Source organism: Pyrgilauda ruficollis, unplaced genomic scaffold, assembly GCF_017590135.1.
Source record: "Pyrgilauda ruficollis isolate IOZ18807 unplaced genomic scaffold, ASM1759013v1 scaffold16, whole genome shotgun sequence".
Classification (NCBI taxonomy): domain Eukaryota; kingdom Metazoa; phylum Chordata; class Aves; order Passeriformes; family Passeridae; genus Pyrgilauda; species Pyrgilauda ruficollis.
The window spans coordinates 14,420,561-14,955,408 of record NW_024514764.1 but is presented as its reverse complement, the minus strand read 5'-3'; the positions used below and the strand labels follow the sequence as shown (position 1 = coordinate 14,955,408).

General features: G+C 46.1%; 14 protein-coding genes, 1 long non-coding RNA gene and 1 pseudogene across 82 annotated transcripts; 5 read left to right on the top strand and 11 right to left on the bottom strand.

Moving 5' to 3' along the window:
* Positions 1 to 9,075: 9,075 nt before the first annotated feature.
* ROGDI (rogdi atypical leucine zipper) lies at positions 9,076 to 22,470 on the bottom strand. 2 transcript variants are annotated; one of them, XR_005954742.1, is made up of 12 exons: positions 22,345 to 22,470; positions 19,881 to 19,952; positions 18,521 to 18,603; positions 17,159 to 17,213; positions 16,556 to 16,636; positions 13,856 to 13,951; positions 12,515 to 12,613; positions 11,920 to 12,033; positions 11,130 to 11,179; positions 10,482 to 10,608; positions 9,870 to 9,988; positions 9,076 to 9,305 (listed from the first exon to the last, which is right to left on the bottom strand). XR_005954742.1 is itself a non-coding variant. In XM_041462821.1 (11 exons), the coding sequence occupies exons 1-11, from the start codon at positions 22,381 to 22,383 to the stop codon at positions 9,947 to 9,949; spliced, it is 858 nt and encodes a 285-aa protein (XP_041318755.1). In that variant the 5' UTR covers positions 22,384 to 22,470; the 3' UTR covers positions 9,076 to 9,946. The 2 variants fall into 2 exon arrangements, 1 of the variants encoding a protein (XP_041318755.1); XM_041462821.1 differs by having other exon boundaries at positions 9,076 to 9,988.
* A 1,049-nt stretch (positions 22,471 to 23,519) lies between these two features.
* GLYR1 (glyoxylate reductase 1 homolog) lies at positions 23,520 to 49,490 on the bottom strand. Of its 6 annotated transcripts, none has more exons than XM_041462816.1 (16): positions 49,376 to 49,490; positions 47,291 to 47,327; positions 46,268 to 46,347; positions 39,247 to 39,385; positions 38,432 to 38,674; positions 35,337 to 35,423; positions 34,411 to 34,467; positions 33,318 to 33,368; positions 33,097 to 33,170; positions 31,213 to 31,312; positions 29,879 to 29,989; positions 29,477 to 29,578; positions 28,323 to 28,485; positions 27,732 to 27,911; positions 27,158 to 27,282; positions 23,520 to 26,823 (listed from the first exon to the last, which is right to left on the bottom strand). In XM_041462816.1, exons 1-16 carry the CDS (start codon positions 49,411 to 49,413, stop codon positions 26,749 to 26,751), a joined length of 1,662 nt encoding a protein of 553 aa, XP_041318750.1. In that variant the 5' UTR covers positions 49,414 to 49,490; the 3' UTR covers positions 23,520 to 26,748. The 6 variants fall into 6 exon arrangements, with proteins under 6 accessions (XP_041318750.1, XP_041318749.1, XP_041318748.1 ...); XM_041462815.1 differs by lacking the exon at positions 49,376 to 49,490 and adding an exon at positions 48,136 to 48,391 and having other exon boundaries at positions 29,477 to 29,575; XM_041462814.1 differs by lacking the exon at positions 49,376 to 49,490 and adding an exon at positions 48,136 to 48,385.
* A 1,717-nt stretch (positions 49,491 to 51,207) lies between these two features.
* MRPS34 (mitochondrial ribosomal protein S34) lies at positions 51,208 to 53,281 on the top strand. The gene is made up of 3 exons (XM_041462705.1): positions 51,208 to 51,631; positions 51,730 to 51,772; positions 52,600 to 53,281. The coding sequence occupies exons 1-3, from the start codon at positions 51,314 to 51,316 to the stop codon at positions 52,875 to 52,877; spliced, it is 639 nt and encodes a 212-aa protein (XP_041318639.1). The 5' UTR covers positions 51,208 to 51,313; the 3' UTR covers positions 52,878 to 53,281.
* A 2,553-nt stretch (positions 53,282 to 55,834) lies between these two features.
* On the bottom strand, positions 55,835 to 126,303 carry MAPK8IP3 (mitogen-activated protein kinase 8 interacting protein 3). 22 transcript variants are annotated; one of them, XM_041462076.1, is made up of 34 exons: positions 125,527 to 126,303; positions 107,908 to 108,028; positions 107,157 to 107,227; positions 106,329 to 106,420; positions 104,184 to 104,207; positions 100,232 to 100,376; positions 94,771 to 95,020; positions 92,028 to 92,130; positions 88,937 to 89,055; positions 84,681 to 84,692; positions 83,059 to 83,076; positions 80,626 to 80,683; positions 79,511 to 79,663; positions 78,127 to 78,208; positions 76,239 to 76,390; positions 75,575 to 75,631; positions 74,879 to 75,049; positions 73,017 to 73,143; positions 72,097 to 72,192; positions 70,052 to 70,213; positions 68,986 to 69,151; positions 68,349 to 68,534; positions 67,559 to 67,742; positions 66,661 to 66,780; positions 66,314 to 66,394; positions 65,554 to 65,621; positions 64,318 to 64,466; positions 63,378 to 63,549; positions 63,162 to 63,275; positions 61,897 to 61,935; positions 60,109 to 60,288; positions 59,716 to 59,859; positions 58,568 to 58,710; positions 55,835 to 56,300 (listed from the first exon to the last, which is right to left on the bottom strand). In XM_041462076.1, exons 1-33 carry the CDS (start codon positions 126,268 to 126,270, stop codon positions 58,589 to 58,591), a joined length of 4,482 nt encoding a protein of 1,493 aa, XP_041318010.1. In that variant the 5' UTR covers positions 126,271 to 126,303; the 3' UTR covers positions 55,835 to 56,300; positions 58,568 to 58,588. The 22 variants fall into 22 exon arrangements, with proteins under 22 accessions (XP_041318010.1, XP_041318008.1, XP_041318005.1 ...); XM_041462074.1 differs by having other exon boundaries at positions 55,835 to 58,523; positions 58,610 to 58,710; XM_041462071.1 differs by lacking the exon at positions 83,059 to 83,076 and having other exon boundaries at positions 58,610 to 58,710.
* A 285-nt stretch (positions 126,304 to 126,588) lies between these two features.
* Positions 126,589 to 129,829, top strand: LOC121350620. The gene is made up of 3 exons (XR_005954683.1): positions 126,589 to 126,875; positions 127,175 to 127,264; positions 129,545 to 129,829. It is a non-coding gene; the product is annotated as an uncharacterized LOC121350620 (long non-coding RNA).
* A 17,043-nt stretch (positions 129,830 to 146,872) lies between these two features.
* On the top strand, positions 146,873 to 163,395 carry LOC121350834 (annotated as a pseudogene).
* JPT2 (Jupiter microtubule associated homolog 2) lies at positions 161,396 to 173,498 on the bottom strand. The gene is made up of 5 exons (XM_041462537.1): positions 173,359 to 173,498; positions 167,392 to 167,540; positions 166,797 to 166,939; positions 164,503 to 164,548; positions 161,396 to 163,752 (listed from the first exon to the last, which is right to left on the bottom strand). Exons 1-5 carry the CDS (start codon positions 173,400 to 173,402, stop codon positions 163,568 to 163,570), a joined length of 567 nt encoding a protein of 188 aa, XP_041318471.1. The 5' UTR covers positions 173,403 to 173,498; the 3' UTR covers positions 161,396 to 163,567.
* A 3,822-nt stretch (positions 173,499 to 177,320) lies between these two features.
* On the bottom strand, positions 177,321 to 226,518 carry CRAMP1 (cramped chromatin regulator homolog 1). 4 transcript variants are annotated; one of them, XM_041462375.1, is made up of 23 exons: positions 226,383 to 226,518; positions 223,859 to 224,208; positions 214,676 to 214,869; positions 213,074 to 213,227; positions 211,250 to 211,333; positions 208,716 to 208,764; positions 199,902 to 199,987; positions 199,099 to 199,222; positions 197,964 to 198,045; positions 195,645 to 196,904; positions 193,271 to 193,445; positions 190,936 to 191,117; positions 190,202 to 190,276; positions 188,901 to 188,982; positions 188,110 to 188,214; positions 187,285 to 187,463; positions 186,671 to 186,739; positions 185,112 to 185,346; positions 184,630 to 184,794; positions 183,837 to 183,982; positions 181,396 to 181,556; positions 181,141 to 181,271; positions 177,321 to 179,367 (listed from the first exon to the last, which is right to left on the bottom strand). In XM_041462375.1, the coding sequence occupies exons 2-23, from the start codon at positions 224,205 to 224,207 to the stop codon at positions 179,237 to 179,239; spliced, it is 4,218 nt and encodes a 1,405-aa protein (XP_041318309.1). In that variant the 5' UTR covers position 224,208; positions 226,383 to 226,518; the 3' UTR covers positions 177,321 to 179,236. The 4 variants fall into 4 exon arrangements, with proteins under 4 accessions (XP_041318309.1, XP_041318310.1, XP_041318311.1 ...); XM_041462376.1 differs by having other exon boundaries at positions 214,676 to 214,866; XM_041462377.1 differs by lacking the exon at positions 190,202 to 190,276.
* A 3,872-nt stretch (positions 226,519 to 230,390) lies between these two features.
* Positions 230,391 to 316,202, top strand: IFT140 (intraflagellar transport 140). Of its 3 annotated transcripts, none has more exons than XM_041462278.1 (31): positions 230,391 to 230,590; positions 235,670 to 235,845; positions 237,604 to 237,825; positions 241,214 to 241,335; positions 241,994 to 242,136; positions 246,395 to 246,570; positions 250,057 to 250,148; positions 251,280 to 251,386; positions 252,560 to 252,708; positions 259,234 to 259,437; positions 259,820 to 259,892; positions 261,028 to 261,119; positions 261,918 to 262,045; positions 263,545 to 263,662; positions 264,093 to 264,220; positions 267,871 to 268,018; positions 269,590 to 269,721; positions 270,814 to 270,846; positions 271,981 to 272,177; positions 307,425 to 307,602; positions 309,760 to 309,950; positions 310,964 to 311,059; positions 311,396 to 311,528; positions 311,617 to 311,760; positions 312,152 to 312,280; positions 312,486 to 312,668; positions 313,363 to 313,569; positions 313,732 to 313,944; positions 314,024 to 314,190; positions 315,164 to 315,305; positions 315,863 to 316,202. In XM_041462278.1, the coding sequence occupies exons 2-31, from the start codon at positions 235,699 to 235,701 to the stop codon at positions 316,061 to 316,063; spliced, it is 4,395 nt and encodes a 1,464-aa protein (XP_041318212.1). In that variant the 5' UTR covers positions 230,391 to 230,590; positions 235,670 to 235,698; the 3' UTR covers positions 316,064 to 316,202. The 3 variants fall into 3 exon arrangements, with proteins under 3 accessions (XP_041318212.1, XP_041318208.1, XP_041318213.1); XM_041462274.1 differs by having other exon boundaries at positions 230,391 to 230,732; XM_041462279.1 differs by lacking the exon at positions 270,814 to 270,846 and having other exon boundaries at positions 230,391 to 230,732.
* TMEM204 (transmembrane protein 204) lies at positions 272,306 to 301,048 on the bottom strand. Of its 2 annotated transcripts, XM_041462300.1 has the most exons (4): positions 300,704 to 301,048; positions 299,374 to 300,404; positions 286,310 to 286,465; positions 272,306 to 274,614 (listed from the first exon to the last, which is right to left on the bottom strand). In XM_041462300.1, exons 2-4 carry the CDS (start codon positions 299,651 to 299,653, stop codon positions 274,370 to 274,372), a joined length of 681 nt encoding a protein of 226 aa, XP_041318234.1. In that variant the 5' UTR covers positions 299,654 to 300,404; positions 300,704 to 301,048; the 3' UTR covers positions 272,306 to 274,369. The 2 variants fall into 2 exon arrangements, with proteins under 2 accessions (XP_041318234.1, XP_041318233.1); XM_041462299.1 differs by lacking the exon at positions 300,704 to 301,048 and having other exon boundaries at positions 299,374 to 300,538.
* On the bottom strand, positions 315,324 to 336,097 carry TELO2 (telomere maintenance 2). Of its 20 annotated transcripts, XR_005954698.1 has the most exons (23): positions 335,703 to 336,091; positions 335,010 to 335,287; positions 334,455 to 334,523; positions 333,370 to 333,517; positions 332,887 to 332,989; positions 332,100 to 332,168; positions 331,100 to 331,241; positions 329,706 to 329,842; positions 328,884 to 328,972; positions 327,548 to 327,658; positions 326,836 to 326,921; positions 326,491 to 326,588; positions 325,469 to 325,585; positions 324,440 to 324,511; positions 323,737 to 323,907; positions 322,999 to 323,090; positions 322,074 to 322,173; positions 321,527 to 321,591; positions 320,818 to 320,946; positions 318,984 to 319,096; positions 317,689 to 317,799; positions 315,611 to 315,874; positions 315,324 to 315,464 (listed from the first exon to the last, which is right to left on the bottom strand). XR_005954698.1 is itself a non-coding variant. In XM_041462285.1 (22 exons), the coding sequence occupies exons 1-21, from the start codon at positions 336,023 to 336,025 to the stop codon at positions 317,696 to 317,698; spliced, it is 2,616 nt and encodes an 871-aa protein (XP_041318219.1). In that variant the 5' UTR covers positions 336,026 to 336,091; the 3' UTR covers positions 315,340 to 315,464; positions 317,689 to 317,695. The 20 variants fall into 20 exon arrangements, 16 of the variants coding, with proteins under 16 accessions (XP_041318219.1, XP_041318218.1, XP_041318228.1 ...); XM_041462285.1 differs by lacking the exon at positions 315,611 to 315,874 and having other exon boundaries at positions 315,340 to 315,464; XM_041462284.1 differs by lacking the exon at positions 315,324 to 315,464 and having other exon boundaries at positions 315,485 to 315,874.
* A 78-nt stretch (positions 336,098 to 336,175) lies between these two features.
* RNPS1 (RNA binding protein with serine rich domain 1) lies at positions 336,176 to 344,867 on the bottom strand. Its single transcript, XM_041462298.1, has 7 exons — positions 344,773 to 344,867; positions 341,474 to 341,629; positions 341,010 to 341,201; positions 339,729 to 339,831; positions 339,048 to 339,201; positions 338,461 to 338,602; positions 336,176 to 337,269 (listed from the first exon to the last, which is right to left on the bottom strand). Exons 1-7 carry the CDS (start codon positions 344,865 to 344,867, stop codon positions 337,164 to 337,166), a joined length of 948 nt encoding a protein of 315 aa, XP_041318232.1. The 3' UTR covers positions 336,176 to 337,163.
* A 1,278-nt stretch (positions 344,868 to 346,145) lies between these two features.
* LOC121350838 lies at positions 346,146 to 359,098 on the top strand. The gene is made up of 4 exons (XM_041462551.1): positions 346,146 to 347,615; positions 356,274 to 357,280; positions 357,412 to 357,584; positions 358,314 to 359,098. The coding sequence occupies exons 2-4, from the start codon at positions 356,872 to 356,874 to the stop codon at positions 358,689 to 358,691; spliced, it is 960 nt and encodes a 319-aa protein (XP_041318485.1). The 5' UTR covers positions 346,146 to 347,615; positions 356,274 to 356,871; the 3' UTR covers positions 358,692 to 359,098.
* Positions 347,623 to 406,275, bottom strand: AMDHD2 (amidohydrolase domain containing 2). 12 transcript variants are annotated; one of them, XM_041462548.1, is made up of 14 exons: positions 405,729 to 406,275; positions 404,968 to 405,104; positions 404,145 to 404,284; positions 403,742 to 403,796; positions 403,134 to 403,346; positions 402,002 to 402,090; positions 400,887 to 401,031; positions 400,529 to 400,636; positions 399,766 to 399,834; positions 399,221 to 399,322; positions 397,251 to 398,837; positions 395,870 to 395,957; positions 393,227 to 393,553; positions 392,887 to 393,028 (listed from the first exon to the last, which is right to left on the bottom strand). In XM_041462548.1, exons 1-11 carry the CDS (start codon positions 405,809 to 405,811, stop codon positions 398,749 to 398,751), a joined length of 1,230 nt encoding a protein of 409 aa, XP_041318482.1. In that variant the 5' UTR covers positions 405,812 to 406,275; the 3' UTR covers positions 392,887 to 393,028; positions 393,227 to 393,553; positions 395,870 to 395,957; positions 397,251 to 398,748. The 12 variants fall into 12 exon arrangements, with proteins under 12 accessions (XP_041318474.1, XP_041318472.1, XP_041318479.1 ...); XM_041462549.1 differs by lacking the exons at positions 399,221 to 399,322; positions 399,766 to 399,834; positions 400,529 to 400,636; ... (5 more) ...; positions 404,968 to 405,104; positions 405,729 to 406,275 and adding exons at positions 362,090 to 362,314; positions 373,831 to 373,921; positions 375,551 to 375,683; ... (3 more) ...; positions 390,531 to 390,677; positions 390,788 to 390,878 and having other exon boundaries at positions 392,352 to 393,028; positions 397,251 to 398,737; XM_041462550.1 differs by lacking the exons at positions 397,251 to 398,837; positions 399,221 to 399,322; positions 399,766 to 399,834; ... (6 more) ...; positions 404,968 to 405,104; positions 405,729 to 406,275 and adding exons at positions 362,090 to 362,314; positions 373,831 to 373,921; positions 375,551 to 375,683; ... (4 more) ...; positions 390,788 to 390,878; positions 396,644 to 396,691 and having other exon boundaries at positions 392,352 to 393,028.
* A 5,561-nt stretch (positions 406,276 to 411,836) lies between these two features.
* On the bottom strand, positions 411,837 to 423,289 carry ATP6V0C (ATPase H+ transporting V0 subunit c). Its single transcript, XM_041462101.1, has 3 exons — positions 422,674 to 423,289; positions 413,746 to 413,929; positions 411,837 to 412,671 (listed from the first exon to the last, which is right to left on the bottom strand). Exons 1-3 carry the CDS (start codon positions 422,747 to 422,749, stop codon positions 412,467 to 412,469), a joined length of 465 nt encoding a protein of 154 aa, XP_041318035.1. The 5' UTR covers positions 422,750 to 423,289; the 3' UTR covers positions 411,837 to 412,466.
* Positions 423,290 to 438,002: 14,713 nt separating this feature from the next.
* Positions 438,003 to 473,371, bottom strand: TBC1D24 (TBC1 domain family member 24). Of its 5 annotated transcripts, none has more exons than XM_041462626.1 (10): positions 473,319 to 473,371; positions 461,710 to 461,946; positions 458,370 to 459,402; positions 454,622 to 454,639; positions 450,150 to 450,308; positions 449,145 to 449,208; positions 446,417 to 446,512; positions 444,250 to 444,484; positions 442,431 to 442,625; positions 438,003 to 438,595 (listed from the first exon to the last, which is right to left on the bottom strand). In XM_041462626.1, exons 3-9 carry the CDS (start codon positions 459,326 to 459,328, stop codon positions 442,471 to 442,473), a joined length of 1,686 nt encoding a protein of 561 aa, XP_041318560.1. In that variant the 5' UTR covers positions 459,329 to 459,402; positions 461,710 to 461,946; positions 473,319 to 473,371; the 3' UTR covers positions 438,003 to 438,595; positions 442,431 to 442,470. The 5 variants fall into 5 exon arrangements, with proteins under 5 accessions (XP_041318560.1, XP_041318559.1, XP_041318558.1 ...); XM_041462625.1 differs by lacking the exon at positions 438,003 to 438,595 and adding an exon at positions 438,653 to 440,718; XM_041462624.1 differs by lacking the exon at positions 438,003 to 438,595 and having other exon boundaries at positions 438,653 to 442,625.
* Positions 473,372 to 534,848: the final 61,477 nt, after the last annotated feature.

The following is a 534,848-nucleotide window of genomic DNA, read 5'->3' as shown; positions in this document are numbered from 1 at the left end:
AAATAGCCTCTCTTTGTGGCCACTTGCTCTGGCCCAACCTGGACACCGAAGCTAGAAATTTCCAAATTTTGCTGCATTTCTCCAAAAACTGAAGTGGTCACAATCAAGGACAGAGGACGTCCTGAGAGCCCTAATCACCAGCTTTCATCTGATACCCAGAGTCTGGGCAAATGACTTCTTTTTCCCCTGGAAAATAGCCTCTGTTTGTGGCCACTCGCCCTGGACCAACCTGGACACACAAGCTAGAAATTTGCAAATTTTGCTGGATTTCTCAAAAACTGAAGTGGTCAGAATCCAGGCCAATGGCAATCCTCAGAGACACAATCGCCAGCTTTCATCAGATACAAAGAGCCTCGGGAATTCACTTTTTTTTCCCCTGGAAAATAGCCTCTTTTTGCGACCAGTTGCCCTGGCCCAACCTGGACACCCAAGCTAGAAATTTCCAAATTTTGCTGGATTTCTCCAAAACTGAAGTGGTCAGAATCTAGGTCCCTGCACATCCTGAGGGCCCTAATTGCCAGCTTTCATCTGATACCCAGAGCCTGGGCAAAGGACTTCTTTTTCCCCCGGAAAATAGCCTCTCTTTGTGGTCACTTGAACTGGCCCACCCTGGCCACCCAAGCTAGAAATTTCCAAATTTTGCTGGATTTCTCCAAAACTAAAGTGGTCAGAATCTAGGTCCCTGCACATCCTGAGAGCCCTAATTGCCAGCTTTCATCTGATACCCAGAGCCTGGAAAATAACCTCTGTTTGCGACCAGTCAACCTGGCCCACCCTGGCCACCCAAGCTAGAAATTTCCAAATTTTGCTGGATTTCTCCAAAACTGAAGTGGTCACAATCTAGGTCCCTGCACATCCTGAGAGCCCTAATTGCCAGCTTTCATCTGATACCCAGAGCCTGGGCAAAGGACTTCTTTTTCCCCCGGAAAATAGCCTCTCTTTGTGGTCACTTGAACTGGCCCACCCTGGCCACCCAAGCTAGAAATTTCTAAATTTTGCTGCATTTCTCAAAAACTGAAGCTGCAAGAAACTGGGCTAATGCAAGTCTTCAGCGCCTCCAGTTGCCAGCTTTCATGTGATGTCCAGAGCCTGGGCAAATGACTTCTTTTTCCCCTGGAAAATAGCCTCTGTTTGCGGCCACTCACCCTGGCACACCCGGGCCACCCAAGCTAGAAATTTCCAAATTTTTCTGGATTTCTCCAAAACCAAAGTGATCAGAATCGAGGCCATTGCAATTCCTGAGAGCCCTAATAGTCGCTTTCATCTGATACGCAGAGCCTGGACAATAGCCTCTGTTTTCAACCAGTCGCCCTGGCCCAACCTGGACACCCAAGCTAGAAATTTCCAAATTTTGCTAGATTTCTCCAAAACTAAAGCTGCCAGAAACTAGGTCCCTGCAAGTCCTCAGACCCCCAAACGCCAGCTTTCATCTCATGCCCAGACCCTGGGGAAGTTACTTCTTTTTCCCATGGTTAATAATCTCACTTTGCTACCCCTTGCCGTTTCCCACCGTGGCCTGCCGTGCTGGAAATTTGCAAACATTGCCAGATATCTCCAAAACTAAACCTGCCAGAAATTAGGGCTCTGCAGATCCCTAGAACCCCAAACAAAACATCTAATCTGATACACAGACTCTGGGGAGATTACTTCCTTTTCCCTTGGGAAATGGCCTGTGTTTCCAGCCTCTCATCCTGGCACACCATGACCAAATCTACAAATTTTCAAATTTTGCTGGATTTCTTCAAAAGTAAAGCTGCCAGAAACTAGGACTCTGCATGGCCTTAGAAACCCAAAGGCCATCTTGAAGCTTATGCCCAGACCCTGGGGAAATTACTTCTTTTCGCATGGAATATGGCCTCCATTTGCAGCCACTGACCCTGGAGTTCCGTGGGTTGCCAAGCTAGAATTCTGCAACTTTGCTGTATATCTCCAAACCTAAAGCTGCCAGCAACTAAGACCCTGCAAGTCCTCAGAGCCCCAAAGGACACACTGCGCTGATACCCAGACTATGGGGGAATGACTTCTTTTTTCCTTGGAAAAAGGCCTCTGTTTGCAGCCACTCGTCCCAGCCCACTGTGGCCTGCCGAGCTAGAAATTTGCAAACATTGCTGGATTTTTCCAAACCTAAAGCTGCCAGCAACTTGGACTCTGCATGTTTTCTGAGCCCCAAATGGCACCTTTCATCTGATACCCAGATCCTGGGCAAATGACTACCTTTTCCCTTGGAACATGGCCTCCGTTTCCAGCCACTCATCCCAGCACACCATGACCAGCCAAACTAGAAATTTCCAAATTTTGCTAGATTTCTCCAAAACTAAAGCTGCCAGAAAGTAGGACCAAGAAGTCTTCCGACCCCAAAATGTCACCTTTAATCTGATATCTGAGAAAATGGCTTCTTTTTCCCACGGAAAATCACCTCCGTTTGCGGCTACTTGCACAGCAAGACCACTGGGTGCCAAACTAAAAATTTAAAAACTTTTCTGGATTTCTCCAAAACTAAAACTGCCAGAACTAGGCCCCTGCTAGTCCTCAGAGCCCCAAAGGCCAACGTATGGCTGATAAGCAGACCCTCGGGAAATTACTTCCTTTTCCCATGGACAATAGCCTCTGTTTGCAGCGACTCGCCCTGGACCCCCTGGTCACCCAAGCTTAGAAATTTGCAAATTTTGCTGGATTTCTTCAAAACTAAAGCTGCCAGAAACTAGGACGCTGCAGGTCCTTAGAGACCCAAAGGCCATCTTGAAGCTTATGCCCAGACCCTGGGGAAATTACTTCTGTTTCACATGGAATATGGTCTCCATTTGCAGCCACTCACCCTGGCATTCCGTGGGGTGCCAACCCAGAAATGTACAGCTGTGCTGTACTTGTCCAAACCTAAAGCTGCCAGCAACTAAGACCCTGCAAGTCCTCAGAGTCCCAAAGGCCAACACTGTGCTGATACCCAGACCCTGGGGAAATGACTTCTTTTTCCCTTGTAAAATGGCCTCCATTTCTGGCCACCCGCCGTGCCCGACCGTGGCGTGCCAAGCTATAAATTTGTAAATTTTGCTGGATTTCTCCAAAACTAAAGCTGCCAGAAACTAGGACTAAGAAGTCCTCAGAGCCCAAAATGCCACTTTTAATCTGATACCCAGACCCTGAGAAAATGGCCTCTGTTTGTGGCCACTTAACTGCAAGACAGCTGGGTGCCAAGCTAGAGATTTAGAAACTTTTCTGGATTCCTCCAAAACTAAAGCTGACAGAAACTAGGACTCTGCAAGTCCTTAGAGGTCCAAAAGCCATCTCTGTGCTGATACTGAGACCCTGGGTAAATTACTTCTTTTTCCCCTGGAAAATGGCCTCCTTTTGCAGCCACTCACACTGATAGACACTGGGATGCCAAGCGAAAAATTAGTAAGCTTTTCTGGATTTGTCCAAAAGTAAAGCTGCCAGCAACTACAACCCCGCAGGTCCATAGAGCTTAAAAAGCCACCTTTAAGCTGATACCCAGATCCTGGGGAAATGACTTCTTTTTCCCATGGAAAATGGCCTCCGTTTGCAGTCACTCGCACTGGCAGACCATGCGAAATATGAACACACATTTAAACTAGAAAAGCATAATTGCTTTTCTAGTTTAAAAAAAAACTCCATGGGGAAGGGAGGGAAATGGAGAGAAGACAGGTATTGGATCAGAATGATAAAAAGGTTAGAGGGTTTTAGGATAAAAGTTCTAGCTGACTAGCTCTTTTCAGATAGAACAAGTGGATAGGGATTGGGAATTGGGGAGGTTACGGGGAGTCAGGTACTCTGCGAAAGAAAAACCTTTTTGGGGTACCCTGCGCCTTTGAGCGGTTTGCTCCTGGTGAACTACCCAAAATAAGGAAAAAAGGGGTATGGGTTGCAGAGAAGGATTATTATCCTGCTCTTGGAATAACAAGGGAAGGAGATCATAAAGTAGAATTTTCTATTCAATGACATATACAAGGTTGTTAAAACTGGTATTACAAAATTACCTTTGGGTTTTGGTTACTAAGCTTCTTCTCCAATTCTAGCTTCTACCTTGTGGGATTTAGAAGGTGGAAGGTGGGAACTAGGAGTTGGAGGGGGGGTTGGTTCATGAGAGACAGGGAATGGGTGGAACACGGAACAGAAAAAGTGGGAAGAAAGGGGTTTTTGGGAGGAGAAGTAGAAGATGGTGTCGCGTCATGTGGCTGGAGCAATCTTGGCTGATGCATGGTCACGGCTATGTTGGATCACTAGACCATGCGGGCACAGCACACATGGCGGTAGCCATGTTGAGGTTTAGCTGTGTGGCTGCTGTGCCGGGTTTAGCAGGACAGGAATAAACCGTACATTTTCGAGGGGTGAGACAGAGCATACTATTTAACTAAAATATAACACCACACATAAGCTCATGAAAGCTTAATTACTTGTCTATTGGAGGTGGTGAATTTACCAGAATGGTGGCAATAATGTATGTTAGGGGACATCAGGTAGGGTACTCAGAGGAGGCAATAGCTAATCAATTGGCAGATAAAAAAAATTCAGAAAGCAACACTCTGCAAGATCCTCCCTTTGCTCCCAGTGACTCAATCACTGCCAGCAAAAATTGTCTTTTCCACAAAAGGAGCTGGAGATAATTAAAAATGATGGGGCAAAGAAAAAAGGGGATAATTGGTTTATAAGGGATGACAAAGAATAGATACCAGAAGCTTTGGCCTTACAAGTAGTGGAACAACTCCATGAAGGCAGACACTGGAGTTCTCAAGGATTGGCAGAAGCCTGCTTCAAGATGTATGGTGCTGTGGGTCTTTTTAGTCTAGCAAAACCAACTGTTGAAGGTTGCTTGATCTGCGCTAAAGCCAGTAACAGGGCTACGAAGAAAGCTGCCAGGGGAGGGAGGCCTTGGGCTGTATGTCCCTTTCAAAGATACCAAGTGGATTTTACTGAGATGCCCCAAGTGGGAGAGCTTAAATATCTTCTGGTAATAGTATGCCAGCTAACAAGGTGGCCAGAATAATTTCCAACTGCTTCAGCAACTACAGCATCAGTTATTAAGGTCTTTTTGCAACAAATAATTCCAAGACATAGGACTGTAGAAGCAACAGACTCAGATAGGGGAACTTGTTTTACAGGAAAGATCCTTCAAGGGATTATGGTTACTTCAGGAAAACAATGGATCCTCCATACCCCTGACACTGCCAGATCTTGTATTCAGTAGGAAAAAAAAAAAAAAAAAAAAAAAAAAAGAATAATAAAAAAGAAACATCTTTTGAAGCTGGTAACAGAAACCAAGATGCCACAGGTAGGGCTTTTGCCATTGCCTTTGGCAAGAATGAATGCCAGACCCAGAAGAGAGATGAGTTATCTTTCTTTGACTGATTTTTTTGAATTCTTACCCAGGTAATTCTAAGCCTAGTGGGGGGTGGAAATAAGTGATGTATATTTAAAACAATATGTTTCCAGGATACTCAGTCTTGTGAAATCTCCTTCAATAGGAAACTCAGATGGCACAGCCCCTGCCTTTGGACTTTGCTGTTCGTAACAGCCAACCAAGGGATTTCATTCTGGTTAAGGAGTGGAAAGAAGCAGCACTGGTGGCAAAGTGGCGTGGACCTTTCCAAGTGTTACTGACCACAGAAAGAGCCACAAAGACAGCTGAACAAAGGTGGACCCATCACACTTGGGTCAAGGTCTCTAAGGCTTCAGAGATTTAGACATCTCAGCTGGAAAAGAAGGACAGCAGGCTCCAACTGACACTCCACACGAGTGGGTTGGAGCAGCCACCAGTGAATCAACACTGGGGGAAGCCCCGTGTGCCTAGCCACAGACCATCTACTGAAACAGTCTGTATGGACATCCCTCCTTTAGAATCGCCACTCACTGGGATGCTACTACTTGCTTTCATTGTTTTCTTTCTCTTAAGTGGTTTCTGTGCCATCATTCCCCACAGGTGGAGCAGAAGATAAGGTGAAAATTAGACTAGACCATTAGAATATTATAAATATATTAGAATATTTTCCTTACTAATCCTATTTTTATATTCTCAGTTAAGTTTAGACCAGGAGTGGTAGAATCAATTTGCAATTTTAGGAGAAGAAGTAGCAAGAGTTGTTAACCTTAGCTACTGTTGGGTCTGGGGAGAGCCAGGAGGATCTAATGAGTGACCATGGGTGCCTAGACCAGTTGAACCTAAATGGTGGGTCAACACCCTAAGTGAGGTCCATAATGGGATGGGATATGGGGACAAAGAAGGAAGTCCATGGCAACTTCATTCTTCTGAAACAGGCACTTATAGCCTGAATAGGACAGGGGGATCTATGTAGGAAAAGCATTTGTGAATTGACTTATCTTTGGGTTAAACCAATTGGGTTTGGATTCCCAATTACCCTCCTTAAAATTGTCCCAAATATCATGTTTGTGACTATCAGTGGAAATGACAACACCAGAATGGAACCTGAACCCTTTATAGTGAGTTCTGCTCCAAATCCAACCAAACAGATTTCAGATATAAATATAGATGGGAACTCCGCATGGGAGCTTGGAAATGCAAATATTGTGACACTTATGGTGGGGCAACTACTGTTGGATGATGGTGAAGGCCACGAAACAAGCTGTATTTTGACCCACCAATTGATTACAAAGGGTAGGAAGGCCCCTTTGCTAATGGAACATGGGCTTTGAAGGGACATTATTGGATTTGTGGCCAGCATGCTTTTTCCAGACTGCTCAGGGATATGTTATATGGGACATAAAAGACAGTTGCTGTTTTTCCTACCACAAGTTCAGGGAAATCACTTAGGAATCAAAGTCTATTTGATTTCATTAGATTTAATTAGAGAAAAGCAATCAATTGATGAAGCACTGGCTGGAGAGAGTCCCCAAAATGGGGAAAAGATGAATGGCCACTGGAAAAAATTATACTGCAATACAGACCAGCCACTTGGAATCCTTACTAATTAATATCAGGTGCCAGATATTTGAAGAGGGTAACTGGGTTACAAGCTGTCGTTGAAACAACAACCAACTAAACAGCTACAGCTCTTGACCTTCCTGGTGACCAATCCACTCAAATGAGTAATGCAATATTTTAACATTTGATAGTATTACAGTACCTATTAACAGAAGAAAGAGGAGTGTGTGGAAAATTAAAGTATTCAGACTGCTGTTTGTAAAGAGATGTCAACAGAAATGTGGTCAGGCAAATAACACAGGAAATAAAGTTAGCTCATGTACCTGTCCAAGCATGGAAAAGATGGGAATGGGACATGCTTTCATGGTTCCCCGGCAATCTATGGGATTTCTCCTCTTATGTGGATGCCTGCACAGCATAATTCCAGCAATTTGCTGGCACAGAAAGCAAAAGAATTTGGCAATTTCCTGGTGCCGACACAACCCAAGTGCAGCAATTTGCTGGCAAAGAAAGCCAAAATCCAGCAGCTTCCTGGTGCTGGCACAGGCACCACCCACAGCTGGTGTTTGCTGGCAAAACCAGTGCCCAGATTTAGAAATTTCCCACTGCCAATAGAGCCCAAGTCCAGCAATTTGCTGGCAAAGAAAGCTAAAAGCCAGCAAATACCTTGTGCCAGCATCACCCTGATCTGGTGTTTCCTGGCACTGCCAGGGCCTAGATCCAGAAATTTCCCTGTTCTGGCACAGCCCAAGTGCAGCAATTTGCTGGCACAGAAAGCCAAAACCTGGCAAATTCCCTTTGCCAGCACCGCCCAGTCTGGTGTAAGCTGGCAGCACGACCCCAGGGCAGGGGGGGCGGGGGGGAAGAAGGAAGGAAGTGGCGGAAGGGGCGGAAGGAAGGGGCGGAAGGGGCGGAAGGAAGGGGCGGAAGGAAGGAAGGAAGGGGCGGAAGGAAGGAAGGAAGGGGCGGAAGGAAGGAAGGAAGGAAGGAAGGAAGGAAGGAAGGAAGGAAGGAAGGAAGGAAGGAAGGAAGGAAGGAAGGAAGGAAGGAAGGAAGGAAGGGACCCAACATCTGTGCCCACTGCAAGACAGAAGCAGTGCTTGGGCTGCCCAGGCTGAGCACAATGCAGGTCTGCTCAGCAGGAACTAGGTCCCAGAGCAGCTTGGGGACTCTGCCCTGTGTCCCTGCAGAGCAACTGAGCTGGATTTACCACTCAAATCAGAGGCACCCTCCTCCCCACCAGCACCAGAACCAGGCCTTGGAGCAGCAGTGAGCACAGACTGCCTGTTCCTTGTCACCCCCTCTTCTCCCTGCTCCTCTCCAGTTAGATCAGCAGGGCCTCTGTTGCCTCCACCCAGCACTGCTGTCTATCCCCTTACACCACCTTTCTTGACCTTCCCTTGCCACAGGAACTTGGCTGTACTGGCCTGCAGCATGCCTGGCATGCATGATAGGCTGCCTGCTACTACTAAGGCTTTGTCTGGGGCTTTTTGTTAACTCCCCCAGCTACATATCTGGAACAACTCTCCCAGCCATTCCCTTACAGAACTCTCATTAGCAAAACCAGGTCTCTTGAGCCCCAACTTTGCAACTGATTGGGATCTCATGCCCAAGTATTTTTATTTGTTTCATCACATTGTCTCTGCCCCTGCTAGCTCTTGAGTAGCAGATGTGGGAGAGGAACCCAGCTGCCCATGCTCTCCATCATCCTTCCTGTCAGAGCAGCTGTCCCTTTCACTGTTCCTCGAGGATATTCAGAACCAAGTGAAATTTGGGAGCATTTACACACACCTGTTCACAAAAAGGTGTATGAGAAGGTTGCAAAAGACTTCTAAGGGCAACAGAGCCATGTGGGTAGGTGGCGGCTTCCGGAGAAGATCCTGAACAGGGACCTGCAGACTTTCCACTCTGCCAGAGATCTTCTGAAATGAACTCTATGAGCCAACCCACCCCAGTCTGAATGCCTACAGCCTCTTCCAAACATGACTGTCAAGACATGTTTGGAAAACTACTTCAGGTAGTATTTCAAGTATCAGACAGCACTGGGCTGAGGCTATGCAAACAGGCTCAGCCTTTGAAGAGCTGCCTAGCTAATAGTGCCTCCACTACTGTCCTCCCCAGTAAAACAAAAGACAACTCAGCATGCATAACCAAGAACAACCACTCAATTGTGAGAGAGCACCGAATCTCAGGATACTCATTCTTTCACAGCCCACATGAGCACTGCAGGTATGAGTGTCTTTATTTCACAGTTAGCAGTGGCTAAAGGTATGAGTTACACATTGTAACATCCGTAGGCAGCAAATCATAGTAGCAACGTGGTACTCACTTTGCATTTAATGACAAGATGAAAGACTGCACAAGGTACACCAGGGCAACTCCAAAGGCTGGTAGTGAAAACAAGATACTAAACCTGGAAAAGACGAATTTGCCCAACTAGGGCTTAGGAAAAAAATAATTATCGCATTGATGCTGGATGAGGGGGGAAAGAATTCAATCAGTGGCAAGTAAGAGCATCCCCAAAGGAGAATCAGTAACATGGGGATGGCAGAACAGGCAGGAGAGGGAGTCACTCAGGGTTAGTTAAAAGCACAGATAAGAGAAACATATTTCACTACAGGGAGCCACATGCCCTACCTTTTAAGAGGTGTGTTAAGTTAGACTGTTTTCCCCTCTTCCCAGCCACTTCACAGTCAAGGAGTTAGTTACAGCATAATGCACAGATCTAGTTAGTGAGGGTGGTCCAGAGCACCTATCCCTTTTAAAAGACCTGCATAACTCATCAGGGGCTTGGGAAGTGTCAGCCAGAAAATGCACACAAGGGACCAATGGAAGCTCCTGCCAACCACACAGCACTACTTGGTGCCCTGCTCATGCAGCAATCCCAGACAAGGCTACTAAAGCTATGTCGCTGGGTACACTGACCCTGCCCTGTGCAGGGCATATGGCAGTGAACCCCAGCACTCCTCAGGCTGACCTGGACTCAGCTGGCATTAGAGAACAGAGAGAGAGACACTCGAAGTACTGTAAAGGCTTAGACCATTCCACAGAAAATTAATATGGCCTGTAGTTCCAGTAACTGGAGAAAACGGAGATCTGGAAAGCAAGAACAAAAGCAGGTAAGTTCCTATACCCCTTGGACCACAAAAAAAAGGAGCATATAATGTGTGAGGGAGGGCTTAGATTCACAGCATTACACACTTCAGCACTGCACTACTGAAGGGCAGGTTTCCTGCTGCTGTCACTCAAGAAGCACAAAGTTACTTGCTCAAGGTGACACTTGCAGAGCTGGAACTGAGCATCAATCTACTGGAATCTAGGTTGCCTATTTTGTCTCATCCACTGCATGACTGAGAACACAGAAATGTCTGCTTGCTCCTTTCCATCTAGGTACCAGCTCAGGAGACATCTGCCACACCACTATACTTAACCTATGGCTGCTTGCTAAGCAGTGCCAGCCAGCTCCCTGGCTCCAGAACACTCACTCATCCCTTATTTTCAGCAAGCTGAACAGAATAACATCACATCAGATCTGAGGTCCTCCCAAAATCCAGAGTTAAAAACAAAGCCCCTTTTTCAAGGCCATTACCTTATCCTTCAGCTGCTGGCAAAGCTGCAGTGAAACTGTGAAGAAGACAAGGGCATCATTTAACCACGGGACAACACATTCCACCTTATGGACATGGCTGACTTCATATCGCTGGCTGCCAAACTCACTGGAGGGGGGGAAAAGAGCACAGCTTCACACACAACAGCACAGAACTCAACTGTCCTACATTCCCATAGAAGAGATTATGATTATTTCTATCACATTTAAATCAGCACCTGGCAAAGTTACAGAATGCAAACATTCAAGTCCACCTCTGACCAGATTTACAGTTAAACTAAAGGGTGAAGTTAGGAACTTCCCTTCATTCCAGACATGCACAGAGGCAGGGAATGCAGATGGCAATGCCAAAATCCAAACACTAATTTTTGTTGTAAACTCTCATCTCTAGATAAACTCATGGTACTGTCTAGATTGGCTGAATCCTGGAAATTCATATATTCTGGCCTTTAGGACCACGTCATTAAAGAGACACAACAGAGCATTCACAGGCACAGCAAGTGACTCAGTCCAGCTACTCCACTTCAGAGATGCTATAACAGAAACTGCACGCAGCTGTTTGGATTTCACCCGTAAGACATACCAACACCAGTTACCCAAGTACACTACCGTTGTAGTGACTGTACTTACAACATGGCCCCAGGGTTGTGCAAAACAGACCCTCCAGCAGGCTTGAAGTTCTAGAGAAGAAGGTCATTAGGATTTTGATGTAGTAAACAAATCACTTAGGAGAAAGACATTTAAAGCTTACACTTTCAGTAGCCTGACATCAAGAAACACCCATGCTCTATTAGCCTGGACACTCCATCAATTTGGAAACCCTTTAGTCAGAACCCTTCCTGCTCCTTCATGAAGGGAGTTCATTCCTTCATTGGCTGAGTTCAATGTAGCTACAAATTTTATCACTACAGAAGTAAGATGAGAAGATCCAGAAAAAAACAAAATACAGATTTTTAGGAAAATCTTCCTTATGGAAGGACTGCATTTCATAAAGCTTAAGAGTTTAAGGCTGTTTTTACAGGATATCAAGTTGACCCATGCAACAGGTGAAGCAGTAAAGTATCTATCAAAACTGCATGAGGAAACCCAAGATACTACTCAGATGTAAACTGGATTAATATAACTATGCCCTTCCAAAATGACACAAAATTATCATACCATATTTAAAGTATTTGGTAAAAAATGGCTTACTCCAGAGCACTAGTATGTTCTTTTGGGTTAAGCAGCCATGCCCCAAACTAGATTTAGAGCCAGTGTTCTGTGTGCAGCAGACCTAAACACAGACACTTAGTACCAGCTGAACTTATTTCTGCATTATCTTATGAATATAACATTGCACCAGGTAGCAGTGTGATCTCCTCCTCACAGTGGAACGTAAGGAGAGGAAACTAAACAAGGCTCATGAGATAGCAGGTATCACCTTGGTTGTGCTGGGCTGCATCACATGGAGCTGGTAGACAGTGAGGCACAGCTTGTTCAGGTTAATATAGAAATTCACAAGGATGTCTGGAGGCAGCACAGGGGTGAACATTTTCTGGCAAGAAAATTAGTTTCTTTGTCAGTGAAAAGATCGTAATTTCTAATGCTGGGAAATCATTCCCTTTTCCCAAGCCACACTACAATTACCCTATGACAAAAGAAAAACAGTAGGAGAGAAACAAAGACTGAGCAGCTGCAGGCAATGACTGCTGCTCTCACTGCTCTTGATCAAGTGATATGTGCATGACAGTGACAAGGAAGGATGGAGCAGTGTTCACAAGGGCAAATCATCCCTGGGCAAGACTCTTGGGCAGAGAACAGGACTTACTCTCAAAAGAACCAGAGTCCTCATGCCCAAATCATCTGCATTCCCACAGGAAGATAAAGAGCAGCCAAAACCAATCAGGATTTGCACTTGCTTCAGTTCTGCCTCAGGAGACACTTCAGAAACCCACTTCCACCAAGATGTAGCCCAGTATCCAAACTTTTGCAGTGCTGCCAGACCTGTATAGAAATCTAGACCATCACATACTTACTGTGAGACCACTGGAGGCAATTTCTGGTAGTGTCAGAGTGGCAGGAGTGGTCAGTCGATTTCGGGCTCTGGAGAGCTGCAACATCACAGCATCCATAAGCTACAAGGTAATGTACAGAACCACTGCTGAGTGTGATTCCTGGACAGCTCTGGATAGAGTGCTGCAGAATCCTACAGCCTTCTGCAAGTGTTAAAACAACAACCGCCTCTACCCCCCATACTTCCAGGAATTCAGGAACTTATTGGGAAGGGTGGCTCCCACATAAATGCAGTTTAACTTTTACCACCATCAGAGACTTATGAGACAGGTGTGGAGTGCTCAATACCAGCAACTGATGAGAGAACAGCTATTCATGACAAGAATACCAAGCCAATATAAGATCAATGACTGATGCTACAGAGGCATCAACAAACTCATCATCAGCTCTTCAGAAGAACGGGCTTGTTTTTAAGGAAAAAACAAGCTTATTTCTCAGTCTCCCCACTCCCACATCACAGGTACAACTGCTGCATGTGCTCCCTCTGTTCACAACCAGCTATGACAGAGGCAGGAGATAAAAAGAACCAGCTCATTGTGAGGCCAATCCTGCCAGAACCCACAGTTCAAAGGCTCTTCAGGCAGACTTCCTCTTCCAGAAAAAAAGGGGAAACAACATGTCTGTAATAGACCTCAAGAATGCTAAGATGAAGGCACTTTGTATAACAACTAATATCTCCCCTTATTTCCACTTGAGTTTTCTCATGTTTGATGTTGTGATGAATTCTAATGAGCAAGCTGAAATTCTGTTGCCTTCAGAGAGCATTTTCAAGCAGAAGGTTGAGCTTCACTGCCATGCAGCAGCTGCTCTGTATTAGACCCCAGAAAGTACTACTGGCAAGAGAGAAGTCACTTTCAGATTTTCAGTAAACCACAAGTACTGTCATTTTCTGTTTAATGATGGCCGCCTCACTGCTGCTCTTGCCTGCAGCACTGATCAACAGAGAGTAAGTTATGCAACAACATCATTCACAGAAGATCAAGGAATATCCTCCCACATTATCACTGGTGTGTAACAGTGCACTGACTGCTCAGATTACTGTTCACCAGGATGTACACCCCTGTTACTAATGCTAAACTAGTACAGATTCATATAAAATATGAGGTCATATGGACACTTCGCAGCTGAGGCCAGAGAGACCAAGGCAGTCCCGTCAGTAATACTGGTACATGTATGGGTACAGCTATTAAGTCTGTTTCCACTAAGAAACTCAGACAGTAATCTGCATTAACTGTGTTTAAAACAACAAATGGAGGGAAAAAAAATGCATGTTCCTACCCAAGCATCAGGAGCTTTCTCCTCACCTTGAGCACCTCCAAGCCTGTTTTGAACTGGTAGTTCACATCTCTGTTCATAAGCAGGTAAATGGCTTGGTTCACATGGTTTCTAGCATCCTGGATCTGCAAAGGTACAAATACAGCCCTATGAAAGAAACACTCCGTAATAACATGTACTCGGAAGTAAAGGTTTCCCCAACTATCTCACTGACCTTAAGAATGGTGTCTTCTCAAATGTAATGCCACATCTAAATGTCAGATACTCTCTAACACAAACCTACCACTGGTTCCCCGAAGCGTTACTGGGTTCTCCACTCATGGACTGGAGATACAGAGCAGTCTGACAGCTACAACTTGGATTGTCAGTACAGATATTGCTTCTGTCCTGAAATGACATCAGGCATTCTAATCCTGGGAGCACTCTGACCATGACCGCTTGGAAGGAATTCTCACAGGTAATGGCATACAGCAGTCAGCTCTAGCACCATGAACAATGATTTCATCCTATCAGAGCTAAAACAAATGACACCAAAGAGCAACAAGTACTGATTTCTAATACAGTGTCTCTGTCAGTATCCCTGAGTCGTCCTAAAGTGAAATTGTTGGGATTGAGTCATCTCCAGCATCAAGAAGTTGTGCCAGTGTGCGGGACCAGACCAGACTCAGGACATATCTGGCTCGAGTTCCCCTCAAGCAAGAGGAACACAGTCATAAAAGCAAGGTTGATAGGTGTATCCTTGCTTTCATGGGAGCAAGGACAAACCAGAGAAAGACAATGGCCCTGAGAGAAGCTGACTGTGTTCAATTTTAGGCAGCAGCATGAAAATGGAAAAATAAGCCCAAGGAGTAAATTAGAGGGTGCAAATGGAACAGCTAAGCAGAGAAGCTTGTCTGCTGGGAGACAGGCTACACAGCATGGGGTATTTGTAGTTTGATATATTTAAGATGTCCTCCAGCAGTCACAGCTCCCAGCTCTACATCCTTGTAGAACCTTCCCTGGTACAGACCTGGCTCTGGTTCCTTCTAATGCAGAGCTCAGGGAATACAGAACAGCCCTGCTCTTAGAAAGCTCTGGAGACCACAGAGAGAAAAGTGAGAATGGTAAGTCCACTGTCAGACTGCAGAGAGACTGCAGGTACTTGGGCATTTCCAAATATCACCACCTCCAGCTTTTAAATCTCCTAGAGGCTTCTGAGCAAGCTAAACTGCTCCTGGCAGCACTACCCAACCAAGCAATGCTTGCTGTTGCTGTTATGATTTGCTCCATTCATATTCCCCCTTGACTTTGCTTTGTTTTCTAATCAACTTCCTCAAAATTTATGTGCCTGCACTTGTATTCCTCAAAAACGTGCCTACGCTACAACTTCTAACCCATGACTTCACTTTGTACAGAGAAACAAAACTCCAACTGTCACACTCATTAAGGGAAGACACTCCTTTGAGATGCTAATTTTTTAATTCAGACAGGCCAAAGATCACCATATAACCACTTTAAATGCTTTTGCACTCAGTCCTTTAGGCACTCACACTCCATATCTGAACAACATTAGAACACAAAATGCAAGTAAATAAAGGAAGTAGTTTTCCATAAAAGCTGGTAGAAGTCTACCAACCAGGTAGCAGTACAAAATAGCCACAAAAGAGGAGGCACTGCTGAGTGTTGTCACAAAAATTTTCTTGCTTTGTTGCAAGGCATAAACAAACACAGTCAAGTTTGGTATTAATATCCCAAGCACACAATTTTCTAGATTTCTACCAATTTTCTAGGTAGAGTGTCGCCCTGATTTTGTAAGACTTTGTTAAGCCTTCTGATGTTTACATTCTTTCAACAAACTTTCTCACACGCAGTTCTGTAAATAACCTATGTTTTGCAGTCCTTCATGGAGGTGGAGAGAATTGATGGACCCTTGGTCTGTCCAGTGGCATTGGAGAGGTGGCACTGTCACCCTCCAATCCACTGTCACCTTTGGAAAACTATAAATGTTGGAGTCAGAAAATAAAGGGGCTTCTTTTTTGTTCCCCTCGAGAGCAGCAGTGTCTGTGTCATCATTTCGTGCCTTATCACAACAGTAGAGCTTTCACTGCTAAAGTAGATGTTGGGAACTGCACTTAATGCCAAATGCACTTATCACCTAGAAAAACCTGAGCTATGGCACGAGGAAATACATTGAATCCATTTTCCTCCAACCTACCCAGCTGTGACAAATTGAGGAAAACCATGTCTTCACACACTAGGTCAGGTCCTGAAATCGGGTATGTCCCAGCAAAATGATGGGAAAGAGATTCTGGTTCTGGATAGCTGCATTATTTTAACTACTTACCTGAGGAAACTCAGACATGCTACTGAACACAATAATTTGCTCTCAGTGTAAACAAATTCCTCTGTAAGGGAATGAGAACAAGCTACTCAAAGCCCCTGAAGCTGCTCTTTGCCCTGCTAGCTTCTGGTGACATGGGACAGTCCTGCACAGGCACCTCAGAAACTCCTTTACAGGATCTTGTCTGCTATGCAGACAGCCTTCATCTGATGCGTCTGGAATGAGCCCACCCAGGCACCCCAACTCAGTTTAACTGATTTAATTGCACCTGCTTCTTCCCTTACCTTTTACCAGTGTAGCTGATGTGGAATGGACATAACAAACATAACAATCTCTGTCAAAAGACTGAAGTTACTGCTCAGAGAGCACTAAGACTGCGGATGAGTGGGAAGCTAGAGCCAACAGGTACCTGCTGCAATTTCCACTGCTTGTCTTCCCGGAATGCAAAATGCAGGAGCTGATTGTTTCTGGGCATTTTCAGATTAACATCCTTGAAAAAAGAAACAAACACATGAGAGCAAGAAATGCCTGTATGCAGAAGATGGGGGCTGGCAATCGCATTCCCTTCTTCCAGACCATCCTAGCAAACTGCCTTCTGCAGTCCTGGCACAGCCAGAACCTCAGTGCTTCCACAGGATGATATTAATACAAAGAATAGGTTGAAATGCACTGAGTGAATCAGGATCCTGGCAGGTCACATGACCTCAGCCCAGAAGGTCCCCAAGGCAACTTGTTATTACACAACAGAAGTGGTAAAGGCAAGGAATCCCAGTGGAAGTTAACTATAGCACTCACCACCACATGGTGGTGGTAGAAGGGGATGTCAGATGCTGGATCTTGATAAATTTCAATGGCTGCTGAAACACCTAGGCCAATTAGGAAGAACTGACAAAGAACACTGATCACTGGTAACACACAACCAGGGTAACCTCCCTCCCTGAGGTGATCAAAGGCTGATAAGGGTGACAACCATCCCTCGCCATACAAAGCAAGAAGTGTTGCAAGTACTCACAGCTTGACACAGTGCATCTCCCTGCAGCGTCATCACACCTTTCACCTGGTCTGTGCTGGAATGAGAGGAAACATCTGGGCAACACATGTCACAAGAGGCACCTATCAATTGCCAGCCTAACATCTCCCCTCCTCGTCCTGTGTAGCCAGCACAGCTCCTCCTGCCCAGGGTCTGAACACTGCTCCTGCCCAGTAGCTGAACACCACACACACTTTCAAGAACTCAGTTCTTGGCCTGTGGTGAACTCCAGTCATATTCTTTATGGGCCACCTCACCCTAACTGCTCTGCCTAAAACATTACCTTCATTTCTGATCCCATTCTTATTCCATTAATCACCTGTCAACAATTTGGCTGCTGTTACAAACAGCTCTAGCAGGCACAAGCACAAGACAATAAATTAATTATTGACATTGAAGAGTTAGATGATTCCCCACACCCCATTCCAAGAAAAAAAGACCCTAAATAAGTAAAACCCCACAACCTTAAAAAAATAAAAACCCCACACCCCAAACCCTTTGAAAGGTCCTGCAAAATCACTCACATGTACAACAAACAGTGTGAGGAGAAGACTGAAGCATCTGGTTGAGCCATACCTTATATTTTACTATATTAGAGACTCTTTTGATCAACACTGCAAGATCCACCTTACAACAACAAATAAAAACTAAATTAACTAAGGTCTGAAGAAGATAATGTTCAAACTTAGTACAGAATTACTGCATGATTCCTTGCAATGATGTGACAGCAAGGTTAATTGCTTTGTGAAAAGCTTATGAACTCTGCCAGTATTGAGACCACCGAGGATCAAAAAATGGATACCAATTTCAGAAGAACTGCACACCTATAGTACCTTCTGCACAAACCTCAGTTTGCTTTGTGTGAAGGAGATTTACTATTGCTACTTTAGGGAGATTAGGAAAAAGGTTAAGATTTCTCCATAGTCAGGGTCAGAAACTGAGCCAAGAGCAGAATTCAGGTCTTGCAACTGCAACTCCCTGTGTCATAATCAGAAAAATGCTCTTTGGCAAACTGCCCGTAGCAGTGAGGCAACACACAAGCATGTGGTCAGGAATCAGTGACTACATTATAGGTGTCAGCACAAAATGGCACAAAGCCGGCTCACGCAGCCCTGGAGCACAGCTACAGACCGTTACCTTCACCTGCCGTGACAGTTAGTTTGCTTTCCTTAAGGCAGAATCTCCTGTTAAGGAAAACCCATTACTCTGGGGCTTCTGCAAAGCCCTTCACCATAGATCCTCAACCTTTGAGGATCCTTTGATCCTTTGAGGATCCTTTGATCCTTTGCAGGATCTGCAACCTTTGCTGCAGAGGGAAGTGACCTGCTGACCACCACCACTTACCCTGATGTGCTTAGTACAAAGTTCTCTTGCTTGACAGCTCCTCCTGAGCCACTGGTGGGCAAGGCAAAGCGGTGGGAGGCCTCCTGCCCAAGAGAGGACACAGTGAGTGCTGGAGCATCTGCCTGGGCCCAGCACACCATGAGCCAGGAACAAAGACAATGTGGACACCATCAAGTGGCTGAATATGTAGCAGTCACCTCTGCCAGCCTCCCGAAGTCCACCAAGCAGAGCACTTGGATTTCATCCTACTGCAGGACTGGTGAAGCCCAGGAGGAGGCTCAGCGCATGCAACCCATAGCAAAAGGCATTTTCAAATCCCACATCGTGGAGCTGGGCAGTGCCAGCAGGATCCCCAAGCTGCCCACAGAAGGAGCAGCACCTGGCAGCTGAGCTCTGCATACCCTCAGGCACCATGGTGCTGCCCCTTATCACAGCTGGTCTTAACACATGAAGAAGTGTGGAGAGAACACCAGCCCTTCCCAGCCCTCCATCTGGTTACACTGGCTGGTGACTGCCCTTTACACACTTCACCCTCAAAACTACAATACATTCTTCAAAACAGACACTATATATAAAAATATTGCAGTCTATTGTCACCTGCTATTGACTACAGTCCTGGGGATCTGAATCAGCACTATGGCACTCGCACCTGCTCTGGCACTTGCCCCTCACCTCCACTTTTTTGGCCCTGCTCTTCCATCACTCCATAACCTCCAAAAGCCAGAGAGTGTTAAGGGGCTGGGCCTGTTGAACAGTGATCCAGCAGACACACAGTGCATTTGTGGTGCACAGAAGTCCCTTTGGCCAGTTCCCCACTGGCTGCTTGGAAAGAGTCAGCCCCGCAGCACATGCTCAGGCTGGAGAATGGCGAGAAAAGGGCTGCCCATTTGCTTCAGCTGGACACATCAGGCCTCTGAAAGGGGCAGGTACCAGCAGAGGAGTGGGCAGGTTGAGGAACAAGGAGAGCACATACCAGTAATTACTGCACAAGTAGCAGCTGTCACCTAAAGGCCATGTTGCTTGCTTCCACCAGCACACATCAGAGTTACAGGCAGATTCAGATTCTCTGTTCCAGAAAATATTCATATCTCAGGCAAATGCCTGGCAGATAGGTCTGGCTGGCTTCATGTACCTTTTCAAAGCAGCTGTCAGCGGAGGGTAAAGAACAGAGAAATCTTGGGGAAATCAGATTTACTGTGAATCCTCAAGAGCAGAGGGCAAGCAAGCACCAGGGACAGAACTGATCATACATGGATGACCCTTCTGTGCAGCCTCTAGCAAGAATTTTTTCCTGCAGGGGAAACCTATCACCATTCCTTACACAGAAGGTCAAACAAAACTCAGACAGAATTAACCTCACCTTCAAAATATCCTGCAGCTGTCTCAAAACAGCATGGACCTCTTCTTGTAAAAGCCATTTAAATTCTTCTTCCTATGTCGTGGAAAAATAGCAGTGGAATCATTAGACATCAAACACTGCAAGCAAATCTCAGACACATGCCAAAATTATTTAAGTTCTAAGTGTACTGCTGTTTCTGCGCTGTTTAAACAAAGGAGAACAAAAGTTTTCTTCCTGATTTGTTGAAACACCTCAGTCTCCACATCTCCACTTCTCCAGCCCAGTCCAATAAACTGTCCTCATTCTTGCCCTGACTTTGTTTAAGAAAGCAATTTGGTACACAAATCACTGTACCAAAAAACCTAGAATTGAATGCAACTCTCAGAACAAAGTAAAAATACTGCTGCATCAAAAACTGGGGCACCTTTTTAAGCTGTTGAGATGGACTCACCTGGCTGCCAGACACGTACCCAGCCTCCCTCACTGCCCCTTCCTCAAAGGGGAATCATGGGCCAAGGTAAAGCTAGGGACATCCAACTCCTGGCACAGACAAAACTGAATCAATTTGCAGACAAATTCATTGCTAATTAAGTGGTGAGAAACAAAGATAAGAACTAAAATGAGCATCCCCACCTCCATGCCCAGCATTTCCCCAAGCAATAGTAGTCTAAAACCAAAACAATTAAACGGAAAAGGGGGTGTGGGGTGGGGGGGACACAGGCTGGGGATTCCCAATCACTGGGGCAAATCCAGTAATGAACAAGTTCGGATCTGATGACTCACTGCCTTGAGCCTCCACTGGCTGCTGCCACAGAGAAGCCTGTATAAAGCAGACCCTCAAAGCACATCTAGTGTTCCTGTTAAACCATGAGTCCCCATGCACATCATCAAAGAAGTGGGGAACAGAAGCAAGCATGGAACAAAGAAAAGATTGCCACTAGTCATCCTGTAAGAAAAGAGAAATTTTCCATGGGGAGAGTTCTGAGCAGGTTGCCCACAAAAAAACAGGCAAGCTAGGGTCAACTCAGATCTTTAAGATAGCGGTTTCTCTGCTAGATGGTTCCTGCTCACCATGAGGAACACAACCCCCACTCATGTGTCATCACCTCATGCAAGAGTCATCCCAACAACTAGTAGGCCAAAGACAGGTTCGCTTCAACAAACATTTATCCAAGGCAGACACATGCAACAAAGCCAGGCAGGATTCCCTGTTATCCTTCAAAGCAGTTTGGGTGCAGGACCAACTGACTTCGACACTTTAATCCTCTTTTGGGTTTCTGGGAATTATACTGATCATAGAATATTCTTAACTGGAATGGACCCACAAGGATCCAAGTGTGGGCTCTACATAGGACAGCCCCAAGAATTCTACCATGTGCCTGAAAGTTTTGTCAAAACCCTCCCTGAAATCTGTCAGGCAGGGTGCTGTGACCACTGCCCTGGGAGCCTCTTCCAGCAACTGACCACACTCTGGATGAAGAAACTTTTCCAAATATGCAGCCTAAACCTCCCCTGACAGAGCTCCATGCTGTTCCCTCAGATCCTCTCACTAATCACCAGAGAGAAGACAGATATCCAACTCTTTCACTCTGTAATATTTGGCCTCTTCCAAGTTCTCAAAGGAACAGTTGATCCCATGGGTGCAGCAGATACCTTTAGTACCTCCAACACCACCAGTAGGTGCTTCCACTCAAAATGCCCATTGGTATCATTCCTTCCTTTAGTCACAACAAGAAATCTCCTTTCCCCTGCCCATTAATTTTGGACTAAGTCAAATTTGTGCACATCTGTGTTTTTTGGTAATGCTAAACATACTCTTCCAAACCATATGATATTTAAAAAAAAAAAAAAAGTTTTCCTATGTGGATTTCCATTCCGACCAACAGATCTCTGAACCCCTTCTCCATACCGGAGATTTCATTCCTCCACGGAGATGGTGTCCCAGGGAGGCCGCAGTGACGCCTGCTCTGCACCGTCTCCGAGGCTACCAGTTCACTAGGGCGGCTCGGGCACCCGCCATGTGAGGGGCGATTCAGCGGGACACCAAGGTCAAAGGGCACATTCACCGTGTGCCGGGAGCAGGGCGACCTCGGCCTTGCCCCCCCACCCAACCCCACCTGGCCCATCGGAGGAGCGGCGCCGGTGGCACAGAGACCCGGGCGCCGCCGCTGGGCGAGGCGGGAGGAGGCCGCGGCCTCCGAACCACACGGCGACGGGGCTCGGGCACAGGCCCTAAAGCCTGGCCCGACAACATGCCCGAACTTCCGCAGCGCCTCCAGTCAGGACAGCTGCTCTAGGGCTGGGCCCGGGCAGCCCCTGCACAGCGCTCGACCCAGGCGCAGGGGACGGCCTTGCCGCCATCCCGCGGCTCCCCATCCAAGCCCGGCCAGACAGAAGGAGTCTGCGGGGGCCTAGCAGTGCTGTCATCCGCCGGGAGAAGCCGCTGCCACTCGCCCTGGCCCCGCCGAGCGCCCGCCCGACTCACCAGCACCGCCCGCTCCCCCTGGGTCGCCATCGCCGCCATCCTGACACCGCCGGCCCCGCCCCCGGCACCCGACGCGCACGGCCCAGCAACGCTTGATTGGACAGCGCCACTTCCCTCCGCCGCCCGCGAGGGCGGCGCCCCGTGCGCGACGTCAGGCAAGGCGGGACCTTCGCCCGCCTACCCCCCGAGGCCGTGCCCGCCGCAAGAGACGTCTGAGCTGTCTGCCCCCGCCCAGCGCGCTTCGGCGAGGACCAAAACGAGCTGCGTGTAAGAATACTCAAATGAGTGAAGACGTGGAAGTTTCATCACTTCTTAAAATAAATACATTGATCCTGGCAGTGAGGTCTTTGTACAGAAGTCGGTGAGTTCCGTTTCACAACGGTTGTACTGCGACCGAGACGAGAGGTGAGGGCATAGCGTCTTCACCACACCAGCCCCTGGAGGGGTAGGAGATGGGAATGGATCCTTCAGGGTAGCGAAAGCTTCCAACAGCCCCAGTTCCTGCTGTAAGCACAGCTCTCGACTTCCTGTCTGTTGCTTTTAATGACAGTGCTCAAAAAGAATGCTTCCTCGGGCACCTGTAACTCACTGCACCTGAAAACCACTATTATCTACATTTCATTTCATCCTCATGCCTCAGAGCAGGAACAGCTACTGCTGTCCAACTGTCTGATTATCCACAAGCAGTATTCAGAGCTTGTAAACATTTCAGTTACGGATCATATCTTAGAATACCGAATTGACTGCTGAGTTAGTGTTCACAGAATCATGGGATGGCTGGGGTGGAGAGGATCCTTAATGCTCATCTCATTCCACCCTCCTGTGATGGACAAGAATCTTCCACTGGATTAAAAAAAAAAAAAAACCCAAATGCCAGAAGGATGAATATCCCAGCCCAAAACTTAACAGAAGTTGTCATCAACACTGGAACATTAAAACCAAGGATCCTCCTCTCATCCCTCTGCATACAGAGCATAGAACTTATCCAAACTTATCCTCTGTAATGCCTCACTGACAGTTCCAAGCTTGAGCAATGACTGAAGTGCTCTCAGGATTACTCGGTTTTCAGATTACTTGGTTTTCAGCAGCTCTGAGTTTCTAGTGTTCTGAGGAACACATACTTCCTGAATGCCCCAAGACAGCTCTGACAGGCTTTAGAAAATGCCACAAGAACATTCTGTTACCAAGAAAGGTTTTATTCTTTTTGCCAGTAGCTTTGTTAATTGCACAAAAAAAAAAAAATCTTTGCCATTTAAACATTTTCACACATCCTATTCTGAATGACAAATGTTAATTAAAAACAAGGCAGGAAAATAAAAATTCACAACCTTAATGAACTATGGGATCTATCATTGAGGAAAAAGGAAACTGCTTTTCTTACAAGCTTTCACAAGTGTCACATTTTCTCTTTAAAAAGGAGGGAGTCAAAAAAAGCAAACTTCTAAAACAAATCTTCATAAAAAGAAACTTTACAGAATTGTCAACAATATTAGGACAACATTTAACTAGCCAGTTTTATTAGAGCATCTCTCAATCCACTGCTTCCCTCACTTCCCTCCCTCAAATCTCAGGCCCAGGAACAGACTCAAATCCATGTTCAGAGGCTACAGACATAAATACAAGAATCTGAGTGAGACTGACAGCAATCTCAACTGGCATCTGGAACAGTTTGGATTCCCCCATTTCCATTCCTCCTCTTCAGAGCTACATCAGAGCTCTTTGGTCTCCTCCTGCTCCCCCTGGGCACACCTGTGACTGTACAGCTGTCCAGGCAGCACTGCAGCCACTCTACAGCCACCCACAACGGCTGAAAGCTGCAGTCAGACCTTTCCAGGATAAATTACAGTGTTCAACTACTCCACATCTGCCACTCCCACAGAAATAACCATCTCCATTCTGGGAATACAGTATTTCTAGAAACAAACCCTGCAGCAGTGAGCTGCCTTGGGACCGGTCCTTTGAATTCATTATGAAATACCTGTCATAGGATTTGAGAGCTCCTTTGGCATTCTCTCTGTATCCAGAGGCACCACAAACTAACAAAGATTCTCCATTGCCTTTGCTCACACCATTCACGGTCACTCTGGCCCAAGAGGGCAGGGACGGGTGGGGGATGCCACTGAACTGGCTCTGCACATGGGACAGTACTTCCTTCTTCCTCCCAAAAGATTTTTTCCTTTAGTCTCATTTCCTGCCTCCAAACCTACAACTTCCCTCAGATGCCCACAATGCACAATTCATATGAGAGATTTTTTTTACTACAGTATGTTTAACAAAGGACCTCAGATGCTAACTGCAGAGTTCTGGGTAGAGAAGAACAGTGTGCCAAAGCAGGTCAATGGCTAGCTATCCTGGCAATTTTACATGCCTTTAATGTGAATACCTACATACAGAATGGCAGTGGCATTGCCAAAGGAACACAGATGTAGAACTACCACCGCCCACACACAGTGGCCAATAGGCAGTGAGGTCTGACAGTTCTGTTGCCAGGTGTTCAGTACAGGATATAAGTAATGCAGAATACAGCATTAGCCCACAAGGAACAGTCATCACAGGAGGTGAAATACTCAAAGTAACATTTACAGCATAAGGCATTAGATGTTGTGATTCAATGAATATGTGACAAAATTAGTATGTGACACTTTCTTTCTTTCTTAACAAGGTGTCCCTGAACCATACACACAGGCTGCACAAAGCAGGACTGGTAAGAAATCCTAACCCAGGGAAAATTTCCTTACACAGCCATTAAGTTCCTAGAAAAAAAAATAAGGTGGCAGGGGCAGATGTCAGGAACACAGCCTAATTTGAATCTGTCTTCTTTGCTTTCAGAACCCCAGCCCAAGGGAGGAAGGAGATTGTACCACTTGAGAAGTGATTTTGGCCAAAGTTTCTCACTGGCATTTTTCTAACACTCAAATTTAAAATGCAAGAAAACTCCCAAAAGGCTAATACTGAAAATTGGAGGGGAAAAAAAAAACCCAAACAAACCAAAAACCAAGCCACACTCTGTGCATTTTTTGTGACAGGCATCCTTTGGACTCTGAGTTGCTCTGCTATCTACACTGAAAGTATCTCTGATCTCTAGCCTTGGCATCTGCAGTTCACGTCGCTCATCTCTAGACTAAAGCTCAGCAGTGGTCTTAGCCTCCCCAGTCTCAGTTACTGGTCTTTCTGGAAGCTGGTATCTGGCCACAAGCAGAGTCACAGATACAGGGAGAAGGCTTATGCTGTGCTGTCTTGTACCCAAAGTAGTAACACTAAGAACATGTATGGAAAATCTGACATGTATAAAGATCACTAGTCAGTACACAAAAGTATCCCTGTGAGGTAGGTAACCATCACCCACCTTTACAGATGGGCAAACAGGCTGAGAGATGTGACAACCATGCAAAGGCCAGAGAGCGTGGGAAGGAGCTCAGGGATCTCAATCTCTTGTATCATTCTTCTCTCCCTTTTCAGACTCACCACTCTGCTTGTGACACTGCTGCAATCCAAGACATCTTTGTAATTACTGACTACAGGGGTTAAAAAAACAAACAAGTAGTAACATAACGTAAGCTAAGGCCGGGAACAAGTAAAATCTCTAGCCCAGTTTTATAGGCACTATGTTTGTCTTGCAGTTTTCTATGCAAACGTATTACTTTCCAGTGATGTTTTGGATGGGCTATGATAAGCCTTTCAGGAGTCTCATTGACATAGGCATTCTCCTATTTTCAGTACAGTTTGTGTTCCCTAAGCTGTACTTGTCTGTACAGGGGAAGACATGGATGCAATGTGTTGTCTTTAACAGTACAGGAATTCCTCCATCAAGGTGGGGAAATGGAAGTCTAAAAAGAAACTGAATCAAGACAGTGTTGCACTCAGCTCCCCTTACCCTCTGGAACTGCCCTTCTCCTCCATGGGAGGTGCTTTGTTCTCTAACAGTGGCTAATTAGCAGGCATGCTCCTCACCTCACTTGGGACCAAGGACTCAAGTGATATTCACAGGTAGATGGGATGTATGTCACCCTGTCCCCTTGATGCAGACAGTCCAACACTTGCATTATTTCACAGCAAAGAAGAAAAGGGATTGTTAGAAACAGCATTTTGGACTAGCAAATAAAGAGGAAAATTAAAGTAGCCAAGCAGCAGATTTCTGGCAGAGTTGCCTCAGAGCTTCTGAACAATTGCCGCTGTTTCGTCTCATGACTGTCAGTGCATGGCATGGATTTTTCTAATTAGACTGCAACAATCCGAGCCCCCTCCTCCCCCCTCCTGCCACAGTGGAAGGCTCACCACAGCAGGTCTCAAAGTTTGTGTATAAAAGGAAATGGAAAGACAGAGATGGACTGGTCCAAAGTTAAAACCCAGTATCATAATAATATTAATCAATCATCATTGTATGAACAGTAAGAAGGGTGCAGCCTAATGGATGTAGGCCCTGTACACTGCAGACATGTCGTTGTCAGATTGGTCCAATGCTTTTGCTCGTTTATAGACCTAAAGAGAAATCAGAAAAGGATCAGAGCCTGCTCTTGTGTGAAGCCTCTTCCCAGCAGAAAAACTCCTTTGCTGACCACTGCAACCAGAGAACCGCACAGTATGTCAAATAATCCAAGTGCAGATCAGAAAATGCCAAGTCTGTGTTTCCTGATGTAACATTCTAAGGGTCTCTACAATCAAAACATATCCAATGCCACCCTAGTCAAAAATATTTCAAACACTGTACCCTTGTCTTAGAGATTATGTAATTCTTTGATCTGTGTCTCTGATTGACAAATAGCACTGTTGAATAAATGCTGAAGAACACATCTGAACACTGAACAACTCTTACCTCATTGGCAGCAGCTGCCATGGGAGTTGGATGGTTGACAGAATCGCCCAGTGCAATAGCTAATCTAAGATCCTTCTGGATGTACTTCAGGTAGAAATCAGGTTTAAAGTTTCCTTGCAAGATATCTGCAGAGAGGAACCCATGCAAAATTAAGCATGACAAAAGTAAGCCAAGCCCATGCTGCATGGGGCTGCAATTCAACACCAATCTCTCTTTCCACTGCTGATCACTACTTTTAGCTCTCCTGTTTTTCTATTCTCTGTCTTCATCTGGCCACAGCAGATTGATGTCACTACTGCCCACTGACAAAGTGAGCTCAGATTTCTAAGCAGCTTGTTACCCTGCTGCAATGAAATCCTGACTTAAGCCCTAAGCAGTTCTAACTAGATTCCCAAAAGTCCTAGCTATGAAGAGGAAGGAATGGGAACTCAGCTCTTCATTTACAGAATGCTTAAAATAACCATCATCCCAGGCTGAAGAAGATGAGATTGTTATTTTCTACCTTCTGCCACTATCTGAAAAGCTGCTAGATTGTAAAAATGACCTGTAAGAAAACAATGTAAGAGAACTTTACTTTGGCACTTCTGGTCCAGGAAGATGCTGGCAAGTTGTCCCTGATTGAGGATATCCAGAAGGGTCTGCTGGGACTGGCCAGTCACTTGAGCCAAAGTCAGTCCTTCTGCTATTGTTGCCATGAAGCTGCCTTGGACCATGTTCACAATCAGCATCATCTTGGCAGCATTGCCTACTTCACCTGGGAGCAAGACACACCATTGGAATTCCTCCAGAAGAGAAGTAGCAGCCCTGCTTCCCCAGCCCACATGGCAGTAACACTGCTAAACTCCTGTCATCAAGCACTTGGCATCTCTCCCTTCCCCTAAAGGACTTCAGAAAATACTTCCGTTTTCCAAGCACTCAAAGGAATGGAGAAACAATAAGAAAATATCATTTAAAACCAAAATTATCACAGATCCTCCAAAATGAGCCAACATTCAAAAAAGAAACCTTAGCCTGCAGGCTCTGAAACTGGCCAAGTTTCAGAGCAGCAAGGCAATTTCCCACACTGCCCACATAGAAAAGATGACATATACATCTCACCCTCCTTGCTGAAATTCCCAGTCCTTGCACTAAGAAACTGCTACCAGGCCCTCCATGTTTCAATTACCTAGGAAAAAAGAGGTCTTCCCCATGGCTTGGAAACAGCTGCTGCAGTCCTCATATAAACCCCGGTCGCCAGCTGCCAGGATCACAAGCATTCCATCATTAGAGAGCTGCTGGTTTCCTGAGACTGGTGCTTCCAGAAAGCGACCACCTCGGGACACTATCACCTGGGAGAAGAGCATCTCTGGTTAGCTGTGTATGAACAGCAGCAGGAACATAATTTAGGGCATACCTGCCGTTAATGACAGAAATTTAAAGCATAACAAATAGCTCCAACAGGAGCGGAAAGCACTATTGTGACGTATCCTGCAAAGTGTGATTAAGACCAAAAGGGTCCAGGCAAGACCCTCCTGCACCCATCACTACTGTGCACGTTTTAAGCAGCTGAACTGACATGCTTTAGTCATGGCACCCTATATTGGCCAAGGGATCAATGCTGAAGGTGTATATGTTGCATAAGAATCCCAGAAGACTGATCATTATATTTTCCCCTCTTTCCCACAGGGGAAAGGCCTTTGACAGATCTCTTCAGCCAGATGTTTATTAATATAGGTGATTTGCATTCTCTGAATTAATATTACACACTAGTGCATCAACAACATGTCTATTTAAAACTTGACCAAAACCAGTTCCCCTTCCTTGTAAAACCACACATGCTGCCTTAGGGCAATGGGGAACAAGCAAGATGCCAAAAAAGAAATCACAAACACCACAGCAGAAGTAATCAGAACACTTTTACAGAAATCCTATAATAATATTTCTATAGAATGAAATGTGAAGGCATTAATTTTCCCCAACCAGAGCACTTAAACTAGGCAGATTACGCATTTCATCAGTCATTAACCCAGACATGGTTTTACTCTCTAGTTTGCTACAGAATACCAACCTGTCTACAAACACTTCTTGGGGGATCAAAATTTGGCTATCTGTTTGCAATGGTGTCAGGTAACAGCTCTGCCAAATCTACAGCTTTGCTGGTATCACCAGGGAACATCTCATCCAACACTGTTTGCTGGTTAAGACTTGACATGTTGTCTTGTTTGCCTGGAACTTGACTCTCCCAAAGACCTCTAGAAGCAGTTTTATTACCATCAAAAACTGAAGAACTGCTGCTGAAGGAACACCTGCTGCTGTTAAGAGGCTCAGTTCAGTGATTACCTGGGCGAGCTCTGTGACTGTATCTGCATCCACTGTGGACATATCCACGTAACACTTCCCTGGGCGAATCCCCTGCAACACTCCACTTGGACCAAGCACCAGCTGTGGAGAACAGAAGAGCGGTAAAGCAATAGGGTGTCTGCAGAGAAGCCCCACTTCTGCAGGAGTCCAGCTGAGCCTGGCACTACAGTGGCAGACCCCCAGAGAGTTATCAGAACCTGCCCTCAAAGACTTAATTTCTAAAATGCTTAATTTTTGTTAGGACATTTATTTTTACACAGCTGCACTGCTCAGGATGTACAATAACCCAGGCTACTGTGGTTAAAAGGAATCAGAACTGGCATTCAGTGACTGCCATCTCATAGTCTAACCAGCGGAGGTAAAATAAGAGCTAATCCTTACATCCTTTGCTGCTTTTGGATCTGATACACAGGCAAACGTGATGTCACAGGTGGAGACTACTTCAGCAGGGGTTCTTCCCAGCCGTGCACCCTCCTGGATGAACAAATCACACTGCAAAAGGCACAAGTCCAAAGATAAGACAAATTAAATACAGAGCAAATGGATTCTTTGCATTTTGCTGTAAAATCTCCACTGCTGGACACAACTCCAAAGGACACAGGTGTGTTAATTACACAACAACTTTGTCTTCTTCTGTTGCTTTGTCTACACACACATGTGTGCGTGCAGGGCTCTTTTGCAGCCTTTCTGAAGAACAGGTGAAGAACTTTGAAAGAAAGACATAAAGAAACAAAACTCTAAGGTGAAACAGTAAGAATGTTGTGGGTTTGACAAGAAATTATTAGGGACAAAAGGAAGATTTAGGGGAAAAAATTGGTTAAAGGACATAGCAATGTGTTACTGGATAGTAACAGGAATATGCACATCTGAGATGAGTGTGTTTCAGAGGGCTACTGCTTAAAAATCTTAGCTCCTTCTTACCCTATCCCCTCATACCAGCCATGTTTTGCTCCTGAAAAAATAAATCTTTTACTCCCCTTTTCACGAAGTAACCACAGTGCTCTTCCTGCTTTGCTATTCCACAGCATCTTATAACTACCACATCTCCCCCAGCTACCTACTTCTCTTCCACTACAAAGAGTAACACTGTCTAGTATATAAGTGCAGTGCAATATAAGCTCCATTTTCAGTTTGAATACTCCTATAAAGCCCTTCTCCATCCTGGTCTCATGACACAGCAGGTCTTTGACAGAACACTTGTTACCACATGACTAGCACAATACATGTAGACTAACCTGCAGCTGAGCAGTGCATCTTACCACACCTCAATCTCCTGGGATAACTACCTGCACCTGGCCTTTTTGGCACACTACATTGCATGGCAATTCACATCAGCAGTATTTTCATGGCTATTCACAGATGCACAATACACTGACCATGGCTATTCACATCAGCAGTATTTTCAGAGGCATGTTACATCCCATTCTTCAGCACATATAAAGGTGTAATATACAAGGGTGTAATTTTTCTGACAACTCTCTCCTCTCACAGAAAAAGGCAGTGGGGTGAGACTGCTGACACAGGAGTGACCACACTAGAACAGACCACAGCTGCATCTAGACATGCCCACCAACAAGCACAAAGGAAACAAGACAAAACAAAGCAAGCATATCCTTGTGTTTCTTTGGCATCCCCTCCCAGACACCATTGACAGATGATTCCATGAGATACAGGGGGTAACTGAATGCTTAGCAGAGGTTTAAGCACATGCCTACCTTCTCGGCAGTCCGGTTCCAGACAGTGACAGTGTGACCCATCTTTAGCAAGTTGGAGACAATGCCACTTCCCATCAGACCAAGGCCCAGAAATCCTATCCTGAGGGTATAGATAAACATTAATGCAAGAGAAAGCAATCAGTGTTAGTTTCTCATGGTGCTGGAAATGATGAAGAGCAAACTGGACCATCACCAGCACAAAAAAATACCCAAACAAACATGTTCTACTGCAACCACAGCTACAATGGGCAAATACTGAGCTTTAAAAGCAAGCGAGAATTTATTTTGCTTACCAAGCATCCCTAACAATTTCGTGAAGAAAGTCTTTAGCCTATTTCAGAAGATCACCTAAATATTAAAGGTTTGGATGGTCTGGATTATTTTTGTTTGTTTGGGGTGGATTGTTTGTGTGTGGCTTTTTGCTTACTAAAATTGCTGTTTGTGCGCTTTCTGTTGACAGTCATTGCCTTACTGAAGTTAAAGAGAACATTTAGAAATGAGCAGGTGCTTCTCTAATTATTAATCTTCTGACTTTAAAACTAAGTCACACATACAATGTTTGCTTGTATAATTGAACGATACATTAGCATCCTAGTTTTAATAAAGTCTAGCAAAGACTACTGTGCTAAGCATCATGCCAGACCAAAGACCTAGTCCCTGTTGTACAGCTGCCATTTCAGACACAGGAAGAAACAAAGTATTAGGCCAGTACAGGTCACCATCAGTCCCAGATAATAGCCTCCCCTGTTCCCGCAAGCTGGAAAGAATTTTGCACCCTGCATTCAAAAAAGAGACAATATGCCACCAAGTCCCTACAATCACCTGCAACAGAAATTCCTCTTGCAGATCTTGCTGCAAGAACCCTTTTACCCGTCATGCAGCTTCCCATAAAACCCACAGTTTTCAAAGAGATTCTGAAGCATTCAGTTATATCCAAGGGAACATCACAACAAAATCTAACTGGCAAATCCAGTAGTTAATTCTGCAGAATTAGCCACACTACAGCAGCACTGTGGCTTTCACAAGCCACGTGTCCTCCCCCAGCTAGCCATGCTGCCTTTTCTCTTTCTGCCCTTAGACAGGGCAGAGCAAATCACTACAGGCTCCTTACATGGGCCAAATAAGGTCTACCTATTTTTAAGTCTCGAAACCAGCAGAGGTATCCCTTCCTTCACAACCCACCTCTGAGATGCACTTTCCTAAGAGACTGTTTTACCTGAACAGCTTTAATGTTATTTTTGTTTCCCTGCAGTACAAGTGAGAACTGACATCCCATGTGAACTGCCCCAACAGCAAACAGCAAGAGTGGCCTGAACTCAATTTGAAAAGAGCAGAAGTTACAGGAAGCTCAAGTTAGCCTTCTCTCACTCTATAAAGGAGAACAGGGGTGTTAGGAGAAACCAGAAAGCTCACATGCTACACAGCAAAATTTTTGTGATGGGAGAACACACCTCCCTCTTCCTCTTGTCTTCTGCATGCTCAGGACAGTGATTAAATGAGCCCAGTCAACCGCCAGGCACTACTGGAGACAGATCCCCTTTTATCTTCCTATCCCATGCAACACTTAGGAATGCTGCTGCTAACATCCTGCAGTGGGACCTACTGAAAAAGGCAACTGCAGAACCACTCCGAATTGCAGATGTATCCAGGACAGAATTTACTCTGAATTTTGTATTGCAGTCCCCTTTAAATTTTGTATTGCACAGCCCCCTTTGTTTTTAGCTGCCTCTCTCCCACCCTACCGCCCAAACAGTTTCACACAAGGACAGAAGGAATGTGCAGTTAAAGGGAAATGTTAGGTTTATTCATTCTCAGTGACAGGCTGGAGAATGGCTGCATGTGTGAGCTGGAAAGGAAATGGCTGAAGTGTATTGGAGATCTTACTTTTTGTCTGTAGGTGTGATGCTGCCATTGACTGCTGTGCTGTCTGCTGCCTGGATGGAGGTGGATCCTGTCTCCTGAGGGAGTGGGGTGGGGGGACAAGGGCAGAGAGGTGGGGAAGACAGAGGGGAAAAATAGTAATAAAAACAATTTAACGCACAGCTCTGGAAGAACTGCAAGGTCTCATAACAACGAACATCCATCAAAATGAAGATTTACGTTACCTCTTCACAAACCTTCAGCTTCTTTGTGATGGCTTGATAGCAGACAGCTGGCTGTATGAAGAAGACAAAGCGTTCAGGGGAAGGACAGTGCTGATTTACTCTGCCGAGCAAACAGACCATACCCTTATTCCACAGAAGCAGGCAGCTCACCCACCCACTACCACCTTCAAACCAGGACAACTCTGGGGCTTCCCTCAAGGGGAGAAAATAAAACTAAAATATATTGCAAGATATTAAGATCGTTCTTTCCCACCCTGCCCCAGAAATTCAGCCTGTCTTCTAACAGAGGCACTGCAAACTCCCTTCTGTAGTTCCTATAACAGGCTCCTCTGGAGGCACCTGGGCCATCCCTACTCCCACATTTAGGTCTCTGAAGCCTGCCACGAAGCCTCACATCTATGCTCACTATGTCTCAGCAGCTGTGAAACCAAAACATTCTGGTTAATATGAGAAAGCATGTAGAAGGCTTTCTACAAATGCTAAGGCAAAGGCTGCTCCTCCCCATGCTGCTTACTGTGAGCTTGTCTAGATAAAACTGTTAACAGCTCTTAAATCCTTCTGGCTCTGCTCAGATCCTCAGCGAGATATAAATCCTTTTATGCTTAATTTGATTTTTCCTTTTCCTCCTGATGTTCACTGCTGAATATAAAATCCTGCAAGACTTCTGACTCTCAGGAGATAAACAGGCTGTATTTTACATGGAGCTTTTCTGGTCCTGGAAGTTCTCTTGCAACATTCAGTGAATTGGCAAGCCTATCCAGATGAAGAAACTGACAGGACAATCATCAAAAACAATCAAACAACAGGATTTTTGAACACAAAAAAAGCTCTTCCTGTCCATCCTATACAATTTAATACATCAGATTTGTCAAAAACTACTGCTAGATAATCTTGAATTATTTAAAACTATTCACTGTACTTAATGCTAAATTACTCTAAATCTTAAGGCTTGGAAGTACTTCAACCAATCTAATTGCCACCCCCTAAAGAACAGAATTCTGGAGCTCTTTATGCATACTCCTTGTATTCAGTTCCAGCAAAGGGCAGGACTCCACAGTACCCAGCAACATGATGCTGTCTGCCAAATCCTTACCTTCTCTGTCTGGCTCAGCAGGAAGTGATGAAAGTGTGGATCGCTGTCCTTCACAGGCTACAAAGAGAAAGTACAACCTCAGAAATAAATCCAGAGAGTCACTGAGTTACCACAGCACAATTCCCTTGCTCTCCTAAGCTGCACAAGAGCAATAGCATAAGGCGGAAAACATAAAATGCATCAGATGTCACAAGGAACCTGTTTCAATTAAGTAGTTTGCATTTTGTTTCATTCTCAAAACCAAAGCCATTCAAACCAAACTCCTCATTTTTGGACATCTGTAGGAAAACCAAAGAAGTGTACAAGCAATATTAGCATGGGAGGAAGAAAATTCATCTGCTTCTTCCTCTCCCAAGCAAATGAAAACACTTATTTTCCAGGTTCTAAGTAATTCCATAAACAGCATTCTGGGAATTGACTGGAGATTATCACATACCAAGCAAGCCCATCCTAACAGCAACAAGGACTGAAGGCCCAGATCACCCCAGTGAGCATCATACATACTAGCCTGGAATCACATCGCTCTTACTCTGCTTTACTGATCACTCATTTATTCAACAAAATCAAAAGGCTTTCAAAAGCTGCTTTGTGAAGAAAATCAAATGTAAGCACCCCATGTGATAGCATCCAGACAGGGAGAGACTATCCACATCACCTCCACTTCTGGGAAGTCAATCACAGAAAAGCTTTTGAAACAAGAAGTGTAAACATTAGTACAGCAAGTTTAGTGTGAATCTGCAAGCAGTTCCACAGAGACAAATCTCATTTCCCAACATACTTCTGAACTATCTGGGATATTGTTCAACTTTGTTATACTGCAGCATGTTCACACACAAGAAGGTAAGATCTCGTTGTTTTACAGACAGACAAAAGGCTCTAGATTTGCTGCCACAAACTCAGAACGTAGACGTTGTAAAGCTTCTCACCTCGCTCACACTCGGTGGCCATTTAAATCCAGCCACTGTTCCAGTCATCACTCTCTTCACTGTACTTGACTCTGGAATTGTGAGGTCCTGAGGAGACAGAAGGAGGATCAGAAAGAGCTTAAAACCTGGCTCAGGAGCGGGTCACAGCAGGATGATCATTCGAGCACACACAGAGAGCTCTGAAAGCACTACAAAAGCCTTCAATTTCACAGGCCTTTCCATGAGCATTCATATTTAAACACAGAGTATTAGCAACACAGGTGAGGTGAGGAAAGCATCAACTGCCAGCTAAGGATTTCAACCAGATTTATGGCTTCTGGAGAGTCCATTCTTCATACCTAAGAGGAATCACTGCACTTGTGCACTTATGCAATGAGCAGAAAACAAACACGCTTGATCATGTATTTTCCTCTGGTGGATGCAAAACACTTAACAAATGAGTGAAGAACATCATTACAAGCAGAGGTCTGAACTCTTTTAATCCTACCCTGTCACAATAGAATAGCCTACCTGTTATCAGGAGAACCTTCAAAGCATAAGATTGACTTCAAAGCATAAGATTGACAGCCACATCTGCTCAAGTTGGCAGAATCCATGAGACAAACTGGTATGTGGGCTGTCCCATCTGCTCCACAGGTCACAGTTTGTAGGATCATGATAGTACTTAACATACTGGGGCTTTTACTGTTGAGCAGATTAAACTTTATCTTTTATTTCCCCAAAACATATAGGTTAAAATAGGTCTCTATGCTATAGGTCATAGATATATGCTATAGACATCTAGGTTTTTATGCTACATGAAGAGAATGCACAGAACTTCTACATAATACGTGCTGTCTTCCTCTGAAATGAGGGTTCAGAAATGAAGTCACATTACCTCCCCTCCAAAATTACTTCCTGAAAATGTACAATATACCTTAGTATCCATACAGAAGCACTGTTTGCAAAAACGGCCAGAGTAAGACTCCTGGAGGTAACCCAGAACGATGCAACTGTCCGAGGGTTAGCAGGACAATGCAGACATCAGTCTCCAACCTTGTAGTGTCTAGGGAGACTCCTGCATACCTCAGCTGGTAAAGTGTGGATAAAACCTGCTTTGATACCTATGAAGTTCTGCTGCTCCTTCAAATATATTCATATAAGCTTAAAAATCACAGCATGTGAATGATCATGTATGGCCACAGAGCCTTTCCAGACAGAGCACACCTCAGCAAAAACTGGATTCTTGATTTTTATGCATTATTACTTGGAAGGCAGAATTTGGATTGGGATGGAGGAAAAAAAACCACAAATCCTAGCATCATATTAATTCAGGATAACAACATAAATGTTTTCTACTCTAGGGTTAAGAACTTGAGGAATTTATGAGAACCAGGCAAGAAGACAAGATTTTAAATTATTTTATAGGCTGAAAACCAGTATTAAGGCAGTATTGTTATACTTTCATAGCAATTATTTTATTTGTCACCTTCAAGAAGCTATAAGGCTTACTTTCCTACCTTATCCTGCTTAATTTCCTGGTTTGTGGCCAGGCAGTTATCACACAGCTGGCCACCACTATGTGGCAACTTTAAAACCAGTCTGCTTGTCATGTGCCAGTAAAATAATGTCAACTACCACAATTAGCTCGCTCACAGCACTCTGATGTCCTGAAGCAGATAACACAGTAAAACCTATGCATGCAATGTGTCAGCACAATCAGAATTCTCCCAGCCATTTGTTTTGATTAATTTTGGAATGAATCTAGCTCAAAGACACAGAATCACTATGCAAGTGAAAAAAAAAAGGTCTTGTAGCTTATTTAAACAGAAATATGTGGAGACACAACATGCTTATAGGAAGACACTTAGAAAAGTGAAAACTATGTTGCCAATGAAGCGTTTTCCTGCATCAGTCACGACAAGTTCTGTAATTATTAGTTTTAATTCATAAATATGCATACATTTCTCCCCTCCTCCGACTTCCCTCAAAAGAAGAAACTGATGGGATATGTTACGCAGCCTAATTTCACAGACATTGGTGCTAAAAAAAGAGCCAGTATTTCCTTTAGCCCCTTAGGAGTTGGACTTGATGATCCTCGTGTGCCCTTCCAAATCAGGATATTCTATGACTATTCTATGATGCCTCCACAGCTAATATCTGAGACGATCAGCTTCATTTTACTACATCAAGAGAGAGTCTGCTGTTCAACCAGCGAAGGCCAATCCATGCACAATTTCAGAGAGCAAGGACCACCATCTTGACTTGCATCCTCACTGAAAGAAAAGACTTTGAAGCACATAGTGATCCCCGTGAAGCACAGGTGAGCAAGCATGTTGCCGTATGGTGTTTCAGTTGAGGTCTCCCAGTTGTCTTCAGGTGTAGTCGTTGATGAAGGATATGACTTGTAATAATCCACCAAAATAAATATCCATTTGGAATAGGAAGATCTAGACCACAACAGTGAGCTCCATAATAAAAAGGCTGGAACTATATGAGGGTAGACAAAGTGCTGCCACAACACAGAGAAATACCAGGGAAGTACTACGAATAAAATATTAAGGCTCCTTTATAATGGATGATGGGAACATATCCTAAAGCACAGAAGTTGAAATGAAGACAATTCTCCTGGTGGATTCCCCAGGCTACAAATTTCTTCTTTAAGCCCTATCCCTTAACGATATCTCACTCTTTGTGAGTACTGAGGTTGAAGTTGAGCAGCTATTTATCACCTGATCATATAAAGTAGATGACATGGGAGAAGTCAGGAGCCAGATGAAGACCCATATCTCTTTGCTAATCCTTTCCACACAAACTGAACTCAAGGGATGACAAGACGAAAGAATGAAGTCTCCTGATAGAGCTTTCAAAGCCCTCTCAAAGATACAAACAGAGCCACTCACAGCAACTAACTGGTAAAAATCACAGGAAGAATCAACAATATGCTTGCCAATGGCATCAGGCAGCCAAATGGTCTATAAGTAGCAACACGGAAAAGCTAAAAAAAAAGGGATACTGAACTGATTCTTCCTGCTGGCCTGTTAGTCAAGGTGCCAGTCAGCCCTCAAGTCCAACTGCCAAGTCCACGGGCACTGGCGGACATGCACAACACAAACCTTCTCATCCTTGGGTGGACGCCCCCGCTTTCGGGGGCTCTGATCCTGGGCTCTTTTCAAGGGTGATTTTGATCCTCTCTCTGACGAGACAGAAGAAACCCTCTTTTTTCCTTCCCCTGTGCCCTTCTTCACCTTTCCTTCAGACAAACTGGCTTTGCGTTTCTCTTCACCAGCAGATTGCTTGCCTCTTTCTTCACTGGAATTACGCCGATTCTTCTCTTCACTGGAGTTATGGGAAGACGCCTGAGAGATTATAGAATAGAAGATGGTAAGGAAAGAAGAGAAGAGATGGAATGATTTTCATGCAAAACCAAGGATGTGAAGGACCCTGTGCTGATTACTACCAAGTAAAACAACAGCACAGTAACTTGAAAACTACGTATCTGTTAGACCTTTGGAGTTGGTGAGTGAAGTTCCTGGTTAGTTCTCCTGCAAAAACACACCAGTTTAGGTAAGCACATAACAGAACAGGCCACCTGAAGACTTGCCAGGACTGTGTGCACTTCCAACATACTAAAGACAAGATTAGTAGATACCAAATTCTTAAGACTGATCTATAAAATCATCACAAGTAGATCAACTAGCCTCTTCAGTTTCTTCATCATTTAATAATCCAATAATGACTTTTCCCCACCAAACAAGATTTAATGGGGAAGAATAGAGGATAGGAAATAAACCCCAAAAACCAAAGGAAGGAAAACACAATCCTCCTCAACTTGCCAGAGGCAACAAACTCCTCTCACATAACAAGGCATCTAATCGTCATTCATGCCAAAACCTGTTTTAATGCACACAGTGAAAAAGAACCCACTCACCTGGTCCTTGCCTTTGGTTTTTCTAAGAAACTCCTCTACAGCATCCACAGCTTGCTGGAAGCGCTTACCCTTGTTAATCTTTATCATTTCCTCTTTGTGAGGGTGATAAGGCTTCAGCTGCTCCACTTTGATCCAAGCACTTGAAACAAAAAAAGAAGCTAGTTATATTCTCCAAACTGCATCCTTTTAAATCCTCCTGCTTTGAGAAACACACAGCTACACTTTCTTCCCCAGCTCTACTGATGACAACAGCCCAAACTCACTTCCTGTCTAGAAACTGAAGGGCTGCCATTACTGAATTCACTGAGAATTTTCTTCTGGTGCTTTGTTGTCTTGTTTTATGTCCTCTCATCCTAGCACTGTCCCCCTCTAAGCATTATTCTCTATTGGCAAAACGGCTTTTGGATGTGATCACAGGACACATTTAAAACAAGGGCAGCCCAATGACTGCACTTGTTTCACCATGAGGAACACACACAGACCCACGTCTCCAGGTACAGTAGGCAATGCCACTAATCTACTCAAGAGGATGCTGAAAGTAAAGTTCACCTAACAATTCTTAGCTATCAATCCCTGGTTCAAATATACAGAGCACGCAGGTGTCTAAAAAACTGTAGGAAAAAACCTCCAAAATTATGTATTCTCACTATAGAGATGACCACACAGAGTGAATACAAAAGCAACAGCTTATTGCTGAACTTATTTCTGATGTACCCAGGTATTATGCATGAAAACAATAATTTTGGTTTTGAGAAAAAAGTACTATTTCCTTTGCCCCTGACTGGGGCAATCAGATTCTCTTGTCCCCAAGTATTTCTACGTTACATAGACTATCCATGAATACAGGTTTTAAATATTCCCCAGTGCAGTCTAGCTTCTGCAAGCAGATGAAGTGATTTAAAGGCTGCACTTTCAGACACTGTAAGCACCAAGTCATATTGTTAAACTGAACATGAAGATTAAAACAACAAAAAATAATAGTAATGTTTTGCTGAATCTTGATTGTTTCTCCTCTCTTCACAAAATAAACTCTATAACTATATTAAGACCTTTCTCCTCACTGGCAATAGCAATTGTTTGTAAATTGCTTGTAATCAGGAATTAACTTTAAGAAAGTAGAATGAAACATTTTGGGTTTCACTTGCAGAGACAAGACCTGCTAGAACTGACTGGAAAATTTCCCAAGAACCCAGTTCTCCTGCATGCAAAGCTGAATCCTTTCACTTTGTTTACATCATTTTTGTAAGAACTGACTTTATATAACAAGCCAAATCATTGCATTCAGACTAGAGTCTGAGTCCAGCAGCTATTCAGGGAATCTCTCACTGCTGCCCAGACAGTACTGTGAAACACACCTTAAAATTATCTTACACTGTAAAGCCTGCCTGTATGACAAACAGTGGCAAACATCCCTGTGTACCACAGAGCACCAGCTCATGAGAAGCCTTTCATTACGTGTATAAAGGAAACAAAATTTTGGACCACAATATAAAAAAGCATGTTAAATGTTGTTACAGGACTGAATTTCTAAATAAAAATAAGTTATTTTCCCTCAAGGCATTCTCTTAGGTTTCTGCACATCCTATCACTCGTCACTGCACATGTTCATCAGCTTCCTTTCTCATTCCTTTTCCTTTGGTATGAAGAAAGCCCGAAGTACAAAGCTTTCTGGTTCCTGGCTTCAAAGGTGCATCTTGGGCACTTGTGATCCACCAGGACAAAGAACTAGAGATCTCAGAGCCAAACTAGTAAGTGAAAAACAATCTTAAATGCTGCCTCAGTTAAAAATAAACTTTAAGAAAACAAGAAAAAAAATAAATTGGTCTTTTCCTTTCCAGTTTGTTTATGCATCACCTACCTGGACAACCTTCTGTAAGAGATGAGTATCTTTTGACACCAATGTCCACAAGCCAAATGCATGCAGTGTTTCAAGCACTTGAAAACAAAGTAACTTTTCATCAAACAAAATTATTCACGTTTATGCACAAGATCTCAATACCCTCAAGGCCAATGAAGCCAGTATTTAGAACGGCCTCAAGGATACAACATATAAAATGAAGTACTGTTTCTCTCCTGATTCAGCAATGAATCAATGCATGAGAAAAACATCAGCAATGACATTGAAGATGTCATATTTAAGATGACATTGCATTCATACTGCTGCACAGTCACCAGGCAACTGTAAAGAATGGGCTGCATGGAAGGTGAAAAGATGTAATAAAAATACCCATTAACAATGGCTTTCTCTTTTCATTTCTCCACACTGTTCTTCATAGTCTCCAAAATGCTCTCAGAAAACCACTGCTCATGTCAAATCCGCATTATAAACACGAACAATAAGCAAAACTTAGAATAAGCAGAGACAAGCATGAAAGTGACCTGCAGCCACAGGGAAAGAGTGGCACAGAGAGATGCAGAGACACCAGATTCAAATCCATGGCACAAGCAAGGAGATCTTCAAACCTTCATCATTCCAGCCATTCTCTCTTCCTGTCTACAGATATCAACTCCTAAAGATAAGCTGCAGAAATGAGATGGAAGAATATCCACCAATCCTCGCTTTTTGCAAACCATATAGCTAGGGATGGAAAACAGTAGCACTGTATCTCCAAATTTCTGTTTACCACAGTCTGGGAAAAAAATTATCACTTTAGACTGTAGCACTTTATATGCCCATACTAAATGCTAACACAACCAGATCTAAAAGTCAAAAGAAAATTGCTTAGTTATTTACAAGGCCAGTGTGTGTGAGCATACGACAAATCAAGACAGATTTCCTTTGTTAAAAGGGAACATCCCAACCCTCACCAATTAAGTAACTCAACTAAACTCTGCAACATAGTACATAAACTCCTAGAAAAAAAATACAAAAATGAATATATCATACTATAATAAAGGAAGGGATATTTAGAAGAAACCCAGAAGCAGGGCAATACTGAAGGAAATTAAGTATTAGGTTTTGCAAATTTGTGCAATAAAATACCTCCTCAGTAAGAGATGGAAGAGTTTTGTCTGCAGTGATTTTCAGCTAAGGCACTGTGCCTGCAGGCATTTTGAACAACATTCCAGCTGGCTCTGTTACAGCAACATAGAGCTCTGCATGGGTTAATCTGCCTCACTGAGAACTACCAGGAACACAAGCTCACCTATCCCTCCACCTATCCCATCAGCTCAGCCTATCCCTCCAGACCCTCAGACTTCTAAGATGTATTTCCAACAGTTGGCAAATTTAAAACAAGTGTTTTCTGATGTCAGGACCTGAAAGAACATTTCAGAAAGACTACATCCTGAATTTACTCTCTCCTATTTTTCATACCAGGGAAAACAGTGGCAAAAGAAAAGGGTAGGTGCTTTCATCCCAACAGGACATGAAGGATGGAAAGGTAATGAGCGCAGTGTTAAAATTACTGTGCCTGATGGAAACAGGCTGCTAATTATTACATTTATCTTTGGTTGCAAGCTTCCTCCATTTTTTTCCTTAATATATAAAATCAGAAAGTGCGCCCCTTGACCCCCCCCATATTTAGTTTCACACAGATGCTACAAAAGATTGTAAGGAAGAATGGGCTGTCACAGCTTCCTGTTAAGACTGTGATATACATGACTTGCAAGTCATTTGGCTATCAGGGAATACCAAAGGGGGAAGAAAGGTGAATGGCTGTGTTTGTACACACATCTCTGATGGCTGCAGGACTGTCACTAGTATTTCTATAGAATCACAGTAGAAAGATACCTTCAAAGCAATTATATTTTTAGTTTTAACAAATATCATAATGAATTCCTAAGCAGGCCAAAAAGTGTAAAACTATTTTTAACTGTATGACACACACCAAGAAAGACTCGCGGGCCAGCCAGTCTATTCGTTTTAACTACTAAAAGCAATAAATGTACTACATAGCAAAATAAAAGTTCTTACTTGACTATTGAAATATCTACAAAGATTTCCTACAACGAAACTGTAGTATGGAAATAAAAATAAAAGGGATTTTAAATACTATCTGAGAAGCACAGTTAGAAACACAGATAAGAGGTCTAAGTTCCACTTCTAAACTAAATTAAAATTGTTGTTTAGATTCCTGTAATGGATGCTGTTACATGCTGTCAGGTCTATGGGCAGGAAACATCAACTGTTCTTGATTTTAGCTAGAGAATCCTTTTAATGTGACTCACTCCAAGAAGAGACACTCAGAAAAACAACTCCTAGGCAGAATAGAAAAACCTCCTTTTCAATTTGGAGAACAAGGTAATAAAGAGACATTACATGAATGCCTTAATTGCACACAATCACTTAGAATAGGACATGGATATTACATACTACTATGAATACCAGGTGGCTTTCACTGTGGTAAAGCATATATGTATTTCACAGTTTAAACATAAGCAAAATCTGCTTCCATAGGTAGAGAATCCTTATCTTCCAGAAAAACCATTCCCTCGGAAGTAACAGGAGAAACTAACATCACCAACACAACACGTGGAGTACAGAGCTCTGGAGAAAATTTATCAAAAGCCAGTACTTAGAGAACAGTCTGAATGCACTCATGCTCTCACCTCTGTATGTTGGACCAAAAGTACTCACAGCTTTCCAGTTAATCTATTTCCTTAGTCACTGCAGCATTGCAAAGGCCCAGAACACAGTAATAATCAATTTGCAGAAAAAGGAAAATGCATTTCCCCTGTGCTGTATCCTAAGCTAGCCAGAATTTCACAAATAACCAAAACTTATACACTACACCAAAACCACTGCCAAATTCATCAGTATGTTTTTATTTACCCTTCTGCTCTGCTCATACACATCAATTTTTAATTCTAAACATCTTTCTCCTTAACCTTTAATATGACAAACCAAAGCCACATGAGTCAGTGGGGAACAATTTGTACCCAGCCTGGAACGGGCACATTTTTGGCCACAGAAGGCACCTAGGAATTCCTCAAAAGGAAGTAAGACTAAAATAGGGTCTGACACTGCCTACCTCTCAACAAACTGGCTGGCAACAACTCTCAGAAGTTCATGAGAGGGACTGTACCCAGAAATGAGCATCGCCTTTGCCTTATACACACTGGACAAGAGGTGAACAGCCAATGACCAGATCCTCTCACGTTCAACCTCAAAGGATAAGGCAGTAATACAAGAGCTGCAGCAATGGATCCATGGTACAGAAATGCCATCATACAGTGTGAACATGGCAGAAGAAGCGAGGTGCTGGAAAAGAAGCTATATGCACTAGACCATGGGCATGGGTAAGTGCGCTCCTCATCTCCCCTTGAACAGGGACAGCTCTGCACTCTGCTGTTCCTCAGGCTGTTCATAAGGTGGTAACATTCTCTCAGTTACCTTCCAAGTCCTGTTTATACACACACCTGAAAAAAGTATTTGCAAAACCGACTAGTTTACTTCTACAAAAGAAGTAAAGTGATTTCCTCTTTATCTTCACATTTGAAGTGAAATAATTTCTATTTTTCCTGATTTGGCTGATTATGCTCAAACATGAGAACTTTCTCAGGCAACACACTGAACAGCACAGTTCTAACCAGCACATCCTTTTGACATTCCAAGTCAGGACAGAAGAGGCACACAAGCTTCTCTCTCTTCTCTCTATCAACATCATTTGAAAGAAAGGTGTTAGTATTTATTTCAATTCAATTTTCAAATAGAGGGTGCCAATCAAAGCAAGCAAATTTCTAAGTCATGATTATCTAGCATGACATTATTAAATTTCACAAGCTGGAAGTGTGGGGAAGGGGCTACACTACAACAACCATACTACCTCACTGTGCCAGATGACCAAATTTGGCCCGACCAGAACTCTAGAATCTTGTAATAAATCCCAATTGTTTTGCAGCTCTGAGCTCTTCATTTGCAATCATGTTATTAATCTCAGCTACAGTAGCCAAGATACTTGACTACTTTTCTTAATACAAAAAAAAAAAATCTGTATTTGATTCAATAATGTGAAATACAAGAACTGAGAACAAATAACCAGGACAGAAGTAATCCAATTCAACTCAGAATTTATTAGCTCAAATAATCATATTTAGTAACACCACCAAAAAACGTTCTCCAGCCTCAAATCAACCTTCACCTGCCTCAAATTACTAGAGATCCAAACATTCCCATTACTATGTGGCATTCACTACTACTCCATCAAGTTTACACCTCATTTCTTAATGGAAAAATATTTTTTAGCATTAAACAAAGATAATTTAGCAGTGAAAAATAATTTCCTTAAGAGACATTCATCAAATGGCCTCAGTTCTTGTCACCTTTCTTCCTAAAAGTAAAGGGTTTTTCAGTCTTTCAGATATTCTTTCAGATATCTGTCTAAACAGATATTTGCAATTTTCTTCTTTATTAAATGACTTAATAGGAGAAAATAAAGAGGAAAACTGAAAAATTATCAAAATCATTGTCAGTTTCATGAAATATCCAGGTTCTCAGGGGCTTTTTTGGTTGGGTTTTTTTACCTAGTTTGTAATCATTTAAATCTGTTAAGACAACTATGATTTTGTTCACATTTGAAATCATTAAATTCTGCTCTGCAAAAAGGAAGTCTAAAACAGTTTTGGCTCTCTTATACTGTGAAGTCTTCCAAAAGCACAGCAAGAATGTTTTCAATCAGCATGTAGGACAGTATATTCTTCCACAAATTACTATTATATAGTTACTTTTATTCCTCTGGCAGCAAAAAAAAAAAAAAAAAAAAAAAAAACAAAAAAAAAAAACTACTCCGAGATGTACCTTCCTCACTACATGCTAAAGTCTGACACAGTCATGTCACACCTAAAGTGGTGAGCTATTATCACAGCAACTCAAATCCTAAAGCTAAGTTTTTATACTCTTCATACACCTCAGTGAGCAGCTATAGCAAGCAATAATAGTTGAATTTCTTTTATTGTGTGGTTCAAAGGGAATCCTTTACAATGCTACATTGCACTGTAGTATTAGTAAATATTTCTTCCACAAAAGATCCACATTATGTGGTACAATATTTTCCCCAGATGAAAACAAGGAGGTACATACTGATCTTCTGTTCCAAAAAACTTCACGAAGAAGCACTTTTTTCCTCGAGGTTTCTTCAGATCTTTAGGTGGGTTAACAATCTAAAGGCGATTAGAAATCATAAAGCACATAGTGACAAATTTTGTGATTTTACCACCCAGTGTTCAGCTATTATAGATTTTTTTAAAATCTGATTAGGAGAATAACTTGCATTAATAAAAATTTGTTCCACTTAGGTAACCTTAAGAATTTAAACTTTGTCTTTACTCACAGGATAAATTGCTTATCAACTTTAAAATGTTAGTAAGGAGAAAAGCTATCATTCAGTTACAAAGTGACAACTGTAGAGGAGCCTGGTGTTAACTTGACCCAATAACCACACGTTTATAGTTGTCAGCCACGTTGACTATTCTTTTACCTGACTCACACTGTCACCTCAGCATGCTTAGCCCTCATACAACATATAAAGATAAAATAAAGGTCTTTCTGAGAAGTAGAAAGAATAGAAATGGCATATAAAATTCATTTTTAAAAATCTTTCATCTGAAAAAACCCCAACCAAACCAGAAGTAGGATCAAACTACCCCAGATAATTCTCAAAAATGACAGCTCTAAAACAGTATCTTGAGGAACTAGACTCCTTATTTCCATTATTTAACACAGTACTGCTAGCCAACTTACTATGGAAGAAAATAAAAATGTCTTGCAGAAAGTGACAGGGATTAACAACTAAATTTGGGAAACACAATCAGTTCCAGAACTGGCTCTCTGTTGGCTTTTCATTCCACGTGAACAACCAACTCTTACCAACAGACTGAGACAATCTAACAAATAAAGCCCTAAACTAATTCACACTTTAGATTTGTGGGGTAGATGTGTAAAAAAATAAACAAACAAGAAAACCAGTATTAATCTACAACTGAAATGCTTTCAAGCAAAGCTTTCCCTACACAGAAGGAAAACACAAAAAAAACACACCCAAACTAAAAAAAACACAAACCATTAAAAACTAAGAAAGCAACGATAAATACAAACAAACCTCACCTTCCCTGGCCATGGAGGGTAACGGCCCAGCTTCCCCCTAGAGAAAAAAAAAAAAAGAAATATTAGGCACTAGAACTAGAGAAAAAACTAACTATCCCAATGTCTGTTTTTTTCATATTATGTCACACTTTTCATAATAAGAGAGTTACAATTTGCAGTCAAAACCTTCTGTTCAAGGCAGGACACACAGCTGACATCTGCACCTAACTCAGGTCTCCAGACAGTCTGTTTGACCTTGCTGTACTGCCAGAACTGGAGAGAAGAGCAGCAGCAACACTGTCTGAAAGATACAAGAGTAACAGGCACTGCAGCACCATAAGTCTGGAGACTGGCACTGATGGAACTTCACATGGAACTGAAAAAAGCACTGATGCAGGCAATCAGACCAAAGTTCACGTTGAAAACTCCTATCTACCTATCTAGAGCAGTTGGTGAGCAGAGCAGCCACCAACTCCCAGCACAGAAAGCTGAGGTTCTGATTCATGCAGGAAGGCATTAATAGCAGGATCCCCTCAACAGGTGTTCCATTATCGCTTTCTTCAGGTGCTCACCACCACACTAACTGAACATACGAAGAGCCATAAAAGAAAGGCAAAAAAGCTTACTTTCTACACTTTCAAATGTTTCTATTATGAAAACTAGGCAACACTAGAAATAATCACAGAGGAGGAAGAGACATTAGTCTTAGCCCTCAGCTCACCAGCTTTCCTGGTGAGCTTTATCCTTATTTCACCCTCGTCACTGACTTGTGCTGCAGTACTCACAAAACCCCACTAGTAACTGTCTTGCAAGAGACGGGCAAAGAACCTGTGGGGCCCAACAGCTCCTGACACAAAACTTCTCACCAAGTGGCACTGCAGCCCGCTGAGATGGCAATGCTGCACAGAGGACTCAGAAGCCAGGGGCAGGCAGCAACACCGCCAAGAGCTGTGACCATGACCATGTCTCATATTCAATGCTCCCCATTCCTGTACTGAGAAAAAAAAATCAGCAAACCCTTTCTACTGTTGCTGTCTGATTGTTGAAGTTCCCTGTGACAGCTCTGGCTGTCACGTACAAAAGTAAAGCAGGATAATCTGCATTCCAGCACTGAGAGCAGAACACTCCCCAAATTCTCATCTGAAATAAATATGCTAAAAGTAACTAATCTTTACTTACTTTGCTATATAAATTAGACAACTTCCCAGCACTGTAAATTTTTCAGATGAGAACTGCAGCTGTCACAGCTTGAAGCACAGGCTTCTTTTTATCTGGGTTATCAGTATAAATGCATGCATTTATTCCCGTGTTGGAAATTAGCTACTTCTCTGAGCTCTGGCAGGACAGCCTAGCCCATCCAGCACAGCAAAACCTATGCACTTAATCGGTGTTTACAGGGCACGGTGAAATGCTCTCACTTCTCTCCACCAGGAAACACAAAATCACAGCTCTGACTATCTGAGGGTAAGATCGCAGTGGCAAGGGGAAACGGCTTCTGGGGGTTTCCACAGGGATACCCCAACCTGCAATGAAACGCTGGACTGTTGTGTTGCTTCATTAAAGCACTGTCAAGAAACGGTGCGTAGCTCTCCCTAAACACTTTCTGTCTCTAACCCTTCTCGCATCCCTCGGGAAGTGAGCCCGTGCTTACAAGGGAACCCCGCAGCGCTCGTCCTTCCGTCCCGCTTCCCTCATCCTTCCATCTGACACAGCTTCCGTCATGCACCGCCCCCGCCAGCCTCCCCAGTGCCGGCCCGGCTCACAGCCCAGCCCGCCTCCCGCCGGCCCGGTGCCCTGGCTCCGGGCTGCCTCACGCCGCTCCTCCCACACCGCCCAAGGGACGGCGGCGGCGATACCCGCAACCCGGCAGCAGCCCCACCGCTGCGCTGCCCTGCCCTGCTAAGCCCCACCCTGCCCACAGCCGCTCTCCGAAGTCACCACGGGCTGACAGCGCCCAGCGCGGCCCAGCCCGATTCGGCTCCCGCTGCGTCGCCTCCAGGGCCGGCTACAGCCCCGCCTGCGTCTCCGCAGCCGCAGCCTGGTTCCGCTAAAGGCGCCCGGCCCGCCATGCTCCGCGACCGCCGCCCAGCCTGCGCCGCCACTCACCACACCAGATCTCCGAGCCTCAGACTCACGGCCGCCATCTTACCGACACAGACCGGCCGCGCCGCGCGGGGGCTGCCGGGAGCGCGAACAGGGGGGAAGGGGCGGTGGCCGTGCCCATTGGGCGGGAGCATCACGTGGGCAGGCGGTCCGTCACGTGTGCGGGAGGGCTGTCAGCGGCAGCCGCCCCCTCCCCCCCCCGCGACGCCGGGACGGCGGCGGCTCTCATTGGCGGGAGGGGCGGGGGCGGGGCGAAGGCAGGAGCGCAGCCCAGCCTAGCGCAGCCCAGCCGGACGTTCTGTCGGGTGCTCCCGGGGCTGCTTCCCCGCCGTGTGAAGCGGCCTTTGCGTGGGAGCTCGATGTGGAGCGCATCGTCGGAAGTGTCGGAAGGAGCGCCGTGTGCCGAGCGCATCCTTGGAAGCGCAGGTGGCGGCGTTACTCTGCTGGGCCGCTCTGGTGGTGGCGGCTACCGCCCCCGCCCCTGGCGGGGCCCGTGTTTGTGGCCGGGACACCTAAGGGCACTGCAGCACCTCCGAATTAACAGCGGTTCCCTTGATAGAATTCCTCTTAAGAAGCAGAAACCGAAGGGCTCCGTTGCTGCCGCTGCTCGCTGCCCTCGGACTGCATAGGTATCCCCCTTAGCCCCGCGGACCCACTCCAGGAAGTGGCGAGTTTGGAACAAGATTTTCGCTCCTTCTCCCGCGCAGGGGGAAACGCCGTGTGTGGTCGGCTGTTGCGGAGCTGCATCGTTTGCCTGATGACTTGCAGTGTGTGGTGGTGTCTTTCATTTCTGTCCATCCAACAAAGCCAACTCCAAATTTTTTCAAGCACTCTTGTCACCTCTTCTGCTCTGTGGACTCACAGAAACTGACGGGAAGGGGCCTTAAAGGGAAACGAGCTTGATCCTTGTGCTGCACACCCCCTGGGTACAAGCTCCCAACTCTGCACCCTGTAATAAGTGGCTTAAATGCTCTGCTATTTCCCCCAAATTTGTGTGGATTGAGATCAAGTATTTTATTCTAAACCAGTGTTTCTCAACTTAATCAGGTACCTCCTGCTTACTCCAATGACCCGGTCTTTTCTCAAGAGATGCACCATATTAGTCTTAAGAGCACTGTCAGCCTTTTTAATGCATGGTTTACTTTTTTAGTGTGCAGCACACACGAACACACCACTTTCTCCTCATACATTGATCTTGGCTGCTGGAAAAATCCACTCAGTATCCTGAATGCCTTAACAGCAGCGCTGGAATTGCTGTGCTTCCTTTAAGATACGGATTTCAATGAAAAAATAAAAGCCTTCTGTCAGATTTAATTTACCAGCCTTTAGCAAAAATCCAAGGACTGATCTATGCAGTTTTTACTTAAAGTCTAAGTCTCATTAATTACTTCAGTTAGTAATTAAAAGTGTAGCCTCACTGTGCTGGCATTCCATGGCTGGAGCAGCTCAGAGGGATTTGTCTCATTCTGCTATGGAGTTCCATGACCCGGCTGCTGCTCGTGGCCCAGCCTCTGACTGAAGACCTGGGCCAGACCTGTTGCTTTAATCTTCCTGAAACCTGGTTTACTCAGATTTTGAACGTTCACTGACATAGCTGAATCTGCTCAGATTTTTCTAAACCAGACACTGTTCAGATGTATCTCAACAACCAAGCCCGGCTCCCCCGAAAGCCACCTAGCACATAATACCGTCAGGCCGCGCCGGGCCTGCTGCCACCGGCGGTTCGCACCACAGCGAGGGGTCGCGGCACGCCACGAGCTCTGCGGGCAGCAGCCGGACAGCACCCACTGCGGGCGGCCGGGCCCCGCGGAACACTGCGGCTGTCCCTGGCGGCGGGTGGGGCGACTTCCGCGGGGCCCGGCGCGGCTTCCGGGAGAGGCGGGAGCGGAGGACCCAGGTACGGCGCTCGGTTCTGCCCGTTCCGCGCCCTCGGCCGCCGCCATGGGCCGCAAGAAGCTGCACCGGCCCATCGCCGCCATGGCCAAGAAGATCCGCGAGTACCGGGCGCTGAAGGATCGGCCGCGGGACTCTCAGCGCTTCGCCGTGGACTACGAGACCATGCGGCGGCCGCTGACGCAGAAACGGCTGCCCGTGCGGGCCTGGGAGGACGTGCGGAACGAGAACCGCCTGTTGGCGCTGCTCTGCCGCCTGCCGCGCTTCGGCGTGGGCCGCACCGTCACCCGCAAGTCCTGGCTGTGGGCGCACCGCGAGCCCTGCTACTGGGTCATCACCAAGGTGAAGGCGGACTACACGGCCGAGGTACCTGCCCCGTCCCGCCCGCCGCGCCCTGCCGAGCTCCCGCCCTCCACCCCGCCGCGACCCACCCTCAACAGGCTCCTCTTTTCTTTCCTTTGCAGAACATGGACCATGGAAGAGCCTGGGGCTACCTGACCTTCAAAGGTAAAACCGGCTCGTTTTGCCACACATGGGGCAGAGCCTAGAGAGCATCGGGTGCGTGAGGGTGGCAAAGAAACCGCGGGCTCCCTGACTGGGAAATTGTTTTTCTCGCATCTTATAATGGGAAAAGAGGTTCCTTGCGTTTCAAAGGCTAGGAATCTAGCCCCTTCAGAATGTCTTTCTCAGGAATGCTGTGGGAGAGCCAGTGCAGTGTGACCTTGGGGAACAGCAGCACTAAAAGCATATTAGATGAGCTGACAGACTGAGACTTTCAAAGCAAGACACAGTATGAGCATGAGGGTATTCCAATTTAAATTGTTGCTAAAAAGGAAAAAGTACAATGGCAAGTAAGTTGTGTTACTGGAATTTTAAATTAATGATTGGAGTTGTCTGAGTGAATTTTCCTTTTTAGAATTGCTTTATATTAAGTATAAATTTTACCTTACTGGAATTACTGAAATAGGACTCATTCAAAGGTTTTTAAGTTGTTGACCACTTCTAACACTTAATTTTCCAGAAAGCTTTCATCACTGTAGGGAAAATTACTCTTGTTCCTTAACCATGGAAATGGAACTTGAGAGAGACAAAGCAAAACTTTAAATTAAGAGGGGGAGTCACCCACTCAGCCAGAACATGTTTCTATTTCTGTTTCGATTCTCAAGGACAGAAGTGAGATCCTATAGTATAGCAGGGAATCATTTGTCCAGCCCTTTGAAAACTGTTTACTCGCGTTTTGTAGCATTTTTGGTGCCAAAGAGTCAACACTTGCTGTGTCTGGAGGCAGTTTCATGTGATGGTGTTACCTACTGGTGTTCATCGTCTTTTCCCAGGCAAAACTGAAGACGAAGTGAGGGAGATTGACAAAGCCATGTACCATGACTGGCGTATAGTGCCCAAACATGAGGAGGAAGCCTTTAAGAAATTCACCCCAGTGCCTGAGGCGACTGTTCGGTTCCTGCCATACCCACCACTGCTCCGAGCCATGATCCTTGCACAGTGGCAGAAGGAAGGAAAACCAATCATGGAAGAGCCAATTATTGACCTAGAGAAGGTCCTGGCCTCTCCCCAAGAGTGGGCTAAGAGAAAAGCTACTGGGACACCGGTATAGAGACTTCTTCGCTGTCTTAAGCATCCCACGTGCTCTCACTGCCTGTTAGAAGCTCAGTGCACAAAGGGTCTTACAGAGCCCCTCTGTGCCCATTGTCCTGGGATGTTTCCAGCTTTCTCCTCAGCCCTGTACAGTGCCATCATCTGAAAGGGAAGATGCAGATGTATTCAGACTCTTCTTCCATAACTTTGGTTTCAGTAAGCAGAGGGGTCTTCTTGGTTCCCTGGATAGTCTCTAAATACACAGCTTCAGTCAGCCAGCTGCAGTTCTTTGGAGCATAACATTTTTTATATAACTTGGGTCCTGCACGAATCACAGAAAAATGGCTGTAAATATCACAGTATTTCACAGAGCTGTGAAAAAATGTATCTTCAAATGGAAATAAATGTTTTCTTAATTCTGCAGCACAGTTCTAAGAAAACCCATTATTTTTTTTCAATGCTGAGACATCCTGACAGCGAAATGGAGAGCCATTAGCTCAGGCACAGCATCTGGTTCTCTGAACACTGCAGAATGATCTGGGTTACTAGCATATGAAGGCAGTGAACAAGAAGTGAGGAACACGACTTCAATACTAACATAATCCAAAGCTAGCCATCTCTTACTCCCAAAGATGGCTGTCAGGAGATAGGGGAAATTATTTTAGTTCTGGTGATGCAAAGGAGGTGGGATTGGCTCTTACCGTTTGAAGCCAATTGGAAATTATCCTGTTCCAGGGCAGCATGTTGTGAACATTAAAACATGCAGCTCCTGAGCACAGTTCATGGTATTTCACCTTCTCTTGCAGTGGCTGCGGATGCTGCTGCTGTGTCAAAGGCTGTTGGAGGGTCTGGTCTAGGTGTGGGTGAAGGGAGCACAAGAGCTGTTCAGCTCTATATATCAATTCCCTGCGGAAGTAACTGTTCAGTTCCTGTGTCTGCAGGTAGTCAGGACGTGGTGTTCCATTTACTGCAGCATCCTGAAATCACAAATAGCCTGAAGGGATTTAGTGAAGGAGAGCACAGACTGGAATCTGCTCCACCCAGTGTGTGTGGCCTAGATGAAGCTGGGAACATGTGGCCCCAGCCAGCAGGAAATGACTGTCTTCAGGCAGGAGTGCAGAGATTGACATTGGCTACCTGTATTTCCATAGGGTTCCCTCACAAGAGGCTCCTGAAGGGTTAAGATGCTATGAGGTATGAAGGAAGTCTTTTCTCGAGTTAAAAGCTGGTCCTGTGACAAGGAGCAGAACTGAGCCTGCCTTGTGGCAGGAGCACTGCAGAGCATGTGCCAGATCTAGTTCTGTGGCTTCAGAAGGAGAGGGAGCATCAGGAGTAGTGTTAAAGGCACAATTTGAGGCTGTGAGCCTTCCCATGGCAGTTGCTGTGGCTGGAAGGTAGTTTGTCTGATTCCTATAGTCTCTGCTGCTGGGCACTGAGGTGAGATGTTGCCTTCCTGGCAACACCATGATTGAGGTACTACTGAACACAAACCAAGAACAAGGGAGATTGAAGGGAAGTGTAGTTGTGAGTCGGATGGGATGAGTAGAACAGTCTAGTCCTCTGTTCTGCACAGCTGTGATCTAAATGTAGAACCAGCAGAGGAAGTGTCACCCTGAGGGGACACACACAATGACCACAGTGGGCAGACCCAAGTGCTGGTCACAGCAGCCCCAGAAAGGCAAGAAATGACCCATGATCAAAGTATACCAGCGAGCCAAGCCAGCAGCAAAAGCAGATGGAGCTGATCAGGCACAGACTCACCCAGCAGCTTGGGTGAGGCAGGATCTCTGAAAGATGATGTAGTCAAAATCCAGCCCCCTGGGTCCAAGGAATCGATCCAGGAGTGGCTGGAGATCGACACAGTTACATGTTGAAGACCTCAGGTTGTGCTTCAGTGATGCTCCTGGGCCATAGGAGGAAAGGGCTACTGTACAGGTGGAGGTCTAGGTGGCACTTACCACAACAGTCAGGACCTGCTGGTGAGCTCAGGGTCATGAAATGGAGAAATGGGTGTCTTCTCACAGAACCCTAGGCAGCTTGGGAGCCTTACCCTGATAGTGAAGGTCCCTTCTGGGAAGCTGCACAGCCTGTTTGCCATGTGTTGGATTTCCATGCCCAGAACATGCTGTGAGTTCTGATGAGCCTCTCAAACTTGTACATTTTCTCACAGATTGTTTACCAACCGGGGCAGATTGTTTGAAGGGTGTTGGCAGTAACCTGCTTCCTTAGCCACCAGACATGGCTGTATTACACCCAGGGCCCTGCTCAAACTGCTCCTGGCTGTTTCGAAGGGTGCAGCCCCAGGGATTTAGGATGGGTCACAGCACATGTTTCCAAATCTCATTGTTGAGGTGCTTGCATTAACTGCACAGGCACTGCCAGTTGTACTGCACCCTGGCCTGTGCCACACCACAGTGCGTGTGTTGGTCACAGAGGTGACTCACCTTAGGGCTCCCTGCTTGGGGCAGAAGATGCTCCTCTCCAGTCTTAAGGACATGGTTCATTGCCATGTCTAGACCCTGAATCAATGCAATTCTACAAAATAACTGTGAAGGTGTCCAAATGCTGCTGGGACTGAGAGGCTCCCTGCAGTCAAATTATGCTGATATCACCGATGCTATGGGACTGTGAAGTGCCACCCTGTACAGTGTTGAAAACTGACCTGATGTGTTATCCCTGGCAGTTCACCTGAAAGGGCCACCCTGACTAAACTTCCAGCAACTCAGCAGCTTCTCTGCTCCAGCTTCTATTTCTGAAGTTGTGCCACCTTATATTTCCACCTTTTATTTTTACTGCTGATACAAGCTACAGATCGCACTGTTGTTTGCTAGACCAGCCCCTTCTGCTCCGACCCCGTGAGCCATCCACATTTCATTTCCTGCCACTGAAATGCTCAACAGGGAACACTTGAGCTGCATTCCCAAGACTGAGCAGCAATCCCAGTGCCTTCACAGGAAGACAACATGCTGCTGAAGGTGATGTTAACATGTTTATTACATACAGAACAGATACGGTTTGTTGTTGACAGCATAGGGGACAAAGCACGGGAACATATTCATACAGCAGGCTCTTTACAGAATGCCATCTTCAGACCAAACAGCGGAGTTTACAGGCCTTAAGACACTTTTAAAAATCATTTTGTAACATACAAGATACTTTACATACATCACAGTGGAGATATGACAGAGAAGCGTACTGAAGCCAGTTAGTTCTCACCTTGATGCCCAGCAGCAACCCAAGGACACAGGAGCTATCAGCAGAGGCTGGGTCTCCCCCCTGCAGCTGCCCCTGGGCCATGTGCTTCTCTTGGAAAGGAATCTGATGGGAGATTCCCATGTGTTGTTAGGGCCCAGTGGGTGACAGGAGATCAAGTGCTGTCCCTTCAATTGCTCATACCAGATATAGAACAGTTGGTGGTACAAGTGTTGCAATTCTGACTTTCCTATAAAAGAATTGACAGAGTTAAGGAACTGAACCCTACCAGGGCTTCTTTTTCCCTTCAACTAGCCCAGATTCTGAAATTTGCCTGGCCCTAACTGATGAACTATTACATAACAGTGGAATCTGTGCTCTAAATGTTATATTGTTTACTTCAAAGCACTCTGTGTTGGGATCCAAAGAGGTCTTCCTAGCAGAAAGCATATGGCAAAAGTGAATGAGAAGCCTGGCATGGTCAGCAGTGCCCCAGCAAAATGTCTCTGGTGAAAGGTCCCCCACCATGCAGGTGGTGGCTCCATGTGTCCCTTAGCCTCATGCCCGTCACAGAGTCCAGTATGCATATGGCTGGAAGATGCCCTCCGTCTGGATTCCTGCCTTGGGGAGGAGTGGTGTGATGGGTGCATGTCACCAGCGCTGCTCACACGCAGCATGGGCACCACTGTGGCTGGCTGAGACCTCTGTTCACCAGCGATGTCTCTTGCCTTCTTGCAGGGAAAATGTATGCCACAACCTTGCCTGAACTGTGGATACAAAAATTGTTTAGGTGCTGCTGTGTCAAGAGAGATGCCACATGTTAGCGCATCCCCAGGGAATATGGCATCCCTGCAGGACACTGGGATCTGCAAGCCTGGTCTATGGCAGCAAGCACAGGACACAGCAGGGAGCTTTCCAGGAGATGGAGGCTTGCCCAGTTGTCATGGCCCCATACTGTCACAAGGACAACTCTGTGAACCCTGGAGTGCTGTACAGGTCAGGCAAAAAAAACAAGAGGATTACCAGTAGCTTCCAAATTCATCACTAACAAATACAACTTGCCCTACTCCTGCACACGCAGAAAAGAATGTTTCAAGGGACACAGAATTTGTCCTTGTGGGACAGTGTCAGAAAGGGAGAGCACACCATTGCCTCTACACCTGGAACTTTCATATTTTGCATCTTGAGTTCAAAACCACTCTCCCTGGCCCCAATTTTTGCTGCTTCTTTTGTAAGCAGGATTCGTATTTGCAATCACTCAGCATTGCATAGACAGAAAGGGCTATCACCACTTTTCTTGGGAGCTGTCATTTTTTTCCAGGAGTCAGAAATTTCCAGCTTTTCAAACCTCTTACTAGCATAGTCAGTGCTTGTGATATTAAGTAAAAGATGTCAGGAATCTAGCCTCAATTCTTTTTGTGTGTGACATCAGGTGAGACATAGCCTTGACTGCACTTGTCCTAACCAACCGCCAAGTCTCTGTTTTCCAAGTCTCTGTGAAAAGAGATCTCCTTCCAGCATGTCCTAAAAAGTAGACACAGCCTTGAGATGAGGCAATCTCAATGTGTTAATGCTGAACTCACAGCAGATCAACACCATCTGTCCTCATCTGTCTTTTAAAAGCCACCAAATGCAATGCAGAGATAACCACCACATGAACCTTTCAGAATGAACTCAGGAATTCTTTTCTGTATGGCTTTTTTGGAAGGGAGAGTTAAAAGCCTTGCCTTTTCTTTAAAAAGCAACACTCTGTTACCCTTTTGCTACTATGGCTGTTTGGCCTTGACAATCAAACACCTATCTTCCATCTGAGCTCACCAAACAATTCTCTTGGCACACACAGGCAGGCACCCAGTACATGACTGCTGAGGCAATAGCAGCAGCAGAGGAAGGGACTTTCCCCCTGCAAAGATGGAGGATGTGATCCCCACATTAAAGGTGCTGCTGCCTTCTCCAGCCTCAGCTGAAGTGCTGCTGAAACCATGATGCTCTTTGGAGGCTTCCTTGGACCCTTGGTTGCTCTAAGTCCAGAGGATGTTATTCTGTGCTTAAGGGTGAATAAGGATAAGATGAAGAGTCTACTGGTGAACTGGAAGGATTTCTGCTGGGGTTCTGCAGAAGTGATTCACCATCACTGCTTTGGTAGGGAATACCTGGGGACACACTTCTTTCTCATGCAGGTGGGAGTGAGGCAACCTGCCCAAGAACCTGAGCCACGCCCCTCCAGCTGCCCCTCCTGACACTGGGCAAAGGTTTCCCACAGTCCTGGCTCCAAGCTCCCTCCACGGTGTACTGCCATTTCTCTCCTTTTAGATGCCAGCTCCAGAGCAGAACAAGAACCTAACCACGCCAAAAGCATACGGGCCCGAGTTGAAAGCTGCGAGTTCAGAGGTTCAAGGGGGTCACAGTCCAAGGCAGGAACCGTTGCAGTTGTCCAGGGTCAGTTTCCAGCAGGAGTTATAATGCAGGCGTTCTGTATGTACATCATGGCATTCAGGTGGGAGGAGGGACACTTACATTGTGGGAAAAGAGGAATTCTCACTCGGGGATGTATGATACCTGCCACACAATAATGTGGCTCCGTTCAGCCTTGGAAAGTACTGGCTTCACCTGGGTGGCATCTCCCGCATTCTCTTCTGTCTCATCATCTTCCCCATCCCCTGAAGAGAGAACACAGAGAGTAAAAACAGCAGGAAAGAAAATGCTCTGCAATACTCTAAAGAGGCCAATACCCCTTTTAGAGTCCCAGCAGTCTGATAACAGACACTGTGAACTGAGATCTTTCTCTGTGCCTGGAGAACATTTAGAGCAACCCCGTTCTTTTCTGAAGCTGGACTGCATGGACAGGACAAACTAGCTCCAGCAGCAACAAAAACTACCCTTCCTTTCAGGGAAGCTGATTTTTACATACAGAGCACCCTCAGCAGCATGGGTAATCACAGCAGGGCAGCAATGTTTGGACCCAGTGGCACAGATGCATTTGTTCTTTCCAAAGCCATTCATACTGATGCTATTTTATGATAGTTTTAATATATTTGTAGTTTGCTAATGCATGGCTGTAGCTCCCAGTACTTTTCCTACCCTTTTCCCCTACATTTTAGAACAGTAAGCTAACTTTCTAACATATTCCTGAAATACTTTTTAGTCTTGCCTCTTTAATCAACCAAGGACATCTTGCTTTTTACCATGCATCATAGACTTAATAAATGTGGGGCAAAGCTCTTGGACCGACTCCAGTGGGGCAGAACCTGGGCAAAATTACCTAACCAACTGCTCTTCTAATTGGACAGTATTTGTTAAATATGCTAATTTGTTTAACTTACAAAAGTGTAGAAGTCCTGAATCATGTGTGTATATTGCACCTGGAGGCCTCCAGTTAAAGACCTTCTTTTATATTGCTTCCTATATTAACATAATCTCAGAACTGTGTTGTTTTGTTCCCGATTTTGTAGGTGTCACTTCAGCCGTGTGATACTGCAGCCACAGGGCACAGGTTGACAGCCTTGTGCTGTGCAAGAAACATCCTTATTTGCCCTCACAGCCAGATGAAGGAGAAGCAATGTGGGGCTTTTCTGCTTTGGTTCTCCACAACAGTAATGCCTCACTCCATGACCACAGCTATGCACCCACTACCTTTCCAGATGCCTCCCACCAAGGGGACTTACCAATCCGGAAATCGATATACCCTTCTCCTCCACTCAGCACCAGAACGTTCTTTAGCTTCTGACCCTCCGTCTCAGTGGCTGCTGTGCTGGGGTTCTCCGAAGGGCTGTCCAACACACTCCCATTGAGGGTCGCAAGGACATTGCCTAGGAGAGGACAGAGGTGCTGTCAGTGCCTCTGCTAGCCCACACACAGTTCACATGCACACAAACACATTTTGCAGACCAATTCTTTCTGCTAGTTAAATCTGGCAGTCACTCCAGTATAAATAGAGATGTGTGAACCACAGGAAATGTCAGCAATGGCCTGGACCCTCATCTGCTGCAGACCAGCTCCAGCCCCTGCTACAAAAGGGATGGAGGGACAAGCTCCTGCTGAGGGAGAGCTGTGCTTACCTGGCACAGAGACGAAAAACTTGACAGCATCACGGTGGCCATGGAAGCAGAGTTGTGCCTGAGCCATTGAGCAGTAGGGAATGAAGCTGCTGGCAGATTTGTCACTGTTGTCATCACCATACACGTGGATGACCCCACCAGAGCGACTGCCCTCTCCAGAGGTTGGTGAAGTTTTGTTGGCTGAAGACAGAGCAAGAACACCATCAATGATAGCTTTGAGTCCCCTTTACAGAAGGGACTCAATCAGAGAGAAAACTCATGAGCTGTGAAGGTAAACCTTTAAAGTTGCAGGTCTCTTTTAAGGTCTTTTATGAATGATGTGATGGAGGAGACCACAGCAGATTACACAGTCGCTCTATTTTAGCCTGGGAACAAGCTAGACTGGTGTCACCAGCAGTGATCCTGTCCAGCCTCCAGAAATAAGCCAGTGTCCTAGGATCAACCTTGGTCTTTTGTAGCTGGCAGGGTACCCAAAGTGTCCACTGTCCCCAGAAGGCAGCTGGAGGACAGCTACTGCTCTGGATTAGTGACGTTGCTCAACTTTCAAGTCAAGTCCTTTGCTCATGCCCAGTAATGAGCACACATACTGCTGACAGCAGTCTCTGGGTCTGGTGAAGCCTCTCAGCCCACGCAGAGCCATTACAGCAGTGGATGTCCTTCCTCATTTCTTGATTTTACCATGACACCAGATTGTCAGCTACTCCAGCAATGAACATCTTTCAGATGCTCACCATCCACAGCTTCCAAGGAGGGCTCAGGGCCCTGTATCCTTCATGACCAGGCTCCGAGAATGTGACAATTTCCACTAACCACACAACAGAGACCAGTGCTCTCAGCTCAGGGTGGGAAATGCTTTCCTTCTGCATGCACCCACATCAGTACAACAGGAACAATATTAAACTAGGCAGCTTTCACTTTTCTGTGAAAAAGTGAATTCATTAATTACCTGTAGTTCTGTGAATTCATTAATTATCTGTAGTTCTGTGTTTTAACTCTGGGTGAATTTCAGTTACGTGACTTGCACAAAAGACTTCTCCCTATCAGGCTCAAGACAGGACAGTGGGACAAATACAAATACTTTGATGGAGCAATGAGAGTCAATGTGTGTACAGTATCTGGCTTTTTTCTGCAACTAATATCAGATGCTTTAAAAGGAGGAGACACGTATTGATAATGCATCTGGACAGCCACGTGAATGTCTCTGAGTGAGAAAAAAGCCCCTTTAATTTCTGACCCTGGAAAGGCAGGAATTTGAACTGAGATCCTGCCTTAACTGGCACAAACCTAAACAATTCTTCATGCTTATCAAGTCCCCTTCGGTTCAACGTCTTGTTTGATAACTTACAGCTGACAGGCGCCATAGCACCACCTGCCATTGGCCTGAAACTGATGAACGAAGCATCACTGGAAAACAAAGGATGACCAAGGGAGACCTTGGAATAACACTCTACTCCTGGTTCCTGCTTCTGACTGAATGAACCTTTCCTGTCCCCATCTCAAACTGGTCTACCACAGTAAGGGAACCACTGTTGAAGAATAATTATCCTTAACACAAAAAACCAGAAGGATCAACAATGAGATGGAAAACATTGTTTACAGCTGTGGGAAATTAGGGTATTTACATGACTGTCTCTGGTTGCTTTTCTCTAATGCAACTTAAAGCAAAAGAGTGATAAGGAAAAATGGATGGAGAGAAGTTGAATGGCAGAATGGAAGGTGGGAGAATGACTACACAGGGAGACGGGTGCAAAAGGAATGACAGCTGTGGAGGGGAGGCAATGGACTTACCCCGGAGCCCAAGGAGTTGGCCGCGGTGGAGGACTACAGCTAGGCACAGGCAGGGAGTGGGAACACAGAGGAGCATGGGAAGTGACGGGTAGGATGGGAGAGAAGAAAAAGGCGGTTACTAGGAGATAATTTGAGGGCAACAAAAATAGTATAAAGCCTAGAGAAACCACCACAGAAGCTCCTATTAGTTCATACTAACACTGTTCTTGCTCACTTTGCTCTTACCATACAGGGACAGACGTGGTATCTGAGGTACCACGGGAGAGGGACCAAGTCACCAGGATCCACTGCTACATTTTTAGTGAGATTTTCTTGCTTACCACATTTTTTACAGGAACACACAAAGATAAAGCAATTGGTTTACAGCAGGGAAAAAGTTTAACTCAGAACAAGGACAGCAGAATGGGCTTCAAAAGGAACTCAGAAACAGGACCAAAATTGCAATGACCAAAATGCATGAACAGGACTGTGTCACTGCCCTCCTGGTGTTAACCCCAGGCACATCCAACTTCATTGCCCTCAGAGGAGACCATCCCAAGCCTGACTTCCAGGAAGATTACTAGAGGTTTCCTCTTTTTACACGAGAGGTATTTGTTTCTCAGCTTTCCAGTGAGCATTGGTGAGAAAACACATTTGGCTGCTTTCTGTTGAAAGCAACTGCAGTCAGTCTCAAAATCCTACTTCCCCATAGTGATCTGGATAAGACCTTCAAAATAAAATGCTGACAGGCAGGTTCAGAACAGGAGTAGTAAGAGCTTCAACTAAACTTTCAGCTCCAGAGATTCACCTATTTACTCTTACTGCTGGGTCCCCTCAGCAGGCTAGATTTGGCATAGGATACCTATTTCTACCTGACTGATAAATTTGAGCTCCAATCTGAGTAAATGGAGCTTTTCTAAGCTCAGTTTTTGGAAAATACTGCTACAGAGAAACTTAGATGACTAGGCCAAAGTGGAATTTCCAAGGAGATCTTCCTGGTGACTTCTCATCCCATGACCTCCTTTTGGAGACTCAGTACAATTCCCAAAGCTTTGTTTCTCCTGTTTCACAGTAGCTACAGAATCAGTTCACATCACTCTGCTCTATCAAGGTCCAGGGCTGCTCATATCCTGGGCTCTCCTCCCTGAAATGGCTACGATTAAAGGGTGTCAAATGTCAGGAAAGCATCAGCCTGGCTGAACCACCTGCCATGCTGCACAAATAACACCTAAAAGCTTCCTTTCTTTAGGAGAGACACAGGAATACTTTGAATAAATGTCACTTACTCTCAGTCAGGGGAATGGAGATGACAACACCGTTCCCAGTGCCCACCCAAAGGCGGTTGCCAGCAATGAGTAAGGCTGTGATCCGCACAAAGGAGAAGCCCAGCTTTCCAGTGCCTAGGAAGCATGAGAATGAGAGTTGGGCAGTCAGTGATGACTTTGGGCAAGGTCTGCTTTGGGCAAATTCTGCCTTGAGCTCAGTAAGCAACAGACCCTCACCTAGCATCTTGCTGACGTAAGGCTCAATGTCGACATCCTGCAGATGCTGATGGCTGTGAGCATGGTAGAGCCTCAGTGTGGAGTCCAGGCGGATGGAAACCCACACGCCATCTCCAATCCATGCCAGCTGTCGCACCTGGCTCTCCCGACGAGGATGGGCATCAAAGGATTTCTAAAATACCAATGTGAATTCACAGAAGTTTTGCCATTATCTATACTCCACATATACATATACTCCATTTTCAACTGAGATCACTTGTTTGGGTTCCAAAGATCTTGGAGAAGCTGTGTTAATGTCAGCTGATCTCAGCAGTTCATTACTGTACACAAAAAAATCCTTTGCTTGAGCAGCTGTCTGGCAGCTTTGCAGAGCTGATGGTCAGCAGCAAAAACATTTAGACACCAAAAGCTTTCAATGTACTTGAGAGAAAAGGAAAACACACAACTCCAGGATAAATTCCAAAGATCAAACTGCTTTGGCTCACTAATGTGAACTTCAGATCCAGCACTTCTTCTCTCCTCAATCAGAATTATTGCAAGCACTCTCAGATTTGTATCAAGACCACTGTACTGATTTCCACCCAAAAGGCTCTAAACATTGTTTTCTCTTAATGGGATCCCGGGGGTTTGCTAACTGTACTGTTCCTTTGTGCCATAATGCGTAAAGATGGAGAAGCCTCAGATTACATGTGAGGAACCACTGTAAAACAAACACCTATGTTTGGACAGTACATGGCCCCACAGACTCCCTAGTAAAGGCAAAGAAAATTGTCAGTTTAGACTTACTGATAGAATTATGCTCTGCAAAGGGAGGAAGGAACAAATAACCCATGGCAGATTTGATCATAATATGACCCAGACTGACAATCTTGGTCAAGAGCTGTTAGGAATAAATACAACACCAGTGTGTGCACGCATAGACACGTATGTGCTCTCTTACCTCAATCTGCATTGTCTTCGGCTGGATAACATGGATTTTGTTCTTGTAGCCACACCAGACTCTATCATAGACCACAGCCATGCAACGGATGGAGTGGTGAGTGTGGCCAAGATCCATCAGGTGGTAATTACTGAGATCCCACTGACCATCTGAGTTAAAAAAACAAGTGTGGAAAGATGCATCTTCTCCATGACATGTGAGCATACAACAGCATCCTCTACCTTTCTATGTATATCTTGGTATACAGGCTTAGCTGATACTCAAATGCTCCGTTTGCTTAGGTGTGTGACCTTCCTATGACTCCTGCTTCGGGCACAGACTTACACTTATGAAACATGTAACAATAAAGTTTAGTTTGATGTCCACCAGCTCTGAAATCAGGCCAATTTAAACATCCTTTATTGCAATGAAGTGAACAGGCTTCTCTAACAAGTACAACAAAAACAGTGAGAGAAGAGGGGAGACAGCTGAACAAGACTACACAGAAACTTAAAAGGAAATGGGCCATACAGTCCTTGTGGTGAGGCTTCCTCACATCACAGTCCTACAACATAATTCCCCCAAAGTGTTAAATCCAGGAAAAGTAATCAGATCTCCCTTCTCTCACTCTTATTTTTAATAACCAGGCAGATATTTTGTCCTTCACAGACAGGAAGCCTCTATGTCATTAACCTTTATCATATTTCTGATGGGAACAATTTTGATGTGTCAATGGTCAGGCTTAAGCTCATGACAAAGACTGAATCGAAATTTGAATTGCACAAGCCCTATATTTCTGCTTGCTGAATGAACTGCTACCCAATGAATAACTACGTTCTTTATATGCCAACATTAGTCATAGTTGATAGCAAATACCCATGTGCTGTCAGATGTGAACATAGCTAAGACTGCTCAAGCCATAGGGAAACAAAACTCACAGCAGTGAAGAGGACCAGAAATTGAATTTACTAAGTGTACCTCAAACAACTTCACAGCATATGTACTCCTAAAAGTGTAACATTTACTCCACATGTACTACACAGTACATACACACATTTTTGTTCAGAAAAGCTCAAGAAGTGGTGTTAAGAGTACACCTGAGATGGTTTAGGATAGTGATGATGGGTATAATAGCCATGTGTTTTAACTCCATGTTTGCAATCCCAGCAGCCAGCAACTTTCTCACCTTGGAAGAGCATTTAATCCACTGCTACACTTTCAGACAAATTTTGTTTTCGCTATTACATTGATTCTTACCTTCTCCCCGATGGAATATGGCTAGTGTTCCATCTGCCAGAGCAACCAGGACCCTCCCTTTCACATGCCTGAAGTAACAGAATAGTAAATACATTAAAAATGCAGTAGAAATGAGGGACTCAAAAACTCTTCCTGCCATCCATACACACCATCTTTACACAGTCTCCAGAATTCCCAGTCAGTTTAGCACTGCAGGAACATGCTGCAAGAGGTCACACCTCTTACCTTCACTGCAGTAAGATTATCACATCTGTGAGTTTTCTGTTGAGGGAATTCTTCTCCTTCACAATACAAACACTATCAATTTCAACAAGTTCCCCCTGATTTACCCCTCAGTGAAATTTTGCCTTTCTCCTCCCCACTTACTTCCCCCTGGTATTGCTAGACATGCATTCACTGAATCAGGTCAGGACCACAACTGAGCAGAAAAATGGGTTGGTATGAAGCTTTCCCATTACAAAAACCTTGGGAAACTTCTCTCACAAAACAATGCAATCAGGAAAGCAAAGAAAAAGTTGTGGCTGCCACATCCTTGGAAGTGTTCAAGACTGGGAATATGGATGGGGCCTGGAGCAACCTGGTCTAGTGGAAGGTATACTTGCTCATGGCAGGGAGTTGAAACAAGAGGATCTTTAAGGTCTATTCCAACCCAAACCACTCTGTGATTCTGTAAGTCTACAACCAAGACTGCTAACCCTCTCTAAAGCATCACTCAGGCCCCAAAACCTTCTCCTTCAGGTCCCTTACAACACACACTTACACCAGGCTCAGCACAGAGTCCTTCAGCTTTATTGAGTGCAGACACTTCTTCCAGTTGGACACAGCCGAGTGCACGTAAAGCCTGTGAGAGAGGACAAATTGGGGAGGGTTAGCAGCAGAGCCCCACACCTTCAGCCTGCCCAGGTTTGAGTCTTCCCTTCTGGTAGGAAAGGTGGAGGTAAGGTAAGAAAGTGATGTTAAATCCCTGAGACTATGGTGAGCTGAGCAATGAAATGAGGAATGGAAACCTTCTCCAGAAACAAGCAGTGAACAAAAGGTGTGTGGACTTGAAAAAGAGAGCACAGAGCAGGGAGGTGACAGAGATATGCCATCCCAAGGGGGACACACCAGCCGTTCTGAGCTCCCAGCCACATGGTGGGGGCGGCACTGGTGCAGGTCCCAGCATCCCTGGTTGACTCCTGATCTGGCAGTGTTGTGCTGGGCTCCATCTTCAGTTGCCCATTCTCCCTGAAGGGGCAAAAGAACAGTGTTAGAAATTTAGCAGCAGCAGTGCACAGAATGCCCACCTAGGCCCACAACTTGGCACTCACAGACAGGTATGGGCCCTTGAAGACACAAATCGCTTCCTTCTCTTTGGTAGTTTTCAACTGCAAATCTGCAATTTACAGTATTTCCTTTCTCCTCTCCTTACAAACAACAAGTACTTCAAATCTACAGACCCTGACTGAGTTTAGCAAGACTATTACACTAACAATATTTTCTCTGTTTATCTGCAGCTTCAACAGAAGCAACTCAGAACATCAGCATTCAGGAACAATCTGCATCCAAGACTTCCACCCTGTTCTTCAGGCCATCACATCAGCTTTGTTTGTCTTAAGCTTTTGGAGTGGTGAATATGCTTTCTTGGTTACTTTTACAGCACATCAGAGGTACTACTAGAATAAATCAATCATCATTTCTACACACATATCAGTAAGCTCCTTCAGTAAGAACATGAAGTGTACACATACTTTGGGAGATCTGCCTTAACCACAGGTCTAAGTGCACAGTGAGAGGTCAAATATTTGCATTTTAACAGCTGACCCAGCCAGTAGCAGGCTGAGCCATGTCCATTTTCATTACATTTTTTTTCCTTCCCTGTTATCCCACCTGTAAAATTGCTTGGGCACAAAACTGATAGAAGTCTGAACTTTATCAGAAGATCAGGCTGCTTCTCTTATCACAAAGCTTATGAAAACGGATCAGTAATAGAACAGAACCATTACTCTGACCCCAGCTCACCTACCCATTCTGCCTGGGTGCCTGGGCTGGGATAGGGTCTGTGAACACATGCTCGGTGAGGGGCCCAGGCCGGGCCTGTGTCAGCTCTGCCTCGCTGGCACTGCTTTCCGGTACCTCTGTAGCCTCTGTTGCCTCCTCAGTAGACTGAGATTGGTTGATCTTTCCATTGCAGACAGGAGCCACCTCACCTGAAGGACAATGAACAATGTGAGACATGCTGAAGAATCAGTCGGTGAGTTAACTATATAGATATCAGGCTGTCAATTCTTTATCTTTCCTTGCCAAACTCAATCAAGCCCTGAGCCTGTGCCACAGACACAGCAGCTCATCAGGTATCTTCTGCCTGGATGGGAAACAGACACTACTTTAAAGTGAAGCATAATCTGTGACTAGCATAGCACAGCATTGGAAGGGCTCCAACGCTGTCACTACAGTATGGAGTCAGCAAGGGCAGCAGTATGATTTGCATGGGAGCTTAATTGGCTTCCCAACACTCAGGGAACAAAGCAATCAGAACAGCAGCACCGGTAGAAGGGCAAACATCTCACATACCCAAAATACTCTGCTGTATGACTCCTGCAACCAAGCTGCAGCATGTGAATCAGAGAAGAAAGGAGGGCTCTAAGAAGAAATGTACCAAAAGGGCCTTTGGTAGTCCTGCATCGTAGTAACAAAATTCTGAGGGCCTCTGAAGTGCTTAACTTGGGGACAAGAGAATGTGGCTGTAACACCATGAGCTCGGACAGGATTAGCTGTAATTGATATGTCACTAAGTTTTACATCCCAAAACTTACTCTGTCCCTTGTCCAGAACAGGTGTGTCCCCACGCGAGGAACAGTTGCTTCGTGGCACATTGCAGCGGGTTGCACAGCCCACCAGCGTGATCCCTGCCAAGACACCATCTGCTCCAGCTGACTCTTCGGGGTTCATATCCCCCTCCAGGAAGATCTCGCCTGGGGGATAGTCACTCTCACTGGCCGCTGAAGGCAAAGAACAGGTTCTCATGTAAATCAAGCAATCGCGGCTAAATTAATGTACTCCTGAGATCACCCTAATGATGGGAGATTCTGATCCTTCAGGGTTCACCACTCTGGGGAAGCACCACACCATCCATCAGCAGTCTGATCCACTGCAGATCCCCTCATCCCTAGTATCAGTATTCAATGCAGGTACAGAGCCCTTCCATGCCCGACAAAGCTCACTCCTGCTTCCAAAAAACACTTGTTGTGTACCAAAGGAAAGACTAACTGAACACTGAACAGGGAGGGATCTCCACAGAAAGGTCCTACAGGAAGGCAAGATCTGGGTTATGATTTTGGGGAACAATTACAGAACACAACACAGCCCAGGGGTTAGCTCCCAAGTGAGGATGTCTATTACTCCTCAGTGGGGCAGGTGACCTGTGCAGACTCCAGCCTGGGCTGCACTCACCAGGAATGCTGGAGATGCAGAGCACATGAGCGTTGCAGACAGTGAATTGGTCCACCACTGTGCCAGGCTGGTTGGCATCAATTATCACGACTTTACTGGTTGACAGCGTGCTAGTGAGGATCCAGACACGGCTGGATGTGGCATCCATCTCATGGAGCTCCTTTGCCTTTGGGAAAGCAGACACACATAGGCATGATCAGCCCATTTCTCTTGGATCAACCTGAGCTTAACAGTGCTTGGCAACACTTACACATGGTGTAATTTATTTTAAATTATATATTCTATTCTACAATAGAAGAAACTTGTCTTTTTTATATTGTTGTCTAATCAGTTATATTTTTATTTTTATGAATTTGATTCCATTCATGTTACTGCACTAGTATCTAGAGCACTGGCCTGAGTTCTTAGGGCAAAAGCAATGTGGCCACTAATTTTTCTGTTGAGACCATCTGACAGATGTATCACTGAATATTCAGTCATCCAGAATGCTGTGAGTCTGGGATGCACCCAACTGATCAGCTTAAGCAAGCTGGTCTCGGGAGAGTATAAGGCAGCAGTATAAGACAGGTGTGGAGAAAAACCCTACAAACCAGACAGTGTAAAAATATTGTATTATTATCTGCAAATTATGATTTGGTTCTTTAAACAGAAAAAAAAAAAAAAACAAAAAAAAATCACTTAAGACTACCAAAAACCAGAACTGGGTTAAATCTCAAGAGGCCCAAATGGACTCACAGACTGTGTTAACAAAGCTTTGCCTGAATGTATTTATTAATTTACAATGATGAGTGCTATAAAATCTTCCCAGCAACTTCAATCAAGCATTTAACTGCCCTTATTATTAGGATTTTATTCAAAATTCCAAACATTTCAAAAGTGGAAGTTGGAAAACTTTATACTGGATGATTTGTCCCAAATCACACCAAAAGTCAAGAGAAGAGCCAGCACAGTCCCACAAGTACAAGAGCATTTTATGGCATAGTACAAAGATACTGAGAGAGGGGGTATGGTAGGGATGAAATGAGAAAAAACATCAGTGGGAAAAAAATCCACTTTATTTTCTGACCTTTTTTTTCTCAGGAGATGTATGGTTACTTTTGTTGTTCTCGCCTTCCACTTCCCTGTCACAAGTGAGAGGATCATGCCCAGGATCTAGCTTCAGCCCATTCCCAGGCTCCTGTTCCAAAGGTCTCCATCCTGACAGATTTACTCCAGCTGCACACCACAGCTAAGAAACAGAAGTGTTGCAGTGTGACTTCATGGTTTACCCCAGAACCCTGAGTTTCTCCCCTAAAGGTTCCCTCCCAGGTCTGTCAATCATCCTTCCTTTCCCCACCCTGACCCCTGCCAAGCACTGTCTGTCAATCCTGGAATTCCAGAAGGGTGTCGAGTGACTGGGAAGATTCAAAAGATGCCCTCTACCCCCGGGGAGGCATTGGGCCATCCAGGTGTCCTTTGTCCCTTGAGACCTCCTCTCCCATACCTGCTTGGTGGGCTCCCTATCCCTTCCCTCCTCCCCTGCCCCAGGTAAAAGGATGAGCATCCACACGGTCCGAGCAACCACACGGTCCGGGAGTTCTGTTGGAGGGGTTGCTGGATTCAGAGGCCTGTGGGCCAGAATAAAAGCTCTGGATTAAAACCCTCCATCAGAACCGATTCCTTTCCTTCACTACCACCTTAAAGCTCCTCTGGCACAGGGAAACCTGAGGAGCGACCCTCTACGAAAGGAAGCTCCATCTCACTGCCACCGGAGCCCCAGCAGGTCTGGACTTCTCTCCACGCACCCAGCTGCAACACCCAGCTAGCCAAGTGTCTCTGGGGTGAAGCACCACAGTTGCCACTATTTGGTTTAGTCACAGGGGCTAGATAAGCCAAGGTAAGTCCCGTCCACAACACTGGTAATACCAATACAGAAGCAGGAATCTGAACTAAGAATTCTGCAGGTTCCGTGGTCTCTTGAATTTAGGCACCTTTGTGGAGAACTGTCAAATGCCAAACATCTAAACATTTAGTTGGAAACACCAGATCTTGATGATTTCTACTAGAAGACATCCAGATTGATAGAGGTAAGGCAGAGGATCTCTACTCAGCAACATCACTGCTTTTTAGTCACTGCAGCAACGCAAGCCAGGACATGACAGATGTTTCATGTGTTCAAACTGACAGAAGACAGGTTAAATGAGACACTAGAAAGATATTCTTCCCTGTGAGGATGTGAGGCTGGTGAAGTTACCCCGAGAGAAGCCTGTGGCTACCCCATCTCTGGAAGCGTGGAAAAACAGTCTGCTGGTTTAGCTCTCAAATAAGCAGTTTTCTGAAATCAAATCCAGCTAACCTCCAATGAATTATTTCCAGGGAGCTTTTTAAGAGAATGTCTGGAAGAGGACTACAGAAATACTAGATTTATCCAAAACCTTAAAGAAAAGATGCTGCACAGAACATTATCTAAAGATCACAACTAGAACCTTCTAGAAACAACAGCATAAAAATTTTCTTACAATTTAACCATCGGGATGACTTCTAAAAATCATCTCTGAATGAAGTAATGACAAACTGACTATTTCAAAACAACCAGTTACAGCAGGTAAGTCTGCCACCTACACAGCTTATGCCCAACTGCAATTCTACTCAAAACATGCTAGTATTAATAGACATGGCTTCACAAAAATCTACTCCAGGTAATACTGGCCTGTTACCAATGAATTCTGGTCAACAGTAGAATCTAAGGAGTTATGAAATGCATTTTTACTTTCACTTGGTCATTTTCATGAATTTTTACATTAGTTTTCATTACACCCTGAGGAGTCTTAGCAAAAGCATTAGAAGCATAAAATGTTGCTGTTGTTGATGAATTGTCTCAAAAAAGCAAAAGATGTCAGGGAGCAGCAGGGGACCTAGCAACCAGAACCAGCTGGGAATTTTGTCCTGAAATACTTTTTGCTACATTCACTACAAACCACCATTCAAAAAAAAGGAAGTGGAAGATAGAATTTGGAATATATAATGTCAAAAGAATAGAGATTGTTGTAAAAATGGCAGGTTTAGTGCCCCAAATCCTTTGCTTATTTCATGTCCCCTTTCTGGACTGCATGGCAAACAGAAATAACGTACCTTCATAGTTGGATCCTTCTCTACAAGTGGGCGACAATATACAGGCACAGGGACATTTTTCATGCGAGTGTCTTCCTGACCACCATTGGGACTCAGCTAGGGGGAGAGAAGACAAAAAAGACAGTATAAAGCTGCAAACACCGGGATACGGCAAGAGAGAAAGAATCAGTGTGACAGAACCAACCACAGGTGGCTGCTGCTGAGGCTTCCTATCACATCTTGTGTGAAACAAGAGTCCTTAAGGGGAGAGGAGCAGCACACCCAAGAGACCATGTCACAGTCATCAGTGCCCCAGTGATGGCCCACAGAGACTACACATTGCTGTGCTGATAGACAGGATGCTCCCTGCAAAGAGTCAGGACACTAGCATTCCTTTCCATCCTGAAAGTTGGACTTGATGACCTTAAAAGTCTTTTCCAAACTTAATGACTCTATGGCTTGAAACCTCCAAGTCATGCTGCCAGGCTCCTCCCTTTCAGGAGGTCTCTGACCAGTTAAATGTGTCACAGGCCAACAAATGAGGCTGATGTTGTTTGATTTCGTGTTACTGATGGGAAGAAGTGGGCATAAACTACATCTGTTTTTCATACTAAATGACTGTTAAAGTTCTCAGAGGATAAATGAAATAACTAATGTTCCAGCCCAATTATAACAAAGGAAATTTATTTTTAAAAGAACTGGATTCTGGTTTAGGGTACTTTTGGTTTAGGTACTTTTCAGTTTCAGTACTTTCATGCAGAGGAATGTCCCTCCATTGACTTTGGTGGAAATATACAGAACATCATTTTGGTCTGTGCCTACGATTATCATACAAACAAAACATGCACATGGTATGTCTAAATTAAATAGTTAATGACTAAGGTCCTTAGTTAATGACTAAAGTCACCTTCCACTCAGCCTGTCCAGAGCATGGTCCCTACCTGCTTGTACTTGGCTGGGAGGCTCCAGCCACAGGCCTGCAACCGCCCATCATCGTTCCGCACATGCTCCCGGACCTGCCGGTACTGCTCTCGCTTCTGCTCACGGCGTGCCGAGGACGTGCAGTCACTGAGGAGAGAAGCACAGCATCACCCAGCTGACGGTTAAAGAGAGGAGCTGAGGGTGAAGGGAGTGTGGCCAGTATCAGGGAGGGCACACACAGCAAACCAAATCCAGCTGTGAAAAGAGATGTAGGGAGTCAGAGACAGAAAAACTCTGTTGAGAAGCAGACACAGGCAGTTCTGACCCATCACCTGAGCGATGTGGCAAGCCAAGTCATTGTCATCGCCTCTTATGATGTTCCAAGAGCCCTTCAAAAACAGGGAATAATCCTTCTCTAAAACCTAGGAGATCACACCAATTTTTGCTGAGCTGTTACAATCTACTAATCTAATGTCTCCATCAGAAAGGCATTTTCAGTTCTTTCCCTCCTCATTATAATCAACTACGGATTTTTCTGTCCCTTTTTAAGCTTTGTCTGCTGACAAGGAAAACACGCATAACTGCTGGTTCCAACATAACAACTCCAGGTTTGCACTGGCAAAGCTTAAACCAAAAATTGATGCGTGAGCTTTTAGACATGTTTTAATAGAAACAAATGCTGTTTGTCAGTTCCAGCTCTCAAAAGGTTTTTGAGGTATCATTCTGAGTTACAAACAACATCAGCTGAAAAATTTAATCCTGTAGGCAGCCCCATTATGTAAAACGCTGCTGAGAAGTACTCAGACACCCACAGCATGACTGTGAGATGTCAGCATAGAAAAAGATGGAATAAGGGCAGTGGATATCTAAAAAGTTTAAATTTACCCTTCTACATGATCCAGTGTTTTTTTAACAAATCCTTTTTATTGTAGAAGTTGTCCTACTTTACCACCACATTCTCCAAAGTCCTTCCATAAAAACACACCCCCATGTGAAACCAAACAACCTTTGCAATGGCAGAACACATTGTGAAGTCATGTAAAGCACTGAAGAGTTCTCTCCCTTCATGTCAGCGACACAAAGAATTTGGGTAAGACCGTAGTAGTGATACTCAGAGGCTCATTTTTAGCATGGTTTAAATTAAAACCAAGTACTGGAACTTTTATGTGCTGTGGAGAGAACTTTTATCTTCACTTAAACCCCTTGTCAAAAGGGTTGTGCAGACATTTCATCCCTTTGTCCTGATACTGCCATCACACTCCACCACAAAAACCCTCCTTCATTCCATCCTGGTCTTCAAATACAAGTGCAGAACTAGAGTGGGGCCACCTTGAGCTCCTGTGGTCCCTGCTGAGATGGCCTGAAAAGCCATGGATACTGTGTTTGGGAGGACAAGGTTTGCTGAACCCATCCACATAGTAACTGATGAGTGAAAGCTCAGGGAGATAAGCCTCAGAGAACAGAGACATACTATTGCCCTGTTCTTCTAAAGTTCTTGTAAGCCTTCTAACGTTTACATTTTTGTAATGGAGTTTCTCAAGCATTTTTTTCATGTAAATAGTAATTGTTTTGCATTCCGTTCTGGAAGAAGAGAGAATTGACAGACTGTTGGTTTGACCAGTGTAGCTGGAAAAGTGGCAATTTCATTCTCCAATCCACAGTCACTTTTGGAATTCTATAAATATCAAAGTCCAGAAATAAACGCACTTTTTTCACCTTAAACATCTCAGCGTGTGAGTGTTGTTCATTTCATGTCGTATTGCAACAACATACTAACATCACACAGACTGTTTCCAAAGTGGAAAATAGCTGATTTCAAGCACTGCTGTTCTTTGGGAGAGCTGCAGGGGAGCATGGCTTGGCACACAGCCCTGTAACTCACTCGTCAGGGAAGAACTCGAGGGTGCGGCTGCCGGAGGAGATCTGACACATGGTGTGGCTGCGCCGCTGGCTGAACCCCGCCGTGGTGGGAGACTTGTAGTGGATATTCACAGAGGGGTAGGTCCTCTTTGCTGGGGGAGGACTGGAGGAAGAGCTGAACAGACGGCTGAAGCTAATGACAGAAAAAGGCCAACAAGTAAGAGAAAAGGTGCCTGGGGATACAGGCACCATAGATACACAAAAGGGGAAGCAAGAGGTTGGGATCAAAGGCTGTAAGCCTGTCACAAAAACTGCTCTACTTCAAACTCAGACCCACATCCTTGGTTTGATTGGCATAAGGTGTTTTTAGCTTCCAGAAACAGGTACTTTCTGAAAACAGCCCTTTATTACAACTGACTGTGAGTGTGTCCTCCTAAACCAGGACAGAGTATGAGAGTTTCCATTCCAGGATACTCATTAACTTTTTCAGCTTGTGAAACAAAATCAATGTGCACGGTCAGATCTGATTTTAACTTCATCAAGGACAAAGGAAGCCCTTGAAGGCAAAAGGCCAACAACCCTTCTGGGGTTTGAAGGCAAAAGGGTTAAGCCAACTTCTATGTGACATTTATGTCAGAGTCTACTAAGTTGTCGTCTGAAGTAGAAATGGCAACACTCCCCGTTTTCTTAATCTTGCACGAATCACCAAAGAACTTACAACTGCCAAATGGTGGATTTCTTCTTCTCCTGCACGGATGGGTGCTCACGGGAAGCTCTATGGACAAACACAGCAGAACATAGTTAATTTCTGCATCTCTGCCAGGCATGAGGTCATTTCCATTAAGGAAGCCATGTTGAAAGTCAGAATTCATTCCAATGTGTTTCAAAAGACTCTGGGGAATGACATATGCCCTGGTCTTCAATGCAAGCACACCCAGCCACTTTAAGTATCAAGGCTAAAGTGAAAGGCAAGTAAGTGTGTTTAACGTGATTATCAACTCTCTGTGAAACTGTCTGCCACAGTCAGTGTGGGAACTACAGAACGTAGCATTAAAGTCACTTGAAGCCATAGCCTTTAGAACTCATCAATCAGAAGCAATACTCCTCCCTAGAGCTTCTCTCAGATTAATAAGCACACAAGAAACAAGCAAGACAAACAAGTGTCCAGTGTCTCCAAATAACAGTGGCAACATGAGATTTGCAGCCCAGGTTCAGGAACAAGAGAGAAAGAATTGGTATTAGGAGAAAAGCATCTACAATCTGGAAAACTTCCAATCTGGAAAGCTTCTCAACTCTGTGTTGGTAGGGGTTGCATTGACCACAAGGTAAAACATGAACAGGTTCTGTCCTAAACAGGAATGTTACCCAACACCCAGCCTCACCTGATCATCTCTGTCCACCTGACAGCCTCCTGGAGCTCCATCAGCCTCTCCTTGTACTGGTTGCGCTCCATCAGGACCCGGGCCATCTCCACACGGGTGAAGCGCCGGCGCTGGGCAATGGGAATGTTGTCCTGCAGAGGGGAGGAGCACTGCTTCAGCCAACAAAAGATGGAATGGGATTGAGGTTAGTACTGGGCACGTCAGGGACAGACACATATTTGTTAGTTCTTCTCCTGCCCTGTTTGATTTCACCCCCATTTCCCCATATGAGGAGCTAATTCAGACAAGTGAGCTCCAAACTATGGCCATGGACCTCCGGGTGTTCAGCAAACCCACAGAAACTAGAATGAGAATCACCACCAACTTGAACACATAGCCCTCACATACACACACCCCAGTGTGGGACTACTGCCAGAAAGGTGCCTTGACAGTCTGCAAGGAATGGTAAGAATTGACAGTGGTCTGTTGGTCCAGAAATTTGGAAACCAAAGATTCAATTCAGTAGCAAAGACAGTCACAACCAGCAGGGAGCACCACATAATGCCACCTGCTCCCTCAGGAGGACTGCAAGGAGGTATTCTGTTAGTACACATGGATAAAGGTAGGATACAGGAAACTAAGGAAACAGCTTTTCCTCTTTGGTGACACAAATTGACCTTCCAATGAGGGCATAGGCAGCTTTGGGTTGGGAACAAAATGAGTAAAAGTCTGTTTTGTCTCTTTTGAAAAGTGGAAAATGAGAACAACATGACTAAAAACATATCTGGCCAAAATAAAGACTGCAAGGGTTTGGGGAACTCATTACTAGAAGGTTGTGCTGGACTGTGGCAATTCCCAAGCTCAGCCTGGCTGGTAAGTGCTGCTGAGAGCTGGAACAGCACGAATTAACCAAGTCCCTCTCTAGCCTCCCAGGACTTCGAATTGAATCTGTATAATCATATACAGATATGGTTAAAACAAGAACTGCATAAACAAAAAGGAATTTATCAATTATTTTTTAAATTATAAAAAGAACCAAAACTCCTGTCCGTTCAACTGAAAACAAATCCAACTCTCTTCAGCAGCTCATGAGCACAACTTGAAAATGTTCCCATCTACCTAAATTCTCAACAGACCAAGTTCACTCCAAGTAAGTCAAGAGATCTAGGCTAAAACTGAACCTCCTCTGACACCTTGTGTAAGAAAGAAAACAATAACATAAGTAAATGTATTGAATTCCCTGTCCTAGCAGGAACATTTACAAGGAAAATCTTGTTACTGCTTGATTTGCCTTTTTTTTTCAGCTACAGTTGGTCTTTGTTGAACAGCCTCTGTCCCAGCCAAAACAGTTTCAAGAGCTGTCCTAGAAGAACAGCCCACGAGCCTTCTCTGCCTGTACGCTATAACAAGCAATACTGGCTCATGGAAAAGAATTAGTAAGAAAAACGCAGCACTAAGACATGGTGGTAGTCACTCTTGCAAAGCTGACTGTGAAAACTGGATTTCACTGCATGATGTCCTCACAGCTACATCTTCACTGCCTACATGAAGACAGGCTCTTCTGGAGAAGCCTGACAGTTGTAACATCCTGAGAGAATCCACACTGCACACTAGATTTTGATTCTAAATTAGGATGGTATTGAGCAGGGCAGTGCTCTAGCACCCAGCCACCGAAACTACATCCTGCACAGTGGTACTGCCACTGGGTCAGCTGCTCCTCTGTGCCAGATTCTGGTTTAAAAATTGTATGAAGGGATTTCATGCCCATGAGCCACAGCCCATGAGCCACCCTTGCCCTCATTGCTAACAAAGGTACATCAATCTGCATCTCAGGACTCATATACATGAAGCAATACAGGTAAGTAAATCAACCCCCTTTCCCCGCAGGCATTTTAGTAATGTCATATACCAATTCTGTACAGAGATAGCTGCTTACATCCTCCACCTCCTCTTTGGGCTCTCGTCGGGCAACGATTGCTTCAGATTTCACTCTAGGAAACAGGAAGAAAGGGATAAAAAACAGCAAGCGATACCATGGCTGGCTTTGGGGAGAGAACCAGCTATGAGAAGTCTGGCTGCATCCATCACCATGTGTATCGAGTGTACAAATTCTGAGATGCTTCTCTGGCATTTTACCTCCCTCTTCCAGCACATTCAAACAGCTTCACCGACCTCACCTCTATTTTTTTCAAACATTTGTTGTGAGCACCAGAATACTGACCATTGGAAGAATTCAGCCAGTTTCTGTTTCTGAACCAGGATCTGCATTCAAATATTTGATGAGAACTGAGCCATTCTCAATAGGGAAAATTCTGGCTTAAATGCTTCTGCTGGACTGCTTCTGGTTTCAGTAGATTCTCTGATTCTTTGTGATTCAATACAGTGAAAAAAGCCCCTAACGTGAAGAACAGTTTGCCAAAATGCTAAGTCTACCAAAAAGAACACCAAACCCTGATAAAAAATACTGGAAGTATTTAAGTAAGTGGTTTCAGTTTCTTTGAACTCTGACTTTATGAGGCATTACAAAAGGCATTTTAAAAAATCTTCCTACTTGCAAGAATACTTTCATTTCAGACATTCTGAACAATAAAGAGACCGGTCTGTGTTATTCCTGGTGATTCTGAGCTCAGACTACTGAACCTTCTAGATTCCAGCTGGAGAACAAGCCCTGTCCTCTGCCCTGAGCACCTGCAGTTATGCACAGCCAGCCACAATGGAACTGTTCTGCTCTGAGCTCCAGGAGGCAGCTTTGTGTGTATGGATGTGAAACCATCCCAGGCTTTGCTGGGCAGCTGGGCTTTAGTTTCTCTAGTTTGAAAGGAAGATAAAAAATGGCATATTCCTGTATCAGACTTTAGAATCTCTTCTGCCTCTTCTCATTCTTAACATGAGCAATGAAACAATTACCAATATAGGCATTTAAATATTTCTTGTGCAACTCTGTATGAGCTCTTTCAGTAAATGAATCGGCATTCATTTCTTTCAGAGCTATCCTGGCTGCTAGGGGGACCAAGTTCTTGGCAGTTTCTTTCAAAACTATTGGTCTTGAAACTCCCCTTCTTTGGGTGGTTTTGGTTGTTGTCGGTTGGTTGGCTTTTAATTGCAAATTTACACCCTTAATGCCCCACTCCAGGGAGCCTAGGTTTGGAGTCGCTGCTTCAGAATCCTAATCCTGCCTTCTTGTGCTCTCTAAAGTACCTTTGAATGCTAATGCTAGAAACAGAGTAAAACAGAGGAGGCGGGTTTACCACTCTTCACTCCCAGTTCCTTGGGGCAGGGGGGTAATCACTCACCTCTTTAGCTCCTCCTCCAGCTCCTTGACTCTGGTTTCTATTTTGGCTTTGGCCTGCTTTGTTGCTTCCAGTTCTCCCTTCAGCACCTCCTGCTCCCCAGACAGCTGGTCCACCTTGGCAATCAAATCATTCTTCACAACGTTCAAAGCATTTCTTAAAGGTGTGAAAGGGACAATAAGCAAAAATCCCCACAACTAGCAGCTGTCCATAAAAGAAACCTTTAACTAAAGTCACAGATGTTACTACGGGAGTTGAAACAAGTGTGTTTAACAATTCAGTCCAGCTATGACTCAAGGGAAATTAAACTTTGGGAAGATGTAGCCCCAGAAGAACAGAGAAGTCACCATAATTCTTCAATACAAGGTTTGTTCATTTCTGTATCCTGACTAACAAACCAACCTCTCCTTTGGAAGATGACAGAACACTGAAGAAGGCACGTGTAGAGCAACCTATCTATTTCTGGCAGAATGGAAGTCTGAAATACACCCTTCAGAATTGCTGTCATCTGCAACTGAGGATAATTGCAGATGATGGCAACAGAAATATGCATTTCCAATCAACTCCAAAACATCTTAAATTTAATAAATCGGTAGCTTCCCATTACAGTAGGTTCTCCAGCTCACCCCTGGGAGTACTCGGCCTTCCTCTTCCCAGCTCCTCAACTTTAATAGCTGGTTTGCCAGCTTTTCTCAAAAACCAGCTTCATTACACTGTCTGCTTCTCCTCCATCAACTACGAAATATTTAAGAACTCAACAATGAGAATTCTTTTTTTCCTAATAACAAACCTTGCAAATAAAACCTTACTATCAGCAGCATCCTCACAGAGGCTCAGACCAACACACAGATTCCCACCGAATTTAAAGCTTGCAACTGATCTCAGATGGCATCAGGCCCTACCAGCACATGCCTAGAGGCTTTATCCAAGTGTCTGCAGAAAAGAAATAGCTAGGAAACAGCTTAGGAGAGCAATTCTTCTTCTACAAGTGAAGGAACAAGTATTCAGGACAACCAGTTAGATAAACAAGTAGGCAGGAGTTTTGGCCAAGACCTACTCCAAGGTGACATCTTGTTTATAACCAGGCAGGTAGGTCAGAGCATGCGACAATTCCTTACTTGGTCTCCAGCAGCTGAGAGTTCTCCAACAGCAGATTGCCCACTTCTTTGCCCATTCCTGAAAAGAAAGGCCAGGCAGTTTTCACCTGCTCTCCTAGAAACATGCAGTTTTTGTGGCATTGCCTAACTTATGCTTGAGGAAAAGAATCACTTTTGTTAGGCCTCCCTAGATTCCTGTGTCCTGTGTGCAAAGTGCAGTGTCTCTACCTGAATGACCAAACAGCACCAGCAAAGGCACCCACGTGTCCTGTACAGAATCCAAACTCAGATCTAGCTTCTCACCCCAACCTTCACAGACCTCTTTGTGAGGGATAGAGGGGAGAGCTTCACTAATACAAATCAGGGGAAGTCAAGGCAGTAACTCCTGGTTCAGCCATGAGCTATTGCAAACATTTTTTATCATTCCTCACACTGAATGAAGGTAGAGTTTATGGGTTTTTCACAGAGGATAGCAGAACACTGTCCAAGCTGCTGTCCTGTACACTAGTGATTTTTCTTCCTGTCTTAGTATAAGTCAAATTTTCTGTTTGCATGATTTGGGATCATGCTTGTGACAAGTTTCACGCACATGAAAGGCTTCCCCATTTTCCACCTTCTGCTAGAGCAATTTTAATAGGACTTCAGATTGTCCCTTGCTATACCTAACTCTAACAGCTTTCTCACAGATGTCTAAAATGTGAAGTCTCGGTTCCACCACTTGAGACCCCCACTTAACATTACAGCAGACACTCTGCACTTGCACTTGGGCATCCATGTACAGCTGAAGTCTGCAGACTGGTTTACAAGAACACTGACACATCTGGGGCTAAGAGTGAAGGTTGAATTCAGTGTTTCATAAAACCAGTGAAATTTAGGGACTAAAAGCATATCTGGATTGTTTCCTACTGCTAGGGACTTGCTGAGTCCCAGGGTCTCTGTCTTATAGTGTGGAACAGAGGCCACCTGAGAGCTGAAGGCAGAGAGGCCTCTTCCTGTTGGAGGACAGTGCTGAGGGGTGCAGCTCATATCTCACCACAGGTCCCAGAGCATGAAGAAGTCTCCCCATAATCAGTATTTGTCCTGCCCTCTGAACTCTCTCTTCCTTCATAGCAAAGACATCAACAGCCTTCATGATACGTCATTTGCTGATTAATTAGTATTTGCAGAAAATAAAAACAACACAAACTTGAATTAAATGGAAGTTAGAGGAACATGGCAGCGCATGAGAAGTGAGAACACATCAAAACACTCCAACACACAGATCCTCTTCCCACAGTTAAATGGGATGAATTTATGATGACAAAAGCGAATTCCCAGCAAGAATGAGTAAGAAGCAGCATTTTCAAAAAACTTTTCAAAAATTAGTGGCAGATAATTAATCACTTTGATGTTTCAGGCCAGCGTGTGTCAGAGAATATTCCAACAGCACAAAAGTGGGAAACACTAACATCAATGCAAACTACAGTGTATTTCGGGTTGGTAAGGTGAAGGATCTATAGCCCTTTTTTTTAATTTTGTGACATGCCGCGTATCAGTCAGAAGACTGAGAAGTCTTCTGTTTATTGAATTTTTTAGTGATTCTACAAATAAGCAATTAAGTATTTAGCCTGTAAGGCATTACATTGGCACAAGAACATTAAAGGAGCTGAAGAACATCAAGGGAAGAGCTCATCTCCATCCTTTTTGGATTAAATCTTTTTCCTTCATATTCTTGAATCATACATCCCTCTCTGCAGCTGTTTTAGGGAGAGAAAAATTCTGGGGAAGAGGGTGAGCTACCATGCCAGAATTAAAGGCCATACAGCATTTTGTCAGTATCCTTCACCACAGCTTCTGCTTGTGTGTGATGAAGTGACAGCCCAATGCCTTAACCATCTAGAGGTCAGAAAGGCTCCTCTGGCAACAAAGAACAAGAGGAAGCCTCCCAGAGCCATGGAATGGCACCACAAGATCATCTTGCACAGGCTGTAATGGGACAGCTCTGCTCATGGGAAGAAAATTTTCCGTTTTCAACCCTTTGGGGCGTGGAGCAAAGGGAGGTGAGCTCTGGGCAAAGCCCTGTCCAGCAGAGCACCTACACCATATTCCTCCCACAGCCAGGCAAAGTGTGAAGCATCAAAGTGGATAATCAACTACAATGAAACAGATCAGAATCCTCAAACCACCTCTGCAGAGCAGCTGCATCCTGCTTCTTGGAGGTGCTGCCACCACCACAAAAAACCAAACCAAGGTGATGCAAGACATATGGATGGATGATGAGTGGATAAAAGGAATGCATAAAAAAATGCACGAAGAGAAGAGAAGAGAAGAGAAGAGAAGAGAAGAGAAGAGAAGAGAGAAAAGGAAGAAAAAGAGGAAAAGAAAAAAGAAAAGAAAAAAAAAAGAAAAGAAAAGAAAAGAAAAGAAAAGAAAAGAAAAGAAAAGAAAAGAAAAGAAAAGAGGCCTTTGCCTTACCAAAGAAATCATCCCGTACTATGAGAGCCATCCCATACGAGAAAGGGAACAGAAAGAGATGGGTACAAAGGGGAAGAAAGGAAGAGAAAAACAGCAGCCATTAAGTACCAGTCTGTAAACAGCAAACAGAGCAACTCGTCAGCACATGTACAGTGTGTGGTGCCAGTACACATGATGCTTGGTAGAAAGTTATCTTGTTCTGCTGCAGCCTGACCTAACAGGGCCTTTACTTTAGAGTGCCACAGAACGGTTTGGGTTGAAAGAGACCTTAAAATTCATCCAATTCCAGTCCCCTACCATGGGCAGGGACACCTCCCACTAGACCACACTTCTCTAAGCTCCATCCAACCTGGCCTTGAACCCTGGCCCAGGGATGAAGCAGTCCCAGTTTCTCTGGGCAACCTCTGCCAGGGCACTACCACTCCAATTGCAAAAAAAAAAAATTTCTTATATCTAATCTAAATCTTTCCTCCTTTGTTTAAACCATCACAACAGATGACCTCATCTGCTTCCCTCATCTTCACAATTTTCCTTGTATGATACATCCTCAAGTTTCCCATCACCACAACAAAGGCAGGTCAACAGACATTGTGAAAAGGGTGAAGAAAGGACAGTAGCAGGGGGAAAAAAGCAAAAGTGGGGCTGAGTATCAAAGCTTTCATCTGGGCTAGAAAGGCCCAAATCCACCTCCACACTGCAACAAACTCCAACCCAACTTCAGTGGGAGGTTTTCTGAGGAATGTTCACACAAAATATGGCTTACAGTAAAACCAGTTTGAATGAGAAGAAGGGATGATGCCGTCCCTTTCTTGGTATCATCACGGAGCCCACACTGAGCAGTGCCGGGCACAGGGACATGGCAGAGCTTGTTGGCACATGACGCTATCGCAGCTGCCAGGTCACCACCTTTACTACAGGGTAAATTTTACCCAGTTTGCACTGTAATCAAGAGAGATTCCCTTGACTTCAACTGAAATTGCATCATGGCCCAAGTGTATTTTTCAAGCAGGTGCAAACCTGATGGCAGAGCACGGCCCTAGGGCAGCGAGCAGCCTCCCCCAACAAAGGACAGAGCCATCACCCAGCTCCTGAGATAGAAAGGCAAAGTTTCCACTAAAGACAGAGGCTTTGCCACTCTAACCCATCCCAAAAGTGTCTTTAATGTCACTACAATACACAAAGGGGGTTGGTTTGCACCAGGTAACCCCCCACAGCCACTGGCACATGGAGGGAACTCCTCACAGCACAGGCCATGGAGAGGACAGTGGGACCCTCACTCAGTCTGTGCCACTCAACCTCTGCTACAAGTACCCTTCCTGGCAGAAAAAAAGCCCTTTGAGCCCTAAGACCTTGAATAACAGGCTAGTGTGACACTGTGGAGCAAACCTGCCCACAGCCACAAAAGAGAAAGCGGGTTGAAAGGTAGCAGGAACGTGAGCAGAGCAGGGACCTCCCGCTGCAGGGACCCACCAGTGTGAGGCAACCAAGCAAGGCGAGGTGGGAGAAGTCTGCAAAGCCAACCGTGTTTGGACAAGAGCAGGGGAGTATCACACGTGTATACCATATTATCCAACCTCAACCAGAAAAAAAGAAACAAGGAGAACTGAGCAGAAGATACACACCTGAGAACTCCCCTATGCGCCATGTCCAGCGAAGCACAGAGAGACAAGGGAAAAAGGAAGTGAAAAAGGATCCATCAGTGACTAAAACCAACAAAATCAAAATTTTGTTCAAAAAAAAATTAACAATGATTCAGCCATTTCAATGTCAAAAGGCATGAAATAGTAAGGACAGGACCTGCCATAGCTGTTGATGGCATGACTCTACATTTAGGACAGAAAAAAACACCAAGGAAAGGTAACCCATGGTACAACTGCAACCACACACCTCAGCTATCCCCAGATTTCCAGAGCTGAATCTGAGGCAATCGGATCTTCCTGGACTGGGTAAACCTTCTTTTTGTCTTTATTTAGTCATCTACCACTAAATACAGAACAGCTCATTCCCTCTCACCTTGCCATTTTAACAGCTGTATCTTCTGACTGTAACTGTGCTCTCCAGTGACACTTCAGCTTGCAAAAGACAACTGGTTGCATTTAAAACCTTTTTTTGTACAGTGTAACAAAGTTGGTTTCAAAATCTCATTTCAACTTCTGTACACAACACTGTACATAACTTACACTAATAACACTGTATTACTGTCTTTACAAGAGACCCCCTGCTGTTTAATTTCCAAAGCAAATACAGTTTGTTATCCTAAACCTGAATCAAAAACGGTTTGGGTTGGAATGATCCAGTTTCAACCTCTGCCATGGGCAGGGACACTTTCCACTATCCCAGGGTGCTCCAAGCCCCCTCTAACCTGACCTTGGACACTTCCAGGGATGAGGCAGCCACAGCTTCTCTGGGCAATCAGCTCACCACCGTCACCACCCCCAGTGAAAGGGCCTGTCCACTGAGCACACCAGAACTGCCGTGATCGTTTGTGTCTGGAAACACCTGGGATAGGGAAGAGCAGGAAGGGGGATCTGGTAGAAGGGGAAGCTGACAAAAGGGGAGATGGGAGAACAGGACCCTACCCAGGATCACTTGTGATTAACAAGTGAATATGCAGGCAAACTGCCAACTAGTGCTCCCAAGTCTGTAGGAGAAATTAAGGGAATTTGGTCCTCAATGCTCATTAGTAAATAATTGCTCTCACTCCCCATTTTCCTCCAGAATACTTCCTATACAATCCCATGTATGTAAAGCAGTATTAGTGGCAGGAGGAAACCCACGTGTTTTGTGGGTTTTTTGAAAATAATAAAACATGAAGAGTACCAATTTATGTACCAGGAATAAATGGGATTTTCCACTTCAGAATCAGACTTGACTGCCAGTCAGTGCTCAAGGGTAATTTCTGTAAGCCCTGCTCTTAAAGTCATCTTTAATTAAATTTCTCTTTCTTTAAGGAACTGAGACCAAAAAAAAAAAAGAGAATATTCTTTACAGATTGACTGCCAAGTTTTGAGAGACTGGAGGAAGTAGTAAGTCTTCACTTAAGTGAGCTTAGAGTCATTCATGAATTTGATTTACAGAAAGAAGCGAGCTCTAAATATGACCTAGAGGACTCTTTCAGCTTGTGGATCTTGTTCCTTATATCATGTTCATAAAGCACCATTTTCTCTGTGTCTCTTCAGACTCGAAGGTACAGCACAAAGAGAGAACATTCTACCGAACAAAAAAGGCAAAATTTTGGTTTATGTTGACAGATTTTTGTCAGCCCTAAGACCTAGCCCTTTGCTTCTATCTTTACCAGACTTTCTTTTGTACTTTCTATTGTGCGAAGACAAAAAAAAAGCACCAGTCTCATTTGTTGTTGAGAGACACAACCCCTGAGATCTCTCTGTGCTTCCTCTTTTTGTACAACCAGCAATTTTTGTATTCATTTTAAAAACACTCTTTTGTGCCAAAGTCAATGGCCAGAACTCAGCAAAAGGATTAATTAGATCAACGTTGATCACAAAAAAAGGCACAGTCCATCTCCCACATTTGAAAAGAAACCAGTCTTCCTATTTTGCTGGCCTGCCATGGGATCACCTGAAAGGGTTCTGCAGCTCTGCTCAGGCTAGAAAATGGTCCCAGCACAGAAATGTCCTCCTCATAAGCCATGCTGCAGTCTTCAGAAACTATACTGTGATCTTCAGGGCCCACACTTACATGGGCACTGTTCAACAAGGTCTTTGTACATTTTATTGCAAGTAGTAACTCCCAAACAACAGACATCTCACCACACCGAAGTCTTTGGGTAGCCTTATAGCAAGAAGAGGTGAAGCACCTTTGACTTCATCTGAGACTGTAGTGAACAACCATGCAATATTTGGGCAAAAAAAAACTTTGGCCCTTTGAAAACAACAGTCTGCATTTCTTGCTGATCGCTGGGTCAGCCTACAGGGTAATCCCAAGGGGAAGTGGATTTCCAGAAGGCAGGCTTCCAAAGTGGGAAGCACGTTGTCTGAAGCTGTTCATACACCGAGTAAGTAATTTTCCAGAATAGTAACTCTTCCAAGACAATAATATCTGACACCCCAGCCATTTTGGGGGGAGAAAGAAAGCAGCAGTTGGCACAGTAATTAGCAGACAAAGCCACAGAATCAACTGAACACTCCTTGATGAGGAAGGAGTGGACATGAGGACCAAGATAAAGCAGATAGTCAATGGCAAGATTATCCATGGTTTTAGTGTTTGGATTCTGCCAGGAAGAGAGCTCCTGATATGTATGAAGCTGGCTAAATAAAATTCATTCTATGGCTTTAACTATCACATGTAGTTCCTACTGTCAAGCTTCCCTTTAAGCAGGAGCCCCAGCCCTTCTGCAAATGGCTACTAGCATCCAGGGAATTCTCAAACCTGGAAATCTTGCTTTTCCTTCAAAATTCCTGGTTTTGTAAATATCTGCACAGACTGGCTCCCACTGCAGGCAGAGTAAGCCTGTGTGCTCATCCTGAGTATTCTGCAGATTTTTTTTATTCTGGCAATCTTGAGTTGAAGGTGAAACAATAAATGATTTTATGCTTTAGGCAATGGCATGAGGGCTCTCATACATGCTGCATGATTAAAAAAAAAAAAAACCAACCCAGACCTACTCATATCAAAAAGCTACTGTGAGCAGTCTCATGATGGTCTGATTCATGTTCTTAATTCCAGTCACATTATTGGTTATAATAGTACGGTTTCACAGATACTTGTCTTTCATCAAAGAAGAAGTAATTTATTAACTCCTTTCCAGTTTTCAGTCTGCATCTTCAAGGTTAAGTTTTTGTTTAATAGGGCAAAATCTATCCCCCCCGCAAAAACATATGCTTTTTAAGGGTCCTGATACAAGACATATCAAAGCTGATACAAGTACCTTCATAATTTGGACAAAGGTGAGCTGCTGCAAGTCTGTATGACACATTTTAGCTCATTCTATTCTGGACACATACACAGAACCAAACTTACAAGATTCTCCATAAGCAGATCTATATCAGTAATCACAGAAAGGAAATGCTTGCTTTCAGATCAGATCTCTTGCCGCTAAGTACACATAACGCCTTGTTTCTGGAGTTCTCATGTGTCCTAAGGCTCCTTAAAGCAAGCAGTAACATGGAAAATGAGCTATACTGTTATCAACTCTATCAGCTGCCCATGTCACCTGAGTATTCAAAGACCACTTGTACCGTCCTGATGCAGGAAAATAGCAAGAATTAAAAACATGCTTAAATTCTGCCAAAAAACAAGATCTAGATACTCAGGAATCCAATAGAAAAAGTATGGAGAGGGCTCAGAGTGCTCCCTGAGGCAAAGCTGCTCCTCTGACTGCTGCAGGGTCCCAGCCAGGAACACAGAACACAGCCTGGCTACAGGTATTACAAACACCTTCAAAATCATCTTAAAAAGTTAATTATGACATCTCTTAGGCTGACTGCAAAACAGTAAATATTGCATTACAGACCATAATATTCCCACATCATTTAAACAGCAAAAACTTAACCAAGTAAGTTACTTTCTAACAAATTTCAAACAAATTTTTTCTCTCAGTATATAATTATTGGGGGAGGAATTTTCAGCCAGAAGGAGAAGAAGCAAATTTTGTCTTCAAATTATTTGTGTGGGAGAATCCCGTAGAAAAATAGCTTATGCACTAAAGACAACCCAAATAAAAGTTATCTAACAGCTGAGATTATTTTCTAAATAATCATTACTGTACTGTAGGTACATGCTTCTATCACATGTATCTCAATTTCCATGCATTCTTAAAAAAACCAAAACATCCAAGTTCTGAAAGAAAAAGAGAATTTAAATGTTTCTAGAAGCTTAATATGGAGTCATTGTACCAGAGAAAATAACAAGGTTTTACCTAGCAGATCTGCTCCTTCATCAACATCTCCAATGACCTCAGACCCTGCTGTGGAAAGTTCATGGTACAGGGAGTCTGTGTTGATGCCAAATGCTTTGTTCACAATCCCCTGTGTTGGGCTATTGTTGGAAGCAAAAAAACAGAAGGAATCTTGTTACTTGGCAACATTTAAGTTCAAATATTTATCTTTGAAATACTGAGCATCTCAGACTATTGCAATCAAAACCCATCTGTTCACCATTGAATGAATCAGGAAGCACACTGAGTAAAGAAAATAGCATGTGTTATTCCCCATATCATAGAATTATTAAATGATTCGGGTTGGAAGGGACCTTGAAGACCACCTTGTTTCAACCCCCTGCCATGGGCAGGGACACCTCCCACCATCCCAAGTTGCTCCAAGCTCCATCCAACCTGGCCTTGGACACTTCCAGCCAAAGCTGCTCTGGGCAACCGGTGTCAGGGCCTCCTCACCCTGATGGACAAGAATTTTTTCCCAATATCTCATCTAACCCTGCCCTCTGGCAGTGGGAAACCATTCCCTGTGTCCTGTCCCTCCATCCCTTGTCCCTCTCCAGCTCTCCTGGAGCCCCTTTAGGCCCTGCAAGTGGCTCTGAGGCGTCCCTGGAGCCTTCTCTTCTCCAGGTGAACCCCCCAGCTCTCCCAGCCTGGCTCCAGAGCAGAGGGGCTTGCAGCATGTCCATGGCCTCCTCTGGACTTGCTCCAACAGCTTCAAGTCCTTCTTGTGCTGAGGACACATATATCATCCACAACCTCAAAGCTCACCCAGATCATTTACTCTGAAGTCACACAAGGACTATTCAGTATTTCACGGAAAAATTTCAACTCGCAGAAGAGCTCAGCTTTGACCTGTCAGATTCTGCAGGGATTCCCATGCTCCGATCAGTCTAGATAGAAACCTCAGATACCAGCAAGACCAAACAGGAAATTCAATGCTGAAAATAGCAACAGCCTTTTTACTTGGCCAACCAGTAAGTGCAATCAGTCTGAAGGGTCTGTTTTCCCTTTGGGTAAGCCTATGCATTGAAAAGCATTAAATACACTTGGGGACATGAAAAACATGTCCCCAAATGTATTTAATTAAAGGTAAATCAAAGGTAATAGTTTTTAGTCTTATCAGATGACAGCACATTTCCACCTCTCAGTGTCTTTGATACCATCAAGAATCTTGTATTTCTTGACAGCCTCATGGCTCAAAGTAGCAGAGTTGTTACAGGAGGTGCAGGTGAGGGAACTTCTGGGATTGTGGCTGTCTACTCTAAAAATTGTCTTAATATGGGTTATAAACACTGTGCAGTGCCCTGCCTTGTATGAGTAACATCAACCAGCATGAGCAGCAGCTGTACAATTTCTCCAGCAATGTATCAGAAAGGTCAGCATCAACCGAGATGATCTCAAGTTCTATGGTTTCATTATCACATAAACAATCCTAGAGATTATAAATGGAGTGTAGTAGCTGCCTCTGATATTGCAGCTACAACATCTGAGAGCACTGAGGAAGTACAAATGGTGCTGTGATGGCACTGCAATTAATCAGTTCACACAATCCAATGGTCAGCACAAATGACAAGAGAAACCAGCACTCAGTCTGACCTGGAGACCTAATTCAGACTGAACTTTCCCGTTCAACATCCAGCTTTCAGAGCTATATGTATCATGAAAGCACTCTGCTTTCAGAGCAGCACACACACTGTCAGCAGTCCAAGTCAGGCTGTGTCTGCTGTAGCTCCCAGTCTCACCACCTGGAGTAGAGATTCCTGCCTGAAAAGCTCCAGTGCATCAATCCTCTCTGTTTCCTTCTTTCCCCTGGATTTGACCAAATTTTTATCTGATCTCATCAGTCACTTTTGTTTTCCCCACACAGAGCAGTTTCAACTCCCTAGATTCCTCCTGACCCTAAAAATAGTCCAGGTATCCTACGTCTCAAGGGGAGCTTAACTGTGTGTGCCTTCACAGCTGAGAAATGCAGGTGTTATTGCTGCTCATACCCTTCTCAGTCAGGGTTCTCAACAGGGTGGGCAAATCCAGTCCAGACTGGGACCATTAGATGAATCTTGCCTTCACTCTGCCAGGGTACTATATTTTCTGCATATCTGTAACATTTTGGGGAGGTTTTTTGCTGAGACAGTGCCAAAATACCCACTGGACAAAGGTAAAAGGTAAACTTGAGTAAAAACAGATCAAGGTACTTATGCCTCACAACAATGTGGTGCCAAAATCAATAGCCTTTAGGAAGCCTCCTATTTAGAACAAAATGGGTGATGGGTAGGGATCAGAGCAGCAGAATAGTTTAATAAAAGTCTGATGATTCTTCTGAAAACTGTGTTGAGGATTTGTAACCACTGCTCAGAGCACTGACGGGTCATAATTGCTCTGACCAGCCTCACCTGGGAACCGCACCTACCCACTGGTCCCAGGGCTCCCTCTGACCTCATGCCTATGCCTATGCCTTCAGTTCTTTGCTAAGATGCACCTGTCTTCAGTCCTGTCTCCTGCTGCTCATGGGTAACACTGAGACCAAATTCACACCCTTGCTTTGTCTGGAGCTGCTGACAGGGTTCACTACCAGTGATCTGAACCTCCCTGCCCAGTGCCTGTGGGATTGGGATTGCTGAGGTTACCTCTGTTTGTCCTCTCTTGGGGGGCAGCCCTGCCTCTACTCCTCAAATACTTGAAAAAATGAGAACTGAAAGAAATTTGAGGTTTTAAAATGGAATTCAGAACTGAGCTCTTATTGGACAAATGCATCTTTTCCCTATTCCTGACAGCTTAAGCCCATGTTCTCTTTTCTTGTCTTAAAACTTCTGCTGCTCCATCATCTCTACAAACCCCCTGACCAGTAAGGCACACGAGCCCAGTCCTGGGTCAGCTGCACACATCCTCCTGCAGATCACTAGCAGGCATCTGCCTTTTGGAGAACCCAAAGCAGGTCAGGTACTCTAATACTAGGCAGGATATATGGACTGTCTCAAATAGCTGCACTGTGAGCTTACTATGAGCTAGAGCATCCATTCGTCACTCCTCATGAAGCCAAGTGACGGAGCACACAGGGAAAAGTCACAATCAGTACCTGCTACCCGTGCGTTCCAGGCGGGGGTCCTGACACATATCCAGCTCTGGGGTAGAATCAATGATGTCCTGCACATCGGACCACTCATCGCTGCTGCCCATCCCTAGGTAAGACAGTACATATCAGGTACAGGATCAGGACTTTCAGAGAATGGTATTTCTTCAAGGGACTTTTACAGCTTTGACTATTGAGATTTGAAGATTTCATGGTGCCATGTTCAAAGTCTTAAAATCAGAACAGAAAGTGGCTGAAGATGGTCTCTCAATTCCAGAACAGGAACACCATAAGCATTCCCCTTCCCACCCTCATTCCAAAGCATCACTAAAGTCATTGCCTTGAACACTCACTAAAATGGGATAAGCAGAAATATTTTATCCATTGAAATAAATTCTAAAACTCCTTTTTTATCTGCCAATAAAAAACTCCACCCTCCCTATACAGCATTAGCTGAGTTGAAGGTAAAACAGTGATTTTCTGTACAGCTTCATAGGAATTACTATTGTTAGGAACTGCCACTATTTATTTTTAACAGAAATAGGTTTTCAATACAAATTTTCAAGCCTGCACTGGATTAGATACCCATTACAGTGAAACTTGACTTCAAAACCAATAAATGAAATCTGGTTTGTGTGTAATCTGCAACCTGAAGCCAATATTTAAAGAATAAGGAATTTCTTCCTCTTGTCAAGTCCTGTTTATTGGATATCAAACGTTCAAAAGCTCAGACTTGCACCTATTCTGAACAAGCAACATGAACATGGTGCCTGTTCACACAAGGAATTCCTGGAAGATTAATGACCTAATTTGTGAATTACATCAGTCCCTCCATGAACTCAGATGTGACATTTTTGACCTTTACAGACATCTCAGTAGCCAAATATACAAAGTCCATGACAACTGAAGTGTTAATTTCTTTCAGACTGGCATTGTGCCATCTGGCAGCAAACCCAGGCTGGAAGACAAAGTGTGATGTGGATCTGTTGAGAAAGCAGGCATCCACACCCAGCAGGTCTAACACAAGCACAGCCTTCCTCAGCTTTATTTTACCAAGCTGGGAAGCTTTTCTGCAAATACCTCTGAGTACCATTTTTGGTAGTTCAGTTCTAAGGCACATGCATCACTGACAGACATTTTAATTACAGATGCATAAAATAAATGATTAAAATTCAAGTATGTGTATTACTTCTAAGCATGGAGAATTGATTTTGCATTAGGGGTGAGAAATAGCTGAAAGGCTGAATATGAAGACCACATAAGGAAGCCATAACTATCTTCTCTGAGCAAATTCCACAACATCACACTTCCACCAAGAAAGTGAAAAAAAAAAAAAAAGCCTCCACTTCACAACTGGACACATACAAAAAAGAGATTATTTTGACCCAAGAAAACTCTTGATAGCTAATGAGCTTGTAAAGCAGCAACTGTACAAATCACGGTATTTATAGGGCATTCAAACTACTGACATCCATGTTTGGCTTTCCTGATACAAGTGTTTCATGGTCTTGCCTTGGCCAGGACCACAGCCAGATCACAATCTAACAGCAGGCTGTTCAGAACCCATATGCTTCCATGGACAACTATCCTAGTCTCTGGCAGATGGACATCTGTGACCCTGAGGGCCCCCTCAGGAAAATACATACTGGGACTCAGTCATGGCAGTTCTCCTTCAGTGCTACAGCAAAAAATGTTATACATTGGTTTATGGTCTTACTTCATTAGGAACCAGCTTGTGAATGTTAGCAGAGAAATTCTGCTTCAGTAATAACTTAGTTATAACTTCTGCTTCCCAAGGAATAACTTGGGTAAGAAGATCATCAGCTGGTTCAGATGCCAACCTCATAGACCTACGTTTACCTCTGTGCTCCTGCAGATTATCCTCATGACCTTTGATAAATCTTACAGTCCTTTTGTATTTTAAGTTCATGACCTGTAAAACAGATCACTTTTCATTTCTGATGGCCACTGCAAGTCTCACAATCCAGGGTAGACCTGCTCAGACACTACATGGGCACAGCTGAAGGGCTTTTATCATGTTATTAAATCATTTATTTATTTAACAGCCTGGTGCTAAAGCTTAGAGAATGGCTTTCCTGACAAGAAATCATGAATTCAAATTACTAAAGGACCCTGGAAAATTGAGAGACAACAACTGTAACTTCCACAGATTTGGGAGTGTTCTTATATGAGAAAGAGGCTAAAAAAAAATCAGCTCATTTAGCTGAGAAAAACAGCTAGATACAATTATTTTAAGCAAATCACCGTGTGGGATAAGAGCACAGAGGGAAAATAATTATTCAATCTCACTGACAAATTTGGCATTTGAACAACTGGATATAAAATACTTATGAATAAATACAGAGAGAAAACTAAATATAAGCTTTTGACTTTCATATTGATGAGATCCAGGAACAGCTTCCCAAAAGCTCAGCCTAAGACGTGACTTGAGTGCTCATGAAAGAGGTTCCAAGACATGAATGCATGTCACTGCAGGGAACTGAACTCAGTCACCTGCTCCCATTCTGTGAATTTGTGAAATTACTCATATAAACTGATGTTTTCAAAAATTTACTACGCAGAAAACCGCTAACATCCAATTAACCCTGTCTCATTCATGTATCTTTCCAAGTCAGGCTTCCTCAAATTATATACTTACAGTGCAGTCTCCTAGCCTCTCCCTGTAACAGATAGACACTGGGAAGTTGATTATGTTAGTGACCAAGTACCTGAGCTCCAGATGCCATACCTATGCTGACATTTCTCATCTCCTGTGTGACCTGGACTTCCATGTTCCGGCTGTTACGCTTTTCTCGTGCCCTCTTATTGCTCTTGGTGGTGCCATTGGTGTACTCGCTGATGGGCTGGATGCTCTCATTCAGAGGGGTGACAGCAGCAGAGGGCACAGATGACGTGGGAGTGTTGGACTTGGTTCCCGTGGTGCTCGGCGTGGCAGCTGCTGAGGACTGCCCAGATTCAGACATTTCATCCTGGGGGCACTGTGGCAATTCCAGGGCGGCAGAACAGAAAGGAAAAAGCACAATTATACATTTTAGTAAGTCTCATTTGCTGTCTGCCTTAAAGCATTATGAGCATGGTTCTTGCTCATTGCACCAGTTACATGTCCCATTGTTTGCTGGTGACACCAGGCACTACCACCACAGTGAAGCAGCAAGTTCTCGTGCTGAGCTCAACAAGCAAATCCCACCTGTAGAAAGGGTTGATAACCTTCTTCAATAAGGCCGATAACCCCTTCAATACTGAATACTGGTCTTCACAAATCACATTTGTATGTGATCTCAAGAAAGGTGGCCTTATCACAGGTGAAAAGCACCTGTAGATCACACTGACTACAGTGAAAGCTGAAAGGCTTTGGCACTTGCAGCTAACTAGGCCAGTGTTTCCCAAGGCTGGAAGGCAACATGGATATCACTTGGGAAGGATTTGAAGCGGCCTCTTAGAAGTCTTGGCTGATGTCATTACTGTAAGCCACCAACACACCTGGATGAGAAAACAACAAACTGGTTTTGCCACTGAACTGCAGAAGCAGAGTGGACACTGATCTCGGATGCTGTGGCTTGTCTTGACACAGGAGACCTATGTCCCCAAACCACCTTATGCAGAGCTACGCAGACATGGGTCCAGCTTGAGAACATAGCATAAGCAGGTGTGGTCTCCCACTTCCAAATGGCAGGATGACAATACCCAAGAATTCAGAAAGGTGAGAAATGAACACAGGAGATGGATTCTCAGTATGGAATGTGCAAAATGGCTCTTGGTTCTAACAGACATTACAGCCCCACTTCTTGTACCATCACCTAAAAACGGGGAGGAACAGGGAGGCTTCAAGGCTTTGTCAGGGTTTTACACTGTAAGCTTTGTTTGTCAATTAAAGCAGCACTGCTTCAGTCAGACAAGGAATGCCCTGACCAGCACCATGACCTCCTCAGACTCAAAGGAGATTTCCCCAGTCTTAAGAGCAGCCTGCTCTAATTACTGCCTGCAGGGAGGTCACATAATTAATGCTGAGTTATATGCGACAGTGAGTTGTAATTGGGTGCAGTGGCATTCATCTGCACATCCAGACCCAGCCTTCATCTTCACCACTGGCCTCCCACCTCCTGTGCCTGTACTAGAGAGAGCCTGGTTCTGCTCAGAGGCTGCTCTGAGCCCCCAAACCTTGGAGCTGTGACAGAGTTTCACTTTGCTCATCTCGAAGTCTTGTTCTCCTGTTCTAATAACAGCTTCACAACATGACAAAAAAATCCAACATGGAATGAGTGAGAAGACTGAAAAAAATGGTGACTTAACCCTTTGCAGCCTTATTTTTGTTAAATCTGGAATTTTATTAAGATCTTCCTTTAATTAGACTGGCCTCTGCATGCTTATCTTAGAATGCTTTGCTGCACCCTGCACTATGGAAGTCTAAGGGTTTACACTGCACCTGTGCACTTATATTGGAAACTCAAGTTTTTTTACAATGGCACTACCATTAAATGCAATCCACATTTTGTGTATTTTCCGCATTGTCAGTCCAAATAGCACCCACATTCCCACATGAATATCCAAACCATCTCCCTTCACATGTGCTGGGTTTAGCATCAAGACTGAGATGAGAACTTTGCACTTAGGCTGCTACATGTGAAAACCACACTTCCCACCTCTACTTCATATTCCTGGTTTAGGAGCTACTTTCCCAGTACATAAAGAAAAAAAAAAGAGAAAAAGAGTCAAATAGGATTTTTGATAATAAATAGGTTCCAGTAAGCTTCTGACTACCTCAACTGCAGTTTGTCTTCTGTGCTTTCAGATGTACAAAGGGACAAAGATTATCAAGTGTGAAGTGCAACCATAAAACCTTTCCTCAAACAAAACTGCTGTTGGATGAAAGAATTCAGGGATGTTCTTGGACCCACTCTTACTCTATGAGAATAAGCAAAGTTCAGGAGTGTCTTAGCTGTGTAAGAGACACCCAGGTGGGTGCACTCCACTTGTCATTCCTTGTTCTTATGAACCAGATGTCATTCAAAAGCCCTGGATCATCAGTGTCTATAGGGTAATATTTGTATCAGCAATATCCTGTAACTTCTTGCTCATTGACATAACCTGCCCCTTACCCTGAACACATGAATACGTAATTACCTTAGTCTTTCACTACTCTTTGGTTACAGATGTGAGTTTTGTATTTCCCTAGAAAACACACTTCATCAACCTTCCAGCCTGCATTGGAGAAATTCCTCCCAAATGCATGTACTACCAACGTGCTCCTCTTCACAGCCCAGAAGCTGGTATCTTTCTTCTACTGTCTGAGTGCTCTGTTAATGCTAAATATTGCGCTAAGAGTACAGCTCTTCTCTCCAGCACAGGAGGTATTCTCCAAAACCCACAGCTCACCCAAAGAATAATCTCCACAGCCAACACTTACCTACGGCCATACCTGTAAACCTCCTAAACATCAATTGTGTAGTAGTGACCTCCAAAATGCATTGTAAAGGCCCAACATTCATAGCAGTCATATGTCACCATGAGAAGCCACAATTCTATGGTTATAACACTGAAAGCATAGTACATAAAAACAAAAACGTTAAGGACTTTTAATCTCCAAAACACTGTATAAAATAAATGCAAAACTGAATGCAAAAATAAAATAATGACAACAACTAAAATAGAAAATAGTAATAAAAATAAACAAGGACACTTAAAATGTAAGTACGGCATGGCCCCATGAAGAAGGAAAACTAGTGAGAACAGTCAGGTACATACTGGGAAGGTGAGTCACATGTGAGTGACGTCAGCAAAATATCAGAGCTTTGAAGAAGAGGCAAGGGAGGCATGAGCCATGTCCCCTGAGAAGTCAGTCATGCAGAGGATTTAAGAGATAGCATTTCAGTCACAGAGTGTGCAAGAAGCTTGTGGGGGGAAAATCTCCATTCCGAACTAGCAAGTCAGTCCATCGCATCCTTTAATTATTCATTAATTTGCTCCATACTCAGGAAATTCTCCGTAACAGACTACCCATCCAAGTCTTCCACAGCACAAGCTCCTTAGGTCCACTGTACCATCTAGCCTCCTTTATCCCAGCATTCCACTCTGAGTCTCCCTAACAAGCACCACCGTGAATCCCAGCACGATACATTTTGGCGCAGCTCACTGCTAGTTCTGCACAAAGCTTTCTTGGAACCAGATTTTTTTTGCCTGATACCACCATCACCACCAAATAACTAAGAGATCCAGTCAGTAATCACAGAATGGTTTGGGCTGGAAAGGATCTTAAGCATCACCTAGTACCAACCCCTGTGCAGGGTGTCTTCCCTGACCAAAGCAGAACAACCTCTATTACCTGAACTTGGACACCAAAGCTTCCCACTTATCTGGGTTGCTGCTGCATTCTCCTGCAATGCAGATGCTGGGTTACTTCTTTTGCAAGTTCTCAGTGGGACCACTGAAAGAATTAGACCTTAGCAAGGCTGTGGAAGATGGATCTAACCACAGTGTCCACCCAGCTCTTCTCCAAAAACTAACCCCCACTGCCCAGCCTGATCACTGGAAGGTCTGTTCACACTAAAGTATGCAGCACTGCCTGGGGAGCCTGAGGAATAATTGATTCCAGAGGTGGGCTGGGCTCCATACATTTTGGTTGTGCTAGCACAACACTAGTATGAAGAAACACATTCATGCTCTGTCCTCATTTCCAGCATCCATTATTATGTTATTGTACTGTGGCACTGCTGTTCCCTAATTCCAGGCAGAGCTTTCCAGAAATTACTAGCATCTGAATGGCATTCTGCAGGTTGCTACATTTCCCAAAATTCTGTACCTCTAACATTACAGTAAGGACTGGATTCCAACCCTCCATCCTCAGCAAAGATATTTTGGATTTCCAAATTCCACAATGGCAGAGAGCTGACAAAGTGCTGACATTTGTGCTGCGCTAGGCCTGGCTGCTTTACAGACATAGTGTTAAAAAAATTAACTTGCTACTTTGTTTTCTGAGTAAATTGATAATTTGTCTATCCATCAAGAAGGCCACTGCTGTAGAGTCCCTCATGTGAAAGCCCATTCATGGAATCTGGAGACACGTGGAATGGGTAGAACAAGCTAGCGATTTCTTTTCTATCTCCTCTTTGCCTTTATGGCATCAATGTAGTTTACAGGATCAGTGATTCAAAACTTCTCAAAAGGAGGTCAGTCCTTCCATGTGACACGTAAAACAGCCGATGTTCTATGAATTCCAAGCAAAGTGAAGGTAAATTGAATCAGACACTTTTGAAGTACAGCAGAAACTCAGTGAGATACACTGAGCTGTGCTCAGCACAGAAACCAGTGGCTCTCAGACCTGTCACCAGGAATTTGTGGAAAATCATTTCAAGAGAAGAATTTGGTGGGATCCTGAGCACAAAGACTTTGCAAAGTTCACATGTATAGCTCATGGGAAACACGGGTCACCATGCATAGCCTAATCTGTCAGACCAATCTCTGAGTAGTGGAGAAGAGACTCCTGAATGGCAGAGCAGAGCACAAGATGCACCAGGCAGCCCTATGAGCTGCTCCAGTGCAGCTGCAATGCTGTGAGGATTTTGGAAGACCTGGTGCAGAAGGCAGAGCAGTAATGGTGACAGATGTACTGAAGGCAGACAGTGCAAGTCTAGAGCAGTGACTAGGCATAGGAGGAACGTACGACCTTTAAGCACAGTGCAAGACTTGGGTGTTCAGACAGGATAAGAAGGAGCCCTTTTAAGTGAATATAGGAAGGCCAGGAGATCAGTCAAAAATGACAAACACTTAAGGGCAAGTGCAACCCAATGCCTGGCCACACCTGAGTTGCAGAACTATTGCTCTTATCAAAGAGGAGAGAAGGGACAGGTTCTACCATGTCCTCTCCCAAATAAGCTATTAAGAAGTGGAGGATTTCTCTTCACTCAATCCCTAACTGCCTCCACACACATCCCTCTCAACTTGGGGCCAGCCAAGTAAAGGAGATTACCCTGAGACAAAGCAGCATGAGGAGCTGCATCAAATCTTTCCTGCACCGTATGCCAGATCTGCAGAAGAATATCCTCCCACCTCCAGCACAGCTACTATGGGAGCAAACACAAAGGGAGAGGCTGCAAAGGGTTACGGACACAGATTGTCTCTAGCTTAATGAAAATGTGACATGTTATCAACAGTGAAGGAGTGGGAAACCCTTGCTCTGTGATGGTCTAGAAAACCTTGTAGCTGGAGTTGGACTGCAGCTGGCCGAGGTCACTCAGGTGCCAGTGGTCCAGTGTTGGGACGATCTTGGCCCCTATCTGCCCACGTACCATGCCATCAGCGAGAGGGAAGACATTCAGGGAGTTGGGACGTTCCTTCCTGCTAAAGAGACAAACAGGGAGAGAGAGGAAAGTGTGTTAGCTGTGTACAAGGTTCTGATAGAAAACAAACAGCACACTAGTGTATTTGAAATACTAGTTACTAGAAACTGAAATGCAACTGTTACCCTCACATGGCAGCTGTCTGAACTCTGAACTCCCACACTTCCTTGGTGCTGCTGCTCAGTCCCATGGTGCTACTGCTGGAGTAATACCTTCTCCTGGGGAAACTCTAAGATGGCTGGGGTCAGTGGGCATAACAGGTACAACTGACTGCTCAATCAGCATGAGAAATTTAGAGGAACATGAAAGTGCAGGGAACCACCAGCCAATTTAAGTCAGTCTTTCTGAGAAACAAAGGTACTGGAGGAAAATAAGCCACGGCAAACAACTCTAACAGCAAAAATATAAAAGCTCTGTAGGTACTAGAGATGTCACCACAGGGTGAGGAATAAGGCTTTTAAGTGTCATCTACATGAAACTTATGACATTCCACCCCAAATCTGATGAGCTCCAACAACAGGAACCAGAGGGTTTGGATCACTTCCAATTTTAAGCAAGGAAGAGAGTATTTGTATTCTTTGATCTCCCTTGATACCCATATTACAACAACTCACAATTCAAAAACTAAACAGAGATATAAATAAATGCATCATGCATACTGCTAGGTGTCTCTAAGTGTGTTCTGTTCATCCTCTCCTTTCTGGCAACTGCAGGTGACTCGCTAGCTGCAGGTTTGATTCTGAACATAAAAGCTAGCACAGATTTTGAGACCAAGCTTCAGTGGGAGAAAATCTAGAGCAAGCAGTGGAGGTGGAAAGGCTGTGGCAGCAGCTTACTGAACCAGAAAATGGTTCAGGGTATCTCTAATTGACTCCAGTCCCTGCAGAGCTGAACTAAATTGATTCTCTGTGTGATGTGCACCCATACTTGGACTTAATCCTACTTCACCTACTGCACAGGGCTTCTGCTTAATCTTGGAAGTGCGATGAAACCTGCCCTTCTGTAGCATACTGTTAGTAACAGCAGACCTCCACGTGCCTTTCTGTAATGATCATCAGCACTGGGTGTCACGCCTAGGCTGGGAAACAAGCGCAGCCACCTCACCTGTGACCACAGCAAACAACTGCTACAGGGTCCCTGGGACAAAGCAAACACACTAACACAGGGGGTGGTACACCAGCCAGTTCTTTTAGGAAGGACAGAGATGGAGTGCCCAGCGGAGGAGACAATGTTTGCTAAGAGAAACCACAATGCCCAGCCTTCTCACTCCAAGCATTGCACTGCTCAGCCACCACAGTAGGCTGCACTGCTGCATCAGTGCCTACCTCAAATAGGCAAAAAGGCCTCCTGTGGCCTGTCCTGGATAGGCAAGATGGGGGAGAAAGGTATTTCCAGCATGGCCTGCTTGGGATGCACTTTTCCTAGGAATCTGCACTAAAATCGTCTCCTGAAGATACCAGACTCGTACATGGAAGTTTCACACACAAACCCTCTTAGAAAGGAGGCATGTAACTGGATTTTGGAGGAACACAAATCACTGATAAAACATCATTAACCTTATCACAGGTAACAAGCAATAGAACAAGAGGAAATGTCCTCAAGTTGCACCAGGGTGGGTTCAGGTTGGATATTGTAGAAAATTTCTTCACTCAAAGAGTGGTTAGGCATGGAAACATGTTACCCAGGGCAGTAGTGGAGTCACAATCCCCAGAAGCATTCAAAAGGTGTGTGGATGTGGCACTTCACGATATGATTTAGTGGGCGTGAGGGCATCCAGTCGAAGGTCAGACTTGATAACCTTCGAGATCTTTTCCAACCATAATGATTCTATCATTCTCCACAGATTCAAACCCAGACTTCTATGTGATAGGAATTGTCAGTTTCCTTGTAGCTTTTCCTTTCCACTACCAAAGGCATCTTGATATTTGTAACTTAAATAATCGCTGAAGGTTTAGTGAAAAGTTTCTAACAGCTGGGTTTCAAGTTTCTACAAAAGCTTCTAAATAATATACTAGGCAAATGTTTTCCCTCCTAGGAAATCTTCACCCTGGCACAGATACAAGCACCACAAAAAGTAGAGTTAATTATGTGTAAGAGATCATAAAGGGATTCAAAACTAGAAATCAGAGTCACTTTACGCTACAATATCAGAAAATTCTTAGTAATACAGTTTAAGAAATAACCCAAGGGTCCCTAAGAGTCTACTTCAAAAAAAATCTCTCCTTTTAATGGAGAAAATAAAATTGGGCCATTGAGCGATTTTTTGAGATGTTTAACCATTAGTTTTATATCTTTCATTTTCTTCAGGACCGAATTGTAGTTTTAAGAGAGTCTTGCTTTCACAGATCTATGGAGCAGGAGAAAGCTTCCTATAGCTGCAGAACAGTCCTTGTTAAACCAGTGGTGCAGCCAGAATATCCTAGTGACTATGCTGGAATGACTTGACGTAACTCCCTGACAGCACTGAGACATAAAAGCTGCCCCCAAAGTAGGCTGAGAGACATCAAATTATACTTTTCCTTTTTTGTTGATATGCAAACACATACATACTTAACACACAAGGAAAGACAGGAGCCACAAAATGGAGAGGAAATGTGTGAATTTCACAGTCCCTGATAAAGAGGTACAGGGTCTCTGTAGCATCAGAAGCTGTAGAATCTTCAGGAAAGAATTTTAGCACAGACTGTTAGGAAATTTCCTTGATGAGTTTCTTTGGAAACACCTTCAAGCCTCTTCAAAACTTCCCAGGAAAGGGGAAGGAAGAGCTAACTCTAGTTTTGCACTCCTGAAATTGGCTACCAAATTTAAATGTAAATAAATTTTAAGTATCCTCATTTAGACTCATTCCGGTCTAAACTTTGAGTGCTGCAGTTGTTCTCATATACCCAAATCTTTCCAGGATCAGCCAGGGTGAGTCTTAACACTTGATAGTTCCACCTTGAGTTACAAGGTGAACAGCACACTCTCCAATAAAGGTTTGCAGTAGCTGAAACCTGGGATTAGGATGTTCTACAAGCAACATCCTGAAGTTTACAAAACTAACAAAACTACAGTTTGTTTGCCAGCATTTAAAGAGGAGAACTTGTCTCTTTGAAGGCTCTGTGCACAGCACTCCCTGACCAACCATCAGCCAAAAGTGCCTTTGGAAACCTACTGACACTGACACTTCTACTTCCAGCCAAAAATCAGGCATGGCTTGCTCTCTAGTGTAAAATAAGAGAGAAGAAACTTCTTGGAACCTGAGGGAATTGCATGAAGGTTTGTCAGGGGAGTTTTAGGCTGAATTTCAGGAAAGGTTCTTCCCCCAGATGGTGGTGGGCACTGAACAGGGTCCCCAGGGAATGGTAATGACCCCAAGGCTGCCAGAGCTCCAGGAGCGTTTGGACAACGCTCTGAGGCACAGGATGGGATTGCTGGGGTGTCTGTGGAGGGACAGGAGCCGGATTTGATGATCCTTTTGGGCCCCTCCCAACTAAGGACATTCTACGATTCCATGGATCTATGATTCTGTGACTTTTTAAAATATTAGGGGACGTGAAGTGTAAACATCCCATCCTAGACATCTGATCCTGTCTTGGGAACAAACTTGTGTGTCTTCTGCATTTGCATGCACAAGCTTCTCCCTGCTGTGTTAACCCAGCTCCATGGCTCCCTCTGTGCCCCTGAACCAGCAAGTCCAGCACACGTGTCAGTAGACACAGAGAGCAAATATGCCAGTACAATACATTCCCAGCATCACACTGTCACCACTCCACAGCAACCTCCAACACTTGGATTAATGAAGTTCAGATGCAGCAATAGGATTTACCTTTTCCTCCAGGACTGGCGATGACTGCAGTGACAAACATAACAGCCAAACAGCAGCAATTCCACAAAAAGCGAGACAAAAAGAACAACCATTAGAGAGCAAATGTCATGCAAACATGCAACCTAACACAAACACAAGGTACACGTGCACTGCAACCCCCATGCCTTGTGGAAGTGGGTACTGTGGATGTGACAGCCTGGCCAGAGAATGAGAAAACTAAGTATGTTTTCCCAGATCAGTCTGAGAGACTTTAAGGAGTTGAAGATAAACAATGATAGCTTATTTTCATAAACAACCTGCAGGTGGTGTTTTCCTACTCTCTGTTTTCTTGTTTTTCTCAAAGACTTTATATGCAAGGTGTCTTGTTAATTAGTCAATCAAGTGAAATGCATTGATTAATTGACCAACCAGGTCTATCTATATCGGAGCAATGTATAAAAGAGGATCTGAAGTAAAGACGCATGCTTTATGCAAACCAGCCTTCTGGAGAGTTTGTGTCATTTCTTACTCAATAGCGACAGGTACAAACTCATTACACCTCTTGGATGGCCACTGATACACATCACCCCCACAAAAGTTGCAGCACAAACTTCTCCCTAGTCCCATTTATTTTAAATCAATGCACCCACATCTGTTTCACAGGCCATGAGAAATTATGCCCGTCCCCCCACCCAGTGCACTAAGATCCACAAACACGGGTGCTCCTCCCAGCTGTTTAATTACATCAAAACACACCTGGCCAAGGTGCTGTGCACAAGCACAACAAACAGAGCTACACTCGCACACACGCAAACACACACACACACACACGCGAAGCTGGAAATTAAGGAAAAACTCCCATTTCCCACTGGTAGTTCCAACAGACTTGGATCACAGTCCCATCATGGGCTCTTCACAGACACACAGTGTTTCTCTCCAAAGACACTAGCAATATGCCACACTTCAAAGATAAAAGACTAACTTGTCTGACATGAAAAGGTAATTCTTGATGAAAATTTTGCCAGTCTTGCAGATAAAACCAGCAACACTTTTCACTGGGCAACTCTATCATGGAATGTTAACATAAAGCCATAATTAATATCAGCTTATTTAAGAGCCAGGGAAGTAAAAGCTTTTAAGCTTCTATGAAAGGAAGAAATTAAAAACGATTTCTACTACCCAGTCCAACTCAGGAGTTGAACTTCAATGATGCTTGTGGCTCCCTTTCAACTCAGGATATTCTATGATTCTATGACTCAAAGTTGGCAAGTGCACACAGGACTCACCCTTTAAAAGAGATGTTCTAAGTTTGCTTTTGCCTACGGTACTTTTAAGATTTTACTGTAAGCACTTCCACAGAAATATTCTTACTTCCAGAAGTGTAAGCTGGGAGAGAAACAAGCCTAACACACTTATCCCATTCCATCTCTAACACTAGGATCAGATCATGTTCTGGGAGCCCACTCTGGATTTGCAGATTGTGAGGGATAGAAAATACGGAAGAAAAATAGTCTGGTAAGGGAAATTTTATGAACAGATGAGCACTTACAAGCTACTGGTTCTTTTTAGACCATGTCCTCTCAAGCTCTCCATACCCCTTATCTGCCTAGGAAAGCTGACATCTAGCTTTTTTTTTTTGTTTTTCTCAATTGATTCCTATATTTTAGACAATTTATTTCTAGTCAGAACCCAAACACTGCAGGAAGGGAGAAAAAGCCCTTTCTAAACATAAGTAGGATTTTTGGTGATTGACAGAAAGCTTCCTCTGAAAGAACAACAGGTGAAAAAATCCTGTAATGGCTAATGCATTTAATTGCCACGGTTTTGCTGCCTATCCCACATACAAAGACATGTAAACACACAAACATTTTATTTGACACCTTCATCTATTCTACAGATAAACTTTTACACACTACCTAAGAATATGAACGTGTTTTCCAGAGGCCCCATCAACAGCCTCAAGATAAAGTCTCACCTTTGTAAAACAACATAGAAAGCTCCTCATCATCAAGTACCCACAACTCACCCAGAACCCATTAAAACAGAGCTTCAGCTACAATCCGTGTCCCCAGGGAAAGGTCCTGCTCTGTTTTCTCTCTCAAACACGCACACTCAGTGTGTAAGTTCCCAGGTGAAACGTGTCACATGGAGAGGTCATGGCCCTACCTTCTCCCAGGTACACTGCCCTCAGTTTGGTTATTTCCCCCAACTTGCTGCATCTTAGATCGCTCAATGTGTTCCACATAGGTCTGGATCATCTGTGAGGAGAGAAAAATCCATGAGGCAAACAGATGAGAAGGAAAGGCTCATTTTCTGCTTTTGTTTAATTTTCTGTGGTATCCATTTCCAATCCCCTGGAGTTTTTTGCAGACTTCCTTGTGTTTATTGTTGCTTTCTAAGCTGATTATGTAAGTGAATGATCTAATCTGCTAGAAAATTTGTCAGCAAGTAGTGTCCAAAATCACTTCAGCTGAATCTCACAATGAAAGACCCTTGAAAAAACAACGTAAGCCTGGAGGCTCATTGGTAATGGGAGATGAGGTAGCGAGGCACTGTGCACAGCATCACAGAACAGCTGAGATTGGAAGGAATGTCCTACGGTCCATTAGTCCCTCCCCTGCTGAAATAGGGCCACACAGAGCAGCCAGCCACAGGACCGCATCCAGGTGGCTTATGAATATCTCCAAGGAAGGAGACTCCAACACGCCTCTGAACAACCTATGCCAGGGCTAACTGCCCTTGCAGGAAAGCAGTTTTTACTACTTTGTTCAGAGTGAGCTTTCTGTGTCTTAGTTTGTGCGACCTGTCTCCACTGGGTACCAGTGAACACAGCCTGTCTCCATCCTCTTCACACCCTCCAGTCCGGTATTTCTGAAGTTCCCAAAGTTCAGCAGCTCTAGTCATCACTATGATTGTAAAGATGAGTTCTTTGACATGATATAGTCATGTAGATATAGACAAAGAGTTAATTTATTTAGAAAGATTATATCCTACCTCTGTGTGACGCTGATGCAGAGCATTATACTCCTTCTTCATTTCCGATTCACGTTCTTCCAGTCGAGAAACTGCCAAGAGAAGATCCCAACTATCAGCTAACATACGCCTGGCTCTCAAAATAAACTATTTGAGAAACAAAGCCTATTTTTTTAGAAATTAATTTACACCTACTGAATAAAACAGAACGGTGGGATTTGGTCTTTGTTACACTCTCAGTTCATAGGTAACTGCATGTTACCAATACCAGCGATTATGCACCACAAATGCAACAAAACTGCAGAATTTTTTCAGCAGTAGCCTGGTGCCATGTAAGCATCTTATTCTGGCAACAATTTATTGTCCTCTGGGACTGGCTCTTCTGGCTAGTTGAGAAGCGGGAGTACTGGACGAAACACGAACAAATTCTGAGGGGAACTTCAATGGCTGCATATATTAAGGAAGTATTTGTAAAAACAAATACACAAACTACGTAACTAACCAATTAAGTCATGTGATGACTTTTATAAGAATGGAAGATTCTACAAGGAGAAACTGGAAACCAGGTTTCAAAGGCCCAAATCTTACACCTTGCATCTGCAGAGATTGACCACAAAAGAGAAGAAATGTAGCCTCTACTGAATTACTGTGGGTACATCCCACCCTTGGGAAAGCTCTGAACTTTACGTCAAAGTAAGTGACAACCAGATATTTTGGGCTTTTCACAAATTACATTAAACCAAAAATGTGTCTGGTGCACAGCTTTACTTACTCTGGTCTGCATAGTTTTTGGTCTTCAGCTCCAGCTGTCGAGTCTGAAATTCAAGGTGTTCCACTTGGATTTGTAGTTCTTTCTTCTCCTGTTCCAGTGCATCTTCAAACTCTATGAACTTCTGCATAGGGAACAAGTGGAGAAGGAGGCACAGATGAGGATTACATGCAAATGGGTTTGCCCTACCATGACCCTTCCTCTCCTCACAAAAATAGAAATTTGAGGGAATATAAAGTGAGGGAATATAAATTACAAAATAAGAAATAAGAATTTTTAAGTACTGTAGGTAGCATAACAGCACTTTATCAACGTGAAGAATCTTTTATATTAGAAACTTATTGTTATCTTTAATGCATAATAAACTATGGTCCAACATGAGTTCTGTAAACCAGCACAACTTTATCATCTTCAGCAATGTGCCAGGCTTCTTCTTTGTGCCAGGCTGAATTTTGATTTCTGTTAATTTGATGTCACAGAAGAAAAGTTTTATTTACAATCGCGTATTTAAAAATACCTATGTCAAAAATCTTCAGACGAACTCTTCTAATGATGCAAATGTAGAGAGCTCCACCCAAAATTCCAGTGGGGGGACAAGTCTTGCAGAAATGTGCAAGTCTTTTGGAAAACTAAGCTCCAACTCTGGTGCTGCTCACCCCTTTTATCGACCATACAGAGACAGCTGCATGCAGCAGGGTGACTCCTGCATTGGACACTGGCCCAAAAGAAAGGTTTTAGAGATACGCTCATTTCACGATGAAAACACAACAGGAAAATACCTGATTTCAGAGTGTTCTTTCTGTAAACTGTCACTTCTCGCTTGCGAGCTTTAGTCACTGCCTGCTGTGGACACCAGTACACGAGCAGAGTAAAACATGTGGAACATTCTGTTCAATCCATTGTGGGATATTACACAACTCATGGTAGAAACTGGAGCCACAGGGGCTCCATATAATGAAATATCATTAAATCATATAATAAACCATCATATCATATAATAAAGTATAATATATCATATCATATAATAAAGTATCATTAAATATTTAAACTAAGCGGGATCCCTGGGAAGTGAATGCAACTCCACATCTCTGCAGGACCAGCCTGATTCTTGTGTAATACATGGTTATCAGAGGTTTTCTGCAGAATACACCAATGCAATAATGACCCATAGCCCACACATCTAGATTTAGAAACAGCTGCTTCTAGTACCATCCCAGACACAAATTGGTGGGAAAGTCTCTAAGGCTCAGAGAATACGCGCCTCTCTCCAGCAAAGCAAATCTGAATGTTACCACCAGGCTCACAAGGCCACAGTACTGCAAAGCTATCCCACCAGCTGCAGTACATATCCCGGCCTGCCTTATAAACCCAAAATTTCAAGTCTCGTTACACTGCTCCTGAATAGTTCCACCCAACAAAGCCAAAAGTACAGCATTATTTGCACCAACCAGTCCAGTAACTAGAACACCTAGCTGAGCTGCATGAGCACAGGTAGGTTTGGGAGCAGCCCTGGATCTGGAGCTGCTGAGGATGACAGTGAGAAGGAAATTAAGATAAGCAGGCTTTAATCCACCCTTAGAAACGTTTATGGGCCAAGAGGAGCCCAAAGGAAGTAAGAGGAGTCTGTGAAGAGCTCACTAGACTCTGCTCCTGACCCTGCCTCTCTCTCTCTCTCCATCTGTTTGCCAAATTCTCCTTAGGTCCAGGCCCATTAGATTCACCAGGACATGCATGCTGGCTGGAGAAACCTCCTCTGTCTAAAAGCATGGATAATGGGGAAGAAAATCCCCTCTCCTTCTGTCCTCTGCATGGGGGAAGTGCTCTCTCCACAACGTCACTGCTCAGGGGAATGAGAGTTTCAATTTAACAAAGTAAAGCTTTGTTTTAACTTCAAAAAAGACAGATACTGGTAAGAATCTTTTTTGGGCAAAGACAGTCAGGGAAACTAATACATTTAAATGCTCAGTAAGATTATTTTGTTAAATTCTGCACATGAACCAATCTGCACTGCTGCACTCCCAGGGCAAACCCTCTGCCCATTCCCTACTGCTTTTACTGGAATTATTAGCAGGGACACTGGAACCATCATTATAAATTGGATCCTCTCTGCAGATGACTGAAAGTCAGGGTATTTATGATTCTTGCAAACTTTTAAAACTCCTCAGCTAATTCTTGGGAGCAGTGACTCAAGTTTGCATTCCTACATATCTGCATTTATAACAATTAAACACACATTAGCCGTTTCTTGCTTCCCTACACTCAGTGTTCTGCAGTGCCTTTAACCTCTAACTGAGCTTTTAACTTTATTCCTCTTCTTGTCCAAATTTACTGAATAAGGGCTTAGGGTTTTTTCCCCACTTATGGCTGTTTTACAGAGAATTTTCTAGAAACAGCAGCAATGCCAACACCTTTCTTCCATTATAAAGAAGTCATCTCAGAGGCTAAACATTTACTTATTAATTATATTTTAAGATTGTTCAAGAGTTTAGATTTTTAAGTGTGATTCTTCCTGAGATGTCAATTAAACACTGAAATCCCTTAGTCACTCACCCAGCAACCTGTTTTATAGATTCTGAGAACTTTACAAAACAACCTGCTTTGTAAATTTGTGCACTTATTTTTGAATGCTTTTTCAGAACAATATAATTTCAGAATGATTAAAAACAGAAAAGAAGTCCTAACAGACACTGACAATGAGCAACAGAGCTGAGAAGCAGCAGTTCCACTTACTCCATCTAGAGGCTGATGGAAATTATTCCAAGAGAGTGTTCTCCTGGTATAATCTCTGTCTCATAGGATTTTGCTGGAAGCACTCTGTGCTAGAGCTTTATTGATGAACCCTTTTAATTACACCCAAGGGCTAAATCCCCATCAAAGAAATGGCTCAGCTTTCATGACTTTCCTGCTCCCATTTCTCCACCCAGGAACATGCAACACCCTCCCCTCCCCACTCTTAACTTTAACTCTTCTACAAATACGGCTCAGTCTTTTTCCTCATACCTGTCTACTTTGCAACCCAAAAGTAATCAAAGAAACATAAAACTAGAAATCGATTAAGCACCTGGAAAAGAAACATGGAGACAACGATATTAAAAATTAATATTGCCCTAAATTAACATTGCCCTAAGTTTTTGTAGGGCAGAACAGCATTTTGGATAAAAGCACTGCAGGATGGCCCATCCTGTTACTGAGGAGATCAAATGATGGCATTTGTGTGCAGGGGCCCAAGAGCTTGACCCAGCTCCTGGCTGTGCAGTGTGTATGCCATGGGACAGAGAGAAACGGCAAGTGCTTCTCAGAGTGGCTTGTGAGAAATTTTAGGGATTTGGAAAGATGTGATAGCTTGTTAAGTATAAACAATTTGCAGGTAGTGTTTTTCTACTTTGTTTTCCTGTTCTTTTCAAGGACAGCGTGCAAGGAAGATGTTTTTGTTAGTTAGCCAATCAAACAGAACCTATCATATCACTCTATAAAAACTGTGCGGTTCTCTTGAATAAAGCCTTCTTTGCCTTTTCTACAATCCTGCCTCTCGCCTGCTCCTGTGTAATTCTCAGCGCAAGAGCAACATCTGGTGACCCCGACATGAGTGCTGCACCCGTCGGCCTTCGCAGAGCATGGCGGACGCCCGGGACCCCCGCCGGACCCCTCGGGGGCGCATGGCGCCCACGCAGCTTGGCCGCGTTCAGACACCCTTTGTTTCCCTGGAGAGGTAACTGCCTTTCCCCCGCGCCCTTCTCGTTGGGCTTGGTCCATGGGGCTGCCCTGACAGCTGGGACTTGCGGGTAGGGACGGACTCCCCAGGACTTGCACAGTTTGTGGATTGCTGGGGCTGGGTGCCAGTGTTTCCGAGATGGGGGACTGAGAAGAGGAGAACTGGGTTTTCTCCGTGTGGAGGCACCTCCTTTTCTGTGGGGGGTTATCAGTGCCTGATACCTCACTGATTGGCCTGCTTATGTGGGCCAGGGTTCATGAGATCCCGATGGGCATGGCCGATGCTTTTGACCTGGGCTGGTGTCAGGAACTGTGTGGTCGACTTGCGAAGAGTTTTATGGCAGGGATGATGCAATACCCCCGCTCCTGCTGTGTGCGACTTCCTGTGCATGGCCCTCCAGGACCGGGCCCGAGGTGAGGAGACAGACAGCTTGAGGGGCGCGGGTGGTGCCAGCGCTTCAGACACGCGATCGTCCAGTCACAGCTCGCCATCTGTGCGTGGTTTGGCCTCCTTGTCCCCGGCAGGACAGGCCCTTCCCTCTTAGGAGGGTGGGGCTGGGGGCTGGCTGCAACAGAAGATACACCTTTCCCCACCCCTGCTGCCAAAGAACCAGGATTCTCCCACCCGACTGATGTCCCGCCTTTCTCTGCCCCTGCTGCCAAAGTCGTGGGATTCACTGGGCCGACGGCAGCCCCGCCTTTCCCCCCCCCCCGTCTTTTGGGGGTCAGCGCTCTCCCGAACCACGGGAGCCACAGTTTCCTGCCCAGCAGCACCCCCCCGAATGGCCAGAGGGAGCAGGGTCTGCTCCCGCTTCGGCAGTTGCCAAGAGGTCACGGATCACTCCGCTGGCTTCCTCATCATCAGCCATGGAGCCTGCGCAGTTGTACTGGCCCGGCCCATCATCGATGCTGGTGGGCAGCGGCCCGCCCCAGCCAGTGTCGTGTTCCCGGCCGGTTTTCCCCTCCTTCCCCATGGCACCTGTGCAGATGGCGGCGGCTGTGACTGCGGCTTCGGCACTGTCCCTCTGAACAGTAAGTCATCCGGAGGCGGCAGTGCCTCTTTCTTCTTCCGGCACGGCGGCCGCTTCAGGTGACTTAATGTCTTTTACACCTTTGCTGGGGCAGCCTGCGGTGGCGGTGGGGCTGTCAGCTGCGACTGCACTGCACACTGCCCTGTCTCCAGCCATGGCAGTGCCGGTGGCTGGTTCGCCTGTGTCCCAGCCTGTGACTGTCCCTTTGGGTTTGCAGTCCAAAGTTTGGTTTTTCAGATCCAGACCCCTTTGCTAGTGTGCCACCCCTGGTCACTCGCTGGGCGCCCTTCACATTCTGGGGTGGGGGACTCAGACAGCAATGATGATCGGCGGCCAATCCCTCAGCAAGGGCATGCTGCAGTGGGGAAGGGCCGGCAGCAGTGGGTGGAAGCGGCATCTGCTTGTAACCTCTGGACAGTGCCTCCCTGTAGGGTGACTGTGCGCCCTAACAATCCCCGCAGCTTTTGGGATGCAGTTAAAACACGGGTCTCAGAGGCTGAGGATGAGGGTCTGTTGGGGGGGCAGGAAGGTCACAGTCTGTGGCCGGTGACGGCATGAGCGCCTCAGGGGAAGAGGCTCTGAGAGCTTGGGGGGGGCCAGGTTCTGCCCCATGGTAGTGTGCAGGCTCATCCTGTGTTCAAGGCTGTCCCGAATTCAGGGCAAACCGACAAGCACAGGGTTATTGCCTGACGAGTGAGGAGCTGCAGGGTGCGAGACATGGCCTTGGTTCAGAGGAGGGTGCAAGACATGCATGGCCAAGGTGCATGGCCTTGGTTCAGAGGAGGGTGCCTTGGTTCGGAGGAGGTCATGCAGTCTCTCCAGATCATAGCCACTGACCTGCTCTGCCCATTTGACATCAGGCATCTTGGTCAGGCGCTTTTTTGGCCTCTGCAATTTGTGATGTTTTTAACATTCTGGACCGAGGGTGCTGGAAAGGTTGCAGCGAGCAACAGGCTTCTGCCCCTGGAAGATCCTAGGCATGGGATGGGGGGGGATGCTCTGCTTGGGGAGGATGCCTACTCCCATCCTGATTTCCAGGCTACCTGGGATGCTGCTGTTCTCCAGCAGTGTCACTCTCTGGGGTTTGCGGCATTGGTGAAAACCATCAAGGTGGCCTCCCCGACGTCCGACTTTGCTGACATAAGGCAGAGGCAAGGCGAGCCTTTCATGCCATTTGTCGAGAGACTGACTACTGCTCTGGAGAAGCAGATTGAGGAGTCTGGACTCAGGGAGCCCCTTTTGAAATGCTTGGCCTAGAACCATTCAAATCCTGAATGCCAGAAGATCATAAATTCTCTTCCGGGCGATCCTTCAATGGTGGATATGGCCAAGGCATGTATGATGGTGAGTGGTGGGGATCCTGAGGTGCCCACTCTGGCAGTTACCATGCGGTCAGACCAGGTGCCCTTAGGGGGTGGACACAAGAAGAAGAATAAGGGCAAGAAGCAGCAAGATGTGCTGAAGCTGGCAGGTGCACCTTAAGGCAGGTCAGCCCAAGTTTGCCCAGTCAGCTCAGAGACAATGCCGACGGCTCTGCCGGCATGGATGTATGTACCACTGGCACAGTCATCCTAGACTCTGATGGTGAGCATACGGTTCCCTTGGACGTCCTCGGACCTCTAGAACAAGGTCTGAGTGCGTTGTTAGTGGGGAGATCTAATGTCACCCACCAAGGGATCTTTGTTCACCCAGGAGTTGTTGACTCTCCCTTGGCAGGTCTGATTTTTGCTACCATTTTCACACCCTCTCCCCCGTCACCATTCCGGCAGGGACTCGGATTGCTCACCTTGTGTTTTTTCAGTCATTTGTCCCCAGGACTGCCCCGCAGACTCATGGGACTGGTGGCTTTGGATACAAAGGACCACCACAAGCCCTCTGGTCTGCAACCATTTCCGTACAACAACATCAGATGGTGTGTACCCTGACTCTGCCGGGTGCCTGCCCACTGATGATCAAGCTGCAAGGTTTGATTGATACGGAGGTGGATGTGACTGTCGTCTTCCGCTCTGTGTGGTCTTCTATGCGGCCTCTGGACCCTGTTGGAACACCCGTGGTAGGGGTGGGGGGGTCTGGCACATACCATGATGAGCCACAGCTTGGTTCTTGTCAAGAACACGAGTGGGCAGGTGGCTGCAGTTCGACCTTATGTCATTTCGGCCCCAGTAACTCTGTGGGGGCAGGATGTGCTGGCTGCCGGGGGGGGGGGGGGGGGGTGGGGGGGGGGGGGGGGGGGGGTGCGGATTGGGGTGGATTTTTGATAGGGGTCACTGCATTGGAGGGTGAGAGGTACCTGACACTGCCTTTACAGTGGCTGGTAGACAAACACATTTGGGTTCATCAGTGGCCCCTGACAGAGGAAAAATTGCTCACCCTTCGTCAACTGGTTCAAGAACAATTGCAGCAGGGACACATTGAGCCTTCAGTGAGTCCCTGGAATACTCCCATCTTCATCATAAAAAGGAAGTCTGGGAAGTGGAGGTTGTTACAAGACCTCCAAAAAGTCAATGCAGTGATGGAAGGCATGGGGACAGTGCAGCCTGGTATTCCTCACCCACCATGATCCCTGCGGGGTGGGAGATCTTGGTCGCTGATTTGAAAGATTGTTTCTTTACAATCCCTTGGCATACAGATGACAAGCCGAAGTTTGCCTTCACAGTGCCTTCAGTCAACAATGCTGAACCTGCGCAGAGGTATCAATGGAAGGTTTTGTCACAGGGCTGTCGCAACAGCCCAATTATTTGTCAGTGGTATGTGGCTCAGGCCGTGTCCGGTTGTGCGCAATCAGTTTCCTGACGCCTGTTGTTATCATTATATGGATGACATCCTGGCGGCAGCACCCAACCGGGATGAGTTGCTGAGGATACAGGCTCAGCTGTTTGCTGCCCTGCATGCTTATGGGCTTGCGGGTGGCCCAGGAGAAGGCTCAACAGCACCGTCCCTGGAAGTATTTGGGGGTCAAAATTCTAGACCGTACCATTCAGCATCAGGAGGTGTGATTTTCAGATTCTATTCAGACCAGATGATGCCCAGAAGTTGATGGATGTTATCAGCTGGCTGCGTCCTTACTTGGGACTGACCAGAGAACAGCTGTCCACGTTGTATGATACTCTGACAGGGAACCCTGACCTGAGATCGCCTCAAGAGTTGACCCCTGCAGCACGACAGGCGCTGGAGGAGGTTCAGAGGGCTGTTTCTGCTTGTCAGGTTCACCTAATAGATCCTTCCATTGATGCCACTGTTTTTGTTACCTCCAGATTTTCATCCTATGGGTATCATTGGCCAGTGGAGCGACAAGTGGTCTGATCCCTTGCGTGTTTTGGAATGGGTCTTTTTGCCCCACCAGCCAAAGAAGACAGCGCCCTCATTGCACGAGCTGATTGCTCATTTGATAATCAAACGCCGTCAGCAGTGTTTGCAATTCATGGCTGCCGTTCCAGCGGCAATCGTTCTTTCTGTAGAGTGGGAGGATTTTGAATGGAGTCTTGCTATTAGCGCTCCTTTGCAAAGCACGGTGGAAAACTTTTCTGGGCAGATTGCTTATCATATGCCCAGTCATAAGTTGCTGCAGCTGGCAAAGAAAATGAGTTTGTCATTGCAGCCAAAGAGCAGCTGGATGCCAGTCAAAGGGCCCACTGTCTTCACTGACGGTTCTGGGAAAACAGGCAAGGCCATTGTTACCTGGAAGGATGGGTCTGGATGGCAGACACTGGAGGCCCATGTGTCAGGCTCAGCCCAACTGGTCAAATTGCAAGCCATTGCCATGGCATTCCAGGAATTTTCCCAGGTGCCTCTGAATGTGGTGACTGATTCTGCCTATGTAGCAGACATGGCCAGGCGTTTGGATTGTTTGCTCCTAAAGGAAGTCGATAATGCGGCTTTGTTTCAGTTATCGAAAGCCTTGTGGAGTGTGATTCAGGCCCAGGTCCATCCCTACTATGTCTTACACATTCGGAGTCACACCAATTTGCTGGATTTCATAGCAGAAGGTAATGCCAGGGCTGACAGGTTGGCTAACCCTGCTTGGGTAGCGCCTCAGCCTGATGTGAGTGTGCAAGCCAAAGCGTCACATGATTTTTTCCATCAAAATGCGCATACACTGCAAAAACAGTTTCATTTGACATCAACTGAGGCTCGTGACATCATCAGCTCTTGTGCTGACTGCCATGGATTTGCTGCGCCTTTGCCGGCATGGGTGAACCCCAGAGGCTTAAAGGCTTTGCAGCTTTGGCAGACAGACGTCACTCACATTGCTGAATTTGGCCGACTTAAGTATGTGCACGTGTCTATTAACACATTCTCCTCCACCATGTGGGCCTCTGCTCAGAGTGGGGAAGAGTCAGCAAGTGTTTCTCAGAGTGGCTTGTGAGAAATTTCAGGGATTTGGAAAGATGTGATAACTTGTTAAGTATAAACAATTTGCAGGTAGTGTTTTTCTACTTTGTTTTCCTGTTCTTTTCAAGGACAGTGTGCAAGGAAGACGTTTTTGTTAGTTAGCCAATCAAATAGAACCTATCATATCACTCTATAAAAACTGTGCGGTTCTCTTGAATAAAGCCTTCTTTGCCTTTTCTACAATCCTGCCTCTCGCCTGCTCCTGTGTAATTCTCGGCGCAAGAGTGACAGTGCAGCACCTCGTACCGGCTCTGACATCAGAATTCATTTCACCTAAGCTTCTCCATGCTCATCACAAGCTCTGACAGCAGGAAAAGTCCCAAATCCAGAGTGAAGTGAGCAGCTAACACAGCAGAACAAGGAGAGGATTCCTTGTAGCAATGTATCTGAACAACTTAGACTTCAGTGTGCACCAGCCATATCATCTATAACTGTTCTTATCAGTATCTTCTCAGGGCACCGTGGAATTCATCAAGGTTACTAAGACATAAACTGTGCTAAAATAAGAACGAAGAGGCTGAGAGACTGCGTACCAGGATCGCAAGAACTAGATAACAGAGGACTGTACAACACCTGCATGGTAACCAATCATGGACACTGAGAAATGGAGGCAGAGAACGAGGGAACAAGACAAAGAGCACCAATCAAGAAGTGTGATCTTAGTAGTCTGTAGAATCTATAAAAGTGTGTGTAATGTGAACAATTAACGGCTTCTGCTTGATCATATTGGTCAGTTGTTTAGGAGTCCTGGTTTACCCGCAATAATTCCTGCCAGAGCTTTGCCCAAGGAAAACGCTCCTAATGTCCAGATGTCACCGCTGCTCATCCTTCATGGCACCAGTGAGCTCTTATAAGGGTATCCAGGCAGGCTTTATTTTTTCCCAGTAAGCCACAACAGACATTCCATACAGCATCCAGTGAAACATCTCACTAGCCACTAGAAACAGCAGAGATTTAACTAACTTTAGCCAGAGGTGCGAGCACACCCACAAGTACAACTAAGCTGCACCAGAAGTTCAGAGAAAACAGGCACTTGACGTTCATATGAGTTACTCTTGTGAATGAGAGCCTCCAGAGACAGACAGCAGAGGCAGCACTTCAGCATGATGCCGGACCACAGCCCTGAAGTTGTGGCTCACAGCCCAAGGCATGTGGCTGCAGGTAGCACAGATGAGCAGCCAGACTGGCTCCAGCATCTCTCCTGCCCAAAATCAATCTACCAAGTGTCTTCCCAGCACACAAGAAATCCTCAGTCACACAGTGCTCTCCACACCAAACTCTGCCTTCCCATGGTGCTGAAAATTCGCAACAGGGCAGGAGAAACAGAGAACACAAACTGCATAAAGGGTTTTAATTTTTTTTAACTTTTTTTGATTAACCAGGCTCCCAGAGGCAGTCATACTGCACGTACACGTTACTGAGTGAATAAAACTCAATAAACAAACATCCATCGGCATTTCACTTTTTCCATTTCTTTCAGAGGGACTATACAATCCTGGCCCTGTTGAAGCTGTGGGACTTTCTCAGTAACTTGAAGAGGATCCAGTATATCACCCTAACTCATTAAACCTTCTAAAAATAACCAGGCAGAGGGAACACTAATTTGTAAGCCTCCTTCCCATCAGAACATTTTCTGTCTGTAATATTTACAAAAAGCATCAAACCCAGTTATAACAGAAAAATAATCCTTATTATTTACTCTCCTGCTTTTCATGTTTTTTATCTCAGTCTAAGCCCAGCCAATCCTCCCTAAATGCTGCACAGACATTTGATGCGCAAAGATGAAATTACAAAGTTCTGTGGATGCTAATGAGCAAATCTTCCTAAGGGCAAGGAATATTCAGAGGAATCAAATCCACAATTCTGGCCTCAGAACAGTACAGTCCCAATGACTTCTGAAAGCAGACACTACAAATACTGCTCTTTCATTATAAACATTTAACAGGAGCACAGAATCACACAACTGGTTTGGTTTGGACGGGACCTTAAAGACCATCTTGTCCCAGCACCCTGCCATGGACAGGGACACCTTCCACTAGCCCAGGTTGCTCCAAGCCTCATTCAAACCTATCCTTGAACACTTTCTGGGATGGGGAAGCCACAGCTTCTCTGGGCAACCTGAGCCAGGGCCTCCCTACCCTCACAGGGAACAATTTCTTCCCAACAGCTAATCTAACCCTTATGTCTGTCAGTTTGAATCCAAGTAGGGAACCAAAAAACCCCAAAGAAACAACCGAACAGCACAGCCTCATGGACTTTTTAAACACATCTTAAAATAACCAATACACTCTTTACAAAGCACTCTGCCACAATCCCAATGCCAAAGCTACTGAGTTTTAACACTACATCGCAAATTTGTTGACTGCATTCTTCCACTTTAGTTGTGCCAAGAGGCAAAAGAAAAATCTGGCGGTGGTGTAGGAAACCAGGTTGAGCCTGCTACTGCAGCTGTCCTTGATTTCAAAGGTTTCTCATTCCCAGGGCCAAGTGCTACCACTGCTTTTCCCTGATAGCTTCACTGCACAGAGCTCAGCTCACACCCTCACCTCAAGAATTCACAGCTTCCAACTCTAGCCTTATGGAGATGCAATAAAGACCTTCAGAAAAGAGAAATAAAAAGGACACGAGAATTCCACTGATGGTAAAGAAATTAAGTACTTTTTTTTTGGTCTCTCATCATGACAAAGAAGTGGATACACTGGAAGCAGAAACAGCCCCCAGCCCCAAGAGCTCTCAACAGCAAGGCTGACCAAAGCATTAATATTTTATTACTTTATCTCTTTTTTTTCCAGAGCCTCTATGCCTAATTTCGAAGAATAATTTCTGAATACGAACAATTGAACAGTTAATCACCTCAGTCATCTAAGAGAACTGGAATATGAAACTGAGATATATATATATATATATATATAAAATGTCACATGGATTTTTTTTTCCTGCTAGGGTCTATCCCCAGATTTTAAGTAGGATCACTGATCTGTAATAATCCAGGATTATGGCAAACAACAATGGCTCATACACTACTCTTTAGAGGGAAAATAAGTAGCACAAAATCATCCCAAGGCCAAAGAATGACTATGCCTCTGAAGAGCAGTGGTACAGCCACTGTGGATTGCTTGGCTTCCTGCTTTCCTGTCTCTTGCAAAGGAAGAAAATGACTAAAAATAGTAACATATCATCAGAAATCATCACATCACATCAGTGAGAAACCAAACAGAGATAGAAACGCACAGAGATGCAGGAATCTCATTATGTGACCTTAATTTGTGGTGGCTGACAGTGTGTGCAGTGGGGGCCCAGCAAACAGAGTGCTGGGCTTCAGTCCAGACCCGAGTGGGGGTGCAGGGCTGTGGGTGAAAGCTGCGTTGGGAGAAAACCCCTCACTTGAGGCAGCTGTGGTTTCCTTTTAGCATGGGAAGCAGGGTGAGGGAGGGTATTCTTCCCCTGACTTCATTCAAGGGAGACCCCACCTGCAGTGCTGCCTCCAGTTCAGGGGTCCTCACCACAAGGATGCAGAGCCGCTGGAGCAAGTCCAGAGGAGGCCACAGACATGCTCAAATAGCTTTCCACTGCCAGAGGGCAGGGTTAAATGGGGTATTAGGAAGAAATTTTTCCCTGTGAAGGTGGGGAGGCCCTGGCACAGGTTGCCCAGAGAAGCTGTGGTTGACTCATCCCTGGAAGTGTCCAAAGCCAGGCTGAGTGGGACTCGAAGCAACCTGGGCTAGTGGAAGATGTCCCTGCCCATGGCAGGGAGTAGGACAAGATGGGCTTTAAGGTCTCTTCCAGTCCAAACCATTCTGTGATTCTATGTTCAGCTTTTTATCCCTATAGGCGTTTATTTAGCAAAGATGAAACAGAAGAATAAGAAATTTAGTTGTCTACTTTACATCAACATTAACTTGACTTTATTACATGAGAACACTCACAGACGAAAGGCGGTACAGACATATTGAGTTTTTCTCTTGGGAAAACAAAGAGTTTAAAAATATTTAAAGCTGCTCTCCCTTACTGGTCTCAAGAGCTGAAATGGACCCTCAGCAAATAGAAAAATGGTCATTAGTCATCCCCCCCATGATAAAAATATTCCTCCATTTCCATCATGCTGTACCTAACATGAATTTTAGAGCATTTTGGCTCCTTGAGAGCAGTGTCATTTACAGGTAAAAAAGGGCTCCCTGCATTTCACCTGATTATCACTCATATTGCTCCTCAGTGCCTCGACATGGCAGACCCGTGGTCTGGGGATGCTCCAAGCAGTGCCACCCTTTCTCCTGGAAAGTGCTTGCCTTCAGCAGACCCTGTTCCAAGTGACTGCAGTCATGGTACCTGTAGAGTGAACACCTGATCCTGGCTTTCCTAACTCCAAGAAGCCATGCTAACGTACCCCAAACATCCCTGTAAAGCTTCTATGTGCATTCACACGTGCACACTCATCTTGGCATCAGTGCCCAGTGTGACGAACAATCACTGCAGAAATCAGCATTTAGGGCACACAGTGATGCTTGTCTTCAAGAAAGAAAGAATACAGAACATTAGGAAAGCAGCTTGCATAAATCAAAATGTCTCATTGAGAGTGAACCCAAATAAGGCCTGTTTTCCCCGGGGATTTCTGCAGGTATCCCTAGCCCTTTCCTCATCCCAACTCTGCACCTACATGTTCCTTGAGCAGACCCCAGAAAGGAACAGTGTGTGCATGCTGGACCCACCTGCCCCAGATCCACGTGCCTACTGTCCTGCTGCCACCAATCACTTGCATGCTGGCAACTCTGTCTATCCCTTCACCACACAGAACCTTCATCTAACCTTTCTCTTTCACTATTCACCAAAAAGACACCCCAAAAAATTTAAATAACCTTTTTATTTAACAAATACATCTGAAAGCAGCCACTAGTTTCCTGAGTTATTTGGGGCAGCTCCTAAGAGAGCAATCACAACAGCTTCATTTCCTTAAGAGATCAAGCTAAACCAAATACTTAGCCACTAAAAGTAAGTAATGTCCCATGCACCAGTGCAAATACCAGGGACACAAAGGTGATAAAGAGACTGGAGCATTTGTCACAGGAGGAGGAGCCAAGAGGGCTGGGGCTGCTGATGAAGGTTCTGGGAGACCTGACCAGTGTGCTCAAGTACCTGCTGGGAGGAAGCAAGGATGAGTGGGCCAGACTCTGCTCTGGACAGGAGGGAATTAGCACAAGGGAAACCACACAAAACTCCATCTGAACACAAGGACGTACATTTTTCCTGCGAGGGGTCAGACACTGGGACAGGTGGCCCAGAAACGCTGCAGTCTCCATCCATGGAGATGTTCAAACTCTTAAGCAGCTCCTGGACAACCTGCTCCAACTGCCCCTGACTGAGCAAGGGTGTGGGACTCAATCTCAGGAGATCAAAGACACACTAGAGGAGTCTGTGATTCCACAGACCACCACACCGCACAAGCAATAATGACCCTACGTTCACACATATGTATTCTATGTTCATATAAAACAGATGGAAGGAAACAAAACCACCAAAAATCTGGTGCAATCCCGTATCTTCAGTAGCTGGGAGGTAATGGAAAATTGCAAAATTCTGTACTAAGCCCCGTAACGACAGCAACTGACAGCACTGTCTCATACCAAGGAACTTCTATTCTAAATCCACTTGCCCAGATGTTTCTGCCATCCTATTTTAGGACAAGTGAAAAACGTGGAGTCTCTACAACCTAACCATTTAGAAGGTAAAGCATTAATTTGCTTTTGGCAAAGACTTATTTAAAAGACAACATACAGAATTGTTTTAAGACAGCAATTTTGAAAAGGAAACATTCCTTTATGGCCTTAACGAAAAGGAAGTTGTTTCTCTGTGCGTGGCAGTCGTGTGGGAACTAGATGATCTTTAAGGTCCCTTCCAACTCAAACTATTCCATGTTTCTATGATTCTGCGATTAACCTTAATTTAACAAACCATACCTGTACAGTCTGTTAGTGCACAACTGCGGCATAAAGATGAACAGCAAGGTGCAATGGCTCTGCACAGTGGTAATCAGCCAACACAATGCACATTTTAATGCCACAACAATGCCCACCTGTGGTTTCAGTTACTTTGAATTGAATAAATTAAGTAACCATAACTCAGGGTTCCTTGACAGGATATTGCAAGAGAACAGATCCATTTTTCATCTCCAACCTCTCAGTGTCAATTTAATTGTAGTAATTGGCACTCATACACAGACAGGAATCAAGACTAAGGTCAAATCCTGTTTCCAGGGGAGGATCTTCCCAGTTAGAAGTGAAGATCCCACTCAAGACCTGAGGCACAGCCCAGGAAAATGATGGTGTTGGAGAGGTGTGATGGACAGTCCCATGTCACTACGGCACTGTTTCAGAGCAGCAATGCACGCTCTTGGAAGGAAAGTTTTCTGGTTTTTGATTGTGCACAATTACCTGGTAGCCAGCAGAATTCCTTGTCATATACAGACTTTCACACCCATAACATGCAATTTACTGCAGAGTAAGCAGTGCATGGGAAACAGGCACAGACAAATAATGTACTTTGTTATATACTGAGGGAAACAGCAGCCGTGTATTCCATGTATGGCCTTGTAATAAGAGGCCTGTAGAGGCAGAATGCTCATTTATTCTCATAAGAAACACATTATCTATTCCTTTTTGATAACAAGTCTCCTTGCAGATACTTCTCCCACTTACTGTGTGTAAGGATGACAAACTATCTTCTTCATCATCATCATCACTGGCACTTTTTAAATCTCACTTTCTAAAAATATCATTGGCAAATGGTATTCTGCCACAGTTCCGAAATTTCCTTGCAGGGAATGTAACTGCCATCAGTACATTTGCTTCCACAAAACACATCCTGTATGTAGTAAGCCCAGAAGAGAAATCCACCCCAATCCAAAGATGCAAGATGATTCCAACTGGACTGTTCCAACCCCCATTGGCAATCCCATGTTTTTCCCATAAATAGTGCATTTTAAAAATTGTTTCTCAGAAGCTGCAAAATGCTGTCTCTACACAACATAAATAAACATCATGTACTCAGAATAATTTTTCGACTCCTACAAGCATTCAAAATAATTCTAGGATCATTTATTAGTCCATTAGTACATTAATAATTAGAACTTAGGACTAAAACTTTTAACTGACTGCTTTCAGTATAAGTAATGGATCACAAGTGTCCTCCCCACTGAGTTACCAAGCTTCTCACCCATGATTATTAAGCAACATGAACATGTCTATGAAAATCTCGCATCTGCTTTACACCATTTTCCAGTTCAACAACTATTTCATTACTACCTTTTATTTTATTGATTACCCCATATCAAATCAGAACTTGACTCTGAGGAAAGCAACTGAATCTTAAATCCGCTCTTCCTTAAGGACAGAAAAACCCCACTTTTGAAGAAGTTTAAAGGAGATGATGTGGTGGGGATGGACTGTTTTCAGCACCAAAGCTCCATCCCAGCTCACAGACTGTCATTCCAAGAGGCTGAACAGCAATCCCTATGGGTCCCACGCAGCCTTCAAGACTGAAGGGATGCTCTGTACTTCAGCAGGGACAGGTGCAGATACAGCAAGATAACAAGAGTGCAGATCACCTCCCCCCTGTCTTGTCTACATCCGGGTCCCTGTAACCGGAGCATTCTTCTTCCTCTCCATCAGAGGGGTTGGATTTCTCATGAGCCACTTCCAAATAACCGCACCAGCTGGGCAACCCTGCCCCCGCTCTCCCGAGAGCGCATCCATATGCTCCAGGAAATGGCAGGTGCTGACTTGGGAACGACTTTATTAAAACTCAAGACATAGTTTTGAGACAAATAAGTTTCAAAAATAAGACGTTATACTCTAAAGGCAATTCCTTGCTCCAACGAAACAGCTTGCAGCTGACATTGAGAATGCTGGATGACTACACAAATTACCCATTTTAAAAACTATTTTTTTACACCATAAATTATGCTGACCCCTTCGGATGCTGTTGGCATTGCAAACTGAATTCCTAATTCCTCAGGAATTCCACAGGATTGTAGCTATTGTGGTTCCGTTTTTTTTCCCTTCCGCTATCACGGGTAGCTCAGCCGCAGTGGCCCAGGCCCCGCGGTGCAGCGGAGGAGCCGGGCCGGGCCGGGCCGGGCCTGCCGGGGCCGGAGGAGTCCCGGGGGCAGGAGCCCCGCGCCCCCGCGGGAAGGGATGCGCCTCGCCTCGCCTCACCCGGGCCCGCCCCCGCACTCCGCTTCTAGAAGGTACCGGCGGCCGCTGCCCCGGGGCGCCCACCCCTCACAGCGCCTCCCCTCGAACCGGGCCCACCGCAGGGGCTCGGGTAGCAGGGACCCGCCAGCGGTGGCGATGGGGGCGATGGAGCGACGGTCTGTGAGAGGCGGCCGAGGCCGCATTCCTGAGCCGCCCCCGCCACCCCCTCGGCCCTCCCGGTCCCCTGCACTGGGGCCCCCGCCCGGCCGTGGCCAAAACAGTCGCGGGGCGGCGGCACTCACCTCCTCGGCCTGCTTGCGCAGCGCCTTCTCCCGCTCGTACTGCGTGAGCAGCTGCTCGTTGTCCTCCCGCAGCAGCTCCAGCTCCACCTCGTGCTCCTGGTTGTCGGTGAGCACCGAGTCCAGGTTCTCCAGCACCGTCACCACCAGTGGCATCAGCTCCTTCACCACCTCCTCATCGTAGCAGTGGATCAGTCGCTCGAACTCGCGGTAAATGCTGTTGGCAAGGCCCGAGACCCGCTCCGACATCACCGAGCCCGAGCAATAATCATCGCCCGGGTACCCCCCCACGCCGCCATCGTCTAGCTGGATCTCCAGCATCCTGCCGGCCGACTGCTCTCGGCCCCGCTCTGCTCGCCTCCGCTTCGGACCTCCGCTGACGCCGCTGCCGCCACCGGGCGCTGCCCTGCCCCGCCCCGCACGCGGCGTCACGGTCCGCGGGCACCGATCGGGGCGGAGCGCGGCGGCACCGCCCAGAGCGGCTAGATCGGGGGTGAGGTCTGCCCGTGCGGAGAGCAGGCGCGGCACCGCAGTGCTTCTGGCGCTGGAGGCAGGGGCGGCAGCGGCGGCGGCGGAGAGCCGCCTGCGCAGGACGCCGCGCCGGGAGCGAGCCCGCCCGCGGCCGGTCCCGAGCCCCGCGGCAGACAAAGCTCCGCGCAGCGGGGCTCCACGCACGGCGCGAGGGGCGCACTCCGGGCCCCACGCTGCGGCGTCACGCGCAGGGACACCGAGCAGCGGCCAGCGCATGCCCGGGTCGCGCCGCACCTCGGACACGCGCTGGCTCTGGGAGGCGCGTTAGAGACTCGTCACAGCCGCGGTACTTGTATTTCCAACATCGGGCAGCCGTAGTTGATAAAGAGAAAGGAGACAAGAACCTGTTCGGTCAGGGATGAACTGAAAGCCAGAGGGCCATATTGGCCGTCTCAAGTCTTCAAAGAAAATTCAGCACAACCACTGAATTTAATCAGTAGATTTCCCAAAGAAACAGCAGCACACACCAATTACAGGCAGAAGCTCCAGCAAATTACGGGCGGTAGGCTCCACCACCCTCAGCAGGTGTCACAGAAGTCAGAGTCTGCCACATCCTCGGCTCAGCTGAGTTTGCGCTGTAGAGTTGGAAGAAACCAGCAGGAATCATTCATCTCTGTACTGAGAACAGCCTGGCAGGAGAGAGAAATAAGGGGTCGATTTGAGAAAAGGCTCCCCACACCTTCATTTGGCTTAGAGCTCTGAAGAGTCTAATTCCAAGGTCGTGACTACCAATGACCCTAAAAGCTTCATATTGCACAAAAGGAAGGAACTTTAACCCTACCCAGAAAGCCTAATTGCAATTGGAGTATCACATCTCACTGGTAATTAAGAATTTTAAGTTTTATGAGTGTTTTGTTCTGTGTTACATCATTAGCAGCTTTTAGACAGCTACTTTTATAGCAAAAACCTATTTGTATCTTTAAAAAAGATAATTGAAAGGGAATTAATGGAATGGAACAGAATGGAACAGAATAGAATAATACTGTATGAAATAGGTGTAGCTCACTTGGAAGGGTCCTGCAATAATTGAGGCTGAGGTGTAATTAGATACGGGGTGGATCACCAGTAGATTGTGAGGCATCTGAATGTAACAACCAGATTTTCAAATGTTTCCACACAGAGCAGACCCGGCCAACTGCATCAAAGCTACTGAGCGCATAGACACAAGAAACAAATGTGAAGAAACTCCTGCTCAAAAATTTAAAACCCTGTAAGTCATCCATGTTGGGCCTTGATTCATTCTGTCTTGTATGGGAAACTTTATAGATCAAGAGTTGTACTGTTATTCACAACAAACACAAGAGTGTGCTGTATTAAATGCAAGATTGCATTTAACATATTATGAATAAAAATGTACAGGTGAACAGAGAAGCAAGGCAGGCAAAGAAAGAGGTAAGACTTATTCACTAATTCCATATTACACTGAACTTCTAATCTCCTATAATCTAGAGAGCATATAAAAACATTTATAAAGTCTTCTTGCATTTTGTCCACATACATAAGAAACTGAAACCATGGACATGACATAAACTAAAGCCTGTTGAACCACAGACACTGATGAGCTCATGGCATTACCCACTCTTCTGAAATGTGTCCTCCTTTCTACAACAGAATCCTGGTTCAGGTCCAGTGACATTGTTAAGGCTCCTGCTGAAAGACAGTGATTGCCTTAAATTGGACATTAAAAGGTACATTCCTATATTTATAGATTCATAAGTAACTTCAAGTCTAGAGATCAGTCAAGAAATGGCAGGAATTCTAGGTGCTGCCATGCATGAGAAAGAATTAAAATACCACTTCCAGATCAAAGTTGGCAAGCGAAATATTTGCTTATTCTACACTTTTGGGGTTTTATTGCATCTAGCATAGGAGTTTATCTAGGTTTCAAATTGTTATTTGCTTAGCACTAAAAGCAAACTAAAAACTGACTGTGCTATACATATGCAATTGTGTTATGGCTGTAAGGGTGCTTTGCTGAAGAGCTTGCGTTTCCAAGTAGGAAAAGTAAAGGCACAAGGAGTGAGAAATGGATAGAAACACTGAGACTATGCAAGGAAAATCAGGATTCTTTTGTAATAACTGTATGGTCTCCAATTAACTATTGGGGTTTTTTGCCTTAGACAGCTGGAACTTTTTGTTATGTTTGCCCAATTATCCAATCACAAAATAAAAGGCCAAACAGAATTAAATGTAACAATAATTTTAATAAAATTTAAATGAAATAATTGAAAAATATAAACTTGAATATATTCAATAAATTGACAATATAATTTGGTTATAATAGAATATAGTCTGGTTCGGGTAATGACGCATAAGCAAAATTACCGCGGGGTACGGAGCGCGAGGGCCTTGGGACCCCTGCCACCTCACGTACAAGCTTGCCAAGCCCAAAATTCCCCCCTTTATACTGTCTATTATCAGCATCCCCTCCTATTTTCGATTCATCACACTGGTGTCTCCACCCTCATCTTCACCTTCACCGCGCATGCGCCACCATCTTTTAGGGGGTCGCACCCCTCTTTGGGGGTCGTCCAGATGAAGGCCGCTCCTCTTCCTCAGGCGTCCTTTATTTCACCTTTGGGTTACACATGCGCACCAAGCTAATATCATATATGCCAAAACAAAAATTATACAAGCCAATATAATAAATCTTGTAAATTAACATATTTCTGATTTCCACCCAAGTTTCTCTTCTTTCAGTTAATTTTAGCAAGCTTTATCTGACTCCTTTTCCTGCCTCGAACATCTGCAGAAAATAATGGGGGGGGTGGACCCTTCCCTTCCGCTTTCCTAGCTTTTTACCTTTTTAACCATTTTGTTATCTCTAAATATTGATTACTATATCCATATTGATTACTGTTTCAATTTTATCAGCACGAATCACACCTATTTATCACATTTTCTTTGTGAAAGAATAAGTATTTTTAGGTGTCTTGGTGTGGATATTCTCAGTTCAGTCGAAGAAAGAACAGAGATAACTTCTCCCATGCTGAACCTGGGAATCTTAGAGGAAAAAATTATTATTTCTCTTTCTGTAGCCATTGTTTATAGATATGGTTCTCCATAGTTCACCAATAATGTGAGAAGTTTCTGAAACCAATCAAGTATCACTTTAGCGAGTCACATTATAAAAATGAAATAAATAGGGCAGGAGATCTTTCTCCTTTTTAATGCCTTTATTAAAAAAATATTCAGTTCAGACTGGGGAGAAACGACATGTCGCCCGCGCCGCCGCTGCTCCCAGTCGTGGAACGGAGGAGGAGGAGGATGCAGCTGTGTCCACTGGTCTGCAGGCAGAGCTGGGGCTTCCGTCCTCGAGGGAGGAGTGGGAATTCCACTTTTTCGGTTTAACATTCCAGGTCCTCTTTCTAGCTGACATCCTTCAGGTTAGGGTGAGAAGTAAAAATTATCTTAGCAGATACTGGATTAAGTTCCTCATCTTTAGACATTACTTAGGTGTCTTAATTCTATGTTGGCTCGTTATTTTTAGGTTTTTTTTCCTGGAAAATTGCAAAATTTGGTGAAATGCATTCTCGTCTGCATACCAGCTCTGATGTTACCCCCCACCGCTACCTGCAGGCTCCAGTGAAGCAGCAGGGGGGACAATTGCGCTTGATTTCTAACTATTAACAGGTAATTGAAGAAAAACTATTAACAATGGGTGATTGCAACATGAAGCTGTCAACAACAAATAGTCAAAACTTCAACAGCAACTAGCCCAACCTGTTTAACTTTGCAGCCTTAAAAAAAAATGGATAACTTTCTTACTCATAACAAAAAGACACGCTACTTTAATTAAAAGCTTTTGCCTTCTGATCCACCTGAAGACTGACGTCTTCTTTCCATCCCTGACTCAACAGCATCATCTTGGTTTGAAAGACAGGTGTCTGCCAAGGAAGGTGAGAACCTCCCTTGGAGTAGAAAATGTGACTCCCTTCCCTCCAAATTGTTATAACTCTGAAATTATGGGGCTTTCACGAAAAGATATGATAAAAGGAATAACGGTTCTTTACTAGTAGATATATGTATGTATAGCAAGGCAAACAAACATCAACAATGGCAGCAACAACAAACAGAAAACAGAAATCCAACCACAGCCTTGTCTCGGCTTCAGGCACCTTCCCCTTTGGCGCCCTTCTGCCCGCAGCCAGCAGGGGCGCTGGTGGTTCCCGGCCCGGCGGGTGCGATGCTTCCCCGCGGCTGCAGGGGGCGCTGTGGCCCGAGCTCCGCCGCTCCTGCACGCGGGGACGGCGGCTCACCTAGCGGGGCCGGGAGAAAAGGGGCTTTTTTTGCAAACCCTCAGGGGCGGCCAGTCCCAGTGCCCCTCCAGATGGACAAGTGGGCTGTAGCAGGAAACTTGGAGCACTGGCTGGAACTGAAGAGGTGGACGCCCAGGGTGACAAACAAAATGTAGCAAAAAGCTTCAGCCTTAGCAGGAGCTGCAAGAGTTGGGTGGACGCGGCATGCTGGGTTAGGGCGTAGCAAGAAAGCCCAAGTCAGCGGCAGAAAGCCGGGAGCTGGGCAGCAGCAGCTGGGCTTCTCCCTAGCAGCTGCCCACACACCCAGGAGACACACACACCCTCGGGGAGGAGGGAAGGGTTTGGGGTCCTGGGTTTTGCCTGGCGGCGCCCGAGTAGATGGTGATGGTCCTTTCCAGTCGGATCAGGTATTAGTAAGGTCCCAGTTCAATAGCTGCTCTGAGGAGCAGAGGCTCACCCACAGTAAGAAAGAAAGCAGTAATGGGCTGGACTCCACAGTGGCAGCAAATTCCCCCGCGGTAGCAGCAGCATGACTGTTGCCCCCTGATCCCGAGAGCAAGAGAAGAACCAAGCCCAGCCCCCTGACCCCCCAGCAAAAAGTCTCCAGCTATCTTTGCCCTTCCCAAGAGAAAAGCCCCTGGCTAAGTCTGCAGCCGGCTGCACGCCTTCCCCCCACCTTGGGCACTTCTTTTGTCTCTCCTAAGTGCTCATCATTATTATCTGTTAGGCAACTGATGGGAGAAAATTCCCTGAGGTGGGGGAAAAAAATTCCTAACATTAGGTTTCTACTTTGATGGCACACAACCAACGAAAATATGATCTTGTTTTTAGTACCTAGAACTCACCTTCAGTTAGTACTGAGCTGAAATTCAAGGTGTTGTTTCAACAGCAAAAGATGGACCCCAGTACCATAGGACAGTTGTGGTAGAGAAACAATTTATGTAAACTAGGTTTCATGTGAAAAACAAGAGTTCACTTTCTAGAATTTTTAAAAGTTTAATAAAGGATTAAAGAAGAATTCAGTGCTGGGGTGCTTTTGGTAAATGGCCAAAGAGCACATTGGTAGCTTAAAATCATGTTCTCTATATAGAGTTACATTGCTGGGGATACATGCATATTCATTATGTTATAGATGAGTGAATGGTTGACTCTCACAATTAAGAGGTGACCATTATATGTATGTTAAGTTTTATAAATGTATAGTTGTGTTACTGCAATGTGCTCCCCCCCCCCACCGTGTGTGTTATCATGGGATGGTCTTGGTAATCTGGGCATTTGGGAAGGTTGGCTTGTTACTACGGCAGCACCTGACCTCCACTCAGAATGTAAGAAAGTGACCTCTACCACTGGACAGCAAGGAAGGAGTTGACTGACAAGGCTCTAGGAGGGGCTAGAGATAGAAAAGGTGAAGCATTCATCTTGAAGACGACCTGACCACGTGGTAGGCAGCCACAGGAGACTTTCCAGCGCTGTTTCTGGTTTGAAAGCAAAACCAGTGAGTGACTCCAAGTCAGAAATACATTTTCTGAGAAGAGGGAAAAGAAAACCAAAATACATGCAATAATACAAAAGAAAAACCACTGACAAAGTCAGAATACAACCTGACACCCTGTTGGTCAGGGTGTTGCTTGCAGTCCAGTTGGATTGGTGGCTGCAGTCCTCCTGGAATGGCAGATGTGCTTCTGCTGGAGCAGTGATCCTGTAGAAAGGGTGTAGTCTTCCTTTGAAAACCCAGTGGAAAAGACGGCTGTTCCTCTGGGAATCCAGTGGAAAGACTGACTGTTCTGTCCCAAATCCCAGATGATATCCAGGTAGGGATGCTTAGCTCCTCCCCCCTGGGTGGAGCATCTCACAATGGGCTGTTTTCATCCTCTGAGTCATGTGTGGATCCGTCAAACAGAAATGGCTCCTGGAGGGGTTTATCTCTGAGTCATGTGGAAAGGCATTGATGAGCCCAGTAACAGAAGATAAAAAAACAATGCCCCTCCTGGTTTCATCAGCTCTTGAGGATGGGAATAGAATTCATCTTAATATTGTAACCTAGGACACGCTGGTTTTCCTTATTTAGTCCTTTTGTTGTATTTTTGCTAAGGTTGAATAAGCCTTTTAAAATTTTTAAAGTGAGCAGTTATTTCTCACAATTAGTTTATACATTATTAAACATTCCTTTGAGTTTTTGATGTTCCAGGAACTCTTGTTTGGTTTTAACCTCTGACTTGTCTGCAGGACATTCTGTAGATCAGGTCCATATATTTTATTTCTTCCTGTAGTTCTGTCCTGTTGTTTCACACTCCCTGATAGCACAGAGTCAATAAATCTTTCCTGGATGCTTATGCTGTGTTTTTTGTCATTATCTTGTCACTTGGAGAGGCCAGTCCGCAGATGTAAGAAACAGAATAATTGATTTACACCATTCTCTGAGTTAGTTACATAAAAGTATTTTAGTCTCTATTTTAACATTTTGCTAAAGCCTACGATATATTTATCACACTACTAGTCATATGAACTATACAGTGCATATGTTAAAAAATGAGCCACACTCCTGGTACACTCCCAGTACTAAAAGTGATTTCAGCATTTATTATAATAAAAAGGCCTAAAGCATGGGGTCCCGCAGGCTGCACAGGAGTGCTCCCATCAAGGATGCTGCAGCACCGGTACTGCGTCTTCTTGAACAGTGATGTCCCCGACGTTCCAGATGGAGTGGCACAGATTCACTGGGTCAGAAGCCCCTTTTTATCCTATTTTTCGTCCCTTTGGATTGGTTTCTTTTTGGATCCTTCATTTGCATGAAGGTTGAAGGCGCTTGATTGGCCCATTACAGTTCTGCCCAGGCTGGCTCATTTCACTTGAGAGGTGGTACACTTCACTTAGATGTGTTATGGTATGTTGAGTACCGTATTTCTTATAAGTACCTTTTTAACCCCTTTTACCATAACCAAATTAACAGTACACGCTTAACAATTATCAGCTATGTTACAACAGTTTCTAACCTATTTTTGACACATACATAAATTGACAGATTATACTATTTAACTACAAAGTAGTTAAAAGTATAAGTTGTACCATATCAAAATACTTGTGATGCAAAAAGTTAATCTATGAATGCGAAAAGCAGTATTATCATCTATAACATTTACAAGTGATTAGTCTTGTTTAAAAATACATGGACAGCAGTAACTACTTGTGCTTTCTCTCAGTAAGGCAGTAGTATCTGAAGGGGTGACTGACAAGCTTTAGCTCCTGGGATAGGAGTGTATAAAATCTTTTTTAAAAGGTTTATCTCTGTCTAGAATAAGAATCGATTAGTGGCATTCCTATTTAAAAGTTTAAAAGGAATATGTGATTTGGCTTCAAATTGTCAGGAAAATTAATGCTCAAACACCAGAGGTTTATGTCCAAAAATGAGACAGAGTCCCGTAACTTTACACAAATAAAGGGAGAGGTCATGGGGCATTTCCCCTGGGGTCTCTCAAATGTTTGGAGGACACAGCATCCTTTTTACCCTAATTTCCTGGCCGCATGTCCCTCTTTCTTTCCCCTTGTCTGAGGTACTTGACAGGTACACACTTTCTGAAATGCCTAATACGTAAGACCCTCTTCTAATGTATAACTCCCCTCCTTTGTCTTTTCCTTGTGTCACCCAGTGGAATTCTTTACAGAATTTATGGTTCTTCTCATTGTTTCTTTCATCTCTCAGTATTCAATTTGATTTATCAGCAGACCTACAGTTTGTTTGTAAAGACAAGTGCCTCATTCCTTTCAAAATAGTTTAATGAAGTTCATCTCGCATTGCAGAAGCTTCTTCCATATTTGTTAAGGTCTGGAAAACCCATTGTGGTAGTTTTAAAAAGCCTCATTTTTCAAGTAATTTCTGAACTGTGACTGGTGACTGGTGGTGACTGGTGCTTTGGCCAGGGAATATGTGTTATAGAGATTGTCAGCCTTCATTTTTAAATAGACAACATGCCATGTATCTTGGAAAGCCTTACCAGTATGTCCACCTTTAAAGTTTTAATTTTTAGTTTACAGCCACGGGGTGAAAGGAATTGACCAACAGTTAACTCATGTAACCATGAGTAAACTAGTAAGAGTCAGCAAATATTAATCACAAGCCTAAGAAGCAGGATGTGCCTTAACTTTGTTAAGATAAGAGAAACAGAACGTGCCTTGTCAAGATAAAAGGAACGAAACCTGTTGAAACCGGCATGGAAAACGTGTAACCAGCCAGCAAAGGACTGCACATGCTTCAGAAAGGTGAAAAGTGCAAAGTGAGGAAGACTGCCAGTCTTTGTCAGAACAACCCCTGAGAAAGACCCGGAGCCTTCTTCAATGGACCACCAGAGTACACTGTGCTTGTGTGTCACATATGCTAATGATATTAATAACTTCTGAGAATTTATTTGTATAACCACTCCTATTGCAAGGAATGTAATGAATATGCATGACATTTAACCATATATTGTGCTGTGTAGAAGTGCTGGGTTAGCATGTTAGGAGGAGCGATCCCCCACATACTCGCCACCAAGTAAAGCAAGCACCCACCTCCCTGAGTCAGTTTCTGAGGTGTCTCTCAGCTCAGCATTGGAGTGAAACAGGAGCCATCTCAAATCAGACATCATCCTTGTTAGGTACTCAAAGACCACAGACTCTGCTATTTCTGTTTGTTCTGTTCTTGTCTAACTGCAGACTCCATGTAGTTTTCTACATTATTATAGAGTTTTATTAATTAAATGGGCTGAAAAGAAAGAGATAAAACTATGGGTTGGATACATTCACAACCAGGAAATTTTTGTATAGAGTAGCTGTGTCCATCTGAGCACTCCATCATCGTTTGGCAAACAATACTCTCATCAGTCAGAATGTAACTAAAGGCTTCAGTGTAGCATGTTGCTTTCTCTAACCAACAGAGAAACAGGTGCATATGCTGGTTTGTTCCCTGTAATCCTATATATTGCTTCAGCGTAGTAAGTGGCACTGGTATAAGTGTGCACAATAAACAAAATAAAAACATGTTCAACCAGGCAAAACTGTGAAAATACCAAGTGGGATCTCAGGCTGCTGCCCCCTGTTCAACACTAATGGTGCATCAAGGAGGTGTTTGGAAGTTTCTGGCAGCACTGTACCCAATGCCTCAGTGTGCAGAGAATGGGGAAGGGAAGGGAAGGGAAGGGAAGGGAAGGGAAGGGAAGGGAAGGGGAAAGAGATATGGAAGCAGAAGACGAAGGGAAGTCAGCCTTGTAGGGAAGGCTCGGGAGAGGTTCTGTTTAGTGTTCATAAAACATTAATGAAAGCAACTTTCATTCTGGGTGAAACCCCTGAGATTCACAAAGATGGGTTTCTGCATCCCTGAAAGCAACTCCAACTCTTTCTTCATACTCTTATTTTATTTAAGTTCTTTAAAGAACATAAGAAAGCAGAGGTGAATTCACTATAAGCAATATGATTCTGTATTTGAAATGTTTCAGATAGTTATATTTTTTACAACATTTTGCTCAAAACACAGATTTATAAATTTTGCTGTAACGTTTTTTTAATAATCTGATTTGATGAAGGTTGAAGTGCCCTGCTCATTGCTGTGCTGAGGTGGTTTGGCAACAGAAAAGTTATTTTCTCCTCTGCCTCTCTTTAGTATGTTTCAATAGCATTTTCTGGACAATATTAAAAATATCATATTTGCCTAAAGCAAATGTCTTTTTGCCACAGTCCGCCACATTAGCACATATCCAGTTACTGTCCACCTTTTGATCTGTAACAATAAACTGCTGGACTTGTGCAGTACCTACTTTGTCCCCAGCACTCACAGCTGAAGGTCCCCTGAGAGCTCTGTCATGTATCAGGAAATGATTGTTGAGTGGCGCAGCATTCCCTTCTAAAGGCATTGTGCTAATTGTGCTAATTGTCAAACCGTAAGTGAAGGGGGATCTACCCCCAGGAACTGTAGGATAGAGGTCCTGTCTTCCAGCTCTGTATTCCACTAATTCTCATTGCTGTGTTATTGATATCAAAGTGTGCTTTTCAGGGAAGATGATAATCACATTTACAGTGGATATAAACATCACAAGGGCATGCAAAAGTGCAAGTTCAGGGTTGGTTTCTTTCTATTAACTTGCATGCAAGCTTTATCAGTTTTTTTTCATGCATATTTAAACAATGAATAGACCTTGAACTGAAGGTAAACAAGATTTCCTGAATGAGGCCAAGATGTTCTAGCCTGCCAATCTTACACATTTTACTCCATGCCCTCTACAGTATAGAGTGGACAGAAAAAGCAAGCTATGTTATACATAAACCGTAGCCTCAGCTAGAACAGGTATCTCATGTTAAACTAAGAAAGAGCTAAAAAGTGTAGTAAAATATGCAGAGGCTCATGGTAAGCCCAGAAATGCTGGCTGCTTCTAAAATGTTTTATAATAGCCCTTCTGCACCCAATAGCATTCCATCCAGTGAGAGACAGAAAGACGAACAGAGTAGGATGGAAGACAGCCAATGTCACTTTTGTGCATACATTCAGTACCCGCATGCTTCTTTCTTTCCCCTGTCCTGGACTCCAAGCCCAGCCCCACTTTTCCTGCTGTGCTCTCACCTTACAAGCTGCAGGGGCAGACAGGCCTGTCTGGGGACAATTTCTTCAGGCAGGAAGGTGCAGCTGCACACACCTTAGTGGCTCAAAAATTTACAGCAACATCCCCATTTATTTCCATTGCTTTGTATAAAGCAATGTGTCTCGGACTAGAGACAAGTTTAAGAGAAAATGCTCTGGAATGAATGTTTCCTCTGAAGAAAAGGGATTTAGCAATCTCTTCCTGCAGATAAGAAATTAATGTTAATGGATGAAAGTGGGAAAAGCCAGCCATTTATTGACAAATCAAGTGTCCACACTGCACAGGAAAAAAGTGAATAAATGCTAGATATTGTGAAAAATGTGTATTTTACGATTGTTTTTTGATGAATATTAAAATTAATATTATATGTGTTATGTTAGAAAGTTGTGCTGTATTAATCTTCTTAAGTAGTGTGTTAAATATAGTTTTAAGTTATAACATAATGTTAAAATAGAAACTATGCTATGTAAGATACTTTTTTTAAAGAGAGGACTGGCACCGAGATAGCAGCCACAGGACACCTAAATCTTTCAGAGAAAAAGAATTTATTGCTTTTATCAGAAGAAACTAACTTCTTTGTGCCTCTCTCAGTCCTGAACATGCCTTTAGGATTAAGAGGAAGAAGTTGACACTGACCAGAATCCTTTGTTTGAATGGAATTTATGCATCATGTATGAGGTGTATGAATATGCAACAGGCGATTGTTTTTAAGGGTTAATCCTCTGTTAATGTGTGTGCTTTTTCGGGCTTATTTTGCCCAGAAAGAGGTACCCAGACTGTCCATAACTCATAACTCTTTGTTTTTATTATTGTCTCGTATTGTCCTAATGCTAATTGTCCAAATTTTTATTACTCTAATTATATTACTATTTTTATAACCATTTAATACTATTAAACTTTTAAAATTTTAAAAACAAGTGATTGGCATTTTTTACAATATTGAATTGTCAGAACTATACCACACACCCACACTGGGGGGAAAAAAAAAACCAAAAAACAAAACCACCACCAAACCCCCCCAAAAAACCAACAGCTGACCTCATGGTGGGGAGGAGGGAGAAAAATGGCAATGGCTTTTGTCTCAGGGAAGGAAAAAACCAAGAAGTTCATGCAGCAGCTCGGGGAAAAAAACCATATGGGAACCTGGTGCATCTCTGGTCTGCTCTTTACAGCACAGGAAGCTGGTGGATTTAGGGCCCTTTCATTCACTGGATCGGCTTTCCTGAGGTCTGGGACCGGCTGCTCGGCTCCTCCGCTTCTCCCCTCAGTAGTCCTCTTTGAGCAAACTAAACTGAACAGTTCAGGAGAAAAAAAAAATGCTGCTGAGGGATTGTTGCCACAGTCTCCAAGGCCAGGACACGGAAAAAACTTTCCTGCCTAGGCTAACAAAAAATCCAAGCTAGCTAAGCAACAAAACAAGCCCACTCTTCTCGGCACCACGGACGCCTGGGGAGCGAGGTTTGGGAAAGGCCCCGCTCCCCTGGACAAGCCTTAGAGCTACAGCAACCACTTCTGGGCTCAGAGCAGATGGTCAGGGCATAGAAAACCACCCCAAGACACAATGTATGAAGGAGATCAGACTCTAGCAGAGACACCAGAAACCTAAGCTGCACCTAAAAGAGACTTTCAGAACAAATTTCAGGTGACAGACAGATGATCAGGTATGGCTGTTACGCTTTTGCCAAGAATGACACAGGAACAGACGAACAACCCAAACGCAAGAGAAGAAAAGAAGGCTTTATTACAAAAGAATCTTCATTTTTATAGACTGATACGATACATTCCACTTGATTAGCTAGTTAATAATTGTTAGAAATATGGTTAGTAATTAGTGGAAATAAAAGATGTGTAAAATATATATGTATGAAACAAACTGTTGGTACATAGGGAAAGAAGAGCAGGGGAGAAATTTCATCCCCAGGATGGCGAAACCTTGGCAAATGGGCAAGGAGGCACCACGACATTTGCATTCGAAGAGAACTTCGGCTACACGGGAGATGGCACTCACGAAGGCATGTGTCCAGTGACACCCAGGAGAGGATGGCCCAGAGGAGACGCACATCTGAGATAACCGGAGCCATCAGCACCTGCCGGCTGAATGCCAGATTCCGGGAATCGGAGAGACGTATTTTTCATTCCCGGACGAAGGCTTTGTGCAGCCTGGACCGAAGAAAAGACCCAACATGAATATGAAGACCTCGAAAGAGAGACAAAGGGACTCTGCCGTGGGCAAATTAAAACGTATAAGAACCACGGCCTGGGAACAGCCGGTGTGGACGAGGAGGATTTGGTGCGCTAGAGGCCAAATCTACGACCACCCAGCTCACCTTCCGGGGTGGGACGCTCTCCGATTGATTGTTGGCTGTCGGGACTGTATTACGGTCGGAAATAAATTTTATTTTAATTTTTTTATTAAAATTGGCTATTTTTCATTTTTCATTTATAACAATAATAAACATTTTTCTCACACACTGTTCTTGAGGAGAACAGGAAAACAATGTGGGAAAACACCACCTGCAGATTGTTTATACTAATAAGTTATCACATTCTTAAAACTTCCTAAAAATTCTCACAAGCCACTGTGGGAAACGATTGTCGTTTCTCTCTCCCTGACCCGCTGGCATCCACATACGGCAATAGAGGGTGCAGGACAAGTACCAAAGAGTCAAGTTGCCTTTATTAGAGGCTCAGCAAAAAGGGAAATATGACAAGAACAAAGAATATCATTAATTAACAGGTTTGCTTAACTCGGTGCCATAGTATATCCATAGTGAGTTTGTGTCTGTGCTGAACCTGTGGGAGGGATGGTCTTTTAGCTAGCTGGGATGATCTGCAGCAAGTGGAGCAGCAATGCCAGGGAAGGGGATTTATTAATTACATGAAAGAGAGCTCTCACAGCAGCAGGACATTACAGGACAAAAAGAACAGCTCATTCCTCAGACACTGAAGTGCGCAAACACACACCAGCACGGGGTTTCCTGCCACTGTGAACACTTCTCCTTCCTGCTATTTGTTCCATGCTTTGGGATTTTCCTCCCTTTCAGCCTCGATGTCAGCAGCACATATCACCGACAAGCCTCTGACAGCAGCAGCAGTGAAGAGAGATCTGGCAGCAGAGTATCCCCTGGGGACCCTGCGAGGGGACATGGGCTGGTGAGTGAGAATAACACACAGCCATTAGAAGGAGATGGCAAAGTATGTTGAACTACTACATAATAATCCTCCTGCTGCCTCTGTTTTCAGAGGAAACACACATTTTATTGCAAAATTAAGTATAACACCTGAAAAATAAAATCCCTCTCCTGCCTGAAAATGTTATCTATACTACAACTGACTATTCATGATGGAAGAGAATTTTTCTTTTCAAAAAGGTTTAATACATGTTGTTAGGGGTATAGTTAGTAATTTGTGCAGATAAAATATAGGCTTCTATGAAGTACATGAACCAAACTGGCTGTACAAAGGGAGGGGGCTAGGAGTTTCATAGGATTTGGTGCGCTAGAGGCCAAATCTACGACCACCCAGCTCACCTTCCGGGGTGGGACGCTCTCCGATTGATTGTTGGCTGTCGGGACTGCCTGTCTTTCCAAACCAAGACAAAGGTAGAACCTAAGGCAAATCTTGAGTAAACCAGCTTCTGACAAACATGCTCCAGGATTTACAAGCCATCATGGATCCTCCTCGTCGTCAAAGGGTTTCTTCAAGGATCGTTTCCATACCTTGTGTTCAGAATCTCCGTCTTACTTGTCAGCTAATTGATTTTTCTTATCAAATATTAGTCTCCTTCCTTGAAGCAATAATGGAAGAAGAACGCTAGTCCTTTATCTGGTTTGGTCTGGTTCTTGTGCCATAATTGCTGTAAGTAGATGAGGTTTCTGATGCACTGTTGCTTCTTCGGTTTTAATTTTTTTGCTCTCCTTCCTCTATTTCCCATGCAAAAGCCCACACCTCATCTACTCCCTAAGGTTTGTTACTACATACAGGATGGTAATAGCAATACTCTGCCCAGCTGGGGCAGGGGAGGGTGAGTGAGCGACTTTCATGGGTGCCTGGCATTTGGCCAGTGTCAAACCAAGGGGGCTAGGAGTTTCATTCTCAGGATGGCGAAACCGTGGCAGACTGGCAAGGGGAAACCATGACATTTACATAGGAAGGAAACCTCGGCTGCACAGGTCGTTCACAGTTAGTTAATGTTATTAAATCATGCCAGGTCTACCAGTTTCCTACTCTTCAGCAAATGCTTTAGAACTATGAATTAATGCAGACTAATGCTAAGTTTCATATGTACATGTTGCTTAAGACTTAATACTATGGAATGAGGAGTCAGATCAAGATGAACTATAGCCAAGAAACTAAGGGATCAGATAAAGCTGATGGTGCAGTCTCCTGGCTTTGCTTCTGGACTGAAATGTGTATAGAAGTGCTGAGCTCCTGCTGCCACTGCCGCAAGAAGGGAAAGGGAAGTTATGCTGTGCCAGTGGCCAGTCATTCCCATTTGACAAGGGCTGGCTTTCGGGGAGAAGACACAAGCCCCCTCATGGCTTAGTGGTCATGGAAGTGGGAACTGAGCAGAAGAAATAGAAATCTAGCAGGGAAGAACTTCATGTTTAAAGGCATACATGAGTTTTTGTCTGTATCTACACCTCACAAATGCTTTGTGGCTTGTACAGAACTTGACCTCGATGGAACTCACCATAACAGCATCAGGTGTAATGGCACATCGTTCACAGTGGCAGTATCCAGAGACCCAGACATGATGGCCCGCAGAGATACCCATCTGAGACAACCAGGGCCACCTGAACACAGGATTCCAGGAATCGGGGAGAAACATTAATCTATTCCCGGACGAAGGCTTTGTGCAGGGCAGACTGAAGAAAAGAACCAACTTGAATATGAAGAACTCTGAAAAGAGACAAAGAGACTCTGCCACGGGCAAAATAAAGAGTATAAGAACTGCTCCCTCGGAGCAGCCGGTGTGGACCAGGGGGATTTGGTGCGATGGAGGCCAAATCCACGTCCACCCAGCCTATCTCCCGGGGGTGTTATGCTGTCAGTTTGATTGTTGGCCATAACAGCATCAGGTGTAATGGCACAGTGGACTGTGTGGAAGGCTTATGAATGACCCCAGCTCAGTAAAACCTGCTGTATGTGATCTATGCTTGAATGTGAGTCACTTTGCTCTAGCTTTGGGAGTGGGTGTTTTGGTAGTTGCTTCCAGGCAGTGAGATGCACATTTCTGTTCTGGTTTTCTCCAGAAATGCGGTGGTGGTTATTCTGGCTGGATTCCTGATTGATAAACTGGGAAATTGCTGTCAGTTCTGGGATTCAATGAATTTATTCTTGTACCAAAGTGGAATGTTAGGCTGCCCTTTCAACGTGTTCAAATAATTCAAAGGAATGATTACTACCTATAACACGTCACAAACCATATCGTGCTGTTTTCTCTCACATAAAGCAATCACTTGGGAACAGAATGCAAATAATGATATATGCTTCAATAAGTTAAATGTTAAAGAACTGTTCAGACAGTCCTTTGACTTGAGGAATCCCTGAGACTGAGATCTTGTTGATAGAAAATCCAGATAAGCAAGAGGAAGCATATACCGGGAGAGATTGCCTGTTTTCAGACAGAAAATTAAATCTATTAAATCAGAAAAAAACTGGCACAAGAAGGTCAGTAGCAGGAGGATACTACTTCCAGTGAGCTTTCTGTAAAACTTACATTAAAATTACAATTATCTGCAAAAGTTTTTATGAGAGGACTAAAACCAGGACTTCCAAGAGTTCTGGAAAATAACAAAAGTGCTACTGTTTTGCAATAAATTTACAGCCATGGCAAAATATTATGATGATACATTTATGGATGCAAAAGTGAAGGAATGAGGTAATAGTTCAAATGAAAATCAGAATGATTGAGCATCTATAAATTCAAGTTAATTATTAAAAAGAATGAGATTTGACAGAACATAAGAGGCCCAATAGCCAGGAGACAATACTAATCTCATAGATATACTAACAAGGTTGTCCTGGATAGCCAAGCAAATTGAATTCTATTTGCCATCTGTATAGCAGTTGTCTTCTGTTAAGTGGGCAGTTTTCCTTATCTCTTCAGTGGAATGTTAGGCTGCCCTTTCAACGCGTTCAAATAATTCAAAGGAATGATTAAAGATTCCACTGTAGTAATACCACAGAGGTGTGAAGGGTAAGGACAGTTCTGTGTGTGGGTGTGATGGTCAGCTGAGCAACTGAGACATTCACCCTTTGACCACTGACTTACCCTGAATTGACACAGCATGGCAGTAATCACACCTTTTGCTGCCACTGACGTGACTGAGACTAGTATTACATGTTTTTGATGGGACAAACTGATAAAGCAGGATTCTGCTCCCAGCTCTGGCATTTGCTCTGGTGTTTGATAAAAGCTATAACCCAGCAGTCCCAGCAAATGCAGTCATACTTTGTGTGTCTCATTCTGCTGTGTCTTAGGTTGCAAATGCAAGATGTGGCTGGGGGTGTGTATTCTATTGCCACCTGTCAGAGGTGGGGCAGTTACCTTCTGTTAATTGGGCCGCCTGTTAAAACCAGGTGGGGCAGTTTTCTTTATCTCTTCCAGACCCACCCACCATCCAAGAGATCTCTTGTTAACGGGGCCATTGAGTGTCACTGCGTGGCTGATAAAATTCCATCATCCCATTGGGAGATGCTCTGCCCAGGGGAGGAGCAAAGCATTCCTACCTGGATAGTCTCTGAGATTTGGAACACCACAGCCAGCCTTTTCCCACTGCATTCCCAGAGGAGCAGGGGTTTTTTTCCCCACTGGATTCCCAGAAGACCATGCCCATCTCCAGCAGCCCTGGAGCTTCAGAGGAAAACTCCACCCTTCTCCAGGATCACTGCTTCAACAGAACCACCCCTGGCAGTGCAGGAGGGCTGAGCCACCTGGAATGGGACTGTGCCACCACCCTGACCCACAGGGGTGTCAGGTCCTGTTCTGACTCTGTCAGCGTTTTTTTGTATTACTGCGTTTTTATTTTTCCTAATACAGAACTGTTGTTCCTATTCCCATATCTTTGCCTGAGAGCCCTTAATTTTAAAATTATTCAGAGGGGGGGGTTTGACATTTTCCATGTCAGGGGAGGCTCCTGCCTTCCTTAGCAGACACCTGTCTTTTCAAACCAAGACATGCTGTTAAAAAGGGAGTCGGGGATGATTCTTTTTCATAGATTTCTCAGACTTAAATAAAGCGCAAACGGGACAATATTATATCTGAGAACCGTTTATTGGTAAAGGAGAGTTTCTACCGAAGGAGACAGAAACGCGAGCGGAGAGGGAAAAAGAGAGAGAATCAGAAGACAGGGACAGTGTTACCGTAAGAACCCCGGCGCTCTGTCAGCATCAGCATGGCAATTGGTGTTGCGTGTTGCCAGCCACGGTGAGCTGCGTGGCTCTAGTGGGGGCTCGGCGTGGCTTCCAAAGCGGCACGGCTGCGAGCCGCAGCGAGCCTTGGCAGCTCTGGTGGGTGGCTGGGTGCCAGCCGGCCATGGGCGGGTCGCTCCGGCGGGCGGGCTCGCAGCCCGGTGCCGGCGGCGGCCGCTGCTGCGCCCAGGGAACGCGGCCGGGGCTGCTGGCTGGGCGGCTCCTGCTCCGCTGCCTCCCCAGCGGAGCACGAGGTCGTCGTGGCGATGAGCTGGTTCGCGGAAATGGTGAAACAGGGCAAAGCAGGTGTGGACAGGAAAGCAGGACCACCAGGATGAAAAACCGAGCCGGGGAGGGAGCCAAACCGACCCTACAGGCGAGCCCCCGGTTCCTCCAAGAAACCCAAAGAATAATGGCTCTCGTTGTGTCGCAGTTAGCTGCTTTTATCCGCTAAAGCTCCTCCCATAGCCCGATTTCCTGGGCATTCTTCCCAGGCATCCATCCGGGCATTTGTCCCACCGGCAAATGTGGGGGAGGGCGGTGTTGCTCACAGCCCGATCGTGGAAGCTTCATCCGCCGTGAGTGGCTGCCGGGCAAAGCCTTCCCGGGACAGGGCTGCCAGCGGCACGTACAGCCCTTATAGGAGTCTTCCATATAATTACAGCCATGGCAAAATATTATGATGATACATTTATGGATGCAAAAGTGAAGGAATGAGGTAATAGTTCAAATGAAAATCAGAATGATTGAGCATCTATAAATTCAAGTTAATTATTAAAAAGAATGAGATTTGACAGAACATAAGAGGCCCAATAGCCAGGAGACAATACTAATCTCATAGATATACTAACAAGGTTGTCCTGGATAGCCAAGCAAATTGAATTCTATTTGCCATCTGTATAGCAGTTGTCTTCTGTTAAGTGGGCAGTTTTCCTTATCTCTTCCACACCCACTCCTCCCTCTGGGGAGACATCTGCTGATAACAGGCCATTGAATGTCACTGATAAGAACTACAGCATCCCCTTGTGAGATGCTCTGCCCAGAGGGAGGAGCCAAGCATTCCACCCAGATATAATCTGGAGATTCTGCAGTAATAACACAGCTTCTCCACTGGATTTCCCAGACGAACAGCAGCTGCCTCTTCTTCCAGTGGATCTTCAGAGGAAGACTGGACCTTTCTACAGTACCCCAATCCACACCTGACACAAAAGGAGAACTGCAGCCGCCATTCCGATGGGACTGCTACCAGCAGCCTGACCAACAGGGTGTCAGGCTGTGTTCTGACTCTGTCACTGTTGTTTTGCTTTACTGCATTGTTTATTTTATCTTCTTATTTTCTTCCCTAATAAAGAACTGTTATTCCTGCTTCCATATTTTTGCCTGAGAGCCCCTTAATTTAAAATGTATAGCAATTCGGAGGGAGGGGGTTTACATTTTTCCATTTCAGAGGATGCTTCTGCCTTCCTTAGCAGACACCTGTCTTTCCAAACCAAGACAAAGGTAGAACCTAAGGCAAATCTTGAGTAAACCAGCTTCTGACAAACATGCTCCAGGATTTACAAGCCATCATGGATCCTCCTCGTCGTCAAAGGGTTTCTTCAAGGATCGTTTCCATACCTTGTGTTCAGAATCTCCGTCTTACTTGTCAGCTAATTGATTTTTCTTATCAAATATTAGTCTCCTTCCTTGAAGCAATAATGGAAGAAGAACGCTAGTCCTTTATCTGGTTTGGTCTGGTTCTTGTGCCATAATTGCTGTAAGTAGATGAGGTTTCTGATGCACTGTTGCTTCTTCGGTTTTAATTTTTTTGCTCTCCTTCCTCTATTTCCCATGCAAAAGCCCACACCTCATCTACTCCCTAAGGTTTGTTACTACATACAGGATGGTAATAGCAATACTCTGCCCAGCTGGGGCAGGGGAGGGTGAGTGAGCGACTTTCATGGGTGCCTGGCATTTGGCCAGTGTCAAACCACAACAGTAGTTAATGTTATTAAATCATGCCAGGTCTACCAGTTTCCTACTCTTCAGCAAATGCTTTAGAACTATGAATTAATGCAGACTAATGCTAAGTTTCATATGTACATGTTGCTTAAGACTTAATACTATGGAATGAGGAGTCAGATCAAGATGAACTATAGCCAAGAAACTAAGGGATCAGATAAAGCTGATGGTGCAGTCTCCTGGCTTTGCTTCTGGACTGAAATGTGTATAGAAGTGCTGAGCTCCTGCTGCCACTGCCGCAAGAAGGGAAAGGGAAGTTATGCTGTGCCAGTGGCCAGTCATTCCCATTTGACAAGGGCTGGCTTTCGGGGAGAAGACACAAGCCCCCTCATGGCTTAGTGGTCATGGAAGTGGGAACTGAGCAGAAGAAATAGAAATCTAGCAGGGAAGAACTTCATGTTTAAAGGCATACATGAGTTTTTGTCTGTATCTACACCTCACAAATGCTTTGTGGCTTGTACAGAACTTGACCTCGATGGAACTCACCATAACAGCATCAGGTGTAATGGCACAGTGGACTGTGTGGAAGGCTTATGAATGACCCCAGCTCAGTAAAACCTGCTGTATGTGATCTATGCTTGAATGTGAGTCACTTTGCTCTAGCTTTGGGAGTGGGTGTTTTGGTAGTTGCTTCCAGGCAGTGAGATGCACATTTCTGTTCTGGTTTTCTCCAGAAATGCGGTGGTGGTTATTCTGGCTGGATTCCTGATTGATAAACTGGGAAATTGCTGTCAGTTCTGGGATTCAATGAATTTATTCTTGTACCAAAGTGGAATGTTAGGCTGCCCTTTCAACGCGTTCAAATAATTCAAAGGAATGATTAAAGATTCCACTGTAGTAATACCACAGAGGTGTGAAGGGTAAGGACAGTTCTGTGTGTGGGTGTGATGGTCAGCTGAGCAACTGAGACATTCACCCTTTGACCACTGACTTACCCTGAATTGACACAGCATGGCAGTAATCACACCTTTTGCTGCCACTGACGTGACTGAGACTAGTATTACATGTTTTTGATGGGACAAACTGATAAAGCAGGATTCTGCTCCCAGCTCTGGCATTTGCTCTGGTGTTTGATAAAAGCTATAACCCAGCAGTCCCAGCAAATGCAGTCATACTTTGTGTGTCTCATTCTGCTGTGTCTTAGGTTGCAAATGCAAGATGTGGCTGGGGGTGTGTATTCTATTGCCACCTGTCAGAGGTGGGGCAGTTACCTTCTGTTAATTGGGCCGCCTGTTAAAACCAGGTGGGGCAGTTTTCTTTATCTCTTCCAGACCCACCCACCATCCAAGAGATCTCTTGTTAACGGGGCCATTGAGTGTCACTGCGTGGCTGATAAAATTCCATCATCCCATTGGGAGATGCTCTGCCCAGGGGAGGAGCAAAGCATTCCTACCTGGATATTCTCTGAGATTTGGAACACCACAGCCAGCCTTTTCCCACTGCATTCCCAGAGGAGCAGGGGTTTTTTTCCCCACTGGATTCCCAGAAGACCATGCCCATCTCCAGCAGCCCTGGAGCTTCAGAGGAAAACTCCACCCTTCTCCAGGATCACTGCTTCAACAGAACCACCCCTGGCAGTGCAGGAGGGCTGAGCCACCTGGAATGGGACTGTGCCACCACCCTGACCCACAGGGGTGTCAGGTCCTGTTCTGACTCTGTCAGCGTTTTTTTGTATTACTGCGTTTTTATTTTTCCTAATACAGAACTGTTGTTCCTATTCCCATATCTTTGCCTGAGAGCCCTTAATTTTAAAATTATTCAGAGGGGGGGGTTTGACATTTTCCATGTCAGGGGAGGCTCCTGCCTTGTTCTGACTCTGTCAGCGTTTTTTTGTATTACTGCGTTTTTATTTTTCCTAATACAGAACTGTTGTTCCTATTCCCATATCTTTGCCTGAGAGCCCTTAATTTTAAAATTATTCAGAGGGGGGGGTTTGACATTTTCCATGTCAGGGGAGGCTCCTGCCTTCCTTAGCAGACACCTGTCTTTTCAAACCAAGACATGCTGTTAAAAAGGGAGTCGGGGATGATTCTTTTTCATAGATTTCTCAGACTTAAATAAAGCGCAAACGGGACAATATTATATCTGAGAACCGTTTATTGGTAAAGGAGAGTTTCTACCGAAGGAGACAGAAACGCGAGCGGAGAGGGAAAAAGAGAGAGAATCAGAAGACAGGGACAGTGTTACCGTAAGAACCCCGGCGCTCTGTCAGCATCAGCATGGCAATTGGTGTTGCGTGTTGCCAGCCACGGTGAGCTGCGTGGCTCTAGTGGGGGCTCGGCGTGGCTTCCAAAGCGGCACGGCTGCGAGCCGCAGCGAGCCTTGGCAGCTCTGGTGGGTGGCTGGGTGCCAGCCGGCCATGGGCGGGTCGCTCCGGCGGGCGGGCTCGCAGCCCGGTGCCGGCGGCGGCCGCTGCTGCGCCCAGGGAACGCGGCCGGGGCTGCTGGCTGGGCGGCTCCTGCTCCGCTGCCTCTGGTGGGTGGCTGGGTGCCAGCCGGCCATGGGCGGGTCGCTCCGGCGGGCGGGCTCGCAGCCCGGTGCCGGCGGCGGCCGCTGCTGCGCCCAGGGAACGCGGCCGGGGCTGCTGGCTGGGCGGCTCCTGCTCCGCTGGGGAGGCAGCGGAGCACGAGGTCGTCGTGGCGATGAGCTGGTTCGCGGAAATGGTGAAACAGGGCAAAGCAGGTATGGACAGGAAAGCAGGACCACCAGGATGAAAAACCGAGCCGGGGAGGGAGCCAAACCGACCCTACAGGCGAGCCCCCGGTTCCTCCAAGAAACCCAAAGAATAATGGCTCTCGTTGTGTCGCAGTTAGCTGCTTTTATCCGCTAAAGCTCCTCCCATAGCCCGATTTCCTGGGCATTCTTCCCAGGCATCCATCCGGGCATTTGTCCCACCGGCAAATGTGGGGGAGGGCGGTGTTGCTCACAGCCCGATCGTGGAAGCTTCATCCGCCGTGAGTGGCTGCCGGGCAAAGCCTTCCCGGGACAGGGCTGCCAGCGGCACGTACAGCCCTTATAGGAGTCTTCCATATAATGTGTACCATATGCTGAGTCATAAATAAAAATCAGATTAGTCCCTCTCACTCGGTATCACAAAGGAAAATGTCTTGGGAGAGAGAGGCACAGCAGTCATGTTCTCTAGGTCATAGCCTGCAATGGAGCTCAGGGCAGAGTCAGAGACTACAGAGTTCTCTTGAAAGTCCCCTGCCACTTACCTGCCTCTCTAACCTCCCACCACTGATAATATCATTATTTTGATGATTGCCAAGTCATTTTATAAAGAGACCAGTCTTTAAAAATTGAAAGCGGAGAGTAAACTGATGAGGTTTATTGGTGTGTTTTGAGGTTGTTCTTTAGCTTTTTAACACAGAATGCCTTTGTCCTGACTTAAGCATGTCTGTTGAGGTTTGTGCATTTTTTCTGTTTCTTCCTAGCTGGCGTTTTTGCTTTCTCTTTTCTCACTGTGCTGGGATCCCCCATCTTTGCTTTAGGCTTACACTTCAAGGGCTTGCCATACCTCCTCCCAATGATGTTAATGGCTCTTTGGTTCTGGGAATGGGTCACTTAGTAGTAAGGAATTCACATTCATATATTTTCATATTTACATCTCACAAAAGGGTCATGATACATTTTTGCCTTCTAGAACCTTGTCTTACCAGTTGGCTTCACCTGCCTTTCCCCAGCGACTTGTGCTGTTGGCAGATTACTGCTCCTTGACTTAAGGCGTGCTGAAATGTTTAAGTCTTCCCCTCTAAAGAGAGAGAATCAGAAGACAGGGACAGTGTTACCGTAAGAACCCCGGCGCTCTGTCAGCATCAGCATGGCAATTGGTGTTGCGTGTTGCCAGCCACGGTGAGCTGCGTGGCTCTAGTGGGGGCTCGGCGTGGCTTCCAAAGCGGCACGGCTGCGAGCCGCAGCGAGCCTTGGCAGCTCTGGTGGGTGGCTGGGTGCCAGCCGGCCATGGGCGGGTCGCTCCGGCGGGCGGGCTCGCAGCCCGGTGCCGGCGGCGGCCGCTGCTGCGCCCAGGGAACGCGGCCGGGGCTGCTGGCTGGGCGGCTCCTGCTCCGCTGGGGAGGCAGCGGAGCACGAGGTCGTCGTGGCGATGAGCTGGTTCGCGGAAATGGTGAAACAGGGCAAAGCAGGTATGGACAGGAAAGCAGGACCACCAGGATGAAAAACCGAGCCGGGGAGGGAGCCAAACCGACCCTACAGGCGAGCCCCCGGTTCCTCCAAGAAACCCAAAGAATAATGGCTCTCGTTGTGTCGCAGTTAGCTGCTTTTATCCGCTAAAGCTCCTCCCATAGCCCGATTTCCTGGGCATTCTTCCCAGGCATCCATCCGGGCATTTGTCCCACCGGCAAATGTGGGGGAGGGCGGTGTTGCTCACAGCCCGATCGTGGAAGCTTCATCCGCCGTGAGTGGCTGCCGGGCAAAGCCTTCCCGGGACAGGGCTGCCAGCGGCACGTACAGCCCTTATAGGAGTCTTCCATATAATGTGTACCATATGCTGAGTCATAAATAAAAATCAGATTAGTCCCTCTCACTCGGTATCACAAAGGAAAATGTCTTGGGAGAGAGAGGCACAGCAGTCATGTTCTCTAGGTCATAGCCTGCAATGGAGCTCAGGGCAGAGTCAGAGACTACAGAGTTCTCTTGAAAGTCCCCTGCCACTTACCTGCCTCTCTAACCTCCCACCACTGATAATATCATTATTTTGATGATTGCCAAGTCATTTTATAAAGAGACCAGTCTTTAAAAATTGAAAGCGGAGAGTAAACTGATGAGGTTTATTGGTGTGTTTTGAGGTTGTTCTTTAGCTTTTTAACACAGAATGCCTTTGTCCTGACTTAAGCATGTCTGTTGAGGTTTGTGCATTTTTTCTGTTTCTTCCTAGCTGGCGTTTTTGCTTTCTCTTTTCTCACTGTGCTGGGATCCCCCATCTTTGCTTTAGGCTTACACTTCAAGGGCTTGCCATACCTCCTCCCAATGATGTTAATGGCTCTTTGGTTCTGGGAATGGGTCACTTAGTAGTAAGGAATTCACATTCATATATTTTCATATTTACATCTCACAAAAGGGTCATGATACATTTTTGCCTTCTAGAACCTTGTCTTACCAGTTGGCTTCACCTGCCTTTCCCCAGCGACTTGTGCTGTTGGCAGATTACTGCTCCTTGACTTAAGGCGTGCTGAAATGTTTAAGTCTTCCCCTCTAACAAGTTTGTCCTTCTCTCAAAGGACACTCCTTCTCTCGAAAGGGTGGGCACTGACATGTGATTTCTCTGCCCTTGAAATTATTTTTGCTTGCCTTATAGGACAGATGAGTTCACCTCCCATGCCCCTGCATAATTTAGTACATTTTTTAATGGACTGTGAGGCTAGCACATACCTTCTCTGGCAACACGCCTCCTCTTGGCATGTGTAGAATGGCTTCCAGTCTGAGCTCTCCAGCTTGAGAGAGATGTTGCTTCTGCACCATGCTGTTGGTCAAGCCTGTCTGTTCAAGAGAGGATTTTTCTCTTCTGTAAGTTGTGCAAAATTGTTATCACAACTTTCTGGCTCAAGGGGAAGGAGCTGGCACTGACATTTGGATTGACTCTGTCTTTCTCCCGTCTTGGGAATGTCCTGAATTTCTTATTCACCCAGCAGTTTGAGACAAAGTTTGGAATGCAGTGGTCACTCTAGGGAGGTGAATTTATTTTGTGTTTTCTAGACCCAGGCCAGATTGTTTTGTCCAATGATTAAAAGAACCTGAAAGAGGTAGTGAGGTAAGCAGGAAGTGGCACATATTTTCCAGTTTTGACTGTTGCTTTCTGTGTGCAACGAGTGCTGTTTTCTGTACTGATGCCAGAAAACCTGCTCTGACTGTCTAGTGTCAGCCTGACAGTTTTGTTTTCTTGACATATTTTAACGGCCGCAGTCACAGATAGTCAGTTCTTAATATAGGAGTACTCCCATGGAATAGAAACTTTAGAGTGAAAGAGACAAGAATGAAATGTGTTTGTTACTTTGTACTGTGGCCAGCAGAACCTGCTGATTCTGCAGCAGTGTCTGTACTCGTCCCAGCAGAAGATGTCTTGCACATGGCTGATTGAAACCACATGTTTAAATTACTGTGAGAAGAAGAACCTGAATTGCACATTTCTTAGTGTGAATCTTTTCTAGGGCTTGTATCTTTAGAAGATTTGAACTTCTCTCCTCTTTGTGGTGCAGCGAGACAAGATCTGTCTCAAGTGAAAGGAAAGGGTTAAACAGCACATGAGTAGTCTACTGGAATGGTGATGTTAGGGAGACTTGCTTCAGTGATTATAGAAAAGTGTTATTTACAAAACAAGGCAGGATAAGCCATCATCCACAGAAAAGAGATTAATCTCTTGCAGAAGTTGAAACTGATTCATCTCCTCTGATTCCAGGTCTCTGAGAGAAAGCTGTGGTGGGCATGGGGCATCACATCCTGTCTGACATTTAGTTTTGTGCTCAGGCAGCATTTGCAAGCACAGCACAGTGACTTCTGTCAATACTTCTGTGTCAATACTTCTGTCAGTGAAGGGGTCAATACATCAAAGTGTGCATTCATCTCAGAAGCTGTTTTGGCTCTTTGGAAAACAAAATGTGTACAGAACTCCTTCTGAGAAACATATCTGCAGCAGATGACCACTGTAAAACCTACTTTGGCATAGGCAGCGTAACCAGACTCCCTACTCTGGAGCTGCTTGTCTCACAGACCAGATGCTGGGGTAACTGCAGCAGGTCACACCAATGAAGAGGCACAGCCTGGCTTCCTTTACAGCTGTGATATGCCTCCCCTGCTCTGGGGACCAGGGAAGTTTCCCAATGCTTTTATCTTGGGTTTATTGCACAGTTCTGCTGCAGGTCAGGAGCATTCTAGCCACAGGCCAGCTGAGCTCTGCCTGAGCGACTCTGGTGGCTTTCGCCTCACTGGCCTCAGGCAATGCTGCAGCCATGGGAGCCCAGTGGGCAGAGCTCAGGGATTGTGACAGGGTGGTGCAAGGTGAAGGGTCCTACTCCGTTTTAAGACAATCCAGGCTTAGGAGTCATGGAAAATTCAGCATTTTAGATGCAGAGGGTTTTGTCATTCAGTGTGTCCCACTCCCAGGAATTTCCAACACCTCTTGTTTTTCCCAGGGAGCTTGCTCTGTGTGCGGGGGTTTGTTCCTGCCCTCACAGTCAGTGTACTTGATAAAGTGGGTAGTTTGGCTTGGATGGTGTTATCCAGCAAGAAACCAAAAAAGTGGTACGTGGTTTTTTTCCCATCTTTGTCCTGGAAATCTCAGATGCAGGAGCACTGCCACTGGACTGTAGGGAAGGCTGCAGCAACAGGAGCCAGTCCTGGCCAGAAGAGGGCATTCGCACGCCTCGGTTCAACCCTGCAGAGCAGTGCTGGAGAGATCGCATCTCTGAGCCACCAGCCAAGAGTTCCCTGCCTAGAGCCTTCCAGAGAGCTCAGGCAGCACTCACAACGGCAGTAGCTTTCTGAGCCAGTTACTTTCTCACTGTAGGTGGCTCAGAGGAGCATTCTGTACTAGCTGGTAGCCTCCCTCTGAATTGCTTTCTGGCTCACAGGATCTAGGATAGGAAATAGCTAATCTGGGCAGTCTCTTGCCAGCCCTTATCTTCAATGACTCCTTGCATTCTAGCTAGGAACAAGCATTACGAGCAACTTCGGTCTGCAATTTTTATGGACCTTGATCTATTAGATGGCTTCTTTCTCGTGACAGTACTCTCAACTGGTTTCTGTAGTTGTGTTGTGACTCCTGTTTATACTGTACCTTTCTGCTGTGTTTCACTTAAGGACGTGCAGTGGACTCTTAACAGAGCCTGCTCAAAACAGTCTCTTGCAGCCAGAACCTTTATAAAAATAAGAAAGCTTTTTTGTTTTCTTTACTGGATAGTGCTACAGAAGGAATGTTTTAGAGTCAGTACATCTCAAATTTGACTTAGAGGTCTATGAGCTGCCTTTTATTTCCCTTTAACCTGCCATTATTTCTTAAATCTCTTGTGCCCTTCAGTGGCTTGCAGAAAGTGACACTGGTGTCAAGCTGGGCTATTTTCTTGGGGAGTGAAGGCACATCTTCTCTTTGCAGCAGATTCAGGACATACAGCACCTTCTCCTTCCCTACCGGCTCCTGGTCCACACCACTGCATCTTCCCCTTCGTGGCAGACACCAGGTACTGTTCTATGGCTGTGGCCACTGACTGACATGAGTTGACAGAGCCTTGCAGGCCCCTATTTTGGAGGGACTAGGAAATGCAGGGGTAATAGACTTGTTCCTTCCACTTGTGAAATGTGGAGAAACATGCCTTTGACACCTAAAGGTTTGAGGGTTCTTTGACCTTTCTTTCCCTTCACAGATGAGAGAAGCTTCTGAAAGACTGCAAAAATATCTTGAAGGAAAATGATTCATCCAATATTTAAAGCTTCAAACACTGCCAAAGGAGGATCAGAAGGATTTGGGAGAAGGGGAAGAAATACTCCATTTAAAAAACAGCCCATAGACTTTTCACCTTTGTGACAGACCAGTAAAGTGGGTGTCTCCTGAGCTGGGTGGGGTGTCAACATCACAGCCCTGGGAAAGCTCTGCCCTGCAGCTGCTGCACTCTGCTGTGTCTGGAATATAACTGGGCTTGCTCAGCCTGGGTTTGTAGAAGAGGAAGCCTTTGAATCTGGTGAAAGCTTCAGACTTCCTTTTTAATTCCTGCCTTCGCTTAAAAGAAAGAAGCAACCTGACTATCTAAATTGAGACTCCTGCTTCTGTTCTGGGGCTCTGCCACAGACTTCTTTTGCTGCTTTGTTGCCCTTTGTGGATGATGTAGCAGCTTCTGTCACATTATGAGAATGAACTTTTGTATTAGGTAAGGCCTGCAGTAAAATAAATAAAAATAAATAAAATTGTTGGTAGTATTTCATTAGTGATTTGAAAAAGGCCACTGTGAAATCAGGAGGGAAGAAATGTCATCAGCATGAGAACTGATGGGAAGCAGCCATATAGATAGCCAAATCAAATTTAAGTAGATACAAGTTCCTTAAATAAACCTCTGTGAAAGCTGTTAACTGAATGACTGTAAATTCGATAAAGAATTTGAGGAAGTTTAATGAAATTTTTGCATGTCCCTAATAAAACTGAAAGGCTGGTTTTGACAGGGTTTTTTGGGTGGGGGGTTTTGGTGTTTTTTATTTTTGTTTTTTTGGGGGGTTTTTTTGTGGTTTTTTTGTTTGTTTTTTTTTTTTTTTTTTTTTTTTTTTTTCTCTGTAACCAGATCTTCTTAAAGGAATTTCCTGGACACTTCCTAGTATTTCTCAAATGCAGATGTTCAATATAAATTTTTCTTACTGCTAGATTATTTTTAAACCATGGTCCTGCCCCTCAGCATTCATCCCCTTGAACTGATAAGGCTTTTAGCCTCTTAAAAAAGGATGTCAAAACTTCACCCATGTAGTATGGACATGCAACGGCACACTGCTGCTGTGAGCTGTGCTGATATAGGAAACACATGCTCCACTTAACCTGCAGTTTCACTCTGCACTTGCAGAAGTGTCTTGAAAGTGTCTGAAAATACCAGCTCCTCTGTGGTGGGCATTAATTAAAAAGAAAGTAAGCCATCAAAGGCTTGGCACTACACACCAGACGGAATCAAGCTTGTTTACAAGTCCTCTCATTCAAACCCTGCCTGCCCATATGCTTGTGCTCAAATTTACTTTCTATCAAGATAACCAGATCAAGAATACTAATTATTTTATTTTCTTGGCTTCATTTTATTTTTAGCAAGTTTACCCAGGCTAAATATTCTGGTTAAAATCAGCAGGCAGCCGCTTACATTTTTGGGGAAGTATATGAAAGCTCCCTCATTCTCTCTGCAGCAGTTGGCATATTAATTATGAGTACCCAAAACATGAAGCACTCGCTGATAACTGGTTCCTGATTTTTTGAAATGTCTGCTACAGCCCCCTCAAACAGAATTTCACCTGTTGTGGCTGAACAAGGAGTCCTTTATATCCTTGCAAACTGCAAGATGCACCTTAACCTGACTTAAATTACAAGTTACATTCGCTGGTTTTTACCTCTGTCCTGTAATTGTACTACAGTAGCATCAACCCAAGGTATATGGCTGTGTGTTTTGGGAAGTCTGAGACAGAAACAGAAAGGACTGGGATAAGCTTTGCAAGTAGATGGGAAAAGACAATCTGCATGCTATCAGGCCCTGTTTTGTCAAACAGCTTCCGTTCCTTATTTCCGTAATTATCATGGTATAATGATGTTTTCCCTTCCCCTTTGTTAAAACCTGGGGTTTCACTTAAGTACCGGACACCTAGTAACACTTCAGTCTCAGTTCAGAGTATGCAAGAGGTAGAACAGCTGGTCTGCTACACTGCCAACAGCCAGGAAATGCTGTGTCACTGCCACTCCCCCAGCTCACTTTGCATAGCCCCGTGGGAAGCAGGGTCCCCTGGAAGAGGCTTTCCGTTCATTCCCTTCACCACGACTGTGTTGGACTGAGAGGTGTCCTTCCTGCTGTCTGTGCCGTGCTGACTCTGCCAGTCTTCACTCTCCTGGCATTCACATCTGTGCCCCTGCTGGTCTCTACCATCTGGCTGGGGATCACTTACTCCTTTGCTACTGTGAGTTCTCAACTGTAGCTGGGTGTATTGTGGCTACACTCCTCCATCTGGATGGCATATTACTGCTGCCCTGGTTTCCTGATGAGCAGGTTTCACAGCCACAGTTTGAAGTCACTGGCTCTGCAAGCCTGACATCTTTGCTTAGTAAACAAATAACCCTAAAGAATCAACATGGAGCAGAAGGCAGAGCGCAGAGCAAAGAGGGTTTGAACATCTCCATGGATGGAGACTCTGCAGCGTCTCTGGGCCACCTGTCCCAGTGTCTGACCCCTCGCAGGAAAAATGTACGTCCTTGTGTTCAGATGGAGTTTTGTGTGGTTTCCCTTGTGCTAATTCCCTCCTGTCCAGAGCAGAGTCTGGCCCACTCATCCTTGCTTCCTCCCAGCAGGTACTTGAGCACACTGGTCAGGTCTTCCAGAACCTTCTTGAGCACCCCAGCTCTCTCAGCCCCATCTCCTGTGACAGACGCTCTGGTCCCTTTATCACTTTTGTGGCCCATCACTGCATTCTCTAAATCACATCTGTCTTGTACTAGGGAGGCCACAACTGCACACAGTGCTCCATGTAAGGCCTCATCAGTATTTTAACACACCTGGCAAATCAGACTCCTGCTAGACTGTGGCTTCAAAATATCCTTAGGCCTCTACTTGCTGCACTACTCTTCAGTGCTGAAATCCTGCACTTGCATTTTTTCAGAGGAAAAATCCCTTGATGAATTTCCAGCGGTAATTATGAAAAACCACATGCAGCAGGGCTGTAAACTAATGTTGAAGCCTTGCAAACGGAAGAAAAAATATGTGTTCAGAACCGATTTGTGTGTTAATACCCTGGCTTAAAAGCAGTGACTTCAGCCTGGCCTGCTGAAGCCATCACATTTCTTAGTTTATGCCATGTGATGCAGCAGCTAAACACAAAGGGGTTTGGTGCTGTAACAAGTGCTGGGAAAACCACTCAAAGTCCTGTACTTAGTCCTTCATGGGAGAAGCTCACTCAAAAGCCAGCCACTCCTGTTTGACATCCCACTTTCCTTAAAGTCTGCCAATGGTTAACAAGATTCTCATTGGTGTAGCACCAAAGCTTCACTGCCTGCTCTGCTGGGTGTCACTGGGAAGCATTTCTCTCCCTCTCTTGTGTTCACTGCCTGTATGGAGAACTTCTGTTGGCTAGAGAGGGTTTTACAGAAACCATCTAGCAAAGATCCTTGCACTTGCTTACAAAAGCCCTGTCACAGAATCTGAAGATGTGGGGACATCCTGGTGACCTCTGGGTCTCTTGCACAAAGACCATCCTCAAGGTGGGAGGACTCTACTGGAGCCTCTCACAGGCAGAGTTCTTCTGGACAGGCTGCTCCTATCTTTCAGCTCAGATGGATAAAGCTCAAAGCTGACATAAGAGTAGGGAGGGAGATAATGACCCTTCCTTGAACAGTACCTGCTCACCTCTACTGGGCACACTGATTGCTTACTCTTACTCAGCTTTCTTCAGTAATGGTCCCCTGATGACCAGGAAGCTACCTTCACTTTGCCTGTCTTCTCTATTTTTGCTGGACACCTGCAGCTGGGATACCAGAGCTCAGGTCTGAGCTTTCAAAAAGGAAATTGCATGGCTCTCATACTTTGATTGAGCTTGTCATGGAAATGAAAGGGTGACATTCACAGAGGTCAACATGCTGCAAGAAATGGAAGGAAACAATCAGGTGTTTGATTTTTTTTTAACTTTTGTACTGTTGCACTGATCATGATTATGGATAACTGAAACCCCCACCCCTTTCACTGTCCCCAGCCTTAGACAATCTGGGCCTTAACATTTAAGCTGCACATATTCTCTGGCAGAACATTCTTCTTGCCAAAGACACAGTGGGTTGAGACTCTTAAAATACAGACTGAAACCTGAAAGTGGACACTTATTCAGGCAGCTCACACTTGGACTTGTGTTGCCCTTCATGCCCAAGTGCATGCTCCCAGCAGCCAGTCGTTAAACATTGACACAGTAGACCAACATTTATGTAAGTTTATGGGACAAGACAGTGCACAAAAAGCCTCATCTTTATGATCTTCATGAAGAACCTGGCATAATGATAAGTTCCCATTACTTCAACAGGCCCCTGTGCTTCTGATACACCTGGACACAGAGCAGTCTGTGGTTTTGTCTTAAGTGGCACATAGCACACACCCAAGCAGCAGCAGAGGAGTGGTCACGGAGAAGCCAAAGGCAGCACAGCTACTATTTCAAATATCCTTACATGTAGGAGGGAGGAGGAAAGCAGTGGGTAAGAACTGGAAGGCAGCTGGACCTAGAGAGGCTGGTAAGTAAAGCAAATTCCTGCATTCTCGCTTGGCTATGGAGAGTATTTTGATCTGCTTGAGGAAGAGGTTGTCCTGCTAGCAATATAAGGAACTTGAAAGAAAGGGAAAGCCAATTGAAGATAAGACTGTCTTAATTCCCAGAAGCAAGGTAAAACTACAAAAATAATCAGGGCTACTAATTTAGCCCAATAATTTAAATCTCTTTCATTTAAATTGGTGAGCAGTCTATTCCTGCTCACCAACTACATTCAAAGGGAGGAGTGGTGACTGGGCATAGCCTAGGCAGCCAGCTTAGCCTGCTGGGAGGCTTCTAGGCATCAGTTTTTGGCCAGCAATGAATTGTTACCCAGTCCACTCCTTGCACAGCTGATAACCAGTAATGACAGAAACAGCTTACATGTGACCAAATCTCCCCTGGCCAGGATGCTGTGATCTGTCTTTGCTCCTTAAGAAACAATGAAAAATTTCAGCCTCAATGACATTTAATCCATCACCTTTTTCAAAGGGAAATGATACATGGTTTCAGCAGAGCTTCAAGCTGAAATTCAACAGGAGACTCATCAGGGCCTTGGACAAATCGCTGGGTGGCCAGCTCCACCACACAATCACCCAGACAGCCAAGACACTTGGACATCCATACACCAGTGTGATTATATTGTACATAAGCAACTCTGACAGCCTTCCAGGGAGCATACTACAGCAGTTATTCATTTAGTGCTTAAATAATTGTCTCCACACATCACTACTTTATGTATCTTCTCTCACTAGACAAGCCCCAAGAATGTATTTTGGATATTCCAAGTCTGATTAGCCTGTATAAATAATTCAAAAAAACTCACAGTAATGCTGCTTAAAACACCAACACAGAGGACATTAATCTTCCTCGCTGAGAGTGCAATGTAGGATGTGATGCAGTGATGCAGCAGAGGGACGGTATCAGACCGTGCTTGCTTAACAGGTTTTGCACAGTAGCCAGCAGTCTTCACAGGGCAACACATGCATGATCTGGGTTAACTGGCACACGTGGGGATCAGGAGTGATGACACACTGCAGCTGGGCAGCTCACTAGAGCCGTGAGGTCTTGTACAGGACAGACATGGTGACATATTTAGGGACTAAGCAATACATATGCCTAGAACCACACATGACTCATGAAAGCATGCAAGTTCTCCTTTAACCACTTCCTAAGCTAAGCTCGCTATGGACACCATAATTTTCCTTCCCAGACTGAAGCAGCAATCCAATAACATTCCATCCCAAGTGCTGGTTTACAAACCAGCAGTTTTGGGGAAAGCCATGAGGTAACTAACACACACAGTTGGAGCTGTACTGCAGTCTGCTGTTGGCTGCAGCTCAAACGAAAAAAAGTCCTTCATTGCTAATGTGCTATCTATCAAGGACATTGCCACATTCCCACACTATGCAGATCCCACCCAAATTGTACGTGCTTCAGAGGAGAGTTCTCAACTGTAAATGGCCAAACACAGAAGTTACTGTGGGAGTGAGAGCTGGCCAAGAGGCTCTGAGAGCATCACAGCCTGGAAGTTCAGGGATGAATGCCACAGACACAACATCCTGGCTGAGAGGTCACTGTGTCCAGCTCACCCAGATTTGCAATGTCAGTAGCTGGAGTTCCCTCCTCTGTCAGCCAAGGCAGTGTGGCACATGAAAGGTGTTTTATGCACTCACTAGAAACACACAAGTGAGCATATGACTTCTCCACATAAAGAATATCCCTCGTTCCAGGGGAATTACTATCTTTTTCTACAAATCGCTTTAACTATTTAAAATATTTGAATATTTAATTCTATTTACAATATTGCTGAAGAACATAGCAGAATCCCAGTGTGGTACAGAACATCCTGGAATGTTGCCCACAAAAAGGCAGTAAGCTGAGCTCTTGCTACTGTACTACCCCTCCCAGGGGGTAAGAGGTGTCTGTCTCATGGGCAGCCTTGGGCAGGATGTCACAGCTCCTGAGCACAGTCCCATGTATGGAAGGCCTGAAAATATATGTGCTGTTTTTCCCATTTCAGACCATAAAATTCACCAGTGCATCTATGGTGAAATAGAGTACTGACCAATTTATAAAAGCAGCCATCTACAGCACACAATGAAGTAACAAAATACTTGTTTATTGGTAACTGCATCTTCTGTCATTTGATTTCCAATCCCCCTCTGTCCCAGAGAAATGTTCAGATCAATCTTACTTGAAGAGCTGAAAACATTGTTTCAATTTCAAAGAAAGAAATGCAAGAAATTTAACACAGTTTAACTAATTTAAGGCCTAGTTAGAAGTTGCTCTTTAAAGGACAGGCACTGAAGCCAACGCACATTGGGTACTAAATAAAAGATGCCAAATGCTTGGTATTGCAGACAGCATCAGCTACACCAGAGCCTGCAATGTAGGAAGGAGCCTCCGGCTGACTTTTCTATATGACAGCTTCCTGTAAAGTACTGGAACAAGAAACTGAAATGGCTAATGCGTCTGAGACTCAGCCAGAGGCTGGAGAGCACAGACTCAGGAAGAGGTGCTAAGAAATACATATTTAGAACTAACATAAATTCATTCCAGGGTTGCAGTTTGAACTACTGCCTTGTTTTCCTGGGGGGAAAATTAAACGGCAGCTCCAAACCAATATGAAAGGTACAAAGGCATTTGAATCCCTACTTTCCATGGCTGTTTCTATCCTAGCACTGTCCCATATGTTTCACCATTTGAAAAGGCAACTAAGTCTTAAAGCAGTCACCCACCGCTGCTGACACAAGGGAACTGTACGGCCTAGGAAGCATTACAATCACAGAAAGGTTTAGCACCTGGCCCAGCATCCTGTCTCAATGGCAGCAGTTCCCAGGGAATGTGGGCTAGAGCAGCAGTGGATAGACACAATAAGGCCACTTGTTCTTTGGTGTACCTGAACAACGCCTGTTTTGATATGTCAGATTTAAAAGGTCAGTATTCAATATATTTAACAGTAAGCACCTAGAGCTAACATTCATGTATCAAAGCTCTGGATATGGTCATAAAATCCATTCAGAGAACAAACCCTCCCCCAAAAATAACTGTGCAAAACATGCACATCTTCCAAACTTGATTTATGATAGATTTTAGTAATACAAACCTTCTGTTTGTGCTGGCTTTTATTTTCCAACTAAGGTAATCTACAGCAAAATCAACTACAACTCTAGGTTGGGAAGAACTCACACAGTTTTCAAAATAAAAATCTGAGACAGTCAAATGCAGAGGTAAGGCTGATAAAAGATGGGAGAATTCACTAACAGACTCAGCACAGGCAAAACCAACAGGAAACTCACTGTGGTGGAGACAGGAGAATTAGACAGGGAGCCAAGTGAAAACCTGTGCTGAAGCTGAGCCCTTTCTACAAAGGCTGGGTCAGAGTGACCTGGCTGATATCTCAGTGTACTCTCCACGGTAAACTTCCGAGTTGCCTCTGTTCAAAGAGTACCATAAAGCTATTGTCTGCACCCACGTTTTTACCAGAAAATATACAAGCACTCAACTAGAAGCACCTACATGAAACAGCAAGTTGGACTGCCACATGTGAAGAGCTAGTCACAGTAATCAGCAAATTACTGAAGGCATCCAAAAGACCTGAATACCTAGGCAGGGGAAGACCACAATCTTTACAAACATCTCATTGTTTATGAGTATAAAAGAAACTTTCAACGTATTTTGTCCTTGTATCAGCAATCATGTGCTCCAAGCAAGAAAGGAGAAAAAGACGCAATGACTGAAAACTCTTAACCATGGCAGCACTACTTGTTCCAGCGGAACACATTTATAGTCACATGACTGCAAATCAGCTCATGCTGGAAGCTGCATCCCATTGCCTAGGGGAAAGGCCAGCCTACCTCCTGTACTCCAGAATCTTCAAGCGTGACCTTCAGGCCCCTTCCCATTCACCATGTTTGACATATTGACTGTATGGAAGCCTGATTCCACAAGAGCGTCCTGAGCCACAAGCTAGACTGTTAGGTTCTTACCTAACAGTCTGAGGAGCTCACCAATAAGTAGCACTAATTTTTCATAAAGTTACACTAATGTCTGGCTCTGCCACCCACCCAGGCAGGCCAGTACTCACATCTTCCACAAGGCACCCATTCCCTCCCCAGCCCTTCCTCCCCAAATCACCAGATTATCCTTCCTACGTACTCTAACATAACCCTCATCCATCTGCCTAAGAATCTATTCACAAGCAATAGTGTATAAACTGACCTCACCGCCACAGACAAGAGTTTCTCCATTAGTGACAGTGACATGATGACCCTAATAGAACGCAATGCTGGACTTCCCCCCTGGCGGATTGAGGACTTTGTTGTGCGAGCGTGGCCTTGGCCCTAGTCGGGGTTCGTGATTGTCCATCTTGGGTTCTGGCTCCTTGCATTGCTCCTCTTTGCCCAGAGCTTTCTTCTCGCCTCCGTCTTCCAGGTGTGGTTTGATATTTTCTGCAGCTACATTAAAGAAAACATATTAGATCATCAGATCATTCACTACTCTGTAGTGCACAAAGTGCCTCATCTTCTGTCAACTGCATTTTTTCCCACATCTCCCATTCCTAGCACACCAAGGTTTCTTATTACCTGTTCATTTTTTTCCTGAAGGAACTTGTAGTAAGAAAAGAATAAAAGAATTTCACTTTTCACAACAATTCCTCTCTTCCTTCAGCAATTTTTCTAATCCTTCATATCCTTTCTAAGGATATAAAGACTGAGCAATACACCTTCAGAATTCTTTTGGCAGTTGCAGGCAATTAAGAGATACAAGGTACCAATCAATCTTTTCATACTGAGCTTGAAAGCAGGGATCCCATCATTCTTTAACAGCTGAGCAATAATACATTTTGTCAGCCATTTATTATTCACAACTACAGAAGGTCAAAATTAGCCATTTGAAGGAGATGGCAAGAGAGGAAGTGGTTTTGCCATATACAGACTCCATACATATTTGTATACACACACACACAGAGTATCAAGCAAAGTCTAAACACACAGACACGGAGTATCACAATTCATGCCTGTGCTCTCCTCAATAGGAGGAAGAGAACCATTTCCTTGAGACAAGCAATTAGATTTCTGACTAAACTTTTCAGTCATATTATCCTAAAAACATGAGACTAGGCTAATGTTTAAGCAGAAGCACAAGAAACTTCCTCATAGCTTATCTTCTCAAAGACAACAAAGAAAATAATTTCTCTTGCTGACCTTCTAGCTTCTTTGGTATTTCCTCTTCTTTTAAGACAATGTGATCCTGCAAAGAAATCAAAAACTATCTTAGTGTATTATTGTTCTCAAACAGCAAGTCTGTCACAAAATCCTTCTGGAAATTTTGCTTCATTTTTAAGTTTACAGATCACTGATCAAATAAAAGCAAGCTGTGTGCAGTCCTTCATTCCTTCCACTTCTACAGAACCCCAAAAGCAGGGGCACAAATCTTCTATGTTATGGCAAGGTGAACATCTGGGACAATTCACTGAAACATGGATGAAGAGGCTACATTAGATCATCAAAATGGTAAGCACAGCAGTGCTGGGTTAACTGCCAGACTCAGTTTTAGAGGCCTTCTCCAACCTTAAGGATTCATTGATTTTAAGATCAGGAATTACCATTCTTGTCAAGTAGCTGCTATCATGCAGGAGAAGTTGGTACACACAACTATAATACCAGCAGCCCTTGAAGACCGTATTTGTATGCAGCAATTCTTGTCTTCACCAAGTATCCCAACAGTCAGGTAATAATCAAAACATTTTAAGACCATTTCCCCAACAATTTGAACTGACTGTTGGAAATACACAGCCACACTTCACAGAAGTGTGTTTTCCCACCCATGAAACTCAATTCACATGTCTTCTTTCCAGCTCTGTACCTCCCACAATTCCAATGCTCTAATTAATGACATAAGAATTTCCACAATGGTGTCCTCCATTTAGTCAGGATTTCATGGGAATTAAAGTTACATTTCTGAAAAAGTAACTAAAAAGAAAGAGCAACCATCCCAATAAAGGGGTACAGAGAAGCAAAGCCCTCTCCTACACCAACAGCACTACTCCTGTCAAAACCTAGCTCCCAATCTTATTTTTCCTCCCCATCTTTTCATATGGCCCCAGATACTATTCAGAACATGCATAAAAAGAAAGCACTCTACCAACACCTTAAATTTAAGGGGGAAAAGACAAAGGCAAGAAAGTTAAATTGGACTGATCCTTTCTTCCTAAGCTTCCAGGAAAAACTAGACTGTTTTCAGCAGAATGACAATTTCTGTCCTGGTTCCAGCCAGTACAGGGTTAATTTTTGCAGTAGCCAGGGAGGGCATAGCAGGGACCTGAAGCTTATTCTATAACACATCATGAGCAGGGTGTGGGGTGGGCAGTGGTGGCTGAGCAGTTGGAATAGTGCTGTGTTCCATGTGGTGAGCCCTCGCGTGTGAACTGTTCATCCTTCTTGTATACTCCATTATTAATTTTGTTGCTGTTACTGTTCTTATCTCATTGCTATTTCCAGTAAATTGTTCATACCTCAACGCATGATTTTACCTTTTACCTCCAATTTCTCCCCCAGCCACAGGGGAAAGGGGGAGAGGAGCATGTGTGGTGCATGTTTTGCAGCGTTCTCAGTGGGAACACTAAACTGGGGAATACCATTCCTAAACCACAGAAGTTTCGTAGAATGTTAAATTTCCATGCTATTTGACATGCCAGAAACATTATCACCATAATAGCTACTCACTACTTATTAGTAGTTACTTAGAGTAGGGCAGCACGCTGTAAATCTGCATATAGGGCATTTAAATACAGTAACTGGTAATGTATCATGCTTTTTACAAACACAGATGTAGTCATAATTACAAGCAACTATTACACATCCCAGCTTTAAGATCAAAACTCGACTGTATAAACCTGTATGTAACAACTGCAATACTATACTAAGAGACACTGTTGTCTATCTTGTACAAATCAAGTACCTGCTGGGCCTGACACCACTAATCCAAAGTTCACTTTTTCACTGTTGATCACTGTAAGCCTGATCTGCTGAAGTGCTTTCAAGGTGACTGTAGATGCATGTATTTAAGAGAGCTGAAGGGCACAGCTAGGCCTCACAAAGGTTTATGACTGTAGCTCACCAATTTCTCAAGTCTACATCAAGATCACATCTGCCAAACTGCAGAATAAGGAGAAATATCTCCTCCCTATCCAGTTTAAATGTCTCTTGGCTCTGTCAAGAGCTCCAGCTGTACCTCACTTATAAGAAAGATCAAAGGCTTTTCTCTTTTCTTTTTTTTTGAATGCACATCCACAGTCTAATTAATACTTTTACAACAAACTGCAGAGATCTGATACACCCAAAATAACACGCTATCAAAGAGACTTTGGGAATAACTGTCTAACTCAAAGTCACTCCCTGCACATTCAGTTCTGTTCTTAGGGAGAGCACAGGCACAAAACAGAGCACAACAGGACCCTGGAGCCGCTGGCTTCTGACAGCAACAGAAGTACAAATACCTTGGGTTTGTTCGGGTGTGCTCGCACAATGCTAGGAGAGACAGGAGATCCAAAGATATCGCTTGTCTTCCCACCAGGTGGATTCAAGCGTGGACGAGGCTGAGCAGAACTAGAGTCCTCAAAAATGCCACTTTCTTTTCCTCCTGCAAGGCAGTTGTTAAGACTTTTTTTCTAGATCAGTTTTATCACACTATATTAAAAAAAATAATATATACATATAATTCAAGGACTTCTACAACCTTGCTGCCTAGGGACTTAGCTGTATTTGCCTAGCTGAAATCCTTTTTTACAATTCACCTGCAAGTCTCAAATTGAGCTAACTGCTGACAACTCTACAACAGAAGTGGTTTCCTTTCATCATTTCTTAGAATCTCAATTTGGAAAGAATTAAGTCTTGAATAATGTGCTAAAAAGTCTGTGAACATGCAAATCACTGAAATATTCATATATTCAGAAGTTTGAAGACATTTGTTGTTCAAACTACTCAGTATATAAGAATGTAACATAAAAAGACAGATCCCAGTGTTCCAGTTTAGGAGCACAAAAAAGCTGCAATTCAGAGGCCAGTCATACAGAAAGAGGGGGCAGCTTTTACCTGGAGGGTTTGTTCTTTTTGGAATGCTCTGAGGTTTTTCTGATGCTCCAAAGATATTGGATGCCATCCGGTGTGGCCTGCTTGAAGAAGACACTTCTTCTGTACTCCCAAAGAGATTACTAGAATCTCCCCCTGGGGGCTTCAATACCCTGTATCACAACATAAGAAACAAGATACAAAAGTTCATTTAAAATTTATTGCATTCAATATACTTGATGTCCCCTTCCCATTCTCTTCTTGTATGTAACTATCCTGATTTTAATTTATTTTAGGTAATTCTACTATATCCATGAAGTATCTACTTTTCAAGAGCTGTTTTAATATTCTTAAGTTCAGCATAAATATTTCCAACCTCCTGGTCAGTCAACTTGATCATTAAGGTATCTATGATTACATGGAATGAGCCTAACACTGCCACCTACACAAATGGCTATGCTATCCGTGGTGTTCCAGAAACAACAGAGATTATGATGGTTAGGATTTTAAAAATAACTATTACAGAATCAGACTTTGTGTTAAACTGCACATACCAACTTTGAATCTGTGATACAATTCATACCCACTGGCTTTTAAATAAAGGCAGACATTTCATAACTACTAAAAATTTGCTAGTCTCAACCATCAATTATCATAATAGCTGCTGTAGTTTAGAATGGAGAGACAGAACACCAAAAAGTCAATTCTTTAGCAGTCAAGCTGCAAATCCATTAAAACTAAAGCTTTGCACCAGAGGATATTGAATGGATCTGCAGAAAAATTGGAGCTTACAGCAGAAATTATCTGGCTTCTTGAAAACTTAACAGAAGTCATGCTTGTCCTTCTCTAGTAATTCCATAGTTAAAGCCTAGGTCTTGTTCAACAGACTACAGGTGCCGCCCCAAAAAGGAACCAAACGACTATTTGGGAGTACAATCAGTGGAAATTAATTGGAAAATTAACAGAAAAAGCACTGGAAAGAAATTAATACCTAAATATGCCTGAAAGAAGTTCAGCAAAAAAAAGGGCCTGTGAGTGCTGGTTGACAGTGGCTGAACATGAGATGGGTGTGCCCAGGTGGGCAAGAAGGTCAGTGACATCCTGGCCTGCACGAGGAACAGGACAGTAACCTCTGCTGGGCACTGGTGAGGCACCTCAAATCGTGGGGGCAGTTTTGGGCCCCTCATGACAATAAAGACCTTAAGTGGCTGGAGCGTATCCATAAAAGAGAATGGAGCTGGGGACGGGTCTGGAGCACAACTCCGATGAGGAGCAGCTGAAGGAGCTGAGAGGGCTCAGCCTGGAGAAAAGGAGGCTCAGGGGGGGACCTTCTGGCTCTGCACAGCTCCCTGACGAGAGGTTGCAGCCGGGGTGGGGTTTGGGCTCTGCTCCCACAGAGTAAGGAACAGGGCAAGAGGAAACAGCCTCCAGTTGTGCCTGGAGAGGGCAAACTGGACATCAGGAGGAATTTCTTCACAGGAAGGGATGTTAAACATTGGAATGGGCTGCCTTGGGCAGTGGTAGAGTCACCATCCCTGGAGGTGTTCACAAAATTACTGAATGTGGCACTTAATGCTCTGGTCTAGCTGACAAGCAATCAAAGGTTGAACTCCATGATCTCAGAGGGCTTTTCCAACCTTAATGATTCTGGGATTCTGTATCAAAAATAATTTTTACAGTTACATCTACCAACTACCCACAGTCTTAGCAGCTGAACAAAGGTAGCAGCTCAATTATACTACTTCTAATCTTAACCCTTGATCTGGAACCTAAAGTAACCCTTACTTTTAAACCAAGAGACCAGTTATAAATTGCAAGATCTTGATCCCACCCTACCTGAACACAATTCAAATGTCAGTGAATTATTACAACCCCTCCTCTCCCTTGCCCTGTGACAGCAGAATGGTCATCACAGATGAGCTACACCAAGTATAAAATGAGGTACTTCTTGGTGCCAAGATCTACTCCAGTTTAAATTTTAATTTCACAAAAGTAGAGATATTTGGCTGCTCTGTCAAATGAGCTTTGTGTGCATTTCAAATCTCAAGATGCAGAAGGCAGTTTTAGGCCTTTTGGGAAGGAGAAAAAGTTCCTCTTATAGTCTGGGAACAGTTTATATACACAGTACTAGCCTCAGAGGGACTGTCTTTGCTGGCCAATTTCAATATTTTAGTTCTTAGTATGATTGTGGATGTAATAAACACCTTCAGCTTAAGGAGTAACTAGAATTTCAGAAGACAGGACAACTCCTTGTCCAAAGCACAGGTTAGATCATACAAAGCTTATTAATTTACAATTCAGTGTCCAACAGACTACAGATCCAACTAGCCTCTGTGCTCTCCACATATTTTAGAAGACTTAAACCCACAATTAAAGCAGACATTGTAGAGGTAAATTATGTATTTCAAACATTCACAATGGTCCAGAAACCATGAGGCAGTTTAAGTACATAAAGTGGGGAGACAAAGAAAAGGGAATGCTACAAAAAAGTAGTTTGGGAAGGGGTCTCTGTTAAAGTGGACTCTTCTCACATAATTTAAATGATTTTTTACTTTACCTATTCTTTTCAGCTATTTTTAAACTGCATTTAGTCCTTCTGGCATTCCAACTACACTAAGTATACCAGCAAAGAGACCGAAAGGAAGTAAAAAGCTGTTTATACAGCTGGAGTCTCTTACAGCCCAGATTAATTTAATTTACCACACTGTTTGCTTAACACATGCCTACAAGCATAGGAGGGAATAATAAAATAACTACATTCAGATTTTTTTTTTTAATTTAAGAAAAATAGCGAGTCGGAAGAATCAAATTACTTCTCATTCCTGCAATGGGTTTTAAGAGCTATTGCAGAAAGAAATTCTAGAGAAAATCCATCATTAGATTTAAAATCTTGATAATTCAGTAAAGACACTTTATCAAAATAAATCCAACACTGATTAATCTTATACTGTCCTCTTTATTTTCAGATTAGTAGCCACACTATGAAAACCCTACTGTTGAACAGTTAACCAGAGGCATCACTGATGGTACTTACAAGGTGGAAATCAGCACAAGTACCTTTTCTGCCAGCATCACAAAAAATAATGTCTTGACTCTACATACACAAAGTGGATTTACCATCTCAATTTGAAGAACTTCAGAATGCTGGGAACCTTCCAAGCATTACATAAACTTTCACATGGCAGTGACACCAGGTTAATAAAATTTGAACTAATACAAAGACATATAACTAAGTCATTGACAGGAATTACCAAAAATAACCTTGAAGTACAGCAACAAAGTCTGTCAGCCAATGCCAACAAGAGGACAGGGCTTTGCACTTGCTCCCTCCAACTAAATATGTGGGAGACTACAAAGCTATTTTCTTTTTGTGTAGCCTCTAGATCACTGCTGGCCACACTGTACTACCACATACTCAGTTCCAGAGCAGTGAGACATGCAGGTCCCCCACACCAATTTCACCTGTAAATCCTACCAAAGAAAAACAGCACACTAAACTCAGCCAAGATGAGCTACTCCAACAGAGTACACAGAAATTTAACATATAATTTAACATATGCATAGTAACTTTAGTTTATACTTAATAGTAATTTTAGGTGACATCAGTATTATGCCAGTTTATACAGAGACATTTTTGTTTCTTGCAGCCAGCTATGTTGGGTCTTTGTTCCTTTGGGAAGGTGTTGCTTTATTATTTCAAACTATGAAAAAACAATCCTTTGTCTTCTACAAAATCTAAATCTGCCTTTCTCTCCCTCCCCTCCAGCAGGCCAGAAGTTTGTGAACTCCTCTAAAATAGCTAAATCAAGAGTCCTATTCTGCAAGTTTAAAAGCCCTCACTAATTTCTTTGTTCTCTTCTGGCAGATTTGAAGAATTTTAATTACTTTTTCTGGTCTTTTTTTATTATCCCCCACATTCTAAAACACTTGAATTTAAATGCCCTTTCCTCATTAAGCCTTTCACCCAACCTATGGAAGGCTTATTCATTACTTCAAGACACTCTCTACATAATTTTTTTTTAATCCTGCCTGAAAGTTAAACACTAAGGTTTTACCAGTTTTCAGACTGTTCTAATACAGAAAATCAGTGCTGCATTACACATAAGAAACTAGCAGAAAGCAGGTGCTGAGGTTTGGAACCGCAGGCTCTAAAAGAAGACCAGAGGTCCTGGGGCAATCCTGCTGTGGGATCAATAGAGACTCACGGCTCATTAAACAGCTCACTCCCATAGAAAAAGCAAGCTCTGTTATGCAACCATGCTCTTGATCTGAAAGCCCCGAGATGCTCTGCAGTGGCCCCGATGGAACATGAGTATTACATTTCCAAGATGGTTAAATTTACCATTGTCAGCTCTTTGCAGTAGTTGTGAAACTGCTTATACACAGGACAAATCGAGTGTATGTTAATACAATGCGTCTTTGTAGTGCACAATAGCAGAATGATACAACTCTGTTCTGTTTTGCTTTCAGAAACTCTTAGACAAGGAGTACCATGTTTTATTTTGAAAAAGCAAAACTTGCTTAAAAATACAAAGTGTCATTGTTAAAGTTTAATAAAATAATAGGCAGTTAATTCAGCAAACTAGTTGCTGGCTCTATCACTGTACACATTTACAGAATCACTAGAAACACATTTCACTGGACAATTAAGTGAAAGCTTTCACTTAAAATCTTCTTAGCATAATTTATTTCTAACAGTAATACCCCTGTACTATGAAGTTCTCAAAATGCAAACACTTGTTTATAATTTTCTAGGCAAGATTTTCACACTAGGAACACTTCTTTTCCCCACTTCCACAGCTGGTGGTGGTTGCTGCAGTGATTTGGAATTAGGCTCAGATTTAATTAGAGCAACTTCTCCATACCAAGAAGAACTACAAATGGATTTGCATTCTTGCTAAACAAAGTTTTGTTCAGGGAATGAGCAGAATAAGCTGCGTCTTTAAACCAGGTACTTTTGCCCTTGATGGCACAGACCATGAGTCGATACAGTAAATGCCTCAGAGACCACAGTGCGAACCCGCTAAAGGAAGTTCCTGCGGTGCTTCCACAGCCTCTGGTACAGAGCTGAGTGGCTCCAGCCTGCTCTCGGGCACCACAACCACACCCCGACACGGCAACAGGGAGGAAGCTCTAAGGCTCGCTGTTAACTAACACGTTGCAATGGTCTGCCCGGAAACCCAATTCATGCGTTAAACGTAGCTTCAAAATGACTATGAAAACAGAGATTATAACAAGGACAGAGAATCCTCCAAAGTATTCTAAAACCATGTTACAGCTTGGAGCGACTGGAATACGGGAAAACTTACAGCATTCTTAAACAATTTCGAAACCCTTCCTCCTTCCCCACGCGACAGCCTCGCAGACGGATTAATCACTGCACTCACGCCCTGCAGTACTCAGGGTAACTGCCCTCCTTCAAACAAAGCAATATACTTCAACTTCGTAGGGCGAAAACAAGCCGACATCTGTAGGCGTTTGTGCACAGAGAGTAGCTGGGGCCCCTCGCTCCCCGTGAGCAGAAACGCGGCGGGAGAAGGTGCTCCCCAGCGCCGCGCCCTTCTCCCCGCGCCGGAGTCCCCGCAGGAGCTCTGGAGTCACCCGTGGGTGCCCGCCCAGCCCCGGGGCTCTCCGCGTGCGCCCAAGCGTGGCCTCACCCGAGGCAGCACCGACGGGAGCGCAGTGCGGCCACTCCCCGCCCAGCCCCCGGGGCGCAGGACAAGCAAACCGAGGGACGGCGAAGGCACCAGCCGCGCGCTGGCTTCTGCCCGGCGGTACGGGAGGCATGGGGCTCCGCTTCCGCCCGCCGCGGCGAAGAGGCCCTTCGAGGGAACGCGATCTCCTCAGCCAGAACACTACATCCCCGACCCACCCACCTCTCCCCCTCACGGCCCTCAGCTGGAGCCCGCACCTCCCGCGCCCGAACAAAGCCCCGCGAAGGACTCCGCGCCGCCGTACGACTCTTCCGCCGAGCGTCCCCCACCGCCCCACCTGGAGCTAGGCTTGGCCGGCTCGGCCTCAGCGCCCTGGAACATGGTGGCACTCAGCACCTCCACTCCAACCGCGCCGCGGGGAGTCCGGCTGCCCCGCCTTGCCTGGCCATTGGCCGATTTAGCTGCCCATCATGACGAGCAGCCTATCGAACACAGCTCACTCGCTCGAGATCCCGCCTGTTCGGCCAAGCTCGCAGAGGGAGGGAAGCTTAAAACTACTCGCGTCGGCGCTCATCCTAGATGCCTTCCATTGGCTGTTCTGCCCGTCCGTCAGAGGAAACTGCACAGCCATTGGCTGGAGGAAGGGCGGGGCGAACAGCGGGAGGGCATTTAAAGTGACGGGGTGGGGTAGGTGAACGGGCTGTAGGAGCAGAGGGGGCCGGGCCGGGCCGGGCCTGGCCTTGCCTTGCCTTGCCTTGCCTTGCTTTCGGGCCGGGCCTTGCTCTTACAGTCGAGACCTTATGTGAGGGTTTCACCTCGAAATGGCGATGCAGCGCAGAAAACAGAAGGAAGATAATCGTATGGAATAACCTCAGGGAGGACTTCGTAATCTGCTGCCCTACACAGCGTTTCCGAGTGCGGGGATAACCGAGCAGAAGCCCCGGGCCCCGCGCGCCCCCGGCAGCCCCTCAGGCCCGGCGGCAGAGTTGCAGCCCGGGAGATTCGAGCGGCTCCAGGGAGCGCGGGCGACCCGAGCAAGCGAATAGGATATGGGGCAGGAAGGGCGATGCAGCGCAGGCAGTTTGCTCAGTTTTCTGGTCATTACAGTTGCTGAGAGAACTCAAATGTATGGTGCCCACTCAGCAGAGAATTGAGTCCCCTAAACTCACCAAGAAAGATGCGGTGTCTCAGACTGAAGTCCCAAAAAAACATGCAGAAATCCCATGTAACCGCCCAGGCTACAGCTAATATGCCTGAGCCTGTCAGTGGATTGTACCAGTGATGGGCAGATGCATCAGATGAGACAAGGTAGATGACCTGCCCAGCCTGGTAGCAGAGCTACAAGACAAACTAGAAAGGCTGAGAAGTATTAGAAAATCAGAGAGGGACATAGTGGGACCATGCTCTGGCCTCCCTAAGACAGGAGCATCCAACAGAAAGGAGATCCTCCATCAATCCTGCAGCAAGGAGCAGGTACTAGTTGTGAAGTGAGAAGCAAGTGGAGGGCAATCCATACTCAGGGAAGCAAACAAAATTCTTCTTTGCCTACCTCACTTTTCCCTCACAATACCCTCACAGGCAAACTCAAGAAAAGTGGGTTGGATGAGTGAACAGGGGGATGGATTGAGAACTGCCTGAGTGGCAGATCCCGAGGCTCGTGATCAGTAGCACAGAGTAATGTTGGAGACCTGTCACTAGTGGTGTCCCTCAGCATTCCCTGTTGTATATCTCAACAGTATTGAGATCCCAGCTCAGTGTTGTATATCTCGTTCATCAATGATTGGATAAAAGAGCAGATGTGTCCTCAGCAAGTTCACTGCTGATACAAAGGGGTGGCTGATACTTCAGAAGGTTGTGCAGCCCTTCAGATGGACCGCAACAGCTTGGGGAGGTAGGTAGAGAAGAACCTTCTGAAATTCAGCAAGGGGAAATGCAGGTCCTGCACCTGTGGAGGAACATCCCTGGTCACCAGTACAGGCTGGGAGCCGAGCCACTGGACAGCAGTGCTGCAGAGTAGGACCTGGGTGTCCTGGTGCACAGCTCTGTCCCTGACCTGTGCCTTGGAGCCAAGAAGAGTCATATTGTCCAGGCCTTAGAAAGAGTATTGCCAGCAGGTCGAGGGAGATGATCCTGTCCCTCAACTCAGCCCTGGTAAAACCACATTTGGAGCATTGTGTACATACCTGGGCCCCACAGTACAAGAGAGACATGGAGCGCCTGGAGCAGTTCTATCAGAGGGCTACTAAGTTGGTCAAGGGTCTGGAGAATCTCTCTTTTGAGGAAAGGCTGAGGGACCTGGACCTGTTGAACCTTGAGAAGTGATGGCTGAGATGGGACCTCATTAATGTGTATGAATGTCTAAAATGTGGATATTGAGAGGATGGACCAGGCTCTTCTCTCCGGTGTCAGCTAGTAAAACTAGAGGCAAAGGCAGCAATTGATGCCCAGGAAGTTCCATGCAAACATGAGGAAGAACTTGACTGAGCACTGAACAGGGTGCCCAGAGAGGGTGAGGAGTCTCCCTCACTGGAGGGATTCATTTAGATATTCATTTGGATTCATTGGAGATATTCATTTGTCCTCATTTGGACACAGCCCTATGCCATGTGTTCTGGGATGACCCTGCTTGAGCAGGGAAATGGGATCAGATGAGCTACTATGGGCCCTCCCAGCATGATCAGTCCTGTGATTGTTGTCAGGTCCCTATGCCTCATTTGGCCTTGTCAGTGTGGACAGGGGTTTGCCAGCAGTGTCAAGCAGAGTCTGGCTGCTGTGATCCACCCTGCTCCCTGGCAGGGCTGTCCGTGCCCGTGGTTTGCTCACAGCTCTGCGGCTGAAGCGTGGGATGACTGCCATAGGAAAGCCACCTGGACAACCTGCCCTGGGAGGAGATGGTGCAGCTGCACCTGCAGAGCCAGCATTTGCATGGCCTTTCTAACCATTTTTCATTGACTGCAACATTACAAGCTAACATTTTCAGCTGAAGGTTTTATTTCACAGCTCTATAGCTGTGATATGTCAAGAATTAAACTTAGAGGCATAAATTTAGCAGCATACTGCTGCTTTTGTTTTGAAGGACTGAAAAAACCAAATAAAATAAAGCTAACAAAAAAGCATGAAAAATATGTACTATCACTGCAGTATCTTGTTTTGCTAATAATTTTTCAGACTCATTCCTTTTGTTTTTACAATCTTAAATTTTGGTCATTAAGGGCAAAATTAGCTAAATTGTGAGAGAAGATTAAGTAACAGCTTTGACAGAAGGTGGAAAAGATTTAAAGGTCTTTTATGCTGACAAAGGCTCACAGCCAGTGGAGGGGAGAAGCTGCACAGAGAGAGCTCAAACTTGGTCACAGCCCAATTTTCTCAGTAAACAGGTGGGAGAGATAACTATGCACTTTTTAGATGGGAAGGAAGTATCAAAATAATACCAATAAAACTTACGTTGAGCTTTTTAGAACATTCTTAATTTCTGATTGATTATACACTTGCACTTTCTCAGAGCAACATTTAAGCTGCCTTTTTGTATGTCGTAGAGATCAAAATCCTAAAAGTGTACAAAAAGGAGTTAGTTACTGACCTAGATCACAGGAACTTCAGGCCTTGAGTCCAACTTGACCAAAGCAGGGTGTGCTGGGTCAGCCCACCTTTCTATGGGCTTTAGTTAGTTTTACCTTGGAAAGCTCTGAAGATAGACTATGCAACCCTATCAGGGCTCCCAGTTCTTGAGTGTCCTGGGGTGAAAAGGTGTTTCTGGTAGTGGCTGTATAAAACATGATGGCCTGAATACAACCTCCAAAGCCGAGTTTCTGCCTATCTGAAACCTCAAATGGAAAAAAAAAAACCAAACCTCCAAGATATACACTACCATTTTTATTGTACCTTCTTGGTGGTGGTGGTTGGGATTTTTTTGGTGGTTTTCTTGTTTGTTATTCTCTCTTTCTCCACCTTGTTTCTGTTGCCTATGGCCCAAGACAGGCCATTCATGATAACCAGCCCTCTGGTTTGCTACATTTCTGAAACTCACCATGAGCAGACACTACTGAGAATGGAAGCTATAAAGCAAAAACAACCCTACCAAAATTTTCTCTGATCATGGTGAGAATCATCAGAATTCTGGGATGGGAGATGCCAATGGAAGTTAGGCAACTGATTTCACTGCAATCAAATCACACTGAAAGGCTTGGCCTTATGGACAAATCTTAACTCCCACGCCCACAAGGCCATGATCGTGTAAATAAAGCTTAAATGAAAAAAATATGAGAGGACATGAACAGCAAGGAACACACTGGACACAAGTTAGACCAAGTATTAGTACGTATTTATGCACAAGAATAAAAACAGCTTTACAAGTTGAATTGGAAATTTAAACAGAAGAAGTTTAACAGCTTTTGTATATTATATTAAATAACCAAAACACCTTTTTCCAAAATTGATAAAGAATAAATAATATAATTTACAGTATGGTACAAAAAATAATCAGTAAGGACAGGCATTTTGCTTTATACATACACTATATAGGTATATTTATAATCTATAAAACAAATTCACATCTCAAACAAGCCAGAAACCTTAGATGATATGGCTTAACTATTATTAAAAGAAACAGCATTATATTTTGCTGCCAGAACCATAAGCTCTAAAGCAGTTATCATGTTTCAATAATTAATGATAACTTATTGCCGTAGTGCTTGCCAAGGTTTCACTTAGGTAACATTTACAACTTGCTGTGAAATTAACTGATTGAAAGGTTTGAAAAGGTTAAAAAAAAGTGCAGAACTTGCCGTATAAATGCATCTGAAGTCTGAGCATAGAAAACAAAATGCAACTGAGTTTCCACTCTGGGATCTGCTGTCAATAAATGAGATGTCTTTATAGATTAGATTTGAATCAAGCCATTTAATTCAATTTAAAAATATAGAGGGTGTCAAAAAAAGGCTTAAGAATGCTATATAAAAAAAATTACTATTCCTATGCTTAGTAGATTAGGGATGCAGTATAAAATGGGTTGTGTGAGTGATCAGAATGCAACACCCTGTACAGATCTCTGTCAGTATGTGCACACACACCTGGGTGGATCCAACCTTGGGCTATGGTAGTGCTCTGCACCCAGCCCATGGTGATGAGACACCCAATCTTCTGCCATTTATCTTGTCAGCTGCTCAGAACTGCCTTATGGTCACTGAGAGGGAAAAGCCTAGAGCAGTTAATCCTAGACCTGGAGACTGTTAGTGTCCCTTAGTCCTCTCCAACAACTCATAGTGCCCCAGGAAGGTACTAACCTAATGAAATCACTTCTACCTCAGAAATGATACTGTGTGCACTTCAGTGTCACTTGCTTGGATGTCTGCTTAGCCTGGCATTGTCCCTCATACAGATTTTGTTACTGTTGTTGGGGAAGCTGAAATAATTAAAACTGAAGAAGTTTTGAGTATTACCACCCTCCCTGCCGTCTGCGTGTGCACATGCACTTGGTGTGTGGGTGTGGGTGTGTGTATACAGCACCTCCTTAGCAGTCTCAGGACAAACTGATGATGACTACTACTGTAAAGTACATTCAACTAAAATCTAGAGCTGGTCTGATCAGAGATGTGTTTAAATGGCCTTTCACATAGTAGGGGTAACAAATACTGCATCAATTCAGAATTACACAATGATCTTAATTCTTCTTAAGTTCTTCCCTTTTCCTCAAAGGGCTTTATTATTAAAAAGCAGTTTGCAATGCATTACATTTCTGAAATTGAATACTGCTTCACAATGCCAACTTTTAAGGGGCTGATGCCAAACACATTTCTAACCCAGCATTCTGAGTGCTGAACTGATTTCTGTAATTTATACTCTGTTATTACTGGATGGTTCAAGCCCACTTGCAAAGGTTCAGGGTATGAGAAGTTTTCTGATGTCATGGCATCATCAAAAATAGCCACTTGTGCTGCCTTCATTCTGCAGTTGGGTCCTTCCCCCTGGGTAGGCTCAGGCAAGGCAGCTGACAGCTCCTTGTATCGCAGGCAAAAAGCCTTCATGGTTCAGGATGAAGTGCTCTGCTCTCCACTCCTGCAGCAGGTACAGCACCACTGGTCTTTAATCTAGGCAACTTCAAAGCCAAACCCAGTGTCATATCCACTGTGTTACCAGCATCAGTAGGGAAGATGAAAAGTTTGTCAAGTTAGAAATACACTGGAGACCCTCACATTACTCTTGCAATATTTAGAAATTTAAGAATGAGAGTTCAGATTTCTTTTTAGATAGTACTTGATTAGAATGTAACACATTTCCTCCTGCACGTTCTGTAATCCACAGCCATAGTAGGTGCCTTCTACTTTTGTCCTGCAAATCTGAAGGATTTCTGGAGACACAGCATACAGAATAGTCAACATTAGTAATGGAGGAACCCAAAACCAAGAGGGAACAATCTGGGAAAGTCCAAACCAAAACACAGCTAAATTATAAGTAAAACTGAAAAGTTTTAGTGGGCATGACTCTTGAGATTAATAGGTCTTTTCCATACCAAGGGGAATGCTCAGAACAAAACAGGCCCCAACATTCATTTCTGTGACAGCCTTCAACTTTTCCTATTCCAGGTTTATGTGATTTCCTGACAATTCTATCAGAATTCTCAAACTAGGCTCTGTGTGCATCAGAAAACTTGTTCAATTTTCTCCTAATGACAGAAAACACAAGGCCAACTCCATAGAAGCTAAAAATAATCTGCCTAAAGCAGAGTGAAGGGACTGGGTGAACAGCAAACAGAGTCAGTGCCTTGTGAGCAAGTTACAATAAACTCCCAGTCAAAGAAATGCCTCCAGTGAGTAGCTAAAGGCAGGCCAAACTACATCCACCAAGTATAGTGCAAGTTGGGAAATGAATCTATGATAATGGCCTACAGGATGGAGGAGGTTTGTTTATTCATTATTAATACAAAGTTGAGGTGCATATAGGAGCAGCCCCTTGGAAAAGTTCAGAGCTACTCACACCAGCCAAGGAGCATCCTCTAACTGGAGAAGCAGATGAGTGCTTAGAAAAGGGGCACAACATGGGTATTCTTGCTCAGCTAAGAGGAAGAGGGAGAGGAGTCTCCTTAGTTATAAAGCTAGAATTGACGGAGAACTAGCTCCCCAGAAATTACCTATGGATTAACTATTAACTTGCTATCCTGTTGAACCCACTGGAATCAGTATCTGTGTTTTTCCTGCAGTAAAATGTAACATTAAATGCACAGAGATTTCAGAGAGGGAATGCCAGACCCACTAATGCCTGGGAGTGACTGTCATGAAGAATAATGGTGAGGTACTACAGAGCACCCAGAGTTCACAGGAAAAAGAGGAAGTAGGGAAGGACTAAGGGATTAAGCTAGGACTTGACACTTCTCTTCATAACACAAAACCAATCTCAACTGCTTTAGCATTAACCTAGTATTTGTTCCTACACATTACAATATTCTTTCCTATTTCCTCTCCCAGATAAATCCTCAGTTTTTGTGAAGATGACAATATTTACATGTTTCCAGCAAAGCCAAGACTAATTATGACACAGTTTTCCTAGTGTAAGCTCTTTTGCCATGTTTCCAGACCTAACAAGCAAGTGTTCTTCAGGGAGAGCATAAAGCACTCTCCCACTCACAGGGTGAACTGTGCAATGTGCTGAAGAATCTCAAAGGTTAGGAATATGAGTGCAGTCAGGGTGATGATGATGACAATTGTGATGTGATGGGGTTTAAAAGTAGAGGATCCAAGAAGCATGGGAGGAGGTCAGATCAGAGCTCCCCTACCAAACAAGCAAGCAGGTGTGAGCCCTGTTGGAATGGTCAAAGAGCCAAAGGAACAGAGTGGTCTGTAAGAACACAGCATCAAGGAGTGGCAGTGCCCTGGACAGAGTGCAAGAACTTCAGTTTGACTGAATGGTAAGAAGACTGCCAACTAGGACGTGTCAAGATACACAATGGTTCCCCTACCCACACCTACCCTTCATCCTCCACAACTTTCACGGGGATCAGAAAGTATGGTATTTTGATCACTATGCAAACAATAATTAATAAACAGGAGCTTGTGGCAATCCCATCCCTACTTGAGCTGCTTGCTTAGGCTATTCCAAAGTACAAGTCCAGGACTGTCCCACAAACCTGCAATCTTACATCGCTGATGCAGGGACGCACTATCCTCTGTAATGTTATTCCATGTTCTGTTGTTGCCAGCATATTGCACATTCCAGGACTTGCAAGTATTTCTTGAGACCTTTGAAACCAATGCTTCTCTGTTAGAAAGAAGCACACAGGACAGGGATAACTCAGACTCAGCTGCTGCCCTCATCAAGTTCCAGCTTTGCAAGCTCCAACTTAGCTGAACAGTCTGCACCAGCCTGCTGGTCATTCCCTTACTGTGACAGATCCCCAGCCGGGGGACCACCACCTCCTCCATCGAACAGGATCTCCCTGCGAGTCGGCTCAGGTATTGACAGTTCCTGGGCAAGGTCGTTAAACCGAGATATGTAATCTATGCTGTTCTCATTCATCATGCAAGCCAGCTGGGAATCTACCACCTGGAAGAGACAAAGGAGAGAAGAGATCAGCTACATGTCAGTGGCAATTTCATGGAATAACTGAGGTTGGAAGGGACATCTTGAGAGCATTTTATCCAGCCATCTCACTTGAGTAGGGTCAGCTTAGAACAGGCTGCCCTGGACCTTGGCAGGTGTTGAATCATCCCTATGCACAGACATTCCAGAACTCTCTGGGTACCCTGTTTCCATGCCTGATTACCTCAAAATAGATCTCTTGTCTTCAGGTGGAATTTATTGTGTTTCAAATTTTGCTTGCAGCCTCTCATCCTGAGAAGAGTCTGGGTCCCTCAGCTTCCTTCCCAGCCTCTCCTCATATGAAAGAGACACTTTATCTCACTTGACCTGAGTTAGAGAACAGCTCTTCTCATCCACAACTAAATGGAAGCTTCTAAAAAACCTAACCTATAGTCTCAATGGGTCTTACCTGCTCAAATTTAGCATTAAGGTGCACAGGTAGATGATCTAAAGATATTACCTGGACCACAAGAGCTGCACTCCTGTGCATAACATGGAGTCTTACTCCATTTTCTTCTGAAGGGAGTTGGTAATACTGAAGGCTGCAATGTCACTTCAAAACCATGCAAATACATTATCATATATTTCTTTAATTAGAACACACCTTGACAACTTCTTCCCACCAAGCAAACAATCTTCATATTTATGCCAGAAGTGAATCTGTATTTCAGGTCTGAAGCTGCCAAGGTCACACTAAATCAACATGAGCTTGCTGCAGCTCCCAGTTACGTGGTCTGTACAGAACCATCTCATCCAAATCCAAAGGGCAATAGAGAAATTACATATTCCTCCCATAAGGGAAAGTCCCCAAGAAATTACAAGTTATGTGATGTTGTACTGAGTTTAATAACTAAACTGTGGGATAACTGAGACTGGAAGGGATCTGAACAGGTCTCTAATTCAACCACCTGCTCAAATCAGGTTCACCTGTAAGGACAGACCAGCTCACTTGGAGTTTTATTGATGTGAGCCCTGGAAAGCTCTGAAGACAGTCACTGCATAACATCTCTGGGCAACTTGTTTCCCTGCCTGCCTATCGTCAAAGTGAAGTTTTTCTATAGATAAAACAGAACCTTTCTCAGTTCAGCTTTTCCTTGTTTCTCCCACCTCCCATCACCATTCTGCAAAGGGCTTGCTACATCTTGCCAATGACCCCACTGCAGGCATTGGCAGGCAGCAGGGTCCTTCCCACCCTGAAACCTTTTCTAGGCTGAACAAGCCTAGACATCACCCCTTCTTCACTGCCTGATTCTCCTGGTAAACCTCAGCTGAACTTGCTCTGGTTAATCTCTCTCTCCTATATATTGGGTATTCAACTGGTGACAATATTCCAGGCATGGTCTCACAGCAGGTAGACACTACTATTCTACAGAGCAGAGCACATTAATAATAATTTTGTTCAATATCCTGGCCATGCTCCTGTTAAAAACAGCTCATGGTATCATTGGTCACCTTTGGATCCACCCTGGATCATGCTCAGCTCGTGTCCATCGCCATATCCAGGTACAGCAGAGCTGCTTCCCAGACAGCCAGTCCCCAGCTGATGCTGCTGTGGGGTTATTCCTTAGTCCCTTCCTAGGGTGGACTTTGCGTTTTCCTTGCTAAGCTGCATAATGTTCCTGCAGCTCATTCTTCCCGTCTGTCCCTCTGAAAGGGTGTGTGCCACAGCCTTAAAAACTGCTGGGCTCCATTCTACCCCTTCAGAAGAGTTCAAAACAAAGGGATACCTCAGCCAACAGAGACGAGTAATTCAGCACCACAGAACCTTCTGCCATCCTCTCAAATGACTTGCTATTAGCCACGTCCTACTTCTTCCTTCTGGACCTATTTGTTTTTTCCTACTAGGCTTCCAACTGTATTGTACCTGCATCACTATTAAGCTTGTTCTTATCTTTAGCACTTTCAGTTCTTGCTCTACAAAGGAGGACACACACAACAGAATGACTGAATCCTTCTCTGTCAGAACAAAGGTATATCCAACAGGTGAATATGACTTCCCTCAGCAAAAAGAACCTGAGCTGAAGGCACTCACAGCAGCTTCTCACACCAGCTCTGGTGTTGGGTACTTACCCTCAGATAATTTTACATCTTTCTGTTATGACTGTAATTCTTCTCTACTGAGCTAAAGTGCAGGTGTCAAAGCACCTCTACATTTGAAGTATCTCAAGGTCTGAGGAACAGTACCCAGTAACTGTAACTTCACTGCAAGAGGAAGCAGACTCTGAGTGTAGTTTGCTGACATACCTCTGCCACGTCTGCCAGGGACCGCGACACAAAGGAGTCCCGTGAGTTTCCATCCAGCAGGCTGGGTCCCAGTAAGGAGGTGCCACTGGTGTTCCCAGCTGGAGTTGGTAACATTTTTCGTCCTTTCTCAGGGGAGATGAAACTTGCTACAAAGAAAAGGCACATCACTAAGTCACTGCACTGAGTTTTCTTAACTGGGAACATAAAAAAGAAGGGCAAGAAAATTCAAAATGGAGGGCAGGTATCAATTTCTTCCATCTTTTAAAAATTATGTGTTGCCAGCATCGATACCATCACCACACTGCTAAGAGTAAGGAGACTTATTACACTGGCCCCACAAATTATTAATTAAAAAAAACTCTCAACAACTAAACCTCAACCAAACCCAGTCAGTGACCTTATGTCTTTGAGATAGTACTTATCAAGCATACAAAAAAGTCTGGTTTTTCACCAGCAGAGCCAAAGACATCTGTTCATTTTGGCACAACAGTCGAAATGTCTCACCCTAACTGATGAGTCAGGCTCCAAACAGACTACTGCCAAGGAATTACTTGTCCCAAGCTACGGGCCCCAGTCTAGCAACAGGACCTTTTCAGGAACAGACTTGTAAAGAGAGAGAAAATGTAGGCAACACTGGCAACACTGTGGAAATGAAAGCAAAAATTCTATAAATGTCCTACCGGGTTTACAATTTTTCAAAGGATTCACTTCTGATAAACAATGTTGGGGTTTTTTTTTGTTAACAGGAAAGAAAACACTTTCTGGTTGCACTTCTCTGCATCTGGACACTTACAGAACAAGCTGCTGAGGGAGGAGTCTGTGGAGTCATTGGGGTACCACTGGGGATCATGGGTGGGAGACGCAATCCAGTTCTGCTGAGGACTACTGGATGGGGATGGAAGACTTTTGGAGCTGTCACTGCCATTCAGCTTTGCAGGAGAGAGAGAAACACCTTCACCTGTAGGCCGATGTCGGGGATCACGAATTCAGTCAATAAGGTAAAGTTACAGGACACTGCAACAATTTTTGTTTAGAAAGGAAAAAAACCCCCAAACAACAACAATAACCCCCCCACCCCATATTTGCTAGAAAATAAAGGACAGGCACAGAATTTTATTTCCAACAGATGTTTGGAAACAAACAAACAAACGAAAAACAAACCCCCAAAAACCTCATAACCCAAGAACTGCTTCCTGGAAAAGTTTCTGCTGCTATGTAAGATGTCAGGGATTTTTTTAAAGTTGATAGGCAGACCTTAGCTAGTCTTAGACTTACTGTATTGGCCAGAGCTAATGGCTATTTCAATGATGGAATCACTGATCTGAGTGGCAGGTTCGCCTTGGGAAAGCACATCTTCAGGTGGTCCAGGCAGGGAAATATCCAGCAGAGCAGAAACATTGGGAGGAGAGAGCCGAGTACTGGAAGCTTCTGATGAGGGAAGTGGAGGGGTGGACAGACCATTCTGGACAGAAGTCTTGGCCAGTTCTGGCAGAGAAAGAACTGATGTACTCTGTTAAAAAAACAGAATTAAACGTTCATAAATTTCTTAAGAATTCGGAAAACTAAAAAGCAACATTTTGGCTCTTGAGTATCAGATTAAAACCAGACTTCTAAGGGAAAAAAATCCAGTAGATATTATGCCTAAATTAGAGGAATATACTATTTATATAATAAATCTGTATTATTTTAATGAAAAGTACCTGTAAGCATAAACATATATGCTTCAGCCCATATCCTGCCAAATAATCTGAAAAAATATGAGTCTGTAACATTCCAAAGAATATTTAAAACAGCCTACATAACAGAACAAGCATAATCTTAAAATCAGCATAATTTTGATATATCTACAACATAGTTCCCAACAGATATGTATTAACTTGCCTTTGTGTAGGCAAAACCCCTTTAACTTCTGGAAGAGAATACACATATTTTAAACTGGTAACTCACATTTATTCACTTTTTGCAGCCAGACTTCTCAAAATTCAACTGATCTTTAAGGAGTCTCATTACCAGTACCTTATCGTAGAACTGTAACATTTTTTTTGATGTAGTGTATACACAACTGTCCTAAGAGCAAGAACCAGAACCCAAGGCCCCATTACCACAATAAATGCCTCACAGGTTCATGTCCTAACATCTGCCCCATAAAAAAAAATCTTAATCTCCTATATGCTCTCCAATCAAACTATTTCTTTAACATGCAGGCATCACCAGGAGCATGGAAAGTGCTTCCACTGAAGAAAAGATACTGCCTGTATTCTGGGGCCTAAAAATCCAGCACCAGGTCCTGGATCCCACCAGAGAAAGAGTCTGGGGACAGGATAACAACACTCCTACAACAGTGCCATCACAGTTACTCTTTAAGGACCTGTCTGTCTCTCACTGGATCCTGTACAATGAACAGTGAATCTCTGGAAAGGATGCTAACATTACAGTCATGCTTTTAGTCCTAATAATCCTCCTTTAGCTACATGGAGGCAGCAGGACTGCAAACTGCTGAAATGTCCCCTTGTGATGTCTAAAATACACACAGAGATATAGCAGAGCAATTATAAACTCCTCCACTCTATTAAGAGATATGTAAAGCTTGTTTGTCCCTCACAGGTCAGGGACTGTCAGCTTCACTTTGATTTTAAGGAATGGCACACACATATATTTAAGCAGCTTTCCTAAATTTCTTTAAACTTCTTCAGATGCCAGGGATTTCATTTCCACCAGACAGTACCAGTGGTGCACAATTACCTAGGAGCAGGGAGTTTTAACTAGCAATACCAGTGGTATTTCCACAGGATGTTACCCATTGCAGAGCACTGTTCCTTCAGCACACACTGTACCTGGAAGCCATCCTGCTCGGGCCGGGTCGGCAGGCTGATGTACGGCACCCGGCACCCTGGGCCTGAGCCCTGCAAGCACAAGAGAAACCACGTGAGTGACCAGCTGGGGAGGGAAGGGATAAAGACCTATCACCATTTATCTGTGCTCTTCATGTATCTCATGTCTTTCAAAATTGCCCATCAACTTCCTGAGTACATGACATGGACTAACATGTGTCTGGGTCTCAATAAAAGAAACAGCAAGGAGAAATTACAATTTCCATTCCAAATACAATGCCAAAAGTCCATGTTTTGTGCCAGATTCCCTCCTGAATTTCTGAAATGCCATAATTTGTTTTCAAGCCAGATTTCTGGATGGCCAAGTTCAATGCTCTGGAATGTTACCAGCTGCAAACCATTTTACAGGATGGAAATTCATTCAATGAGATGATTCTTTGATCCCTGAACCCCAAATACAGAGTACCCAACACAGACTGAGTCTGCCATGACAGCAGTGTCTAACAGCAAGCCCCAGGAGAAAGCTCACGGAGGAGTCATAATAATACAGTTTTTTTATACAGTGAAAGAACAAGACAGTTAAGCACTTGAAAAAAGCTTGTTTAACAGCCTCTGACCTCCACAGTGGTGATGGAGCCTCCATTCTGATGTGCTGCTGCTGGCTCCTGCCCTGTCACTACCGTGGGCACTGCATCCGGTGACAATGGAGACACCCCTGGCAAACCATCTGCATCCAGGACAGGCATGGGACTACCAGGGATAATGCCAGCACTTTTAGCTGCCAAGTCAATAGCACCTTGGGTGAGACAAAACACCAAAAAACATATTACAGGCTTCTTCTTCACTTTATTATGATTCTCTAAAAGATGACTTTTTTTAACTTACCCAGAGTCAAAACTCAGCCTATGTAAAAAAGCAGCAATGGTAATGATCTGATCATCTGGGTCAGCTGCTTCTCTGCACCAAGTGTAACATTGCTTTTAGCTAAAATGTTTAACTTTTCTGCCCTGTTCCAACCTCTTACTAGGTATATAAAAATAGCTGAGAAACGTCTCAGTTCCCCTCCCATTCTTTTATTTTTTCTTTTTTGTCCTCCAAATTGGTAAGTATTTACGCAATTTCCAGAAATTTCCTGTGGGTTACTAGAGGAGGTCTAGAAACAACAGAGCCTTATTTTGTTATCTTGCCTCTGACAGCCATGTAGACTCTGTGTAAAAATTGTAGGTTGTTGTAAGGGTCAACCTCACCCAGACCTTTTAAAATCCACTTCAAACATCGGAATGTCTTCTCATCTCAAAAGAATCCTCTAAGTAAAACATAGATGCAGTCACTGTTTTCACCTCATTAATTGTTCTAATTATGGAACCCACTCTCTACTGTGAGACAGTACCTGCCTGGAGGACACCAGCATGGGTTTTATTGCAGAATTCAGAATGACTTACTAGACAGATGGTTGGTGGCTTGTGTTGGAAGAACTTTGGGCACAATTGGACGAGAAACAGCAGCTTTAGTCAGTGAGGACTGGATTGGCCGAAATGAACCTCTCCCTGGGGGAAAGCATTAATACCTTTCAGGCAAATGAAATCTAACACTTTAAAGCAGAACACCACACAATTCAATGGAAGCAAATAAATTCCGAACAGCAGCAAGCTGCAGGAATGCAAGTAGTGGAGATGATGGAATAGAGCTAAAGTAGTGATGTGAGCTAAGCAGTGTCTTGCCACAGACACACACCAGCAAGTGCTGCTGTGCTGCTGGAGCTGCTCTCATACTGTCAGTGAAGACAACCCTTCAGGTCTCATGCTGTTTCATGGGAGATCACCTGCACTACCACTGTACTCAAGAGTAAACCAGCAGAAAAGGACATATGGGCAGTGGATTGCTTATGCTGTATAAAATTTAGACAGTATCCCAGATACTAGGCAAAGGCCAGTATAAAATCTAGATAAATTATTACACCCTACAGAAAAAAAATTCCTATCTAAGTATTTTATTCCAAATTTCGTCTCCCTGTTGAGAACTCCTTGCTCTTCTGTGATTTCAATCTTGGGAAATGGAAGAAAAAAATTTTATCAAAAGCACAACTTGCTTCACAATGATCCAGGAGAGCAATTCCATCATCCTGAAGGCTAGTGACACTGTCATTTTGAAAGAGTATTTTCTTCTTTTTAAAAATTACTTTTTTATGCAGTTTTAAGGGACACTTTTCAGTTTGTAGAAGTGTTAGACTCACCTGTAATGGATGAGTTGGATAAGATAGAAAAGGAACAGACATGCTGGGACGGATTTCCAGACGGTCTGGGGAGCAGTGTTCTCTGTGTGAGAGAAACAATAAACCAGAACAGATTTAAACAGAGACAGAGAGTAACACTCATTGTATAAATTGCAGGAGTTCATGAGCCCTTCCAGAATAGCAGAGTATTTCTGTAGCATTACTATCATGCACCAGACACAGCAATGTGATCAGCGTGCTCTTGAGAAAAAAGCTACAGAAAGGAATGATGTGTTTTCTCTGTGAACTACTAAAATAAAGGATTTCCACATGGAAAATTCTCAGAGAAATGCTGATTAGAACTATAATCCTCTCTGATTATACTTGCTGTGATTTACAAATCTCTCACAGAATTACAGCAGTGATCTTAAGCATGGTACCTAGTCTGTGTACAAACTGATCTGCCTTTAGAATTCAGCAAGTGTAGATGAGTGAGACATATGTATGTACTTGGGAACTCTTAAAACACAGGGAATTGCCCCGATCTGAAGATCTCAGGATCAAAAATAGTCCAGGGGTAATTTCTGCATCTCCTACTCTTATACAAAACAGAAGAGAAGAAAATGGTATAGTGACACCTGTGAACTGTTGTTTTCCCCAGTAGGTTACTATTATTTAGGTTTCAGATTTCTTTTTTCTCACCTGCCTCTGGTGTCCCAGTCACATGTGCCTTTTCCCAGGGTTATCAGAGCAGTCTGAAGGAGGGTAATACCCGACTGTCACCAAAGCACCACAACAACCGGCCATTCCTTCCCTACATCTTTTTCCAAGTCCCATTTTTTCCCCAAGAATCATTGTTCTTTCAAAGTTTGTTATGGCTTATTTCACTACAGAGGCTTATATCCACCACAGTTTAACATCCACTACTGAGCAGGAAGCAGGAAAAGGATATAAAGGAGTATTTTGTAGTTAAGAGGGCTGCCAGCACAGGACAGCACAGAGACAACACTGCCTATGCCTCAGTGCCAGAAGGCCCAGGTAGCAGAACCTGCTTCCAGGTTTCAGAAGCCTCTTCCAGAGGCTTTTTTATTTCTCCAAACTATCTTGGGCATTGGACTTCTGCTGTTGTTGATATTCTTCACACAGGGAATGTAACATGGCTAGTTACACTAGAGACTGCAAGTGTTTGCTCCTTCATAATTTCAGCTTTATATTTCCAGTGGATGCATGAGGGAAATTCAGGGTTTTTTTGGTCATGTGCAAATTACTACAGCCTTACTGATACTCAGGGAGCAAAACAGGCATTTACACTTTGCTCTGACCTGTACTACCAGTGGCTTCCGCAAGTGCCTGTTCCGTAACTTCCTGGGCTTTGGAAGGAAGAAGTCCGACTGCATCTGGACAACAACAGAAAATGTATTACAAGTATTTTAAGCATCCAGACACAGAATAAATTATATCCCCCAAATTCTTATTTTCAATAGAGATTAATTAAGAATTAACCAAAATACTATGTTTTGTTTCAGATAGCGCAATATCCTTCCTGCTGGAGTCAGAATATTTTCCACCAAGAATGTATTTTTTTTCTTTTTTTATGGAGATAAAGCTTTGTCCCAAACAAGCCATTTCATTACCAACTACTTCAGCTTCCTACGGAATTCTTACTGAGACTGTGTACATAAAAATTAGAATTTGACTTACATACGGCAATGAGGCTGTGTTAAAATTAGCTACACATCAGAAGGGGATAAGGTTTTGCTAAATCTGGCACATATATTTGCTGGAGCAACTCAATTAGACAGCAAATAAGTGTCATCAGGCTGTGTGATGGTATTCAGATTTGAATTACCTGAACAGGTAATGTCAGTTAGAAGCACAGTTACACAGCCAAAATCTCACTCATCTCATTTAATACAATGTTAAACTTAAGCATGGTAAGAAGCACTGCTTCACAAGGCAGCCCATACTTTCTGAGAAATTCAGAATCCTTGTGATACCTCCTGGAAGCTGGCTCATGCACACTATGCTGCATTTTCTGTTCAGTCATCTCACTTACACTGATGGTGTCCAGGTGCTGCCGGAAGGTCAGCTCTTCTTCCTTGCTGGGTAGGAACAGTTTCCCATGGCGGCTGTTGGGGGGCAGGGTTGTGGGCACGGCAAACAGCCCACTGTCAGCCTCAGTGCTCCCAGAGCTTGAAGGACTAGCCACCAAGAGAGGTCTAGGGAGGTTTCTCAAACCTAGAAGATTTTAACAGCAAATTAAATGAAATTAAGTGAAAACAAAAAGGAAATAACTCTTTAGTAGCTGAAGGATCGTAGAGAGCTGGGACTTAAGGATTCAGGCTTTGTCACCAGCTGTTTCCAAAATCAGGAATCCCTCCATATTTCAATTGTCCCACCTGCAAACTGACAGTATTTACCTGCTATGAATACCACTAGTATTCACTTGCTTTGAAATTCTTGGAAGTATGGGATTAAATGTAATTTCACACAACTTAAGAAACTGGAATTGAAGCCCTGTTTTCAGCCCTGCATAGACTGTGATAATCAGTTTATCTGTTTGGCTTGTAGGCACACCTGAGGGCCTATGCCAGTAAACAAACCATATCTACCATTTCTTATGTAGGGGAAGATAATACAAACACAGAGCCATTTTACAGTGCTTATGATTTATTCACACTCCCCACCACTTCTTTCCCTATAGTAATTTTAAGTACAGCCCCAGTAAAATCGATTTGGTGATGGAGCGGGGATCAATTTACCAAAGACCTTCCCAAAGATGGACTGTTTTCAAAACACATTTGGCACAGTGAAATAATGGTAACTTGTCTGAGTAAAATTTCCCCATTTATGTTTAAGTTTTTAAAAAAATGTGGTAGGATTTTCCTCTGCACACAGCCAGCTTGGATGAAAGCCAGCATTGTTAGCCTGTCACTGTGAGGTAGCCAAGATCCACACACACCACAGCACCAGTTAACCTGCTCCTGGGTTCACTACTTCTCAGAGCAGGGGTGTGAAAAGGACTGCCTAAGAATCACAACTGGTCCCAGTAAGCCCAACACCATCACAAACTTTCCTGAAGTCATAACCATGTGGCAGCAAATGCAACTGGCCTAATGCACAGAACCAAATGTCTAGGCCTGCATGGCTGGGGCTCACAGGTTACAGTAGCCATATCTCCTATTAAAGGCAATTCATAATCATTCTCTATCTTATAATCATAGAATCACACAACTGGTTTGGGTTGGAAGGGACCTTGAAGCTCATCTCATTCCACTCCCTGCCATGGACAGTGACACCTTCACTATCTCAGATTGCTCCAAGCCCCATCCAGCCTGGCCTTGAACACTGCCAAGCATCCAGGGGCAGACACAACTTCTCTGGGCACCCTGTGCCAGGGCCTCACCACCCTCACAGGGAAGAATTTCTTCCTAATATTTAATTTAAACCTATAGTGGCAGGATAGCACAGAAAATTTTCAGTAAATATGTATCAACAGATTTTACACTGGGCATTTACTTGTGGGTTTTGTAAGCTGATATTTTCTTGAGATAAATGCCAATCAGCATGTACTGGTTCAGGCTGGGAAGGGGTTAATTCTCTTCAGTGGCAGCTTTGGATTTGTGTTGCAAACAGTGTTCCTAACTCAGGGATGCTTTAGTTACTCCTGAGCAGGACTTACACTGGTTAAGGCCTTTGCTGCTCTTCACCCCACACTGCCAGTGAGGGGGCTGGGATGCATGAGGAACTGGAAGGGGACACAGCCAGGACAGCTGATCCCAGCTGACCACAGTGATATCCCACACCATGGAGGGGGTCATGCTTAGCATAAGGAGCTGGGGGAAGAAGAAGGAAGGGGGTGGACATTCAGAGTGAGGGTGTTTGCCTTCCCAAGTTACTGTGTTGGGGATGGTTGAACACCTGCCTGCCCAGGGGAAGCAGGGAACAAATTCCTTGCTCTGCTTTGCATGCACGGCGTTTGCTTTCCCTAACAAACTGCTTTTATTTCAAACCCTGAGTTCTCTCAGTTTTACTCTTCCAGTTCTCCCCCATTCCACCAGATGCAGATGCATGGGGCTGAGTTGCTAGCTGGGATTAAACCATGACACAGCTCCCAAAAAAACCCAAGCATCTTCTCTAAGAGTGACTAAGGAGAGTTCTTCTGGATTGTGAACTGCATTACTGATGTGCATTGTTATTCAAGATTCAAAGCAGCACTGGATGGACTTGGGACAATTCTAAAGCAAATTAGCACACATCAATGTTCTCAGACAGTGAGAGTTAAGAGTAAGAGCACTTTTCCTTCCAGTGTTCCATCTCTGGGAAGTTCTCATTATGGTGTGAGGTATTACTAAGTTGATTTCATCAAGTGGATTTTTAGGAATACTCACCTGAGGAGCTGGAAGCAGCACCAGGAGAAAAAGTCTTGTTGCGAAGGGCGGACTGATTCCGTGCGCAGCCGGGACTCCTGGTGTTGATGGCAGTCACCTTTCCCGGGGGAGTCAGGGACTGCTCCTCCTGAGCAGGCTTTATAGGTGACGTGGCAATGGAGCTCATCTCGGGCGTCTGAAAATGCACATTCAATTAGCATTGTGTGCTGGTACAACAAATATATGGTCAAACTCACTGTACTTAGGAAGACTTAAAATTAAAATCTGACATACTACAATACCTTAAAGTACTGTAAGCAAAACCTCCTAGTGGGTGTGAGGGGGCAGCTGAAATTACCTTCCTGCCCATTTAGCATTGTTGGATTTCACCAATTCAATACATTAATTTATGTTACAATCGGGTTAACACTCAACAAGCTTCACAAAAAGTGCTGGATTCACCGTGGGATAGAAAGAAAGAAAAAAAACGGTCTTGGTTTTAATTCAGTGCAAAGCTATTTTTCATAAACTCCATACAGAGGGCTGCTCTGGTGCAAAATACATCTGGACAAAAACATTTTAATTCTCTTAATCAAGTAGAGTTTTGAATTTTTTCCCTTCCCTTTTCTTTCACACTGTAACACACCACTAACAAGAGACACATATGCTTCAATAATTTTACAGGCCTATCCAGTTGTCTCATTAAGTTGTTTAAACTGTTTTCTAGAAAACCCTGCCTTTTTAAGGAATCTATGTGCAATCACAGGTTTAAAATTGCACCCATTGCCACTGCAATGCCACTTTACAGTTTGTTTTATGCTGATGATTTTCATTTAAAGAATAAACCACAGCACAGCTGGCTGCTTTGGCTGTTACAGATTATCTGGAGAAAACAGCAGGCATGCACACAATCAATCCTTCCTCTTAAAATATCCTGTGGCAAAAATACCATAGTTCCTGTCATTATTTGATGAAATACAACTTTCAAGACATCTACAGTGCTTTCAGTGAGGCTGTAAGTATCTTCCTGGCCTTTGCAATATCAGTGCCACAATGTTCATGCTTCAAGGAGAGTATGTTTTTCTGAAAAACAGTCAGAATAAACTGGTATTTGACAAATGAAAGGTTGTGCTCCTTTTTTTTTTTCTGGAATGTACAATATGTTACATATCCTTAAAGAGCTCCTTTATTGTTCAGCAGTACTATGCTACTATAAGACAACCAAGAGTGTGAAAGTGACAGAAAAACACATGCAAATCCTAACTGCTGGTTCCTCGCCCCTCTTCAATTCCTCTCCCCCCAAGTCTCAGGAATGTCCTTCTTTATAGTTTGTGATTGTTTCATCATGTCATGCCTAGCTGTCACCTGTGTCACCAGAAGTAAAAGTCAATGCCAAAGAGGAGACAGCATCCCAGGTCTGTGGGATGTCAGATCAAAGGCCTTTGCAGTTCAAACAAAGTCTGTATCTGGAGCTGCATCTGAACAAAGATGGGTTTAAATTTATAAAATCCTTCATTTCATGCCTGCAGATTCAGAATCAAAAGGAACTTTGAGGGGCATTAAATCACCAACAAACAAGGATTAAAGAACTCTGTTTGGGAACAGTGATATATTTGCATCCTGGGTGGAACAGAATCATTAGCTCATTGTATCTACCACAGGCCTTTGAGCAGATCTGCTGAACTCTGTGTCTTTTTAAAAGATGTTTTACTAAGTTTCAATTGGCTGCACTAGGTGGAATTCGCTGCCCAGGCATCACTGGGGCAAATCTTAAATACATGTTCACAAAGCACAAGAAGGAAAGCAAGTTCATTCCCTAAGGTCTGGGACTGTTGAACAGCTATCCTGGAGTCTGGGAGCTTTTACACCATCAGCTGAGGCAGGTGCAGTTCTATTGACTCTGCTATTCTGTAGAAATACATTCTTTTCGCTCTCACACTGTGTAATTTGAGCTACATAAACACTGAAAATCAATGCAGTTTTCATGTGCAATAATAATATCATCCAGGCTCCATTTCCCACAAAAGGTTGGATTAGATGATCTTCCAAGGCCCCTTCCAACCTGGGCTGTTCTAACGTTCTGTGAATCTGAGAGAGAACAGAAGGCACCTCACCTCACAACTGATCTTTTCAGTAATCACGTTAGATGTTCACTGGAACACCAATGAGACTCACAGCAAACCAGAAGCTAAAAGGCAGTGTAAAAAGTGTACTGAAGAGAAGTCCACTCTGTAGCCAGCTGTCTTGTGTTGTGTTTTTTGTATAATTTAAATGCAGGAATCTCCAAAGCTCTTGACATGGCCAGTTACCCATTTATTGTGAATGTACAACTGGGCAATTATTCCCCAAATGAAACTAGAGTTTAGTATCTGGAGCATGAACAAGAGCTACTTACTGGTTTGGGATTGACCTCAGTAGAGATGAGTCTCAGAAGGCAATTTAAGAGTCTCTGCTTGTGAAAGGTAGGACATGCAGGGACAGCACTTGACTCAGATGTCTGCTCTCTAGCCTGCTGGGTTTCTGGCTCCAAGACAGCCAACCAGTCATATTCCAGCTGCAGCTTGTTCGGTTTGCCCATCATGAGGTAGACTTCAGCCAGTGTAAGGCTCTCAGAGGTTCGCAGACTCCATCCTTCCTCTCTAACTTGTTGGGAGAGCCGACTTGGGTCATCCTTGAGAGACTTTGTACTGGATTGTCCCTGAGGTGGAGGTGGAAACGAGGAGCCCAGCTTCTCTTGAGAATCCTCCATTACTGCATCCGTGATATCCTTGGTACAAGCATCAAGCTGCTGGCCCTGGCTGTGGCTGGCCTGAGTTTCACATCTGCTGCTGCCAGGGGAAGCTACACTACCTCTCAGTAGCTGGGAACAAGAGTCAGAGGTCTCTGCACTCCTCCTGCTTGGAAAAGCCACTGGAGAAGCATTACGAGCTGCTGAATCAGAGTCCTTACCATGCAGTTTGTCTGTGCAAGAACATTTCTCTGGGACAATCAAGTCCTGGCAGGACTTCATGTACCGTGGGAATGGATCGAGCAGAGAGAGCTCCTCCACATCAGGGATCTTGCTGCAAGCACACTCTGTGCTGCACGAGGGTAGCACACCTGCCTGGTCACTAGCCAGGGCCTCCCTGCCCTCCATGCAGGGGGCCACTGAAGTCAGCTTTTCCTGGTGCCCTTCTGGATCCTGAAGTCCAGAAGGTGGTTTCTGGAGGGAATTAGTGATGCCAAGATTTGAGGCTGTTCCTTCCACCAGGACAGGCTCTGGGGCACCATCTTCAGTGCTTGCAGAAACTTCAGCTGTAGGCTGCAAGGTTCTGCTGGGCTCTGTAGTGCTCTCTCCCCTTCCCATACCCTTACCTTCCATCCCCCGCAGGTATTTCAGCTGTCCCCTTGCTGTCCCCTGACCACTCTGTATGCCAAGGATTTGGGCAGGGGGGAGTAAGTGAGAGTCTTTTGTGTTCTGTTTGCATTTGCCCGTTTCCTGCCAATGCACAGTACAGAAGGCCTTGGAATGAACCACTCTGGCTACCCCAGGCAGTGGAGTGATGGTACAGTTCTCTCCTGGAAAGAGATGGAGCATCACTTTCTCCTCTGAGAAGCTGCCTCTTGTTTCAGAGTCTCTGGAGTCTCGAAGCTGCTGTTCTTCAAGTGTTTTACGCTAAAAAAAGATGTGTCAAAGAATGTAACAGTCATCTGCCCCTTCCAAAAAAGCACCTGGAAGTCTATTTTGCAAGTTTAAAAAAAAGAAAAGAAAATAAAATAAAACCTAGCTGATCGAGGATATGTTCTCTATTTGCACAGATTACAGTAAAGACAACTATAACCAGAAATTAGGTCCTTTGTGGTGATAAAGGCTGCAGTGAAGACCTGCTACAAGCCCAAATATCCATTTCAAACAAAATTACCTCTCTGTTTCACGTACTACTGTAATTGTAAAAAAAAAAAAATCCCAATCAACAAACCCCAAAAAAACCCAGCAAAATCTCTAACACTGCAAGCAAAGCAGCCTCTCATGAGTGCAGCAAGTTCCACTTTACACACTCTGACATCCTTCAGAGTTTCAAGTGCTATGCCACGGCTTCTTCCAGGCTCACAAATTAAACAGAAAAGCCTGAATGAAAGGCCAAAGAAGAGGATAAAACCTACGAGTCAGAAGGACTATGTTCAGAACAGAACAGCTGTTAACTCACAGATCTTTCTATTGCATGGATCAAAGTTCAGAGGCAGGGACACCCTGAATGCTGCATGGCTCAGACAGTGCAGAGATACATTGCAGGTAGCAGCAGCTACCTCCACCAGAAGCTTAAGCCTACATTGGTGAAACTGCACAAAGTGCAAAGATCTGTCCTTAATCTCTTGGCTGAAACTGGAAACAGAATTGTCAGTTATTAGCCAGGCTGTACTGGGGTCACCCACTGATAATGAACCAGACTACGACCACTGTTTGAGGAAATTAAATAAAGGCAGGAACATAATTTTTTCTTAACTAGCTTTTATGGGATCATAACAGAAGAATTGAGGTAAAAGCAGAACACTATGGGATCTTCCACAAAAGCTTCCATTAGTGATGCTGAGACTTTATCTGTATCTTTACTAATCAGGGACCGGTGCATTTATGAAGCAGATTCACTTTTCCAATGCAAAACTGAACTTGGAATAGGAAGCGAATTTCTCCCAGGACACAGCACATGGAACAGACTGAGTAGGAAAAGGATACAACCCGCACTTCATGTAGAGCCCATTTCTGCTTCAGGAATTCAAGGAGGCTGGAGACCTTCCGATGTAACTCCACAATCATCCTGTAGGCAAGAGAAGCAAAGCAAGGGAACAGAGAACAATTGTCAGCAGGAGCTCCAAGTCCTAACCTTGATGCTAGAAGGGGAATTAAGGAATAAACTGGCATTCTATAATGCCAGCACAAAGAACACTCTCAAGCACTAAGAAAAAAAGCCACAACAAAACAAAAAACATATGCTATCCCACAACTTTAAAATTTAGGTTAACTTACAACTGTGACAATTCACACATTCTAAAAGCCTATCAGATAAACCTGACTGCCATGATTCAAGAAACTATTTTTTTCCAGATGGAAGAAGATAGGAAAAGATGGCAGGACTTAGCTGAACTGCAAAAGTGCAGGCAAGGCATGAAGCTACTACATAAAGTATAAAAAGAAAGAGAAAAAAGAGCACAAAAGACAAACATCTACTTTTTGAAAGCATTTTACAAAATAAACCTAATGGAGAGAAGAGAATGGATATTTTTATAATGATCTTTGGTCACTACACTGAAGTGCTGCATTTGAAACAACACTCAACATCACAGAGGCCTCATGTTTGCTGTCCTAAGTTCTGGATTAGATGTTAGTACCAGGATGAACAGCCATTGATGACACTGAACAGCTGCACCAACAGTGATTTGCAAGGGAGAAACTACAAACACCTTCCATGCTACTTTAATCATTGGGTACAGGTGAAACATTCAGAGCCTTGGTGCAGGCACCTCTGACCACTGTGTATATTCCCTTCTCTCTGTCTATGGTACATGCAATACAAATTTTAGTAGAACCAAGGCTACTATCTCCATTTTACTTGCCCTCTGCTCTGACATTAAGTGGCACAAACTATACTCATCTCCAAAGCTAGCAGCTCCTTCATTACTCAAAAGATATAAAGAACAACGGCAATCTAATTTTCCCACGTGATAACTCTCAGACTAAGTACACTTAGGACACCTGCATCATCACAGATCAACTGCCCAACTGGCAAAGAGAACCCTGAAGAAAGAGGAAGGGGCTAGGATGCTGCTCATCTATTTCCCTATTCTGAGCACCACAACCAGTTCTCCATTACCTAAGCCGTGGGTTCTGGGCAAGACTCTGCACTCGAGCCCATGCATGGTTATTCCGTGGCTGCAGCTCCACAGGGACCTTGAGGGGAAGTCGTACTGGCTTTTGGTCCTCTTCATCACTCACACCTGAATGGAGATGAAGCACAAAGGGTCAAAGCAAGGACAACTCAGTCACAACACTGTGACTCAGTTACACAATACAAAAGATCAGACACCACCAATCACCTACAGACAACTCAGGCAGCTCAGCTTCACCAATGGAGCCTGCTTCCTTAATTACCTTTTGTTTCAGTATGTTCTTATCCTTAGACACTGTAGTGGTACTGGGGATTCCAGTTGAGCAAGCAGTGTCAAAAATCAGATGTCTGGAAACTTTTGAGCAAGTACAGTATTTCAGACCTTTGAACACCCTGATTCTACTTACTTGGGAAAAGGAAGTAAACAAAAAACCCAAAATGAAATCATACACAGCTGAATAGGAGAAGGTAAAAAATTTGAAAATGTTCAATGCTAAACACTATACTACTACTGATTCACTAGTACCTTCACATACAGTGAAAGCAGCAGTGAGCTGGTCTGGTGTGGGTATTTCCTTTCCAAATTAGCTGGTAAGATAACTGTGTGAGTCCTGAAGTTACTGGGGTTACATGAGCAAACAGGCCAAGACAGAATACTATGCCCAGGACAAACATGCAGCAGCCCAAATTTCCCTGCCAGTGATGGACACCCCAGAACAAGCCTGCTCACTTTCGATGCTTCCAGCCATCTTCTAGAACACCCTCATGTTCCAGCATCTTATACTCACCATCTGGATCACAGAGTTTCTTCAAAGCCCTGCACATGGGAGCTTTGATACGCAGGTTTCTGCCTTTGTAACGAACAGTTGTAGCCCTGGATATATGGAAAGAGAAATACTTAGAGGAACCAGTAACAACCGTATGTGAATACACACCTATCCATCTTAGGCCCTGTCCTCTTCACCATCTTCACTTGGACACAGGACTGGAAGAGATACTAAGCAAGTCTGCAGATGATACAAAATTGGGAGAAGCCGTGGACTCCCCTGAAGGCAGGGAGGTCCTGCAGAGAGAGCTCAACAAATTCGAGGACTGGGCAATCACCAACCATGTGAAGTTCAACAAGGGAAAGTGCTGGATTGTGCACCTGGGATGGGACAACCTTGGATGTATGGACAGACTGGGGAATGAGATGCTGGAGAGCAGTGCTGCAGAAAGGACCTGGGGGTCCTGGTCGAGGGCCAGTTCGAGGTGAGTCACCAGTGCCCTGGAGCCAAGCAGGGAAATCCTTGTTCTGTGGGCACCAGGTCCAGCATTGCCAGCTGGGCCAGGGAGGGGATTGTCCTGCTGTGCTCTGCACTGGGGTGGCCTCACCTTGAGTACTGTGTGCAGTTTTGGTCACTACCATATAATAAAGATATTAAACTATTAGAGAATGTCCAAAGAAGGGCAATGAAAATGGTGAAGGGGGAAGCCATATGAGGACTGGCTGAGGGCACTTGGTCTGTTCAGCCTGGAGAAAAGGAGACCGAGGGGAGACCTCCTTGCAGAGAGCTTCCTCATGAGGGAGAGAGAAGGGGCAGACACCAATTTCTTCTCTGTGCTGGTTACCAGTGACAGGACTCAAGAAAATGGCCTGAAGTTGTGTCTGGACAGGTGTAGGTTGGATAGAAGAAAAAGCTTCTTCCCTCAAGAGTGCCTGGGCACTGAACAGGCTCCCCAGGGCAGTGGTCATAGCACCAACCCTGACAGTGACCAAGAGGACAATGCTCTCAGGCACAGTGTGACTGACTCTTGGGGATGGTGCTGTGCAGGGCTGGAAGTTGACCTTGATGATCCCTGTCCCTTCCCACTCAGCTTATTCTGTGATTCTGTGATCAGGGACACAGAGCAAAACACCATCATGCCTACAGGAATGAATACAGAAATGTAAGGGTCTGTGCAAGTTCATGGAGCATTCAGTCTTTCCTATCACCTTATTTTTCATTGTGGAAGCAATACTCTTGTGACTCTCCTCTTCCAGACTTTCATTAAACACTTGGTTGTCCACCCAGGGAGGGACTTCTGTTTTATGAGTGGACCAGGATCATGTTATTTTGGTTCAAGAGTACCCTCACAGACAGCTGCTTCATAGAAGACAAGTGGTTTTGATTTAGTCTTCCCTTTATACTTATGACTCTTAATTACAGGAAGAAAGAGTCTGAAGTCTTTGCAGTTGTTCATTTGGAAAGGTGATCACCATATCTAGTGCAGACATGAGGTCTAAGAGCTTGTGCAAAAACCTAAACAAAGTAACTTTTTACAGTATGATTTCACTGGTTTAGTTTCAATATCACTTTAGCAGTTTCAAAGATCCTTATAAGTCAGAGGTCATTTTTGTTTTCACAGGAAAATTTGCAAAAGGGCAGCAGAAGTACAGGGAGACCTGAGAAGATGGAGCTAATAGGGTGAGCAACTCAAAAGTTTCAGTTACTGAACTGTGAATTTCTATAGATTTGGAATATCCCTGGGCTGGAAGGGCAGATTTCTTTTCAACTTAATTCTTGGAAACAAGAATTGTTTGAAGACAGTTGGTCCCACCAAGTCCAACAGTGTAAAGTCTCTGTCAGTGTCTTCCAGTGTAAAGACTCTTAGAGAAGGACACAGAAACCCTTGCAGATATCTAATCAATAAGTGAAGGTATGGACAAAAGTTAAAACCTCCTCCTGGGCACCTCAGCCTTAGCATGAGACTCCATATCCTCTTGTACTTATCCTTGTATTAAAGTGTAGATATGATTTTATCAGAAAATGAGCATTTTGTACAATGATCCTCTTCCCTATTTGTAATCTGTTTTAATACAGCAAATTCTTTTCACTACTTGTGCAAGCTGAGACTCTCCTCCTTGATTTTAGCTAATGCAATTCTTTATTATCAAATGTGCCCTTGAAGCATGTGAGTGAAGAGTCAGAAATAGCATTATTATTATTATTATTATTATTATTATTATTATTATTATTATTATTATTATTATTATTATTATTATTATTATTATTATTATTATTATTATTATTATTATTATTATTATTATTATTATTATCATCATAATAATTATCTTGACAGTTATAACAGTAAAAGTAAGAAAGGGTTTGGGGAGAGAAACATTTTTTATATTAACTGATATTACTATATAAACCAATCAAGTTTTGTAGAAATTGTTTCACCACATGAGTGGAAAGTTATTGAAACAAGAGCCTGCTGCTCAGAAGGCCCAGAAGGTTTGATCTGCCTAAAACAGCTGAACTAATTGATCTAAGAAAAAGAAGAAACAAGTGCTGTTATTAATTTTTCATATTTCCTATTTCTGTTCAAGAGCCCAGCTAGCTGGTCACAAAGCATTTATTGTTGAGTCAGGCTTCCTGGTAGTTGTTTGTGCTCCATTCTGCCACCTGTGCAGGCGGACCTTGGGCTGTAGGTATCCACCAGCTGTTACCACGGAGCAACTTATAAATGAACATGGATCAGCATCACAAACTCCTGACTGCATCTCTATCTGTGCTTCAAAGGGCAGAGAGATGAGAAAAAAACAACCCACCCTACCAAAACCTAAGATAAAAGCCAGAAAAGAAGTGTGAAAAATGTAAGTATATTATGGAAAAGTTATTATTTGAAAAAAAAAAAAACCAAACCAAACCAAAAACAACAACAAAAAAAAAAAAAAAAACAAAAAAAAAAAAAAAAAAAAAAAAAAAAAAAAAAAAAAAAAAAAAAAAATGACTCTTAATTACAGGAAGAAAGAGTCTGAAGTCTTTGCAGTTGTTCATTTGGAAAGGTGATCACCATATCTAGTGCAGACATGAGGTCTAAGAGCTTGTGCAAAAACCTAAACAAAGTAACTTTTTACAGTATGATTTCACTGGTTTAGTTTCAATATCACTTTAGCAGTTTCAAAGATCCTTATAAGTCAGAGGTCATTTTTGTTTTCACAGGAAAATTTGCAAAAGGGCAGCAGAAGTACAGGGAGACCTGAGAAGATGGAGCTAATAGGGTGAGCAACTCAAAAGTTTCAGTTACTGAACTGTGAATTTCTATAGATTTGGAATATCCCTGGGCTGGAAGGGCAGATTTCTTTTCAACTTAATTCTTGGAAACAAGAATTGTTTGAAGACAGTTGGTCCCACCAAGTCCAACAGTGTAAAGTCTCTGTCAGTGTCTTCCAGTGTAAAGACTCTTAGAGAAGGACACAGAAACCCTTGCAGATATCTAATCAATAAGTGAAGGTATGGACAAAAGTTAAAACCTCCTCCTGGGCACCTCAGCCTTAGCATGAGACTCCATATCCTCTTGTACTTATCCTTGTATTAAAGTGTAGATATGATTTTATCAGAAAATGAGCATTTTGTACAATGATCCTCTTCCCTATTTGTAATCTGTTTTAATACAGCAAATTCTTTTCACTACTTGTGCAAGCTGAGACTCTCCTCCTTGATTTTAGCTAATGCAATTCTTTATTATCAAATGTGCCCTTGAAGCATGTGAGTGAAGAGTCAGCAATAGTATTATTATTATTATTATTATTATTATTATTATCATCATAATAATTATCTTGACAGTTATAACAGTAAAAGTAAGAAAGGGTTTGGGGAGAGAAACATTTTTTATATTAACTGATATTACTATATAAACCAATCAAGTTTTGTAGAAATTGTTTCACCACATGAGTGGAAAGTTATTGAAACAAGAGCCTGCTGCTCAGAAGGCCCAGAAGGTTTGATCTGCCTAAAACAGCTGAACTAATTGATCTAAGAAAAAGAAGAAACAAGTGCTGTTATTAATTTTTCATATTTCCTATTTCTGTTCAAGAGCCCAGCTAGCTGGTCACAAAGCATTTATTGTTGAGTCAGGCTTCCTGGTAGTTGTTTGTGCTCCATTCTGCCACCTGTGCAGGCGGACCTTGGGCTGTAGGTATCCACCAGCTGTTACCACGGAGCAACTTATAAATGAACATGGATCAGCATCACAAACTCCTGACTGCATCTCTATCTGTGCTTCAAAGGGCAGAGAGATGAGAAAAAAACAACCCACCCTACCAAAACCTAAGATAAAAGCCAGAAAAGAAGTGTGAAAAATGTAAGTATATTATGGAAAAGTTATTATTTGAAAAAAAAAAACAAAAAAAACAAACCAAAAACAACAAAAAAAAAAAAAAAAACCAAACAAAACAACAAAACACTAGGAGGAAAACCACATTGGAGGAAACCAAACAACTGCAAACCTACTGATACCTATATGGAGAAGCAGGAACTACTGCCTTCCCCGAGTACAAGGGGAAATGGCACAAGTCAGAAGTCAGCAAGCAAAGTACACCATTCAGTAAATGAAGAAACATTAACATTTTGTCCTAAATGTGACAAAACATTAAAGACTTCCCATGCAAGTTTTCACCCTGCCACTACACAGCACTCTTCCACAACAACAGTGATCAATGCTATTTTCATGGTTCCATCACACATGCTTTAGAATATCCCAGTTCCCCACGTTTAGGTGTTCTGCTTCCCCTAATTCCCTTTCCCACTAAGTACGCTTAGCTTCCAGCAATCTAGGACAGAGTCTAAAAAATGATTTGTTATCAAACTACTATAAAAGCAGATATATTTAGACACTATAATTTTCTAACTGAAATCTGTAGCTGGGAGGCTGGAAGAAGACTATTTCTACAAATTTAGGGGAGAGCATGGTAGAACAGTCAGTCTGCAACAAAACTACTTTTAGCTTCAAAATCCCTATTTTCTTCTGTTACCTAGATTCTGGATGTCTCCAAAAGCAGAAAAGGGTAAGTCTTAGAAAAAGTCACTCTACTGACTATGCATTCAGAATTACCAGTCTGACTTGACACCAAGAGCATAACCTGCCTACTTAAAATGGTTTGGTTTATATACTACTTTTTCCAGTATACTAAAATGGTTTGCTTTATATATTATTTTTTCAGTATGAACTGCTATTTTATGATCAAGGTTTTTAGAGAGCTACAGATTTCCCCATAGCATGCCAAAGAGCTTTCCCAAGGAACTGGAGGACAGTGAAGAATCACTCCTATCCCACACAAAGTACATTCAGAATCTGAACCAGACAGAACAACTAATGCCTGTTAATGGTTTCTGTCTTTCTTACCTTGTGTTATAAAGAGCCTCTCAGGTTGGGGGGTAAAACTACATACACTACAAGACATTGAAGAGTGCTCTGCTTAACTGGTGCACCATTACAATACTTCTTTAATTAGGTGATTCTTGTGGTTCGGGTTTTATTTTTTTTAAACTTACCCAAAATTCCTACATATTTACAAAGACATCGAGAAAATATTTGTATTTGTTCATATGTAGTTTTTTATTAAATGTAAAGAGTCTTGCAAAACCTAAGTTAAATAAAAATGCTTCCCTCCTAAAAATGAAACAAAATAACAAACCTTCAGTTTAAGTTTATTTAGTTACTGAGCAGTTCTGCTATACCATTATAAACCTATTTTTCTTTTATACATCCTAAGCAATGACATAATAAATGTTAAAGCAATGACATAAAAAATTAAAATGCTGTAAAAATTTCTTAGCACAAAGGACTGGACAGAGAGTGGCCCTGTCTTTCAGCAGCTGGAGTGGGCCACTGTTCTGACTATGCTGAACTGCTCAGAACAGCTACCAAAGCTGACAGAATAATTTTTAGCTTCCCCTTGCATTCATAAAGATGTAAACTGTGATCTATTTTCTGCAAGATTCTCCATTTATTCAACAACTCCTGTACCAGTGGCTGTTGACCAGCCTCATTTCCCTGTTTCTGACATTCTGAAGACAAGTACAGAGATGTACAACAGCGAATAGCCTTAACTCCAACAGCCAAACAGGGATGTGTCACACAGAGACTTTGCCAGTACTTAGCAGGGTCAGCTGACTGGAGTTGTCAGGCACTCCTTAGTATCCATGACCTGGGTTATAAACTCAACCAGGAAGCTTTAAAGTATGGTTTTCTTATGAGGCCCTGAGAGGGTCATTTGTTTTTCCACACTGCATGAGATTAGTACAAAAACCAGAGATGCAAAACAAGCACTGAATTAGGGCACGTAACTCCAGGGTCAGGATCGTGCTGCAATAAATTGCCAGGTAGCTTCTCACAACCTTTCTTGACTTTTCTTACCAATTAAATGAAGAGTATGTTTACCTACTTAAGGAGCAGATCATCAGAATAATGCATGTTCACATTCCCCATTTTTAATCACGTTGGTTTCACTTTCTTTCACAGCTTTCCTCAGTGACAAGCTTTATAAAGTGCACTGCATTCAGAAGAGGAGTGTCACACTTGAAAGAAACACGTTAGGAACTGGAGAAAAAACTGATTACAAAAAGGGAAGAGGCTCATAGAATTGTACCATCACTGAGCAAGATGAGAAGTTGAACCAACCAAGGTACATGTAACGTGTTTGCTTCTGGGAGCTATGAGGCTGCCCTGCACGTGCAGGCGGTGCAGACGTCCAGATGGTAATGAAGACACAGTTTGCTCTTCTTCAGCTGATGAGGTTCACCACCAACTGGGGTAAGGGATGCAGGAGAAAAAGGGAAGCAAAAATTTGCCTCCCAGATGTAGACAATTTCTATGCAAAAGCAACTAATTCTGAACTGGTTAATGTTATGTACACTCTAATTTTGGCGTAGAAGACTAGCATTAATACTTTCAAATGCAAAGACTCCTCTTCCCAAAATGGCTTGCTTGTAACAAGACTGGCTTTCATGAAGTAAATACCTAGACTTCACAGAAATCACTAGCTCTCATTAACAATTAATTAGAAGAACTAAAGCTTGAATCATGCAAAGTGATAGGCTGATACTACAGCTCACTAAACATCATCAGGCTCATTTGTTATGCTTTAGCCTGTTTGGATAACCCAGTACAAGAAAGGCTCTCTAGTATAGCACAGAGTGACTAAAGGAACTGCTGATACTCTGAACCATAGAGATATTCAGGAAACTACACGTGAAGGCTCATCCCAGTTCCACTTTAACTGGTAACTCCAGTTTAAAGAAGTAATTTGCTTTAAGAATAATGCCGTTAAACATACTGTTCATATTTTCCTAATTGTACAAAACCCAAACCACATGAGAATTTCTCTTCTAATTTAAAACCCTGCAGTTAACAGAAGAATAAACAAGTGATTCAAGCATCACATTGAAGACCATCAACACAAGCACACTGTACAAACAGCATCTCCCAGGAGAGGAAAGATTGTTCAACTCCTAAGAAACTGATCTGGAAACTCCATTTGACAACACGAGAAAGGCACAACACCAAGTATCCATATTTTGCAAGGTAAAGTCAAAAGACTTTAGTCAAAAGACTGAGGGGGCAAACTCCTGCTCCTGTCTACAGTCAAGTTGACTTCATCAATAACTTGCCTACTACAGTGAACACGCTAAAAGCAAGAATGTAAAAGGTAAAAGCAGACCTGTAACAGAGAGAAAAGAATGATTTTTCAAATCACTTTTAAAGATGGAGTTAAGGACACATCAGTGCCTCCTAAGTAATCACATGCCTTGCCCTTTGAAAGAGATTTCACTTTAAAACACATGACTTCTAAAAGTGTAACTACTTTGGAAAAATTTATACACAAATTAGGCATGCCCTCATTTATAATAATACACAACTTCTAACCCCTTCTGCATTTGAATCACAGACTGCACCCCCAAATCCCACAATACTCTTTAGAAGTGGAAGAGAATGTTCGTTCTTAATGTCAAGGAGATGCAAAAGTCGCTGGAGGGCTGAGGCCTCCAACGTGCTGAAGGGTCATTTCCAGTCTGAAAGTCAGGACTTGTGAGCCCTGCTGAGGTAGAATGGTTGAGACATGAACCCTCACTGCAAGAAGGACATTAAGGGGCTGGAATGTGTGCAGAGATGGGAATGGAGCTGGGGAAAGGTCTGGAGCACAAGTCTGATGAGGAGCAGCTGAAGGAGCTGGGGCAGGGGGCTCAGCCTGGAGAAAAGAAGGTTCAGGTGGAACCTTCTGGCTCTCCACAACTCCCTGACAGGAGGGTGCAGCCAAGTGGGGGTCGGGCTTGGCTCCCCGGATCAAAGGATAGAACAAGAGGAAACAGCCTCAAGTTGTGCCAGGGGAGGTTTAGATGGGATTCTGGGAAAATTTCTGCACTGAAAGTGTGGTCAGGCAGTGGAACAGGCTGCCCAGGGCAGTGGTGGAGTGACCATTCCTGAAGAGATTTAAAAGACCTATGTATGTGGCACTTGGGGACAGGAGTTAGTGGTGGCAGGGCTGAGGTATTGGTTGGACTTGATGATCTTGGATTCCAACCTAAATAATTCTATGATTTCCCTGAGTGAATCCACATGGTTAAGTGCTGTTGCTTCTGTAAAGAATTCTCATTTAATTATTTTATTAACTTTAACCCATAATTTCTTATTATTAAGAAAAGGGGAGAAATATCCTAATACAAAACAAACTAAGAATGGAAAACATCAAACTTCAGCTCTTGAAAATTAAAAAATGCCCCAAACTTTGGAAGATCAATACAACATCCAACTGAACAACACAGTTTTATGAGTTTTAGGAATGAGTTCTTACTTACCCAGCTTGAATGAGCTCATTGAGTTTAGCTGCGTTCTTGTCATCCATACCTTTCCAGTAAATGAGATAACACAATGAATTAGGATTTACATTGTTAAACCCATGGCCTTCTCTATGACCTGTTAGGTTTTCAAAGCTATTACATTTTATTCTCACATAGGATTAACGCACATAAACGTGCTGTAACATAGCTCTTCTGTAAAGTTTGTGTTTTCATAACATGCAAGCTTTACATGATCCTTTCCACAAAAATTACTTTTTACACATGGATTAAATAACCCTAGGTACTACAGCCTTTAGCTAGTACAGCCATCTTTGAACATTGGGCTTTCATCTGACAAAAAAAAAAAAGAAAAAAAAAAGTAAAGCTTCTTCCTGCTCAATCTCAGGTACTAACGCAGCAAGGCAGAATGAAACAGCACAGCACCCTAGTGCTTAACACAACAAAAGAGTAAATAAAAATTATAAAATGCATAGGCAGCCCTCACTTTTTTGTATGTATTATAGAGCATGTTTTTAAACAGACATTTTGGTAACTTGATTTATATGACAGTTAGGCCCAGATCTATTGACTGAACAATCAACCTCCCTCTGGCAATGCTAAAAGTATTTCTGGAGCGCTTTCGTGCCTCAATAGCTCTCAGTAAGTCTTCTCTATTTCTGTGACTGTGAATACCACAAGAGGAAAAAAGTTGGGGTGGGAGGGGAAGGAAGAAACTGCTTTCCATGGCTACAGAGCAGACCTGTCATAAATGGGTGTACAGTCTTGCATCTTGAGTACATTTGGTCTTGGAGACAAAAATTTTCTAAGTGACAGTGAGTAAAGTATGTAGCCAAGTCCCAAAGTTCTAAAAAGACAGAAGCACAGAGGTTGCAGGTATTGTCATGGTGACTGTATGAAATCTTACTCCCAGTCATAGCAAGAAGGGTCTGCTTGTAAAAGAGATGTGGGTATAGGAAAGAAATACCAACACTGATCTCTCCTGACAGTGCAATGTGCCTTGCTTCTGCCCCTGCTTTGTCATCAAACAGCTCAAAATTGCTCTTCCAAGCTGAGCACTGCTTCTCCAATTAACACACTGGAGATCTTTAAACAAACAGAATAAAGTCAGTATGAACATTCAAAACAGTCTCGTTCATTACCTGCTATGACAGCAATCCCAGGTAAGGGAATAACATAGCAAAAAACCTTTCCCAAAATCCCACAATCCTTTTAGGAATTGTACATGTTCACTTGTGAACACTTTCATGTCCATTTCACCTTACAACTAGTATGACTTCACACAGAAGTGAAGGTATTTTGATGGTTTTCCATGTCTCACGAATTAAACAAAGCAGGTAGAAGGTGCACTGTAACACTGACTGTGCAAAAAGCCTGGGGACAAATGAAAAAACACATGGATAAAAAGGTGTATGCACACGAACTGGCACATGTTTCCCTGCCCAATCTTCAAGGCAGTCATGTCACAACTCTCTCTGCCCTGGAAGCCATGAAAACCACAGGAACCATGTCCTGGGGCTCATCCCCCCAGTGTGGACAGTAGGGTAAGGTAGGGATCCTCTATTCTGCTTAGGTGAGATTCCACCCGCAGCTCTGGGAGTCCCAGCATATGAAATACTTAAAGGAGGCTTAAAAAAAAAAAACAAAAAAACAAGGAAAGACTTTTCAGCAGGGCCTGGAGGGACAGGACAAAGGTTGATGGTTTTAAACCACAGGAGGGGAGACGTAAACTGCATATAATGAAAACATTTTTTATTACGAGTGTGGGGAGGCTCTGGCACAGGGTGCCCAAAGAAGCGGAGGGTGGCCCATCCCTGGAAATGTTCAAGGCCAGGTTGGATAGGGGTTGGAGCAACTCGGTCTAGCGGAAAGTACCCCTGCCCATGGCAGGGGGTTGGGATAAGATGCTCTTTAAGGTCCCTTCCAATTCAAACCACTCTGTAGCTCTGTGAGCCTAAGCTCAGGTATGTTGCTAATGCAATTAATCAACTGCCAGCAAATAGGGGAGCATTGTTATGGCACACACTCCTCCATCTCCACACATCAATATGGACAAAACTGGACTCTGGGACTGACAAGGTGAGAACCCATCTTGCTTAGCCAGTGAAGTTATTTCCAATTCTGGTTTGTGCCTTTTCATCTTCAGGGTACAGTGAGCAAACATACCAGATTTTGACTGCATGGGCACAAATAATTGTGGGTGTAAGTAGTATCATTTACACACCTAATTGCTTAGGTTTCAATAATAACAGAATAGATCATCTAAGCTTTGTGTATGTTTTCCTGTCACCTGTGGGCAATACATACACAGCATTTTGCAGACAGATAAAACTAAACAAATCTATCAAAGTGAACTAATGCAACAGACTAAGAAGGTCTGTAAAAATAAAAATGCATTTAATGAAGAAATAACACCACAGACTACAGCAATAGTCAAGAACTTAAAAGTGGAACTGAACTAGACACTGCCAACCTCAAGGGTAGTAACTTCTGATTTGATAATGTAAAAATAACCTGAAGTCATTCATACTCACATCCCCCGATCTTTTTCCTTAGTTCTCCATAGCAGATTAAGCCATACAGCTCCAGGGAAGATTTTTTCAGCCCTTGAGAAAACACTAGAAAGCAGAAAAGGTGTCAGTGAGATGCAGGTTGCAGATACAAACAGCTACATTGCAGATGCTCATTTCAACACTAAAAAGGAGAGGATTTGTATTTTCAATGAGGAGACAAATCACAAAGGCAAAATTAATTCTGGCTCAAGAAACACTATAATGGGATTGGCTCACCAACTTCCTTTTTATGGCACTTTTTAGATTACAGGAAAACAAAGCAGTCTCCATGGAATTTAAACAAATACGCAACTGCTCAATATGCAAAATAAAGCTAATTCATAACAAAGCTAGGTCTAATATCAACTGTTTATGAAGTCTAAAGGAAATGTCCAGATGCCCCCAATCAAATGCATACTGAACACTTTTACATGAAAATTCAGGGGTAGGTTTGGATTTTCTAGACGACAGATTTTTTTGTGCGCACAAACACACCATAAGAGATTTGACACAAATTCTAGATTCTAAATTTTTACACCAAAAATTGCTGGCATTTTATTCAACTTTGTGAGGGCTTTTTTTGGTCCTTTCTTTTCAACATACAAGATGCGGACTAATAACTGCTAATAGATCTAAAGATCTATGATAGCAAGGACAGTCTTGTGATTTACAAACCAAGTAAAAATATTTATTCTTGTCTATTCATCAAAACTTTACTTCTCTTTGATCTCAAAATCCAAGCACACATATTTCTACTAATACTACACCTAATCAAACTACTGCACTGATTGTTAAAATTCCTTCAGACAATGAGATTCTAGACCCCAAAGATACAGATACATAACCGATTTTTATTTTAAAAATTCTTCCATACTGTGTTCACCGTAATACTGGCTTTTAAATAAAATACTAATGGCTTCATCTTAAACTGCTGCCTTGTTTTGAAAAAAGGAACTCCCAAATACACCTTGTGCCAGGTTGTTTAGATACTCAAGTCCTCCTTTAGGTAACCTAAGCTCAGGAACACAAAAGTTCATAAAGAACTACATATCCATAGTATAGTATGTACTATCACACATGGTATGGTACTAAGTGTATCGTACACTAGCTTTGCGTTCCTTCAGCTTCTTTCTTGCCATATCCATTTCTCCTTAATGACTTACTTTTAATAACTCATTATTTTTAATTTTAAATTATGTTTAGCAAGACCAAGTGCTGGGTCCTGCACTTTGGTCAAAACTCCCTGCAGCACTACAGGCTGGGGACAGAGTGGCTGGATAACAGCCAAGCAGAAAGGGACCTGGGGGTGCTGACTGACAGCTGACTGAACATGAGCCAGCAGCATTATTGAACCCATGGTACAATTTCAAACTTCTTTAAAGTGGGAGCAAATATGTCACCATTTACACTTGTATTGGACTCTTATTTGTTTCTACCTTCCCCCAAGAACTGCAAAGTGGTGCTGGGTCAGTGTGCTTGATGGAGCCATGCCTGATTAATGTTTAGGCAGTTCCTGAAGGTGTGTTCCTGAGAATACAAAAACATTTCCTTGAACCTGGTTTTCCCCCCAGTATTAACAGCAGGATCTGCATTTACTATGGTGTGGTGAATTCACAGAATAGTAGTGATATAAACACCAGGTTTTGAAAAGCATTTTTCACAAAACACGAACCTTGATAGGGCCATGCTAACAAAAATAAGAAGTGAGACACTGTGAACTCCCCATTCCTCCTCAGTATTTATTTCCTCACTTCTAAAAGGTGGGACTCCAACCCTTACACCAAGCCCATGTTGGTGCATACTAACCATTGTCAAAGTCAATGTACTTGGAGATCTTGTGCCAGGTGCGGTAGTAGAAGTGCCGGACCTGCTCCTTGTTCTTCACCATGCTCGCTGGTTTGCCTTTCTTCTTGTACTTCAGGGCAATGTTGTTCTGGATAGCTTCAAAATCTTTCCCATGCTGAAGAAAGAAAAAATCAAATAGAAATACTCAAATCCAAACTTGGATCTTGTTGTAAGTCACGTCAAACAATGTGAGGGGCTTTGGGGTTCTTTGGGGGAAATTGGACTTCAGTGGTCATAAACAAAATTTTTGGGAACCAGAGCTCAACTGTGAAAGAATGACACTGACTTCCTTTGTTTTATATAAAATGCAATATGGATACCAAATTAATTACTTTCCAATTTCTTTAACTGTTTCAAAATGAAAACAGTAAGTTGCTAGCAAATTTAAAAAATCATCCAACTTCACTTACAAATGTGTTAAGTAGCAGGATTGAAAACACTGATTCTCCCCCTGAGCATTCTTTACTTTCCTTTGCATTCCCCCCACCATTTCTGACTAGAGTAAATGAAAAACATACTATATTTACCAGCTGCAGTTTTATTTACAGTACATTTCATGTTACTGTTACTAGGAGTAAAAAATTTGAGTTTCAAAAGATTTGATTTTATACACATTAACTGCTGCTATGACAAAATTTTTGTATTCAGAAAAGTTTGGAACTGATTTCAATACAAAGTGTGAAAACCTCTTCTGAAAGGCAATGCCACAAAATGAATGGTAGATGGGACTGAACAAACTGAGTCTCAGATCCACCTTAAAACAATTTTTTGAAATTTTTCCTTACTATTCAAAAAAAGTCAGTGAAGTGGCTTAAAAATTACTTGCTTCCCAGGAATATTACTGCAATTCAGAGGAGTTAAAAAAAAAGAAAATGCTGTTTACGTGTTCCTTTTGTCCACAAAACATATGTATGTGATACCATACCTGTGGTAACAAAAAAATAATTCAAAAAGATGCACATGTACAAAGAAAATTCCTCATCACTGCTTTTGTTTTTACATTTGGCACATAGCTTCAAAACAGATATGCTGTTGAAATAATCACAGGAACAGGACAAGCAGGAATCCATCATATACATAATAAGAGACAGAAGATAAGATGATGTAACTTTTTCTTGTCTCTCAGCCCAAGGACTGAACTGGCTCTAGCCTCATCAGGGCCAAAGATTAAACACAATTCTCTTTAGAACAGAGCAACTTTTCTTGTTTGGTATTATTACAGAGCAAGTGCGTTGCTTTTGAAAGTTCAGAGGGGGACGTTATTTAATTATTTCTCACTTGAAGTAGAACCATAATTAAATAACAACTGAACTTGCTATAAACATTTATTAATAAAACTCAGAAATCTTTCCTGTGTATTTAAAGAAAAAAACCCCAAGAAACTTGACACTTTTGACACATGGCTTTGACTGACAGCTGTTTCACAGCCCCATGTATGGCCCTACAAATGCTCATCTGTAAGGTGCCTTCTGCTCCTGCCAATCTCACCCTAATCAACCTTCTTTAGGAATATCCAGACTCTAACCAAAGCCATCTGTGTCTGTTATTTTCTTCTACACGTACCTCATACAGTCCCTCAAAGAAAGTATTCTTGTCCTCCGTGCTCCATGACTCCCACTGCCGTCGGACTTTCTTCCCTTCTTCCTTCTCTCCTGCTGAGGAACCCAGGTTCCTTGCTGCTGACTTGGAATTCCCAGCAGGATTGCTGGGAGGAATTCCTGATGTGCCACCAGGTGCAGTCCCTCCATTATCTGCTGCTGTAAGAAACCATGACCAGAGTAAACATTAAACCAACAGGAGGATTCATGGATAGAGGTAAGGGAGTAACTCAGAATTTTCTCCCTTTTCACTTGAAATACAAAGGGCAAATAATGAGGTTCATTTTACAGGAATACAATCTCAAAGCACAAAAAACAAGAGGAAGATTTCAATGGCTTAATTTTTTTATTTCCAGAAGTAACACAGATAAGGAGGAATGTACCACAGCGTCCTCTACCAGACAACCCTTGCTGATGCTTATATGGTGGTGAGCTCTGCAGTCACTGCCCTGCAGCCAGGGGGATCTCCTGAGCAGGGAGCTGACCAACGGAGCAAAGTGATGTGCATGAGGAAAACAGGCAGAACAGTGACATCCCTGTCTTTGGTTTGATCCTGCTGCCTCCAGAATGACTGTGGAAAGGGAAGGATTGAGAGATGTCGACTTTAGTTCATCACACAGTGATAGATCAGCATTTCCACAATCTGACCCCAGTGTATGATCCTCAGAGCACCACGTCTGACACGGCCCATCTAGTAAAACTCCCGCTATCCAAAGGACGGCAAGTGTCAACCCATTCTCCTTTCCCAAATCCTGCTGTGGCTTTCAGAAAAAGGCACAGAGGTGTAATCTTGCTTGTCCCTTTGTCAGTTATCAGCATCCAAAGAACATGGAAAAAGAGGTATGAAGAAATGAGAATAATGCTGGATAAAACTGAGAGAATTTGCTGTTCACTCAAGTAGGGACCTGGAATGAAAACGGGATGGAAAACCTACAAACAAAACATTATGCCTGGTTTGACACTGTATATCAGAGTGCTAATCCAGAAACTAAGGTGAACTCCCCAAAATGCATTCATTTTTTTTCTGTAAAAATATAAACATTCCCAGTAACTTATATTTCCAAAATAAATTATCTTCAATTTTATTTTAAAAAATTATTTAGGACTTGACTGTCCTTATTGATGCAAACATGTACTTAGTAAAACAGAAGTCTTTTAAACACTAAACATTCATTGCTCATTTATAAAGAATGCTCATTACACTTTCCTTTTCTCCAGTTACTGGCCTTTACATTTTGTGTTTTACCTCATGATATATTCATTCGCTTGCCTTAGTTTATTTGCTTATACACCCAGCTTGTACAGTACAGTGGTCCCAACTGGTTTCCCTAACTTTTATATATATCAACATAATTCTCTCTTTCATACATAGGCTTAAAAAGTCCAATTATCTTTTCAAACCCAATTTCATGAAGCAGGTTTTTTTACCTGACAAAGACAGTGTTTTATATATATATATATATATATATATATATATATATACATACATACATATATATCCCACTCAAGAACTCAGAGATCCCACTTTGACAATTCTAACAGTATTTTTTTTAAAGTATCAGTAGAATCAGCTGTTACAGGCCCACCATGCTTTAGAGGTTTAAAGACTTGTATGTAAATCTTAACAAGTCAGTTGCAATTTGAAAGTAATTCCTTTGGGCGACAAAATAATATTTCTCCAAATCCTACAGAAGGTGGTTTGCACAAGTGATGGAGAATATTTGAAATCAAACCTGGAAGAGAGCAAGATGTGTGAAAGTACATTATTTTCATGCATACAATAAATATTTACTTGATATAAAATATGATATTGTGACTATTTTGAAGTTAATGTTTCTTTTATTTCTAGGGATGACTATTTGACTCTTTTGAAAAAAAATTACTGTCTACCACAGGGAAGCATGCAAGACAAGACACGAAAAATCATTACAAATCTCGAAGAAAATACACTTATAAACAACTTCTCAAATAAACAGCTTCTTTACTTCCTAAAGTCTTCAGCCACTGATAAAATAATTGAAACTTAAGCCATTTAATTCTGGCACTGTGGAGGTAAATCCTTTAAAAAAAGGAAACCGCAAGAAAAAAACTGAGCACTTTAACAGATGGCTGAGAAGAAACCCGACACAGACACAGAGCTGACACTTCCTCATTCTGCAAAGTGAGATTGGAATACCACAATTTGCACTGTAGTGAAATACAGATCTTTGGTCAAGAAGGGGAAAGTCAAACATGTCAGTCCCCAAACTCAGTCTCCAATCTCCTGTTGCTACCAGCTCCCAACACAGAGGATGTCCTTTATCAGAAGACAGGTACAGGATTTCAGTCCAGAGTCACTATTCTGATCACAGATCCCTAACTACTCAGAAATCCTTCAGAGGAACACTGAATGCAGGATTTGGGGGCTCCATTTGTGTGCTGGGTAGTTGGTTTTTGTTTGGGGTTTCTGGGGGCGAGGGGTTATTTTTTTTTAAATCCTTACTCAAGTAAATAAAATCCTAAGTAAGTTGCTTGAAAAACAGATCTTATCAAGGATTTTCTAAAGATTGTTCAGTACACTTGGTACACATAAAGTTTTCCTTATTAAAAAGCATAACAAGCTAAAGTGTCAGTGAAGATTTGATGGTCTTATTAGAATTTAAAGTTCAGTTAATTTTCATTTACATTTTAGTTGTAGGTAAAAGATGGACTGAAGAGTTCTATCGGACATGCTGAGGACTCCATGAATTCAACTTCTACAAAGGACACGTAGCTCATAATTGATCTTTTGTTCCTTTATGCACACTTACTATTCCACAAGACATACTGTACTCCTGGGAATTTTATCAGAATCTTTTTTGTTTTAAACTCTTTTATAAATTACCATCCAGACAATTGTTCAGAGTATTGTATATGAAGATCTGAAAATCTGAATATCCTGTCACCTCTACAGAGCTCTTACATGCCATTCAATTTTTTCAGGAACAAAGGCATTTGCTCTATCATTTCTCTTTGCACAACCTTTCTTACTACTGTGCATGGTAATATTTATCGTCGTGTTATCCCAATCCAACTCAGAGTATACCAAACCTTGGTAGGCAATGGAATGTACTATATTCTAAAACAAAGAACTATAGACCAGTCATACATCAATAAATTACTCCCCATAAATTCATTACTTCAATCTTACCGTATGCAATTCTTGTTACATACAGAACAGCTAATGAGCTTTCATTCCCTCACTAATTATTGATGATTCTATAATTAATTCCCAGTAATGGATGATTTAAAACTTCATCAGTTTTAAATCTAGTCTTCAAACAAGAAGCTCCCCTGAGGCCAGCTATACCATTACTGCTGCAGAAAGCTGTGGAGAAGGAGTGGGCTCACTCTAACAACCTGCTGGGGTGTTTGTTCAATGAAAAATAATTTATAGAAAAGACAAACTGGACATTCTCCCACTGTCTACTCATCTTGCATTTCCCATGCAGTGACGTAGACATCCACACCATTACAGCTATAACAACTCCTTCCCTTCACTCCAGGGGCACCAGAGCACCAGCACCTGTGTACAAGGCAGTTCATTTGGATATGTAAGTTCCCAGCATCTTCCCTCAGCCTTCAACACAGTTTGCAAAGACTTCAGGTTTTTGTACTCAGTATTTGAACTGCAACACCCAACAAAATCATGGGTCAGAACACCAGTGTTCCAGAGAAACTTATTCATTCCTTTTGTCCAGTGTTCTCTACCCATCTTTATGTCCCATTATTATAATGTCATTTATCTGTGACTGGCATACTACCATATCAAACTACATTCCCATGGAAAAAGCTGTCTCTGCAGTTCAAAGCAAAACATAAACACTTGCAAAAATTTATATAAAGACATTTAAAAACTGCAGTTTCAGCATCTGACATGAAAATGACAAACAATGGAATACACATGTTTAAAATAACAGACACTGATAGTATCAGGATCTCATAGTGACTACCGCCACAACTTCTTCCTTCTAGGTAGCATCTCAGAATTTGCCTTTCAGTCTTCCATTGACAGCTCTTACAGGCCAGCTGATTCATATCTTCTGTGACAGATTGCACACACAGAAGCTGAAATGCCCAGAGTAAATTCTCACTACACCCTTTTATCCTAACATACAGGCTGGGTTACAGGCTTAGCTCACAACATCTTAACTTCTTCAGGAGTCACCAGTCACTGTAGGTGGAGCATTCATTTGGGAATACCTTTATAAACAAGATGGGGCATTCACACTCTTGCCTGCTGCAGTTCAAATACCAAATGCAAGGACTAACTCACTCCACAAAGCATGGGATGCAAATGTCAACTTGTAACAGACAAGTTCCCCACAAGTCAATGCTTCATTTTGCTAACTTTGTAACTGGAAAGGAAGTTTCCACCCTGCCTTCACAGAACACAGCAGGGACACTTGAGAAGGGTGAGTCTAGAACAGCTTATGTCTTACAGCAGGGTTATGCCATATAGTACTCTTGCAAATTAGCACCCAAAGTTTGAACCACAGACTCACAGAATATTTTGAGTTGGAAGGGACCCACTAGGATTATGGAGTCCAACTCTCACATGAATGGCCCACACGGGAACGGAACCTGTGACCATGGCATTCTTAGTACCATGCTCTAACCAACTCAGCTAATCTCAGGCTCAGCTGGTAACTGTCCTACAGAGACAACCTTCTTCTATCTTCTCCTAACTGCTACTAGTTAGAAAATTAGAGACAGTTGAATGTGTTAAAAGCATACAGAGTGTTAACTGTCAGTCTGAGCCTTCTAACAAACCTACAGCGAAGGCTTGCTTCTCTCTATGGACAGGATCTGCTTAGTATACAATATATCAAAGGCAGCACTATCTGAGCTAACACAGAAGAGCTATAAAAAACTCCCCCGTGGTTTATTATACATTTGGTCACTCACACATCTCCTGTAAATCACTATTCTCTTGCTCTTCCCAGAAAACACCCAAAGGCTCAGTATAAAGCTCCACTTAACCCTGCGGCCATGCAGCCTTGCAGGCAGGCACCTGTCATAGCTCAGTACCTAATGCACAGAAGGAGAAAATCCTCCTCTTGCTGTATGGATGAGATACTGGGGAGTCCTGGTCCTGAGCCACTTCGAAAGGGAGGGAGGGAGAACTGGTGTAAACGGGACAGCAAAGAATGAATCATGTCAGGGTAAGATGGAAGGAGAGGTACTAAGTGCAAGTGAGATGGACAGAATTAAGGAGAATGTCAGAACAATGGACTTTGCCAGTAGTTTTTAAACAGTGGTTTGTGTCCCAGAGAAATGATGCTGGAGGAGTAACATCTCAAATGATGGTTACGATATATTCTGCAACACATGAACTCAGGAAGTTACAATAGAACACATTGTAAGTACATACATCAGGTTTTTTGGTATCTATATCCTCTCTACAGAAGACAGTAGTTCATTTAACCCACATGCTATCAAACATGAAACTCTGGCATGCTGAAACAAACCAGACTGCTTTTTAGCAAGTTCTATACCATGCCAAAAGTCAGAACACTTTAATTCAACTAAGCTTTCAGCTGAATAAGTTCTTTGTCAAAAAAGAACTGATTGTTACCTCAAAACAAACACAAATACTTGTTTGAGACATTCTACACATTTTATGAATAAATCCAGAACAGCATGAAAGACATCTTCAAGCTTCAGCTCATCACCATTAGGCTAGTCCTCCTGACTTCATTCTGCATTCAGAAGATGGATAAAAACACAAAAATGGCAATACTCTACTCTAGTTCAAGCTACATCAACAGCACATTGTGGCCACGTATTCCGATGCACCTTTTACCAACATGGTCACAACATACACACACATACATATTCCACCCACTCTGGCTTCACAGACCAAAGCCTCAAACACACTTTAACACCTGTGCTCAGCAACCATGTGGCATACTGGTATTTGAGAAGCAAACTCTCAGAAATTCCTCTTTCTCAGCAACCTTAACTTGATCTGCATCTCCTCCCTGCAGACCTCCCTGCACTGGAACTACCTCAATAAACTGTCTCGACACCACTAGTCCTTCTAGTTTCTGTATGGTTTCATGCAAGTTACTTGAAGACTTCCTTTCAAGCTTTCATGCTTCAAAAGTCATCCATCAGTTGAGGTGTAGACTACAACCTTGAAAATACAATTAAAAGGTGATTAACAGAGTACGATAATAATTCTAAAAAAAAATGTAGATATTTAGATATTTGTGCACGAAATTTGATAAACCTTCCCACAATTCCAAATGGATTGGCTACTGAAGTGAATACAGTTTCCAAACTGTATTTTACTGTACTACTTCCTATGTAATTTTTGCCCTAAACTCAAAAGTGCGCCTCAGTATACAAAAGGCAAGAAGCAGGATTCAAAGGTGCAATTAAAGAGTACATCAGGGCAATGTGACAATTAGCATCATGTTTACACACTCCACGAGGCAGAACTTGGGAATTATTATGAGCAAGCTTCCCAGAATCACAGTAAGATAAAGTTGAAAAGTCAGCAGCTGCTGAGTGGGCACACTCTTTTTACAGTTTACAGCCAAGTTTATCAATAATTTGTCTGCTACAATTAAGGACCCTAAAAGCATGAATGCCAAAAATAAAAAGGAATTTGCAACACACAAAAAAAATTACTATTTTCAAAACTTTTCTGAAGACAAACCAATGCCTGCTGAGCAACTACAATTTGAAAGAAAGTAAGTGCATTGATCACACTCCTTAAAAATTGGCAAGTGAGAGTCTTCCTTTCAGAACACAGAGGTTCTAGAAATAGAATCGCTTCAATAAAATGTTAAGAGTTACACAGCATTATTGAATGCCTATGACAAAAACAAGCTTCTGGTTTCACTGGACCAAGCATAGGTGTGGTCTGGTCACTCCAGCTGGCCAATGTCAGAGTCACTTGTGCAGCCATCACCTTGACTTTGACGTAAACAATGCAAAAGCTTCCAGGTTCAGAGCTGATGCGCTCCAGCTTTTCATCATTTTTATACTTACAGAGGGAGGACAAAGTTAGTGGGACAGCTAATGAAAGGATTTAAGTCCAATCTATATTAGTCATCTGCACCTTTCCATTCATTCCCTATCAGAAGCTGGCTCTGTGAGACACTTCGCTCGGAACACAGAGCGCTATGAATTCTGATCACAAGGCATTCCACTAGGGAGAATTTAGACAGGCCTGGAAAACCTCTCATTAGGTTTCTTTGAACATAAAGAGCTCAAATTAGAAAGGATCCCCCTCCACGGCTCTGTTGTCCAAAATCTAACAATTATAATCTCAACCATATCAGATAATTCAATCAATTGGACATATTCTCACCAAATCTGGCCAGGCAGAGCTGTGGCTGGTCTTAAAATTGAAAAAGTGAAAGCACAGTCATAATTCCACCACTGTCACTCCTGATGAATGTAAGAAGTTCTCCCAGACCTGACAACGTGGTACAGTGATTGCAAGCACTATCCATGACTGCTTACTGAGTTAATATTTTCTGTTCTGTATGTAATTTTCTTATGTTTGTTTTGGAATTTGAATTGCAAAAGTCAATGAAATTTCTTTTCCTATTCTGTGGATATTCTTAGTCAAAAATCATTCTGCTGCTCTAGAATTGGAAATAAATGTTCATCTACAAACAAGAATACACACTTACACAAACACATGTATATCTGTTCACACATGTGTGGACTTTCGAATCAATGGAATAATTTCAAATGGACATATTCAATTTGTGAATCATAGACAAGATGTATTTCAAAGAAACACCTTCTCACATCTAATACTATTTACAATCCTGGCATTAATAATACATAGCTAAACACTCCTGGGTATTCCATTTGTTTGTTTGTTTATTTGGTTTCATGCAACTGGAAGAAAAATTATGTAGGCCTTTCTGTTCTGTCCTCTACCACCACACAGAGCTTTCATTTAACATCAAGAGATTAAAGAGGACTTACTAAGGTATTTAGAAATATTTTAGTCAATTATACCAACCGTCAAGCAACTGAGTTCAAGAACATTTTTCTGATATAACAATAACTAAAATATCCCAATTTGCACTGCTTTATTACTGCAACACAAAACTATTGTAACTGCAATGCTTACTTAATGCCCAGCATGTGCACACCCCTGAGATGGACAAGAGGGAGGTAACCTCCAAGACACATTTATGCTACATGGAATTATACTCCAATTTAGCAGACAAGAGTAAATTTCATTATTTTAAATGTTGATGCAATCTCTTGAGTGCTGTTTTTCTCAAAAATTAACAGAAAATAACACTTCAGTACTTTAGCACATGATATCCAAAATTAGGCTCAAGTACAGCTCAACTGCAGCGCTGAGATGTCATCAGTCACTGCTGAGCACACACAATAGCACCAAAATATTTAAATATCCCTGCTGCCTTCCAGTTATTCAAGTTAGAAACAGTGCCAAAAAAAAATCAAATCCTTATCCCCAGTGCTAAGCAGAAAAGCAGGTGTATGTACATCTGTACCTACAGACCTTCAAATGTATACAAACCAATCTTAATAAAAACTCAAATCACATAGCTGCTCAAACTGTTGTGAAACAGGACTCCCAACACCTTAGGGAAAAATACGTCAATATGTGTATTTCATTGCTGTTTCCAAAATAATTATTTGGCTAATAGAAATAACTGGGGGAAATCACCAATGTCTTGTGGGTGGGATTTTTCCTATGCTAACTAGCACCCAGTGAATATTTTGTTACTATCCAAGAACAGAATTCAGAGTGCAGCCACTTGATTACACAGTTAGCTAGAGTCTGATTTTCTAATCAAAATAGAGGAATTTCCCAAAACTCAAGAGAGATGAAATAAAGACATTAAAGATTTGCTTCAATAGTGTAGAATTTTCCCTCCTCCACACAAATACCCAGACCCCCCCATTTCTGGAAGTGCAGAGAGGACAGTGGGCAGCAGAGAAGCTGAAGCCTTGGGACACAAAGAAGATTCCAGCCATGAGAAACAAGCCCCAAAACACCTTCCCAAAACCAAACAAAAGATAGCATCAACAGAAAGAGAATGACAACCCACAGCCCCACAGGTGCCTCCCCTCTTTGCCATCCCCCTTCCCTGCATGTTTTTAGGATGTCAAAACACGGTACCTTTGCCTTTCCCGGCAGTGCTGCTGCCAACCGAGGAGGATGCCTGGGAATCCTTCTTCAGTCTCTTGCTCTGAGGTCTGACACTGGACCTGAGAAAATGATGCTGGTCTTGGCTCTGGGAGGGCTGGAGAGAGGCAGGGGCCGGTGACAAGCTGGGGTTCGGTGGGGGGCTGCTGGTAGTGTTGCTGTTAATGATCTTCTCTTCTTTCTTTGTGCTGCTGCTGCCTGGAGCTGCCTCTCCTCCTCCTCCTGCCCCTTCTTCTTCCAGGGACTCCTCATCTCCTCCTGCTCTCTTGCCCAGCTTTTTCACCCCTTCCTCCCCGCTGCTCTCTCCCAGTTTCACTGTCATCCTGCGAGGGAGGAGAGGGAGAAAAGAGGGGGCAACACAGTCAGGCCAGGGAGCCCCCCGGGGAGGCAGAGAAACCCCTGGGCTGAGAGGGGAGAAGTTTAGCTGCAGAAATTCCTCTCAACATGGCCGCCGTTGTTTGTTACTAAATCCCCTTTCGTTTGCTGTCCCGACCCAACAACCTGTGCCGAGGGTGGGAGGGGGAAAGCCCCACCACAACCCCTCCCAAACCGGCCCAAACGGCAGCCAGGGGCCCCCGGTAGCCCCCCGTCTCCGTCCCGAAGAGCTCCGGGCCGCCTTCGGCCGAGAAATCGCCCGGCCAAACTCGGGCGTGTGGCAGCGCTCGCCAGCGCCGGAGGAGCGGCAGCCGCTGGGCCGGCGGAGCAGAACGGAGCGGGGAAGTGCTGCTCCCCCATCCCATCCCATCCCTCCGCGGCTCCCGGGCCCGGGGCTCTCCTCTCTCCTCACCGCGGAGCCGCAGCCCGGCCCGCCGCGGGGGGGGGATCCATGATCCTGGATGCGGCGGTGGCTTCTCCTCCTCTGTGTGTTTGTCTGGGGCTGGGACTGGCCGAGGCTCCCGAGGTTCCCGCTCCCCTCCGCCCCCACCCCGCACCTCCCCGCGCTCCTTTCCGCCGGGCTGCCCCGACCCCGCCGCCCCCGCCGATGGCAGCACCGTGGGCTGGGTCTGTTCTGTCACCGGGAACGGGCAGGGACCGGCTCTCCAGGCCAGCACCCCTGCCCGCCGCCTCTGCTAGGAGAGAATTAAAGCCACGCCACTTTCCCCCCTTTTTTCTTTCTTTCCCCCCCCAGTCTGGAGGGCAATAAACTTCAGATGCACCTACAGCGGTTGTGCACCATTGCCTCGTTGCTCCTGACCATGCAGAGACCCCAGCCAAGCAGGGCAGCCCTGAACCCTTGTGCCAAGAGAGCATCCCTGGGCTTTCAAAGGCATCTATCAACTTTCGGACCTGACATTGGGACCAGTTGCTAGGATGACCACTTCCCGTGCTGACTTCACAAATCCTCTCAATTCTGAAGGCTTTTTTCAAACACTTGGAACAAAACGTCAGACATGGACACAAGCTTAAGGCATTAATCACATTCTCTGTTAAAACCCAACAACTGCTTTAGTTTTTCCTAAAGAGTGTAAAAACATTACTGATAGCATATCTAAAAGAAGTCAACTTCCAGCAAAGAACCAGTTAGAGCACCCAGCAAGGAGCAGCACTTGGGATGCAGCTGCCTTGACACCATGGCAGGAGCCACCATCCAACTTCCCTCTAGGGAAAAGATAACCTACACAAGGAGGAAATTCTGAATATCACAAACACTGGAATCACTACATATTAGGCTGACACCAGGATAACGAGGTTCAAATTAACAAAGATGCATCAACATGATATGGCATACAAATTCATCAAGTTACTATTTATGAGTTGTATTCTTACTATTAAAATTATATTTTTTCCTCTAATTTTCAGCTAAAACACTGAACCCATCCAGAATTGTGTTGGGCAATGTTTCGCTCCTTGAAAATGCTCAATAAACTGATCTGAATGGTGGGTCTAAACTCACACTGAAATTTGGTTATTTATTCACCTGACAGGTCCCTAATTACAGACTGGTTCTTCACTCACCAAAACCTACAGTTTCTAGTTATTTTGAGGACAGACTACTCCCATTCTTACAGTGTGTGCTCAAAAACTTTGCATAAGCAAAGCTTAAATAATTTCAAGTTTGGTTTTATTACTGCAAATGAAACGATGCACTCACCCACTGGCCTCCCCCAACAATTAGCGGGGGAGAAACAAAGACACACTCCTTGGGGACAGCTCCTTACAGGACCCGAGTAGCACAGCCCAGGATCTGCCCCGCTTCTCAACTGCTGGCTCCTTCCAACATTCTGCCTAAGCCGTGCAGTTTCCCGTTATAACTGCTTTCTCCTTTCGTTTTCACCTTCTTCCTCCTTTCCCTTTTTCTCCTAAACTGAAAATTTCTTCAGCCTAGCTGCTTTAGTCGTCTACACCCTTGTGGCCGTCCCTCCGCTGCCTCCCGTAAGAGCCGCAGCGACGCGTTCCCCAGGCGCGGCCGGCCCGGATGGGCAAGCAGGGCCGGCCCGGTCTCCCCAGGGCCAGGTGCGTCCCGCCCCGCAGGCTCCATCCCCCGCCCCTTCCTCACCTGCCGCATCAATGCCGTCACGCAGCCTCCGCGCTCCGGCTCCTCCGCCGGCGGCTGCCTCGGCTGCTCCGGCACCCGCAGCTCCAGGCACCTCCGGGCTGCGCCCACACCCGCCAGCTCCGGAGGCGGCCGGCGCGGAGCCCAGCGGCCCTCCCAGTTTTGCTGGCGGCGGCAGAGCCGCTCGCGGCTGTGGGGCCGACCTGTTCCCCGGGCTGCTCCGAAACCCAGCCGCGGTCCCAGCGCCGCCAGCCTCGGCCGGGCTCGGGGCCGCGCTGGGATCGGGCCGGGCTGGGGCCGTGGGGGTTCCGCTTCCTCCTCACCCTGTCCGGGCCGGGGGTGGGGCCGCGGCGCGCGGGCCCAGCTGAGAGCGCCGGCGCTCCCCGCCCCCCAAGCAACGCGCTCCATTGGCCGGCGGCGAGCGGGAGCGAGGCGGGGGCGGGGCCACGGCTCCAGCGCGAGCCAAACAAAGCGGGGCGCGTGACGAAAGCTCCGCGCGGAGGAAGAGGCGGCAGCGCGTGTCTGCTAGGGGCAGGGTGAATCCCGAGGTCTGGCTGCCGATTGGCTGAAAGAAAAGCCAATGGAGAGCCACCTAGCTAAGGCCTTTGGACGGGGTCCAGGATTCCATTGGTCAGGGAGCGGGTGATTTGCATGCGGCGCAGTATTTCCGGCTGCCGGGCGGCGGCGCTGCTCTCTCGCGGTCGCCGGCGCTCTCGGCGGGCCGGCGGGGCTGCGATCGTCTCGGGCCGGCAGTACCGGGGACGCTCGCTTCCTTCGCCGGGAAAGCCGTGGGGCCGCTCTCCCTGGGGCAGCTGGGACGTTCATGGAGTGCACTTGGGAACAGACGTCCCCCCTGAGGCCCTTCGCTGGATCTGAGTTTGCTGCTGGGCATTCTTCTCGCAGTGGGGGCTCCTTGATGTGGACTGATACTTCTGTGTGGTGACTTCACGTTAATTGCTAAGCAGGATAATTTTTTAAAATCTTATAACTGATACTTCTCCCTTAATAACGTGTTTCTGGAAAGAACATTAGATCATCCTCTTTTTTTAATCTTTATGATTTTCATAAAGATTAAGAGGAAAGGGTGCCTTAGTCCTCTTCCAAGGAAAATCTTTGTAAGCTTAGAAATAAAGTCGTAAGTAGTTAAACCTCATGATGGTGTCAAAATTCTGGAAAATTGGCCTCCCGGGCAGTATGTGGCATATAATTATCTATGATGGTAGAAATGTAACATGTCTTGAGTACTGTGTTGTCACCTGTAAATGTGCTGTAAAGTGTATTTGTGAGCAACCAAGTGGACTGCTCTAAATGGAATTTGTTAAAAAAGGTTTGTCTCCAGTGCTGAGATTTGCATTTAAATCTGCATCTTAATTGTTTGGGGTTTTTTTAAGAAAATATTTTCCAATTTTGTTATAATCTCGCACGAGATCATGTGGCATATTTTTCCTCGTTGGCCTCAACCAAATTCAGCAGTGCTGTTAGGAAATGGATTCTGTATCTCCACTACCATGTATTTCCATAGTGCTATGCCGAGAGATGTGCAGTTGTGTTCAGCTCTCCAGTTGAAGGTTTCCATTCTCTGTATGTAAATAACTTTCCCTGCTTGAATAGCTTCATTGCCTTCAGTGGACTGTTAGGGTGTGAAATTGCTCGTGTGTCTAAATGTTTGTGAGAGAAAAGCTGACTGAAAAGGAGTTGGACAAGAGCTGAGAGGCAGGGGGTAGGGTGAGACGCCAAGAGACACATGAGCTTCCATTTGTTCGGTTTTGATCCCTGGCCCTTCCTCACTAGTCTGTTTTTACAGACCTGCACAGCCCACAAAATGCAAGTAATCTTCCAGTGTTTGTTGTCATGGTTTTCTAGGTCAGGCAAGAATATTAACTTGGATTTGTCCCACATCCTGTGTATTTTAAGGTATGAATAACAAATTGCATTTTTACTAGAAAATAGAGCAAGTAATGCAGAACTGTTCAGCAGAAGGACAAAGTTAATCCTTTAGGTTTGTTAATTTTTTTTAATTTTGAATCTAATGTGCACGATCATTGCAAATTATAACATGGAAATACTTTTTCAGAGATCCTAGGCGTAAAAGCCACCAATATAGTGAATGTTCTGTATTTTCCTTTTAGATTATTTAGAAGCTAGCGGATTTCATTAATAATTTATTTCTTCTTAAAAGGCTCTGAAATTGTTTATTCTGGCAGACAATAATGGATGATCTTTGTGTTGCTAAAGCAGTTCTTTCCCATGCATGTAAGAGGATTTAAATGGAACGACAGACTGCTATTGTTAATCTCTTATTGCTTACAGAATAAGGAAGCACCTAGTCATGCAACTTTGTTTTCTTCTTGGTGTGTGAGGTCAAGCCCTTAAGGGAAGGGAGGAAATGGGCTGTGGGCAACTGCAGCCAGTCCTGGGCCTTAAGGGATTTGGAGCTGTTAGGCATCTTTTATGATACCAGAGACTTGGAACTAGATGTTTTTTAAAGCCCCTTTCAACCCAAACCATTCTGTGGCTATGTGATTTTATGAGTAGAAGGGAAGATGTTAAGATCCTAGGGGTCCACATTCACTTGTTTATTTGTCATAGAAGCAGGGCTTCTCTGTCGAATATTAAAGGGCAGGAAAACTTCATTTCCAGTTAAGCCTGCACAAGTAGGAATATGTAGTTTAGTTATGGGAAAAAATTAGTATGTAGCATTGAACCAGCCAATTCTGAGAGCTGTAAAGTGGTCACTTGAGCAGAGACAGTCGGTGGGTTGTTTAGACTCTTTTTATTCCAGCCCAGAAAGGGATGATGGACTTGATGACTTTTTGAGGCTCCAGCTGGCTGTATGTTTCTGACTTGAGTGTATCATGTAGTTGCAGTAGTTTCCACGACAGCCTGGTTGTCTGAGAAAACAAGGCATCTGCACACGGTCTGTTCAACTCCTCAACTTGTAGTCTGATGAACTCAAGGCTGCAGTGAGAACAACTGGCAGGGCAGAGGCAAGAAATGAATTTGACTCTGGGAGTGGCGCCTGAGTGAGCTAACTGGGCTATTGCATGTTCAAGGAATCCACCACAAAGAGATGCCATAAATGACTGTTAGAGCTGATGCCTTGTAGAGGGAGAAGATAAAAAGCTCCAGGAAACAGGACTTTGTCAGTTCTGTAGCTCTGGTCTATGTGAGTTGCTGACTTGTAACAAGAAGGTCTAAGTGTTTTCCCTCTACCAGTGTTTTCCCTCTACCTGAATACTGCCCATCATTCTAGCAGATATACAGTGTGTTTCAATGTACTGTGTGCCTCTCACTGGGTACTTTTTCCTACTTGCTACCAAAACTGAGCTTTGGTTTGTTTGTTTTTTGTTTGTTTGGGTTTTTTTTGTTTGTTTTTCACAAGTGTCCCTGCGTATTTGGGAAAGGAAACTGATAAGCACCACATAAATGACACATTACACATGGCCAGTCAGCCTCGAAATATGCAGGAGCTGCGTTTCATCAGCTTGCACAGAAGTGTTCTGACTTCAGAGGAATTACAAATAACTATGGGTAGGACAGTGCTGTGGGGATTTGGTCTTGAATTTTTTCAACCTTTTTGAAGGTGTTAGGCAAAGCTGGCCCTTGGGCCTGGCTGCAGGCCCAGTGGGGCAAGAGCTGGGGCTGGAGCGGGGCTGTACCTGACGTGGGTTGTAGGTGGCTGAGGGGGTGCAGGGCGGTAGGAGGGCTTTACGGGTTGTGCTTATTTAGATGTTATTAGAAAGACTTAGTTGTTAAGTTAAAAACTTTTCACACCAAAACTCTAAAAGAGTCGCTGAGTTCTGGGCGGTACAATTAAATATAGTTAAGATATGGGTTTGTAGATCACGGAGGTTCAGCTGGGTCTCACTCCCTCACAGCAGGTGCTTGATAGCGTTGGGGACCAGGAGGGTTTGGGGAATGATTTCGATTCTCGGGACGGCGGCACAGCCCATCACCGGCGGTAGAAAAAGTTCCTCACAGGTCAAGCCACCAAACCCTGAAGACGGCTCTGAAACCATCGGGGACAGCGCAGCGGCGCCGCCGCCGGACCCGCAGCGCTCGTCACTTTCCGCCACTCTTCGTGTGCCGCCGGGCGGTTTCGGCCGTTCCCGCCACTCCTCGGCTCCGCTCGGCCGTTTCCGCTCGCGGCTCGCCCCGTTGTCGGGGTAACGCAAAGCATCGCGGAGTGAGTGCGGCCTGCGGCGCGGGCGGTGAGCGCGGGGCGGCAGGGAGGGCGCGGGGGAGAGCAGGCGGCGGGCTCTACCCGCAGCAGCCCGCGGCGTGCCGGCCGGCTCTCCGTGGTTGGGTCTGGGCCCGGCCCGCAACAGCGGGGTTGATCGCGGTCGGCCGGAGGTAAGGGGCGCTTGAGCTGCTGGTGGCGGGGGCGGGGCGGCCGAATCCGCCCGCGGGCGAGATCGTGGTGGTGTGGCCCGCGTGTTTGTCTTCTCGGAGCCGTGGAGTTTGTGGAGCCCCTTGTTCTGTGCCGGCGAGTGGCGAGCACGGCCCTGACGAGGGACGCGCGCAGGGTTCGGCCCGCTCCAGGAGCAGCCTGGGCTCTGCCTGGCACAGGCTCCCCACCCCTTCTCCCTCTGTGTGGGTGCAGGATTCAACATTCAACCGGGCTTTTACTTCTGTCTTGCTAGCTAGAGAAGATTGTACGTAGTCATTAACCATCTTTTTGTAGCACAGAGCAATTTTGTATTTTTTTTTTCTGGGGCTGGCTCTTTTAAACAATTTCCAATTTAGAAACTAGCATTTCTCATAGGTAGAGATTAAAGGAAAGATCTTTGTCTTTGCATTGGTAACGTGAGCCTTGCTGGAGAGTCTTGTTAAGGCAACTTGGACAGAGACCCCTTTCACCATGCTATGGTGACTGGGGGTGATGAGTCTGCAGCTCCACAGGTACAGCAAACCAAGTTGCTATCAACCTCGATTAAATGTGCTGATATCACTGTGACAGAACATAAAATCAGCTTTTTACGTATTGTCCCCAAAGACAGAATAGCATATATTTTTTTTTCCTGATAGTTGATTATTTTTTGAAATATGTGCCGTGTTCTGGCTCGCTGCTGTCATTTGCAGTTGTTAATGTTGTCTGTAGTGTTTATCTCTGTGAACCTCATGAAGTTCAACAAGGCCATGTGCAAAGTTCTGCACTAGGTTGGGGCAATCTCCATTACCAGTACAGTCTGCAGGATGAACAGATTGAGAGCAGTCCTGAGGAGAAGGACTTGGGGTACTGGTGGGTAAAAGACTGGAAATGACCTGGCAATACACACTGGCAGCCCAGATGCCCCCATGTCCTGGGCTCATCGCCACAGCGTGGGCAGCAGGGCAGAAGGTATTCTGCTCCTCTGCCCTGCTCAGGTGAGACCTTCAAGTGTACCTCCAGCTCTGGAGCTCCAGCTTAGGAAGGACATGGAGCTGGTGCACAGAGTCCAGAGGAGGCCACGGAGATGCTCCAGAGTCTGGAGCCCCTCTGATCTGGAGACAGACTGGAGAGCTGTGGGTATTTAGCCTGGAGAAGGGAAGGCTCTGTGAGCACCTCATTGTGGCCTTCTAGTATTTTAGGAATTCGTTCAGTGCCAGTGCCGGTAGCTCAGGGTGCAGTTGCAGTGCAAGCTGTAGGCTGAGCTTTGGGTGGCCAGAGCAACAGGCTGTGAACTGCTGACTCTGCAGAACACAGGGCATAGGGACCTGTGGCCCAGCCAGGTGAGGGACACTCAGAGGCGCTCAGCAGCAGCTGACAGCCCCCAGACTTTCCCTGCCCTTAGACTGAAAAGGTGTAAATGCCCAGGGGTTCCTTTCTTTGACATGGCTCCTTGGAGATACCAGCTCAAGCTGTAATTTTGTTATTGCACCAAAATGAAATCATTTTAATGATCCAGACATCTGAGACTGCTATGGGAAACCTATGGTTGAGCTGGTAAAGAAAGCTGGTCTGACTGTGTGGGTGTGGAGGTGTAGCTGTGCAGGGGCCTCGGTCCCAGCTCAGGTGGTGCAAGAGTGATTGTCAGGGTGGCTTCTGATGGTTGGACAGGGAAGTTGTCTTAAAAAGAACTTTATGGGATCTTGTAAGAAAGATGGATATAGACTTCTTACCAGAGCCTGTACTGACAGGATGAAGGGCTAATGGTTTAAACTGGCACATGTTAGCTTTATTTTAGGCATAATGAAGAAAAGTTTTATTGTGAGGGTGCTGAGGCCCTGGCACAGGTTTCCCAGAGAAGCTGTGGCTGCCCCTGGATCCCTGGAAGTGTCCAAGGCCAGGTTGGAGAGGGTTTGGAGCAACCTGGGACAGTGGGAGGTGTCCCTGCCCGTGGCGTGGGGTGGAGCTGTATGAGCTTGAGGTCCCTTCCGACCCAAACCATGCTGTGATTCCATAAGGTCTAACCATTTCTAAGAATTGCCTGGGGACTGTTTCAAAAGTGTCTATCAGATGTATCTAATTTGATCTTTGAGCTCAAGTGTGGGGGGCTTGGTCATGTTCTATTCCGAAATTACAAAATGGTTAACTTTTTCAGAAATTTTATTTTTTTGAAACCTTGGAAAAATAGAACATGCCAGAATAGTTTGTAGAGGCAGTGTTACTTGGTTTTCTTTTTCTTTCTTTGAAGACTTTTTTGAAGAGTCAGCTGTCAAAGCTACAGTATAAATACATGAGCTAGCAGTAATCATGTGAGTAATGAATTCCCAAGATCACAGCAAGAAAATTAATATTGGTTCAATTACTTTTACACCACTGAGCAATCCACTTATGTAAGCCATTTATTTATTTGTGTGTAGCAGTCTGCTTCACAATTCTGTGTTGTTGCTGTGAAGGTGAAGAGTATTTTATATTTGGGGTTGTCCATAATTTACATGACAGTATCACTGAATCTTAGTTTAGTAAGTGCTAGTCTGCCATTTTAAATATACAGTTTTGGTTGAAATTTTTTTCTTGCTGTTTATTAATTCCAAAAGTTAAATTAGTGAGTTGAACAAGAGATGCAATTTGGAAGCTTGATAAACTTATTTCAGTCATTGAAGGGGACTGAAATATCTGAATAATAATAAGTAATATTGATGACTACAGATGCAAGGAACAACTAAAAGTAGAAAATGGTGGCTATAGAGAAGACATTACAGCTGCATGGCTTGTGTGATAAAACTGTTATTTCATATGAAATGTAGCTTTGTTTTCATTTAGGCATCTTACATTTTTATTTTAATCTGAAGTGAAATTCTTTATTATTTCAAATTTTGAGCCTATCTAAAGCTTTTAGTCAAATATGAACTAAATCCTTCCTCTCTTAGAGGAAAATGAAACAGATAAAATAAGGAGTCAAGTAGTAGTATGGGCAAAGAATTCTGGAACAGTACTGGAGATGTAAGAAAACTTTTAAAATACATGAAATAAAGACGAAAAACACTCCAATTTCATTTGAATGGTTTGTTGGGGTTTTTTTTGAGTGGTGATAAAACTAGACCCATGCAGTGCCACTTTGGGAATGCTGACTATTTTGAAGGATTGTACAGCTAAAAGTGAGTGGATCTTGTTGGAAGATGAAATGGTTTGTCCTTAGGGTGACTGCTCTTGTCTGCTCTCATATCCAGTAGTTGATGTTGTTCCTTGTGTGTGTCAGAGGCAAGATACAGAGCTCCCAATTTACTGAACAGAGTTACCCACCTTTCTAAATTAAGTGCCCAGCAAATTAGTTATTTGAGGCGCTGACAGAAGATTTAAAGGAAAGAGACCTTAAGAGTCTGTTGATGCCCTTTTTACATGCTGGTGGCTTAGGCAAGTCTCACTGCTGCACATGTGTGTGCCTGTGAGTTCTGAACTCATGGTTTACCTGTGCAGAAGAAAACATCTCTTCCCCTTAAATGTCACAGAAGTCTTTTAAACGTTTCATGCTTGGGGGCTTTTTTTGTGTGTATGTTTGTTTGTGTTGTTTTCTTGGGGGTCTTGTTTTGTTTTTCTCCGGTTATCTTGGCAGGGTTCTGTACCTGGGGAGGAGTAATCCCATGCACCAGTCCAGGCTGGGGGCTGCCCTGCTAGACAGCATCCCTCTGGAGAAGGACCTGGGTGTCACCAGCTGTTCTTGACCAGCTGTGTGCCCTGGGGCCAAGATGGTGGATGCTGGGGTGTGTGAGGAAAGGCATTGTCAGGGGGTTGTGGAGGGGATCCTGCCCCTCTGTTCAGCCCTGCTGAGGCACATCTGGAGCACTGTGTCCAGTTCTGGGAGCTGGGTCTGTTGAGTCTTGAGACAAGACAGCTGAGAGGGGACCTCATCCCTGTCTGTCAGTGTCTGCAGGAAAAGCTCAGGAGAATGGACCAGGCTGTGATCCGTGGGGCTCAGCAATGGCACTAGAGGCAATGGGCAGAAAATGGAACACAGGAAGTTTCATCTAAATATGAGGAAGAACTTCTTTACTGTGTGGGTGTTTAGCACTGAATAGGCTGCCCCAGCGAGGATGTGAAGTCTCCCTCATTGGGGGTATCCAGAATTGTCTGGACACAATCCTGTGCCAGGTGCTCTGGGAAGACTGCGTGAGCAGGGCGGTTGGACCAGCTGACCCACTGAACTCTATGACTCTGTGGTTATTTGCTAGGAATTTGAGGTGTTTTGCTCCAGCTGTTTTTGTTTTGAAACTGAGCTGACTGGATCCCATGACACAAATCCAAAGACCATTTCTGTGTATAAATTATTACAGATTATTAGTGACGCCCTCCATTTTCTGACCCACAACAGTGAAAAGGGTTTTGTTCTCATGTTCTTTTTTGTGCAACTTACTTATTTTTTTCATTCAAATATTAGTAACAGTTCCAATGTAAATAGCAGATAGTGTGATTTCAATAGTACAAGCTCCAAAGTGGTGACAACTGTTGAAACTTCCTTTGAAAGCCCAGACGTGAGACTTAATAACATAAAAGAATTCAGTCTGTACATTAATTAACATCTTTGGATATGAAGTACTGGAAGTATCTTTCTGGTAAATACTGAGTTATTTCAGAATCCTGTGAAGTGGGCCAGCACAAGCCACTGGTGAGAGACTTGGTACCAGCCTATGCACACTGTGAATCTACAGAGTGTGAGGCTCAGTGTTTCTCCATTTTTTTTAAATGCCACTCTGACATTCTCATGTCTGTGTAGTATGTGCAACAAGATGATGCTGTAGTTTTGTTTTAACCCGTATATATGTCGTTATATGTAGTACATAAATTCAATATAATATAGCATATATGTACTGTATATGTATTATCTGCATAAGCAAACCTGATGGAGATGTTTTTATTCCTGGTACAGGTGTGCAGTCTGAGACAGCTCCCGTTTTTATGGCTGTGTACGTGGATCATCGAACAGATGCTCCTGATTCTGTTGCCTCCCCTTCCCATATAGCATGGCACCCACTTCATCCACTCCTGGCAGTTGCTTCCATTAGCACAGCAGGTGGGGGCTGTGTGGATATCTACCTGGAACAGGTGAAAAGTCAGCAGCTTTGCTTTTGCTCTCGATATAGAGTCACATAATTGCAGATGGTTTGGATTGGAAGGGACCTTTAGGATCATCTTGTCCCAGCCACTTGCCATGCACAGGGACACCTTCCATAGACCAGGTTGCTCCAAGCCCCATCCAGCCTGGTCTTGAACACTTCCAGAGATATGAGATGTGTAAGAGGTCACACAGCTTCTCTCAGCAACCTTTATCATTGTTCTAATTTAAAACTTCACATTTTTAATCTCTATTTTTGCAGGCTTACAATCCTTCTGAAATCTCTCTGGGTTTTAATTACTGTCTATGTCCTGTGCTATATAGAATATGACAGATTCATCAGCCGCTCATTATATGTATTTTTAAAAAGATCTTCATCAATTAAATTAATATTTCCTTTGAAATTTGATGTTTACTGTCTGTAAGTCTTGTTTGTGATGGTTACTGATTTGCCTTTTGCTTCTCTCAGTATAAGAATTTCAGGCTTGTATGTAAATGAACACATGCTGCTGCTGCTGCTTTTTAACTCTTAAGTGAATAGAACATACTAAGAAATGGAAATTGAACAAATCACCACCTCAAGACTGAACTGATTTTCTGCCTGTAGACAGATATTTCTTTTGCATACTCTAACTTTTACATGACAGCCTTGTGTAAGACTTTGGTTTGCATAAATTTTAGGGAAGTAGCACTAAAAGGTATCTAAGTCTGCAGCAGACTTACTGAAACATGTAAGTCTCTTAATATGATAGCCTATAAAATGTGTACTTTTCAGAGTGTATTCTGAAAAATTGTTATCCAAGTTTAACAAATGGAAAAATAAATATGTAGAGAGGTTAAATGATTCACATGAAATATTCTTGTGTGTTGCAGTGTGTTGTCATGGTGTGCCTCAGTTTCCCCAGTTCTTCCCCTGAAGTTTCCTTCCCAGGTGGGGTGTCAGTCACCCTTCCTTTCCCCTTGACCCCTGCTGGGCACTGTCTATCAAACCAGAAATTCCAAGGGGAGCATCGAGCGATTGGCAGGTTCAAAGGATGCTCTCCACCCCCTGGGGGGCCATTGGCCCACCCAGGTGTCCCTCTCACCTGAGACCCCCTCCCCCCATACCTGGTTGGTGCTCCCTGGGTTCCCTGTCCTTCCCCTCTCCCCAGGTAAAAGGGAAGCAGACCACGCGGTTGGAGTTTGGTTGGAGTTGTTGCAAGATTCAGAGGCCATGTGGCCCAAAATAAAAACTCTGGATTAAAAACTCTCCATCAGGACCCGCTCCTTTCTTCATCATTGCCTTAAAGGTTTCTCCAGCTCAGGAAAGCCTGAGGAGTGACCCTCTTTAATAGCAAGCTCCAGCTGTAAGCACTGGAGCTCGGACACACCTGGACTTGTCCCCACGTGCTCATAGCGAGCCAGAGCCTCTCTGGGGAGAAAACCCCACCGGTGCCAGGCCAGCAGCTGGGGCCAGGCAGACCACAGCAGTCCTGTTCAGTAATATTGGTAAATTCCAATACTTGTGAACCATGCCTAAAGGAGGTTCTGCCTTTAGGAGTTGTTGAAGCATTATATTATTCTACGTCCTTAGTGATGTGCTTTGTTCTTTTTCAATAGCTGGAATTTCTTTTTGCTTTGAAATGTGTTTGAAGCCTTCTTATATCATTTATATGGGAGAGAAAGCTTGATATTGACTGGGCTGTGAATTGGAAGGTTTGGTTGCTGAGTTTCCACTGGACTGAGCTCACACTGATTTCTGTTTGCAGGGAGAACATGTGCCTGATTCCCATGTTGACAGGAGCTTTCAGGTCACATCACTTGCCTGGCACCCTTCCAGACCCATTCTGGCATCAGGATGGGAGACAGGAGGAGTTCTGATACTGAACAAACAAGACAAGGAGCAGCACACTGTACCCCCAAATCACAGCACCAAAATCACAGTCCTGAGCTGGAGTACAAGTGGTACCTGCCTTGTGTCTGGGGATGGGGTAAGTACCTAAAATGCCATGTGGGTTTGATGTGGAACACAGTCTTGGAAGTTTTGTAATAGGAAAGGATCATGGAATGGAGATCCTTGGGGAAGGGAGAGTTGAGTGGGAGAGAAATTCCCTTCCCTTAGGTACAAATTAAAAATGTTAGGGAATAAAATCAAATCTTAGTGTTTTAATTTTTTCTACAATTAAAGAATTGCTGTTCTATAATTTTTCTTTAAATAAAAGTGTGTTGGATCTCAGTGAATCCTTAGCAGTGATGAAGGTTAAAGGCTATCTCATGGATGGAGTAATTGAGGTATAGACAATTTGAATTATTTTTCTCCTGTTTTTTGTCAAGTTTTAGGGCAGATTCAAGAATAAAGCCTAGCTGTTGAGAAACAAATTCCAGCTACAACATATTCATCCATACTAAGTGCAGAGCAGTGCTCACAAGAAACCCGTGCTAATCTCTCTTTCTCTGGTTTTATTAATGCCTTAAAATTGTGTCAAATTGATTGTATTGGGAAATGTGATGCTCTATTTCTTGATAAGCTGGTTGCTCTTTTTTTCATAGTGAAGTGAGAAAGTAGCTATTGAATATTCAGGATTAAATATTCATAGAAGATTCTGATTTTGCCAGTTCCTGAGTCAGCCAATGAAGGAAAAAAGGGATTTTTTCCCTGTATTTTCCCTGATTCAAACTTGAGCTTACCCAAGAATTTCAGTTCTGCTCTTACCTATATGTCAGAATTCCCAATATTCTTATTGGGAGGAAAAAAATTTTCATTCATTATTTGTAAAGTTCTGCTGCTACATTTGACGGAAATGCAGAAATTCAAAATTGAGTAAAAAGAGAATTTATCATCTTCTTTATTAGAAAAGAGAAAGTTCTGCCCAGGCAAAAGATGGACACATCTCAGTGTAGCTGAGGCCTTAGTCATAATGAGACAATACATTGATGTAGACAGAGCTTACATTTATGAACAAAATACTTTTCAAATTTATTTCAAACCAGTGTCACTATGCTATGGTCTGAGGTGCAGCACAGATATGCTTAATTTCCTACATATTATCCAGTAGCTTATAAGTTTATTTTTAATATTTTTCCCATGAGGGTTTATTTTTAGGAAACTTCCATTAGGTGAGTGCTGCCAGGATCATGTTCTGCTCATATTAGAGGAAATTCTTTAGAAAGAAGGTAAATATTTGGATCCTGATTTGGTTTCTGTTTCACCCAGAGGGTGGACACTGGAAAGGCTCCCTAGGGAATGCTCAGAGCTGCAAGGCTTCCAGAGCTCCAGAAGGCTTTGGACAAGCACTCGGACACAGGGTGGGATTGTTGGGTTGTCTGTGTAGGCCAGGAGTTGGGCTTGATGATCTGGGTGAGTCACTTCCAACTGAGCATATTCTATGATTTTATCTTCACCAGGATTTCTGTGATCATACATCCTGAAATGCAAGAAAATTATTTGAAAATAACTTCATAAAGTTGGAATGGGATACTGTGAAAATCAGAAGCTTTTAATTTGTTTTAAGTAAAAATGACATGGATGATTTCCACGTTTTGATCAACAGAGGATCTAGGTGCTTTCTATAATGAAAGCCTATTTGTAAGGCAAATTGCTTTCATACCAAGTAACTAAAGCTTTGGGTTTTTAAAAATTATTGGGAAGTTACAGGATAGAATCAGAGAATATCTCCATTTGGAAAGGACATTTAGATAGATGATAAGGTCAATGTCTTCTGTTCTTTAAAAATATAATTTGAAAACAGATGAGTTCTGCATCCTTTCCAGTGTGACTTAGGAGAGATTGTGAGGCTTTTTTGTTTCCAATCTCATGTGCTCCAAACTAAGAATTGTGATTGCAAGTAGGTTATCTGGATACAGGCTGGAATATCTAGAAGGAGGTGGAACAAAGGTCAGCAGCTTTAAAAAGCTGCAGGCTTTTCCTCCAGCTTATAAATGATGCAGGTGGTATTAGCTGGGATCCTTGGAAATTGGTGGCATGTAAAGCTGCTGGAAGAGTGAGAGGAGGAACCAACAAGGTTGGTTCATAGAATCCCGTGATTTTCAGAGATAACTAGCAGACATTTTATGAACTGAAAATGTCCTCTTGGGACAGGAGTACAGCAGTGTCACAGTTGCACAGCTGAGTGGCATTCTTTAAGCTGCAAGACACATAGCACTTAATAAACAGTTTTGGATAGTGTAACTATTGCCATCTTACTGTTGAAAAGAAGTTAGAGCTTTGAATCTTAGGAAAAAAAGAAGGAAATGTTACTTTGGAAGGCCTCGGCTGCATCTTGTGTGGCTTCTAGCTAGAATTGTGAAGAATAAATGACCACTGCTACCAGTCTTTCACTTCCAGGAAAAGGATGATACTTCATTGAAAACAATAAATAAAAATAGAGCAAATTCTAATACCACTTTATTGTTGTCTATCTTAATGAAATAAAATGAGATTGAACTTGATATTGAAAATTGTTGCTGGGTTTTTTAATGTAGTGCTTACGTGGAAGGTTCCTAAATGCAATTTGGTTTCATAAGCACTAGCATAACAACAACAACAATAAATTATCATCTTAGCATTCCAACTGTGAGGATATACTGTAAGTCAGTTTGTTGGAATTTGTCTCCATTCTTGCCAGTCACCAGGGGTTTGTTGCTCCTGAGCTGCCAGTGCCGGGTATGACTTATGTCAGCACCTGTGCCAGGCTTGAGGGCTGACCTGTGTTGACCACTGTTGAGTTCATTAGCTAACCAGACTTCCTTTCTTCAGCATCTATGATTTTTCTAGTTACTAGATTATTTTTCTAAAAGTAAGTTCTTGATTTTTCTAAAAGTAAGCTCTTGAATGTCTGCTCTGAAAGAGGAGGAAAGCTCCAGAAATTAAAAAATTCTGCCCTTAGTCTTTCTGCATCCTGTTACTTTACATATAATCATATACCCATGCTCATCCACATCAGTTTTATATGCACTTACTGAGGGATGCATATGCTCTGCTGTCTTTTATTTCAATTGCTAAAATTAAGCTATCAGTCTACTTGCAAGAAAAAATGTGGAAAGAACGTTATCGAGACAAATATTTACATCTACTACTTGCAGAAGAAAACCAAGACTGTTCCATGTAATTGCTCTGGCAGTGTGATTTAACTAAAAAAGGATAGGACCAACAGGCTTTTTTCAGACTATTTGATTTTAAGGGAGCAAATAATATAACGTTAAAGATAGCTTTGATTCCTTGTGGCTTATTTTTAAGTGGACGTAATTGTGTTTGTCAACTAAACAAAAGGAAGGGTGTTGCTCTGACAACAAAACATTTATTTTTATGTGCAGTGATTAGCTTGAGTCTGAATTCTCATCTGTGTGCAAAGGGTAATGAATTAACTTGTCTTTTTCTAGCACGGTGTCTTGTATCTGTGGAGAATGGACCATCAGGGCAGAGTCCAGGGTCCTGCCCTGGTTAAGCAGGAGTATGGGAAATGCTTGTGGCACTGTGTCTTTCGGCCGCCCCCTCCTACAGAGTGAGTATTGGCCCCATCGGAGCTCTGCTAGTCCAAGTCTTTGTCTTCTTCCACAGAAAGAAAGTCCTGCCCACAAATGAACTATTTTAAAATATATTAAAAAACGTTATTTTCCTAACCACCCTGTATTTCCAAGCTCTTCTCCCACTCTGGTAGCTGTGTCCTGTGTGCAGTAACTGGTCTTCTTTCTCTTCTCCACATCTTCTGTCCATTGCTGTTAGCTCTTCTGTCTTAGTTCTTCTAATTAGCAATATTGCTGATTGGGGAAAGCCATAAACACACTGGAAACACAATTATCATATTATTGTCAAAAATAATTAAATTAAAATCAGTTCTTAAACATTATCATTATTTCTTTCCTGTCCAAGCAAGAAATAGGAAGTAGCTGTAGTGCAAAAGAAGAGTTTTCCTTGTCTGTGCTTTTCTGTTTCACATCTCTGAAAAAACAGTTATGTGTTTTGAAAAAAAAGGTGAAACAATGCAAATGAAAACTAATACTGAAATTTTGTTTTGTATCTTTTTTTGTTTGCCCTTTTTTCAATCAGTGTATGAAACATCTTTGTTCTTATACAATATGCTTTATTAACTGCTTATCCATTCTTTGAGACTGAAACTACAGTTATGAAAAGAATTGGGAATGAAGTATCTCTTTTTGCAGGGACTTTGTACAGCTGGCAAAAGCAGCTGTGAGTGGTGATGAGAAAGCCTTGGATATGTTTAACTGGAAGAAAGCTGGAATAGGACCGCCTCTGAAAATGGCAGTCCAGGAAGGACTCTCCTTCTTTATCACTTTGACAGATGGTAAGAGCAAAACCACTTTTCCATTTGGCTGGGAAGTTGTTTCCTTAGAGCTTCAAAATAGCTCAGTGCATGATAGTCTTGTTTTCATATATCTGACATCTGGGGTATATTCATATATCCCTCATACTCATATATTCAACAGCGTAGAGTATTCTGTAGGAGTTGTAGAATGTTTGGTAAGAAATTAATAAAACGACTGAAATTTTATGATCTTCAGGGTGGTCTTGTTCACAAGGTCACCAGAGGTACTGGGTTAGTCAGGTTCCTGAAGAAGTGAGTATGAGGAAAACAATCTCTAACACACAAGTGTTCATAAAATTAGCTTTTGTGCAAAGCTTCAAAATAATGCATGTGCTGTGGGTTCTTTTTTCTATAAATAGGCAAATTCTGCTAAAACATTCATCTTAAATTCTCAATTTTCTTTTCACTTTTTTCCTCATGCTTTGAAATCATGCTTCATTCTTATGGAACAAAAAAAAAGTCTGAGAATCTGTTTTGTTAGTTTGCTGCCTAATATAGTTTCTTCTCTGCATTTTCCTCTTCCTTGCCGTTTACTCTTCCCTGTCTTTTCCTATCCTTTTTAGTCTTCTGGGTACTAGTTTGCGCAAAGCTAACTTCCTTCCCACCCCAAATTTTTTTGTGATGCCATCTCTCTGTAGTTTGCTCTCTCTGAACTGGAGCCAGAATGTGTATGAGAAGTTGCATAATGGGTGTTTCTGGTAGGTGATTCTAGTCATCCTGTTGATTCAAGTATTAACTGTTCTGAAAACCTTTCAGTTATGCTGGTTCTGCAGCTCCATTACAATTTGATTCAGTGTTGTACCAAAATTGACACCCCTTGTTTACACCAGTACAGCTTGCAGGAGAGGCTTGGGCCAGCTGTGTGGTGTGCAGTGTACCTTCTTTCAATGTGTGAATACAAGCCTCTTTACTAGAAAGGTACCATTTAAATGGAAAATGGACACAGGGTGCTTCATAAAGATACAAGGAGAGAAGCTTTGAGAAGCTGTGTCCATTCCGTCCTCACCTTCAAAGCCGCTGTTGTGATGGTGCAGAGCCCCATCTAGGGACAGGCTGTGTGTCCTGCGGCTGTTGTCCTTGGCTTGGGCTTCTGTCTCGGTTTGAGACAAGTTAGGAGGAAACGTCCTGAAAGGGGAGTCTGCTCTGAAAAAAAGGCAGGTTTGCGGCACGCCCTCTTCCCATCACACGAAACGAATTTCTTGGAGAAAAGGGGAAAAACCTGTTTATTTAACACATAGAGTGCACGCAGGCACGGCAACAAGAATGAATAATGTTAGATACTAAAACCTTCTCGCTGCGGAGAAAGCTGGTGGATTTTAGAGTCCTGCTTGGCTTCTCCCGAGGTCCAGAGCCTCGTGTCCCTGCAGCCTCTCCCCACCGGGCTGTGGTGAGGGGCTCCTGGTGATGGTCTGGTTTTTTGGACTGGAGCAAAGCTGAAAAGTTCCAGAAGAAGAAGCCACAGTCCTGGGAAAAACTTCTTGACTCGGCTAACAAAAAGAAGCTAGCTATAAGCAAAAGAATTTAACTCTTCTCTCCTGAGAAAGATCCTAGGAGAATCTGTGTTTGAACACAAACTGCTGAAAGAATTCCCCCAGCTTCTCCCCCTCTCTTGGACCTAGCTTAAAGTTACAGAACCTGTATCTGGGCATAAAGCAGACAATAGGAGATACAGTATTATAAAGTCACCCCAAGACAGCCTTCTTGTCATACTTCCCAAATTTCAATCAAATGATACTGTCTGACTGTTCTTTGTGACCAGCCTCATTGCTTGAGTTGATTTGAGCATATGTATTTTGGACTCGGTTCTTAATCTAGTAGTGATCTGCCATAACTCCCAAATGTCCTGAGAAGGACTTGTGGGTGCTGGTGAGTGAGAGCTGGATGTGCCCCAGCTGTGTGCGCTGGCACCCAGAAATACCCTGTGTGCTGGGCTAATCCCACAGTATGGGCAGCAGGAGAGGGGGTGATTTTGCATCTCAGCCTCACTTAGGTGAGACCCCACCTGCAGAGTTGCCTCCAGCTCCTGGGTTCTCAACACAGCAATTACATGGAGCTGTTGGAATGAGTCCAGAGGAGGCCATGGAGATGCTTCATGGGCTGGAGCCCCTCTGCTCTGGAGCCAGGTTGGGAGGGCTGGGGGCGTTCACGTGGAGAAGAGGAGGCTCCAGGGACACCTCAGAGCCCCTGCCAGGGCCTAAGGGGACTCCAGGAGAGCTGGAGAGGGACTTCGGAGGGTCTGGAGGGACAGGACAAGGGAACGGCTTCCCACTGCCAGAGGACATGGTTAGATGGGATGTTGGAAGAAATTATTCCCTGTGAGGGTGGGCAGGCCCTGGCACAGGGTGCCCAGAGAAGCTGTGGCTGCCCCTGGATCCCTGGAAGTGTCCAAGGCCAGGATGGATGGGGCTTGGAGCAACCTGGGATAGTGGGAGGTGTCCCTGCTCATGGCAAGAGAATTAAAAAGAGATTAGTTTTAAAAGTCCCTTCAAAACCAAAATGTCCTGTGATTTAAGATGAGGATATCTATGCAGGGGTTTATTGCAGGGAGAAAATAAAGTAGTGTAACAGGACTTGGAATTTTTTTTTTTTTTTTTAATATAGCTGAAGAGTAGGGAATGGTAATATATTTGCAAGAGTTTTGGAAATTTAAACATACTTTTTAATCAGATCATATCTCATACATATCAGTGTGGATTCTTAATGTTCATTCTTATACACTTGTGTTTTCTGCTTAAGCTTTGGGGAAAGATGCTATTTAATAGATTTTTTGATTTGCGGTGGTGTAAAATGTTGCCCTTATATAATACTGTGATTTGCTAAGAAATTACGTGAATGTGGCTTGCGGTCTGTCAGATTTTGATGACATTGGTTTGGATGATTTTTGTAGTACCACTTTCAGACAGCTGTACTGCTTGTTGGGGGTTTTGCTGCCTAAACCCGTGCATGCAATGGGCCAAGGCCAACTGCATGAGAGTCAATAAAGCAAAATGCCATGTGCTGCACTTGTGTGACAACAACCCCACAGAGTGTTCCAGTCTTGGGGGAGAGTGGATGGAAAGTGCCCAGCAGGAAAGGCCCTGGGGGTACTGGTGACAGCAGCCGACCCTGAATCCAGATGTGCAAGAAGGTCAGTGGTACCTGGCTTGGATCAGCCATAGTGTGGCCACAGGCCCAGCACAGAGATCATCCCCTGTGCTGGATGCTGCTGAGGCACCTCGATTCTGGGCCCCTCATGACAAGAAAGACCTTAAGGGGCTAGAGTGTGTCCAGAGAAGGGAACAGAGACGGGATAGGGTCTGGAGCGCAAATCTGATGAGGAGCAGCTGGAGGAGCTGAGCCTGGAGAACAGGAGGCTCTGGGTGGACCTTCTGGCTCTGCACAACTCCCTGACAGGAGGCTTCAGGCAGGCTCTGCTCCCAGGGAGCGAGGAACAGGACAAGGGGAAACAGCCTCAAGTTGTGCCAGGGAAGGGCAGACTGGAGGAAGGAATTTCTTCACAGGAAGGGTTGTTAAGCATTGGAATGGGCTGCCCTGGGCAGTGGTGGAGTGATCATCCCAGGAAGTCTTCAAAAATGACTAGATGTGGCACTTCATTGTATGGTTATTGGGTGTGGTGCTACTTGATCGAAGGTTGGGCTTGATGATTTTGGAGGTCTTTTCCAACCTTAATGATTCTGTGATTCTATGATTATAGAGTAGTGCGACTTAATGACATTGTAATGGCTTTTAAAATGTTGATAGGTGCATTAGTTACCCATGTCAGTGTTTTTAGAAAAGCACTGTCCCATTTGCCAGTCAAATTATGGATTAAAGCTGAATTTGGTGTGTGGTGCAGTATTTCCTAAACAATGAAGAACTTCAGGTCCACAGTTTTCTGTCATCTCAACTCTGCTGTGAATTGAACCAATTCTTAGCTACCATTCTTCTTTCACAGATTTTTTTCTAAGACTGAAGATTTCAGAAGCTATCATTCATACAGAAAGTTTACTTGCAGTTTAAAATTATTTAAAGTATTCCCCTTTGGATTTTCTAAATGGGGAAAACTATGCTTTGGTTTATTGCTCTGGTCAGCTATCGTACTGTCTATCCTGAGACAAACTAAAAAATGAAAGAATTTTTGTTATTTTTACATTTTCAGTACTTGAGGAATGTTTTATTAAGGTAGAAAGCATCAACTTTGGCCTTTGTAGCTAAAAGATGCCAAATAAAATCTGCACCTTGTTTATTTGTGCTACAGGTTCTGTGCACTATGTGAATGAGCAAGGGAAGACAAGGCAGGTATTGTCTACGGACAGTCTGGTCCAAAAGCTCCTGTTGCTAGAGGAAAGAGATGTTTTACTTGTAATAACAGAGACTCTGCAGTTGTCCTTACATGCAGTTTCTCCCGAGGGAGAGGCAGAAGAGCTCATGAAGGTAAGAGTCATACTACAGGATAAAGTTGCAATATTTATTCTTTATAAGTTCTTTTGTTTTTTGATTATCACTATTTTGCTTTCAAATGAATCAGCTGTCGTATTTGTTTCTCAGATAATATGTTGATAAGGAAGCAAAAATAGCTTATCCAAAAGTGGAATAGAATGATGTGTTACTGAACTTGGAAAGATGGTTTTCATCTTGTCTTCATGTTTTTTCATAGTTCTTTTCATTTTGACCCTGTCTTAATTCTTTTACACTTACTTTCCATTTCTTAGTGAATTAGAGAAAAATTGGAAATTCCAGTTGTCCTGGTTGCAGAGGTGGGTGGTACTTAGCACCATGTAGATGCAGCTGAGTCATTCTGTACCACCTATATCATCACTGTTTTCAGGGAGAAAACACACGCACCCCATTAAGTGGGGACCATTCTGCCTTGCACACTCTGCACACTCTCATGGGAAGATTGTCAGTATCAGCCCTGCAGACTCTGTCTTCTGCCCCTGCCATCAACCCTCTTCCATTTTCTCTGAGACGCAGCTATGGGATATGGTGCTGAAAAGAAAGCAGCAGAACACAGGACTGATGCATGCTGAATGGCAGCACCAATGGGGAGACTGTGGGCAGGGGACAGGGAAGGCCTCCAGTCCAGCCAAAGGGAGCCCAGCCGAGCCCAGTCCAGTCAAGTCCATTCCAGCTAAGCCAGGCCAAAAAGAGTGCAGCAGAATTTCAGGGAAGTGGCAGCAACCTGTAGGATCAACCCCCAGTGTGGTGGAGTGGTAGAAGCAATGGTGCAGGCACTTGTGTGGAACTGAGCTCGGCAGGGCTGCAGTGCGACCCATCTTGGATGACCCAGCTTTCAGGAGGGTCTGTTTGCCATTGTTTTTCGTTGTCTTGGCCTGGGAGGGGCAGGAAGCTTCTTCCATACTGCCTTTGTTTGCGACGGCATGCAGGAGCCTGGGGGAGTCACATGGACGCAACCTATGGGGAGCATCCACCATTTTGGTTTTGGTCTCAGCAGCCACATAAAACTAATTTTTTTGTGGCTGAAACACCTTCTGGTTTTGGATATTTTTTAAAAATTCATATTGCTGTTGTTACTTTGTGTTTCTTATTCCATTATTTCTTGCTTTCAGTAAATTATCTCAATCCATAGTCTCTGCACGTCTCCCTCCCTTACCGGAAGGAGCAGAAGGGCCATGGCTTATTTGGCATTTAAGTTTTTGCTGATGTTAAGCCACCACATTTAATTGGTGCCCAAGGTAAGGCTCAAGAGGATTGTGAAAACTTTGATCTAAGCATTTGTGGTTTAGGTAGAGAGCTCCCTTGTTCCATAGTGTTGCTTGGTCTGTTCATGTGGGTGTGATACCTATCCACCACAATGATCTGTTTCACAGTGATCTGGGAAGCATGCCCTCATTGATATGTCTACTAGGTTTCCTCTGTCCAGTGTACACCATGTTAAGATTTAGGACACAGATTTCTAGGGAAGTTGTCCAGAAACATGTCCTGGGATGGATAGTCATTAGTGATGTGGACTGTGAGAGAAAATGGACCAGCTCTTGAAAGAGTACTCTACTCCTGGTTCAGAAGTTCACCCCTGAACAACTACAGGGCCCTGATAAAGTGTTTGAAAGAGAATTGCTGTGGCAGTTCCAGAGAGGGGCAAAGTTATGGAATGTGCTGGATCCTGGCTACTATTTATTGGACACCGCTTGTTTTTATACAGCACCCTTAGAGGAAGGAGGAGGGAAGCAAAGCAACAGGCACTATGGCCATTCAAACTGCAGCTTACCCACAAGAACAACCTGTGCTAAGAGCAGCTGCCTGTATTCAGAAGAAGAAATCCAAGACCAAATCAGTTCATGTAGTGTGATGAAAAGGAAGCAGGGCCCTCACAACAGGAGGAAGAGGCAGGGCCAGAGAATAATCACCCAAACCCTATCCCTGAGTGAGCTGCGAGACATGCAGAAAGATTTCAGCCTCCAGTCAGGTGAGCCCCTGATGACCTGGGTGCTCTGATGCTGGGCTATCAAGGCCCATGAAATTAGATGGTAGTGACACTTTGCAACTGGGATCCACGTCCTGGGATGCAAGTATTGACCACAGGATTGGGAAAGAACCAGAAACTCTCAGCCTCTGGATGCAACTCCTGTCAAATGGAGGGAAAGGTTTCCTTGGAAAGATGACCTTTTAGTGCACTGAGACAAATGGAACACTATGGAGCAAGGTATCTGGTACCTGAGAGAATTAGCTGTACTGGAGATGATACTTTCATATAACGAGCAATTCCTTACTAATCCAGACAACATCCAGTGTTCACAAAACATACAGCGGAAGTTCCTACAGAGCGTGCTGATGTCACATACCAACTCATTGGGAGTGATGTCATGGAAAGAAGGAGAATAAAATGTGGGCTATTTGGTGACCAAACCCAATTATATGAAGAAACTATCTCCACCCCATTATGGGCCTGTGTCTCCTCAGTGGAAAGACTGACAGAGGATCTCCAGAAATTAAAAGAGGAAATTAAAGAAAAAATGTCTCACACCCTGCCTTGTGCTATTACAAAATGCTGGTTGTGGGTACACCCCAAACCTTCAATTTTCTAAGATTTTTTTTTCTTTTTATACTGTTGAGGATTTTTTGCAGGTTGAGGAGTTTTCTGCAAAACAATGGCCATATTCAGCCGATGCACAATCCAGCTTGCTGGTAACAATGGATAATGGACAATGAATAATGGACATATTCAGGAACAGGGTTGGTATATCCTTGAGAAAGACACAAGAAGAGGAGCCATCAAGACTCAGCAAGTGTGACAAAGTGAGAAAAAAGAAGCAAAGGGTGGGCCAGACTACCACAGTAAAGTGTGTGAAAAATCAGATGGTCCAATCAGCATTCTATTTTAGACGCGTGGACAGCTAGGATTAACCAATCATGTATTAGCTAGAGATGCGTGAACAGTAGAAACATATTATAAATATAGCATTTCTGGGGTAATAAATTTTGCTTCACTTGATCACATTGATCATGGCGTGATGTCCCATTCCTGATCCTCTGCACTGCGTTATCCAAGACAGAAAAAATACTGCTCATTTGTGTATTACAGGAGTGTCTCTCCACTTCTTTCATTACTTACGTTTGACTAGAAGTAAGATCTGGAATTTCACATTTTAAAGGAATCTCTATTAAATTCTAAGAGAAGTTCTAGTGCAAGAGTAAAATATTGTTCCTTATCTACTTAATTAACCCACTACAAGGTTTCTTTTATTAAATTTATACATTGCAGTCTTGATGCATTTTATGGTGATCATTGCCAGAATCATCTGAATTCACAGTCTGAATATGTCTGTCTGAATTTACAGATAAGTCTAGTTATTTTCATATTTTTACTTTTTAGCCAAACTGTGCAGTTCAGATGCTTATTGTCCTTCAGCGTGCTTCTCCTATCTTCTGTAAATGTATTTATTTGCTTATGGTTAACAGGTGAAGTTGAGTGGGAAGACTGGTCATTCTGCAGACATGATTCTAGTAGACCATAGCCTGGTTGTTACAGCACTAGGTGAGACAGTCATCAGGTAAGAATGAAAGTTGTTCTGGCTGCCCCTGAGAAGGGCCAGCTAAAAGGTACAGTCTGCAATGAACTGAGTATTTTACTGAAATGTTGGTTGGGGTTTTTTTACCAATAATGAAAAACTCCCAACATTTCCTAATTTTTTTTGTAAAAATCAGTGGAGAAATGAAATGAAAATTTTTTTTCTCAAGGACAGAAACTAATTTGGTATGGCTTGCTTCCTCTCTAGATATTTTATTTTGTCAGGCAGTGCTACCTACTCTGTTCCTTCCTTGAGTGCTGTTATTGGTTTATTCTGAAAATAAATCCAGTTGGGGGCTTTGCATGAAAATACATCTTCTTTGCCGTTCTTGCCAATGTTACTTTCTAATCTTTAGGATACTCATGGCATCAGCAACCAGAAAAAAAAGTGCTTACTTTTCAGGACGTTTATTTTACTGTAATATAAGACAAGTATTTCAATTACTTCTTTCCCTAATCCTTCAAAGTATGTTGCTTTGCCATGCTGTTATGTTACTGTGTTTTGTAGTTTTACCTTTTTTGCAGTCTTTTCTTTCTTGTGTTTATTATGACCTGCTCTACCTGTTCCTCTAACCTTTTGGGAGGGTAGGAGTGTTCCATTAATATCAGTATTTCCCTTTATTGAGCCTCTGTCTGCTACTATCAGATAGAATCTTTTGTTCATTTTGTGACAATGCAGTAAAGACCAAGTGTCAAGAAGGAATAACTTCATGGCATTATTTAGTTCTAGAAAATAAATCTGGAATCCAAAGGACTACTGACTAACCCAGGAATATTCTTAAAATAGAGGAGGAAGCATAATTAGGGAGGAAGAAAATTGCAACTGGCCCTCATTTATTTCATTTTTTTTAAAGTTGCACTTGCTTCTGACTTCTTTCTTCATAGTAGAATATCCCTAAACATGCTGCAGATTAAAAACTCAAAGGAAAAGGAAGGAGATTGTTAAGAAATTCACACTCCCCAGGCAGCTTCTGACAATTTAATTTTAAAAATTAAATTGTCTGGGTGTCGTGGAAACAGTAAATTAATGCCATGTAGAGCATCCTATTGACTGTGTTTGGCAAGACACCTGGAAAGAAAAGCATTGTTAACACCCTTGTTTTGTGTGCCTTAGGTTCTGGGATTTGGATCAAGATGAGAACTATGTGCTCTCCCTAGATATGCAGTTTGGCTTTGAGGGTGGAGAATGTATTAACTGTGTATCTTACTGCAGTGCTAAAGGTGAGAAATAACATGGCAGCTGTGATCTCTGGTCCTAAGCCTTGTCAAACCTCAGCCTTCCATGCCCTGTGATAATTTCAGTATGTTTGTCTCGTGACTGAGGATCTCAGTGGTAGTATGTGATGTTGAAGATTTTAGTTTGGATCAGAAATATGCCTTGAAAGGTGCAGGGAAATAATTCAATACTCGACTACACTTGGACTCACTGTGGAGCTGTCTTGTGGCATATGAGCTGGATTCCCTTTGACAGGAGTACCCCTGGAGTACACCTAATGAACTCCAGCATGTTTTGGGCATTCAGTCTAGAAGCCTGCACTACAGCTAATGCAAAATAGAGCTTAGTGATATGTATGGTGTATATGCCAGGTCCTTACAGCAGATCCTTTCTACAGACCTGCTCTTGGGCACCACCTTGTTTGCTGCTGTAGGCACAGCTGATATCTGCTGCAGTGGTTTTCAGTGGTTGGTTGCCCGAAGTGATTACAAAACTAGCTATTTAAAAACAAACACAAGCCACTGGAAGAACGGCTGAGGTCTCTTGGTTTGTTCATCCTAGAGGAGACTGTGGGATGCATGCATGGAGCAGCTTCCTCATGAGGGGCGGATCTGACCTGTTTTTTATGAGCAGTGACAGGACCCAAGGGAACAGCCATAGCTGTGTCCAGCCATGGGAGGGGTGGACTACATATCAAAAGTTTTTCCCCCCAGAAGGTGGTCAGGCACTGAACAGGAAGTGAGGATGACCCCAAGGCTGTCAGAAGTAAAGAAGTGTTTGGACAACACTCTCAGGCACTTGTTGGGATTGCTGGGACTGTCCTGTGCAGTGCCAGGAGCTGGATTGGATGACCCTTGAGGACTCTTCCAGATCAGGATATTCAGTAGTTCTATATTCTAAGAAAAGGTTAAAATGAAGTAATTGTCTGATGCATTTAAAAAATCATCTGGTAGCTTAGAAGATGCACCTTACCATATGGAACTTCTCCCACTGGCTCTCCAGAAAAGTTCTCCAGTATAGGACTAGGATGTTGGTTTGCAGTGAGGAGAGAAATGCTGCTGCCAGAAAGTGGCTTCTCAGTACCCAAGAACCAGAGTTTGCTGCCTGTTACATTGTGTAATGTGGATTTGTTTTTCTGAAGTCCAAGATGAAATGCCTGAAATGTTTGTGAATGGCAGGTATCTTGGCAGCTGGAACGAGCAAGGGGAGAGTAGCAATGTGGAAGAAAGCAGCAGGATCTCATCAGAGCACATGGGCTTTGGAGGGCAAGGAGAAGTGGAAGTTCCAGGCATCTACAGAACTTGAAGGAAATGTCACTCAGATAAAGGTAATAAAGGAAAGGGCCTCCTTGAATGCTAGTGGACTTCACAAACCTTAGATAAATAGACCATCTTTGTGAAACCAATGAGCATGATCTCTGAGTATGTGTTCCAGCAGAGGCTGGTCCTCCTTCAGAAGTAGGAGGAAAACCCCTGAGAATCAAGTAACTTTTAAAATTGAAATGGGAAGAAATACTCCCTGTTTGTAGCTAGTCTCTCCATCATATGGCTCACTGGCAAAACCTTTGGATTCAGCTCCCTGAAATTATTTTCTGGAAAAAAAAAACGATTATCAGGAATGTCAATTTCACTTAAATTTATTAACAAGGCAAGAAAATCTGACTAAATGAATGATTTTATTAATTTTTTTTTCTATTTGTCACTTTCTCAATGTAAAGTTTCATCTCACTGGTAGTTATAAAAATAAAAATATATATTTAAAACCAAATATTCTTTGGTGAGATGTGCCATCTAGAAAGGAATGCTATATATTTTAACATATTGTCTGTTAAACATTGGGATGCAGCATTTTTATTTCTTTTGAATATTTTAATTTGTCACAATGAGGTTAAACACTGTCATTCTGTCTAATAGCATTTTGATATGCACAGAAGAGAAATGCTGAGTGTAGCAATCATAAATTTAAATTTTAAAAGTTTTATATTAATGAACAGCTTTTTTTGTCACCAGCATTCTGCTAAAAGGCAAAGCTTGTGCTTTAGGTTCTCCAACATCTTTGGTTGTTGGGTTTTATACCATATTATTAGTTTTTTTCAATTTTTAAGTGTTTATGTTATACTTTACATCATTCTGTTGCTGTGCTTCATATGTGAGAACAATCCCTATTATTTTCTATAAGGAAAGAAAATCAAATATATCTGTAACTTTGAAGAGAAAGTGATTTTATATTTGCTATTCTGTTTTCTCATAAGCGTGGAAAGTATTTTAAAAGCAGTGGTATTTGCTTGCTCTGTGTTGGTATAGAGTGAGGGTCTGTAACACCGTCCTACTTACAAAGTTAAAACAGAAGTGCTGTGAAAATGGAGAATCCAAGTGTTTTATTAACAGGCTTCAGTAACAGAAGATCTAGGATATAGAAAATAGAAGGGGAAATTGGTCATTGGGCTTTTTTATTGTTTTTTGTTTGTTCTGTTTTTATATATAATAAGGTGGGGAATTCAGTGCTTGTAAACTTCTTCTGAAATGTGGGCACAAGGCTATATAACTATCACAGATGAAGTCTGTATCTTTGGGGTTTCCTTAATAATGCTACCTATTGAGACGAAGCAACACGGGGGAGCTTTCTCCCAACCCTTCACCCACTTTGGGCCTACAACAATGGCTTCTGAAGAGTTAAAATTTCCCTCAGAAGTTAAAGATACCATATTCTTTTTGATGTTTTTATTCAGTGAGGTCCATTCACCATTCAGAGACAGGGTGGGGTTCAGAGACAGGTGGGGCAGCTACCTTGTGTAGCTGCCCCAAAACCTGCCATAGAGGTCAGGGACACTGCCCAGCAGAACCAGTGCAGTCAGAGGGAAAGGTGGATGATAGCACAGCAGTGGAACAAACAGACATTACAAATGTCCAGCCTCCAGCTAAACCACAGGGGCAGCCGCAGCCAGCAGCAGCAGTTGGCCCTTTGCAGTGAGGAAGGATAAAACCAATTCGGTGTGCCCAGCTAATGATGATGCAGAAGCAGGACCCTCAAAGCCAGCAGAGGAGCCGGAGCCTGAGATCATCACTGAGTCCTTGTTGCTTGACAGTCTCTGCAGTCTGTGAAAAGGCATTACATGATTTGGGGGGGGGCGGGGGAAGAGTGAGGTCTTTTTGGCTTGGTTGATTCAAGTTTGGGACCTTATGCGTGCAGGCATGCAACTTGATGGTACCAAAGCAAGGCTTTTGGGATCCTTGGCCCAGGGTGTGGCCATTGAGCAGGCATTTGTGAGGGAGTCAGGACCTCTTTCTTTCCAGAAGTGGCTTCTAGCAAATGTAAGAGAGGTTTGTTTACAGGGACAGACTGCAGGAGCGCCATCATAAAAAGCCATGCAAGACTATGGAGGAAGGATCCAAGGCCTGAGAGAAATGGCAGTGTTGGAGGTACTTTTTGGAAGGAATGGACAGCACGATAATGACCCTAATGAGGTCAGGTGCACAGTGCAAATGTAGTGGAGTCTGGCACATCAGGGGCCATCTGAATACTCCAGTTTAATGGCAAACATGCATCTCAGGGGCAGCCAAGAGACAATGGGCTCTGTAACAAGGAAACTTAGGAGTTACAAGAGTAGGGTCTGAGGCCTCATGCAGACCCACATCTCTGCTGTAGAGACATTGGTAGAGAGTCTCAAGGATGATAATAAAAAACTCAGGGAGAGATGTTTACTTGTGGCACCAGTGCAAACCAGAGCCCTTGAAGTCAGAGCCAGATGCCCTCCAGACAGAGAGAGTGGGTATGCCCCACAAACTGACTTACGATATTTCCTACTCAACCATGGAGAAGACATAAGATGGTGGGACAGGAAACCTACCTGTGTCCTGACACCCTGAATATAAGAACTGAAGGAGAAAGGAAAAGGGAAGTCATTGAGACTGACTGCAGTGTCAGTTTCCCATGGGAGAGTATCTGACCCACTGGAAGGTACCTCCCATATGTATTCACAAGAACTAGTATTAGAGGGGTCCTGCCTCTAGACAGGTAGGGGCACCAGGGGACACCCATGTCTACTGGACTGTGTGGATCTGATGGCCTGGCATGTCAAACCCACAAGAGTACAAGGCTTTAGTTGACACTGGTGGTCAGTGTATGTTAATGACACCGCGATGTGTGGGGTCACAATCTCCATTTCTGGGGTTACAGAGGGTTTTCAAGAGCTGAGGTTGTTGGAAGCTGAAGTGAGCTTGACTGAGAAGGACTGGCAGAAGCACCCCTTTGTAACTGACACAGATGCCCTGTGTATTCTGGGCATTGACTACATCAAGAATGGATACTTCAAAGACCCAAGAGGATATTGATGGGCTTTTGGAATTGCTGCTGTGGAGACAGAAAGAACTAAGCAGCTAAACACCTTGCCTGGACTCAGAAAATCCTTCTGTGGTTAGGACTTTTGAAGGTAGAAGAACTGCAAGTACTGATTGCCACCTCAACAGTGCATCACCAGCAGTACCAAAAAAATCAAGATGCCATGATCCCCATTCATAAGATGATCCATGAGCTGGAGAGCCAAGGAGTGTTCAGCAAGGCTCACTTGCCCTTTGGCTCCATTTGGCCTGTGTGGAAGTCTGATGGGGAATGGTGATTGACAGTGGACTATCGTGGCTTGAATGAAGTTACACCATCACGGAGTGTTGCTGTGCTGGACATGCTGGAGCTCCAGTATGAGCTGGAGTCCAAGGCAGCAAAGTGGTATGCCACTATTGACATTGCTGATGTATTTTTCTTCATTCTTCTGGCAGCAGAGGGCAGGCCTCAGTTTGCTTTCACCTGGAGGGGTGTGCAGTATACCTGGAACCGACTGCTCCAGGGGTGGAAACAGCCCCACCATCTGCCATGGACTGATCCAGGCTGCAGTGGAGAAGGGTGAGACTCCTGAACATCTGCAATACATCGATGACATCATCATGTGGAGGAACAAAGCAACAGAATTCTTTGAGAAAGGAGAAAAGATCATCCAGATTGTCCTGAAAGCTGGTTTTGTCATCCAAAAGACTAAGGTCAAGGGACCTGCTCAAGAGATCCAGTTCCTAGGAGTGAAGTGGCAAGATGGATGGCACCAGATACCCACCAAGGTCATCAACAAGATCACAGCAATCAGCAGTGTCTCCGCTGACCAGCAAGAAGGGAATGCAAGCTTTCCTTGGTGGCATAGGTTTCTGCAGAATTCACATCCCGGGGTACAGTCAGTTTGTGAGCCCTGCTTATCTGGTCACCCGCAAGAAGAGCAATTTCCACTGGGGCCCTGAGCAGCAATAAGCCTTTGCCCAGATTAAGCAGGAGACTGCTCATGCAGTAGCCCTTGGCCCAGTCAGGACAGGACCAGAGCTGAAGAATGTGCTCTGCTCTGCAGCTGGGAGCCATGGCTTGTCCTGGAGCCACTGGGCTTCTGGTGCCGAAGTTACAGAGGGTCCAAAGCCAGCTACACCCCAAGAGAGGAGATCCTGTTAGCCTGTGAAGGAGTTCAAGCTGCCTCAGAGGTGACTGGCACAGAGGCACAACTTCTCCTGGTACCCTGACTGCCAGTGCTGAGGTGGATGTCAAAAAGAAAGGTTCCCTTTACCCATCACACCACTGATGCTACATGGAGTAAGTGGATTGCCTTGATTACACAGCACGCCTGTATTGGATACCCAGATCACTCTGGGATCTTGGAAATAATTATGAATTGGCCTGAGGACTTTGTTCTGACAGATGAAGAGCAGAAACAGGTGATGTAAGCCGAGGAAACTCCACCATACAATCAACTACCAACTAAGAAACATGCTATGCTCTTTTCACTAATGATTCCTGTCACATTGTAGGAACAAACTGAAAATGGAAAGCAGCCAAATGCAGCCCCATGTGGCAAGTTACAGAAGGTACCAAAGTAGAAGGCAGGTCAAGCCAGTTTGTGCAACTAAAAGGCATCCAGTTGGCCCTGGACATTGCTGAAAGAGAGAAGTGGCCAAAGATTTACTTTTATACTGACTTTTGGGGGTTGGCATATGCTCCATTGGGTGGCTGGACAGGTGGAAAAAGGCTGACTGATAGTGTAGAGGAAAACCAGTCTGGACTGCTGAAGAATGGCAAGACATTGCCATTTGAATGGAGAAGCTACCTGTGAAAGTCTGTCATGTGGATGCCCATGTCCCCAAGTGTCAGGCTAATGAGGAGAACTGAAAATGAGCAGGTGAATCAGGCTGCAAAAATCGAGGTGTCACAGATAGATTTGTACTCGCAACACAAGAGAGAGCTGTTTCTAGCTCGCTGGGCCCACAATGCCTCAGGCTGGTCAGGGCAGAGGTACCACCTATAACGGGGCATGAGACTGAGAGGTAGATCTAACTGTGGACAGCACCTCCCAGGTAATCCATAATAGTGGAACGTGTGCTGCCATCAAACAGGCCAAACAGGCGAAGCCCCTATGGTATGGTAGGCGGTGGTCCAATGGAAGTATGGGGAGGCGGAACGATTACATCACACTGCCTCAAACCTGCCAAGGCAAGAGCTATATGCTCACAATGGTAGAAGCCACCACTGGGTGGTTGGAGACCTGCCTGTGCCTCACACTATTGCCTGGAACACCATCCTGGACCTTGAGAAACAGGTCCTTTGGAGGTATGGTACCCCTGAGAGGATTGAGTCAGACATCGGGACTCATTTCAAGAATAGCTTTATTAAACACCTATGCTAGAGAACATGGTATTTAGTGGGCATACCACATTCCTTACCATGCACCAGCTGCTGGGGAAGTTGAGCAGTGCAATGGACTACTGAAAACAACATTGAAGACAGCAGGACCTTCAAGCAGTGGGATCTGCACTGAGCAAAGGCTACAGGGTTAGTTAACACAGAGGTTCCACTATGCAAGCTGGCCCTGCCCAGTCTGAACCCCTGTGTACTGCAGATGGCAATAAGATTCCAGCGGTACATATGAGGTGTATTAGGAAGACTGTTTGGATGAATTCTGCCTTGAGCAAAGACAAAATCGTTTGTCAGGTTGTGTTTGCTCAGGGACATGGTTGCACTTAGTAGGTGGTGCAGAAAGATGGAGAAACAAAACATATACCTCAGCGTTTGGGGTGAACTGTCTATGATGTTGTGCCTGTATCCATATCTGCATGTATATATGTATATAATTAGGGTAATGCATGTATGTCTACAGTTAAAAAGTGGAAGTTCAATGTAACATGTTGGTATGGGAAAAAAAATTTAGGGTGGATAATGTTGGGGGTTAGGTTTTCTCAAAGGAATTGCTTCCCATTTGTTATCTTCCTGAGGCCACCATTAACCTCAGGGAGGCTCAGGGCTCACATCAGAGCATCCCCTGGAGCCATGGGGGACCCACTGCAGACCCTCTGCCTCGCCCAGTGGCGTTCTCCACTGGTTGTGGTCATAACTACAACCAAGAGAAAATTGCTTGACTGATGGGAAAACTTATGGTTTTTTTCTTTGTTGTTTTTTGTTTGTTGTATTTTATAGATATATATTTTCTAGTAAAGAACTGTTATTTCTTTTCCCATATTTTTTTCCTGGAAGCCCTGTATTTTTGAGTTATAATAATTTGGAGGGAGGTGGCCATCTTTCCATTCCAGGAAGGTTCCTGCCTTCCTTGGCAGACACATGTCTTTTGAACCAGTACACTGAGTAACAAGCATAATAGTTTGAATCTGTCATATTTCCCAGCCATTCCCTGTGGTTTGTATTTAGATAGTAGGACTTTGTGTATGTATAAAAATATGTATTCTGTCTTTTCCCTTGTTACTTCTGTTGGGACACTGCTGTGACAATTCAAGACTAGAGATGAAATTGTGTGGTTTTCTTTTCCCATTATGTACAGTGGGGGTCCCGAAAAAACCTGCTGGCAGTGAACAACATCAGCTCTGTGGTGATCCTCAGTGAGCAGGCCATGTTGGCACATTTTCATCAGCAGGTGGCCGTGGTACAGGTGTCTCCCAACCTCTTCAATGTGACGATCTTCAGCACAGGAACCACTCACAGCCTTCGTGTTGATATGAATGCTAGTGGAGTCTTTGCAACTCAGGTTAATCAGTTTGGTTTTTTGTGTTGTTGTTTATTTGCCTAATCAGTTGCCTGGTTTATCGAGACCAAACTTCCTAAGTCTTTAAGATAAGTCTTTTTGTTAATATTCAGCATAGTGTGTTATGAAGGTATTGTTATAACAGTAACAATGCTGTGGTGGTGGAGCTGGTTTTTTCTAAGATAGAACAGGGACTCAGAAATGCTCTAGCATGCTCACCAGAACCCAGAGAACCTCTGGGCTGCTAAAAGCCTTCAAACCCAATGTCCACAGGAACTAGTAACTAGTGGCTATTGTAGGGGAGTTCTTGCCATGTTAATTCCTGCATGCTTCCAAAAGGAACTAAAAGTATATATTTATTTGATGTTTTGTTTGTTTGTTTTAGGATGCTGTAGTATTCTGGAATGGGAAGCAAGTGGCTGTCTTTGAGTTCTCAGGAGATGCCTTCAGAAGTGCAGGTAGGACTTAAAACATTGGTCAGAGTCTGAATGCTTGTTTTCTTCCAAAGTTATGTGTTCATTCATGGTAGCTGATGCACTGTAAGCATAGAATCAAAGAATGGTTTGGGTTAGAAGGGACTTTAAAGCACATCTTGTTCCAACCCCCCTGTCATGGGCAGGGACACCTTCTTCTAGACTGGAAAAACTCTCAGGGCTAGAGAAAGCTTTTATATGATATAGCTAAATTACATTATAGAGGGCCTTGCACAAAACATTGTGTGAGGCTAGAACTACTTATTTTTATATTTTTTTAATTACACCATTGATTTGATCAAGAAGAGCAATTTTTTCCTACTTCTGTAGCTGTTGCCTTTACAGACAAGACATGGCAATGACTATTGAACGCTTTTACACTTTGCTTGAGAAAAAGTGTATTCAAGGTTACATAGCACTCACATAGGAACTGGGAAGGAGGTTTTTGTCCCAGCTCTCAAGAGAAGTTGTCCCATAAATTGCTCTGTACAGTGCCGAATAAATTAGCTTTTAAAATTATTAATTTTTCCTAAATATTTCTGCCTTGAGAAATAAGTGATATAGAATTCCATCAATTCCGTCCTAAATCTTGGCATTGGTCTTTTAAAAATCATTAAGTGTTTTCTGCTTGTCTGTATTTACTGATATATTTTATAACTTTTCCATGCTGAATCATTTATTTGAACTTTATTACCACCAAGGTCCTAACAGTCTACACCACTTCTGAAGTTATTGCAGAGCCACTGTTCTGACAGAGATTCTGTTATCCCTCTTCAGCTGCAGTTCACTGAAGGGAAAAGTGAATTCTCTTACCAGAACCTCACACTGCACTTTTTTTTTTTTCTTTCTTTCACTCTCCGTATCATCTCTTTGCCCTTTCTTTCTCACTTGTTTCCGTGGACAAAGTGTACCAACATCTGTTTATAATGGGAACCCCAGCTTTTAAATGTGGCAGTATGGAAGAAGGCTAAAACACCAAGGAGTTGGGATTAAATAGGGACTAACAGATCGAAAAAGAGATTTGGTGCAAGATAGGAGAAATTGTGTGCTGTAAGTTACTTTTTTTTTCTTTTTATAGAACATATTTATTGTAATGATGGCTTTGTTGTGATTGTTCCAGGCTCTTTCCTTTGTGACTCTCCAGTTCTGTCTGTTCATGGAGAAAATCTGTACACAGTGGAGCCGTATCGGATCCAGGTCCGCACCTGGCAGGTAAGGACTGAGAAAACCATGAAGGTATAAAAAGGCCTTGTTGTTTTCAAAGATTGGTGTTAGAGCTTAAAAGTAATGTGCATGATCTTCCTAAATCTATTAACTCTTCCTTGTCATAATACAATATTCAAAATATATTTTGAGTATTTCAGCAGAAAGATCTTTGACATTTTGTGTTCTTTAAAAAGTCTGTCACTCTAAACACTACTCAGTGTAACTAATAAGTATTTACAGACTTTAAGATGATCTAAATTGCATGCAGGTTGAAATACATATACTACTTTCAGGAAGATGATCGTACTGAATGTTTTTACAAGATAATGAAAAATATCACTTGCACATTTTGTGTGAACCTTTGCAGCCTCTGCTTGTCTGTGAGAACCACAAAGAGAAATCTAATTATCAGAGTTCTGTGATACATAATTTTATTTAGGAAGCAAATATTATATTTTAGAATGGGTGTGATTCATCACATAAATATAATGTATTTGTTTTTACACCTGTATATTTAAGGACCTTCAGGGACTTGATATTTCTGTATGTTTTTCACTTGGTAAAGGTTGTGTTATTAAAGAGGAAGTTATTGCAGGACGATGCCTTTAAATTTAGACTTTTTTTTGAGGTCACATACATACCTGAAACCCAGACTGCATTTGTGTGTGTATGTTTCTCCAATTTGCTTGGAGTGATTCATCTAACACAGCAGTTCAGCAATTTGTGACTCAACTTGGTGACAAAATAAGTCCCTTCTAGTGAGGCTGTGGCCACACGAACCTGGTGTTACACATTTCTTCCCAGGGCACAGTTAAACAGCTGCTCGTGTTCTCTGAAGCAGAGGGGAATCCGTGCCTCCTAGATGTCTGTGGGAATTTCCTGGCTGTGGGAACTGATCTGGCTCACTTGAAAATCTTTGATCTCTCACGCAGGTATTAATAAGGCTTTTAAAATAATCTGTTTATAGTTAAGTGTGTATTTTGTGGAGAGTCTTTAGCTGCTTTTGATTTGGTGAAAAGCAACAGTCCCTTTGAATCTTGACACAATACATGCAGCTGTGTGAATTGATGGCATATTTCCAAAGCAAGGGAGGAACCATGGAATTATTAGGGTTATAGTGGATTGATGATGATGATGATTATTACTATTTTAAAAAAAGAATACCATGAGGGATATTTGAGTGCATTTAAAAGTGTGTGGAGAATTTATGGAAGATCAAGCTAAGGGTGTCCCATTTCTTTTGGTATCTTGAACAAGACTTGAATCTCAAAAGAGCTGAAATAAAGCCAGGTCTTGTATCTCCTCATAAATCAGCAAACTCGTTTCAATGAGTCTATGGAGAAAGTGAACCTAGAACTGTGGAGACTCTGTTCTTTCTCCTGTTTAGGTTAAGGAGTTTACCTGACTTTGTTCAAAGGTTGCTGTACTCTCATACTGATGCACATGAAAAAGCTACTGACATGGCGTTCATTTTGAAAATGTAGCTGCTGCTGACAAACGTAATTTTGAAAAGCTGAAAAACCTGAAGAGTGAAACAGATTCTGTTCTTCTTTGCATGCTGTCACCAGAGGAATGCTAAAGTCTAGTTAGTTGCCATCTGGAAACTACTTGAGTTGAGATCACACACATTCCACCTGGGACAGTTTGAAGGTTATTACATTCGAGGAGGTTGTAACTAGCATAAATATTGGATTATGGTGTTTGATAGTGAGAAAAAACAGATCCACTCATGCATGCTATGATACATTTTTGCATTTGGTACCGAAAATACCCTTTCTCAAATTATGACCCTTTAATATCAGGGCGCCTGAGAGAACACTGGCTGAGTACAAATGTTATTTTTATAGAATCAAACATGTTTTTTTTCATGAGATTGTACTATAGCTCTAAATTGCTGTCACTCCAAATTACTGTCACTTTTTGCTGCATTCTTTCGTTTCATGAGATTTGTCCTCTTTGTTGCTGACTGATATCTGGGTTTGTATCTATAGCAGCAATAAAATCCTTTTGAGACAATAATAGATATATAAATATGCCCTGCTAATGACTTTTCTTTACTTCTTCTGCACTGTGTGATTTCCATACACAGAACTTTTATGTGATGGGCTCTATTCAACATTCATGGTACTGTTCAACGTATTTCTGTAGGAAAAGCAGACCTCTGAATTGAGAATTCTGTTAAGATGTTCTTGCTGTATAGCCATGTTTTGGGAATCCTGTAGAAGCATTGCCGTTTATTCTTGCTGATTCATTGAGGAAAGAGTGTCTGTTAACTTAGTCCTGAAAGAAGGGCAGTGGCAGCAATCCTCTGGAGAGGAAGAGGTAGTTGTGTCATATAGGCAAAATAGTTTGCTTTTAAAAGTCTTACCCATAATGTGCTAAATTGCCAGTCGCTTGCCACCATATAATTGAAGTTTATTCCTTCCCACAGAGAGGCAAAAGTGCACTGCAACAGCAAGAGTTTATCCAAGCTGCTCCCTGACCATGGAGACATTTTGTCTGTGAAGTGCAATGCTAATGGCAGCAAAGTCAGCATCCTTGTCAGCAGGGTGAGGCACAGCTCTTCACTCGCCGTCTGGGACTTGTCCATTGGTTCATAGGCTGGTGTGGGTCAAGATTGCTGAGGACACAAGAATCACTTCTCAGAAATAAACCTACCTGGTCCAGGCAGTGTATTGAGTCATATAATGAAGTGTCATGTCCCAGCATTAATTAAGGTCTGTTAAGGCTTTATTCTGTGTTGGGAACAATTCAGAAAAGGAATGTTTTAGTTACAAAAGCTGCTTTGTAGCATTTCAAAGAAATCCAAGGCTGGCTTGTTGGAATAGAAAAAGAACCAGGAATTTTCTAGTATTTCTTAGTAAGAATGACCTCATGTGATTACCAGCAAAGAAAGCTGAGGGCATGAAGCATATGGGATAAACTTAGCTATTCTTTTTGACTGCATGCTCTAGCACCCTTTGTTTTCCTTTCTTGTAGGCGGATGGGAACATTGATTCCAAGATCTGTTTCTATGATGTTGAAATGGACCAAGTTATGCTCTTTGATTTCAAGGCTGAACAGGGAGATGGTAGAGAGAACCTTTCTGCTGGACAAGGCATTGGCAAGTAAGGAGCATTAATGGTGGATTTAAGATGGAAATCTGCCCTGTGGAGACAACACATCTTGATTCTGACATTCCTCCGTCTTGGGAAGGAGCTTGTATGAGTTTAATTATTTATTTTTAAAGAACTAATTAACACTGAAGTGTATGTCCATCAAGCTGCATTCCTATCTATTCCAATCATGCGAACTAGGGAGTGTCATGGTTTGACGTTGGCCAAATGCTAGGCACCCACAAGAGTCATTTGCTTACCCTCATCTTTAAAGTTGGGCAGAGAGGAGGGAAGAAAAGAAAAAGGGAATTAACAAAGGGTTCATGAATTGAGATAAGGACTGGGAGAAAAACACTCTAAGGGCAAAATGTGTTTAAATTTAAAGGTATAAAGTATATTTATTATTAACAGGGTCAGAGGAGGATCATGAGAAGTAAAATAAGCCCTTAAACCAGCTCTTTTCCCGCTAGCCTTTCCCTCCTTCCCACCATGCAGGGAGATAGGGCATGGAAGTTTTGGTCAATTTGTCATTAAAGAGCTTTTTCTGTTCACTCAGGGAGTGGAGTCTTTCCTTTGCTATGCCATGGCATCCTTCCCACAGGCAAACAGTCTTCCCAAAACTGTTGTGGCATGGGTCACTCATCCATGGGGTGCAGTCCTTGAAGGATAGGTTGCTCTAGTTTGGAAGCAAGGGCTCGCTCTCTCTCTATTCAGGTCTCCTACTAGGCCACAGTTTTCTCTAATATCCACCTGCTCTGGCAGGAGCATTTTTCTCATGGGCTGTGAGTGGATTTCTGCATCCCCTGTGGACTTCATGCATTACCAGGTGACAGTTTGTTTCAGCATGGTCCTCACCACGGCTTGCAAAGGAATCTGAGCTCCAAGGCTTGGAGCACCTCCTCCCTGTCTTTCTTTTCCACTGATCTTGCTGTCACCATGTTGATCTCCCTCATGTATCATTTCCTTCTCTTCTTTGACTAGGAAAAAACTGCTGCTTGTCAACAAGTTCCACTAATTCAAAGATCCTTGCAGGATCCCGCAATACTGAGAAGTTGATTCTGTCTCGGTTGCACGTCAGGGAATTGCTCACCACGCTGTCACTGCCGGCCAGGCAGCCCTGCCGCCCTTGCAGGGCAGGGGTGGCCGCTGTGGTGCTGGTGCTGTTGAACACCTCGCTTCATGTGGGGCACTGGGAGGGGGAGCTGCTGCTGTCCCTGCCTTTCTGCCTGCAGCGTGGCTGGCTAGGGCTGGCCAGGCAGGCAAGGCTTGCCATGGGCTGTGCTGGCATGGCGCTGGCCCGGGCGCCTGGGGGAAAACTGTGTGTGCGCTGTTCTGATTTTATTCTTAAATACGTTATCACAGAGGCATTACCAGCTAATTGGGCAGCAGCATGTCCATCTTCAGAGCCATCAGAGATTGGCTCTGTCAGACATGGTGGAAGCTTCTAGCAGCTTCTCACAAAAGCTACCCCTGAGGTGCATGGCCCACCCATAGCCAATCACCAGGCTATGCCAAATCAACACACCCCAAAAACAAGCTCAAAATAAGCAGGAGGTAGTTCTTCAGCTAACATGCAGCTGAGTCAAGGAACTTCTTGCAAAGGCAATAGAGAAGACGAATGAAGTGCTTATGGAGATACTGGACAAATTCATAGAAGGGAAATTCAGGGAGAGCTGCTAGCACTTTGAAAGCCATGTCAAACTGTAGATCTCTGAGGAGGGGATGGTTTGGTGTTGGGGGTTTTATACAGAGCTATTGCATGACTGGAATCAGGATCCAGATCTTTAAATTTAAAAAAAATCTTGGAAAGCTACCCTTCCTTGAAGAGTTTACATAATAGGGAACTGAGAAGAGGACATTCTGAAGGTCCTTGTAGGAGTAAAGGTATTTAAAAAGTGTAATAAAAATTGAGTTTGTGTGGGTAAAAACTCATGTCTGTTCAGAGCTGATGCCTTTGTGTTCATGCAAACTGTGCTGTAGGAAGTGCACTAGAAATCCTAGCAGCACAATGCAGTGAAGTGGGAATGCTTGTGAAAGTATGGTGTAATATTAGAGTATAAATTCCCATTTGATTTTATAGTAATTTCTCTGACTGTATTTTTCTTAATAAAAACCAGCGTTGGAACAGGTGGATTGCTTATCTGCTATCTACTATCTGCTATGGGTATTACAAGCAAAGAAAAGGAATTGCTCTCCTTACCACTGAAAACCAGAAGAAACTACCCAGCTCATCAAAAATTAAAGCCTATGCAAATCTGGGGTCTTACGTCCTGGTTAGTTATGGGGTAGTGTTGTCAAGAGTAAGTGAGGAAGTTGTTTCTAAGTGCAGTATCTTGTGTAGCCCAACAGAAGCCAACCCAGGCCAGGAATGCTGTTTCATTGTTTGAGTGTTAGATAGTGTCTGTGTGAATAATCCATTTATCTGTGCATCCTTTTGAAGGATCTTCAAATCAAAGTGAGTCAGCTCAGCAGAAAGTGATAATAATCTACACTTCTTCTGCTTCTCTTTCTGCCTCCTGAGGCAAAATCTAAACACTCCCAGGTTTTTTTACACAAATTCTTTTCTAGATTTGCAATTTACTGATTTTGAATTCCATGGCAGGGAGAGGACTTAGGGCATTTCTGCACCTCTTTGAAAGTCTCTTTCAATTTGCCCTCTAGCCCTACTCCAATCCTCCCCACAACTTCCACCCTTCAGTGGTGACAGCAAGTGAGAAAATACTTTAACAATGTCTTTGGTTTCTCTTTTAAATAATTTGACATTTTTTTTCAGAGGAATGAATACTAAGCCATTGCTAAAATAGTGTGATTCTTTATGTCTAGAGTCTTAACATAGCTGGCATTGAAGTAGTATTGAAATGACCAAAGGAGGCAGTAAGATGTTGTTATTTAAACTGCTGACAGAGACTGGCTTTCCCAAGGCTGCAGGGGAGGTCCTTGTGCTGCTCCACAGTGCCTCAGAATTCTTGACGTACAGTAGCCAGGTGGTGGTTGATCTGTTCTCCCAGGTAACAATCAATAGGATGAGAGGAAATGGCTTTAAGTTGTGCCAGTAAAGGTTTAGATTGGGTATTATGGAAAATTTCTTCAGGTAGAATTGTCAGGCATTGGAACAGGCTGGCCACAGCAATGGTGGGAACACTTCCCTCCTGGGAAGTGTTCAAAAAATGTGGGAATGTGGCACTCTGGGACATGGTTTAGTGGTGAACGTGGTGGTGTTGCTGGGTGCACGGTTGCACTTGGTGATTTTAGAGGTCTCTTCCAATCTTAATGATTCCATGGCTTGAAGACAGATCTGAGGTGGCCCCTGTGTTGCAGCAGCAGGCACTGAGGTAGATAATTTGAAGGATGTTCAAGGGTTTCTGTAGGACCTGCAATCTCAGGGCAGGCAGATCTTCAGTATCTATTTTTTGTAGGTGGTACCAACTTTTTTTTCTGCCAAAATGCTTTATGTTCTGTCACCACTGTCAGTGTAACAGACCAAACTAGAAGTGTCATTGTAAAATGTCAGGAGTCAGGAAAATGTATCTGGTTCATGTTCTGATACAGAATATAAATAACTGAGAATGATCCCTTGGCTAGAGCTTTATTTACACTCATGCACTGAATGGGCTGGAATTACTTTGTTTCCCTTTCTACATTTTTTTCTTGTCTCTTGGTAGGTTTGTAGTGGAGTATCCAGAATTGCACAGTCACATCCCTGCTTGCCATTTCTGGGACCAGAGTGAACCAAGACTTTTTGTATGTGAAGTAATTCCTGAAACAGGCTTCCAACCTCCAGACCAAAAGAAAATCGAGACTAAGGGCACAGTATGGTGTTTTTTATTTACCTTGTTTTACATGGAGTTTTCCCTGTCCAAGTAGTAAATCCTGTGTGTTTCATGAAGGATGTAGGAGTGGGTAGTACACATGACTACATGCAGAAATGAGTCATGAACGCTGTGTTTGCTGTCTGTGCTTCAGGCAGTCCCTCTATGGCAGCTCTCTGGCTTGGGCCAAGCTTGCATACAGTGAAGAAGAAAAAAAGGGATTTCTTTAGTTGTGATAGAATTTTGGGAATGACCATAATGCAAGGTTCTATCTGGACTACAGTTTTTCAGGTGACATTATTGGGTGGATGGATAATCTAGAAGTTTGTTACTTAAAAAATTGCTAATTTTTTATCTTGAGTCCACTTTTAGCAGCAAGAATTAACTTGATAGAATAACAGGGACACTACTGTTAAGGTGAACAGAGAAATATGCTCTTCTACCCAGTCCCTCCTATCTTCTGCTTTTCTGGAGAGATATTGTGCATTTTTATGGGATTTCCCAAATTACCTGTTATGGTCTTTTTTACATTAGAAAAAAAACATTTTTATTGATCAAAAATGATCTAATCAAAGATTTCTTTCATCATACAAACAGTTCTTCCCTTCTTCCCCACTATTATGCTTGTAGTGCTCCTTACCACTTTGTTTGTACAGAACTACCTATCCTGCATAAACATTACACTGATTTGAAACACCCATTTTAAACTCAAGTTTTTTTATTCATGTCTTATTTTAACTAATCTCATAAAATTAGATATAGAAAGCTCTTTGTGGCTTTTGTTGATTAAAATGACCTTAGAAGAACCATGAAAAGATCAAAGTAAAAAGGAGAAATGGGATAGGGATAGGGATGTCTCAAAAGGCCTGGCTAGGATCTTCTAGCAAAGATAAGAACAACTGAACCCAATATTACTCAAGTAAAAAACTTAACAATGCTTGGCTTCTAAGTAAAGTTGGAAAAAAAAGATATAAAAGGAATGCAACTTTTTGCCCCTTATTCAACAGAACATTTTACTGTCTGCTTACGCCTTAGTAAATGAGAAGTCTGATTAACTTCTGCTGGAAGTAAATATTATTTTGAGTCAGGTCAATACTTAAACTGTCAGAGGAACTATTTTTGCATGGATGATATATTTCCTGGGAACTCAAGGCAGTCAGTGAGCTGATGAACTTACAATGGGAATAATATAATGTTTTTTAAAAAAACTTAGTTTTTAAGGCCCCTTCCAACCCAAACTATTCTGTGATTCTGTTTCTTTGCCCTGAGCCAGATCTCTCAGGGAGATGCCTGAAGCAGCCATCTGTGCCAGGGGCTTGTCTCTTTATGGTGGGTGAAGCTGGTTGCAGAGGCAGAGGTGGCGGTCCCTGTGCAGCAGGACCAGTCCAGAATGCAGAGCGAGGTACTGGCTGCTCGGTGCAGGAGGAAGCGTGTGGCTCTGCAGCTGTGTGTCTGAATGTATAGGTCATACTATTGTCAAGAGAAGCTTCTGCCAAGTGAATATGGAAAATAAAAACAAAAAGACGGATATTGCAGCATAAAAATAAAACAGTGCTGCGCTTCCTTTTCCAGATGGATGTTTGGATTATATCATTCTTCAGCACTGAAGAGCATGGCCTTTTGCTGCAGGACAGCTTTCCATTGCCTTCATCCTACCAGGTTCTTCTTGGTATGGAGGTGCCACATTATTACTTTGCAAAAAAGGTGAGGTAATCTCTAAGAATTCTTTCCCTTTGCAGAAATTCAGACTTTCCAATGTACAGGGATCAAATTTAACCAAATTGAGTCTGGGGTATGTAGAGCAATACCAGTGGTAGGGGATGCATCACAGGTAGAAACGCCGTAAAGATAATTCTGATGCAGATGAACTTGACAGAATTGTGGAATTTGTAGCAACATGGCTTTTTATGGGTATTGTAAACTGAATGTGATGTACAAGTGTAGGAGAAAGAGGAATTACCAGATAATGCAATTGAAAAGGGGATGTGGAAAAAACTCTGCTTTATCTAGTCACTCTGCCTATTTCAAGTACAAGAAGGGTGTGTGTGTGTGGGATTTATGTAGGCCATAAGACAGGACATCTCATGCTGGCTTTGGCAGAATCATCCCACTTCCTTGCAGGAATACCTAAGAGAGCGAGAATAGTCATGTTGCACCATCAACAAGTGCTTGTGTGCTGCAAATGCCAAGAATGCAGGCTCTAACTTCTAAAACTTGATTTCAATCCAAAATTGTTTGCATCTCAGGTAAATAATACCCTACATAATTGCATGCATACTGGGCGAGCTGCAGCGTTTCACCTACAAATTGGTTTCTGGTGAAGTTCTGACCTGAGTTTTCTTTCTGGTGCTTCCTAGGATGATGATTTGCTCTGTTCCTGTCTTGTAGGGGAAGCCCATTTACTATACTAATGTATTTAGTTTTGTAAAATCAACAGGAAATTAATATTAAAGAGACTTCTAATCCTCGTGCAGTTTGGGAGCACTGTTAGACAGGGAGAATGTGTCTACCTATGTCCAGATTCAGAGCAGCACTTTGCAATGCATTTTCTTCAAAGCACTGTTGGTTGTCAGTCTTCCTGTGCAGACTGAGCTTTTAGTGTTGTACTGTGTTTTACTTTTCTTTTTCCTTTAAATTGAAAGGTCAAATGTGATATACTGCATTTTCCAATCTTTCTTTTTAACATTTCTCCATCATGTCTCATGGTATTTTTACTTTGATATTATGTTTCTTCTTTTTTTTTTTTTTTTTTTTTTTTTTTTTTTTTTGTTACTTTATGGATTGTTGCTGCATTAGTTGTGTTTTCGGAGGGGATATATCTATAAACCTGTAAGTATCTGCATTGCTTTGGTGCTCTTCCTTCATTCTCTGCTCCTCTCTCATTTCCATTTTCTTCATAGGCGTTTGTCTCTTTATGATGAAGTCACTTTTTACATCACTTGTATTCATTTGGGAAACCTAATTTAGTAAAAGAGCAGAGTCTGCTTTAGATACAGTAAATCAAGTTGATGCAACAAACCTTTTTGACCAAGTTTCATTCCAGGGTTTCTCCTTATTCACTGTAATGTCTTTACTGTCCTGGTTCCAGAAATTCCTCAAGTTCAAGTCAAACAGACTTGCACTTTTGATTTCTGTATTTTACTTTACCCAGGACTCCCATTGTATTATAATATAATACAACTTTTATTAGCTTCTGTATACCTTAACGTTTAGTTATCTTATGTAACTATACGATTAGGGTAGAGTGTACATGGACTTTGGCATCCTCCATGACTCAGATGATCTTCCTCTGTGCCTAGCTTGGGAAAGTTTCCTTGTTACACTCCAGACATACCATTTGACATTGAGGATTGAGACTTTATTGGTTTTCTGCATAATGATTGAACTGCTTTGAGTTGCCTTTCAGTGGGTGGTGAAAGTACCCCTCAAGCTTTAGAACTGCCAGTTGTAGGGGGAAGGGTGTGAACCTGAGCTTCAGTATTCATAAGATTTACATGAAGGGAAGGATAAAAGAATTTGGTCTGTATAGTTAACTTTCAGAACAGCAGGCTAATATTTGAGAAGAGACTAAACTTGGAGAGATGCTTATCTGAAATCTTCAGAAATCTGGGAACTTAACAGGTGCTATTATAATAGTAGTACTATTAATATACATATTTATAGATATAAAAATAATAATGACTGTAATAAAAGGAGGTTACCTTTCTGTGGTATATTACCAATCTCCCGTGATCACTAACATGCTGTGATTGTTCACTGCAATATGCTAATCTCTTCTATGATATTCCATATTTTGTGGCATTTTCTAGAAAGCTCTGAAAATTCACAACTATTGACGCTATTAATTATGGTCCTGCAGATATAAAAAACTTGGACTGTGGTGGGAATAATGCAATTAATTCCATGTACAAAAGAGTAGGTTCCAACCTGCTTGATACCTATATGACAACCTTCTCCTTTTAGCTGGGAGAAGCTGAGAAGGGAGCATCAGAGTCTGGCTCAGGAACAGTCTCTCAGATGGCTGCAAGAAGACCCATGAGAGATTTCACTGGACTGGGAGACTGTGATAAGACCACCCAGGATGCCATGCTGAACTTCAGCTACTATCTCACTGCTGGAGATATGGATGAGGCCTTCAAATCCATCAAGCTGATAAAAAGGTATCGAACTATTTGCATCTATTTCTTCATGGGTGCAGTTTATTTTTGTTAAAAGTTTGTATGAAGGGTAAATCCTCCTAGATTCTCCTTGCCTTTTCCCTCTCTGATTTCATTCTCCTTTTCATTTTTAACCAGATGAAACATCTTTATCTCACAGATATTTTAATGCATTCTCTGCTCATTCTTTGTCTGTAATACATTGTAGATTCTTTTTTGCTAAAAGAGAAAGAATTACTGATAACCTGCAACATTATGCTGTGTCTGAATGGCAAAAATGTCATCACTAGAAGAAAATGAACATTCACAATTTTATTTATACATCTAAAATAATCACACCAGTATTGAGTGTTACAGATTTACCAACCACATAGCTGATTTTTAAATTCACATGTACATTATTATAATATGGATATTGCAATATTAGAGGAAATAATATCATGTCTCTTAAATACTCCAATATTTTATTTTAAAAACTGCTGCATTTAATCATAACATATTATTTCTGGAATTCTTTTTTTTTCCCCAGAAAATTAATGCAGGCAGATGAATGCTAATCTTAGTTGGTTTTTACAAACCTACTGCTAGAAGAAACTCTGTCAGCTTTATGGTATTTCCCCTGACAGTCTAGAGCAGTGCAGTTGTTCTAGAGCATCTGTCTCTGTGGAGTGTTGCTCATTTGGAACATGGTGCAAAGCAGCAGTCAGGGTTGAGTTTATCACATCCAAACTGAGTGCAGAACAGAACTCAAGAGCCAGCTTGATGATCACATTTTAACAAAGTGTGGAAATAGTGGTAAAGAAGCAAAGCAGTCTACTCAGCTGAGAGCAACACAACAGTCCCAAGGAATTTGTAACATTCACAGCTCCTGGTTCCTGAAACCTATCACTAATTGTGCTCAGAGCAGCATTCTGAGAGCACTTACACACCTGTCATTGCCTCAGGTTCCTGTATTCCACATATTCCTTTATGATCGTTTTTGACGTATTGTTTTGCTTTCTGAAAATTATATGCATATGACTTTTGTGAGGCCTGTGCTTCTCAGGGTAAGGCTTAGAAACACTGTACCTAATTCTAAAGGCATTAATTTTTCACTTCATTATCATATTAAGTTATCAGGCAGGTTGTTTTTAAATCTCAGTCCTGAAGTCCTGTATCTTTGTCTTATTCTTCAGTCTGGGTGCTTGAGTGGCAGCTCTATTCTCCAATATTCCCTGTGTTATGTGGCTCTGAACATTGCTGGGCAAAGCTGGTGTCCTGTCATTGCATTCTAATGCCACAGCAAATGTTATAACTAGCTGGAGAGAAAATAAACCAATTTGGACTGGAATATGTCTTTCTTATAATAATTCCCAACAATGTATTTTAATCATATATCTGATTATTAGGGAGTTCCAGTAGCCTCCTGTGGACGTTCTCCCTCAATGTAATACTGAAACATTTTTTTCAGCAGCAGGCTCTAGCTGCATACCCTTCTCATTTTTAATGTCTGTTTACGCATAGGACACTCGCAAACCTGGGTCTCAGGATACAAAGGAAATGTCTGAAAAAGGTGCAGTTTAATTCTTCTGCAAACTCTTTCTTTACATAAGAATAGTTAGAGTTCTTTTTGCTTTTTACTTTCTGGTCTGTTCTGGGACTGGGAGCAGGTGTTGCAGCTAATTGAGAATCCATTCCTTGTAGAGAGGTGAATAGAAGGACTGAAAGTCATGAAATTTAGGCAGCTTTTAAACCCATCACTTAATCTATAGTGAGTTTTCTGTTTTTGCAGATTGCCTGTTAACTCCCAAGCTATTGTCATTGGTCTCCTATAGCTTTTTGTTTTATTTTTAAGGAGCAGACGAACTTGATGCAGACAGAGAAAATGTGTTTGGTTCCCTCTTTCCTGTATTCTCATTGCACACACTTGGTGTCTTCTCCAGCTGACCCTGCTGCCATGCAGCCAGCCCAACAATTCTGTGCTGTACAGCAGAAGGAGAGTGCAATATAATATTTTATATATTTATATATATATAAAATTATGTGTTTTATACATATGTATATAGATGGAGCCCATCTGAATAATGATCGAGGGCCTCTGCCCACACAAGTGAACATTGTGATGTCTTTCAACCCTTAAATTATAGCATATATTTATAGAAAATAACTCCAATGCAGATCTCCTTGGATATCTTTGGCCTTTCAAGTGTGCTCTTTCAGCAAGGTGACTCAACATAGTCATTTTCCAAGCCCTGGCGAAAGCGAGCGGTCAGAGTGCGGCTGATGACGATGACCCGGGGCGCCATGCAGTCCTCACGCCTGTGGAGGATGTTCCAGATGAGAATGGCAGCTGCCAGAGTGGCCAAAAGGCAGGCTCCGATGTTCAGGTAGCAGGACCACGAGAGGTTGGTGTATGGTCCGATACGGTAGAATGTCACCAGGCCGATAACCAGAACAAAACCTGCAAACAGGATGGCAGAGTTATTTTTAATGAGTTCATCTCTTGAATTTCTGTAGTGGCAAAATGCCATAGAATCTCAACATTTAGAGACTCACTCATAAGTCTGTAGAGCCTTTCCATCCCTATTATGATGTGCTGGATGTGTTTTTGAAGGCATATTTGGGCCTTATGATACATGCAAAGAGAGTGCCTTAAACAGAGGCTCAATATTAAGTTTTAATCTCTTCACTCTAATTTAAATTTCTTAAACCCACTGACCTGTATTTCACTTTGGGTTTTTTCTCCCATGCATTTGAATCACTTACACAGATGTCCTTTTCCTTACTCCCATTGCCAAAAGAGACAACAGCTGTACTGATGATGATGATAATAATAATAACAATAATTTCAAAATATCTTTTTTTCACAGTATATACTCTTATTCTGAAATTTTAAAATGTTTATTAAGGCAGGCAACTATGTAAACTGCAAGGATGATGAATAGCTAAATATATTACAGAAATAATAAAAAGCAATGTACAGAAACTTTAAAAAAGGGAAGGTGCAATAAATGGAACTTTGTGGTCCTACTTTTTCCTGCTGGAAAAAGGCGTTATGAGGCAGAAGTAATGTCATGTCTCCAGAAGCTACTGAAGGCAAAGTTTCTATTGTCCTCATAACTTTAAGAACAGTACTAAGTTCCCTAAAAGGCAGGTAATATTAGAGAAATATCAGTGCACTTGTCTAGCATTTCCATTTAGATGTCACAAAGTGGTTTGCAAAAAAAAAAAACTAAAAAAAGGAAAAGATTCTCAATCTCTTTGGTGGTTGCATTGCTGATGAATAATAGTAATGTTGTTTCAGAACTGAGGTTGGGTAACTGTTCTAGTCATGCAGGAGACCCATGTTAGATCAAGGGGCAGTCTGCATCCCTTTACACCTCCTTTTTTATGTTACATCTGCCCATTTCTTGAAGAATGCATTGATAACCACATGACTACTTTTCTGCCCTCTGTTTATTGTGTTATCAAAGAACCATACAATCCCAAGAGGGTTTGGGTTGGAAAGAACCTTAAAGCTCATTGCATTCCACCCCCTGCTGTGGGCAGGGACACCTCCTACTATCCCAAGTTTCCCCAAGCCCCATCCAGCCTGGTCTTGGACACTGCCAGGGATCCAGGGGCAGCCACAGCTTCTCTGGGCACCCTGTGCCAGGGCCTGCCCACCCTCACAGGGAACAATTCCTTCCCAATATCCCATCTAACCATGTCCTCTGGCAGTGGGAAGCCATTCCCTGTGTCCTGTCCCTCCATGCGTTGTCCCAAGTTCCTCTCCAGCTCTCCTGGAGCCCCTTTAGGCCCTGCAAGGGGCTCTGAGGTCTTCCTGGAGTCTTCTCCTCTTCTCAAGGCTGAACATTCCCAGCTCTCCCAGCCTGGCTTTGGAGCAGAGGGACTCCAGCCTAGTCTCTCTTCCTGTACCTATTGTCTAACAAAACTACTTTTCAGCTTTTTAAAAGAAATTCATGGATGTAGATTGAAACAAACAAAAAGAGACAAATATGCCTCACTAACAAAACAAAAAAAAATCTCTTTGTTATCCTACACACTTCCTTAACTGCCACCATAACAAAGGAATGTCATTGCCAAAATGACCCCTTCATGAAGAAAGACTAGAATAAATAAATATCCATGAACTGCCAGAACATATCTAGACACCATCTTCCTAAGTTCATGGGCAAGGAGAAGTCAAGAGCAAGTCCCAACTGCTGCATGCTTTTTTCTCAGTTAGCCACAGTGCCTGTGCCTAGAAACACTGTCCCCGTGGATACATGGCAATGGTGTGACCCCTGCCCTGGTCCTTGATTTTCCATGAAAGAGCACATCCTGAGTGTGCATTGTACCAAGTTTTTTTCTTCAAAGAGTACTAGTAATGCAGTGAAGATGGAAAAGACACAAGTTGCATACAGATAAAAAACACAGAGGAGGGAAATGACATACAAGTAGGAGGAAAAAAATCAATCATCACTTAAAGGTGTGACACTTGTACTATTCAGGGAGTCAGTAAAGTGAAGGCTGAATCTGCCTCCTCATAATATAAACACTGAATGAATATTCCTTCAGGAGCTGTCTGGCATCCTTGGCTTTCTTGTGTCTGCCTAGAAGGTGCTTTGTAACAGTTGCTTGCTGCACCTTCTCCTCCTGAGGTGGCACTGTCCCACAGCTGGCGTGTCCACAGGGGGTTTGGAGGGAGGCACTTCTCTGTCTGAGGATAAATAAGGAGAAATAGGTTCTTATGGGAGGAGGAGCTCTTTACTGCTCTTTCCCCACTCTGATATTAAAAAAGCCTAATGTACCCTGGATGGGTTTTAGATTGTGGACACAGTAAGTCCTTGGTTTTGTCAGTAAATCTGGTAGTTATTTTATGGTTCAGCTTAATTATAAACAAACAAGTTTTATTTGGAGAGAACGTGGCCATGTGGAGCACATTGAGTTGAAGAAATCACTCATCCATACAATAATGGTTTGCCATTGCAAATAAAATATTTTCCCTTCATTTCCAATGTCAGTCTCCAAGTTCAGTTTGTTCTGAGGCACATGGTAGAGAAGAAGAGTGGGAGGAGATTAGGTTCTGTTTTGTGAGTGACATCAGGTTTTTTAAACTTTCCTCTGAGATGGCTCCATTCCCCATCCGTGGAACCGGGATGATATGACTTCCTGTGTTTATTTTGTATTTCAGAATATTGGGAGCAGAGCATGCTAGTTGTGATATGCTTATAAAGAATTTGGATGTTTATGTCTTAATTTAGGTCTTATAAGGATGATACACGATGATACTGCTTTGCAATCCACTGTTCAATGGATGATAGATAGATTTTCTTATGAAGGTAGGAAATCAAGAAGAAAGGAAATGCTTGCACCTCCTGCAGCTGAGTTGACCGGCTTCATCTGCTTGTGGTTTAAAATTGGCAGGAAGGGGAGTATTGATACAAATCAAGAAACCCATCTTACTTAGTCTGGCACATGAGAAGGCTTTGTGTAATCAGTTTTCCTTTTCAGTTTTCCTTTCAGAACTCATTTTAAATTCATACACACTTTCACAGGGAATCCATAAGGTGTGAATTTTTTTTTTTTTTTTTTTTTTTTAAGTGTGAAGAAAGTCATAAAACCTTAAGCAGGTGGAATTTTGAACAGGAGCTGTTTGGACCAGTGGCCACTCACAGTTGCCTCTAAGGGACAGTTATAAATATTAATAAGTGTCTACTTCCCACTATCTTTCAGTATTTTTTTGAGACTGTCTTGGCAGAGGGACATAGGTTTAGGAATACCAGTTACACAGAGTAACACTGATGCTCTGTTGTGTCTTGCAACTTAATTCCCACTGTGGGAATATTTTCAATATTTAAAAGTTTTTCCAAATACCCAGCTTTTAATGAAATTATTTCACTTTGTCTTTCTTGCTTTTGTATTACTTATGGCAAATTACTGTCCTAAATAGCTTAATATCTCTGTGTTCTATCTGATGGAGCAATTATCCACCAGGGAAAAGCACTAAGGCTTCCTTCCAGGTCCCCAAATAAAGCTATTTTTGCTAGAAGGACTATTTTCCTTCACAAGCCCTTTGCCTGAACCCTGCTCAGATGAGCAGCCAGTCATACAAGAGGCTTTATCTCCTTTCCCAGTTCTGTGCCAGTGGCTGAGTGGGGTAGAGGGACTGGGTTTGAGAGCTCCTTGAACTGACAGATTGCAGGATCCAGTTTCCAGAGCTCTTGAGTGAAAATGTGCATTCTGTTTCAGATCCTTTGCTGTAGTTTAGACAGGAACAGACATTAAGAACAGACAAACACATGGCAGAGGCAACAGAGGTGGAAGCACGTTACTGTAGAGTTTATACAATTAGTTTTACAGTTCTGCAAGAGTCACAGAACACCAGAATAGAAACGTAACTGAGAAAGTTATTTTCCAGCATTCTTATTTCATATTAGCATGGCTTGATATGGGAATTATAAATGTAGGAATTCCAGAGCAAAGGCTGAAGAAATCATAATAATCCAAAAAAACTGAGTTTGCATAGGATGGTGCATTTCAAATTTTGATGAATGCTGCTTTTGTGAAGATGATGGTACGTGAAAACCCCAAAGTTTGCTTGGATGGATTTTGTCTGTAACTGCTTAACCAAACTTCAACTTCTTGAAGCAAAGTGTTCCAATGTGCTACATATGTTTTCCTTGCCCTTAGAAGAGTCTTGCTGTACACTAGCCAAGAACTGGGGTGGAACATTTAGTCTGTTCTCTAAATGACTGGGCAAAACCACACAGTTCACGTATTTGTGCCATATAATAGTTAGAAGTATCCCTATAAAGATTAACCTTGTTGTAAGAATAGTCTCCAGAGCTGACTGTGGTGACTTTTACGTTTTTAGACAGATATTTGTAACAATGTCTGAATTCAGTTTCAGTATTCCAATAAAACACCTAGAGGAAAACAGTTGGCTTCTCAGACTATTTCCCATAAACAGCTCTACTAAAAATAACCAGAAAATTGCTCTCTTTGCCATCAGGATTCCTGAGCTCACAGTTTGCAATACAGATTGACAAGGACTGCAGAAGGGACATATTTCTTTAAATTTATTCATTAAAATATTGAACATTTTCATCTGATTTTTTTTCTTTTCGGTTTTGTAGTGATGACAGGACTTTGAGATGCATGGCTCAATTTCCCTGAATTAATTTAAGTACATCAATCAATTTCAGATAATTTTATTGTATATTGTCTTAAGACTGCACAGAGGCCACAACTTCACTAAAAATCCTGATGAGATTACTTGAAGTGCTTTTTTTTCCCATAGAACTGCTGTTTATCTCTAGTTGTTTCCCATCTGCAGCAAAACAAGCTGGGAGGGGGGTGGCTTTTCCGCTGGGGAAGGAAATAGATAACGAAGTCACTCAGAAGACTTCTGGTTGGAGCAGTATTGACTGTGGTGGTGGGGGTGGGTTGGGAGAACTTTTTGAACTTACATTTCAGATCTGTATGCTGGATTTCCTGTTTGACTGAGGCTGGCTGCAAGCCAACTACAGAATTCTAGCATTTTAAAAGAACTCTAATAGTCACTTTTTTATTTCTGTGATAGTTTGTTGGTTTTTTTTTTTTTTCTGACACCCCTGGATTCTTACTCTTCCTTTTTATTAGTGTACTGATAGTGCATTTGAAGAAATACACATTGTTTTTTCTAGTTTACCAGAAAGTCTATATTGGGACTTACAGTCCTTCTCTTTACAGCTTGTCCTGGAGGATGACTTTTGCTGTCAAGAAAAGGGAGAAGGAGGAAAATGGAGCAGCCAGAGTGTTCAGAATACACTACCCACGGTTGTGCAGAACTGCAAACAGAGAAGGGAAATATTTCACTCCTTTTCTGTGTACCCCACCAAATTTCACAGGGACTCATTCAGCTGTGATGAGTCACATGCCTGAATGGGCTGTTTGTAGGAGCTCAGCTGTATTTATCAGCATGAGATAGATTTACAAAGTGATTCCTATAGGACTTACACAAATTACTTATTTATAAATACCTTTTCTTGTATCAGCTTGGCACAAAAGAAATTGTTGTAGTTGAAGGCAAATATGGGGCCTCTAGAATAGTCTTGTACTCTTCATTGTAGCACCAGGCTAGATGATGCTTTGGTTTCTAATGCCACAGGGAGTTAGAATGTGACCATTAGAGTCAAGTGACCTTTGAGGTTTCAGTTGTACATTAAGTACAATAATTTGTTTGAGCTTGGGTGGGATGATTTTTTTTTTTTTTTTTTTTTTTTTGTTTAGTTCTAATTTAAAATTTCCTCCCAAGGATTTTGGTAGCATCTAATATCTTAGAATTAAATATGTGAGTAGCACAGCTTTTCAGGGGCAAGACCCTTTTGTTGCTCACTTTTCTGAATTACAAGGGCTTTCCACTTGTGTTCTTTGAGTTTGTCAGTCCTTGTCTTTATGGGAGATGTAGTCAGTGTAAGGCAGTGAATCCTACCTTATGTTGGAAATCTTCAACGAGTTTAGGTCTATTGACAATAAATTGCTTTTGTTTGTTACATTTTGGAGGTTTCCTTAGAAATTATGCCAGTCTTTGAATGGAATGGTGACAAGTATTCCCAGTGAACTAGGCAGAATTCCTCTTGGGCAGCTGTTTAAATAAGGAGGAATGTGCAGACTCTCACACTTGGTGTTGACTGTTAGCTTGGCCTCTTGGATTCGGAGGCAGCTGGAGCCAATTAAAGCTCTGCTTTAACATAGCAGGCCTCGTATCAGCCACAGCTATGGGCTCCTCTCTGGAATCAGAACCGTGGAATGTTTTGGGTTGAAAGGAATCTTATAAAGCCATCTCTTTCCAACCCTCTCGCCAGAAGGAAGGAACACCTTATAATATCCCAAGTAACTCCAAGCCCCATCCAGCCTGGCCTTGGACATTTCCAGGGATCCAGGGGCAGCCACAGCTGCTCTGGGCACCCCGTGCCAGGGCCTGCCCACCCTCACAGGGAAGACTTTCTTCCTAGCATTTAATCTAAATCTTCTCCTTTCCAGCTTAAATCCATTCCCCTTGTCATTGCTCTCTGTCCATATAAAAAGTCACTCTCTGTCTTTTGTTAAGCACCCTTTCTATACTGAAAAGTCTTAGTAAGTTTTCCCCAAAACCTTCTCTTCTCCAGGCTGAGCACCCCCAGCTCTCCCAGCATGTCTCTGTAGCAGAGGTGCTCCAAGCCTTGGGGCTCACTCTGGCAGGTCCTTGTCTGTCTCATGCTGAGGATCCCAGACCTGGCTGCAGTGCTGCAGGTGGGGTCAGCCTGAGCAAAAATACCCTGTGCAGAGAGCAGCAGTCATTGGCAGGTGATCTTTTTGGGCGTTTCAGCGTCATCTTCTGCTTTTATTGTTCAAGTGCTCCGTTCTTCTCTGGATACATCGGAGGGTAAGAGCTGAGCAATTGGATCCAGCAAGGCAACTGGGTTTGAAACAGTTTTAGGAGACGCCTCCATGTATCTATAATGTGCATGTTCATAAGCAATAAAGTGAATATTTCTGTTGAGATGCTTTCCACCTCACACACTTTTCTCTGCATTGCATGTTCCTTATGCTTGCATATCCAAATTATATTTATCTGTTAATGGATTTTTTATTGTATTTCTGATCAGAATATGTGCCCTTGACATTGAGATGCTACAAGAACCTGCCTGCTGCTCTTATCAGAGTTTAGCCTTAAAGAATACAAGCAGGACTTCTTCCTGCTGCAGCTATACCAGACGAGGAGTTCACCACACTTCTTGTGAGCTACCATCCTTCCCAGTTTGCTGGTTCAGCTGCTCCGGGAACCATTTCCAACAAAATAAATCATATAGACATCCAGATTTTAGGATCTTTGCAAATGTGCTTCCTTTTGCAAATATGTGAAAACAAAATCACTTGATTGTGATATTTGTGGTCTGCATAAAGAATGGGGAAGTTTGGCACTGGGGGTGAAATAAAATTGACAAATAATGAAAACATTTAGCACAAGTCAAGCAGTCAGATTCTCTATTTTTGCTATGATTTTTAGGTTACTTAGAGCATCTCATTTACTTGCTTCCTTTTCAGGAAGTTTTAGGTTTACGGTAGACATCATCTTAGAACAGATCTGGCTTGAGGATATTGTGAAGCAAAAAGGTGGAAAGAAGTTATAACAGAACTCAGGATCACACTGCTGTCAGGAATATCTTCAGCCATGTTTTCCATTGGCTGCTGTGCTGTTCTTTTCTACACAGAGATTTTTCTAGATATCAGCTGATCTAAAGTGGTTGGAGAAGATGATTCAGAAATTGAGCACAATTTTAAGATTTAATTTTAAGAGCACAGAAATTAAGAGTATGCCTGAGCTCAGCTTTTTTGTGATGCATTAGGGGTCTGGAGTGAAACACTTTCATCAGAAAAAACATGTTGAGCAAAGCTGGAATTCGATGTTTGAAATTTAGGAAAAATGAGACTAATTTATTTGGCTGTAAATGACAGGCTCAGTGGGAACATGAAACTTTTTAATCTTCAGGATGTTATGTGTTAAAGTTATTTAATGCTGAAAGCAGACTGGCAAAATACCAATAATGGTTCAGGTTTATTGCAGTCTTGGACATTCAGAAACCATGATGACATCTAATGTAAAGGATATTCTGTCCCAGATTTTTCCTATTAAGTTTCTAATATTTCTCTCTAAAGTCTGTGGTAATCATCACTGGACAAGATCAAGACTTGTCTGGAGCCCCTTAAGGCCTGATCCTGTTTGGGAGGTTAATGTTTGCAGTAGTTCAATATCCTCTGAAGTGCTCTTCCCTGTGCTGTTAGTATGGATTTCCCTTTCCAACAGCTCTTCTGTTGGCTGTTATCCATCCTATATTCAGCACATGGAGTTTGTAACAGGTCCTTGGAAAAAAACAGAAACCCCAAAATCCTGTAGAGGAAAATTTCTGAGCGTTGACACAAAATTCCACGTACAACGCTGGTTCCAATTTCGCTAAGGAGCCTTTTCCAAAGCAAACAGATCGCTTTCCTGTTAACAGGGAGGTGTGAGGCTGTGGAGCTTTGGAGCTGTGTGAATCCCATTGCTGTCCCAAACAGCATTGCTGTTTCCTCTCTTCTTTGCTTCCTGGAGCTTAATTTTGTGTCAGAGGTCCATCCTTTTTGAATGGCTGTCAAATGCTTGTGCAGGTGGCAGAAGTGAGGAAGTGGTGGAGTTTGGAGCCACTGCAAGCTCCAGTGGATCCAAGATCATTGATTTGAGCTTGTCATAGACTTTGGAGATAATACCTATCACTCTTAGTTTTCTAAGCCAACAAGGATTTTTGTTCAGGTCATGGGAAACTGTAATGAAATCCACGCAGTTTCAATTGAGTAAAAACAAGAAAATTGTGGGTTGAACCTTTCCCCATAACACCAGTCTACCAGTGACCACTGTGGTTCTCTTCAGCACTTGTTGGCATATTCCAGGATGAAAGGTAGAGATCAAGGAGAAGTTGGAATTAGAGGGAATATGATTCAAGATTATTTCTGAAATTACTGAAAGGATGAGGAACTGCAGAACAATTCTTCAGATTATTTGGGTTTTGAAAAGGAAAAACCAGAAGGTTGGTGCTAGTGTTATTTCATTTGAAAGTGTAATAAACAGAAATTTCACAGCCAGTGCTTCAGAAATGTTTAATAAGATCTAAGTTTGTTCATTCTTAAACATTACCTGCCCTTCTCACACAACAGATCTGTCTGACCTGAAGTACCTTGGCTTTAACTCTTCAAATGAAGGAGGAGAGAGCCTTGCAGGGGTTTCTCTTGGATTGTTTGCATGGGACAAATGCTTTTAAATACAGGTGTCATATTTTCTGTTCTGAGGTTTTTGCTCCATATTGCTCCTTTTCTTTGAGAATGACTGAGAGGTTACTGTGTCAGAGTGGAGACTCAGAGCCTGAAAATCACCCGTGGCTCATATGACATGTGGTGGCCACTGTCTTCCCCTTCAATATGGAACTCTCAGTCTCCAGATGCAGCAGCAGCCCTTCATCAGAGCAGTGGATTTGCTGGGCTTTCTCACTGCACATTGGTTTTGTCTGATTTCAAAGACACGTAATCTATAATGTCTAAAATGCTGTTGCCTGAGCCCAGTCCAGGGAGTTTAGTGAGTGCAAATGCCCAAGAAATCAGCACTTGATGTAACACTTTTCTGGAAAACTAAGGAGGTCTCCAAGAAATCTTATTTTAGATTGGGTTAATGCAGATATAATGACTTCTTCCCACTTTTTTCAAAAGTCTGCATTCTAGAAGATTTCAGATGATTGTTCTGGATATCAGGAAGGAACTTGTTTAAACATAAAGTTAAAATAATGAGATGTAAAATGAATATCATGACTTCAAGGCAGAAAACCATCTGATGATGGTAAAGGAGAGTGTGGCATAACTGCAAAGTGGGCTGGGGAATGGGGAAGGGATAATCACTGTGTTATTTCTGCAGATTCACACAGCACAATGTCTGTCCTCACATCATCACAGGCTGCCAGCTCCATCCCTTCACACCTTTTGAACACAGGCAGGCAGATCGACATAGGCTCCTTGATTCAAAAGCTTCTTCAGCCATTCTCATTAGTGTTTTGTTAATCATTCGGACTGTGGCTTTTCTCCCATGTCCCCTCCCAGCACTGGGGATTTCAAGGTTCAGCTTGCATAACAGGTAATAGCAGGCATTTCCTCCTCCTGTGTCGGGATATCCTGGCGCCCTTCAGTCTCTCTCTGACTGTGTTTAAAACAGACTCCAGCACAGGAAAAAAAAAAAAAAAAAGAAGGAAAAAAAAAAAAGAGCCCAGTCTAAAATTAGCAGCCATGGTAGAAGAAAGGCCCATGGCTGTCCCCTGTGCTGTTTGTCAATGAAACAACACATCCAAACAGGGCCAGAATGCATTTCCGCTCTGGAAAAACAGGTCAAGTTTGGAGAGGATGGGAGAGTACAGCAGACATCATGCTGATAGTCAGGGAGAACTATCCAAAGGTATCCACAGTTACACAGACACAAAGGGGCTGTAGGGAGGGCTTTTGAGGCAGGGTTGTCTATCTGTCTTTTGGAAGCACTGTCTGCTGCTTGAGGCACTTGCTGCACCTGGAAGATGGATCAGGTGCTTTGAGGGTTACAGAACCTCTGCAGTCTCCTCCTCTCATCTGGATTTCAGGTTCCTCATCCTTAGTAGACCTAAAAAAAACCTAACGATTTTATTTCTGTGAGACTGTACTTAAATCACCTAGGCCTGATTCTGATTTTTGAAAACCTGAGGTCTCAGTAGTTTTATGCCATTCTTAATATTCTGAGTTGTTAAAGTCAAAATTAAAACTTTAGCTGAAATGGTGTTGCTTTATTATAACCTGTTCTTTACATTAATAATATGTGTGTGTGTATATATATATATGTGTATAAATGTTGTATTTTTAGTCTGATCTTGTAATGAGCTTGATTGTTACTCCATTAATGACAGTTTCCTGCATGGATATCGTATAGGATTGGATTCTTACTGTAATGAATGCTGAAGTTACTTACTTCATGTAATAATGAAAGGTATTATTGCAGAATGTTTACACTTTGTTGCCACTGCTGTCAAAATGGAATTGTGATAAACCCATTTCCTCTTTTCCTCATGCAGTTCTGTATACAGTCCATGAGAATTGCTGTGGGAATTTTATTTATAACAGTCAGTGGTATGAATTGACTTCGGCTTTCTTTGCTGGATTGCAGATGTCTCTGTTTGTCAAAATCCAGCTAGTGGTCATTAAGTAAAATTCAGTTAGCTAAAATAAAATAATCATGTTTCAACAAGGCTTCAAAAATTTGCTCGGCCCTTCCACTCTGCTTTCTTGAGTTCCTTGAGTATATTTTGCCCTGCTAAATTGTGGGATTACTGTGTATCCAGTTTGTTTCTCTTATGTTTGCCTTCCTGGTTTCATAGGAAGTAATAAAGGCTCGGGTTTTTTTTGGTTGGCAGAAGCCTCATTTTGATATATTTCAGATAAAAGCTTCTATTCGTGTACTGCAGAATCTCATGGGGAGAGCTTGTTGGAGGCAGTGAACATATTTTTGCTATTCTTTGTCCCTTGAAAGATTTATAAAGTAAGAAACACTTTTCCACCTGGGTTTAATACAGACTGAGCACTTTTCCATCAGTAGAAAGAAGAGGACTTACTGGCAAGTTGGAACACAGCAGCTATGGCCTCCTCCCACCACTGGGTATCCTGGGAGATGATGGGGAGCTCCATCAGCCCCAGGACGAAGAGAAGCTGGCCGGCAGTCAGAGCCACCGTGGCAATGAGGTTGCAGGCACGCATCATGTCAAACTGCACTAGGAAAACAGAAGCAGCATAAAGTTACAATAATACAAAATTGTGAAAAAGAAAATCCTGACTGAGCAGGAGTATAAAGTTTGTCAGTTCACAGAAAACAATTCTTAGATAGCAGTCCCTTCTCCCAGCAGTCCCTTATTGTGACTGCCTTCCTTGCGGTCTGATTAAGGAAGGATTTTTTTCAGGATGTGTATTGATTCTTTCCTTTAGTTGCACAGCATCCCATAAGTATTGCTTCAGTGCATGGAACAAGCAGCTAATTTCCCAGAATGGCCCACTGGTGGTGCTGGAATTCTCTTCGCTGAAGATTTTACCTAATCCATAGCCAGAATTGTTTGGGGCAGGATTGATGTTTGGTTTTTGTGTGACACCGAGTGAAATGGAACGATGGTTTTTCAAGGCCCTAAAATAATAGTCATTGCTAAGACAAACCAATAACACCCTGAAATTCTTTTCCCCCTAGTCCCTCTGTATTGTCCTAAAAAACATCCTGTGGATCTTAATGCTTGGGTCTTACTGGTTTACAGAAGCATTGGATATGGGATTCTTAATTTTTACTTTTTAAATAATTTATTAGTGTTTGGGATACACTGCAAAGATCCTTATATTTCCATCTGTATAATGAGGGAGATATTTGAAATGAAGATATCAAGGCTTGGCAGCTCTGAATGAGGTGTTAGGGCATAATCTGCATGTACAGGTAAAAAGCTACCTTTTTTAAAATAGGGTGTGTGTGTGTTTAAAAAAAACCCATAAATATATATATATATATATATATATATATAAAAATTTTATATATATCTAACGGTGAATTTGTGGGAGTATGTTGTGGAGGTCTACTATTGGCCACCTGACCAGGACAATGATACTGATGAATTATAGTACAAGGAATTAGGGGATATCTCTAGATCAGCTCCCCTGGGCCTTAAGAGTGATTTTTAAGTTTCCAGACATCAACTAGGAATATCATACAACAGACACAAACAGATTCAGGAAATTTCTGAAGCATGTTGAAAGTAACCTCGGGTGCAGGGACTGAAGAGCCAACTCAAAAAAGTGCCCTCTGAGATGTGCAATTTGTAAAGAGAGACTTGTGGGCAAAGTGGTGACCTCTTAATAGTGCAGGAACCAGTACTTCTAAAGCATAGGGAATCATGTAAGCAAGAAAGAAGGAGGGTCTGGCCGAGCAGGGGTCTTCTTGGGCTGAAAAGGAAAGTGTACAGACCAGAGTCCGTACTGAACACTATGACAGGGACAAACTCAAAATAAAAACGACGCTGAATGATGGCAGTATGCCCAGGGCACGGTGACCAGGATGATGAAAGGCCTCGAGGGTAAGACATGCAAAGAGCAGCTGAGATCATTTGGCCAGTTCAGCCAGGAGAAGAGAAGGCTGAAGGGTGACCCCGTTGTATTTTGGCACTTTCCTCACACATTCCTCAGTGGGGAGGTGCTGATCTCTGTTGTCTGGTGTCAGAACCTGAGGGAATGGCTGAAGCTATGTCAGGGAAGGGTTATGTTGGTTATTAGGGAAAGGTTCTTCCCCCAGAGGGTGGCTGGGCACTGGAATAAGCTCCCTGGGGCAGTGGTCATAGCCCCAAGGCTGCCAGAGTTGTGGTTTGTGTAGGATGCTCTTAGTGATCTCTTTTAGTTTAAGGTAGTCCTGCAAGCAACAGGGAGCTGAACACAATGGTACTTGTAGGTCCCTTTCAACCTGAGATAATCTATGACTCTCTATTAAAGAACAAATGCAGCAATGATTACAGGCGTGGACATCTGCAGTCTTGACTAGAAACCTGATTAAAAAGTGTCTCCCAGCTGGCTACTGAGTAGCTTATATCAACTGCAAAGTTGGGTACTTTTAGTCAGACTTTTTTCCTGCTTTTCCTGTTAACCTGATGGATGTCCTGTTTTTATCCCTTTTCCTTCTTCTCTAGCAAAAGGTGGGAGTTACAAATATCATTGTTCCACATCGCTTGCTAATGTGTCATTGCTATTGTGAAATAGAAGTAGCACCATGTGTAAGTTGGCATATACTAGAGAAAGACTCTGGAGCAGATTTTTTAGGAGTGTTTTAACTGGCTTTAAGTTTGGTGGATGCGCTGACCATCAGCAATTGGTTCCTGATCTTCTGGGGAGACTGCTAGGAAATGCAGAAAACAAAACTTGATATAAACAAGAGTAAATTTAATTGTGTTGATCATGAAGTCTGACCTACTTTTGTGTTTACTCTTTATTTTCCCCTCATAGGCTGTCTTCAGCTTCCCGTGTTCTAAGTAGCAACTCATGATTTAATTAAAATTTAATAAAATATAGTATAGAGGAGTTAGTTAAGAACCATAGTCCATTAAACTTTTTCTATTTAATAAAATGTTAAGACAGTAACATACTAAGTATTTTTGGCTTCTCCTAGTGAGTTAATTTCTGATCAGTTATTCAGAAAATTTGTTCAAATATTTTGTGTTTAACTTCTAAAGTTGTCCTTTTAGCATTGGCAGCATTTCCATCTCTTGCCATTTTGAATGCTCACAGATCATGGAGCACATTGGATGGATAACAGAATCACAGTCAGATGAGCTTTGAAAACTCCAGTAAAATTTGAACATTCTGAGTGTTCTGTTTTTCCACTCAGATGGACTTCTGTAATGCTTTGAGCAGCAGTGCTTGCTGAAGAGATAGTAATGACTTTCAGAGGAGAAGTGCCTGAAGTAAGAGCAGGCTTGCAGCCATTATTAGTACTTTCATTTGGTGACAGAACTATCGGTAGCGTCAAGTTAAAAAATTGTTGCCATAGTGGATTATCTTGCCTTGTCTGTATATAGTATGCATGAGCTCAAAAAAGAAAAAAAAAGCCTCTATATATAAATAACCTTTCAAAGTCTGAAGTTTGTGTCAGAAATACATACTGGCCCCTGACACAGAAATTAACACAAATTTTTGCTTTTGCTGCTATTTGTGACTTTTTAAACACTTAACTGTATTACAGACTTAGAGCTTTGCCACAGGTGATGTTATATCATGCATACCAAAAATAGTACGTTTCTGACTGTGACTCAGTTGAACTTCAAGCAAATTTGTAACAACTTAGTCTTTACAAAATAGTTCTTTGATCATTGTCCTCTCCTGCAGCTGGAAGTACACAGAATGGATAACACGATCTTTGCTGCTGTTTGTAAGAACTCCACACTTAGGGATGTTTATTGGCCTAACACACTATCACTATTCAGAGAGATGTGGAAATGTAATAGGTATTTGGCATGGCTGCTCCTGTTAACCAGAAAGAAGGTTGCACATGGTCTATGGAACTGCAGCAGGCTGATGATTTGTAGAATAAGAAGATGTAGCTGCTATGAGTTCATAAAATGTGAAGACAAACATTTTTATAGAATAAAGTATTACAACCTGAGTACCTTCCCATCTCTCATATGAGAGATGTTGGTTTATTCTAACAGATTTAATGTATGATTTGTCATCTTTTGGTTTTGTTCTAGAATTGCAATGATTCCTCTTGGGCAAAAAAAGCAAACTTAGGGCTCATTTTCAGGCTAAACAATTCTATGATTCTGAGATCATCAAGTCAAGCTGTTCCCTCAGCACTGCCCTCATAACCTTATCCCAGGTGCCACATCCACACGTCTGTTAAATCCCTCCAGAGATGGGCAGACCGTCAATGATGTATAACTCTTATAATAATGCATAAAGTCCGTTCTTCTTGCAGTGGACCTTGTTAATTGTATTCAGCCTGAAAATGTGAAGTGACTGTGCTTCCTTAGTCACCATTGTGACTTTGCATACTGTCAGCTCAGCACATTGTAATTTTATTTTGTACGTACACAACCCTAAGCTGAGCCTCTGCACCAGCATCTCTGGCTTCCTTTTAGTGATGGCAGCCAATGGACAGTGTAGATCGAGGAAGGGAATTGAACGTGCAATGTTAAAGTATTTCTTCAGAGCTCAGCCCAATGCCATTGAAGAGGGAAATCTTGTTAAGGAAGGCCAGGCCACAAAGCTGTTTTCCTGCTTGAATGACTGCTCAATCCAGGAATAAATATTTCTAATATCGTGTAAAACTGGCTGCAACATAGTTTTTGTAAAAGCTGTGAAATTTAGTATTTACCTTTGTGCTCTTTTGCTCTATTTTAAATTATATATACAGCAAAAATGCCTCAATAGCCAGCTTTAGTCTATTTTGATGAGTTTTCTATAGATTTAATAATTAGTATAAATTTAGGATCAGCTGTTCAACTATTTCAGCTTCATTCATAGTAGCCATGATTCCAGTGTCACTTTTTGTAGCCACAGCAGACTTCATCAACTTTTGCATTTTGTTTGTTAATGACAGTTAGTAAAACCAGATGGTCACAGTAGGTTTAGTGTCTGCACAGTTACTGGTGGCATTTGTGTTAACCCCTCACTACTGGATTCTGTTGCTTGAGACTGTCATGACATAGGTATTTTGGATATTCTACTTTTTTTGTTTTGTCAAACTCATTATTGTTAATGTCACTCGTCTCTTGAAATTTAACTGTGATGGAGTTCCCTGTGGCCAGAGGTGGATGTTCCCTGCAGCTAGAGGTCAGTAATTCCAGCAGAATAGACCTAGACACTGCAGAAAGTGTTCATTCCTTTGTGTGCATCTGACAGGTGAAACAGGGAGGACAAGCCCTCCATCCGTACCTTTTCACCTCCCTTAAGGTACAACTTGGCTGCTGAGAGCTGGGAAGGATTGGAGCTGAAGGGCTCCAAAAACTCTGATCTAAGTGTCTGTTGTTCCTCAGCATACAGTGCTAGTCTCTGCCTTTTTCCTTCTGGAATCCCACTGTTGGCCCCATTTTCTCAGAGAAGCAGTTAATTCCTGGACAGGGCAAACAGCTGGGACTCTTGTACAGCCTGGGGCACTGGCTGAATGAATTCTGCCTTGTTTAAAACAGGGATCAATCAAGAGTCCAACCCCAAACTCTAAGGATGAGACCAAGTCAGATTCCTTGTTATTTTGCTCACTTCCTAAACCATCTCTATCCATCTGGATTAGAGATGTTAATTTGATTTTCTTATTTACAAGCAGCAATTTTGTTGTTTTGATCCATGATAGCACCAGAACTGTTGGTGTTATGTTCCAGGACAGACCCAGGACTGTTTGCAGAAGTAGGTTAGTCATACTGGAGAGTAACTTGCAGTGTTTTTGGATGATGAGGAAGGGCGATCTCACTGGAAGATCACGTTATGTTAATTGCTTAAAATGTGAGCGTTTCTTTCCCTTTTCTGTCTGCATAGAGGGAAAAGAAACCAGTAAAGTGGGAATTCAAGCATGTAAATGGTTAAGCAAAATGGCTCAAGATATTTTCATAGTAATCTAAAACTCCCCCTTATTACTTATTAAAACTTTCCCTTTTATCATGGGAAAGACCCTCTTGATAAAAAAAAAATAAATAGTGCAAGCTTTAATCCAGCTTCTGTGAGGAAGGTATTAAGTATCCAGCCCTGGGAAGAATCTAATGACCACACATTTATTCAGTGCATGGGGACAGTGCTGATTCCCAGCATCTCTGTATGGCTTCACAATCTCCTGATGGCCTCTGAGCTGCAGGAGCTGACTGGAGTGTGCTGTTATCCCTGTCCCCTGTGGGACACTAAATCTCTTGCATCTCAAAAATGATACTTAAATTCTTAAATTGCTCTTAAACTCTTAATAATGCAGCATGGGTTATGTTCAGCTGAAGGATGGTGCAACCTTAGCTTGCTGTGAGGCTGATTGAATCTATGATTACATTAATTCTTTAAATCTCCTGAGGGATACTGCTTCTTGGTTTTGTAATGAAAGGAATTTTTAAAAATATATTCTCTTGATGCTGTTTCCTATGGTTCTTGGATTTATTTATTAATCACTTGGTGAGTTATTGAGGACGCATTCTGGCATGTACCTGTTTGTCCTTTTAAGTGCTTCATGTTCATACATTACTTTATTCTGGAAAGGAGAATAAATGGCTGTCTTTCTGAAAAGAGATTTCTAATTGATTATAGATGAAACTGGTAATGCTCCTTACACTTAAGTTGCTTTACTTTTGTTAGAACCCATTTTCACTTTCTCGTAACTGTGCTAGACTTCATCTTCTTGGGCTGAATGTCTGCAGGTAACCTTCTGATAAAAATCTAACTAGATAAGTAATTAGGTTTTCTCTAATATAATCAGAGATTTTAACTGAGCATGCCGTTTTCCTCTTAGAACTTGATGTTTTGCTGAGCTGTTATCCTGAGATAAAGAATACATCATATTTTTCAGCATTTTGGAGTAATTTTTAAAATCCACATTATAGGGACTTCAGAAATGCAAACCAAGTACCAAGATTAGGAAAAGCCAGAATAGTATCCTTGAACCTAAATGGATGAAAGCCAAGAGTCAGAAAGAGCAAGGCTTCTGTATTGCTGACTCTTAGTTATGGTCTTGCTGTTCATAAACCTGAGTTCCAACCTGGAGAACTGGATTCAGTATTAATAATTTTAGAAGAAACCCTTAAAATTAAAAAAAAAAAAAAAAAAAAACCAAAAAAACAAAAAACCCAAACGAAAAAAAAACACTTCAGTCAAACTTTTAGCAATGAATCGTGTTTGTTTTGTTTTGGATGTCAGCAAAGGTGAGATGTGCTGAGCAGTCTGCAGCTGCCATGGAAATCAGCTGAAGCTGTGCCTTGGATACTAACAGCACTATGAAAGTGCAAAGTACAACTGTGCTTCATCTTAAAACATAGGCATAGGAGGTCAGCACTTACTGCTAAAACAACTCTGAGAGAATAGGGGCAATAAATAGAACCACTGTAATTATCAGCATCACGCTGTGCCTCCCAAACCTGTGCTGTATTTATAAAGTCTTTGACATTTAATTTCTTCTGTCAGTTTAAACACGTGGTCTTTATATTGCTAGCCTCTTTGAGTGTGAATTAGGAAATATATGGAAAAACTTAAAAAGTACTTGTGAAACAAACTAAGCCAAATGTTGGCAGTATCTCAGTGCATCTTTGCGTGACTGTGTCACTGAGATCGTGGGAAGGTTTAAAGAGATGCTTATGTGCAAATGTATTTGGATGGTCTGAATAGTCAATATTTTTTTTAAGTGAAACAGATCTGAATTTCTTTTTTGCCTCGTACCCATTCCACGTGATTATGTTGTTTGCAGGTCTTACTGACTTTGTCCTGAAAAAGGGAGTCTCACCTGCTCTTCTTAAAAAATCTTTGCAAGTAGCCAGAGAGCTTTCAGCAGCAAGAGTCCTCAGTACATTCTGTTGCTAGATGAATATCTTAAAAATCATGAATGCGTGGATATCTCAAGAATTATTTTGCTTTTTTCGCCTTCTGGGAGGCTTTCTGAAGCATGCAATTTATGCCTTTTTTTTTTTTCTTTTTCTTAAAAAATAGTAATTTAAGGAAGAGGAAGGGAGCAAGGAAAGCCCACTATGGTTTTGCACAATTACAGTAATGTTCTGATGTGACAAACTGGTGGAATCTTCCAACCCTTTAGGTATTTTGGAACTTAACCATTCAGCTCATCTATGTGTGAAACTTCAGATTTGAATATTTATTTTGAAAGGCACACAGATCTTGTTGAGGAAAGTGTGGTTGGTGGGTGTTTTTTATAACAGTTCACTTCTTTTGGAGTGAAGACATGGGTCCATTAACTATTTTCAACATAAGAAGTGCTTGTGGTTAAGTGGTAGGCCCTTGCAAGCCCAACATTGAGAGCCTTCAATACAGTGATCAGTTTTAATAGGCACAGCTATTTCTGATGAGATATGAGTTGTCTAGATATCATGATTTGCATCTTTATAAACCAGGGTATTCTGATAAATGCATTAGTCTGAAATTTTCAAAAGCTCAGAGCCATTTTCACTCATAATGCTTTAATTGATTTCAAAGTCTTGATGGCAAGAGTAACCAAACTCCAATTGCTCTGACAATATTTCTGTGCAACACCTGTGGATATACTGCATTGAAACATGTATTAGGTTAATTTTCCTGTCCCAAATCCCAAGGAGTTTTGCACTTTTCCAAAATGAGTACACAAAATTGCACCCTGACATTAAAATGAGCATTCACTCTAAATTGAAAAGCCGTGTCTCTCAGAATTCATCTCCACTGGCCTCCATCATTAAATTAGTAGTGTCACTTATTTAAATGTTGCTCATATTTCAGATATTAGGATGGGAAATCACAAACCCTGTGCTGCCAGCTGCCCATGCTGCCTCATCTCTGTGGAACAGCCTGAGCAGTCATCATGCTATCATGCCATGTAGATCATGTGTATAATTAGGTTTAGGCTTTTTTTAATCTGATGGTGGTTCCTGTGTTCTCCAGGTGCACTTGGCCTCCTTTCTGGGTTTCTATGTATGGAAATATATATATGTAGACAAGTAACACGTTTACAGCACACTCCACTGCTTGACTCAGCCTGGCTTCCAGCCAGCCAAATTTCAGAGAAATTGGACATTTTGGAGACATTGGAACTTCATGTAAATGCAGACATGGACATTAAGGTGAACGGCTGCCTCTCAGCTCCTCATTCCCACCCTGAGCAGCATCCTGCCTCAGCCAGCAAATGTCCCTGTAACCATATGTGTGCAACAATCACCCATCCAGGCTGGACGGGTGTTTACCTGATGTCACTGTGGCAGTCCTGAGGCTGTGCCTCTCCCTGGCATGAATTACACTCCTTGGTGGAACTGCAATTCCCACAGCAGTCCAGCTCTGAGCATCAGAAGTTGAAACAAGCATCCTGCTGTTGCAATTTTCCTTATGTCTCCTGCAGCCCTGAAGAACCCAGTGAGGATTTGTATCTTTTAAACCTCTCTCTATTCCTGAATTTCCACATTGTTCCTAATGTTTTTTAGACAAAGAGGGACAAACTGGGACCTCGGCTGATGAATAAATCATCTCCCTGTGCCCATCCAGAGACAGCATCAGAGCACAGCAGAACTTAAGGGTATATTTGTACCTTACACTGTGGTTAAAAATATCTTAAGTTGATTTCAAATAATCTAGTGTGTTCAGGCAGTGTTCCTGGCATGGTACTCGGTCAGAACCTAGGTGGCTTTGAGAGGAGTTGGCTCTGAGAGGCATCACTGGTGGTGTGGCTGCGTGTTCTTGCCACTCCAGGCAGCTCACGTGTCCCGCTGTGGGGCCCATCGCTGGGTGTGCTGCCCTTGCTCACACCTTGTGACTTGGGCACAAAGCTCAGTGTTGACTACATGCTGTCTTACCCCAGCTCTTACTGAGGCTGTGAGGCTACTAACTCTGGGCTTTTTTGAAGCATAAAGAGATGCAGGCAAGATCATAATCTCCCCGAATTTTTCAACAGCTGTGAAACTGCAGCTCCATAATCTTTGTCAAATATCTTTGCCTACACTCAGGTAACAGGAAAGTTAGGCTACCTGGCCAGGTTTCCTTAAAGTGTTTGAAGAGGGGCTATACAACCTGAATTCCCAGTGAAACGTTCAAGTTTGTATCATTCAGTGGCTTGTCCAAGCTATATGTATGTCCTCACAGCTGGGCTGATTCTCAACATAGGTGAAGGTTTCAGATCTGAGAGTTTATTACCACTAAAAAAGGAGCAATCTCACCCCTCCTTACACTTTTATCACTTAGTGTTAGCAGCAGCACTTGTTGGACTCTGATACCACTGCTTAATCCAACGGAAAAATATCCACCAAAAACCCTCTCCCACCCCATGTCCAAAAGTTCCACCCTAACCTGGGGATTCTTTTGCTCTTAGTCATATGAACCATCACAGAAGTTTTCAGCATCACATGGAGTTGAAAGAGAGGTGCAGGGCTGCAAAGCAAGAGGGAGAAAGAGAAAGGTAGATAAAGACAAGTGAAAGGGCCTGGGATCTCCACTTCCAGGAGCAGTGAGGTTTGAAGGACAGACTTGAAGTGCTTTCCCATGGAATCAATTGCCCGTGCTTCTGATGCTGTGCCTTGCAGAAGTAGTTCACATTGCAATGCTTCATTTCCCTGTATTTTTAATATAATTTACTCCTGCCCCTGGTTTTCTTTTTGATTTTTTTTGACATTTCTAGGAAGAAATCCTAATCTGTGAGGTTGGTGAAGCCCTGGCACAGGTTACCCAGAGAAGCTGTGGCTTTCCCATCCCTGGAGGTGTCCAAGGCCAGGTTGGATGGAGCTTGGAGCAACCTGGGACAGTGGAAGGTGTCCCTGCTCATGGCAGGGGGTGGGATGCAATGGGCTTGAAGGTTCTTTCCAACCCAAACCATTCCATGATTCTGTGATTTCAATGGGAGAAAAGAGCAGGCAGAGAAAGTCAGTGCAAAGCAGGTTCTAAGAAGAACTCTAAGAAGAATCTACTTCTCTCTGCCAGGGAGGAAGCCAGCTTATAGTAGTGCCTGTAGTTGGCTGTTAGATACAGACTGCATGCACATGTATCTTTAGGATATGGACAAGCAAATTCCCAAAGAGTTTACAGTTTTTCTGTTGAACTGTGACATAAATAGCTTACTTCTCAAATATGTATGTCTGTGTGAGTATATAAATACATTGTTTTACGTGAGCCAGATTGTGGCCTCTTTTGCATTGCTGTTACCAGAACAGCTTTTCTGTATTGTTCTACAAATGGCATCCAAAATACTTTGTGGTAACTCAGTATCGAGGAAGGTATTTTCTTCCTTCATATAGTTATTTTTACGTGTATGTATGTATATGCATACACACACACCCCTGCATGTCTGTGATTTATCAACTGACAGATGAGGATTGCCATAATTACTAAAATAATGTATGATTTCTTATTAGAGAAATTATTTAGAATGACAAATCCTTGGATGCAAGATCAGGCTCATACTAACCATGTGTACATCCATGGAAACAAAATTGTCTTAAACATAAATGCCGCAGTCGTGTTTCCTGCTGAGTTTGTCAGAGGAGGGATTTGGCTTTAAATGCTTTATCAAGATTCAGAATTGGCCTTTGCTTACTCTTTGCTTCCAGATTAAATGGGGAATGGATGCTTTACTCCAATACAGATCAAGTCCCTGGGCTTGAAAAGCCTCCTTTAAAGTAGAATTTTAACAGTGGTTGTCAGAGAATTCTTCTGAGCACTTGACCATGCTATAATTATTACTTGGAAATTTTCAAATTTTCTGTCATTATCCTACTATTTGACATCAGAAACTGCTGCCCAGACGGTTCTACTGTGAAACTAATACCTCTCATTGTTAGGTACCACACACCACCTGGCCTGCACACAGCAAGAAGTACAAGCTTGTGTGTTAAAAATGCTGCAGGAGCCAAATTCACTGTGTAGGAGCTCATTCCAGTGCTGAGAACATAACATGTCCTTTTACCATTGGTGAATGGTACACATCTTCTTCAGGTTAGAATATGGCTTATCAGTGTTAACTGGGGAAGTGATTCCAGAGATAAAGCTGCAAAAACACATGAAGGAACTTCTCCCACAGTCTAATTCTTTTTATAACTATTTATTGTTATAAAAAGCTCTTTCAGTTAGAAGTATTGAAACGGTAAGGACTTTAAAACATTCAAGAAATTTTCTGGGTTTGATTTATGCAGGCTCAATATTAGCAAATGTTCAAAAAATGTTTCTGTATAATTTTATTGGAAAATATGATCTGTAATGGGTCCACATTAAAGCATTTTAAAAAGAAATTCCTCGAATATTTCTTTGGTTTCTCTCCAGAGGGATCTGAGAAACTCCAAGGATCAATTTTTCTTTCTCCACATTTCAAACCATGAAAAAAACCTGGTTTGAAATAATGTATGTTACAAATGCTGTAACATACCATCCCTCAGAGGTGCCAGAGCTGTTTTGAGCATCCTTGAATCTTGGGAGAATCCTGTAGTCTGTTGAGGCATGGACTTTACAGCCATTTGTTCTGTCAAATTCCATGCCTTGAAGAGTGCAGTGGAAGCACCGATTCCCCTTTGAGGGGCTGCTCACAGCCCAGCTGCGGGGAGTGGAGGAGTTCTAGGGGAGAAACCTCTTGGCACCAGGGTAGCTGTGCTCCCAGCCATGGTGTCTGCAGGTATTTTGGACAATCTTTAAGGTCCTTTCCTACCCAAGCCTTTCTATGATCCTGTTCCAGCACAGTTCTGCTCTGGGAGAGAAGGGTTGCACCAGTAATGCTATGAATGTGATACATAAAGTTTATTATTTATTAATCAGTTCTGTAATTCTCATGTCATCCAGTAATTTTCCCTAGCTCGGTGTAAGCTATTTGCATTCTTCAGATCCCACAATCTGTGAAAGTGCAAAATGAAAAATACACCATGGGTAACGATTTTTGTAGTCACCAAGTTGTATATTAATTGTACTTTTTCACCAAGAAGAATAGTTACACATTTTAAGACCTTTCTCAATTTTACATGTTTTTACCCACAACTATTTCGGACATTTTTGCGCCTGACATTTCCAACAAAAGCAAACAGAAGGGAGAAAGAACTCAACATGTCGTTCATTGCAATATCTTTTTGGGTTTGGGTTTGTGGTTTTTTTTCAGTTTTAGGGTATTCAGCATAACTGTGGTTGCTGTTGTATTGAGGCAGAAGGGATATCTTATGACAGGAGTCCAGGAGGGAGAAGTGAGCCCAAGACGTGTCTGAACTTTGGGCTTACACTTCTTGGAAAATTTTTTCAAAGCAGATTAATTCCTGAGCTATATAAACCAGGCAGCATCATGCAAATCGCTGGTTTTGAGGGGGGACGAGGCATTTAGCTCACTGGTGGACATCATACTTCTTATTTTCTGAAATTAATTTATTTGGGAATGAATGTGAAGAGATGGTTAGACTGATGACATGATTTCAGGGTTAGGCCACTGAACTCCTGAGGACCCAGATGTACCCTATCAGTTGTGTCTGCAGAGAAGATAAGAGGCTGCACTTACGTTTGACAGTGCTGCGTGACTCCTGGAACCCGGCCGACTCTGAACCCCAGCCCAGGGCTTCACACTCGTGCTCGTCCCCTTGCCCGTGCCTGGCACTGGTGCTTGCGCCCGCTCTGCTCCGCTCTGCCAGCCAGCACATCCTCCAGAGCCCCACACTGCGCTTGCGCCCGTCCTCCAGCGTTTGGTACACCCAGTTGGGGGTAAAGGCAGCCGCGTTGTTAAGGATGAGTGAGACCAGAGCTACCAACACAGCTGTGGCTACCAGTTTCTGGACAGTCATATCTGACTGTCAGCTTGCTGCCAGACTCTAATTTCAGACAACACGAGGTCCCAGTCAGCTGCAGCACATTGAAATTGGGCTGGGAACAGGCGGCTGCGCTAGATGTTATAGGGCGCTAGAGGACATCACCGTTCATTCTTGAAGTCAATTCCTGAGGGATTTCTCACCAAGGAGATAAGAATTTTGTGAGGTAGATAGGAGAATTCCATAAAATAAGAACACAAAGAAGCTTTGTTATGTCCTTCCCAGCACTGACTTATCCGCCTTCTTGCACTTTGATGAGTAATGCCAGTCTCGTGGTGAACTGGATGACAGGGAGGTCCATTCCGTGTTGGATGGGGTGAATCCAGTCAGAATCCAGTCTCGGGGCAGGAGAGCCTGAACTGAGGTGGGGCAGAGGTGGGATGGGATGGTCCCTGTAGCCTGCCGAGCGCCGGGTCCTCCAAGCCAAGCACTGCTGCTCCAAAAGCCTAGGTTTGGGTGCAAACTTCAGAATATCCTGCAAACGGTGACAGATACCATCCTCTCAAAGTGAAGCCGAGCCAGAGGGGAATGCAGGCATCCCAAACGTGATCTGCAAGTCCGGAGTATCTCGAGGCGGTTGCTCTGCCCTGTCCCTCTCCGAAGAGCCGAGCTGTGAGTGCCGGGACGAGAACAGCCACTGCGGTGAGGAAAAGGCCCCCCCACCTCCGCACCAAGAGGAAATGGCTGTTTTTGTGGCTCGTTTTGGTGAGCCTCAGGGCGTAGTCGACTGCAAAAAAAAGAGAGCCACTGCCACGGCAGTCAAACATTAACAGGATGCGTTTCCTGAAAGGAAAAGACTATGGAGACTTCTGAAGTTGTCCCTCCTCCCCTCGGAGAGCCCCCTCCCTGCCTCACGCCTCCTCCCCTCCCCGCTGCCCCCAGCAGGACTGCCGGGACCCGCAGCGTCTCGGAGAGCCCGGGGAGCGCAGCAGAGCTCCTCAAGGAAAGGAAAGAAGGAAATCCCAGCGTCAGCCCTCGGGGTATCAGCTCTGTGGAAGCGCATCGAGGAGAGGGATTTTGAAATACCTTTTACTAGAAGCAAAACAATATTGGGGTTCGCTGCTGGACAGCGCGACGAAAGCGCTGCGGGAGTGCCCTGATGTCCGCGTCCTCTCTGCACCACGGGAAGGACCGTGGCAGATAAATAGGAAGTGTAAAACCTCAGATTCTCAGCCCGGTAACAACCCAGTTTGGGGGTGTCTGCAAAGGCAGCGGGCAGGTGTTGGGATGTGAGTGAGGCTGGGAGTCGTGGCGAGCCCGAGTCCCGGGTGCTGGGCGCGGTGGCGGCTCCGCAGAGCCGCAGGGACGCTGCCCGCCCCGCTCAGTGCCCAGGGCGTGAAAACCCTGCTCCGTGAGCTTGGTGGGATGTCCCTGCTGACAGCCCGGTGGGAATAGACTGCCACAGGGCAAGCGGCTTCTCTTCACAGGCAGGTGCTTCTCTGATAAACCCGTTAAAGAGAGTTGTTGAGGGTGTTCCAAAGTGTCCTTGAACCTGGATGTTTCCAGAGCGGTCTTGCCCAGACTGGCGCTCCACGCGGCTCTTTGCTGCTCCCATCAGCTGCCTCGGCCGCGCCGGGAGGAGGACAGGGATTCTGGTGGGCACTACCCGGTAGCCGGGTGGCACTGCCAGGGGTTATGCCCCTGCTGAGCTGAGCCTGGCACAGTTCTTCAGGCTTCGCAAATACCGCACGAGTGTGGCATTGCCTTGTACGCACTGAACTGAAGGCACAACATGCGGTCAGCGCTGAGACCTGGCACAGACCTACCTCGCCGGGCACTGCCACACCCGAGGGGCTGGCACGGGAGTTCACATCCCGCTAATCAATACATTAGGTTACAAACTGATTTCATTTCATAGCGGCTCCATCTTACCAAGACAAGAGGCTTTGCCCCTAACCAACCAATCTGCCCTGACCCGATACACAGAAAGAAACTGGTCTGAAATTTTTTGCAAGACAACCTTTTCTTTTCAAGACTTGTTGGTGAGAGAAGGGGCAGAAATTCCAAAAAAGCTGATATGCTCCTATAATTAGTTTTCAGCTGCTGAAGTTCAATGTACTAACCTGGCTATGAACTCAACTCTCCTCCATGTGCTCTGATAATTTTTAATCTTTTAAACAAATTAAGTTTTAAGTACTTTGAGCATCTTCATCCCTTGAGAGCACTGTAGCATCTTTGGTTTCTCTTTTTCCCTGTGATTGGTCATGTTTCTGTACATTTCTGGTTTTAGAACTTCCAGTATAAGCACAGCAGTGTCTGCCATTCTTCAAATAAATTTCCTACCAGCAATGACTGTCTTTGCATATTTTAAACCCCTTGGATTACTTGTTATTATGATTCTGTGTTTATTATAAGCCAGGCATCCAGCAGCAAGGCAGATGATGTTTACATGCAGATAATGCCAGGACAGATTTACCTTTAGGGAAATGTCACACACCTGCTTCTGCCTCCCCCCATTTGATTTTTGTGATTTGATGAAATTTCAGTGTGTATTTTCAGGAGGGTCCAAGCTTCCTTCTCATGTAACATTAAAAACAATAGCAATTATATTTTACAAAGGCTGAACAAATCAGTCTAGTCATAGAATCAAAAGGGTTGGAAAAGATCAAGTCCAACCACTGCCCTAGCCACAGACCCATGTCCCCAAGTGCCACATCCACACAGCTTTTAAATCCTTCCAGGCATGGGGACTCCACCACTGCCTCGGGCAGCTGTGCCAGTGCCCGACCACTCTTTCCATGATGAAATTTTCCCTAATATCCAATTTAAACAGTATGGGAATCCTGATCCTTAGTAAAACACTGCCTTAGTGAATGCTTCTTTGCTGACAAACAGGCAGCAGGATGTGCACTTTGCAGCACTCACGGCATTCTGTGGGCACGGGGTTGGTGTCATACAACCCACATGGAGCAATCTCTTGGGCTTGGTTTTATGAGGGTAAGTGGAACAAAGCTATGTATTCAATGGGATATTACAGATACATTCTGTGAAGCTGCTTTATCAAATGGTATATTTCTGCCAGGGAAGAGTTTTTAGGAGTAGCCTCATCAGCTTTCAGTGTTTGGATCATACATGAAAAATGCCTGACTTCAGAGTAGCTCATATAATATCGTGAACACTATCAAGAGTCTCATTGAACTGTTACAACTTTTCATCTGTTACTTAGTTCCTTGTTGTCTTTTAGCCCCATGGAAAGTTATAACGAGGATCCCATAAATGCATTTTATTTTAAAAGCATCAAACCTAATTTAGCTACATCAGCTAAAAACCTCATTTTCTCAAGACCTTAGAGTTTTCCAGTCTAGTGGAAGATATCCCTGCCCATGGCAGGAGTTTGGAATAAGATGGATTTTAATGTCTCTTCCTACCCAAACTATTCTGTGGTTTTGTGATTATCTATAATATAACATTATAGAATGCAATATTAATTTGTTATATATAATGTGTATATTATAGAGTCCAGTTCAACAAAGTGCAGCCCACATTGAAAAGCGATTTTTTTTTTATCCTGATCAATGTTCATTTTCCAAATATAGCCCATTAAATAGAGGGAGAAAAGGCTTTTCAGTGAGATGCTTCAGACATAAATTTTCAGTACTTCTAAATAATATCCCATTTTTTCTTTAAACTTTAGTACTTTAGGCAATGAAAAATGTATGGGAACAGAAGGGTTTGTGAGGACTGTGGATGCTGTAAACACAGTTCCACAGAAAAACAGATGTGAAAGGTCAGATACAAAGCAAGGGAACTTACATCAAATATGTGATTTGTGTCCACTCTTAAGAGGCATCAACATTTGCTTCCCAAATCCCTGGCACTGTGGATGTGGCCTGGAGCCTGGGAGCACAGGATGCAGCAGTGTATCCCTGTATCCCTGTGCCTGGAAGGGGGCTTGGGGCTCCCAGGCTGCTTGGGATGCCTTACCATGGCTCTGCTCCCACTGCTGCTGTGCCTGGGCTTCCTTAAATTTCCAGCTTTGGCTGATGAAGTACAGATGTGAGAGGCTTTGAGGACGGGGGGGGGCATGAAAGGAGGAGGAGGGGAAGAACAGGAAATTCCTGGAGTCACAGCTGGGGGCAGGGAAAAATATTACTTGGCATTTTTATATGGACAGCAGGGCCAGGCCTGGAAAGTAGAGTTGCTGCTTTTCCCTGGGATTTAAGTGAACCTGTTCTGCACCTCCTGTTTTTTGTTCCTTCACCAGACCCACATCCATCTGCCCACATTTCTGAAGGGCAGCAAAACTTGCCCTGGTGCTGGAGGTGTGTGCCTGCCAGGGAGGTTGTGCATCCCGTGGCTGAGGTTGGTCTTCGTGAAACACAGAGAGAAATGGAAGTGGATTGTGCTGCCAGGATCCCCTGCCCTTCCCTACCCTTTCCTCTCCACGTACCTTACCAGAGCACTGTCCCTCTTGTGAAGGATGTGTCTACTGGAAAGAACCAATGTCTGCTGCAGTTCCATGGGGACCATGGCTGTTGCTCTGCCCTGTGCAGCTGCTAACCAAACCGAGTGGGGTATGGCAACTGCTCTGGGCAGAGCAAGGGTTCCTTAGGTAAAACACTCCTTCAGGTGTTTCTGCAGGGTGGAAGCAGGAGAAGGGATGGTCAGAGGGAGTCAGTGGTCTCACCTCCCATGGGTTCTTGTGCTGGTGAGCTGCTCTGATCATGTCTCTCAGAATCTTCAAATCATGGAACAGTTTGGGATGGACCTTAAGGACCATCTAGCACAAACTCTCTGCCATGGGCAGGGACACCTTTCTTTACTGTCCCTCGTCTCTTACTGTGGTCTCTGTGCTGGATGAGTGCATGCAAGCTGTGCTCTGCTGTGAACACTCCCAAATTCAGTGTCTTTGGTGAAGTTTGAGCCTAGTGGGCTCATCCCCTGCCCAGCCAGGGTGGGAGAAGGCAGTGCCTGCCAGAATAAAACCAGCTGCAGAGCACATGGACTGCACATGTTTCTCCATCTGTGTTTGTTGCTGCCTGCAGCATACCCATGGCTCAAGACTCTCAGGTTCATTCTGCAAATGGTTTGAAGTGTAGGAGAAAGAGGTGGGATGGCAGAACTCCAGCTCCTCAGGGTAGAGGTGCCTGGGTGCCTGCGTGGCCCACAGGCAGGTGTAGCAGGGGCAAGAGCTCCCAAAGAGGAGTCCTAGGGGCAGCAGCTCCTGCTGAATTTTGACACTGGCAGGAATTGTTGCCATCCAGGAAAGCCTAAAACAGCTGAGAGATAATGAGCAACATCTCCTGAATCCTGCTATGACTCTCTGCATGCCGTTATCTTTTAACTTTTTAGTTTAAAATACACTGTGTAGTCTGTTTTCTCTCAAAAGTTTCCACTCCCTGTAGTCTAAATAAGAATCTCATCCGTTTGCCTGTTTGAGCCCATGAACTCTCATCTTCCTGCATGGAGGGAGTTGAGAGCTGTCAGAGCTCCAAAAAAGAAAGACTTTGATTTCCTTTCAGAAACTCGCTGTTAGTCAGCTTGACAAAGCCCAGCACAGACGTGTGTTCCTTCACCCCAATCCAGCTGGCTGTTGGCAGCTTCTTCTGGCACACTGCAGAGCTTGGGAAATGTACTTCTCTTCAAGTGCTGTGAAGCACAGCTGTGCCCAGATGCAGCCTTGAGCAGCTTTTCCTAAGGACAGAACTCACTGTGTTGGTCAAAGCCAGGTGAACATAACGAACATCATGTTGATCGTGTCAATGTTGTTTAAAGCTGTTTTTCCCACTTTTCCCAAATCTGGATACAGACAGTGTCTGGAATAAAAGAGAAAGCTGTTTCAACTTTTCAGAAATTAGGAAGGTTACATCTGCTGACACAAGGTAGCATTTTTGTATTGAGTGGTGATGGTTTCTGCCAGGCCCTTCCAGGTCTGAAATTACCATGCTTTATTTCAAGGTTCCTTTTGGCTCCTCAGCTGGGGAGCTTGGACACGTGGGAGAAGAGCATGAGGAGGCTATGTTTGAATACCACTCAGCTGTAAGAAAGGTGGCACTCAGACATGCATTTTTGCTTTTCTAAACCAGAAACACTTCTGATCTTTCTAAAATTTGTCCTTGATTTATCACGTCCATTCCTTTTTTATTTTCTCTATGCCGTTTGTCTCAGTGAAGTCTGTAGTACCTATGTTGATTAATACCTGAAACCTTCATATGAGTTACGCTGCAAGTAAAAGATGCTCTAATTCTTGAGTAAATTATGCAAAGAATTTTTCCTGTGCCTTTTCTTAGTGTATGTGTTGAAGAGCACGTCATGGTTCACCTGTTCCACTGCTTCCCAATTAGTCACTTTCTCCTGTGTATGCAGGGCTTTCCTACAACCACTGGAAACAGAAAAACATTTTAATCATAGGAAAACTGGAAGGGAATTTGGTGGCAGGTCATAAAATGTCTTTCTGTTCTATAATTTTCTTCCTTTTTCCTTGTTTTTAAAATGTAGATCTTTACTTTTTGCTATGTTGGTGCCTGAGAACTGCACAGACTGACTTCTGCTGAGGGTGACATTGGAAAAACCCTTATTTTGAATGCTCATGGTTTTTATTAGTCAAACATACTGCATGAAATTTTGAAGAGTCTCAAAAGTGAATAGAATCTGTGAGAATATTTGCTTGTCCCACTCTGCGATGGTCGGTTCTGTTGTGCTCCTTCTCCTGAGCAATTCTGCCAGCCATTCCAGCCGGGAGCATGGTCCTCAGCCCGTCCTGCCCTGCCTGGGCAGGGGACTTTGCAGTGTTAACTCCAAGCTCATAGCCCTGAGTTCTTGTTCTGAGCATCACAAAGCTTTTCTTTTTGTCCATTTTATGCAAGTTTTAAATTAGAACATGGTTGCTTGGTAATTTTTCTACACATCATTCCCTATTACTGAGTAGAACAATTGGGCTCCCAATAGTTGTTCAGTATTTAAACTACTCCAGGCTGCAACAGGAGATTTCCAGTGAGGTTAAGACTTTTTTCATAATTTTAATTTTGATTTCTGAACATCAGTGTGGGAGTTGTGACTGTCTATAGGTTGCAGCTACAGCAGGATGGGCACATGATAAATGTTTATGTACATGCAAACATAGAATCATGGACTGGTTTGGGTTGGAAGGAACCTTCAAGGCCATCTAGTTCTACCCACCCCTGCTTTGGGCAGGGATGCCCACTATTCCCAGGTTGCTCCAAGTCCCATCCAACCTGGCCTTGAACACTTCCAGAGATGGAGCAGCCACAGCTGCTCTGGGCAACCTGTTCCAGGGCCTCCCCACCCTCATTGGGAAGAGTTTCTTCCAATCTGAATCTCCCCTTCTGCAGCTTAAAGCCATTCCCCCTTGTCCTGTCCCTCCAGGCCCTCATCCCAGCTCCCTCTCCAGCTCTCCTGGAGCTCCTTCAGGCACTGGAAGGTGCTCTTAAGTTCTCCTCAGAGCCTTCTCTTCTCCAGGCTGAACATCCCCATCTCTCTTACCCTGTATCCAGAGCAGACGTGTAACTGCTGTTGTTTAGACATTGGTGTCAATCAGAGTGCACAATATTTCTTTAAGGTTGGGGTCATTTAGCTCAAGAACTGACCTTTGTGTGTGAGCCGGCTTCTGTTCGTCTTCAGTCTTCACACAGCTGCTGGAGTCTCTGTTACAGTCACCCCGTTCCCAACGTACAGATGGGGAGATTTCCAGTGTGAGGAAACACTTTCACACTCTTCCCTCCTCACACCTCACTTGCCTTCCAGGTGACACCATAACAGCTCTCCTCTTTTTTCCTGTTTTCTGCAGTGAGGCTGTCTGGGAGAACATGGCTCGCATGTGTGTGAAGACTCAGAGGCTCGATGTTGCCAAAATTTGCCTGGGGCACATGGGTCATGCAAGAGGAGCCAAGGCACTGCGGGAGGCTGAGCAAGAGCCAGAGCAGAAGGCCAGGGTGGCTGTGCTGGCCATCCAGCTGGGCATGCTGGTAAATCCCACAGCCAAGCTGTGAATGGTTTATATCAGACTCTGAAAAATTACTGAGTGAAAGAAACTGCTGACTAAAGGAGACATCTTTTAAAGATTGTTTTATGTGTGAAACATTTAACAAAAATATGCCTTCTTGGGGCATAAGCCTCTTCCAAGCTTAATCATTCTAGGTCTCACTGGATTTAAAAAAGGCTGTATTTTATTATAGTTAAAATGTTTCAACAAACATGTTTTAAGCTCTGATATGGAACACAAGTTCTATTTTTAAATTATTTGTTTCTAGAGTGAAAGGCTAGAGCTGTGTGCTGTCACAGAGTGAGGGCTGACCTGAGGTTGTTGAAAGAGTTTACGGAAAATAGACTTTTCCTGTGGAGCTGGAGAGCTCTGGTCAGTCACATTCATTGCCTGTGCTGTCCCAGGGATGCCTAGTCACACAGATTTCTATCCTGACTTCTCCCACTGTGTGAGCAGGAACTTGGCTGGATCCAGCTCAACTAGAGGACAAGATCTGGCTGTTGCCCCATCTGGAGCCCATCTTGGCAGCAAATACACCCCAAAGTGGACCTTGTGTCTCCCGTCTGCCTTTATTCCCCTTGACTGCCAATAGAACTGAGATCTAACTGGGTTTGAGACCAGCATTCTCATATGGATTGAAAACTGACTGGTGCTAGTTAGAGGGGAATCAGTATTCCACCAATTTAATACCTTCAGCAATGATCCATAAGAAAGCCAGAAATTTTTAGTTTGGAAAGCGTAAGAGATCCAGGCATATGATCCATCAGAGGGAAAAACTGGAAAAGAATTTATGAAATAACCCACAGTCTATAGGAAATACTGAATTAGATAAAAAATAGCAAGGTGCTATGACAGCAAAAATCAGTTTGGGGCCATGTTTGAGGAGATGCCAAATTCTGGGGCCTGGATTTGGTAACTCCTGTCTGTGTATTCAGGGCAGCTACAGCTGGAATGATGACCTCCAGCTTTTAAGTATCTCATTACAGAAAAGATAGCTGATGAACTGGAAAGGGTTCAGACAAAATCAATGCAAATTTCTCGGCTCTTGGAAAGATTTCACAGAAAAGGAAGTCTTGAAAATGGCCAAATCATTAGAAAATGAAAAGGTATTTAGCAATCTGTAGTTACTTGATGAGTATGAGAGAGAGAAAAAGACAGAGAGTAACTATTCTGAGTTAAAGGTAAGGAAAAAAGGAAAATTCAAACGAAATGTTTGTAAAGGCTTCCTGGCAGAGAAAACTCTGAGGCTGAAAAGTGTCAGTGCTTCTTCTCTTGGATATTTAGATCTGTTTGGAGAGGTGGAAAGGAACTACAGTAAAATAAATGCAGTTCAACTGCTTTTTTCCATCTTGTACAGAGTCTTAGGGCAGGCATCTTCCTTTTCCACTTTCTGTGCTTTTTTTAATTTGAAACAATAAGAGACAGAAAGCATTTTTCTGTCTTGGACAGATAATCTCAATTTACTAAATATAGTGTTCAACTGGACAGTAGTTGGGTGGAGCAGGAAAATGCTCCTTCCACAGGAGTTAGAACCTCTCAGAGAATAAAAATAATAGTTCCAAATTTGCTCACCCTTGCGTCAGCACTGGCAAAACCCTCCAGTTCTAATTCTGCAATAAATGACTAACATTTATTCCCAGGAATGGAGCTCAGTTGTCCACAAACAGCATTGCTACCTCTGAGATCTTCTGGGAGGCCATAGGGGTTCCCTCGCTTGCAACACCTTAATTCTCAAACCCTGAGTGTCAGGATCTTCTCTTAAGCCTCACCCCTGGGTGGGCAGCATGATCAGTAGCTGTACCCCCACCTAAGCATGTCTCCATTTTTGGTGATTCACACTCCTGATGACAGCATTTGATCATTGATGCCTTGCTTGTGTCACTCCCCTCCCTCCCAGGCAGTCCTGTACAATAAATGTCAGGATCAGAGTGCTTTCCTTATTTTTATGTAGCCATCCTGTTTCCCAATAACATGCTATCACAGGCCACATATATTTAGTTGGTCAAACCCTCTGACTGAATGATTGTTGCTTTAATTGCATTGCAAGCCCTGCACTAACAAACTGCTCCAAGGAGTGCCTGGTGTGACTGACACGCAGCGTGGTCGGGGCTGACGGGGATTTTGGGTGTTCCTCTCCCAGGAGGACGCAGAGCGGCTGTACAAGGATTGCAAACGGTATGACCTCTTGAACAAGTTCTACCAGGCCTCCAACCAGTGGCAGAAAGCCATCGAAACGGCCGAGGCTCACGACCGGGTTCACCTGCGCACCACCCACTACAACTACGCGAAGCACCTGGAGGCAACCGGGCAGCAGAACCTGGCACTCACCCAGTAAGCACCAGCTGGGTGTAGCTGAGGGACTGGGAGCCTCTTTCTCCTGTGAAGATGGGCGAAGGAGGATGTTTGATGATGACCAGTAAAAATTAATTAAGGTCTTTTCCTGTTTCTGGTCCCTTCTATCTCACAGAGTGAGAGCATTTCCAGTGAAACCTTCCAGCACCCTCCCATGCAAATAATGCGTAGTGTCTTAAAAGTCAAGAGTCTGTTTGGGCCAGTAGTGAAAACCCACTCATATCCAGTCCTGTGTTTGTCTCTGGAAGACCACTGCCATCTTTTCCTCCCTTTTCCATGAAAAAAACAATTATTTGCTTTTCCCGAGAGTCCCAGACACAACTGCTGCCGCAGAATTTAGTTTTATTTGGTTGCTTCTGGTGGCTGATCCTCTCCCGTGACTGCCAAGTCCCATGAGAAGTTAGTCTTGTGTTTCTTGTTTGAGATCTTGTTTTTATGTGAGTTTTCCAATATGAAAGTTCCCATCATCATTATCATCATCATCCAATAAGGTCACTTCTGTTCAGAATCAAAGCAGAACCTGCTGTGCCCAGGCAGACCCACTGATGGCCATGGTGGGCAGTGGGGTTAGGAGATGTGGGTGCTGGGGAAGGGCAGTGACCTCTCAGCAGTGGCAGGGGCTGATGTTGCAGTGGGTGCTACAATGTGGAGCCTGGGCCATTTGTGACCTGTCCAGCCAGGTGTGCTTGATGCTTGGGGAACTTTCTGGAATACTTCTTTGGGCCATCATTGGCACTTTTAAAGTATTTTGTGTGCTGTGAAGATCACACCTCCCTCATTCCAAGTACCTGGCAGTACCATTGAACTTTTAATTTTTGATGGTGCTGGTGGACTGCAACTGGTCTTACAGTGAACTTATTTATACAGCTGAAGCAGTTGTTGCCAGTGTTGTCTGTTGATGGCTGGCAAACAAGATTAAATAGATGTTTTACACATAGAGAGCTAATAAGGAGGCTGTTATTTCACATCTAATATGTTCTTCTTCTCTACAGCTATGAAAAGTCAGACACACACAGGTTTGAGGTACCTCGAATGCTCTCTGAAGACTTACAAGCTCTGGAGAACTACATCAACAAGATGAAAGACAAGTCAGTGTCATGCTTGTTCCTTCTACAGGGGCTGTCAGGTCTGACATACAATTTGTGATGAGTGCAAGGATGACAGAGTGTGAATCTTGTCAGTCTCATTCAACCCCTGCCTTATCCACTGTGATCCTCCAACAGCTTTTCAGGTTTATGCTGCACTTGCACAAGAATTGCCACATTGGTTATCCAGGCTGACTTCCTGTATAGTGCAGATCTTGGCAGTGTCACACTTGGGCTGGGGTAAACCATGAACACACTAAGGAGTGTGTTCAGTCTTTAGTTCAAATGAAAAATAGCATCTGTCAGTTCTCACTGCTGCAGTTAATATTTTTTTTCCAGGAGCCTGTGGAAGTGGTGGGCACAGTACTTGGAGAGCCAGTCAGACATGGAGTCTGCATTAAAATACTATGCACTGGCTCAGGATTACTTTTCCCTAGTCCGTGTTCACTGCTTTCAAGGCAACATAGAGAAGGTAAGGCAGGCTGCTTCCACCTGCTTCCAGAGTTCTTATTCCTGGGAGGAGCACGGACATGAAGTAAAGCTGTACAATTCCTCTGCAGGCTGCTGAAATAGCAAATGAAACGGGGAATGGGGCAGCCTCCTATCACCTGGCACGCCAGTACGAGAGTCAGGAGGACATCAAGCAGGCCGTGCACTTCTACAGCCGGGCGCAGGCGTTCAACAACGCCATCCGCTTGTGCAAGGTACGCGGAGAGGCGCAGCGTGCCCACAGCAGCACAGGGTTCTGCCCTTTGGTAGTGTGAGGTGTTTGTGCCTGTTCTGTCCCATAAGACACTGCCTGCTCTTGAACAGCCATGATGAAGCTGCTCCTGGTTTCTGCTGACATCTTCTGCCAAAGGTGGATCAATAAAGCCTTGGTGGTTTGGAAATGTATTTTCTTAAACAGCTCATCAGAAACTCCGTGAAAGAAATAATCATAATCAAAGCTGAAAATCACTTGGGTTGTAGAGGTTTTACACAGAAGGGGGTGAGAGTTTAATACTACGGGACAGCATGAAGACACAGCCTTGTAAGAAGTTGGAATTATGAAATTTTTGTGTGCACACCCAGAGCCAAACCTTTGCTTTTGAACAGGCAAATAATTTAAATGATCAGCTGATGAACCTGGCTCTCCTGAGCTCACCAGAAGACATGATAGAGGCAGCCTGCTATTATGAGGAAAAGGGGGATCAAATGGACAGAGCTGTTATGTTATACCACAAGGTAAATGTTTTTTAGTAAAAATTCCCGAATTTTACACTGAAGCAGTTCCTACAGCAAAGGAATGTTAAATCAGCTGCGGTGCTTACTATGTCCTGCTTATAAGCAATTTTTTCATGGTGAGTAATGCTTTATTAACCATGGTGTCCTGTGAACTGGCTCTGTAGTGCTCATTCTAGTCTTTGAAGCCTCATTCCTAATTTTGCAGGCAGGACACTTCTCCAAAGCCCTGGAGCTGGCCTTTGCCACGCAGCAGTTCGGGGCCCTCCAGCTCATTGCTGAGGACCTGGATGAGAAATCTGACCCAGCCCTGCTCGCCCGCTGCTCCGGGTTCTTCATTGAACATGCTCAGTATGAGAAGGCAATGGAGCTGCTGCTCACAGCCAAGAAGGTGAGCTGAGCCCTCTGGTCCCCTCTGCACAGGTAGAGGAGCACAACAGGTGTGTACCTGCACACAGCCATTCATCTGTGCAGATAAACAGATACAAGACACACTTGTAAAGTTTCAAGATTCCTCCTAAGCCAGTGATTCAGAGGCACTGGAAGCTCAGCCTTACCAAAATGCTGGGCACCAGACCAGTCTGTGCTCACTCCTCTTTAACAAGCTCCTATGGCTGGCTTTCTTCTACACTTTGCAAGGGTACCATAGCCCTTTTCTGGACTACAAGCTTTTGTATAGCCTACTCAGAATTTGTTCCTGTACGAGAAGTACCAACACATTTAACAAAATCTTTCAATTTATTTGTATTTGCTGAAAATGTTACTATTGATCATGCCTAACAAACCTGACTTGTATGTCTCTGAAAATCTCATGTTCAGAGTCAAAATGGCTGAATCTTTAGTGGCACACTTGTGTGAGAGCAATGTTGTCATGGAAGAACAAACATGTTCTTCTTAGGAAACAAATGGGACAGTGTGTGCCTGAACAGGGCTTATGTTGAGACACGTAACTGCAGCCCAATGTTCCAGACAGAGCATCCTCAGCTTCTTGTGTTTCTAGCTGATGTCTGTAGGTTACGCCACAAGCAAACATGAGGTATCATGGTAGTGTTTGCAAAATCTAATTGCTCTCTTGCTCCCATCAGTACCACGAAGCTCTGCAGCTCTGCCTGGAGCAGAACCTAACCATCACCGAGGAGCTGGCCGAGAAGATGACAGTCTCCAAGGAATCCCAGGATCTCTCTGAGGAGTCCCGGAGGGAGCTGCTGGAGCAAATTGCCGACTGCTGCATGAGACAAGGCAACTATCACATTGCCACCAAGAAATACACACAAGCAGGAAACAAGTTAAAGGTCAGCCTGGATAGCCTCAAAACAAGGGTGTTTTGAAAAGTAAACCTTGAAGCAGACTTCCTACAGTAGCTACCCAGATGAAACTTCTGAGCCATCTTGATGGGGTTTTTGCATTCACAATATTTTCCCTCTCTCCCTCTGTGCCAATCTTTCCCTTGCCAGGCTATGAGGGCATTGCTGAAATCTGGAGATACTGAGAAAATTATCTTCTTTGCGGGAGTTTCCAGACAGAGAGAAATTTATATCATGGCAGCCAACTACCTGCAGTCACTGGATTGGCGTAAGGACGCAAAGATTATTGCGAATATCATCAGCTTCTACACCAAAGGAGGGGCCCTTGACCTCCTGGCAGGTTTCTATGATGCATGTGCTCAGGTACTGCCCTTTCTGCGACTGCTGAAGGTGTTTGGTTTATTGGCTCTGGAGCAACCCCATCTCCTTTCTCCTCTTGCAGGTAGAAATCGATGAGTATCAGAACTATGAAAAAGCCCACAGAGCACTGGCAGAAGCATACAAGTGCCTTTCCAAAGCTAAGGCCAGAAGCCCTGTGGAACAGGAAAGCAAACTTGTTGACCTGCAGAGCAGGATGAGTCTGATGAAGCGGTTCATCCATGCTCAGAGGTGAGCTGCAGCATGGATAGCACAGAAACTAAGTGACAGAAATATCATACCAGAATAGAAGTTGTAAGAGCACCTAAAGTTTAATAAATAATTTGCAGCTTGCTGCAAAAAATAAAGCTGCTGATAGATTTTTCTAGCAGGGAAATCATAATGTGATTTTTAGAAGTGCATTTAAAATGTTGCAGTAAAGATGGAAAGGTAACCTGAAAGAGAAGGATATAGACCAAGGGAGGTGAAGCCAGAAAGGTGATTATCATAAAATCACAGAATCACTGATTGGTTTGGGTGGGAAGGGACTTTAAAGACCATCTTGTTCCAAAAGCCTGCTGTAGGCTGGAACACCTTCCGCTACCCCATGTTCTTCTAAGCCTCCAACCTGGCCTTGAAACTTCCGGGGATGGGGCAGCCACAGCTTCTCTGGGCACCCTGTGCCAGGGCTTCCCCACCCCTCCCAGGGAACAATTCCTTCCCAATATTCCATCTAACCCTGCCCTCTGGCAGTGGGAAGCCATTCCCCCTTGTTCTGTCCCTCAGGACCCTTGTCCCCAGTCCCTCTCCAGCTCCCCCTGGAGCCCCTTTAGGCCCTGGAAGAGGCTCTAAGGTCTCGATGGAGCCTTCTCTCCAGATGAACATCCCCAGCTCTCCCAGCTTGGGTCCAGAGGGGCTCCAGCCCTTGGAACTCCTTCATGGCCTCCTCTGGACTTGCTCCAACAATTCCATATCCTGCCTATGCTGGGACCCCAAGGCTGGAGGAAACTCTGCAGGGGGGGCATCATCTGAGCAGGGTGCAGCAGAATCTCCACCTGCCTTGCTGCCCACACTGGCCAATCAGCCCCAGGACAAGGCGGGGGTTTCTGGGTTTTGTTTGGGCTTCTGTCATGAAACCTAATGCAGTAAAAACTCTTCCCTACCTTTGGCTGGATAAGCTGAATGCTCTCCCTGGGCTGTGACACTTCTTTTTTCCCTTTCCTAGAATTTACCCTGAAGACACTGAAGAAGCAGTCAGGCAGTGTGAACTGCTGCTGGCTGAACAGGACTTTGACAATGCTATCCGGCATGGCGATGTCCTGGGATTTTTGGTTCAGCATTATGCACAAGTGGAGGAATTCCATACAGTAAGTAAAGTCTTAATTCTTCTAACCTACAGAAGCCATATTGTCCACCTGTGCAGCGTGGTGGAGCGTGGCTCTCACACAGGAAGATGTTCCATGGTAGAAGCCTAAATGCGCAGCAGGGTGAGGCACAGCTCAGGAACTTTACCTCTATTTTTCATTCTATGGGAGAAGAGAAAAGGAAAGCATACAGGACACAGAGTGTAAATGCTGGTAGATTCTTAACCATTCCCAGTAATTCAATGAGAATAGAGGGTAAGTCTGGGGGTGTGTGCCTCAGCAATGCCACCACACACTGTATTTGCTACCTTGCCAGAGAAGAAAACTGTAAAATGGCAAGTTATTTGAAGAAACAGTGAATCTGTCCTTCAGGGCAGATGTGCCACACACCCCCTGAACAGGTCCAGTGCCTGCTGCTCCAATGAAACACGAGGGTGCCATGTGCGAGTTCCTCCAGCTGTGCTGATGAACTTCACTTTTAATGTGCAAAGTACAATAAATGGTTTACTGGGGCCCCTGCAGCAGTGCTCCCTCTGACAGTGATCTCTGCATTCCTTTAGGCTTATCGCTACCTGGAAGAGATGCAGAAAAGAATTCCAGCCTCGAACCTGAGCTACTATGTGTCCCCACAGACCATGGAGGCTGTGCACCGAGGAGCTGGTGTTCCCATGAGCCAAGCCCTGGCCCCAGCACACTCTGGCCATGGCAGCATGGACAACAGGGAGGAGGAAGAAGTGGCTGATGAAGTGGAGGACCCCTGACAATGATAATTTACCAAATGCAAAGCTGACTTTATTATCAGCTCATTTATTCCATCCTCATTAGGGGGCCCAGATCAGTCACATGCTGTTCCCACACAGCTTTTTGGTGATTACCAAGAAATTTATTTTTCCTGCTTGACTGTACAAGCAACAGTATTAGAGTTAATATGTTCTCTCAAGCACAGCATACAGCAATTTACATGTTAGAATTCACATCCTGTTAGAAAGCTGGTTTTAGTATTTTAATAAATTTGAGGCAGAAAAAACCCAGTAAGAACTGCATATTGTAACTTGACTTTTTCTCAGTACAGAAGAGCTGAATAACTGAGGTGGGAACTGTGAGTTGCCTTTCAACTGTGATCTGCTAAGGTGCAGATCTGTGATTCCTTAGAAGTGAGACCTTCTGAAAACAATTCCCATCCCATTTGTATAGGAGCTTGGTTAAAAGTCAAACTACCCACTCCTGCTGGCTGAAGGCAGAGTTTCCCCAACAAAAGCTTCTGTGTTTAAATAAATCAGAGGGTCATGTGGGGTAGAGCAACTCCTTACAGACATCTGGGGTAAACCTCAGAGTCACAGAATGCCTGGGTTGGAAGGGATCCTGGATGCCCCCTAGTCCAATCACTGCTCAAGCTGGGTCACTCTGAGCGAGTGAAGCTTCTGTCTTACTTTGAAGCTCCTTCTCTTGCAGTTACATCAAACCACTCTGTACTAGTCAGATTTTTGGAGGTCAGTTTCTTCCCTGGCACAAGCACGACTGAGAGAAGTAAAGCTTAATGTAAGAACCAAGGTTCTGCTCACCTCTCTGCCTGTCACCGTGCCCTGCCAAGGAGTAGGTAGCAGGATACTCACCTTTCTTACCAACTAGCCCTTACACTTAGAATGATTTTTCTTTTTCATGTTTTGTGACTTGCTTCAAAACATGGGGTGAACATGAAGTTTTTAAATTGCTTTCAGGGAAGAAGGTTTGGGGAGATTTTAAGGTCAAAATCTGAGCATTTTTTATTCTTTAGTAGAAACTTACTTCTGTACTAAGATAATGCAAAAAGAAATCCCTGTCCTATTCCTTCCTAACCACAGCCCAGTTCTAGCTCAGGCTGTTAAAGTCTGGCACACTTTCAGCACTTCAGTGTAGTTATCCAGTGCTTGCATCCCATCAGTAGTGCCATTCCTTCCACCCCTTCCAGCAGAGACCAACAGCTCGTCCCCCGAACTCCAGCTGCTCAGGGATGTGGGAGCCTTCATAAGGGGCAGGTCATAGTGGCAAGGGGCCCTCCCCAGCCCTCCTGTTTTTCTGACAAGAAGCTCTGTGAGATCTTCCCTGTATTTTTAGCTGAGTGCTCAGACTTGCCAAAGTTATAAATAGCTGGGTGGGGGCTGGGGGCGCGGGAGGATGGCAGCGCTTGCCTACCTTCCTGCATCTGTACACGCTGTACCGGATACCCAGAGCTCACTCAATTGGCCTCCACTACAAAGTCCAGATGTCAAGTCAAGCTCGCTGGCTTACAGCTCAGCACCCTTCCCCCTTCTTCCTCTCCTCCAGCCAGGTGACTGCTGAAAAGGCCCCAGCAGTGCCCAAATACATCCAGCTGGCAAGAGCACAAGGTAAAGGTCATTTCTGTTACCCTTCAGCTAGGAAGGAACAGCTTCAAGTTTCTTTTTCAGGTTCTCCATTAGCAGCAAGTTTTGCAGGGCCAGCCTTCTGCAGTCTTCATCAGGGTCTTTCTCCATCACATCTACAAAAGAAGCAGCCACTGTTAATTGGGGAATGGGAAAAAGTGCCCTTAACACTTCTCACTATTTTACTGACAATCACAGAACTAAACAACAGCATTTGCACCTTCGGCTGGACTGGACATCAGGACTTGCAGGAACTGCATTAGGCCAGAAGGCAGAGATGCACAAACTTGATCATGTAAAGCAGCATGAGTTCAGCCAAGCCCTGACTGTCACATGGGGTAGTGCTCCAGTTTTTTAGGAGAAACAGTCAGTTGGACTGAAACACTGTAGAAACTGTCTGACCTTGGATCCCATGGGATAATCTCCATGCCAGAATTTGTACTTGTCACCCTGAGCTACACAAAAGCTTTATACAGCTGAGCTACAAGCATGAGTGAAGTCTGTAGCTAGAAATCCACTTTCTTCACAGTCTGAAGTCTCCACTCTGCCATTCTTGCAATCTAAAATGGTCAGTGCTCCTTCCTGAATTTGGGGTCATGATGCCAACGGGGAAAGAAAGAGACAGGCCCCAAGCTTCAGCATATTCTCCACTCTGAGAAACCAATCTTCTGATCAACGGGTTCCACATTTCCCACAGCACGTAAGGGCAGTGTGAGGCTGTTCCCAGCAGCTGTTATTCCAGGGGCCCTTAATGAGCCTGCAAAGTAACAACCAGGATGCATGCAGGATGTCTGAGCAGGGGAGCCTGGAAGAGCAGGGAGCCTGTGTGAGGATATCCTGTACGCACGAGTAGTGTGCTGGGAGCCCAGCACTGTCAGCCCAAACACATGACTCATGTCACTGGAGCACAGCTATTTATAATCCAGAGAGAGCTGCACCCTGGTGCTTCCATACTCCCTCTGCAGAAGACAAAAAGGAAGGTTACAAGGCAGATTGGAACAAGCTCAAAAGCTCAGAGTACTATTGGTGCTGTTTCTGTTCCACCAGTATGGACCTGGCACTGCTGGCACTGCATGGGAGGCACAAGGCACCTGTGTGGCACACAGAGTGTCCTGTTGGTCCTGACATAAACCTCACTTACCCATGACATAGCTGCAGAGCACTTGCAAGGGGTGGGGAATTCCCTCAAAGGCAGCTGCTAAGGAATCAAAGGGTTCCTCAGGGAATGCTCTTTCCTAGGGCATTTCCTAGAAGCATTTAGATATTCCCTCCCTCCTCCAGGAAGGATCAGGCTACTCACTGGCAAGTCCAGCAGGGCAACTAAGGGTAATGATGGACAAGTCCAAAGTGGATTCTCCTCTCTCTCTGCAGCTGGTAAGTCCCAAAGCATCCAGTAAGCAGACAGGGCCAGGTCTGCAGCCAACAGGTTGAAGGGCCAACAGTCAGTCATAGGACACGCTGCAGCAGTTTGCAGAGGTCCAGATGTAACAACAAACTGAAAGAAGTCTGTGGATTTCTACTAAGCACATAATGTGTAACATTTCCTATCCCACTGTTCATCATTGTGCTTTGGCCATGGCAGGAGAAACACAGATGCTTTAAGCTAAAACCCAAAGCAGCTAAAAGGCATAGTAGTCAGGACTGCCATGCAGGACAGTTTGTCATTCCCAGCTACAACACAGCTAATATGTGACTCCTCTTACAAATCTTGTCTGGAAGAGCCTTGAAGCAACAGCTAAGTCCATGAGCACAGACCTGTGATTCAGTCACAGAAGCAGGTCTCTAGTGCCAGACTTGATCTCCTAGAGCAGCAGGGAGGGCCCTGTACCTCCCTGTGCAACTGTTTCCCCAACAGCCTTACAATAAATAGCAAAGGCACAGCCCAAGAAGCTGGTGGGTTTCAGGAAGCAGCTCTAGAAGCCCTTTAAATTGCACTTAAATTGCACCTGACCATATGTGAAGCTGAATTCTTTAAGGCTTCTGAACAACTCTTACAGCAGTTTTCCTTTCTCTGGTATACCCACAACAGTTATCTTACCCTGCTCTCATTCCCACCAGGAATAACCATGCAGCTTTCATGCAAAAGCACCAGATGAAAAGACAGGTCTATTACACTACCTACAAGCATGAAAAATTGCTACTATCTTGGTCATCCTCCTCCTCCTCCCCATAATAACTCACTGAAAACAGACTATGCAAACCCTCATGCTGGAAATACATTCTTGAAAGGCTTCGCTTGGTAACAGCAGTGTTAAATGCAGAGACAAGCAGACTCCTGAGAGTACACAGTGTCATGAGAAAAGTGAAGTCTTCAGCCCCACATGGCAGCTCTCTTCCGTTCAAAGGGCACAGAGCAACCCAACCTGCCAGGATCAGAGGCCAGCTGGGTCAGTGTTGCTTCCTGCTTGCTCCTTGTGGGAAGCAACTCACCAAAAGTGAGAATGGTGAAGGAAACCAGACCAGGGAGTCACAAGAATCACCCTCACAACACAGTGAAGGCTTCAACATTAGTTGCTCTTTTCACTCCAGCTCACTGCAGTACCTGAGCACTGATCTGTGCAGCTCCAGCCTGCCAGAACCTACAGACACAGTTTGTGTTGGTGTAAGGTGTGTTTGGTACAGCATTTAAAGTAATTTGCTGTCTTTTGTAGCTTTTTCTTTGCATCAATAATAGGAAACTAGAGACTAGGCCATGCTCCTCTTCCTCCCGTTTTCAGCTCTAACACCCCCCTTGTGAGTGCACGGTGTAAACAGGCTGTACAAGCTTTGTGTGCTCCTGCTGGCCGAAGTCACTGCCTGGGTGTAACAGGCAACGTGACAACACGTCCTGCAGCTTCCTGACGTGGGTGGTTGGCTGCTTAGATGGAGAAAGGGGGCACACACTATCCTTGGGGATTTTTCTGGGTGGCCTGTGAAGACAGTCACAGTTTGTAATGCCATACCCACTTCTTGGCTTATGCCTCAGGTACCCCAGTGCTGCATCCCTACAGCACATGTGGTGCTCTACTTCCTGATCATGCAGATCTCTGATGTACAATGCCAGGACATCACTGCTGCCATCACAGTTAAAGAGACACTGCACAAAGACCACATCACTAACCAGAAAAGCACTGCTGTACCCCACCAGGTCTTACCTCCCAGCCAGGACTGAGTCTCCAACAGCTCTTCTGTCATGTCTGCCAGCATCCGTTCTGTAGGGACACTGAGTAGCAGGGAGGAGATACAGGACAAAAGGCCCTGGCGCACATACCTGTGGACAAGGACTGAACTGGTCATGTAAATTTATGCTCTGCATTGATTTCCTCATCTCAGGGGCTCTCCAGTTTCAAATGGCATGACAACTTTTGCCATATTCCTGCTGCTTCGGGGTGTAATTTTGCAGTGTGTCTCACATACAGAGTCCCTGCTGTGCACAGGAGCCTAGCACAATTCAGGGTCCTGGACACATTTGAGAGCAAAACAGAAATTGGATGTTTACAGACTTTTTGGCTACATCTCTTAATTCCTTTCCAAGACTGAATGCTGGAATGGAATCTAAAGTTTTCTGAGCTCCCTGGGTAAACACAGATGAAACTATCATGTGGACAGGTAGTTAGGAAATTTGTTAACCTTTCTATAGGTAATGGCTGTACTGCCACACCAGAAGACACCAGCGAAGTTCACATGTTGGGCTGACATTAAACACAGTCATAAGAACACACAGCTGGAGGAGAGCACAAAGTAAATGCATTAAGTCACTGACACTCTGAGCCAGATGCTCATCTTGGACAAAGACAAACCATGACTGGAGGCTGGCTCACAGCTGATCTTTAAAAATGAGAACATACAACTACAGTAACTCACGAGTCTGTGTGGAAACGCAGTGCCCAAACGAATTCCAGCAGTGCCTTTCCCATTGCTGTCACTGCCTGCAAAAGAGGATTGTGACAGCAGCACTGAACACCATCCACACTGCCCTGTAGAGCTGGGCCTCAAGACATACTGCTCATGGAATCACAGCATGTCCTGAGCTGGAAGGAACCCAACTCCTGCCCTGCACAGGACACCCCAACAATCCCATCACGAGCCTGGGAGTGTTGTCCAAATGCTTGAACAAAGGTTTTATTAAGATCAGATACAACTGAATTTATTTTACAGATGTGGAAACTTTGGCAGTAAAGTGAAATAATGTGCCAAATCCCCCCAAGAAGTCGACACAAAGCAAAAGACAGTGCAGGGATGGCTTGAATCCCATGTCTACTTTCCAACTATTTCTTCCCAGCCCACTTCACAACTTCTCAGCCCACTCAACTCCAACCTCCTGCCAGTCTCAGTGCAGCAAGCCCTGAAGCCCAGAAGACACCTCAAGTTCCCAGACTGGAAGTCACCCCTGCCCTCTGCCCTTCCTTACCACAGTGTTGACAGCCAAGTACATCAGAACTGCTAAAGTGTGAACCAGTCTTCCAAGGACTAAGTGATCTTCTCCCAGAAGATCAAATGTTGTTAAAGGCCTGCAAGTACAAGACACAGAGTTGTGTAGCAATGAGAAGGATGATCAGTGCCTCTTTGGAACAGTCAGGAGGGTTATGCAGGGGGAATTGTCCCCAGAAGCCTGAACCCCTACAACAACAGTCATTATTCAGGCACTACCAGGTTAAAAGAAATCAGAGCTGTTTGCTCTCGTCTTTTCTCCTAGACCAGTATCCCGCAGAGCAATATCCTCTACTTGTACAGCAGATATCACACATTCTACCAACAGGCTTTACCTGTAAAGACCTATAGGCAAAAGCTGCCCCCACTGCCATACTATTACAACTGGTATTACAATAATGGTTATCATGGAACTGATTACTCAGCCTTCCTTAGGTTCACAAAGACTTAAGGGACTGACAATAAACTATGTCCTGTGTCCTATACTGTGGCCTCAAAGCCCAGTGCAGGTGATAGGCCAAAGCAGAGACAGAGCTAACTTTGGTTCAAGATTGCAGTCTGAGCTCTGTGGTTCTGAGCTCTGAGCCTCCCACAGTAGAGGCTCAGCCAAGACAACTGGTGTGGTACTGCCAGAATTACTTGTCTGTGTACCTGCAGATGGATCTTCACTTCTGCAAGGTCCTACATACTCCTGCCCCACAAGACTTCAAAGGGTTAAGTCCAAAAGACCACAACCCTCTCCTCCCCAAGCTTTGTGAAAGACACAAGTGTCAGTGTGGTGTCACTGGGCTCCTGCACAGCTCCTCAGCTGTAGCCTGCTGCTTTGAGGCAAGCAGGACAAGCAGAAAGTTTCACTCGGGAAGTGGCCATGTCCACATCCCACATCCTGAGGTGTTCACACTCACCTGTCAAAGTGCTGAATCAACGGGAAAAAGAAATACCCAGCAACAGAACTGAACTTGTTTGGGTGGGAAGCCAGTTCCACACGAGACTGACCCTGTCCAAGAGAAAAATGAAGTCTAGGCACAAGATACAGTATCCAGCTCTTCCACTTCACTGGACACTGTCAAAACTACAGATTCCTTGCAGCCAGCCCATCGTCAACTACTGCTTGTACACCTATGGCTACCAGTTTCTGACTGGATTGCTCACTTCCCACTTCGGATCTTCTCCACATCTAAACATTTCAATACAATATGCCTCAGTACTGCTCAGTCAGATATAAGGAACAAGAATATAGGAGGGATAAAGGAGTTTTGGAAGGCAAACTCTTCAGGCTGAACCACAGGGGAATTCTGGAAACTAGGAAACTGACATCAATTTATCTCTCTGGAAAATAGGAAGGTTGTGACAGTGTAGTCCAGAGGCAGCTAGTCTGACAGAGGCCCTGGGATTGCGAGGTGAAGTCACAGCTCCCTGCAGTGGCCACACAAGCTCAGAACAAGCACAGAACAATTATCCCTCAAAGCCAGGTAAGGATTTTCAGGTTTATCTTCCTCTCCCTGCTGGAGAAGGGAAATCCAAACTTTCCTTTGGATTAGGTCCACTTTCATAGGTATTTTTCTCTTTCCAGACAGAGCTTACATTAATTCCAAGTGTCCCTATTTCTGGTGGATTTTACATTAGTTTGCCTCTGGCCTCACCCTATCAAATCTGCGAGTCTTGCTTTTGATCCTCTCATCAACAATTCTTCTCCAGCCCTTAGAGCTGTCACTTGCTGGAGGGAGCTGGATACAAGGCTTTTGGACATCAGAATGTGTAGTCTTCCCATGGAATTTGGGACAGGACAGTTCCTGAGCTGCCAAAACCAATACCTAGATAAAACAGAGAGAGGTTCCTTTAAAAATGGGTAATTCCTAGGGAACAACAAAAGCGTTACCTGCATCCAAACTGACAGGAGCAACAAGGCAGAAAGGCACAACAGTTTTAGAGTGAAGAACAGTAGGAAATTGACCTCCAACAGCCACCTGGCTCTGAGCTACTGACCAAGCACTTGGTCACTTAGCCCTGAAACAGAGTGGTGGCTCCTCCTTCAGACTCAAGTGTGGAAGCAGTCACAGACAGATCACTGTCCTCCAGAAAGGGAAGATAAAACACCGATGATGTGAAAGCAAACAGTGGCTTCTCCCAGGCAAATGTCCAACACATGCTCTGCATTCTGTGGGGACAGATCCCTGTGTGATGGAGTGTAGCAGGGTTAGGAACAAGAGGGGAATGCCAGACACAAACAGTAATGTAAGAGATTCCCATGCCTCTGCCTCCTCCCATGAGGAATAAAAGGTACATCCATTACACCTCAGCACTGGCACAGCAGACAGAAGGAATGTGGGAAGTGAGAGCACTCACATCAAGGATGTCCATGCGCTGACGCAGACTGTAGTTCAGAGAGTAGAACTGGGATGTCAAGTACTCTGCAACCTGTACAGAAAAAGCAGGGTACAATGAACACAGACCCATGGTAGAAACAGCCTTCCCATTAACTCTAAAAGCATTTAATTTCATAGGTTCTGCTTCCTGTTAAGTAACAGCAAGCCTCCAAGAGAAGAGAAGAAACACACAGTGTAAATGGGAAATTCAGCCACTTCCACTTCTAGATTCTCCCAAAAAATCTAAATGACAGATAAGACTGCATCATTCTTGTCTCCCTCCTATGCAGAGGTACTCAAACAACCACCACAGCAGCTAGGAGACTTCACTGTGGCCTTTCAGTACTTAAAGAACACTACAGGAAAGATGGATGGAGCTTTTTACTGGGGCCTGGCTAGCCTGAAAGATAAAGATGTTAAACTGGCAGAGAATAGATCTAGATGGGATATTAGGAAGGAATTTTTCCCTGTGATGGTGCTGAGGCCCTGGCACAGGGTGCTCAGAGAAGCTGTGGCTGCCCCTGGATCCCTGGAAGTGTCCAAGGCCAGACTGGACAGGGCTTGGAACAACGTGGGACAGTAGAAGGTGTCCCTGGCATGTCAGGGGGTTGGAATGAGATGGGCTTTAAAGATCCTTTCCCACCCAAACCAGTCTGTGATTCCCTCATTACAGTCACCAGTCAGGTCTTTCTCTGCAGAAGCCCTCTGTGCCTCAGCCTCCCTTTATGAGAAACCCTTCAGTACAACAAGTTCTTATCTGATGTGCCTTGTCAGGTACACTCACACGAACCAACAGCCTCCAAACATTTCCTCTGTTTGACAGGGTGCTCTTTTTCCCCCTGGTTCAGACATTCCTTGCAGATTCTTCAGGACCATAAATATTGTTAGACCCGAACTACCTGTTCTACCACACAAACAGCTTCCTCTATCAAATGAGAAAGAGACTTCAGCTGCTTCAATTTTTGCCTGTGCTTCAACTGGAAAAAGGAAAATAGTAGGAGGAACTCACAGGTATTGGGTCTGTGGTTAAAACAGCTACTTGAGCTCTTTGACGGAGTGCCACAAAGCCTTCAATGCAGCTCTTCTCCTCCAGATGCAATAATATTTTTGCCAGCTCCACACTAACCTGCTCAAAGTGTGAAAAAAAGAATCAAAACCCTGATGGTGTTTGGGTTTTTTCCTCATAGGAATTATGGACCACTTCTAATGGTCAAACAAAGACAAGGAGGTCTTTTGTTTAGGCAACATGTCCATTCCTTACGAGGGAAAGAAAACACATTAAGCCAGATGCCATCAGACTTATTTCCCAAAACCCGGAACAGATTCCCCACCTGCCAATTCTCTGTCCATATTTCACTGGACTGTTTCAGAGAAGTAGTAGCATCATGACACTGAATGAGAAGTCACTGTAAGGGATGAGTTAAAGGGTACAGCAGCACAGCCCTTCTTTTGCTCAGCTGGTGTCTCCAACACTTGCAAATGTTCACTAGCAGGTAGTGGCAAGCAGTGACCTTGCCCCAGGTTCCTCTGCCCTGAGCTTTTTATCTTGACCAGTACAATCCAGTTACTCCCTCCACAAGACATTATGCTTGTACAAACAAATATGAAAGTGCATTTGATTTTGCCTCCGTTTTTGTTGTGGAATAACAATTAAATTTAATTTCAATTCAAAATCAAAAATGGCTGCTCTGTAGTCTCATTTTTTAGTGTTTTTCCTGCCCAGCACAAAGCATGAAGCTTCCTCACACTAGCAAGCACTACTTGTAGAAAGTTTTATTTTGAGCACTGGAGATGGCAGGGTGCTGCCAGCACTTTTGCTACTTCTCTGTTCCCCTGTGCTCTATTGCTTTACCTTCAAGGCAACTATTTCCTTCTGCTTCCAAGTTGAAAGCTTGTGAATGTGTATCTTTAACCCAGTTACACATTAGCCAGGCCTTCTGCTCCACTGGCACGTTTAGTCTCCCCATGACAGCAAAAGGATAGGCCTTCTGGCAATACAGCCCTCTTGTAACCCAGTTCATATTACTTCACCTCTCTTGTTGCTGCTGGATTCCTCCGAACCAAGCTCTCAAGTGCCTTGATTGTAGCTTCCCATTTGTCCACATCTTCAGATCTTGATCCAGTCAGAACTAAAATCAAAGGACAAACAAAAGTTATTAACAGAATGGCTATATATGGGTATATACCCAAACTTCCTTCTGACAACCATTTGTCTTGGTACAGACACTCAGCATGACCAGCACTAGGAAATAAACTGAAATTACTCCAAAATTCTATAGCCTCTTCAAATTAGATCAGAAAAAATACACCTATGCAAGAGTTCACTCTCCCAAATTCAGTAAGAAACAGATGAAGACTCAGCCCAAAATCTCCTACCTTCAATACAGTCTCGGATATACACAGGAGCCTTAATTTTTAGCTCTTTATCCTCAGACATGTCGTAAGGGATGAGGTCATCATCACTGTAAAACAATTAAAGGTAGGGGTTAGTTTATGGGGTGCAGATGTTCTTACTTTACCCAGATAGCCACCCACAGAGAAAGAACCAGTGCATACACTGTCGTAACCACATCACTCCTGTATCACTCAGCAGCACTGCTGGAGCCTGGCCTGAGAGGGATCCTTGGGAGCCCTAGGGAAAGAGCAGTTCTGTGATCAGAACTGGAACTGGATGTCCTGGTCAAGTACAGGATACAGATGACCAAGAGACTAGAAACTGACTCTTGAGATTTCATTATAGATTTATATATATATATACACACATACATATTAACATATATATATAGATATATTTCTTCATATGGTGACAGAATAAAGTGGTCCACTATTAAAATGGGTAAATACATCCACAATTTCCAGGAAATATATATCTAAGTCAAACAGTACAAACACAGCGGTTGCACACCGCAACACAGGCCTTGCCTAATTTATTGACTATGCAATTTCCTACACAAAGCCCTGCTCTGCTGCAAACCGCTCAGCTGAAAAAGAAATCACAACAATTGCCAAGAAATGCAGGTACTGACAGATCCTTTTCCCCCACATCTGCCATTTATTTTCCATTTCCTCCCTGTTTCTTGCCCCATACCTGTCAAGTTCAGCATCTGACTCCTCATCTGGCATCACAGGGGCTGCAGTAGAGGATTTCTCATTACTCTCTGGTACCAGCGGCAGCGCAGCACCTGCTTTCTCACTCCTGCTGTGAGGAACAAGAAATTTTAAAATGACTACAGTAATAGTTCTTACAAGGAAGAAACTACCCACCCTACCAACCCTTGCTGCCTAAACAGAACAGCAGATAATTATTCCTGCTGCAGTTTCACACCCAGCTTGGCTGACACAAAGAACAAAGTACTGGGAAGGAGAACGGAGTAAGGGGAGAAAAGAAGCAGAATCTTCTAAAAGAAGAGCAATGGATTAAAAAAATTAAACTGGCTAGTTTGTTGTGTTCCCCTGCACAATACCTGGGACTGCTAAGGAAAAACTCCAATAGCCAGATCACACTGAATGGCACCAGATTTGAAACTGTGAATGAAACTAAGTTTAGATTGGATATTAGGAAGAAATTCTTCCCTATGATGTTGGGCAGGCCCTGGCACAGGGTGCCCAGAGAAGCTGTGGCTGCCCCTGGATCCCTGGAAGTGTTCAAGGCCAGGCTGGACAGGGCTGGGAGCAATCTGGTCTTAATAGGTGTCCCTGTCCATGGCAGGGTGTGGAACAGAATGGACTTTAAGGTCTCTTCCAACCCAAACCATTCAATGACTCTTCAAAATGGAAAAAAACCCCATTTTTAACAATTTCTAGGTCTTGCATAGGATGAATACAATAATTGAGCATATTTTTTCTGTCTCAACCTACTTCAGTGGACTTTGGCATTGTCCTTTCATCTCTCTGATTCTCAAAACCAGTCTCTAACAGCTGTCTATGCTGATCATGTGCCTAAAATGGGAGCAACGAATCTTTTGTACTTCCCTGGAGAGCTGGACAGCTTCATTTGCTAATAACATAAAGTGCTTCACTCCTCTGCTGATCAAAAAGTGCCCCAAAGAGCCCCAGCAGATGCTCTGGAAGTTAAGAGCACTGAAGAGCCAGTCTTTAGAGTGACAGATGCAGTAGATTTTAGTCACGGGTGAATGGGTTGGGGGCATACAACACAAATACCAGATCTCCAAGAAGCAAACAGAAATGTCCATTTGATTGTACCAAAGGGCACACAAGACCCCTACACCACAATTTCACCACATGCAGCTATCAACAGGCAATTTTAATACACACTAGCAACTGAATTATGAATGTAAGAAGCTGGTGCATTATGATGCTTAAGAACACATAAAAAAGTCTTGAATACTGTACATACTTCTTGTGTGTAATGCGGAAAAGCATGGAAGGGCAAAAAGATATCATGAACAGTAGCAACAACTTACTCATCATCTGGAAGGCTGGGGACAACACAGAATGATGGAGTCTGCACCAGAAGGGACTTCAATTCTCTTGTTTCATCGTCCTCTTCATACTAGACATTCAGAATAACTGTTGCTGCACTCTGTTACTTACTCTTACTGCAAATGTGCCCAGCATTCAACATTCACCACTGTAGTGCACATGGACTAAATCATTAGCAGATGAACCCTCAGCAATCCTGTTTCAATCCCTGTGCTGACAAATATTACAGCAGGCAGCTGTAATCTTTGTCCTTATATTTAAGAGTAGTACCTGATGACACCTTGCCTGAATGTTATTTCCATATTTCAAACATTTAATAAATGGCAATGTGACAGGAGGAATGTGGCAGGCTTTTACAGAATTAATGTGATTTATTCAGATAAGTCACACAAATTCTACTGGAAAGAGCAGAGCAAATATCTCCATGTCAGTCTTGAAAATCCCAGCTCAGAACAGGTCTTCCCACCATGTTAGGGACTGAATGTTCACCACTGCTTTAGGTTTGAAGCTCCCTCTCAACTCCCACGAATCAGATTCTGATTCCCTCATGCAGTAAGATAAACTTCAATTACCAAGTTTAGCCTAACCTCTGCCAGTAGATTGCACTCCTGAGGTAACTCTCAGCCACCTGACCATCACATACAATTGTTTTTTTTGTAAACAGATTCTCTCTTTTTGAAGGTGTGACTGCCTCTCCTTATTTCCAGATAAAAAAGTGCTATAATGCCCAGAATCAGCTGGTTTAAAGCTTTTACTTCCTCTAAGCCTAGCACACCAGTCATAAGTTTCAGTGAAACTTTCACCTCAAACTTCAGGACAGGCCCCTCAGTGTTTATGCTCAAGCTGATGCTCTCTGCCACCACCATGCCCAGACGCCGCAGTTGTGGCAGACTGCTCTCCAAGTGGCATTTCACACCCTCCATCATGCTTGTCAGAAGCTCTGAAACGAACAACCAGCAAACAGTGCATGTCTGAAATTCTGAAACAGTGTCAGAAACACCTATCTCTATGTGCTTCCCGGAGGGCAGCTTTACCCACCCAGCACACAGTAATGGATAGAAAGGGTCCCTGAACTGTGGCTTCCCTTCCTGCAGTCAGTGGTGCCCTTCAGCACCAGCACAGCAAACCCACACCCTTCCATGGAGCTACAAAGTCAACAAAACATTACAATATATTCTAAATTTGCAATATTTTGGTTTTCACTAAAACAAAAAAGGATGGTAAGTCAAGCCAATCTTTAGTTTGGTTTTAGAGTGTTTCAGAGTCACTTAAGTAAATGTTATGTTTTGAGGACATTTCAAGTTCTGACCACTACAACAATCACATAGAGACAGACATTTGCCTATCTTTGGATAAGCTCAAACAGGCAGATAACACAAGTATTTCTCAGCCCTCAGGGAATACTGGTTGCCAACTTCACCAGGCACGCTTACTGCTGTTTGACTGACCTCCTTCATCTCAGAATGCTTATCTCTCCAACAGCTGTCAGACAAAAAACTGACTATAAAACTACAGAACTGGCAATACGTATCAAATCTCTTATTCACTTAAAGAACAATTAATTCTGGAATGAAACAGATGGGCAAGTCTTGAAGTGAACCTTCACATTCCCCATAAGTCACACACACACATAAGTAATTCTAGACATTTTACAGATTTGTTTTTTTTATTTCAACAGAAACAGATATATTAGGCCAGGATCCCAGTGTGCTACGCACTGTGTGAGTACAGAACTGGAGGTCCATGCCAGTGACTAACCTCCTCACTTCACACTGAGGAATGCCCATGGACTGTCAGACACCAATCTAACAGCTTTTTAACCCCAGTTACCCTCCCTGCCTCTCTGGAGCTGCACCTGTATTCCAAGGTTAAGCCTATAAATCACAAATCACACCATTCGTCTCACTAATCCCAGAGTCAGTCCTTGTTTTCCTGTGAGAAAACTTCAGTGTTTTCAAACCATAACTCAGGTAAGAATCTTAAGGCAAAGACAGACCTTCTTCAATTCCATAACCTAAAGTTATGCACTTGGAATTCTATCATGTCAATACTAAAGAGGACTCCAGCAGGTTGCCCCATTTGCCAAGGTGAACATGGGACAATTCCGCTTATCCACAGATCAAAACAAGATATTTTTCTATGCGTAGTAAGACACTCTGCTAAACAAATCTAAGCCCTGCTTCTCACATAGCCTCACCTTGTCTGCAGCTTGCAATTTCAGGCTCCTTCAGGTGGGAGAGGCAGATGAGGATGGCCTTGCTAATGTACAGCTGCTGCTCAGCTGGGGAGTGTTTCACAGCACTGCTGCTGCTCCAGGTCTCCAACAGCTCCTGCAGCACCTACACCAGAGAACTCAGGTTGGCCTGAAATGGATTTTTTCTATACAGAGGTAATTTCTGAAGCACATTTTTACTCTCCCTACAAAGAGGGAAAAAAAATACATATTTTGAATTTCAGGGCCCAAAACCTACTGTGTTTGACCACCCAAGAACTGCACTTTCATTTAAGATATTGTTAAATACAATGAGTTTTCAAATTTAAAAGTGGTGTTTATTTCTCCTTAATAAACATTATATGCAAAGCAATATGTATTATTATCAAAAAACAGCATGATATTATAAGGTTTTATCTGAGTTTGGTCCAATTTTAGATAACTGTCAGTCCTTTCAGATCATTTTAGAACATGTAAACAGTGGGAAAAAAATAATTTGACAAAATGGTAGGGATTTCCAGATATACAGATTTCACAAAAGTTTCATCACACTACTGACTTGGAGAGGTAGAATATCTGCCATCCCCACTGAGGAAAATGTGCATGAGAGAGATTCTGAAACATCAACCATTTGGTAAACAGACAACTGTCCACCAATCTGATCCCTTGTTGCCATGTGCCCAGCCACATAAACAGGGTTACTGAGGAAGCTGAGAAGGACAGAGGACATGGGACATCTGTCAGAACCCAACCCTTTTGCTACTTGGAAGACAATTTACCAATTAAATATGAAAAATTAATGCCAGCAGTGCAGAAAGCTTTGGTTCATTTATCACAGCTCACTTGTGATACAGCTGGGCTTCCCTCACTCTCATGAACAGCAACCAGAAAGCCTGAGAGAAGAACCAAAACTGTGCACTCCCAGACAGACACAGAGCAGAATGTTCCCCATAAGATACCTCATCAGCAACTCAGTGAGCCTTACTCTGAGCAACAAGGTGCGCCGGACGCTGTCCAGGGACAGGTAGCCAAGGAGGTTCTGCAGCACGGCTGTCTGCAAGGAAAACCACAACTGCTTCAACTGGTCATAAAGCTCTCATCCAGCAATGACAAGTGTGTGTTTTTATTTACTACATTAAACTTAATTCTAAGGGAATGGCTGACAACATTCAGAGACAGAAAAGTAAACAAATTTAAAAAAACAAGCAAGCACACATATGCAGTTGCTGATGAAATACATGGAAAACCATGACAGAAATAGAGTACAGTGTTTTACCAACAAAGTCTAAAGACTTTTACCATGAAGTCTAAAGAACATCTCTCACAACAGCATCACAAGCCACAGTGCAGTTCGTAACATCCCATAACAAACTTAGGTGCACAGGAAAAAACCCAACGGTCCTTGTCTCACGTCTTTAATCTAATTCTTACTCCTGAGGGTTGATCCCGGCTGTTTCCATCTCCTCTTTCAGATTCTAAAATAATTTAATGCCTTCAGCTCCCCAGAATTCTGAAACTTTTAGTTCCAGAGGAGTACAGTAACTTCGCTAATCACCATTAACCCTGAGAGAGCACATGAATCCCATGATTTCAAAGCTACTGTTCACCGCTCCCACTCTTGTTACAGCCGCACAAATGTGGGGAGACTGGGGACTCATTTTGGAATGAAGAGTTAAACCTTACTCAGGCAGAGTAAGAGCTCAGCTAAAAACCAAACTGGCACCAGGGAAAACCTGGCACTACTACACTACTGTTCCCCACAGAGTCCTCACCGTGTGGCCATATTGCAAGAGCAGCATCTTCTGTGTGACCACAAACTGAGCCTTCTTGTTCTTCACAACCAGGTTACCCAGCAATCTGGACAAGACATCTGCCCTAACAAGACAACAATAAAACATCAGGAATCCATGTTATTGCTGTCATGCTGCTCCTAATCATAGGAAAATGTGAGAGCAGCTATTTGCAACTAAGTCTGTAGAATACTTCTAAACTCAGACAGTGAGCCAGTAATGGCAAAGAATGCTTTCACTTGTTTTTCTTGTTTTTCCACTGCATGTCATGATGAAGAGACTTAAGAAATGGTGTAGGTTCTCCCTAAGAGACAACAATCAACTACTTTATCCCTTGAGTCTTTTAGGAAATGACAGTGCAAAAAACCACCTACACAAACACAGCACCTTTCAGAGACCCATTCTGCAAGTATTTGTGACAATTCCTGCCTTTGCTGTGGATCAGGGAGAAAGCAGAATTCTTACCCAGGTGCACTCTGCACAAAACCAAGGACCACTGCTTCCATCCAGCGGTCTGGCACACATTCCACCAACTGCCAGCATATCCTCTGCCAAATGCAGTCTGACTTGGTGAGGTCTGTCAGGCGGGGAACCAAAACTCCCAGAATTTCCTCTGAAGCACAAGAGAAAACAGTAAATACCCCAGATGAGCAGGACTGGTACAATGGCATTTGAGAATAACCTGACAATTTCAAGATCTTCACGACATGAAGAAAATACAATGTACAATTTTAAGTTCTATTTTTTTCCTGCAGTAGAAATACGACTAGAATCATGGAATCATTTAGGTTGGAAAAGCTCTCTAAGACCATTTAGTTCAACTACAACCCAGCACTGCCATGGCCAACACTAAACCATGTCCCCAAATGCCACATCCCTCCATGGATTTAGTGACTCCACCACTACAGTGGGCAGCCTGTTCCAATGCCTGACCACGCTTCCCGCAAAGAAGTTTTCCTTAATATCTGATCTAAGACTCCGCAGCACAGTCTGAGGCCATTTCTTCTTGTCCTGTCCCTTGTTCCCTAGGAGCAGAGCTGACCCCCACCTGGCAGCACCCTCCTGTCAGGGAGTTGTGGAGTGAGAAGGTCCCCGCTAAGACTTCTTTTCTCCACACTGAGCCCCCCAGCTGCTCCTCCTCAGACTTATGCTTCAGATCCTTCCCCAGCTCTGCTGCTCCTCTTTGTTCATGCTCAAAACAGAAATGGAGAACTGACTGGTAAGAACCACCCTAAGCAGCCAAAGGAACTGGCCAGAATTCCTCATCACAGTAGAGAGACAGAAAATCTTCCTCCTTCATCTTCCCCAGCCCTGTTAACTACTGCATTCAGTAGCTTCAGAATTCTAAGCAGTGCCAGACCAATGGGTGCTCCCACAAGACGTATCTACCAACACAGCTGAGCAGCCAGAGAGCAGCCTGCTCAGCTCGGAACAGCTCCAAATCAAATTGCTGGTCTCCCATTCCTTCCGTTGGTCATCACAGTCATCCTCCCATGCTAATACACTAAAACACATTCCCCCTCTCCAAAAGAACACAGTAAAACACTCACTTTGCCGTCCATGAACGCACACCTTCCCCAGGACATGAGAAACAAAAGAGATGGAGCAGTCCAAGCCACCTGGGACAAAACAGACATGAGCTTAAGTAAGCTTGGCACCAGCATCCTCCAACCAACCTTCAGCAGGAGGTGCAGAGACTTCCAAAAGTGCTGAGTTCTGAAAACACATTGACTTTTTCTCTTCAAGCATCATCTCTTCCTCCCTCCACTACCTGCCTTCATGCATAAACCACCATTCAGTATTAGTTACAGTGACAGGCAGAAGGCTAAAGCAACTCAGTCCCGCTTTAATGTGATGGCATGGGTAGCAATGCCACTGGTTGATTCAGTACCACTCATATCTCCCAAACAATTCCTTCAGCACACACCAAGCCTCCACAACAAAGCTTTAGCAACAGATGATTAATTGTTTGGAAGACAGGCTTTTGGTGGATTCCAAAAGGCCTCAGTTATCATCTGTATTTCAAGCAGCAGCCATGGGGTCCACGCTCAAAACACTTCTTCAGAAAAAGAGACCTTACAGCACAGTCATCCTTGCAGCCTTACCCCGCAGAGAGTCAGAGATCTTCTCTAGCACCTGGAGAACTGCATCACCCAGGAGAGGGAAGTAGTTCTGTGGGAAGAACACTGGTGGGTTTTTCCCCTGAAGTTTATTGCTCACATGCTCGGGCAAACAGACGATCGTGTTGAGCAGGGTGCCCTGCAGCTCCAGGCAGCCTGCCTGTGCCTGCGGCTGACACACCTCCCACAGTAATGCTGACAGCCGGCCCTGCTGCAGGAACTGCTCCAGGACCCCAACTACCTCCCTCGGGTCAAGGCCAGAGCTGGAAGAAAATAACTGTAAGTTCCTGGCTCTTTTAAATGGTAAAAATAAGATTTGCATGCTACTACTTCTCTATTGTGGTATCACTACTGAAATGCCTCTGCTCTGCTACTCTGGGTTTAAAACAAACAAAAATAAACCCCAGCCATTTTAGTATCTTTTTATCTGCAGCTTCCTCGGCTCCAAGCATTCAGGACCTTCAACAACCACGGCTGACAGAGCTCTGTGTCTGCGGGACGCACAGCACCGTGTGTGGTCTGAAGGCACTCAGGGCGGGGTAAGGGCTGCCCGCGCCCACACACATCTCCGTCCCGCTGCGCACTTCGGCCCAGCTGAAAGCACCCCCAGACACCCTGCTGCGCGCTGAGACCAGCCCAGGGGATCCCCGCCCGCCTGCCCCGGGGACCCGGACTGACCCCGCAGAGCCAAGGGCCTCCAGCAAGACGCAGAACACGAGGCCGGGCGGGCCCTCCAGGAAGCAGCGCTGCCACAGGCCCTCGGGCCGCGCCGCGCCAGGCGCCCGGACCAGTCTGCGCAGGAAGGCGCCGAACAGCGCCCGCTCCCGCTCCCCGAGGGCGGCCGGGCCGCCCGCTGCCGCCAGAGCGGCGCGTACCGCGCCCAGCGCCGCCACCAACCCTTCCCCAGGCCGGCCCAGAGCCGCCACGGCCTCCCGCAGGACGAGCTCCAGCCCCTTGTCGAGAGCGAGTCCCGGCCCCGGCGGCGCCAGTGCCGACGCCATCACGCTGAAGGGAGCTCGCGGCGGCCCCGCTTCCGCCTGCCCCGCGCGACAGCCAATGGGCGGTGCGAGCGCACGGAAGGGGGCCGAGCCCCGCCCCTTAGGCAGGCCCCGCCCCGCGCGGCCCCGCCCCGCACACCGCGAGGCAGCACAGCCGTTCTCAACCCTACTGCTTTATTCAGTAACTGCTTGTCCTACACAAGTACAAACACAACATGGCCCGAAAGGATACAAAGTTATACAAAACAAACAAACAAAAAAAATCTGTATAGTACTGACTGTACAACAGGTGGTAAATTCTTTGCTTTTCCCTGCGTGAACCCCAGTTAATCCAGCCAGCATAATGGCTTCAAGCCTCCCTCTCTGCTTTGCAGTTTCCAAGGGGTTGGTGCTCAGTTGCTCATTTGGGATTTGTAAAAGCACTCACACTATTTCACTGTGGGCTGAGTAGGAAGTTTTTACCAATACGCTCAACGAAAAGGTGAAAGAAATCACTTAAGAGGGCAGCTACAGAACATTTCTTAGGCATTCCAACTTCTTCTCTACAGTGTCATGTTCACTGGGCTGGACCATTGTTTCTGTGGTGATTGCCTGGTGTCAGCATTACAGAAGAGCTTACTCTGCAGAAACTAACCATCCGGGGGAACTGGAATAAAGTAACAATTCTGAATTGAACTAAGTCTCAGGCAGGTCTGGGCTCCAGCTGCCCTGATAAAATCCTGTGCTGGCACCTGGAGATCAAGATATGTGGCTCACTGTCTTACTCACTAGGGTTCTGAACTAGCTCAAGATTTACATGCTGGTCTGTACAGCGTGCTAAACGTTTACAATCACCAAGCAGCAGCTGCTAACTGGAGAAAGAGAGGCTGAAACATCTTTCCCTCCCTCTGTCTGGAAAAGATGTTTCTTCAGCCTTTAAAATCAAAGCCATTTTTAAATAATTTCAATTCAATGCCAGGAATCCAGAAGCCTCACAGTAAAGGTTACTGGCCAGGAACTGGTGTTCTCTCCTCTTACATTGCCTTCACTGCCAGGATTATCTCTCATTCCTCCTCACCCAGACTCATTATAAAAAAAAGGTACAATATTCCATCTGATGGGATTTAAGTTAAAAAGTAAAAAGCTGTCCAGTCCTTTTGCTTTATCTTGAGGAGTTGGAGCTGGAGCGGCTGCGATGGCGCCTTCGCCCAGGAGACCGGGATCGGGATCGCCGGCGAACAGGGGACCTGCGCCGAGGAGAGCGGGACCTGGCAGGGCAGGAGAAAGTTTCCGTTAGGAGACAAGCAACAGGTTCAAGTAATTGGTCAGCTCAGCTACCAACTTTTTAAAAACACTTCCCTGCTTCCTGCCAAAATCGCTCACACACCATGGGAAAAGAGCTTGAGCAAAACACAGCTCCATAGAGGACACAGCAGGATTATTCTGGCTATCCTCGCTCTGCTTAAGGAATTGGAAAAAATGACTAATACCTGAACAACAGACAAGAAACTTATCTTCTTCCTCAAGGAAAATGAGCTCAGATACTACATCAGATCCTCCTTCACCTGAAGTCATCTTTGACTCCTGAAAGAGTGATATTCAGGGCAAGGATTTATCCAAATCCTTTCAAATTACAAGGAAGCTCCTTAGAGGAAGCTTACTCCAGAAGTAGCATAGCTTCAAGTTTCTCAGTACTACAACCAACAGTCACATCAGTACAGCTACTGCTATGACACAGAGGTTCCAGGCACAGCATACTAGCAGAGCTAACAGGACAGTTAAAGGTGGAGTAGAAAAGATAACAAAGGAGGCAAACCTGCATCTGTGAGATCTCAGCAAAAGGTATATTTAAAGGAGCACCAAGAAGCCCCCTGGATCCTCCTGGATCCTGTGCCACAGTAAGTACCACTCATTTTTAAACCTGTGGCTGAAAGCTGTTCAGTAATCAAATTACTACTGACAAGTAAGATATTTTGAAGACATGTAAACACCAAAGACTCAGAACTTACCTGGGCACAATCAGGCAGCTCCAAGTTGCACAACTGTCAGATCACACCTTGGGGCCAGTGTGCTCCACTCACCTGACACAGGACTGCTTTTTGGTCATGTGCCCATTCAGAAATAAGGGAGGGAAGTACAAGGGCTTCCAAAATACAAGAAGCTGGCACAGCCTGCCACAAGTGTTCTATCAGCCAAAGTCTGTTCCCACTTCATCTTGAAGCCTTTATGCAGAAGGCACTCAGGCTGGGAAGGATGACACCTTTCCCAGAGACTGTGCTCAGGGTGCAGACCAGAGCAGGCACCCTGGAGCTAACGAGTTAGGAACTGCAACCCAGGTTCAACCAATGCCCAAAATGAGTTACTGTCACTTGGCAGCAGAAAGCGGATTGTCCCCATGCCAAGTCTTTCAGCAATAACGAGTCGCTACTGAGAAAGAAAAGCCTTCTCCCAGCTCTCACCTCCTCCTCATGCGAGGGGGGGACCTGCGCCACATCGGCGGCGGTGGCAGCATCCTCCTGGGGGGGCTGAAGCGTCTGGGAGGTGGTCGAGGCCGCGGTGCCAGCACAGCTGTGGCTGTGATCTCCTGACCGTCAATCTGGCCTTTTTAGAGCATCACAGAAATAGGAAGTAAGTATTTTTCAACATTAACACATACACTTCATATTACTGCAACTCACTGCTTTGTCACAAGCAACTGAAGTGGGATCAGCCCACGGAGCTCCACACCCTGCTCAGGGGCTATTCTGACACACCTACTAGACTTCTTTATCTAATCCCACCAAACTGCAGCTCAGACGTAAACCTGGGAAGGTTTCCACAGAAGCTTAAAGTTGTTTTTTTCACTGCTTTGAAAAAAAGATTTAATAGTTCTGTGATTTCTTGGATCTGTCCAGAACCTCACAAAAGTCATTTGGGCTGAAAACTGACAGTACTTTACATCTGTTCACCAAAGACATCCCTATCACCTCTAACTCATTTTCTGATCAAATCCATCTACTCTGAAGCTTTTTTAAAGCTCACAGGCTCCTTGCAGGTCAGTACCTACCTCCATCCATGTGTTTCAGGGCTTTCTCAGCATCATCTGGGTTTTCAAACTCCACATAAGCATAACCTTTGGAGAGGTGTGGGTTTAGCCTGTCAACTGGCATGTCAATCATTTTAATCTTTCCGTAAGTGGAAAAAATTTCCATGATGTGATCCTGCAGAGAGAGACCGAGCCTTATGAATACAGAGCACTCACCAGCCAGGTCTGGCTGGCACAGAGCAGTAAATCCACAGCACATCATTTTTTCAGCAGCCTAAACGTTTTACCCCTGAAGACCTTTAAACTACATTCTAGCAAAGACAACTCAAGCCAGCCCGGCTCTCTGCAGATCCTTTATCAAGAACTGCCCAATATCCTTTATGCCTCCAAGGTAATTTCAGCTGTTGTCCCAAATTCTAACATTTTCTTCCGAGTAAAGCAGGATATAAGGTCTGGAATACTGACAAAACAGGCAGACTTCTTAGGCACTACAGTTTTTCAGAAGGCTTCATAGTATTTGACTCAGTAAAATCATATGAAAATTTTCCTCACTGATCAACCTGGACACAAAGAAACAATATCCAACAGCAACACCTTGGCAACTCCCTAGTAACCAAGGTTCAGAAAGCTTTGAAAGAGCAACTCACACATTCTCACAGAAGAACATGAATGCTTGACTGCAAGGGTACATGCCATTATTACCTTTGTCACATTTCTAGTGAGCCTTCCAACATGCACTTTTGTGGGTCTGGGTGATGGGCTCCGCCTCTTCCGCTCTTTTTCATCTCTCTTGGGTGGTTTGGACCTGATTTGGACAACAGTAAACATTTACAGTTTTCAGGGAACATGCACGACTTAACCAAAGCCAGTCATTATCACAAGATTAAAAATACCATTTTTATTGAAGGGCATCTTTGTCCTGAAGAAGTTACAGTGTTGGGGTGGTGGTGGGGGTGTTCCACTCAGAAACACCTCAGAACTTGCATTTGTCTTGTCTGCTTTTGCTTTCAAACCTTTTGAAATTTTAGAACTTTTTTTTTTTTGCAACTTTTCAACTTCACTGCAGCTAGGTAACAAACACAAAATCTAGCAAGCACTTCTATGAAGTTGTGGTCATAGATAAAGCATTTCCCAGTTGTAAACGCAAAAACATTCTTTGCCTCAAGAACTAAAGAGGCAAAATAAGGCCATAAAGATAACAGCATACCACAACCAGGCAAATGAACAGATTCAATAATTTGTGTTTCTGTATCTTCCACTCACTACAGAGATCCAAAAATGTAAACAAATCTTTTTAAAATTAGCTGCATATCACAATGCCTTTGCAGTTAAAAAAACCAACTGGAATGAAACTTCAATCTGTAAAATAAAAAAACTAACAAAACCAGTATGTAGAAAATTTATCTTTATGCTTCTTCCTAATCTTAAAGTCCATAAATTGAATGACACAAAAAACCCACACAGCCTTACGCAGATTTTTATCAGCCTTCATCGCCTTACACAAAGGAAAAACTGTACAGACATTAAGATACCTTAATTCCCCATGTTACCCTTACAGGAGCTTCCTCTGCCCTCCTTCCTATTTTACTTTTTATAAATAAGAATATAAATATACATATGTACACATATATGCTGGTTTTAGCCCTAACTTTTCTGTTAGTCATGGCTGTAGTTTACAGGAATTGAACAGCTTTACTCTGATCTAGACCCATGCTACTAAGGAAACACTGATTAAAACCGCCTCTAAAAAATGTAGTATTTAAAATTTTTAAACTATTAGAACTTAGGTTTTTAATCTCTGTTTCTACAGGGTGTATGTTGGATTCTAAGGAAACAGAGCACACACATTTAACAAAATTCACATCTCTAAGTTACAAAGAAAGCAAATGGTCTTCAGAGAACAATCTGTTCTGATCACAATCTTGCATTCTACATGGAATTAACGTGACATCTGGCAATTCCTAGAAGACAAATAAGACTCACTTGGAGCGGGACCGTCTCCTGTTGTCATGTCTCCGTCGAGAAGGACTGGGAGAGCCAGAAGAGCTGCTTGAACTGGAACTGCGCGAGGTGCTGGAGCTCCCAGAGCGGCTAGAGGCAGAAGAAGAGCTTGAGCCACTGCTAGAACCAGTGCTGGAACTGGACCCTGAGCTGGAAGTTGAGCTGGAACGGGATCTGTTTCAAGGGGGAGAAGAATAAAAATTAGTGGAATACCCAGAAAAACAATGGCTGAGAAACTTCTGACAATTAGAGAAACTGTGACTGAAACTCCACAGCTCACCAGAGAACCAAAGAAATTCATACCTAAAATATAAACCCTCTTAAGTCAGACAAAATCGCACAGTGACTAACACAACACAAGCTTTCAACAGGCCCAGGACTACCACAGGTAAAGCTACTGATTTCCGAACATGCTGTCATTATAACACTCCCATAAAAGTACCCACCTGGTACTGCTGCTCCCACTGGAGGCACTGCGTCTTTTACGTGTTTTGTCCCGACCACGATCCTTTTCACTCGATTCCTTAGCAGCTGCTTTGTCCTTGGACCGGTCCTTCGACTTCTCTTCTGACCTGTCCTTGCGCTTGGTTGGTGAGGGAGCCCTTTAACAACAAATTACAGAAAGCATTGCTTAATTAAAAAAAAACATAGACAACAAAAGCCCCACACCCAAATAAAGAACAGCACAGTAAAAAAAGCCACTGAACTTTGAATGTAACTCAGGATCACTGAAATTGTGGAGTTAAAGCATTAGGCAACTCCAGACACTTTAGAAAAAGTTCTAGCAAACTCTTCTTTTTCAATCCTGCTAACTCCTTTTCTCCTTCAGAGATATCCATAGCAGCAGAAGGGGCCCCTTGTCTCACATCTCACTTCTAACTACTGGGTTCAGAGAACCAGTTCTCTATTGGCTCTAGATCCAAAAGGAGACAGATTTAACACCTCTCTATTTACACTGAAATGCTGGGCACTAGCTGAGTTCTAGATGTTTACTGTATCCATCTGCTGCTTCCATCACAAAATCTGCAACATCTATAAACATGCAGCATTTTGATTATTCCATGGGGATTGTTTAAAACCTGCATTACAGACCTGCCTCTAACATTTTAATAACCTCTAAAGGAATGTGACACCCTCAACTACCAAAGAATTAAACATTCAGGGAATGAGCAGAAGTGCGTTGGAGCTGCCAGCCTTATCTGTAGCGGCACTGAATATGCACTGTAATGTGGGATGTTGGAAACATCTCCATCCCCACATGCATCACAGGCAAATTCAGTGAACAAGAAAAAAACTTCTCCAGCATCCAACAATCTTTTTGCTTCTGTGCTTCTGGTAAGCAATCACTTTATTCTCTGGATTGCAATTAAACGTATGGTTGGGAAGAGATTACTTCTGAACAGCCAAACTTGCTTAGCTGATTTTCAGCTTCACAGTTTTCCCTAATACACCAACTGCAAGAAACAACACAAATGAATATTCACAAACCTAGCTCCCTGCAGAAACCAAGAAACACCCATGGCCTTCCTGCATGGAGGACAGGAAACCCACACCACAGATGTGCCACTGGCAGAAGTTGCTGGGAAAGGAAATGTCTCCTCCCGCACCAGGAAGAAAGCAGACTGTCCCATGGGCGTTACAAAGGGAGCCAAGACAAGCAAACCTGTATGTCACTCAGCTGTAGGACAGTTCCATCCAGCTCTGTGCCTCTCCAGTGCAAGATCTGAGGGATGCAGTTCGCAAAGCCACTGCATGAGGCCAGCTGGGGAGTACAGAACAGACAGGCTCCTGGTTTCACAAGACCAGAAAACCTAAGATTTTCCTTTCATAAAATCACAGAATCACTGACTGGTTTGGGATGGTGTGAACCTTAAAATTCATCACTTTCCAAACCCCCAGCTATGGCCTTCTCTACAACAGGTTGCTACAACCTGGCCTTGAACACTTCCATGGGATGGGGGCTTCTCTGGGTATCCTGGGCCAGGACCTCACCACCCTCACAGGGAAGACTTTTTTTCTAATCTCTAATGTAAACCTGCCCTCTGTCAGTGGGAAGCCATTCCCCCTTCTCCCTGCACTCCAGGCCCTTGTAAAATGTCTGTCTCCATCTCTCTTATAGGTTCATTTCAGGTACTGGAAGGCTGCAATTAGGTCACCCCAGAGCTCATTTTTCTTCTTCTCAATATCCCATAGCCAGGTTTGGCTTATCTCTGCCTACACATCAGCTCCTCCTGCACTTGTGGACTATCAAAGTCACAATGTTATTGGCATACAAAACTATCTGTTACTGCTCAAGAGTCAGATCTGGTTCTACCCCTTCCGGGAGAAGGGAAGAGGAAACAGATAAAGACCAGCATGTTTGCTGTTACCCAGCCTGCTGCTGAGGCAGGACATAGAATCACAGAATCAATTACACTGGCACAGACCTCTGAGATCATCAAGTCCAACCTGTGACCCAACACCACCATGTCAACTAGACCAGAGCACTCAGTCTTTCTATAGACACCTCCAGGGATGGTGACTCCACAACCTCACTGGACATCCCTTTCCAGGGGCCCAATCGCCCTTTCTGTGAAGACATTCTTCCTAATGTCTGATTTAAACCTCCCCAGTGCATCTTAAGACTGTGTCCTCTTGTCCTGTTGCCCATTGCCTGGGAGAAGAGCCTGACCCCCACCTGGCTACATTCTCCTTTCAGGTTTCACTGCTTACTGCTCCTTGGGACAGGCACTTACCAGGCAGGTCAGCCACATGGCTTTGGAATGTCGTTCACCAAATGCTACATTTAAGCAGTCTCCAAACTAACCAGTGGTTTTAATCCTTTCTCAGGAATGCCATTGGCCAAACTCACTTTAGTTGGAAACCTCACCTACCTTGTGGGCATTTTCACCTGCACAAGTTCAGGCATTCACTGGAAAATGTGGAAAGAACAAATCACAGTCCTCACACAAGGCTAAACAACACTGCTTTTCTAAGCGACATGTTTCTTCCTTACAATCAAAAACCTCTCACTCTCTGAAAAACAGCTGGTTTAGGGGCATTCACCCCAAAACAGAAAGTCTAAAGAGCAATCGACACAAACCAAATGACCATCTCACACACGCTTCTGGCTTTGGAGACAGAATCTGCACACTCAGAGCAGCAGTTCTGCGGCAAAGGAAGCAAACTCGCTCGCCCTCAGGCCTCCCGTAAGGCTACAGGCGAGTCCTTTACTGACAGTTTACTCCAGGTCTTGAGCTGCAAAACGGCAGAACACCTGGTGTGTGGAGGGTTCGGCGCCCGGCACTTGTCTGCCCACTAGGGCAGCTCTGCGCCGGCGAAGCGCGGGGCAGCCAGATCCGCACGCCGTGGGTCCGGTAGAGCCCCGTGGGGCAGGGGCCCGCGAGATCAGCACAGCAACCCGGCCCTCGGGCCCGCACAACGCTCCTCCCGCAGGCCGGGCCGCGGCAGCGCCGACACCCGGGCCCGGTTCCCCGGCCGGCCCCGCCCCGGCCCTCCCGCCCCTGCCCTCCCCGCCTCCGGCCGCGGGAGGCCGCGGCTCCAAGGCCGCCCCCCCCGCCCCTGCCCTCCCCGCCTCCGGCCGCGGGAGGCCGCGGCTCCAAGGCCCCATCCCTGATCCTCGCGCCGCCACCGCCTCTCGGCGGCCCCAGCGCGCTCCCTCCGGCGCCCCGCGCGGCGGAGGGGCCGATCGTGCCGCGGCCTGGCCGGATGGACGCGGATGATGCAGCCCCCGCCCCGCACTCACATCTCCGGCGCCGCCGCCGCCGCTCCGCGCCCGTCGCGCGAGTTTGACGCGAGCGGGCGGGAAGGGTCAGCGCCGGCGCGCGGTGATGGCGTCATAGCGCGGGGCGGGACGGGCGGCAGGGCTTAAAGCGAACGGGAGCGGGCGGGGGAGGGTGCTGCTACCCCGGCGCTGGAATAAAGGTTCTGGTAAACCCTGCCCTGCACGTTAATGACAGTAGCGGCTGGGGCTTCAGCTCTGGGCTTTAAGAGCTTGACAACCCAGCAGGCTGCAGCCCCCACACGTGAGTTGTGGCCCGCCCTGTCTCAGGTGCAGGTTCACAGCAGACCGACTCTGGTCTGAGGGGTGGCGGTGCAGGGATGGCACTGCTGTGAGGGGATTTGCCCTCTCAACTCAGCAAGAAAATTGGGAAGAGGAGAATGAAAGACTTAAGATGGAGCACCACACAGTGGCATTTAATGTCGTGGGATGGATATCCTCTCTCTCTCTCTCTCTCTCCCTGCCAGATGTGTTGGCTGTGAACTTAAAAGGAGATTTGCCGCTGCAGACACTGAACCTCTGACCTTCTCACCACACTGGCTGCCTGACTTTTGACTTCAGAGGAACAAAGCCAGAAGTGTATTTGGACCCCATCCCTAATGTAGGGCCTTAAAAGAGACAGATCTTTCTGAGAAGCAGGTGTGCCGATCAGCTTATGTGTGTGGCCAGAGACGTGTCTGTTAAATTCCTAATGACGGAGTCTTCACCTCTTGAATGCAGTGGAAGGATATGTCCTGTCTACCTCCATCACAGGGCATGAGCAAGACCAGGGCAGGTGTCTGTAAATTCGTGTGTGGCAAGAAGAAAAACAGGCTTATTTTCTGTTCTGCTGCAAAACTAAGGGGTATTACATAAAACCTGGCATGGAACAGGTTAAGAAAACAAAGAAAGCCACAAAGAAAGCAAAAAGGAAGTTGTTCTGTCCACAGCATCTTGTCAAAGGGCAGATTTCTCACAGGCAATTTTGTAGTCTGCTAAAAGTTTACATGGGTTCAATGAGAAACTGCATTATGTCAAATGAGGACTATTAGTAGACTGTCGTGATGAGCTTAGAATTATGGAATCATTCAGGTTGGAAAAGTCCTCTAAGATCACTGAGTCTAATGCCAATGCCATTCCCACAGTGCTGCCAAGGCCACCACTAAACCACGTCCCCAGATGCCACATCTACATTTTTTGAACGCTTCCAGAGATGGTGATTCTGCCACTGTCCTGGGCAGCCTCTTCTAGTGCCTGACCACCCATTCTGCGAGGAGTATATCTCTACTATCTGTGGAAAACGAGGTTCACTTTCCTGGTAAAATTTAAAAAGTTTAATAAAAAGACAGTAGGAGACAGAAATAAAGGAAAGGGTTAAAATCATCCAAGAGCACACTTATCTTCGGAGAGACCTCTCAAATACCTTCTCCATTAAATCAGCCTGTTGCGTATTCACAGAATTTATGCATATTCATATTTCTCTATAAACTAGCTTACCTATTCCATTTCGCATGGTCCCTCCTTGGTCTTGGTTTTGAGAGTACGCGTGTTTCTTGGCTGTGGTTTTGGTCCGTTCTCTTTGTCACTTCCATGTTGGGCCTTGATCCATGCTTCCTTCAGACGGCAGATGCTGATAGTTGGCATATCAATAGCAGGATCCTCAGGACATGTTCACTGGATGTTATCCCGACTAAAGAGACAGCTCACTCTTAATGATATCAGCTACCACTACTACCATGTCTAAGTTTTTGTTAATAGCAGAAATAAAAGCAAAGTTATTTTAACATTGTACACGTAGCATTCATCTTAATATTTGTGAAAATACAACAATATAATATGTATTTATAACATATCCAAACGAAACCACCCCTGGTACAACTTGAGGCCACTTCCCCTTATCCTGTCCCGTGTTCGCTGGGAGCAGAGCCTAACCTGTCTGCACTCAGTGTTTAACATTTTTCTCTCTCAGTTATGGCAAAGCCATAAAGGCTAACTGATCCCAAAATCCTGCACGCCCTTATTCTCATAACAGCTATCATCTCTCCAGGGGTGGGCGGGTAAGGTCACTGACCCAGCAGAAAAGTAATACTACTGTAAAAGTTTGCTGGCAGCGGTTAGCTGAAGCAGGCTCGCGCAGGGCTGCGGCCGCAGGGCCAGCCCCAGGACGGGGTCCGGCGGCTCTGATCCGCTGCCAGGGGCTGCCAGCAGCTGGCAGGACTGAGCCTTTAAGCCAGGCGTGAACGAAGAGAGACGTTTTAACATCTCATTTGGGGGCACTAGCAGAGATGAGAGCAGCTCAGAGCACTGTCCGCTGCAGTTTCAGAGGCAATGGCCCCGCTGTGGCCCCTGCCCGCCGCCGGAGCACGGCTGGCACGGCAGCCACCATCCCCCGCAGGGACCGAGCTGGTGCTTCCAGGGCTGGAGGGGACCTGTGGGGACGGCAGCGCTGCCTCCTGTGAGGCTTCTCCTCCATGCTCTGGCACGGGTGTGACCAGCCACGCCAGGGCTGTGCTCCGGGACGGGACAGACGGGTCTGTGCCCTAAGGTGAAGCCGCTCCTGGCGGCCCTGCAGCGCCGCTGCCCCGAAAGGGTTACGAGAAGGGCTCCGCCCTTCCTGTACATCGGTGTCCGCTTGGGTGACCTTCCCGGCAGCCCTTGCTGGCTCTGCCCCAACCGAACAAAGACGACAGGAGGTTTTCAAACAGCCGCTTCCCTGAAAGTTGGCTGCGGTAGAGCTGGGCTGCGCTGGCTGCTCCCGGCCGCCGGAGAACGCGGCAGCGAGTTGGTGCCGTCGCCTGAGAGGACCCCGGCAGCCGTCGGGAGTCCCTGTACGTGGGTGCTCTGCCCATTTGCTTCCGTGCATTGAGCTCGTTTGGGTGCTGGGAGTGGCGTGGGGAAGGCTGAGAGGAACTGCCGGCAGTGGTGCGGGCACAGGGAAGGTGCAGCAGGACAGGGCTCCGGGCCCGCGGCCGTGCGGAGGCTGGTGCGGTGCTGATGTTCGGTGTCGGAGCTGGGAGTGGCATGCCCGATCTGAAGTGCTGTCCTCCAGCCGCCTCTTAAACTCAGGAGCCTGCCCAGCAATTTTCCAGCGAAGTGTAGATTCCTTTAGATACTGCCCATGTGTTGGTGGACGAGCAGGAGGTGAAATAACAGAGCTGTGTGAGCGCTGCTTTTGGCTCATACTTCAGTGCTTTTTTTGTCCCTTCCCTCGTGCATTCCCAGGCTTCTGCTGAGGACAGGCCACTTACAGCCACCTCCGCAGGTGAGCTGCTCTGCTCCGCTGCCCGTGGGTTGGGGCTGATTGTCGCTAAACGCTGCCTGAGGCTGAGCGCGCTTGTCCCGTGTGCTGCGCCGACTTGCAACTTGCTTCATTTGTCCTTCCTATTAATTGGCTTTGGGTTCTGGTGGCAACTACAGAGAGCTCTCCTTGAGGCCCCGGAGATCCAGGTGATCAGCGGGTCATTCTGCCCGCAGCAACACTGGCATTCCTTTATCACGGCGAGGTGTGAGCCCCCTGTAGCCGGCATTGCTTAGCATTCGTGGGGATTGCACTGCAGCACGAGCTCAGCCCACAGCCTCCGGGTGCTGCTGTTTTCCCTGTGCTGCGAGGTCTTTGGCCTGCCTCCTGTTCAGTCTGTCACTCCTGCACTTCTGTGAGAGTAGGGTAGGTGCGTGTGTGGCTCCAGAGGATACAGTCTCTGTTGCTTCCTTAGAGGAATTGCAGGGTGGGGCATTTGTCTTCTGAGGACTTGGAAACTTTTCATCCAAATGTGTAGAAACAGCCTTAGTTGTCATTGCAGGGAGTTGAGAGAGTTTCCAATGGCTGCTTCCAGTTGTTGAGTAGCTACATAGATTTGGAACAACAAAAATAGGACATTTTGGCATTTCTCTCTAATCTACAGAAGGGTGTGAATTTAGCAATTTAGTTGAAATACTTACAGGTCTGTTAAGTATCTGCCATAGTTTCTGAACAACTGGCCCTCTCTTGAGCTCTAAGGCTATTCTTGCAGTGCACACTGGTAGCTAGGCCACGAACAGGTTTAGGACTTCATGACTGTCTGCCTCTGGATGTGTCAGTGCATACATTTGTATATTTCAGGGCTTTTAGCTTAAAAACTGTGCCTTGATGCTCATTCTCCTGCAACACTCTTCTGTCCTGATGCTGTTGGAATATACCTGCTCAATGCTAAACTTAGGCAAACGTCCTGGTTTCACCACAAGGAATAAATAGTATGTTACGTTTTGCAGTGATTTATTTGTTTGCTCTTAAGGCACGTGAAAGATTAGAAATTCAAGGTGTGCTTGTGGTGCAGCCAGTGCAGCTCTCTCTGCTGGAAGGGCTGTGTCTGTGGAGAGCAGTGACTGCAAGTACCTAATGCTTTCCAGAGAGGCACAGGTAAAGGCAGGACAGTGAGACACTTGCCATTTATTGTTCTTGTCTGAATACTAAAGTTCACTTGATGAATTTGTTCAGTGTGAGGGCAAAGATAGATTTTGGAGCCAGAATGTGAAATCTAGCCTGCTCCTCTCCCACAGGCCACTAGATGCTCTGTGAAAGCATCTTGTTCCTTCAAGCTGTGGTTCCACAGTTCTTAATATCATGTTTGGATGCTCCAAATAATTTCTTAATACGTACCTAACCTTTACCAGACACAGCATCACAACCATGCTGAGTTTGTCACACCAGGTAAAAATGTTGAGGGTGACCTCTGGGTTTTGGGCTGTGGGAGAGTTGATCCAGTGCAAAGCCTTTTGTTCAAGGCTATCAGTGTGATTTTATACAGTGTCTCTGCTCTGTGGTGTATGGCCTGGGACCCATTCACCAATAAGGGAGGATTTTCCAGTATTCCCGATACTGTTCCCTTTCTCCCCTCAAAGGTGAGGTAACAGTACTAATAACACTAACACAGTGTTGTTACCCTGTGATCCCAAACATCCCAACACACTTTATCTTTCCACCATATCTCTATACCCTGTTCCCCAATGAGCTCCAGGCTGCAGTAGCATTGTCTGAGGCAAGGGCAAACTTTGTGTACCATTGTACTCAAAAAAATATTTTTTTTTTTGCAACCCCCAAAACTGTTTAAAAAACCTTGTGGAGATCCAGCTTTCTTCAGTGTTCCCATTCTGAAAATCTTAAAGTAGAACCATAAATTTTTATGTTTTCCATGTTAGGATCTGATTTTTAAAGTGTGGCCAGGCAGTGGTAGCTCCTCAACTGCTCTGAAAGCACAGCTGTTGTCAGAGCAGGTGACAGAGCAAACCGAGCTATGGGCTCTAAACAGCTCACTTCAAATCCTGGGCCAGACCCAACCCTTTCTCTCTGCCATTCTGATGTCTCAAGTGCAACTTGATTAAAATCTTCTTCTGAGGTTATCCCTTCAGAGGGGAGCCAGCATGCCTCAGGTAGCAGCAGCACTGTCTAAATTCATCTGACCCATCACCTTTTGATAAAACCTGTAACAGAGCTGCTCCTTCACCAGTTTTACAAAGAAAGGGTCAGGTACACAGGTAAGGTGGGATGCTGCGTGCTGTTAGATAATGTTATTGCTTCCATAAGGCTTGGCAAATCCCACAGAACAGTGGCACTGAGTAAAATTGTAGCCTAGGAGAAATGACCATTTTCCCCTGGCACAGATCTTTCTGCATTGGCAACATTTCAGCATTGGACACCTAACACCATTCATCTTTTTCTGGGCTAAGTTCCACTGAACCACCTTGGGCAGCTCATTGCTGTTCTTGGGGCTGTCCTGTGCAGGGCCAGGAGTTGGACTCAGTGATCCTTGTGGGTCGCTTCCAACTCGGGGTGTCCTGTGATTCTGTGAGCCTTTTCTGATTACCTGTCTCCGCAGAGCTACGACTTCCCAGTCTGTCCCTACTGCAGTGAAACTGTTCTCTGCATCAATAGCAAAGAATTATCCATGTCCCTTCCGAGCTGTGCCAGGCAGGCGCTGGACCAGGACTCGGAGGGCAGGAAGCCCAGTGGAGGATTGTCCTCCCCATGGACACATGACTGTGTTCAGAGCACAGTTCTCTGCAGGGTGAGGATTTGGGCATCCCTAGCAGACTCACTCCTTCCACAATTCCTTTGCTCTACTTGATATATTTCTTGCTGTCTGAATCTATATCTGAATCCCATAAACCAGCACTGTCTTCCCTGTCTCCCTTCTGGGAGATGTTTATAATAATTATTTTCCCTTCCAAGCTGATGCAGAGTGAAAAAGGACTTGTCTTGCCAGGTTTTGCAGCAGCTATTCAGAACACTACAGGAAAGCAAGAAAACTAAACAAGATGAATGAGTGTCCCTCCCCAGCTGCTTGCAGCTGCTCCAGGCTGTGCTGGGGGGTCTGAGAAGGAGGTCTGGAAATCAGACACAAAGGAAAGTGTGGGCAAGAGAACCTTGTCGAGCTGTTCGTAATCACAAGGCCCAGATCTGACAGATTTGGCTTGTGTCTTTTTACAAGGTCCATGAGGATGGATCCCCTTTTGGCAACACTGAATCGATTGTGAATGGTAACTGTTTGCCATGTCTTGGTAAACCGGCCTTGCACTGTACAAAGAGCATTGAAAGGAAAGAGACATAGCCACATCCAACTTTGTTCTTCATGATCTGACATGGACCTTCTTAGGGCAGGAGTATTTGCACTGTGTGGCACAGCAAGCCCTTAAGCTCAACATGCTTTGGGATGTTAACAACATAAAGTGTCTGTTTTCAATTGCTGAGACCAGACAATGAGCTGGATCTTCTTGCTCTGCATCTTCATGCTCCCTGTGGGTCACAGCTTTTGCTTCTCTCCTTCCTCCTCTTCATTCACATCTGTTCTCAGTATCAGCAGTTTGTCTCTCTGGTGAAACCTGTTGCTGCACCTCTGTTCTTGCTGCCTCCTGACTTTGCTGCTGCTGAAATAGTGGATGGGATCTTGTTGCTCTGATTAGGGCCATCTGTACATACATGCCTCCATGTCTTCGAGGCTGTTCCATCTCGTGGGCCAGGCTGGCCACAGGTTTGATGCAGCTGAAACAGCCATTGAGAAAACACAGCCCCAGGGTAGCACAGTGACCTTTGCCATGTCTGTTGAAGGATTAACTCTTCCTTGCTTCACCTCAGCACGAATTCTAGAAGCAGCTTTGCTTGTACCTCCCTAGGATAAAAACTGCCTGAGTCCAAGAGCAGTTGTGAGACAAAAGGGAGAAGTTAATCTTCCCAGACATGAGCCAGCTCCACGGTCACACAGCTAATGTTTTGCTCTTGGGGAATTTGGCATTCAAAGCCAGGTAATCAGCCAGAAGAACTGTGGGAGAGACAGGTGCAGTGGCTGGGGTGGATGTGTGTGCAGGCAGGTGAGGGAGCTCTACCCCAAGGACGTGCAGGAGGGACACTGGGGAGATCCTCTCTCTCAGGTTCACCTTCTGGAGTGGGGGCTTGCACAAGCACAGCAACAGGTTGTGCAGAGGAAGAGCTTGCTTGGCTTAAGGCTAGTGGTTACATCACTTGGGTTGCAGGAAGACTGAATTCATGCTCTTCCTCTTTTTTAGACCTTAAATCCACTCTGCTCTGAAAGGAAGTCTGGAGCATGCTGTCTTCTTTCTCCTCCTCTCTTGAGGCTGTTTCATTTTGTATGTAGTATTATCTGGGCCAGAGCGTATGGGAACTAAGGAAACAATCCTGGTGATGGGAAGGCTGCTCCAGGCTCTAGGCTGTGTTTCTGTGGCTATAGCTGCATGCAGAGTTATGGAATAGAGCGTTATCAGCAGTAATACTGGGGTAAAGGGCCTTCCTCAGCTACAACTAAGTACATAAAGACCTCAGACATTGCAAGCATTCAGCAGCAGCTGAAGAAAGGGTGGCTAATCTGAAATTTGGACAGACACCTAAATTGGCAGGCTGGAGTAAAATTCCTGTTGCAGGTGTGGTGGTGTAGCAAGACAAATGTGTATGTCCAGCTGGCTGTGTGAGGTCTCAGAAGCCAACCCACTAAAGGGAAAAACTTGTAGCCTGTGGTGCTGCATGACAGCCCTCTCTGATTGGAACTAAGTAAACTGAGTGATCTAGTCACCACATCTTCCCCCAGGGATCCTCATCCCACTGCAAAACACAAGGGGTGTGGCAGGAAGACACTTTCATACCATGAAAAGCCATTGCAGCTTGCAGGGGAAAAATCTGTGGCTGCTGAATCTGGGTTTGCCAAAGGACTTGCAGCTGTGGCTGGAACACAGTGTGACAGCCAGGGAAGCAGAGGCAAGCAGGATTTCAGAACAGGGGACTTCTATTGCCCACACTCAGCTCATGGCACCCGGTCTTTGCATGGAAATGGCAGCCAAGCCAATTTTGTGGTGCTACTCTATTTTAGAAATAGCAGCAGTTGAGTCAGTCCAGATGAGACTGTTTCAGGATTTTCTGGAGGAGATGAACCCTCTCTGTGTTCCTGATATCCACAGAAATGGAAAGCATTAGATGCAGAGGGTGAGCTCCCACAATTGCTGTGAATTTTCTTACACAAATGTGCTCCTTTTTCCTATCCTCCTGCAAAACCAGCACTGGAATTAACTTTTCCCAAGTGGTGTAAGAAACCATTATAGGAACCATGTCACTTCCAGCCTGGCCGTGGAAAGCAAAGGGAACCTCATCAGTTACAGGTCTAGGAAAATCCTTGAATCTTTCCCTCTCATTGAACTGATTTTTGTTTTTCCTTGTGCAAAAATTATTGGAGAGTAACAAACACCTTGAAGGCCAGGTGAGTGTAAAGATCTCATCTCTATTGTGAATGTGTAAGTTGATAAGGTGTGTGCATTGCACAGGCTGCAGCTCCCTGAGGAAAATACCCTCTGGAGAGGGAGAAAGAGGAGAACGTGATTGACTCAGTCTGGAAATGGGGAGCACATTTAGTACAGGAAAACTGTGAGTTTGCAGCAAGACCTGATAAATAAAGTTATAAGCAGAGATGGAGCCAGACCAGGCTGTTGCAAGGGCTGACTGTGGGATCTTATGAGTTGGCCTTCCAGTAGTTGAAGGGAGCTTACAAGGAGCATGAAGAGATACTTTTTACAAGGGCATCTGGAAATAGGACAAGGGAGAATGGCTTCAAGCTGTCAGAGAGTAGGTTTAGATGAAATATTAGGAAGAAAGTCTTCCCTGTGAGGGTGGTGAGGCCCTGGCACAGGTTGCCCAGAGAAGCTGTGGCTGCCCCTGGAAGTGTTCAAGGCCAGGTTGGACAGGGCTTGTATGAACCTGAGATGGTGGAAGGTGTCCCTGTCCATGGCAGGGAGTGGAACAAGATGGGTTTTAAGGTCCCTTTCCATCCAAAGCATTCTGGTTTCCTCAAATCAGGAGAGAGAATGAGGTGCTGGAGTGAGTCCAGAGAATGACAGTGAAGCTGGGGAAGGATCTAGAGGGTAAATCTTATGAGGAATGCGTGAGGGAGCTGGGGTTGTTTAGCCTGGAGAAAAGGAGGCTCAGGGGTAACCTTATGACTCTGTACAACTACCTGAAAGGCTTCTTCTCCCAGTGAACTAGTGACAGGACAAGGACATAGCTTCAGGCTGAGCCAGGGGAGGAGTCATCACGGGAGGTTGGACATCAGGAAAAATTTCTAATTTCTTCACAGGAAGGGTTGTCAGGCATTGGAATAGGCTGCCCAGGGACATGTGGAGTCACCATCCCTGGAGGTGTTTAAGAAAAGACTGGATGTGGCACTTAGTGCCGTGGTCTAATTGGCAGGGTGTTGATCAGTCAAAGGTTGCACTCAGAGGTCTTTTCCAACCTAGCTGATTTCTGTGATTCTGTGATCTTGGAGGAAGTTGCTGTAATACTGTATTTTATGGAATAGACTCATGTTGCTTTCACTGGTAACCCTTTTGCCATACCTGACAGGGGTGGAGTAGCTGTTGTGCACTTTGTCTGCCCTCAAGGTGTAAGTGAGCAGGGTTGGAGCTGGTTTTTGACCTGCACTTATGCCTGCACTTGCTGCTTGCATCTCCTGCTCAGCTGCTGGATTCTGACCCCCAGCCTGTTTTGCAGCGTGTTCTCTGAAATGGCTTTTCAGGTCTTGGTCTACCTCTGATCAGTAAATAGATTTTTTTTTTTTAAAGCCCTCCTGCAGAGGCAAATGCTGTTCTTGAAGGATAAGGAGCTTGGGTGAAGCCTTGAGCATTGATGGTATCTCCAGGGAGCTGCTGTCCATATCCTTGCCCTGAAGCCATCCTGGCCAAACTCCTCATCCTGCTGCTCCTCCAACAAATGGAGGGTTCTGAGGGAACACTGTGAATTGGGAATGCTGAACTTATGTGGGATTAGTGGAGCAGGGATGGTCTGTGCCTCCGATGAACTTTCCCCAAGCCCAGGAAAGCAGGGCAGGGCGGTGGGATCTCAGTCGAGGGCTGGGGAAGGGCTGAAGGGGATGAGCAGGAGGGATTTGGGACATGGGTCTGGTACACAGAGAGCAACACCTTCAGTGGAGAAGAAGCTGGAGGAGATGCAGTGTGGAGTTGGTGCTCCTCCAGGGTGCTCTCCTCATCTTCCCTGTGGAGGCTGGGTGAAGGCTGCAGCCATGGCTGTTGCCTTTCCTGGCATTTATGTAAATTATATGTTTCTGTCACCAGCTGCTCGGATACTCCAGTCCTCTGGCTGGAGACACTGTGGGAGGAGGGCAGAGTATATTGCCAGAGCTCAAACTCCTCACGCGTGCAGCTTTAAGGTGGTGGTCTCCTTGGAGCATCTTCCTTTGATGTGGGGAAGGTTGAGAATTTCTGACCTTTTGCTCTTGCTCTGCAATTGTACTGTCCGCATCCAAGGACGTGTGTTTTCCAATACCCACATACCCACTGCCCCAGCTCTTCTCTACAAGGTCCCTAATGCACACAAGCAGGGCACGAGGTGGCCTCTAGACATAAACAGAGCTGGATCAAAGTAGAGCCTACATCTTTGCAGCTAATGTGTCTTTCTTTTGCCATGGAACAAGTAAGATGCAGAGGGCCAAAACTCTATCAAATTGACTCAATTTCTCCCTGAGGCTGATGTCCAATAGTCTTTGTGCCTTCTTGGCCAACATAACACATTATTGTCTTTTTTAAGATCCACATGTACCTTGGGGCGTGTGGTTTGGAAAAAGTTCCTATATCACATCTGCTTGGCAGCAGCCATTTGAGGTAGTCTCTAATTGGAAGCGTTTTGCTGCCTTCTGCGAATTCCTGGAAGATATTTATTTTGGTGAAGTGAAAACTAAAAGTATGTCCTTTAGGGAGCAGCTGAAGCACTGAGGGTCCAAGAAATGCTGCAGATTAAGGAATTTGGTAGAAAGTGGAAAATACTCTCCACCATAGTTGTGCAGACACATACATGTGCATGTATAGACATATATAAGGTATATCCCTGTGTGGTACAGGCATGTACCTGGTGTGAGAGAGGAAGCACAGGAAGTGCAGCCATTATATTTATAGCTGTGCCTTCTTTACAAGTGCATCAGTGATTGCATTTGCTTCTCCCAAAGGTACAGGACGGTGTCCTCCCCAGACCCAAGGGCAGGCTCTGCAGCACCAGCAGTTCCCACGTGGAGTTTCTACAGTTCTGCTTGCCGTGACCTTTTGGGCCACCAGGGAGACACAGTGGAGTCCTGCCAGCCTCGTGCGATGACCCATCACTTGCCAGGACTCTCTCCAGGCTTCCTGAGACACTGAGTTGCTGCTTCTGATTCCTCACTGCTGCTGGCAGGGTGGGATTGATATCCAGTTCAGGACACTGGGAAGAGCCAAGCCCATCACCATCCTCTGTGCCCTTGGCAGACTGGGGGACCAAGCTGGACCCCTCTCTCTAAAGGGGCTCCACGTGAGCGAGGGACAGGCGTGGGGCTGTCCATATTCACTCTGGTGGGAAGAGCCACCTCCTTCACCCTTTCCACCTGGGAACTGTGTCACTGCTGGGGATGGCACCACATGGACTCAGAGCAAGGACCAGGAGCCTGGCAGCAAGGCACTAGCTGAGCCTGAGCACCATCACGGGGCATAGAGCTGCCTGGGGGGTGCCAGCATCCCCACCACGGATGCACTCCGGGGATGTAGGTGCCGGGCACAGGAGGAGTCCCGGCAGCAATGGGCCGGCTGGATGACCATGCCAAGAGGAGGATCGTGGAGCTGCGCAGGGCTGGGCTGAGCTTCCGCAAGATCAAGAAGGTGCTGGAGCTGGATGACATCCGGGTGACGCCGCAGGCCGTGTACCTCTTCCTCAAGAGGAAGAGTGTGGAGCCGGGGTCAGTGGCACCTGGCTGGGATGGGGACCAGCCCTGGCCCCCGCTGCAGGGGCATGAGGCTGAGCCCCCCAGGCTGCTGGGCACCCAGCACCCTGCACTGCCCACCGGGGATCCTATGGGCAGCCAGGCGCCCTGCAGTGCTGGCAGCCAGGACACCAAGGAAGGCATCCAGATTGTCAGTGTGGCCTCACTCCGCAAGGACGGTGGGCAGCTTGGGGACACTGTGGCTACGGGGCTGGCCCCTGGAAATGGTAAGGCCTGGCTCCACTGGGGTTTACCATGGCCACTTCCTGGCACTGGTGGGCTCATGAAAGGGCCCCATTCCCCACTGGAGACCCCCCAAGGATCTCCTTTTGAGGTGTTTCTCTCTCTGTTGTTGCAGGTGATGACAGCTCCTCAGGCACAGCCCTGGCTCCAGGGACTGCTCTGGGGGGCCTTGCCCCCCTGCCCCAGCCACTGCCCAGCCGAGGGCAGCTGGTCATGCCTCCCACCCAGAACTCAGCCCTGATGGTGAAAAAGAAGACAGTGGACAGGGCTATCCTCTTGCAGAAAAAGGTAGGATGGCAGAATGGGAGAGTCCATCTGCTCCAGCCAGGAGCTGCTGCCACCAGGCCAGCCCTGCACAGAACCCTGCTGCATCTACACCATGTCGTGGGGCAGGCTTCTGGGGGTGAAAGGCTCCCAGAGTACCCCCAGCCTCTACTAGCTGCACTCCCCAGCAGTGCTAACCCTGACACTTGGCAAATATATCTGGGAAGCCCCTCTGGGTGGGGGGGAGGCCATGCGCCCACCCGCCTCCAGCCAGCACTCGCTGCTGGCCATGGAGATGCCAGTCACGCCAGGCCTGGCCTCCAACTGGCAGCTCACAAACCTCTTTTTGAGGCTTGGTGTCAGTACCATCTCAGGAGGTTCTTCCAGCCACCCAAGGCTATAAATCAAAATCCAGGATATGTTGTTTCTGTCCCTGCAGAGAGCAAACACAAGCCTGGCATCAGCTTGGGCAGCCCCACTGCCGTTCAGCGGCACTCACCCAGGATGGATCAGCATGTGCTAACAACATGGTGCACCAGGGGCTGCAGGGGAGCAGCAGCTTAAGGGCTGGGTGGGGCTGAAGCGCAGCACACGGTGAGGTCTAGAGGTCTGCAGCGAGGTGACGCCTTTCTCTGAGAGCTCTTCTCTGAGCCTTGTAGCTAAGTGCAGAATTAATCCCTTGTTAAATTTGCCATTGAACGTGCAGCTGGTAATATTTCACATTCCCTTCTCTCCTGCCTCCCACTATTCCAGGTCAAAGATGCCAGCACTCAGACTGCCTTGCCAAACTCTGTGGATCCAGAAAATCGCAGCCTTGCTTGGGACGGACCAGTGCCCCCAGCTGCTCCCAGCTGCCCTGCCATCACCGAGAAGCTGGATGCTGTACAGATGGAGGTGCAGAAGCTGAGCCAGGCCCTGCATGCGGTGCTGGAGCGGCAGTGCCGCCTGGAACGCCAGCAGGAGCACCAGCAGCGGCTGCAGCAGGAGGTGCTGATGACACTGCAGCAGCTCAGCTCCACCATGAGCCACGGCGCTGTGCCAGCCACCCAGTCCTGCGGCCCCTTCAGCAGCATGGCCGAGCCCTCACCCAGCATGCCAAACTTCAGCCAGTTCAAGATGGAGCTGATGTGAGCCCCCACAAGGCCTGTGTGCGGCAGCAGTACTGTGCTAGTGGAAGAACTGTCTCTCAGAGGCTGCCAAGGATTACATGCAGCACCCAGCAGAACGTCCCTGGTGCCTCATGTTCCCAGCCCTGCTGACTGGAAGGGACTGCCTGGCACAAGAGGCTGGACAGTGGAAGACTGAGGCCTTGCTCCTCCTGTGCTGCTGATCCTGTGGCACTGGAGCTGACTGGGGCCCATGGACCTCAGCAGAAGGCAGTTGCCTGCAAGGAGAAGATGCAGCTAACGTGGACACAGAAGGGAGGTGGGACTCCAAGGATACAGGAAGCTTCCTTCCCATGAGGGTCAATGCCATGAAGATCAATCTTGCCCTCCCCTCCACAGAAGCTTGTTCAGTAAAAATGTGTTTATGCCATGGTTCAGAATCAGTGTGGGATCAGTATCTGCCTATTCCCTACCCCTCACCCCAGCCCGTGAGCAGGCTGGATCTGTCTGGGTCACTATCACCATTCATGGAACTGCACAGGGTGCAGAAACCCATGAGGTGAGACCAGCGCTCCACACATGATGATGTTGGGGCCTGGTATCAGCCGCTGCACCATTAGGGATAGATCAGACTTGTAGGAAACAATCTTTTACTGAGCAGATTTCACCCTCCTCACCCCACAAACCCAGCAGATCTGGAGTCTGGTACTGCTGCTGCCCACTGTCTGGCAAGATACGGGCAGGACCATACCAGTAAGAGTTGCACCTGGGCAGTACCTGATTAACTGGGTGTTCAGCTCTCCTCTAACCGGTTTTCCTGGGCAGGATACCCTCCTGGTTGTGATCCCCAGTTGTAAGGGCTCTCCCTAGAGCAGGCTGCTGGTGTTGCAGAGCTGCTCCAGCAAAGCAGGTCATGATGCTGAGAACTCCCTTGCCTGAACCAGAAGGGCACGGGGGAGGCTGATGGGCCCTCACTGAGCAGTGGAGTCCAGAAGGGCCAGAGACTGGCCTTGCCTGCCAGCAGGAAAGGTCTGAGGGGGTGGCCTTGGCTCAGCACCCAGTAGTGAATCCCAAGGGATGGCAGAGCATGTGTCCTTCCTCCACATCAGCCAAGCAGGCTTCTGTCTGTGCCTGTGCCTATGAGAAGTCCCCAGCCTGTTTCTGAGGTCTCTTTGAGTCCAAGGTCAAAATTAAGAAGGGTAAAAACCAATGGAGGTGTTTGTGCACAGACACACACGGAGCTGTACACGCATGCACAGATGCAGATCCTGTGGCAGGTCTGTGCAGCAGCCCCGGTGCTCGGGGGAGCTGGACACCCGCTCTGCTCCCCGGGACACGTGGCTGGCCCAGGGCTGTCAGACCCAGCTGTGCCCAGGAGAGCTAGAAGTCTGCTGCCATCTGCCTGCAGTCATTCTTTTTGGTCTTGGTGTGATTTTGAGAATGTCTGAAAAGCAACAGATGAAGAAAAACACGTGATCAGTTGCTCTGCTCTTTTGCACAAGGCAGCTAGTCTGCACCTCAGGTTTGAAAAGAAGAGGCTGGATGACCAGCACTCAGCAGACACAGTTTCCCAATGTCTCTCTTAATGTTTCAGAGAAAAAGAGGAGCAGAACAACTGCTGTTCCCTGGCATGTGTACTTAAAACTGCATTGGTTTCTGAAAGAGCTTCCCTAAATCTGACTTGGGCTATTTCTTAAATTATTAAAAAAAAATTAAAAAAATATATCTATATATATATATATACTGGGTTTTCTATTTCCCAAATGCATTCTAAGAACTTTCCTCATTTCTAACTCTTGCATATCAGTCCTTTATCCAGTGCTAAAAAAAACCCCAGCAAAAATTTATAAAAATAAACTACCTGGGCTGGTTAAATGACCTATCCACTGTAACATTTATTTCAGACATACGTACAGCCTGAGTGTTCAGCTGCTGTTTGCCTCCTGACCACATCAGGGAACACCAAGTTATTATTTAATGTAGTGTCATGTTGTAGCATGGAAGGTGTTTCCCACCAAGGTAATCCTAAGGTGTCTGTCATTTCCATCCTGCTCCAAGGAAGAGCCCTTCCCTGTGGCCACAGCATCTTCTGTTGTGAGCAACAGGTCCAAAAGCAAGGGCCTCCCCACTGGAGCCCAGTGGCTTGCCCACATGTGCCCTCTCCTGTGGAGATGTCGCCTAACCCTGGTCCCAGCCCCGCGCACTGTGCTGGAAGCAGAGTACCTCCTACTTACCACCACTGTGTGATATGAATGGCATATTTTTGGGGGTGACACACATATTTTGGGGGGTTTTCAGAACTCTCCCATCCATGGAGAAGGATCTCAGTGATGGCTCAGGAAGGAAGGACCTCACAGTGGCTGTCCCTGCCTGGCGTGGGCAAGGCCACTTGGAAGATGCACTGAGAATCTTTCCCATGGCACCTCTCTATTGACTCATCCACAGTCCTCTAGGTGGGGTCCTCCAGGAAAGCCTCTCTGCCAGGGGTCAGCACCCTGACAAGAGTGTCTGCTCTGTCTGTCTGTCTTCTTAGTCTTATGGACCAGGGCATCTACCGTGATGCTCATGCCCTCCTTGTAGTTCCCTTTTCCATAGCAGAGAGCAATGGCATCGGGGCCGTTCCGGATGGTGTTCTTAGGGACAACCAGGGCAGGGTTCAGGGAAGAGGAGCCAATGAGAAGGAACCCTTGGCTGTCTGTGGCTTTGCCCTGGAGGTTCAGCACCTCACATGCTCGTTCCCGTTGCCATTGTACAAGAGCAGGCAGCAGCCATCCAGGTGGGCTGCTTGCCCACTGGTGCGATAGAGCTCCACAAATTCAGCAGTGTCTACTCCTGCGCTGTCAGCATTGACTTAGTTGGTCAGGAGGGTGTGCTCAGTTTCCTGGCCCCTGCTGGGTTTTATGAGATTTTGAGTAGAGCCCTTGGAAAAGCAGAGGTGCAGAAGTACCATGAATCCAATATGTCAGGTACCTCCCATGATGAAGGCTGGGATTTTTCAAGTCTAGAGAGAGAGCCTGTTCTTCTCACAGCCACTAGGAGGGCACAGCAGAAGCTACCACAGGCTGTGCAGGCGAAGTACATGAAGCCTCTGACCTGGGTGTTCACTGGCAGAGGCACTGGCAGAGGCAGGCACTCTTCTTCACAGAGTTTAGGTTTGCCAAACAAAATATCAACCCCACACAAACCTGAAGGGTATGGCTTAAACAAGAGAATTCCCAGCTCAGGTCCTTTGAACGCTGGAGGGAGGGTATGGGAAAAAAGAGGAATTGTGTTAGGAAACATAGAAACACATCAGTGACACTTAACAGCCTTAAAGCCCCATAATTTCCCCTCCATGTTTCTTCAGAGGTTTATCAAGATGCAGTGGGGCAAACCCAGAAGTCTGCAGTGTTCAACGCCCTGAGACTTGAGTGAACAATGGAAATTTTAGATGTTAGTGTTAATCAAATTTATTCCACGGAAATTAACATGAAATGGCACAAAGATGATAGTAACCATCTTCTTCATCAAGGTGAAGGTGGGAAGGAGAATATAGAAGGTTGATTCTTGTCACAGACATGGCAGAGCAGGTCCACGGATTCCCCCACCACAAACCCAGCTGCAGCTCCTGCAGATGCCAAGGCTGCAGAATATGTAGCGGGGATGAACCTGGAATTTAAGTTGTTTGGGAAAATAGTGAGATTTGTCTTTCCATTTCCAGTGCTCTTCCCCCAAACATCTGTATCATCACCTGCTGAGTTTTGGTGACCTCCCTGCAGCCCTTGGCCAGTAGAGATCAAACCTGGGGAGGGTTCCAGCCCATGCAACAGTACCAGCACAGTAAGAACCTGCTGCCTTCCTGCAATGCAGGGCCACTTCCATGTGAGTGGGACAGATCAAGGATGCCCCCAATCCTCCTGCTGCTTAAAATCAGGGCTGCTGACCACGGCAGTCCCAAGACATGGACACCTGTGATCTTTTCTAGGAGAGTGCCAGCTGCAGAGGGATACAGCATCACACCCTTCAGCTATGGCTGCCAACGCCCAGGCTGTGAGCGAGCCTGTGGCCTGTTGTCATGGCCAGCAGAGCTGATGCCAGGGCTGGTGTTTTCTCACCAACATGAGGAATCAGCAGTAACTCCAGAGAATGAAGCTGACAGGAATTCCACAAAAGAGCAGGCCCTGATGGAGAGGTGCCCCTGAGCAACCTTGCCTTGGCATGCTCTGCCCCACAGCCCTTCCAGTGGCTGCTCTCAGACCACAGAGAATGGGGAAGCCCCTCCACCACACACCTTCTGCCTCCCCTAAGAACCCAGCCCAGCGCTGTTCTCCCTTTCAGGCACAGTTTGCGACCAAAATCACCATCAACATCCTCCTCCAGCAGGCTCTTGCTCCTGCCCAGTCTTCCAAGGAAAAGGAACTGGACCAGATTCTCTCCCCAGATCCACACCCTCAAGGTGCCACCACCCCTCGCTATTTCAGTTAAAAGTAGGAAGAAAACAGGAGGAACACACAGGCTGTGCTCCTGTCCAGGGGCGGGCATGGGACGGAAGAAAACCCACCAGGAATGGGAGAAACAGCAGGATAAAAAATGCACAAATCCCCCACATCTGGGCAGGCTGGAAGGGCAGGGGCGTGACTCCCGAGAAGAGGTGGCAGTGGTCGAAGGGGATGAGAAGGAATGGGGACAGGGATGGGACGGGAGAAGCCCCCGCGGGTCGCTCACCGCGCCACCTGCTGCCGCCGATGGGGCGGCCGGGGAGGAAGGGGAGGAGGAGGAGGAGGCTGTGAACGGGGAGCCGTTCACGGGCTCCATCCCCAAAGTCAGTTCACTAGTCTCCGTGTCACAAGAGACCCCACTCTGGCTTTTCCCAGCTCTTTTCCTGAGGTGGGGATGAATGGACGGACGAGCAGATGCGCTCCCAGAAAGCCAACTGCATCCCAGCTGCGTCCCTGGCTGCGTGGGCAGCAGGGCAAGAGAACCCTCTGCTCCTCTCTGGTGAGTTTCCACCTGCAGAGCTGCTTCTAGCTCTGGAGTCCCAACATCAGAAGGACGTGGAGCTGCTGGAGCGAGTCACGAGGAGGCCACAGAGGTGCTCCGAGTGCGGGAGCCCCTCTGCTGTGGAGACAGGCTGGGAGAGCTGGGGGTGCTCAGACTGGAGGAGAGGAGGCTCTGAGGAGATTTTAGAGCCCCTTCCAGTGCCTAAAGGAGCTCCAGGAGAGCTGCAGAGAGACTGTGGACAGGAGCTTGGAGGGACAGGACAAGAGGGAAGGACTTTAAACTTAAAATGGGGAGATCCAGATGGCATATTAGGAAGAAATTCTTCCCTGTGAGGGTGGGGAGACCCTGGCACAGGGTGTCCAGAGCAGCTGTGGCTGCCCCTGGATCCCTGGAAGTGTCCAAGACCAGGTTGGACAGGATTTGGACCGACCTGGGATAGTGGAAGGTGTCCCTGCCTATGGCAGGCTTTTGGAACAAGATGGTCTTTAAGCTCCCTTCCCATCCAAACTAGTCTGTGATTCTGTGACTTTATGGATGGATGGACAAAGGGATGTCCATTGGTTTCATATCCATTCCCTTGCTCCACTGGACTCCCTAGTCAGAAGTAGCACACCTTCCCAGATGACATGTTGTCCATTTTGTCCCAGATGACCATTTGTCCAGCCTCAGAGGCTGACCAGGAACTGAAGGGCTGCACGGTTGTGCCCAGCCTGCCCCAGCGACAGTGGCAGAGCCTTCCCAGGGAACTGTCCCTGCAGCCTCCAGGAGCCACTGTGCTGCTCCTGCTTCACAGGATCCAGTGCCCAGCCTGTCTAGGTGCAGAGGGAAGAGCAAACTCCATTGCACAGGTCCCAGCAGGTCTGGCCAGGGGAAGCCTGAAGCCCCTTGGAGTTGCACTAGGATCCGATCCTGTTTCCTGGGAGATGGGGAAAGGGCAGGCCTGGTCTTCCTCTCCCCCTCAACTCTCAGGTCCTGCTGCCCAGCCCCCTCCCTGGATCCCCATATGGGAGATGTGTGTGACTATTGCCTCACTCTGTCAGATACAGGGACTGGAGGGAGAAGGAGATCCTGTGGATCCTGCTTGGACTGGACTTGGTGCTGAACACCCATTTGGTGCAGCAGCTGCTCCTGCTGCTATCCCAGATCCAACTCCTACTCATGACTCAGCAGCCTGATGCCCTCCTCTTCTATTTGCTTCAGAGTAAGTGAGAAACTCTTCCAGAGGGGCCATGTTTGTCCCTGGTCTTGCCAGCTGGGCTGAGTTGGACCTCTGCCCTACAGCCTCAGTATTTTCATGGGATCCACAGTTATTCCCCTACAGTGCTCCTTGGAGTGTAAAACACTGCAACTGGTATCTGTCCCTAGAGAGGGAGGGGCAGGCTGAGCTTTCCCAGTGACCTAGGTACAGTCTCAGGCAGTTTGGAGTCTGCTGAGTGGTGCTGGGGCAGTTCCCACCCCCAACATGAGAAAAACAAACTCCCTGAGCACTTGGAGCTGAGTGCTGGCCCTGAGTGCCCTGTGGGTCTTCTCCATGACAGGGTAGTGAAGTCAACAATCCCTCTGTGAGAGTTTATTTTTGTACTTACTGCATTGTACTTATGCAATCATAAGGATTTGGAATTACAAAGGGTGGAGGAAGGGAAACACCCTTACCCAGAAGGGTCCTGACTCATCCCTTGCTGGATCCGCACGATGCAGTCAGGACTCAGTGACTCTGTCGTGCCTGTGGTGGGTCCCAGACCTGCTCTGGTCCCTGTGTGCTCCACTTGCTTCACCCACTGTTGCTCTGTGCCAATAGAGCACACACTGGCACCACATCCTGGTGGGGAGCTTCTGCATCCCCAGAAAGCTGCTTCCTCTCATTTCTGACTTCTCCACCCATACCATGGCCCAGCAGCCTGTGGAGAGGCACAGTCATGTGCTTTGGGGAGAGACCAAACATCCTGCCAGCAGGTGCTGGGAGCCTCTGTGGAGCCACCACTGAGTGGAGCTGCTGCTCACACAATGGGCAGGGACCGCTGGGGGAGAGCTGGGCCCCCAGAGAGAAAAGCAGAGGTGACAGGCAGCACCCCCAGTCCACGGCCACTCTGCCCAGGCACGTGGGCTGATGCCAAAATTCCCCTTGTGTCCAGTCTGGCTGGGAGGTGGCTCTGCAGCGCAGGGCAGCTCTGGGCCACGCAGGCACCAGGAGGAAAGCTGCAGGTCTCACTGCTTTGTGGGGTCCGTGTCTGCTGGCTGGGCTGGGCTCCCTAGTCTTCAGGGCAGGCAGGACTCAGAGAGTTGAGCATGTAGAGCCCTGCCAAACCTTTAACCTCTTCACTAGGACAACACATCCCACTGCTGGAATGTGAATCCTACCTGTGTTCTGAACAAGCTCTGCCGGTCAGGTTGCTAAAAACAGGAAATCCAGGAAAATACTGTACAAGTGAAGATTTTTCTCATGACAGAAATACCCCCTCAGCAGAGGAAGCTGCTTTGTTCAGGTGCTGGGGTGGAAGCATCTCTCATCTCTTATTGTGGAGAGATCAGAGATGGCTGATTCTGAGTGCACAGGGCAGAAGAAGGAGCACCTGTTGGTGCTGAGGCTGGGGGACACTGGAGGGACCTGTGCAGGATCAGCCACAGCAGAACCATCTCCAGCAAAGCCCCTGGGGCTCTTTGGCCAAGTCTGTGTCCAGCATGGTGCACTGTGTCCTCCCCACACTCATACCCCTGGCCCAGACTGGGCATGTGGGGTGTCACTACTGGGCTCAGGAGATGACAGGGACGAGCACAGACCTAACACAAGGCACAACAATGCCTGCAGTGACGGCAAGCACCATGAGCCTGCCTGGCTTGGGTGCTTGGCTGTGGGTACTCCCCACTGCTCAGCAGCACCAAGGGGTGTGGAGGGTGTGGCCATGTCACATCTGGACAGTCAGCTGTGACCGTGGGTGCCTCATCCTGCTGGTGGGGTGGCCACGGCAGAGCTGCTAGTGGAATATGGTGCAGGACAGGGTGTGGGGAGCTCAGCTTAGTGAGGGGTGCAGGCACAGTGTTTACTAGGTTTGATCCAAACATTTTGTACAAGGAATGAGCCGACTCTCCTGCACACGCAGATGCAGAGGACACACATTCCTCCGAGCTCCCACCCTGCAGTTACAGGATGATTTCATCCTATGGCTACTCTACACTGCACACCTCTCAGCGAGCGCTGCCACTACGGCTGCTCCGCAAAGCGAGCCCAACACGTGCTGCCCTCCCGCCCAGAGAGCTCTCGCTGCCTACAGCAAAGCACCTGGGGGCTGCAGGCACCTGTCCCGTGCAGGCTGGAAAAGCCCGGGCTCTTACAGCTGGGGCAGGGGGGCATGCACCACTGAGGGGGCTGAGGGGTGAGGTCCCAGATGGGGTTTTACAGCACTTGCCAGGAGACGCTCCCACCCCCGGGATCAGCTGCCAGGGCCCGGGGAGCCCGCAGGGGCAGAGGTGGATGAGCTGCAGCCTTCCCTCGTTCCTTTCTCCTCTGCCAGGGACTGCCGGGTGCTGAGAGCAGCACGGCATCCTGCCCCGAGCAACAGCACCCACCGCGGGCTGACTGCTGCTGGCACTGGGATGAGAGAAGGCAACGAATGAAAACGTGGGACTGACCACGTCCCGTGGAACACAGGTAATGCTCCCACGCTGATCAGCCCGGTTCTGGGCGAGACTGTCCCTCCAGCAGGATCTGCTGCCACCGGTGAAGTGTGGCCCATACCTTTCCTTCCTATTGAACCCACCCCTCCTGCTCCAAGAGCTCTCGAGGGTGAGCTGTTATTTTCTGCCTGAAGGCTATTTTCAGTATCTTTATGCTGGTCACCTGCATCTATTCTAGATGAAATCATGAGGAAATCCTTATTATTTATCCATTTCAACCTTCTTCCTTCCCCAGCCATTAACTGAGAGCTCTGCTGGGAGTTGTTTTCTTCTCTCAGCAGACACTTACTGGTGCTGTGCTTCCCACAGGCTCTTCCTGGCACCTATACCATGGAAAGGACAGTGGATGCTCCTTTGTGCACCTTTCTGCCAGCCCAGCAGCAGGGACTTTTAACTGGTTGAGTGTCTCAGCCCAACTGTGGGGAGTTCTCACCTCCCACTCATCTGTGCTAAGGGTAGGACTCTCACAGAACTCACACCTCAGCCCAGAAAACCAAGGACATTCAGGAACCAAAGCAGAGACTAAAGCCTCCACATTCATCTCGGAGGAGCATCCCTATAGCAGCTTTCAGGAAGGCTCTGCTCCCACCTCTGCCAGGTCATGGCACAGAGGCAGAAAGGCTAATGACATCAAATAGATGAATCCCTCATGATGTGAAAGACCTTGAGCGTCTGGAGTGTGTCGAGAGAAGAGAAAGGGGAAGGATCTGGAGCACAAGTCTGATAGGAATAGGAATACAGGAATAGCTGAGGGAGCTGGGGGTGGGCTCAGCCTGAAGAAAAAGAGGCACAGTGGGGACCTTCTCAACTCTCCAGAACTCCCTGACAGGAGGGGGCAGCCACAGGGAGGTCAGGCTCTGCTCCCAGGGAACAAGGGACAGGACAAGAGGAAACAGCCTCAAATTGCATCAGGGGAGATTTAGGTTGGATATTGGGAAAATTTCTGCACAGAAGGGGTTGTAAAGCACTGGCACAGGCTGCCCAGGGCAGTGGTGGAGTCCCCATCCCTGGAAAGATTAAAAAAACAAGCAGATGTGGCACTTGGGGCTCAGCAGGGCAATGGAGTAGATCAGCAGCCCAGAACACTTCTACTGTCTGCACTGGCTCTTCTCCCCCATTCAGCATCTGCCACAGCCTCCAGTGACACAGCCAGCTACTGTGACTTCCAATTGCTGCTGTGTAGGAGGGCTCTTTGCAGAACTACTGAACAGGTAAAAATGCTCTGATGAGGGTTGTGCAACACTGCTCAGCGCCAGCACAGTCTGGCTTTCCTCTCTGCTCACAGCCATGAATGGAGCCAAAGGTGACAGATTTGGGATGGACCCTGAGAGTGGGAACAATGCCCACCCCTGATTCCACCAGTGTTCACACAAACCCTGTGTCCTCTTAGCCAGAAAGGCCATGCCAGGCAGCCCCAGCTGAATCAGTCCCAGGCAGTGGGACAGCTTTGGGTGGCCTGGGACAGGCCAAATGGGCCAAAGAGGCCGGCCAGGCCAGAGCTTTGGTGTTGCCGAGATGCTGCCTCGTCTTTTTTGGCATCACCTCTTCTCTCAGTGCCATGGGCTGCTGCAAGGGCCATGGGCTGGGTGGAAAGCAATGGCTGCTGAGAGGAGCAGGGAAGGGCTTGCTCTGGAGCCATCTATCTCCAGTCAGTGAGTGCCTGGTTGGATAGAGACTGCAGCTATCCTAAAAAAAAAGAGATTTTATCCCCAAGAAACAGCAAATGTACCTGTCCTGGCATTGGCACAAGCAAAAATTTTTGCCTTGTTTGCAACATAACTGCAACACCAAGTGTTGCAGCACCCAGGTGGATAGGAACCTTTAAATCTCAATCCCATTCCCACCCCACCCCACCAAACTCCTTGGTTTACTCCAGGCCCCCTCCAGGAGAGATGCAGGGCACTACTGCTGCAAGCTGCTGCCACACACTGTGGAAGATGGAGCTGTCAGGAAACAGAAAGGAAAAGGGAATGAGACCAAAGGAAAAGGGAATGAGACCTGTCTGAAGACTGCAAGAATGGGATGTAGACAGTGACTGGGAGGAGGAGGAGCAGGAGCAAGCCCTGACAGGGTTTCCTGGTAGGAAGGAAAGTATTACTCAGCACCAATGTCACTTGAAGGCAGAGGACAACAATGATGACACAGAGCACTTCTGGTTCTGAGTGACACCAGAGGGCCAAACACATCCTCTGCAGCTCTGCAGCTCTCACAGAGACTGTGCTTGACAGCACCATGAGAATCTAAAGCTGGTGAACAGGTCATACCCATGGAACCACCCAAACCTAGGGCTGAGGTGGGAACTCTGTGGAGTGGGCAATACAGGCAGGTGGGTTCAGCCTATCCTCTGGCAGCTCCAGGCAGGAACAAGCTGGGCAGGAAGAGGCACATGTTGTGAGTCCAACCCATCAGGAGATATGGTGCAAGGCAAAACACAGCTGGAGGTTCAAGACAGAATTCACAGAATCACTGGGTTGGAAGAGACCTCAAAGATCACTGAGTCCAATCCAACCCCAACACCTCAACTAAACCATGGCACCTAGTGCCACATCCAGTCTTGTTTTAAACACATCAAGGGACGGTGACGCCACCACCTCCCTGGGCAGATATTCCAGAACTTTATCACCTTTTCTGTAAAAAACTTTTTCTTAATATCCAATGTATATTTCCTTTGGCACAGCTTGAGACTGTGTCCTCTGGTTCTGTGAGTTGCTACCTGGAGAAAGAGACCAACCCCACCTGACTACAACTACCCTTCAGGAAATTGTAGAGAGTGATAAGGTCACCCCTGAGTCTCCTTTTCTCCAGGCTAGACAGCCCCAGCTCCCTCAGTCGTTCCTCACAGGGCTTCAGTGTTCCCAGCCCCTCTCCAGCCTTGTTGGACGTGCTCAAGCACCTCAACGTCCTTCCCAAACTGAGGGGCCAGAACTGGACACAGCACTCGAGGTGTGGCCTCACCAGTGCTGAGTACAGGGGAAGAGTGACCTCCCTGCTCCTGCTGGCCACTGTTCCTGACACAGGCTGTTGATACAGGATGGTACACTCCTGATACAGGATGCCATTGGCCTTTTTTGGCCACCAGGGCACACTGCTGGCTCATGTTCAGCCGGCTGTCACCAGTACCCCCAGGACATCAGGCCAGCCCTTGTGCTCTGCAGTTCTTTGATCCATGGGACATGAAGGATGGATAGAACTGTCAGCAGACAGGTGTCACAGGCTATGGCCACTTCACCCCTTCAGCCAATGCAGTGATGTAAAACAGGCAGTGTGTGCTGGGGGGACACTTACCAGCCACAGCTCTAAGCAGTGTCAGTCTGTAAGAAACGGTCCCTCATTTGCCTCGTGACCCTTGCAAGGACAGAGACTCAGACCCTGAAGACCCTGGCTGGAGTTCTGGCCTGGCTGAGGTGGATGCTCACCAAGTGATTGTTTTATAGGTGTGCTTGCTGTGTCACCACAGTTTTACACCTGCTTCACGATCCCTGCTCATCACAATAGCCCATGAATTTCCCCACCTCTTGGCCAAATGCCATCCACTTTAGAGAAAGTCTAACTTTCTGAGGTAACTTTGGTGATCCCCCACAGAAAATCCCTCATCTGCTTCATGAAGTCCCCCTCCCCCCTGCCACCAAGGCCTGAGACTGAGACCCTTAAAACCCTAACATGGGGGTGCTGGCCTGACTGGAGCGGGATGTCTGCCAAGTGTTGCCTGCAGATGTGTTCACTGGACCAAGACTGGTTTCCCATGGGAACCAGTCCTGAAACAATGGGCCCCGCTCACTGCTGGGACTGGTTTGTCTTGTTGGAACTGGACTGTCCGTACTTGTTCTCAACAGACTTATTATCCACTGTCCTGTACCTGTTCCCTTGACATACCATGCTGCTCCTCTCCCAGCAGCAGACTATAAAAGACCCCCTGAGTTAACCAAAGAATTTGAGATTCTCCCCGATGTGACAAGACAGATCTATTGGCCAGACCACAAGGATTTCATCTCTCCATTGGTAGCTATTCCCCCCCAATCTTTCTCTCTATCCTTTATTTCCTTTCTAATCCCTCTACCACATTTGCTGTGGGCACTCAATAAAAGGTGCATTTGTTTTGATTAATACTGAAATCCCCTCTATGTTGTTTTTTTGCACTCTGAGATCAGTTAACGAACCATCACAACCCCTACTTGTACTAGTGGATTGTGACACAGTCTCAGGCTGAACAGCTGCTTCAAGCCTGCAAGAAAAGAACCAAAGCCAAACCAGTCAGTGAGTGGGGAATAACAGCTGCCAACTGAAGAAAGGAAAAACTACAGTGGTGTCACCCTTGGAGAGAAGTACACTGTCACCAGTGGTCTCAACTTGGTGCTCATGGGCTGAGGATGCAGCAGTTCAGCCTACCCAAGGCCTGGGGAGTGCAGAACAGCTTTGGGACAAACTAGTCACAGAGTTCTTTGCTCACTTATGGGTCCAGCCCAAATTCCCATCTTGTCACTGGTGCAAAGTCCAAAGCCTTCAGTCCCCCAAGCTGAACCTTGCAGCAGTGAGCTGTGACAGCACAGTGAGCTGTGTTCATGCTGTGAACAAGCAGCAGCCACAGCCGGGCAGTTGTCAATGGCCTTTCCAGCATGCAGGGCTCAGTACCCACTCCTGAGGGACATCCCAGCTATGAAAGGCTGAGCCTGTCCAGTGAGTGCTTGAACAGACTCCAAAGGGGCTTGACACCTGCACAGAACCCTTGGCACCAGGAAGCATGAGGAGTTCTTGATTTCTGCTGCACGTGGCCCTGATAGAAAAGGATACCTTCCTCTCTGCTCAGCAGCTCCTAGGAGATAAGACTCTCTGAATATACTTCCCTACTCTACTCTGGGCTAAAGGCAGACAGGAAGGTGCCTGAGCATCTGCCTGGCCTTGGACACCAGCTGAGAATGGAGTGGCAGGGCTGGGCCCTGGTTCCCTGTTGAGACTCAGGACATGGCTTTGCCAGCAGCAGCACTCTGTGGAAGCAGGTCCCATTGATCCACCTTCTTCCTGATGTGGTGGACAGAGGCTGACATGATTCATCAAGGTCCCATGTCAAAAGTCTGGAGCATCCCTCCTCCCTGCTCCCCATTTTCTTCTGAACTTCAGCTGCCAGGGAGAGGGTTCCAGTTATACATCAGCAGATGTTTTGGATGCCTGAGGGAGGTTATTTCAGCTGCCAACATAACCTGATGCTTGGAGATGGGTCAGGTCTAAATTGCCATGACAGAGCATTGGTGTGACCTCCCTGGCAGAGCCAAAGCAAGGTTAAACCATGTCAGTACATGGAGGTAACAGTATATAATAATATACACATATACAGCATTCTTGCAGCTAATGTATATACATACATTTGTAATATATAGGGGATACCTAACCATAAGTGTGCTTCTTCAACTGTGCTTACTTCCTTGAAATCATCACAAGTGTTAAACCTGTGCTGGAGAAGGTGGGAGAGGATGCTCTAGCTAAACACACACACTGTATGTGCACATGCATTCCTCTATGCACTGTGCATCATACTGGGCACACAGCACTATACAAGGTGTGAAACCATCTCTCCCAAGCTGTGGATTAGAGGATCATTCTCAGACTGTATGAGCATTCACCACTGAAACAAAAAGAAATAAAACCCCAAGAAGATGCTTTTTGATGGCTGAAGAACACAACAAGCATTCTTTGTTTTTCTATAAGCCCTATATCCCCCTTACCCTTCTCCTTTTTCTCCTCCTTGCTTGGCAGTAGGACCCACACTGGATTTCCATAAGTGCCATTTCTTCCTTTCCTGTCACTTAGATCACTGTTAACTTTGGAGCTGGGTGAACTCTCTGTGACAGGATGTTCAGCTCTGGTCCATCAACCTGGCTCACTCTGAGTCCCTAAGCCTGCTGTGAAGTGGCTCAGCAACAGAAAAAAATCCTTTTCCCTCTCCCCTCAGGTGTAGCCCCCAGCACGCTGTCTGAAGACAGCTCAGATAACAGGGAACAAGCTGCAGTGTCTCCAGATCATGGGATACTGGACAGACTCCAGGCCCCACTGAGGGCTCTGCTGCCCAGGGACCACATACTGGAAACGGGCTCTCCATTTCCATGAAGATTCCCATCCTTCAGACACACAATGACACCAAGTGAATGGCAGAAGCCGCTGTGCCATTCATGAGACACCCCCTTCACACAGGGAGAAAATGACACCACCCCTTCCTCAGCTCTTCTCCTCCCATACGGTCGCAGCTCCTGCCTCACACTAACAGGGAAAATATCCAGAACCCCTTGTGTTCCTTCACATCCCTATCTCCACAGCGTCCCCCATCCCTAGCCGAATCCTGCCCCAAAGCACACCTCCCGCGGGCAGCCACCAACACCAGGAGGAGCAGTTGTTTTCTCTCCCCAACCCATTAAGGACATGGCTGAACTTAGCAGAGTCCAGAAGCACAGGGAAAGACAGGAAAGGGAGGCAACAAGAGCAACAGCCAAGACAAGAACGCCACAGATAGAAATGATCTTTACCGGTAACGCTCGTGGCATCTCCTGGAAGCAGACTGCCACTGGTGTCTTCTCTCACCCTGGTCTGTGTCCACTGTCTGCTGAACTGCTTTCTCTGGAAGCAGAGCAGAGAGAGCTGTAGCCCTGTAAACTCTGTGCAGGTGTCAGCAAGCCCATTGTGAACTGCTGTAAACACTGATTATGTTAAATATGTGTACGCTTAGCATCATAAGGAGGTACATAAATAAGCTGTGGCATACAAATAAGTTGTGGTTTCCAAGCTTAAATCTGCAGGATGAGAAGTTAATAAAGCAGCTTTACCTGGGTGTGATATAATAGAGAAAACTAAAATTAGGAAGGTTTCCTTCCCTTCAGCACACACAATACTACATGGCTGTAGAGCTGGTCAAATCCATTTTGACAACAGATTTGTGGTAAAACAAAGGTCAGATTTAATTATTTGAGGTTTTTGTCAAAAATGCCTGTTATGCTTGTAGACAGAAGCAATAAAAGTTTCCAAAAGCTTTCATCAGGAGTAATTGCCAGCAATGTTTTGTGGAGGGCAGTTTTGGACCTCAGTTTCTGGGCCCTCTGCTCTCACATGGAGGAAGGGCAGTTTGTAAGGGGAGAATGTTAAATTAGATTTTGAAGTCAATGACCTATTTGCAATTCAGGCTGAGCAGGAGAAGTTTAGGGAAGAGATCCAGCACCCACAGAGTGGGCTGGGCTGGAGGAGAGTGACAAAATGAAAGGGAAGGCACGACTAAGAGCACCTGCTCCCTCAGGAGTATTGTGGGTCAGGATGAGGACTGCCACCCCCTCTCTTTTTGCATGTGGTCCCACATGCAGTCAGAGACCATCCTCGGGCACAGGACAGATGTGCCAAGCGTGCCAGCCACATAGCCACGTGTCTCCAGGGTTATCTGCTGTAGTGGTGTGTTTTTTGTTAGTATGCTTACTGTTTGATTTGCAATTTTATAATTTCCTTATGCTGTCCTTTTCGTCCCTGTCCTTTCCCCAGAACTTTCCTCACTCCTCCTTTCATTAAATGTCAATTTTTCCCCAAACCTGTCTTCCCTCGAGAAACTTCCCTGTCAATTTTGTATTTCTCCAAACTCTTATTAGTTCACTGAAGCTGTTTTCCTCCCTTGAAATTCTTTATTGGTATATACATTGTATTCCCTGCCTTGTTTTTCACTCCCAATTCTCCTGATTAGTTAAAGATTGTATCCTCCCTTGAGACCTGCCCCTGTATATAAGTTGTTGCTTGCCCCCAGTTTGGGGTCCTGGGACACCGAGAGGTGAAGTTTTAACATTGAATAAAGGTAGTAGGATGTTCCACGCCAGGACCCATGGTGCTGCTCTTTTGTTTCCATGCCGAACTTCCACTGGTAGCTGGGATTTTGTGGGGTTCAGAAGAGGGATGTCACACTCCTGTCTGTCATCATCTAGCTGGGACAAGCGGCAATCTGCCATGGCACTGGGACCTTCCTACTGACCCCACTTCAGGGCTCTGCAGACACAGTGTTCAGAAGAACCGTCCCTTTGCACTCATTAAACCAATGCCCAAAGACAGCTCTTTGATTTGCTGTAGGTTTGCCAAAAACAAATGGGCCACAGGGAAATGTCCACTTGCCTGATGGATAATGCAAACACTTAGAGCGGGACTCTGGATGCTAAGAAGGACCCTGAATACTTGGTATACAGATATTCATGCATGAGATGGCAAAGCCAGAAGCAGTACCCATCACTCTTGGCTGAAGTAGCAGAAGCAAATGCCTGCATGGGAGAAGGAGATTTCAGCAGCCACAATCTTGTTTGGCTCAACTCTCCAATCTCTTCCACAATATTCTCAGTGTTTCCAGGAGTGTTTTTTCCTGCTCAAAAACAAAACAAGAAAGGAATAACCCATCAAGCACCCCTTGACCTGCCCCATGGGTCTGAGAGAGGAAGAAGAAAAGAAAGACATTGAGGAGCTCAAACATGTTCAGAGAAGGGAACAGAGCTGGGGGAGGCTCTGGAGCACAACTCTGATGAGGAGCAGCAGAGGGAGCTGGGAGTGGCTCAGTCTGGAGAAAAGAAGGCTCAGCAGGGACCTGCTGGCTCTGCACAACTCCCTGATGGGAGGCTGCAACTAGAGGGTGTTCAGGCTCTGCTCCCAGGGGACAAGGGGAAACAGCCTCAATTGTGCTGGGGAAGGGCTGTAAAGCCCTAGTACAGCCTGCCCAGGGCAGTGGTGGAGTCACTGTCTCCAGTGGGGAGTTAGAAGACCTGTGGATGTGGTACCTGGGGACATAGGTTAGAGTAGCAGTGCTGAGTTAATGACTGACTTGATGATCTTAAAGGTCTTTTCCAGCCTTAATGATTTCATGTTCTGTGAATCCATGGTTCTGTGAAGCAGTGGAGGTTTCTTGGTCATAACTCTGATTAACACCAACACCATGGGGACGGAACTGTCACCTCCTGCTCTCAGCACCACCATGGCTGTTTTCAGACACCCCACCCAGCAGCGTGGTGTCCAACCCACCCAGCCCAAGGCCTTCAGTTATGCTGCTGTGAAACCACATGAAGAGCTAAGTTATTCTCCTCAGGGAGAATTCTTAAAATAGGTAACTTCCCTTGAAAGATAACTGTACAAATTGGCACAGTTTGCTCCAGAGTTTGGAAAAAAGAGCAAAAAAAGCACAGTTCATTCTTCTGATAAACACCACTAATGTGACTGACATGCACACAGAGAAGAACAGTGCTGCCCCCAAACCTGTAAACAAAGTTATTGTGAGTGATATGTTTCAAATAAGCAAATATTAGAGATTTCTGTAAAAGAAAGGAGTGAACTCTAACAACACAAAACTGTTGGCACTCAAACCCATCTAAACGCACACTGTCCTCCTGCAGCTGCATCAGAGCTGCCTGCAGACATGTCCAAGTCTTCAGGAGCTGGATCTCACCCTCCTGCACTGAAAGAACCGATCCAGGAACCTGCTCACTTGCACCTGTAATGCCTGATGAGGCTTTCCTAATTCCAGCTGAATGATAAATGCAAATACCTCAAAATGCAGATGTCATTTTCTAATAAATTCAATTCAGCAGCCACAGTATATCTGGAAAAAAGGTGAATTTGGAAAGGAAATGGGTAAAATGATGCTACAAATTTCCTCAGGGGTTGAGTTTATCAATGGCAAGACTGACTACATTGATCCCACAGGTGCTGGATTATTTGATGCTTTGTTACTTGGGATAACAAAAGAAATCACAACACAGAATCCATGAAGTGGAAGCAAATTTTAAACATTATGAAAAAAAATTAAATTTAGAGAGAGAAAAATTAAGAACCTTTCAAAAATCATAATAAAGAACCCTTTTTACAGTCATAAGGGGGAAATAAAAAAACTCTGACTTGATTTAATTCAGATTAAAACTATCACCTGTAGTCTAATGCTATGTCAAATCCCTGCTGGCACTACCTTTTGTGCCCTCTGCTGTTGGTAGCTTCTTGCTGAGCCCTTTCTTCCATCAGTTTGGGTGCTTGCTGTTCTTTCCCTGCCCACCACAGGATCCAGCTCAGAAAATCTCATGTCTTTGGTAGGAAAAAATCTGAATGCAGTGCACAAATCTCATTTTAGTTCATCACAAGCTCCCTACTGGAGCCATGCCCAAAGCTCCCTACTTTCCACGTTGTTTCACATGTCCTGTATTCATCCTGCCTGTACCTAACCTGGTAAATGAGGATGAGTGAGGGAGGAGAGCTGAGCTGGAGCAAGATCCAAGCAGTGGGAATCAGTTTGCAGGTCTGAGGGCTGAAGTTTGCTTTGCTCCTTCTCAGTGACTACAGGTAGCACTGACAGCATTCTGCAGTCTCTCCACAGAGCTACACACTAGGAACTGGACACGTGTGACTTTGGAGCTTTCATGCTAAGGCTGCATGGGAGCATCCATGTTAAGGTGGTTTTTGATTGGTTTGTTTTGATTTTACAGAATGGGCTGAGTTCAGATTGCAGGTTAGAGGAGGGGATTCTCCTCCTCTACACCGCCCTTGTGAGATCCCACCTGCAGAGCTGCCTTCAGCTCTGGGTCCTCAGCGTAAGAAGTATGTGCCCCAGCCCAAACAGGTCCACAGGAGACCATGGAGATGCTTCAAGGAGTGGAGCCCCTCTGCTCTGGAGCCAGGCTGGGAGAGCTGGGGCTGAAAAGCTCCAGGAAGACCTTAGAGTCCCTTCCAGTGCCTAAAGGGGGAATACAAAAGAGAGGCAGGGCAACTTTTTACATGGGCAAACAGTGACAGGACAAAGGCAATGTTTTTAAACTAAGCTGGGAAAGATTTAGATTGGGTATTAGGAGGAAATTGCTCCCTGTGAGGGTGGTGAGGCCCCTGCACAGGTTGCCCAGAGAGGCTGTGGCTGCCTCATCTCTGGAAGTGTTCAGATTGGATGGGGCTTGGAGCAACCATGTCCCACGTGGCAGGATCCTACTGCATCATGGAATGAGATGAGCTTTAAGGTCCTTTCCAGCTCAAACTCTTCTGTGTTCTGTGATTCTACACCCTGGTACTGCAAACAGCTGACAACATTTTGGTCACAGACAGGCTTTCCTGTGAGCAGGTACCCTTTGGGACCACTCCTTGTATGCCTGAGAAATTACCCTTTCTGAACTCAGAGGAGCTCCTGGAGGTCATCAGGTTTCCTTGTACGTGAGCTGGGGCAAGGATCTGTGTTTCTTACTGGAATGGCCAGTCTGAGCAGCTGAACAGACCTGACCCTTGAGCTGCAAGAACTTCTGTTTAGCATGCAGATCTCCCTGAAGGCAACACTGGCTGGGGGCCTGCTATGTGGGCTCTTTGTAGAGCACTGCCTTCTCTCCAGAGGGGTATTTGAACTTCATCACCCATCCAAGGGCTTTAAATCAACCAAACAGACCACCTGAACCACCCCAGGGAAAGGCTGGATCATCTGGGCTTCACTCTCACCCTCCAGCATCCAAACCCTGATGTTTCTCCAGCAGGTTAGGTCCAACAGGTGAGAGGGAACAAACAAACGAATGGAAAAATACAGAACAGATGGGAAAATCATATCCAGTTAGCTCCCAGACTGCACTTTCAGGAACCTTCCTTCTGGCAAAGGTGTGCTGTGACATTAACTTGACCTCTCTGCTTAAAGGACTGCCAAGGGCTCCTGCTTTCAGCTGGGGTATCTGGTCATACTGGCACAGTCCTGCATTCCTGCAGGGCCTGACTGTAACTCAACACTGCCCATGTCAGACTGTCCACACCCTGCAGCAGCCTGCCTTTGGAAGCAGGATCCAAGCCATGGCAGAGCCAGGTGCCCCATGAATGGCCCCTTGGGGGGCGGGCAGCAGCAGCAGGAGGGCATTGCTTGGATGGAGACAGGTTTTAAACAACAGACAGGTTTTCCAAGATTTTTCCAAACAAGAGCTGTGGCTTTCCTGGGAACACCATTTCGTGGAGATGCCCACAGCTTGAGGCCAAAGCTGAACAGGAGCAGACAGGAAGGGGGCCAGGGAGATGCTCTGAGGGTTGAAGTCCCTCTGCTCTGGAGACAGGCTGGGAGAGGTGGGGGTGTTCACCTGGAGAAAAGAAGGTTCCTGGGAGATTTTAGAGCCTCTTCCAGTGCCTTAAAGGAGACCCAAGAGAGCTGGAGAGGGACTTTGGACAAGGGCCTGGAGTGACAGGACAAGGGGTGCTGGCTTTAAGCTGAAAAAGGGTGACTAGAGATTGGGTACTAGGAAGAAATTCTTGGTTGTGAGGGAGGTGGGGCCCTAGCACAGGTTGCCCAGAGCAACTGTGACTACCCCTGGATCCCTGGAAGAGTCCAAGGCCAGGCTGGATAGGGCTTGGAGCAACCAAGTGTAAGTTGTCATTTGCTCCATCCTTCCTCAGACTTTCTCCAAGGGATCAACACACTACACCTGAATGCTCCACCAGCAGCTAAGCCAAGAGAAAACTGTCCTGGGGGGCACCAGGGAGGGGATTGTCCTGCTGTGCTCTGCACTGGGGTGGCCTCACCTCAAATCCTACGCGCAATATAAAATACACATTAAGCCATTGGAGAGCACCCAAAGGAGGCCGTGAGGATGGGGAAGGGTCTGGAGGGTCCATATGAGGAGCAGCTGAGGGTACTTGGTGTGTTGAGTGTGGAGGAGAACTGAGAGGAGACCTCCTTGAGCTCTTCACCATCCTCCTGAGAGGCAGCACAGGGTTTGCATATCTAACTTCTAGGTGCCTACGTTTGCACACAGGAATCTTCCTCCCATGTATGTCTTGCATTAGACAAAATAAAGGTTTAGGCTCATCTCTTTAAAGCACTTGCAGGCTGTTCACTGTTGAAGACTGTCACTACTGAGCTGCACATCTGCACTCACAGCTCTTCCAGTGGCAATGCCATGGCTTGTTGGAGTGGTGCAGGCTAGGGGCCAGCTAATGGAAGGGAGCTGGTGTATGGTTAATTAATTGAGGTCATTTTAGGTATTTTACTTTTGCTTCTACCTTCAGTGCTCCAAACCACAGCTCTCTTCCAGGGCACCTACATTTAATGTCTGCAGCTAGGTAGTGTGAATATGCCTGAGGCCACTTCTGCTCACCATAAGAGGCTGGCAGGGATACAGCTCCAGATACTTGGAGGAGAGTACAGAGAACACAGTGATCAAAAATCCCTCACAGTTAAACAGATTCCTATTTACCAAGGGCTCAGATGCTGTCACTGTGGAGCAGAGCTTAGAGGACAAACTGCTGAAATGAGAACTAACAGGGCACACTGGTGGGCATGACCAGCTATGAGGAAAAACCAGGCTGATTTTGCTTGTTTATGGTCATTTTCTCCTGCTGCTCCTAACTCCTTTTGGGGGTCTCTAAAGCACACTACAAAGTCCTATTTAACAACCAGAATCAAACACAGGAACACTGAAATGATCCCCAGATTTGACATGGCAAATATGACACAGATACTATGACCTCCCTAACCCCATCTGGGAAAGAATAAACAGGTTGTGCCATGACTGGTGGCACCATAAGCAGGTGGCAAAACTTCAGGTGACAGCTCAGTTGCAGCTCAGCTCACTTGCAGGGGATGTGCATCAACACTGCCTGATTCAAAGAGCCAAGAAAGGAAATAAGAGCTGGCAAGACTCTTCCAATGAACTCTTGCTTATTATTTCCCCAAAATAACCTCAACTTTTTCCACTCTTTTCCTCCAAAAACCAACCACCTTCTTAAGTAGATATGTTCTCTCTCTCTTCCTTCACTTTGACTCACCCAGGTCTCTGAGCATGTGCCACATGATTAAAAACGCCTCATCACGAAGCCCCACAGTGATACCAAATGGGCAATGTATGCAATCCAGTCAGCTTATGAATAACTTGGAGGTTGAAACTTATTTACACAATGTCCTTGAACAAATAAAATCCAGGGGCAGAGCTCTTGGAGTCTTTTGAGAGCAAAGGCCCACAGAGGGCTGTAAATATCAATCCTTTGCCATTTCAGTATTTCTACCAATTTGTGACTTTATACCCTCCCTTATCCTGAATCCTATGTTCACTCTGAAATGGGAAATCAACCCAACAAGCCTAAAAATGGAAATGTGTATAGGATGACAATATTGAATCACTTATTCTCTGAATATTCTTTTATCAAGTCCTGAAAGCAAGTCCACAAAAACCTCCCACATGCTGCCTAACAAAGCACGAACAATGTAGTGCTCCTCTCCAGTCATCAGCCCTTCTCTCTGAATGCATGAGGTGGATCCACGCACACATCACTGAGTGCTGGCTCACATTACAGACTGCTGGGACAAGCTGGGTCCTTACACAGCTTCTGAATCACACAAAGACTGTGACACAATTAACTGCTCAGCCAATTGGAAGCTAAATCTTGCAAGTAAAAGAAACCCTAATCTTCTAGACTACAAATATAGCTGTTACTTAGGTTCCACCAGCTGCTGAGGTAGGAAAGAGATTCAAGAAGGGAATTCTGTACTTGTAAATAAATACTTGTTACTGATGATGGGCTCCAAACCTATTGAACCTCTGATCATTTTGCTGGAAGGCTCTAGGTTTTCTCACCAGCAAGAAAAAGAAGGTAGAAAGGTCTTCTCATGTTGAAAGAGACAATTAGAAGCTCATTCTGCTTGGAATATATCTGATTAAAAGTCAAGGTTGAGGCACAAACATGAAACTTCATTTTCCAGATACACATCCTGTCATCTGCTAAATTACTTCTCTGAGGTTAATGTGTGCTGGAGAGCTAAGACAGTGGGAAACATCTAGATGCAATACAGAGATGGAGGACCTGAAGAGAAGTAGAGACTTCAAAAGAAACAGTGTTTTGTTTTTCCTGCACAAATGCTCACTTTTTCCTATGTTAGAGGACACCTAGTATCCAGATAGAGATACTAAAAATCTGACTGGATGTAGCCCTGGGCAAAAATGCTCTAGCTGACTGTGCATTGACCAGGGGGGCTTGGCTAGCTGATCTCATCCTTCCCACCTCATTCCCCTCTGTAGTTTTACAAGAAACAACATGGTACAAAGCTGTGCCAGGGGAGGGTTAGGTTGGATATCAGGAAAAGTTCTTCACCCAGAGGGTGCTGGGCACTGCCCAGGCTCCCCAGGGAATGGGCACGGCCCCGAGGCTGCCAGAGCTCCAGGAGCATTTGGACAATGCTCCCAGGGGTGCCCAGGATGGGATTGTTGGGGGGTCTCTGCAGGGCCAAGGAGCTGGACTGGATGATCCCTGTGGGTCCCTTCCAGCTCAGGATGTTCTATCAAACATAGATCAGAGGCCCTCTGAAACACTCATGTGGCAGACAGATGATCTTTCCTGAGAGCAAACGATACCTTTCAGGCAGAGAAGCTGCACAGGTGTAATGACAGACATCCTCTCTCTACAAACCTCTCTGCTTTGCAACACAGACCTCCCAGAGCAGTGGGACAGCAGGGCTTGAAAGGATTACAGAAACATGCTAACAGTATTACCTCGGGCAGTGTCATTTGAGGTGTCTATCGCTGCACCACGAGATTCACAGAGATTTAATCACATGACTGGCTTAGTCATCCAGGTAGTTTTCAGGGCCTATGATGGGCTGAGGAAGCAGACTGAATCAGGTGCAGAGGCTCTTGCAGCATAAAGAAAACGACATAAAATGCACTGCAGAAAGTTTGCTACTCTTGTCAGACCTGGAGAAGTGAGAAGGCCCAGTACTACACAATAGAAGTGAACCTTGTGCAGGTGAATAATTTTTTTTTTTTCCTCACAACTCTGTCCATTCTGCTGTGCTCACATGAATCTGCTGATTCTGAATCACCATGAGGATTTCCATGGTTAGAACTCAAAGAAGCTGTGGCTGCCCCATTCCTAGAAGTGTTCAAGGCCCGGATGGAGGGGGCTGAGAGCAACCTGGTTTAGTGGAAGGTGCTCCTGCCCATGGCAGGGGTTTGGAACAAGATGGGCTTTAAGGTCCCTTTCAACCCAAACTATTCTGTGATTCTATATTTGGGTTAAGGACAGCACTGGAGATTGCTGACTGTGAAGCCCTTCCAGCAGAGGCTGACCCATGTCAAACTCTGCATACACAATTACAGGCCCATCAGAGCTGGGCAAGCCACCAGTAACTTACCTTTGGGTATTTCACAGTCCCTGATGACAGACACTCCAGGCATGCTTCTTCTGAACTCCCATTCTTGCTGTGACAGGACACAGGCCCTTTGGAAATGACTCCCAACTCCCCTCAGCCGGGGCATTGCACAGACCTCCTGCTCCTGTGGGGCTCAAAGCTGGCACTGTGCGTTTTCTAAATCCATGGCTGTGCAAAGAGCTCCACCTCTTGCCTTGTCCCAGCGGGCACATGTGCTCTGCCACCCACAGCACACCCTGCAGACTGGATGGCAATCTATTCTTCCAGCATGTGGGAGGCCCACGCCTCTCTGCCATCTGCCACTGTTCATTTCTTGTTGCTTCTGAAGCAACCTGAAAAATAACTCTGATTAAATTTAATGAAGCAGGAAACCCTCTGAGTAAATTTATTTCCCAAATAATCTGCTTACTGCTCTATCACTCTTGCTGTGTGTGACAGACACCCATCTTAGCCCTCCTGCATTTCTGAATCCATTCATTTGCTCCTGTTTTGGCTCTAATGAGTGGACTGCCCAGTTTCCACAAGAACAGCTAGGAAGTGGGAAATGGGGGGGAATCTAGAAAGGATTTTTAGATAACAAGGTATAGCAACAAATAGGAATTCTTAAGAAAATATGAATTCTACCCTACTAGGCAAAAGCTTAGATGAGCCTAATGGATGACAAAAAGAATCCCTGTGTGTCCCTGTCTGCAGGGAGGGCTCCGAGCAGGGATCAGGCTCTGCCCCAGGGCCCAGCAATGGCACAAGAGGCAAAGGCAGAAACTGATGCACAGGAAGTTTCACCTGAACACGAGGAAGAACTTTCCTGTGCACTGAGCAAGCACTGAAGAGGCTGCCCAGAGAGGGAGTGGACTCTCCCTCACTGGAGATATTCCAGAACCATCTGGACACAATCCCGTGTCAGGTGCTCTGGGATGACCCTGCTTGAGCAGGGAGGTGAGACCAGATGAGCCACTGTGGGCCCTTCCAGCATGAACTGTACTGTGATTTGTGTGTGAAAACTTCCTTTTTCTAAGCAAGTGAACATTCCCTGAAGCTAGCTAGCACTAAATTAAACTGTGTGAAAAGTGATCACTGCACCTTTTCTCCCCAGTCTGTATTCTGATAACATCTTTAACCATAGCAGAAAAATAAGCCAACACTGTTACTCTGCAACATGATCCATTTCTACAATGAAAAATCATTGCTATTTTTTTATCTGTAGCAGATCTAATAAATTAGCATCCTCTTCAGTAAATTAAATTGGCTGCTAAATAAATTTGAATTACTAAGTAATCTTGAATTACTCTTCCCGCCTATGTGCTTCGAAAAACAGCCACACATTTTGTGTATCTGTCCCTCTGCCTTCAACTGGCTGTGCTAATTCCATCAGATAGCTCAGGCAGCTCTGGAGGATTTAGGAAGTTACAACATCCTAGCTCACTGCAAAGGCTGTTCACATCTGTCTCTTGATTCTTGGGCAGGGCATCATTATTGACAGCAAGGTCTCCTCTGCACTGAAGGTTTCATGCTGGCGCTCCCACCCGAACCCAGGGGGTGCTCCATGACACAGTGGAGCACTGGCACTAAGGGATCCATGTCTCAGGAATGAAGAACAGAAACAGCTGCTGGATGGGGAGAAAGTGGGAGAAACAGCTGCTGGCATAAAGCGACACAGCCTCACGGAGCTGCCATGAAAACTGTCATTTCAAGGGCAAAATCTGATGTATTGCAATGAAGCTAATAATTAAAATATAGAGACCCGCATTGCTTCACCCCCAAAAAAGGGCTTTGGTCAAGGCAAAGAGAATTTTGCAGGCTCCCAATAGTGCCTTTCATGTTTACAGAGTACACTGCATGATCACTGTGCACAGAAGAAAAATTCCTGAAGTATTTCCTATTGCTCAGTGGCCTCTAGATAAATAATGTCTGCAGAGCTCCTGTACTGTACTGGGCCAGACCCTTAGCTGGGAAAACTGGCAAAACACTGCTGTGTGAGGGGAAAGTGGGAGATTTGTAACAACTGAAGAGCTGCACAATAATTTCTTGAAGTAAGAAATGATGCCTGTTTCTACAGGAGGGAGTCATTTATATGATAGCTACACACACATGCATAGATGCTAATGCCAACATTTACATCTTTCACGTGTAACATATACACCACACAAGTCACAGAGCTCTCTCTGGAAGCCTGCATAATGTTGAAATAAGCAGTGCAAAAATAGGAATGCATTACCTTCAAAATAGCAAGACTTCCTCCCACCTCTTCCCCCTCCAAGTTCACGGACTATGCATTTCATCAGGATTCACTGTATCAGCCAGGATTAACCACCTTAGCCAAGAACTCTACCTTGGGTTGAGTGTGACAGTCATTTTAAGTCTCCTACCTGAACTTTTGTGTAGCCTGAAAGATGCTGAGAATGTCCCACCTCCTTTCCTGAATATTCCTTAGTTTCTGACACAACAGCCGCACTTCTGCAATGGAGGGACTTCTGATCATGGTGGCCATCCCTTTTTCTGGCTTCTGTGCCAAAGAAGACATGGTTTAGCTTCTCCATACCTCTCCAGCTCTTCTTGAGTATACTCCAGTTGTTTGCCAACATTACTGGGGGAAGAAGAAGAGGGTGGCAGGGACAGTTCGCTTTTCCTCTCCTTCCTGGCTTCTTCCACATCTGGGTTTTGTTTCATTAGAACAAGCATGATGATAATGGGAGATACACAACCCAGACTTCTTCTATTATGGTGGTGAGATACCAGGAGCTGGTCATGCCTGTTGATGTACTCACAGGGAAGAAGCCAAATGGACCAAACCATGGACCAAATGCCACTGGTCAGAACTCCATGCTGCCAGCATGCACAGGAGGACTGGTGCCAGGAATCAAACCACTGGGGATGTCACTGCCAGATTTTCTAAAGTAGCATGTCCTACAAACCTTCCACAGTTCTAAAGATGAGAACAGTAGAAACAGTGAGCAGCAGAAACATTTTAGGCAGCAGAAAAATACAAGATCATCTGGCACAGTTCTGTATGGTCTTAAAATAGCAGCATCTCTCTTCTTTTTTTGTTATGGAGCTGCAGATTAATTGATCTTTAACTTTCCTTCTGTTAGAATGTTCCAGTTGATGTCTTTCCTGAAATGGTAAGTTCTTCCTCTTTCTAATTCAAAGAAAAGTTAGGATTTCCCTCCCCAAATGAAGAGAATGTGTTATCCTTTACGAGATGCTAAATCCACAATCTCAGCATCTAGAAAATCAAAGTGAGACAAGGTAACATCAGTCACCTGAAACACAGGATCAGCAGGACCAATGTTGGCTTCTTTCTGGTCTTGGGAGAGGAAGTCCCTGCTGGGATTCTGAAAATAATTCCAGCTGAACTCTGTAGGGATCCCTTGGAGATTCTTTGTGGGCTGTTCCTTGGTGACTCTGCCCCTGGTTACTCAGAGATGGGCAGCCCAAAGACCAATAAATGCATTTCTACTGACTAAGCTCAGGAGAAGGGGTTGGACAAATGTCTATTTAGTGCCCAGTGTCCAGGGTAACAGCCAAAATGCCAACTGAGACGAGGGCCAGCCTGTGGGGGGGCTGGTGGGCCATCCCCTGAAGACAGAGTCTGTCTGGAATGGGATTGCATTTCCTAACCTTTTCTCGAGGGATGTTTACAGAAACCTAAAAGGAGCAGAGATCACACCCAGATATCTGCTGCCTCTGTGTGTAATTTTGGCCTCATCCTGTCACAGAAATAACCCTAGAATTCTTCACTTTGTTCCCACTTGGAAACTTGGAAAAGTGAGACGTTTCCCCTGCTTTCCTACAGTGAATGGTCTGAGACAAGTTACAGTGTTCCTGTAACCCCCTATTCTCTTTAGAAGCTGATCCTCAGCTTTTAGTTCTCCAAGACTGATGCTGTGAAGCAAGTTTTGCTCTAGAAGCGCTGTGGTATTTCCCATCCCCTTTTGCCTTGTCTTTAATTCACTCCTGAGCTCACAGCTGTGCTGGATACTTCTGTAAGCAGTTTGCTGCCTACAAGCCTGGGCCTGGCACTGCTGCTCTACATTTAGGTGGCCAATCAGCAAAGAAATATTGTATTCCCAGTCCAGTCACCCTGGTGGCACCAAACTCAAAAGCCAGGCACAAAGCTGAGGAGAGGATGCAGAAACAGGCAGGTCAGAATTGAGCTCAACTTTTTATCAAAACTGAGATACATTCCTTAAAGCAAGAACAGTGGGTCAGAGATGTCCAGGTAGATCAGAATATCTCCCTTCTCCCTCACTGTTATACATCATTAATGGCTTGGGTCATAGACCAAACCTCCAGCCACAGGTATTACAGTTACTAGTAAAGCAAAGCCCTGATCCCAACCTGACACTGCTGTAATGAGACATCACTGAAACCCAAAATAGCACTGAAATCCTAAAGAAAGAAATGCTAAAAGGGGAAAACACAGTGTTTAAAAAATATCACTAAGACTGCACTGTGGCCCCTGTAAAAGGGGAAAGGATGGACGGAGCAGCCATGACATTTCCTAACTTCTAATATCATTGCTTGCTTCTTTTCAAACAATTATAATACAGCAAAGCTTAAAAGTGAAGTACAGACTGCTGTAGTTTCAGACACCTCTTCAAGATACAATCACTAATGAAGTGACTTGGGCACATCTGTCAAAAACTCAGGAGGCATCACCTTGACTATAAAAACAGGGAGTAGAAAGAAAAAGGCAAAATGCTTTGTCCAAGATTCCACGGCTGACTCATGGACCCGAGCCGACACGACACTCGGGAACACGATGTGTCACACTGATAAACATTTGCCTTCCCACAAACACATGTATTAAGTCCTCCAGTAATGAAGGAACAGAAAAATGAAAAGGAACTGGTTTTGCAGGTCAGCATTATTTAGACCTCTGGAAAAACATAGGAGTTGTTCTCGTATTAGAATGGAGTTTTCTCTGACCCTTTTGAAGATAACTGCTGGATCGGGTTACACCAAATGTCCACCTCACTGGTATCTTTAGTTGAATTGTGAATGCCTCATGAGCAGCATGAACATGAGGCAATTATGTAAGAATGCTTTCCAGAATACTTCTGCAGCCTTCTACAGCAAGGATTTTATATTTTAGCAGCTCTAGCTTTACCTGAGACATGACAAGGAAAAAAAAACTATTTCCTAGATATCTCCTGCATAATCAGCCAGGGAAGCAAACAGCTGTAGCTCCAAGGTCACGTAGACAATGCTCTTGAATCTCAGTAAACAGCATGAAAACACAAAAAGCATGTCAAGAACACAGCTTTTGTATGTTGAATTTAAAATCCTGGAAATTAAAAAAAAAAATACGGTCTAAGATTGGTCTACACATTCAAAGTAACAGCTGTGCTCCTTGGCAAATAAAGTGTGCCAACCTCGATTTCCAGTTTTCTTCTATTGACTTCCAAAAGACAAAGTCATTTCTCCATGTTTCTCCTCATCATGTATGTTACCTGTTTCTCCTCATCACATATGTTACCCACGTTCAGTTTCTTCTCATGCCCAGACAGGAATTCTTTAAAATATTCTTTTAACATTTTTAAATTTAAAAGGAATGAAGAAGTATTGCAGATGCTACTGCCTGCCATCAGAGCTTAGCAACAAAATTAATTTTTTAGAGCAACAATCAGGTTTTTAGTCTTTCACAGCCAATGTTTTTCACCATCTCTCAGCTGCTCTCAGAACTCCCTGGAATCTGGCTACACTCCCATCTCCCACTTTTTACACAGGCTAACTGGACTATAAAAGGCAGGAAAGCACTGCTCCCTAGGGACACCTGATAGCATGTAGCCTTTCACAGCACTTCTCTTCCTTCTGCGTTTTTTTTACCCTAGGTGGGAAAATCTCCTGCATGAACTTAAGAGATGGGTTCAATACTCAAGCAGTATTGACTGGAGACACACATTAAAAAAGCCAAAATTTAATACAAATCAAATGGAAGAGAGTCGTTGGGCTGTGACAGTTTATTTTACCACCACCCAAGGCTGGCATGCAGCGAATTTTCCTTCTGAGGCACTAGTGATTGTAACTGAGCTACTTATAAAGTTAACTTTATTTAAGAGCTGATTGTATACCTTTCCTAACTGTCCAGAACCTGGCTTCAGCAACAAAATTTTTCCCTGTTTTCCTAGAAACAACTGTCTTTACATCTCTAGGCTGGATTAAATCATGATGTGCAGTTTTATTCTAGGTCTGTACCGGTCAGTGAAAGAGATGAATGAGCAAAAATGGGTCTCACTCACTTTTCCCCAAAGACCCTGAGCTCGTGCTCCTCCAAGTCAGGGATGACACACTGCTGGTATTTGCTGGATGCCAGAAGCTGCGTTCACACAGACTTGGGGAGTGGAAGCACCCAGCTATCCACTGCTCTGGATCTTTATTCCAAACCATTCCTTGCTATGTGCATTGCTACCTCAGCTGCTAGAAAACCTCAGCTCTATTTAAAAGCAATGGGAGAAAGGGAAAATCTCATGGTATAAAAGACAGATTCTACAGTTAATGTCAATTCTACAGGAAGGAAAGCAGATCCTTCCACACTGCTGACCTTTCCAAAGGTGCCTCTTTCCAGTGTGAGCACAGAGGAGCACTTATGTATGCTGAGTTGTGGGGTCATATGCATAGTAGGCAGATCTGGTTTAAACTTCTAGATAAGGCACCCTGGAAGAATATCCAGAGATTCATGCACGACATTTCCTACTGCACAGCACTTTTCCACCATTCTTCACTTTACAGGAGATCTGGCACACTTTTAGTCAAAGTCACTTTTCTAGAAGAAATTAAAGTGAAATTCCTGGGGAGTTGTGAAATTGAATAAGCCTGTGTTCAGTGTCCTGTGTGACTCTGAAGGGGATTCTGCTGAGCCTTGGCTTTTCCTGCAAGCTCCCAAGCTCTTCCGGATGAACTGGCCATTCTTCTTGCGGATGCTTCCCGTCAACTCCACGATCCTGGAAGATTTTGCAGCTTAAAGAGGGGAGAAAAAATAAGAGATGTTCAGTCATCTCATATAGTGAGGCCTCAGTCTGCAGAGCATAGGGCAGGATTGAACCACTTTCTTCTCCTCCTCACCATGCAAAGTTCTCCTACCTGCTTCCATAAGCTTCAGCTCTCTGCACAGCTCCTCCTGCATCTTCTTCCTGTAGTCTCCAAACATGGCTCTCATGAGCTGACGCTTCTTCACCAGTGGAGCCTTGTCACTGCGCAGTGTCCTGATCGCCCTGAGAGCCTCCTCAGCTGCAGCAAAGGAGCAACGACACACAGGTTAAGGCTCCCTGCTGGCTCTGCCCCTGCACTCCTGCCAGTGCTGCCCCCAGGAGAGAGCTCTTCTTTACTTCAATTCTTACCCTGCTTTGGAGTGGGTTTCTGTGTCTTCAAGCCGAGTTCCAGCTGGTTCACACACCAGTCCACCTCTTTCCACAGCTGCTCATCTGACTGCTATCAACATGAGGAACAGTGAGCAAGAGGAAGTAAATCACCCAAAAATTACAGCAGCAGTTGCTACACAGGATGAAAGGGAACTCCAAAAAGTCAGGACTATTCCAAATATTATGTTCTGGTGACCACTTAACAGACTTCATGACATCTTCCCTCTAGTGTTTTTCATCAGATAAACTAAAAGCACTGTGCAAATGTTTAGCTGCATCTCACTGTCTCTATTAGATGGATTTAATGTGGCTGCCATTCAAAAGGTGCTGTTTTCTGGAAAGCTGTACAGCTTTCAAAGAAACTTACAGATGGGAGAAATAAACATTAACACCAGAAAACCCCATCCTCAAACCTGCACAAAACCCAAAAAAGCAAACAATGGACAAAATCAGAAGCTGAGTCTTTCTTCTCAGCTCCTCTGTGCTTGCTCAACCAGAAATGCATGAGGGACAAGGAAGATGAAGCCCATGGAGACGAAGGAAGCCAAGTGCCATTGAGCAATGCCAGCTGGCTAACTCAGCAGTGGAACAGGGAAACAGGGCTGCACCCTGGGACTGCAACAATTCTTAACTGTTATATACATGTAAATACAAATGCCCTCACACTGTCTCCTTTTACCTACAACAGTGTCCTTCTAAAGGACTGGAAGGGCTTTACCTGACCTTCAACTTTTTCTAAGTCTCTGGTGCTCAGCAGTGTTTATTGGTAGGACTGCAGGTGAAGCAGACCTTTGGATGAAATGTTCCAGAGGCAGGTGAACACTCAGTGCAATTTCCTTGTAAAATATTGAGAAAAGGAAGGTTTTGTGCAATCTTGTGCTACAGTATGAATCAGCTAGCACTGTTTGTTAGTAAAACCTACACCAGTGCTGGAAAGTAAAACAAAATGAAGACCTGGACCTTAGCAGAACAGAAAACCTCAGGGTGTGCCTTAATGTTGTGTTTACACATAACTTGCAACTTCAGATGATTTCTGGGCCATGCCCTACAGAGGAACCTTCTCGGAAGCACCCTTGAGCTCTACCACAGGTCCTTGGCTACACCAGGTGGCAGTCCTTTGCCTTGGCTTTGCTCCTTGTACTACGAAAGCAATTCATCCTGCAACACACACATCAGAGCTACAGGGCCTGGCTCAGCACCCACAGGCACCAGCTTGGCACCAAATGAAGACAGTTACCTCCATTTCCTATTTTTATTTTCTTAAAAAATCATAGCATCCAGCTCGCCAGGATTAGCTGTCACAAGCCTAAACATGAAATCTTTCAGCACAAATCTGAAGGACCATTAACTTCCTTTGCTCTGGTCAGGCTCCTCAGCTGTGTAGCAGAGAAAGCAAACAGCTGCTGGAACATGTGAGCAGCAAATGTGGGCTTTCAGCTTCCATCTCAGGGCAGTATTCTAGTTGTTCATCTGTGCAAAGAGATAAAGTGCCTCTTTAGCTCAAGGGTTTATAAATAATGGGATCCCATCAGTATTTAATTACCTGAGAGGTCTTCTCATCCTGATGGGAAGTATCTGTATTTTGACAGCTGTTAGCTTCTGCCTTTGCCTTCCTGCTGGTCTCAGTTTCTTCTGCTTTGTTTTTACTGACAGGTGCTTTTTGCTTCTTCTTTTTCTTCTTCTGGGCAGCTCCACCTCCTGTTGATTTTTCTGTCATTGCCTCATCTGCAGGGGCTGTCTCTGTTTGGGGGATCTTTGATGTGGCATGGCTTCTGTCCTCTTCGGGTGCATTCCCTGTCACTTGAGTCACCTCAGGCTTCTGCAAGGCTGCAGCCTGTGGCAGAGCTGCTGATTCAGCAGGCAGTGAAGGATCTGCTGTGTGCTCTGTATGTTGGCTCGCTGGAAGTAACTGAAGATGAGGACACTCTTCATCTGGGATGGCAAAGTTGAAAGCAAACTTTGGTTCTTGTCCAGAGGCAGCAAAGCTCAAGGCGCCATTCCAGTTCTCCTGCTTAGTGGCTCTGTTTTGAACCTGCTCAGCACCACTGTCACCAGGGTCAGCTTCTGGGTCAGTCTTGGAAAGTGTAAAATCAAATCGGAAGCTGCTGCCAGATGATGTGAACAACTCTGGCTTTACCTCAGGGGTTGGATCAGACTGTTTCACACCATCTGCAGCCTGCCCCTTGCTTGGCTGTACTTCCACAACATCAGGGGTCATGCCTAGAAAAGACAAAGAACACTTGTTTGAGAACACCAACACTGGTGTGCTCAATGCACCAGTTTCCTACCACGGGGGTGTCACTGCAGCTTCCACTCTAAGGCACTGCCCAGAGAGGTGACTCAATTAATGCTGCAACCTAAGAAATCTACAGAAAAGAACCAAATCTTACCAGCCCCTGAGGGACAGCTCAAGCTCACCTTTCTCCATGCTCTTCTGACCCTCATCCATTTTGAGATGACAATCCCCAAACTCATTGCTCATCACTTGCTGCTTCTCTGCAAGAGGAGTCTCAGGGGAGTGCAGGACCTTGAAAATGTGTTGGGTTTCTTCTGCTCCACTCAGAAAACACCAAGAGAGACAAGAAGCAGTTTACAGTGGGCCTTAAAACCCACACTGTGGGATGCTGATGACTGACTCAGAGTAATGTGCTCTGTATTCATACCACCTCTGTCTAATCCATAACTAGCATTTAATTGAAAAGGAACTCCAAGTTCTTCCAGAAGCTCAAATACTGTGAGATGTTCCTACAGAGGAGAAAAAGAAATCATAACTGCTTATTACTTACAGTTGGACTCTTACACTGCAGTAAGTGCAGTGCTAATGGCACAGAAGCTACAGAGAGCTTAGCAATCTTTCCCTCAAGGTGAAGACAAATCCCAGAACATAACTCAGTGTCTCTTCTCTGGAAAACTGGAAAAACATCTAAGTAGAGGGTATACCCTGAAAAGCAGGACTCTTGCTCTTGCCTACAAACCAGCCTGAACACAGCAAGAATCCAAAGCTTTTGTGTTAAAACAAATTCTCTAAAAAACAAAGTTGTTCTGTGACAGTGGTTCCCAAGATCTCAATCTGGAAACCCTAAATATAGTCTTGTAGTGTTTGTCCCACTTATTTTAAACCACAGAACAACTTGAGAGTAGTACTGTGGAATGGGAACATCCCACCTCTCCCAGCTGCAGGGCCCAACCATCCTCTCGGGAAAGAACCTTTCCCTAACATCCAGCCTAATAATCACCCCCTAACACAGCTCCAGCCGTTCCCTGGTTCTGTCCCTGGTCACAGAAAGCAGAGATTGGAGCTGTCCCTCTGCTGCCCCTCGGGAGGAGCTGCAGCCCCAGTGAGCTCTGTGCTCCATCTCCTCTCCTCCAGCTGAACAAACCAAGTGCCCTCAGCTGCTCCTCCTATGGCTTCCCCTTGAGACCCTTCCCCATCCTCATATCCCCCCCTTGGACACTCTCTAACAGTTACAGACCCTTCTGATATTGTGGTGCCCCAAAGTGCCCCCAGCACTGGAGGTGAGGCTGTCCCAGGCCAGGGCAGAGCAGGACAATCCCCTCCCTGTCTCAGCCAGTAATGCTGGGCCTGATGCACCCCCAATCGTGGTGGGACAGAAGTGAGATGTACCTTCACAGCATCGGGGTGTCAGGGTCCTGGCCACATGAACTCTTATTTCAAGGGGTTTGGCTAGCTGCAATCCAGGCCAGTTACACAACAGGAGGTAGAGAAAGCTCCAGGGAGCTGCTTCCCTCCCTCACCTGGGAGTTACTCTAAGCTGAGTACCTTATGCATACAGTGCTACAGCCAAACAACTCATTGATCCAGACCCTGAATTCCTGGCGAGATGTTGGATCTGCCTCCTCACCAGACTTCTCCAGCAACTGGGACTCCAGCAGAGCCTGGGTACCATCAGCAGCACTGCTCAGCTCTCCTGGGTCACATACTGTGCAAAAGGGTCCTTTTCTGGCCAGGGCACTGCTTCTTTCCTGTACTCAGCTCCTGCTTCCCCTCCAGGAGCTGCCTTCTCTGCTGCTGGGCACTGGGGTCCAGCACAGGACATGTTTGTAACAAAATGGTCTGATCACAGAATAGCTTGGGCAGAAACTTTAAAGCTGATCCACTCCTGTCATGGGCAGAGACGCCTTCCACTGTCCCAGGCTGCTCCAAGCCCCGTACAGCCTGGCCTTGGACACTTCCATGGATCCAGGGGCAGCCACAGCTTCTCTGGGCACCCTGTGCCAGGGCCTGCCCACCCTCACAGGGAAGTATTTCTTCCTAGTATCTGATCTAAGCATTATCTCTGGCAGTGGGAAGCCATTCCCCCTTGTCCTGTCCCTCCACCCCTTGTCCCCAGTCCCTCTCCAGCTCTCCTGGAGCCTCTTCAGGCACTGAAAGGGGCTCTGAGGTCTCCCCAGCGCCTCCTCTTCTCCAGGATGAACAATCACAACCCTCTCCCACAAGCCTTAACTCTTCTTGGAGCCTGATACTCAAGCACAAGGTGTAGGCACCTATCAGTCACTGCTCCATCCTCAGGTGGACCAGCAAACACTCACCTGAGCATCTTACATGGGGTTCACATGTTAGGTACTGACCAGCAGCAGGACATGTGTCTGCAGCTCTACAAAGTGGACTAATGAGATCAAACTATGACCTTATAGAATTTTATCTTTCATGTAATTTTTCCCTGGAACAAGCTTCACAAAAATAAACCTACTGGTGTTTGAGGGCCAAACACGCTGGCACAGTATTTCCTTAAGATGAAAAACAAAGGCAGAGCAGAAAGGTTCTGCTGTAGCAGAACCAAACAAGTCATTATATGGGAAAAAAAGAACATGACAAAGAATACAGAAAACAGGGAGAACAAACACTAAATGACTGAAAGATAAAACTGCTTCCAGAAACACAGTCCTTAAAGCCCAGTGTTGTCCTGTGTTTAGAACAAATCCCAAATAACACAAGAACAGGGAACATAAAGGAGAGAAGAAACAGAAAAACACCCACATCTGCTAAATCCCACCCAAGGCCAGAATATGGGGGGTGTGGGCCGGGAAAGAGGAACATACCTGGTTTGGGGTGTGGAGTGAGATGGAGATTGGCCTCCAGTTGTGAAATGCACCACTCCAGCTCCTCCTGAAACACACCTTGGGGAGCCTTGGACATCATGTGGGAAAGGCAGAATGATTAGAACCACAAATCTCTCACCTTCAAAACTGAGTTTTCTGAGGCCTCCTCCCCTCTCACAGGAGATCAGACCTGTCTTTACATTGGAGGTGTGCTGTGTAACAGTTCATTTATACCCTAAATCAGCACAGCACAGGGACACGTGTCCTGTGTGGAGAGCACCAAATGAGCCCTCTGCACTGCAGCTCTTACTAGCAGGAAAATTACAGCTCTTACTAGCAGGAAACCCCACCACTCCTGGCAAGCCAGGACTTCCCACAGATTTATTTTTTCATCTTCTTCTCCACCTGTCCCTTTTTAAAAGCCCCAAATGGAAAACGTCTCATTTTCTCCTGAAGCTTAGGCAATAGCAAAACGTCTCTACAGCAGGAAATTTCCCTTTAGCACAGCTCTGGTAACAACAGAATTTATGTTTAGCCTAAACACAAGCCCTTGAGGCCCCACGTGCTGTATGTCTACGCTGGCTGCCTCTTCCACGCAAGTGGAAGTTAAGGTTTGCAGCCCGCCTGGGAACAAGGCACACTAAAACACTGGGAAGGAAAAGAACGTTCAGGATAAGGAGATGAGCAGGGATGGGGAAAGGCACCAGAGCTGGGAAAGCCTTTAAGGAGAACCTGCGGGAGCTGGCCCCGGGCCCAGCGCGGGCCGAGCCTTACCTGCTCCGCGCCCGGCTCCCAGCGCCGCCGCCGGAAGACGCGGCCCCAGCGCACCGCCCACCTCCAGTCACGGGCCTCGCGTGGGCTCCGGGAGCAGCCCCGCCCGGGCCGGCACCACCAGCTGGAGCTCGGGGCCTGCTCTGGGCCTCTTGGAGCCCCCCGACCCTCGGCGGGGCCTTCCCCCGCCGCCGGCCGCGGGCTCAGCGTGGGTGGGGGGGCCGGGCCGGTGTGCGCCGCCCTCAGCGCCGCGGCCGCTCCCCGCGCTGCCGTTCCGCCCGAGAGCGCCCGGGCCCGGCGGGCCGCAGTCCCCAGCGCCCACCTGGGCGGCGCATTTGTGACCCCCGCGACTCCCTCCTGCTCCCCTGAGCCCCGCACTGTGCCCACGGAGCGGGCCGCGGGTATCCGGCGGTGCCGCCTTCCGTGGGCCAAATCCCCGCAGGAGCGCCCAGAGCAGCCCTGACCCCTCACATGCCAGCCTGACAGGGCATGCCAGCAAGCACCAGCGCAGGCAAAAAAGGTTAATACACACCTATTGGTACTGTCTAATCCCATTTCTATTTTAGATTTCCTTTTGATTATTTAATTTTGTAAATAAGAAGTTAGACACCTTGTTTCACAAGCATTTTTCCCTATTGGATTGTTTCCAACAACAGCCAGAAGATCCCCGTGAGGTCAGTACTGCAGCAGCACAGCGTGTCACTGCACAGGGCCTGCTGTCTCTCCAGTGCTTCAAACCATGGAGGTTGTAATTTCTCTTGACATTGGCAGTTGCTGTTAGAAATCGTCCAAGGCTGACAGAAGGGCTCTAAAGTGCTGGGGAAGCACTTCCAAATGTTGCTGCTAAAGATTATAAAATGGTACTGGAAAAATCAGTACACTTCTGCCAATCCCAACCAGACTTCGTCTGCCTTACAGTCTCCACCCTCGCTGAGACTTAGCCATTGTCTGAGCTCTCTCCTCATTACAAAAACCATCTCAGTGGCTTGAGGCTTATCCAAAGTTGTCTTGAGACTTTATCTCAAGGCTTGTTCTGAGTGGTTGAGTAGGGTCGAAATCAGCCTCAGCCCTCCTATACAAGTGTCCCAGCGTCAGGAAGAAGTATGACAGTCAAGTATTGTAGAAGATAATGAGCACAAAATAATGAGCTATCATATCTATCTTGAAAGGCCAGAATTCCACCGCAATTTTCCTCTCCCTTGGTGCCTGAGCTGGACTAAGGGCTTGTGAGCCTGTCACCACCAGTCTGGATGCATCTCCTAAAGCAAGGCTTCACATCCATAGCCTGAGGAATGCACAAACCCATCAGGCGATGCAAAGACTCTTCTTGGTATGGCCTGCAGAACCCATCCAGACAGCGCAAGGAGTGAAAGGAACATTGTTTTAGGTGGTAGGATGCTGTCCATATCTCCAGCTCTGTGGACTCAATGCCCATGCAGGGAAAAGGCACAAAGGACCAGCAATGCCTTGGTATTCCTGGGTTTGATCTCTGCCCTGAGGATTCAGCCCCACAAGGGCACCGAGTAAGCGAGCTGTGGCAGCCTTACTCTGAGGACACACGACAGAAGGGCTGTCGGGAGATCCAAATATGATCCTCAGCTTCTGCTTACACAACAGAAACCTTGTTATGGGAAGAGCTGCAAGCTGAGCTGGTGGAAGCTGATGTCTAACAAGTCATGGCTGCCTGGGACAAACAGCAGGCAGAAGAATTGGAATGGCTTGAGCCTGCCTCAGGTACAGAGCAGGTTAGCGTGCGCTGTATAAACTGTGCAAAGGCTGGGGCAACTCCTCACTGCTGTCAGATGGTGACAGAAGCACCTTTTGGGGAGCAGGCCAGCTGTACAGTCCTGTAGGTCACTCCAGGACTGGCATCCTTGCCAGCACACAGCTGCCTTCTTTCCCCATATCACCAACTGAGCACCAACAAATTCGTGGCAGGCATGGCTGTAACTGGAAGCTGGAAAATGCAGCTCTTTGGTATGACGCTCCATTGAGGGAGTTGCAGGAAGGAATTGGGGAAAAAAAAACAAAAGAGAGAAGTGGGGTGGTTGCCAGAGCTGCTAACCACAGTGTCAGTGAGCCTTGGAGGGCACTGGGACAGCCCAGTGTCACATGCCCGACACATCCTGTCGCCAGACTTCCTCGCCGGCAATGTAAGTGGCTTGCACATACAGGCTGTCATTCAGCATTAGGAAATCTGTGTTGGACAAGAGAGAAAGAAAGCAGCTGTCAGAATGGAGCTGCTGGAGTTAGCTGGGGAGAGCTGAGATCACTGGGGAAGGGCTTCTCCCCACCCCAGGATGGCACTGCAGTGCAACCCTGGAAATGGCAGCTCTGCTTTCTGTTCAGCTGAAATGCAGGGGGCACTCCAAAGGGTTTCCCAAACACCACCAGCATCCAAGGGAAAAACCACTGGAGCAAAAGCCCAGAGCATATCCCAGGTGGAGCAAGTCTCCCTGCAGCTCCCACGAAAGCAGGGGATGAGCATATGCTTACAAAGCAGCCCCTGCTTTGCTCCAGCACTTGTGAGCTCTGATACCATAATCTCCATACCAGTATGTGCTGTGCCCACACCAATACCTGCATCAGAGTCATAATCCAATGTCCCCTTTTTATGTTCAATCCCCAGGAGCTGAGCGGGATGCAGAGACGCCGCCTCCAACGCAGTCTCTACCGAGCACCCTTGGACAGAGAATTGGGGAGATGTTAGGGCAGCCAGAGCCCCATTGCCAGAGCAGCCCAAATCCCCCAGGACAAGGCAACACCCAACCAGGCCATTGATGGACCCAAGCTGGAACACCCTCAGCACAGCCAGCTGGAGCTGGGGAGGGAAATATCCCTACAGGAGAGAGCAGGCAGAGGAAAACTGAATACCTAGGGTATGGAGAAGAGAAAACCATTCAGTTTTGTGAGAAAGAAGCAGGAGAGTTCACCACTTATTAGTTCTATGGGTTAAAATGAAACTTCCCCCTCAAAAAGGGACTCATGTGAAGGCACTGATCCCAGCCCTTGCCATGTCTCAGGTGAGAGGGAACGCTCCTGGTGGAATGGACACATCTGGCAAAAGCAAGACCTCCTCCCGTGTCAACATAGGGAGCAGCAACTTGTGGACAAGGCTCTCTTACCTGTGGCTTCTTGGAAGTGTCGAACACAAGTGTCCATGGTTGCCACACTGCCACTCAGGGTCTTTGTGCCTGGGAGAGAAACAGGATGGCACTGAGCAGCGCCCATAGCTCACAGCAAGAAGCAGGGCACTAGAGAAGCATAATGGCACCAGAAGTGCAGAAGTCCTGTGTGGCAGGAGGAGCACGCTGAAGGGCCTGCAGCCACTTCCTGCTGAGCACAGGAAGAGGTACGTGGGTGTTGTCCCCAGCTCTACTATCAGACCAGCTGGACTGGGTGAAACCTGCTCACAACACAGGCATCTGCTGCCAGAGGAAGGGAATGAAGAAAGGAATGCTCCTTCACTGAAATACCTTCCCAGTCTTCATCTGCTTGGGAATTTGAAACTTAGGGAATTTAGCTAGCAGTAGGTGCTAGTGTTACAATGAAGAAAAGGAACAATAAATGTCTCTTAAGATTTCTCTGTCCTTACTGACGCCCTGAACCTCTAGCACCCTTAGCACTGGACAATGAAGCTTTCAAAGATGTTGCAGACAGCTATAACTGGACAGATTCTTCCATGAGGGTGGAACACTTCTCGTCTTTACCAGGAGTTTCATTATCCTAAAGGCCAAGTCACTGCAGATCCACCAGGCATCGAAACCTAAGAGGGTGGCACAAACGCTGCCACACACCGACAGAGACAGCAAGGTGTGCTCCGCTCCTCAGGAACGCTGCCAGTGGCAGCAATGTCCCCAGCTCTTCAGCAAGAGGGACAGCACTTACCTGCGATGTAGGTGTTCAGCCCATCGATCTCCACCACCTGCTGACCCAGCGTGTGCCGACCCGGTGCCAGCCCCATGCCAGCGATTGCATCTGTCACCAGCACCAGCCCTGCGGAACACAAGGAAAGGGGCTTGTCAACACTGCTGCTGATTTTGTTGCAGCTCCAAGCACTGTGCCCTGTTGACCCTCCCAGAGAGGAACCACATGTCTCCAGCCACATCGCACCAAAGCAAGAGGACTGAGGGATCAGCACATGTGGCTGTGACCTTCCAGACCGCAAGGGCAGCACAAATGTCTTCTGGGAGATGGCACAGTGCTCAGAGTGGCTGGTAACACTGTGGGGACTGCCATGGCTCACCTTTGGGGTGGGCTCGGTGGGCAATGCGCAGGGCAGCGGGGTTGGTGTGGATGCCATCAGAAATCATGCCATAGAACACCCTCCGCCCAGCAGGAATCTTGTCACTTGTCAGCAGCCCCACAATGCCAGGGTCACGGTGGTGGAACTGCTCGAGGGGAGAGAGGGGACAAGCTGTGGAGGAGCAGGACACACTGGCTGAGACTTCACTTCAGGGGATCCAGCTGCCAACTCTATCACACAGTGCCTGGCAGCTTTACCAGGCAAACCTGGGCATTGCCTTGAATCACAGAATCACAGGATGGTTTGAGTTGGAAGGGACCATAAAGCTTATCTTGTTCCAACCCCTGCTATGGGCAGCATCACTTTCCACTAGTACGGGGTGCTCCAAGCCCGTCCAACCTGACCTTAAATGCTTCCAGGGATGGGACAGCCACAGCTCCTCTGGGCAACCTGTGCCAGGGTCTCAGTACCCTCACAGGGAAGAATTTCTTTCCGATATTCCATCTAACCCTGCCCTCTGGCAGGGAGAAAACATTCTTCCTTGTCCTGCCACTTCAGGCCTTTGTCCAAAGTCTGTCTCCAGCTCTCCTGGAGCCCCTTTAGGCACTGGAAAGGGCTCTGAGATCTCTGGAGCCATCTCTTTCCCAGACGAACACCCCCAGCTCTGCCAGCCTGGCTCCAGTGCAGAGGGGCTTCAGCTCTTGGAGCATCTCTGTGGCCTCCTCTACACTCTCTCCAGCAGCTCCATGTCCTTCTGATGTTGGCCCCAGGGCTGGAGGCAGCTCTGCAGGTGGGGTCTCACCTGAGTGGGGCAGAATCTCCCTCTTCCCTGCTGCTCACACACAGGAGGGGGTCTGGGTGCACAGAGCAAGGGCATGTCCACCTCTCACCCACCAACACTTCCTAGTCCTTCTTAGCGATGAACTTCAAAAGTCTGCTACAGCCTTGACTCTCTTTCAGATCCAGCAGTAGGAATGTGAAGCCAGAGGTTCAGTGCCAAAACCTCATTGCAAAGCATGGTACAAAACCAGCTGGGGAGAACACAGACCCATGGGGAGCAGTAGAAAAAGCCCAAAAGCAGCCATGGAGGAGGGCAGGTGCCTCTGGGGACTCACCGGCAGCATGGCATTGAAGAGGTGAGTGATGAAGGTTGCTCCGTGCTGCACAGCCTCCTCGGCCTGGGACAGATTAGCCACTGAGTGACCTGGGAACACAGACCAACACCTGATTCCTCTGCCCATCTTTCTACTGATTTCCCTACAGGAGCAAAGACACTGCATCACTGCACTATGCTCTAATGGCCACCCTGGCCTGAGGTCTCAGGTGCAGACTCGACACAGATGTGTCTGGCCATGACCTGGGGGGACTCTGGGGGTGGGTGCTTACCTAAACTCCTTCAGTATTCACATCACAGCTGTCACAATGCTGCCTTGCTCACAGCATGTTGTCTTCAGGCTGAGTTTGAGGTCCAATGATATGCCTTTCTGCTGGTCTCACATACTTAAATGTTTTGTAGAGAATTATCAGAGGACACCCTCACAACAGTGGGAACTTTGCCAGGAAAACATATGGGAATCAAACTATCCAGAAAGAAACTTGTTTCCCCAACAGGACAGCAGCTCTGTGGGCTAACCTTGCTTTTCTGGAGTTGTTTATGTGGCTTTGGGATAAGAGATAGTCTGCTGTATGAATGCCCTTCTCACTTGAGGTTTAATTTCACCCTGAGTAACTCCCTCCTTTAAAAAACAAAACAAACTTCTTCAATGATCTGAGACAAAGAAGAGTTTGTGAAGCAAAGGAAAAGAAAAACACAGCCAGTTTTAAGTCAGAAGCCATCCAGATATTGGAGGGAGAGGTTTCTACAGTACTTCTGGTTGAAAAACAGAGTTATCAAACCGAAAGTAACCTTTGGAAAATAATTTCACCTGTCACATAAGGCCTAAAGCAGTGGAACTTCAGAGTTTGAACCCTTCCACATCATCAAACCTCCAACTAAGACTGCTGTTCTTCCCTGTGTTAGAACAGCACCTTGTGTTTACTGCAGGGACTCCTAAGTCGACACAAACTTTGGCCCTTGCCATGATAGACTGACAGCATCAAGCAGCGTCCCCATTTGTGACAGGTCTGTCACCTCCATCCAGAATCCCACCCTGTCCAGTTGCATTCATGAGACGCTGTTAGACATGCCACAGCCCCAGGGGAGGGGCAGCCAGAGCTCCCCTAAGCCCTGGGTGCCCCAGCCCTTACCCAGGGAGACGCAGATGCCCCGCTTGGTGAGCTCCCGGATCACCTCACTGCTCCTCCTCATTTCAGGGGCCAGGGTCACTATCTGGACACAGTCCAGGGAGCCATAGGTGGCAAGCAGGTCCTGGAAAGCACCTGCCTCAAAGGTGCGGAGGCAGTGCTCTGGGTGGGCACCCTTCTTCTCCTTGCTGATGAACGGCCCTTCCAGGTGGGCTCCTGTCCAAACAGGAACAAAGAACCATGACCCTTCCTCCCCCTGCCAAGGACCAAGAAACCTGCTGCTCCTGTCATACTCTTGCCATTTTTCTGCAGCAAAACATGTCCCAGGCAACTGTGAGCTCAGCACAGGGAAGATGCAGTGCTGGCCACTGGCCAATCCAAGCCACCCCACTGCCATTGGTCCAGGGTCTCCAAAGGGGCTCGAGCAGTGTGTGTACGAAGACAGAAAACGGTAAAAGCCAGGCACAGACTAAGGGAAAAGGTGCCCACGTGTGCATCCCTCCCGCTGAGAGTTCCAGCCCCTATTTGTACTCTGTAACTTCTTTCACCTCAACTGTGAGCAAGATAATTGCCCACCTAGAGTAGCATCACAGAGGGATGAATCCACTTACCCAGGATTCCTGCTCCATGGGCTCCACCATTTCTTACACTGATCTGAGGGAGAATCTAGAGAAAGAGGTTTGTCAGACATGGCAACACAGACACAGCCCCCCAAGCCTGCTGAATCAGACCCAAATGTCAGGTCTGCAGGGAGATTTGTAGCTGGACCATTTGGGACTATCACAGCCCACAAAGGAAAAGCTGTCTCCAAGCCTTGGTGTGCAGACCTCACTTGGGAGACATGGCTGTCTCAGCATTCTAAAGGCTGAGGGCAAGAAACCCAGGGTAGAGTCCAGCTCCTCATGCCCATGGCTTTTCTGCCCTGGCAGCTATCCCAGTCTTGGCCCACCCACCTCCTCATACCAACCTCAGTCCCTGATCACCCTGTGGATGGGAGAGGAGAAGGCCCCTTACCTGGTGGTACACAGATGGAGGAGAGGTCACCAGGGTAGGACAGAAAGAGGTCACTCCATGGGAGAGGATTTTCTGACTGACCAGGTCAATACCTGATTTGAAGTCATCCGTAGCCAGAGAGAAGTCCACCCCAAAGCCTCCTGCACCACAAACAAAACAGGGGTGAAACTGCTGCTTCCCCAGTGGGTGTGCTCCACCCAGAAACACTGAAGAAAGACTTAATGTGACTGGAGGGAGATGTTCCATTTGTAGGGCGCTGACACAGAGGGCTCCATCAGCACTTCTGTCCTACATTCCAAGGTTCCACAAGTACAAATCTCACCATCACTGCCCTCATGAAGTGCTCTTCCCCGCAGCACCCCAGTGTTTTGCAAGCACAGCATTTTTATTTTGATGCAGGGCAAAATGTGACAATTCCCAGCTGAAAAGAGAACTGACTTCCAACTTTACCTACCATAGAACAAGCCCCTCTTTCCTTCTGAAGAGAGCTGTTGCAGTTAATTGTTATTGTTCCTATGGGAAGTCTTGCCCTCTCCACCCACATCCTGGAAAGGGTAGGGCAGGCATCCTGCCAGTGCAGGGGCAGGATAAAATATAGATAAAAATGAGTTCAGAGGAAACCCTCACCTGGCCAAAGGAGATCACTTACACAATAGCAACAACCACAGGTAAAATTGCTCTTTGTCATTGGTTGGGTGACTCACACCTCCCTTGAGCAGCTGAAACGTGGCCATGGAGAGGACACCCAACAGTGGGGCTGGGGGTCAAGGATGGACAAACCCGGGATATCCCCAGTCCATGAGTGCATGTAGCTTCACTGTACCATTGATCTGGACGTCAATGAAACCTGGGGCGATGATGCTGTCCTTGCAGTCCAGCTGGACATCAGCAGAGCCCTTTTCGTCAAAGAAGAGTTTCTCTGGGTTGAGGATCTTCCCCTCTCGCACCCACAGGTCCTCCCTGGAGGGACAGTCACACATACCAAGCTCTGGTGCCATGTGCAGCACACGGAGCAGGTGGCCATGCCCCAGTGACAGTGATCCTGAGCAAAGTGGATCCCCCCGGCACCTCCAGCCACGGGCTCTGCGATGTCTGCCAGAGCACAGCTGCTCTTTAAGCTGGGACACAGTGAGCAGCCCTCTCTGCCTGGCTCTGGCTCTACAAAACTCACAGGAATGGGATTTTCATGGGCTACTCCTCAAAGGTGACGGTGGTGTTGATTGCCAAAGCACCAGGGGGCTGGCAGAAGAGGCAAAACAACAGGGACCGTACACCACACCCGCCCCATCTCCCTCCAAAACCTGGCAGAGGTAGAGCACGGCAGGGTGAGGGCCAATAGCCGGTGCACAGGGGGAACTGGCGACCGTCCTTCGGCACTGCAGGTGTCCGCTCAGGTCGCAGCCTGTCCGGGAGCCCCCACAGCCCTGGCACCGCCGGACGTCACGATACCCGCAACAGCCCTGGTACCCGCAACAGCCCTGGTACCCCAAACAGCCCTGGCACCCCAAACAACCCTGGCACCCCAAAAGCCCTGGTACCCCAAACAGCCCTGGTACCCCAAAAGCCCTGGTACCCCCGCCTCACCTCTGGAGCTGGTGATCCCTCAGGATGCGGCAGTTGGTGAACTGCACGATGGGCGCGTCCGAGACGGATTTGTTGGACGGCATCGCGGGGCAGCGGGAGGCGGCGGGAAGCGCGAATCCCCCGGTGGCCGGCGCAAGGGGAAGGGACCGGGCGTGGCGAAGCAAGGCCAGGCCGCGGCTCCGGTGCGAGCGGCTGCTGCGGGACTGGACAGCCGGTGAGGGGCGGAGGCACCGGAGCACCGCCCCCGGGGCAGGCGGAGGGTGAGTTCCCTCCCCTACTCGGTGCTCGGAGCCGACGCTGTGAGGAGCAAGCCCCACGAGGCCGGGCGCCGCCACGGTGCCCGATGAGTGCCGGGCCCCGGGCGCTGTCCCCACCGCGGGGGCACCGGGGCCCAGGGGCGTGGCCTGGGCGCGGCCGCGCCCCGCGGCACCGCCCGCTCCTGGTCACGTGAGCGCGCTCGGCACGTGCCGGGATTCCCCGCCCGCCCTGCGGCACGTGACCGGCCCCGGAGAGCCGCCATCACGGGAAGGGCGCTGCCATCTTGAGAAGGTCGACGGCGGAAACCTTCTTCGTGAGACCCCCTCCTGAACCCCCATCATGAAATCCCATTGTGAGATTCCATCCTGAACCCTCCCCCGAGACCCCATCATGAGACCCCATTGTGAAACCCCCCATCCTAAACCCCCCTCGTGAGATCCCATCCTGAACACTCATGATGAGATCCCATCGTGAGACCCCATTGTGAAGCCATGCTGACACCCCACCCATTGTGAGACTCCATCCTGAGATCCCCATCCTAGACTCCATTGTAAGATCTCATGCTGAGAATCCATGCAGAAACCCCATCCTGGGATCCCCATCTCAACACCTCCATCCCAAGACCCCCATTGTGACACCCTGGGCCCACTGGCCCCTGTGTACCCAAGGGAAGCTGACAAGGCATGGTTTCACCCAGCTGTTGTGGGCTCTGGCACTACTCATGAATCTCTCCTAGGAAAGAAAAGTGATGGAGAATGTAATTGTGTATGAACATAATATCCCTGTCTGGCCGGAAACTGGATTTTTATTAAGTTTTGAGCCATGCACATCATTCCATGATGTCAGTGCTTGTAGCTACAAGCTTGTAGCGTGGAGCTACAAGCTGCTCCTGTTGTCAGCAGAATGCTGGGAAAGGGGACTGAAAGGGAGAGATGGGAATGATGTTGGTTGAGGCTGGGAAAACAACGTGCAGCACTGTTTTGGGAATTTGAGGCTAAGAATGGTTTCAGGCCACAGAGATGCTCCAAAAGCTGAACCCCTCCGTTCTGGAGCCAGGCTGAGAGAGCCGGGGGAGTTCACCTGAAGAAGAGAAGGCTCCATGGAGTCTCTTCCAGGGTCTAAAGGGGGTCCAGGAGAGCTGGGGAGAACTGCAGACAGAGGCATAGAGGGCAGGACAAGAGGAATGGCTTCCCACTGCCAGAGGGCAGGGTTAGATGGGATATTGGAAAGTAATTCTTCCCTGTGAGGGTGCTGAGGCCCTGGCACAGGGTGCCCAGAGAAGCTGTGGCTGCCTCTGGATCCCTGGAAGTGTCCAAGGCCAGGTAGGACAAGGCTTGGAGCAACCTGGGATAGTGGAAAATGTCCCTGTCCATGGCAGGGGGTGGAACTGGATGAGCTGTAAGGTTTTCCTCATGAAATTATGTACATCTGGGACACCCACAGCACTGTATTGCTGGGAATGATTTTTAGCTTCATACAGGTGGAGCTGAGGAGACCCCAAAATTAGAAGTTGAGAAGATGAATTCTAAAAACAGCTCTCAGCCCTTCTAATCTGTCTGTGAAGAAGAAAGTTCCCATCCAAGCTGCTAAATTAAATTTGGATGTCAGAAGACACGTGTAGCACCCAAACTGCCTGTGGCCAAAACAGGTCCCTTCCCCAGGAACACACAAGCTGACAGGGCTGTGACAGTAACGAGCTGGCAGTGGAAGAGATGCCGAGGTCAAGGCAAATACTGACTGCAGAGATAGGAACACCCACCATAAACATCCTGCCTTGAGCCCACCTGGAGCAGTGATACAGCTTCTTCACCCGAGAACCCTTCAGCCACGCAGATCCTCAGGCTGCCACTGCCAAGCCTGGATCAGGGTGCTGAGATCTCCTGTCTGCACTGCTGGGGAACTGAACAGCCTGTGCCAAGCGACAGGCATCTGCTCCTGGAGGCTACAGGTATATCACATCATCCAGCCCAGCTTATGGCATGTTCTCTTAAAGTCTTAATCCTTTGGATGTTCTCCTTTTATTTCTCAGCATTAAATTAGCCCTTTTCGCATCTCCAATAGTGCACACTCCTCTAATAATAACTCCAGATTCTTTCTCTCCACTGCCCCAGTAACAGGCGGAAGGAATCACAGGCTGTAGTTTTGCTTGCATTTTCTTTAGCAAACGTGTATTTTTTTCCTTCAGGTTGAGTTATTTTTAATCTGGCTCAATTCCCAAATTAGGTTCGCTGCCTGGCAGCAGGAGCAGTTGTACCTGCGCACTTGGGAGGAGCTGGGGAGCACGTGGAGTAGCTGCAGGAGCGGGGCTGGGCCAGCACTGCTGCTGCATCAGGGGCTGTTGAAATATAGCCTTGTCTTCTGATTTTCACAAGCATTCACAAAGATGTGTAAGAAATTGTCCCAAGGCACACAGGAGCCATGGAGGCTGCTTAGAACAAACTGCCAGTCTTGGGAATATACATGATTTCCCAAGATTTGTCCTTAGTCTACCTCATGCAGACAGCCATTAGGAGAGGGTGGCTGAATTCACTCTCTGCCACTCAAGTCACCCTTTTCCCCTCTGCCAAAGGCAAAGGAAGAAAGCACAGGTGTAACAGCACAGACAGGGCAGTTCAAAGTGCCAGAAAAGGCTCTGGAACTTACATAGTCCCTGGTATCCCCTTGAGGAATCCTGAAGATTCAAACCTGACCTGTGGTGAGGGCAGCTTGTCCCTCAGCAAAAGGAAAATGGCAAAGACAAGCCACCGGTTCTCCAGGAGCTGCATCCTGGCCAGCTTGTGCTCTCTCAGGTCTCTGCAGGTACCTTGTGGGTGCCAAAAGCCTAGGTCCCTAAATACTATAAGGTCAGGGCAGGATTTTTCCCTGTGTGCTTTTGTGTTGTGACACAAGAACCAGCTTGGCTGAAAACCACTGATACAAGTTGCAAAGCTGTGGCTCTCAGGGGCTCACTGAAGAAAAAATAACAGCAATTATTAGTTTTAACAGGAAGAAAAATGGAGAAGCATTTTGGGACAAAATCCTTTGAACGTGAAACAGAAAATTCCCACTCCAGGGCAAGTGGCATTGCGAAGATGTGCTCTGGGTTTAATTTAATAATGTTAAGAGAAAAAGATGGTTAATAGCTATAAAACTAAGGCCAGAGGTTGCAAGTCCTGTACATCAAAGACAAGTAACTCTCACCTGAGCACAGTGATGGTTTGGACAGTACAGCTGTCTGGAAACAGCAGAATGCCCTACAATCAGTATCCTGTGGCCAGCCTGGGAAGGAAACAAGGTTTACTGAGAGCTGTAGTCATTAGCTCTACAGTTACTCTGTAATTGAAAACAGCGACTTGGTTTCTGGGATAAGTTTCTCATAGCAAGGTCTTCTTTATTTCCCCAAAGCTTATTTACTTTTATGGGTTACTATGCTTCTCTGTAATTCAGATCTCCCCAGGAAAGCCAATCTCTGAGCAATCACAGATGAAATGCTGGCGCTGAAAAATGCTTCTCCAACAGCAGTGAAAAAAAAAAATCGCAGCCTTTGGAAAAAAAAACAAAAAACAGTGTGAAAGTGTTAACAAAGAACAAGGTCAGCAGGCTCTGTGGAGGCATTGTCTGTGCTGGTAGCTCTGGCATCTGGTCCTGAACCTCCCTGAGCCTGCACCGACTGCGGATGGCCTTGTCCCTGTGGTGCTGCTGCTGCTGCAGAGGCCCCACTCCTCTCCTCTCCGCAGGGCTGACTCACTGCAGCGCTCCCAGCCACGCACAGAACACAAAAGCACCACGGCTGTGCCAGCACAGCCACCCCCTTCCCCCCTCTTCCAAACCGACCACCGAGTCAATCCCTGCCAGGTGGGACTGCCCTCTGAGCTGCTATGCTCCTGGCAGTAAAAAAATTTCAAAAACCCCAAAGGTCCCTCACATTCTTAATGCCGTGAGTCACTTGAGAAATGTGCTGATGCAATAGTACCAGCAAAGGATTTGAAATGGGAGCTTTCAGCCGCGGGTCATCACAGAGGATTCAGAGCATCACATGTCATGGCTGAGGCACTACGAACTGTTAATTTGACTCTGGGTGTATTTGCAGGTACTTGGTACAAATTGATCCTCCCCCAATCCATGCTCACCCCAGCTCTGTTCTTTTTGCATGGGTTTACATATTAATGACAAAGACTTCATGTTCTAAGGCGTGAGGGAAAATGCCATTGAAGGGATTTTTCCTGCACTGGTTCTGCAAGTACCTATTAACTGTCTCTGCATGATGTCACCAACCTACAAGGGACCTTAGGGTCCCTTGGAACAGGGGGCCCTTGGAGATGAGAGCACTTAGCTGCTCTCTCAAATGCAAGACTGGCAGTAGGGTCCCCTTACAGAAGGTAGAACCGAATGTTAAGCACGTTTGCAGCCCCGGACAGGACCCTCTCCTATCCTTCCACACAATTTGACTTGCTAAATTAAATTCCTCTCACCAGAACTGCAAGCTGGATGCAGCATCCTCTCCAAAGTCTGGGTCTGGGATTCACCCCACAGCTGCAAGCTGCCACACTGCACCAGGAAGGCCCCCTCTGCAGTCAGTGTGAGACACAATTAACCTACAGATTCCATAAACATTTATGGCCCCTGGGGAAAGCCTAATTCAGAGGTTTAGTCTACTTTTGCTGATGAAAAGAATAACCGAAACCATTCAGATGAGGAATTTCTCCTTCTGCCAGCCACCACTTCAGCAGGCACGCAGGACTTTCCTTCAGTCAGCTTACACCTTTGTACAGCCCCACCACCATCTCACACTGCCACGAGGCGAAGCACTGCCCAAGCAAAACCAGCCCAGCCCAGAGCCAGCCCACTGAGAGGTGACTGCATAGACATCAGTGCTCTAGCAAACAGCAAAAAAATAAGCCCATTCCTTTGTTAACAATTACTGCTGACCATGACAGGACAACCGGCTCATAGCTACAGGCTCCTGAACGCCCAGAGGTGCACACAGTGGGACCAGGCCCGGGCTGGGCAATGCCCTTGCCAGGTTAGAAGCTCCAAACAACTTCAGTGAATTCCTTATGTTCTGGCCACTCTTCATGGTACTTGCACCATTTACTGGACAGGTACCTTGGTGAAACACAAATACGCATTTTCATTCCCAACCAGGTGAAACATCCCTCCAAATACATCAGCTTGGTTTGATGCCAAGGGTACTGGTAGCACCATCAGTGCTACCAGCGTCTGAGTAGTAACATTTTGGCTTTACCACTGAAAGGCTCCAACATATATTTCCCACATAAGCCTGGCAGTACTCAAAGTCCTCAGGCCAGAGGAGGCTGCTCCAGCACTCAGTAGCTGCAGCACCAAAATCTCCCAGCTCAAATGGTCCTGTGATTTAAAAGATAAAAATACAAGTTCTTGACTGAAGCCATTTTGTTGATGAGACTATTGTTGAGCTACTTCAGAGGCAATTACTATTCACAGTACAGCTTCCAAGCAGCTCAGCTTCTGCAGGGCCAGCACAAGGACAGGCTGTTTGTTTCCTGACAAGGCAGCTCCTCTCCTGGGCACAGGCTGCAGCCTGCACCCTCTCTCCCTGGCCCTTGGTGCAGGCTGCAGCTACCTGACCCCTGGTTACAGAGCACTGCACTGAGCCAGATGTGATCAGGGTGAGCACAGCGCTGCATCTCTGCTCACCACAAATATGGCCCATGGCAGCAGCTGGGAACACTGCCACGACCCAGGAGAAAGCAAAAGTTGTGGCAGAGGTGGCAGCATCACTCTGGCATGCTACCCAGTCACTTCAGGAACCTGCCTGCCTCAAGAGACCTCACCCTCTTCCCAAAGGAGCAGCAACAGCTGGAAATCAGAGCCAGGGACGCATTACAGCAATGTAGTGAGGAAGTTTTATTTGGAAACATGGTAGAAGTTTGTAACCCAACACTGGGTGCATGACTGATGCCGGAGCATACGCAGTTACTATTGAAACACGGGAGTGTTTCAGACAATTGCTGTAATAAAACACAAAATTCTCATACTCCAATACCAGGACACTACAGCAATCTCTAGAATCAAAATTACATCCAAGGAATTCTCTGCACTTACAATTTACCCCACAGTGTAATCTACCTATATATAAGATTAATATATATAGCATGGGAAATTGAAAATCCTTGCTCCATAGATGTATGAACATGTCAAGTCTTTTATAAATAAACATCCAGTGAAGAGAAAAAATTACATTTCTAGTTCATATTTATACATAAAATACTAACAGCAATGGGTGGAAAATTGCACGCGGGCCACCCCAAGCCATGCAGCAGGCCTGGAGCAACCCTTCCAAGTTAATATTGAAGTACACACAGGACAGACAAGTCACTAACATATATTGCGCATTTACAAGAGATCAACTACCAAATTGGGACAACTGTACACATTGGAGAAACCATTTTCATTCTGGAGCTTTTTTTTTTTTTTGTTAAACGTAGATTTGTTACATCTCTTTACATCATACTGCAACATTTACTTCGTGGAGAGGATAAGGGCAACAATGAGGCCATAGAGACCCAAGACTTCAGCGAAGATCAAAATGAGGATCATCCCCACAAATAACCTGGGCTGCTGTGCTGTGCCCCGGACACCTGCATCGCCCACGATGCCAATGGCAAAGCCAGCAGCCAGACCGCTGAGACCCACGCTCAAGCCAGCGCCCAGCTGAAGGAAGCTCCTGTGGGACAGAGATGGAAGAATTTCAGTGGCAAGGAACAGGACACCCACCCTTAAGCCCCTAACTCTTTCAACAAGCCCCATGTGTCTCAAAGCAATGCTTACTGACACTCCCAACTCTGATACTTAAAGATAGGCAACAGTGAAGGATCTTCACCTGATGTTCATGTGTGGCTCATACATGAAACTGAGTTAGTGGGTTCATCTGGCCACCAGCAGGCTCAGTGTGCTGTCAGAACAGCACTTACTAGCACTTGCAGCAATGCCTGTCCCACGGCGCTTTGCAGCCTGTTAGTAGCTGCTCATCTCCAACCTTGAGCAACTTTATATACAGCCACAGCACATTCAGGTGTCTTGCACTGCAGGAGCTGGGCAGGAATGGTCTGGTTTTCCAAGGAGAGCAGTCCTGTGGAGCAGTCCCTATCAGTGTCTGCTCACCTGGTAATTGCAAAGGACCATTTGTATCTGCTGTTTTAGACCATGTCTTGTTAGGCCAAGCACACTGCTCTTAGGCACAGCCTGTACAGCAACACAGATACCTGTCACACTTCAGCAGCATTGTTTAATTCCAAGAGGGCTTAATCACACCAGTTCCAGCGGTTCTCAGAAGCCAAGAGCAGACTAAGTTTCAGACCATAGCTGCTAGAGGCCCAATGTATTGCTCAAGGATTGACTTACCAAAGCAAAAGCAATATTAATTATTTACTTGCATCTCCCAGGCAACAGCAGATCTATTTAGACAGTTTTGGAAACACCTGCACACCCAGGTCTAGAGTCTGGCATCATGACACAAGCTTTGCCTCCTATCCTAGTGCTGCCTGCTTCTTTCAAGCCACAGCCCCACCACATGAGCAGTGGGATGCCCGATTGATCTGTGACAGCCAGTACAACCAACTCCACTGGGGCTGAGGCATCCGGCAGGACAGCTGGAATCCAGCCCATGCTCCTAAGCCTAGCCAAGCAGCATTTAGCACTGCCAGCCCTTCCAGGGGCCTTGAGCCAAAACCACCCACACACAGAGCATCAAACAGTGACAGGACAGTGTGAAACAGAACCGGCAGATGCAGCAACTTACTTGAATAGCGTGATTTCAGGTGAGAGGGCATTGGCAATGAGCACTGCCACTACAAGGCCGTAGATCGCTATAATACCCGCCATGACCACAGGGATGATGGACTTCATGATCAGCTCAGGCCTCATGACAGACATGGCTGCAATACCTGTGCCACTCTTTGCTGTTCCATATGCAGCTCCCAAGGCTGGAAGAGAAAAAAATGCATTACACACATCCCAAATACCATTTCTTTCACAAGGCTGCAGTTAGAACAGCTAAGTCAGCACAAGGAAGGATTGTGCAAAACTAACACGGTCACATGACAGCCAGGAATACTCCCCTGAGGGATGAGGAAGTGAGCTACCCAGAGCCTACTCCAAAGATGAACAAGAGGTGCTGTTCAAACACTACTGATAGCAGAACATCTTCCCAGGCCAGCTTCACAGCAGGGCACAGCAGGGCACCCCCAGCAGCCATCCATGCCTCTGCTTAGGGGCCAAAACCAAAGTCCCAAGGGGAACTCCAGTGTTTGTGCCCCCCCAGAGGCCACACTGCAAGGCTCAGCAAAGCACATCTGTCTACCCCAGCAGAACACAGCTGAGAGCTGGGCCACATGAACAGAGTTCAGATGCACAGATCTCCTTCATGGAGCCTGTTCTCCCACAAAACCTATTTGCCTATGCTTTGGCCCTGGAGTTAAATGTGCCATTGCATCTTCATCAGACACACTGAGATAGAAACCAACTCAAATATTACTGCTCCACATCACTCACTGGAGAAAGGTTCTGGCACATGGAGAGTGCGACCTCACCTATGAAGGATTCCAGTCCAAACACTTGTCAATCCAACCAATGGAACCACAAAGAAGAGTTTGGCTTGCAGGTTACAGAGGACCACAACCACCTTACACCTAAGGTTTACTCATCATCTCTGTCAACACATGAGCATGCAGAGACCTGCACAGGATGATTGGCTTATCACCTGTACCTGCTGGAAGAGTCCAAAGAACTACCCCTAAGTAACTTCTGCCTTGAAAAGAAATGTTGTATTTGTCTCACAGAAGCTTCCTCAAATACCTCATTCCTTGATTCTGCAGTACTTGAACAGACAACTTTCCTTTCAGCCTTACTGGGGAGTACTCTGGGAACTCCACAGCTTCGTACTGTACTCACCATCATCCAGAGATGACATGCATGTCAACTGCCAGCCAGGAATAAGTCCCTGAAGCAGCAGAGACAGGCATATGGAAGGGCAGGCAGTCTCCTTTTCTGACACCATCGAGATTGTCCTCAGAAGTCAATCCTATTTAGCAAGAAAATGTTCTTGCATCTGTTCTAAAATGCTGCTGGAGTGCACTTAAACCACGGGCATTTAAAGTCTTTGTACTGATCTGAGACCTAATAGTTAAGTCTGCTCCACCCACAGAAAACGAAGGTTTCTCCAAGGGAGACCTGCTTGTTCCACAAAGATTTGTCACTGCCCTAACACTGGTATTGAAGCATGAGATTGTGCACCTTGCCCTGAAGAGCTGATGGGAGGTGTTTGGAGGAGTTTAGATATGTGCTTCCCTGCTTCTCACTCAGCACTCCCATAAAGCCCATATTTGGAATAGTCATCCTCCTGGCTTGGCACTAGAACTCCACACCATTCATACAAGCAGCACTGCTGCACTAAGACAAGGTTCATTCTCAGAAGGAAGTTCAGCTTTAGTTACAAAAACCTGAAGGGAAAGTCTCATTAACTACCAATTTGTTCTGTGCTAGCAAAGCTCTTGAACCTTGACTGGCACCAAGTGATGTGAAAGGCTATTTTGAGCTATTCTGAACTAGAACCCAACTTAGGAAGCTTGAGCTAGGAGCAGGTTCTATCTGCAAATATAAGATGAACCTGGAAATTAGCATATGAACTTAATCAGCCATTTCAGTGATGGCTCTGTTTAGGGTCTAGCCCTTAAGAAGTCTAGAAAGAAACCACTAACTTGAACTAGGAAACCTTTTTGTTGGATGAAGCACCTCCTAAGGGCTGGAACTAAGCCTGAATTCTGGTTCCACTGTCTACCCTGGGTATAGAATTTAGCAGAAACCACTTCTCCTGTCTGCAACATTTTACAAATGCAGAGGCTTATGAAGGAAGTTCACTATTTAAATTATATCAGTCATCACTTCCTCCAAGCATGAAGCTACTCGAGGGTGTTGCAATCAATGCAGTGATGGATTAGAGAAGGTGATTTTGCAACCCCACTTACAAGAAAGTCAGCTTGCTCAAATTTTTGTGGAGGGGCAGTGCAGCATGAGTTTATCAGTTCCCAGTTAAAATCCCAGAAGAGGCCAGATCTTATGCCTTGAACTTGTTTTACATAAAGAAAGCCTATGCTTACCAGTCTTCACACGACAGTCTTCGATGTCACTGAAACTCTACTGAACTCCCACTGGTGGGCACACAGAGCTTCAGAGACTGGCACATCTGCTCCCAAGGAAGGCTTTACCACCACCCTAACCAAGAGACATCTCCAGAACCTTACAAGACAGCTTTACTAGTCTGGCAAGTTTACTAGCAGCTTCATTAGCCTGGCAAGTTGTCCTTGCATCTTTGACATTATCTCAGTACTGCAGGCAAGGTGGCAAATACAATACCTGCTCCCCACCATGACCCAGCCTCCAGTGGCACAGCCACTCAGTTTTGGGCTATGGACACCCTGGACAGTGTTCCTGCACACCTACATCTCTACCTTGCAACAGCTCTAAACAACTAAAGCACATATACTTCATATGCTACATTTAAATATCCCTGATTGATTGGAAGTATGTGTTTTCCAGAATCTCAATCAACAGGGTTAGAGGAGTTCTCTGTGGCAGACACTGGAAACGGGGCAAGAGCTGTACCTCTGCTACACACCAGGACTCTGGGTTTCTGTGTCAGCTCATCCAGCTCCCTCACCTCTAACACAGAGGCCAAGCAAGCTCCAAACACTACCTTTAAAGAGGTAGACCTGTCAAAATATTTACCTGGCATATTGAAAAGCATTAGTCTATCTAGTTCACCAGAGATTGAATCCATGCCAGTCTCTAACCAGGAACTGTGCCATTTGGAAGTTCAATGGTGTTACAATACAGATAAGTTGCAATGCACATCACCCAAGACCACATACTCCCAGTAATCCTGTTTCAAAGGTTAACCCCCTTGTGACATACTTGATTTATTCCTTGAACTCACAGCTCAGAGCTGATTTATGTACTGCTCCTGGGGGTAAAATGCCCTCCCCTCAGGGCTGAGGATATGCTGCCTGGCATCTCACCATATCTGTCCCTTTAAAAGTGATAGCAGAGGGAGTGAGGCTGTGCAACTCCAGGATCAAGTATAAACTTGACAGACACTTGCCAGATAGGCTGTAGTGTCAAAGACTAAAGACTGGTCGTAGTCTTGCCACTGCCACAGCTTTCCATAGGGCTCTGCCAGCATCCTGCTCTTCAGATCAAGGGCAGTCCCAGCACCAGAACCAACCTTTTCCAGTTCCAGCAGGTGACTGTGCTCAGTCAGGTCACACACCAAGAAGAGTACCCTTGCAGTTAAATCAGATGCAAGTCACTCCCTTGATACAGAAAGAGGCTGTGAGGAACCTTCCAAGCCAGGAGACCTAGTAGCACAGATCCAGTTTCACCAGCTGATACATTCAGACAGGCTCAGCCCAGGAACAGGCTCAGAACCAGCCACATACACTCCAGCAGCATTCGGTCCATTCAAAGCCAAGGATTCTTTCCATGTCCCACCATGGCGAAGCAGATTTCCACACTGCATGTGAGAGATTTCCAGAGCACTAACATGCAGAACTAGCCTGCATGAGAAGTGAGCTAGTAACAGAAGTCAGATTTCCAATGAGGATACCACTGGTTACCATCACAGCAAGCATGAAGGACCATTTGGCATGAGCACTTGCATCTGGAGCCTTTTAAAACTAATCATTATCAAATGGGCTGCCCTCTGCAGTAGGCAGGCTTCCCTGGGAGCAGACAGGCACCAATTCACCAACATCTATTCATCCCTGAGCAGGCTGTTCTTAAAAGGCTGGAGAAATGTTAGAGGTGACATCCAGGTCAAGTACAGTCCTTGCTTTGCCATACCAGAAACGTGGACACTTCTAAAGAAACAGGCTGCTTCCCACAGGTTGGCCCTGCCCCCTCCCACCCCACCACATTCAACAGCTCCACCTCAGGTTACAGTAATGGATACTTTTGGAAAAATCCTGCTGCTCTGCCCAGGTGCATCTGCACAGAACAGACAAGCTTCGTTAGGGGAACTGTACTGGAGCCTATGCAAATTCCCATCACACTGGCTGAAGCCTGTTCCCCAATGAAAACCCAAGGAGTCAAGAGCAAAGCTGCCCTACAAGAAGCTCTAAGCTCTGAACCCTTTAGTGAGGGTTCAGAATTAGGGATAACTTTTTGTTCTTCCACAATGAAAGGGTGTGGGTATTTCCACCAGGCCTGGCACTGTCAGCCTACAGCACTACCAAAAATTCTTTTAGGCCTTTTAGTCTTGGGTCTGTACATCTGAGAACTTAAAAAAACCACCAGCTCCTGGAGACATTGCCACAATAGTAGCAGTTCAAGGAAAATAAAGGATCTGCCAGTCAACTGTGCAAGAGCTGCTTCAACTGGCACTCTGGATTGTGTGACACAGCACACAGAGCTCTTTGATTTTGTAAGCATGGTAAAGCACTTGTACCATGGAGCACAGACCTGTCCTGCAAGCAGCCAAGTCCATCCAGACACTTGTTACATATCTTTATCATCAAAGAGGCTCCCTGACAACACCTTAAAGATGACCCGTTCCACAAACCAGGTGACCAGTGTATTCCAGGTACTGACTGGCAGAGCAGTGTGTTACACCACTTAGCAAGACCCCTTCCCAACCAGCAGGTCCAGGGGAGCTTAGAACATTCAGCAGCACCCACAGCTCTGCTGCCCCATTGCTGTGGCATGGGACAGCCCATGTCCCCTGCCTGCACCCAGCAGATGCTCCTGTGGCCAGAGCAGCCTGACCCAAAGCCTCGTGCTCACAAGATTCAGAGTCTGAAGGAAGTGAGTGCAGCCGGTAATGTCTCAATGGAGAAGCACACACTGCTGTAAACCATTGCTTCAAGGAGTACCCAAGAGCCTGGTCAGGATGGGATGCTGTTCATTTTGCAACATCTGTGTGCAACCAGTCAGGCTCTGGAGATGGAAGAGGCCAGTTCTAGGAAGGAAAAAAGCTGACCAAGAAGTCCTGAGGCAGCTGTCATTCATGTCCACTACTGCTCCCAGTGTTCCCACCACAGGGGAAGCACCTGCAGGCTGTGTAGTGACTCCAGGGTGACAGAGGGATCCATCAGGAAGCCACAGTACAAACTGCAGCATAACTGCTTAAGCCATGTTCTGCAGAGCCAATGGTTTATACTGATAAGCCATCTCATTCTCAGATGTTCCCAAGACTGGCATTTACTGAGAGGAAATGAGGCTCTTGTTGAGATGCCTTCCCTCATTCTCAAGCTGCAGAAACATCGCCTACCTCACTTCTGTTACAGCACTTAGGTTTCAGCCATCCACTGCTTTACCTGCTGTAAAGGACAAAAGCTTAAGCTAATCTCTGCTGCAGACAGATAGTCTGGTAGCTCACACACCTGCCCACATCACAAGCACCCTCATTTGGAGCAGAAAACTACCTTGAGCTGCACTCCACCATTTCATTTTTACCTGCAAGCTCTCCTGTTCCACATCCCCACCTCTCAGACAGCATTTTGGGAAGCACAGGTGCCATTTGCCTTTGAGGATGCAAGCTGTTTATAGTCATGATGCCTTCCAGAATCAGACTGTGCAGGGCTGTCAGCTGCATCAAACTACATGTTCTGAACCAGCTATTTCACCATGGAGGTCCCTTGAAAGCCAACCAACTGCTATGAGATCTAAAGCTCTAGTTTAAAACAAAGGTACTATTTCACTGCAGCAAAAATTAGAAGACACAGGACTAATTTAACACTGGTGGCTAAAGTTCTCCTCATGAGGAATCTTCCAGCTGCTTGGCAGTGCAGCAGGTACTGAAGGCACTGAATGCCCAGCTGGAGTTCAGGCCTAAGGACAACTCCTCTCACCATGGAGGGCACAGTGGGCACACTTGTGACAGCTTTGCACAGAGCACCGGCACACACAGAACCGACAGCTCTGCCCAACAGCACACTTGTTCATTCTGGTGTGCTCAGATCACATGAAAAAGCTACAATAATTTAATCACTCAACAGCACCTGACCCACCACATTTCACACATGGGAAATAAGGAACTGCAACAATGAGAACAAGTTGTAATCTGCAACTAACCAGACAGGCTCAAAGATGGCCAAGGTCACAGCAGCCTGCTCTTGTCTCTTGCTGACCAGAACAAGTTCTGCTATCTATTTACCATCAGCAAGTAATGCTCACATCGCACACAGGACTGCTCCTAGTCACTTGTTTTCACATCAAACTAGCCTGGACAGTACAGAACCTGAACATGTTTACTAGAAACATGTCTTGGAACTACAAGCTCCACAAGAATGTGATCTTTAGATATAGCATGAGTCAAGCATGATTCACTGCACTAATTAACACTGATCCAGGAAAATTTTAGAGTTTTAACTGCTTGTCCAGGTTTAGCTCCTTACTTCAAAATCAGGGGGTTTTTAACAACTACCATCAGAACATGCTGTGATGCAACAGGCCTGTTACAAAAGCTACACAACACTGCAAGTTTTAGTTTATCCTATGTTGACACCTCTGCCATATTGCCTTAACAATACAAACTGCTTCACTGAACAGCCACATCTAAGAAACAATTTCCCATCAGCAGTATCTATAACCTGTTGTCCAGCACCTGAACACATCCCTGGCCCTAGCAAGAGTACCTGCATGGCTCAGACCTGCTGCTATTGCAACATCATTGAGGTCGGGGTAGACCTCTGAGCTCAATGAATCCAGGACTACTTGACACAGATGCTGCATCAGGGACCTCTCACAAACTGGCTGCAACACAACAGATACCAAACCTTCATCAATACAGCTTATGCACTGACTTTGCATTCCCCTACTCAAACCTTCCCCTTGCAATCCCACAGCACCACGCTGTCATGCTGCAGCTTCTAGGAAAGGCTTCTCTGCTGGTTCAGGCATGCCAGCACCATTCCAAATTCCTGTTAAAGCGCTGACTCAAGCCTGCATCCCTCACTGATGTTTCAGCTGAAGCACACTGACACGTCACAAACATGGTGTCTAAAGCCACACAGCCATGTTCTTTTGCTTCCAAAATCCATTCTGCAAGAGGAAACCAGCAACTCCTTCCTTGGAAGGACCATTTTGCAAAATGCAGTGAACTGCTGACTATTTTTTCCCAACAAGTAACTAGGTCTTAGTTTCTTTCTCCATTATCTTCAGTAGCCAAGAGGCAGGTAGGTCAGCAGTCCCAACTCTGGCTCCTACATCACTTCAACCATTGAGTTTTCAGGAAAATGTTGACCTGTCAAGTGTGAGCACAATGTCTGAAATCCAAGGTGGCAGGCCACTGACTGCCCTCAGCATGGGTAACTGCATCCCAGCACCAGGTACAAACTAAGCAAGACTAAACACACCTAACCAAGCTTTTGCTTTATCAAAAATTAAAATCACAAACATGGCTGGTGTGGAACCAGTCCATGGTGCCCACACCAGCACGGCTAGACAGCTTCCTCTCGAACACTAATTTTAATTCACTGTCTACTTGGCTCTTTGCATGATTTCATCTCCCACACGCATGAATCAAGAGCAGCTTCCCAAAATCCATCCTGCAGACTCAGCCACCATCCCAGAGGCCATATTAACACAATGAGATCCCAAGCACCTCAACAGCACTTACATAGCTTGAGCTACAACAAATTCAGTACTAGAAGGGAGCCAAAGACCAGTAAGTACGTTCACACCTGTGGAGACAAGGGCTTAAGCCTTCAGAAGGGAAGGCCAGATTGCTTCCTAATTGCTTCATTCCCAATTACTGTGACACCTGCATTTGGGAAAAAAACAGCTGAAGCCTTCCCCATGTCAGATCCCAAAGGGAACAGCAGGTTTGCACCCATCAGAGACCAGCAAACGCTGTGCAGGAACAGCAGTCACCTTCTGTACGTTTAACAAGGCTCTGAGAGCCAATGCAATAAAGGACGGTCTTTCTGGTGTAACCCAGCATTTATGGACCCTATATCTGTGTTCCTTGAGTGGGGAGAGCAGTGCCGCAGGATGACCCAATTTACACCGCACTGAGCTCGCTGCCTGGAGACGCAGAGGGAGGGCCATGGAGCAAGCAGGGCTTCCCCCTGCCCCGGCATCCCGTTCCGCGGGGTAGCTCAGGAGCCCGTCCATTGCCTGCAATGGCATTAACGTCTCTAAGGCGGCCTGCCCGCCAAACGAGCGCACGTTTATGTTTAATCCCGTTAAAAACCGGACTTGCTTTATCGGGGGAATGGTTTAGACACCAACCACGTCCGATTTATAGTGGGAGAAGCGCCGCCGCCGCGGAGGCCGGGGCAGGCAGAGCCCCGGGGGCTCCGCGGGCAGCCGGCGCCGGGGGCGCGACACCCCCCAGCACCGCGTCCGCGGGGACCCCGACCCGCGGCTGCCCGGAGGAATGGGGGTGGGGGGAACGGCCCGGGCGGCGCCGCCGCAGTCACGTGGCCCCGGGGGCTCCGCCGGCGGTGACGTCACCGGCACGGACCCTCCGCTGCCCCCGAGAGCCCGGATGGAGTGGGGGAGGGGTGGGGGGGGAGGCGTCCCCAGGCCCAAAGAATTCCAGCCCCCACCGCCGAGGGCGCCCCGCCGGGGCAGGGGAGTGACGGGGAAAAAGAAGCCGCTTCCCCCACACCGTGCTCCCCCCTCCTCCCCACCCTCCCCCCGGCCCCTCCCGTTGCCGGTCGGTGCTCACCGCTGAAGACCATGGCGGCCGAAGCGCCCATCACGGCGAAGAAGGAGGCGTACTCGGGGCTGCCGCCGGAGGACATGGCTGCGCGAGCCGGGCCGGGCCGAGGCGCCGCTAGAGTCGGAGCGCGAAAGGGCGGGGGAAAGGCGGAAAGCTCCGCCGCGGCGCCGGTCCTCGGCGGGCAATGCTCGGCCACAAAATGGCGGAAGCGCGGCGGGAGCGGGCGGGGCAGAGGGAGCCGGGGTGGGGGCGCAGGGCGGGCGGCGGCGGGGCCCGGGGCGCGGAAACTCCGTCCCGGCAGGAGTGGCGGCGGCGCGCGCGCTGCGCCCTAAATACGGCCTCCGCAGGACAAAATGGCGGCGGCCCGCCCGTCACGTGATCACTCCCACGGCCCCCGCCCGCCCCGCCCTTGGCGCACACCACGCGCGCGGCAGGGGGGACGCCCGCTCGCGCGCTCCTCACTCCTTCTCCCCGCGCCCCGATCCCGTTCCCGCGGCGCGGACGCCGGCGGGGTCAGCGGCATCCTGGCTCCCGCGCGCCCCCAGGTCGCAGCGGCGGCGCTTGGCTGGCTGGCAGCCGGCTCTGATGCTCTCCCCTCGCTCCCCCCTCCGCGCCGCCTGGTTGAGCCCGTCCTGCCCGGCGGCCGCGGTCCGCTGAGCGTGATTCAGCTCTCATTAGCATAAGGGGCGTGTCCTGCCACGGCCCCGCCCACGCGGCGGCGGCCTTGCCTGGAGCCGGCGGCGTTCGTGTCGTGTCCGTGTGTCCTGTCCCTGTGTCGTGTCTTGTCGTGTCCCTGCAGCACTGCCCGGCCCGTGTCCCGTTACCTGACCCCAGGACGTGCCCGTGTGCCGTGTTCCGGTGCCGCATCCCCCCCGGTGTATCCCATCGTGGTGTGCGGTGTTCTCCGTGCCATGTCCTGTGTGCCATGTGCCATGGTCCCGGTGCCACGTCCTCCGCAGCACATCCCGTGTGCCAGCTGCCACCTGCCCTTGTGCCTTGCCTGCATGCTGTGCCCGCTTTCCTGTCAGGCGCTGTGGCCTCAGCTGTGGGGAGCTGTTGTGAGCTTCCCAGAGGCATGGGCTGTGCCCGCGGGGCCTTGCTGGCTTGGGGTCCCCTCTGGGGCCTTCCCGCTCCTGCACTCCACATCCTCCCAGCTCCAGTGCCAGTGCCGTCTGTTGGAGTTCTGCTCCCATCCCATCCATCGATCCTGCTCCTTTGGATGCGACAACCAGCCCCTGGCCTGTGCTTTTCCCTGGGCTGGAGGCAGGCGGGTGGGCTGGGTCTGAGCTGTGGTATCGCCCTCCGTAGGCTCTGCCACCTGCTCTCTCCTGCAGGTGCTCCCCTGAGCCAAACCCATCCCAAAGCAGCCCGGGGGGATGCTCCCACAGCCCTCCTGGAAGGGTGACTCATGCCATTCTGTTACCCAGGATTTGGGGGGTCATTCACATTTCCTGCTGCCACAAATCTGGCTGAGCTTTCCATGTCCCAGAACACCAGGTCTCTCAATTACTCAAAGGCCACCTGCCTTTTCTCCTGTGTTGCCACTTTTCTGGCCACCTCAGCCTTGTTAGAGCCCACAGGGCTCTCAGCCTCAGCATTTACTTCGGCAAATTCCTTGCTGCTGCTTGAGCACAAAGGGCCCTGGCACTTCAGTGGGCAGAGGTTGCTGGCATGTGCTGGGGACTGGCATCAGGGCATGCTGGTTCTGAGAGGGAGACTGTCTTGTGGCAACTGTCACCATGTCTTCACGGGGACATCCAGCACATGGCCCATGCAGAGGTTGGCTGGAGGCACAGAGAGGAGCAGTGGGCTGGGGGTCAGAGCCACAGAGGCTCAGACCCTGTCCTGAGCCCTGGCAGAGGTGGGTGCAGGGGCTGTGTGTCCCATCTGGGGAACACACTGCCTCTGTCACCACCATCACTGCCACCACCATAACTGCCACCAGCACCACGCCCCCCCTTGCTGCTTTTCCACACTGGGACATGTTTTTTTCAGTGTGGTCATCGTTGTCATTGCTCTGTGATGGTGGATGTCACTGCTAGCAGTGTTTCCAGCAGCTCAAATTAACCTTTCACTATCACAGGACAATCCCTGCCTCTAGGGTCCAGAGCAATTGGTCACTGCGTGAATTTCTCACCCCTCAGGCCACTGGCAGCATCAGCAGTTTGGTCACCAGATTTGGGCTGGTGAGGGGAGATGGGGCCTGTCCTGTGGTGCCTCATCCCACCCTGGTGCTCAGGTCTGTGCCCTCCTGGGCTGGGTCTGGCCGCGCTGCCACCAGCCCTCACCTGGAGTGGGCATCTCTCCCAACACTGTGCCCAGCCTGGCTGCGGTGAGGGGACCTTGCAAGGTGCAGAGCCCAGGCTGAGAGTGGCATGAGCATCCTGGCTGGCGGGGATGAGCCCAGATATCTGCCCCATGGAATGTATCTGTGGGTGATGGGTGCTGTCGTGTTGTTGGGCTAGAGCTTCAAAGCCCCAAGGACACCAACAGACTGGAGCAACACCGGCAACAATAATTGGAGGAGGGACCCAGGGCCCAGGGTGGATTTTGAGGGCCTCTAAAGGATGTTTTCCCCCTGTGGGCAGCCGGGGCTGCTCCGTGGCCGCACACCATGCGCTGCCATCTCCTCCTCCTGTGCCAGCTCCGCGCCAGCCGCGGCCCGGCCCTGCTGCCGCTCCCGGCTTCCCACACATCCTCCGGCCCCATCCCCGCTCGTCACTCCGTCTGCCGGCCCGTGGCCATCCCGAAGGACAAAGAGCCTCCTTGTCGCCGCCAGCTCACGAGTTGCGGCGGTGGTGACGCTCTGGGGGTGCCGTGTCCTGGAGAGGCTGAGCAGCGGGGCGCCGAGGGCCGAGCTCCCCGAGCTCCACCCTTTGGAGCTGCCGGCAGTCTCCTTGCCCCTGCATTGTGGTCCAGCACCTTGAGCCAAGCCCTCTTCTCCTTCCTTCTCCTCCTCCCATGCTCTTCATTTGAGACTCACTCAATGTCTCTGGGTCTCAGTTCTCCAACCCTACAGGTCCAATAAATTGTTTGGGTTTCACCTGAAATTGATGATTCACAGCAAGGATATTTTTTTAAGCTCTTAGCAACAAAATTTCCTTTCAAAACATTGCATTTTACATTTCCCCTGCAGCATGTATTTATTCAGCCTCCTCCTGCCCAGGTGGATGGAGCCATGGAGGTCATGGTGGAGTCAGTGTGGTTTCCCCTGCACATCCTGGTGCCAACATTCCGAAGGGTTTGCACAGAGGGAAGGTCTGGGTGCTGGAAATGAGAGCATCCACCTCCTTTCATCCACCCAGGACTGCCCAGTCCTCCTCACTGTCTCCACACTCCCCTGGACTGACCAGGCCAATGGAGGGAGCATGTGCCAAGCATCCTCCTGAGATGCCGGTGAAGCCACACTGGTGACCCCGGTGTGGCTGTGACTCGTGGAGTGAGTGGACACAAGGATGCACAAAACCCGAGTGGGCCAGAGGAGGGGAAGGACTCATTGGATACCAGTGACAACAGCATGTGTGACCTCTCTGGGCTCCCTGTCGCGCCTGGTGTGCTGCAGCAGGTACCCAAGAGCAGCTGAGGTCCTTCCCACAATAGTGCAGTTTGAAAGCACAGCGGCATTCCCACGGCCAGCAGCACTGCTGCTGCAGCTGTGCCTGCAGGCCCGGAGCCATGGCCTCCTTGGTGGGGGCTCTCAGTCAGACTGGCTCTGTTCTGGGCCCATGGCTGCTGCACACAGCCAGCCCTCCCCAGGATGTCACTGCCCCCCTGCCACCCCTCAGAGGGGACACCAAGGCTCTCATGCCAGTTCTGCTTCTGCCTTGTGGGGATGCAGGGGTATTTCTTCCTCAGGGAAAGGGCAACGGAAGGAGGAACAAAATTCAATGTGAACTGGGAGGCGAACACAACGTCAAAGGCAAAGGGCCAGAGCCTGGTTGCAGAACAGCCCGAAGGAATTCCTGTTCCCACAGCAACCAGCACTGTCCCCCTCACCCCGGCGCCAGGCACTCGCCAGGCTGGCACCAACGCGCCCACGTTCGCCAGGGAACGTGAGGGCGGCACCTCCAGTGCTGCCTTTTCCTTCTGAGACGGATTCACCACATGGCACGGCACCAAACCAAACCAAACCAAACCCAGGCTAAGGGATTTTGGGTTGCCTGTTCCCATGCCAAGGAAGGAGCAGAGGGATGAAGTGGGCTTTCTAGCAGGTGCAGAGGAGAGGTGTCACCACCTTTTGGGGAGCATTTTCTGAGTGGCCTTATGGCAGATGACTCTCCCACTGCACTAGGCCCTGTCTGTGCATGGACCAAACACCCTGGAGAGAATTTCAGAGGGCTCCAGCTTCTGTCAGCTGCTTCCAGTGAGCAGGAGCTGGACACTGCCTGCTCCATGCTACATATAGGACTCCAGGGCTGCTGACCTGCCCTGACCCAGCTGGTTTTTGGCATGTTGGAGAGCTGTTTGCCAGGGGATCTATTTCTAAAAGCCATGGCAATGCTTGTGGTTTTGCCCATGTTATGAAGCAAGGTGGGAGCACCCTGCCCCTGCAGGACAGGTCTGCGTACAGAGATGCCAGCATGGAATTGCATTGTTGCAGGACTAGCAGGGAATGCTCTGGTTACCTGGGTACCATGAGGGAATTTGTGTTAAGGTGTTAAAAATGCAGCTCAGCTCATGAGAAGCCCGGGTGGGCTTTCAGTCTGGAGGTCTGATAGACAGTGGACCTGAGCTGGTGCTGGGATTGGGAATGAGAGATGCAGGTCTGGCAGTGGATGCGTTGCTCACGGTCCCAGCAGCAAGCGCTGGCCAGCCACAGAGCAAAGCCTGCGGAGCATTTCCTCACTCAGTGTCTCCTGCAGTGCCTCACTGGAATCACAGGGCAGGAGTCACGGGCCTTGGGGGCCCATCCCCCCACTCCTCCTCCCTCCCCAGTCAAGACTTTGGGCCATTTGCAAAAGGGGTTTCTCTTGCTCTATTTGGGTTTTAATTAACTGTTGAGTTGTTAACTCAACCCTGAGTTGTTAACTCTTTCCGGGGATTCCCCCGGTGCTGGACTTCCCCATGAGGCAATCAGGGGCCTCTAATCCTATCCTATCCTATCCTATCCTATCCTATCCTATCCTATCCTATCCTATCCTATCCTATCCTATCCTATCCCCATCTACCCTGATCTAATCTCTTTCCCTTCTCATCTCTCTCTGCAGGAATTCCCTACCTTCTATAAACCCTCTGATCTTCCTCTTTTCAACACCATGCTTCAGTGTGAATGCAGCTGGGAAAATATCCGTGTTCCTACAGTTTCTTCAGCTCCTGGGAATGGTGTGGAAGGAAGCTGGGTTTTTTCTGCCATCCTTTTCCTGAAATGCCCTATCCAGGACTGCACACTGTGTGGGGCTGGTCTTCATCCTTCCTTCCACAGGGCATCCATTCTGGCTCCCAGCACTCAGCTGGCAGTGGGGATCAGCCAGGGCTACTCACGAGGAGGTTCTGCCGTGGTTTGAAAATAGCATTTATTTGCTCTGGGTTACCATAGTTACAATGTGGCTCCTGCTGTTGGGTTGGGAAGATTCTCTCCATTGTGGCATCGCTGTCTGGTTCCACCTTCACACATGGAAAAGGCAGGAATTTCTTGGGCATTGGGTGGGCTCTGCATGGGATACCCCCTTCCCCCCTGGCTCCCTTCAGCAACCCACTGGCTGCACGTGCAGTGCTGTTGGGGATTTTCAGTCCCCAGTCACAGGGTTTGTATTTGTAGGAGGAGCCAATGTGGTTTCCCAGCACAGAGCCTGTCCCTACACTGCATCTGAGAGCTCTTGGAAGCAGACACTAGGACACAGCACACCAGCCTCCCACCATAGCCCACCCCTGGTTTTTGGGAAGCTGGTTTGCAAATGGGGGCCTGGAACAGCTGACATATCCTGGAGAGGCAATTTTGGAGGCAGGATGCTTGGTGAGATGGGCATGCAGCGTGGGAGGGATGCTTGGTGGCTGGGAGCCACACGTGGGCTGCGCTCCAGGGCTCCCTGCAGAGACACCCAGAGGAGTACAAACCCCCTGCCTGGGTTAGCCTGCACTGGAGCCTTCCAGCCATGTTTTTTTCCTGCCAGAGGCTTGTGAGTGCAGGCAGTATTTGTTATCTTCTCACAGCAATGGCAGACATCACCCCACAGAGAGCCTGGGATGCCACTGCGACTCTTCTGCCTGTGGATATTCTCCTGCTGCCCTGGTGTCACTGAGACTGTGGGAAAAACAAAAACCCTCCAACAATATTTTTATGTTATAGAGTCAAGACACTATTTTATTATCTGGCCAGGATGTACCACAGAAATCATCTCATCCACACATAGCCTGGGTGTGCAGAGAGAATCATTCCATGACACATGCTTTTACAAGATTTCCCCCAAACTTTATACAGTCAAAACCCACAGAGATGCACTGTTTCAAAGTTCATTGGTCCACAGTTGAGTAACTCCCAGTGTTCAGTTTCCCACTGGATCTGAATCTCCTCACCTCTGACGTTAATTAGATCTTCATTCTTCGATTTTTATAAGTCCTTTCCAGAGGAGATGTCTCTAACTCTGCCAGAGGCAGAGTGTGGGGTAGATGCTGGTAGATGGCCTTGGATGTTCCGTTGATGTTCTGTTGATGCCTTTTATCTTTCTGGGTATCTATGGGCTACTCCAAGTCCATTAGGCCTCACCTAGAGAAACAATGTCCTGGAAAGAAAGCTTCACTTCCCTTCCCTTTCCCAGGACAAAGGTGAACAAACCTGGCTCAAGTTATATATAATATTTTTAAAACTGATATGTTTTCCAACACAGAGAGCTGCCCTGGGGACATGGGGAGAGGAGCATGTTTGGGACAGGATATGGCAGGACAAATCCAGGCCCAGGGTGCCACAATCCTTTTGAGGATGGAGCTGCTGACAGATGCTGAGAATAGGCAGCCACAGGGCACCAAGGAAGGGAAGGATGATTTTGGGTCATTACACTCAGTTTTGGGGAGAAAATCTGGGTTCGTGAGGGCAGAAACTTTCTGCTGCCTGGGTGGGAGCTGCTTCAGAACCATGTGCTGCACTGCTCCTAGTGTGTCCTTTGTCACAGAGCTGGGACAGTGCCACGGCTCTGCCCCCACAACCTGCTTCTTCTCTGTGCTGCCAGCTCTCCCTCGGCCTGTGGCCCTGGCAGGTAGGGAGGGAGATAAACCTTGGCTGGCTGGCAGAACAGCACCTTCCTGCAGAGCTGCTGAGCACGAGGTGCTGAAGAACCACTGCTGCAAGAGGCACCAGGGCAGGAGTCTCCTCTCCCTCCCTGCCTCCCTCCCTGCCTGGCTCAGTGAGTATCAGAGTCCTCACTACCAATTAGCAAATTAAATCCAATCCCCCTGACACTTCCTAAGTATTCCTGCACAGCTGCTGTGCTTGTGCTCCTCCTGCCTTGGCTCCTGCACTCTGATGGAGCATCACCTCTGGCATGCTGCCAGGCCGTGCCTGCTGGCCTCTCCCCCAGGGGTCCCATGCCTAAGGACCCCTCAAGAACTAGAGATGAGACTGAGATGGTGTTGGTGCCAGTGGCAGCTCAGTGGCAGCTGTCTGGGAGCCCCTGAAGCTGCTGTCCTCTGCAGTTCACGGATGCAGTGTTACCCCCACCTCCCATTCTCCTCCTGCACACATTCTCTGTTGGGCTTGACTAATACACTTAGAGAAGGATATTTTTGACTGGGTAAAGAAATTTGCCAAAACAAGGTCAGATTGTCCCCAACAATTGTTCTGTTCATGGGCTGGGGTGACCAGTTTTTCTGCAGATGTATTTCTGGGTGTGGGTGCTGGCAGTGCCCCAGTCTCACTCTGCCTAGGCAGGGGGACCACGGGAGCTGTGCTCTGACCCCTGGCAGCCCCTGTTAGTTCACAGTGGGACAGGACATCCCACGGCCTTACCTCCCTGCCCCACTATCGGACAAAGGATGTGGCAGCCTGTGCCTTTCCTGACCATGCCCCTGCTGCCCAGGCCCACTCAACCTAAATGTTGTGGATGAGCCAACTTAACCAGCACTTGGTTATTATGTTGTTTGAGGAAAGACAAACTGAAAGGCAGAGGGAATGTGTTTCCTGTGTTATGGTTATTCCCCTCTCAGGGTGTTGTTTCCTTGCTCAGTTTGCTGGGGAAAATCCAGCCCTGGCTGCCCCTAGAGCTGCTGCCGAGTAAAAAGGCACGAGACCTTTTTATTTTAAGCATAGTTTTTGTGTTTCCTGGGTTTAGCGTCTCCCTTGTGGGCAGTTCCTCTCCTCCAACCCCCTCTGTGAAACATCCTGCCGGTGGCGAGAGGACAGCTGGCTCATCATGGGGACAAGGTGACATCTGCTTGTGTGAGCCTTGCCCGGGGCGGCAGCCATGGTACCCACTGTACCATGGGACCAGCGCCTGTTTTCCCAAAGCATGGGCACCTCCTCTGGAATGAGCAAGTTGGGAAGGATCAAGACTACCAGAAAGCAGAAAAGGCTGCAGCAGTGAGAGGGAGTTTCTGTTCCTCTTGGGTTGGAAGAAATGCTCACCCAAACCCAAAATTCGTATCTTGAGGTCGGGTGTGCTGGTCTGAGCTCTCAGGGTCTGCCCTGTCTCTGGCTTCACATGCTGCCTTCTCCCCTAAGCCTCTGGAGACCAAAGTGCTGGTGCCTGCAGCCAGGGACATACCCATCCCCAGGAGACTGAGACGGTATTTTAGAGCTGCCTTGGCAACATGGAGGAGAAAAAACCATAGATTTCACCACCAGCCCCAGGGCTGGGATTTGTCACACTGTAAAGGGGACTGAGCCCTGAATGTCTCTGGCTGCTGCAGCCAGGAAAAGTGGAGGCCGGACACACTGTGGGACCACAGCCTGGGGCTGTTTCACCTCTCTCCTGTGTCCAGAACCTGACTGGGACTTCTGCTCATGCTCATCATCGACCATAGATGTGGCATCCAACACCTCCTTCGAAGGAAGCTCCGTCATGCCTAGTCAAAGATGGCCTTATACAGAGCTGTCTTTGCAAGGAGAACACCCCACAGGGAAATTCAGAGACCCCCAAAGGCTCCAGTTCAAGTTTTCAGTAGAGCAGGGGCCAGCTGGTTACCTGCAGCTGTACCCCAGGCCTCAGCCCACGACTAAGAAATAAAATATACAAAATCAGCTTCTTTTAATCTGTTCAACATATGCTGCCCTTTAATTTCTGTGCTGTACTTAGGGGATATGGTAGAAAGAGGAACTTACATTTGTGTCATAGGTGTACCCCAGGCCTCAGCCCACGACTGCCACTGCTGGCAGGAGATGTGCTGCCCTTGGGGCTGAAATACCCAAGAAAGATGATATTTGATAGGAGAAATTACGGTGTGCCATGGACCTGCTCACCTTGATGACACCAAAGCAGAAGATCTGGATGACCCCAGGGTTTCCATAGCCCAGTCCTCTGTTTTCTAGTGCTTTTTAGGCTTCCCATCTATAATGAAATTGTTTAGGTTGGAAAAGACAGCCGAGATCCTTGAATTCAAGCATTATTCTAGCTTGGCCAAGGCCACCACTAAACCATGTCCCCAAATACTCTAAGCCTACTTGTTTCCTGAACACTTTCAGGAATAGCGATTCCATCACTACCTGGGCAGCCTGTGCCACTGCCAAACCACCCTTTCCATGGAGAAATTTTCCCTAATTCCCAATCTGAACGTCCCCTGGCACAACTTGAGGCCATTCCCTCTCAATCTGTCCCTGTTCCCTGGGAGCACAGCCCGACCCCCCTGGCTGTCCCCTCCTGTCAGGGAGCTGTGCAGAGCCACAAGGTCCCCCCTGAGCCTCCTTTTCTCCAGGCTGAGCCCCTTTCCCAGCTCCCTCAGCCCCTCCTGGTGCTCCTGACCCTTCCCCAGCTCTGTTCCCTTCCCTGGACATGCCCCAGCCCCTTTGTGTCTGTCTTGTTGTGAGGATCTCAGAACTGACCCCAGGACTGGAGGTGCCTCAGCAGTGCCCAGCACAGGGGACGGTCACTGCCCTGGTCCTGCTGCCACACCGTGGCTGGTACAGGTCAGGTATCACTGGCCACTGTTGACCACAGGCAGCTGTCACAGGCTCTGCAGGCATTGCCTAATGCAGAGACAGCTCTAGTCTGGGCTCCCTGCTGGGGCACAGCCATGGCTGCACTAATCACTGAGCTTTGGAGAAGACACAGCCAAGATGGCAAAGTTCAGTGGCTGCAGATGAAAAGGGCAAGAGTGTTTGCAGATGACAAAAGATCATACAGGGATGTTGGCTCAGAAAAGGGGAAGAGGGAGAGGAGATTCAGTGGAAAGATGTGGGGGAGATATGAAAACAATTGGTTCCTCTTTCTACCATATCCCCTAAGTACAGCACAGAAATTAAAGGGCAGCATATGTTGAACAGATTAAAAGAAGCTGATTTTATATATTTTATTTCTTAGTTCAGAAAGTTCAGGCATTGTTCAGAAAACCAGAGGTAAGGACAAACATGGCATGAAGCCCAGGGAACAATAAAAGTGACAATCAAGCACTGTGTTTTCCAGTACCGCTTCAAGGGTTTGAAAGAACAAGAGGTTTTACAGTGAGCATAAAACTAGCTTTATGACTCCTTTTGGGAAAAGGGGAAACACCAGCACCTTTAGTCCCTGACAGAAACTGGAGACCGCTGGGATGAGTGCAGCCACACGATGTCCTCACAGCCTGGTCCTGCACTGGACCCTCCCCTTCCAAACACTCTCCTCTCCCAGGAGTGAGAGAGCAGCTGGACACTCTTGGTGTATGCTGGGAAAGGGAGGACACCTCCCTTCAACACAGGGGGACTGTGTTTAGGTTGCAGCCCCATATCTAAGGTCAGGACAGGGAGCCTCCACCCAGCCAAACATCTCAACCATATCTCAGTTTGGTCCCTCCTCCATCTTCCCTCCAGGGTACACGAGGCTCTGTCCTCACCCATCCCTGACACACAGCTGGCTCCAGGCTGGCTGAGCCCAGAGGCGAGGCATGGCCTGCACAGTCCCAGGCCTTTTCAAGGAACAGCCATTTCTTCCACACACAGATTTTTTCCCATCAGCTGACACAAGTCAGGATCACACGGGGAAGCTGAGCTCAGGAATAGCTGGTTATTTCAGAATGCCTGTACATGTGTATTAGTAATATCTGCTGAGGCACTGGCTCACTGGAACAGCTACTGCTTGTTCCCTGGGTACTTCTCATTCTCATGCTCCAGCCCTCCCTCCCCATTTCCATGATTGCCGGAAAACTTCCAAGTGCTGCAGCAGCCCTTGGATGGAGATCTCTGCATCTCACTGGGAGTGCAGGCTCCTGGCTGGGGCTGCTGGATGGGAGGCAGCAGCTCAGTGTGCTGGATCTCACCAGGCAGCCCTGGGGATGGCACAGCCTGCAGGAAGGGCAGTAGGGAACACTTGGGATTGGGATATAGGGATTCTTGACCCCCAAGGGCTTTCATGACGGATCCATCCATGGTTGCTTTGGTGATGGTGAGGGACCAGCAGTAGGGAGGATGGGCTCAGGACAAGGTTCTTTGGAGAACACACGGGTTGTTTGGGGCCAGGGCAGGGCTGTTCCACAGGGGACAGTGGCTGGCTCCAGGCATCAAGTGGGACCTGTTGGATAATCCCCATTTCTGCAGCCTTGGGAAAAGGGAGACCCTGATCCCATGCATAAGGAGGAACAGAGCTGGTCCCACAGCCCTGGTGTGACCAGGGGAACCGGCACTGCTCTGGCAGTGCCTTGGGCCACAAGAGCTCACTGTTGGACATGGCTGCTCCTGCCCAGAGCAGTGTGTTTCTGCAGAAAACTGCCCAGAAATTCAAAACTTCCCCGTTTTCCCTCTTCCACGTGCTTGCAGTGCAGCTCTCCTGCCTGGAGGGGTTTGTTCATCATGTGCCTTTCATCATCCCTGGCAAGTGGCTTTTCATATGGATTCACATCCCTGGATTTCACATCACGGCCCTTCTGAAAACCTCCCAGGCTGGAGGCACACAGAGCCTGGGAAGGATGAGAACCTTGAGCAGCCACATCCCAGGCTCTTGTAACCTCTACAAGTTCTCCTCTTCAGTAGGATGCAGATTAAATATTAAACCCCTAAAAACAGCCCTGCCTGAGAAAACCAGCGTAAAGGCAGGGCTGGAGCTGACTGGAGTGTACCCTTGTTGTGTGTACAAGGAAACAAAGATCCAGCGCCGGCAAGCAGGCTCCGGCTGCCTGAGGGACAGACCACGGCAAAGGTCGTGAGCAAATCAGGCCAAAAGCTTCTGCCTGGCATGTGCTTGTGCAGGTTTACAGGACAAGAGCCTGCCCTTCCTCCTTTGGGCAGCTCTGGACCCTTTCTTTGCAAATAGCTCTCAGGACAGCCCAGGAGCTGGGACTTGATCTGACCCAGCTGGAGGTTGCTCTGACCCAGGGAATAGGCTGGAGCAAACATCTGCTCCCACCAACCAGAGGAGTAGCACATTTCCCTCCTAAATATGGGCTAGAAATGCTCCCCAAGAGACTGATCTGAGCTGGAGGCGTCTCCAACATTGTCAGAGGGTTGAGCACAAGGCAGGCAGCTGGTCTGGAGAGGTGCTCCCACACTTCCTTTGGAAGCCCTAACTTGCCCCTGCCTCCACTCCAAGGCTCTGTTGAACACATTAATAAGATTTCCTCAGTGAGTCAGTTATTCCTCCTGTGGTTTCCACTTCTGCAATTTCAAAAATCTGTTCATGAGTCTGTTATTGCTCATTAGGGAAGAAAGCCATCCTGAGGAGACCCACACCCTGAGGAATTCTGGGAGCTACAGCTCTGCAGTCCTTACGTTGAACTCAGCTGAACTGCTGTTCAGTTTCTGAGCTGGAGTCAACCCTGAGGCACAACCCATGGTGGGCTGCAAGGAAAAGCATGACTCTGGGAAATACTTCAGTCCACAAGAACACAGTATCCTGCAGGAGCTGTGGCTGGTGTTCTGAAGTGCAAGAAAAGCCTAATGAACCTGAGAGAGAGGTTATGGCTGTTCGTTAGGCAGGTCCTTACAGAAGCATCCACAAGTATTTCTGTGAGCTGTGGAGCTGCTGAAATCCATTCTTCTCTGGCTCTGTCTGAAGGGTGGGTAACTGGAGGGCATTCTGCTCCCCAGCAGGGCTCCAGCCTCAGCACAACCCTTCCCTGTGGGAAGCAGTGCTGGAGTTTACTGCTGGGTTCTGTGAAACAGGCAGCCAAACCCGGGGAAATTCAGATCTCTGAGACACTGCTGCCTCTTTCCCCAATAACTTGGTCTGAGTGGGGCCATGGGGAAGTCCTGCAGCATTTGGCTGTGGAGGAGCGAGGAAGCTGAGTTCCACTGCTGCGCTGTGCCCAAGAGTCACCCCATTGTCCAGCTGCGGCTCACGGGTGGCTGCAGTGTGCTGCAGTACAGAGACACAGCTGCTTGTGGCAAAGCTCGGGAGGTGCCAGGGACTGATGCAGATGGCATCACCTTGTGCCAGCTGGCTGCCAGAACCTGGACTGCAGGGCATCACAGCTCAGCAGGAGCCCCACAGCCACTGGCTTTGTGCTGCTGGAGCTGGCAGGGCTATCCTCAGGCAGGTGTGATTTGCCATGCAGGAAGTCCATGGATAAGATACTGGCCTGGATGTACACCTAGACCCAGCTCACCAGTGATAGTTTGTGGAGTTTCAGCCCTAAACCTCCCTTGAACAAACTGGACAAGGTTTTGCTCTGCAGGATTTGCAGTGAGCAGCCAACCTTGTTTGAGTTGTGGTCTTTCTTGGGCTTGAATTCAGAGCACCATCAAGTGGAGAGTGCCAAGAATGGCGTACTCCAACCCTTGCAGCAAGTAAGGATGCAAAAGGAAAAAAAAATGTTCTAGGAGAGGGATTGGCTCCCTGCAGCACAGCCAAGAGCTTCAGAGAGTGAGGAAGCAAAAGCGGGTCTTCACATAAACCTGGAGAAGTTTAAGGAGGAGGATTTCAGCACGAGGAGGATGTTTAAGGAAGAGGAACAGACTGTGGCCCAGCCACTGCCAGTGGGAGAGTTCTGGCTGCAGCCAGCTGGGCTGCTGAGCTGGCACAGCCAATGCTGGTGCTGCTCTGGAATGCCCACGGATCAAAAATGTGTACTCCCAGTCATTTATGGGACACAGGATCCAGCATCACGCAGGCTGGGAGGATGAGGTACTGATTACTGGCTTGCTGGGCTTGCACTTTTCCCCATGGGATTCCAGACCCGCCTCCTTGTCTCAGGTCTGAGGGATCAGGAGGATGAGCCCAGTCAGAAACCCTTCAGTCAATGACATGTGGAGGGCACAGCCATAACTCTGGAGGACATTTAACCACGGAAAGGGAGGTGACTCAACACAAGGCCATGGACTGAAGCTGTGTCAGCAATGGGAGGTGCATCCCAGGGTTCAGGACAGTGCCAACAGTCCTGGTGCCTTATCTACCCTTGCCCTGCAGCAGCCAGCTGCAGGTTTGCAAAGCAGGAACAAACACGCTCCACTTTTCCCCAGCTGAAGTCTGTACCCAGCTCCACCCAAGAGCAGTTTGTGTGGTCTGAAATCAGTCAGCAGCAGCCTGTATCACCAGAGTACAGACAAGGAGTGGAGCCACGACCCTCTCAGAGGTTCAGGCACAGGCTCGGCAGCCCAACCAGTGCTTGGGAAGGGCAATAGCACGGCAGATCTGGAAACACTCAATGAGGGGCTTGAAAAGGCAGAAAACCCTATAATTTGCTGGCAGAGGCAATGTTGTGCCACAGCTGGTTATAAAACATCTCAAGGAAGCAGATGTCTCTGAGACATTTACATAAAAGCCTGTACAGAAAATCCAGAAAAGAAAAAAAAGCACAACTGGCAAACATCAGGCTCTTCTCACACTGCAGCAGCACAGCAAGACACAGCACAGCCTTCCTTTTCCAGCTCAGGCTCCTGTAGCTGCTACCAGCTCTGAGACATCATCCAGGACCTTCCCAGCACTGTGCTTTCTAGGCAGGACACCAAGCTTCTGCTGTCTGATTCAGTCAAGCACATTCCCCTCTCAGGTCTCAGTCACTGGGTTTACAGCAGCTGCAAGGTCCCAAAACAGCTGCCTGCTCAGCCCCTTACTATCCCTCACTTACACCTTCCTGCTACTAAGCTCCTTCATGATTAAGTTTACAGACTTCAAGGGAGGTGTAAAATTTTGATTTATGGTATTTAAGGCTCAGGTCACCTTTGGAAACCATGCGAAGAAAGCTCTTTTAGATTGCAAGGATAGATTTGCTGGTGATGGAGGCACAGGACCAGGCTGAGAGGAACCCCTAGTGGCCACGGGCTTCCTGTGCAGCAAAGCTCCTGGCAGTGCAGAGCTGGCCAGAGAATGAATCATCCGGGAATTGCTTCTGCCAGCTCAGCAATCCCTTTTCCACACTGCATTGCCTTAAACCACGGCTCTGCTCTTGGAAATGTACAGCAGCACGAGGTGGCCAGATTTGTGTATGAGGTGGATATGGTGGGGGTGGGACTATTTTGAGGGAAAATACCCAAACCCCTTTAAAAAAAAAAGGGAATTTCTGACAAAAAAAAACTGACAGCAGTTTGTTTAAACCCCCAAATTTTGTGGAATTCCACTTTTTTCATTTACGTCCTTGGTCACTGTATGGTCTGATTGCAACTTACAGGTGCTGGTAGCCAGAGGACACCCCTAATCTCCATTTTAAACTTAGGCTGGGCTGGGGCAAACCATGCTCTCTGGCCCTGAAAGGTAACAAGGCTCATGTCAGAATTGGCTATCTAGAGACTTCAGAGTCACTTTGACACCTGATCTCAGGGGAAGTCTTGTGAGATCTGAAATGATCAGGAACCATGTAACCACCTCACCGCAGTGACAGCTGTCAGAGAACACATGCTCCAGGGTTTCTCTCGGTTTCAGGATGCCTTTTGCTATGAGCCCTACCTATGAGGAAGGAAAAGACAAGAATAAAGCACAAAGCCAGCAGCCTCCACAGTCAAATACCTTTAATACCCATGATTCTGCACAGTGACAAAAATACCATTCACGTAGGGCAGTGATTCCAAGATAGGGTAGAAAACCAACTTGGCAGCACATCACCACTCATCTGAAGAAAACATCACCCCAAATAGTACACACACATTCATTCTGACTATGAATAGTCTGAAATCCATGACAGAGAGCTGCAGAACAGCCAGGTACCCATGCCTTGGCTGTACCCGACAGCCTGACTCAGTGCCACTCACAGGAGCTGAACTCTCGCAGTGCCACGCTTGTGGGTCAGGTCCTGACTGTGGCATCAGTGTCCCCACGGGCAGAGATTATGCTCCTCCAAAAATGAGGATGAATTTCCAAGGACAAAGTACACAATTTCAATACACACACATGAAGAGCAGTTCATGGATCTGCACGTCACCCCTCTGCGGCTCACCACAGATCTCTACTGGCATGGTTTAACTCTTCAAAGAACAGTACTGACCTCCACTCCATTTTGACTTCAACTTTGTCACCAGAGAGGAAATGAGAATTTTTCCCTTCCCTTGGCTGATTTGTCTCTATTAACAGGAGGTTGATTAACGTGCTGCATCAGAAAAAGGAGTGTGCCAAAGTGCAGGAGCTGCAGGAAAGACAGCTCAGGTGCAGTGAAGTCTGCCTGGCTGCAGCTGGATACAGTCCCCATAGCCTGCAAACAGTTTGGCTGCCATTTACAGTGAGGTCAGGTTTCTGATGTTAGGAGTTTAATATTTTCTGCCTTTAAGGAATATGACAAAGCAAAAAGCAGCTTTTCAGGAAAGCACAGATGCTCTCACAGAACTGTGGTGACCAATGCCTAGTCTGCAGCTCCCAGCCCAAGCCCATCCTGTAATGCTGGCACTCTTGGTGCTGCCAGCAGGATCACAAACAGGGATTACAGCCTACTTCAACAGCTGTGCAGAGCTGCAAGTAACAACTGACTAAAGCACTTCATGGTTGGAGTACTTGAGATAACTCCACTTTCTGATAAGGTGTCCATTGTAGTCATTGTCTTCAAAACCAGCCTGTGGCCTCCATCTCAAGAGTTTTGCATGAACTTAGATATACACTTGGTCAGCAATAACCATTAGCTACACAGACAGGAAAAATGCCTCTCTGCTACTGGGAAGATAACCAAGTCAAAATGGTGCTCATCTAAGGTGTCTCACAACCACAACACGAATGATGTATGACGACTTGACCATGACAAGGAATATCCATTTTTGCTGAACACAAGGATTGTGTGAAGTTGCTGCAGCACTGTAGAACTGCTCTCCCTGGATTATTGCAGCTTCTTGCTCATCCAGGCGATTCCAGTTCAAACCACCCAGATCAGTCCCACATGGTGGCTGTGGCAGGGCAGTACTTCGTCAAGCCAAACCAGTCCCGTGCCTGGCGTCCAGTACTGCTCCTGGGATTCTCACACTGATATCCTATGATGAGTTTCTGAGGAACCAGGAGTTATTTCAGATTCTAAACACCCAAACTGCTGTGCACCAAGAACAGAGCAGGGAAAGGAACATGTTTCTGAGGAATGTTTCTTAGATAAGCCTTAAGACAATGTATTGACATAGTTGCACCCAGCAGGGATGGGAGTGAGGAAATCCCATCACACTGCCAGATGCAGCCAAGTTTTTGCAGATAAAATTTATTCATTTGGAGTAGAACATTACACTCCCACAAATCCTACCAACACACAGCTCCAGGGAATTTCTGACAACAAGCTGGAAATTGATACTATTGATACTATTGCTTTTGAGTTGTTTTTTGTTCTCAAGGGCACCTCCTCAGACAAGCTCAAAAGAGGAGACACAAACCAAACAGAAATCCCACCTACACTAAGCAGTACCTATACTTTCTGAGTGATTTCTTTTGTCTGAAGAAGCTTGTGGGATACCTGCAAGGGCAAAGAGACATGGGTGGCTTGGAAAAATAGAAGGCAGCATCAGCCAGTGTTTCCAAAAAGCCAGGGATGACTGAGTTCTTCCACATCAAAATATATCAGTACAACTGAATTACCTCTTGCAGTTCAATCAAGCTTATGGTAAACCTGTGAAAAGACAATTGGGCAGAACTCACTGTGTGGGAAGGAGAAAGGGAGGCCAATGCTGACTCTCAGACAGGGTGAGAGAATCCAAGTGCAAATACAAATGGTGCAAAAGACATCTGAAATTGTTCTGCACATAGGCTAATTTTTCAAAGAGTTATTTTGACAAAAATTCAAAATGGCACCTTAAAAAGCAAATCTTATTTTTGCCAAGTTTATTCACATACTCTGCAAGAGGCAACTCTTTCCCAAGCCATGAGGTACTCTCATGGCTGGCAAGCTGGACAAGCCAGCATGACCAAAAACTCACCTCAGACCTCTGAATATGAATGTGACACTGTCCAGCTTAGATTGTAACATTATTCATTTAAATTTTTTCTTTTAATGAACTTCAAGCTTAAGTAGCAATAACATTAAGTAGCAATCCCACTCAACAGCAATTTTTTAGATTGAACTGTTTAGAAAATCAGCAATTTCTCTTTCCCTTCGTTTTCCCTGTTGTGATAAATCTTACTAGTAAGTTACTCACTGAAGCTCTGAGCATCCTGTTGTATGCTCTGGACTGCTCACTGACGTTTATGTATTTGTGTTCTATGTGGGAGATTTTCCACAACAGATAGTGCAATTTTTGGATAAAGACTCTGGAGAATTGCCTCCAGACAATGCATGCCACAGGGCATGCCTGCAGAGAATGTAGGAATGCTCAAGAAAGAGGCAAAGCCTCTTTTCATCACCCAAATCCTACCAGAATATACAGGAAGAAAACTGTTAGCTTCTCAGGAGGGATCTCATCACCGGGAAGACATTTGGAAAAACAGTGCTGCCTCTAGTTCTCCTGGGAAATCCATCCACTCCCAGATTTGCCTCCTGCCTTCTTCTCTTTACTTGAAGGGAAAGGATTAAGTTCCTGTTATCACCAGGTCTAATTCCCCAAACACACAGGGATATCAGCACAGTTATTTTCAGACTTAAAAGCTTCATTTCAGCTCCCAGGAAAGATGAGGAAAGGAACAATTCTGAGCACTGCAGATACTCTCTGGCTTTCAGCTGCCTGACACAGGGAATCACTCTGAAGTCATCATACTGATATGGAATAGGAATGTAAACAAAATCAACACCTGGAGATATCACTGTCCAGCCTGGATGCCTTTCTCAGAGGCAGACTGCTCTAACTGGAACATGTCAAAGGTTTTGGTGCAAGAAGATCAGCAATCATGGTTCTGGTGTGAATTAACAGCTTCATAACTTAATGGTACTGATTTGTCTGTACGTGTGCTCATAGGAGGGCAGTGATTTTATGAACTACTATTCTATGTCAGATCTGAGGTCACCAGTGTTCCCTGTGAGGAGACATTTGATATTCCTGGCTCAGGCCAGGTACTGGTGCCAGTGGCTCAGAGCTCTGCAGCACAGCTCAGCCAGGGCTGTGCCTCCAAGGAACTGTGGACTCAAACCTATCCCATGATTCAGACCTGTATCCATCTAGCATGGCTCTGAACTCATCACATTTTCATTTTTACCAAAAGTCCCTGAATACAGATCTCCAGAGGTAAAAGGGCAAACAGTTAACCAGATACATTATTTCACCTTGACCTGTCTTAAATAAAATAAGAGTAAACAACTAGGCCTGCATCCACGTGCACCACTCAGGAATGGCTCACAGCACTGAGTCCAGCAGAAAGGATGTTCTAACTTAGCCCTGTATCGGAATTTACCTTGGACAACTGAAAAACTAGCTGATTAATGGTAGTCACATCAACCATTCATGGTGTCCCTGAAGCCCCACACCTCCAGGATGGAGATCTGGAAGCTTTCAGAACACAGTGGCTGGTTATTGAAAGTGTTGCAGTGGCTGGTTCTCCCATGGTTCAGATCTGCATCAAGGTACAGAGCTTGGCCATCACCACCTCCTGGGAAGAGACAAAGACAGGGTGAGGATATTTCTGCATTTCTTGGCATGGGAAACAGCTGTACAAAGACTTTAGTGCTTTTCCCAAGGGGAACAACTGGAAGCCCTCAACAATGTCTGCTTGCTGTCTTCAGATGTAACAGTACAGGATCAGATGTATAGGTTTTGAATGATAATATCAGAACTGGATGATTTCTTTCAATAATAAGAAAGTAATGCAACTCAGCAAGAACAAAAACTACCGGCATTTAAGTTTTGTATTTCAGTGCTGGAGAATATTGGAAGCTACAACTGCCAATTTTTCTCCAGTAAAGGAAAATCAAATAATTCTGTTAGCAGTCAAAAATCAAAGCTGGGAGAAGAACAAGATCAGTAAGTAACAGCACTGGCTTGAAGACCACGTAAGAGTTAAAAGCATTTTGGTTATCTGTGGGCCTATGTCAAGGTTCACAGAACTTTCAGTCAGAAAATGCAGAGAAGTGAAATAAAATTAGACAGAAATGTGTTAGGAGAACAAAAATGAAGATTCCCTATTGCTTATTGGGCAACCATCAAAGAACAGTTACTAAAGCCATCTGAAGAATCAAAAGGGTGGGAATTTTGGTCCACAGCTGGAGCTGTGTACAACACTTCTATGTATCTACTACCCAAGCCCGCATCTCATTACCACCTGTAGTGCATTATACAGTAAATATAAGTGACTCCCTTACCTAAAGCTGGTGGACAGAGCTGGTGGGACACATCACACTCTACACCTCCCTGAAAGGAGGGTGGAACCTGATGGGGGTCAGGCTCTGCTCCCAAGGACCAAGTGACAGGACAAGAGGAAAATGCATCAACCACCAGGGAAGATTTAGGTTGGATATTGGGAAAATTTCTGCACTGAAAGGGTGGACAGGCATTGGAACAGGCTACTCAGGGCAATGGTGGAGTCATCATCCCTGGAAGTGTTCAAAAACCATGTAGATGTGGCACGTGGGAACACAGGTTAGTGGTGGCCTTGGCAGTGCTGGGGTAATGGCTGGACTCAATGGTCTTAGATGGCTTTTCCAACCTAAACAATTCCATGATTTTATGATTACAGCACATGCTGCCAAGTGGGAAATCAGCCAACACTTGACATTACAGAGGAAATTATAGGCCAGTTGCTCTCCCAACAAGTGTCAAGTAAAGACTTTTGGGAAAATGACAACTATGATTTTAGATCTGTTCCTTATAAATCCCATTTAAGTGACAACCTTACTAAGCAGATTTTTGCCAAAGTCAGCAGCACCACAGATCCAATAAAGTTCTTGGAGAATTAACATGTTTTATAGCTTACTCTGTGTTTCAAAAGCCTTGATGGAAGTAAGCTCCTTTTTGAGAGCTACTTCTCATTGTGAATTAGGCAGTATGAAGGAATGACTATACTTAAAGCCATGAGTTATTCTCTTCTCTAAAATGCTTGTATGCAGGTTTTCCCACAGAAAATTTTGGTTGAGAAATGACGTCAGGTTTTGGGCAATTTTATCTCTACCTGTGGTGACAATGACATAGATAAAGGGGTCAGGTGTATTTACCATGTATCTAAGGTGGACAGAAAGAGATGGGGTAGGATCTGTGCTCAGATTTTCACAAGGACTCACCTACAATGATGCACTCACTGCTGCCAGCCATGAACATGGAGGCTGTTTTGGAAGGCAAGTTGAAGTGCCTAGCTGCTAAGAAGGGAGAAAGGCGATCTGAAGGATCTGAGGGGATGCTGCTGGAGGAAAGGGCACTAGAAGCTGGTTGGGCATGGTTTTCTGTCCCTGATCCAGTCGAGGCCAGTTCTGGGTGTTTTATGATCACCCACTCGTAGCGTTCCACTTCTGGCTGCAGCTGCAAAGAGGCAGAAAAGGGCAGAGCTGACGTTAGTGTACGACACTACACAGGCTTCTGCTCAGAAAAGAACATTCCAGCAGACCTCCAGAGGTAAAGGGCTGAGTCTCCACCTACACAGTCAGTAGTAAAGCTTGGCTCAACCTTTCTTTTAGGCCAGATGTTATAGTTTATTCCTTTGCTTTTTAGGTGGTTGAAGAAATGATGCAATAACTTCTGAGTTACCTTATTACATCTCTCATCTCTATATCATCTTTCTCTACAACTGCATAAAAGGAGGGTGGAGTCAGTTGGGGTAAGGCTCTGCTCCCAGTTAACAAGAGACAGACAAGAGCAAATGGCCTCAAGTTGTCCCTGGGAAGATTGAGATTGGACATTGTGAAAATTTCTGCACTGAAACAGTTGTCAGGCGCTGGCACAGGCTGCCCAGGGAAGGGGTAGAGTGAATATCTGTGTCAATTTTGCACGGCCTGGTTCTTGGTAGTGGGGAGGCCCCAGAGGTGGCTTCTGTGAGAAGCTGCTGGAAGTTTCCACCATGCCTGGCAGAGTCAACCCCTGATGGCTCTGAAGATGGACACACTGCTGGCCAAGGCTGGGCCAGTTCGAAATGGTGGTAATGCCTCTGTGATAACAAAGGAGGGGGGGAGGAGGTGCTCCAGGTGCTGGAGCTGAGATTCCTCTGCAGACTGTGGTGATGACCATGGTGAAGCCGGCTGTCCTCCGGCAGCCTGTGGGGATCCACTGGGGATGCAGAGATCCACCCACAGGCCGTGGGGATCCATGGGGATGCAGAGATCCTCCTGCAGCCCATGAGTATCCATGGGGATGCAGGGACCCACCTGCAGCCCGTGGGGGTGCATGGGGATGCAGAGATCCACCCACAGCCTGTGGGGGTCCATGGGGATGCAGAGATCCACCCGCAGCCCGTGGGGGTCCATGGGATGCAGAGATCCACCCGCAGCCCGTGGGGGTCCATGGGATGCAGAGATCCACCCGCAGGCTGTGCAGGAGGTGCCCAGGCCAGCGCGGGTGGGTACTGGAGGAGGCTGTGAGCAGCCTGTCCTTGGAGGACTGCACCCCCTGGAAGAGTGACCCTTGCTGCAGCAGTTTGGGGAGGACTGCTTGCCTCTGGGAGGAGCTCATGTTCCAGCAGGTCGCAGGGAGCTGCTGCTTGTGAGATTGGAACCACACTGGAAAGTTCATGGAGAACTGTCTCCTGTGGGAGGGACCCCATGGCATTGCAGGGGAAGGACAGCCCTCCCTGAGCAGCGGAAGAAAACTTCGGGTGATGAACTGACCAAACCTCCCAACCCTGTTTCCCTGCACTGTCGGTGGGAAGGAGGGAGGGGTTGGGGAAAAAAGGTGTTTTTAAGGGTTTATTTTACTTCTAAGTTTCCTGCTCTGATCCTGTTAGTAATAAATTCACTCTATATCTCTAAGTTGAACCTGTTTTGCCTTTGGAGTGTTTTTTCCCAGTCCTTATGAACCCTTTGTTAAATTTTCTCTTCTCTGCCCAGCTGTAGCAGGAGAGGGTGAGTGAGCAGCTTTTGTGGGTGCCTGGCATTTGTCCAGTGTCAAACCACAACACCATCCTTACAGGTGTTCAGAAAATGTGTGGATGTGGCACTTGGGGACATAGTTTACCAGTGAACATGATAGTATTTCTGGGTTGGTGATTGGACTTTATGATCCTAAAGGTCTTTTTCAACCTTGATGATTCTATGATCTTTTAAGAAAATGTTCTGTGCAAGGGGAGAAAAAGAGTCATCACAAAACTTAAAAGTAAAATTTTTCCTCCACATTAAGAGTTCAATAAAGTTTATAAATTAGAAAGACATATAATCCAGCCTCTTTAAGTGGAAGAGAGGAGATAGCCAACCATTACAGTTGTTTGGTCTTGGTACTGGGCAGCAACAACAAAATTTCACTCACCCTGAACACAAAGCACTCCCCCGTTCCGAAGAAACTCAGCTTGTTCCCTCCTCGCCGGCGCTCGCTCCAGTCAGTGGACAGGTAAGCCCCACAGACCTGGCACAGACAGCACAGTCAGGCTTCTCATTGAAGAAGAAAAGTGTTAAACCCACTGATACTGACATTTCTGACACAGAGACCAAAACTGCAGGTTTTACTTCAGTTTGAGTTCCAGAGTTTCTACACCAGTGGATTAAAGCAGCATAAGTACTTATATCTAAAGACAGATTTAAGCTGCTTTAAGTCACCAGTGGTTGGTTACCTCTAAATCCTAAGAGTGTCATAAATTATTTCATACCTCTGATGCCTTAAAAGAGAAATTTTCTAACACAGTCTCAGGTACCAAAATATAGATCACTCCAGGCCTACACAGCCTGACTCCTACTCCCTCACTTTGGCAACCAAAGCAGCAGTGCTGTCCGAAGTTACAGTATGAGCAGCTCTGCCTGAACACTTTTTGGTCAAACAGTGGCCTTGGTGGCTTTCTTAGATTTCAAAGTATAGGTTAAAGCCAGCTTAGTTAAGCAAATGCTGAACTAGCTCAGATATTTAGAGCATCCACTCAAACCACATGGGGGCCACTAGTCTCCAATGAAGAGAAGCACCCTTTGAGGGCTGAGTTGGTCTCTGGAGTCTTGTGTTTGCACTAGAATTTTTTGCTACCAGCAATACACATCATTGCCATGTGCACACAGAGGAAACAATGAAGCTACAAAAGTGGGACGAAAGCATATGCGCTTTTTCCCCCCAGAAATTAGAAAAACAATTATGATTATACAGAATTGTTCTAAGGTGCATTTGCTGTTTGGCCTCCACAAGCAATACAAGCAGAGCTCCTAGGACAAAATTACTGAAGATCAGATTTGTTTTATACAGATAAATCTGTATTTAGATTTAAATGTAAATTCAGATTTAGAATTACATCTAAATGACCCAGAAGTCTATTTGATGTGATATGCCTGATGGGTAGGAGAGGCAGAAAATCATAAGGCCTCCTCATTCTAAAAGTTAACCATAGACATACAAATAAAGGATGAACAACCCTTTGCAAAAACCCTCCAAATCCATAAGCATGAAAAAAACCCCCGTATTTTTCTCCTAGTTTTTTTTTTTTTTTTTTGGCAAATACATGGTTTTTTTAGGGGTAAGAAACAAACTATCCTATAAAAAACTGAATCCCGTACAAAGCCAGACTTTTGATAGGCTCCAAAACAAGAAGCAAAATAATTGTTCCCCCTTCTACCTTTCAGACATCAGGGGCATTCCATAAGCCACTGGCATCTCAACACAGGTCTGAATGGCCAAAAACCACATGCAGAATTGTGAAATGGCCTGGAGGGTGAGCATTAGGTAGATGTAAATAAGAGTAGAAATGGGCTTGCTCATGGACAGCCATCCTGCAGAGATATAGTAACTGCATATGAGAGAGGACAGAAGTGCTTAATGCCTTCTTTGCCTCAGTCTTTAGTGGGATGATGGCTTGTCTTCAGGACAGCTGTCTTCCTGGGTTGGTAAATGGGGTCAGGGAGCAGAATGGGTCCCCTGTGGTCCAGGAGGAGGCTGACTGAGGGAGCTGGGGCTGTCTAGCCTGGAGAAAAGGAGACTCAGGGGTGACCTTATCACTCTCTACAATTTCCTGAAGGGTAGTTGTAGTCAGGTGGGGTTGGTCTCTTTCTCCAGGTAGCAACTCACAGAACCAGAGGACACAGTCTCAAGCTGTGCCAAAGGAAATATATGTTGGATATTAGGAAAATTTTTTTTATAGAAAGAGTGATAAAGTTCTGGAATGTTCTGCCCAGGGAGGTGGTGGCGTCACCATCCCTGGATGTGTTTAAAAAAGACTGAATGTGGCACTTGGTGCTGTGGTTTAGTTGAGGTGTTAAGGCATGGGTTGGACTCAATTATCTTACAAGTCTCTTCCAACCCAGTAATTCTGTGTGATTCTGTGTGTGATTCTGTATAGGCAGGAATAAAGCCCACAGGCTGCAGTAACAGCTTAATGTTATATACAAAATATTCAAAAGTCCTGTACAGTGGCACAGACAACACCACCATTACAGGAAGTTCCTGTGTGCCTCCTGAAAAGGTTCTGGGAAATCATCTTGTTTTATGTATTAATTTTTTAAACAAGCATGTTGCTGTTTTCACATTATGCTGTCCAATATTGTCACATACAGGAGCAGAAAAAAGGGATGTGTGCACTCCTCCTCAGGTTCTCAGAGATTTCTTGCCTTATTTTTTTCCCAGTCAAGAATGAGATGAATAAGGCTTTTGTTTTCACATCATGTAGTCCAACATTATTCATACCATTTAAATTCTGCTACTTTCTTTCCTCATATCCTTGAGAAAATGAAAATGTCTTCAATGAATACGTAACTTTAGCACAATTCCCACTCTGTCCCTCTGATTCTGCATTTCAGAGTCTGTCCAAGAGCAAAATGAGTTACTCTAGTCCATCAACCCACACTACTTGCAAGAGAAAAAGCAGTTAACCAAGATCTGGTTTGCAAGGTCTGCCCAAGAATGCACAGTCCTATAACCAACAAATAGAATAATTTAAAGCATGGATTCTTAAAAAAACAAAGCCAAATCTTGCTTATTTGTTTTATTATAAACAACTGTGTGTTGCAACACAGCATTACGTACTGCCCAAACTCCAGTTTAATCACTTGTCTCTTGCCTCACTCACCTCTTTCGCTGTTGTCTTGATGAGGAGCAGAGTTGGTTCGTGTCCCTCGCTGTGGGAATAGAACCTGAAATGCAGAGCACAACAAAGTGAGCACTCGACTGTCACCAACTCTTTCCCTCCCTCAACGTCAGGCACCAACTCCTTCTCCAACTGGTGCCATGGCAAAAAACCACCTGAAGACTAAGAATTTTCCTACAAATACTTTATACAGTCCATGTAAATAATACAGCTGAGTGTAAGCGAATACTATCAAGCAATTGTTCTCTACTCAGTCCCCTGTACAGTTTGTGTCTCTTAAGAATAACTAGAAGCTTACCTAGATCAGCTGCAGCCTTTTACAGCATTTTGAATTGAAACAACCTAAAGGATTGTAAAACAGCCTAGGACTGATGACCATGTTTGAAGGGCTTTAGGTCCTCAAGGAAATTAACTGAGATGCATTCTCTTTGCTTGCTTTTGCTCTTCCTCACAGACACATAAGGCCGGGAGAGTAGGTCACTCCCCGCCTCACTACCTGCTGATGGCAAAGTCATTATTAGGGGCTATAGGGTTATAGTGCTCCGTACCGGTGCAAGGACAACTTGTATCTAGTTTATCTCACTTAAAAAAAACCCCAATCAGATTCATCGGTAATTTCCAGTTTCCAGTTCTCTTCTTCCTTGGATCAGTATGAATGTGGTTATCTATCAAAAGTACCTGCAGAGCAGCCACTGAGTTAAACCATTCAAACCCTTAAGGAACCAGACTCAGACCTGCAGAATCTGTGAACTGATCCAAGTTTGACCTTTCCAATTGATCTTGAACAGTTTAAAATACTCTGGCATAGGAAATATCCCACTCAAATGCTGTAGGCAACAGGAATTTGTCACATTTATATTCCATCGTTAATGATATTCTTCAGATCAAGTCCTGACTAAGCACGGCCTTTTTATCAATCCAGCAAATACTTCACCAGCTGCTCCTTTCTGCCCTACAGTAGAGAAGAGAGAGGAAGGTTCTCCTCACCTGCTCAAACTACAGCCATGTTCCAAGGTGGTGAAAAGCAGAAGGGGCTGGCACAGTGCAAATCGCTCTGGGATCCATGACCAGATATCCCGCATCTCCTTCACACTCACAATTTCTGATTTGAAGTTCTCAGCGTGAACTGCCAGGTGCACATTCTGCCTGAGAAATACAACACAAAACACTGAGAAGCAATAATTTAACAAGTTTCAGGTTACTGAACTGAAACATAAGAAGACAGCTGAACACTAACAGAATCCAGCATATAAATTATTGGTCAAAGCTTGAGTCCACGGGATTAGGTGGCCATGACCTGGTGAAGGTAATAAACTACTGCAATTTAACAAAATCCTCAGAGGCAGAGATCTAGCTTGACTGTATTTTCTATTCCTCTGTATGGCCGCTGTGGCCTGCACTTTTACACACAGAGGACACAACACTGAGCCACTAAAAATTACCGTGGCCTTATATTTGTTTTTTGTAACAGTCTCGCTGGCACTTGTGTTTAAGCACAGAGAACAGAATACCTAAACAGACAGGATCTGAGAGAAAGGGATAGTATTTTTTCTACCTCTGAAGTCCTGCCCATATCGTGCAATTAGAGAATTCCTAAACCCTTCAGAAACTTTAGAGGAATCAGTATTACAGGGCAAGCAATTTTAATCCAAGGCAAATATTTGAAGCTTTTGAGAAGTTCCACCTCTTGGAAACATGTAATTACCAATGACTTCCACTTCATTATGAAACAAAAATGTTCCTGGGATCATGGTTACAGATGGAGCCTGAGAACACTAAGGAATGCTAGACACTGACACTGGGAAGGAAATCCCTGTACCCCCTCAGGAAGGGTCTGATACAGTTAGAAGGATTGATTAGTGGCTTTTAAACACCTGAAGGTAACAATCATCACCATCTTAACCAGCCTTCATTTCTCAGATTAAACAAGCATGCAAACCAGAGCCTGGGAATTAAATGTTATTTGCTTCCACGGTCTATGTTAAATGCTTAAAATGCAATGGAGACAGCCAAGGACAGAGAATTTACACAAGTCACTGAATTACTGGGCAGCCAGGTGTTAAATAAAGCTTTATGACTTTGCTCTGCATGCAAGGGTTCGGGTGCAAGTATCTGCCTATTTCTGATGGGTTTTTTTTGACAATTAGACATTTCTTTCAGTTTCATGACCATGAAGGGCCTCTCAGTACTGTACATCTGCATGGACCTCAATACCTTACCTCACTCCCTAAAACACACAAGATATATACATTTTTTATTTTTCATGCTCGTAGTACCAAAAAATCAGCAGCATTTGTAATGCAGAGCAGTGCTTGCTTGGAGACACTGGGAACTGCTTTCTGGAATTCACTGTAGGCACCTTGGTGTCAGCATTTTAAATGAAGTGACTATTCAGGTCACTTAAAAAAATTACTACTTATTTTAGCCAAATGAATGAAATCAGTCTTTGCATTGCTACCCTGCATTATTTAATGCAAGGAACTTCCGTGGGCAGCTATTAAGCAAGCTGTAACTATGGGTTTTAAAACTCACAGTATCACTGACTGGGGACATTATTTGTACTTTTAAACACAGCAATCTGAGGCAAAGGAGAGATCCACTGAAACAAAGTAGGGGCCAAGCCTTGAACCCTCATGTTCCGAATCTTACTTTAGAAAGTGTCTCATCCTCTGTGTTCTGGCAGGTCTGCAGCTAGAACTGATGTCACTATGGAACAGAGCTGAGAGACAAAGACTTGGTTGCAGCTCAGCAGAAATTAAGATTTTTCCTCCCTCCACATTTAAGGAATTAAAAAATATTCAGAGCAGTCAACTGTTTATTAGAATGAATTTCCAGCAGAAAAGCAATGGTGATAAATAGGCTAAGACTTAATAACAAATATCAAAACAGGTTTAAATTTACACCTCAAGCAAGCCTTAGAATTATTTGTATACCTGGTCTGTACATTTTTCACATTTCTGTGAGCTATTTAGGCAACTAAACTTCAATTCTCTTTTCTAAAAGGCTCTCACACTCAGGGTATCTTTGCTTTTGTCTTTTTTCCTTCTCCTGGCTACTATAAACTGCTGATTTAAATACTTTCCTACCCAAACCCCTCTCAAAGCCTGTTCAGCAGCATTCTGAACACATCTCTTTCACTACCCTGTGCCTTCCCACAACTCTTTCATGTAAGTAGAGTATCAGCTTTTCAAACAGATCTTTCTGATTTACCAGGCATACAGTTCCTGCCCTTTGAATATCATGGTAATGAATACTATATTTAATGGCACCATCTAGTTAAACCAAAGAACATGGCCAAAGAATGTGAAACAAAATGACGTGTTATTTCCCAGTAACAAATCACAGCTGTGGATGGTTGAGACTGAAACCTGACCCTGTGTTGAGAAGTGTCCACATACAGCTTGCACCTATCAAACCAAACTCCATGCTGCTGAGCAAAAATATAACTTTTCTGGGGGGCTTCCAGACTGCAACTAGTTACAAGTATCTAACCTGTATTAATTATCTTATTGTTGACAGTATTTATCTAATGATACTGAAAATCATCTCCTTCAGTTTGGCAGTTGCTTTTCAAAGTAGTAAACGAGTGAAAATGAACAGAACAAGTGGGCTAAGAAAAAAACTAAATGTTTTTGTTTTATTCATTGAGGAAAATTCAGTTCAGCCTTCACCACTCCACCCTTTTTGGGGTCATCTGTGAAAACATTGAGAGAAGCTTGAGAAAACAGTAAATTTGGACAGCATTAAAGTCTACCACGAGAACTGAACAAATTCAGAATGTTTTACCCTGCATTAGTGTTTTCCTCAGTTACTGGGACTTGCATGACAACCTTCTCTTGATTGCTGATGTCAGAAAGACTTGTTCAACTGCTATTATTCCAAGGAATTAGATTTGAAAACCAGCACAATTACTGTTTAATAAAGCAGCATTTGCTAATTTCATAGGAATGTTACTTTTCCAGCTGTGTAATTAATATTATGTGCTTCAGAGACCTCAAAGCTCCCAAAGGTAAAGCCAAGGTTGAGGACATGCAGCAGCACATGTCAAAGTGGATGTGCCCTGTATTATTCAAAAAACAACAAATACCCAACTCCAAAGATTACTCACCAAATTGCATCTTCCTTCTCTACTCTGGCTTGGGTCAAATCTTAGAGGAGATGCATTATCTTTAAAATCCATTATAATTTCAGTGAGGGCATAATTGCGTGGTAAAAGGAGATTTCTTTTTCAGTCATAAATAGCAATATAAGTAATTTGTGATATATAAACCTGAAACCTAATCCTGCGTCCAGAGCAGCATCAACAGACTCCCTGCTCTCCCGAAGTCCCCTCAAACCCAAACTGCTTCCTGGCACAAATCAAGGCTTTCCACTGCGTTCAGAACAACCTAACTGCAAAAATAATACACAGATGCTGAAGAGTCGCCTGACTGGGATTAACAGCTTTTTGATTTAGCAGAGGTAAAATCCTCAACACAGAAGTTATGGTATGAAACATGCTTTGCTAAGTCTGTTAAGGTATTCTTTCAAACATGAAAACATGAGGAAGTTCACTCCAGCTTTGATTTTATAAATTAGTACAAATGTTAGTGTGCATCACTCACTAAAGTTAACTCAGGGCACCTGCAGCAAGGCCAGAGGATTCTCAAAGGCATGAATTTAAACCCAAACATCTCTGGTGTTTAATACTCACAGGGCAGCCTTTCTCTTTCCAGGTTCTCTGCTTACCAGATATCATAATCCACTCACTGGGTTTTGTTCTTTAACATTTACTTTTCAGGCCAAGACTTGATAAATGACTTCATTAACCATTAATGCTCTACGGCTGAGTAACTCTGACCTCCTTGACACAGAAAAAGAGTCTTGTCTTCTCGACCCTAAAACAACCCTACCTACTTAAAAGCAAATATAAACTACTATGAATAGAGACAGGTCACTTCTAGGAGTGTGCCAAGTTGCGGTCAGTCCAAAATTTTTCTAATTAACTGCAGAAAGCTTCCAAAGAAGTTAAAAAGTTGATTCTGTTTCACATCTAATACAACAGCATATACCAGGTTTGGAGTTGGGATGATACCCAACAGCTCTTCTGAGTTGTTATTTGAGATGTTTAAAAAAATTACACTTTTTCTTTCAGAGTAGAAAGGACCATTACTATAAAGGCCTTTTATAGCCATAACCATAATCCCAGCATATACTCTTTCCCACTGTGGAAAACACAGGTGTATTGCTGTCTGAAGTGCTGTGCCCTTGGCCCACTACCCCTTCTCTCACGGCTTTGCAGGTGCTATGAACTAACTTTGCAGGAGAGTTTTCTGGAGATGTGGCACAACAATCAGGTGCTCTGATTGCTGGCCTGCTTCTCCTGCCCCATTGTTAGCAATACTGACTGCCTCTGAAAAACAACAAGCCAAAGACAGCAGGAATGAGCAAAGTGCAGAGACTCCAGTGTTTTAACCTACCTTTTGGGAGGTGCAAGACTGCAAACAGGAGTGGTGCAGTGGAGATGGAATGAACAGAAGGAGAACATACAAAGAGAAAGACAAAAAAGATAGAAAAGATCAGTGACTTTCTACATCCATGACAAAGTGAGTGAGTGAAAGGAGCCTGGAGAGAAACAAAGCAAGGTTTGATTTGAGTCACCAAGCACTAAAAAATAATCACACAGGTTAAAACATTTCTATTTCTATTTTCTCCCTGTTTTGTTATGTGATGGGAAAATAAACCATATTCTCCTTGCACAGGCCAAACATAGCTGGAGAAGAGCACTCACTGGCACCCCATGGAGCCTTGGAGAACAGCTCACTTCTGCACTTCCATCTGCCCACACTGGGACCCAAACTGAGCCAAGTCAAACTCCCAGCAGCACTGTGCCTGGGGACACTGAGAAATTTAAGTGGGTTTACAAAGGTAGCCAAGAGAGGATGAAAATTTTTCAGTGGCAACTCTGCCTGGCATAGCAGTAACTACTGGCTTTAACTGGGTATATTACTTAATTTTGCCTTGAAAGCATCACTGTTGTGAGAATTTCTCTGTGACATTTAATACAGCAGGAGCTTTTGGAGCATCTGTGGTTGGTTTATGCATGTTTTCTTTTTCTCTGGTTTAAATTATTAATTTTTAAAAATTTAAAGCTCTAATTCCAATTTAAACAATATACTCAAGGATATTACAACTCTTCTGAATTTCCCAACAGGAAGACACAATGGGGGAGTCAATATTTTGTTACAAGTTCCAAATACAAAGGTGTGAACTGCCTCTAGTGTGACAATCCAGCAGCTAAAGTCCCTGAAATATTTGAGACTGACAGGAAAATGCTGAAGCTGACTGTAAACCAAGCTGTGAGTCTAAAAAATTAACCCTTGGAAGAGACCGGGGGGAGCTTTACGTGTATGCAGACACATGAAGGAGATTCGGCTAACATTTATGTGATCTTTTAGGCTGAAATGTACTGGGTATTTACTGCCATGCCATGGAATGGTAACTATTTGCAACTACTGTAATTAACTCAGCAATGCAGCTGGCTGGAAGATCCTGCTATGTCAGTGGAGATTTAGAGAAAATGAGAGCGTGCATCTAGAATACCAAACACTAGATACCACACTCTCTGATCCAGGGGACTTTTAGAAGTCACCTCTCTTCAGAGGGCAGTTCATAAAACTGTCCAACACTTAAACTTGAGAATTCAAAAATGGTTGGGAGAAGTTTTCTGCTGTCAGAAGCCTCTGGAAAAACAGAACATGCACTACTTATCTGCACATACATTTGCACTTGGCAAGATGCTAATTTTGTTCAGATTAATATATTTGTACCTTTTCTATATCTATTGAGAGGCCTTTCAGCTAAGTTTTTTATTAGTATGACTTTTACTGTCACATCAGAGCAGGATTTCATTTACTGGTTTCAGAGTTAGTTCTTCCTCTCCTTATTTCTGAGAAGAGCTTGTGATTATGCAACAGTTTCTTGGATCTGTATAGTCACTCTTCCATGGTTCTTTCAAAATTATTTTTTCTAATAGTACATGAACCTGTCACGAAACAGGTCAACTCCTACCTGTGAGTACTACACTCTTGATTTCCAAGAGGCTTGCAGTCAAAGTTATTTAAAAAGTAACCTGAAAATAAGACATATTTCTTCCTTGTTCTGTTAAAACACCTCCTCAGTCAAGCACAATGTTCCCAGCTGTGACAGTGCCTTACACTAAAGAAACTGCTGAATTCACAGTACTGGGCAGCATCAAATTGACATTTTATACAAATAATATCATATTTAAGAATCAATTTTCACATTTCTTTGGGTATGTTTCTTCCAAGTAATCAGTGCTGGTTTTATCATTGAAGCTGCTGAGAGCTTCCGCTGTGCCTGATAAAACCAGTGAGTCATGTTGAATATCGACACTTTGTTGAACCACCAGAAAGCTGAACACGCCTCTGTGAATACCCATGTTAAAAATGAAAAATCCTGGGAATCCTCTTTTTCTCTTCTGGCCCGAGAGCAGGTAACAAGGCCAGACTGGCCCCTCCCTGTCTTGGCCGGGCTGGGTGGGCTCTGTCATGGGGCCAGGCCCCCATCAGCCGCCAGGCAGGGGGAGGGGAGGCCACGGGGCTGGGGCCAGGCCAGGCCTGCAGCTGCTAAGGCTGAGCTGGAGTCTGCCGGGCCCCGGGAGCGCCCCGGGAGCGCCCGGCTCAGCCAAGATTCTGCTGCCGATGGGATTCGCCTGCAGCCCCTGGGCAGGGGCAGGAGAAGCCATCGGTCCCGGCCGTGCCGCTGCCGTGTTCTGGCCTGGCTGCTGAGATCCGAGCCGCTCCCCTCAACCCAGCCCAGCCACAGCTCCAGCCACAAGCTACTGAGCCTGGCTGGGGTCAGGCAACCATCTGCAGGCACTCTTTCAGTGCACAGGTAAGACTTGCAGACGTTCAGTCCTCCCTCGGATGAGAGAAAAGGACAGAGTGAGAACATGTAGAAGAACAACACGAAGACACCAAGGTCAGCGAAGAAAGGGACAAGTCCCAGATGGGAGGGATGAGGAGATGCCTTGATCTTAGGGGTGAAATCCTTTTGTAAAGCTATGGAGAAGGATATAATTGGTACATCAGACTCTTTTTCCCTGTGACTCATGGAAAATGTATGCGGAGATGAAGTGTTCAAATTTTAGATATGAGCAAAGGCCTCCAAGCTACAGTTAGCAGATGTTAAAGTAGCTGTGATCCTATGAGAAATTTGAACAGAGAGAGAGAGAGAGAGATTGAGAGAAGAGTGATGAAGACTCTCTGCTCCAGGGAAAGAAGACCTCTGTTTCCAGAGATGAAGATGATTCATGGATAGATTAAGAAAACCTTTGCTCTTTAACAGCTCATCCTAAAAATAGTACCCCATAAGTTGACATGGCCCATAAACACAGCTGTGGGAAAAGCTGTGAAAAATGGGAAGGATTTCACCATTGCAGATTTTCTGCGTGGCTGCTGTTCCTGGAAATTAAAAGCCATGAGAGAACTGTTTTCTTGTGGAGAAGTCTCCATAAATTGACAAGAGGGACTCCTCTCCCTAAGTGAACTGAAGAAAGACTATTCTACAAGTGATAAACTGACTGAATTGTTTCTGTATGTTTTGAGTGTGAAATAAAAGGTTCTAGGGGGGAGGAGAAGTGTTCTAAAGGTTTTATTCTGATTCTTATTAATCTTTGTTTTAGTTACTGTTAATAAAGCTTTCTTTACACCTTTTTGAAGCTTTGAGCCTTCTTTGCCTTCCTCCTAATCCTATCTCACAGCAGGAAATAAGTAAGTATATTATAGTGGGTGCACTAGCATTTAGCCAGCACTAGACCCATTACATTAATTAGTGCGTTGGTTGGGAAATCTCAAATTGGCGAAACAAAACCAGTACACCAACTTTGCTAAAATGCCTTATAGTTTGAAAAGTGCTTATGAAACACACTTTTGAGATATGATACTTGTAATTAATATATACCCATGTAGATTCATAACTGAGCAAACTACAACAAACTTCTGTTCTTCTTGTATCATAGCACTTCAGTTACACTTCCCATTACAATCCCAGCAATGCTTTATTTTGGAGCTGCTGAGTTTTCCTGCAGACAAAGCGCATCAGCAGACACCAGCATGCACCAGTGGAGCTTCCCCACCAGTTACCCAGGGCTGCCGCACTGGGAAAAGTCAGGAGATTGCTCAGGTTACCTGCACTGAGCCCTACCTTTTCTGTTTGACCGTGATGCCCTTCTGCTGCAAAGCCTTCTCGTTGGCCATCTGCAGGAGCTGGATCTCCTTCCGGGAGAAAAGGCGGATAGCAAAGGCTTTTTCCAGGAGCCTCTCCGGGGACACCGACTTGGCGATATCCCTCACAAAGGCTCTAATGTCCTGCTGGATGCTGTCAGACTCCATGGGCTGCCCAGCTCTGACTTTGTGAAAGAATTTCAGAAGAGCCAGTGCGACACGATAGAGAACTTTGTACCCCTCCACCAGGAAGACGTCAAAGATCCGCGCAATGTATGCCATGGGGAGCTCTCCGAAGAGCCACCGCTGCCAGTCCGAGTACACCTCCAGCACATCCTCGGACACTGCCACCATCAGCTTGTGGGCCGCCTGGCAGTACTTGTTCACCAGGTCCCCAAAGGTCATGCAGGAGGACTCGAAGGCCAGGAAGGTCTGGTCGATGAGTCGCTTGGATGGGTCGTTGCAAGCCAGGATGCGACAGACCTGCTCGAAGCACTCGGCCTCGTCCTTGCTGTAGTGCAGGAGCAGCGCGATCACCGAGGGCAGCGCTGGGCAGAACGAGATGTCCGGGAACTGATTGGCAATGCACAGAATGATCTTCCTGACAGCCCCGACGCCCTCTGCGTTCAGGCAGTACGTGGGGATCAGGCTGTTGTCCACGAACTCTGGCAGTGGAAGGGAGCTGCTGTTGCGTTTTCCAACGATCTTCACCACAATGTCCCGGTACACGTTTGCATCCGGGGTCACTGTACGGCATGGGATATTGCTGATGAGTTTGTGGTACACTTTGGCTCTCAGAGAGTGGTTTTTGGCCCAATAGCCCTGACGGGCGAGCTGCTTGAGCTCATGTAAGTCTGTGCAGGTGAGCTCTTTTGTATCCTGGCTCTGGGCACTCACATCCATTTTGTCCCAGTCCACAAAGCGGCTGTATTCATCCATGGCGCCAGGAGAAGCAAATCACATAAATCATGAGAACAGACTTTAGTTAGCCATCAATGGACTCTTGGATTTTTCTGCAAAAGGGAAGTAAAAAACCAGACGTTTGAGTAACAGATAATCTCTTCTTTTCTTTATGAACACACATATGTACATACTTGTTCCTGCAATGTTTTCTAAAGCAAAGAAAGTTAAAGATGCCTTTTTATTTTTAAGCCAAACTTTTCTTCCATTTTGTCAGTGACTCCTATTGCAGTAATTAAACAAAGGCCAGTCAAGAGGACATGTCTCCTGGAAATTAATTTCCCTAACTGAAAGTCCAAGCTGAGGCATGGACCTTTAAATTAACATCCCACTTAAGAGAACAGAACACTCACATTGCAAAAAAAAAAATACAGTGTTAAGTACATTCATTTTTCAACCTCTCTTTCCAATTCTCTGGAGAAGCATAAATGAAACTTGTACTAGGAGGATGCAATCTCATTAGTAGTATATGGTGTTCTCAAACTGTGTGGCCACAGATACAGTGTGCTCCTACTAACCACAGCCATGTCCTCAAAGTAATTTCTCTGTGCTGGTAATAACACTTGTGTGACCACATAGTCAGAGACTACCTTGTTAATCTGGTACAATTTTTCTTTTCTATTGGATAAGATTACTTCATGGAAAGAGTGGTCAGACATTGGAACAGGCTTCCCAGGGAGGTGGTGGAATCACTGTCCCTGTACAATGTTGAAGAAATATCCCTGGAAGCATTCAAGAAATGACGGGATGTAACACTTAGTGCTCTAGTTGACAAGGTGGTGATTGGTCAAAGGTTGGACTCAATCTTGGAGGTCTTTTCCAACTGCAATGACTGTGTGCCGCTGTACAGTCAGTCAGATCATTGCTAGTGCCAGAAGAGAGAGTTGTGCAGGACAAGAACCCTGCCTCCTGACTGCAGCACAGGGTCAAGTCAGTTTGAAACACCGTCATTAAAGCACTTAAATTTTCTAAGTGCTGCTCTGGATGCTGGCCATGCCCTGTCACAGAGGCACACAACACCTCTCCCACTGGAGATGCTACATACACCTTTGTGACAGCACTAGGAGCTGAAACATCAGGTTCTGGCCCCTAGTGCCTTGTCCCAGGTCTACCTGATCTACCTGCTGGCTCCAGGTTCAGAGCACACCTGTGTCCCAGCAGAGAGTGTGGCTGTGACCACTAAAGGCCATATCCAAACTGGATTTAATCAGTCAGTGCAAAGCCAGAAGGGGATGCACAATAATCTCCACTATCACAGCAGCTCTGCCAAGTGCTGGAACCTCTGCCCATATGCCCCCAGTGTCCAACTGAAGCTGCAAACACGGCTGTGGATGCTGCACACTCTGCAAAGGCAGACAATCCCTATAAAATCCAACAGGTCCATAAAACTGTTCTGTCCAATTAAGATGTTATATAGCAAGATTAAATCAATGAAAATATTTATTGAAAGGCCTCCAAAGAAGCTTAGTCATTCCAGTATTGACAGACTGAAAAATGCATGGAACTTGACATTTATTGGCATGGTCTTTCGTTCTGGAGGCATTTCAGCCTATTAGGGGAACTTCTAGGGTAATGCCCTGGAAGAATCTGACACAGGCTTTGAGAATGCCTCTGCTTAGGGTGAGATGAAAAGCTTTTTCCCATAGTGCTCTGCAGCACTATGTTAATCTACCTCCTTTCCCTATAGGTCATTGCCCTTTGCCCTGCCCTTGTACCGCCCCTGTGCACACAGACCATTGATTGGCCTCTGACGCCATACTTAACCCAGGACACTGCACTGCTTTGTTGTCTTCTGTCCCTGCACTCCTTCAGCATGACTCTACAACAAACTTTGCTGGAACTCTATACAGAGACCCTTTCCATCTTTCTTCACTGACCTATCTGTGGTGTGAGTGAGGATTGAGTGACTGTCCGTGCCTGCCCAAGCAGCTTTCTCAGAAGACACTTTCAGGAAGGTAGCAGCAAACACCATCCATTTCCCATGCTGCTACATTCCATAAATCAGGTGCTTTAAAATGATTTGAAACTCTTAAGGAAGATATACCATCAAAATGAGATCTCATCCTCGTAGCTGCACCTTTGGAAAAGAAATCAAACATTTTGTCCGAAGCAGCAATAGCAGCCAATCCAGACAGTTTTAAATTCTGAGTAAATGTTAACCTGGGTACTTTGGAATCACGTGCTTGAAGTCCCAAATTTAACTCCTCTTTTAAAAGTTTGGCAGCAGCATGCAGGAGCCTTTCACAGAATGCTTTTGGACAGCTCTTCTCTACCATATTTAATTTGGGGCTTTTTTATGAAAAGAAGACTGATTTTGGATCATCATTCTTACAGTATAAGAGCGATACAGAAATGCTCACCGTTTCTTTTTGTTGCATTCTTCCACATCTGAAACCAATTCTCAGACTGTAATTAAAGGAGGCAACACATTGTCCTGACTCCAGTTCTGAAAGTGAGATATCTTACACAGTTCAGCTGTGGGGTCTCAGTGTGAGCTCAGCATGTGTTTCCTGGAGATCCGGTAACAGCCGGACACGAGTCCATCGCAGAGGCAATGTCAGCTCCAGGTAAGCGAACATTTTTCTGTAATTCTCCACCTGGGAATCACAAAACCATTCCTTTTAAATTCAAATCCTAAAATAACATCCTATTGTAGAAGAGAAATTTAATCCTACTTTGCAGTGGCAAATGCATGGGGAGATGAACCATTCTGTTCCTGGACACTTCAGGATAGAAACTATCACTTGCTTGTGCTTGCTGGAGTCTCCAGCACACTTCCACCTTTTGCCATCATCCCTTGGGATCTGCTTAGATTTATATTAGGGAGGGTTAAGTAAAATATTCATCATATAAGAGAACTTCTAAGACATCCAGATTCATTTTGGCTTTTTTTTTTCCCCCTTGTAAACTTTCTTCTCCTGTCTTATTTCCTAAGATACACAGGCATACTTAGAGGCTGCATCAAACAGACATTTTTCATTTTAGCAATTATTGCCTGCTCCAGGAATTTGATTAATATGTGCTCTTGAAGCTCACTGAAATATGCAGCAGTCAGACTGCCAGAAATTTTAATTTGAGCTCATAGTTTTATACATTTTCTGGCTGGGATAAATCTGTGGGGTCTGCAAGCAGGTCTGCCTGCTTATACTTTTCACAGGTCTAGATGTTGCAAGAAAAAATGACAGCAAAGCAATTGGGCATCATCAGGGCTGCCAGAGCATGACCAGCTCTTAACTGTGCTTGCAAAACCAACAGAACTTGTGTGCTTCAGTGTAATGGTGCATAGCTCCTGATACCTTGCCAGCAGCTACTGTAAGCCATCAGGCCTCAAACAGGGAGGATTTACTTGCTACAAAAGAGCCCAAGAAATCTCAGGAAAATTCCAGCCAGCCTTCAACTCCTCCTCAGCTCTTTCTGAATCGTCCTCCCGCTCTCCTGTGAGGCAAGTTCTCTCTTCTGGTAATCATGTAAAGAGCAATGCTTAACTTTGGGCTGCTGGGAAGAGCAGACAGAAGATGTCTCACCCTCAGCAGTCAAGAGCCAGTGAGTCAGGGCTGTCTCCTGCCCATCCCTCCCACCACAATGAAGCGAGTAGGCAGTACAGACTCATATTTGGAGGGAGGCTGGAGTTTCAGTTAGGGGGTAAAACAAGAGGATGGCTGTGTGAGAGTGCAGGTGTGCCACAAAGTCCCGTATTCACCTGAACTACCTTGCTTACCCCTCCATATAAAGGAGGGTAAGACAGGCAGAAGAGAAAAAGCATTTCAGAATAAAATGTATATATATAGATATGGCGATAGGCAGGCAGAGACTCATTTACAGACCCTTATTGCAGCAAACTGCTTTCCCTCCTGCTTTAGAGAAGTCAGCATCATGTTATGGTAATGTCCTCTAACTGGAGATGGAGACAACAGGATGGATGAGCACCTAAACAGCACAGAACTGAAATGCAGTCTAGTATGTGTTAGCATAGAATGGTAAGGGCACTGTATGAACTAGCAAAAAAAAAAAAAATTGCATTATTCGTAACAACCATAGACTCACAGAACATTCTGGGTTGGAAGGGACTTTAAAGCTCATCTTGTTCCACCCCTTGCCACGGGCAGGGACACCTTCCACTATCCCAGGTGGCTCCAAGCCCTGTCCAACCCTTGGACACTTCCAGGGATCCAGGGGCAGCTACAGCTTCTCTGAGCAGCCACAAAACTTTGAAGTTCTGTACTAAGAGTAAGCAGCCATTACGCTTTCTAATCAGACTAACTTTTAAAAAAACCAGGAATTAACATAGAAGAACAGAATCAGTAGAAAGAGCTGTCTTCTTAGTACCTGCCCCACAATTGTAGATTGTTAGATTTATTTGTTTTTAACAGAGCTCTTCAGGAAAGTGCAATATAAAAAAAAAAAGCAAGTACACAAGTGAGAAGTACAACTAGAAAAATGCATACTGAAGATCTGCCAACAATGGCTGCAGCACAGGCAAAAGCTTTTTCAAGATTAAGTTTAAATTCTGAAGCAGGCAAGCAATCATTACAATTCAAACCCAAGCAAGGACCAGAGCAACCTGCATGATTTTAAGTCTGTGACTGAATTTTCAGGAAATATTTAGCTAGCTATTCTAGCCACATTTTCCATTTCATTCCCTTAGCTCTTCCCATTGTCTTTTGGACTGCTTTCAGAAGACTGCTGAAAACTGTCTGAATCTGTATAAAACACACAGCAGTGAAGCCAAGTGTGACAGGCAAATTCCCATACTGTCTATGAAAAAAAATTCTATCAAAGTGTCTAAAAACACATCAGAAAAAAAGATCTGAACTATTACTTTCAGCATAGGGAATATAAGGTTACAATTTTACTAAAGATAACATGGCTGAGGGCAACTTCAATGATTTTATTACTTAGAATAATTATTTTATTATTAAAGGGGTTTGTTTGTTTTTTCTTTACAAAATGCAGGAACTAGCAAACTGAAATATCTGAACTACAAGTAACTCAGAGGGCAATTATTTCTGTCAAATTAAGAGTACATGAAATACTCTACATGAAATATTCAGTCTAAACTTCTTAAAAAACAATTCCAACTTTGGCTAAAGCCTGAGATTACATTATTTGATATTGCTTTTAATAAACATAAGACAGCGTCCTAAAAACTCAAGCAACAATTAATCAGGAGATCCTGGTTCCCCATTCCATTTAGGTGTTCTTGCAACTTTGTGTTCTGAAAGTCTGCCTACAGACTTTCATATAATCATATAATCTTTCAATAAAAGATTATTAAGACACTTCATTTAAATCTAGTGTAGTTGCTCTATAACAGGAACTACCAAATTTGACAATTACATTTTTCATTTTGTGCATGAGCAGTTATATGACCTTGGATTCAGCTCTTTGCTATGTACAGATACAGTCAGATACTGACAACCAACATTTTGGTAGGCATTTTTTTAAGGTTCTAATAGAAAGCAAATTTTCCTTTATGCTGCCCTTCAGATCAAGAGTAATGTAATCCTCCAGACCTGCAGCGTATCATTTGGTGTTTATATTTCTGACCAGTGTTGTAGGCATGGAAAATACTCAAATTTATTCTTTTTCATAATCTTGTGAAACTAATCTATGCAGAAGGCAAAAGAAGAGATAAAGAGAACTGCTTCCTCAAGACTGCTACTAGTCCTTTTCCCAGTAAGAGGAAATTAACTCCAAAAGTCTGAGATTAATTCCATCCTTGAGGGGTACTCTGAGAGTAGTACTCAATCTCCTCTGAGATGTTTGCTTCATAAAGGGAAGTCTGACAGAAGCACAAAGCAACTCAGAAAGGTAGCAGTAACTGCAGAACAAAAGACAGCTGGCAGGCAGCTTCCCTCTCCTCCCCCAGTATTTCAGTGCATTCTGCAGCTTTCCCAATCCTGCACACTCCTTGTCATCTCTGCCACATGGGCCTGGAAACAAGACTGGACACCACTGTTCCCCCTGCACCCAAACACCTCCTGACCAGAAGCACAGCTGTACAGCTTAGGTGACTTTGTCACCCCAACACTCCCCGGTGCAGATGTGTTTCAGAGCTTGAATTAAACACTCCATTTAGCATTAGAAAGCGACCAGCTCATCTCATGCAGAGTGTTTGGGAGCCTGTGGCTGCATTGTGCAGTGATGATCCCTTCCAGCAGAACACACAGAGCTCGATGGATTGCTTTAACGTGGTTAAATGCAGTTCGATCTCTACGATGTGCCCGGGGCACTCTGTACTCACAAGTTGGGCGCCACGATAGAATTCCTGACAATGTTCCATTACAAGTTTAGCAATAGCGTGATAGCAGATTATTAGATGCTTCCTGCTGGGTTTTTGATATGCTCTTAGGACAAAGTCTAAAAACCTCTCAATTTCCCAAGTGACTGATAAAGACCTGATATCAGAACACTCTACACAGGGCAAATACTTTTAGGCATTTAGATGATTTCTCTTGGGATATCAGCACTGCACATGAAGCACAGTAACAGAATTTGTCCTAGAATCCCATGTTTTCTTTCTTAGGAACATACTATCACCTTCTTAAACAGTCTAAATTATCTGTAATTAATTTCTTGTGCACTTTATTGAAGTTCAGACGCACATTCAGACACAGAAGTTCCTCATTGCTGGGCAGGTAAGTGATAGTAGCTTATATTTAGGAGAATGTGTATGTCATGGAATCATGGAACAGTTTGGGTCAGAAGAGACCTTAAAGATCATCTCATTCCAACCCCTGCCATGGACAAGGACACCTTTCACTATCCCAGGTTGCTTCAAGCCCCATCCAACCTGGCCTTGGGCACTTCCAGCAATGGGGCAGCCGCAGCCTCTCCTGGCACCCTGCTCCAGGACCTCGCCATCCTCTGAGTAAAGAATCTCTTCCTAATATCTAAATTAGATACATCTCATAGCTGCAAGCACTTCAATACAAAGCATCCCCTCCTTCCCATCTCTGGGTTGGGATGACACAAGCACTTCTGATGTCCAGTCCCTGTGGGTGCTGTGAGCAGTAAGATACCCAAAAAGGTGCACACAGAACCAAACAAGATAAAAGTCTGGGGAAAAACAATACATTTTTGTTGAAAAAATGTAAGAGGAAATAAATGGTTAATGGCTCTACAAAGGTTCAAAAAGGCTAAAGAGCAGAGCATTGTAAGAGGATACTGGAGGAAACATTATCAATGCCATAGGTCAGTAGCTTTCCCTCCTGCTTACACCATAAAAACTCAAGGAACAAACAGTAGAATTAAAGAGAGGGTGATTCCTACCTTTTCCCCTCCAGATCAAAAGAAAACGGCACTTAACCTGCAAAACTATCTCACATGATGCATTAAAAATGATCCATTATAAAAAAGATATCTATCAAAGTAGTGCAAAAAATCAATACAATTTTCTGTGTACATTGTCTGAGTTTTCCTTCTGGTCCTTCCAAACCATAGGGGTGAAAAAATCCTTCATGTTGTGCTAATTATTTGTCTTCCCTTCGGAAATAACTATAAACTACTGCTGTCTCCTCTCAACAGCAACCTTGGACTCTGAACATACAGTCTTTGGTCTTATTATTTTAACTTTCCCATAACACCTCACTTTATATCTTTCTCTGGAAGCACAGTCAACTACGTAGAACCAAAGACAGTGTTGACTGTCAGTGAAAAAGTTGACATGGTATCAAATCCACAATAATCCAATTCCTTTTCCCTCTCTGTTGCACTGGATTCTGTCAGTTTGACATCTATCACCTTGAGACTCTTTTCCACTACATTTGCTGGCAGAAAAACATATTTAAATATCTGCTGATGATATGTTCTCCTCTTAGACACAGTGTCTGCATTGGTTTCTGTCAAACACTGATTTATTAATTTTCTTCTTATCTAAGCCAGAAGGTGCAGGAACATGTACTTTACAGGTATATGCAGCCATGTGTTATTTCTTTTACAGTCAGAGTTTCTTCAGGTCCAGAACAGCAGCTCACAGCATGAATGGGAACACAGGTAGATTTTTACAAGCAGAAGACACAATCAGAGATACCAGGAAAGGGCATTCCTAGGAGAGATGTTTGCCAAGAAGCCTTTCCCAGTACATGGCAATATATTGTATATATACAAAATAACAAATATATGTGCCATTTTTAAAAATTAATGCATAGCATAATTTTCATCACAATATTCATATTTATCAAAAATACACCCACACAGATGACTGCTGGACATTCTCTCTTGAGAAAGGTTCAAAATATGAATGGTGCCATTCAACGTCTGTTCAGGAAACCAGCCAATGTCCCAATTCCCCATATAATCTTTAAAACAAAACAAAAAGACAATTTAGTCAAAACAATTCAAGTATCAGTGTGGATACTTATGCCAGTTTAATTCTTCTGTAAAATTAACTAATAATACATGTTTATAGTGGTTTAAGACCTCCTCAGTGAACATATAAAGCCTTAACGGGCAGTGCTGGAGAGCTTAAGGGGTACCTAAACTGGGAAACTTGTGGAAGCAGCAATAACCCTGGTGTAATGGAGCACACAAATCCTTAATCTATGCTGAGCCTGTGGAAATCACTACACACAGTTCTTGGATGTGTAGTAAGCAAATGGACATGTACACTTTACTCCTGCCAGCAGTTACCCCTACAACTTTATTCCAGGGGAGATCTGTGCTCCCATAATTTTAGCCAGCAGCTAAAAACAGGGTAGGGAAACCATATTATCTCAGACTATTTCATTATTGTCTACACTAAATATAAGGGCACAGCATTATTTTGTTGGAAAGCAAAAGCCAATTTACAGTAAGATGAACACATAAAAATTAGTTAAAGCTGTCATTTTACTCAGAATTTTATTTTCTTCCAGCTCTGCAAAACCCTACAGATTTTTTTCCTTTCTTCTGATGTTGCTCAGAAGAAAATCTTCCATAATCTGGTATGCCCTGTAATGGATTACCCTTTCCTGAAATCAAGTGGAGATTACCCTACACAGGGGAGATATTCAGACAGCAACTACATTTTACAAGCAAAGGAGAACCTAAGCTCAGCCAACAGCTCCATTTCAGGAAACTGGAACAACACATCGCTTTATTTTGGTACTTATTTCTGTCATCTTTCTAAACTTATGCTCTATTAAAAGAGTAGCAACAAACACTCCTGTGCAGCAGCAAAGGTACAGAAACAGCACCTCGTAATGAAAAACTGATGAGTGTGAAATCCCACACTAGTCCTGCATCAGTATGATTGTGATTTCAAAATCACAACAGATTAGTTGCCAAGTTTATAATCTTACTATTAGTGTACACTGTTAATCTTCTAGTCTTCCTGGGGAGAGAGCTTTGTGTGTTCTCTCTGAACAGCTACTGAGAGAACTGGCCCTGTCACAGAGTTCAGAATCCAGGGCACAGGTTTTACAGGAAGCTTTGGTGTGGAGGGTGCTCTGCACCCATGTGCTTCCTCTGAGCAAATTTGAAGGGATTTAACATACCTGACACACCTACTCCTCTCTCCAGTGGCACTGCACTGGCCAATACTTTCCAAGTCTCTCATCTGGAGGATACAGGCATATTGAAATGTAAACCAGGAGCAGGAATTCTGTCTCCACATCCACATTAGAAAACAAACATTTTCTTTATAGAATGAATATATTACAAAACAAAACTATTAAACAAAAATAATCCCAAAACTCCTCCACCACTCATACTAAAGTGCTTTTTATTAACCCTTACCTTAGGACTTGTGACTATACAGATCTTCTTACATCTTACTCCCTTCTGTTGGGTCTGTTTGTGAGGTGAAAAATAATCTGTAAAAATTAGACTATTTTAAACAGTGCACTGGGCAACACTGATATGCATCAGGTGCACCACTGACCTCCACACCTTAAAAAAAGTAAAAGTATCTGCATGCACAGCTTCCCACCTTCACTCCTGAAACTGTGCTATAGAAAACAAGGTGACAAATACCCTCACCAAAGAGAACAGCTAAATAACCAAATTATTAAAGTGCTTGCAGCATCAACAACTCATTTCATCCTCTAAAATCAGGATTACTACTTGTGGCAGCTGTGTCACAAATACTTTTAGCTCCCCCTATTCTCTACAGGATGTACAAAGTCTGCATTAAATAGGCAATCTCTGGAAAATGTCTCTCTTCCAAGGACTAACAGGTACTTGCTGCACAGGTACGCGATTTTGAAATTCCAGCTCTGCAGTGTTTGGATCACCAGTTCTGAAACAAATCCAACTATACTCTGATGATATGCAGTGGACTATGGGGTTAGAGCAGCTGATTTGCTGAGAGTTGATATCTGGCCTTTGTCCTGTTAGGTAGAAAAATTCAAACTAATCTGAACATTATTTTTCTTTTCAAAATGTTGATAGTGTAGCAGATTTGGCAACAACACAGTACAAGTTTTCTGAAACATAGTTATCGATTCAGGACAACCCCCAGGCAGGGAATAACGTGCTCTGACACCATGATTCAGAAGGCTGAACAAATGCTTTAATAAGCCATTCTATATTACACTATATTACTACTATCATACTAATACTATACTACTAAAGAAAAACCTGTGATCCTTACAGACAGTCACAACACAGCTTTGACCTAATTGGCCAATCAATCCAAACAACCACCATCAGAGTCCAATAACCAAATCACTCTTGGTAAACAATCTCCATAACACATTCCATATGTGCCAAACAGGAGCAGCAAGTAGAGGTAAGACTTGTCTTCCTTCTTCTTTCTTTGAGCTTTCTCACTGTTTTTCCCAGGAAAGATCCTGGGAGAGAGAATTATGTTTCTCTCTGTTCAAACAGTATTTAAATACCATACGCAGTCACTACACTTGTACTTGTGTATGATTTATTTCTCCTTTAAGTTGTTATCCCCATAAAAAATACCAAAATAATGCAGTGCTGAATTTTGGCAGCTACACCTAAGTTACACTTATTTGACAACATAATCAGGAGAGGGAGAAAGGGATTTACACTTACAGGGACTAAGTTTAGATTAGACATTGGGGAGAAATTCTTTCCTGCGAGGGTGGCGAGGCCCTGGCAGCCACAGAGAAGCTGTGGCTGCCCCTGGGTCCCTGGAAGTGTCCAAGGCCAGACTGGACAGGGCTTGGAGCACCCTGGGACAGTGGAAGGTGTCCCTACCCATGGCAGGGGGTGGAACTGGATGAGCCTTAAGGGCTGTGCCAAGCCAAACCACTCTGTGGTTCTTGCTGATGTAGCTGCCTACACTCTAAGCATCATTCAGCACACTCCTTAACACAGACATTGGCAGTGTCCTAGATTTCTCTTGAGTCTCCTTCCCAAGACAGTGGGAATCAACAGCTCATGGTCTTTTGCAACATTTCTGAAAGTCCAGGCAATTGTTCTCTAACTGCAGAAGTTTAAGCGGGAGGAGAAAAAATGAGTTATGTTAAAGCCTAAGAGTGTGAACACCACAGACACAAGCACTTCTGTATATTAAAGTCAGAGATTTTAAAACATTTGAGTCCAGAACAGGACCTCACCAGCACATACTCCCACCCACACATGTGGACTCCAAGCCAGTCAATCATTAATTATAGTGCAATAAGATTTATTTTTGTATCAGGTGACTGGTCAAGTACCAAAGCAGGAAATAGCTCAAGAACACCATTTCTGCAACAAAACCTACTGCACCTGCCAACACACCCCATTCAATTGTGTCAGACTATTGCAAATAAACCTGAAAATAAAGGCATCCCCAAATGAATTTGAGAGAAATTGTAGTTCTTTAGTTCTGATTCAAGGCTGTACAGACGGAATAAAAGGAGCTACTTTTCTCTCAGACCACTAACACAGTTTATCAATTTTGAGTGGTAACACACACGTATCTGTGCCTCAGCATGCAGCCACACAGCCCAACAGCAGCAGTTCCAGCTGCCTCTCCAACCTAACAGGGAGGGCAAGGGGAATTCTACAGAGCCAGAAGAACAGCAAGGACCTAAGTTATGGGATGTTACCAATAATGTGCTTGTCACTGGCTGTATGTGGCTTCAGCACTAAAGCAAAGGCACTTACGACCTAAACAAATGCCAGACAATACATACAATACAACAATAATGCCTAAACAATGCATTATCAGACTGCAATAACCTTGGCATTGGAGATGGTGAGACACCCGTGCAGTGTGGACTGGTTTGCTTTGCTTGCCTTAAATACAGAGACAGTTATTTCAGTACAGGGATAGCTTCTTTTCACATTTTTCTTTACAGTCCAAATAACAGGGTGATCAGAGGATGGAGGTCCTTAAAGATTTCAGCTTAACAGAACAAATAAGCAAATACAACCAAGGGGAGAAAACAAAGATCACAACAAAAGGAGTGAGCTGGGAAGAGCAGAGGTACTTAAATATGGGATGGATTCACAAACAGCCTGCTAGAAATATTTACTTGGCAGCACTTAGTCATTAACAGCAAAATCCCAAAAAACCCCAAACGAACAAACGCACCAGAAACACAGAACAAAACAAAACTCACAAAAACACCACCACCAAAAAAATCCCAAACAAAACAAAACAATAACCCCGCCAAAACAAACAAACAAACCCAAAAAGAAAACAGGGAGAAAGCTGTGTTTGAGTTAAAATTTCTGGCCGTGGGAACACGTGCAAACTTTCAAATATTAATAACAGAAAAGACTTTCATTACAAGGATTCCCAACAGCTAATTATTGTGCAATACTATCCACATCTGTTTTGAAAATTACAAAGGATATAAGTATCATGTATTGCTTGGAAGGAACAAAAAGTTACCATAAAATGTTGCTGGAATCCTTGAACTTATAAATTCCAGTTATAATTGCTGTTCCTGAGGAACTACCTTGGAGAAGTCTTTTGCAATAGCCTAAAAGCTAGTGATTACACACAGAAGGAAATTCCAACAACAGGGAATTCCCTGTTCTGGTAATACGGTGCCCTAGATTTTATCCATGTTATTTCTATGCTCTGGGTACTCCTGGGTGCTCTGAAAATCCTACCGGGATTTCCTCTAAGCCAGAAAAGCTCTCAGATGGTCTGGCTTCTTGTAGGAATTGAACATAAAAATACAAGGATTGAGATAGTACAGTTCAAAGGAGAAGGTCCCACTTTCCTCTCATCACAAGTACACAGCACCTAAGAGGTGTCATCACTCCTGCTGCCCGAATCAGCTGAGCATGCTGCATCCACCCGGCTATTGCTCGCTGTGTTCACAGGCCCAGAGAGGCTGGGGAGCATTTCGGCAAGCTCTAAATTTGGTGTTTGGTGGCTAAAAGTGTGCCAGCCCCAATATCCCAGCAGCAATTTCACTGAAGGATGGGCCGGAAAGATTAACGTGAAAACAAATTCACAACAAAATTCTACTTTCATTATAGAAATTTCAAAAACATTGCAGGCAGAGGGTGCAGAACACAAGTGCTGCGCTTAGAGAGCTCTCCCTGCGAAGATCCGCTGCCCGGCTGGGGGGTGGGCTGGCAGAATAGATGTAAACTGTGCGGGCCGGGGCGAGCGTCACCAGCGGTCAGAAGACCCTCTGAGGCACCGACCGGACCTGAGGCTCGCACAAGCCATCGGAACACCTTCCAGCCTCCCCGCATACCGAGCCAGCTCCCAGGCGCAGCCCAGAGCCCCCACGGTCGGCTCGCCGCGGGGACCAGCGCCCGCTCTCCGGGCACCGACACCCCTGGCGGTTCCGCCCTGGGTTCTGGAGCCCACGGACACACACAGCGGCTGGGGCCGCGCCCGAGCCTCCCCCGCAGTTGCTGCCTGGTCTCGCACGAGCACGCACGGCCAGCGACGCGCGGCCCGGACACGGGAGCCTGACGAAGGCCGGTCTCGGAGCCGGCCCCCTCCGGGACCCTCCCGGCCCCTCGCCAGAGGATGCTGCCGTGATGCCACCGCCGGACACCGAGTTTCATCCCCCTCGGTCGGCTCCTGGAGCCGCCCTCACCGCTGCCCCCGCCTCACCTCTCTCCGCCGCTCCGGGCCGCGTCCGGCAGGACCGGGGGCGCGAGCGGCCCCGCGCCTGCGCAGAGGGGGCGGCAGCAGTGGGACGGGCGCGCGCCCGCGGTTCTGCTGGGCCGCGCGGGCGCGCGCGGAGTGTCCTCGGGCCTGGGGCCGAGCGGGGCTGTGAGGCTGGTGAGGGGTTGTAAGGGGTGATGAGAGGCGGTGAGGGGCTATGAGGGGCTGTAAGGAGCGGTGAGGGGCTGTGAGGGCTGGTGAGGGCCTGTGAGGGACGATGGAGGGGTGGTGAGGGTGGCCGCGAGAGCTGATGAGAGTTTTGGAGGAACAGGAGGCTGCGAGGGGTCACAGTGAAGGACTGTGAGGGTGGTGCAGGCCAAAATTTAGGGAGTGTGAGGGGTGATGGGGACTGTGAGGAATGGTGGGTGTCAGTGAGGGGCAGTGTGGGGCAGACATGGTGGTTGCGGCAGTGTTGTGATAAGACTATGGAAATTTGGTGAAAAAGAAACCCCGTGTGAGCCAGCTGGTTGTTAGAGATCAGAGAGAGTGAGGGCAGCTGGGCTTAATCTCTTATTATAACCAGTTTGGCACTATAAGTGGTTGTGTTCAATAGGAACTTCCATGAGCACAGATTCTCAAACAGGGCATGTTCAACACTGAATCTGGTAATGTTCAATAAGAATTTCCACCATCACAGATTCATTAATAGTATGGTTTATTGAAGTGGCAGAAATACAAGGGGGAATGGAAAGGGCGAATAACTGTAAGGTAGTATGTTTTAATTAGATTTTCAGAAGTAATTCTTTACTCACAGGGTGGTGAAGCCCTGGTACAGATTTCCCAGAGCAGCTGTGGCTGCCCCTGGATCCCGGGAAGTGTCCAAGGCCAGGTTGGACAGGGTTTGGAGCAGCCTGGGACAGTGGGAGGTGTCCCTGCCATGGCAGGGGGTGGAACTGGATGAGCTCTGAAATCCCTTCCAACCCAAACCATTGTAATACTGTATGAAATACAGATTTGCAATTGCTGGATGGATGCACTAGCTGTGATAGAGATCTAACAGTAGCAGTAGTATAGTGTTAGCCCAGGTAATAATAATCATAATCATTTTATGTAGAAGGTTACAATGAATGCTGGGGAGGAGGGAAAGGAGACTAATTACCCATCAACTGATTCTGAGGTCCTTTTGGGTCTTCCTCCTAACTAAGTGAAAATGTTACCCTCCTTATATACAGCCCAATCTTAGCCCCCTGCTCCTTCTTCACATATAGCATGATCTAAGCTCAGAGCAATGTAATACAGTAATATATGTGGGACTAAGGTTTTTAATGAAGGCATTAGCATATGCAGGGTTTGTTGGAAGCTTTTTGGTTTTTTTTTTTCTATTTTTTTTTAATTTTTTTTTTTTTTTTTGTGTTCTTTGGAGTTCTGGTCATACAACTTCAGAGCGAAAGCAGTACCATTGCATTTCCACAGGACGTGCTCCTTCAGGGCCTTTCGTGACGTCAGCTATGCAGCTCTCCTTCCACAGAGATAACACAGAGGGTACACAGCATACCCCGTAGATATTAAGCCTCAGCCCTTGTTTGGCTCCTCGGTCATCATCCCACAGAAAGCAGTGCTGCGTGAGGAGAACTTGGGCTGTGCTTCTGCCCTGGGCCCTGGGAAAAGCTCAGTGCAGATGTTAGAAACAATTGCTGCTTTAGGAAAGCTTTAGAATTGGCTACTTTTGTGCTCAGTAACAATATGTCTGTTTTTTTTTTTTTTTTTTTTGCCAAGCCTACAATGGCCAAGACAGAAAATGGTTCATTTTAAAGATGAAGGATTTCCCTAGTGTTTATTTGACTTGGCTTGGCAGCAGTGCTCTGTTTATGACTGGATAAATAACTGCCACATTAAAGATTATTAACTAGCAATGCTTCAGTGGCCAATAAAGCACTAATCTTTTATATGGTGTTGTATATGTACACAGCTTGGTACGGCTGGATCTTGCCAAAGAGATAACAAATCCCTTACCTGGAAGGTTTACAATCTAAAGGAAACCACAAAGGACCACAAGGAAAGTACTAAACATGATAATGAAACATAAAATACACGGAGGACTTGGAGCCATTTGCAGCTGCATTTTAAACAGGGTCTTGGGTGTTTTATATTTACCTTAAAGCTCCTGGGCAGAGAGGCAAGATAAAATCCTAGGTTTGGGTTGGAAGGACCTCAAAGCCTATCCAGTCCCACCCTGTCCTGGGCAGGGACATCTTCCATTAGACCAGATTGCTCCAAGCCCTGTCCAACACTTCCTTGAACACTTGAACAGGTATGGAGCAGCCACAGCATCTCTGGGCAGCCTGTGCCAGGGCCTCATCACCCTCACTGAATAAACCTTTTCCTAATATCTGGTCTAAATCTCCCCTATTTCAGTTTAAAACCATCCCCCCTTTTCCTGACACTACAGGGCCTGCTGAAAAGCCTGTCCTCACCTTTCTTGCAGACCCCTGTTAAGTCCTGCAGACAGACTCAGCGACCACTGTGCTGTGACAGATGGTCAGTGGGGTCTTGGGCTATGCTGCCTCTGCTGGTGGCCAGGCAGGGCAGCCCCACTGCTCCAAAGCAGGCCTAACCTCCAAACTGGGAAGCAGTAAGCAGTCCCTGTAATGTGCTTCCTTTAAGGCTTCCTTGTGACTGGCTAATGCTGTTGTGGACACCGATGGACTCATGTCATGGAGCATGAGAGCCATTTGCAGAAGCTGATGAGAAATAATTTGTTTATCCAAATATAAATTAGAAATATAACACATTATTTTATATTCACTTGTGTTTGATTCTGCAGGGTCCTAGAGGACACTTCCACCCATGCAAAGCATTATGTTCCTTGTGCTAAATGAAGCTGAGCTAACAAGGAAAGCAGGTTTAAAAGAGGATGAAAGTGGATGGAGAGGTGGGAGGACAGAGATAAGTGTTGGCAGCATTTGCTAAGGTTTTGTAGGAGGATGGAAAGCTTTCATCTGTCTTCAGCATTTATAGATCCTCTCACTGTAGTATGTGAGACATGTATTTTGCATACTTGGGCTCATGGTGCCCCTCTGAGGTAAAGCAGTACTGGTATTCTCACGTCCCTCCCAGGAAACTGCGGCAGAGACAATGTGTTCACATGGGAAAAAGAAGCTGGGGATTGACAGGCTTTGGAGAAGCAAGAGCAGGAACAGGGAGAGGGACGAGACTCTCAGAGTTTCTCTCCTGAAATGTGAGCCATTATCGAAGCTGAACATACTGTTTAGCCAGACAGTTGTTCTCAGTGTTCTGAAAGTAGGAATAATTGAAGGCTCTCTCTGAACTTCTGTCCTGATGCTCAGTGGTGCCTTATTGAGAGATGATTTAGGAGTATAATGGTGACTAAAGCCTCTGCGTTGCCTGGTGGTTTTACCTAATTCTGGTACTCTGGGTGCAGTAAGGGGATAGAGTTCAAGGAGGCAGAGATAAGATAAAGGGCACAGAGATAAGGTCAGTGTGGGGAAATCTTTCAGGAGAGGGGCCTGCGTGAATGCATGATAAAAGGAGACAGCAGTCTGTGGATTTTGGTGAAAATGGCAGATGATACGGGTAGAGTGGATGTAAAACTTTGGAGGCTGCATGGCTATAGGAGTAATCTCCGCCAACCTGTGTTCAGGCTGTTGGACTGTCTGTGGCTGTGAGAGAGAGGGTGAAGACCTTGCTTGAGTAGCTGGCTGATGACTGGTGGAAAACATATCTGAATGCATCTACTCGTCTTCCTGGAGGAAGATGTTCATTGCTGGCAGTTTTACAGAAGCCAAGGAATGCCAAGGCTCTCTGAGTCCTAAACCCTGCAGTGGTTCAAATAAAGAGAAAGGCCCAGTGAGCCCCTGGGCATGGAAGCCAGTGTCTACAGAGGCTTTTGAGGGATGAAAGAAAGTTCTTTTTTAATATCTAACTAGTTTCCAGAGTTTTGAAACTTTCACGTAGCATGAAATAAAGTAATTCTGCAAGTGCAGTGTTGGCTGAAGCCTGTGACCTTTGGGTTTGTGCCTTGATGGTGGCTTCTCTCTCTGTTCTCTGAAGAATGAGAACAAGTGAGCTCATATTGAACCATTCCTTTATGTGGGAATGCTATTCCCCCTGAACATATGTTTTCCAGAACCTACAGGAACAGAAATTTCTCTTCTATGTACAGTTGTATAGCTCACATTTTCTTATGAAACCAGGCTGGAGTTATGGACTAGGCACTGGATGTAATGGAGGCTTTTTGACAGGGGCTGTGGAGGGCTTGGAAAGCTGGATTGGGAAACATGAAAGCAAGAAAAGAAAAGCAAGTGAGGAATGGCTAAGTGGATAGAATGATCCATCACATGAGACCTATCCTCATGTGTGTCCTACAGCCTTGGAGAGATTTGGACTGGTAATGTGGGCAGAGGAGCAGCTGGAGAATCATCAGAGAATGCCAGGAAGCACAGAAGGGTCTTAGGCCAAAACCTAAGCTGGGCTAGTAAAACAGTGGTTTTGCTGGCCCTGCAGCAATGAGATTTGCCCTGGGCTGCTTGCATGGGAAGCTGATAAGGCTCGGCAAAGTCTGACCTCCTGTGGGTAAAACTGGGAATTACTAGGGGATAATGAAGCAATTTTTTTTTCCTATCACGTGCCAGCATCTTAATGAGAGGTTTGCTCAGTGATGTGGATCACTTCTCATCCACTTCCAGCAGCCAGACGTGGCTCTGCCCCTCTAGATGAGCTGCTGATGCTACTCCTGGCAATGTAGGTGAGGCCAATGGTCCCTAAACTGGGAGAGTGCTGGTGGATTTTTTAATGACACAAAAGGAATGTGGTAATGAAGGCAGCCAAGCATTTCTCTGCAAGAAGTACTTGGTGGACACTGTGTTTTCCATTTGGTTGGATGGGTTGCAGCCACCTTTCCCTGTTGTCCCTTCCCCAACTCTGGCAGCTCTTGCCTTTTAGGGGTGAGCAGTCACATTGTACCATGAATGTGACACGTTGTCTTCTGGTACTGGGTGATCCTCTTGGTGTGGAGAGAGGATTTGTGAGAAAGGAATTAGCAGTTTCCCTTTAAGATGACTTTAATCCCCCTCCTCCATGAGGAGACTGCAATGATTTGTAGTACATTCCCAGCATATTGCACCAGGATATTGTATTCCATATTGTATTCCATATTGTATTCCAGAGTGGGATGTTGCTTGTTAGGATCCAGCTTTGGCTGCAGGTGCTGCTGTGGTGTTCCATACCTGGTAGGGTCCAGTCCACAGAGATTCCTCTGGCTATTGGGCATCTCTGGAGCACTCTTACCAACTCTTGACTCTGGAGAAGAATTCATTGCGGTAGGATCTTGCACATGACAGTTTTCCTCCCCCCATATGGTGCCTGCCTGATGATCTGTGGGATCTTAGGGAATGACTAATAATCCAAGGGCTTTTCCTGGGAAGGTGATTCTGAAGGAGTTTGATTTATTCTAAGTGCAGGTGTATCTTATAAGCACCAGGGACTGTTGGTCAGTCATGTGCTACAGACATGGATAGATAATGAAATCTTGCTTAATTTATGCCCTGCACTGTATTTGATGTTGTCTTGATCCCTTTCTTTCCCCCACACTCCACTGCACCAGCTCAAACACAGCACTGCCTTTTCACAGGAGGCTCATTGGCTTTCATCAGGCAAAGCAGGAACTTTTTTTTGGAATTGGCGTCCCTCATGGTAATATGTTTCTGGGCTCCTGGCTCTGGGTCTTCAGGGTCTCTGGTGCATTTACCTCATAGTGTGATTGAGCAGCAGCAGTGAGGGACCTGCAGAGTTCACAGCAAAGGTAGCTGGACAAGTAAGTTCAAAACCAGGCTGTGATCCCATGGATCTGCTTTTTAGAGACCTGAGAATAGGCTGAACCTCCTGGTGAAGGATAAGAGAGTGTGGTGCCCAGACAGCCTCTGCCTGGAGAGGGATCTTGTCTGTCCCAGCCAAACAGCCAGGGCAGGCATAGCTCTCAAGAGGGCTTTACACCAAAATCCCTGGCACTGGGTGCTCTCAGGCCTGCCTGTGTTTTCCTCTAAGGCAAAGCAGAACCTGCAATTAGTGTTTCCAGAAGGTGTGAAATAGAGCTGGAGGAAAAGCAGACTTGGTGGTGATCTGGCCCAGGCCTGATCCTTGCAGCCTTCATACCTGTGCTGGAGCGTGAATTGCTACTCTGTGCTGGTGCCCCTCACCCCTCTGCAAACTCTGTTTTCATTAGCGTGTGCTCTTTGGTTAAGGACCCTTTTCACTTCCAGCTGAACAAACACTTTCCATCGCATGTAAAATCCAGCTTGGTGCTAATAGGCATCTCCCCCACCTTCCTCCCTCCCCTTTACCACCTTTTCTGCAGTTGGCAGGACAAAAAAGTGTCGCTATTACCTGACTTATTATCAGCATGGAACTGTGATTTATGACATATGCTTGGTAGAGTGCCACACTGAAAACATTTATGGCCCTCTTTGAGTCCTGCGGGGTGGTGGGGAGAGCAATGGCTGTGGAGAGGAAGCCAGTTGTTCCACCCTTGCAAAATACAGCACAGTCCAAAGGCTTCCTCTGCCTTCTGACAGCAGCACTGTGGGCAGTAGGCTCAGCACCCTGCTCTGCCGATGTCAGTGGGTTGAGACACCAGTGCTCAGAACAGATGCAAGGTTTTTCTGTCCTTTGGAAACACACAGTTTCTCCCTTGGGAAATTTATTGAACTCCCTATCTTTATTGCTTTTAGTTCTGTACAATCTTACCCCTCAGGCAGGATCTCAGAACCTGCCTTCCTCATGTTCCTCATATGAGTGTCACCTCCTCTTTCCTCCCCAGGCTTCAAGTCCCTGTTCTCTCATGGGATGGTCTGCAGCAGCTGCCCTATGTGCAGCAGGTCAAGCACAGGAGCTGTGAAAGGCAGGCATTACAGTAGGACAGCTACCGTCCAGCAACCAGGTTCACGGTCTGTCTGAAGGAAACAACCTGATCGTTTAGTTCTCCATGTCTGGATTTGAGCTGAAATTGTGCTGTGGAGAGAAGGGGGCAAATGAATTGTCATTGCTGTATGTGGGCTAGATTTGAATAGCAATGTAAGGGGCAAGGGAAAGTCCTGGCAGCAGTGACTTTTTCAGTGACTGAAGAGAGATTTATGAGAAATGAGACTTTATATCCAAGTCTTGAGATGAATGGTATGGAAATTTGGCATGGGAAAGAGTTTTTTACACTGGGCTATTTGCTGATAACTGAAAAGTTAATGCTGACTGTTGAGCTCCTCTCAGGAAAACACCATCATTCATCTTTCAGAGGTATTTGGAGCTTGGCTGTCTGCTCTGTCCGCTTGTTGTGTTTCAAAGGATGGGAGCAGAGATCATCCAAACCATTTCCCAGTTTCAGGAGCACACTTTCCCTGGAGCTGCTCGTTTAGAAGGAGCATTTGCTTGGCCTGCAGTGAGGCAGGCTCTCTGTACACTGTGGGGAAGGATCACATGGCAGTTTGTCCTCTTTCTTTGGTTCAGGCTTTGCCAGCTGCTGGGTGAGAAGTAGGTCTCTGCAGCCCTCTGCTTCAACAGTGCCATGTGTGCATCCATGTGCTGGAGCTAAAGGAGATGTTCTGGCTGGGCTTGAGTCCTGGAGGCTCTCTGCTACTTGATGTCTGAAGGTTTGCAAGGTAAAGCCTTGGGAGCTGGGTGACATAAGGAGATGTGTGAAGCCCACAATGCCAAGCTAATGGTGCTTCCAGAGTCATCATCCTAGCTGCTGTTATTTCTGCATATCTTGTCCAAAGGGTCTCAAGGCTGAGGGTTTGGTCTGGGAGAATGCCTTGAGCTGGAGTTGCCTCATTCCTGCTGTGGTTGGACAGAATGTGTGTTTTGGATGGCATTTATTTCCCCAAACAGCAGCTATGTAGAAGTTTGACATCTGGTGTAATTTTGTCCTCTGAGCTCCATCTGTCTTGCGCAGTGGGGAGAGACTGAAGCCTCCCATGAGTGAATCAGCTCATTTTGTCTTAAGCACTGTTGGGTGGAGCAGGTTGCTCTGGAGCTGATTCTGCTTTTTCTCACTGGAGCTTAGATATTTTGGTGCCAAACTGGGTGCTAAAATCAGAGATGAAAACCCTTTCACTTTTTGTGTGAGGGAGGGCTGGTGGGAAGCTCACATAGTCTGTGGGGTCTAAGCCACCTTTAAGCCTTGTTCTGTTGACTGAGTTCCAGACACCCCATACCCAGGTCAAATCTCTACCTGGATCCCATAAAGAGCCCCCCTTTCTCAGATGGTGAGAAGCAAATGTGTGGTGCTGGATTCTGCTGAAAACAGGGAAGAACCACAATCTTGAAAGGTTTCTCAGTGTCCTGCAGGGTGAAAGCAGTTTAGCTGACATTAAACCTCTGCTGGGTGCAAGGTTGTTCGGTGGGAAAAGGTGGGGGAAAATGGCAAAAAATGGCAACCTGTCTTAAGAGAGTTCACTGTATGTGCACCTGATAAAAATCATAACATGGGATCGAGTTTCTTCTCTGCTTTCTTGGCTTTTGGCATGCATAGCCAAGCTCTGGCAGGCAGGGCAAATTTCCTTCTCCCTGGGGTAATTAAAAAAGACCATTTCCCCATTTAAAGAGTGAGATGGAGGTGAAGATGGAAAGGGGAGCTGAGCCAGGCAGTGGGCAAGCCCTGCCCACACTGCTGCACGAGTTAGTAGAGCCATGGCTCTCCCACCCCCACCACTTTTCACGGCGTTAGGCACGTGGGATTGAGGGGAGCTGGATGGGTATGAAAGCAAACACACATCTGGAAGTTCCTCCAGTTAATTGGGCAATTATTCATACCATTCTTGCTGGAAGCAGCCTGCTACTGCTGAGCCAAGACCAACAACAACAGACTGTGGGCGTACTTCATCCCTGCTTGGAGTGGGGAGGCTTGTGTGGCAAGGTGGGGCTGCAGAGGGCAAGTTACGCAGTGAGGGCATGCACCCACTGCTCCTGGGCTGCTCTGCTTGGCTATAGAGGTGTGTGGGGAAGCCCTGGAGACCCTGATGTGGTGAGATGCTTGGGAAGCACTTGCTTCACAGTGCATGTGGACCCCAGGTGGGGAGGGGGAAGCTGCTGCTCTGGAGCAGCATGAGAACCCAAGTCAACCTGTGCTGGGTTTTTTTAGGAGCTTGGCAGGCTGTGGTGTTGGTGAAGGTAGTCCAGACCCAGCTGTACTCTGTAGCACTTTACTCCTCGTAAATAACGGATTCACTGCCATTTCTGCCCAGCTCCCACCTGAGTGAGGTTCTGGCAGCTCATGTTCACCTTTTCCATCCCTCCTTCTTTACCTTCCTCACATCCTTGGTTCCTTCTTAGTCTGACAGCAATGTATCTGGATATCCCCATTCCCTGCCTGTTTTCTGGTACAGATGCTGTGTAGCATCTGTACCAGATGCAGGGCTAGATGGCCTTGTTCATTCCCCAGGATTTGCCTGTGAGATGGAAGCTGGGAGTGACCAGCTCAGTCTGAGTGGCTTTCCCTATGACAGAGTTGACAGGCCTCAGCAGATCCTCAGGGAGATGATGTTCAGGACACCTTGGACACCATAAGCCTTGAAGAGTTGTCTCTCCTTCTTCTCATCTCTGTATCTGGTGGGATATAGGGTTGCTCCTGAGGCTGCATTCTCTGGGATTATATATGAGTGTGACAGACCACATCTTGAAAGCGTTTCCCTGGAACTGTGGCTGACTGCTCTTTGAGTGCTTTGCCATTCCCTCGTTGCTGCCGAAGCCCACAGGAAGCCTTCCCCTTCCAGCAGAATCTCTTGATTGATAAAAACAATCCCCTTCTCTCAAACTGTGCCTGCTGCACAAGCTGGGGGTGCTGTGTTTGGCCCATCTGCTTCCCACTTTGCCTGAGAGCACATATCTGGCACTAGGAGTCATTGTGGCAGCCTCAGAAGTGCAGGCTGTGCTGGGCGCAACCAGCATAATTGGAGCCAGCTCCAGCCAAGCCCAGCTGGGATGTGAAAGGAGAAGAATTCCCGTGGTTCCCTCTTTCCTTGTCTTTTTGCCTCTGCCATGAGATGGGTCTTCTCTAAAGAAGAAATTTATTGCCATTAACTCAAGATCTTCCTTAGGATAACATAAATCAGACAGACAGTTTGGCTCCAGGATGAACGTGCAAACGTAAGCAAGGCTGGAGTGGGTCACGCCATGGAGCCATCAAGTACAGGGTTTTCTCCACAGCATCACTGGAGTAAGTGCTGTAGGAAAAGGCTGGAAACAATGCATGCATGGCATGTGCTATCTTGCCTCTTCTCTGATGGTCCATGGATGTGGTGAAAGGTTTATCTAGTGGGTGATCAGCAAATATTTTGTATCTTTGTCCATTTTTGAAGTGTCTTAGATGGTGCTAACTCAGAAAGGCTTGGGGATGTAAAGTTCTCTGCATGAACTTCAGTAGTGGTCTCAAAAGTACTGTGAGGACATCTCAGCATCAAAAAACACTGTAGAGAGGGAAGCATGATTCCTAGTTTTACAGGAGGGAGTGAAGAATTTAAATGACTTATCCAAAATTTCAGTAGGAATCCTTAACAGAGTGTGGTGTTGAAACCAGATTCTCAGACTCCTGTAACTGTTCAGCTTTCCTCTTTGATAATCACCCACACAGAGATCTAAGTTAGGATTGGAACTTACCCTCGAGCTAATGCAGAAATAAACCTAACTGAAGGGAAAGCCTTCCTCACTGTCCAGCTGGATGACTGTACTGTAGAAGGAGGACATTGCCAGGTGGAGAGGCCAACCAACAAACCTGCTTTGTCAAGGATTAGGAAATGGAAACATTGCTGAGGGTCCAGCTGATGAAATATGATTCTGAAGGTGCTCAGAAAATCAAGATTTGTGGTGGAAAACTGTTTCAGGGAACATGAGAGAGTTAGGGACAGGATCTGCTGTTCAGCCAGAAGGGAGAGGGTAGAGCCTCCAGGCATGTGGAAGGGAAGGGAAAGGTAGGAGGGTATGTGGAGCTGGGCACTGAAATGGAGCAGCTGAGATACAAGCACCAAGGGACAGCTCTTGCTCTCACTGAAGGGAATGGACTGACTCCCATTGACGTCAATGAGGGCTGAACTGGGACCCTTGCGAGAAATATATTGAACACAGACAAATCCAGCAAAGTCAAAACAGATGATGCAGGCTGCTTAATACAGTCACAGGGAGCTGATTGCGAAACCTCCTAACAAGGCAGTTCTGTCAAGCAGCCATCCAAGCCCAGTAGGCTCCGCTCTGGCCTAGGAGAGGAACATGGGAGGGTATGGTCCTGGAGAAGGCATACCCAAGATGGAAGGCTGAAATGGCATGGGATGTGTCCTTTGTATGCTTCAGCATAACCCCACTTGCCACCTTCTTTGTGTGACCTTCTTAGCTATCTTACTGTATTCCAGGTGCTTTTTCTTGATCTTCCCCTGTGCCACCAATGAAGCTGTTCTGAAGCTGGAGGTGTGGACAGACTGGGCAAGCTGTCAGAGAATACACTGCTGTATCTCAGCTGGCAGTGGGGGGCAGCTGAGCGTGCACATGCCTAATCCATGGCACATGCAAGTCAGTTCAATTTAGCCAACGTGACAGAACCGCACTAAGCTGGCTGAAGTGACCTTATTTGCACGGACTAAGCAAATGCACATGGACTGTAACGCTGACACGCAGTAACCGGTTACCGCGTGATAGCCGGTTCCTGTGTTTGCGCTCTGACTCATCACCCCAAACTCTTCCCTTGCTGTGCTTCTCAGTCCCTTGTTCCAGGTTCCCAGTGCCTGGTTTCCTCTGCGTCAGGGATGTCTGTGATCTTGCCGCAGCCCCATGTCTGTCCAGAGAGTAGTCTTGGCAATTCTCCTGCTCTGCTCCACGGAGTCTCAATGATCTGCTCCAGGTTCAGGCTCTCCCAGTCCTCTTCTGAGGGTACTCAGACTCCCTGTAGGACCCCAGGCTATGGCTCCCCTCACTTCACAAACCCTTTCCAGCCCAGCAGGCCTCCTTGGGCACCAGGACCTTCCTCTCCTCCATCTTTACTTTTGTTCCCCACTTGGAAAAAGCAGAGAGTCCAGAAATGGCTCTACCTTTAAAGAGCAAGAAGATGTGGAGCACTCTAGTGAGGTCAGTGGCAAGATCTTGGCAGTATCTTCTCTCTGGCACAGTGAGAATTTGGAAAAGGTGATGGAGTTGAAAGGAGAGGGCAGGGTGAAGTTACTAGTGTGGAATACGAAGCTGAAAATAGAAGGAGCTGAGTTTCTGGGTGCTCCTGAGGATGTCTCATCCTTGACCAAGCACTGGTTCAGGCTGAAGAGCAGAGACTTCAGTGAAGCCACACTTACTCTACCATGTTGAAACAGAATTCAGTCCAGAAAGATCCATTTCCCCTAAACCTGGAGTTGTACCGCACTTGTAGCTGTGTTATGACAAAAGGGACAGATCTAAATCAACTGATTTGTAAGTAGAAAATTCAAAGGAATGGGAGCAGGAGTGGAGACAGGAGAGCGCAGGAGTGGAGACAGGCAGGGGGCATTGTTGCTCTTAAAATGTTCTTATACTGTATGCACAATTTGGGAAGAGTGGAATTTCACTTTTGATTCCCCATGGATAGACTGGACTGAAACTTCACCCTTCTTTTCACCCTGGATCCACTGAAATAGCAGCATCTTGTACAAGGACCAGCTTTCTTGATGTAAGAGTGATGTTTGGTGGGGAATCCAAGAGTGTGCACAGGAACAGGTTACCTGCAGTGGGCATTGAGGCATTGCCTGAACTTTCAGGAATGAAATGAGCAAAGCCAAAGTGCTGGGGCCAGCAGACATGAAAGACACCAAGAGGGGCATCTTTCAACCATGCCAGATGCAAAATAAAGGCTATGGAAAAGTGTGGGCTTGCTGTATACTGGGGCAGAGGACCTAGAAACAAAGGGCATGAAAAAGGCAGATAATCAACACTTTTTTGATACTGGTACCCATAATGTTTGATGCCCTTTTTAATGGCTTACAGTGCACTCTCAGCGAGATTAGGGACAACCAGCTGATACCCCCGAGGGCACAGCTGGTAGTCAGAGGGCACTTCACAAGCTGTCCTCTATCCTGTGCTATGATAGGCATTTCAGCACTGATGGCCTGGCATTTTTTGCTGCCTGCACTGCTTGCTTGTTTCTTGCTTCCATTTCAGGCAGCCCTCTTTCTTTGAAGATGGTGGAAAACCATTTCTTTTCTAAGTAAACAGCTGAAGGGACTGTGTTAGACTAGTCACGCCTCAGTGAGTTAAATTTGCATCATGAGCCATAGTTGTATGTTTGTGGGTTTCCCACAGTAACAGGAGCACCAGGATCTAATCACAGCATTGTCACATATAAGCTACTGCATCAGCCTAATGCACTTCTGTCAAGGGCTTGCCTCTCTGCAGTGAGGTGGGAAAGGACCTGGATATGAGAGGAGGTGTGGGCTTGAAGGAGCCCTGCTCTTAGTTCTTCTTCTTAGCCTTCTTAGTTCTCCAGCCACAGCCTGGCACAGAGCTTCTTCCCTCTCCATGCAAACTGGCACATAGGGACTGTGTTCTCAGAGAGGAGCAACCTGAGTGGTTCACCCTGTGTGGTGAGGTAAAGGTGTTTCTGGAAGCACACAGGAAAGCAGCAGCATCACCATCTCCTTAGCTGGTCCCAGCTGTACAGCAGTATAGGCAATACTGTGTCTTCTGGAGTGTATCTGGGGCAGCCTCCCCCATCAGTGTTCCTACTTTTCCTTATTCATGGGCATAGCATAAAGCGAGGTGTTTTTAGTAATAAGACTGATTTTTTTTTCTCTCTCTTGTCTTTTTTTTAGCAAACACTGCTCTTCTCCACGTTCCACAACTCTTCACCTCCCCATGATATCTGTATGGCTATGTTTATTGATATGATGGCATGCAGCAGTCAGTGCTGCCAAAGTCAATGTGTCCCATGTCTGTTGAGGATAGGCTGGGGCTGTCAGTTTTATGTCTCCTGAGAGAAACCAAGACTGTTTGTTGATTTTGCCTTTAGCTGGTGTTAGACAAGCAGTGAAATTGTATTATTTTTATGCTTCTTCCTATGACCAGCTTAAGCACTGTAGTGGGCACATCAGTCACTGACATCAATTGTTTCCCCTGGATTTTGTTCTGAGTGTTTGGTGAAGCCTGGAGAAAAAACACCATTATCTTTGAAACTCATCTGGAAGGGTGGGAAAATAATGACCCTTATGCTGTTCTGGGGCGTAGCCACGGTTGATGCTGCCTGACATTTTGGGGTGTTGGTCTCACAAGGTGGGGGGCTGCTTCTGCCCATCATGTACAGGTGTTTTCGGACATCCTGTTTATCAATGTTAAATTTCCTTTTTTATGGTGGTGACATCCTCTGTTCAAAACCAGAGGCAGCAAACCTGGGCAGCCTACTCAAGGAAACCTCACCTCCCAGGACTCTCTTTTCTCTGGTGGATCCTCTAGTGTTCTGGAAAGTGTGAGTCCTGCCTAAAGACTGCATGAGTAGGTGTTTGGGGAAACTCTGTGTACTCTTTCCTGGTGTCTGTCTGTCTCACAGCAGCTTTCTATATGGGCTCCTCCTATGCAACTGGTAAAGAGAGGAATCCCATGTCACAGGTAGTCAGACCATTGGCTTTTTGATGGCTCAGTCTGATTGGGTGAAATTTGCTGATGGGTTCCGAGCTGTTGGGGATGGATGACCAAACACAAATAGCATGACTGCTTAAGTTTTATGTCCATTGGAAACCAGGCTGAAGGAGCGAGCTCCACTATTCCTCATGGGATTGCTTGTGACCAAAAACATTGCAGAGGTCATACTTCCTGGTACCTGCATGGGATCTTTTGTTGACATAAACTCATTCCGTGCCTTTGGAATCATCTGTCAGATCTTGATATGCAACAGCTGGCCTGAAATAGCAGATCCTGCCACACTGGGATTTCAAGGAACAGGCAACCAGAGGAGAAAACTGGGTGAAGAAATGCCTGATCTTGGGCTTCTGCCAATGGAGAGCAAGACCTACTGACACAGTGGGGGCACAGAAGTAAGACCAGTCGTGTTTTCAGGTGCTGGGGCCTTTCAAAGTGAGTATACTGGTCCTGGTAGAGTGAGCTTGCTCCAGAGAGGTCCTTCCCACTGGACTTCAACAAGCAGGAGGATGAAGACGCTGAGAGAGGCGACCCAGGTAATTTTTGGTCTGATTTTACTCACAGCTTGGGACTTTTGTTTGTGGTACAAATGTAAAAGCTGGGGGCCAGTCTCCCTCTGCAGCACAGCAGAATCACATAATCTTGGAAACTCCTGAGTTGGAAGGGTCCTATGAGGATCATTGAGTCCAGCTCGGGGCCCTGCACACGATAACCTCAAGAATCTCACCATGTGTCTGAGAGCCTTGTCCAAATATTTCTTGAATCCTGAGAAGCCTGAGGATGTGACCCTGCCTGGGGAACCTGTTCCAGTGCCTGGTCATCCTGTGGATGAAGAACCTTTTCTTATTATTTGATCTAAACCTCCTCTGACAAAGCTTCATGCTTTGGCTCTTCACCATGTGTCAACAAATTATGCCTGATGAGCAGGATTAGAGCATGTCACAGTTTCTTTCCAGGCTTTATGTCCAGCTTTCCTTCCCACAAAACTCAGCAAGGGAGAGGGCAGGTCAAAGAGTCTGCAGCTTGTGTGAGTGATGGTTTAGCACAGACAACATATTCAGAACCACAAAAATGGGGAGTGGAGTTGCTGCTCTGATGTGATTCAAGGCTCCTTAAGAAGAACAGAAGAGATAAGGAGAACCAGGCAAACTATCCTTGGAAAGATAAACAGAACAATACAAAGTTACTGTTCTTGTTGAGTTAGGAACAATTGCTGAGAGCAACAAAGGTGTTTCTAGACAAGGAACTGCAAACATTTTAAAAGGGAGCCAGAATAAAGAGACCATGAACAACTGGGCAGGCTGTGACCTCCTCTGAACCTGAAGGAGGAGCCTGGCAGAGCTCCCAGGCACATCATCTCCACATGTCTGAGGCTCTGCAAACATCTGCCTAGCACCTTGAGGTCTTGCTAAAGCAGTGGTCTAGCACTGTAAGTCCAGGACAGTGCCTGACAGCTCAGCTCCTGCTGCCTGGGCTGACTGACTTTGGCATTGAGTGGGATGGATGAATGTTATCCTGCTGTGGAACTGTGATGTGATTTGATTCCCACAAAATACTGGCACTGAAAATATGTTTCTGGGTCCTGCAGTTTGGGTGGTGCTGCTTCTTTGGACTGTCTCATACTGCTCAATCTTCATTATAGAAGCCCTCGTGTCACATTGTAGCTGACCCCCTAATGTAATACCCTCGGAGGTAGCAATGATGAAGAGCTGAAAGACCTTATGTTTACATTACAAAAAATACTCTTTCTGGCTTCTTGTTTTCTGTCACGGCCAATGACACTGCCAGTCTCTGTTTCCCAGTTCTTCTCATGGCACCGAGGGAGATTCTTGAGGCTGTCCTGTGCAGGGCCAAGGGCTGGACTTGATGACCCTTGTGGCTCCCTTTCCAGCTCATGATATTCTATGGTTCTGATTTTTCCACCCCTCTGTAACCATCTATTGCCCTTCTGCCCCATCCTTCATCTTCCCCCTGCAGCCTCCCTAGTGCTGTGAGGCCACGAGAGCAGATATGCTGCCAGTGGTAGATGGAGATGGTTCCTGCCATGCCAATGCTATCTGTGAGCTGTCTGGCTCCTTGTGCAGTTCTTGGTGTGAGTCTCTGCATGTTAACTCTGTGCATTGTGGTCATGCAGCTGTTTGTAAAGCCATCTCATGGCTGCAGTAGTCCATGCATTTCCCACTGATTGCAGCACCCATGCAGTCATGGATAGCAGCTAGCAGCAATGTGCTAAGCAGAAACAACACATGAGCATGTCAGCTGTGTCTTGTGGTGGTTGCCCCTGGATGCTTCAGAATAGCCTGGCCCTGGAGCCATGTGTTTTCCATGTGGCTCCCCCTCCTCCCTGAGTGGGTTGTACAAGGTGACCTCTGGAAATCCCTTCCACCCTCAAACATTCTGTGCAGTAAGAATTCCCCCCTACAGGGGAGGACGTTCCAGTATGGGGGTGGCATGGCACCTGGGGTCTGTAGGTGTGTGGTGATGCTCCCCTGCTGGGGCAGGTAGTCTTGTATTCATACTCAAAGAGGAGAAGTGCAGTGAGTCTTTAACCAGGAAATGAGCTCAGGGAGCTGGGTACTCAAGTGATAAACTGCTGGAGTGTGTAGATATGTGTCCTGTAGCCCTGTGTGGGATCTGGCCTGGAGACCAGGAGCACTTTAGAAACAAGACAGCAAAGATGTGCTTGGGGTCCATGGAGCACAATCTCAAGCAACCAAATGTTTGCTTTCCTAATGCTGCTCCTCGGAGCTTTGGCTACCTGAGATGATAGTGTGTGTCTGTTATTTCAGTTGGGCAGGCTGAAACACCCAGACATTATAAGGTTTTTCTGCAGAACCAACCTGAAAATCTTTCTTGCAGGCTGTATGTACACCAGTCTGCCATGGCAGAAACTATCCATGTATGAAAACATTTTCCAGGACAGTGGGAAACAGAGGTGCTGAGGTAAGTTGCAGGTTCCCCCTCTGAAAGCACTGTCCTGGCTGTGGATTTTATGCTGTGCTGGGCCACAGAGTTTCGTGGTATTCATCAGGATCCTTGCACTCCAAGGCCACCTTGCCTCCCCCCAAGGCCACTGTTGTAACCTGACCTCAGCTTCAGCATGCCTTCTGCTTTCCTTCCCTGAGGATGTGTGTGAGCTAACTCTTACATCCCCTGCAGCTGCTCTGAAATAGGTAGGGGAAGACTGTAATAGTGGCAAAGAGGTTCACTGGACTGCTCCTTCCCACCCTCTAGATAATGCCACTGAGACTCCCTGGGATGTTTTGGTGCATGAACAAACTTCTGCAGCAAGTGGCAGTGAGGTGAGTGATGCTGGAGGCCTCCTTTGTGATTCCAGGGCAGAGCAGTGTGTGCCTGTCCAACAGAGACACCCTTGGGGCTGAGCCTGCTACAGGCTAGCTCTCTGAGTATGCACACCTGAAGGTGCATCCCAACAAGGGTAAGGAGAGGATGCTTATGCTTTGCAAACCCTTTCTGCTTGTGGCTGAGGACACCCAGGATTGAAATAGAAAGACAGCACAATTGTGCCATGTGGCACCTGACGTTCACGCTACACCATGACCTGACCCTGCCTGGAGTCTCTACCTGCAGGCAGAGGATTCCCTTGGTCACAGCAGCTCTGCTCTGTCTCAGATGCAGCTGACTGTGAGCAGGCTCCACCCAGGCTGTGGTTCCATCAACACCTCTGGCACTGGGGGTGCCTGGAGCTGGGCCTGCCCAGGGGAGCTGGTGTGGGACAAGCTCACACAGCCAGGGGTTGTCTGCAGTCCCTGCTTGCTGTCAATCCTGACACGGTGCCCTCACTTTTCATCCCCCGCTGTGGCTCTGTGAAACACTGACTGCCTTACACCAATGAGACAGCCAGGCAGCAAGAGACAGTTTTTGTCTGGTCACACAGGGCTCAGGTTCCCCTGTGCTTACACACAGCATTTTGAGCAGGGCAGGGGTACAGTGTCAAAAGGTAAAGATCTAGGGATAGGGCAAATACTAGGAAGAAATGGGATCATCCCAGAGCAGAGAGAAGCAAAAAAAGTTACAGAGAAGACAGTGAGGAGCTGCTTCAGAGGAGCCTTCTGCTGAGCTCTGAGGCCTGATGCTCCGTAGGCCAAGTCCTCAGCCTGTGCACAGATGCAGGCACTGAACTGCACAGGGACATTGTGAGGTGGCTGTCACAGACCTGCACCCACAGCTGGGGACCTGCACATCCTGAAAAATGCTCCTGCTGAGCTCTCTGAGACCCTCATAACACACCTGGCCAGGGCTGGTCAGGACAGCCACAGGGATCCACCCTGGCACAGGAGCAGGGCCTCAGGAGGGAGCAGCATATCAGCTGCAGTGCTGGCAGTGGAGCCTGCCAGGGAATTACAGATGGTTGTAGAACTGATCTGAGATGAAACACTTTGGATCAAGACCACAACCAAAAATATTTCGAGTTGGATCAAACTGATCCAAACAAATTTGTTTGTTTCCTGCTTTCCCAGCAGACAGTCAGTCTTAAAGGTCACAGAGCTGAGAAGTGTGGCTGGGCACAAGTGAATTTTCCTTTAGGAAAATTACAATGACAGAAAATTCCGGACCAGCTTTGCCCTAAGGGCAAAGAAGGGGGTGATTCACCTCTCCCAGTTTTAGACATCTTTGTAAGGAGCTGAGACATGGAGCCCTGGAACTCAGAGAGTTTAGTATCTCTAGCCAGCACAGAGGTCCCCACTCCCCAGGGGACAAGCCCAGCAGGAGTGATGGCTGGTCTCCTGCATATTCCTGCATGCTGAGTGGAGGCTGGGACTCCTCAAAGCAGCCCTCCAAACTTCTGACTTTTGGGAAGTGGGAGCCTTTCCAAGCCTTGGGGACTGTTGTTGATATGGCGTGAAGGTATGCAGACAGGTTGAGGCAGACATGAACAATCAGACTTATCCCTTTCGACAACTGCTTTTTTGATAACTTGCCTGTATTGTTAGCCAGCATCAGCCAGTGACTCAGACAAAAATGTGCAGGGACAGACTTTGTAACTGTCCCAGATGCTGGGTCCTCATTCTTTCCCAAAAGCAGGGCCCTGATACCCTGATCCACACCCCTGTAGGCCCAGCTCTGGAGCAGCTGGTGGTGGCAGGAGCAGCCTGAGGGCCGCTTTCCTTTGCGGGTGTCTCACTGCAGGCAGTCACATTGGAGGAGATGCTCGGAGCTAGAGAGCTGCTGGCTCCCACCTGAGTGCAGCTCACTGTGACTCAACCCAAGGGCTCCCAGCTCTGTGCTGTGAATGCACCTCAGCATCTGGCTGATCCCCGAGGTGATCTTACCCACCAGGTTTTTCCCCAGGTGCGATCGCCCCGGGAGGCTGCACAGCTTTGGGAGAGCGCAGCGAGGCGCTGGCTGCTCCCCCAGGGCCAGCTGCAGCTGGCCGTGCTGCTGCTGCAGCTCCCTGCAGCTCCGCGCCCGGCTCTGCTGGGAGCCCGACTCTCGCAGGCAGCTGTGCTGGGGGAGCGGGCCCAGCACATCCACTCGGCAGCCAGGGATGATTCTGCTGCTGGAGAAGCAGTGCAGAGGCCAGACGTGTGTGCAAGCAGCTGTGTGCATGTAGAGCTGTGTGCAGGAGCACACTGGGGTACTTGGCCTGGGTCCCTCATCTCTGCTGCTGTCCTGTGTCTAACTGAGGCAGGCTAGCTTCTAAACGAAGAATTTGCCCTTCAAATTTGGTAATGTCACTTTAATTCACACAACATTTTAAAGATGCTCAGATGTATTTGGCAACTGTGGTCTGTTTTTATTAGTAAAATTTTAGCATATGATATTAAAAATCTGTTTTCATTGCCCTTGTTGGAAGGGATGCCAAATGCAAATCCATTTAGATAAATGAACTGGATTTATAGACTTCCTTTTGCTGTGCCTATTAAACAGGTGACAAGCCAGGGCCTTGGAGTTTCTCTCCTTTTCTGGGGTGGGAGCTGGGTGCTGTATCAGGAGCAGCAACGGCGAGTGTTCTGACCCTGCCCACTGCCCACTCAAGCAGGTGGGCAGGGCTGCCTGCCCAGTGCACACTCAGTCTCACCTTGCCTGGAGCCAGCTGGGAATGGAAGGGAACAGACTGTTCAGTTTGTGAGTGGGTGGGCTGGAGGTGGCTCCTCTGGAGCCCCAGGAGGAGCCCCTGTGCCTTCACTGGGCTCTGCCGTGGCATGGCTGCACCAGGAGCTGCCTGCAGCCTTGCTGGCAGAGAGCTTGGCTGCCACGGCCTGCAGAATGCCCTCACTGGCACTGGGGCTGGTATGTCCAGGGCCACGGCAGAGTCTGGGGCAGAGGAGAGGTGATCCCAAACCTCGACAGAGCTGGACAGAGCTGAGACCACTGAGTGTTAGCTTTGGCAGGTCCCTTCCATCCTACTTCCCCCCTGAGACCCCAGTAGCTGCATTATCTGGGGAAGATACTTGTGTTCTGGTGCATGTATTCTTCCTCTCTCTGTCTCTGTGGCTGTTCATTGTGTACTGCAGGGGGTCTGGCACCTGGCTGCACACCTGGGGCACCTCTGTGCCCTGCAGAGGAAAACAGTGCCCTCGTGGGAAGGCTGTATGTGGTGCAGGTGCTGACCAGGGTGCTCCAAGCTTTCTCTCCATGTTCACACTCCTGCTGATCTGCACACCTGACTTGCCTTTTTCTGTCACAATTTTCTCTTCAAGAAAATGAATTTGTGTTCAAGAAAATGAATTTGTGAATTTGTGTTCACGGACTGACTCTTGTTCTCCAAACAACTGCAGTGGTGCCCACTGCACCTCCCAATTTGCCCTGGCCTGGGACATCTGTCCACATTCCCGACCAGTTCCTGCATTTCTTACCTTCACTTCATCCCCTCATAACAACCCAGAGGCTGCTCTTCTGGAAGTTCTTCCAGAAACCTGGTGATCCCTACCACAAACCCTTGATTGATGCAATTGTCCAGCCCAGTGCCATGGGAACAATACCCTGCAGGTCTGTAAGTGCAGCTCCTTGGGTGCTGGGCACCTGTGCTAGTGCAAGCCCACAAGATGCAGAGCTTGCTAATGCAGTGCAGCGTTAGCAGCATTGAGTCATCATGATAGTCCAGAACATTTATAGTTTTGTTTCTAGCATCAAGACTCTTTTTCCCCAAAAGATCTGATATCCTGGGGATGCTGCTGCTGTGTCTGATCTGGGTCTTTTCCATTGGCACTAGGAAGGAGGGTGAAGGAGCCCCATCTGACCTGGCCTGATGGAGCATGAGGTTGTCCAAGGCCAAGATGGGCTCCAAGGATGTAGGGATGGCAGAAGGGACACAAGGGAGAGCAGGAGAAAACCTCTTGGTGGCAGGAGATGCTGGCCATTCTGTGCCTGCAGTGGCAGGCTGGGTACACTGGGGGGTCAGGCTGCTTTACCCTGGGCCTCTTAGCAGGGATGTCCTGGTCCTCAGGATCCTGAGGGAGCTGAGAGCTGCCCCTTTCCAACATGCTGTGCCCTTGCTGCCTGTCCTGCAGCCACCAGCTACACCTACCCGGTACCTGGGGAGCAGCAGCTGCCCTGGCTTGCACTTCCCACATGGAAGCACAGGAGGAGGGAAGTGATTCAAAGCCACCCAGTGAGTCAGTGGCTTAGCTGGGAATAAGGCAAAAGTCTTTTGCTCAAGCCACTCACTCAGCTTCTCTGGTGAAGCTGAGTGCATTCAAGGGGGACTTTGCTGCTTCAGCAGTTTCCAAAGAATCGAGGCTCTAGACATAACCAGCAGATGCACTGCTCCAAGCTGCACTTGCAGGACCGTTTGCTTAGAAAATGATGATGGGGTGAAGGGGCGAGGCAGCTGCTCCCTGGGGCAAAGCACAATGATCTGTGCAGGGAAGAGGGTGGTGAGACTCAGACCCTGACTCCAGCCCTTATGCAGTCACAGGCAGGGTGAGGTACCCAGATGTTCCAGTGCAGGGTCTAACTGAGCAGTCAGAGCAGTTTAAAGATTTACTGCCCACTGTATGCCACCATCACTGTATGTGCTTGGCTATGTGGCCTCTGGCAGGGCTGGCTGTGACACGAGGGGATGGCACAGTGCTCTCCAGCCCAGCAGACCTCCCTGCATCCTGTGGCTGGAGTTAGACACTTCTGCTCGCACCTTGGGATGCTTCCTCTCCCTAGCACCCAGAGATGGGATCAGGCATCTGCCAGGGTTGTCTCCTCCCCAGAAGCACATGGCAGCTCCACCGTCCTCTTCCTCCTGCTCCACTGCCTTCCTGGGATTCAGCTTTTTGAGCAGCTTATCTCTGTTTCCAATGTGCAGGCCAGCCAAGTTGTGCATGTTCCTTGTTTGTGAGTTGTTTCAGCCCTGCTCTCTGCCAGCCGTGGTGGGAGGCAGTGGCTGACAGCCGAGCCCACAGCCACCACAGGGGCTGGACCTTGCTGAAGCTCTGAGACGTGTGGTGGCTCAGCCGGCCCAGCCGAAGGTGGCTGTGGTGGCTGGAGGCATCAGCCCTGGAGGAAGGGCTGTTTGTTTACCCGGGGCTATGGGTGTGCTTACCCAAGTCTGTAGGGCATGGGCCAAGCCACAGTGTCTGGCGAGTGACTGAGAGAGGACAGAGTGTGCAAAGCGTGGGAGCTGTGGTTTCTGCAGGCAGAGGAGCTGGTGCACAGCTTTGGCAGTGTCTTGCAAAGAAGCGGCCCCTAGGTTTGGAAAGGAAGGATGGGGAGAATCCTAGCTCTCTGTGGCGCAGCTGGATGGCTTGTTTGGGTTTCCAGTGGCTGCCCTGGAGACTGAGCTCATGTTTGCTCTCTGTCCTGCTTCAAACTGGTAGAGCTGTGGTGGGAACCCAGCGGCTCCTCTTGCTCTGGAGCTAGGAGATTCCCCACAGCTGCCACTCTTCTGGCTTGTCCCCAGCCCAGTAAGCCCAGTGACTGGAGCTGTGTGGATGTCCTGCCTGCTCTACTATTCCAGAGCTGACACGGGATGGAGCAGCTGGCTGGTGATGTCACTCGGGCCCTAACCCTAACCCATTACCTCTCTGTGGCTGTGTAAAATAAGCTGGCACATGCTCATTTTTCCATTTCCCCAGAAAAAGCAAAGCACAGCCCATTGCCTGAGACTACAGGGGTTGCCGGGGTGGAGACTCTGGGGAGATGCTGGCACTGAGCTGTTTTCTCCCAGCAGACAGTCTGTACCTCCTCTTGGCCTGGTCATGTTGTTGCCTGGACCATGCTGAGGAGGGTGGATGGAGGAGATGCTGCAGTGCAAGGAGCTGTGGAGCTCTTAAAAGGGAAGAGATATCTGTCCTGATGCTGTCACTGTGCTATAGGAACAGGGATGGACTCCTTCACTCTGAAGTAACCAGACCATGTTGCTACCAGGGTCTGACTGGTTGCCTGTGGTGGAGCACCCCAAGTGGCCCCCCGGCTCCCTCCAGCAGACACAGGTGTGCTCAGTGCTTAGATGGGGAGATGTAGTGGCTGCTGCTGCTCCTGTACCTAGGGAAAGTTGCTGGAATGGCTGTGGATCCAACACCCTTGAGGAGGTGAGGGGCCGGATGTCTGTGTCCTCTTTTGCATATCTTTAACAAGGCATCCCCCATGTGGCATCCTGTTTTCTCTGGGCTGAACCAGTTCATTCTCTTCTGGCTGTTGGAAGCACAGGGGGTTGCTTACAGCCAGGCTGGCAGTGAACTGGGAGGGCTCTAGCTGGCATGCCATGGCTAGCCCCAGGCTTGGCTGCCCCTTGACACAGGAACCCCAGTGGGAAAATTATTCCCACACAGGCAAGTCACAGGCAAGTAAAAAGCAGTCACAAATCAGGGCCAGGCTCTGTTCCCTTGCCCTCTCTGCTCAATGTTGGGATATTTTTACAGTCGCTGCTTGAATTCTGCCTTCTTTGAGAGCAGGGTCAGGGAAAGGGGGAAGCTGGAGACATTCCTGTCCTTTGGTGCATGGTCCATGGTGAGGCAAGGTGTCCCCAACCTGCCAGTGCAGCCCTCAGCCCCATGACCAAGTTCTGTCATGCTCAAGAGCTGCAGAGAAGAACCAGAGAAGAGCAACCACGGAGCACAGCTGGGTTGGGACATGCCTGGACACCTCTTGGTGTTGAGTCTGGCAATCTCCTGCCAGTGGTGCTGCTGTGGTGGGATGCGATGCAGCAGCCTCCCGGGATGAATTATCACCCTGCAGCTGCTGATGACAGCAAGACCAGCGTGGTTACGCTTCCCTGACAATCTCTTTATACCAATTTCATGCCTCAGATCTACCCAAGATCTGCCCTTTTTCTGTGGGGAGAATAGCACGCGAGGGGCTCCTCCTCCACACCCAGACCCTGGCCTGCTGCCACTGCCTTCGGAGGCCGTGGCAAAGTCATGCCACACTTTAATTGCATCAATTAATTCCTGAATACCAGCCTTACTATGGCATGGGGCAGGGCAGGGGGCCCGGGAGCGAGGAGCACAAATGGGCCGTTGTATTGTCCTCCCGTCTCATCGCCTGCCAGGTCCTGCTGGCCTGGCCCCATGCTCTGAAATACTTCAGCATCCTCATGGCCTGCCCCAGGCACTTGGCTCCAGCTCCCCTCCAAACTGGATGCCCAGGATCCTTTCTGAAGACTCCTTGTGCCAGAAGAGAAAGAGCTGGGAGCTGTTTAAGTCAGGGAGGGTCAGGGGCCCAGGGGAATGGGCAGTGTTGTGCCCATCCCTGGGGTCACACCAGGAGTGCCATGGTCCATGGATGGGGGACATTTCCCAGGGTGTGAGGTTTTCTCTTGGCTGTGCCCCTATGAGGATGCTCAGGACAGCCAGAGGTTACATTGACCCCATGGCTCCATGAGTTGTTGCTATGCCCTATTTGAAATCAGCTGCAATGCCAGTGGCTGAAGAGCTGTCAGCTCCCATAGGGCCATCCTGCTGCACAGTGGTCCAGGTGTCTGGGAAGTCCATGTGTGAGCTGGCTCCCATGGCTGTGCTCCCTTCTTCCAGATCCTGTCCCATGCTGACTCTTGATTTTCCCAGGGCAGTGGAGCCCCTTTAATGTCACTAGGCTATGTGAGGCCTCCAGGGACATGGGGGATGGCCAAGAAATCCAGGCTCATGCCTGGGAGATACAGTCCTCAGCCTGCTGTGAGCAGCCTGGGGAACTCAGGGCATTTTGTCTCTCTGGGTCTTGTTTCTTGTAGCTGGAATGGTGGCATCATGCCAGCCCAGAGCCCCCTGACCAGGAGGGGTGTGCTAGTGGGTGCTGGGAAAGGACCAGGGGCTTGCTGAAGATGGGGAGAAAGGCACCTGAATGGCTGGGTGAGGTCCTGCAGGGTGCAAACCCTGCAGCCATTGGAGCTGCTTTGCCTTGGGGCTTGGGATGTGCCCTGCACAGCCACCTGGGTACCATCTGCCCTCTCCAGGAGCCCCAGAGCCTGTATCCAGAAACACTCTAGAAAATACTAGTTGGCCATTGCTATGCTCCTTTCTTGTTCTACATTTGTTGTCAGAAGAATTCCCCTGGTGGCTGCCATCCCTGCCTGCTCTAGGATAAGCTGGGCAGGGAGGACCCTCAGCCTCATGTCATGTGGCACTCAGGAGTTCAATTTACTTTTTACCCCTTTTCCCTCTCCCTGGAGCTGAGGCCACACCTTGCCCAGGTGCCTCTTTTTCTGTGATATTTTTATCCTCAGGGGTTGGATGTTTTTCAGCAGCAAGTTGAGGCCATGCTGGGGCAAAATGGGCACAGCTATCCACTGGGTGCTGGTTCCTGGCCCCAGGCAGGGCAGGGTGGACACAGCTGCTCACTGGGTGCTGTTTTGGCTGCTTTGCTAAGGCATTGGCTGCTGCTGGCCCCGCTCCCAGCAGGAACATTTGGGCCATTCAGCCCATTGTCACACAATCTGCAGGAGCATTTTTGGGAGGGTTTTTACTCATCTGCTGGCATTTTCCAGCCATAGGTACTCTCACCCCACCAGGGGCTCAGCCCTGTGTTACCCCTCCACCAGCCCTGTGGTGCTGCTGTGCTCATGTGCCCGCCCTGCTCAGAAGAGCAAGACAGCAAATGATCAATGGGTGTGAGAAGGTTAAATGATCTTTGTGTGGATTGCATGCAGCTGGAACAGAGAAGAGGAAGAGAAAGAAAAGAAAAGGGAGAGGAAGAAGAAAATGAAAAAGGAAAAAAAAAAAAAGGAAATGGGAAGGGGAAAAAAAAAGAAGAAAAAGGAAAAGAAAAATACAAGAAAAGAAAAAAAACCCCTCATAATAACAATTTAAACAAGAAGGGGAAAAAATAGAAAGAAGAAACAGGAGAGAAAGAAAAGAAGGGGAAAAAAAAGGAAAATAATAGAAAAAAAAAAGAGAAAAGAAGCAGTGATCAAAGTACCATGAGGAAACAGCCCTGGCCTGTGTGGTGCTTTTGGCTTGGAGCAGTTCCCAATGAGATGACGTGCCTGTAGGGCTGTCTGGAGGAGAAAGCCAGGCTACGCTCGTGCATTGACATCCAGGCTTCTGCATGGATGAAGATTTTGGGATCAGGAATAATCAGAGGGTGGAGCATTTCTCCTGTAGGGAAAAGCTGAGAGGTTTGGTGCTGTTCAGCCAAGAGGACAAAAGGCTCTGGAGAGACCTTAGAGTCCCTTCCAGTGCCTAAAGGCAACTTGCAAAAGAAGTGGGACAAATATTTTAGCAGGGTTTGTAGTGATGGGACAAGGTGGGAAGGCTTTACATTAAAATTGGGGAGATTTAGATTGGATGTTAGGAAGTATTTTTTTTACAACAACGGTGGTGAAACCCTGAACAGGTTTCCCAGAGAAGCTGTGGCTGCCCCTGGATCCCTGGAAGTGTCCAAGGCCAGGTTGGACAGGGTTTGGAGTCAGAATAGTGGAAAGTGTCCTGGCTCATTGAAGAATTTTGGACTGGTTGACATTTCAAAGTCCCTTCCCACCCAAACCAGTCTGTTATTCTATGATTATATTTTCCTGCAGGGAGGTGGTGGGGCACTGCTGCCTGGGGGAGTGCAGTGGTGCCATCCTGTCTGTGCCTGGGGTACAGAGGGGCTTCAGCCTCTCTGGTGGATTCCCAGCCTGTCTTCCCCCTCAGCAGCGCCAGCGAGCAGAGCGGTGCTGGGCTCCGCACGGCCCCGAATGGCACTGCAGAGCCAGCCCTGCTGGCACGCACCCAGCCCGCCCGGCAGGCTGAGCGTGGCACCTGCTCTCCTGCAGCCACCTTGGGCTCCCCCATACACCGCAGCGGTGCTCTGGGTATGGGAGAAGGGTCCCCGAGCTGCCCTCCTGGGCTGGCAGAAGCTGCCTGCAGAGGGGCAGTGTGTGAGCACACACAGGCTGTCAGGGCGGTGTGTGAGCTCACACAGCTGTGCAGGGGGGAAGGCTGTGGGCCTGCACAAATGTTTCTGGATATGCAGCACCTGGGCTGGTGTGTAAATGTGTGGGATCCTACTCACAGATGACAGGAAGGTCTGGGTGTGAGCTTGCACATGTCTGTGCAGGCGTGCTACTCCTGGGGAGACAGGACCAAATGGAGCCCCAGGGCCTGAAATAAAAAGAGAGGATAATTTTTGCAGTGAAAGCATTCCCTTCACAGCAGAGGGTTGGAAAACAAATGGCTCTTCCAAAACAAATGGGGTTCGTCGGCCTCAGCACTGGAGAGAGCTGCCAAGAGGCTGCTGGGTGGGAAAGGCCACGTAAACCTTGGTTTAATCCCTCTGCCCTCCCGCTGCCTGCAGGGATGCTCTACCAGCATCCCTGGCTCTTGCACCCCAAGATGCTGCCAGGGAGCAGACTGGGCACTGTTTCTCTCTCAGGTTGTCCCTGGCTCCCCGTCCTCGGCTCCCCCAGGCCTGCCTGCCCAGTGGCTGAGGTTCCTGGGAGGTTTTCATTCTCTGTCAGGACTCACACTCCCTTTGCTGCTAGAGCTGGGCATTTGTGCATCCAAGAGCAAACAGCAGGCTACACCTGGGGCCTCTCAAAGATGCACAGAGAGGCAGTGAGAAGCAGCAGCAGGAGCTGCAATAAGGGAAATTCCCCATGAAGACATGGACAAATCAAGAGGCCACTGTGAGTGTTCTCAAATGCTGCAGTAGTGGCCTGGAGAGGACTGGGAATCTGACTTTGGAGACACTGAGATGGAGCAGGGTGGGAATCTATCCTTGGAGATGGGAGCAGCCCAGGAGCAGCTTGCTGGGTGCTGGCCCAAGAGGGAGCTGATTGTTTCACGGAGCTCCACCATCCACCCTGCTCTGGGAAGGTCCCTCCTGGAGTGGGGACTTGCCAGTGCCCCATGCTCACAACCCAAGCAGGGTAGCGATGGCGGGCATGGGGACTCTCACCATCCCCTCTGCCCACTGCAAGAGCAATGACTCCAGGTGATTGCCTCATGTCCCAGCGCTGCAAGGGAGTGAGTCTGCACGATAGCCTGCATCAGAGACCCCTCTGCCTCATCCTCATCATCTTTGTCCTCCTCCTCCTCCAGCATGTTGTTCCACAAAGGCCCTTTGGCATAGCTGCCCGCTATGCACTGTGATGTCTGATTCAATCTGAACCAGTGTCTTGCTCACCAGAACCACTGAAAAGGCCTGGGACAAGGTTCAGCAGCATCTGGCAAATGCAGAATCTGCTCCAAAAAAATGTTTATGAAGAGGAAAAGAAACCAAAACCTTGAGGAACAAGAGAAGACAGGCAGCAACTCTGTGAGACCCTTGCCTCAGGAGCGGGAAGCAGGAAACATAAGGAGCCATTTATTTTAAGTAAACTATAAATATCAGACTACAAAAATTCATGTAAGAAAAGAAAAGTTGGTCTGAATCCAAAGATTTACAAAAGGTCTTGAGCAAACATGTGTGATTGAGTCTGGCAATGTGGTGTGTGCATGTGTGCTGGTGTGTGTGCTAATCAAGGGCTGCTGCACTAGATACAGCATCATCCCCCAAATTAAAAACAGCACAAATTCAAAATGGAGACAAAAGTGTGTTGGAGTCTCTTCTCGGTGGGAAGTGGGAGTGGAGCACATCCCTCTGAAAATGCCTGCTCCAGCTGGGAGCAGCTCTGTGCTGCCATGCCATGCTGCCATCCCCAGCACTGCCAGTGGAGATCATCCTGAGTATGTGGGGATGTGAAACTGGGGGACCTGCTGGACGGGCTGCTCTGGGGGCTGCAGGTGCCACTGGTGCCTGTGTCCTTCACTGGTGCTTCCTGCCAGGACTGGTGTGGGCTGTCAGGTCAGCTCTGGGTTTGTACTACCACTGCCAACCTCTTTTCCAAGTCCCTGTGAGCTCTGACAAGCTGGGATGCAGCCACATCCGCATGGGAACACCAGGGTATTCCTGGCTCTATCAGCTGCCTCCCTGGAATGACTTGGAGAAGAAAGTGCCAACAACAGTGCCTGGTGAATGCAGCTGCACTGGGGTCTGCTGCAGCATGGGCAGGCAGCCCTGCTAGGGAGGGATTTGGGCAGAGCTTGTTCATCACCATAGAATCACAGGGTGGTTTGTGTTGGAAAGGACCTTAAAGTCCATCCCATTCTACCCCTGCCATGGGGCAGGGGCACCTTCCACTGTCCCAGGGTGCTCCAAGCCCCAACATCCAACTTGGCCTTGGGCACTGCCAGGGATCCAGGGGCAGCCACAGCTGCTCTGGGCACCCTGTGCCAGAGCCTGCCCACCCTGCCAGGGAACAATTCCTTCCCAATATCCCATCCATCCCTGCCCTCTGGCAGTGGGAAGCTGTTCCCTTTTGTCCTATCACTGCATGCCCTTGCTAAAAGTCCCTCTCCAGCTCTCTTGTAGGTTTTTAGGTACTGATAGGCCCCATTTAGGTAGAGGAGGGCCTCACTTAGGACTGATGTTTACAGAGTCACAAGATGATTGGCTTTAGCCACCAGTAAGTTTCCATCCTGGCCAGTATCCGAGTTGGAAGCTACAGGACATTTCTTCTGGTAATAATGGTACTGTTCCACTTGGGCTACGACTCATTTTTTCCAAAGATCTCGTAACAATGGTACCAATTCACTTGGGCTGTGATTCAGGTAAATGATTTACCAAGGCTAACAAGAATTACTGCTTTTCCTTTGTTCCCCATCTTGATTAGGCAGCTGATGTTCCTGTTACAGGCAGGATCATTCCCTCCAGTACCATGCAAGAGATCCTCATACAGTCAGAGGACGCTTCACTGCCCAACTACCATCAAGGTTTATCAGGACCTTCTGGCACTGTAGAGCTGGCCTGAGGAGGGGTGGGGGCAGGAAGCACCACCACAAGACCCATCCCAGGGAAATGCCACAAAACCCGCCTTTCTTGCCCCAAACTAGCAGGCTTGTTGAGCCATTCTTGGGTTGCAGAGTTTCTGCTTTTTCCAGCAGTCTTGGAGCTTGCTTGCACTCTATGAGTGCTAATAACTCTGTGCTCATACTTGGGCATCTTTTGGCTGATCTGCCCCAGCTTTGTTTGGACCTGAGCCCTGCTTTAACCTCAGGCAGAGAATAAACTGATGGGCATGAGGTGCTGGCCCCTGCTGTGCTGCCAGGCTGATGACAGTGAACATATTGCTCTGCAAGTGGCGCCTGCTTTGTGTGACTGCTCTTATCACAGCCAGCTGACATGTTTTGCCCTTTTCTTTCTGCCTGTGTGAAGTTATCGCCCCAGTCCCCAAGGGCCAGCCTGGCTTTCACCCATGAGCCACCCTGCTGTGGTACTGCTGCCTGGGGCACCTCTGTCCCTTCTGCCTGCTGTAGCTGAGGCAGTGGGGGATGCCATCAGTGTGCCCAGGGCCAGGCTGGGCTGCAAGTGGCTATGCAGCACCCAATGCACCCACACCCCCCCAGGATGGCTGTGCTGGCACCCTGGCTGCACCCACTCATTGCTCCTGGCTGGCTGCCCTGGCCATGGCTTGTGGAGCCATGTGCTGCTGCCATGGGGCTGCTCCTGCTGTGTGGGACTGGCTGTGCCAGGGCGGGTGCCCCACAGTGGGCAGCTGGTCACTGGATCTCAGTGGGACCTTGGGGTCCTTGTCCCACTGTGCTGGGGGGGTCCAACAGCTCCTGCACCACCATGCTGGCTCTGCCTTCTTCTTGCTGGTCTAAGAACACCAGTGGAACTGGGCTGGAGTGGACCAAGGTGTCAGCTGGTGTGCCACACCACACCTCACCACCACTCCTTACCCCACACTGTCCACAGGAAGCTGCAAAGAGAGGTTTGACCTCCTGTGCTGCCTGTTTGATCCTTCAGGAGCCTTGCAGGACTCTGGCATGCTCAGAGCCAGATGTGTCTGCAGGATTACAAACAACCCAAGTAACAGATTACTGTGTCACCACTCATTTGTTCTGTCTGCCACCAGTATTGTCTGACATCTCTGTGGTCACTGTGGTGTCCTCCAGCTGCCATCACTTGTCACCATCAGTCACACACACTACCCTCAGACTTGGCCATTAGGCAGATTAGCCATAATTAGTACTGCCCGTCATCACTAATCACTATCTTCATTGTCAGTTTCAGCACCACCCAACGCCTACTATTCCCATTTATTAGGAGTGTGGTGGATTCTCTGGCGCGTGGCGTCTCTGATCTAAGATGAGATATCTTCTTTGAAGGGCACTGCTTGGTTTCGACATGTCCTGGAGACCCAGATCACTGAGCAGGTTATTCCAGTGCTCCCGAGGCATTCAGCATGTTAGTCCCTTCTTGGCTTTGGAAGCACCTGCTACCAGTCCCTGCTGGGTGATTGATTGGATGCTGGGGGCTCTGTGATGAAATGAGACCCAGGCTGTGCTGAGTGCTGGGTACTTGGGTGAGCCAAGGGGATGCTCACACAGCCAGGCTGCTCTGGTGTGTCTCAGGTGGGGATCTCGGGGACTGAAGGTAGGAGGACATGGTTGCAGAGCAGTCCCTCTCTGTAGCCCCATCCCTCTCTACTCTCACAGCACTTTTGGGGCAGGAGCAGACACCTGGCAGGGTGGAAGCTGTGAGCGGGCTCTTGGGCAGAGTGGACACCCAGGGTTGGTGTCCTGCTCTGAAATGTGCTGAGTGGGACCCCAAAACAGGGTGGCTGTAATACAGAAGGATGTTCTCCTTCCCTCCAGGCTGGCAGCTCTGGTCTGTGCTGTGCCCTGCCCCACGTCCCCTGATGCTGTGTCCCTCACATGCACCACAGCTGCTGTGCCAACAGTGATGCCTGCAGCACTTGTCTGGCACATGGCTGGTCCCAGTGAGGAGGGACCAGCTGCTGTGTGTTTAGGAGAGACCCAGAAAATATTGGGGCAGGCTAAGGGGAAGGTCAAACAAACCATTTATTTTTAGGCAGAGCAGTCATATGTGAGTGTCTCTGTTTAGGAATCACATCCAGATGCTGAAATTAAACATCTGGGCTTCACCTCTGTGTTTTGTCTGTGTCCCCCAAGCGTGGTGCAGCCTTTGGAACCATCTGCTGAGGAGTTATCACCTCGTTCATCAGCCGCCCCTCACCTCTGGCTGGGGCTCCCACATTCCCTCTCATGTGATGGGAAGGGCTGGGAAGAGTCATGATTGCAGAGCCCCTGCTGCTGGTCACAATCTGCCTGCCCCCTGCTCCAACCCACAGGTGCAGTGTGTCTGAGGGCCTCAGCTCCACAGGCCCTTTCCCTGGGCACCAATGGGGGAGTGTGTTCAGTAAAATTTGGAGGCAGTCCTTTCATGTCCTGGATGAGATGAGGGCTTTTGACTCCAAGAAGGGCTGAGGGGCTGACAGAAGGTTTGCATAGCTCCTGGGAGTCGGATGGGCAGCTCTGAGCTGCCAGCCCTGTGCTCTTGGGACATCAGTCTTTTGGCAGAGGTCTGTGTGTTGGTCATCTGCAGCCCAGGCAGCTCAAATCCTGCTGGACATCTCGGCTGGCACAAATAAATCCCTCAGCAGGAGGAGGTCCTGAAATCCTGCATGCAGCCTCTGCTGGAACAAAGCTGGCAGTGGGGCCAGAGTGCAGGGTAGCATGGGGAATGTGGCCAGGGTAAACCTCGCACAACTCAGCTCCAGCTGTTTCCTCTGGGCTGGAGGGTGTGATGCTGGTGGGTACAGCCCAGTGCCAGTGGGGCAGGTTGCAGCAGGGCTATGCCATGGGCAGAAGAAGCCAGAGGCTCTGAGGATGGCTCCAGAGATTTGTTTGCCCTGTAGCTGCTGAGTCCTCTCCATTGGGCAGGGCCCTGGTGAAGGTGGTTTCTAGAGAGGGTCCAGGGCTTGCAACCCCTGTGTGATTTGATCTGGCAAGGTTCAGGCTTGTTTACAGCATGAAGAAATGCTGGCTTGCTCAACCAGAGCCCTTGCATGCCATGGTGATCTAACCCGTGCAGTGGCACTAGCGATGGATGGGATCTACACAGCGGTGTTTGAAAAGTCCTTATCACAGAATCACAGAATCATAGAATCATAGAACATGCTGAATTGGAAGGGACCCATCAGGATCATTGAATCCAACTCCAGGCCCTATGCAGGACACCCCAAGAATCCCACTCTCTGCCTGAGAGCATTGTCCAAAAACTTCAACTCAGACAGGTTTGGAGCTGTGACCACTTCCCTGTGAGTCTGTTCCAGTGCCTGACCACCCTCTGGGTAAAAAAGCTTTTGCTTGATATGCAAACAAAACTTCCCCTCAGATCCAGACATTTCCTTGAGTCCTGTCACTGGTCATCAGAGTGAAGGGATCAGAGCTGCTCCTGTGCTGCCTCTCAGGAGGATGGTGAAGAGCTCAAGGAGGTCTCCTCTCAGTTCTCCTCCACACTCAACACACCAAGTACCCTCAGCTGCTCCTCATATGGCCCTCCAGACCCTTCCCCATCCTCATGGCCTCCTTTGGATGCTCTCCAATGGCTTAATGTGTTTTTTATATTGCGCATAGGATTTGAGGTGAGGCCACCCCAGTGCAGAGCACAGCAGGACAATCCTCTCCCTGGCCCAGCTGGCAATGCTGGACCTGGTGCCCACAGAACAAGGATTTCCCTCCTTGGCTCCAGGGCACTGGTGACTCAGCTCCAACTGGCCCTTGACCAGGACCCCCAGCTCCTTTCTGCAGCACTGCTCTCCAGCATCTCTTTCCCTGTCTGCATACACAACCAGGACTGCTCTGTCTCAGGTGCAGGATCTGGCACTTGCCTTTGTTAAATTCCACGTGGTTGGTGATTGCCCATCTTTCATTTGTCAAGGTCTTCTGCAGGGCCTTTGAGGGAGTCAACAGCTCCTCTCAATTTAGTGTTGTTGGTAAACTTAGTATTCTTTTAAGTCCTGCATCCAAGCCATTAATGAAGATGTTGAAGAGAACTTAGTTGAGGATGGAGCCCTGAAGAACCCCATTAGTGACTAAACACCAGTCTGATGTCACCCCACTCACTGTCCCCCTTTGTGCCTGACCTGTGAGGCAGGTGTGGGCTGGATAGTTTGTCCAGAAGGATCCTGGCAGAGACTACACCAAAAGCTCTTCTGAAGTCCAAAATGATCACATCTAATGGCTTTCCTGGATCAAGCAGTTGGGTTACCCTGCTTCAGAAGGAAATCAGGCTTGACAAGCAGGACTTTGTTCTCATGAAGTTGTGCTGGCTGTGATTGATGACAGCATTGTCCTCCAGGTATTTTTCAGTACTTCCCAGAATAATATTTTCCAGGATTTTACAGGGCACTGAAGTCAGACTGACAGGCATGAACTTTCTGGGGTCCTCCTTCAGCATGAAGGAAACAGTCCTTGCACTGTGTAACCTCTGGAGCTGAATAAAAGAACATATTTTACTCAGGGGACAACAACTCCATGGCTTCCCTCCTGGGGTGGGATGGGAATCATCACTGTCCCAACAAAACCAGGACCTGGCTCTTGTGACTCGGCCAACACAACCGGCCTGTGTTGCTGCAGAGGTTACTGTGGCTCTGGCTTGCTCTTCCTCTGCTCTTACAGGAAGACCCCTGCAAAATCTCCAGCAGGCCTTGAGACAGGGGATGCTGAAGTCTCACTCAAGTCTATTTACCACCCAGTTTCAGGACAGAACTTCAGACTTGGACTGCAACAGTGAATGAGACCCTAAAGAAGGACAACGATCCTACCACGGGGACAGTCCTGCCTCCCTACTGTTCTTTCACTTGCAGAAACCCAAGGCACATTACATCTTACAGCCTTCTACCAAGGACTCATCATCTCTGGGACTGACCATCAGCTTGGGAATTTCAACCTTTCCCTCTCTGGAGGTTAACCACAACTGCTTATTGGGGTAGATGGGGTTTGGAAGCAGAAGTGGAAAAACATAGCACAAAATCCTCCTTGGTTGTATAAAATCTTAAAAATATAGACTGCCATTTGAAAAGAGACTAAATGTCAAAAAGATTGTTCATTTGGCATCCTTCATCTGCAGAGCTTTATAGTCCTCAGTGCTCCTTTGTGGTCTGCCCAGCTCCAGCAGAGAAGAGGCTTGGTGCTGCTGCCTGAGGCCATGGCCACGAGGAACAATCGCAAACCTGATGGGAAGGGCAACTTCATGCTTTCTGCTCCCTCAGAGTGTCAGGTGCATAAGCATCAAAAAGCTTCCCCTTATTTTGCTTCATTATTCTGCTGTAAAACTGTAAATGTCCTGGCACAGGTGGCCTTGGAACACCTCCACTGTGCAAGTCTGATCCAAGATAATAAAAGAAAAACTTTGGTTCCCTCCAGCTGTTCTAAGAGGAAGGCAGCTGAAGCAGCAGAGCTCAGGGTGTTGGAGTGGTCTCTAGTCCCAGCTCCTCTGCTCAGGACGGGGGTGGCCACTAGCTCTGGTATCCTTGACATGAGTCCCTGATCTTGTTTCCCCATGGCTGGCTCCCTGTGCAGACAGCTCTGCTCAGGGTGTATCAGCTGTGGGTAATAAGCCAAGCTGACCTTGTTGGGCCCACTCTGCAGAGTTCTTCGTACACTCTTTGTTTTCTTTTGTCTTCTGAAGCTGTTTTTTACCAGCTCTGCAGAGGGAGGATCTGCAGTTGCATGTGAAGATGGGGCCAACTCTTGCCACCCTCTGTGGGGAGGTGGGGTCAGGAGTCAGCATAGTGGCCAATCCTCATCAATCTGCTCCATCCTCTGTCCCTGCAAAGAGCTGCCTGTGCCTTGGCCATGCAGCAGGTGGGGTCTGGCTGTGTGCAGCAGCACGGTGGCCACAGGGGTGGCCACACAGGGTCATCCCAGCTCTGCCACTGGCACTCCTGACCCCTCACATGCAGCACGACTGGGTCTCCAAGAGTGTGTCCTGACATCGTGTTTCTGGCCACATGTTCAGGCAGAGACACATTTGGAGATGATTAATTAGTAGAAAGGAAACAGGTCTAGAAATGAGGACCAGCTGCCAGCTGAAACAGGGAGCGGTGGTAAGTTTATTGCAAAGGCCAAAGGCTGTGAGCAGCAGCTTTGGAGGGTTTTGGGGATTTCTTGCAGCTAATTGCCATGTGACAAACACTTCTTGTCTCTGCTAGCAGCCCCTGCAGGACAGAGACCAGCTTGTGGTGATCTGTGGTGCCTCAGCTACAGCTTTTATTCAGAGTTAACCAACAGACAGGCTTGTTTTACACCACCAGTTGACCATGTTTGATTCAAAAAAGCCATGAGAGAAATGTTGGTGTGTTGATGGCTGTTGAAGGCAGTGATTTGGATGTCCCTAAGCTGACTACTCCTGGGAAGGTCTCATGTGAGTTCTTCTGTGATCTGGCAGAGCTGGACACATAGCTCCAGTCCTTTTGGTATAGTCTTGTGGGGTGTCTCTACATGCACCCCTGTGAGCTCCCAGCAAAATTATTCTTTTTTTGCCTTTTCTTAGCATTCTTTCTCAATGTAGGACCCAACAAACTAGGAGATGGGGCACAAGGGAGGGATATTAGGCAAGGCAGACCCTGCATGACAGCAACTTTGCTGGAGACTCCTGCCTTGTGCTGTCTGCTGGGGTTCAAGTTCAGACTTGACTTCCAAACAGGTATTTTGGGGCTCTTCTCTGTAAAAAAATTATCCTTCCCTTAAGTATCCTCATTAAATATAGTCCTGTTTCCTCCATATTTTTTCTGAGGTCACAATCTTCAGGATACCCCAAATGTGCATGATTGTCCCTCCATCCCTACCTTGTGCACCTCATGATTCCCATGTCTCCACCTCCTTGGTGGCTCAGCAAGGGCTGGGGGGGATGGCACCAGGGTTCAGCTCCAGTGCAGGGGCCAGGCTGGGAGAGGGGACCATGCTGTGGGCTTGTGCCTCACAGAACTCCCAAGAGTCCCAGGCTGCAACCCAGACACCTCTACATATATATGTGAGACACCTTCTGCATGGGTGACTCAGACCTCCTGGAGAGGCCCTGGGAGAAAGTGGCTGAAAATCAGGAGTTTCACCCTTGTGGATATTGTGGTATTTCAGAATTTGCACCAGTCCTCAAGAAGGTGGAAACATTAACTTCTTAAAATCTTCCCTGAGCTGCAAATTTTGGAAAAAAAAAAAAAAAAAAAAAAAAAAAAAGGGCAGCAATGATGAGTTCTGAAAACCTCATTTTCAGTTCCCACATGCCAGCCTGTGCCTTTTGGAGCTGGTGGGGCATCACTCTTTTCCCCAGACCAAGCTTTGCAGGATGTTTCATGTCAAACTGATGTCAAACTGCTCAGGTTTGGCTAATGAGCCTGAGGCTTGGTCTTTGGGAGTAAACCAGAAATGTCCTGGAGGGAAGACATTACTTTTGCTGAAGCTGTGGATTCCACCAGAAAACTTCTGATCACCAATGGAAACCCTGCACAGGTCTGGGCACCTCTGCCCAGCCAAGGGCTCTCTGCTCTGAGCTCGGGGGCAGAGCAGGGTGGAGTTCAGGCACCTGTGCCTGGGTGGGAAGGACCACCTGAAGGTTGCTGATGGAGGTAACCAGAGTCCATGGTGGACACATGGAGTATCTTTCTCCTGCCACAACCCCCAGGGCAAACGCTTAGAAGTGGGTGTCTGTGGGTAAGTCAGGATTTCACTGGTTGGAAGAGGGGAGCTCCCAGTCCTTCACCTCATATGTGGGATCTCACCAGGAGCCATGGCTGAGGCTCTCCATCCCCACAAGGCAGTGGGATGCCAAGCTGGAAGGGCACACAGAGGGACAGGTGGGTGGGTGGGAGTGATCTGCACCCTGGCCAGGTCTATCTTTTCTTTACTGAGAGGAACAAGAATAATGAAATGCCTCATTCCTTTATTTCCCTTGAGACTGGCTTGGGCTGTTGGTAGGGCAGATCTGTGCAGCAGATGATCTCCTTGAGTTGGAAAGAAGTTACACTTTTCTGTGAAAAAATATGAATTAATATCACAGGAGATGACATTACCTGCAGCAAGGCCTGACAGCACCTAATGTGAAACAGCATCTACCAGGCTGTCCACAGACACCTCCAGCACCCTGTTTAGGGCTGATCATGACTCCTTTTCTTGGAGACATTTGGCCAGGGAAGTTGCTGGAGTGGTAGGAGATGCTCTCCCCACTTTGGGGGACGTGGATCCTGCGGTTTCAGGCACCCTTGAGGGTGAGCATGCCTCACCCAGTATTGGAGTGTTCCAATATTACTGACGGGACTGCCTTGGTCTCTCTGGCCTCAGCTGCTGACCGAATAGCGGCACCTGTGGTCCTTCCTCCCCAGAGTCGCTGTTCAGTGCCTGTGGTCACAGCTGGGCACGTGGGGACAAGTCCGGGCATGCCCCGAGCTCCAGTGCTTGCGGGCTGGAGCTTGCTGTTGAGGGGTCACTCCTCAGGCCTTCCTGAGCTGGAGAAACCTTTAAGGCGAGGTGAAGAAAGGAGCGGGTCCTGATGGAGAGTTTTTAATCCAGAGTTTTTATTTAGGTGGCACAGCCTCTGAATCTTCCAACAACTCCCATGAACTCTCCAACAGAACTCTGACCGCGTGGTGTGCTTGCCCTTTTACCTGGGCAGAGGGGCAGGGGAGGGGACCCAGGGAGCACCACCCAGGCACAGGGGGAGGGGGTCTCAGGTGAGAGGGACACCTGGGTGGGCCAATGGCCCCCCAGGGGGTGGAGAGCATCCTTTGAACCTGCCAATCGCTCAACGCTCCCCTTGGAATTTCTGGTTTGATAGACAGTGCCCAGCACTGTCAAGGGTCAAGGGGTCAAGGGTGGGGAAAGGAAGGGTGATTGACACCCCACCTGGGAAGGAAACTTCAGGGAGAAACCAGGGGAAACTGAGGCAAGTCATGACATCACACCGCAACAACCCAGGATATTTGGCTGCTGTCCTTGTGGGACAGCTGCTCTGGTTGCATCAGGGCATTGCAAGAGATGCTCACGAGGGGCTGGGATGGTGGGGTAGCGTCTGGGTGAAGGGGGGACTCAGGTGCCCTGGGGTGGAGGCTGCTGTGCGTGAGTGTGGGCACAGAGGGGCCAGTGATCCTCAGAGACAGGAGAGCAGCTGGAGGCAGTCCTGTTGTGAAGACAGGAGGTCTCTTGGGGTGACCTCCCTGGGCCCACAGCCGTGGGCAGGTGGGACATTGCCCCTCCAAGCTGCTCCCCTAATTGCAAAGCCCTACAGTCAGGGGACTTGGAGGCACTTTGCTCTGCCAGAGTGAGCCAGACCCCCTGCCTGGCATGGGAGCAACAGGCAGGGCTCAACTTCCCTGGGCTAATCAGGGTGTAGGACCACTGAGAGCGTTCAAGAGGGCAGCATATTTGGGATGTCACATGAGTATCCCAGGTATTTTCCCTGCTTTATCCATTCTCTCCCCAGGGGAACCCAGCAGAGAGCTGAAATTCAGGGCTGCAGGGGCCACCCCACCACCCATCCTCTCTCATGGCCATTGCTTCTTGCCCTTGGCTGATCTTCCCATGATCTGCCCTGACTGATCCTCTGCAAAGTTCAGCACCAGCCTAGGGCCTGGAGCTGGGGGAGGGAATGGGGCCCCTACAGTGGGGCTCTACATGGCCCTACATGGCCTCTCTGTGGCCAGACTGCCAGTCCCAACACTGCTGCATCCTGATGGGCTAAAAGGGGCTGCTGGCTGGGAGCTAGGCTTGGCCTCAGTTAAAACCACACCTGCACATCTCAGTCCCAGTTTGAACTGGTAGCAGAGTCTTGTGCTGCTGAATGGTGCTGCTGCCAGCTGTGGGGCCTGGATCCATCCTGGTGCTGCCAGCTGGTTCTGGCCCTGTTGCACCAGCTCTGGCTGGCTGTGCCTTCCTCCTTCTGGGCAGCAGAGAAGGATGGGCTGCTGACTCTAAGCTGACACTCAGCTGCTGTGTTGGGGTGGTCTCTGCTCCTGGGGTGAGGACCAGGCACATCTTCATCTTCAGGTCAGTCTAGGGGTGAAGTGTGGCTGCATCCCAACCACAGCTGCTGAAATTTCCAGCCAACATGGAAAACCCAAGCCCATGTTTTAGAGGGCTGGGAAAACAGCAGTTGAAAACACAGATGAGTGTTTATGAAAAGTTTTTTGCAATGTGTCAGTTTTTAAGCCTGCAATGGCTTAAAATGGTTTTGCTGGCTTTCTGGTGGAGTTATGGTGGAAAGGTGTAGGCATGGCTTGTTCTGATGTGTGCATCATATGTGGGAGCATAATAATGGCTTGCCAGGTTTTAGATCAACTTCCAATCTTAGAGGTAAGGCAGGAAGCCACCACCTGAGTGGCCTAGACCCTCAATCAAACCAGCTCCTCTTTGGGGGATGGTGGAAGGGAGCTCACTTCAGTCACTCCTTTTTAGGCAGCCATGAATACAGGCAGAAGTCGAATTTCTGCAGAAGTGGCTGAAGTGGCTGAGCTGATCCTCATACAATGTGGCACCACCTCACTGTCCCCAGGGCCTTGCTCCCCTCCTGATGTGAGTTGCACAGGGATGCTTTGGACCTAGAGCCATGAATCAAATGGATATCCTGGTTCATGGAGACATTTCCCCATGCAAGGAAATGTTCAGCACAGGGTGAAATGTCTCACGGTGCTCTCAGACCCAGTGATCTCTCACTTCTGTGGCTGCAGGAATCACTCTCCTGCTCTGGAAGCCGAGCTGGCCTCAAACTCGCTGCCACGGTGGCAGAGGTGGTGATGAGGAGGGGGTCCTTTCTCTCAGCAGACTGCCACTTCTAATCCCATCTTCCTAACACAGACTGGCTTTGAAGGAAAGCTCCTGAGTATGCATTTCATTAAGATTTAATAAAGCAGTTGCCTGCTCCTGAAGAACAAAATGATTATTAGACCCTTTATTGAGGATTAATAGCTATGTAATCAGCACATATCTGGTTCCTACAGGCATCTATTACATAGCTTCTAAACCTCAGTGAATATGTTTCTAATTGGCTTTTAAGAACACGCTGTTGCTTTATTAAACCCTAATTAAATGCATATTGGGTGAAGTCCATTCAGAAGCATATCGTGGACTACTTGTCATTACCTAATATGTGCAGCCTAATGGGCCTTCAGCTTATTTGCTCTGTTAATTATTAGATTTTATGGCCTTTGTTTGGGCTTTGTTTTTGCAAACTGGGTTGCATATGTTGTTTTCTTCCCTATTCAAAGCCTTTCCAAGAAATAGGTACTACTGGACAGGCAGGGACTGGCACTGGGTTTGAAGAGCAGAGAAGATTGGGAGAGACTCTTCCCAGTCTACAGATTTTTTTAGGGATGCTCATGTGTCTTCTGCTTGCATTGGGCTCAACCCTGGTGGAAAGCAAGTCTTCAGGATGGGCTGAGGGTTTCAGGATGGGCTCCAGCTTGGGCTGCCGTGGGGCCACCTTGGGGCTTGAGCAAAGGCCTTTACCAAGCTCAGCTGCAGCTTCCACTTGGGACCTGACAAATGCTCCACCCTTTTCTACATCCATTTCCTGCCAGGAATGTCTATATCCATTTCCTTCCAGTACTAGGTGGGGCAGTCACACCAGCCACCAGCAGCCTCATTCTTGGTTTGTTTTGGTGCTTGAAAAATGAGGCTGCTGGTTCTGCCTTCACACACTCTCTGAGCTCCATCAGGCATCTCTAGCATGTCTGCAAGCCTCTTTCCCAAAACTCTGTGAGCAAAAATTGTAAGACATGCAAAATTAGGGGATGTGTAGGAGGTTGGAGTATAGACTCTGGCTGAAGAGCAGAACAAGGGATGCTGATGTGGTGTTTCAGCAGAAAAGAAGCGTTGCATGTGTGGTCAGTCAGCAAAATGCTAATGGGAGGATGCAGTGTTGAGCAGTATGGCATGGCTGAGCTCTGGGAAATTGCATGGATTTCAGTTTGAAACCTATTTTCTGTAATTTCATTTTTTCTGGCAGTTTCAGAACACGTCCTTTCATTTCCAGGGCAAAAATGGTTCAGTTTGCCCAATTTGAGGGTACTATTTTTATTATTATTATTATTATTATTATTATTATTATTATTATTATTATTATTATTATTATTTAGGGAGAGGAAGGAATTTTGCATTGTTGAAGAGTTTCAGCAGTCCCCTGAGTCTCTCAGAGAGGGAGGATTAGCACAGCATCTGGTCCCTATCCTTTGCCCTGCTCTGCTGCCCCGCTCTCCAGGGAGTCTGAGCGCCGTTCTCGGGGCTCCGGTGCCTCCCCGGCAGCGTGGCGAGGTCACCGGGGCCATCGGCCTCATCCCAGGGCGGGTGTCTGGCTCCGCGGTGGGTGGAGGCAGGTTGTCAGAGGTTCAGAGGGAAAGCGGGTCATGCTGGGCTTATCTCCAGCTGCTGAGCTGCAGAGGCAGCGCTGCCAGCAGTTCCTGACCCTCGTGCCCACATCGCGGTGTCTCACGTGCTGCTTGGGCTGTCACCCTGTCCCCGCTCTGACGCCTCGCACGGGGCTAAGCTCAGCTCTCAGCCGCAGGCTGCCCTGGCCAGGCAGAGCCCTTGGCCCCAGGGGCTGGCTCTGGTAAAAGTCTCTGCCCCTGACAGCCGCCTCTTGATCCTCCGCTTCCTGCCACTCCGGATGCTCTGACTCACGGAGAATGAGCACCTCACCCGAACTTTCACCTCCAGCTTGAACCACCCCCAAGTCAAACTTGCTAATACTTGAAACCTTCAGTAAGCCCCCCTCCCCCTATATTTTTTTAGGTTTTCCAGCCTTTGTACTTTCTGCATCCCTGTTGGAAGCAAGGGTGCCAAAATACTTTGCAAAAGGCTGTTCTTGCAGTGCTTCCCAGACCTTCCCTCACTAGGAAATGCCGGAAACCGTGGGAGCAAGCCTGCTTGCTGGAGAGTCTCGGCACAGGTTTTGCAGACCCTGGAGATCTGGAGAAGCTTGAACTTCCCCAGACACGGACCTCTCTCCAAAGCCAACAGGAACTCGGAAACTTTGGGGCCTCTTCGGTTTTTCTCCTCTCCAGACCTTGGATCTTTCAACTTAACCTTTGTGTTATATTTATACGTTGCATGAATATGCCCTTATTTTTCTAATTAGGGTTGCAAATTTCTCATTAAAACTGCCTGCAGGCCAGGGTTTGTCTTGCTTGACTTCAGGCCAAATCAGAGAGCTATCCAAGCTTGGAGATGTATCTCCTTACCCTCCTTCAGAGCCAATGGACAAAGAAAATGATCCAGACCTTGGAGGCAGCTCTCCTGGGAAAAGGGTTCCCCTTCTCTGTGGCAAAAGGGGGAGAATACACAGCTGAATGAAGTAGCATGAAAGGCTTTTAGAGGCATCACCAAGAGAAGCCAAAGAGAACCTCCTTCTCTTCTCCTCCCTGAGCTTCGCTGGGGATGGAGATCCATGTGCTCTGCAGAGACAATTTGGTCTGAAATTTAACAGCAATGAACAATTTGTTTGTTCATTTAACATTTCCCAATTACTTTGCTGCTGGCTATTTTATTTCAATGGATTTCCCCTTCCTCTAGCTTTATCAAGATTTTCTTCTCCATCCTAGAAAATGCATGGGAAAGGGGAAAGGAGAATATTTCCTAATGTGGAAATAGCATTTGACTTTCACCTGCCCTTTGTGGGAAAAGAGGGAAAAATTCACAGCAAAGCTGAAAATGAAAAATTTTGTCTTTGAAATGTCCCTAAAAATAAAAGAAGTAGCATTTTTGGCAAATCCTCTTGGCCACAATTTTCTTTTGTTCCATTTTTTTTGCATCCATGGAGATGAGTCTCGGGGGGGATTCCTGCTGACTCGAGGTGTGGCCTCACCAGTGCTGAGTACAGGGGAAGAGTGACCTCCCTGCTCCTGCTGGCCACTGTTCCTGACACAGGCTGTTGATACAGGATGGTACACTCCTGATACAGGATGCCATTGGCCTTTTTTGGCCACCAGGGCACATGCTGGCTCATATTCAGCCGGCTGTCACCAGTACCCCCAGGTCCCTTTCCACCTGGGCACTGTCCAGCCAGCCCGTCCCCAGACTATAACATTGCAGGGGGTTGTTGTGGCCAAAGTGCAGGGCTTGGGTCTTGGACTGATTAAACTTCATCCCATTGGACTCTGCCCATCCCTCTGGACTCTGTTCCAGGTCTCCCTGCAGAGCCCTCCACCTTCTGACAGATGGACGCGTGCTCCCAGCTTACTGTCGTCTGCAGGTTTACCAGTTAAAATCTCAATCCCCTCATCCATGTCATCAGTAAAGATATTGAACAGAGCTGGCCCCAGCACAGAGCCCTGAGGGACAGCCCTGGTGCCTGGCCCCAGCTGGATGCAGCACCGCTCAGCAGCACTCTCTGGGCCGGCCATGCAGCCAGTTCTGAACCCAGCACAGAGTGCTCCTGTCCCAGCCCTGGGCTGCAGCTTTTCCAGGAGTGTGCTGGGGGAGACAGTGCCAAAGGCCTTGCTGCAGTCCAAACAGACACATCCACAGCCTTTCCTGCATCCACCAGGAGGGTCAGCTGGTCATAAAAGGAGACCAGGTTGGTCAAACACGACCTACCCCTCCTGAACCCCTGCTGGCTGGGTCTGATACCCTGGCCATGCTGTGAGTGCTGGGTGATGACACTCAGTATAAACTGTTCCATCACCTTACCAGGTACTGAGCTCAGGCTGACTGGCCTATAATTACCAGGATCCTCCTTCCCACCCTTGTTGTGAATGGGCATCACAAGGACTGGAGCCCTGTTTTGGTTTGTTTCTGTTCCAGTGGCAGCAGTGGGGCTGGGGCAAGGGCCAGTGAGTCCTGAGCACCCTACTGCTGCCCCAGGACCATCACCTGCCCACCACAGAGCTCTAGTGATGGGCAGACACAGTCTGTGGCAGGTTGGGCTGCCTGACCCTGGCTGTTAGGCAGGCTGGGCATCTGGACACATACTCAACTGCACCAGCATGTCCACCTGAGCATGGCTGCAGGCAGAGCAGTGAGAGGAGAGAGGCACTGGCCCAGCTCTCCCCATCACCTACTCCTCAAATGGCTGGATCCTGCCCAGCTCTTCCTGACCATGTCTGCACACCCATGATGGCTTAGGGCTTGAGCAATGGTCTCCCTGCAGCTTCTTTGGAGCTCATCTCCCGGGGTGGGTTGTGGCTGGCTCTGTGTGCCACCCCTCGGGGCGCTGCCAACAGTGCCAGCAGTGTGGCCGTGGGCCGTCACTGCCGGTGAGAAGGTGAGGGCAGGTCAGGTCACTCAAGCAGGGTGATCACCTGAGCAGAGGCCTGGGCTGGGAATGGCTGCAGGAGGTGTGTGGCCATGGCACCTGGAGGGAGGGCAGAGAAGCCCTGAGCCTGGCTGTGCTGGAAGGAGCTGAGTGGTGGCACACTGGGGACATGACTTCTGGCTCACCAGCTCACCTTTTCTGTAGCTTCTCCTAACTTTGCATGTGGCCAGTGATGTCAGTGCTATGTCCCTCTGGTGCCCACATCCCTCTGCTGACCCTGAAGGTTGCCCAGCTGCGGGAGAACATAGCTGTGGAGATCCCACCATGGATGGGATCTGGATCCCTTCATTTTCCTTCCTCCCTTGACATTCGCCTTGGCCATGGATCAGCTGGCGGGACCCAGCAAGTCTTGCAGCAAAGATGAGCAAAAAAAAAAAAAAAAAAAAAAGTCTCCTTATGCCTGTAAAAGGAAGAAGGAGAGCATGGCAGAGACAGGCCGTCTGATACAGCTCCACTTTCTGCTGTGGAGGCGGGAGGCCTTTCGGACAGGATTTATTTTGTATAGTCTTCCATGCAAACTGGATCCCCCTCCCCTCCTGGCCCTGCCCGGCCTTAAATCATATCCTTTGTAATGACATTTCGTGCTTGTGTGGCGCCTCGCTTCTGAGTATCCCCAAGTGCTCTGTAAACTGATGTCTCGGAGCCTGCCAGGAGGCTGCAGTAGCACCCCTCCACTCCCCTGCCACCAAGGGAAAGTGATAAACCCTTCCCACACTTCACCTGGATGCCTGACCATGCCTACATTGGTGCTGAAGCCTCCCCTGCATTCCTCTTGACTGCCCTCCAACCCCAGCCACCTCCATGGAGATCTCTGCCCCTTCTGGAGTGCTCAGGGTGAGGTGCTCAGGGATGAGCAGCTCCAGTCTAAGTTGATGGGATGCTGCCCTGCAGCCTGGCACATGGCCTGCAGCCTCACCTCCCACCTGGAAAGTGCCTGACAGGGAATCAGCATGGCTGTCCCCCATCATCAGAGCTGCAGAGCCAACAAAAAGCCACCCTCTGCGTCCCCAGATCCCCTTTTTGGTCAGGAACAGATTTCCCTGGTACACTGTGCCCTGGGGCAAGGCGGGTGTTAACTGCATGGAAGTCTTGCTTGCTGAATCCAAATAATGCAGCATTTCAGATTCCCTCCTCCCTGTCCAAGCCCTTGGCTGTCATCAGGTCCTCCTTAGTCGTGTCCAGAGGTTTCTTCACAGCAGCAGGGTCCCAGGAGATGCAGTGGTGTTCGTTGGACACCGCTCTGGCTTGGCCCAGCAGCAGAAACATTCTGCCTGCCCGGATCTGCTCCAGCTCCTTTGGCTGCTTGGCTTCCTCTGCTGGACATCCTGGGCTGTGGGCAGGGCTGCTGAGGAAGGGACATCTGGATGGCTGCTGCATCCAAGCAGCATTTTGGGCTCTGATAGATGGTTTTGGAGGCTGTCTTAAGCTACCTACTGTTTTTTTGTGAAAATTGCCCTCCTGGGAAGAGTCCTTTTAACTTCCCTCAGAGCTGGAAAGCCACAGCCCAAGAGCTGACTGCTGACAGTGATGCCTTTTGCAAGGGAGCCAGTGGTGATGCCAGCTGGGAATGGAGAGGTTAACCCTGGGTGTAGATAATACCTTCTTCCAGTTCAGCTGGTCATTTCTGGGAGAATCAATGCAGAAGTGTCCACAGGCACTTTGGTTGGCTTCAGGTGCTGATGGTGCAGCCCCTTCCCAGGGCTGGAGGATGGATCTCAAGTCTGCTGGGCTACTGCAGCTGCTTCTGTGAGGAGCAGAGCTGGTTTCCTGTTCCAACCCTCCAGGGACTTGGCTGTGGGTCTCCAGTGAGCCCTGTGAGTACCAGGCTGCTCTGGGCTCCTTTTTCCTCTACAGAAAGTCAGCTTCATTCTTCTAAGACACCTAGAGGAAAAAGATTGGAATCTGAGGGAAGGTTTGTGGTGAAGTAGGGAAAAGCAAATGCTCTTGTCTGGTCTGGTTTAGTCTCCATCTCATCTTGACTTGTCTCATAATTTTATCCCATCCCATCATACTCCATTCCACCCATCCCAGTCTACTTACCCTATTCCCTACTACCCTACAACCTTCCCCTTCTATCCTCCCACTCCATCCTATGCCATCGCACCCATTCCATTTTACCTACCCAATCCCACCCCATTTTCTGTTCTTCCTGTCCCATCCTACCCTCTCCCATAGCACCCTATCTCACCCCATCACGCCCATCCTATTCCACTTACCCCATCCCCCCACATGCCTCTTCCCTCCCATGCTGTCGCACCCATTCCATTGCCCTCCACCTCATCCCCATCTCCTGTGGACATCCATGCCAGCCATCCCCAGACGGAGCTGCTCTTGCCAGGGGCATGGGCCCATTGGTGGTGGAGGCCACTTGAAGCAGTTCCTTATCCAGGATGTGTGTCAGTGAAAGCAGAAACCCAATAAGCAAGATAAGGAGACGATTTATAATGGCATTTGTGAACTTTAGGAAAGAGCTTTACAGCCAGATTTTACAGACCACACAGGGAGAGGTTATACTCTCCAAAACCTTGGAGATTTTTTAAAAAATATTTTTATATTTAAAAAAAAGAGTTTCCAAGAATTAAATAACACAAAAGTGTATGAAATATGATGTAGGGAATGTTCCCCTTGCTCTCACATCTGAAGTTAATTTGGGAGACGCTCTGAATAGCTTTTTAAAGAGTGGATAAACATTGGCATCAAAAGTGTAAATAAAGTTACCAGACAAAGCGGCTGTTCAAAGGGAATCGTCCCTGGGATGTTGGCCGGGCAGCTCTAATGGCTGTGTCAGGAACGTTTGGAGATAAAACAAGGGCCCGGCCGATTAGCCCAGGCTGAAGTTCTCCGCCTCGGCTCGCTCTCCTGATGCCAAAGGCAAGCAGCGCTGCCAGCTGCTCTTGCAGGTTTCCTGCCTGGGGACGACGCTGGCAGGCGCTGGGACACCCCCCAGTCTCCTGCACCACTGCTGCCCAAAATTTGGGTTGCATACTCCCAAGCAGGACCTGGTGAAACCTAATTAAAGCCTATTGGTGCTGATCTCTTGGGGACCTGGATTTGTCAGAGTTGTGGCCCAAAGTGTTTCTGAGAAGCCTTCAGGCTACCCCACTGTGTGTTATGCCCACTGTTCCCCTCAGGACAGTCCTGTTCCCCCAGGTGTTTTGATTGACACACACTTGGTTGGTCACAAATATTCTGAAATACAACAGGACCTTCTGTGTCGCTGAGTTTAAGATTGCAGCTTGTTGGAAGAACCCAGAGGGGTTGAGTCTCTCCCGAAGCACATCTTGGCACCAGCATCAAGGTTCTCCATGACAGTCCACCCCTGTGAAGAGAAGGTAAAAACAGTGAAACAAACTCTAACATCTCATTTAAATCTTCCAAAGAGGAAGAAAAATGGACAGATGTGAACCGACCTTTTGTTTGCACCTTTTGGTATGAACTTGAAGGAAAACCTTTGGGAGTTGCCTTTGATGGAGCAGTTTGTGAATGAGAGGCAGTTGTGGGTTGGAGTGACTGTGGCAGTCAGATTCCCATCATGAGGTGCTTCTCCTTGCCCTGTATCTCTATCAGAAGGGATTTTCCTGGGAGTTGTAAAAGTAGGAACGTGTGTGGATAATAATACTAGCGCTCCTGCATCCAGAAACGTTTACCTCCACAGCACTCAGTGCTGAGGGCTGCTATTGCACTTGAATATACAGAGTGTCAATTCTTTCTTCAGCTGCGGCCTTGCTCATGGCTCTTTGGTGAAGACAGGATGGTAATGACAGCAGCCATGACAAAACAGAGTGTAAATCCACCTCCGGGTTGTCCAAGAGCAGCTCACAGCTGCCTACACTGCAATAGGGGCACAGTAAGCACTATTCATGGCTGAGAGGCTGTTGTGCTGCTCCTGGTGCTCTTGGCCCTGGAGACTCAAGAGTTATGCATCTTGACAGACCTAGCCTAGGGAATGTTGTGGATCCACCACATATTTGCCAATGTGCCAGGTGGGAATTGTGTCCCACTGCTCACTTGTGACTGGGCACTGCCATGCTGGGTGAGGTATCAGCTCCTGAGGCTGAGGAGCAGCATGAAGGGCATCATCACAGGTAACTTTGCAAGTCCCCAGTGGTGACACATCCTGGTTTCTCCTACCTTGCCCTGGAGACCATCTCCTCATTCCTCCTGGTGCCCTGCTATCAGAGCATGTCCTTCTTTTGTCCAACCCCAAAGCCTGCGAAGTAGAAGAAACAAGCTGGTCTGAAGTATGACCCCTATTAGGTAGAAGTTACAAAATTGTATTTTAATATTTCACCTACTCAGGTGACTTTAGGATGGATAAAGTCATGAGGACTCATTTGCTCTGTCCTTTGCCTGGCTGTAATAGGAGCCAACAATGACCATAACTCTGACCATTTTTTCCAGTCTTGATTCAGCAGTATTTTCCTGAGTGATAAAGAACAAATCTCCCTTTGGCAGGGCTGGGAAGATGGTGTCCCACGCTTGGTGTTAACCACAAGCAGCAGCAGCTCATCTCTGCATGGTGAGACCCAGCAGGATGGGGATGCTGCCTGCCTGGGCAGCAGCTGGCAGGGTTGTGCTTCCCCAGAGACTGCGGCACAGGTTTTATTGCAAATAATTGAATAATTACTCTTTCTTTGCCTGGGACATGCCCGCAAATAGCTGCTGATTCCTGTGCGAGGGCTCATGAGCCCAAATTCCCATCAGGGGGCTCACTAGTACCTTTGGGGTGGAAGAGCCTGGGACCGAGAAGGGGACCCTGGCTCAGAGGGTGCCTGGTGTGATCACCACGGGCTAGGGCTCGTGCAGACCGCCCTTGCGCATCAGCCTTCGTGCCACTTGTGTAAACTATTACAGCAAAGGGCAAAGGTTAAATGCAGCACATGTGTGGCATCAATTAACAGGATTTCAAGGTCTCCAGTGGAGTTTCTGCTCAAATCTCTTGTGGCAGGTTCAGTTTTCTTAACCCCTCCAATGCCATTCAGTCAAAGGGTCTTAGCTCTGCCAGACTGTTAGAGGGGAATGGGCTTGTGCTGGCTGGGGGTCTCCCCAAGGACTATGCTGGAGGGGCTTCCGGCCATTTGAGCATGGGGAGGCAGGGACACACCACACCACACCAGTGGTCTGTGGGGCAAGTGGGAGAGACTACTCTTTCTACTGGAAGTGTCCTTGGAAGGGAGTCAGGCCCTGGCAAGGCAGCAACTTGGGGTATAAGCAGCCCTTCATTGTGCCCCCCTCTGCTTCAGGTCCATGTACCCCATCTCGGAGCCCTCATGGGGAGTGGCTGCTCCTGTGTTTGGTCTCAGCCAGACCCTGCTCCACTGAAGCAGCCCATTGTCCCAGTGTGTCCTACTGCTGGGCAGACAAAGGTTCCTGCTGGGCTTGGGACTGCTGGTGCTTTCACTCCCACCTGTGAAACAGACACAGCCACCCCCACTGCTTGCAGGGCTGGGAGGCGATGGCTGCAGTGAAAGTCTCAGTGATGATTCAAAACCAGGACAATTTTGGTGGAGAAATTGCAGTTGTGACTCTTCACCAATCTGAGGACCTTCAGGGCTGCTCCCAGGCAATGTACCCAACCACCGCTCATCTCCTCCTGGATTTATCAGTCATACTGGGCATACTGGAAGAGGGAGTGGTTTAAAGGATGGTGGCATGACTCAGGCAACCTTTAGTGCATCCCATGTCTCCTGCAGCTGATACATCAGGGACCTGGATGCCACAACTTTGCACTGCAGCTCTGCCAGTTGTCCTCTCAGGTTCCAGATATTTCTCCTAAGGGCCGGGACCTTGGAGTCAGAGTGCTTGGAGGGCTTCCACTTTGCTTTTTTGAGGGTGTTTGACAAGGAAAAGGAGGGCTTTAGCTGCCACCACCATGAAGAAAACATGAAAATGTGATATTGGAATGGTCTGAAGACTCAAAAACTTTAAAATATTCTAAAAACTTCCTCATTGCTTGTGCAGATTTTTGCCTATATAGATTACTAATTTTCCATGAACAGGTGCTGCTGAAGGGAATTCTGCCTTGGGGAATTCAGTTCCTGGGGTTTCCAGTCCTGCCTCAAGGCTGGGAACCACTGTAATGGATAGGTCAGGGCTGGGAGCTTTGTGAGGAACATTGATGCCAGCACCAACTGATGCAGAACCTGCCAGGATGGAGGAACAGGACATGCAAGTGTTCTTCTTCACCTGTGTGCCCCTGACATCACTTTGCCCATGCATTCCACTGCTTTTTGGGAAATGAGTAATTTCAATCCTCCAAGTTAAAAAACTCAGCTCCCAAAAGATTCAAAACCACTAGAAACCCCTGCATTTTGGAGATTTTGATCTGTTTTTCAGTTCTGGACCCTCCTAAGATTAACAAAATGCATGCTTGAAAAACACAGATGCTCTGCTCACAGCTCCCCATGTCAGAGCTGGGCTTCTGGCTGAAAGATGGATTTGCCCTGGATATCTCCACAGAAATACCTTGTTTGTTAGCAAACCTGTAAAAACCTTGGTAATCCCTTGATCTGAAACAAATGGACTCTGCTGTCTGGTGCTGATGTTATTATCAGACACTGCTTAGTATCATCCCATGGCTTGGACCACTGCCTGAGGCTCAACACCAAGTCAATCATGTGCTGGCAGGCGAAGGTGTCCCCTGAGCTCTAGACCTGTGCTGGTTCTCCATATGTGTGTGGTGCCCTGGATAATACATGTCGGATTTACAGAGCCACGTGGTTGCCCAGGGACCTCCAGGACCCTTCAGGGCTGCTCCAACGCTGTCTCCAGTTGTGATGGGAGCAGCTTAGCATGGCTGTCCAGGTGAAAGCTCAGGTTTTGTTGAATTGTCCTGATCTTTTCTCCTTCTGGGGTGGAGAGCTCAGCTTGCTGGTTGTGTTTCCAGTGTCTGGAGCTTTGTGCAAACACAGGATGAAGGAGCAGGAGTGTTTTTGTGTCCTAACATGATTCCCAGGGTGTCTGTCAGCCTGAGCTCCCACCCAACCATCCCTTGGAAATTTGGCCTAGAACAAGCCTTGAGTACCCGTGGGCTGATTCGAGGACTGTTGGGAATCTTGATGGCTTTGAGGCCAGGTAGATCCTCAGCTGGCTGCAAGTTGGTTGCATTGACTGTGGCCCCTGACAGAAGCACTCCCAGCCCCACTCTTCCTCCATGCTGACTGCAGCAGCCAAACATAAAATTCGAGACCCCCGGAGACCCACCATCAACCACACGAGCCCCAGCCGGTTTTGTTTTGATTATACATTTGTTTCCTCCCTCCTGGGAGTGTCTGACACAGCTTTTACCTCTCAGCGCGTCAACGCTCGGCTTCCCCCGCCACCTCCCTCCCCTCCCGTCGGCTCTGCTTGGATTAGCTCTGACCCCTACTGAACTCTGCTGCCAGAAGAAGTGTCAACCCCTTTCACTTTCCGAGAGCTTTCCAGCCCCAAACACTGAGCAGGGAAGGAGTGTCCTCCAAGGGAAAACCTCCCACATAATTTTTTCCAACTCCATGCCCTTGCTGTGCATCTGGAATCGACAGACTCTGGTCCCTGCCTCTGGCCATGCTCTGGGGACAGCCTGGATGACCTGCAGCACATCTCTGGCCTCCCCTGAGCCAGCACAGGTGTAAACAGGGCAAAAGGGGCTTTTAAGGAGGATTTGTTTCGTGGAGGAAAAGGGTGGGATAGGAGAGAGTAGGAGGTTAGCTATGGGCACAGCATGGCATAGCCTGGTGCAGGGGGCCAAGGACAGCTGTTTCCATGGGAGTATGGCAGGGTTGGTGGCTGTATGTCTTCAAGGAGATGTCCAGCCTCCATGGATGGGTGGACATCAGCGAGATGGGAGGGAGAGGAAGAGCTGGCTGCTGCCACCAGGCGCACAAAAGATGGGGAGAAGGTCTTTCAATACTTTCCACCAGGTCTGATGGTGGTTGTGCTTCTCCATGCCAAGCAGCATCAGCTTAAACGTTCTGCAAGAGCTCCAAAATTCAGCGGAAACCAGCCCTCCGAAATAAAAAAAACCATCTAAGGAGAGGGCAGCAGCTGATGCTGTGTGCCCACAGCTCAGCAGGGTTAACGCGTGTGGGGCTGGGACTAACACCCCCACCCCTGAGCAGCCACCCCAGCCAGCAGAGACGCTGGGTGGTGGATGTGGGGCCACGGCTGGGGAGCAGGGAGGTTAACTCCAGCAACACCAATGAAATAAAGAGAATGCTGCATGCTAAGGAGTTGCAGATGTTTGGATGTTGGCAGGGATTTGGGTGGAGCTGCCAATACACAACATGGTTTGCAGCAGGCGGAAAAGATGGGAAGTGCCAGGGAAAACCTGCCCCATCTCTAAAGCCTGTGGTAGTGGAGGAAGCCCTCCTGGGGTGGGTGTCATGGGGGAGTGCATTGTTCAGAGCTTGGAGATGCCATGGAAAGGGTGGGGGAGGCAAATGAAAATTGACCAGCTGCTCCCAGGTCTGACTGCTGCTGTGTCCCTCTCTGTTGGAGGCCCTGGAGCAGCCACCTGGTCAATCAAGGATAATTTAGCCATGAAGACAACACCTCAGAGCAGAGTCACTTTAATTCTAGGACACCGAGGATGTGCCTTGCTCTTCCAGGGCTCTTCCCCCTGTGTTTTTCCTAAGCCTGTGGAAGCCAGGCAGATATCCAAAGCCATTCCTCACTTTTCAGAGCTCAGTGAAAGGATGTCCCTGCCTAACTGAAGGTGGATGAGGGTCACAGCCCTGTTTTGGTCTCACAAGGTCAGCAGAAATAAGGACTTCAGGACTGTTGTCCCAGAGCTGAGTAGTGGTGCACGCTGTGCCAAAGGGCAGAGCAGCATGGCCCCTGAAGTGAAAAAGGCATCTCAGGAGGTCTGTGAGGACCCAGGCAGGATAAATCCAGGCTGAAGGGCACATTTAGGGCTGTGCTGACCTCAGTGTTTAATGATTTTGTCTTATCCCCGGCAAAGGGATATACGGGGACCTGGTAAAGCCCGACTGGGCAGGGTCAATGAGGTCCAAGCCCTGCTGTTGTACCCAAAAGAGGTGTTGGGGTGGTGGGGAACAGGGGCCTGAGGGGTCTCTGTGAATCTGGACTCCATCAGCTCTGGTGTGTGGGTATGAGCAGGTCTTGTTGCTTTCTGGGGTGCCAGCTCTTCAGGATGAGCATGAGTCTCCTTGCTGGCTGGCAGATGGAGTCCCACCCCAGAGGAGCTCTTGGGAACCTACTTTGTGTGTCTCAGTGAGAGGGCAAGCTCTCAGAGTGCTGTGCACCTGCAGCCCCAGGCTTGCAGGAGCATCCCCTTCTCCTGAAGTCCTCCTGATGCCTCCTGGCCCCCATGGCTCTTCAGCTGTGCCGGCTCACTGTGGTTCTCTTGGTCTCTGTCAGCAGCATGTTTAGTATCTCTGTGGCCATCGTGCTTCCTGACATGTTTTCTTTTCCCCCGTGATTTTGAGAATGGTATTCATTTCTTTGTTGAGGAAGGAGAGGGAAAGGTCATCCCTTGCTAGCAACTCATTAAAGCAAAACAATGGAAAGAACAGCAAATGGGTTCTGGGACTTGCTTCTCCAGGCATGTGTGAGGCTGCCTTTTGTCAGTGTAGGAGAGGGGCACCCATGGAGGTGGTGGCATTGCAGGGAGGCTCTCCCCCCACCACCACCCAAACCGATTCAAGGCATCACTGGAGGACCTCAGTGTGTGTCAGAGCTTTTGTTTGTTTTGTGTGTTTGTGTGCGTGAGCGCAATGTACATTCAGCCCTGCTGTCACTAAAAAAAAGTTTTAATGAAAATTTTCTCATTCCCTCCTCCCAGGCTCCCCAGCTTGGACCAGTTCTGTTTCTTTCATATGGGAGGCAGCTGCATTTGTCTCAATAATTGTGTTTCCCTGTTGCTGTGTACTGCTGAGGACTTGATGACACAATGAAGATGTGAAGCATTTCTCATTCCCAGGTCTGGCTCTGGGGGTTTGGTTTTAGCGGCATTATGGCCTTTCTCTCCAGGATGCCATATGGAGTTTGAAGTCTATCTGGCATTTGGCAGGAAAGACATTGCTTAAAGCTGATGGTCATGCTCAGAGTGATGCTGAGAAGGAAGCACTGCTCTGTGCCTGTGGTACCTCTTGGGATCACTTGCTTAAGTCCACTGCCTGTTCCAATGGAAATGGTCATGGAGGGGGCCCAGCTTCTGTGTTTCAATGTCCTGCTGGGCCTGTTGGCCTCCAGACCCCAAAAAAACCACCTCGTGGCCTGTCCCAGTCCCATCCTACCAGCTGCTGGCTGGGCAGCCGTGGTGTTTCATGAGGGAGTGTGGAGGGGTGCACTGTGGCTGCTTTGGGCAGCTACACCCCTGTGGTTCACCACTTGTTCTGAACCTCTCCTGCCCTGTCCTCTCTGGGACCTAGCTCTCGTTGCACACCCACCAGCCCCCGGAGATGGGAAGTGCAGCACAGCCAGGACAACCTGCCTGAGGCACTGGGCCCAGAGCAGCACAGGAATTCTCCCGGTTTAAGGTGGGACACTTCATTGCACTGGGAAGGTGGGCCAGGCATGGGGGTCTTGGGCATATTGCCAAAGCAGGGCTGGGAGTGCAGAAGGAGCACGGCTGGCATGGGGCATGGAAGGGCATGAGGGGCATGGGAGTGGGGCTGCGTCTGGTGTGGGGCAGGTGGGGCACGAGGGCATTGGGAGTGAAGCTGTGTGGGGTGGGGGGGAGAGCGAGCAGGGGAGGCACCTCACAGGCTCCACGGAGTTCCTCCGTGCTGGAGCCACGGAAGTGTCAGGGTGTGAGAGCAAGGAGCGACTTTTGGGAACGGAAGAGCTGTGACCCCCCGGGGCCAGGGCATCCCTCAGGGCCAGGGCCGAGGCTGGGGCCGGGGTCGGGCCCTGGCCGTGCATCCCCCGGGGCCGGGCTGTCCTTCCAGGCAGCGCGGAGAGGTGGCAGCAAAGGCCCTGGGACGGGGGTCGCGGGGACCTGCCGCCGCAGCCGCGGGTGCCGCTCCTGACCCGGGAAGAATGCGCGGCCCCCCGTCCCGATGTCTGCTCCCACCACGGTCCCACGAGCGGGACCCACGCTGGACCGAAGTCCATCTCTAGGTCATAACATCGGAGAGTGGTTTTGCCCACTTCTTTAAAGAACATCTGGTCCATGCTCCTTGAAATCTTTCTGTCTGACCTGATCTCAAGCACTGCCAGGGATGGGGCATCTCCAGGGACACTCACCACAGGCTCAGGGATCAGAATCTGCTTCCAGGACTGCATGAGCTCTAGCATTTCTGCCCCCTGCTCCAGTCTGGGACTGCTCCTCTGTGCCCGCTGCCGACCCAGGCTGTTGGAATCCCATGAGAACAGCTTGTGAGACTTCAGGACTTGTCAAAGCTGAAGTTGAACCCTTATCCCAGGCTGGCTGGGTGCCCACAGCCCAGCCAACCCTAATCTGGGACTGTACACTGCCCATGTTTAATGAGGTATTGTGTACGGTTGTGTCTGACTGTGTGTATGCACACGTTGTGGGCTCTGGGTGTCTTCCTCAATGTTTGCATCTGTCTCTTAGTGGGTTTGGGCATCTGGGGCTGTTTCCCTTGCCTGATTAAATATCTCCCCAGAAGTGAGTTTGTGTAGCCAAGGATCTTATCGCATGTGTCGGTGTCTGCACGGGGAGGAGCTCACAGCTCTCCATGTGTGCAGAATTTGCACAGTATCTGTGCATCATGCTGGGCTGTCCAAGATGCTTCTTCCACTGTCAGCATATGCTGAGTGATGGCAGATGGGTGAGTGGCCAAGGAATGGCTAGATCAGTGCAGAACAGGATGAGCTTCCCCATCAGTGGAGGACAACAATGGGGACCAATGCTGCTCGTGGCTATTCTCTCTCCTCAAGGGCATGTGGAGCCCAGCCTGGACACTATCCTGCATCCCATGGCCATGGAAGGAGGACAGGGCATCCCTGAGGCTTGGATGCAGCATCAGAGATGAACCCATCACTTGCAGTGATGTGCTCTTTGAGGGGCTGCTGGCAGCTGTTGTGGCCCTGGGCCAGGCTGTGCCTCAAGTCTGCCTGGGCCTCCTCTAACTCAAGTGGCTCCAGGGTTCAGGAGACCCCCCCCACTGCCCAAACAGTGCATGATAGACAAGGCAGTGCCTGTGTGACACTCTGTTCCCATGTCTCTTCCCTCCTGCTCTCCCTGCCTCCACCCAGCTCCATCCCGAGGAGTGTCCCTCCAGCTGGGTCAATGCCTGCATCACCCTGCAGGGCACAGGGCCTGCAGGCCGCTAGGGCTGGCAGCCACAGGAGGTGGGAGGATCACAGCCTCCTGCACATGTGCTGTCCAACCTGTCATCACCTCCGTGAGGCAAAGCCGGTGCTGGCTGGGGATGTGCCCCCCAGCTCTCTCCCTCTGTCATGAAGAGCCAAGCATGCGTGCCAGAAAGCTCACCCTGTGGTAGAAGCCATCCATCTCCTCTGGAGCTCAGCATTCCCTCCTTGCTCCTTGGCCGCAGGGGTTTTTGGCTGCAGATATTTACCGAGCAATTTGCATCCAATTACAGAAGCCGGAAAGACTGGGAGGATTTTCCTTCTGGTTTCTTGCAACCAAAGCCAACTTGTCCGAATTACAACCTAGGAAGCATCTCATTAGTGGGGAGTGAGGTCTCCAAAACATAGACTGCTTGGAAAACACTGCCAGAGGCATAGGAATGTGGGCTGGCTGGCAGGCGAGTTGGTGAGGAGCCTATTTGGTCACCATCTTCTCTCACCCATGATAATTTTCCCCATCTTTTCTTCTGTGGCACCTGAGTGGAGAGGAGATGGGATTTTGGAGGCTTCCAGCTCATCACATCACTTCCCTATTCCCACTTTGGTTCAAAAGGTGTTTGATTTTGCTGGGCTGAAGCATGGGCTGGTCTTCCCACCCATTTCTTTTCCCTCCAGCTTCTGCCCTTCCTCTCAGGCTGTGTGGTGTCACCCCAACCAGGAGGTGAAGGTCTAGGAGCAGAGTCGTAGGAATGGTGGTTACAAATGTTTAATCACATTAGTGGAAGTAGGATCCTCAGCAGCGTCTGGCTGGTCTGTCTCTAGTGCCATCCCAAGAGGCTGGGGGACATCCCTCACCCAGCCTCATGGAGATCTGCCCCCTGGTGTGGCTGTCCCAGAAGGACTTATGCCAGAGGCACCTGCGTGGAGCCCGCATAGCCCCAAAACTTGCTGGAGGCTTTGTCTCAGGTGGGATACAAGCTAGCACAGGGGCTGGGATGTGGGGAGGAGGCAAGGCAGGATCCAAAGTGATCTGGTGATTAGCAGCTGTGACTGCAGGGGAGCTTTCTGCCAAGGTTTGAGAATGGGAGAGATCAGGGAAGTGCAGCTGGCAGCTGTGCCTGGGCTTACATGGCTGCGAGGTGACTCCTATGCCAATGATTTAACGCCCTTCCAAAAATACTTCTCCAGATACAGCTTGCAAGCAAAGTGCTGAGCCAGCTTGTACCAGCGCCGGGGATGGCAGCAGGCATGGCTCCCATGCCTTCCTCCCACCCAGCGCTTGGGGTGTGCCCACACAGTGCTGGCAGGACTGAGGACACCTGGGTTTTGAGTGGCATGGTGGGTGTGGGAGCCTGTTCCCTGGCTGCCTCCCTGTCCCAACAGAGCCCATGGGTGCTGGTGGGGAGCTGTGCCATGACCCTGGCTCCTGACCCCGCGGGGAGGAGTTTGTGCTCCCCTGCCGATGGCACCATCTGTTCCCTGAGCTGCTGGCCAGGCTGATGGTCCCTGCCCAGCTGTCTCCCAACCATCCTCAGGTGCCTGGTGCTTGGGCAGGAGGATCCATGTGGGCTCTTGCTGCTGAGGCTATTGAGCAGCCCTGGTCTGCTCCTGGCATCACATCACCTCTGCCAGCATCTGGGTGATAGCATGCACTGTCTCTTATGCCATCAAGAGCCCCTCCTTTTCTTGCTGTCTCCTTGGCAGCTGCCAGGCTGTAGCTTCTATTTCAAGGTTGAATTTTATGAGCTCCGGCTTCCAGAGGGGCGATCTTGTAATGACTTTCCAAATGAGTATCACCCCTGTGTCCTACATGGGTGTGGGTCAGGATGGACACAGCTCCCTCAGCACAAGGGGGAAGGAAAGGCTGGATGGGTAAAGCCAAGCTGCCTGCACTAGCTCAGCCACCCTGCCCCACACTACACCAGCCCCACTGTCAGGAGAGCTGCTGGGTTCCTCTGGTGTGATGTGCTTCCCAGAGAGCCACGTTGGCAGCATATGGGCCCCCACATCCCCAGGAGATCCCAGTGTCCCCATTCTGGGCTTCAAAGTGCCTGAGCCCCTTGGCATGACCAAAGTGAGTTTGGATGATGAGCAGCTCCTTGCTCCCCATGAAGAACATGTCCCACCATGGGAAAATGAGGTGTTTCCACCAGAGGAAGCTGCTCCTTGGCAGCAGGAGAGGTGGGAGAGGGTGGCCTGGCCCTGCAGACATGGGGTTCAGGTCTCCTCACTGGCCCCAATGAGCTCTTCTGTGTGGATGAATCAGAATCTCCTTTTCATGAGCCACGCCTGCGTGTCCCTGGGGGCTGCTTGCCCTTTGTCACTGCCCATGGCACTGCCTGTCACTGTCCCCGGCCAGGCAAGGCAAGTCCCCTGCAAGCCCCGTCCCGCACAGCCACTCTCAGTGGCACACCGTGCTCTGTGTCCTGTTCTGGCCTTGCTGCTGTCACCCTGGGGATGGCCACCCGCCACTGCCCTGGCCTGCAGCAGTCCACAGCTCCAGCACCACCCGATTTTGCCCCTCCAGCCTGTCAGCCCCGGGCAGCCACGGGTCTTTGGGCAGCTCTGCCTGCTGTCCCTGGGGGCTGGGGACAGTGCGGGGGGCAGGAACGCCCCCCAGGTGGCAGAGGGCTGAGAGGAGGAGTGGGAAGGGGGTTGGGAGACAGGGCAGCCCACCGCCCGGCTCGGCTGCGCCGGTTCCCCTCCCCGGCCCCACCAGCCCATTTATTACCCCTCTGCCATTCATCGGGCCAGACAGATGCCCCCAAATAAATACCCCCAGACAATAGGGTGGGAGGGGCCAGCGAGGCTCCTCATGAATAAACATGAGGGTCTTTGGACACAGTTTCCTCTCTTCGCAAAATGGGACCGATTGTGCGGCAGGCATTTAAAATTCAGCCGCGGTCGGGCTGTCTTCCAGTGTCCCCGAACTGCTGAGGTGCTTCATTTATTTAATAATTTCCCCTCCTCCCCTCTCGGCGACAGACCTGGCTCTTTTCACGCCTTGTCCTCCCTCTTTATTTCCTTCTTGCTCCCTTTCTTTATTTTTTTTTTTTTAAATCTTCCTTCCTTTTCCTACTCCTTGTCTCTTTCTCTCCTTGGCTTTTGTGCTGGGGGCCATGACGAATGGCTCAGAAAAGAGGGTGCTGTGAGAAACTGGGGCTGCTGCTGTCAGAGTGGGTGGTGAGGACTTGGTGCTCGGGGGGG

What these genes read in the sequence shown, in the direction of transcription:
- IFT140 (XM_041462278.1), top strand. Translation starts at nt 235,699, where the DNA reads ATGGCTGTGTACGTGGATCATCGAACAGATGCTCCTGATTCTGTTGCC. An exon ending in CGGCCGCCCCCTCCTACAGA is followed by an intron (nt 241,336 to 241,993) that starts GTGAGTATTGGC and finishes CTCTTTTTGCAG; the next exon opens with GGACTTTGTACAGCTGGCAA. An exon ending in GGGGATATATCTATAAACCT is followed by an intron (nt 270,847 to 271,980) that starts GTAAGTATCTGC and finishes TTCTCCTTTTAG; the next exon opens with CTGGGAGAAGCTGAGAAGGG.
- RNPS1 (XM_041462298.1), bottom strand. Translation starts at nt 344,867, where the DNA reads ATGACGCCATCACCGCGCGCCGGCGCTGACCCTTCCCGCCCGCTCGCG. An exon ending in GCGGCGGCGGCGCCGGAGAT is followed by an intron (nt 341,630 to 344,772) that starts GTGAGTGCGGGG and finishes TTGTTGTTAAAG; the next exon opens with GGCTCCCTCACCAACCAAGC. An exon ending in AGTGGGAGCAGCAGTACCAG is followed by an intron (nt 341,202 to 341,473) that starts GTGGGTACTTTT and finishes CCCTTGAAACAG; the next exon opens with ATCCCGTTCCAGCTCAACTT.
- MAPK8IP3 (XM_041462071.1), bottom strand. Translation starts at nt 126,270, where the DNA reads ATGCGCTGGCCGCTGCTCGGTGTCCCTGCGCGTGACGCCGCAGCGTGG. An exon ending in AGTCCAACTCCAGCTACAAG is followed by an intron (nt 95,021 to 100,231) that starts GTTTTCTAGACC and finishes GAATTGCCACAG; the next exon opens with TGCCCCCAGGATGAAATGTC. An exon ending in CTGCATCTCCAGCATTCCTG is followed by an intron (nt 68,535 to 68,985) that starts GTGAGTGCAGCC and finishes CTTTGCCTTCAG; the next exon opens with CGGCCAGTGAGAGTGACTAT.
- JPT2 (XM_041462537.1), bottom strand. Translation starts at nt 173,402, where the DNA reads ATGTTCCAGGGCGCTGAGGCCGAGCCGGCCAAGCCTAGCTCCAG. An exon ending in CCGGCCAAGCCTAGCTCCAG is followed by an intron (nt 167,541 to 173,358) that starts GTGGGGCGGTGG and finishes GTTGTGATACAG; the next exon opens with GGTATTGAAGCCCCCAGGGG. An exon ending in AAAAAGAACAAACCCTCCAG is followed by an intron (nt 166,940 to 167,391) that starts GTAAAAGCTGCC and finishes ACTGCCTTGCAG; the next exon opens with GAGGAAAAGAAAGTGGCATT.
- MRPS34 (XM_041462705.1), top strand. Translation starts at nt 51,314, where the DNA reads ATGGGCCGCAAGAAGCTGCACCGGCCCATCGCCGCCATGGCCAAGAAG. An exon ending in AGGCGGACTACACGGCCGAG is followed by an intron (nt 51,632 to 51,729) that starts GTACCTGCCCCG and finishes TTTCCTTTGCAG; the next exon opens with AACATGGACCATGGAAGAGC. An exon ending in GGGCTACCTGACCTTCAAAG is followed by an intron (nt 51,773 to 52,599) that starts GTAAAACCGGCT and finishes GTCTTTTCCCAG; the next exon opens with GCAAAACTGAAGACGAAGTG.
- TELO2 (XM_041462280.1), bottom strand. Translation starts at nt 336,025, where the DNA reads ATGGCGTCGGCACTGGCGCCGCCGGGGCCGGGACTCGCTCTCGACAAG. An exon ending in TCTTGCAATATGGCCACACG is followed by an intron (nt 332,169 to 332,886) that starts GTGAGGACTCTG and finishes TTTTCCTTGCAG; the next exon opens with ACAGCCGTGCTGCAGAACCT. An exon ending in TAACCACAGACCCAATACCT is followed by an intron (nt 324,512 to 325,468) that starts GTGAGTTCCTCC and finishes TTTTCTGTACAG; the next exon opens with GTTGCAGAGTACTTGACATC.
- ROGDI (XM_041462821.1), bottom strand. Translation starts at nt 22,383, where the DNA reads ATGGCGGCGATGGCGACCCAGGGGGAGCGGGCGGTGCTG. An exon ending in TTTGTACTAAGCACATCAGG is followed by an intron (nt 17,214 to 18,520) that starts GTAAGTGGTGGT and finishes CTCTCATTCCAG; the next exon opens with CACAGACCAGGTGAAAGGTG. An exon ending in CACAACCCTGGGGCCATGTT is followed by an intron (nt 10,609 to 11,129) that starts GTAAGTACAGTC and finishes CCCCCCCTCCAG; the next exon opens with TGAGTTTGGCAGCCAGCGAT.
- TBC1D24 (XM_041462626.1), bottom strand. Translation starts at nt 459,328, where the DNA reads ATGGATGAATACAGCCGCTTTGTGGACTGGGACAAAATGGATGTGAGT. An exon ending in CATGGCTGTAGTTTGAGCAG is followed by an intron (nt 449,209 to 450,149) that starts GTGAGGAGAACC and finishes TCTGCATTTCAG; the next exon opens with GTTCTATTCCCACAGCGAGG. An exon ending in TCAAGACAACAGCGAAAGAG is followed by an intron (nt 446,513 to 449,144) that starts GTGAGTGAGGCA and finishes TGTCTGTGCCAG; the next exon opens with GTCTGTGGGGCTTACCTGTC.
- CRAMP1 (XM_041462375.1), bottom strand. Translation starts at nt 224,207, where the DNA reads ATGACAGTGAAACTGGGAGAGAGCAGCGGGGAGGAAGGGGTGAAAAAG. An exon ending in CACTGCCGGGAAAGGCAAAG is followed by an intron (nt 214,870 to 223,858) that starts GTACCGTGTTTT and finishes GGTTTCTTACAG; the next exon opens with CAGCAGATAATGGAGGGACT. An exon ending in CCCTGGCAGACGTGGCAGAG is followed by an intron (nt 181,557 to 183,836) that starts GTATGTCAGCAA and finishes TGTCTCTTCCAG; the next exon opens with GTGGTAGATTCCCAGCTGGC.
- TMEM204 (XM_041462300.1), bottom strand. Translation starts at nt 299,653, where the DNA reads ATGACTGTCCAGAAACTGGTAGCCACAGCTGTGTTGGTAGCTCTGGTC. An exon ending in GTCACGCAGCACTGTCAAAC is followed by an intron (nt 286,466 to 299,373) that starts GTAAGTGCAGCC and finishes CTGTTTTCCTAG; the next exon opens with TGCAGTTTGACATGATGCGT. An exon ending in TGCTGTGTTCCAACTTGCCA is followed by an intron (nt 274,615 to 286,309) that starts GTAAGTCCTCTT and finishes TCCTGTTTGCAG; the next exon opens with GTTTTGTTCTGGTTATCGGC.
- LOC121350838 (XM_041462551.1), top strand. Translation starts at nt 356,872, where the DNA reads ATGGGCCGGCTGGATGACCATGCCAAGAGGAGGATCGTGGAGCTGCGC. An exon ending in GGGGCTGGCCCCTGGAAATG is followed by an intron (nt 357,281 to 357,411) that starts GTAAGGCCTGGC and finishes CTGTTGTTGCAG; the next exon opens with GTGATGACAGCTCCTCAGGC. An exon ending in CTATCCTCTTGCAGAAAAAG is followed by an intron (nt 357,585 to 358,313) that starts GTAGGATGGCAG and finishes CCACTATTCCAG; the next exon opens with GTCAAAGATGCCAGCACTCA.
- AMDHD2 (XM_041462540.1), bottom strand. Translation starts at nt 397,195, where the DNA reads ATGGGATTAGACAGTACCAATAGGTGTGTATTAACCTTTTTTGCCTGC. An exon ending in AGGATGAGAAGACCTCTCAG is followed by an intron (nt 390,879 to 392,351) that starts GTAATTAAATAC and finishes TCATGTTGATAG; the next exon opens with CAGTCAGATGAGCAGCTGTG. An exon ending in GCTGAAGCTTATGGAAGCAG is followed by an intron (nt 390,408 to 390,530) that starts GTAGGAGAACTT and finishes CCCCTCTTTAAG; the next exon opens with CTGCAAAATCTTCCAGGATC.
- GLYR1 (XM_041462814.1), bottom strand. Translation starts at nt 48,233, where the DNA reads ATGGTCATGGTCACAGCTCTTGGCGGTGTTGCTGCCTGCCCCTGGCTT. An exon ending in GCGGGCTGCAGTGCCACTTG is followed by an intron (nt 47,328 to 48,135) that starts GTGAGAAGTTTT and finishes TTTTTTCTCTAG; the next exon opens with GGGGAAGCTGGGCCGTTACC. An exon ending in TGGCAGCTGCTGCCAATGAG is followed by an intron (nt 26,824 to 27,157) that starts GTAAGAGTTGTT and finishes ATTTCTCTTTAG; the next exon opens with GTCTATAAACGAGCAAAAGC.
- ATP6V0C (XM_041462101.1), bottom strand. Translation starts at nt 422,749, where the DNA reads ATGTCCTCCGGCGGCAGCCCCGAGTACGCCTCCTTCTTCGCCGTGATG. An exon ending in GGCCGCCATGGTCTTCAGCG is followed by an intron (nt 413,930 to 422,673) that starts GTGAGCACCGAC and finishes TTTCTCTTCCAG; the next exon opens with CCTTGGGAGCTGCATATGGA. An exon ending in CCTGAAATCACGCTATTCAA is followed by an intron (nt 412,672 to 413,745) that starts GTAAGTTGCTGC and finishes TCTGTCCCACAG; the next exon opens with GAGCTTCCTTCAGCTGGGCG.